The sequence below is a fragment of the Megalobrama amblycephala genome, linkage group LG23, assembly GCF_018812025.1.
Source record: "Megalobrama amblycephala isolate DHTTF-2021 linkage group LG23, ASM1881202v1, whole genome shotgun sequence".
In the NCBI taxonomy this organism is placed as follows: domain Eukaryota; kingdom Metazoa; phylum Chordata; class Actinopteri; order Cypriniformes; family Xenocyprididae; genus Megalobrama; species Megalobrama amblycephala.
In genome coordinates this window covers 3,295,701-3,872,416 of record NC_063066.1, presented here as the reverse complement: position 1 = coordinate 3,872,416, position 576,716 = coordinate 3,295,701, and the positions used below count along the sequence as shown (strand labels likewise).

Here is a 576,716-nt window from a genome sequence, read left to right as displayed (position 1 = left end):
TGACACACCCACATAGTCCAGCTTTGCTGGATGCTTAAAATAAACACAAAGATTGTTTCTCTAATGTCAGAGTCACTGAGTTCAGATTAGGGATTTGCACAAGTACTCAGGCGTGACAGTGATCGATATAACTTTAGTTTAAAAAATATATTGTAGCGCCAATCTGCCATACATAACATTATAATGAGAACACTTTTGTATGTTGTGATTCTTTGTGCTTTAGTTGCCGTGTTTCAGCACATTGTTATGAGAAGAGCGCACTTTCTGGCTAGCAAGTTCACTCACAATTGCGTCCTTTTGTGCAGATACAAGTTCTATTGTTACATTTATGTTGTGTGTCTGATTAATCTCATATGTTTCATATAGAACGGGCTTCAGTTTACTGTTGTTCATTCACCTCATGCAGCTGTTTCTTTTAGATGTTTATTTTTCGAAAACATTGATGCATTATTGATTATCTAGCAGTGTCGTATTTTCATATTCCGATTGTCATATTTTTATTTGTCAACATCAATTTTCATAACAGTGTTTTAATTAAAATTTTGGTAACACTTTATTAGTTTAGGGTCCAATTCTCACTAATAATTAGTTGCTTATTATCATGCATATTACTAGGATATTGGCTGTTTGTTAGCACTTATAAAGCACATATTAATGCCTTATTCTGCATGATCATATTCTACATCCATTAATCTACCCAATATCTAAAATTAACAACTACCTTAATAACTATTAATAAGCAGTAATTAGGAGTCTATTGAGGCAAAAGTCTAAATGAATAGTGAGAATTGGATCCTAAACTAAAGTGCCATAATCGGCATGACGGACATGCCCCGCCCCCTGAGTACTTGTTTTTAAGACCTATCAGTACTCAAAATAAAAACAAAACCCTGACAAAAACACCCATCTCTAGTTCAGATCTAGTTCAGATGTAACACCAGTGTTACCACTTCTCGTTTCAGTAATCGGAGCACTAAAAAGAGTATGAAATCTTACTTAATGTGAACAAGAAATCAAAATAAACCCTGTTTACTTACTTAATACATGTCCCTGGTCTCATTGTGAACAGTTCATTATTATTTTAAAGTAAAAGGAAAATCATTCTCTTTGGAATTTTTCATCAAAATGTATAATCTTGCTCTGCATCTTAAATGACTATTTAATGTTAACCAATAGTCAAATAGCTATTTAGTCATTGTTTTAAGCCACTGTTGTAGGTAAAGAAGCATTTCTAAAATCTTAGCAGCACAGTAATTAAATCTTAGACATTAATATAAGGTTACAGCCGGAGTGACTAATACAGTGTTGTTATTGTTAACGAATACTAAAGCTATTAAAAATCGTTTTCGGTTATTGAAATGAAGCTGAAAATAAAATATAAATAAAAACCTAAACTTATAAAAAATGACATAAAATTAGATATGTTGCTTTAGCAACTAAATTAAATAAAATAAATTTAAGTTGAAGTACTAAAATGACTAAAACTCAAATAAAAATCTAAAATAAAGTAGGGATGCACCAATATGAAAATTTTGGCTGATCGACCGATAACCGATAATTCTTTATATTTCTTTATATTCTTTATATTTGAAAGCCTATAACCGATATATTGGCCAGATAAATAAAAAATAAATAAATACTATTTATATTATTAATATTACTCAAATTATATGACTAAAGGGCCGTCAACTAAAAACAGAAATGTTTTGGATGTCTAGGCCGTTCATTTACACTTTGCCTAAAAATGCACATTTTTGAAAACAATATCGTTATCATCTCCATCTAAACAACAAAAACCGCATCTGTGAAAACGGTGACGGCATTCACATTTCTTTACAAATTGACATCGCCATCTACTGGCCTGGCATGAATAATACAGCATTTTAGTCATTTTCGCAGCTCCGAGTAAACTGTGATCGTTTTGAAAACGTTATCTGTACAAAGAAAATATTTCGTTTTTAGTACATCGTTAATTAACACTGGTCCAGTCCTACTCCAGGAGGGCCACTTTTCTGCACAGTTAAGCTCCAACACACCTGCCCTGTGTCCGAAATCGCCCCCTATACTCTTAAATAGGGCACTATTTGAGGGGACAGCCATTTTTAGTGGTGTCCGAAACCTTAGTGGACATTATTTAATGCACTCATTCAATCCCACAATGCACCGCAATAATGAGTGTACAACTGATATTCGCTCAATGGCTAGAGAATACCCATAATGCATTGTGACAGTCGCACACCGAATTAATTCCGGCGACTTGCCAGAAGATGGCACCCGCAGCTGAATCAGCCCGACTCTAAATGATTACTGGGCCACTACATAGTCAGATGTTTTATGAAAAGAAAAAGAAAAACATCACAAGTGCACCATTAAATCATCTAAATAGTTGGTGGTTCTGGATAGAAAAACAGTCAGTTAGTGGTTCAGTCACGGATAGCGTGAACAGATGGTGAAACACAAGAGAGGTTTCATCTTTAATTTACATGTGGGCTCAATTATCAGGCCTTTGTGGTCTGCAGGTTTTGAGTGGGAGATGAGGTTGTTTGCAACTGCATCCCAACCTGTGTGACATTTAATGGCTTGCGGCCAGCTTAGACAGAAGCTGTCTCTCTCTCTCTGTCTCTTTGTTTGTCTGTCTCTCAATTTCTCTCTTGTGTGCACGCTATGCGGCAAACGCGGTTGCTATCAGGTCAGTGGTGCCACTTTTTTCTCACGCAAACATGCAAGTCAGTTCACACCCCTTTTTGTTTTTTCAGCATTCTTTTATTCCTATCGCTTCTCTTATGTGATTGTCTTAATGAGGATCTAATTGAGCCAAACCCTTTGATTTGTAGTGACTCAGACATTCTTCCTGAAAACTTTGCTCAAATTGTTCTTGGCTTTATATGAGTCAATATCGAGTCACTCTCAGGCAGCTGTGAATAAGTAGCTTGTTTTCTCTTTCTCCTCCTAGTCTCTCTCTCCTCTTCGCCCTCCAGCGCACACACCCACTGAGTATTTTTAACTCTGCATAACCAGCTCCACAATGAGGACCTTTGGACTAGTGAAAATGTAGGTTTTCTGGAAAAAGAAACCCCAGGAGCTGAACAAAACAGACTGTTTGTGCGTTAATTTAAAGTGCTCTGAACCTGAAGAAAGTCTATATTACTAAAAATGCAACTTATACTTCCGTTGGCAAAGATGCAATTTGATTACACTTGTAGCTGAACAGAGAGAGGAGGTTTATGCACAGCGTTCTTCACTCTTCTAACTTCTCCACAACAAATGCCATTAAAAAAAGTATTGTTTCTTGAGCAGCAAATCAGCATATTAGAATGATTTCTAAAGGATCATGTGACAAGATTGACAAGTTCTGATATAGAATATGAGAAATAATTGCAAACTGGATATGGAATGTCATCTGGCTTTTGGTTTTATTCTCCAAAGCAATGAAATTATTAAGTCAATATGAAATGCAATAAGTAGAGATGCACCGATACTAAATTTCTCCACCGATAGCCGGTTATTCAGATTGATCTCTGCTGATACCGATAGTTTGGGGGGTTCTTTTAAATTAATGATAATTTCGTTATAATTAATAATTGATCATTATATTTTGAAAGAAATCTCACTCCATTTCATCAACTTGTTTCAGAGTAACTGGTATCAGTTATAAACAAACACATTACTTAAATTAATATTAACACACATTAACTAAATTCTGAATATTAAATTAATATTTCTTAACTTTCTGAATGTTAATTACTATTAATATTGAACATCAGACTGGCATTTTCTTTACACAAAGCCCAAATGCAGTGCATTTTCTTGCCCTTTTTTGATTGACAGGATATATCGGCCCTGACTATTGGCTGTTTTTAAACTATCAGACATATAAATCTGATAGTATAAATTTGCTTTTATATCGGTGCATCTCTAGCAATAAGCTTATTTTTAAATAAAAATAACGTTTTATCCATGTTACACTAGCATACAGCTGCACAATTCTTGATAAATTGATAATCAATCAAAACAGTTTTTGTTTAAAATATATGTGTGGCAGCAGTGTGTGTACACAACCACCCTGTAATGATAATAATCCACCCACTCCTCTTTTTTTTAATCCCCAAAAGTCATAAGCAGTCTGGAGATTCTAGCTGCTGACAGACTCTGCCCTATTAGCATAGCTCCTCCCCTAAGTGAGCTGATATTACAGCACACATATTAATACCATTGCCTTGTCTAGGTACTGTATATCACGCTGCTTTCACTTTAATACACAGATCTAATATACAAATGCGATTTTTTTTTTTTTTTTCCCCTGCTGTTTACGTTCACAGACAACGAGGTGATGACTTAATAAAAATGTGTTTTGAATGACTAAAACTATGACTAAAATCTACTATAATTTTCGTCAATGAATAAAAACGAGATGAAAATGGGGAAGATATCCAGTCAGGACTGCTGTCATGTGTGGAAGATGCGCACATTTGAAGTGTAACGTGCTGATCTTACTGCGGCGCTGTTGCACGCTCTACAGGCTCACCCAGCAGCACTTCAGACTGTTTCCCAATTAATGAGTAGCGCACATTTATGCCAAGCGATTGCTTATGAGCTAATGTTGATGAATTATGACAATGCTTACTACACAACGTTTATATGGTCATATGTTTTAAATGGTTGTAAGAATGCCTATTTTATCTCCCTCGTCTGAACTTAAATGAGCAGACTGCTACAATGTTGACTGTAGACATTTACCAGTTCATTATTGTCATTTTGTTTACACAATAAACTGTATTTAATTTAATTTCTATTTAATTCATAGATAACTACTGTATCTTCTGTCACGGGAAGGAAAGACTAAAGGGGGTCACACACCATACGCGAAGCTCAGCGCCGCGACACGTCTTTAAAATTCGAACGCATTGTTTTCTGTTGTTTTCTGAGCCGTAGCTGGGCGCCGAATGTCGCCGCCGGTGTGCGTACACTCATAGAAAACAATGCGTTCGAATTTTAAAGACGTGGCGCGCCGCTGAGCTTCGCGTATGGTGTGCGAGCCCCTTAAGAACATTATTTGACACACTATTCAATTTATTTTACAAGTATAAGGGTTATTATAGCTAACTAAACCTAAAACCATAAAAAAACTTCATTACTTGAAATAAACATTAAAGGTCCCGTTCTTCGTGATCCCATGTTTTAAACTTTAGTTAGTGTGTAATGTTGTTATTAGAGTATAAATAAAATCTGTACAATTTTAAAGCTCAAAGTTCAATGCCAAGCAAGATATTTTATTTAACAGAAGTCGCCTACATCGAACGGCCAGTTTGGACTACATCCCTCTACTTCCTTCTTTAATGATGTCACTAAAACTTTTGACTAACCTCCGCCCACAGGAATACACAAGAGTTGCGTTTGTAGAGTGTGTTTGTCGCCATGTCGTCAAAACGCTGTTATTTTCATCCCGCAGTCCAATCACCGGGTCTGATTCCGGCTCAAATTGATAGGGTAAAATTAAAGACATGTTTACAATAACACTGAGCGCGTGCATCTCCACGTTATGGTAAGAGGCGTGACCTTTCCAGGCAAGGTTCGCTAAGCTGCTGTCGAATCACAACACAGGAACCGCTGGCACAATCAGAACTCGTTACGTATTTCTGAAGGAGGGACTTCATAGAACAAGGAAGTCATCAGCCCGTTTTTATGACAGTGCAAACAGCGGTATACAGATAAGTAAATTATGTGAAAAATACTGTGTTTTTTTACACGCGAAACATGAACACATGTTATATTGCACACTATAAACACAATCAAAGCTTCAAAAAACCACGAAAAACGGGACCTTTAACTGAAATAAAAAAATAAATATATAAGCTTACATTATTTCATCTAGTTTCCAAGCTTTAGCTTAACCTGATGTACTAAAATAACTAAAACAGAAATAAAAAACTATATAGATATTTAAAAGCAAAATCGAAAAGACAAACACACAAAAAATTACTAAAACTTGGTGTTTTTGACAGTTTAAGTGCAATAAGACTTAATACTCAGGAGACATGCCGTCTGACAGGCAGCTTCCTGTGTGCGTGCTTCAGGTGTGTGTGATCAGAAAGTGATATATCAGAAATTTAGTCTGATATGGCAGTCTATGCGTGCAGATAATTACATTTCATGATGATGAAGAAATGCAATGTCACACAAGCGTGACCACAATAGAGATGATAATCAAAACCAAACAGATGTTTTAGATTGTGGCAGAGCATTCGAGGCACGAGCTGTACAGGCTCCGCCCTCTTCTGGATAGGGGGGTGGGGAGCAGCAGCTCATTTGCATTTAAAGATACATGCACAAAAACAGCATGTTTTTCCTTCCACTCAAAAATGGGCATTCAACATGATCTGTGGGGTATTTTGAGCTGAAACTTCAGACTCATTCTGGGGACACCAGAGACTTATATTAGATCTTGTAAAAAGAGGCATAATAGGTCCTCATTAACTGGTTTTTGTTGCAAAAAATCCAACTTCCCAGACCTCTACACTAAAAGCTATGTCAGCTACTGGGAAGGTATTTAGTCATTGCATATATTTGACAGCAGACAACCCAAGTTTAACCACAGCCATAAAGAGGGCAGTGACTCTTTCTCTCTTTTATTTCCTTCTTTCTCACTTACTTTTTCACTGTCTCGCTGTGGTTCCTGTAGAGCAGGAATCTTGACAGTCAGCAAAAGTGGATAATGGATGCAAGTCACCTCTGTGTTTATAAGTGCTTTAGCACACAGAGATCAGGCTGCCTGAAACACTCTCGGTGCCATTGGTTTGACCTACTTTCTCTTCTGTATCACAGCTGGGCTGAGCAGAGCTTACCCCGCGTCTGCACTACAGGCCAGCGGCGCGACTCAACAAAACTAAAATACCCACGTCGTAATTAACAAAACAGTCTAAACTGCATGCGTGCAAAGACCTGAAGGACAATCCTAAGTATAATGTAATATGCTACGTACTGTGGTAAAATAATGAAGCCTTGTGCCTACGGCCGAATCACAGCTGATACGGAGTACAACAGTTCGAACATTTTCCTCTTGGTGCGCCACTTCGCTTACTGGTTTAAACTCTGTGACATTTCCATTGAGAAGAATGCAGATAATGTAACTGTATGTTGGCTTGAGCAAACCAATTGTGGTTAAACTGGTTGCAAAGTAAATGTGTCCTACATTTTCATTTTTTTTTTTTTTTTTTTTTTTTTACAAACATGATGAGTCATCTCTGCAAAATAGGAAAGCAAGATGGAGCTTCTTGCATTGTGATTATATATTAATAGAACGATTTATCATGTGTTGGTAATTTTATTTTAAGAATTGTTGCATTTAAAATGCAGAGTGCTTGCACCTAATTCACGAATCAGTAATACTATCAGAACTTATTCAAGGCTTTGAGAAGAATGTCAGAAGCAGCGATGGCATGCTTAACTTCCTCTTACTGTTTTCATGTGTTTCTCCTAAGGGTAAGAGCCATTTCCCTTTTTTATTGCTGCTTTTTCTCTCCGATCCAGGGAGACTAGAGTCTTTAGCCAAGTATTAGGCATTTCCACCAAATTAAACGGGTGATTAAAACTCATGAACCTTTGCGAAATGTCATTATGTGCCATTATAAGGTATAATCAAGATATTAAAACAAATAGACTAATTAAAATGTGTCCTCGTAAACAAATTGAATGTGAGATTTTCAGCCCACTGTCATCACTAGATGGCAGGGTCTGTAGAGATTGATCAATACATCACTAGATGGATATGTAATGTGGAGGAAATCACGTGTATTGTGGCCGTCAACTGCAGTCTATAAATAAGTTAACAGAAGATGGAGAGAGTGGGATTTTAGCCATAGGTTATCTCATCATTTGCAAACGCAAATTCTTTTCCATTATTGCATGAAATGAAAATTCAGCTTATCTATTTTCTAAATGCATCTAATAGATCTTGGTGTGAACAATTCATACATGCACGCTTCATTTATTGACCTTGTTGCAATTTCGATTTTAGTTAGTTTGATAGATACTTTGCCAAAGAAATGTAGCAAAACACAACGTTAGAGATTTTTTATGTTATTATGAGAAGGGTAAATATATTTTCAGTTCATTATGAAACTGTGGCAGGACAGATTAGACTGTGGCGGGCCACCACAGTGTAGGTAATTACTGGGAAACACTAACTATGTTTCCATGTATCTATTTTTATGCACATTTTGGGATATTGCATAAAAAACTACTTGATGGAAATGCCAAGATGTGCATGAAAAAACGTATGCGCTCATGAGTTGGATACATTTTTTATCCGACAAGTAAACATCCATAAACTACTATGGAAACACATTTACTGAATAAATCCCTCAATGCACATAACAAAAAAAAAAACATGTGATGTTGTGCGATGGGACGGCATAACTGGACTAACAAGCGGACCGATTTCAAGCATCTGAAAGCATCTGTTTTGGTTGTTCTGAAATGCCTGAGAAAAGTCAGTCGTCAAAGTATTTACGTCATCAGGCTCCGAAAGCAACATAGGGCCCTATAATACACCCGGCACAATGCGATGCAAGGTGCAGCGCAAGTGTGTTTACTAGTTTGCGTCCGGGGCCGTTCGCGTTTTCCCGTTCAGCGCCACGTCCTTAAATTAGTAAATGCATTTGCGCCAGTTAGCGCGCCCATGGGCGTGCTGGTCTAAAAAAGAGGTGTGTTCAGGCGCATTGCTATTTTAAGGAGCTGAAAATAGACTGCGCCAAAGACCAACTCAAACCTGGTCTAAAGTCAGTGGCACAATATTTTTTTGTTAGAGTGCGTTGGTAGAAACTGCGCCTCTGGGCGTGTCCACAGTGCGCGTTGACTTTGCTTATTACACACAGGGATGCGCATCACACAAACATGCCAAATATTAAAAACAAAAGGATTACAGTGTAAAAGAATATTATTGTGTAGGTGACATAAATATAAAAATGTAACTTCGTTTAACTTCTAACTAAACGTTTAACTTCGCACACGAGCAGATCGGTTTCTTCGCTTGAAAATCGTTCAGCTTTTCCGCCAACAAATTCCGCCATGTAAATAGCAATCCGCCATGGCGCGAGCGCATCTCGCTCTTAAAGGGAATGGGAGATGACACTCTGATTGGTTTATTGAACGTTACGCCCATTACTCATTAAGAGAATAGGGACAACCCATTTCAAAAATGCGCCCCGGCACACGGACCGTTTTTCCGTCGTTAAAATAGCAAAAGTGGATTTGGACACGCCCTGAGTGCACCATGCAATTTACACTTTGCGTTTAGATCGTTAAAATAGGGCCCATAATGTGTTTATTGCATTTTGTCTGCCTTCGCAAATATTTTATTATATATACGAAAATTGTTATACATTGGCCTCTCCTACTTTTCTTAGTGATATTTAGTGGCACTTTATCATGAAGTGACGATTTTGTTCTCTTTGATTCACTACACGGAAACGCTTATTTATTCGCAAATGTTTCCAATTTTGCGCATAAGTTAAATTTGCAACTTTGCATGGAAACAGCTACTGCCTGTAATGTTTAAAGGCACACTATGTAACTCTTTGCCAATAGAGGTCACTTATTCAAAACAAAGGCGTAGCTTGAAATCATGGGAGGTGTTGTCTTCACGTCTACAGCCGGTGGAAAAGAATCGGGACCGGCGGAAATCATGTTCATGGATGAGATTATTAACATTACTGTAGTATGAAGCAGAGCAGGACTGAGTGCTGTGCGAGCAGAAATGAGGCCGCTGGAGCGATTACTAATGAGGGACGAGTGCGACTTTTATTATGCCACGGTCAGCGCTTCTGCTTCTTCTGGTCAAGTGTATGTGGGGTAACGCAGCGCTGTTTATCATATTAGATACATTTGTGTGTTGAAAGTTGTTATAGTGCTACTCTGTTCGCTCGGCGGCTGCTGTGAGACACTTGATGCACACTGCAGTAAGATAGATCGATATTAGGCACGGTAAAACATGGTACTCGCGAGACTTACTGCGTTGAGCTATATAACATGATTAGTTTTCTGTTGATGAATGTATCCAAACAGTTGCTCACCTGTCTAATAAAACACATAATATATTAAAGTGTCTTTGGCGTTTCCATGGTTTCTACAAAATCAAACCAAGGGTAACGCGGATATGATATCATTGATAGGCGACGCACAGACACAGTCCGTGTCCTGTTTAAGGGTGCTTTCACACCTGCCTCATTTAGTTCGGTTGAATCGTACCAGAGTTCGTTTCCCCCTTTGGTGCGGTTCGTTTGGGCAGGTGTGAAAGCAGCAATCGCACTCGGGTGCGCACTAAAAGCGGACCAAACAAGCGTACCGAGACCTGCTTGAAGAGGTGGTCTCGGTACGCTTTCAAACGAACTCTGGAGCGGTTCGCTTGAGATGTGAAAGCAATCCGACCCAGTTAACGGACCAACGAACCAAATGACATCATAATTCATAACGGAAAATGCGATATAAAAAGCGGTAGTGTCTGATTCTGTGAGTGAGCACATTATTTACCACAGATAATAGATCAACGTAAACCAACGAGCGCCGCTGTTGTGTAATTGCACTTCTCCGTGTGAGAATGCTGTCCCGACAAAGCCTTTTTCCTGCTCTGCTTCATTATAAAATGTAGCCTATATAGTCTCTCTCGACACGCTGACAACAGGTTGCCTACTACACAGCGCTGGGAAACCAGAGACAGACCGAGAGAGAGAAAGAGCGCGCGTTTGAATTTGCCGCAGTATTAATATGAATGTAGTATATAATTTAACAGCGGGAAAGACGGCTACATTTATAAAGTGTTTGCGTGTGTCTCGACAGTTTCAAATAAAGCCACAATAATCTCATGGAGCGAACTTGTCAATCATTATTTTGATGGATGACGCAAAGAAAACTCTGACCAATAAGAGGGCAGTTTTACTCGCATGTGACTTGCCTAAACGCATTTTGGTACGCTTTGAAATGTTGCCATGTGAAAGCGAACCGAACCAAGAAGAAAATGCAACATTGTAACAAATTTAGTCCCTGTTTCGGACCAAAACAAGCGATCCATAGGTGTGAAAACACCCTAAAATTTCTTATTTCTCTGGGTTTAAACATTCTTGGAAACATTTGGGATAATGGAAGTACACAAGTCAGCAAAATATGTAACATTGTTCTAGTGGTTTTTGTATATTTTAATCCAAAAATCTTATATATTGTGCCTTTAATCAAAAATGTCATATCTGGATCTGAAACACGCCCCTGCAAGCTCACGTTCATCTGCCTTCTCTTTTGAGTGCCACGCCGTGCCACGCCCACTTCTCAACATCCAATCAACAACTGATGCACAGACCCCACCCCACATTTTTTCTTTTTTGATAATATGTTTCACTCAGATTTATTCCTCGGTACAGAAGAAAAGATCTGCCGCTACTTCCGTTTTATTGTGACTTTAATAGTTTGATAAAAGTTTAAAAGACTTTCTTTTAGGGTTCAGATTAACCATATGTGTTTGAGGACTCAGGGTTGCATTTGGCCTCCAGGCCACCAGCACAATTATGTCTCAAACTATTATTAACATGTTTTATAAGTTAAAGAGAACAGGTTGAGCCTTGATGCTATTAAATTTAATTGCACAAATAACACTAGCTCAATAAACTGCCAAAAAAAACAGCTTTTTTTTTTTAAGGACCATAAAATGCATCACGATAGGAGTAGATGTGAGTGTACTTTATATATTGCGTAACCATGAAGTTTGTCTGGTAATATCAATAAAATACTTAACACAAATGACAGGTATCATATTTGATTATTTATTTGGAACTTGATGGATGCAAACCAAAAGATAATATTATTGATAACAAAGCGGTAAATCAGGCATCTGTGCAAAAACAACTTCACATTATGTAACATGTTAGTCATAGACTTAAAGCTACAGACTAATAAATACTTATCAACTGGGTCATGTATTAATGCTGCAAGTCATGACATTGCTTAACATCTGTAAACAAAGGAAGTTTCGCCAGTTTCACTTTGTGCCAAACATGATCTGTCTTGTCCTGGCTTGTTTGGGACATGTCTCATTCTGTATCTTCACATGACTCCGTGTTTCTTTGTTTCTCTCACGTGTGAATACAGTAAAGCAGTGCTGACCACTGATAGTCATGCAAATACATCAACTGTAGTATATCACAAAATCTGTACCAGTTGAGTCTTGGTATGTCATTACATTGCCTGTATTATCATTGTCTACACAGTGAATTTAGACCGAAAATCATACTGATACTACAGCTGTTTGTCTTTAATGTTGCATTTGATCACTGATCTACACAGTTATAAAAGCAGATGTTATCTGTTATTGCATGAAAACACATTCGTGCTGACTAAAGAGGATATGCAACTGTTCTCTCCTCCTTTTCGCTTTGCTTCACTTGATGGATTTGCATGCAAGCCCCTGTTTATTTTATTTCTGCTACACTGTGAAGGACTAGTATTATCTGTCTTTCTCTCATGCTGAATGTGTGTGTGGGCGTTGCACATGTGGCTTCGTGCAGCCAGTGTGGAGGTGCTACATGTTTAGGCCACATTCAGCCGTCGCCCCCTGGTGGCTAGTCTAACATCCTCTATTATGTTTTGTAATCATTGCTTTGGCTTCTAACTACTTGTTATTAGATATATAGTACAGTCCAAAAGTTTGGAACCACTAAGATTTTTAATGTTTTTAAAAGAAGTTTCGTCTGCTCACCAAGGCTACATTTATTTAATTAAAAATACAGTAAAAACAGTAATATTGTGAAATATTATTACAATTTAAAATAACTGTTTTCTATTTGAATATATTTGACAAAGTAATTTATTCCTGTGATGCAAAGCTGAATTTTCAGCATCATTACTCCAGTCTTCAGTGTCACATGATCCTTCAGAAATCAAGAAACATTTAATGTGTACAATTGTACAAAATATTTGTGTACAATATTTTTTTTCAGGATTATTTGATGAATAGAAAGTTCAAAAGAACAGTGTTTTTCTGAAATCTAATCTTTTGTAACATTATAAATGTCTTTACTGCCACTTTTGATTGATTTAATGCATCCTTGCTGAATAAAAGTATTCATTTCTTTAATTTCTTTTCAAAAAAAATTAAAATAAAAATTCTTACTGACCCCAAACTTTTGAACGGCAGTGTATAATGCTACAGAAGCTTTGTATTTCAGATAAATGCTGTTCTTTTGAACTTTCTATTCATCAAGGAATCCTGAAAAAAAAAAGTACACAACTGTTTTCAACATTGAAAATAATCATAAATGTTTATTGAGCAGCAAATCAGCATATTAGAATGATTTCTGAAGGATCATGTGACACTGAAGACTGGAGTAACGATGCTGAAAATTCAGCTTTGCATCACAGGAATAAAGTACTTTGTCAAATATATTTAAATAGTACACAGTTATTTTAAATTGTAATAATATTTCACGATATCACTGTTTTTACTGTATTTTTAATTAAATAAATGTAGCCTTGGTGAGCAGACCAAACTTCTTTTAAAGACATTAAAAATCTTAGTGGTTCCAAACGTTTGGACTGTACTGTATATATATATATATATATATATATATATATTTCAGTGATAAATAAATACATTTGTGTAGCTGATGGTTAGTTCTTGTCAGTCCAAGTGAACAACGTTGATTATTATTTAATTAAGATTTTTTCTGTACATTAATATGCTCCTGTGTTCTGTGTTTCAGACCTGAAGACAGCACTGCCACATCCTCAGCTGTTGGAAAGTCCGGCACCGGCGTACACAAGATCTGTCTGGTGTGCTCCGATGAAGCTTCGGGCTGCCATTATGGAGTCCTCACCTGTGGAAGCTGTAAAGTCTTCTTTAAGAGAGCAGTTGAAGGTGAGGGATACACCTGTATCCTTGTTTTATATCTGTGGCCAGCATTTATTTGATCAAAAATACAGTAAAAACAGTAATATTGTGAAATATTATTACAATTTAAAATAATGGTTTTCTATTTTAATATACTTTAAAGTATAATTTATTTCAGTCATGCAAAGATGAATTTTCAGCATCATTACTCCAGTCTTCAGTGTCACATGATCCTTCAGAAATCATCTAACATGCTGATTTATTATCAATGTTTGTGCTGCTTAATATTTTTTTTATAACCTGTGATACTTTTTTCAGGATTCTTTATTTATTTAAAGCTGCAGTCTGTCACTTTTTTGGTTTAAAATCAATTTTTGAGCAAGTAAATAACCAGCCAGTGTTCTTACCTTAACCTGATTCACAACGGTAAGCTTGTAATAATGTTTTCTAATTGGAGTGGTACTGGTAGGTTTCCGCGGGAAATTCGAGCATGATGCCATTCGTCTTTGCATCATTATGTCACGTCTGTTTACATAAAAAACGAGTCCCAGCTAGTAGCTATATCATGTGAGGATGCAGATAATTTATAGCTAATACACACAAAGTATAACAATAATAATAATTTGCACGGTTTGATGTGATATGAGCTAAGTGATCTTTAGATTTAATCACCATTAGCAGCGATTTATTATAATCCTTTTTTTTCCCTCAGTTGGTAGTGGCAGACATGTTACTAATGCCAAGTTTACACTACAGGATTTTAAAGGATTAGTCCACTTTTAAATAAAATTTTCCTGAAAATTTACTCACCCCATGTCATCCAAGATGTTCATGTCTTTCTTTCTTCAGTCGAAAAGAAATTAAGGTTTTTGATGAAAACATTCCAGGATTATTCTCCTTATAGTGGACTTCAATGGACTCCAGACGGTTGAAGGTCAAAATTACAGTTTCAGTGCAGCTTCAAAGAGCTTTAAACGATACCAGACGAGGAATAAGAGTCTTATCTAGTGAAACGATCGGTCATTTTCGTAAGTTGAATTTGAATTTCTTCCCAATTGTCCATTTTCAAATAAAGCCGTTCGGTGTCAGTTGTCGTCAGCTCATGTAGTGTGTAACCTCCTTGTTGCGGATCATATACGTAGTGTAAAAACTTAAAGACTCCACAGCAAGTCATGTAGTCTGAACAGCACAGCGATCCGCCAATGTTTAAAGTCCTGTAGTGTAAACTTGCCATTACTTGTTCAGATGACATTTTCCGGTGAAAATTCTTATTTTGGTCATACTTTTGGTGATTCCAGAGTACATTCTCCTCAAAACATTAGATTCGTTCACGCTGAGGAGCCGTGCCGATGCACAACCCACGTAAAATTAAAATTCCACATCTAAATGCAATTGCAGGTTTGAAACAGAGATGGCGACAAAGAAGCAAAACTTACGGAATGCAGCGTTAAATTAGAAATCTTTTCTAGCAATATACACTACTGTTCAAAAGTTTGGGGTCAGTAATTTTATTTTTTTATTTTTTGAAAGAAATCAATACTTTTATTCAGCAAGGATGTGTTAAATTGATAAAAAAGTGATAATAAAGACTTATATTGTTAGAAAAGATTTCTATTTTGAATAAATGCTGTTCTTTTTAATCTTTTATTCATTAATGAATCCTGTAAAAAGTAAAAACAACACAACTGTTTCCAACATTGATTATAAATCAGCATATTAGAATGATTTCTGAAGGATCATGTGACACTGAAGGCTGGAGTAATGATGCTGAAAATTCAGCTTTGCATCACTGAAATTATATTTTAAAGTAAATTGTAATAATATTTCACAATATTACTGTTTTTGCTGTATTTTTGATCAAATAATGCAGGCTTGATGAGCATAAGAGACATTAAAAATAGTAAAACTTTTGATCAGCACTGTAAGTACACTACAATTGCACATGCAATACATTTAAGCACATTTCATTTTCACAAGGGATGAAGGCTGGTCAACAAGACAAATCAGTGGGAAACAAAAATATGTGATATTCTTTGCCTGATTAGGTAGTTAGAGACCACGACTTTCCAGCATGTTCTGATTTCTCATTGCATGTCTATTTCAGATGAGTCGTACTATGAGTCATTCGTCGGTGAAATGTATCTCTGCTTGACAGAGGAAATGCATTCTGATAATATGCAGACAAATAACGTGAATAGGAACTTCTGTTAATTGTTGTTTATTTTAGTGGCAGAAATGTTTATTGTGCACATTTGTTCGTTTAAAAAAGTAGCAAATTCATGCTTGACAGCTTCTGTTCATGACGAGCGAGTGCATCCTGTCTAATCCACACTACTCTTGATTCTCGTAGGGCAACACAATTACCTGTGCGCTGGACGGAACGATTGCATCATTGACAAAATCCGCCGGAAGAACTGCCCTGCCTGTCGTTTCCGCAAATGCCTCATGGCAGGCATGAACCTAGAGGGTAACACAAAATGTTCTACTTATTGCATAATTATACCAGTGTGTCCCCAAATGTCAGTTTAGGTTTATACAAATGTAAAATTCAATAAAAGGAAATGCATAAAGTTTGACTATTGTAAACTTTCCTCATTCACTGCTCAGCCCGTAAAACCAAGAAGGGGCGTCAAACAGGAAAGGTAATCCAGCAGCCGACGATTCCAGAGCGCAATCTTCCTCCACTGCCCGAAACGCGGTCACTGGTACCCAAACCCATGCCTCAGCTAGTGCCCACCATGCTGTCACTACTAAAGGCCATTGAGCCGGACACCATCTACGCCGGATACGACAGCACCATACCGGACACGTCCACCCGCCTCATGACCACTCTGAACAGGCTGGGCGGCCGGCAAGTCATCTCTGCAGTCAAATGGGCCAAAGCTCTGCCAGGTACAATTTGGGACATCTTAAAAAAAGTCCTTCAGCCGCATAACATACTAAAACCCTCTATTTTGCACTTTTTAGGGTTCCGGAACCTTCACCTGGACGATCAGATGACCCTCCTGCAATGTTCCTGGCTGTTCCTCATGTCTTTTGGACTGGGTTGGAGATCATACCAGCAGTGTAATGGAAACATGCTGTGTTTCGCTCCAGACCTGGTGATCAATGAGTATGTGTCTCATATAACAGGCCATGTGCAATAAGCCCCAATGTGTAACAAGAACTGGAACTATTCGTTCTGGCTCGACAATAAGCCTTGTCATGTGCTTGGTCATTCACTTGTACGAGGAAAAAGTTACTCGTCCGGGGGAGAAAAAAAGGATCATTTATTCTGAAGCAATATTTTTTTTTACAGACTTAAAGGATTAAAATATCCTGATAATCTACTCACCCCCATGTCATCCAAGACGTTTATATCTTTCTTTCTTCAGTTGACAAGAAATTAAGGAAAACAATCCAGGATTTTTCTCCATGTCAGTTTCAGTGCAGCTTCAAAGAGCTCTACATGATCCCAGACGAGGAATAAGAGTCTTATCTAGAGAAACCATTGGCCATTTAAAAAAAAAAAAAATGAATATTTTTTTTTTTTTAACCACAAATGCTCATCTTGCACTGCTCTGTGATGCGCCACGCATTACATAATCATGTTGGAAAGGTCACGTGTGATGTAGGCAGAAGGTAGGGGCGAAAAACTCATTTTCTCCAACTTCAAAATCGTCCGACATCGTTTTTACCTTTTTTTTTTTTGTAAAGGGACTTTGACTTATTTTTTTCAAAATGATTACGTCAGAGCTAGTGCAAGACGAGCATTTGTGGTTAAAAAGTATATATATACATATATATATTTCGCTAGATAAGACTCTTATTCCTCGTCTGGGATCATGTAGAGCTCTTTGAAGCTGGACTGAAACTGACATTTGGATCTTAAACCTGTTGAACCCCAGTGAAGTCCACTATATGGAGAAAAATCCTGGAATGTTTTCCTCAAAAACCTTAATTTCTAATGTCTGAAGAAAGAAACATCTTGGATGACATGGGGGTGAGTAAATGATCAGGAAATTTGAATTCTGAAGTGAACTAATCCTTTATTGTTATGAGATTAATGTTTTAAATACATTTTTGAATATAAAAATGAGAAATGTTGGGAAAAATGCAATGATGCTTTTAAACATGAACCTAAACTGCCAGTAGGTGGCGGCATATCACTTAAAGAGTGACGTTAGCTGGGTTTCCATCCAACGAAGTGAATATTTTCAAAGTTCACAAAAAAAGACAAATGCCAATTAGGTGCGTTTCCATCAAGTTGTTAACCTAGTATCCAACAGTAAATAAAACACTGTGAAGGAGCGGTCGGGAAGGGTTCGCCTAAACACGAGAAAACAATAAACGAGAGCCGTCTGAACTCTTCTCGACTTAATTAAGAGAGGACAACCCTGAAAAACCCACGACACTCTAGTACAAAAGTACGCATTTGCACACACAAGCGCCAGTACATTCAGAATTAATGCATCATAACAGAATCAAACATTAAGTTTTCGTTTACAAAACCATCAGCAGAAACAGCCGATTACGATTAGTTTCGTGGGTTTAATGTTTGCTGCATCAGAATTTATTCGGCAGATGTGTTTCCATCTCCCATTATTCGCATAAAAACCACCTCAAGTGATTTTTATTCGAACTTTGGCATTTCAGTCACTCGTTTCTGATGCAATACTTCAAAATGTGCATAAAAATGGTGATGGAAACATTGAGTCATTCAAGTGATTCGTTCATAACGCTGAATCATTGCTTTGAGAATGCGCAATAGTTCTGCTGTGATCTTTGTTTGGAACTGTTTTCATTGGTGAAATAGAACAAAAACAGTCAGTATTGTGTCAAAAATGTAAGTAACTTAATATTAACTACTTGTTTATTGAACTATAAAATCAACATTTGTAGTCATGATAATATTCAGCTTCCTTGGTCATGTTATGTTACTATATCTTATGTTATAAATAAAAAAACCCTCAATGTTTTGAATTTTTACCACAAGTCATGTTTCTTATTTGTGAAGCTCTTGATGTGTGCTGTTACTCTCATTTGTTTTGATTTCACCAAACCCTCTCACAAAGAGACAGGCAGCGCGAGTCTCAACTAACATCTTTTACTTCGGCTGTTTAACGCCCCATATAAGAGTTATTTGTCTCTGTCCACAGAGAGAGGATGAAGTTGCCCTACATGAATGATCAGTGTGAACAGATGCTGAAGATCTCCAATGAGTTTGTGAGACTGCAAGTGTCCAATGAGGAGTACCTGTGCATGAAAGTCCTTCTGCTCCTGAGCACAGGTGAGCTACTTCAGAAGACATTGATGCTTGATCCATGTATATGGTCAAGATGTATTGAATGAGCTTAACAAACCAACATAATTTGACCATAACAAAACCTTCTTATGTTTTTTGTTGTTTCTCAGTACCGAAGGATGGTTTGAAGAGCCAGTCAGTGTTTGATGAGCTGCGAATGTCTTACATTAAAGAACTGGGCAAGGCCATTGTGAAGAGAGAGGAGAACTCCAGCCAGAACTGGCAGCGATTCTATCAGCTCACTAAGCTACTGGACTCCATGCACGATGTAATGAAGTTTATCCTAAATAATGCTCATAGAAAATTATGGCTCTGCTCCAAACTCTATACAGGAGGCAGCTCCCAAACTGAGATGGACTAATATAGAACACTGTTCATAGGCAGCAACTCTGTGCGTCATACTAATACTGCTCGGGAGACTCAATTCAGCAGTTTATCCCAGTAGAGCATTGCTTGTTGCTAAGCTAATGATGCAATACTCTAATAAGGATGGATATACATGGCTCTCACAAATATTGGGTAAAATAGACCTTCTTATTGTATTTTACTTAAAGGATTAGTTCACTTCAGAATTCAAATTTCCTGATAATTTACTCACCCTCATGTCATCCAAGATGTTTTTGTCTTTCTTTCTTCAGTCGAAAAGAAATTATTATAGGATTTTTCTCCATATAGTGGACTTCACTGGGGTTCAACGGGTTGAAGGTCAAAATGTCAGTTTCAGTGCAGCTTCAAAGAGCTCTACATGATCCCAGACGAGGAATAAGAGTCTTATCTAGTGAAACCAAAGGTCATTTTCAAAAAAAATATTTTTTAACCACAAATGCACATCAGTACGTCTGCCTATGTCACGCGTAACCTTTCCAATGTGATTACGTAATGCATGGCACATCACAGAGCAGTGCAAGACGAGCATTTGTGGTTAAAAAGTATATCATTTTATTTATTTTTTTTAGAAAATGGCCGATGGTTTCTCTAGATTAGACTCTTATTCCTCGTCTGGGATCATGTAGAGCTCTTTGAAGCTGCACTGAAACTGACATTTGGACCTTCAACCCGTTGAACCCCAGTGAAGTCCACTATATGGAGAAAAATCCTGGAATGTTTTCCTCAGAAACCTTAATTTCTTTTCCACTGAAGACATAAAAACATCTTGGATGACATGGGTGTGAGTAAATTATCAGGAAATTTCGATTCTGAAGTGAACTAATCCATTAATAGACTGCACTATATTAAATCATTTAAATATTGCTAAATTTATATTATATATTATAGTAAAATAATTAGGGGTTCAATCATGTAGCGCTGAAACTCTAATTTTCCAAGGATCAGCATTCTCCTCTAAAAGTGATCAGGCAGATCAAACTGTAAGTCATAGAGACTTCTACAGCGTCACCAAGGCTTACCCCAGTCGGCCTGATGGGGGCGCTACAGCGGTGAAAAATACAAAATGGCTCATAACTCCTAAACTGTTCGTCACAGTCTTATATCGTTGGAGACACACGTCTCAGATTCGATCATCGCCCTGGCAAAATGTTCGTGTATTTTGGATTTTTCGCCCGATCGGAACCAAACCAGTGCAGAAAGATTCTCTGCAGGTCAAACATCAATAATTATCAAAAAAAAAGTTAGAATTGCATTTCACTAACGTTAAGGGGTGGAGCCACTTTTACTAAAATGTCTGTAACTCTTGAACCGAATTAGATATTTTCACCAAACTAGGTACTCATGTTTATGGGCTCAATTTTTAATCACATGAAAATAAAACTCAACGATTGGCCACTTGGTGGCACTATAAAATAAAGCATGAATACGGCTATACCTACTCAACAGTCAGTCCGATTGATCCCAAAAAACTCGGCCTCCATCAGCCAATGAAGTTCGAGCGGCTGTCAAGGTTGATGGAGGCTGATTGTAACGAAATTTGCTAGGGCCCGCTTCGCATTATTCAGCCTTTAAATGAGGAGTTTGCCTACTGACTGAGTTTTGAAACAGAGCAAATGTCTTTTATGTCATGTCATTTTAATTTAAAAACAACATAAATCATAATTGGTCCTATTTTTTGATGTACACTGCTATTTAAAGGTGCACTCGAATGAAAAATTGAATTTATCTTGGCATAGTTGAATAACAAGAGTTCAGTACATGGAAATGACATACAGTGAGTCTCAAACTCCATTGGTTCCTCCTTCTTATATAAATCTCATTTGTTTAAAAGACCTCCGAAGAACAGGCGAATCTCAACATAACACTGACTGTTACGTAACAGTCGGGAACATTAATATGTACGACCCCAATATTTGCATATGCCAGCACATGTTCAAGGCATTACACAATGGCAGCCAGTATTAACGTCTGGATCTGTGCACAGCTGAATCATCAGACTAGGTAAGCAAGCAAGAACAACAGCGAAAAATGGCAGATGGAGCAATAATAACTGACATGATCCATGATTACATGATATTTTTAGTGATATTTGTAAATTGTCTTTCTAAATGTTTCGTTAGCATGTTGCTAATGTACTGTTAAATGTGGTTAAAGTTACCATCGTTTATTACTGTATTCACGGAGACAAGAGCCGTCGCTATTTTCATTTTTAAACACTTGCAGTCTGTATAATTCATAAACACAACTTCATTCTTTATAAATCTCTCCAACGGTGTAGCATTAGCCGTTAGCCACGGAGCACAGCCTCAAATTCATTCAGAATCAATGTTCACAATATAACAGTATACAATATCGCGTTCATTATCGAAGGCGATTCATCTGCGATATTGCGTGGCTTGTCAGTGAACTACGGTTCTGTCTATTAAATGCCGCTCCATTTGAAAGCAGGTGATGGCGATTTAGCGGTAATCAGGGAACCGGCTTTACTGACGAAATGCGCGTGACAATCACATGCGATATATCGCCCAGCCCTAAATCCGACGCATGCATGCCGCATGCATGACGGACACTTTGTAAAGATCCTTTTGAGGGTTATATTAGCTGTGTGAACTTTGTTTATGCACTGTTTAAGGCAAGCGCGAGCTCCATGGGCGGAGAGCACGAGATTTAAAGGGCCAGTAGCCCTGAATCGGCTCATTTATAATGATGCCCCAAAATAGGCAGCTAAAAAAATGAATTAAAAAAAATCTATGGGGTATTTAGAGCTGAAACTTCACAGACACATTCAGGGGACACCTTAGACTTATATTACATCTTTTGAAAAAAAGTTCTAGGGCACCTTTAAAAGTTTGGGGTCAGTGAGGTTTTATTTTTTTTAAAAAAAGTATTTTTTGATCAAAAATGCACTAAAAACAGTTAAATATTATTACAATTTAAATAACTGTTTTCTATAGTAAAGTGTAATTTATTCCTGTGATCAAAGCTGAATTTTCAGCATCATTACTCCAATCTTCAGTGTCACATGATCCTTCTAATATGATGATTTGCTGCTCAAGAAACATTTATTATAATCGTCAATGTTAAAACAGTTGTGCTGCTTAATATTTTTGTGGAAACTGATACATTTTTTAATGATTTAATGCATCATTTAATGCATTCAACTTCCTCCATTTCTAAAATAACTTCTCATTTGATGAAGTGCATTACAGATGCTGTTTGAATCTCTAACCCCCTCTCTATCTCTTCAGATGGTGGGTGGACTCCTGAACTTCTGTTTCTACATGTTTGTGAATAAATCCCTCAGCGTGGAGTTTCCCGAAATGCTCGCGGAGATCATCAGCAATCAGTTACCAAAATTCAAAGCTGGGAGCGTCAAGCCGCTGCTCTTTCACCAGAAGTGAATCTCCTCCCAGCAGCAGGACACGATGCCTTAAACATCCACCCCATCCCCTCACTCCAACTCCACCCGACACAGCAGAGGGAGGCGGAGCTACGGCGCGAGGAGGGTGAGGGGTGGGGACAGTATGCAACCCAGCACGGAACTCCATGATTGACCAGAATAGAGTCGGAGGAAGAGACGGGTAATTAGAGGTTCTAAAAAGCTAACAAATGGCTGAACTGTTGAAATGACATAACCGTGAATCTCATGGATAGGTTATCCCATATATGTCGTCTCAGGTGTTTGACTCCCAGAATCAACTATTAGTAGAAGAAATCTTATTGTCTAAGGTCACTTACTATGTAGTGTTCCACAGGTCTTTTATTTTTGGAGCAGATGCAGCACTTACGGAACAGTATGCGCAGATTATATCGTCTCTTTTACCGATTTATCTTCACATAGCATACTTTTTAACTTCAGATGATAACAGTTTAAAATAATCATTTCAAATAATATGTACAGAGATAACGGCTTCAGCTTGGTTTGAGAAAATAAAACGCGTTTTGTATAACAACATATCATCACAGTTTTAAAACAAGTCATGTCATTAACAGAACTGCATATATATATATATATATATATATATATATACAGAAAAAGGGAAAATATGTGCCTTTTTTTTAGCTTGTTTCCTTTTTAACCGTTCGCCCGCACCAGACACCCATTGTTTTAGGACTTCTTCATAGTTGATTGTACTTTTATACCCACTTGCACTTGTAATTTTAAAATAACAGCTGTTTTCTTTTTCTTTTCTTTTTTTTTGGCAGCTCTGTAATCATTAGTGTGAAATTCAAAAAAGTGATCCTTATCGATGCATCTAACGATTATTTTTACACTGATTGGTCAGTCGAGAAATGCAAATCGAGCACTTTCACTTCTTGTAAATGCTTTAAAGTGGCTGGTTTAGGTTTGTTCTGCAGAAAGGTGTATTCATGTCGAAGAAAGCCATTTATTATTAATTTCACCTGTTAATTGATAGAGGAATTATGCAATGTGAAACATGACTTTTTGTTTTTTATTGTGTGTGTCGTAATTGTTCCTTTATTGCTGGCTTACATAGTAATGCCACGGGATACAACCAAAACAGAGGTTGCGGATTACATTCTGAATTCATACAGATTTTTTTGAATAGTCAGATACCGTACAATCACGCTCAGCTACACCAAACATCAACTCAGGCCCATTTCATTTATATTTGCAGCACTTCTCAAACTCTAGATTTCTGTATGTTTTTTAACCTTTTTTTTTTTAATCAGGTCTAATCCATTAAACTAACCTTGGCTGTCTGATCGTTCAGTCAGTCGAACCGTGGCGCTGGAGCAGGGTTAACTCTGGGAATTTCTACTCACCTGTTTTGTTATTTCTGTGCCAAACGTATATTGCTTTCAATTTGTACAATATAAAACTGTGCTTGTCTTAACAGTTGTCAAAAGTATATATATTCAAGAGAGGGAAAAGATGAGAATATTTTAAATTTCTTCCGTGGAATCTTGTTTAATACATGAATAAAAATCAGATGATATCTCCAGCTTCAAACTGCTTAGCGTTGCATTGTGTGGTACAGATTTAGCGATCAACACTTATTTTCAAAATCTAATCAATATCTGAGCAGCACTTTTCACTTTGCTCTTTTGTTCCTACAGATATATATGATACAAATAAACAGATGTATTTACATGAACTTTTGCAACATGTCTAATAAAATGTTCTCTTAGACCCTATAGTATCAGGAGTGGCTTGTCATGTTGTCAGAATTCAAAAGCATGGAAAGGTGGGTGGGATTTAACTCAATGCTTGGTTGTCAAAAGGGACATTTTCTCACCTTTTATGGGGCGAGGGTCAGCTAATAAAGAGGCAAGAAATAGTAAATAAAATGATCTTTTTTTTTTTTGTAAAGGTGTTTGCACACTAAGTTTGAAATTTTCGAATGCATTTTTTCATATTCGTCATCCTAAAAATTCGTTATGCAAAGAAACCTTGCACTTGCAATGTGTATTAATAATAAGTTGCGAAAAAAATCGCAAAACAATACAAAATGAGTCTTCAAGCAGTGAGGATGTTTTTGTTGTTTGACACGTGATCCGAATCATGATTCGACACAAAAGATTCATAACGCTCCGAAGCTTAATGAAGCAGTGTTTTGAAATCGGCCATCACTTTTTAAGTCGTTATTTTGCACCAAAAATATTCTCGTTGCTTTATAATATTAATATTGAACCACTGTACTCGCATGAACTGATTTAAATATGTTTTTAGTACATTAATAGATCTTGAGAGAGGAAATGTCATTGCTGGCTATGCAGATTTCATCAAAAATATCTTAATTTGTGTTCTGAAGATGAACGAAGGTCTTACGGGTGTGGAACGGCATGAGGTTGAGTGATTAATGACCTTAGCCCTGTCCAAATAGCCACACTTGCAGTCTTTGCACTTGACCACTTGCCTACTTATATGACGTATTTCCTGTATTTTGCTCAAGTAGGTGTGAAGACTGCAAGTGTGTGTAGAACTTTTGATTACCCAATGGGACACACTTACAGTCTTGCAAAAAGTGTTTACAAAGCTTTTTTTTATTATTATTATTATTTTCATTGCTTTGCATTTTAAAATACACTTCTAAATGTCTGTTCAGTGCTCACTATGTAACTAACAGAAGACACAATATTAAAATTGTGCTTCTTTAAGTGATAAAAAGCGGTTGCAAATGACGTACAAAATACACACAGCCTACTCATCTTTGCATCAATAAAATGTGCGACACTTTATATTTTACTACCAAATTATATGTAATATATAATTAATTTAACTTACAGTTTGCCTTGACATCTCGCGATTTTGGTGCATGCGAGTTCCCGAACATAATGCATGATGCACTCCAAAGCGGTATTCAAGATAGTGTGGGTTTAGTGTGCGTTAAGGGCACTTGGGCATTTTTAAGACAGTCTTGCGCACTTAATTCCTGTCGCGTGCACGAGCTCTCAAGTGGCCAAGACCGCAAGTGTGGGTATTTGGACAGGGCTATTATTTTCATTTTTGGGTGAACTAACCCTTTAAAAAGAGAAAAGGAAAGGAAATATTGGGTCCATCCAATTCTGAGATTGCGTTCCACCTCCTTACCAAGGAGCTGCGGGATTATCCCGAAATAATCAATGTAGGTGTAGGAAATACTGGTGTTATACATATGTAATGGAGGCCAGCTAGTAAGAGCTGTGCGTGTAAACCTCACTCCTGTTATCAAGAGGTGCTCTAGTGACTGACGCTAGGGCTGCGGACGCCTCCCATGCCAGCGGACCCGGGTTCGAGTCCCACATAGAGCGTGTGGTTCGCACAGGAGGGGTTACACAGTCATAAAAACTTTTATATTACATCTCTTTGTATTCCGCACTTTGTCGTACAGTGCTTTGTGCTGCGGGATGAAGTGGATCAACTTGTCAGACGCCATTCTGGAGTTTGGCGTTCGCATGTACGGTGGCTCTGATTTGTCAAAACACCTCAAAATGCTTGCTACAGATAAGAAAATGCAGAAATTGAAACTGATCCGAATTTAGTTAAAATGGTATTTTTTAAATTATTACTTCTAAACGTGTTTTAATAATGTTTTATTTTTAATTTATTTATAATAATTATTAAACAGAAACTCAAATGTGTGATCTTCTGGGTTTACTATTATTTAATGTACCATAACATATCTGATGCTTAATTAAATCTCTCTAAACTTTCATTTTGGTTGAATTATCCACCAGTGTTGGGGTAACGCATTACAAGTAACTTGTGTTACGTAATCAGATTACTTTTTCCTAAGTAACTAGTAAAGTAACACATTACTTTTAAATTTACAAAATGTTACATATGACAAGTTACTGTTTTCTCATTTATTGACAGCCCTCCTGTCCTCATGTAAGAAATAGTAAGTGCAAAACGTTGTGCAAACATGTTAATGTCGTTCTAGACTAAATGTGAACATGCATTTAACTCATCTCACTTGCACAAAAACAGATTCAGCATTCCTCAAAATTAATAAAAACACTGAAATTCAAACTCAGAATATTACGCAAACCTGCAATAATTGAATGTTAAATAACACAAATATACTTTATGCATTTAATCTCACTTTGTTAACCAACGTCTTTGATAAGACAAATAAGCTAAAATTACTTTAGCTAAACGTCACATTTGTGTTTCATCTTTTTGTTTTTATTGCTGAAGTAAGAATGTTGAACTTTATCCTATTCTTCTTCTGCGATCCAGAATGGCAGCACAGCGGAAAGGTTTGTTTGAGCGACGCCCTCTACTGTACAGTTGTGAATTTGCATTTGCTTCTTGTATTCATTTCACTTTTGGGGTGAAATATTTGCCAAAAATAAAACTTTTTTGTTATTTAAAAACAAAGCAAGCCCAGCCCTGGTGAGAAAAAGTAATGCAAAAGTAACTTGTTACACAATTAGTTACTTTTTTAGGGAGTAACGCAATATTTGGTTACACTTTATTTTAAGGTGTCCGTGTTACAGTGTAATTATACATTTAAGTACAGAATAATAATAATTAACTACATGTACTTACTATAGGGTTGGGGTAAGGATGAGGGTTTGGTTTAGGGTTAATTGCATGCAATTATGCATAATTTATAGTTATTATTACAAGTAACCACATGTAACGTGTAACAATGACACTGTAAAATAAAGTGTTACCCAATATTTTAACATTATTTTTAAAAGTAACACTGCAATCCACAATGCATATTGTTGCATTTTTGTATTCTGATATATGGTGGCACAATACAGTTACACATGTAGTTCTAATTCATTATTCAGAAATGTTTCATATTTAAACCTGGACATAGTTAAAAAGATAAAAGTTGCAAGGCCAAACGATCTAAATAAAAGTGCTGATAACCAACCACTGTTTTGAATTTAAACAACTTGCACACATTAAACTCCATCTCCCAACAACAAACCAATCAACCAATCTGTTTCCATCACAGTGTACTAGCATTGGTAATATTCACCTGAGACCTATCCATGTAGTGGTCATATGTTTTTCATTAATCATGCCCATGTTTAAAATCAATGTGGACTTTTTTGTCACTTTTTTGGAGGGTGTGACTAATGTGATGATGATGTTTGAGCATAAACAACATCTGCAAAGTTACGACGCTCAAAGTTCAATGCAAAGAGAGATATTTTCTTTTACAGAAATTGCTTTTTAAGGACTACAACAAACTAAAATGAGCTTCGTCCTGGGCTAGTGACATCACTAACCCAAAATTTACATAAACCCCGCCCCCGAGAACACACAACAAAAGGGGCGGGGCCATGTTGGGCTGCTTTAGAGAAGAGGAAGAGTTGTTGTAGTAGAGTGTTGTTGACATGCCGTCATTTTACGCCGGACTGCTTCACAAATTCAACGCTGGATTTGCACAAAAGATGAACATGACGGCACATGCTAGTGGATGAGTTGAATCAACTCCACAGCAACTACATCAATTTATCCACTAACCATTCAGAAACATCTAAAAGTTGTAACTTCTTCCTGAGTCTAGTGTCATTTTGGCTGCGTGAGATTCTCCAGCTTTGTTGTTGTTGAGCTGTTAAAGCTCCGCCCTCTTCTGGAAAGTGGCAGCTCATTTGCATTTAAAGGGACACACACAAAAACACCCAAATAGGGGCAAATTTGACAAGCTACAATAAATGATCTATGGGGTATTTTGAGCTGAAACTTCAGACACATTCTGGGGACACCAGAGACTTATATTACATCTTGTGAAAAGGGCATTATAGATCCCCTTTAACTACTGAGTAATATTAATTTACAACATGTACTTACTGGTTGAGGTTAGGGTTTGGTTTAGGGTGAGTCTCAGCATAATTTACTCACTACAGGATATATGTGTAACAAGGACAAAATAAAATGTTACCTATAGTGGTAATAAAATTATAGTGTACTCAGCATTCAGTAATCCATTTAAAACTAACAGCTTGATATTCATTACACAAATTAAACAAACCTTAGTGTGTGTGTGTGCAGTTTTTAGCCCAGGCAAGTCTTGAGCCCCTGTTAATGAACACAAGCCCTTCCTCATCCCCTGCTGCTCCAGCATTATTAACTGTGTCTCAAACTTACTGAGCTGCCTATCTAGACAGCATTTTCGGCCATCGTATGCACGCTCCGAGCCAGCTGCCCTAAACAATCTGCAAAATCAGCAGCTCGCGAGGATTGAGTCACGGCCATTTTCTGTTTTCAAACACCTCAGAAGATCATTAAACAGTAGGCATGACTGAGGCCGATATTGCAGTGAAATTCAACCCGCCCGACTATAAGAAGCTCACGCGGCTGTACTGTATGAATGGAGGATATCACCTTCAGATCCTGGAGGACGGGACAGTGGCTGGAGCTCGAGAGGAAAACATCCACAGTGAGTTCTGCTGCTGCATGCGTGTGCCATGACTCTCACTGCGCTATTGCAGCGTTATGAAGACGTGTTTAGTTCAGTAAACTGCTGTTTATGGTGCTAAACATGAGCTGCACTGATGCTATCAGATCCGAGCTAAATGATAATAATGAAGCACAAAAACATATAGTTCTAATGTAATTCATGCCTAATAAAGAATGCTCAAATTGCCAATTTCATTTAAAAAGGTTATGTTCACAGACCTGAAAAAAATATTTTTTTGAATATTGAATATATCATATCTATCTATCTATCTATCTATCTATCTATCTATCTATCTATCTATCTATCTATCATTTGAAAATAAAAATAAAAACATTTTGGAAACAAAGTGATCATAATTTTTGCATAAACATTACTTATTACTTAATATTACCTTAAAACACAAAATATTAAATAAAAAAAAATATTGCATTGATTTTACTGAAAAAAAAGTTACATTTGACCCCTAATTTATTATTATTACGTAAATACATATACATATTTTATTTATACAGCAGTGCATAATGCACAAATCTGTACATAAGTCTAATGTTCCAGATGTATACCACATTATTATTACTGTTTATTTTATTTTATTTTTTTCTTATTGCTCTAAAAAAAAATGGACAAACCCAGTGGTTGGGTTAAATTTTTGCGCAATGTGCTGGGTAGTTTTATTTAACTCAACTATTGTTTAAAAATTACTATATTGCTCCCTTAAAATGAACCCAAAATAGGTTGGAAATAAACATGTATTAATAAGTTTAATAAATAACAATTAAATAATAAACATTTCTTAAATTGCTTAATAAATGTTCACTCTAAAAAATGCTGGGTTAAAAACAACCCAAGTTGGGTTGAAAATGGACAAACCCAGCAATTGGGTTGTTTTAACCCAGCTGTTGGGTTAAATGTTTGCCCAACCTGCTGGGTAGTTTTATTTAACTCAACTATTGTTTAAAAATGACTGTATTGCTTAATTAAAATTAACCCAAAGTATGTTGGAAATGAACATTTATTAATGTTCAATGAATAATTATTAAACAATAAACATTTATTAAACTGCTTATTAATAAATTTATATTAATAAACTATTAAACTATTAAATTTATATTAATAAAATATTAAAGCTTATTAATAAACATTCACCTTTTGTCTATTATTGTTGCCTCTAATTGCATCTGGTTTTTAATTTCCCAACTATTTTGGGTTCATTTTAAGCTAGCCATATAGCAATTTTTAAACAATAGTTGGTTTAAATAAAACTACCCAGCAGGTTGGGCAAACATTTAACCCAACTGCTGGGTTAAAACAACCCAATCGCTGGGTTTGTCGATTTTCAATCCAACTTGGGTTGTTTTTAACCCAGTATTTTTTAGAGTGTTCACCTTTTGATTATTATTGTTGCCTCTAGTAATTATGTGTCTGATTTTTCCAAACTATTTTGGTTCATTTAAGCCAGCCATTACACTCTAAAAAATAGCTGTAAAAAACAAATTTACACAGTAAAATATTGTTTTTCACTGAAACAGTAATATACCGTAAAACAATGCATTCTGGATAATATTTGTCATTTTCGAGAGCTGCGTCCAAAATTGAATACTTCTCTACTTATAGTACGTGAAAAACAGTACGAGATTTCGGGCACAGCTTTGGTTACTTTCTTGAAAATTACAAATAATAGAGTATTTTACTGTTTCAATGAAAAACAATGCAAATTTGTTTCATTTTTTTTTTTTTTTTGTGTATAGTATTTTTTTAAACAATAGTTCGGTTAAATAAAACTACCCAGCACGTTGGGCAAACATTTAAAACATTGTTCTCGTGTCATGTACACAAAAACAGTTTCCAAAATGTTGACAAGACTAAGTTTTATATAGCATCTGTTTAACTTATAACATGAAAGTAAGGTTAATAATATAACTTAGAGAACAAATTAGGGTGATGCAAAAATGAGTACACCCCACTGAAAGCTACATTTTAGACTACAAACGTCTAATTTAACAAGAATTCAAGCACAGGTGAGTCTAATTATTCATTACACAGGTGTCCAGCAGACAGCTGGCTATAAAAGGGCGTTAAAACCCCATTTCTTACTGTCAGCAATGGCACCACATGGAAGAGAAATGTCACAAGAGCTGAGAAAGAAAATAATTTCTTTACACCAGAAAGGTGAAGGCTACAAGAAGAGCAAAGCTTTACTTATCAGTCAGAATACTGCAGCAAAAGTGGTACAAAAATGTAAAAAAGATGGAACTGAAACCATCTCACAGAGACGTCCGGGTCGTCCACAGAAGTTAACGCCTCAACAGGAGCGTCTTCTGATGAGAAGGGCTGAAGAAAATCGGCATGCATTGCAGTTATCTAAAGAAGTAGAAAGCCAAACTGGGGCAACACAATACGGCGTACACTGCAGAGGAATGGCATGCATGGGTGCCGTCCACGAAAGAAGCCTCTCCTAAAGCCCAGGCACAAAAAAGCCCGCCTAAAGTTTGCCAGGGCCCATGCTGACAAAGATGAAGAATACTGGGACTCTATACTCTGGAGTGATGAGACCAAGATAAATGTTTTTGGAACTGATGCCTTCAAAACTGCATAGCGTCTCAAAGGTGAGGAATACAAAGAAAAATGCATGGTGCCTACAGTGAAACATGGTGGTGTCAGTGTCCTTACGTGGAGCTGCATTTCATTGATGGCATCATGAATTCACAGATGTACTGCTCTATACTGAAAGAGAAGATGCCACCATCACTCCGTGCACTTTTCCAACATGACAATGATCCTAAACGGACATCTAAGGCCACTGTTGGATTTCTGAAGAAGAACAGGGTGAAAGTGATTCAGCGGCTCCTGATCTGAACCCAATCGAACACCTATGAGGAATTCTGAAGAGACATGTTGAGCATCACTCTCCATCCAGCATCCAGTCTCTAAAAGAGCTCATTCTTGAAGAATGGAAAAGATAGATGTTGCAACTTGTTCATTCCATGCCTAGAGGACTTGGTGCTGTCATTAAAAATCGTGGAGGCCATACAAAGTACTAGATGTAGTAGTTTCTGTTGTGGGGTGTACTCATTTTTGCATCACCCTAATTTGAGTAAAACTGAAAAATGTGTAATTAAGTTATATTATTAACCTTACTTTCATGTTATAAGTTAAACAGATGTTATATAATACATTTTGGAAATTGTTTTTGTGTTCATTGAGATATTGTTTAAAATGTTACTTGTACTCATTTACGTTGAGCACTGTTTGTATGTACCAAGAGCTCCAGGAAATTATATACTGTATACTATAAATAATGCAGTATTTCTCTGGTTCATGTATATTAAAATACATCTATTTTACATAAACCTGCAAGAACTGATCATCTTCAAGAGTTACAAAATCATTTAGACTGAAATAAAATCTGAAATAAAAAAAATGAAGATTGCGATAAAACACTTGTGAATCATCTGAAATGAATCCTTTCATTTCATCCCTGAAAACATTTGTCCTTGATCTTCTGTAAGCTGTTCTGGAATCTGTGATTATTCTGTATCATTTTCAATAATCCTCCCGTGTGTTTCTGTGTTTTAAAGGCATACTGCGCATAAAAGCAACAAGTCCAGGAGTGGTGGTCATCGAAGGAACAGAGGCAGGACTTTACCTCTCGATGAATGAAGACGGCAAGCTGTATGCGTCAGTAAGTATAAAGAAACCTTTCTGACATACATGAGACACATCAGCATTTGTGCAACTATTATGTGCCTTCTCTCTTTGCAGTCATTAGTAACGGATGAAAGTTATTTCTTGGAGAGGATGGAGGAGAACCACTACAACACATATCAGTCTCAGAAGTATGGTGAAAACTGGTATGTGGGAATAAAAAAGAATGGGAAAATGAAACGAGGCCCAAGGACACACATTGGACAGAAGGCTATTTTCTTTCTCCCACGACAAGTAGCCCAGGCCAAGGACTGAGGCCTGAAATCTGATCATAAATATATTTAATCACATAGAATAACCCTCATGTCACAGGCTTACTCTACTACACAAAAAATGCTTCTATGACAGAAAAGTTGTGTTCACGGCATGTCGTAATTACCGTAATTATGAGATTTCAGCTTGTAAAAATTGTTTGCGTCATCGTAGAGATCGTAAGCTGGGAATGTCCCGTGCCACATGAGTCCTGAAAAGTGAAGCCAAAGCGTTTCGATCGCCCCCAGGTGGCTGGATGCAGTATAGGTCATAAACCCCGCCCTCTCCATGTAACGTAATGAGACGTGAGACAAACTAAACAATCAAATTACATGTCAAATATTTTTGGTTTCTGTCATTTTATATCACGTTGATGTAAGTTCAAGTGTTTGTTCGTTAAATAAGTTTTGTTTTAGTTATTTGATGCTATAAAAATGCGGGTTTTGACGTCATGATTGACAGCTTGTCTGAGCGAAGTAGTCACTGAGGAACCAACAGATCTTCTGGAGGAGACTGGAGCTTTACCTTTAATTTCTACACTTCCAGAACTGTTTATTTCACACTGATATGAGTTGTTCTGCAGTAAACTGTACTAACTGATTCTGCGAGAGTGTGGGCGGGGCTTTGATATCGCGGCTCCACATTGTACTACTGCGCAAGATGTCAGAGAGAGTGTGTCGTCCATCTTGTTTACGGTCTATGGTGTTGACAGAAGCGCAATAATGAACAGTCCGAGTAGAACATCACGTCGTCATCTCAAACTTACGGTAACTATGACATGGTGTGAACGCAGCATAATATATAATACATGCAGATAGAAGTTTACTAACTCTTAGATGTAAACATGTCCAAAATGCACTGAGAAAAAACGACAACTACTGTAATAGTAACTTATTTTTACTTTGCACTTGTGTATTGATTCACAAATTTGCCATTTCATGTTGTTGTTTTTTGTCTTATTCATATTTAAGAACTTGTATCTGATTGTACTTGTTCGGTTTTTCTTTTTACGAACAGCACAGAAATAGCAGGATTATAGTTCATGTCATTGAACCTTTCTGGATCATTTTAAACACAATAAATCTGTGAGCTGTGCTTGTGTCGAGTCATGGAAATATATATTCATGTAGTTATTATCACCATTCATTAATTTTCATAGACATCAAATGAACAGATTATTGTTGATCTTAACTAACACACATAATAGATTTGTATTTAATATATAAAATATAATACATTTACAGTGAGGAAAATAAGTATTTGAACACCCTGCTATTTTGCAAGTTCTCCCACTTAGAAATCATGGAGGGGTCTGAAATTGTCATCGTAGGTGCATGTCCACTGTGAGAGACATAATCTAAAAAAAAAATCCAGAAATCACAATGTATGATTTTTTAACTATTTATTTGTATGATACAGCTGCAAATAAGTATTTGAACACCTGTCTATCAGCTAGAATTCTGACCCTCAAAGACCTGTTAGTCTGCCTTTAAAATGTCCACCTCCACTCCATTTATTATCCTAAATTAGATGCACCTGTTTGAGGTCGTTAGCTGCATAAAGACACCTGTCCACCCCATACAATCAGTAAGAATCCAACTACTAACATGGCCAAGACCAAAGAGCTGTCCAAAGACACTAGAGACAAAATTGTACACCTCCACAAGGCTGGAAAGGGCTACGGGGAAATTGCCAAGCAGCTTGGTGAAAAAAGGTCCACTGTTGGAGCAATCATTAGAAAATGGAAGAAGCTAAACATGACTGTCAATCTCCCTCGGACTGGGGCTCCACGTAAGATCTCACCTCGTGGGGACTCAATGATCCTAAGAAAGGTGAGAAATCAGCCCAGAACTACACGGGAGGAGCTGGTCAATGACCTGAAAAGAGCTGGGACCACCGTTTCCAAGGTTACTGTTGGTAATACACTAAGACGTCATGGTTTGAAATCATGCATGGCACGGAAGGTTCCCCTGCTTAAACCAGCACATGTCCAGGCCCGTCTTAAGTTTGCCAATGACCATTTGGACGAGTCATGGGAGAAAGTCATGTGGTCAGATGATACCAAAATAGAACTTTTTGGTCATAATTCCACTAAACGTGTTTGGAGGAAGAAGAATGATGAGTACCATCCCAAGAACACCATCCCTACTGTGAAGCATGGGGGTGGTAGCATCATGCTTTGGGGGTGTTTTTCTGCACATGGGACAGGGCGACTGCACTGTATTAAGGAGAGGATGACCGGGGCCATGTATTGCGAGATTTTGGGGAACAACCTCCTTCCCTCAGTTAGAGCATTGAAGATGGGTCGAGGCTGGGTCTTCCAACATGACAATGACCCGAAGCACACAGCCAGGATAACCAAGGAGTGGCTCTGTAAGAAGCATATCAAGGTTCTGCCGTGGCCTAGCCAGTCTCCAGACCTAAACCCAATAGAGAATCTTTGGAGGGAGCTCAAACTCCGTGTTTCTCAGCGACAAGCCAGAAATCTGACTGATCTAGAGAAGATCTGTGTGGAGGAGTGGGCCAAAATCCCTCCTGCAGTGTGTGCAAACCTGGTGAAAAACTACAGGAAACGTTTGACCTCTGTAATTGCAAACAAAGGCTACTGTACCAAATATTAACATTGATTTTCTCAGGTGTTCAAATACTTATTTGCAGCTGTATCATACAAATAAATAGTTAAAAAATCATACATTGTGATTTCTGGATTTTTTTTTTTAGATTATGTCTCTCACAGTGGACATGCACCTACGATGACAATTTCAGACCCCTCCATGATTTCTAAGTGGGAGAACTTGCAAAATAGCAGGGTGTTCAAATACTTATTTTCCTCACTGTATATGTAAAAGTCTGCAATGCATCTTCAACTGAGGATGTAAAAATGATGACACTGTGGCAATAATAGTGTTTAAACAGTATAAAAATAATGTTTAAATTAATACTTCTATTCAGCAAGAATGCATTAAATTGATCAAAGGCATTTACAAAAGATTTCCGTTTCAAATAATTCTATTCATCAACCAGTTTTCACAAAAATATTAAGTGTTTTTAACATTGATAATAAATGTTTCAGCAAATAATAATATTAGAATGACTTCTGAAGGATCATGTGACACTGAAGACTAGAGTAATGATGCTGAAAATTCAGCTTTGATCACAGGAATAAATTACATTTTATAAATATATATATATATATATATATATATATATATATATATATATATATATATATATATATAACACACAAAAAACTATGGAAGCTTGTTTCCACCAATCAATAATAATAATATTAAAAAGTGACTGTGACTGTTTAATCTCACCATACTTTTCCCCCTCACAATTGCAAGCTTATATCTCACCATTTCATACATTATAAACCCATATTTGCAAGTTATTTTTTCTTCTTCTCAGACTTGAGATATAAACAAAGACTTAATATACAGAAAGACGGTGCACTCGTATTATTATGAATGGGAGAAAGTGCAACGCACAATATGGTGGAATAAGTCCCGCCCTCTAAATAAGAGCCAATCGCTGATTGGTAAAGTCACGCATCACTGCAGCGGCCGTTAGAAGCTCCGGTTCCTATAGAAACAGTCTGACACGCGATTCCGTGCTTAGGACTGCGCATGCGCATTATCTTGATCCAGCCTGAAAAATGCAGTTTTTTGTCATGATTTGAGCGTTTAGAAACAAAACTTATGAGACAGTTGTTGTCAGATTTCATTGGTGATTTCAAATATGAAATTTAAAATCAAAAGCTTGACAAACAGCTTTGGAGAATTTGATTTTTCCCCATTCAAAGAGATGAATGTCCGAGAGTGAAATGACTTTGTATCTCACAAATGCAAGAACAAAAAGTCACAACTACCTTTTTTATTCTTTATTCCATGGTGTAAAAAAGCTTCCATGGAAAGGTTATTTTAAATTGTAACAATATTCCTGTTTTTACTGTATTTTTGATTAAATATATGCAGTCTTGGTGAGCAAAAGAGACTCTCAAAAACCTTCAAAATTCGTACCCAGCCCAAACTAGCAATGGTGGTGTAAATAACTGACAAATACACCAAGTGATCAGTGGTTGTGTTGCCATAGATGTTACATTTATTAAAAGTTACTTGACAGGTGTAAAACATACAAATCACAAACAACATATTGTGAAGCACTATATCTCATACTGAAAGATCAATCTACTGCTACATTTGGCATCATAAAACATTCTATTCTTCACACCAGATCATTGATTGATTAAGCGCATTACATATTCAGGGTGCTTGAATGCTGAATCATTTAGCCGTTTATATCGAACTGCTAGGAATCTAGGCGTAGCTTTTATTTCATGAGTATTTTGGTCCTTTTTGTGACAATAATTTGAAACAGGCTTACATATTCTCGAATAAACTTTGCCCTAATATGCTCTTGGCAGTTGCTCTGCGTTGTTCTGGTTATATCTTAAAAGTGCATCTTTATAGCTCTTCTCGTATACGGTATATACATACTTGGTTTTTTTTTAAGTTCACAAAAGAAAGCTCAGTTACTAGATTTATTCACAAAGTAAAATTACATCTTCCCCACAAATTAAAAGAAAGCCCACAGAAACAAACAGTCAGTGACTGGGAATTTGACAAAAACAGATTCTCTGATGGCATCGCTGCCAGTTGGAACTTGAAATGCCAAATACATGCAAATGTAATTAATAATAAATGCATACTGTACGTCTACACTTTAATTAAGCACTGATAAACTTGCTGGAGGAACTCGGATCCTTTTAGTAAAAAACGCCAATATAATTAGTTGCACTGTGCAAACGGAGAAATGCACGGGTGTCTGAAGCAGATGTACTCTTCTTTGTTGCCTGAAGATTCAAAAAAAGCTCTCTTTGACTGCCGTTTTGTTCATTTTGCAATTATCCTGAGATTTTTAATCTATTCCCAAAATCAGAAAGGGAAGAAACTTCACCGTCATGTTAATGTCATTTCCACAATCATTTAGATCACATAAAGGTTGTCTTTTAATTCTTTCCCCCCTAATGCAATGCTCATACATAAACCCATCTAAAAGCCAGTAAATAATTTCTTGTGATTTACCTAATAGATAAAAAGAACGCGGGTTCGAGGAAGGGTGGACATGGAATGATCTGCCATGTTGCGAACTCTGGAGTAGTTAACAAATCCCCGGAAGAACAGCAGGAATCCTAGGTGTATTCAAAATAACATATTAGTTGTAAGAATAAGTTCAATTTTAGATCAAATGGAAACATTTCTATACATTAATGTGCAAATTTTCACTCACCCACAACAAGGAAAACCCACCACAGCCAGTACTGGCCGTCAAAATATCCAGGGAAGTAGGTGGAAAACTGTTTAATCACAGAGAGAAAAAGTTGAGTTACATTGCAATAAAATCAACGCAACTTCTTTAAATAAAGGTTTAGTTCCTGTCTCTGTGAAGCCCCTCCTTCTGAATAGCACAATATGCTCTGATTGGTTGGCTGGACCAGTGTGTTTTGATTGGTCAAGCACTTCGCGGAATATTGTGTAAATTCCCGGAAGCGCTTTGTAACTTTGCCAAGCTTTTTCCATGCTTAAACTATTAGCAGATTACACACTAAAGAAAGTTTTAAAAAATCTTTAAAAAAAAGCATTATGGTCCTCTTTAACATTAGTTATGAGTAGGCATGTGACGGTATCAAATTTTCATGTTGCGATTAATTGCTGAAGCTTTTATCACGGTATACGGTATTATCACGATATTAAATAAGTTGCAAACAAAGTGAAACAGGTAACACTTTACAATAAGGTCTCATTATTTAATGCATTAACTAAGATTGAGCAATAGCTACATTTGTTACAGAAAGTATTATTTTTTGTCAATGTTAGTTAAGAAATACAACTGATCATTGTTAGTTTTATCTCAGGTCCATTAAATAAATGTTATTAAACAGTAACTAAGAAATTAACATTAACTAAGAATAATTAATGCCTTATAAGTATTTTTCATTGTCAGTTTGGTAATAATGAGTTAACATGTTAACTAGTATAGCCGTACGTCTCAAAGTTTTACTGAACAATAACAAATAATCAAAACATTTCTAATAATTAGGGCATGTTGTAGTCCAGATTAAAATATAAAAATGTTTAAGTTTGAAAATAAATAGCCTATTGAGTCTTAAAGTATTAAGTATTTGGTGCTGTGATGAACAACATTGAGATTACAAAAAAAATAAATGGCTGTATGAAGCATTTTAAAAACTTCAGTTGCTTTGTTTGCGGGGTTTCCGGGGTAACCGCTGCATTTCTGCTGTTCCATCAGCGCCCTCTGCTGTCAGAGCGTCTCCTTCACTCGTTCCGCCATGCGCTTCTCATGCACGCTGAGCTTGTTTACATCTGAGCGCGTGTCCCTTTGACGCAGAATACAGCGGTGTTGTGCATTTTATACGGTTGATGGAGAAAGAATTCTTAAATGCATTATAAATATTTTAATAATTGGTAATAAACAGTTATTTACGGTATTTTGAAGTGCCCACATTAACAATATCGTGCATATTCATTATTGTGATATATTGCATTACCGAATATCAGCACAAGTCTAGTTATGAATATAGACATTTTTATTCAAAGGTAAATAAAATCTGTAAAAATACATGGCTCGTTGTTAATTCAAGAATGAGACCTTATTGTTAAGTTTTACCATTATGATGTAATGAGAATGTACGATTTGTGAGATAAAATACCCTGACGATCAGGACCCATTTGACCAGGGACAGTCCAAACCCAGAGATGGCCCCATAGCGTCCGGCCGCAGATGTGGTCAGACAGAAGGACAGGAAGAAGCCAATCCAGTTAAAGAGGAATGCCACTGATGAGACAAAGAAATGAACAGTTATTAACATATCTGCAGCACTTCTGTGTCCAAATGTTGAACCATCAATTATTCATCCATAACACACTATCAAAGTGTATCTCAGTCTTATTTCGAGGGTAACTGTTTCTCATGAGGATGAGGATGTCTGTAAAACAAAATCAACGAGGAGCCATGTTAATTTAAACTGATTCTGAAGGCAATTTACTCACAGTAGAGCGAGTTCTGTGATCCTAGAAACCTGGGAATGCACTTTTCAGTCACATGATTGTTAGCTATAAACCAAATGTCTGTTATTGTGCAAAGAATTAATCAATTCTAATTTAATTTCATACTAGGAAAATAATATAACTTGATCATTTAAAAATAGGATAAATGATGGGCTAAAATGGTTCTCTTGCATTCTAAATGATAAGATGATTAGTTCACTTCTGAATTCAAATTTCCTGATAATTTACTCACCCTCATGTCATCCAAGATGTTCATGTTTTTCTTTCTTCAGTCGAAAAGAAATTAAGGTTTTTGAGGAAAACATTCCAGGATTATTCTCCATATAGTGCCACAAATGCTCATCTTGCACTGCTCTGTGATGTGCCACGCATTACGTAATCATGTTGGAAAGGTTACGCGGAAGTACAGAGCAAGTGTTTACGAAGTGAATGTGCAAAGTCAAACGTCAAACAACAACGTCAAACAACGTTGTCGGACGCCCTACAGCAGTACTTCCACATACGTCATGCGTGACCTTTCCAACGCGATTACGGAATGTGTGGCGCATCGCAGAGCAGTGCAAGACAAGCATTTGTGGTTAAAAAGTATATGCATTTTATTATTTTTTTTAAATGATAAGACTCTCTAGATAAGACTCTTATTCCTCGTCTGGGATCATGTAGAGCTCTTTGAAGCTGCACTGAAACTGACATTTGGACCTTCAACCCGTTGAACCCCAGTGAAGTCCACTATATGGAGAAAAATCCTGGAACATTTTCCTCAAAAACCTTCATTTCTTTTGGACTGAAGAAAGAAGGACATAAACATCTTGGATGACATGAGGGTGAGTAAATTATCAGGAAATTTTAATTCTGAAGTGAACTAATCCTTTGACAGAAACAAGTTAAAGTAAACGCTTATCAACAACTTGTTCAACTAGTAAAATAACCAGCTGTGCATGCCCTAATTTATATACATATTTAAATGTATAGCACAGCATAACAATGGCACAGCATAATTATGTTTTATTTTATTTTTTCCAAAGGTGAAGTATGCCATTTCCTAACGGAATTATAAAAATAAAGCATGTTTTCAAACAACCATGCAAAAGCCCCTTTCCCACGCCACGCCTCCTTAAACAGGTAAAAGCAGGCAACAAAAGGCCCACAGAAATACTTTTAGCTGTGTTGCTATTCATCATAAGTAAGCAATTAAGCAGACTAACACTATATCTAGAGCAAATGCAAGCGTCTCATTTATAATAAACCTACATGGCCCATTTTTTGACATGACACGGCACAGCTGTTTGAGGCTTTGACATATTCATGACCTTTTTAATCTTTGAAGGTCAAAATGCAGTGAATTTTGGCTTGCACTCCTGTACCAGAAGCTGAATGTCTTTTTTCAATCTTGTCAGACTAAACACCCTCTGTAGCCACGCCCCTAACTCTCGCTATAGGTTGAGCGGAAAAGTGATTGATGGATCTCAATGTTTAGATGGTGAGTGGGAGATTGTTAACACTTTTACGGGAGATAAACCCATGAATTTAGACAGTGATTAGCCCCTGTAAATGTAAAAATGACCATATGTCCTCATGACAAACAACAACAAGGCTTGTAAACAGATGGAAACATGAACGTGTCTAGAGCGGTCGAATGTGGCATCTATCTATGGTGAGTATTGTGCACTCTTACTGAAAAATGTAAGCATGAAGATCCCATCATTCCCAACCCGCAGTTGATCCGTATCGTCAAAGCTGTCCCTGGCAATGAAGTCCTCATCCTGTAGTGGACATACAAATAAAGATGTGTCAAAAGAGTGTTTTACTCACTATAATTACCCCTAAAATAACCACAAACACTCACCCGGTCAGTGACTAGTGGAACAGTGGACTCTGCTTTGCTCCTCTCGGCCTCATCATATGATGGCAGTGATGTGGCAACATTGTATGAGGGGGGTTTAGGGAACACGTCATCCTCTTTGTACTCAAAAAAGGCTACAAATGAATCAAACACAGAGTAGAAGGTTATGAATATAGGAATATATGAAGGTTATGAAGGTCATGAGTTATTTCTGGCCCGTCAGGCTGCAGTGGCTTCATTTACACACTTCTGTTACCTGCGTTACTTGCTGCAATGCTGCTGTACGGTGGAGGAGCATCAGCGGCCGGTTGAAGCACCTCGCCTGACTCCTCCTCATTATTCAGCTACAGAACAAATCACAAACACAGCTGGTGATGTTTGGAAAGGATATCATATTACAACCATATTATTTTTAATATAATACGAATGTAGCATTTTAATAACACACAAACAATATAAATAATGTAATCAGAAATATATTTATAAATGGTTAGTTCCTGTCCTTGATTCTGATTGGTCAATAGCTGTGTTTTATTCACAATTAACTGTTTTTTCTGAATTGATTTCATTCATTAAGGCTTACTGTATTATGTAGAAGAGTATTGTGATTTTCAGATTTCAGATTTAGCATTTTCCTTCAGGTCAGTCCTATGTTCATAATAATAAATCTGTTTAAATGTGGCTACAATATCTTGTCCTTTTAACAGTTAAGGGGTTTTCTCGTGACTGACAGCGCTAGTCAAAGCATTTGTCAGTTGCGTCTTGTTCCGTGTTCACAACAATTCAGTCTTTTCAATGTAAAAGTCTTCTCTACTGACTGACACACTCATAAAGACAGTCTCTGCTGCCATCTAATGGCATAATAATGTAACTTCCGTTTCTGTTCACAGTCAGGGACTATTTTTCCCGGTGGAAGGAAGGCTTTTAGTGAAAGTTTACTTCATGAAAGTTGCATTGATATATATTTTTGGCTTTAATATTTGTATTGTGTGGTAACCATTTTATAAAAGCGATAAGGTACTCGAGGCTAGTGCTGTATCGTGAATAAGTCACGGCTTGAATAAGACGCTTCGCGTCGTGCCTAACAACGCCCTTCAGCCGTGACTTATTCACGATACAGCACAGACTTTCGTACCTTACTGCTTACATATATAAATATAAATGACTGAATTCAAATGAATGAATCCGCATTTTGAGTGAATCAATCGGGTGAACCAATGATTCAATGGCCCTTTCTTAAAGAGAGCCATTTACTTGATTCCTGAATGAATCAGCTGTTTAAACGAATCAAATGTATGAATGCGTCCGAAATCACGTACTGAGTAGGTACTACATTTAGATTGAAATTTACTTTACGACCGTTGAATATAGTACAAATGCGTGTAGTATGAATGACATCCGGACATACTACATCCGCCATGTTAGTCAGCGTCAGTTACATTCCTTCAACTCCATTCACAAATCCTCTCCCGTGGTCTCATGGGATAGTAAAGTGTCCATCATATGCGCACTTCAGAATCTCACCGGAAGTAGTAAATCATCCAGGTACTTTTCGTCTACCGTTTTTCGAATACTATGAATTCGGACATGCTACTTTGTTCACATTCGAATTTGGACACAGCAATTTACGTAATTCCTGAATGAATCAGCTGTTTAAACAAATCAAATGTATGAATGACTCATTGACTTGCTCATTTAGTCATTTGCCGCCACCTACTGGCAGTTTTGGTCAAGTTGAGGTCAATAAACACACTTTAACACTTTAAACACACCCACTTTATTTTCACTGATTTTTTTTTAATACTGCATACAAATTTCCTGTATTTTGTAGTTCATTCTAATAAAGAGACTGAGAAATAATTATAGATGGTCATTATACCACTGCTAAAACAACATCTAATAGAGGCTTTGTTGTTTTTCAATACATCAGAATGGGTCCTGTTTAATTTCTTTGTTTTTCTGAGCAAAACTAAAATATCATACATTTTTACCATGATTTACAGAAGACACCCACTTCATTCATGTCATTCAGTGTAACAATCTCGTCCGGGATATTTACAACAAAAAATCTATTTATGCCATATTAAAGACTAATTACTTGTAATTTTACATTTTAAAACTTCGCCACTATCCTAGGTTTTGTCCATTTGTCAGCAAGTATTACACTGAATGACAAAATGACATTAAGTATTACACTGAATGAAACCTTAAAAGTAGGATTTACTTGCATTTAATGTGCTTTCTATGTATATAAAAACACTTTTGTAAATTTCTATTGATGCGGACATCTAAATGTCTTTGACATATATATATATATATATATAAAAAATATTATATTATATTATATTATATAGACTATAAATGCCATCTGAAATTTTATGTTCAGTTATTTCACTTTAATGGCAATGAAAAGGACTTATTAATTGCCATTAAAGTGAAATAACTGAACATAAAAATGCTCATTTTAGAAGAAAATTTCAGATGGCACTTAGAGGCTTTTGCATCTGAAGTCTTCATACATACACATACATACATACATACATACATATATATATATATATATATATATATATATATATATATATATATATATATATATATATATATATATATAAACATCGTATACCTGTAAAATACATTATATATTTGCATGTATATATTTACATTTACATGGGCATTTTTCACAAACGTTATCTCTCACCATCTGTAAGTTAAACAAATATTTTCTCTAGTTTTGTATGTTTTTGTAGTCCCGGTGTTGATGAGTCTCTCATATTTAATTTGAACATTTAAGATTATACGTAATAATTTTATATCCAACGAGTCATATAAAAGAATTAGTTAAATATAAATGTCACCAAATGATTTAGATGAGGATTTACAAAAATAAACAGGGGCACCACTGTCTTCCTGAAGTAAATCATGAACTTTAACACTATTGTAACATTAAATATATCTGCTCACTACAACACTTGATCAAAATGACAACCTTAGATATTGATTATTCGCGATAAAGTACAGAAAATATTGAGTTTTATTCTAAAACTAATCTAAAACTCATCGTTTTCCGGTTTGTTATTCGTGTAAATACAGGCCGCTGAAGGAGCGGCTAACCAGCTAATTAGCCTAACTAGGATTACCATCTCTGTTCGGAAAAAATGACAATTCAGAGTCTGAGAAATTATCATCAAACCCGATTTGACTCGATATAAGTCTATTAAACCATCAACCTAAGTTAGAGAAGAAAAAAACTCGCTTTAAAACCAAACAAAAGATGTTTCTCATGTTTGTTACCTGCTGATATCCACTCCTCTGAGCTGACATTCTTCTGATCTCTTCACTTAATCGGTCATACAGTAGTAATGACTACTAGTTAAACCTCACTTTTACTTACTATCACAATTTTACAGCTCAATTAAAATGTGTTCGCGTGAATACTGACAGACAGCACCAGGCTAATCTATAGCCCAAACAATGGCGACTGAGCATGCTCAGTCGGGTTCAGTGTCAGCGTCTCGAACCCTAGTGTGCTGCCTACCTAGACTGCATATCTGTCGTCATAGACGCGCTTCGAACACACTCAGCTCAGCTGCCTATGTAGGCAGCTCACTATGTTTTGAACACAGTCCATGGGTGTAGTTATGTCAGTGCAAAGATTATTGTTATGTAAGCAAATTAAGAGTGAAGATACTGAAGGTTCACCTTTGAACTTTTATACTTTCACTTGTCTTTACAATGGCTAAAGGGAGACATTAACATTATTACTAAATACAACACAGACTTATATTAGTTATTTGCACATTCTTTGATGAATTGAGCCTGTCATTGTCTTGCAATAGTACTAAAATGACTAAAACAGAAATAATGGTGTATACTAACTAATATTAATGAGAAAAGCATGTAACAGAATTAATACTAAAACTTAAACTAAAATTAAAATGTAACAATACTAAAAATAATATTAAAAGGGCCCCTTTCACAAGATGTAATATAAGTCTCTGGTGTCTCCAGAATGTGTGTGTGAAGTTTCAGCTCAAAATACCCCACAGATCATTTATTATAGCTTGTTAAATTTGCCCATATTTGGGTGTGAGCAAAAACACGCCGTTTTTGTGTGTGTCCCTTTAAATGCAAATGAGCTGCCACTTTCCAGAAGAGGGCGGAGCTTTAACAGCTCAACAACAACAAAGCTGGAGAATCTCACGCAGCCAAAAAACGATTTCTATAAAATATCTCCCTTAAAATAATTACATTTTGAGAATATAGTTGTGTTTTGAGAAAAAACATTACATTTCGAGAAAAAGTTGAAATAAAATGTTGACTATAAACTCATTACATTTATGAAAATAAAGTCATTGTGTTTCGAGAAACAAAATATTAAATTTTGAGAAAAAAGTTGAAATGTTGACAATAAACTCATTAAATTTTGAGCATAAAGTCAATGGGTTTTGACAAAAAAAATGTTAAATTTCGAGAAAAGAGGTCGAAATATGTTGAGAATAAAATCATTTAATTTCGAGAATAAAGTCGTTATGTTTCGAGAAAAAAATAATTACATTTCGAGAAAAAAGTTTAAATAAAATGTTGACAATAAACTCAATAAATTTTGAGCATAAAGTTAATGGGTTTTGACAAAAAAAACAAAACGTTAAATTTCAAGAAAAAAGTCGATATATGTTGAGAATAAAATCATTTAATTTTGAGCATAAAGTCGTGAAATTTAATGAGTTAAATGAAATTGAGTTAATGAGTTAATGAAATGTAAATATCTCCCTTTGCATTGATCTTTGAGCGTCGTAACTTTGCAGATGTTGTTTATGCTCAAACAGCAACATTACACACTAACTGAAGTTAAAAAAGTGAAATCAGAATCAACCACTACTTTAAAATAACTACCATATCATCAGTCTAAAGTCTGTATCTGAGGTCGTGTTGAATTTTTATTTATTCACAAGTCTGCGTTTTATTTGTTCATATTTAAGGAATAAGGATTACCAGTCGAATATGATATAAACACATTTTAATTCAATATATCAGGTGTATGAGATGTTTCATGACAGAAAAAAAAGTTACATAAAAACAACAGATAAAGGAGCACAAATCTGTGTGTCCAGTCTTCTCGTCAGTTTCAAACTACGGTTCTTCCACCATCTTGTTGTGCACATGCATAATGCCTGAAAACATTAACAAATGGATTAGGGATTTTTCTTGCATACACAATATTCATGCCTTCACTGTTCCTCCCAGGAGAGAGAGAAAGAGATGTGGATTGTCTTTTCTTTGTTACCTTTGAAATACTTGACCGTTTTGACCCTGAGCTCATGTGTGGCGTCTTCATCACACACAAACACAGTCTGAGGATGTTGCTGGAACGCTGACACAGTCCACATGTGATTCACTCCCTCTTCTATGGCTTTATAGAGGGCAAATGCTTTATGTGAGCCAGTGATAAGAATCATGACCTAAAAATGTCACATAATCATGTTATTGTTGTATATGTTGTTTCAGATCAGCACACAACTGAATTATTGACCTTGGTGATGCTGTAGAATCTGTTGCTATTTCTGGCATAAAAGCTTATAAGTTACTGTTTTTTTTTTTTTTTTTTTTGGTTTTTTTACATATTTAATAATATTTTATTAATAATAATGCACATTTTATATGCATATCGTTTCTGCAAGCTGTACACTATGGAAGAGGATTAGAGCCAAGCAATAATAAAAAAATAAAACCATGTCGAGATTAAAGTCATTATAATGTGAGATTAAGAAAGAGAAAAAAGTCGATATATGTTGAGAATAAAATCATTTAATTTCGAAATAAAGTGTTGACAATAAACATTACATTTTGAGAATAAAGTCAGTGGGGTTTGAGAAAACAAAACGTTAAATCTCGAGAAAAGAGGTCAAAATTTGTTGAGAATAAAATCATTTAATTTTGAGAATATAGTCATGTTTTGAGAAAAAACATTAAATTTCAAGGAAAAGTTGAAATAAAATGTTGACAATAAACTCATTACATTTTGAGAATAAAGTCACTGTGTTTCGAGAAAAAAAAAAAAATTCGAGAAAAAAGTTGATATAAAATGTTGACAATAAACTCATTACATTTCGAGAATATAGTCGTTGTGTTGAGAAAAAACATTAAATTTTGAAAATAAAAGTTGAAATAAAATGTTGACAAACTCATTACATTTTGAGAATAAAGTCACTATTTTGAGGAAAAAAGTTACATTTCGAGAAAAAAGTTAAAATGAAATGTTGACAATAAACTCATTAAATTTTGAACAAAGTCAATGGGTTTTGACAAAAAAAACGTTAAATTTAGAGAAAAGAGGTCGAAATATGTTGAGAATAAAATCATTACATTTCGAGAATATAGTCGTGTGTTTTGAGAAAAAAATAATTACATTGAGAAAAATGTTTAAAAATGTTGACAATAAACTCATTAAATTTTGAGCATAAAGTCAATGGGTTTTGACAAAAAAAACGTTAAATTTCGAGAAAAGAGGTCGAAATATGTTGACAATAAAATCATTAAATTTCGAGAATATAGTTGTGTTTCAAGAAAAAAATAATTACATTGAGAAAAATGTTTAAAAATGTTGACAATAAACTCTACATTTTGAGAATAAAGTCACTATTTTGAAAAAAAAAAAATAATTAAATTTCGAGAAAAAAGTTAAAATGGAATGTTGACAATAAACTCATTAAATTTTGAACAAAGTCAAAGGGTTTTGACAAAAAAAAACGTTAAATTTCGAGAAAAGAGGTCGAAATATGTTGAGAAAAAAATCATTTAATTTTGCTTTAATACTTTATTCTCGAAAGTTAATGAGTTTATTCTCAACATATTTCAACCTCTTTTCTCGAAATTTAATGTTTATTTTTTTTGTCAAAACCCATTGACTTTATGCTCAAAATTTAACTTTTTTCTCCCTTGAAATGTATTAGTTTTTTCTCTAAACAACTTTATTCTCTCAAATTTAATGATTTTATTCTAAACATTGTATTTCGACTTTTTTTCCCTCAAAATTTAACAATTTTTTTCTCCAAAACACAATAACTTTATAAACAAATGTAATGGTTTTATGATTTTTTTTTAATGATTTTATTCTCAAAATTGAACACTCTCAACATTTTATTCTCAATGTTTAATCTTGCATTATAATGACTTCAATCTCGAGAATCTTTTTTTTTATTATTATCAGTTGGCCCCTAATCCTCTTCCGTAGTACACTGTATATGTTCAAAGCCAGAATGTGGCTACAGAAATAAGTAATTTTGGCAATAAAGATAAGTCAGTTATAGCAGCAGCAGCAGCAGGGGTGACTGACATTTATAGACATAATTAAGGTGCATTATGAAAAACTTCTGAGATATATATACCTCTCGAGCGTCCATCACTGTGCCGACACCAACCGTGAGGGCCATGGTGGGGACTTTAGAGAGATCGCCATCAAAGAAACGTGCGTTAGCCAGAATCGTGTCCATCGCCAAGGTCTTAACACGCGTTCGTGACAGAAGACTGGAACCAGGCTCATTGAATGCGATGTGACCATCAGGTCCAATACCTGCAACATGAACACAAGGCAGCGTTGTTTAATGGTGCCATTCACAGGTCAAAGTTCGATCTTCAGTCTTACCGCCAACAAAAAGTTCGATTCCTCCAGCAGCTTTGATTTTGGCTTCAAAGTCCTGACATTCCTTCTCTAGATTGGATGCGTTTCCGTCCAGGATGTGGGTGTTTTCTGCTCGGATGTCGATATGCTTGAAGAAGTTATTCCACATGAATGAATGGTAACTTTCAGGATGGTCTCTAGGAATTCCTGTAAAGACAATCTATAGCTCTAAAACACAGTATATGACAGGCAGCTCAACCCTTGATCCCTGAGCATAAACGCCCGCTCACATACCCACGTACTCATCCATATTAAACGTCTTCACATACTGAAACGATATTTCTCCCTTCTTGTGATACTCGATCAGTTTCTTGTAGCATCCAAGCGGAGTGCTTCCTGCAACACACACACACACACACACTCAGAATAGGCTTAGATTTCAAATACACACACCTGATTTGTTTTATGACTCTACCTGTTGGAAGACCCAGAGTGAAGAATCGGTCCGGACCTGGATTAAACTTCCTTATCCTGTTCCTGATGTATTTGGCAGTCCATTCGCTGACCTGGTCATAGTCATTGAGTATGATGAGCTTCATGGCTTCATGTGTGTCTGAGAGAAACGACCAGGTAAATCAATAAGGTTCTGCCCTCTCCAGACTTTAGCCCTAGATTAGGGCGGAAGTAAACTACACCTCACTGATAGCCTGGAGAGCAATAACACAACTGCAAACACACACACACCTGATCATTGAGGCTGTTTTGGCGTCGCTAAGGTGTATGCTACTTGCTCTCAGTGAGTTATTAAACTTGCATATAATGCTCTGAATTACAAAAATAGATAGGAACCCGTGAAATAATAATAAACATGGAAAGACATTATATATGCGTCGTATTTAGTTAGTAAAACACTTACCAGATCATGTGTTTGTAAGTTGCAGTAACTTTTCCAGCAGCGCAGAGGAACTCGATCATGTGACTGAGAGGAAATGTTGCGGAGTTTGCACATCTCAGTCACGACTTGAGAATGCAAAACACAATGCGTCACAAAAACTGATTGATTTAGGAACAAAACCGGCCAATTCAGCAAGATTACACACTTGTTAATCCACTGCAACTCTAAAAAACTAAATATTTTAATGTGCAACAAATCATATGGAAGCTTGTTTCCGCCAAAGGGGAAAAAAAGTTATTATTTTGTTAGTATTATTTCTGTTCTTGGAAAATATATGTGATTTAACCTGTCCTCAAATTCTCTAATAAAGTTTTTAAAATGTAAGAAATTCATAAATATATATTTCAACTGAAAGGCAGAGATCTGTATTATATCAGACAATACAAAAAGTAAGTCTTGAATTATATTTTCCATAAAAATGCGGATCAAAGTTGTGTCTTCTCTTGCGTCAACTCCAGCATTTTTTTTTTTAAATATATAATTCTGAATAAATGTCATTTTTAACTTTGAGGAGCACTTACTATTTCCTGCTCATTGTGGATCTCACAGTAGAACACATAGTCCTGGAAGTTTTATATACACATATATACATATACATACATATATACAAACAATGTTGAAGTCTCTGCAGTCACAGGTTCAGTAAATAGTTGCCATTTATGATATATTTATTAAGGCAACTACAACTGAGTCAGTATTTGTCAACTCCGTCAGTATTATTTCTCAACTCCATCAGTATTTGTCAACTACGTCAGTATTATCTCTCAACTCCATCAGTATTTGTCAACTCCGTCAGTATTTGTCAACTCCGTCAGTATTATTTCTCAACTCCGTCAGTATTTGTCAGCTCCGTCAGTATTTGTCAACTCCATCAGTATTTGTCAACTACGTCAGTATTATCTCTCAACTCCGTCAGTATTTGTCAACTCTGTCAGTATTTGTCAACTCCGTCAGTATTATTTGTCAACTCCATCAGTATTTGTCAACTCCATCAGTATTTGTCAGCTCCATCAGTATTTGTCAACTCCGTCAGTATTATTTCTCAACTCCGTCAGTATTTGTCAACTCCATCAGTATTTGTCAACTACGTCAGTATTATCTCTCAACTCCATCAGTATTTGTCAACTCCGTCAGTATTTGTCAACTCCGTCAGTATTATTTCTCAACTCCGTCAGTATTTGTCAACTCCATCAGTATTTGTCAACTCCGTCAGTATTATTTCTCAACTCCGTCAGTATTTGTCAACTCCATCAGTATTTGTCAACTCCGTCAGTATTATTTCTCAACTCCGTCAGTATTTGTCAGCTCCATCAGTATTTGTCAACTCCGTCAGTATTATTTCTCAACTCCGTCAGTATTTGTCAACTCCATCAGTATTTGTCAGCTCCATCAGTATTTGTCAACTCCGTCAGTATTATTTCTCAACTCCGTCAGTATTTGTCAGCTCCATCAGTATGTCAACTCCGTCAGTATTATTTCTCAACTCCGTCAGTATTTGTCAACTCCATCAGTATTTGTCAACTCCATCAGTATTTGTCAGCTCCATCAGTATTTGTCAACTCCGTCAGTATTATTTCTCAACTCCATCAGTATTTGTCAGCTCCATCAGTATTTGTCAACTCCGTCAGTATTATTTCTCAACTCCGTCAGTATTTGTCAGCTCCATCAGTATTTGTCAACTCCGTCAGTATTATTTCTCAACTCCATTAGTATTTGTCAGCTCCATCAGTATTTGTCAACTCCGTCAGTATTATTTCTCAACTCCATCAGTATTTGTCAGCTCCATCAGTATTTGTCAACTCCGTCAGTATTATTTCTCAACTCCGTCAGTATTTGTCAGCTCCATCAGTATTTGTCAACTCCGTCAGTATTATTTCTCAACTCCATCAGTATTTGTCAACTCCATCAGTATTTGTCAGCTCCATCAGTATTTGTCAACTCCGTCAGTATTATTTCTCAACTCCGTCAGTATTTGTCAGCTCCATCAGTATTTGTCAACTCCGTCAGTATTATTTCTCAACTCCATCAGTATTTGTCAGCTCCATCAGTATTTGTCAGCTCCATTAGTATTTGTCAACTCCGTCAGTATTTGTCAACTACGTCAGTATTATCTCTCAACTCCATCAGTATTTGTCAACTCCGTCACTATTTGTCAACTACGTCAGTATTATCTCTCAACTCCATCAGTATTTGTCAACTCCATGAGTATTATTTCTCAACTCCATTAGTATTTGTCAACTCCGTCAGTATTATTTCTCAACTCCGTCAGTATTTGTCAACTCCGTCAGTATTTGTCAACTCCGTCAGTATTATTTCTCAACTCCGTCAGTATTTGTCAGCTCCGTCAGTATTTGTCAACTCCATCAGTATTTGTCAACTACGTCAGTATTATCTCTCAACTCCGTCAGTATTTGTCAACTCTGTCAGTATTTGTCAACTCTGTCAGTATTATTTCTCAACTCCATCAGTATTTGTCAACTCCATCAGTATTTGTCAGCTCCATCAGTATTTGTCAACTCCGTCAGTATTATTTCTCAACTCCGTCAGTATTTGTCAACTCCATCAGTATTTGTCAACTACGTCAGTATTATCTCTCAACTCCATCAGTATTTGTCAACTCCGTCAGTATTTGTCAACTCCGTCAGTATTATTTCTCAACTCCGTCAGTATTTGTCAACTCCATCAGTATTTGTCAACTCCGTCAGTATTATTTCTCAACTCCGTCAGTATGTCAACTCCATCAGTATTTGTCAACTCCATCAGTATTTGTCAGCTCCATCAGTATTTGTCAACTCCGTCAGTATTATTTCTCAACTCCGTCAGTATTTGTCAGCTCCATCAGTATTTGTCAACTCCGTCAGTATTATTTCTCAACTCCGTCAGTATTTGTCAACTCCATCAGTATTTGTCAGCTCCATCAGTATTTGTCAACTCCGTCAGTATTATTTCTCAACTCCGTCAGTATTTGTCAGCTCCATCAGTATTTGTCAACTCCGTCAGTATTATTTCTCAACTCCGTCAGTATTTGTCAACTCCATCAGTATTTGTCAACTCCGTCAGTATTATTTCTCAACTCCATTAGTATTTGTCAGCTCCATCAGTATTTGTCGACTCCGTCAGTATTATTTCTCAACTCCATCAGTATTTGTCAGCTCCATCAGTATTTGTCAACTCCGTCAGTATTATTTCTCAACTCCGTCAGTATTTGTCAGCTCCATCAGTATTTGTCAACTCCGTCAGTATTATTTCTCAACTCCATCAGTATTTGTCAACTCCATCAGTATTTGTCAGCTCCATCAGTATTTGTCAACTCCGTCAGTATTATTTCTCAACTCCGTCAGTATTTGTCAGCTCCATCAGTATTTGTCAACTCCGTCAGTATTATTTCTCAACTCCATCAGTATTTGTCAGCTCCATCAGTATTTGTCAGCTCCATCAGTATTTGTCAACTCCGCAGTATTTGTCAACTACGTCAGTATTATCTCTCAACTCCATCAGTATTTGTCAACTCCGTCACTATTTGTCAACTACGTCAGTATTATCTCTCAACTCCATCAGTATTTGTCAACTCCATCAGTATTATTTCTCAACTCCATTAGTATTTGTCAACTCCGTCAGTATTATTTCTCAACTCCGTCAGTATTTGTCAACTCCGTCAGTATTTGTCAACTCCGTCAGTATTATTTCTCAACTCCGTCAGTATTTGTCAGCTCCGTCAGTATTTGTCAACTCCATCAGTATTTGTCAAATACGTCAGTATTATCTCTCAACTCCGTCAGTATTTGTCAACTCTGTCAGTATTATTTCTCAACTCCATCAGTATTTGTCAGCTCCATCAGTATTTGTCAACTCCGTCAGTATTATTTCTCAACTCCGTCAGTATTATTTCTCAACTCCGTCAGTATTTGTCAACTCCATCAGTATTTGTCAACTCCGTCAGTATTATTTCTCAACTCCATTAGTATTTGTCAGCTCCATCAGTATTTGTCGACTCCGTCAGTATTATTTCTCAACTCCGTCAGTATTTGTCAACTCCGTCAGTATTTGTCAACTCCGTCAGTATTATTTCTCAACTCCGTCAGTATTTGTCAACTCCATCAGTATTTGTCAACTCCGTCAGTATTATTTCTCAACTCCGTCAGTATTTGTCAACTCCATCAGTATTTGTCAACTCCGTCAGTATTATTTCTCAACTCCGTCAGTATTTGTCAGCTCCATCAGTATTTGTCTACTCCGTCAGTATTATTTCTCAACTCCGTCAGTATTTGTCAACTCCATCAGTATTTGTCAGCTCCATCAGTATTTGTCAACTCCGTCAGTATTATTTCTCAACTCCGTCAGTATTTGTCAGCTCCATCAGTATTTGTCAACTCCGTCAGTATTATTTCTCAACTCCGTCAGTATTTGTCAACTCCATCAGTATTTGTCAACTCCGTCAGTATTATTTCTCAACTCCATTAGTATTTGTCAGCTCCATCAGTATTTGTCGACTCCGTCAGTATTATTTCTCAACTCCATCAGTATTTGTCAGCTCCATCAGTATTTGTCAACTCCGTCAGTATTATTTCTCAACTCCGTCAGTATTTGTCAGCTCCATCAGTATTTGTCAACTCCGTCAGTATTATTTCTCAACTCCATCAGTATTTGTCAACTCCATCAGTATTTGTCAGCTCCATCAGTATTTGTCAACTCCGTCAGTATTATTTCTCAACTCCGTCAGTATTTGTCAGCTCCATCAGTATTTGTCAACTCCGTCAGTATTATTTCTCAACTCCATCAGTATTTGTCAGCTCCATCAGTATTTGTCAGCTCCATCAGTATTTGTCAACTCCGCAGTATTTGTCAACTACGTCAGTATTATCTCTCAACTCCATCAGTATTTGTCAACTCCGTCACTATTTGTCAACTACGTCAGTATTATCTCTCAACTCCATCAGTATTTGTCAACTCCATCAGTATTATTTCTCAACTCCATTAGTATTTGTCAACTCCGTCAGTATTATTTCTCAACTCCGTCAGTATTTGTCAACTCCGTCAGTATTTGTCAACTCCGTCAGTATTATTTCTCAACTCCGTCAGTATTTGTCAGCTCCGTCAGTATTTGTCAACTCCATCAGTATTTGTCAAATACGTCAGTATTATCTCTCAACTCCGTCAGTATTTGTCAACTCTGTCAGTATTATTTCTCAACTCCATCAGTATTTGTCAGCTCCATCAGTATTTGTCAACTCCGTCAGTATTATTTCTCAACTCCGTCAGTATTATTTCTCAACTCCGTCAGTATTTGTCAACTCCATCAGTATTTGTCAACTCCGTCAGTATTATTTCTCAACTCCATTAGTATTTGTCAGCTCCATCAGTATTTGTCGACTCCGTCAGTATTATTTCTCAACTCCGTCAGTATTTGTCAACTCCGTCAGTATTTGTCAACTCCGTCAGTATTATTTCTCAACTCCGTCAGTATTTGTCAACTCCATCAGTATTTGTCAACTCCGTCAGTATTATTTCTCAACTCCGTCAGTATTTGTCAACTCCATCAGTATTTGTCAACTCCGTCAGTATTATTTCTCAACTCCGTCAGTATTTGTCAGCTCCATCAGTATTTGTCTACTCCGTCAGTATTATTTCTCAACTCCGTCAGTATTTGTCAACTCCATCAGTATTTGTCAGCTCCATCAGTATTTGTCAACTCCGTCAGTATTATTTCTCAACTCCGTCAGTATTTGTCAGCTCCGTCAGTATTTGTCAACTCCGTCAGTATTATTTCTCAACTCCGTCAGTATTTGTCAACTCCATCAGTATTTGTCAACTCCGTCAGTATTATTTCTCAACTCCATTAGTATTTGTCAGCTCCATCAGTATTTGTCAACTCCGTCAGTATTATTTCTCAACTCCATCAGTATTTGTCAGCTCCATCAGTATTTGTCAACTCCGTCAGTATTATTTCTCAACTCCGTCAGTATTTGTCAGCTCCATCAGTATTTGTCAACTCCGTCAGTATTATTTCTCAACTCCATCAGTATTTGTCAACTCCATCAGTATTTGTCAGCTCCATCAGTATTTGTCAACTCCGTCAGTATTATTTCTCAACTCCATCAGTATTTGTCAACTCCATCAGTATTTGTCAACTACGTCAGTATTATCTCTCAACTCCATCAGTATTTGTCAACTCCGTCACTATTTGTCAACTACGTCAGTATTATCTCTCAACTCCATCAGTATTTGTCAACTCCGTCAGTATTTGTCAACTCCGTCAGTATTTGTCAACTCCATTAGTATTTGTCAACTCCGTCAGTATTATTTCTCAACTCCGTCAGTATTTGTCAACTCCATCAGTATTTGTCAACTCCGTCAGTATTTGTCAACTCCGTCAGTATTATTTCTCAACTCCGTCAGTATTTGTCAACTCCATTAGTATTTGTCAACTCCGTCAGTATTTGTCAACTCCGTCAGTATTATTTCTCAACTCCATTAGTATTTGTCAACTCCGTCAGTATTTGTCAACTCCGTCAGTATTATTTCTCAACTCCGTCAGTATTTGTCAAGTCCATTAGTATTTGTCAACTCCGTCAGTATTTGTCAACTCCATTAGTATTGTCAACTCCGTCAGTATTTCTCAACTCCATCAGTATTTGTCAACTCGATTAGTATTTGTCAACTCCGTCAGTATTTGTCAACTCCGTCAGTATTATTTCTCAACTCCATTAGTATTTGTCAACTCCGTCAGTATTATTTCTCAACTCCGTCAGTATTTGTCAACTCCATCAGTATTTGTCAACTCCGTCAGTATTATTTCTCAACTCCGTCAGTATTTGTCAACTCCATCAGTATTTGTCAACTCCGTCAGTATTATTTCTCAACTCCGTCAGTATTTGTCAGCTCCATCAGTATTTGTCTACTCCGTCAGTATTATTTCTCAACTCCGTCAGTATTTGTCAACTCCATCAGTATTTGTCAGCTCCATCAGTATTTGTCAACTCCGTCAGTATTATTTCTCAACTCCGTCAGTATTTGTCAGCTCCATCAGTATTTGTCAACTCCGTCAGTATTATTTCTCAACTCCGTCAGTATTTGTCAACTCCATCAGTATTTGTCAACTCCGTCAGTATTATTTCTCAACTCCATTAGTATTTGTCAGCTCCATCAGTATTTGTCAACTCCGTCAGTATTATTTCTCAACTCCATCAGTATTTGTCAGCTCCATCAGTATTTGTCAACTCCGTCAGTATTATTTCTCAACTCCGTCAGTATTTGTCAGCTCCATCAGTATTTGTCAACTCCGTCAGTATTATTTCTCAACTCCATCAGTATTTGTCAACTCCATCAGTATTTGTCAGCTCCATCAGTATTTGTCAACTCCGTCAGTATTATTTCTCAACTCCATCAGTATTTGTCAACTCCATCAGTATTTGTCAACTACGTCAGTATTATCTCTCAACTCCATCAGTATTTGTCAACTCCGTCACTATTTGTCAACTACGTCAGTATTATCTCTCAACTCCATCAGTATTTGTCAACTCCGTCAGTATTTGTCAACTCCGTCAGTATTTGTCAACTCCGTCAGTATTTCTCAACTCCATTAGTATTTGTCAACTCCGTCAGTATTATTTCTCAACTCCGTCAGTATTTGTCAACTCCATCAGTATTTGTCAACTCCGTCAGTATTTGTCAACTCCGTCAGTATTATTTCTCAACTCCGTCAGTATTTGTCAACTCCATTAGTATTTGTCAACTCCGTCAGTATTTGTCAACTCCGTCAGTATTATCTCTCAACTCCATTAGTATTTGTCAACTCCGTCAGTATTTGTCAACTCCGTCAGTATTATTTCTCAACTCCGTCAGTATTTGTCAACTCCATTAGTATTTGTCAACTCCGTCAGTATTTGTCAACTCTATTAGTATTGTCAACTCCGTCAGTATTTCTCAACTCCGTCAGTATTTGTCAACTCGATTAGTATTTGTCAACTCCGTCAGTATTTGTCAACTCCGTCAGTATTATTTCTCAACTCCATTAGTATTTGTCAACTCCGTCAGTATTATTTCTCAACTCCGTCAGTATTTGTCAACTCCATTAGTATTTGTCAACTCCGTCAGTATTTGTCAACTCCGTCAGTATTATTTCTCAACTCCATTAGTATTTGTCAACTCCGTCAGTATTTGTCAACTACGTCAGTATTTGTCAACTCCGTCAGTATTTGTCAACTACGTCAGTATTATCTCTCAACTCCATCAGTATTTGTCAACTCCGTCACTATTTGTCAACTACGTCAGTATTATCTCTCAACTCCGTCAGTATTTGTCAACTCCGTCAGTATTATTTCTCAACTCCGTCAGTATTTGTCAACTCCGTCAGTATTATTTCTCAACTCCGTCAGTATTTGTCAACTCCGTCAGTATTATTTCTCAACTCCGTCAGTATTTGTCAACTCCGTCAGTATTATTTCTCAACTCCATTAGTATTTGTCAACTCCGTCAGTATTTGTCAACAGTCAGTATTTATCAACTCCATTAGTATTTGTCAACTCCGTCAGTATTTGTCAACAGTCAGTATTTATCAACTCCATTAGTATTTGTCAACTCCGTCAGTATTATTTCTCAACTCCATTAGTATTTGTCAACTCCGTCAGTATTTGTCAACTCCATCAGTATTTGTCAGCAGTCAGTATTTATCAACTCCGTCAGTATTTGTCTACTCCGTCAGTATTATCTGTCAACAGTCAGTATTTGTCTGCTCCGTCAGTATTATCTGTCAACAGTCAGTATTTGTCTGCTCCGTCAGTATTTGTCAACACGGTCAGTATTATTTGTCAACTCCATCAGTATGTGTCAACACCGTCGGGTGAAGGTTTTTGTTCATTTTGAAAGAAATGTCTTATTCTTTTTTCAATTCATTGTGTTAAAATATTAAAACATCGGCTGAACTACATGATATGTCTGATTTACCTAATAACATTGGTTAAATACGTTTACAATTAACTGAATATTATTTCAACAGATTGTTAAAATTGTAATTTTTTTGGTGTGATTTTAATTTTTGCAGTCAAAAGAAGGTGAGGTGGGACAGACCAAAATCCCCATTTGCCCAATCTAAAAACTGGATCTGTGATTTGCAAATGCAAACATAGGGTGCCAAATGTAAAATAAAGCATTTTACCAAAATCTGACTATTTTTGAAACACTTGATTTTACATTTACCAGTTTTGGCTTATATGTTGAAGTTAACAAGTAGCATTTGTAAACTTATTCATAAACCAATAGTTGAAGCAAACTGCGCTACACAAAACAAACACATGCTTCTGCATTATGTTAAAGTAATTCTACAATATAAACGTGCACACACTTAATGTTTCAATTCATATTTATTGAAACAACAGTTGACAGAACCAGCATATAACAGAAACTCAATCATGGGCAAACAGAATGGTTCTCAATCAGAAGTCTTACAGCATTATGATTTATGTTTTTCATAATATAAAAGGACATGCAAATGTATTGTCTCATTGCCAGAGTCATCCCGCTGCGATGACAATGATTTAGCGTTAGCGGTCACTGGAAATATATAAGTTAACATTAACAAAAACATTATGTCACATAACATAACGTGTAATGTTAACATAACATTACACAGCGCGGTTAATCGAGGTCCATGTCAGGCTTGGCTTCTGTGGCGTCTGCACTGTCAGCAGCAGCTTTCTCTGTGCCGCTGGGCTGGGCTTCAGGGTTTTCCTGCGTATTGACCGGCCCGTTGGGTTCTGATGGGTTTTCTTCTTTTGGCAAGTCCACTTTGGGCTTGGGTTTGGTCACAATGGGATTGCAAGTGGAGAACAGCTCCTATGAAAAAAGAAAAAAAAAAGATTTAATACAAATGCATCATAATTGTGGCAGTAACCATAGCACTTCTTAATGCACCATAGTACTGAATGATATCTGAATGCTAACATACACATGTACTCTAGAAAGAAACGTCAATATAACTGTGACTGACCCGTGTTTTGGCCTGTATCTCTGACGTTTTCACCACAGGCTCCACGGCGAGACTCTGTTTACTCTGCTGGTTCATTTTACTGTTCATCCAGATCATGACATCGTTCACCATCCTGTCCACTTTCTGAATCTCTGCCTCATCCAGATGATCATACTGCTCTTCCTGCAATTCAAAAAGACACGTCAAGTCCATCGTGGACTAAACAAGTGCAAATTTGTACCTTTTTTGCGACATTTATCCAACACAACCTCACCTTGGTTTTGTAGGCCTCTACAATTTTCATGTATTGCTGCAACTGTCTGCCCAACTCTTCAAAAGCTTTGGGTCTCTCCTCAAATTCTGTGTACCTCTCTTGAATGGGTTGGCCGAGATTCTGCAAGAATGTTTTAATACATTAATAGGTTCTAAATATATAACAAGTATAATTCGCAGTATAATAAATCGAGTAGATGTACTTTGCACTTGGGCAATACAATTTGGTGCCTGAGTGTTGTTTGTTTGTGTTGTCTATATGCATTCATACTAGGGATGCTCGTAATTAACTGGTTAACCGACAGAGAATTTTGATCGATAAATACTATCAGTTAAATGTTTTAAAAGGGTAATTTTTAAAATGTTTGGCTGCATGGTTAAATATGCTACACATAAAATTGCATTTTTTAAGTGAAAAAAACCTCAGATAATTACGAAATGAGGTAAAATGCGGTAAATAAAGCTAAATGTTTACACATAATATAAACACAGCTATAGGCTATTTTAGTTCCCCTCACTCCAGAACAAATCCTTTAAAATTTAACGTTATTTAGAACAGAACAAGAATGAAAAAACATCAAGCTAAAATGAATTCATTTAAAGTGAAACAAACCGGTTTTGGATTCACGTAGCCTACCTCTCCCTTTCGGCACGAAACAAAATTGTATTTGGATGCTAAACTATTATTTAATATGCAAACAAGGCTTAATACTACATTTGCATTACAATATATATGTAAAACATCATCCTTTACATGTGCAAAAATGTGCTTTGCATAACACCACAATACTGAACGCCACAGATTGTACAGAAGACCATTTAAATTGAGCTATGTAACTTTGTTTGCTTATTTTGATTATGAACAGGCTTCAATGTCAAGTTAGCATTGCTAGAACTGATACGTTGTGTGTCTGCTCATTAGGCATCTGCACAATTACTTGAATTGTTTCCTTATAGAAGCATAAACAATTTAAAGGTGCCCTAGATTGTTTTTTTACAAGATGTAATATAAGTCTAAGGTGTCCCCTGAATGTGTCTGTGAAGTTTCAGCTCAAAATACCCCATAGATTTTTTTTTATTAATTTTTTTAGCTGCCTATTTTGGGGCATCATTAACTATGCACTGATTTTTTCAGCACGGCCCCTTTAAGAGATGCGCTCCATCTGCCACACGAGCTCTCGACTATAATACAGTGCATTTACAAAGTTCACACAGCTAATATAACCCTCAAATGGATCTTTACAAGATGTCCGTCATGCATGCTGTATGCATGCTTCGAATTATGTGAGTAAAGTATTTATTTTGATGGTTACGTTTGATTCTGAATGAGTTTGATGGTGCTCTGTGGCTAAAGCTAACATTACACACTGTTGGAGAGATTTATAAAGAATGAAGTTGTGTTTATGAATTATACAGACTGCAAGTGTTTAAAAATGAAAATAGCGACGGCTCTTGTCTCCGTGAATACAGTAAGAAACGATGGTAACTTTAACCACATTTAACAGTATATTAGCAACATGCTAACGAAACATTTAGAAAGACAATTTACAAATATCACTAAAAATATCATGATATCATGGATCATGTCAGTTATTATTGCTCCATCTGCCATTTTTCGCTGTTGTTCTTGCTTGCTTACCTAGTCTGATGATTCAGCTGTGCACAGATCCAGACGTTAATACTGCCTTTCCTTGTCTAATGCGTCAAATGGGCTGGCATTATGCAAATATTGGGGTCATACATATTAATGATCCCGACTGTTACGTAACAGTCGGTGTTATGTTGAGATCCGAGTGTTTTCCGGAAGTCTTTTAAACAAATGAGATTTACATAAGAAGGAGAAAACAATGGGGTTTGAAACTCAATGTGTGTCTATTCCATGTACTGAACTCTTGTTATTCAACTATGCCGAGGTAAATTCAATTTTTGATTCTAGGGCACCTTTAAAATACTTTGTCATTTATGGTAAAAAAGATAAGAGGAAAGGCCTTTGCACACCGAGTCCAAAATATTCGCATGCATTTTTTCGTATTCGTGATCGACCTTGCACACGGAGTCTGATGCGTATTAATGAATCTGTTGCGAAAAATTTCGCAAAACAATACAAAATGGAGTCTTGAAGCAGTGAGCATGATTTATTTGTCCTCTCTCTTCTTAAAAAGAGAAAAAGAAAGAGGAAATATTGTGTCCATCCAATCCTGAGATTGCATAGAGAGAAAGGAGAGTTCACCTCATAAAAGAGCTGTGTGATTATCCCGAGCGTTTCAAAGTTTACTTCAGGATGTTTGATGCTTTGCTACTGGCACAATCTGTCATTCAGTGCTGTAGACGACGTGGATCATCTGTCAGATGGCATTCGGGATTTTGCCGTTCGTGTACGGTGGCTCCGAATTGTCAAAACGTCTCTCAAAATGCGTGCCACGGATGTGAACAATGCAGAAAATCAAACCTGATCCTGATATTTTTATGATGGATGAAAGTTTCGGAGGCAGTGTGCAAACATGATTGACATAACGTGAGGTCGAATTTATTTTTTAACGTGAAAATTTTGCATGCAAATTTCGGACTCAGTGTGCAAAGACCTTAATACATCATTCAAAACTGTAAAGGTCTTTATTTGTGTAAACTCACAATAATAAAACATTGTGATTTTGGGATGCCGCTTTCTTAGTCTTCCTTCCCATGAACTTGTTTGTGGAGCGCGTCACAAAAACGAATAAACTCAGCATATACTAATTGTCGCAGCTTTAATAGTTAATCATTTTATACAATGCACTTATTGTGTACATGCATGTACTTGTATTTTAAAACTTGCATGTAATTACAGCTATAATTTCACTGTTAACCCTTCCCTTACTCCTTAACCCACCCTTAAAATTGAATTTAATTGAAAAAAGTGTGACCTTATATATAATTTTATTGTTTTTCTCTGTTCACTGCAGGTGTGTGATGTGACGATTGGCGAATCCTCATGTTTTTTTATGCTGCTATTTGCGCATTTAAAACAAATTTTCATATTGTTAATGCATCACAGACACTTATCCATTTAATTCAATTCTAATTTAACAATCTTCTTGGTTAACGAACGTTGGTTAACCCCCCAAATGAACACCCTAATTCATAAAAACTTACATCATAAATTAAAGATATCAAAAGACATTCAGTACCTTCAGTTCAACAAGTTTGTCGATGTATACTTGTTTAGACTGGTCTTCCCCATCCTCATACAGCCAGACCTCAGTGTCCTCGAGTTTTAATGAGAGAGCATCTCTGTCCTGGAGGAGAAAGCAGGGAAAATCAATGCATTTTTAAAACCTCCACAATCATAATAATAAACGTCTGTGATCTCCAAGTTATAATGATATAAAACATCAATATAGGGCAAAAATAATATCAGTAATTACTGGACAAGGATTTCAAAATGGTTTCATGCAGATATTCCACATATAATTTCTATATCCTAATTATTGTTAATGTAATTCATTTTTCCAGGAGCTCATTGCTTCTACCTTCAGTTAAACTGCTAACAGTGATTGTAAATTAACTGCCTAAATTATTACATTATTTGCTAACTGCATTCTTTAAATTGTGATGTTGACACGCATTCTCTGTAAAGCTGCTTTGAAACGAAATGTATCGTGAAAAGCGCTATACAAATAAATGTGAATTGAATTGAATTCAATATAAAGAGCAAATTTCATGAGTTTCATGAGATTTTTCAAACACAGTTCCCTGATATTTCCAACTCTTCCGACTATGGAATCCATGCATTTAGATTAAGTCATGTGACTGCTCTCACACTCTCATTGACGAACTTCTCGAATATCCCGTGCAGTTTGTCCCTCATCTCGTACACGTACTCCTCCACATTGTTCTTGGCGTCGTTGCGCTCCTTCTCAAGCTTGTCCTGCATGATCATCTTTCCCTGAGGAAAAGGAATTTCACAGTAGATTTAACTAAATGATGAAAACACGAACCTTAATCCAGTTTTCAGACATGAAGAAAGCATACCTCGCTCTCCACGAAGAGATTGAGCATGTCATTGGCTAACTGCCACTGTGGGTTGTTTTCAATGGGCAGCTCCAGGACCTTTGTTTTCACCTTGGGCTTTTTGGCTTGAGGAGGCTGATCCGATTTCTTCTCCTGTTTGCCTTCCTCTGGTGATGTCTGAACAAATCACAATTCATGGAGGAACTGTTATAAAGACCCGTTCACAACACCAACAACCATAGTTGTAGCATCCACAGCAGCGCACTATATAGTTGTGTTTATTTTAAGCGTCTGCTGCTTTAAATGCTTGAGCTCTTTAATGCAGGATGGATTCTGACTGGCTGTCAATCTTTTTATGGTTCATTAGCTGGAAAAAAATTGTTCTATCGACATTGTTTCTTATCTTTATAGTTGTGATGTGGACTCTGATATAGTTTTATATTTAGAACGACTCTTGGAACTATATCTTTACTGTCATCATTATAGTTATCATCCTTTGTGTGAACAGGCCTTTAGTTATGCGATGGGCGTCTGAATGGGAATCAGCTTGGTTATCCACAATATATGGGTCATTTAAAGGTAGGGTAGGCAATTTCGGAGAAGCCAGCAATAGCATGTTAGCTTTGAACGCATTAGATCCCACACTAATCCTGCACATAACATTACAATAATAATGAACGTAAACAGAGCACTTATTGTACCACCTGACTGCTGCAGATTCATTGATACATTGATAGTGTTGATATATAAGGAGGTATGGAAATGCATATGTTGACAGGCAGGCAGGACATCCTATCAGTGCATTCGGATCAAATATGAAATCCGTTTTATTTTTTCCCAAATTTAGTTTTGGGAAAATCCCCCCCCCCCGGATTCCATTTATTAAAATTTAATTAACTTTTAATAATGAAAAAAGCTTATCTAATTAATTGAATTAATAAACATGACCTTAATGTTATGAAGAGACGCAAAAACAAAACAAAAATAACTTTATTCAACAATCTCTTCTCTTCCCTGTCATTCTCCTTACACAGGTGAGCACAGTGAAGGCTTCCGTGTTTACGTCCAAATGCTGGCTCAGTATTGGCCAAAGCTCATCACATGATCAGCACGACGCATGCATGTGATGCTGACGCAGAACCTGGAAGTGCTGGATGTAAACAACGTGTGAGATGACACAGAAGAGAAGAGATTGTTGAATAAAGTCATTATTTTTGTTTTGTTTTTGCGCAAAAAAATTATTCTCGTCTCTTCATAACATTAAGGTTGAACCACTGTAGTCACATGACTGTTTTATCGATGTCTTTAGTACCTTTCTGGACCTTGAAAGTGTTGATTATATTGCTGTCTATGGACGAGTCAAATACCTCTCGGATTTCATCAAAAACATCTTAATTTGTGTTCTGAAGATGAATGAAGGTCTTACGGGGGTGGAACGTCATGAGGGAGAGTAATAAATGACATTATTTTCATTTTTGAGTTAACGAACTAAATTTTCTGGATTCCATTTATTACAATTTAATTAACTTTTAATAATGAAAAAAAAAAAACAATTTTTTAAAAAAATCAAAATTGATGAAGGCATAAAATGTTAATTTAATGTATCTTTTAATCATATGACATTACACTTTTTTTGTCAAACAAAGTGCTGCACAACAGAACTTTACTGTTAAAATTAAAACATAAAAGAAATATTCCTTATTAATATTGTTGTTATTAGTGTTAGTATTATTATTCCATTGAGTCGTAGCTAAATTCTACTGTACAACAGTAATAATTGTGTCACAATTTCTTCTAGTTAAACCAAACTTTTATTTTGACAGGTTGCCGTGAAGACCTTTGAGTTTCTGCATGTTTATGATATGACCATAGTTTTTCTCAAATGAAACGGTAAAATGCTCATGAAGTGACTCTGGAGATGAGTTCACCGCGTGCTTCAGTGTGTGTGTGTGTGTGTGTGTGTGTGTGGTATATGAAACCGCGCATCTGCGCCATTCATTCACACAGAAGATGCAGGATTCTTTTTGTGGTTTAATATTCAGACACTAGTCTATACTGACCAACTTTTTATTTATTCATCAAAAATTGGACAAATTCCATGACATTCCGCATTATACAGTAAATTCTGTTTTTATGACTGGATTCCATGATCCCGTCCGCGTTTTCTGCATTGTAGAAAGTGTCTATAAAACAAATTGCCTACCCTACCTTTAAATGATGCTATCGTCAGATCCCATTTACCTCCATTTCCTCTGTTCCAGCTTTTTTCTCTCCATCTTCCTGTTCTCCATTTCCCGGATTCTTCTGTTCTTCTTGATCAACCTGCATTTTATTCTGTGAATGATTAAAAACACATGATGGTAACTTTACCTATGAATGCACCAACAACATGGAGTAATGGAGATGATGAGGGTGTGAAAGCAGATGTGCGAGAGGGCATGTGACATCCTGAAGCAATACCTCGTTTTCTTTTTCTGTGCTCTGCTCTGTGTCCATGCTCTCCTCTTCCTCCTCAGATTTCTGCACCTCCACTAGCGAGGCACTGGACACACTGAAGATTCCATGGATATTCACTCGCACCTTCACCTTAACCTTTGAACTCTCGCCTGAGGCCTGGGGAACCACCTTCTGGATAACATACTGGCCTGCATGACAGATTTAGTGTACATATTTACTTACAGACTGCAAGTTTTGAAAGATTGCACAGTAAATGTGAGCAATAGAAAGAACTGAGAAACAAATACATGCATTTAGTTTCTATAGTAACAGAATTATTTAGTTGTTTTTCTCCTGTTTACTTAATTCAGGTCATTGTGTCACTCTGTAAGATGACACAAGGGCACAAAAACTTGGCAAGTGTGCGTACCTATTGTGGGATCTGGATAAGGGAGCTCTTTAGGGGAGTTGTAATACGCTTCCAAGGAGAACGGCTCTCTCCGGTAAAATGTCAACACTTTGGAGAAAGGTGCTGCATGGTTCTTTTGGAACACCTCACAGTCGCTGAAATAGTTAAAACAGTTAAAAGCATAAGTAAATAAAATCATGCATTAGTATCAAGTAGGCCTGGGATATTTATTTGACGGTATGCCTTCATCGATAACGATAGAAAAAATGTTTGATAACTCTCGATATAGTTTCACTTAAATGCATTAAAATGTAAACAGACATGAAGTTCGGTTGCATGAACAACTCTCAAGCTCGCTCCATCCCTGGATCACAAACAGACGCGCTGCGAGTGACACGCAAACGAGCTGCTGTGGAGTTCAGTTGCGCAAACGTGTTTTCAGTCACACAGTATGTTTATTTCAGTGTTAGAAATATTCAAATTATCACAGATGAACTGAGATAAAAGTTTATAGTTCAGATATAAATAGTAATGTCTATGTTATCAATCAAAAAATAAAGAAAGAAACTTGGCACTGAAAATGATGCATTTATCGATTACATTGTTTCACCACCAGGTGGCGATAAGTGAGTGTTAAAAAATGTATTTGAATCTTCATTCAACAGATTCTTTCAAATACACTGATTCATCCAGTTTATGAGTGAGTCACTGAATCATACACAGATTTTTAAAAAATAATTAATTCAAATGAATTCAAAATTTTAAAATAGACTGCAGCAATTAATATTTTGTCAGAACCTCTAGTAAATTACATGTTATTTTGTTTAGTTATCATTCAAAATCATGTTCTCAGTTTGAAACAAACAAAAAAAGTGTTTCTCAATTTATCCAGAATTGTGCAGCTCTAAGTTTCTTTAACACTTTATTTAATCTTCATATAAAATATAAGAAAGATTTGTTCACATTTTACTTAATTTTGTTTTAAAATTATTTGTTGTTTGCCTTAATTAAAAATGCATTGGTTAAATGCACTTTTTTTTTTGTACTGGCCTTTTTTCTTTTTAAAGTTATTAAAAAAAATGTGAATACGAATTATTATATCGTGACATTTTTTTTTTAGCTGTATCGCCCAGCCCTAGTATCAAGCGCAAACTCGATCTCAATCTCTGAATGTCACAGCTGCTTGTACCTGACTCCATCTTCAGCAGCAGAATTCCATTTCAGAGAGATGGGAAATGGAACCACATCCGTTATGGAGATCTCACGGACTTTAAAGGCAGGGGAGAGGATAGCGCACTGTGAAATCAGGAAACAGAGCCAATGAGGGACGGAAAAAAAACACTAAAAGGTCACAACTGCAATCAAAAGCAGTCTTGTTGAACAGCTTCAAGTCAGCAGAAGAACCACAATGTGACGCATGACTGACCTGGAGGGCGCATCCTCTGGCCACGGCCTCATCTGCGTTCAGCGTCGTGCTGATCTCCTTCCCGAAGAACTTGCTGATTCTTTCTTTGACGGCCGGCATTCTGGAAGCACCGCCCACTATTTCTACAGCATGGATGTCATCTTTTTTCAGATCTGCACAGAAAGAGGTGACAGACGGACATGTGAACGAATGATTTCTGTGACACGCACTGTTATCATTGAAGAACAAGGGTCATTACTTACGAGCTTGCTCCAATAAACTGCGCAAGGGAGGTTCCACTCGGGCTAAAATATCAGCACACATCTCTTCCATCTGAGCCCTGCCACAGGAGCAAAACATTAGATGAACTCAGAATGATCTCCGATAAGGTCCTTTAATTGTGCTTGACAGGAATTAATGCATCACACAGTGTGTGAATGTAAAGGAAGAGTTCATTTTAACTGGTTCCAAACACTCAAATCTCATTTGCATGCTATTGGATTTTGACTCGAGACTAAATATGCAAATGAGATGGACAAATATCAAGGATAGTTCACACAAAAATTCAAATTATGTTCTCATTCCAAGCCAACAAGACTTTATTCATCTTTCAAACACTAATGAAGGTATTTTTATAGATACCTCAGTTCCTCTACTGAAAGTCCTTTACAACTTAAAAAAGTTCATTAAAACATCCAAGAAACAATCACTTTATATGTTGAATAGATTTAATGTAGGCTTTTATTCACATATAAATATCGATCAATGCAAATATCATCAAGTGTGGTAAACTGAAGTGCAAACATGCTCACTCCAAAACACTTGGATTATGTTTACAATGTCTTTATGAAGCGTCACAGTTTTTCAATGCAAGGGCCAGGAATTTCTCGTTAAAAATATCTTCATCTGTGTTTCGAGGATGAACAAAAGTCTTATGGTTTTGGAACGACATAATTAATGACAGAATCCTCATCTTTGGGTGAATTATCCTCTCAAGACTTTTAATAAAGGACACAAATCATGTGGGCTACTTTTAATTTTATAATCCTTTTTGTACCCTGACAGCCCAGTGATCCCTTTGACTTGACTTAAAGGGTTAGTTACCCCCAAAATGAAAATTATCCCATGATTTACTCACCATCAAGCCATCCTAAGTGTCTAAGTGACTATCTTCTTTCAGTCAAACGCAATCGGAGTTATATTAAAAAATATCCTGGCTCTTCCAAGCTTTATAATGGGAGTAAATGGTGTCCAAAAAAGCATTTGCATCCATCATATAAGTAATCCATACAACTCCAGGGGGTTAAAGGGTTAGTTCACCCAAAAATGAAAATAATGTCATTAATGACTCGCCCTCATGACGTTCCACACCGGTAAGACCTCCGTTCATCTTCGGAACACAGTTTAAGATATTTTAGATTTAGTCCGAGAGCTTTCTGTCCCTCCATTGAAAATGTAAATTGGGAGTCTTACTGATGAATTAATTATTAATTATTAAATTTAATTGCTGTTGTAATTGCTGAACTGAAATGCTGATGATAATACTAGAGGGTATTGTTTTTATGAAATTTGTGTATGTTAGATTTTTTTTTTTATTTAGAGAAATCGTTTATCTAGTGACCTGCCCAAGGACTACAGATGGAAATTAGCTATTAGCTAAATCTGGTACAGAGCATCTTCTCTCTACTCGAGATTAATGTTTTTCTGTGCATTGTCCTTGATAAATAAATTAAATAAATAAATAAATAAATGTATGTACGGTATACTGTCCATGTCCAGAAAGGTAATAAAAACATCATCAAAGTAGTCCATGTGACATCAGTGGGTTAGTTAGAATTTGTTGAAGCATCGAAAATACATTTTGGTCCAAAAATAACAAAAACTACAACTTTATTCAGCATTGTCTTCTCTTCCGGAATCCTTTCCACTGAATTGATTCCATTGAATTGATTCCATTGAACTGATTCCATTGAAGTGATTCCATTGAAGTGATTCCATTGAACTTATTCCATTGAACTGATTCCATTGAATCTTTTCATCTGTCGGTGTTGGTAATGCACTTTTACGTCGCCGTGATTGTTTTTGGTGATTAGGACATCTGCGACATGCACACTTACGCACCATTTTAAAAAATATAGCAATACCAAAATACAAACAATGTAGAATAGCTTGAATACAGCGTGCGTCTCCCTCAGACTGTAAACGAAGCTCGGGCGCACCGGATAACACGTCAGCAGCGTCACTGTGGAGTCGTGAACCACACTCCGGAGCAGAAGGGGGCGGTAATGCACCAATAAGCTGGATGCCAACCGCCGTAAAACAGGAAAGAAGAAGTAGAAGAAGAAGCGGAGTCGTGAACGTGAATTGACAACAGACCCGGAAGAGAATACAATGCTGAATAAAGTCGTAGTTTTTGTTATTTTTGGACCAAAATGTATTTTCGATGCTTCAAAATGTTGCGGATGTCCTAATCGCCAAAAACAACCACGGCGATAGATGAAAGGATTCAATGGATTCAATTCAATTGAATCAATTCAATGGAAAGGATTCCGGAAGAGAAGACAATGCTGAATAAAGTCGTAGTTTTTGTTATTTTTGGACCAAAATGTATTTTCGATGCTTCTAAAACTTCTAACTGACCCTCTGATGTCACTTGGACTACTTTGATGATGTTTTTATTACCTTTCTGGACATGGACAGTATACCGTACATACATTTTCAATGGAGGGACAGAAAGCTCTCGGACTAAATCTAAAATATCTTAAACTGTGCTCCGAAGATGAACGGAGGTCTTACGGGTTTGGAACGACATGAGGGTGAGTCATTAATGACATAATTTTCATTTTTGGGTGAACTAACCCTTTAATAAAGACCCTCTGAAGTTATGTGATGCGTTTGTGTCAGAAAAATATCCATATTTTTACCTTTATAGACTATAATCACTAGCTTCCAGTAACATGCATCCACGCGTTTACGAAAGAGTCGAGTTCCGGCGTATGACGGAGGATGTAGGAGTAGCATAAGCTTAGGTGAGAGTAGACGTAAAAAAGTTATAAACATGGATATTTTTCTTACACAAATGCTTCGCTTCACTTCGCTTCAGAAGGCCCCCTGGAGCCGTATGGATTATTTTTATAAATGGATGCACTTTTTTGGACTTCAAAAATCTTGAGCCCCATTCACTCCCATTATAAAGCTTGGAAGATCCAGGATATATTTTTTTAATATAACTCTAATTGTGTTTGACTGAAAGAAGAAAGTCATATACACTTAGGATGGTGAGTAAATCACAATTTTTGTGTGAACTATGCCTTTAAGAAAAAGAGCAGCTTGAAAACGACATGAAGGTGTGTAAATGACAGGATTTTCGTGATTTTACAAGCGCACACTTCATTAAATGACCCTGTACCTGTTGAGTTTGCTTGAGACATCAATGTCGTTCATGAAACACTCGATGTTCAGTGGCAGGTCCGAGGAGTTGGCACTCATCAGCTTCTTGAGCTTTTCACATTCCTGGTAGAGTCGCACCAGAGCTCTGGGCTTGGTCTTCACATCCAGCTTGTACTTCACTGCAAACTCCTCACAGAAATGTTTGACCAGCTTCTCATCAAAGTATTTTCCTCCCATTTCAGCGTCAAAGGCTGTAGCAAGAATCTGTACGGGCAGAAAAAAAATCTGTCTATATTTCCACATACCAGTCAGGATCACATTTCAAGGGTATGAATATTGGTACGCACCTTAAGCTTGCCTTTATTAAAGGCACACACAGAGACCTGGTAGCCTGAATGGCCAATATCCACAAACACCACCGTCTTTGGCTTTTCCTCGGGAGCTGGAAGATCCTGCTTGTAGATCCCATATGCCAGAGCCACTGCGTGGAAAAACAGCAGATGTTAGAGAGGAAAACTGGTGTGAACGGTGCATTAAATGATGAATAACTCACCTGCAGTGGTTTCATTCATGAGTCTCAGACAGTTGAGTCCTGCAATCTGAGCCGCATCGATGACGGATCTCCTCTCAGCATCGGTGTAGAAGCAGGGCACCTAAAAGCAGGGATTTTAAACAGCATTCACTTAGGAAAGTGACATCAGATTATTCACAGTCTCTAAGGCCCTGTTTACACCTGGTATTAAGATGTGTTTTGGTTGATCAGATCACAAGCGGACGACACTAAATACAGGTGTAAAACATTTTGACCACTTCCAGAGGTAGTCGAATATGATTTTCTAAAAAAAATAAATAAATATGTATATACTTTTTAACCACAAATGCTCGTCTTGCACTGCTCTGCGGCACACATTTTCTCCTCCAACTTCAAAATCGTCTGACATCGTTGTTTTACCTTTTATTGTAAAGGGTGTTTGACTTAGTCTTTGAACGTTCACTATTAGGGCTGGGTAAAAAAATATTGATTTCTCGATTTTAATCGATTCTCATTTTTATGAACCGATATCGATTCTTAAATCCCAAGAATCGATTAGAATAGTCTGTTTTCAGTTGATGAATGAGCAGAATATGTAGCGCCTCCCATCCAATAAATCACAATAATCTGTTACTTTTGATATGAAGCAAAGTCTCAGATTTCAAATGACGTCCATCTTATTATGAGATTCAAAAAATAAATACCGTTTTGGCGCTGTTTAATGTGGCGTGACGGATCGCTTTAGCGCGTCAGTTAAAGAGAAGCATGTGATCATCCTCTCCTCCGCTTTAATACCAGTTACAGCGAAATAAACATGCATGAACATCTGAAGGTATGTTAAAATATACAGTACAACTTACTGAAATCCGTATCATGTCTCGTGTAATCGCTCAATCAGTGCTTCAACCTCGTAAAGACGTCAATAAAACAGCTTCAATGTCACGTGACGTCACATTTACATCAGAAAAACATATTCAGTGACCATAAACTCATTAGTCAGATAGAAAAGTGAACTCTAGAAAGATAAATATAGCTATGCACTGTTATATATTCATTATAATATTTAATGTTCTTCAATATTTAATGCATGTTTGAATAAATCAGCCACGATTTAAATGTTTATATTTCAAAAAAATGAATTGGAGTAGAAATATGATTATGTAATTCTAAACTTTATTTATAATAAAAACATCATTGAGTGTAATTTAAGTGTTTGTATAGAAATAAGTTAATTTAACCTTCAATATTATTATAGTAGTACCAGCTGACTCCCATGTGTAGTTTACAGCATTAGTTGAGAGATTTTTTTCCTCTAGAAAATTTGCCATGTGCTGAAACTGAAATACTACATCCAAAATAATCAATATCGAATTGAAAGCATGTGAATAGTAATTGAATCGAATCATGAAAATTGTGTCAATTCCGCCTACATCAAGTGTGACCTTTCCAACATGACTACATAATGCGTGGCAGAGCAGTGCAAGATGAGCATTTGTGGTTAAAAAGTACATAATTTTTAATTTTCTTCCAGAAAATGTCAGATGGTTTCTCTAGATAAGACTCTTATTCCTCGTCTGGGATCATGTAGAGCTCTTTGAAGCTGCACTGAAACTGACATTTGAACCTTCAACCTGTTGAACCCCAGTGAAGTCCACTATATGGAGAAAAATCCTGGAATGTTTTCCTCAAAAACCTTCATTTCTTTTCAACTGAAGAAAGAAACATCTTCGATGACATGAGGGCGAGTAAATGATCAGGAAATTTTAATTCTGATGTGAACTAATCCTTTAAACGACATATGTGATGCACACAACCACAGCTCCTGTAACATAACGCCACATTTAGAAGAAACTAACCCAAACGTTGTTAGTAAACTAGCTTCTTTTTAATGTTTAAACTCACAGAGATGACACAGTCTGCAACAGGTTTCTTGAGGGCACTCTCCGCAGTCTCCTTGAGTTTGGTGAGGAGCATCGCGGTGACCTGTTCAATGCTGAACACCTTCTCCTCCTCCATGTACATCACCTACAGCACCATCAGAGAATATATGACTGCTAAAGGACAGAAACGGCTCACAAACATTCACAACAGATTTACAAGAAGGCTCTGCTGCCAAAACCAGACAATGCTGGCACAGTCATCTCACATCATGCCATGGCAACTGAAATTCGGTTTGCTCGATTATGTTCTACCTTTATGCCCGTCGTGCCCGATGGCATCTGTGCCAGGTCATAAACGAGACTGGACTTCATGTTCTGGACAAATGGATCTGAGAACGCCCGACCATGGAAACGCTTGAATCCTTGGACAGTGTTTTTGCAGTTGGTGACCATCTGTGTTTCAAATGAGAAGAAAAATCATGCTTGATTACAAATATCAAGACTGTATGAATATATAAAGTATACATAATTAAATCCTGTCTTTTAAGAATACGTCACACACCTGGCTTTTTGCTGCAGCTCCAATAGATCGATTTCGTGGTCCAAAAGACACACATGCTCTGTAAAGACAAACATTATGACAAATCAATCATGATCAGATGTGTACAATGTTTTTGAATGAAGTCTCTTATGCTCATCAAGCCTGCATTATTTGATTAAAAATATATATATTGTGAAATATTATTGCAATTTAAAATAATGGTTTTCTATTTGAATGCATTTTAAAATATTATTTGTTCCTGTGATCAAAGCTGAATTTTCAGCATCATTACTCCAGTGTCACACGATCCTTCAGAAATCATTCTGATATGCTGATTTATTATCAATGTTGGAAATGTTTTTTTTTATAACGTGATCCTTTTTTTCAGGATTCATTGATGAATAAAAAGTTAAAATGAACAACATTTATTTAAAATAGAAATATTTTCTAACAATATAACTCTTTACTATGATTTTTTTTTTAACAATTAAACACATCCTTGCTGAATAAAAGTATTAATTTCTTTCAAATTTGACCTCAAACTGTTCTTTTTTAAACTTTATATTCATCAATGAATCCTGAAAAAGTATCACAGCTTATAAAAGTCATAAAAAAATATTAAGTAGCACAACATTGATAATAAATCATCATATCAGAATGATTTCTGAAGGATCATGTGACACTGAAGACTGGAGTAATGATGCTGAAAATTCAGCTTTGCATCACAAGAATAAATTACATTTTAAAATACATTAAAAATAGTAACGTGTCCACATTTTTGACCGGTACTGTATATACACTACCATTCAAAAGTTTGGACACATTACTATCTTTTAATGTTTTTGAACAAAGTCTCTTCTGCTCATCATGCCTGCATTAATTTGATTAAAAATACAGTAATATTTTGAAATATTATTACAATTTAAACGAATTGTTTTTTATGTGGATATATGTTAAAATATAATTTATTTCTGTGATCAAAGCTGAATTTTCAGCATCATTACTCCAGTCTTCAGTGTCACATGATCCTTCAAAAATCATTCTAATATTATGATTTATTATTAATGTTGTGCTGCTTAATATTTTTTTGTGATATTTTATAAGCTGTGATACTTTTTTCAGGATTCACTGATGAATAAAAGGTTAAAAAGAACAGCATTTATTCAAAATAGAAATATTTTTTAACAATATTACTATCACTTTTTATCAATTTAACACATCCGTGTTGAATAAAAGTATTAATTTCTTCCCCCCCCAAAAAAAAAATAGTGACCCCAAACTTTTGAACAGTAGTGTATATTGTTAAATAAATGCTGATATATTTTTTAAAACTTTTTATTCATCAAAGAATCCTGAAACAAAGTATCACATTATAAAAAATATTAAGCAGCACAACATTGATAATAAATCATCATATTAGAATGATTTTTGAAGGATCATGTGACACTGAAGACTGGAGTAATGATGCTGAAAATTCAGCTTTGATCACAGGAATAAATTACATTTTAAAGTATATTAAAATAGAAAACCATTATTTTAAATTGTAATATTTTAATTTTTTTTCTGTATTTTTAATCAAATAAATGCAGTCTTGATGAGCAGAAGAGACTTCTTTAAAAAAAAAAAAATTATGTTATGTCCAAACTTTTGACTGACTGACTGAATATATATATATATATATATATATATATATATATATATATATATATATATATATATATATATATATGTTTACAAATAACACACTTATTTTAAACAAAAGAAATAAAAAAACATTTTGATCTGAATATAACCTGACGAAGATGGAAAAAAATGTAAAAAAATAAATAGTTTTAGTGCTGTTCCTCAAAATCTACTCCACTAAGAAAGTACCATGGTTTAAAAACTATATAGTATGGTAATATTAATACCACAGTATTTAAATATTGCAATCACGCAGCACTGTATCATCTCCTGTCAGTCCTGTGTCGGTCACAGAGAGCCTCTAACACTGTCACACCTCTGTTAAAGGCTGTCCTGCTCTCTACAGTGTACATAAGTGTGCTCTAGTCTAGAGGAGTAAATAAAGCAGACTCACGGCGTGCATCGGTCGCTGTATTCATTGGCCACAGTCTCGATTCCTCCGGCTCGAGCTACCGCTACATAGCAGTTCAGAAAACCCACGTCAAACCCCACTACTGACATCTTCAAACAGCGGGATTACTCAAACACTATAAGCCCGGACCCAAATGTGGACTGGATGATCGATCTGTAAAATGTGAGGAGTAAATAAGACGGTTTTAATTCATTATTCTACCGTCACTTCTTGGAGGAATGAGGCTGCGGATGATAAACGCCGCTCACGAGAAGACAGGACCACTTCCGGTTCAAGGCGGAGCTAAAAGGTCCAACACAAAGGGTTTCAGATTTTTTAGTTGTACTTCTGTGTGTGTGAACTGTACATTTAGTGATTCATTGGAAATTCGTTTAAATATATATCTATATTTACATATTTAGTATATAGCTCTGAACTGTAAATTATTTTTTTTAAGCACTAAGCTAATATTTTTGTTTCTTTAAGAGTTTTAATAACTTTTAAAGTCATACATATTACATTATTTGTTATCAAGTTAGACTGATTAACCCTTGGATAACTGCTAGTTAGTTGGTCATACTAGATCTTAACCCATTTTAGCCCACCGGCAACTATAGTTGCCGCAGTGTATGGTTGTAATTTTCCTTTTGTAAGTTTTTTTTTTTTTAGATGTTTTCCATGTTTTATGTCTCAGTGACATACAAGAAAACAACTGGTGGGTAAATGACTTGTTAGTAGATTATATATATATATATATATATATCTATCATGGGGAAATGGGGTATACTGTGTTTAATGGGTTAATAAATCAAGGTTATTGGTCTTGTTTAGTGCTTTTTGCTTTCATAATATTTTATATTGTTATATATTGTTATTTAATTAATTTATTTTTTGTTTGTTTGTTATATGTTACCCTGGACTACAAAACCAGTCATAAGGGTCGCTTTTTTGAAATTGGAGATTTATACACCGTCTGAAAGGTGAATATACATAAGCTTTTTCCATTGATGTATGGTTTGTTAGGATGGGACATTTGGCCGAGACTCAACTATTTGAAAATCTGGAATCTGAAGGTGCAAAAAAATCAAAATATTGAGAAAATTGCCTTTAAAGTTGTCCAAATTAAGTCCTTAGCAATGCATATCCTCTCACAAAAAGAATTTTTTATATATTTACGGTAGAACATTTACAAAATATCTTAGTGGAACATGATCTTTACTTAATATCCTAATGATTTTTGCTATAAAAGAAAAAAATAGGTAATTTTGACCCATACAATGTATTGTTGGCTATTGCTACAAATATACCCGTGCGACTTCTGACTTACACAAATCTAAAACCGTTTTTTTTATTATTATTATTTTTTATTTTAGCTCGACAGATTTATCTCAAAGTAGGGAAGGTTTGTTGGACCTTTAACTAATAAATGACGGCGCTGACCCGGATGTTCTCTCACGCGCCTCACATCAGCTGTCTCGTGATGAGGTCTCCGTGCTGTATTCTCACTAGCACCAAAACATTAATACTGAGATTATCCCGACATGCTCTCCATGGAAGGCTTCCCCGTATTTATCACTGCCAGGCTTTGCGATGCTTTTGCACAGATCATTCACAGAGCTCGAAACCATATTACATCACAACTCCCATCTTCTACGTCAATGCATCTCCTCACATTGGCCATGTGTATTCAGCTGTCACTGCTGACTGTCTGCACAGATTCAAGCTCTTACAGGGATATAACTCCAGATTTTCCACAGGTATGTTTTACACATTGAACTGCATGACTGAAAAAAGTTAAAGTGGACCTATAATACAAGATGTAATATAAGTCTCTGGTGTCTCCAGAATGTGTCTGTGAAGTTTCAGCTCAAAATACCCCACAGATCATTTATTATAGCTTGTCAAATTTGCCCCTATTTGGGTGTGAACAAAAACACGCCGTTTTTGTGTGTGTCCCTTTAAATGCAAATGAGCTGCTGCTCCCGGCCCCCTTTCCAGAAGAGGGCGGAGCTTTAACAGCTCAACAACAAAGCTGGAGAATCTCACGCAGCCAAAATGAGGATTGTCAGTAACGGTGTTAAGCCTTTATCTTAGAATGATCCATTTCTATCCACATAGAACATCTTAAAGGGTTAGTTCACCCAAAAATGAAAATAATGTCATTAATTACTCACCCTCATGTCGTTCCACACCCGTAAGACCTTCGTTCATCTTCGGAACGCAAATTAAGATATTTTTGTTGAAATCCGATGGCTCAGTGACGCTGCATTCACACGGGGCGTCAGCGTTAACACTTGACGGTGGGCGTGTCTGAAGCTTGTGTTGACGCGACCGTTATAATGATAACAGCTAATCACATTACTTTCCGGTGTTGCTCGAACGCAATTGGCTAGCGACTGCTCTAGGGCGTTTGCATAAAGCGATCTGATTGGTTGACGCCTGCGTTCGCGCTTGAAAAGTAGAGAAATCTTCAACTTCTGTGAGTGAAGCGACGCGACGGAACCCACAATTCAGTTCGGCAACGCATGACGTCACCCATTCAAAGTAAACGAGAAGCGTTAACATTATTTTGTTTTTTTGGCGCACCAAAAATATTCTCGTGGCTTTATAGTATTAATATTGAACCACTGTACTCACATGAACTTATTTAAATATGTTTTTAGTACATTAATGGATCTTGAGAGAGGAAATGTCACTGCTGGCTATGCAGGCCTCACTGAACCATCAGATTTCATCAAAAATATGTTAATTTGTGTTCCGAAGATTAACGAAGGCCTTACGGGTGTGGAACGACATGAGGGTGAACTTACCCTTTAAGTCGCCATTTTGTGCCAGAATGTTTCTACAGTAGCCCTAAACGGACAAACTGCTCTACCAAGTGCGTTTGCTTGACTGGTCTCAGACGACATTGGCCACCATAGCTTCTATATCGCAATTCCCAATCTAGCCGTTAAAATTTACACACTGCACCTTTAACATAATGGCTTTATGCATCTGGCTCCAGAGATCAGTATGTTGAAGTGAGGTTGTCTGTGCTCTGCAGGTACAGATGAACATGGTCTCAAAATCCAACAGGCAGCGAGCAACGCTGGTGAAGACCCTCTGAACTTCTGCACTGAGGTTTCACAGAGTTTTAAGCATGTTTTCCAAAGATGTGGCATTTTATACACCGACTACATCCGGACAACAGAGAAAAGACATCGACAGGCCGTTGAACACTTCTGGACTGTTCTCCACAGCAAAGGCTTCATCTACAAAGGCACTTATGAAGGCTGGTACTCCACTCCAGATGAAAGTTTTCTCACACCAACTCAAGTTATTGACAGAATAGACTCAGAGGGAAGACCGATAAAAGTATCCATGGAGAGCGGCCATAAGGTACCATCAATCCTGTTCTTGAGTAAAAGCCTATGCTTCTCTGTCAGTGGATTGCAACACTTTTTAATGGTTTGACTAATTGCAAAGTTGCATTTGTCAAGTTTTTTGACACATTTTGACACAAATTTCAAATTAAATATAGTTGCACAAGATGAAATGGAATGTTAATAATGCTTTTTAATATTTTTTGAATCACAAAGATTTCAGATAGTTGAAAATGCATTTGAATGTGTGTGAAGTTTCAGACAATTTGCCAAAAAATAATTTATAAATGACGAAACCCTAAAAAAGTTTAAAGGTTAGATGTGGAAAACTAATTTTGGAAAATGATTTTAGCCTTAAATATAGGTAAAATTTAACATTTTTTCCTAGCTGTGATTTCATAATTAGTCCAATAGAGGGTAATTAAAAAAGATGTACAGGGAGTGCAGAATTATTAGGCAAGTTGATTTTCTGATCATATTTTTTTCCCAAGCACATTTTACCAATTCCAATCCACATCAATCTTAATAACTACTATTAATATTGTTTTTAATCATTTATAAGTGATATATAATTGTTCATGAAGGCTGGAAATGAAAAATGCCTTATATTCAGGTGTGCAGAATTATTAGGCAAGTTTTCTTTTACAGGCAAAATGAGCCAAAAAAGAGATTTAACTCAGACTGAAAAGTCAAAAATTATTAAATACTCATGAGAAGGACGCAATACTAATGCAATACTAGAAATTGCAAAGTTAAAGCATGACCAAGGGACAGCAAAATGCTCATTGGGTCAGCGGGGTCAGACAAAAACAGGTGGAAAAGAAAAGACACATGTTAACTGCAAAATAATTAAGAATTATGTGTGAAACCATCAGGAACCCTTTAGTCTCCAGCGCCACCATTTTCCAGAACTGCAACCTACCTGGAGTCTCCAGAAGTGCAAGGTCTCAGGATCTCAGAGACTTAGGTTAGCTAAAGAATCCTAAAAAATGACCCGCACTTGATAAGAATCACAAGCTGAAGTGTTATAAAATACATGAAGACTGGGTTTTTATAGGCCTTATAAACAGACAGCTTGAGAGTGACTCCTGAAGGACCAGCACCACATCCTCTTGTACCACTGTTTGAAGAATTTATCTTCCAGAATCTGGCAGTAAGTTTTGGAAGATCATTTTTAGTCCATCTCTGCAAGACAGACATTTCAGGATAAGAGATGGACTAAAAGTGAACTCAAACACCTTACTGCCAGATTCTGGATAAATTCTTCAAACAGTGGTACAAGAGGATGTGGTGCTGGTCCATCAGGAGTCATTCTCAAGCTGTCTGTCTATAAGCCCTATTAAAACCCAGTCTTCATGTATTTTATAACACTTCAGCTTGTGATTCTTATCAAGTGCGGGTCATTTTTTAGGATTCTGTCTCTCTGAGATCCTGAGACCTTGCACTTCTGGAGACTCCAGGTAGGTTGCAGTTCTGGAAAATGGTGGCGCTGGAGACTAAAGGGTTCCTGATGGTTTCACACTTAATTCTTCACCTTAATTCTTAATTATTTTGCAGTTAACATGTGTCTTTTCTTTTCCACCTGTTTTTGTCTGACCCCGCTGACCCAATGAGCATTTTGCTGTCCCTTGGTCATGCTTTAACTTTGCAATTTCTAGTATTGCATTAGTATTGCGTCCTTCTCATGAGTATTTAATAATTTTTGACTTTTCAGTCTGAGTTAAATCTCTTTTTTGGCTCATTTTGCCTGTAAAAGAAAACTTGCCTAATAATTCTGCACACCTGAATATAAGGCATTTTTCATTTCCAGCCTTCATGAACAATTATATATCACTTATAAATGATTAAAAACAATATTAATAGTAGTTATTAAGATTGATGTGGATTGGAATTGGTAAAATGTGCTTGGGAAAAAAATATGATCAGAAAATCAACTTGCCTAATAATTCTGCACTCCCTGTATATAAAAATGCATCTAACTGTACGGAAACAAATTGAGTAGAAATAAAAAGTAACACTATTTTGCAAATAATATTTTACATTGGTATAGTACATTGATTTAAAGTAGTATAAATTGGGTCTTTCTATTAGGATGGCGGCCCATCTCATGAAGATGATATTTGGGGGTTTGTGGCATCTAAAAGATTGAAAACTGATCTAAAATACATCCACTGGTTGCCAATATGTAACTTTTTTTGTGTTCAAAATTTGTATAATGAACAAGTACATCATGAATCCATTTTCCAAATCTTTAATCATTATGATCAAAGTCCCTTTAAGACGAGTCATTTCACTCGGCGTCCATCTTTGAAACGCCTCTCGGGCATCCAGGTGCAGCTTCTATCTCTTTGAATGAAACAAATTCTCCAGAACTGTTTGCCAAGCTTTCGATTTAATTTTATATTTGAAATCACCAATGAAATGTCACATAAATTTTGTTTCTAAACGCTCGAATCATGACTATAAACGGTATTTTCAGGCTGGATCAAGCTAATGCGTCTCTTGTGTCTCATTTCGGAAGCGTGCGTCTGACTGTTTCTATAGGAACCGGAGCTTCTAAAGGCCGCTGCAGTGACACGATGACTTTACCAATCGGCGACTTATTCTGCCATATTGCGCGTTGCACTTTCTCCCATTCAAAAAAAAAAAAGGTGCGTCCCAATTCGCGTACTTATGCACTATTCTATGACGTTTTTAAGTTTAAATAGTGCGAGTAATGCATTCACACTGAAAGTTCCAAAAAGAAAAAGTGCACTTTAAATACCCGGATGATGCACTAAATTAACGGAAAAAAACGAAGTGTGGAATGTTGGACACTTCGTGCACTCGACTGTCGCAGCTTTAATTACGTAGCGGAGGGGAAGGGAGGATCGGACTCCGTTGTTAAATGACAAAATAACCGTATACAATTCACGCACTACATGGATGAGTGCATAGTGTATAAGTGCATAGTGTATAGTGCGTCATTTGGGACGCAACTAAAATTAGTGATGCATCTTGTGTTATTCTATAGGTGCGTCCCAATTTGCGTACTTATGCACTATTCTGTATACTTAAAAATGTCAAATAGTGTGAGTAGTGTGTTCACACTGAAAATTCCAAAAAGAAAAAGTACACTTTAAATACCCGGATAATGCACTAAATTAACGGAAAAAAATGGAGTGTGGAATGTTGGACACTTCAAGCACTCAACTGTCGCAGCTTTAAGTATATAGCGGAGGGGAAGCGGCTCTCAGACTCTGTTGTTAAATAACGTTATATAGCTCACGCACAACATGGATGAGTACATAGTGCATCATTTGGGATGCAATATTTTATATTCAGATTATTTCAGACCAGTCTGGTATGAACAGCTGAGTAGCAGCACAGTACCTGTGTGACTCGTCATAGACATAAACAGAGAGCAGTAGATCCGGCTACAATGTTCTTCCGTGCAGTTCTGTTTATCGAGCGCCAAAAGTTCCATGGTGTTGCCTTAAAAAGTATTAATTTCAATTTTTAAAATTTAAGGTAAAAAAAATTCTTACTTTTACTTAAATTTTAGATGATACTTTGACTAAAGGCCTGTTCACTACAAGAACAATAACGATAAAGATATTGTTCTAAAAATCATTCTAGAATAATAGCACAGCCCACACCACACTATTACTATAACGATATAGAGAAACGGTATCATTAGGATCACTTTCAGAACGATTTTTTTTTTTCCAGCTGTTGAATGATAAAATACTGACAACCAATCAGAATTCATTCTAATTTAAGGGCTTGTGCATATAAAATGGCGGACGACATTGTGGAGAAGTTAAAGGTGCCCTAGATTCAAAAATTGAATTTACCTCGGCATAGTTGAATAACAAGAGTTCAGTACATGGAAATGACATACAGTGAGTTTCAAACGCCATTGTTTCCTCCTTCTTATATAAATCTCATTTGTTTAAAAGACCTCCGAAGAACAGGCGAATCTCAACATAACACCGACTGTTACATAACAGTCGGGATCATTAATATGCACGCCCCCAATATTTGCATATGCCAGCTCATGTTCAAGGCATTAGACAAGGGCAGCCAGTATTAACGTCTGGATCTGTGCACAGCTGAATCATCAGACTAGGTAAGCAAACAAGAACAATAGCGAAAAATGGCAGATGGAGCGATAATAACTGACATGATCCATGATATCATGATATTTTTAGTGATATTTGTAAATTGTCTTTCTAAATGTTTCGTTAGCATGTCGCTAATGTACTGTTAAATGTGGTTGAAGTTACCATCGTTTCTTACTGTATTCACGGAGACAAGAGCCGTCGCTATTTTCATTTTTAAACACTTGGAGTCTGTATAATTCATAAACACAACTTCATTCTTTATAAATCTCTCCAACAGTGTGTAATGTTAGCTTTAGCCACGGAGCACCATCAAACTCATTCAGAATCAAATGTAAACATCCAAATAAACACCGTACTTACACAATTAGACATGTTGCATGACGAACACTTTGTAAAGATTAATTTTGAGGGTTATATTAGCTGTGTGAACTTTGTGCTGTTTAAGGCAAGCGCGAGCTCTTGGGGCGTGGAGCACGAGATTTAAAGGGGCCGCAGCCTGAATCGGCGCATTTATAATGATAGGCAGTTAAAAAAATTTATTAAAAAAAACTATGGGGTATTTTGAGCTGAAACTTCACAGACACATTCAGGGGACATTTAAGTCTTACATTACATCTTTTGAAAAGCACCTTTAATCACCGAATTCAAGAAAAAACCACCTCTGTTTGACCAATCAAACCCCTTTTCAAGGATACTTTAAAGAAAATGTATATATAGAAAACAATCTGTCATTCCCTCAGAATAAATGGTGAGGAGTATTAACGATGAGATCATTATGCCAGGGTAGCAAACAGTGTAACATAACATTACCTCAGGGATCCAGCACTAGTTTCGACAACACTGTCTTGCTTCCTTTGAAGTTGCAGCGAAAAAGACTAGATGTTGTTTTTATTCCACTATATTGACTTCGTCAAGACCTAACCAAACTCCTCTAAAGCTCTTCAAAGTGGCATAAAATAATTTCTCTATCCTCTTTGACAGGTGGAGTGGATGAAGGAGGACAATTACATGTTCCGCCTATCGGATTTTCGCACTGAACTGCTTCATTGGCTTCGATTAAACCCAAATATCATCCGGCCTGTGAAGTTTCATCACTTGGTTCTTCAGTGGCTGGAAGACGAGATCCCAGATCTGTCAGTCTCTCGGCAGAAGAGCCGCCTCCAGTGGGGTATTCCGGTCCCGGGAGATCCGGAACAGGTCATCTACGTGTGGTTGGACGCTCTGGTGAACTACTTAACCGTTGTTAATTACCCACAGAATCACTCCCAGTGGTGGACATCTGTGCATCATGTTGTCGGTAAGGACATTCTTAAGTTTCACGCGATATACTGGCCGGCGTTTCTCCTGGCTGCGGGATTGCCTCTTCCTCAGACGATATTCGTGCACTCTCACTGGACGGTGGAGGGAAAGAAAATGTCCAAGAGTCTTGGAAACGTGATCAACCCATTGGACGCCGTGGAGAAGTTCACTGCGGACGGCCTGCGCTACTTCCTCCTGAGACAAGGTGTTCCTGACTCGGACTGTGACTATTATGACGATAAAGTCATTAAGATGTGCAACAGCGAGTTAGCGGACACTCTCGGAGGGCTTTTAAACCGCTGCACTGCTCTTTCACTCAACCCTACACAGGTGTATCCTCACTTCTGCAACACCTGCTTCCCAAAAGAGCTCCGTGGAAAAGCCGTCTCGGAAGACTACAGAATGCTGGAGGCCGTATCTGCGCTTCCGGTCTTAGTAGAGCAGCACTTTGAGAACCTACACATATATAAAGCACTGGAGGCCGTTAGCGCATGCGTTCGCCTGACTAACACGTTCGTCCAAAGACATGCTCCGTGGAAGCTCGATCGGAAAGATCCTGAAGACCAGCGGTGGCTTGACACCATCCTTCACGTGTCTTTAGAGTGCCTCAGGATGTATGGGATACTCCTGCAACCTGTGGTGCCAGATCTTGCAGACAAAATTTTATCTAGGTTGGGAGTCACGCCTGAGGAGAGAAATTGGGATTCTCTCAAGTTCCTGATGAGGTATGAAGGAAGAGACTGTGGTTTAGAAGGAAGAGCGCTGGGTCCTGACTTGGGAGTGTTGTTTAATCGCCTTGAGAGGAGCCAGGTGAAAGGGAGGAAGTCAAAATCTCAATGAATGTAGTAATAAAAGATAACAGTGGTAAATGGTGTTGGGATACCAAAGGACACACTCTATAATGTTACGACAAGGAATAAAAAGTGACATGATTTTTTTTAATGAGAAATACACAAAACTGAAAAATTGTACAAATTGAAATAAAATAAAAAAAGTTGCAATATTTCTTATAATTTCCTGTACTTCTTTTTACATAAACTCTTTCATTGTTCACCTCAATGTTTCACAGAACGACGCCTCTATGACTTTCAGAAATGTATGTCTGAAAAACAATCTACTTTAGATACAGCCCTGTGGGCTTCCTTCAGGTGCAGGGGTCCTCGTCGCTTGAGCGGACACAAAACTATTCTTTACCACCGCTGAAATTCATTCAGACATTCTCAGTAATATGAGTTGGTGTTCTGTCCAGGTTGAGTATCTGGAGAAAGAAAAGAAAAAAAAAACAACAAACTAATTTTAGTACAGAAAATGAACACGTGAAGTAAATATTAATATTAGAGCTACTACAAAAGCATTTCTTAAAGCCCAAAGTGTACTCCATTAGGGTATGCATACAGTTTGCCTGAATTAAATTTTGTTAATCAGTGTAGTAGCTCAGCTGGCACATGCACCTTATTTTTTTTGCACTGATCAGTTGGTCCACCAGGTGGCAACACTGGCCCAGCACAATGTCTTACACTTAAAAAAACAAACAAACAAATGCAAAAGACTGAACAACAAACAACTGCGGAAGACCACAATAACACAGACGGCGTGTTGACGAGCACTCGGCCGTGGATACACGCAACTTCAGTTTAAATGAGAGCAAAGACAACTGTCTCATTTACTAATGTTCATGATTCACCAATAAATGTAACTTTTTTAAATGAAAGAAAAAAAGGAACACCACACATACACAAAAATCACATACTCTGGACGCCTTATAGTTATTTACTTTTTACTCTTATTTACTCTGGGTGCAATATATTTATTATCGTAAATTCTTATTCTTAATTCCATATTTCATCTTAAATAGGGGTGTAACTATACAGTCATGTCACAATTCGATACAAATCGCAATTTTGAACTCGTGATACGATACTATCGCTATATTTTAAGCAAAAATAAGAATTTTTTTTTTAAATTATTGATAATTTTTTATTATTATCAGCAATCACAAATATTCCCCCATTGCATTATTATCCATTATAATTAACATAGTAGTTTAATAGGGCTGGGTATTGACAATTTTCTTGATTCGATTACTATTCACATGCTTTCGTTTCGATATCGATTATTTTGGATTTAGTATTTCAGTTTCAGCACATGGCAAATTTTCTAGAGGAAAAAAATCCCTCAACTAATGCTGTAAACTACACATGGGAGTCAGCTGGTACTACTATAATAATATTGAAGGTTAAATTAACTTATTTCTATACAAACACTTAAATTACACTCAATCATGTTTAGAATTACATAATCATATTTCTACTCATTCATTTTTTTTTTTAAATATAAACATTTAAATCGTGGCTGTCAGAACTGATTTACTCAAACATGCACTAAATATTGAAGAACATTAAATATTATAATGAATATGTAACGGTGCATAGCTATATTTATCTTTCTAGAGTTCACTTTTCTATCTGACTAATGAGTTTATGGTCACTGAATATGTTTTTCTGAGGTAAATGTGACGTCACGTGACACTGAAGCTGTTTTATTGACGTCTTTACGAGGTTGAAACACTGATTGAGCGATTACACGAGACATGATACGGATTTCAGAAAGTTGTACTGTATATTTTAACATACCTTCAGATGTTCATGCATGTTTATTTCGCTGTAACTGGTATTAAAGCGGAGGAGAGGATGATCACATGCTTCTCTTTAACTGAGGCGCTAAAGCGATCGGTCACGCCACATTAAACAGCGCCAAAACAGTATTTATTTTTTGAATCTCATAATAAGATGGACGTCATTTGAAATCTGAGACTTTGCTTCATATCAAAAGTAACAGATTATTGTGATTTATTGGATGGGAGGCGCTACATATTCTGCTCATTCATCAACTGAAAACAGACTAGACTAATCGATTCTTTGGATTTAAGAATCGATATCGGTTCGTAAAAATGAGAATCGATTAAAATCGAGAAATCGATATTGTTTACCCAGCCCTATAGTTTAATGTACTAATGTCACTGAAACTTGTCCCTCACACAGTACTCGCGCTTTCGATGCAGGCATTTGTTGGATTAGACAAGCAGCGTGCGCACAGACTCTCCCTGTTTCCCGCCTCTCCCGCTATTAATGCACTATACCAGTGGTTTTCAACCTGTGGGCCGCAGCCCACTAGGGGGCCTTAGTGATCCTCCAGGGGGGGCCACGAGATAACTTAAAATTAATTTAAAATATAATTATTTATTTTATTATTAATATGTTAAATGCACCACCTCTCTCGTAAGTATTCTGTGATTGTTTCGGATCAGCCTAAGCCGTTTCTCATCACGCTGTGAAATACAGACTACATCTCTCAGTTGGCTAAGGAAAACCAGTGATGGATGACGATTTACAGTGACATACAGGAGTCGTACATTAGGCAACAAACAGTGTAAACTGATCGCTATAACATTTATGCATGAATACTGTTATTATTCTTGCATATATTATTCAATATATTCACGTAGTTGTCAAAATTGATAAGGAATGATAAGGATTTATGTTGATTTAATATCCTGTCATGAGCATTTGAACACTTTTGGAGTGTAGTATATAAACAGCAAAAATATGAACAGTGTATCATGACCGTTTGAAACTGAGAAACATGAAGATTCAAGCATACTTGAGAGCTGCTGCTGGAGCTGTCGGACCAGTGCTGCAGTCTGCTGCTGCTGCTGGGTTTGCTGCATGCCTTGACGTGGGAACTGAGGCAAAATAAAATGATATAGAATTAAATGTCTAAAAATCCACAAAAGGCTGCTAGAAGTGTTTTATAATAACCCCGCTCGGGTTATTACCATGGGCTGCTGCGGCGGCAGAGGCTGCATGCCCAGGGCCTGGGCGGGGGGCTGAGCTGCTGCCACCTGCTGCTGAACCTGCTGCTGCGGCACCTGCTGAGGCTGAACCTGCTGCTGCTGGACCTGCTGCTGCTGCTGCACTTGTTGTTGAACCTGCTGCTGCTGCTGCTGCTAAGACGACAAACACAATGACATTACAGGCGAGTCACTAGAAAGCCAGTAAGTATGCATTACGTCTTCTCTTGTTGCACGGAATAGCCTGAAATGTGCAGAATACTCCCAAAACATGCTGTATCCCACAATGCAATGTGATAGGGATGCACCAATACCAGTATAGGTCCTGATACTGCGCTCGTGTACTCGTGCTCTAACATCCGATACTGTACAGTACAGTGCTTGTGACGCAAACAACAACAACAGAGCAAACAGAGCAGAGAAGGATGTCTATGAAGCAAATTAATAGAATGTTAAACTTTTAAATATGTTACGTCTATATATAATATATAAATTAAATATTTACAGCTATATATCTGATGTGCGCAAGCTGATAAGTGAAACGAGGAGTGCACAGCAGCACAGATGCAAATCACTTTTTCCACTGACATCGCTGGAAAGTTTGTAGTTTGGTCGGAAATGGCAATTGCGAATAAAGTAAAATGAGTAGCATATTACTAACGTTAAATGACGGTATAGAGAAAGGGAACGCACTTCTGTTGCATGCTCTTGATTGCTGATCATTCACTCAGCACACGAGTCATTCAAATTGAAACTAAATCGTATGTGCAAGTAAAAACATGAAGTGTTACGTGATTTACGTATAACGAGTGGTTCCCTACATAATTACAGGAAGGCGGTATAGTAATCACATGAAGTTTTCAAGTGCGTAAACATCCGAAGCACACACCCAGAAAGCTACCTCTAAGCACATGAATAGCCTTTTAAATTTAGTTCTCTTTCACTGCTTCTTGCGCTTGAATGGACAAATTCACAAATGCTCATTTGTGTGTGTCCCTTTAAATGCAAATGAGCTGCTGCTCCCGGCCCCCTTTCCAGAAGAGGGCGGAGCTTTAACAGCTCAACAACAACAAAGCTGGAGAATCTCATGCAGCCAAAATGACGAAAGTGTTCAGCCTTACATTGTTCAAACCGGAGTCGACACTGATGGAGAGACTCAGGAAGAAGTTACAACTTTTAGTCGTTTCTGAATGGTTAGTGGATAAATTGATGTAGTTGCTGTGGAGTTGATTCAACTCATACACTAGCATGTGCCGTCATGTTCATCTTTTGTGTTGAATTGAGCCTCGTTTGTGAAGCAGTCCGGCGTAAAATGACGGCATGACAACAACACTCTACTACAACAACTCTTCCTCTTCTCTAAAGCAGCCCAACATGGCCCCGCCCCCTTTGTTGTGTGTTCTCAGGGGCGGGGCTTATGTAAATTTTGGGGTTTGTGATGTCAATAACTGAAGGAAATATCTATTTGCTAAGCCAATGCATCTGATTCATATTCTTTTGCTTTCTCTGCCCAATATTTTTTAAAAATTAAAAAGCAATGAAAATACAGGTATCGGTACTACTCGCTATCGGCAAGTACTAAAAATAAATCCGTATCAGACTTGTTCTGGAAAAAGTGGCATCGGTGCATCCCTACAACGTGATCGACTTTAGGTGTGTGCATGTACGCACTCGGAGAGCTGGATGCTGTCTTATCATCGGCTGTTGTTGCTGCTGCTGCTGGTCCATCATCTGATTGGGCCTCATGTTGGGGTGCATGCCCTGGGGTGCCATGTGACCTTGAGCCAGGCCGTGCATCATAGGTGCCTGCTGCATGGGCTGATGGGAGAATCTGAGACAGATGGTGAAAGATGAGCTGATTTGTTTTACACTGCTTCCAATTAGGGTTGTGCGGTAAAATGTTACTAAATAAGTATGGCAGTATTGAAAGTTTGATGATTTATGATACCATCATTAAGCAAATCTGATTATTTTAGGAGGTCTGTGACTGACCTTTGAGTGTTCTGCATTGTGTGTCCGTATGCTCCAGAAGCCTGCTGATGGACATAGCCGCTCGGCCTCTGCTGCATTTGTCTAAGAGAATCCACCATGCCTGGGTTTGGGCCAGGATGTCCTCCTCCGAAGCCCTGGTTACTGTATGAGCTAGAAACAATTCCAGCGGTCTGAGAGGGGTGTGGCTGAATCCCCATATGTGGACCGTAGGGTGTGTATCCCTGGGAAATGTTCTGAAGAGAGAAACATGACGCTAATGGGTTGTGATCTCTGGGTTTCAGTGAATGCTGAACAATTAACATTGCAAATGTGCCAAGTGGCTGTAAATGCACAAGAACTTGCCTGTGTCGGCTGCATTGATGAATACTGTTGATTAGGTGCCACTGGTCTAATCTGCTGTCCCATTAAATGATTATGATTCCCCTGAAAAGACCAACAAACAAACATGCATGCCTCCCATTTCCAATCGTCCTGAATTTAACATTCACAATCACTAAAAGACAAAAAATGGATAGTGCTTGCATGTGCCACCAGGGTGTTGCAAGGTGGTTGCTAAAGGTGTTGTGAGAAGTTGTTTGGTGTCACTAGCTGACTGCTTATCAGCTTAAGTTGTAACTAGGTCTGCACGATTTTGAAAAAAAAAAAAAAAAAATCTAATTGCAATTTTTTTTTAAACAAATGAAAAAAATTCTAGGAATTCTTTCTAGGAAATCCCTAATGTGGACAAGGCCATCAAGCTATCCCCAGTGTTGCCAAGTCCGTCGTTCTCCCATGGAATTGGGCTACTTTAACAGTGTTGCCGCGGGTTGTTTTTCATGTATGCGGATTGAAAAGATCCCAATAACGTGATATTTAGACCCTGGAATGCTAATTTTGCAGATATTACCTCACAGTACATGTTTTTTTACCCCCTGAAATGCAACTGGGTTAGTTTTGGGCTAGTTTTGAGTAGCAATTGGGCGGGTTTTGTTGTGAAAATCTGGCAACCCTGCTCACAGAAGTAATAACTTTTGACGTTTCAGGAAATTCAGGCCATCAAGCTATCGAAAAAGAAGATAAAAACGCTTTGATTAAGCATGAAGACAATAAACACAAACTTTCTCGCATATTTTCATAATAATAAAGTACATTTATAATGCAATACTAATCAACATAGCCTTTATCACTGTATAGAGTACTATAAAATAATATATTGTCTGCCTCATTCTACGATGAAGCACAAAAAAGCTCAAGACTGATGTTATGAAGTGAGTTTGGAGTAAGGACATGTTATTAAATGTTGTCTTAAATGTTGTCAGGTTTGTGAACGCTTCTCATTACAAGTTTGGGAAGATGTTTGATGCATATTGCTTTTTCAAATGCACATTATAAGCATTTACTACTTTAAATGTATTTACTATTGATCACAGAGCCGCTCTTCACTAACACGCAGTGCATGTTTAGTTAAAAATCGAAGCCTTTGCGAATTCATCATTGCACTATGGCAAATCGCGATTTCGGTTTAATTGCAATTCATCGTGCAGCCCCTAGTTGTGACGTATCTACCTTTCAATAATACTGTTTCCAGCAAGCCTCTCCACCTCAATTCTCAACAGTCATTTATAGCACATTCATTTATAATGATTCAGAAAAGATAAATCACTGTCTGGCCAAATGAGTTTTAGCTATGGAGATTAAGGTTAGATTATGATTTTTCGCCAGTAGTACAGCACACTGTGAGTGTTTTTTAGCACCGTTTGCTGCTTTTGGGACCCGGAAACAGTGGTCAAAAGAGTGCAACACCAAGTCTGTATGATATTTTGATTCCTAAATATGTGTGGGGCCTCTGCAGTGCACATTTGACAATTACAGGACACCTATTATAAAATGAAGTAGATAAAACAATTCAAGGAAACCGTGTGTTTTTAGTCTGGGGTCTTGATTAGTAAAACCAGACTCACCAGTCTGACCTGTAGCTGATGACGGAGAATCTGCCCCTGAGGCATGCTGGGTGGGGGTTTATAGTTCATTTGGTATGGCTTGTCCATTCCCATCATGTTGCCCATGCTAGCAGCCTGTATATAATTGGGACGTGGAGGAATTTTGTTCATAGGAGTCCTGGGACGGAAAGGGGGCTCCAAACCGGGGCCTCCTTAGGGGGGAAATGTGGAAAAGAAAGCATAAACGAACAAGTAGAAGATATCCTACATGCATTTTATAATGCAAAAATTACTGAAACTGCTTTTTTAAGTTCACACAGTTCTTTAAAGTAACAAAAAAAAGCCATGTTATGAGTTTGAGAGGTTTAGGCATGCTGGGATATGTACTGACCTGGTGGTAGAGGCTGGTTTTGGGCATATATCATAGGACGCGGGTAGGATATCTGAAAAGGCATGTTCGATTGGCCCATGTTCATAAGATCAGGGGCCATGCCTTGCGGGAACTGCATGACTGCTGGGTTGTGTGGCTTGTAGTCCTAGACCACAGGAACCAATCAAACATCTTGATTTTCATCTCGTTTCCCATTTATAGCTTTTCAATAAACATACATGCATACATATCAGGGCTCGACAACAAGCCTCCCAACAAGCCTGAGTAAATCGGTCATTCACTTGTACGATTAAAAAAAAAGGAAAAAATAGGATTTTTGTGTTGTAAATGTAATCTATTCTGAAGCAATATTCTCAGTGTTCTATCAACTTTGAAATATTTAAATCTGCATATTTGTGATATTTACCCTGAGGGCATTTTTTTTTTTTTCCTTTATAAATGGCTTTTTTTTTTCCTTATACGATTAAATGTATGCTTCATCTTTCATTTTAAATTCTTAAATTTGATCAATAAATTCAATTAGAATAATAAGACACTATAGGGCTGTTACCAATCAAATGAAAGAATTTACACTAAAAAAATTACAACTGCATTAAATAACGATATGAGATTGTTTTGAGTATTTTTTGAAAATGCAAATAAGAAATGTTGGGGAAAAAACATGAAACTAAACCGCCAGTAGGTGAAGGCAAGTGACTGTCTGAATAGTGAGTCAATGAGTCATTCATTCAAATGATTCATTCAAACGGCTGAGGCAGTTGTTTGTGAATGAGTCATTGAATCTTTGACTCAACTGATTTGTTTAAAAGGCTAAATCATTCAGTAATGAAACACAGTTGAGTGTTGCTGTGAGTTGCGCTATGGTTCTGCTGTGATCTTTGTTTGCAAGTGACTTAATTTTAACTACTTGTTTATTGAAATGTCGTATGAAATCATGGTCACATTTTTAATCGTGATGGTATTCGGGAAGTCGTGTGATGTTGCTTAATTGTATCATATTTTATAAATATAAAAAATCCACATTTTGGATTTTACCGCAGTATGTTAACCAAGATTATTTGAGTACTGCGCTCATTTGATTCGATTTCTCCTCAAGATAAGTACATTATCCACTATCAATCGCCATTTACACTAAATGTTATAAAATCAGAGTCATTCTCGCATTTTGGTGACTCCCTAGTTATTATTTAGTTGTTATTGACATTTTCATCAGGCTACTTGTCCAGTCAGGCAAGTAAAATCCTCTTTCACTTGCCCTTTTAAAAAGATCAACTTGTCCCGGACAAGCGTTAATGTCGAGCCCTGCATAAATACATAGATAAATAGACATTTTTGTACCTCTTGTTTATTTGCGGATGTCTGTTTCTTTTTCTTCTTCTTCTTACTGGGGTCATTTGAGACACTGGAGACGCTCTTCTCCGGCTTCCCTTGATCCACCTTCTTGTCTGGCTCAGGAGCGACAGGTGTAGGTGGCTCCTCCTCCTCTTGGGGCAGGTTGAGGGGCGCCAGATAGTAACTGCGTTGTTTGGGCTTTATGTGGGTGTGGTAAAGCAGGAGCCGCTGCTGTTCCTCAAACTTTGTGACTTTGCGGTCGACCCGCACGGTTCCGAACCAGCCCCAGGAGAGCGGAGCCGAGTGCTTCAGCCCCTCAAACACGTCCCATGGAGAAATCTTCTGCTTAGTCGACACCTGAAGACCCTGTGTGGGAGAAATCACAAAACAAATGCAAATGTAGGGGATTCGCCAGCAGCTGAGCAGCACTATAACACCAAAAAGCTGCAACGTACCTCTTTTTCAAATCCAGCAATTTTGTTGCCCTTTGTGTCAATGAGCGATCCCTGGGGCTCACAGGTGATGACATCACGCGTCTGCTTGGGCAGAGGCAGCAACTGCCGCACTTTCTCCAAGCTCTCGGACTGACGGTCACCGAGTTCTTTCTGCAGGACAAAACAAACTGCTGTCTTACATTTTTGGAAGAAAAAGTGAGTCACGCTTACCCATGCAAACTTTTTAAGACTTTTTAAAATGTTTTTGAAAGAGCATTCTTATATGATCAACAAGGCTGCATTTATTTGATTAAAAATATGGTAAAACAGGCATAAGATAATCCTTTGTAACCTTATAAATGCCTTTACTGTCACACAATCCCAACTGAGGAATAAGGGTCTTATCTAGTGAAATGATTGGTCATTTTCTAAAAAAAAAAAAAAATTATTATATACTTTTTAACCACAAATGCTCGTCTTTCACTAGCTCTGGGATGAGCCATACATTACGTAATCACATTGGAAAGGTCAAGCATGACGTAGGCGGAAGTACCGCCGTAGGGCGAAAAACTCCAACTCCAACATCATTGTTTTACCTTTTTTTTTTTTTTGTAAAGGCTGTATGATTTAGTCTTTGTAAACACTTGCTCGGTACTTCCGCCCACGTCACGCGTGACCTTTCTAACGTGATTACGTAATGCATAAGACAAGCATTTGTGGTTAAAAAGTATATCATTTTTATTTTTGGCCGTCCGAGTTCACGACAGTCCGTGCGACATAATGTGTCATCAGAAGGGTCTGCAGCCCAATTTTTGTAACCACGCGCATGTGCAAGTGACTTAAAAAACAAAGTCCACTAGATAGTGTGCATGCGCCGAACGACTCTTTCCACGCTCAAGGCCAAAAGAGTGCTTTGTAAGGCTTGTGCACTCAACTGTGGAAAATGAAGTATACACAGGCCTTAACTGCTTCAAATTGTGAAACACTGACTGTTTTTCCAATCCTCTCAATGTAAGGCCGTAGCTTTCTCCAAACAGTATCAGACTCACCCTGAGCTTCTTGACCAGGTTCATGTAGGCCCTCTTATTCTCCTCCATACTGCCCTGAGAGATGCTGGACATGTCAGCTGCCAGAGTGCCATTGATCAACACGCTCAGCATGTCTAACACCGTAGTGAAGAGCTCACTAATGGAAAACAACACGCATCATTCAAATCAGATGGTCTAGCAAAGATGATTAGAGGCGGTGAATGAGGGGTGTCAGATCTCACTTGTTTGACTGCATGTCCACTGTGCCACTGCTGATGATGTCCAGCAGAAGCACCGCCCACTCCGTCGTCTGCTGCGTGCTACGCTGTACCGTATCAAACATCCCGCCCACCTAGACCATGTGACAAGAAATAAAAAAAAATGAGTTAATTCTTAGTGACATTCATTTAACCTCAGGCACACAAGGAAATGAAACTGATAAGAGGCTGATCATCACAGAGATCGTGCTTGTTTTGTCAGCCTTAAAGGCAGATGATATGAGAGAAAGATAACAGTTGCACACCAGATTGAGCCGCAGCTTCAAGGCCTCGTGCATCATCTGCTTGGCTTTGCAGTCGTCCTGGTACTGGTCCTCACGCCAGTTAGTCACAATCTGATGGAGGAATAATTGTATCAGTCCAACGAGATGTGAAGCATTCACTGAATGACACACAGAGTGTTTGAGGGGTGGAGTTGATTAGGTACCTGCTGGACTTGGCTGTAGAGGGAAGTCAGGAGACCCTCCCTCTGCTCATCTTGTCCTTTGAGGCACGTCAGCACCAGAGACAGGAAGGGTTGCTGGCTCAAGAGAGACATACTGAAAGAGAAAAGAAAACATGAACGGTGATCCTCTAACACAATCGTACATGTTCATTATCGTAAACAACAATATTATATTATTAAAATGATTGTGCCAGAAGAATAGCATGACAACTTTATTATATCTGCATCATCTCCTGAGCTTTTAGTATGTTTTACGCATGCACCGTAAAGTGATTTAAGCGTTTTCAGATGTTTCAGTGTGGATGAGCAACTTTTGGAAAACGCTGGTGTGGATGAATGAGCGTTTTCAAATGTCAAAATGTGTATTTTGGTCAGAATTATTGCACACCATCTGTTTGACGTGCATGCATTCATTGAAGTCTGTAAGTTTAACAAGACTTGCTTGTTGTCAGAATATACAAAATGGAAATATTCATATATAATAATCAAGGATATAACAGAGCAACAGGGCAAGACACGGTAAACGCTTATTCTTTAGTTTGAAGTGCTTAGAAATATAAAGCATTCTCATGTTCGGACAACTTGGATCATGCATCTTTCCCAGAGCAGCTCACTCTGTGTCCTCTGCTGTTTTTCATATGCATTTTGTCCAATAAAATAGGTTATTCACTACTGTAACGTGACTGGTTGATGGTTTCCCGTGCACAACGTGCAGACGTGACTAATCAAAATCATTGTCGATTATTTTCAATATCGATTTTATCAATTAGTTGTTGCAGCCCTAAAAAATATTTTAAAATATATTCATTAGAAAGGCCAAATTCTATTATTTCACAATATTATTCTATTTTTTTATCAAATAAATGCTGCATTGTTGAGCATAAGAAACTCCCCAAAACAAAAACATATATATTACCAACCAACTTTTGAACAGTAGTAGTGTATATTAAAAAAATCATAGGACAGAATCTCAGAAGGCAGCATAAATATGTTGCTTACCGACTTCTCAAACCCTAGTGAGCAACACACTTAGGCAACATGTTTAGGCATGACTGGCACACTTAAGATATTAAAGGGTTAGTTCACCCAAAAATTCTTTCTGAGACGAATTTGTTGAATAAAGTCATTATTTTTGTTTTTCTCGTATTCTCGTCACTTCATAACATTAAGGTTGAACCACTGCAGTCACGTTGACTGTTTTAAACAATGTTTTTACTACTTTTCAGAACCTTGAATGTAGTAATTTTGCTTTCAATAGAGGATAAAAAACCTCTCAGATTTCATCAAAAATATCTTAATTTGTGTTCTTGTGGTCTTACGGGTGTGGAATGACATGAGGGTGAGTAATTAAAGACAGAAATTTCATTTTTGGGTGAACTAACCCTTTAAACATCAGCTTATCACAGTAAAAAGCAACAGTGGTAGGGCCCTATAAAATCCGTTGTATTTTTTCCCAAATTCTGTTTTTTCTGTTTAAATTTTTCTGGATTCCATTTTTTTCCGTTTTATTTATTTTTTGACTCCATTTTAATGGTTAAATTAAATGTTACTAATCAAAAAGCATGTCTAATTAATTTATTTCTTAAAAACAACAATATTTATTAATTAAAAAATATATTTTTATGATTTTTTTCTTCAGAAGTTCTGTTGTGTATTTAAATCTTTCTGGCAATCAAATGAACGCATACTATTTACTTTATCTTTTAATCATGAAATTAAACTTTTTTGTCAAACAATGTGCTGCACAACAGAGCTTTACTGTTAAAATTAAAACATGGAAGAAACACTGAGATTACTGTTTAAAATATATTTTAATAATTTATTGTTAATTTATCTAAATTCTACTGTACAACAGTAATATGTTTCTGTCAAGTTAAATCAAACTTTTATTTCGACGGTTTGCCTAGAGCTTTGAGTTTCTCTGTGTTTATGACGGTAGTTTTCTCAAACGAAGCGGTTAAATGCTGATGAAGGGACTTTCAGAGCAGCTCTGGAGATGAATTCGTGAGGCGACAGAGGACGAAAACACCGCGAGTGTCGCATGTGCTTCAGAGTGCGTGTGCCCGCGCGATTGTGTGTGAGGTAAATGAAACTGCGCTTCCACATCATTCATTTCAGAGTCACACAGGTATGCAGGATTCATGTTTAAATAGTCTTTTTGCGGTTTACTATTCACAGACACTAGTCTATATCGCGATTTAATTTAAGTGTACTGACCTGCTTTTAATTCATTCATCAAAAATTTGACAAATTCCGTGACATTCCGCGTTATATAGTAAATTCCGTTTTTATGACTGGATTCCGCGATTCCGTGATCGAGGAAATTATAGGGCCCTACAGTGGAGTGATACAGCAGCTTTGAAGTCAGTGCTAAAAGCTTAGTACCTTTTTTGTTTCTGCCGATCTCTTTCTTTTCGTGAGGAGGGTCCCAGGTGCTGTCCCTTCTCCAGCTCTTCACCCGCAGCCTTCAGCACGTGACCCTGCACCGAGGTGTGCAGCTTACCAATCAGAGGGGCCACTAACCAGACACCTGAACGCTCAGAGGAACTGAACGAAACACAAACAATAACAAGTGTTTGAGAAACACTCAGGTCATGAGCTACACAAACGTCAGGCGTCTCTTCTTAAGGATATGACATTGATTTGTGTTGTTTGAAAGCATGCAAGATGCACAGTCCACCAACTCCATTAAACTGAAAGTAATTTAATTGATTGGGGTCACCCACCTGAGCACAGGTTTCAGTTTGCTGGCGCTGTTGCTATTGGAGACGGAGCTGCCAGAGACAGCGGAGCCATTCCAGGTGGGGTTACTAGAGTTCATCTCAGCAGACTTCTGGAAAACTTCAATGGTGGCCTTGGCTATGTTTTCCTGAAGAGCATACAGCTCCTGTAAAGAATTCAGATGAACCAGGAAATTATGAACGTTAGAGAAAGCTGAAGAAATCATCAAGCAGAGTTGAACTCAGCAAGCACTTACATTAGTTGAGCTTACATTAGTTGAGTTTGAATTAGGTGAGCACTGCTTGATCATGAGCTGTAGCTCGAGAGAGGACTGTCTCATGGTCCACTGGTCCATGTTCTGTAGGCAGAAAAACAGACGGAATATGGAAAGAATGTTTTTAAAGGAATCAAAGCAGAGCTTCAGAGCCCCAGCTGGATATTAATTGCGACGGGCCCCTGTCTTCACACTTTATGAAGATGAAAACCGATCCAGAATAATGAGCTTCTGTGAGACTCACACAAATCATTAATGGCTTAAAGGCTAAAGGGTGTGAAATGAATAATTAAGCCTGGGGAAATGACTGTCTGTTCATTCTCTGCTGCTCTTCCATTGCTGACAGCCTGATGTCTAAAACAGGAAATCATCTGTTTGTCTTTATGTATGCAGACCTGTTCTGCTGGGTTTTAAAGCTGATGGTATTTTTTGCATCTACAGCATCACCACATGGAATTGCAAAAATAACTACTGTTTTCAGACAGGTTTTCCTCCTTAAAAATAAACTCTTGAGCTTTTATTTTGGCAGAAATGCAGGGAGATCTTTAAAGGGGTCCTTGATTATGATTTCACTTTTTTAACTTTAGTTAGTGTGTAATGTTGCTGTTTGAGCATAAACAACATCTGCAAAGTTATGACGTTCAATGCAAAGGGAGATATTTTCTCTGTTTAATGACTACAACAAACGGCTGGTAGGGACTACAACGAGCTTCATCCCGGGTTAGTGACATCACTAACCCTAAAATTTACATAAACCCCGCCACCAAGAACACACAACAAAGGGGGCGGGGCCATGTTGGGCTGCTTTAGAGAAGAGGAAGAGTTGTTGTAGTAGAGTGTTGTTGTCATGACGTCATTTTACGCTGGACTGCTTCACAAACGAGGATCAATTCAACACAAAAGATGAACATGACGGCACATGCTAGTGGATGAGTTGAATCAACTCCACAGCAACTACATAAATTTATCCACTAACCATTCAGAAACGTCTAAAAGTTGTAACTTCTTCCTGAGTCTGAATTCACTTTATACTACTACAAAAAGCTCAGTCTACTATGGAGCAGATGTTCTCATCGGGTCATGTGAGAGCGTGTGACCTGCAGGATGCGTTTGATGCGCTGTCTCTGAGGATTCTCGCCCTCCTCGCTGTCCAGCTGCCTGTGTGGGTAACAGATGAGCTGCAGTAACCGCTGAGCCTGGATGTTCCCCAGCACTGGATCCTGTAGTGCACTGCTGTCCTCCGACAGAGACTTCAGACAACGCTCGCCAACCCACTCCTGAAAGATCAGCAAAAATGAAAAAAAAAAAAGAAATCAGCAAAATGAAATGCAAACTTCTTAAATGATCTTGATCATTTTTGGAGTTTCAGTCCCTGTTTCCACCTGGTATTAAGATGCGTTTTGGTCGATTGGATAACAAGTAGACAACACTAAATGCATTCGACAACATGAGTGTTTACACTACGAAAGCAATCTGGTCGAATGCGTTTTCTACTACCTCTGGAAGTGGTTGAAAGTGCACAAGATCAAAACGTTACAGGTGTAAACAGGGTGTAAAACGTTTTGATCTTGTGCACTTTCAACCACTTCCAGAGGTAGTCGAAAACGCATTCGACCGGATTGCTTTCGCAGTGTAAACACTCATGCTGTCGAATGCATTCGAACCACAGACTGTAAAAAGGATGGACGACACGACACCGCTTCCTTCCAATGTAATGAACTGAAGCCAAAATGGGCTGACGAATGGGCGCTGACGTTACGAAATACGTCAAAAAAAAAAAACGTTTGGAGCCTGGGCATGCGCAGAAGGAATCGTCAGTGGAGCCGGAGGCGGAGTCGCGGTATCAAACTTCCGCCCAGGCGACTGCGTCATCATTCATGTATTTTAAATAGGCTATATAATTATACACAATTTAAAATTCTACCTATAAAATAATAGGCTATTCTGTTTCTAGAGCAATAACATTTTTGAAACTCAAAAATTCAGAAGATAAAATCAATATTATATGCCACTAGAAACAACTCTAAAATGTCAGAAACGGTCCTGCCATTTTAAATAAAGTTCAACTAACGTTACAGGAGATCGATTGCTGTAATTAGAGTAGGCTATCATTAGTTTTGTCCTGCTAATTATTATTTTATACCCATAAAAATAATAAGTAACTGCCAGATAACGATCACCTGCTTTTTCCCGACATGGTTAACATTAGGTGTGTTATCTTAACTAATAACATTAACTGGCTTATGAAGCCCACATTTAATGTTACAGAAAAAAGTTCAGTGATCCGTCAGATCCTGTAGGTCGGTTAGTACAGTTTACTGCTGAACAACTCATTTTGTTGGTGTTAAATAACAAAGAAATCAAAAATTAATAGTTAGTTATACATCTTCAATCTCCCCTCAAAGCTCCGACAGTCCTCAGAGAAGCTGTCAATCAACTGCAAATCATGACGACACGCCCTGTTTTTATAGCATCAAATTGCTAGCTAAAATCTAAATTATCACAAAAACGAACAATTGAATATATATCAGCGTGATAACAACTACCTTAAATGACCAAAACCATCTTTCAGAAAGTTTTATTTGAAGCATAATTTATTTTTATGTTTTCACTTAAGTCTCATTCGACTGCATTGAGAGGGCGGGGTTTATGACCTGTACTGCATCCAGCCACCAGGGGGCGATCAAAGAGCCCGCAGCTTCACTTTTCAGGACGTATGAGACACACCCGATTCGAACAGCCACAGAAGACCGTCTACTTTCCGCCTACGGACCTAATTGTGTAGACATCATGGGAAGCGCCCTAGCCAGACTTTGTTGGCTAAAGACCCAAGTTTGGTCTGAAAATGCGTACCAAGCACAATGTTCTCTCACCATTTCACAGCGTTCGGCGTGATGATATTGCAGCTATCAGAGCAGAAACGAAAGCCGCTGCTCTCCGTATGTTTTTGTGTGAGCTTATTTTGTCCATTAGATTGAAAGGTCATACATTTACCATCTCATAGACCCTCCCCTCAAAGAAATCAGGACAGAAGTGGTTGAAAGTCAAAAAAGAGGTTAAAACATCAGGGGCCTCATTTATAAAACTTTGTGTACGCACAAAAAAAGGCCCTGAAAGTGCGTACGCCACTTCCGATGCCCAAGTTGTGATTTATAAAAACAAACTTGACGGGAAAATGTGCGCATTTCCACGCAAACTCTGACCCGAACATTTTGGAGACAGAGCAGTTTGGCGACACCAATGGTGAGCTGCGGGACTTACGGCAGATGAAGGAAAACCAATATAAATTCTCATTATGAGTCATAATCATAAATACAGTGCATGTTCACAATAACAGTTTAAATAAAGGAATGATTTAAATTCGGAAGGAAACTCACGTTTACATTAATATTACACTTTCACTAATGGCGATATGCACTGAAATTACATTACGCAGTCATTACGGAGAAGTTAAACGAAAGTGATATGAATTTAGATGGTAGATGTGCTAAAACACGCTGTTTTAATGATGGGCGAGGAGCGCTAGGAGCACAATAATTCCTCTTTAAACTGCAGATGTTATGACAAAATATTTTAGCGTGGAACGACGATCATTGATGCACACTTAACTTGGATATTATGGAAGACACTGCTGGATTCGGTGGTCGAACGGTCCGTTGTCCAGTTTGAATAGTTCCAATGATAATATTTTACTGTATAACCGCAGCTGCACAGTGGTGTTGATGTCGTGTGAAGGATCTTCAAACAGTTACCACTGTATTTGAAGGATATAATTTGAGGAAAACGGTAAGATTTGCACGTTTCCTTTTTAAAATACTTCAGTGACGCGCCGAGACAGACAATTACACTGCAATAAATAAGTAGGCCTATCTGTTTCCACTAAAAATAGCCTATAAACTTCCTAAAAGATATATTCACCTTATCAGCAAAACTGCATAAATTTGATTTGAATTGTTTTAAAGGTGCCCTCAAATGAAAAATTGAATTTATCTTGGCATAGTCAAATAACAAGAGTTCAGTACATGGAAATTACATACAGTGAGTCTCAAACTCCATTGTTTCCTCCTTCTTATATAAATCTCATTTGTTTAAAAGACCTCTGAAGAACAGGCGAATCTCAACATAACACCGACTGTTACGTAACAGTCGGGGTGTACGCCCCCAATATTTGCATATGCCAGCCCATGTTCAAGGCATTAGACAAGGGCAGCCAGTATTAACGTCTGGATCTGTGCACAGCTGAATCATCAGACTAGGTAAGCAAGCAAGAACAATAGCGAAAAATGGCAGATGGAGCAATAATAACTGACATGATCCATGATATCATGATATTTTTAGTGATATTTGTAAATTGTCTTTCTAAATGTTTCGTTAGCATGTTGCTAATGTACTGTTAAATGTGGTTAAAGTTACCATCGTTTCTTACTGTGTTCACGGAGACAAGAGCCGTCGCTATTTTCATTATTAAACACTTGCAGTCTGTATAATTCATAAACACAACTTCATTCTTTATAAATCTCTCCAACAGTGTAGCATTAGCCGTTAGCCACGGAGCACAGCCTCAAATTCATTCAGAATTAAATGTAAACAATATAACAGTATACAATACTCACATAATCCGATGCATGCATGCCGCATGCATGGCGAACACTTTGTAAAGATCCATTTGAGGATTATATTAGCTGAGTGAACTTTGTTTATGCACTGTTCAAGGCAAGCGCGAGCTCCGTGGGCGTGGAGCACGAGAATTAAAGGGCCAGTAGCCCTGAATCGGCTCATTTATAATGATGCCCCAAAATAGGCAGTTAAAAAAAATTAATTAAAAAAAATCTATGGGGTATTTTGAGCTGAAACTTCAGACACATTCAGGAGACACCTTAGACTTATATTACATCTTTTTAAAAAAAAGTTCTAGGGCACCTTTAAACAATTAAAATACTATTTAGCCAGTGGAAATGAATGAATCAACTCTATTCTAAAACCTTTATCTTATGTATTTAATGCAATTTTGTTTTTATGCATATTTTGATACATTTAATCTAAAACATCAGAATATTGGGTGATTTTTAGCAATGCAATGTGTATGGCACAAATGTTAACTATGGTGTCACGTGGATGGGAATATGTATGGAAATGATATGCAGATGAGGTTATGCTCGGCGTCATAAGCTCCATATATGGTGATTTTCAGGGTGGAGATGCATGTACGCACAATCTTCCGCTGACTGGGATTTATAAAGGGATTTGTAGACAGGTTATGGCGTACGCATAGTTTTATAAATCTGTTTTTTTGTGCGTACACACACTTTTAAGATGAAATCTACGCAAAGTTTTATAAATGAGGCCCCTGATGTAAACGGGAATGTGTCCAATCGACCAAAACTCATTTTAATACCATGTGGAAACTGGGCCTCAGTTCATTACAGTGATGGAAACACAATTTGGGGTAATACTGAGGGCACAGCCAGGTGACGCATTTCCACAAGATCCTTGTTTTTAAGCTAGCGGTGAGTACATCACTCAAAAATGTGTTTCTTTGCCAAGGACATTATCTTCACAACTTCAGTCTATTAATATTATAATATAGCTTATAATAGCTAAAGTCTTTCCAAGGATGAGATCCTCATAATCATCACCTGCTGGCAGATGCTCTTCAGCACATACTTGGCGTAAACCACCAGACTGGCCGTTTCAATAGAGACGTTACGTCCTCCGGATTTTTTGGAGCCCATGTCATCCTCTCCAATGTCGTCCAATCCAGCGGGATGGGAGAAGCCTGAACCCTTCAGCTCGGCATCTCCTGGAAAAATAAACAAAAAGTCTCACTTTTTTTCACCCACTGCCAGCTGGGTCCCATTTGCTTAATCTCCCATTCCTGTGGCTTTCTTCTACGTCATTTACCAAAAGCCTTTAACACAAGCCTTTCCTGGTTTTCTCGTTTTGCTCTCTGGTCACTGGATACAATTAAAGCTTTTGTATGTTCACCAAGACATGAATGCACAACAAAAAGGTACCCAAAATCTCACCCAGCATGAAAACGGCCTTCAACACGGCAAACACGGCTCCCACCACAATGCTGTTCTGAGACGCAGCCAGCAAGTGTCGGTCGCAGGATGATCTGATGCCCACTGTGGATTTGTCTGTGGACAGAAACATTATTCACAGTTTTGTGGATATATATTGCGATATGATCTAGAGTTCAGATGGGATGTGTGAGGTCTAAATTACCTGATTTGGTGCCGTCTTGTGGACAGGGGTTACGCTGTGGGGTTCTGAACAGATGAAGCAGGATCCTGCAGGTCAGTCTGGCTCCAGGTTCAGAATCCTGCTCACTACAGGCTGCACACACACACACGAACATGTCACAACCATAAAAAGGCACTCGCTTCAGAACATGACCCCATCATTTCTGGCTCACAGCTGCATGAAGGCAGTACAGAATGTCTTCTTCCTGAGTCTCTCCATCAGTGTCGACTCCGGTTTGAACAATGTAAGGCTGAACACCATTAATGACAATCCTCATTTTGGCTGCGTGAGATTCTCCAGCTTTGTTGTTGTTGAGCTGTTAAAGCTCCACCCTCTTCTGGAAAGGGGGCGGGAGCAGCAGCTCATTTGCATTTAAAGGGACACACACAAAAACGGCGTGTTTTTGCTCACACCCAAATAGGGGCAAATTTGACAAGCTATAATAAATGATCTGTGGAGTATTTTGAGCTGAAACTTCACAGACACATTCTGGAGACACCAGAGACTTGTGAAATGGGGCATAATAGATCCCCTTTAAGTTCCTATAAGGGACTTGATTCAACCAAACACAAAAATGTTGTCATGAATTGCTCAACCTCATGTTGCTCCAACCTGAATGACACCACTGTTGAACTCAAAAACAGGTAGATACATAGAGCACATCAAATACAGTAAATGAAAGCTCAAATGCACTTGCTTGATATGCGAGAACAAATCTCTGTTTCTCACGCATCAAGCAAGCACATTTAAGCTACCGTTTACCATATTTGATGAGCTCTACGTATGCGTGATGATCATTGTGTGTATGTGAATAAAAGCCGTGATTAAATCTGCTCATCATATAGAGTGATCAGAAGGGTTTACTTGGATTACACCGCTTGATTCATATGGATTTCTCTTTCTTTATGAACTTTTTGAAGAGTCAAAGTTTTAGTAGACTTTCAGTGGATGAACAATAATGATGAAAGAATATTAAAAACACTTTAATTGGTGACTCAAAGATGAATGAAAGTCTTCTGGGTTTGGACATTTTACAACATTTATCAATTTTGGGTTAACTATTCCTTTTAATTCTTACACAACATTATCATATGGCTTATAAAGACTTGAAACGTAGTGCACAAATTATATGGAATGTGTTTCAGGGTACCATTATGCACTCTGCAAAACATCATGGAAGTCGTCAAACAGGTTAATGATATTAGGGTGAGAAAACAACAACAGAATTAATTTTGTGAAAATTATCCCTCTAAATTAACCCTAAATCAATGACAAAGTATGTGTTTTTCCCACATCATGTCATGCTCTTTCTCTAAAAACATACTCCACATTTCAACAGCATCATTCAGTCTTTCACTGCCGCCCTGAATAGCTCCTTATGTAGTGAACCAATCAGAGAGACAGAGTGAGAGACTGTGGGCAGCAGAAGGAGCTCTATGGCTCCAGGACACACATCAGTGCGTCTAAAGATAGACATTCCCAGAGACATCAAACAGAAAGAAGGTTAGTACTGACGTCTCTTATGGAACTGTGAAAAACTAAACGCCTGCACTTCCAAGAGTGAGGTAAGCAGTGACTGAGCGTCTGTATGGCAGGTGGATGTGGAATACTGGGAGCCTGTGGGGATCCGTACCTGCGTTCAGGAGGGAGGGGATGGCCACACAGCGCACCAGATCCTCCAGCAACAAACACTGCCGAGCTATTAGGATAGCGACGAATGTCGCCAGCGAGTCATGGAAAGAAAGATCACTGACCTGCCAAAGAGAAAAACACATGCTATTATCACCAAGAACATCTAGTAGTCGTTCTAGTCAACTCAGTGCTTCCCACACATGGATTTTACTTGGGCGGGCCGCCCAGGTATATTTGGAGACACATTTATGCTTTTATTAGTTTTATCTTCTTATATATTTGTATCTGCCCAAGATGATGAAACCATCAGCGATTGACTAACTAGTGGAGAATCGCCCTTGCCCTATGCGTTTCGTACCTGCTCGTTACGTGTGCGTCAGAACTGTTTACTCCCGCTGACATTCCCATGTGAGCTGCAGAGATGCGGTGGATATTTCACAAAGACTGCAGCATGTTGCAAAGTCACAAGGTGGCGCTGTTGTGGGTTCTACAGTGTCGCGTAACAGCGCTTCAGACTGCTTCAAAGTGATTCTCAATCAATGAAAAGCGCAGATTTATGCCAAGCGATTGCTAATGAACTCAAGTTGAATTATGACAATGTCTACTTCATGGAATCTGAAGGATCAGCCAGCAATTGTGTAGACATTTCAAAATAAAAGTCCCGGTGTATTTCGGGCTTGTTTATAATTAAAAGTCAAAAGTTCTCTCTTCTGGGCATTATTGGTATTTTGGTTACACAATAAACTATATTTAATTTGATATTCATTTAATTCATAGTAAATTATTGTAGTCTCCCCCACAGGAAAAAAAGACTAAGAACATTATTCAACATATATTATTCATTATATAAATTTTACTAGTAAAATCTGTGTCCCATTCACTGAGAGAGACACTATATGACAGCAAAGAGAACTAGGAAAAGGTAAACCATTTAAATGCTGTAATTTTGCATCATTTACAATGCATAATAGTGCATAATATTAGTATGTAATGAAATGTAACAGTATGCTATGCAATTAAAATTAATTTCAATAAATAAAAATATGGTTAAAAATCACACATTATTTGTTTGTCACATGTAGTAGACATTTTTGTGCCATGGGTAATAGGAGGATTTTTCACCCGGCTACCACCGCAAGTATATTTCAAACCTGTGGGAAGCACTGCAACTAGACATTTCACTACTTATCCTGAGCAAAAGAGAGACATCTAGGTGACTAAAGTAAGTCTACCAGAGAATCTTCATCAGACATGCCACAAAAAACACACTTTAGTCATGTCATGGTTCAAATATGCACAAACAGCAGACATCATACTAAGGTGCAGTGACATTTACTGTTGTTTCATGGGTTTTCATAGGCAAAATCAATTCATTTCAATAGGAAAAATATTTCCCCACACAGAATTTACAACAAGTTCAAACTGATTGAGTGAATTTGCCATGCTGACAAACAGAAAACTGCTTAAAATTTGATTCATACATCGCTCCTTTCACTGTAACTGCACCTTTAGGGGTTTACGCAATAGATATTTCGACTCACGTCAACGTTGCAGAGTAGATCGTTAAAACCGCAGTTGCCGTTGTTGGAAGAGCAGCAGAGAGCCTTGAGCACTCCCAACCACTCAGCGCTGAGAGAGCGACAGTACGCCGTCAGCTCCGCACACAGGATACCGATATCATTCACCCTGAAACAAACCACACAACATTTGTACACCATAGTAGAGATGCCATGCAGGTGTTCTGCTATTACTGAAGTCTTAGTTAGGGCTGCTCGATTATGGCAAAAATCATACCTCTCAGGATCACGATGGTCCACGCACACGTCCATGAGCACGTTACACACAAAGCTGTAGCGGTTAGCCGGGCTGTCGTTGAGGATCTTTCCCACCATGGAGTGGTTGAGATTGTGTGCGGTAGGATTAGCGATGGCGTCGATCATGAACATCTGATCCCACAGCATGTTAGAGTCTGATGGGTCGATGTTATAATAGATGGAGTTCTTTACCTTTGAGCAGAACTCACTGTGGGAATTCACACAAAACCAGCAACCATTAGAGACCAGGAATATGGATATATATTTAAAAAGTACTCAGTTCGTTGCTCTCACCTGAAAATCTCCCCAAACTTGCTCTTTAGGTGACTGCAGGAGGTATAGAGGTCGTAGAGATAGGCCAGGATACAGCGTTCAGCTGAGGAACAGTCTGCAGGGTTCACGCCAGACTTGACTACAATTCGCAGCCTGTTGAGCACAATATGAGACATTCATCACTGTCCAAATAGCCTAACATCATCCCGAAAGATGTCATATCGAGCAGTAGACATGACGTACCCATCAAAGACCTGTGCGGTCTGGTCAGGGTTGAGGATGAGGCAGGAATGGTATCTCCGCAGCACGGCCACAATGCACAGACAGAGACCTGTAGTGTAACTGCCAGCCAGGTTGGAGGATTTCAGCAGGAGTTCTGCTTCCACCAGACTCAACTCATTCAGCAGCTACATGACCAACACACACTGAGGTTAATCACCAATATACAAAGTAATAATGCTTTCCTTCACATGCACCACTAAATATAATGTAGATGTTGTATACTGTATTATTTAAAGGGTTAGTTCGCCTAAAAATGAAATTTCTGTCATTGATTACTTGTGTCGTTCCACATCCGTAAGACTTTTGTTCATCTTCAGAACACAAATTAAGATATTTTTGATGAAATCTGAGAGGTTTCTGTCCCTTCATAGAGATTCAATATAACTACCACTTTCAAGGTCCAGAAAGGCAGTAAAGACATTATTAAAGTAGGGCTCTATGAAATCCGTTTTATTTTTTCCCAAATTCCGTTTTAATTTTTCTGGATTCCGTTTTTTTCCGTTTTATTTATTTTTTGACTCCATTTTAATGGTTAAATTAAATTTTAGTAATCAAAAAGCATGTCTAATTAATTGAAATAATGAATCTTGTCCAATTTACCAACAATTTAATAAAAGTTTAACAAAAAAAAAAAAAAATATATAAATTTTTTATGGCCCTATGATAAACATTTTATTCTTTCCCCTCAAATTTTATTTTTACCAAATTCTGTTTTCTGGATTCCATTTTAATGGTTTAATTCCATTTTAATAATCAGAAAGCATGTCTAATTAATTGAATTCTTAAAAACAATATTAATTAATTAAAAAATATATTTTTATGATTATTTTTTTTTTTTCAGAAGTTCTGTTGTGTATTTAAATTTTTCTGGCAATCAAATGAACACATACTATTTAATTTATCTTTTAATCATGAAATTAAACTTTTTTGTCAAACAATGTGCTGCACAACAGAGCTTTACTGTTACAATTAAAACATGGAAGAAACACTGAGATTATTGTTTAAAAATATATTTTAATAATTTATTGTTAAATTAATCTAAATTCTACTGTACAACAGTAATATGTTTCTGTCAAGTTAAATCGAACTTTTATTTTGACGGTTTGCCCAGAGCTTTGAGTTTCTCTGTGTTTATGACGGTAGTTTTCTCAAACGATTCCGTGATCGCGGAAATTAGAGGGCCCTATTAAAGTAATTGTGGTTTAACCTCAATTTTATGAATAAACGCGAGTGCTTTCTTTGTGCACAAAAAAAAAAAAAAAAAAAAAAAAAAACATTTACCACTTCATTTACAAAATTATATTATTGACGCAACAATGTCAGCTCTCGCATGAACACAAAATGCATGTCAAGAAGCTCTTGTGAATGTGCATTGCAGATCAATATTTTTGTGAGTAAAGTGGTAAATTATGTTTTTTTTTTGCACAAACAAAGCACTCACGTCTCTTCATAAAATTGAGGTTAAACCACCGGAATCACTTTAATGATGTCTTTACCACCTTTCTGGACCTTGAAAGTGGTAGTTGCATTGGATCTCTATGGAGGGACAGAAAGCTCTCAGACTTCATTAAAAAGATCTTAATTTGTGCTCCAAAGATGAACGAAGGTCTTACAGATGTGAAACGACACGAGGGAAAGTAATAAATGACAGAATTTTCATTTTTGGGTGAACTAACCCTTTAAAAATCAAACAAGGAAGAAAACTGAAGGCCCCGACATACATCAAGCAAAATTTCCGGAAAAATTCACTCTGGCTGGTAAGCACCTTTGAACTACCATTGGTCCGTGGTGATTATGTAATAGGTAGGTGTGGCTCTGAGGCTCCGCCTTCTGTGACATGGACATTTTCTCTGGTTAATTTCTTCTGTTCAGTCCATTGAGGTCAGACGTAAATGTTAAATATCCATGTTAAATACTATAAATCTGTTTGCATTAAAGGAATTTATTGTACAAAGTGCCATATGAATAAACATTACATTACATTACATTACATGACTGGTGTGCTGAATTGCAGCCATTTGATCGCTATAATTAGATGCTATTTCACCATTTTTGTTGTATATTAATTTTTCATTATTGAGGGCACAGAGTGCAGCACATATTTAAATATTCATCTAAACGCCGCTCCAAACTATTCGCTGACAGTATACCACTGCTCAGGTATTTCAAACATTTTACCCCTACGAGAAGAATATCACAGCGAGTATTTTGAGGCCTTCAGAATGCCCAACAGACAGCAGCCAAGGATGATCCATATTACACATTATCAGCTCTCATACCTGTATCGCAAAGTCAATGAGGCCACTTATATTGAGCGAGTACTCCATGAGGTCAAAGATGAACTGGATGTGTTGGACCAGTGGGAGGTGATAGGACATCCCTAAGGCAAAGCTGGTGATCTGCTCCAGAACATTCCTGGACACCTGTGAGAACCCAAACACACCAGTTTAAGCCCATTTTAAAGCTGCTTGATTATAATAATAGTCAAAATTATTTTGGTCAATATTGTAATAATTATTATTTAACACAATGCTTTAACAAGTTTAATTAGTAAACAAGTTTTTCAAGTGTAAAATTCCATTAATCAGACATCCCTAGCATATTTGAACATCTGAATGTACATAAAAGCAAATGAGATTTAGTGAAGGGCATGATTTACAGGGAATGATGATGATTTTAAATCAGTAAAGGCTGGAATACACCGCACAAGTTTTACCCAGATTTATTTGCTTGGCGAAACTTCATGGGCAAAATCCAGGAATCCACGAGATTGGGAATTTTTGAGTGAAGGCAGATTTTAATCTTGTTCAAGTTAGTCACACAACTTCACCACATCAACCAAAAGAAAGCTGCTTGGTTTGAAAGAGACTTCTGTTTGAGTGTTGCTTCATGCATTGCTACGCTGCTGACAATAAACCTATTTTGTCCGTGAAATGGACAAAATCACAAATTTAGCAGTGTTTCCCACAGGATTTTGTTACATTGTGGTGGGTGGACTTTGGTCCCTCTAGGGGGGTCGAGGGGTATGGCCCCCCCAGAAGAAAATTTTGTACATTTAAAAAGTTAAATTCAATAAAATCTGGTGCATTTTGAAAGTTCAAAATTTAGAGCTCCAACCCATATTCAGTGTGCAAAAAAAAAAAAAAAAAATTTTTGTCTGAGCATTGACTTGTACCTGAACTTTAAAGGGGACTCAACCCTCTTTTACCTTGTGATATAGTTCCTCATTCCACATTACACTACATCATAATAATAGTTATAATATTATTCCTTTGGCAGTAATAGCCATATATTGAAAAAAATCCACTGTAAATAAATGAAGCTTTCATAATTAGTTTTGTCCTAATTTCTAAACTTATGAGATAAATACGTGAGCTTTTATTTTGGCGGTGTAATGCTTCATTTGTTAAGCCAGACTACACTTGGAACTTCAGTCGAGCTTTTATTTTAGTGGAAACTGCAGTTACATTTTTATTTTGGCGTAAACTGCAGCCGAGCTTTTATTTTGGCAGAAACTTCAGTTGTGCTTTTATTTTGATGGCCACTGCAGTCGATCTTTTATTTTGCCGGAAACTACAGTTGAGCTTTTATTTTGGCAGAAACTGCAGCCGAGCTTTTATTTTGGCGCACACTGCAGTCGATCTTTTATTTTGCCGGAAACTACAGTCGAGCTTTTATTTTGGCGCACGCTGCAGTCATGCTTTTATTGTGGCGGCCACTGCAGTTAAGTTCTTATTTTGGCGGAAAACAAGTTTACAAATGCATCTCATTACAAGTCAAGTGAAATGCTGTAATTGTCAACTATGCAAATGTGAAAATAATGCATAATCAGTGCCTGCTACGTTCACAAATGCAGTCTTTGACTGTTCATTCACTGTGAACTGAGACGCGGAGCTGATCACATGATGATCGCGTGAGGGAAGTGTGCCAGCGGAAACAGACAGTCTTCTGCGATTTGATAAGCGTAGTTCACTGACAAGCCACGCAATATCACGTTCATTATAGCAGATGAATCGCCTTCAATAATGAACGTGATATTGCGTGGCTTGTCAGTGAACTACGGTTCTGTCTATTAAATGCCGCTCCATTTGAAAGCAGGTGATGGCGATTTAGCGGTAATCAGGGAACCTGCTTTACTGACGAAATGCGTGTGACAATCACATGCGATATATCGCCCAGCCCTACAAAGAATTATAGAGCTTTTTTATTTTAGTTTGTTTGACAGCAATGGCGCAAAACACGACATTAACGACCTTTTGATATTGCGAAAAGTTTAAATATATTTTCGGGCTGCTAGTCTAGTTATAGTAATCTATTTGTGGCGGTCAGTGTTGATATTGTGATGGCTCGCCACAAATAAATCAATGTATGGGAAACACTGTTTAGCGTAAGAGCAGGGGTGGAAAACCTTGAATGGAAAGGTGGAAAAGCTTTTGAATAAACATTATTAGTGCAACAAAAGTGTAGAATAGGGTGGAATTATGCCTCTAAAGCTCTAAGCATACTTTGTTTTCCACATTCCAAAGCATATTTTGGGCTTAAGACACAAACCTGTGGGAAAAACAAACAAGCCACAGTAGTTCATTCATTCAATTCGGGCTGACCTGAGAGGTGACCTGGTGCTGGTCAAAGTGTGAGAGGTGCTGGAATTTAGAGAAAATGTCTTCAGCAGTGGGGAAGGCCTCAGGTTTACTCCTCTTCCTCTTCTGGCTCTCCTCACCTCCTGAGGAAAGACAACAAAAGACAAAAATCTATGAATACACGGCACATATGAGAGAGAGACCACGTGCCGTCAATGTGCTGTGAGCCTTAACAGATGAAATGCAGAGATTGTGCCCTCATCCAGCATCATCAGTCAACCACAGAGGTCACTGTCAAACGGTTTTTCAAATGAAAAGCGGCTGGATGGGTGACTTATTCACGACGGGTCAGTGTTCTGTGCCGTGCTTGAAATAGTAATAGCTGTGGGTTGAGCCGTTTAATGTCAGGACCAAGGCAACACTTAGTCTGCTGCGAGGGAAATAATGGGATGTTAAATTACACCTCTATTAAAAAGTAAAAGCAAAAGCAGGGCTGCTCTTTCTGACCGAGTCGGCAGCTAAGCTTGAATATAATAAGTCAATGATTGCTATTAGCATTGAAATGGGGCTACAGCTATGAATATTCAATGACAGCAACAGAGGTTCACTGCCATGAAAGCCTGTTAATAACAGAGGAGAATGAAAAGAGGGGGGAACAAAAGACTAATGAAATTGAGCATAAATGACGAACGGTCTCTATGAGGGGACGGACATCCAAATGTGTCCTTCTAGAGCCGAAAGGTGAAGCTAAAGTACATAAGTCAAGACTGATTGGGACTGTCACAATGCAGCACAAATCATTTGTGCTAAATACCACGACAATGGAGAAAACAGAGATTCTAATAGATTCTTCAAAAAAAATTTCAACTTTTGCTATTCCTACCAATAATGCCCCTTTTCACAAGATGTAATATAAGTCTCTGGTGTCTCCAGAATGTGTGTGTGAAGTTTCAGCTCAAAATACCCCACAGATCATTTATTATAACTTGACAAATTTGCCCCTATTTGGGTGTGACCAAAAACACACCGTTTTTGTGTGTATCCCTTTAACCCATTTTAGCCCACCGGCAACTATGGTTGCCGCAGTGTATGGTTGTCATTTTTCTTTTGTAAGTGTTTTTCTAGATGTTTTCCATGTTTTATGTCTCAATGACATGCAAGAAAACATCCAAATAAAAGATTTCAAGAACAAAAAAAAGGTATTCACTTCCTTCCTGTGACATGAGGCTGTCAATTTCCAACCCCTACTTCCAGGAAGCATATTGAAGGCAAACCCTCCCAAAGAAAAGTAATTTTCATGTTAATATTAAGAATCTTTTGTTGACATATATATATATATCTATGTAATCATGAGGGTCTCTAGAATCATCCAAACAAAACAAATCTTATAAGAGATCTATAGTTTTTTGTATACTTAGTCAAAAGTACGAGCGGCAACTATAGTTGCCGGTGGGCAAATGACTTGTAAGTACATATATCATGGGGAAATGGGGTATACTGTGTTTAATGGGTCAATAAATCAAGGTTATTGGTCTTGTTTAGTGCTTTTTGCTTTCATAATATTTTATATTGTTATATATTATATGTTGTTATTTGTTAATTCATTTATTTTTTAATTTATTTATTTTTAGTTTGTTTGTTATATGTGACCCTGGACTACAAAACCATTCATAAGGGTCAATTTTTTGAAATTAAGATTTATACATCATCTGAAAGCTGAATATATATAAGCTTTTCATTGATGTATGGTTTGTTAGGATTGGACATTTGGCCGAGATACAACTATTTGAAAATCTGGAATCTGAAGGTACAAAAAAAATAAAATATTGAGAAAATCACCTTAAATTTGACCAAATGAAGTCCTTAACAATGTATATCCACTCACAAAAAGAATTTGTTATATATTTATGGTAGAAAATTTACAAAATATCCTCATGGAACATGATCTTTACTTAATATCCTAATGATTTTTGGCATTAAAGAAAAAAAAAATCAATAATTTTGACCCAAACAATGTATTGTTGGCTATAGCTACAAATATACCCGTGTGAATTATGACTGGGTTTGTGGTCCAGGGTCACATATAGGAGTAATTCTTTCTAATGAACAATGTAATTTAACATTTTGATTCACAATGCTCTGTTGGAGCAACTTAACGGCTGCACTTTGTTCTTCACTATGGTCCACCACTTTAAAACAAACGGATTTGTTATTTGTTTTGTTTTCATATTCAAGAGATTATAAGCTAGATGCAGCTTTTTTGTGTTTGCATCGAATGCTCTTTGACTTTGATTGATCTGTTGATCTGTTGAAAGCAGTTATTTTGAGTTAGATGCATAAATGTTCTCCTCCTAATCAAATTTTACATTGAGGGGTGCATACAACATATTTGCCCACCAGCAACTATAGTTGCCGCACATTCAAACACGTTTTTTAAGAAAAAAAACAAAAACCTGGGGAAAATAAATGCAGAACATGTTCACATAGGACACTATTAACAGGACTATATGCATGAAACCATTCAGAAATATTTGGGCACAAATGGGTTAAATGCAAATGAGCTGCTGCTCCCGCCCCCTTTCCAGAAGAGGGCGGAGCTTTAACAGCTCAACAACAACAAAGCTGGAGAATCTCACGCAGCCAAAATGACGAAAGTGTTCAGCCTTACATTGTTCAAACCGGAGTCGACACTGATGGAGAGACTCAGGAAGAAGTTACAACTTTTAGACGTTTCTGAATGGTTAGAGGATAAATTTATGTAGTTGCTGTGGAGTTGATTCAACTCATCCACTAGCATGTGTTGTCATGTTAATCTTTTGTGCAAAACCCGTACGGACGCCCAATATACATAGTATACCTGTTTGCCAGGCTAACGTTTATGATTGCTATCAAATGCTGTGAATGGTCTAATATTTTTTTTAATATCGCTCAGACAGAAACGCTCATTTTTTAGCAATCAAGCTTGCCAGGATCAACTTGCTATCCAAGCTAACGAGACTCTAAATAGTGTTCATTGCTCGTCTGTGCAGCCAACGACAGAACAGTTAGCAAGCTTTGCTTGAACATTTGCCATGGCGTTAGAACTGGTACACCGTTTTCGCTTGCGAAAATAAAAAGACGGCGCCGTGGGTGGAAACGTGCAGATTAAGGGCGGTAATATTATAATAAGATCCCCTTCCTACATCACAAGGAGAGCGAAATCTGAACAGCTCATTTTTTCACATGCTTTCAGAGAAAGGCTTGCCAAAACAAAGTTACTGGATTGTCCTTTTTCACATTTTCTGGGTTGGTAGATGCACCGGGGACCCGATTATAGCACTTAAACACGGGAAAAGTCACATTTTCATGATATGTCCCCTTTAATATAACTTTGCATTTAAATTTTCAGAAGAATTACTGATATAGTTAGTCATCAAAATGTGTTAATGATCAAACAGTTGGTTTGTGTTAACTGCCGCACCTGTCTCTGCTGTACTCTTGCGGTTGAGAACCTTCAGGATGTCTTTGGTGATCTTCTTGATGGTGTGGCGAGCTTCATCTCGCTGCTTGCCTACTCCATAGAGAACCACCAGACGCTGGTTACACTCATGACTCGCGCTCTCCTCCTGAAAAACAATCAGTTTAGTTAGAATATTAGTCATGTACATTCCTGATCGAAAGTTTGGGGTCGGTTTGAATGAAGTCTCTTATACTCACCAAGGTGTTTATTTGATCAAACATACAACACAGTAATATTGTGAAATATTATTACAATTTAAAATGACTGTTTATTATTTTCATTTAATAAGTAATTTATTCCTGTGACGGCAAAAGCCGAATTTTCAGCATCATTACTCCAGTCTTCAGTGTCACATGATGCTTCAGAAATTATTCTAATATGATGATTTGATGCTCAAGAAACATTTCTGATTATTATCAATGTTGAAAACAGTTGTGATGCTTATTTTTTGTGGAAGCCAAGATATATTTTTCAGGATTCTTTGATGAATAAAAGTTCAAAAGAACAGTGTTTATAATTATAATTTATAATTTGAAATATAAATCTTTTGTAACATTATGTCTTTTCAGGGCTTGACATTAACTTTTTTTGCTCGCCAGCCACTGTGGCTAGTGGTTTTCCAAAGTAACTAGCCACTTAGCATTTTTACTGGCCACAATTTTGACATCAACACCATGGGGAAAACCTGCCATATAGATATTTTTAATATTCTCTCATAATTTGGCAGCAGGTTTATTAGGCTGCTGTCACTTTAAGACCTGACACACGGATCCATTATAGTGTTACACATGAGAATGGCATTTTGACATTATTTTGTGTATATTTGACTGTTTTAGCACAATAAGTAGTGAAAAATAACTCGATTTAGTATTGAGAGGTGACTTTATGTACTCACACTTTGGATGCGAGAACAAAATCTCCAGGAATAACTAAAAAATTACTATTTCATTGTTGTTTTAGCAATTATTTCACATATGTGCATGCTCACCTGAGGAATGGGGAAGTGGGTGGCGTACTGTATGTGGCGAGGCTGCTCGTAAACCAGAGGGAAGGCCGGGTCCATGCCCTTATCCTTGGCAGTGTTTTTGCTCTCCTGCTCCGATGCAGGTTTCTCCGGGGAAGGGCTTCCCTTCGACTCGCAGTGCATTGGAGGAGAGAACATCTGCTGAAGGGTCAGACAATGATGCATTTAATAATTGATTTGGTTAGCAAACATCAGGTGCCATCACTATTTCAAAACAGACATGTATAGAGAAACACTCTACAACCTCGTCAAAGTTAGCACTCGAGTTGTGATCCATCTCCATTGACTCCGACATACCAGTATCCTAAAATTAAAAAAAGTATTAAAGTAAGATTAAATGCAACCAATTCTATTACACTATGACTGAAAAACAAATAAGCTACTTGCCTCGATTTTAACACTGCTTCCCGCATCCTGGTCTTTGCGCTCTGATTCGTCAGAGGGCTCGTCGCTGGGGGAACGTGGGCGGGGCAGATGGGAATCAGAGGCCAGGTCACCCCGGGAGATGAGGGTGCACATGTAGATGTTGTGTGAGAAGACATCATGACGGATGAGCTCACAGAAGAGCAGCACGAGATTAGAGAACTCCACTCGCTCGCTCTCGTTCCCGGGCTCAGCTTCACAGACACACAGAGACAAGGTTCAGTTCATTTATACTTCATTTAAAAGTATAATTCATTCCTGGAGCAGTTTATAAACAACCCTATGGACGCTGATATATTGACTCACTAAGCACAGGGGCCTGAGTGTCCAGGAACTGCAGTAGGACGTCCTGGAAGACAGGCAGTGTGGCAGTAGACAGAGACCCTGACGACACAGAGCCTTTCTCATCTACGACCTCTGACTCTCCACACCTCTGAAAACACACACAGAAACTGTCAGAACTGTGCAGTTGGAAATTACGAAACTATTTTTAGAATTTAAAATAATATTTGGTTCCCAGCAGCACCTCTGCCTCAATCTCCGTCTGTCTCTTCTCCAGGAGTTTGGCCACCACCATGGCTCTGTGCGGCCCTGACCTTTTACAGGAAACAGCCCACTCACACAGCAGGGTCACCACTGCGTCGTCGTCTGGACTCATCTACAGTTACCAGCACATTACACGATGTTAAACATCAAACTGAGCTATTTAATTAGTATTACATTGTTATTACACATTAACACCATGATTATTACAATAAATATGGTGAAATATCTAAAGGCAGCCACACATTACAAGATAATTTGGCATTTGCACTACAGGTCTTGATGGCCAATTCTGATTTTTTTGACTATATCCTTTTTTTGACGACCCACCTAGATCCTAAATGTGACCCGTATCCGATATCTGCATTTCACTACACTTTCACATCAATTTCAATAGTACACTCATAGAAACATTTTTAATGCAACAGTTTCATCTTTACATTAAAATAATTATATCGTAAAAATTCCTCATGATAGTGATTACGTACACAGATCCGCTGGATGCGTGCAAGAGAAATAATGGTCAGGCGGTAGAACTTTTGTTATGCATGTTGTATAGGTTTTTTTACTTAAAACCAAATGCATTCATCAGTGATTGTATATCAAGGGCAGGGACGTGTTTGTGGGCATTTTATTTTGTGGTTTCACTGGAACGAATAGGGAGTCTTCAAAACAGGTCTGTGCACGAGTCGCCGTCTCTGCAACGAGCACTTAGCATGATTTCAAAAGCAACATTTCAGCACCAGATCACCTTTTATTTAACACAAACAAACAAAATGAATACTCTGCTAGTCAACTAGAGATGTTTCATTTGTTATAGATACATCTGTACCGCGAAATGTTTAAAAAAAGTCACTTTTTCAATGACATACAACTCGCATTGATGTGAATATCCGATCTGTCTGCTTACACGGCAGACGCAGATGCATGTATCCGATTCATATCAGATTTATTTCCACATATGAACAAGGCCTGAATCCGATCGGAGAATATCAGAAACATGTTCGTGGGTCATATCCGATCTGTGCCACACGGGAGGGAAAAATTGGAATTGTGTCACTTAAACCATGCAGTGTAAATGCAGCCTTGGTCACATTGTGGCAATTCACACAGTATAGGAACAAAACTGTTAAATCTATGATTTTTTCATTTTTATTGTCATGTTTGTTCATTATTTTTGATTACAATTAATAACTGTCCATTACTGTCACACTACTGGTCAAAAGTTTGGGATCTGTAAGATTTTTTTTTTTTTTTTATGTTTTTGAAAGAAGTTACATGCACTCACCAAGGCTACATTTATTTGATCAAAAAACTTAAATATGATTTTCTTTTTTAATATATTTTAAAATGCAATTTATTTCAGTGATCAAAGCTGAATTTTCACCATCATTTCAGTGTCACATGATCCTTCAGAAATCATTCTAACGTGCTGATTTGCTGGTCAAGAAACATTTCTGATTATCATCAATATTTTTAGTGAAAATTCTTATTTATTCTTAATTCTAAATTCTTAAATACCCCAATTTTTGAACTGTAGTGAAGGTTGTTCAGTGGGACAACATGAAAAAACAAATCAAAACACAGTTGTCTTTACCTCGTGTCCATCTTTGCTCTGACCCGAGCCAAAAATCCGGTTATACAGCGAATCCAGGGAATTGCTAAAGTCAGACTTTTCAAAGCTGTGGTTATCCAAAACCTCCAATGTATGCAGAACCCGGCTAATGGTGAAACCTATAGGACATATATATACATTTTACAGGCTGTACCAAAACAAAATAAGTCCTGTCCATACAGAGATGTCGATGACCTCATTCACGCTCACCTGCTGTGGTTTCCTGACACTTGTCGAAAGACCAGCGGAACTCCACAGCCTGTCCTCTCTCTTTGATCTGCTCTTCAATCTCCCTCACCTTGGCCCGAACCTGAGAAACATCACATTCCTTTAGACAAACACATTGATGAAGTGCCAGAGGATCAGATCATGTACTGAAATCAAACCTGCTGGTTAAAGGTGCTGGTGCCCCCCGGCATGGGCAGGTTAGAGGGAGCGATTGGCAAGAGGTCTAACGGGGAGCCGGTCTTATTACGGCTGTCTGTCAGAGAGTAGTGCCAGACCAGAGCGCTGGGGCAACACAACACGATACTCTACAGAGGGACAAACGGTGACGTCAAAAAAACTGAAAGACAGGAATCAAGAGAAATGCAGTTGGAATGAGACGTATATGACAGTACCTGCAACATGCAGCTGAGTCCAAACACCACAGGCCTGTGCTGGGGGCAGATGTAGAAGTCTGTGAAGGGGGTCTGGGGCTGGTTGCCCCCTGCAGGCTGGGAGGTGGGGGTGGGGGGTAGTGCGTTTCCTTGCTGTGCTGAAATGCCGTGGGCCGGGTGCCCGCCTGGGCCCGGACCGAGACTGCCATCGCTCAGCAGCAAATTGAGCCGGCGTGTGCAGAAATACGCCAGTCGTCTAGATAAATAGGCTGACTGCACAAACTCTCCCGAGTACTGAATGAAATAATGACAAGAGGTCAAAATAATCACACTCCATTCAGAAAAATGACCACGTCAAGAATCTTTTGTGTGTTCTTTGCATTGATTTTAAGAGAAAACATTTGCTGAATTCTGTGGAATTAATTGAAATATGCTAAATTGTGTTAAACTGAGCTGAAAGCACTATACTTTTATTAAAATGGGTTAAAATTAGGTTAAAATGCAGTGAAATTAAAACCTTATAAAATCTGTCTTTGATATAAACTTAAACTGAATTTGGAATGACTATTTTTATAGATTTTATAGGAAATTTCCTCAAGGAATTATAACCACTGCAGTCAAATCAGGGTTATTATCAATAACTAACTAAAACAACAAAAAAAAAAAAAAAAAAACACACACAAATTGAAATAAACATTAACTGAAAATAAAATATAAAAACACTAAACTTATTTTATTTCAGCAGGTTGCGAGGGCAATATCTTTCATTTTTTGTTATAGTTTAAGTGGAAGTACTAAAATAAATTAAAACCAAAATTTAAAAACTATAGAGACATTTTTATAAAAAAAAAAAAAAAAAATTAAAAAATTAATAAGAATATAACATTTGAAACAACAAACAAAAACTATAATATTACAATGTACAACAACAAATAGGGCTGAACGATTAATCGGTAATTGAAAAAAGTAATCGAAACTGAAATTCAGAAACTATAACCGACGTAATTTTCCCATGTCATTTATTTCGTTTTAATTCTGTTAATATTTTCCCCTTAATAACATACTAGCACGTGTGTAGTCACTAGGGCTGCACAACGATTAATCGTGATTAATTGTTTGCAAAATAAAAGTCTGTGTTTATGTAATATATGTGTGTGTTCTGTGTATAATAATTATGCATATATAAATACATGCACATACATGTATATATTTAAGAAAAAATTTATATTTATATATAAAATATTAATATGTAATATAAAATATATATAAATGTATATTTATTTATACATGTATATATTTTTTAAATTTACATAATTATCATACACAGAACACACATATATATTACGTAAACACAGACTTTTATTTTGCAAGCGATTAATCGTTGTGCAGCCCTAGTAGTCACATGACTCCACCCCGTCCAGTCAGCGGCATGGAAGCAACACGGAGGCGAACTCAAACGTAGAGTCAACACACAACGCGCAAACCCCGAAATGCGATCACTTTCACTTGTATGTTTGAAAGCTTGCCAGTTTGAACATTTAAGTGATTTTTCACCATTCAAGAACATCACGTGAAGATCGCGCGCACAAAGAGGAGCGCAGAAACTCATTGTCAACACTGTCCTGTGATTTATAACTAAAGTAGCTTAGAAACTCAAAAGTTATAGCATATATTTTTCTTCTTTTGAAGTAACTACAAACAACCCACAGCTTCACAATTAATAGACGGTATGACTAATTCACACATGCAATCGCTCTCTCATTAATGCATTCAAATGTACTGATACTGTGCTAATTTATCTGTACCTGATTTACAATGAACAGAAATCTGTAGGAAATGTTAGAACCATAGATAATATAACTGCTGAAAGTGAGTTATGTCAGAGCACTCTTTCATTAGGAAAAAATACCCCACCTTTAATAGTCAAGCATATTTACAGTACAAACATTGTCAGTGAACAAAAACCAAACAAACAAAATAATCTCATCGATTATATCGTCCAGCCCTAATAACAAACATACCAAAATAAACCAATAAACTTCTTATTGGTAGCTGAAAGGATAATCAAATTAGTCAAAATGTGAAATCAATTCAAATGCATAGGGACAGGGAATGCGCACAACTTAAGATGGCTGTTCCACAGCTCCTATGCAGGCCTGGATATGAGCAGTGAGAGCGCCGTGTGTCAGAAGTCACGACTCGTCACGCTGCATTAACTGACCTGTAACAGGAGCGGCAGCAGCAGTCGCAGGAGCTCGTCCTCTCCGGGTCTGATCTTCTCGAAACACTCCAGCACCCAGGTGAGAAACTCATGTCTGTCTAACATGCCATCCTATCACACATGTACACAATAATTAATCCCATGCACAAAAAAACAAATAAATAAATAATTGCATCACATATTTTTGCTCTACTCAACAACAATCGGCACATATCATCTGGCCATCATATATGCACTATCATTCATTAGTTATTTTTAGTAACCAACATTAAAGGGTTAGTTCACCCAAAAATGAAAATTCTGTCATGAATTAAAAACCCTTGTGTCGTTCCACACCTGTTCGTTCATCTTCAGAACACAAATGAAGATATTTTTGATGAAATCCGATGGCTCAGTTAGGCCTGCATTGACATCAAACTGTATCAAACTGCCAAAGTCACATGGTTTCAGTAAACAAGGCTTCGTTACGTCATAAGTGTTTTGAAACTTCAATAGTTCATGCGATACATGCTCTGAACCACTGATTCGAAACAAAAGATTCGTAAAGCTTCATGAATCAGTGTTTTGAAATCGTCCATCACTAGATATTGTTGAATAGTCATTTTGTTTTTTTTCTCGTCGCTTCATAACATTAATGTCGAACCACTGTAGTCACATGAACTTTGACATTTGAAAGTGTTATTATCTTGCTGTCAATGCAGGCCTCACTGAGCCATCGGATTAAACTGGTATTAAAGCGGAGGAGAGGATGATCACATGCTTCTCTTTAACTGAGGCGCTAAAGCGATCCGTCACGGCACATTAAACAGCGCCAAAACGGTATTTATTTTTTGAATCTCATAATAAAATGGACGTCATTTGAAATCTGAGACTTTGCTTCATATCAAAAGTAACAAAGCACAAAGATTATTGCGATTTATTGGATGGGAGGCGCTACATATTCTGCTCATTCATCAACTGAAAACAGACTAGACTAATCGATTCTTGGGATTTAAGAATCGATATCGGTTCGTAAAAATGAGAATCGATTAAAATCAAGAAATCGATATTTTTTCAGCCCTATTTTTGATGAAATCCAAGAGGTTATTGGATAAAATAGTCCATGTGACTACATAAAACAAAAATAACAACTTTGTTCAATATTTTGAGCACAAAATGTATTCTCTTCGCTTCATAACATTAAGGTTGGAGTCACATGGACTATTTCAACGATGCCTTTACTACCTTTATGGGCCTTGAAAATGGTAATAAAGCTCACGGATTTCCTCAAAAATATCTTAATTTGTGTTCTGAAGGTCTTACGGGTGTGGAATGACTGTCATTAATGACAGAATTTTCATTTTTGAGTGAACTAACCCTTTAATAAATACAGGCCCACCTACCTGAAACATGAACATGGCCAGTTTCTCGTTGTACTCCCACTGTTTCATCGCAGTTTCCACCTCGGCAGGAGGAGCGGGCAGAGGAGACCCGCAGCCCTGGCTGGGAGACTGTCTGTAAAACTCTGCCACCTTCTGCAGCTGCTCCCACAGGTATTTAGTAATTATCTGAGTCCATTCTACAAAGCCAGACAAAACCAGTGAGGCATTGCAGAACAACGCCCACAATAAGAGGACATTTTATCTCCTTACGAGAATTAAACGAGGACAGCACTGCATGTTTGACAGAGTCAAATTACTATGTGATGATGCACTAACCTATGCAGGGGTCAATGACGTGCCTCTTCTTCACCTTGGTTTCAGTTATGGCAGCGTGATACGCACACGTCATTTTAATCATCCAAGCAGATCGCATCACCGGCACAGAGTACTTGGCAAGGTAGCCAAACACTTCCTCTTTCTTGCTGAAGATGGGAACCTAGTGCGCACACACAGCAATTACACCAATGCAAAACTCAAGATAAAAGAGCGTTTGACCTCCTCCTGTGAGGTTTGTGTGCCGTTTACAACATGTTAGTTATCTAAAAGAAGGAACCTTTTTAGCAAGCTGAGTAAGGGGTTTGGTCCCGGCCAAGTCCGTGAACCAATTATTAATGGAGCTCTGTGACCTCGCTGTGACGAGCCAGAAATTATCCTTCTGGTTAACCTGCGGCTTCCTCTTCCCAGTGTCTGGAAATGTGTTGCAGCGTAACTTCTCTGCAATGATGCTGCTGAAGTTTGAGCTGATCTGAGAAGCAGAAGGAAACAGGAAATCGCCAGTTTAAATGAATGAGGATTTGACTAATAAAATGCATGCATGCAAATTGATAATCTTACCTTTGAAGGGTTGAAATTGACATTTTTAGCGCTGCCATGTTCATCGCCTGAAACGGCTGGCTGGTTGTTAAATCCTTGTTTGACGTTCAATGCTGTTAACTCATCCTAAACAACGAGAGAGTGATGGTTTCGGTTTCTACATGCATATTTCATTCTCATTACAGTGTGCAGGAGAGTTAATCAAGCGCCAGTTAATCAGTCCTCCCTCCTAATGAGTGATCAAAATTCATCAAGACGACAAACTGAATATATATATATATATATATATATATATATATATATATATATATATATATATATATATATATATATATTATTTTTTTTTTTTTTTTTTTTTTACCAGTCAAAAGTTTGGAAACATTACCATTTTTAATGTTTTTGAACGAAGTCTCTTACGCTCATTAAGGCTGCATTTATTTCATAATAATTACAGAAAAAAACAATAATATTGTGAAATATTATTACAATTTAAAATTATGGTTTTCTATTTTAATATACTTTAAAATATAATTTATTTCTGTGATGCAAAGCTGAATTTTCAGCATCATTACTCCATAAATCTTTTGTAACAATATACATTAGCGTTCAAAAGTTTGGGGTCAGTAATTTTTTTTTCTTATTATTTTTTGAAAGAAATTAATACTTTTATTCAGCACGGATGTGTTAAATTGATAAAAAGTGATAGTAAAGATTTATATTGTTAGAAAAGATTTATATTTTGAATAAATGCTGTTCTTTTTAACCTTTTATTCCATCAATGAATCCTGAAAAAGTATCACAGGTTATAAAATAATATTAAGCAGCACAACTGTTTCCAACATTAATAATAAATCATCATATCAGAATGATTTCTGAAGGATCATGTGACACCAAAGACTGGAGTAATGATGCTGAAAATTCAGCTTTGCATCACAGAAATAAATTATATTTTAAAGTATATTAAAATGGAAAACCATAATTTTAAATTGTAATAATTAGGGGTGTGACGAGACAGGTATCTCACGAGACGAGACGAGACTCGAGATTGAGTTCACGAGACGAGACGAGACGAGACAAGATTTTTACACATTATTTATAAGAAATCCTCAATGGTGAAATACATGACTAGAAAAAATATTCTGCAGGTGTATTTGAAATGTTTTAACTAATCATCTTGTAATGAATGTCATTTCAGTTCTACTTAATAAAAACAGTATAAATAAAAATGTTAAAACTTTACAATAAGGTCTCATTTATTAACATTAATGTATTAACCAACATCAACTAACAATGAACAATATATTTGCTACAGTATTTATTAATCTTTGTTTATGTTAATTAATAAAAATAGTCATTCATTGTTAGTTCATAGTTTACAGTGCATTAACTAATGTTAACAAATGAAACCTTGTTGTTTGTGCTTAATAAGATTAAGAGAAAACTGTTATTCGTTTTCATGGTAACACTTTACATTAAGTGCAACCATAATGGCACTCTCTCAATATTCAAAGTGCAAATAAGACCAAATTTTTCTTTGATACAGAGCTGAGAGATGGTTACAACTACACTGCCCAGCCTAAAATAGCTTTCATATTGAGAGATACTTGCATTCATCAGGGAGCCGCTTTCAAAATGCGATGTATTGAAATCGCGCGCTCGCGTTTACTTTCACTTTCAGCGATCGCGCGTACTCTGTGAATATGGAGCGGCGGCGACCGTTATCCAACTGAATTTAATGTTTTTTATTTAAATACAAAGCAAAACGACAGTGGAGGCGTAATGTAAACGTAGCGGTGGCATATTCTTTCCTAATCATCCTAACACTCTGTCATGGCAACATCACGACACTACTTTTCGCCTCGACGAGAAATCTCGTCACAGTTTAGTCTCGCGAGATCTCGTGACATGAGATCTCGTCACACCCCTAGTAATAATATTTCACAATATTAATGTTTTTTCTGTATTTATTATGAAATAAATACAGCCTTAATGAGCACAAGAGACTTCGTTCAAAAATATTAAAAATAGTAATGTTTCCAAACTTTTGACTGGTAATATATATATATATATATATATATATATATATATATATATATATATATATATATATATATATATATATATGAAATATTTTCCTTCCCATTTTTCTTCTATCTTCTACATAGTCTTAATGCGTTTGTGATACATGGACAGCATTTTAGGCATCACAGACACGTACATCAGTTTTTACACATAGATCATTAATATACAAAATGCTTAATTAACCAGTGATACCTACAAATGTTGCCTAGCTAGACAGCTCGCTATGTTTTAAAACGCATCCATTAACACTTCAATCAACGAGCAGTTGTCAACAAACAGGCTATTGGGATTGTTTACATCCTAAATAAAGGTTTATCGATCGCAAATCCTTATTAAATTATTAGAAAAACACAAGATGATGCTTAATAACAGTCATATATTTCATATGACGCGCTTTTTAAAAGGCACCGCGACGATGAAAGTGGCTTTAAATAAGAAGCTCGATAAATATAGATCCTCACGTCATTTTTAAAGCTGAGTTTCACCGATAAAATGATATTTTTTTTCTCTTTAATCATCTATAACAACAACCAAAGAATCATTTGAGGCAATAAATGATGTTTTTTTCTGTTTAGCTAGTCGAGCCGTTGGGTTCATTGTTATTGGCCGTTTGCTGACGGCAGGGCCTCGTCTGAAAAGCACTCTTTAATTCACCGTTTAAACGCTAAATTTGGCTACTGAGGAAGAGGGAAAGTCGCCTAACCTCCTTTTGCTTCGGGTCCTGTGGATAGACGTCTGGAGGACCGAGTCTGGGTCGTTTGAGAGGCCTGTGTTCGTAGCTTAATATGCCGAAGGCAGCCATCATCCCCACGGCATGTCAGCCCGGTGTGTGGCCGATCCTGAGCGCTGCTGTTGCGGCTAGAGCTCCGCAGCTTCACCGATGCTTCCGCTCCGACGAGAGTGATGGGAAAACACAAGACAACATAAAAGTCCCTCCAGAACAAAATAAGATTCGATTAAAAGGACTTTATTTGTTCTGTCAAGAGCTTCTGCAGCGTCGTTGTGATTATTTTGTCTCGTGTTTTGTTTGTGATGAGTGACTAATAGGCAAATGAAAATGCATTGTTTAGGATGATAAAAGTCCAAAGTGAGAACCATAAAAAATTAATATACAATGGTTATATGAGTGATTACACGAGTCCCTCTGACCTTTTTCAGTATATTTTATCTATTGGGTCACTAAAATATATTTTTAAAAGCTTTTTGTATTATTTTATCTTCATATTACAAATCATTTTGTTTTTTTCAGTTGACACCATCTATTTTATCACGTCCCTCGAGGCCTTCTATGAAAGTGTTCTTGGGATATGAATAATAAAATGAGAAAAAAGTCATTCATTTTGGCATTCCCATAAATATCCATCTGTGCTTTTTTGTTAGTAATGTTTTTTCATGATTATTCATTAAAATCACATTATTTAGCTCCGTACCTCAGTAACCCCTCAACCCCGTCACACAAACCATAATGAACTGATACTTATGTGACATCATTAATAGGAAGTGACATCATAGAAGTCTTCTGAACAACACTGTGAGCAAGTTAGCACCTTCTTTAATAATTATAACTAAATTATGTTGTGAAATTGTGTTTGTCGAGCTTAACGACTCAACCCCGTTACATCAATTAAAGACAGAAAACTATTACTTGTGAAAATTATCTTTGTTATTTCAACATTATTCATGATTTCTTAATATCATGCATGCCATGCGCTCTCCATTTATTCTCTAGATTTAGAGCAGTGGCCAAAAATCTCAACCCCGTCACACCTACATTTTTATTATTATTATTATTATTTTGTTAAGCTTATGAAAAAGCAATTTAAAATTAGTTGAACTCTGTCTGAAATGTTCAGAGCAATCATGAGAATACTGATTTTAGCTCAAATCCTGAAGTTAAGCCTTTGATCAGAAATGATGAGGTTTCTGTCACAGAAAGAGCCCATTTCAGGCTTTAGTAGCAAAAGTGTGAGATTTTATGTAACTTTTATATTTGCAATTACTGAATTAGTGTGAGGGATATCTGATTAATAGAAAAATGTTGATTTGATCACAAATACATTTTATAATAATATTCAGAGAGCTCCCATAATGTCCATAACTTAAAATAATGACCAATAATAACAGGGATTTGATGCCTGAGATGGGAAAATATGTTTTTAAATATGTCATTAATGTTGTTGGTGCTCAGAAAAGTAATACATTTTGGTAAAAAAAAAATCTAAAAATGTCTAAGTCCGGTTTCGTGGAATGACTCTTGTAACGTTTGTCTTTATAGAGTGTCATATTTTAAGAAAAAGTCTTTAAAATTAAATAAAAAATTACATGAAATTTAAAAAATAATCTTTATCCTTCAACTAAGCAAAGGTTACACAACCACACACAAAGCAGTATAAATATACTTTTATTCAATAAAATATTTTTATAACAACCATAAAACAAGTGTTCAACAACCACAAAACTATAATCTCTGGATCTTAAAGAACAAGGCAACTCGTCTTAATGATAAACATATCTAAACTTGTGAACTGATTTCTCTTATCTTGATATTTCCAAGAGGAATATCTAAACAGATACTGCACGGTATGGCATAAAAGTACAAAAAAATACACTCAAAGGCCTATAGACTCAAATTCCTGCATAATTCAGGTATCTAAATGTGCAATTTTTAGCTTGGAAAATACAAACAACTGTCATTCATTCCTGAAGAGATGGTGTAATGAAGTCTTGATATGAAGATGTACAGGCACTCCTCAAGACTATAAGAGATATTTGGGGGGTTTTCTTTGATGACTGATCAGACAGAAATATGCACTTAGAATACAAATTATATGAGTTCACATTGCACATTTTCTCCTCTAAAACACTAATTGCACAATGCTTTTGACAGATATCTGCCAAATATATAACAGCAGAGGCACATAACTTACACAGTGTGAGTAACGACAACAGCACGAGCAAATAATAATAAAAAAATAAAGAAAATAAAACACGTTTCTGTTTTTTGTGCTGATTTCTGGAATAATTGATTGATATGTGACTGATCTGAACGTCATCTTTGGTTGGATTCATATGCATGAAAACATCAGATGAATAGGTTACCTTATGTTCAGTACTTTTATAGAGCCCAACAAGAATTACAGCAAATAGATGAAAAAGACAGATGAATAAATGACATTCATCAGTGTGCAAAATGTACTTCTACCAAACGCAGGCAGAAGAACGTCCAGCATGAGAAAAACACTCAATCAACACTGGTTCGGACTGACCGCAGGAGTCAGGATTATTCAGACATGAACACAAATAAAGTGCCATCAGCATGAATGTTTCCATTGGAAAGCTCTCCTTCATGACATCATACAGTGTACGAACTCAAAATCTCTCAGTGTGCGACAACATTGTTGTCATTATCTTATTAAAGTATAAAGAACAAACAGAAAATCTCAGTTTCAGCAGCTTCAAGGGTTTTTAATCTGCATCTGGTATAAATCTTCTCAGCAGGTTGGAGGGTCAGTCGTCCCTCTGAAGGTGCGTCCGCCGTCTGTTCGGTGCCCGCTTAGTTCTTACGGGTGAAAGTTTCTTCTGCTGCCTCCATCATGGCGTGAAAACATGAGTTTTCATTGGCCAGCAAGTTTGAAGGGGTGTCGAACTCCAAAATCTATTTCAAAGATGAAAAGATGTTACATGAAAACTTAATGTAGCCTATATATCTAGGCAAAATATCAAGCTAAGCGCAATCTCTAAACAAATGACAGCTTTTCTACATGTAAAGAGAATCCATCAGATAAATACTTTCAAAACATGACACTGTTAAACATTTAATTGCATATGTTAATGTTTTTTGACCACTTTCCATCTCTCTGTATACTGAAAGTTTAATCCTATTATGAGTTAACACATTTATCTCATTTGAGACTGAAGATTGAACCTTTGGAGTTGATTATCATATTAAAGGATTAGTTCACTTCAGAATTCAAATTTCTCATCTAAGATGTCTTTCTTTCTTCAGTCGAAAAGGAATGAAGGTTTTTGAGGAAAACATTCCAGGATTTTTCTCCATATAGTGGACTTCACTGACTAGTGGGCCTTTCCAACATGATTACGTAATGCGTGGCGCATCTCAGAGCAGTGCAAAATGTGCATTTGTGGTTAAAAAGTATTTACATTTTTATTTTTGTTAGAAAATGGCCGATGGTTTCTCTAGATAAGACTCTTATTCCTCGTCTGGGATCATGTAGAGCTCTTTGAAGCTGCACTGAAACTGACATTTGCAACTTCAACCCGTTGAACCCCAGTGAAGTCCACTATATGGAGAAAAATCCTGGAATGTTTTCCTCAAAAACCTTAATTTCTTTTCCACTGAAGAAAGAAAGACAAAAACATCTTGGATGACATGATGGTGAGTAAATTATCAGGAAATTTTAATTCTGAAGTGAACTAATCCTTTAATTATGAACACATTCTACTAAAACTAGACAATTAAAACTCTCCAAATACCATTAGATCATCACTGTATCATTAAAGCAACAGCAGATGAAAGTGGAGACCCACCTGCCCCTGGTCCAGGACCATGATCCTGTCACAGTTCAGCACAGTGTTGAGACGATGGGCAATCACGAGAGTGGTGCAGCCGCTGAAAGAGGTGCGAATCGTGTCCTGTATGAGGCGGTCTGTCTCGGTGTCAATAGCAGCTGTTGCCTCATCTAAGAGTAGGATCTGAAACACACATCACAAGATCACATACAGCACAAGTTCTGTGTATAATCAAAATATTTTTAATGGACAATTGTTTCTCTTTTCTTTTTCATTTCAACACCATGAAATGGTTAGATGAGCACATACTGTACAGTTTTCTTTCCATATGTCTGATTAAATCAGGAAGCTGGGGCAGGACATACAGTATAGACCATGTAATGTCACTTGCAGCTGTATGCATAGTGGTGGCAGAAAAACAGTGGTAACGAGTGGAGCAAAATGGGCAAAATCCACAGAAAAGAGATTTAAAAAAAAAAAATGGGGCTTTTGGATGTCAGAAATGGAATGCAAACAATATAGTCTTAATTTTTATAGAAAAGTGTCGTTGAAGACACCATTTGACGCTAAATGCAGAAGTTTATGTTGGACTGGACTGATGAAACATGCAATGATTAGTCTACTATTAAAGCATGATTTTGATGTAAACAGTAAGTCTACAAAATATTCACATATGCAGTTCATAGAGGACATGCATACATACCAGTTACAGCATGAAATAATATTTAAACCTATTACATTTTTGCATAGATAACATTTAAGCATAGCCTATAACATTTTTATCTCACAATTCTGACTTTTTTTTTTCTTGCATTTGCATGTTTATATCTCACAGTTCGGACATTTAAAGGTGCCCTAGAATTAAAAATTGAATTTATCTTGGCATAGTTGAATAACAAGAGTTCAGTACATGGAAATGACATACAGTGAGTCTCAAACTCCATTGTTTCCTCCTTCTTATATAAATCTCATTTGTTTAAAAGACCTCCGAAGAACAGGCGAATCTCAACATAACACCGACTGTTACGTAACAGTCGGGATCATTAATATGTACGCCCCCAATATTTGCATATGCCAGCTCATGTTCAAGGCATTAGACAAGGGCAGCCAGTATTAACGTCTGGATCTGTGCACAGCTGAATCATCAGACTAGGTAAGCAAGCAAGAACAACAGCGAAAAATGGCAGATGGAGCAATAATAACTGACATGATCCATGATATCATGATATTTTTAGTGATATTTGTAAATTGTCTTTATAAATGTTTCGTTAGCATGTTGCTAATGTACTGTTAAATGTGGTTAAAGTTACCATCGTTTATTACTGTATTCACGGAGACAAGAGCTGTCGCTATTTTCATTATTAAACACTTGCGTCTGTATAATTCACAAACACAACTTCATTCTTTATAAATCTCTCCAACAGTGTGTAATGTTAGCTTTAGCCCGTTAGCCATGGATCACAGCCTCAAATTCATTCAGAATCAAACATAAACAAAATAAGAGTATACAATAATCACATAATCCGACGCATGCATGCAGTATGCATGACAAACACTTTGTAAAGATCCATTTTGAGGGTTATATTAGCTGTGTAAACTTTGTTTATGCACTGTTTAAGGCAAGCGCGAGCTCCGTGGGCGGAGAGTATGAGCAATTAAAGGGCCAGCAGCCCTGAATCAGCGCATTTCTAATTATGCTCCAAAATAGACAGTTAAAAAAATGAATTAAAAAAAAATCTATTGGGTATTTTGAGCTGAAACTTCACAGACACGTTCAGGGGACACCTTAGACTTATATTACATCTTGTAAAAAAACATTCGATGGCACCTTTAAATCAATACTGAGGGGGAAAAAAGTCAGAGTTGCGGGATATAAACTCGCAATTCTGAGGAAAAAAGACAGAATAACGAGTATATCTCACAATTCTGTTTTTCCTTCTAAGAACTGTGAGATATAAACTCGGATTTGAGAGAAAAAAGTTACAATTGTGAGATATAAACTCGAAATTAACTTTAATTCCATGGCTTTCACAGACTGTGGACCCTATCATACACCTGGCGCAATGCAACAGCAGGCGTGACGCAAGTGTTTTTGCTAGTTTCAGCTCTATGCAGTTATCATTTCCGCATCCAGTGCCACATTGTTTAAATAGCAAATGCACTCGCACCCATCTGTTCATCCATCAGTGTACTGGTCTGAAAACGAGGTGTGTTCAGGTGCATTGTTGGCGTGTTGCTATTTTGAGGCAACTGAAAACAACTGTGCCATTGACCAACAAAAACCTGGTCTAAAGTCAAATTATTGTTATTTAAAGGGTATGTTAGTAATACTCACCTATAGGCAGGTGCACACAACGCTTGTTACACACACAGGGATGCGCAGCAGCACACAAACATGCCAAATATTAAAAATATAAGGATTACAATCTAAAAGATTATTATCGTGTACATCTACATATCATAATGGACAGTCATTGCATGTATCGGAATGACCTATTTGCAGTAATGACGAATTAAATTGGCTAATTATTTGACCTATCATGGCAATACACACATGTATTTAAACTGACTCATCAGGTTGAGGGTGTTTATATTCCGCCATGTGAATAGCGAATCCGCCATGATGCAAGCACACCTGTCTTTTTTTAAAGGGAATGAGAGATGACAATCTGATTGGTTTATTACGCCCCAAAACACAGCCATGATTCATTAAGAGACGACCATTTTTTCCATTGTTAAAATAGCAAAAGTGGAATCGGACACGCCCTAAGTGTACCTGCGCCATGCGCTTAGATTATTAAAATGGGCCCTGCTACTGCAGAACTGTCATTTTCTGCCTCCAGGTAGGCTTCATCCACAAAAACGCCATCACTGTTTGGAAAGAAGAAATTTTGAGTGAAAATAGTATGCCTAATCCTCATCCAGTAAATCACGAACGACTGTAAGAGTCACATAATTATTTTAATGACTTAGTAAAATAAGGAGAACTCATAGATTAAAATAAGTTCTTCTAATATTGTTGTGGCCTTGGACTCAAAAAGGTTGGTATAAATTGTCCCTGAAGAGCATTATTTATCTAAGTGAACTGCTTGTATGTCCTGTGGGGGCATTTGCTTCATGTGAACTGCTCTGTACAGATGGTTACGTCATGTCCTTTTCTGCTATCTCTGCACATTTTATCAGCCAGTTTAAAAACAAAAAGAAAAGATTGGATATGATTTTACACTTGCAATAGTCATTTACTGTCTGCCATGTGGTGGCAATGTTTAGCCATTTTACAACAGCTGGGGATTCACCACAATTTTAGATCAGTGCTTCTCAACAGCAGAAGAAAAACAATGATGCAAATAATATACAGCTTACCATATAATCAAATAGAGTTAGGGATTAACAATTTTAAAGGGGGATAAAATTGTAACTATGGTCATCCATGATAACAAAACTGCATTAAAAGTGTAGATGGTTTGTGCAATTAAATGAACACAGGCAACATAACATAACTGGATGATAAACTGTGAACCGACTGAACAACTTTAATCCAGGAAAAGCATGAACCCTTTTAAAGGAGAAAAGCTCTCAAAACAGTTCTTTAACATCTTCAGTCATCGTTTACTCACCCTCAGGTCGTTCCAAACTTGAATGACTCATATTTTGAAGAATGTTGTCAATCAAACAATTTTGGTTCCCAATGATTTCCATTGTATTTTTTGTACCTGTAATGGAAGTTAATGGGAACTAAAACTGTTTGGTTGACAACAGTCTTCAAAATACATAGTCATACAAGTTTGGAACGACCTGAGGGTGAGTAAACGGTGACAAAATCTTCATTTTTGGGTGCATGTGTGCCACCACACAATAAAATATTGGTTCATTTGAAAATGTTTGAGCCAACCACAATGTGTTTTGTGACAAAATGGTGGTTATAAGAACATATCACCACAGATTATCACAATATAGTTCTTGGTAATCTTAAAGTCCTCATGAAATCAAAAATGAAGTTTTAGTATGAATATGTGAGTTTTACTGTTATCTATAAGCTAGTGTGCTCCAAAACAATGACGAAATTCACATTTATCAATCAAACTTTCAAAAAATCAATCAAAGATTCAGAGAGTGTAAATATGCCTTCCATTGGGGCGAATGAAGTCTGGTTTTACACAGTCTACTCCAGTCCAGAGACACAAGAGCACAGAGCAGATCATATCCACAAGTCACCACAGACCACAAAACATATCGGACATATCTGAATTCTGCACAGAATGATATAATTTAAAGCGATATGGAGGAGAAACGGTTAGAGATGAGGAGGAAACTGAGGCTTTATCAACCTCAACAGCTCTGGCCGAGCTGCGATATAAGCGAAACGCTATTATTAAAAGGTGGAGGAGCTGTTCGATATGTCCTGCCCTGTCTTCCTGTTTCAGTAGAAATAACATCAACACATTGAATAATGCTGAAGGCACTTCAGTGGGCCTTTAATACATTTCACGTTTAAATTAAGCATGTTTGTTTGCTTAATTTCCAATGGGTTGTTAAAGAGCAGAGCTGAGAAGCAGCATTCGAGAGTGTTTCTGATCTTAACAGTTACCTTGCTGTGTCTCAGAAGAGCTCTGGCCACACATAGTAGTTGTCTCTCTCCCACTGAGAAGTTCTCTCCATTATCCATCACCTCTGAATGCAGTGAATTAGTCAACCTGCTAACCTGAAACCAAATCAACACATGACAGCCTTTAAAGCACAGCTACTCAAAGTCATTTGCCTTTGGAAAATCATTCCTAACTCACCATGTCCTTAATGTGCGTTTTCTCCAGTGCGTCCCAGATCTGTGCATCTGTATATTGATCCCAAGGATCCAGATTTGATCTGTTGTTGAGATAAGCAACTTAGTCTACATGGTCAACATAAACTGACTGCACACGATTCTTTAAGTGCATGCTATTCCAAAAAACACAAAATCAAAATTTGTGACCCGTGCTGGCAAAATGAAAATGAAAAAAATGAGTTATTGTTATTCCATCAATAAAACCTTCAAAATTATTTGTTGGAATCAGACAAAAAAAGACTGAGCTACACCTGTTTGAAGTCGATAGAGTCAGTAAAGTCAATTTTGAGAAAAATTGAGTTTTCTGAAGGTTTCAAAACAGATTACCAAAATCCTTAAAATCACCTTAAAATCCCTGGTAATTCCACAAAATTTGGTATAAACTAAGTCAAAACCCATATCTATAGGAAAAAATATATATATTCAACTTCTTTCCATGATTTCACAATTGTTTGATTAAAACTAATGAAACAGATAGCCTATATATTAAGACATACTGTATCACACGGACCTAATATAATGTTACACATCAGTTGTTTTTCTCCAACAATTAACCAAACGTTCATTTAAGACATAACAGATAATGTTTGTGCGAATACTCGCCAAGAAATATTATAATTCTGTGTATATGTGTATATCGGGATCATGCACTGTCTGAGGCGTCTTTGCACGCACTTCAGATCTGTCAGTCAGTGCAAGTAAGTTCATTTTGTTTACATCAGCATGAGTTTGAAAATCACATTTTATTGGTTCAGACTCATGCCATTGAGAATCCACTATGTATATTCACAAAGTTAGAATGCTGCGCTTTAAAACGATATCAAACTTGTGCTGAGAGGAACACCAGTCGTTGAGAAGCGAGCAGAGAAAAACAACATTTTTCATAGTCAAAGGAAAGGTACTCCTCTCAGAAAACGTACAAACAAAGATATTTTTAGATGTTTAATTGGTATTTGGAGCATTGGGATCGCTAGACGAGAGCTTAATGAACTCATTTTTGTGAAAACCTCAATTTCGACCAAAATTGACATGATTTTTCACTTGTTTTGCCTGTAGCTCGAAATTAACCCATGCACATTCCAACTAATTTTTTCAGCACGGGTCACTTTGTTTTGGCCCTCCATTCTGGTATGCAACACCCACTTTTTTCACAATCTGATCAATCCCAGATGGATAAACTTTCACATTGAAGTACTATACATCACATTACAGAAGTGAACTGCATCATTTTGACTTCAGGAGCTGATAGCACATGGCTAGTCTTGGTAAAGTGACGTGGACCGTACCTGACAGTACCAATGAAAAGAACCGGCTCTTGGGGGATGACTGACAGCTTGCTCCTCAAGTCCTCCAGACCAATGTGAGCGATGTTGACATCATCAATGATGATTGATCCACAGCTGAGCTCCGCTAGTCTGAAGAGTGCGACGCCCAGTGAAGATTTCCCTGAAGAAACAACCAACCTGTGTCACAATCTATTTCCTCCACCATTAATATGACCCGCAGTACAGATAGGATAAAAAAAGTGTGTACCTGAGCCCGTTCTGCCAACTATCCCAATGGTCTCCTCCGGAAGAACGCTAAAGGAGATATTCTTCAGAACCAGAGGAAGATCATCCCGATATCGCATTTCTACATTCTGGAAGGTGATTCGTCCGTTCGCCGGCCAGCTGGAAGCGGAAGCGGAGGATCCGGTGATCTGTCGAGGACCTTCGCTTTCCAGGTTCTGAGTAAATAAATGACATAATGATCATCCTTTGTGCTTCAGAACTCAGTTATTGGCTTCATTAATCACTGTAAAATGCTCTCCGCCACTTGGGCGGCAGCTAAGACAGCTGTACTGTTCTGCTTTGATAAGAGCTTCCTGAAACAAGCTGTGTCATATGCTATGATGTTCTGGCTGGCAATTAACGCATCCCATGAAGCCCGCTGAGCGGGATATAGCAGGCTTACTATGCAGCGCACTGACCGCTGAGAGCTGTTGTCTTGGGTGCGCTGTCAATTGAATAACAAACGGTCTGTCCCTTTCTATTTGCCATTGACACAACCAGCATGCATGTGTCACAGATGCTTCTACCTTTATGTAATGATTGATCCGCTCCACTGATGTAAATCGGGCTTCGGTTTCAGAAAGGAGCCTCACGGTGAACTGAAACAGGCCAGTCAGCTGAATATGTGAAGGGAAAGAAAATGGACAATGAATAACAATTAGGAGCAATAGCAAGCAATGTTAAGTAACGGTCCTGCCCTACAAGCTTCCCGTGCAACTCATCCCCCACTCGGATGTGAGAGCAGCGCACCTGTACGGCGTAGGAGATGGCCAGGCCCGCGTAGGCAGGGGGAATGTGGCCGTGCATGAAGACGATGAGGAGGGCTACAGTGGTGATGAGAGAAATACTGATAAGATCCAGACGCACAGCCAGCCAACGCATGGCACAGCTGAACAGATACTGACACGCTTGGTTTGTGTCAAGCAGGGCTTGATTCCTGGTGGAACAGAACAGATATTCAGCCAAAATCCTCATTTTGTAATTTTATTCAAACATACATTAGATCTTATAAATACACATACAAAGTCTGTGGTCAGATTTTAATGTTTTTGAAAGAAGTTGCCCTTTTCACAAGATGTAATATAAGTCTCTGGTGTCTCCAGAATGTGTCTGTGAAGTTTCAGCTCAAAATACCCCACGGATCATTTATCAAATTTGGCCCTATTTGGGTGTTTTTGTGTGTGTCCCTTTAAATGCAAATGAGCTGCTGCTCCCGCCCCCTTTCCAGAAGAGGGCGGAGCTTTAACAGCTCAACAACAACAAAGCTGGAGAATCTCACGCAGCCAAAATGACACTGATGGAGAGACTCAGGAAGAAGTTACAACTTTTAGTCATTTCTGAACGGTTATTGGATAAATTGATGTAGTTGCTGTGGAGTTGATTCAACTCATCCACTAGCATGTGCCGTCATGTTCATCTTTTGTGTTGAATTGACCCTCGTTTGTGAAGCAGTCCGGCGTAAAATGACGGCATGACAACAACACTCTACTACAACAACTCTTCCTCTTCTCTAAAGCAGCCCAACATGGCCCCGCCCCCTTTGATGTGTGTTCTCAGGGGCGGGGTTTATGCAAATTTTAGGGTTAGTGATGTCACTAACCCGGTAAGAAGCTTGTTGTAGTCCTTAAACAGAGATTTCTGTAAAATAAAATACCTCCCTTTGCATTGAACTTTGAGCGTCGTAACTTTGCAGATGTTGTTCATGATCAAACAGCAACATTACACACTAACTAAAGTTAAAAAAGTGAAATCATAATCAACCACCCCTTTATGTCAAATTCAGGCGGAAATCCAAAATATAGTGGAAGTGGAAGCGGTTAATGAATAGAAAGTTCAAAAGCATTTATTTGAAATAGAAATGTTTTGTAACATTATAAATATATTTACTGTCACTTTTGATCGATTTAATGCATCCTTGCTGAAAAGTATTAATTTCTTAAATAATAATAATTAAAAAAATCTTCAAAAATTTGAAAGATAGTGTATATATGCATTCATTAAATACATTCTTTCATAATTTTAACCTTAGTTATAATACAAAATAGTTAGTTACATTCCTCAAATTTGATTGGTCTTGGTCAAGCAAGCATTATATTATGGTTACAATTATTTGTACTGAAAACATATTGATGGTATAAGGCAAGATTACTTTAATTATGCATTATATAGTATAATAAATGTAAGCATATAATGCATTATGAAGGTAATTCTTGATTAATTATATTTTATTTGATAAAGCTTAAGAAACCTCTTTTTTTGTGAAATATTTTTCTTGAAAAGTGTACAAGTGCCATCTTTCTTTAAAATAAATGGCACTAGGTTTGGTATTTTTCATTATTATCTAATGCAATGACATTTGAGAGCAGTATTATATCTACTTTTTGAACTTTCTGGGTTCACGGTGCATGCAGACCTCAAATAAAGTTTCCCTAGCATAACTTCAGCGCTTCAGTGAAAAGTTCTGCAAAGTCATGCAGGGCATTTTGTTGTCTGAATATTACCTGTGTATGAAGTCAGCACCCCTGCCGTAAGCATAGATAGTGGACAGTCCTTGTAGACTGCTGGTGATATGAGAGGTGAAAGGGGATTGGCTGATATTTTCCAGGCGCTTCAGCTCACGAATGAGAACCCTTTGGGTAAAAAGGACAATCGGAAAAGTACATTTATATATATATATTTTTCAGTCCCTGACAAAAAGTCACCCAGAATATGAGCAGCGATATACGGCTGAGTTTTGATCAAAGCTCTGGCTCATCTCATCTGCTTATCTGTGTGGCTCACAGAGCTGCCTGTGATGTGACAGGTTAGTGGCTTATGAGATGGAGGCCCACAGGGGACAATAACGGTGAGACTGAGGGGATCTTCCAGGCTGAGCTGCAGTCATTTCTGGCTTCTGAACTGATTTATACGGGGCTTTATGAGGCCTGTCACACGTCAGCGCTAACGCAGGCAGGACAGCAGAGTCTATCTGCAGTGTGAGGCCATTACTGATGAAAAGCCAGCTTGTAAGTGCATATATAAAAAGGCATAGCTTGTGAATAATGTTAGTAATGAATCATACTTTTCTTAAAAAGAGGCCAAGCGAAGGAGGACAAACCTGTCCTTGATATGCTTCTCTGTGAGACAGATTCTTTGGTTCTGTTGTCTTTTTAGAGCAAAAGCTGCCAATATGACTGTTTGAACACATTTCACTTCAAAGAGAGAAACACATTTTGTATCACATAATGTACACTGGCAAATTAGAGGTACATAAACTTGCTGACATATTAAAACAACATAAAAAAATCGCAGATTATGTTTAAAAACACTACCGGTCAAAAGTTTTTTGTCTCTTCTGCTCATCAAGGCTTCATTTATTTGATCCAAAATACAGCAAAAACAGTGATATTGTGAAATATTTTTACAATTTAAAATAACTGTAAATGTATTTTAAGATGCAATTTATTCCTGTGATCATAGCTGACATTACTCCAGTCTTCAGTGTCACATGATCCTTCAGAAATCATTCTAATATGATGATTTGCTGCTCAGGAAACATTTATTATTATTATCAGTGTTGAAAACAGTTGTGTACAATTTTCTTTTCAGAATTATTTGATTAAAAGAACAGCATTTATCTGAAATCTCTAAGCTTATCTAATATCTAAGCTTTTGTAACATTATCACTCCCATTCAAAAGCTTGGAGTCAGTAAGAATTTTTTTCTTCGGAAAGAAATGAAAGAAATTAATTCTTTTATTCAGCAAGGATGCATTAAATTGATCAAATGTGACAGTAAAGACATTTGTAATGTTGCAAAAGCTTTCTATTTCAGATAAATGCTGAACTTTCAATTCATCAAATTATCCTGAAAAAAATTGTAAAAAAACTGTTTTCAACACTGATAATAATAATACATGTTTCTTGATCAAATCAGCATAATAGAATTATTTCTGAAGGATCATGTGACACTGAAGACTGGAGTAATGATGCTGAAAATGCAGCTTTGATCACAGGAATAAATTGCATTTTAAAATATATTTAAATAGAAAACAGTTATTTTAAATTGTAAAAATATTTCACAATATTACTGTTTTTGCTGTATTTTTGATCAAATAAATGAAGCCTTGGTGAGCAGAAGAGACTTCTTTTAAAAACATTAAAACATCTTTGACCTGTAGTGTATGTCTGCAATTTTATGTACCTCTCAAAAATATTCATATATAAAAATATTATATTTCTTTACATAAAAATAATTTAATTTTTATTTTCTTAATACATATGAATACATTTATGTTTTTTAATTAAATAATTATAATAGAAATAATGAAATTAATATATATATATATATATAAAATGTTTATTTTCTTTAGTATCTTACTATCTACAACACATATTCATCAATAAATCAGCCAGACATAAAATACTGTGCAAATGTCTTAGGCCACCATTAGATGTTGTTTTAGCAATGATCATATATAATTATTTCTCAGTCTATTTATTAGAATATAACCAAAAAGAACAGGAAATTACACTTGAGCAATAACAGGAAACAGCTCTCTTAAACCTAAATGTAATGAAAAAGGACTGAAAGGCCAAGGAAACTTGAAAATATGATGAGAAGTTTCTCAGATTTTCTTCTTTGAGAAAATGAAAGAAGTCCAGAAGGTCACACTTAATATATTTTGTGTACATATTTCCTGTATTTTCTGTTTGTATTGTAATAAAAACCAAAAAATAAATATGAGCGGTCATTAAAACATTGCTAAAACAACAAAGCTGGTAGCCTAAGACTTTTGCACAGTACAGTATGTTCTACATTGACTCAACTATCTGTTTCTTTCAAAAAAAATCTGATAGACCAAACCTGGAGATTCGGTTGACAATGAAGAGGAACATCCCTAAAGGAATGATGGAGAACAGGAACCACGGAAACACTGAGCCAACCACTCCCAGACAGAACAGCACTAATGTCACATTCTGGAGCAGCATTTCGGCTTGCATAGCCAGACGCACATCAACTATGCAAAGAGAAGAATAGAGAGCCAATGTGTGAGAGAGCGAGACATCAAAACGCTTTGAGACGCCCCCCGTCATCCCGCATTTGAAAGGATTTGTGAGCTGAGAAAGAGAGGTTCCTCACCCTCATCCATGTCCCTGGAGAATCGGTTGAGAATGCGTCCCAGGGGTGTTGTGTCGAAAAAGCGCATGGGGCTCAGAAGTAGAGTCTTAAATAGTTTATCATGCAGAACCGAGGCTGCCCGCACAGTGCACTGCAACAACAACAACAACAACACACACACAACAGTGTTAATAATGCATGCCCACAGACACAACGAAAAATGCAAATAAATGGGCTGGTGATTTAAAAACCTATAAAATGCTTTAGTCAGGGTTCACATTGAAATTAACAGGTCAGGGATGTAAGCAAACATTTAGACAGGCATAATAGCTAGAATATTTAAAGGGAAAACTTGGCAATTATACAGGATTGTTTTTTCCTGAGCTCTGAGAGGACATCCACACTGGAAGTGACCAATGCAAGTGAGTCTGACGTCAACGTAGATCAATCAGCTTGCCACTTTGTTAACAGATATACAGTATGCTGGTATAAAAAAATGACTTTGTAGAACAGCAAAATAGCTTAAACAAAGCTAAAATTCACTTACGGAAGCTTGATATTTTACTTTATAACTTGTTAAATATGGATATTTTACACAAACACATTGTACTGTATGTTTTGCTTTGGATGGATGCACTTTATTGAGCTTCATACTCGTCGTTTCCCGTTCACTGCCATTATAAAGCTCAGGATATTTATTAAAGGTGCCCTAGAACCAGTTTTCAAAAGATGTAATGTAAGTCTAAGGTGTCCCCTGAATGTGTCTGTGAAGTTTCAGCTCAAAATACCCCATAGATTTTTTTTAATTAATTTTTTTATCTGCCTATTTTGGGGCATCATTAACTATGCACCGATTCAGGCTGCGGCCCCTTTAAATCTCGTGCTCCCTGCCCCGCAAGCTCTCGACTATAATACAGTGCATAAACAAAAGTTCACACAGCTAATATAACCCTCAAATGGATCTTTACAAGATGTTCGTCATGCATACTGCATGCATGCGTCGGATCATGTGAGTATAGTATTTATTTGGATGTTTACATTTGATTCTGAATGAGTTTGATAGTGCTCCGTGGCTAAAGCTAACATTACACACTGTTGGAGAGATTTATAAAGAATGAAGTTGTGTTTATGAATTATACAGACTGCAAGTGTTTAAAAATGAAAATAGCGACAGCTCTGATCTCAGTGAATACAGTAATAAACGATGGCAACTTTAACCACATTTAACAGTACATTAGCAACATGCTAACGAAACATTTAGAAAGACAATTCACAAATATCACTAAAAATATCATGATATCATGGATCATGTCAGTTATTATTGCTCCATCTGCCATTTTCGCTATTGTCCTTGCTTGCTTACCTAGTCTGATGATTCAGCTGTGCACAGATCCAGACGTTAATACTGGCTGCCCTTGTGTAATGCCTTGAACATGAGCTGGCATATGCAAATATTGATTCGCCTGTTTTTCAGAGGTCTTTTAAACAAATGAGATTTACACAAGAAGGAGGAAACAATGGTGTTTGAGACTCACTGTATGTCTTTTCCATGTACTGAACTCTTGTTATTCAACTATGCCAAGGTAAATTCAATTTTTGATTCTAGGGCACCTTTAATATAGTCATATACACCTAGGATGGCTTGAGGGTGAGTAAAGCTTTGGGGTAATTTTCAGTTTAAAATAACTTGAATGTAACTCAACACCCTTGCTTAATTTAGTATACGTAGATCCATGAATATGCTAATTAGCCCCACTCACTCGCACAAGCTCAGAGATCCACTTGGCCAACTTTTCTGTAGTAAACGCTGAACAATGGCAAGTGAAAATTCAGCCATAATGTTTGAAGCAGAAACTGTATATTGTGTATATAACTGTATAGAAAGTGTATGTGTTAAATATATTTATAACAAATTAGGGCTGCACGATTAATCGCATGCTATTCTCACGCGCATTTCGTCAGTAAAGCCGGTTCCCTGATTACCGCTAAATCGCCATCACCTGTTTTTAAACGGAGCGCCTTTTAATAGACGGAGCCGTAGTTCACGGACAAGCCACGCAATATCGCGTTCATTATCGCAGGCGATTCATCTGCGATATTGCGTGCCTTGTCAGTGAACTACGGTTCTGTCTATTAAATGCCGCTCCATTTGAAAGCAGGTGATGGCGATTTAGCGGTAATCAGGGAACCGGCTTTACTGACGAAATGCGCGTGAGAATAGCATGCGATTAATCGTGCAGCCCTATAACAAATAAACGTAATCTATAAATAAAATCATTTTTTCATTTTAAGTCATAAAGTGGTTGGGATGCAATGCATCAGAAATAGAAAGCGGGCATCATCAGCTGAAGGCACACCGTGCCACAAAGGGCACTTACTCATGAAGACAGCTTTGTTAATTATAATGAAAGTGATCTAATTTTGGCACAATGCACATGATGAGCTTTACACGATCTAACTCACATATAGACATGCCGATATTCAGTAATATGATGTAACAGCAGAAGTGCAGCGGTTACCCCGGAAACTCCATAAACAAAGCAGCTGCAGTACTACAGTATTTAAAATGCTTCAAACAGCCATTCATTTTTTTTTTGTATTCACAATGTTGTTCATCACAGCACCAAATACTTAACACTTAAAAACTTAATAGGCTATTTATTTTCAAACTTAAACATTTTTATATTTTAATCTGGAATACAAATGTTCTGATTATTGTTCAGTAACACTTGATGACCTAAGGCTCCATTACTTAACATGTTAATTCATTATTACCAAACTGACAATGAAAAATACTTTTATTATAGCATTTAAAACAGCATTTATTAATCTTAGTTAATGTTAATTTCCAGTTAATGTTTATTAACATTACTAAAATCAAAAGTTGGACCAAAAACTAACAATGATCAGTTGTATTTTTAACTAATATTAACAACAAAAAATAAATAAATAAATAAAAAACTTCTGTTACAAATGTAGCTATTGCTCATTCTTAATCTTAGTTAATGCATTGACTAATGTTAAATAATGAGACCTTATACAGTGTTACCTGTTGTTCTTTATAATTCTTTTACACTTTAATCTGTTTTGAAACATTCTACTTTATTTTTTGTGTGTACTGCTTTATTGTATTTAAATGTTCAGTTCTTTTTGTTATAAGAAAAAGAATTCTTAAACCTGTTATAGTATGACAACACTTTTTTTGCAACTTATTTCAATATTGTGATAATACCGTATACCGTTATAAAAGCTTAAGCAATTATCGCAACATGAAAATTTGATACTCGCATATGAGGCATAGTAAATGCATGAACGTCGTCACTGCACAGAAGTACAACAGATGGTTGCATAAGGACAGATATTCTCACATACATGTCAGGAGAATATTGAGAATGTGCCAGACATGCCTTCATAACAAAAATCCTCATGCTGTGCTTATGGGAGAACATTTGGATTTGATGGTTTCTGGCACAAGGGGGCAAATTCATTCCATTAATAGAATATGTAAAGTTCCCAAATTTGCTATCTTACCTTTGGGTAAAAAGAGATTAGCCATCATCGAGGAATTAGTGACTACAAGTGGCACACAATTACACAGACACAAAACCACTCTAATGTGCTGTCGGGGCTGCTTAATGGAGAAGAGGGCACAGGGTCCTGAGGGGACACGCATACACAACCCCTCCAGCTCAAAGTCAAGACACAGGACAGATAAATGGATTTAGCCTGCAGGCAATTTCAATTAAAGAGCAGAAAAAAATGTAGAGACAGAAAGGATGAGAAAAAAGAGGACACTTGGCAATGTCATGGACTGCAGAGGAAGGATTTAGTGTAGAAATGAAACAAACTATGGAAAGCACATGTTCTGTCAATAACATAGTGGAGAAAAGGCATTAATTGCGATGCCCCCGTGACAGATTAACCTGGTACTCTCAGGTAGATTTAGGCAGTGATGAATAGTACATGAGCAAAGAGGAAATGCATCTGCCTAATGACCCAAGTGTTTGATGAAAAATTCAGCAGGAAGCCTGAACAGAGGAATCTCTCTGACAGTAAACTCTAGATTACCTTGACGAACACCAGCCCTCGCACGGTCTTCAGGAAGAGCACCGCCCCCATGGATAAGACGTACACCCTGGAGTAGTACTGTATGTGCGGATTCAGTCGCATGCTGTCGCTCTCGGCGGTCTCGTTCCCCTGCAGCAGCGAGGAATTCTGCAGGGACAAAGGAACATCACCTTGGAAACATGATCCTTCCCTAGAGATTCCCAACATACCAGCTGAACTGTGTGCACGAGTCCCAGTCTCAATTATTTTACAGAATGCGAGTTAACTGCAACATCTGTTGCCGTGATTGTCCCTCTGAGTAAATCGTGTGGAGTCTGGCACTTCTAATTAGTTTCGGGATTGATGTTCATTTCAGCTAAGCATCAAAAGTCGGCGATTCATGCTGGCTTGCTTCAAAGGAATAATTCACCCAAAAATGAAAACTGTCATCATTGTTTCGCCATCATGTCGTTTTCAAACCTGTAAAGACTTATTTTCTTCCATGAAAGTCAAAATGAGAAATTTAGAAGAATGTCAGCAAGTATGAGGAAATTATTCTTTTGAGGCAGTGAATTGGTTGGTTGATAATTCATTCACACTGAGCAGAATTTCTCCTGTTTTCCACAGACGAAACAAGGCCGGATTTACCTCATATTGTAACATAGGCAAAAGTAATTTTTTCAATTAATAACTGTACCAAAACTGCTACTTTTCAGGAAATAATGATGTAAAAAAATATTTTTTACATAGTTTTCAAAGTTGATATTATGGCTTTATATATGATCGTATACATGCATGTGGCATTATATTATCATTTTACCAAAATCAGAATCAAATAAAGTTTTTGACCAGCGAATTTCCATCATTAGAACACACAGTTTTTTTAAATGCAAATGAGCTGCTGCTCCCGGCCCCCTTTCCAGAAGAGGGCGGAGCTTTAACAGCTCAACAAGAACAAAGCTGGAGAATCTCACGCAGCCAAAATGAGGATTGTCAGTAACGGTGTTCAGCCTTACATTGTTCAAACCGGAGTCGACACTGATGGAGAGACTCAGGAAGAAGTTACAACTTTTAGACGTTTCTGAATGGTTAGTGGATAAATTTATGTAGTTGCTGTGGAGTTGATTCAACTCATCCACTAGTATGTGCCGTCATGTTCATCTTTTGTGCAAATCCAGCATTGAATTGACCCTCGTTTGTGAAGCAGTCCAGCGTAAAATGACAGACATGGGATCATAGGCACGTGCCTAGAATACCTATGCATAAATCCAGCCCTGCATATAAGTGAGTAAATGATGACAGATTGTTATTGTTGGATGATCTATCATTTTTTTAAATGGCAGAAACTCAAAGCAGTGAGACTGGTTTACCCCGCTGCCCTGCCTGATCCAGTGACTCAGCCACCAGTTGCTGAAGGCGATACTGCCTGTGGTGAAGAGGAAGAGGAGGATGTTTACAATGAAGGCCAGAGGCCCTCCGGCAGCCTTGATGTAAGCAGCATACACGGGCCAGGGCACGGCCCCGGTCCCCTTTTCCTCCGCCTGCATGAGCTGTTCTGTGAGGTGCACATCAAACAACAGAAAGAGAGAGAAGAACAACAAAGAAGTGTGACTCACCCACTGATGTTAGCTCAACTAAGCACACACTGTTATTCTAAGATTAAACAGTGCTTCTCGACTGACAGGCCATGATCCCAAGATAGGTCACATGTTGGCTAGCCAAACATCTGAACAAACTACAAAAGATCAATTTATTTGCTGGATGGTTATATATTTAGTATAACAGTCATGGAATGTTTGTATCACTAAGCTTGTGCTTGCATAATTTCAGATCAGTGTATGTGAGCGAGCTTTTGTATGTGCGTGAACGTTTTTGGTAATGGGTTAATGGAGTCGCCACTTTTTTGGTAATGGGTTAATGGAGTCGCCACTTTTTTGGTAATGGGTTAATGGAGTCGCCACTTTTTTGGTAATGGGTTAATGGAATCGCCACTTGAAATGCAGTGAAGATGCAAAAGTTACATTTTTTGTTATTTTTTGGTAATGGGTTAATGGAGTCGCCACTTTTTTGGTAATGGGTTAATGGAGTCGCCACTTTTTTGGTAATGGGTTAATGGAGTCGCCACTTTTTTGGTAATGGGTTAATGGAATCGCCACTTGAAATGCAGTGAAGATGCAAAAGTTACATTTTTTGTTATTTTTTGGTAATGGGTTAATGGAGTCGCCACTTTTTTGGTAATGGGTTAATGGAGTCGCCACTTTTTTGGTAATGGGTTAATGGAGTCGCCACTTTTTTGGTAATGGGTTAATGGAATCGCCACTTGAAATGCAGTGAAGATGCAAAAGTTACATTTTTTGTTATTTTTGGTAATGGGTTAATGGAGTCGCCACTTTTTTGGTAATGGGTTAATGGAGTCGCCACTTTTTTGGTAATGGGTTAATGGAGTCGCCACTTTTTGGTAATGGGTTAATGGAATCGCCACTTGAAATGCAGTGAAGATGCAAAAGTTACATTTTTTGTTATTTTTTGGTAATGGGTTAATGGAGTCGCCACTTTTTTGGTAATGGGTTAATGGAGTCGCCACTTTTTTGGTAATGGGTTAATGGAGTCGCCACTTTTTTGGTAATGGGTTAATGGAGTCGCCACTTTTTTGGTAATGGGTTAATGGAGTCGCCACTTTTTTGGTAATGGGTTAATGGAATCGCCACTTGAAATGCAGTGAAGATGCAAAAGTTACATTTTTTGTTATTTTTTGGTAATGGGTTAATGGAGTCGCCACTTTTTTGGTAATGGGTTAATGGAGTCGCCACTTTTTTGGTAATGGGTTAATGGAGTCGCCACTTTTTTGGTAATGGGTTAATGGAATCGCCACTTGAAATGCAGTGAAGATGCAAAAGTTACATTTTTTGTTATTTTTTGGTAATGGGTTAATGGAGTCGCCACTTTTTTGGTAATGGGTTAATGGAGTCGCCACTTTTTTGGTAATGGGTTAATGGAGTCGCCACTTTTTTGGTAATGGGTTAATGGAATCGCCACTTGAAATGCAGTGAAGATGCAAAAGTTACATTTTTTGTTATTTTTTGGTAATGGGTTAATGGAGTCGCCACTTTTTTGGTAATGGGTTAATGGAGTCGCCACTTTTTTGGTAATGGGTTAATGGAGTCGCCACTTTTTTGGTAATGGGTTAATGGAATCGCCACTTGAAATGCAGTGAAGATGCAAAAGTTACATTTTTTGTTATTTTTTGGTAATGGGTTAATGGAGTCGCCACTTTTTTGGTAATGGGTTAATGGAGTCGCCACTTTTTTGGTAATGGGTTAATGGAGTCGCCACTTTTTTGGTAATGGGTTAATGGAATCGCCACTTGAAATGCAGTGAAGATGCAAAAGTTACATTTTTTGTTATTTTTTGGTAATGGGTTAATGGAGTCGCCACTTTTTTGGTAATGGGTTAATGGAGTCGCCACTTTTTTGGTAATGGGTTAATGGAGTCGCCACTTTTTTGGTAATGGGTTAATGGAATCGCCACTTGAAATGCAGTGAAGATGCAAAAGTTACATTTTTTGTTATTTTTTGGTAATGGGTTAATGGAGTCGCCACTTTTTTGGTAATGGGTTAATGGAGTCGCCACTTTTTTGGTAATGGGTTAATGGAGTCGCCACTTTTTTGGTAATGGGTTAATGGAATCGCCACTTGAAATGCAGTGAAGATGCAAAAGTTACATTTTTTGTTATTTTTTGGTAATGGGTTAATGGAGTCGCCACTTTTTTGGTAATGGGTTAATGGAGTCGCCACTTTTTTGGTAATGGGTTAATGGAGTCGCCACTTGAAATGTAATGAAGATGCAAAAGTTACATTTCTTGTTATTTTTTTGGTAATGGGTTAATGGAGTCGCCACTTTTTTGGTAATGGGTTAATAGAGTTGCCACTTGAAATGCAATGAAGATGCAAAAGTTACATTTCTTGTTATTTTTTTGGTAATGGGTTAATAGAGTCGCCACTTTTTTGGTAATGGGTTAATGGAATCGCCACTTGAAATGCAATGAAGATGCAAAAGTTACACTTCTTATTTTTTTGGTAATGGGTTAATGGAGTCGCCACTTTTTTGGTAATGGGTTAATGGAGTCGCCACTTCAAATGCAATGAAGATGCAAAAGTTACATTTCTTGTTATTTTTTGGTAATGGGTTAATGGAGTCGCCACTTGAAATGCAATGAAGATGCAAAAGTTACATTTCTTGTTATTTTTTTGGTAATGGGTTAATGGAGTCGCCACTTTTTGGTAATGGGTTAATAGAGTCGCCACTTGAAATGCAATGAAGATGCAAAAGTTACATTTCTTGTTATTTTTTTGGTAATGGGTTAATAGAGTCGCCACTTGAAATGCAATGAAGATGCAAAAGTTACATTTCTTGTTATTATTTTGGTAATGGGTTAATGGAGTCGCCACTTTTTGGTAATGGGTTAATAGAGTCGCCACTTGAAATGCAATGAAGATGCAAAAGTTACATTTCTTGTTATTTTTTGGTAATGGGTTAATGGAGTCGCCACTTTTTTGGTAATGGGTTAATGGAGTCGCCACTTGAAATGTAATGAAGATGCAAAAGTTACATTTCTTGTTATTTTTTTGGTAATGGGTTAATAGAGTCGCCACTTGAAGTGTAATGAAGATGCAAAAGTTACATTTCTTGTTATTTTTTTGGTAATGGGTTAATAGAGTCGCCACTTGAAATGCAATGAAGATGCAAAAGTTACATTTCTTGTTATTTTTTTGGTAATGGGTTAATGGAGTCGCCACTTTTTGGTAATGGGTTAATAGAGTTGCCACTTGAAATGCAATGAAGATGCAAAAGTTACATTTCTTGTTATTTTTTGGTAATGGGTTAATGGAGTCGCCACTTTTTTGGTAATGGGTTAATAGAGTTGCCACTTGAAATGCAATGAAGATGCAAAAGTTACATTTCTTGTTATTTTTTTGGTAATGGGTTAATGGAGTCGCCACTTTTTTGGTAATGGGTTAATAGAGTTGCCACTTGAAATGCAATGAAGATGCAAAAGTTACACTTCTTGTTATTTTTTTGGTAATGGGTTAATGGAGTCGCCACTTTTTTGGTAATGGGTTAATAGAGTTGCCACTTGAAATGCAATGAAGATGCAAAAGTTACACTTCTTGTTATTTTTTTGGTAATGGGTTAATGGAGTCGCCACTTGAAATGCAATGAAGATGCAAAAGTTACATTTCTTGTTATTTTTTGGTAATGGGTTAATGGAGTCGCCACTTGAATGTAATGGGTTAATAGAGTTGCCACTTGAAATGCAATGAAGATGCAAAAGTTACATTTCTTGTTATTTTTTTGGTAATGGGTTAATAGAGTCGCCACTTTTTTGGTAATGGGTTAATGGAGTCGCCACTTTTTTGGTAATGGGTTAATGGAATCGCCACTTGAAATGCAATGAAGATGCAAAAGTTACACTTCTTGTTATTTTTTTGGTAATGGGTTAATGGAGTCGCCACTTGAAATGCAATGAAGATGCAAAAGTTACATTTCTTGTTATTTTTTGGTAATGGGTTAATGGAGTCGCCACTTGAATGTAATGGGTTAATAGAGTTGCCACTTGAAATGCAATGAAGATGCAAAAGTTACATTTCTTGTTATTTTTTTGGTAATGGGTTAATAGAGTCGCCACTTTTTTGGTAATGGGTTAATGGAGTCGCCACTTTTTTGGTAATGGGTTAATGGAATCGCCACTTGAAATGCAATGAAGATGCAAAAGTTACACTTCTTGTTATTTTTTTGGTAATGGGTTAATAGAGTCGCCACTTTTTTGGTAATGGGTTAATGGAGTCGCCACTTTTTTGGTAATGGGTTAATGGAGTCGCCACTTGAAATGCAATGAAGATGCAAAAGTTACATTTCTTGTTATTTTTTGGTAATGGGTTAATGGAGTCGCCACTTTTTTGGTAATGGGTTAATGGAGTCGCCACTTGAAATGCAATGAAGATGCAAAAGTTACATTTCTTGTTATTTTTTGGTAATGGGTTAATGGAGTCGCCACTTTTTTGGTAATGGGTTAATGGAGTCGCCACTTTTTTGGTAATGGGTTAATGGAATCGCCACTTGAAATGCAATGAAGATGTAAAAGTTACATTTCTTGTTATTTTTTTGGTAATGGGTTAATGGAGTCGCCACTTTTTTGGTAATGGGTTAATGGAGTCGCCACTTTTTTGGTAATGGGTTAATGGAGTCGCCACTTGAAATGTAATGAAGATGCAAAAGTTACACTTCTTGTTATTTTTTTGGTAATGGGTTAATGGAGTCGCCACTTTTTTGGTAATGGGTTAATGGAGTCGCCACTTTTTTGGTAATGGGTTAATGGAATCGCCACTTGAAATGCAATGAAGATGTAAAAGTTACATTTCTTGTTATTTTTTTGGTAATGGGTTAATGGAGTCGCCACTTTTTTGGTAATGGGTTAATGGAGTCGCCACTTGAAATGTAATGAAGATGCAAAAGTTACATTCCTTGTTTTTGTTTTTTTGGTAATGGGTTAATGAAGTCACCTCTCAAAATGCAATGAAGATGCAATGCAAAACCAGCTGAGAAGTGCTGGATTAAACAACCCTCACCTCCTTTATTGCTCTCAGCATGCGGCTTGGCTGCATCATTGACATGAAGGGGCCGCGGGCTGCTCTCCTCCTCTGCCCTCTCCTTGTTTTTCAGGTTATTCCTCACCAGGTTCTGAATGAAAGATGAACAGAAAAAAGAGAAAGAGCGAGACCTGGTAAAGAGCAACCCACAACTGATTACCGGGACGCATGAGCCAGAACGACGGCTGCTGGGTCATTAATACAGAGATCAGTGACAATGTCCCTCGGCTGTTACTCCCACAGATCAATTCACTTATAAATTACAAAAGCACAGCGTGAATTAACATTTCAAACCCAGTGGCTCTGCAGCCCATGGTTCATGAATTTTGCAGTGGGTGATGTAGGAAGTTTTGTGAGTGTGTGACCCTGGTGTTTTCCCATAGGGCACAGCTGCTGCGGGCGGCATATCGCACCTCTTGCTGCACGCTGTTGAAAAGGGCAGCGTAGTTTCGGCCTTTCTCCATCAGCTGGACGTGTGTGCCGTGCTCTGCTATCTGGCCGTCCTTCATTAACACCACCTCATCACACTCTGGCAAGTACTGTAGAATAAACACACCCAGGGGAAAGGACATATAGAGTTAGGAGACCTTATGTTACATTATCCTAACCATAAGCATAATAATATCATAGAGCAGAAGTCATTTGCTTGATAAAATAATGTTTTGAGAGAAATTTTTATGTCTTTAAGATTTTAATAGGGATGACATATCGATAACATCAGTTATCATCTAATATTTACATAATATTAAATTTTTTAATGTATAAGTAACAGTCAATATTGTATATATAAATATATATATATATATATATATATATATATATATATATATAGTTGCATGTGAAGTAGCATGCAAGTTTTTAAAATATTACAACATTTTCCATGTTTTATAACGGTTGCACCGAATGACCTGATGTTTCAGGACATGCGTATGATCAAGTGAAAACAAAGTGAAAGTGAATTTTTCAAATAGTTAAAAGAGAGTTAGTTACTTTGCTTCACAACCATGTGGTCCTTTGTAGGTGTCTGAATGATGTCACATCCTGTCACATGATATTGATCACATGACTTGATCCAAAATGGTCCCTTTATATCGGTTACTCCGAATGACATCAATGAAATTCATTTTTCCGGACATTCTACACATAATTTTAACACCATTTTGCACTATGTTGATATATGATGTTATAAAATCATGCCAGAATAAAAAATATATACATTTATTACATTTTAAGATATTTTAATCTCAAATGAAATGGCCGTATTGGACGGTTAAACCGAATGACACTTTTGACACTTCAGAATGCCTTTATATGTAGGAAAATATAATGAAAACCTTTTGGATTCAATAAAAGAGATCTAGTTGTACTACCTTACATACTTTGGATGTCGTATCTTTGTTTTTTATTATTATTAAGGCCTTTGGACAAAAAAATGACCCGTCACGTCATTGACCCAAGTATAGTAATATCTGAAAGGATTGCCTTCGTAATACAGCACTGCCTCTCACATGAACCATATTCATATATAATATTATTCTCAGTGGAACTTGTTGGACGAGTTCAATGTCACCTGTCCCAGTATGTGATATGTTCTGTACATCACATGCATTCATAAGCCTCTTGCCTGCAGTTGGTGCGTGACAAAGATAACAGTCCTGCCCTTGGCAGCGGGGCGGATGGCGCTGTGGAATAGGTGGGAGCCCACACGAGCGTCGACGGCGCTGAGGGGGTCATCGAGCAGAAGGATGGGTCTCTCGCTGTACAGCGCACGTGCCAGACTCACTCTCTGCCGCTGGCCGCCGCTCAGGTTGGCCCCTCTCTCTCCTATCTGCAGCAGACAATTCAATTCCAGCCACAGTAATGATTACTTTTTCAAGGCCATTTACAATTGAAAAAGTAATATAGATATCATACAAGTGATTTGTACGACCTTGATTGTATTTGTCGAGGTCAGAGATTATAATAATGTAGATACCTCAGTCATGTCGCCATATGGTAGCTCAATAATATCAGGGAATAAACAGCATGCCTCCAGAACAGCATTGTACCTGGTGAGAGATGCTTGCTTAATTTTAGAAGAAAGGCCCAAGTTATTTTTATATGCATGAATACAGCTCCTTACTTTTCCTCAATGTACTGTTTTCCAAACAGGATGTTCTCCCTGAGGGAGTCGTTGAGGATCCAAGCCTGTTGAGCAACATATGCGAATTCTCCATTTACAGCTACTGAGCCGTCGAGAAGGGTCATCTAGACAGAAGGCGAAGAATCAAACCTATACATCTGCTTTCACCCTGCTGAGAAGACCAGCTGGTTTGTGTCCAGGCTTTTATGATGGTTAAAGGGGTGGTTATAAAATAAATGCTTTTCATTATTTACTCTAATTTTGTGCCAAATCCATATGCTGTTATTTTCTCAGAGGAGTGCTCCTCTTTTCTGTAAAACAACAGCTGTCAAGAACTCCAAAGTTATACCATAAAAATGTAATATACGATGTTTGTGCTGGTCTTATTATAAATTTGTGTGAGAAACACAAATTTTAAGTTGTTATTCACTGATAATCTTCGCTAAACCTCATTCGTCTTCAGACATGTATCAGCATGCTAAAAACATGATAGCAACATTATAAAAATGATAACATGTTAGATAATGCCAGCAACATGTTAATTCATACTAGCTAAATGCTAAACATGCTAGCAACATCCTAAAAATAGTAGTGACATGTTAATTCATGGTAGCAACATGCTAATTCATGCTATCAACATGTTAAAAAAATGCTTGAAACATGTTAATTCATGTTATCAGCATGCTAAAAACATGATAGCAACATTATAAAAATGATAACATGTTAGATAATGCCAGCAACATGTTAATTCATACTATCTAAATGATAAACATGCTAGCAACATCCTAAAAATAGTAGTGACATGTTAATTCATGCTAGCAACATGCTAATTCATGCTATCAACATGTTAAAAAAATGCTTGAAACATGTTAATTCATGTTATCAGAATGCTAAAACATGCTAGCAACATGTTAGTTCATGTTAAGACATGCTAGCAATGTGTGAAAACATACTAACAACATGATAATTAATGTTAGCATGTTAAATCAAGTTAGTAACATGCAAATTCATGCTAGGACATGCTAGCAATGTGTGAAAACATACTAACAACATGATAATTAATGTTAGCATGTTAAAACATGCTATCAACATGCTAATTTGTGTTATCAAAATGCTAAAACAGGCTAACAACATGTTAATTCATGTTATCAGCATGCTAAAACATGATAGCAACATTATAAAAATGATAACATGTTAGATAATGCCAGCAAAATGTTAATTCATACTAGCAAAATGTTAAACAAGCTAGCAACATCTTAAAAATACTAGTGACATGTTAATTCATGCTAGCAACATGCGAATTCATGCTATCAACATGTTAAAAAATGCTTGCAATATGTTAATTCATGTTATCAGAATGTTAAAACATGCTAGCAACATCCTAAAAATGCTAGCAACATGCTAATTCATGATAGCAAAATGCTAAAACATGCTAGCAACATGTTAATTCATGTTAAGACATGCTAGCAATGTGTGAAAACATACTAACAACATGATAATTAATGTTAGTAACATGTCAAAACATGCTAGCAACATGTTAATTTGTGCTATCACCATATGCTAAAACAGGCTAACAACATGTTAATTCATGTTATCAGAATGCTAAAACATGATAGCAACATTATAAAAATGATAACATTAATTCATACTTGAAAAATGCTAAACATGCAAGCAACAATCTAAAAATTCTAGCGACATGTTAATTCATGCTAGAAACATGCTAATTCATGCTAGCAAAATGCTAATTCATGCTAACAACATGTTAAAAAATGCTTGGAACATGTTAATTCATGTTATCAGAATGTTAAAACATGTTAGCAACATCCTAAAAATGCTAGCAACATGCTAATTCATGCTATCCAAATGATAAACCATGTTAGCAACATATTAATTAATGCTATCAACATGCTGAAACATGATAGCAACATGTTAATTCATGCTAAGACATGCTAGCAATGTGTGAAAACATGCTAACAACATGATAATTAATGTTAGCAACATGTTAAAACATGCTAGCAACATGCTAATTCATGCTAGCAATGCACTAAAACATTCGAACAATATGCTAATTCGTGTTAGCAACATTCTAAAACATGATAATTCATGCTAGCAATGTGTTAAAACTTGTTAATTCATGCTAGCTATGTCTGTCTGTCTTTCTTTCCACATCACTAAATTTAAAGCTTTTAAAACTTTCAAACATTCATACGGCTTTGTCAAGCCAACATCAAAGTTTGTCTACAAACTTTTCAATGTAGTTTATTTTAAAATATAATTTATTCCTGTGATCAAAGCTGAATTTTCAGCATCATTACTCCAGTCTTCAGTGTCACATGATCCTTCAGAAATCATTCTAATATGATGATTTCTTATTATCAATGCTGAAAACAGTTGTGCAAAGTTCAAAGCATTTATTTGAACCTTGTAACATCCTAAATGTCATTACTGACAATTCTGATCAATCTAATGCCTCCTTGCTGAAAAAAAATATTAATTTCTAAAAAACAAAACAAGAAAACAATCTGACCCCAAATCATTGAATGGTAGTGCATGTAATGTCTCACCTGTCCCAGGAGAGCAGATAACAGTGAGCTCTTTCCACTGCCGACTCCACCACAAACCCCCACCAGTGAGCCCTGGACGCACAGCGCAGAAAGCAGGCCGTCAGAATACATCACAGATATTTTATGAAAATAGAGTGAGTTTCTTGTTATGAAGAAACTACATGAGCCCTCTCTTTATGAATGGTTTTCCTGCAAGCAATGGTTGAGTCGCCTATGAAAACCTTGTTTTCAAAACACATCTGACCTTTGACACTGAGCTATGTAGTGAAAGTGAAACCTCACATGGAATGGTAAAAATATGCTGACAGTACCTTCGGGATGCTCAGCTCCATGCGATGCAGGGTTTTGTGCAGCGGCGGGCGGATGCTCTGGGTTGAGGAGATGGTGCTCTGCGGGCTTTCCTGCTCCATGTGTGTGAGAAGGTGCTCTGCGTTGGGTTCCTCGCTCTTTCCTTTACTCTCCTCTGTGACGATGTACAATCTCAGTTTCTCCCTCCTCAAAACTCTCCTCATGCCTCCTCTTTTCTGCTGAACTTGGTTCTTTTTTTTCTTCTTCTCCCAGACCAGCGTAGCATCTTTAAACTCCACTGCATTACAGGGATCTTCTGTTTTGATCGAGATCTGCTGCCTATCCTCCATCATGAAGAGCTTCTGTGGGTATAAGTGGAGGCATTAACACCGGGAACACCAAACCTGTTTGAAGGAATAGTTCTCTTATAACAAAAATTTTGGGTCACACTTTACACTGTGTCTCAAATTATTATGCAAGTGACATATCTGTAGGATTTCAGTACAATAAACATTCAGATTTTACTTTTTCGAAGAAAGTGTTTGTTTGTTTTATTTTCCATATCTTTTTAGATAACTGGTATCAATCTCAGACAGGTTTGTTGAGTAGTTTGCCAGCTCTACTTAGGTAAATGGAAACCCTACTTGTTCCACATTATTAAAGGGATAGTTCACCCAAAAATGAAAATTTTATGTTTATCTGCTTACCCCCAGTGCATCCAAGATGTAGGTGAGTTTGTTTCTTCAGTAGAACACAAATGATAATTTTTAACTCCAACCGTTGCGGTCAGTCATATAATGTATGTCAATGGGAACTCCATCTATGAGTCAAAAAAACACGACAGACAAATCCAAATTAAACCCTGCGGCTCGTGACGACACATTGATGTCCTAAGACAAGAAACGATCGGTCTGGCGAGAAACCGAACAGTATTTATATAACTTTTTACCTCTAAAACACCACTATGTCCAACTGCCCTGCACATCCTGTTAGTGAGGTCAAGAAACACATTCCGATGACGGAAGTGATGTCTCGCGCTTTGCTTCAATGAGTGCGAGAGATCGCTTCCGTTGTCAGAGCGCGATCAGACCTCACTAACCGAATGCTGAACGCAGTTGGACATAGTGGTGTTTTAGAGGTAAAAAAATGATATAACTACTGTTCGGTTTCTTGCACAAACCGATCGTTTTGTGTCTTAGGACATCAATGTGTCGTCACGAGCCGCAGGGTTTAATTTGGGTTTGTCTGTGTATGTTTTTTTTTTACTCTTATAGACGAATTCCCATTGACATGCATTATACGACTGACAGACTGCAACGGTTGGAGTTAAAAATCATCATTTGTGTTCTACTGAAGAAACTGAAGACCCTATAGGTTGTTTTTCAAGCACCTTATTACGACCTATATTTACGTTTTGAAGTCATGCGCCCTCTAGCGGGCATAAAAATAATGGCAGTATCGCGTTACATCTGTCGTCATGAAATGACGTATGACTGTCATTACCAATCAAAATGCGTGTTCATTTAAATGCAGTATGTGGACTTTTTACACCATTTCTCCTATTTCCATTTAGCAAAACTTATTTTTATTAACGACTACACCCACCCCCATCCCTAAACCTAACGTTAGTGATTTATAGTGCATAGACACTTTATGAGCACATGCATTCCCTGGGATCGAACCCATAATCGCATGATCACATGATTGCATATTGTTATTGCAATGCTCTACCAATTGAGCTACGCAAAACCGAAACATGACGCAGATAAAAAGGAACAATGCGTAAAAATGAAAGTGTCGTGCACGAAAGGGGTGCAATTTTACCAAACGCTCCTATGGGTCGTATTTCAGGGAAGTGACAAACGACCTATATGGTCGTATTGGTTGGAGAACATGTTGTACATCTTGGATGCCCTGGGGGTAAGCAGATAAACATCAAATTTTCATTTTTGGGTGAACTATCCCTTTAAGCATGTCACATTTCTCATGCAATATGGTGAGGAAGAAAGATCTTACTGAAGATGAAAAGCATGAAATGGTGCAAAAGGTATGAAAACAACTAATATTGTGTGAAAACTGAATGGAGATTATCGAACTATCATAAGATTTGTGAGTAATTTACAGCACAAGAGAACTCGGTGGAACAACCTCTTTAAGTAGGGTTTCCATTTACCTAAGTAGGGCTGGCAAACTACTCAACAAACCTGTCTGAGATTGATACCAGTTATCTAAAAAGATATGGAAAATAAAACAAACAAACACTTTCTTTGAAAAAGTCAAATCTGAACTGAAATCCTACTGATATGTCACTTGCATTTGGAACACAGTGTAGTTTAGGGTCCAATTCGCACTATTAACTATGACTCTGCTGCTTAATAGTAAGTAAGGTAGTTGTTAAGTTTAGGTATTGTTCCACTGAAAGCAATTAATGTTTGGAAAAACATGAGGGTGAGAAAATAACAGCAGATCAGCCGTTTCTGTTTCTTTTGTGTATGTGGATGTGCTTTTGACCTGAAATCGTTTCACGGCCACGGAGCCCTCGGATAAAGCACGCACTGCCAAGGGTGTGACCTTTAGAGCAAAGGTCATGGAGTTGAAAACAGCAACAATGGTGAAGGCCTGCGCATTGTGACAGAAATGAAAACAGGTCTCTGTGAGTTCAAGTTCGCTGTTGTTTATGAGCCTCGGCTAGAAAGCGAAAAGCAGAAATATGGCTTAACCTGTGCTGCCGTGAGATCATAACCCAGAGACATGTGAAGAGTGAACGTGCACACGCTGGCTATCACCACCACAACTGGAGCCAAGCCCACCGTCAGGCTCTGAACACAGCCGGCCCACTCCAGTATCTTCCTCTCTTCTGATCGAACCTCTGGAGACACAAACAGAGGAGTCGTCAAAGAAGCAACACAATTAACACAAATAACTTTACTTAAGCTAAAAAAAACAACAACAACAATTTTTCTAATTCATTTTTTATCATTCAAATAACAACTTGAGTGAAAAACATTTCGGACTGAGTACTACAACAAATTTGTAGCAAATCAGCAGTAGGGGGTGTGTCCACTCATGATGGGGGAGGAGAGATTTAGCCAATCAGCAGTAGGGGGTGTGTCCACTCATGGTGGGGGAGGAGAGAGAGTGAGCCAATCAGCAGTAGGGGTGTGTCCACTCATCATGGGTGAGGAGAGAAAGTGAGCCAATCAGCAGTAGGGGGCGTGTCCACTTATGATGGGGAGGAGAAAGAGTGAGCCAATCAGCAGGAGGGGATGTGTCCACACATGGTGGGGGAGGAGAGAGAATGAGCCAATCAGCAGCAGGGGGACGTATACACTCAAGATGAAGGAGGAGAGTGAGCCAATAAGCAGTAGGGAGCGTGTCCACTTATGATGGGGAGGAGAAAGAGTGAGCCACTCAGCAGGAGGGGGCGTGTCCACTCATGATGAGGGAGGAGAGAGAGTGAGCCAATCAGCAGGAGGGGGTGTGTCCACTCATGATGGGTGAGGAAAGTGAGCCAATCAGCAGTAGGGGTGTGTTCACTTATGATGGGGAGGAGAAAGAGTGAGCCAATCAGCAGGAGGGGGCGTGTCCACTCATGATCATGGAGGAGAGAGAGTGAGCCAATCAGCAGTAGGGGGCGTGTCCACTCATGATGAAGGAGGAGAGAGAGTGAGCCAATCAGCAGGAGGGGGCGTGCCCACTTACGATGGGGAGGAGAGAGAGTGAGCCAATCAGCAGTAGGGGGCGTGTCCACACATGATGAGGGAGGAGAGAGAGTGAGCCAATCAGCAGGAGGGTGTGTGTCCACACATGATGAGGGAGGAGAGGGAGTTAGCCACTCAGCAGGAGGGGGCGTGTCCACTCATGATCATGGAGGAGAGAGAGTGAGCCAATCAGCAGTAGGGGGCGTGTCCACTTATGATGGGGAGGAGAAAGAGTGAGCCAATCAGCAGGAGGGGGCGTGTCCACTTATGATGGGGAGGAGAGAGAGTGAGCCAATCAGCAGTAGGGGGCGTGTCCACTTATGATGGGGAGGAGAGGGAGTCAGCCAATCAGCAGTAGGGGGTGTGTCCACTTATGATGGGGAGGAGAGGGAGTCAGCCAATCAGCAGTAGGGGGCGTCTTGCGCATGACACGGCATTCAAGTTAAAAAAAGGTTCAACTTTTAAAAAGCGCATCTCTAGACCTACGTCTTGCATTTTTAACAGCAAAAACGTATTCTGTGTGAACCGGCCTTAAGGGAGTCAGTTCGGTTATATAATGCATTTGTTATTCTCTCTTGAAACTGGACTGTGTATGAACAGAACCATATTTAGTGCTCCAAACAAGACTGGAAACCTGCTGTGTGAATGTAGCCGTATTGTGTTTCCGTCCTACAATGTACTTTCTAATTTACAGGAGCCAAACTATGTCCAATCCGGCGGTAACACTGAGAAGTGCGACTGTAACGGAAGACAGATTGTAATCATAAATGGGATGTTGCAGTAGATGGGAATGTTGAGGCACTGGATGGTGTCCAAGTGCCCCATTTCAGCCTCCTTCTGCTGCACTAATATTTGTCTCCCGACTGCCCGCAAGCTGGCACATTCATTCAGTGCCGCTCTCTGGCTCATGGCCAAAATGTTTTGCTGCTGGTCTAAACAACCAGAAGCACTGGACGTAATCTCTGAAAACATTGCTGGATCTCCATATTTCAGATATAGAAGATGTTAATCTATGCAGGTTGTGATATTTTATTCATAAGTGCACACACAAAAAAAAAGAAAGTGTAAATAGAAGACAGAAGGTCATGCATCCTTCATTTCTGCTCAGCTACATAACAGGCAATATCTGATGTGAAAATGGATTATTAAAGCAGTATATCCCATTTTAAAGTTTTAAATCAATCATTGCCTACATATGCAGTGAATTTTTGAACATTTAGGACACAGCTTAAAATGAAAGTCTTTTTTTTTTTTACATTCAAAATACCAAAACAAGTACCATTTGTTATAAAGAAAGGATAGTACAAGCAAACTTTTCAAGAAAACATTTTAGTGAAAGAGGTTATAAATAATAAATTTATGACTAAATATACCATTCAGAGTCATATTTGGTTTGTGTCATGTACTGCGCCAGCAATTACTAGATTTGATATTTTGTTTTCTATGCAGTAATTCAATAGTTCATACATTTTTAAAGGGTGACTTAAGTGTTTTTGAAAGAAGTCTCTTCTGCTCACAAAAAAATACAGTAAAACAGTAATATTGTGAATTGAAATAGAAATCTTTTGCAACATTATAAATGTCTTTACTGTCAATTTTGATCAATTTAATGCATCCTTGCTGAATAAAAGTGTTCATTTGAAAATGAAAAAGAAAAAAAGAGAAAAAAACGTACTGACCCCAAACTTTTGAATGGTATTGTATATGCACGTCACCCAAATTATTATCTAACATTCAACAAAGTCAAACCGCTCCAAAGGCATCATGGAATAAAGAGCGCTAAATGCTTTGTAAATGAATCTTGAAGCTCAGGGACTGTCAGGACATTTCAGTGACTGAGGAACGAGGAAGGACAGAGCCAAGACAGTGGATTAGGAAACTTGAGATTGTTCCTTTGAATGCAGTGTAAAGCCACAGAGATGATCCTTTGATTTCCATGGAGACTATGACATCTAAGCACTCAGACAAACAGGAAGTGAGCATATAATGATGGTGACTGAGTCAGTCCAACTGTGTGAGTGGGTGTAGTTGAGCGCTGTCTTACTTTGGATGTTTTGGGCGAACACCATCTCCCAGCAGTACATCTTAATGAACTTAATACAGCCCAGGATCTCATTCATGAGTCGGACGCGCCGGTCCGTAACCACCACACACTTCTTACGGAAATACGCTGTCATGCGGGAGGCCAGCATCTGTGGGAAATAATTATTATGTGAAGAACAACCTGTACAGGCAGTCACAAGGCTACAGCGTGTCCTGACACAAAGGGAAATTCCCCGGGTAAAACTATTAATGTACGGCACAAAAATTACAGAATGTTCAGATTTTCTGCTCAAAAACATTTTTGTGCCCTTTTAATGACATCTAAACTACTGCTGCATGCATGAAACCCTCTTCCCTGGCATGCTCATCATAACATCACTATATTTTATAATATAACTGAATCTGACTTCATAATATTTTGTTATTAAATGAGTTTAGAAGACCTTTTGACTTCCAGTCTTAAAGCTTCAGGCAATTTTTAGCTAGTCTGGATGGTTAGATTTTAAATGTCTCTACATATAAGAGGATCTTGAATTCAATTCTGAACTATACAGGCAGCGAAGGTATCGTTGGAGTAATGTGATTTCTCATTTTAGAGCTGCTATTGGAGTAGTCAAATCTAGATGTAACAAATGCATTAAAAAGTTTCTCAATGTCAGAAGGAGAGAGAATATCACACACTCACATGGTTCTGAGGATAAGATGCTGTTTTAGTAACAATGCTAATGTGTTTTTTAAAACTGAGGTCACTGCTGTCAAACATGATTCCTAAGTTCTTGACCTGATTACTGGATTTTAGATATGGAGCAATAGATGTTCTCCGTGCGTCATTACAGATAACAAGTACATCTGTCTTATCTTTGTTTAGCTGTAGAATGTTTTGTGACATCCACAGTTTTATGCTTTCTATGCAGTCCAGCAGGGTGGAAAATGGAAACCTGGTGCAAGAGTTGCATGTCATATGCATACTGGTGAAAGGAAATATTGTACTGATTAAATACACCAGCTAAAAGAAGCATGTATAGGTTAAACTTTAGAGGACCCAAAATTGAGCCTTGAGGAACACCATATGATGTAACATCAGGAGGTGTAGGTTTCCAGTGCAATATAGCTGCTTAAGTAGGATCTGAACAAGTCTAAGACAGGACCTGACAGATCCAACCCAGTTCTGAAGTCGGTCGGGTAGAATCTCATGATCAACGGTGTCAAAAGCAGCACTCGGATCTAAAAGAGGATGCCAAATAACCCAAATAGTCCCATCATTTAAAATCTTAATCAAAGCTGTTTCTGTGCTGTGGTTTGCACATTTGAGCTGTATGGATGGACATTATTTTTCAATAATTTAATCAATATGATTACAGATTTGTCTGTTGTTACTGAGGACAGTAACTGGGTCAATGACGTGACGGGTCATTTTTTTGTCCAAAGGCCTTAATAATAATAAAACACCAAGATTTGACATCCAAAGTATGTAAGGTAGTATAACTAGATCTCCTTTACTGAATCCAAAAGGTTTTAATTATATTTTGCTACATATAAAAGTATTTTAAAGATTTTGAAGTGTCATTCGGTTTAACCGTCCAAAGGCCAATACAGCCATTTCATTTGAGATTAAAATATCTTAAAATGTAATAAATGTATGTATTTTTATTCTGGCATTATTTTATAACATCATATATCAACATAGTGCAAAATGGTGTTAAAATTATGTGTAGAAGTCGTTGATTTGTTATTAGAAAAAATGTCCGGAAAAATGAATTTCATTGATGTCATTCGGAGTAACCGATATAAAGGGACCATTTTGCATTAAATCATGCGGTCAATATCATGTGACAGGATGTGACATCATTCAGACACATGGTCATGAAGCAAAGTAACTAACTCTCTCTTAACTATTTGAAAAATTCATGTTTTCACTTGTTCATACACATGTCCCGAAACATCAGGTCATTCGGTGCAACCGCTATAAAACATGGAAAATGTTGCAATATTTTAAAAACTTGTACTAAATATTAAATGTTTGATTGTCATTTTACTAGATATCAGCCTGTTAGCATTGTTTGAAAATATCGTCATTCGGTATAACCAAAATTTTGGTTAAACCGAATGACTTTTTAGTGACAAATTTTGCCCATCTTGTAAAAAATGACAAAAGCAGTGATAATTGATTATAAAAACCACATAATCTCATTGTTCACACTTAATAAAACTTCAAAATTAATTAAATCTCCATTTTGTTTTTTTACACTTTTTATTCATCAATGACCCAACTACAGCAGGGCCTAACAATTACAGTTTGCTCTATGAACCTTGCTTCAATATGTCAGGTAATAAGCAGTTTATAACTGTTTTGAGAAATTTAGTGGGTAACGGGTCGAGAGAGCAGCTAGAGGAATTCATACGTGATATGATGTGTTTAAGTATATTGAGGTTGACAGCTTAATTTTTTGATCAAATTGATTGAGGTGTTTACATGAAGTCTTTTCAGTCCAATTAGGCCATCAATCCAACTACAATAATTTTTGCTATCAAACTGTCCTCTAAGGAAACATGTGAGGAAAAGGAAAAAAAAGTGATTTGAGCCACATTCAGATTCGTTAACATATCCTGTAAATGCATTCAATTCATTACCAAAAGCATTAGATGTGCTTATCTTACCATGGTGGGATAGAAGATGATAAAAATGGCTGATCCCACGAGTGCAGTTGGTCCTAAGAAATAGGTGGTGTATGACAGACCCAGAATTCCAACAAGAGGCCCTCCGGCCAGCAGACAGCCCACTGAGACCGCCTCATACAGACGCTGTCCATCACTGGAGCAAATGTTTACCAGCTGAAAGAGTAAACAGTATGAGTCACTCAAAACTAAAACATGCCATGCACCACCATGCTTTATAGCACTCAGACCTCACAAACACACACCCATTTCGGTTTTAAAGGGCTAAAAGCACACGTGACGAGCCATGAAAAGAGGGCTAAAACTGCATAGAGGACCCGAACCCTCTCAGATGTTATTTTTCCTCTACATTCGAGCAAACAAGTCATGACCTGAGAACCTGTTCTCTCAATATTGAAATTCTTAGTGGAGAAACTTGCTTATAAGAGTGCTGTTCCTAATGAATAGTTTACTATTTATTACGGGAGTATTAACACACAGCTCACCTCTCCTGTGCTGACGTCTTTAGTGCTGCGTAGTCGGAGGATCTTCTGGAAGGCAAAAGTGAGCGCGGCTCCCCTGAGGCGTGCGGCCGTGCGGTAGTTGACAGCCCACATGAAAGCCAGAGACCAGGAGCGTGTCAGTTCCATGAGGAAAATCCCCCCGACCAAAGCCAGGCCGTACTGCAGCTTCACCTCTGAGCATTGAGAATACTCGAGCAGGGCTCGGATCAGCAGAGCCTGAGAATAACATGGCACAACAAGGATGCTGAGGGAGGAGACAGGTGTACAAAGACTTTTCAGAGCATTTTTTTTATTTGAACAGAATCAAAATTACATGAGAATGGTTTCAGAGGTGAGCTTTGAGGTTTTAAATGGTATCAGAACATCCTCTGACTTCTGCTGGGGTCATGGATCAAGCACTGCTCATAGGAAAACACCTTTTCTATAACTCTGTCTCAAAATATTATATATAGTGGGCAATGACGTGAAGCGTCTTTTTTTGTCCAAAGGCCTTAATAATAATAAAAAACAAAGATATGACATCCAAAGTATGTAAGGTAGTGCAACTAGATCTCTTTTACTGAATCCAAAAGGCTTTAATTATATTTTGCTACATATAAAGGTATTTTAAAGATTTTGAAGTGTCAAAAGGTCATTCGGTTTAACCGTCCAAAGGCCAATACAGCCATTTCATTTGAGATTAAATTATCTTAAAATGTAATAAATGTATATATTTTTTATTCTGGCATGATTTTATAACATCATATATCAACATAGTGCAAAATGGTATTAAAATTATGTGTCCGAAAAATAAATTTCATTGATGTCATTCGGAGTAACCGATATAAAGGGACCATTTTGCATTAAATCATGCGGTCAATATCATGTGACAGGATGTGACATCATTCAGACACCTGCAAAGGACCACATGCTCACGAAGCAAAGTAACTAACTCTCTTTAAACTATTTGAAAAATTCATGTTTTCACTTGTTCATACGCATGTCCCGAAACATCAGGTCATTCGGTGCAACCGCTATAAAACATGGAAAATGTTGTAATATTTTAGTAAGTTTACTAAATATAAAATGTTTGATTGTCCTTTTGCTAGATATCAGCCTGTTAGCATTTTTTGAAAATATCGTCATTCGGTATAACCAAAAGTGTCATTCGGTAAAATCGAAATTTTGGTTAAAACGAATGACTTTTTGGTGACAAATTTTGTCCATCTTGTAAAAAATGACAAAATCAGTGTTAATTGATTATAAAAACCACATAATCTCATTGTTAACACTTAATAAAACTTCAAAATTAATTATATCTCCATTATGTTTATGTATTATTCGTCAATGACCCATATATACATGTAAATAATATTCAGTAAGGACCCATTACATGCATCAAAAGAGACAGCAAAAGGTATTATCTTTTGTACTTTCTATTGATTAAAGTATCCTGAAAAAATGTATCACACTTTTCACAAAAATATTAAGCAGCACAACTGTTTTCAACATTGATAATAATCAGAAATGTTTCTTGAGCATCAAATCATCATATTAGAATGATTTCTGAAGGATCATGTGACACTGAAGACTGGAGTAATGTCATCTTTGATCACAGGAATAAATTTCAGTTTACAATATATTACAATAGAAAGCAGTTGTTTAAAGCTGTGGGAAAGAGTGGTGAGGGAATATTCAATTTCTGACATGAAAAGAGCATTAAAATTGACTGCAAATAAATGAGCGTGCCGCAGAGACAATGGCTGACCCGTGCAACACTAAACAAATCAACGCAAGGAAATAAGTGTGCTATTTTGTAACATGTAATCCCTGATAATGCTATTAAGCGAATGCTGTCAGGGGCATGTGCAGCCTTGTGTGGAGAAATAAAATTAACAGCTGCGCTCCCAACAGCGGCGCAGTAAGAAACTCCCAGCTACACCAAAATAAATCCCCTCATAGTGAAACTAATAAGATCAAAAATGTGTTTTTTTGGGGAGAATTTTCTAATCCTAACTCTAAATCACTCTTTGTTGAATAAAGATCTAAGCTCATTTGGCAACAAAATATAAAGCAGCAGGCAATAACTTGAATAATATGAATAAAACGCCCCCTGGACCATGGAATATCCAGACACACGTCACAATCCTGTGGATTAATAGTAGTTTGAAGTAAGAGAAAGTATGAAAAACCGCTGCTTTCCATTATAAATTTCATTTTGAATCAGCATGAGCTGCAAATATAATCTCTCAAATGTATCCCTTGAATACGAAACTGTTCATAATTGTGTGCAGGTATGTTTTCTGTGTGTCCTGAACCATCAAATTTCATGGGCGCACTTCCACTGCCACACTGCATTCATTATTATGCACATTTAAAGGCACAGTTCATCCATAAAAGAACTTCCTGTCATTATTTTCTCACCCACGTCATTACATTTCTTCCATGGAACACACACCCAAAATCTTTTTTTTTTTTTTTCATCCAACAAGAATTTATTATGATCACTGACTGTCAAGATGCAAATAGGAAATGAGTCACACAAAGATATTACAACATAATGACTACATACAGTATATAACGTTTTCTGTCCTTTTGGATCTTGGAAGCCTGTGATCACTATGAATATGCTATAGAAAAAGTCTGTCAGGATTCTTAAACATTGTCCATTTGTTTAGTATTTATGGGTAAACTATCCCTGTAAGATCAACAGTTAGGGTCTGGATAGGGGAACAGGTCAAAGGTCAGCATGCAAGTAAACCCAAACCCTGGGTCTGGTTGCATAAACTGTTAAGACTTCAGTCATTTTTTATTTCTTTAAGACTATTCATATCTTTTTTAACTCTGTTACATAAAAACGTAGATTGGTCACATTAGATGGGCCATTGACGAGTATGGTTTTTAAAAGTGTTTAATTAATTTCGAAGCTTTATTATGTGTTAACAATGAGACTATGTGGTAATTATAGTCTTTTGTCATTTTTTACAAGATGGATCACCAAAAAAGTCATTCGGTTTAACCAAAATTCGACATAGCCTAATTAATTTTGAAGTATTATTAAGTGTTAACAATGAGATTATGTGGTTTTTATAATCAATTATCACTGATTTTGTCATTTTTTACAAGATGGACAAAATTTGTCACCAAAAAGTCATTCATTTTAACCGAAATTTCTGTTTTACCGAATGACGATATTTTCAAACAATGCTAACAGGCTGATATCTAGCAAAAGGACAATCAAATATTTTATATTTAGTACAAGTTTTTAAAATATTACAACATTTTCCATGTTTTATAGCGGTTGCACCGAATGACCTGATGTTTCAGGACATGCGTATGATCAAGTGAAAACATGAATTTTTCAAATAGTTAAGAGAGAGTTAGTTACTTTGCTTCACGACCATGTGGTCCTTTGCAGGTGTCTGAATGATGTCACATGATACTGACCGCATGACTTCATCCGAAATGGTCCCTTTATATCGGTTACTCCGAATGACATCAATGAAATTCATTTTTCCAGACATTATTTCTCATAACAAAGCAACGACTTCTACACATAATTTTAATACCATTTTGCACTATGTTGATATATGATGTTATAAAATAATGCCAGAATAAAAATACATACATTTATTACATTTTAAGATATTTTAATCTCAAATGAAATGGCTGTATTGGCCTTTGGACGGTTAAACCGAATGACCTTTTGACACTTCAAAATCTTTAAAATACCTTTATATGTAGCAAAATATAATTAAAACCTTTTGGAGTCAATAAAAGAGATCTAGTTGTACTACCTTACATACTTTGGATGTCATATCTTTGTTTTTTATTATTATTAAGGCCTTTTGGACAAAAATTCCAATTTACTTCATTTACTTGACCCAGACACGGAAAAGTAAGACTGGTTGCCTCTTGGTTAATACTGGTCATAAAAGTTCTTGAGACACACACTGCATCCGAAATCGAATACTTCCATACTATTTAGTATGTGAAAACAGGACGCCAAAAGAGTAGTATGTCCAAATACATAGTATTCAAAAAACAGTAGGTGAAAACTCTCTGGATGACCTACTACTTCTGGCGAGATTCTGAAGTGCGCATTCGATGACACTTTACTATCCCATGAGGCCACAGGAGAGGATTTATTAATGGAAGTGAAGCAACATGGTACAACATGGTGTATGTAGTAGTAGTATACCACACACATTCATACCATATAGAGCATACTTTTTAATGGTTGCAAAGTAAATTCAGACTCAAATGTAGTACTTACTCAGACAGTATTTGATTTCAGATGCAGCATTTGTGTGTTTATGCAACTGGCCCCAGCAGGTCAGTTTTGTCAGAAGGAAAATGAGGAAAACTAGAACTCACAGGTCCAACAAATCCAGCCACCATGGCAATGAGCAGGGAGAAGATGGCCACCAGCATACGGGTCTGACAGAACCTCCATAAGACCCGGGACAGAGACGCATCCTTCCCCCGCCGCTTGAGCTCCTCGTGCCACAGCCACTCCAGTCTGAATGATGCATGAAAAAACACATGCATTTTAAACTACATGGCAAGTAAGTAGACTGTTTATTAAAACCTCTAAATGCATGTTATTTATGAATGTGATATTATTGTGTACAATTCATCCATGCATATGTTTTTATAATATTTATTTAATGCCAGGTTTCAGAGACAATGCTTAAGCCTAGAGCTGTTTCAACAGATGCACACCAGTGATGTTTTTTCTAAGGCACGCTTATAAAAGCTACTTAAATGCCCTAATTGAACTAAGGCTTAATCCTGGCTTAATCTGAGAAACTGGGCTTTAATGTCTTGACTTAATCAGAATGCCATAACTGGATGTTCCCTTGAAAGCGACAGACTTCTCTCTGGCGACGTATGTAGGACTTAATCATTTAGTTGCTTAACACCCCAATCAAAATGCATTCAACAATAAATGCATATAAAAACCAAATACATTTTCTGAAATCCATTACACAAGTCACATTATAAAATGGTTAGTTCCTGTCCTTGATTCTGATTGGTCAATATCTGTTTCACGATAAAACACGGCTATGACCGCTTCACCCAACGGTTCTACACAACACCCTTAGCAACCACTCTTAGCAATGTGTGAGAAAGAGATCGAGTGAGTGAGTATTTTACCTGCATTCAGATTTTGCATTTTCCTTCAGGTCAGTCCTATGTTCATAATAATAAATATGTTTATATGTCGCTGCAATATCTTGTCCTTTTAACAGTTAAGGGGTTTTCCCGTGACTGACAGCGCTAGTCAAAGCATTTGTCAGTTGCGTCTTGTTCCATGTTCACAACAATTCAGTCTTTTCAATATAAAAGTCTTCGCTACTGACTGACACACTCATAAAGACAGTCTCTGCTGCCATCTAATGGCGCAATAATATAACTTCTGTTGTTCAGGGACTATTTTTTTCTGGCGGAAGGAAGGCTTTTAGTGATTTTACTTCATGAAAGTTGCAATGATACATATTTCTGGCTTTAATATTTGTACTATGTGGTAACCATTTTATAAAAGCAATAAGTTAAGACCTTATTGCTTACATACAGAAGAAAAGATTGGTCTCTACTTCCATTTTCTCGCAACTTTAGGAAATTAAATTGTCTAAATTGTTATATGAAATCAACAACAAAGAATTCCAAAATCTCTAGATCACTTTATAAGACAGCTCTCTGCAACGCTCGATTCTAATATTTCTGAGGTCAAATATTTATGGATAATGATGCTGAACTGTATAATTGATTTATGTCCCTGGCAACCAGTTTCATACATAGCTGCTGTACTACTAATATGTCTCTTGCATCCCTTACTTCACATAATAAAATATATTTCACCTCATATTTCATGTTGTTTATACAGAATGATACAAAATCCCAGAGGGATCGTTGTTGGGTCCTGATTACCCTGTTCCTTGTGGATATTGACAGGTTGACGGGATATATCCCTTATCCCATATCTAAATTAATAAATGTGCAGTATTTAAATGTTAAACACTTTCTGTATTTTTAGCTCAAGGGTTTATATATTTCTGGTCTTTAGGTAAATTGAGCCAATTTTGGTGCACATTTAGAAGCTAAAACATCCACACATTTATACTGTGGCTAGTGGTTTTCCAAAGTCACTAGCCACTCAGCATTTTCACTGGCTCCAATTTTGACATTGATACCATGGGAGAAAAACTGCGATAAAGATATTTTTAATATTATCTGATAATTTGGCAGCAGGAATATTAGGCTGCTGTCACTTTAAGACCTGACGCACGGATCCATTATACTGTTACACATGCGTTTTCTTTCTCAACTGTTTACATTCACTTAAAACAGAACTGACTGTGTTTACGTGAATACTCACAAAGACAGGCATTTTGACATTATTTTGTGTGTATTTGTAAGATTCTAAGAACATCCTGTGCCTGTTTTTGTGCTTCTGTATCTCTGTCTAGCCATTACATCATGCTTAGAGAACATGTTGCTTTTCTTAGAGTTGTGCACAACCCCTACTGATTGTATTAATGCCGAGTTGTCATTTTCACTTCCTATATTTTCAATATATAATTGGCTCTCTGGCCGAATAAACTTTGTATCTTGGTTGAACTGCACTCTTTGTGTCTGAGTCTTCCATTTGATACCCAGGTACCTGCTTTTCTGTGCTGGATCGCTCAACCCGAACATATCTTTTTTGAATTGTATTATTAAGTTGAATTATTAGATTCTAACAGTTGGGGGCTCGTCCGGGATAGGGGGGATACTCCCTAAAGAACTGGGAAAGAGAAAACAAGCGCGCCGGGGATCGGAGGACCTACGAGAAGGGGGTAAGTGTTTTCTGATATTTCTTGAAGGAAATATGTTACACTTGCCCCTGTAGGATCCTGTGTTGAAACATCTCGTAAGGGATACGAGATAGGTTTTTATTAGTATTCGCTAGTGGAATTAAGCTGTTGTTACATTTCGGATGGCAACAGTAAAGTGACTGCAATAAGCAGTGAAAAAAGAACTCAATTTAGTACTGAGAGACGATTTATGTGCACAAATGCAAAATCTGCATGAATGAGTAAAATTATGCGCAATCCCACACCAAAATTCAAGCCCTGTAACGCCAACAATATTCATCCGGAGTCAGTGAGGGAAGGTAGGCAGGTTTGTGTGTCGACTCGCTGTCGGAGAGATGAGAGAGAGAGAGCAGCTGGTATTGCATATTTATAATATAAGTATTTGGAGGTGTTTCAGATATTTCAGTAATAATATGTATCGAAAAATCAATATTTTTGACAACACTACATTGCACTTAGTTTATTTCAGATGCCTTTTTAAAAGACTACAATTGAAAAATTTATATATTGTATATAAAATTCAACCCGCCGAAGTAGTAGGAGTGACTGCGTTACTGAAATACACCCGCAATTAGCGGCTTGGCGGATGTCAAACCCTACACTTTCATTATAAATCATAAATGTTGTTGTAAATATTGTAATGTTGATATATTGAAACATTCTTTAAAAACATTGAAATTCCCCCTCAGAATGAACAATCAGAGCTTTGAGCTTTCAGTTCCCATGCCACAGACTTACAGCTGACTTTCAAGGACTGATATAAAAATTCCACTCACAACTTTTATCTCTCACAACAAGGTAAAAACACTTGGTGAATTGTATCTTCTTCTTTTTTTAATTTTCAACAGCCTTGCAAGTCCCGACCCGCTCTGTTTTAAAGAGAAAACACTTTACTTAAGTGTTCCGGACCGCAGAAAAATATCCACTCCTCACACACACATGTGCACATGCCATAAACATGTCCCAGCTATCTCTGACATGAATCCAGTAACAGGAGAAACAAACCCTGAGGTCAAACACTGAAAACTGACACCGCTTGTTACAGGGTCGCTGAGGCATAGCTGTCAAGCCATTTAGATGGCCTGTATTTAACATACGATCAATGATCGCAACAAAAGAATGTGGGTTAATCTCAGATCTGTGAAGCGAAAGGGCAATTACAGATTATAGGTGTTTTTCCATGTTCCCATGTCCTCGAGAAACCTTCTCAGCCCGTCTGACTCTCGCCAATGAGCCAGCTTAGTCGAAAGGGACACGGAGCACCGATCTCACATGTTAATGACATAACCGTTCTTCAGGAAAGGTGCAGACTAACTCTCTCTCTCTGATGTCTAATCCTTACTAAGAATAACACCCACCTGCCATAACTCTCTAGGCTGTGTGAGCGAGGGAGGCGAGCATCCATCACTCCCCTCGGTGACTCGAGGGATTCCCACACCCAACCTCTTATCACGCCATCAACTGTGTGAAACCTTGGCACAGGAGGTGTTTTCTAATAGTTTTGTTTGTTCACGTTTCAGCGTTGGGAATCAAGCACGAGAGATGCCTAACTTGGGCTTGGCTCCAGGGTATTTGCATTCTTACAAACTCACCCTGACAGTAAATAAACCTCGCTGAACCTTGACAACGGATCAGACACTTTCCACCAGCGCCTCACCTTTGGCAGTTTGTTTCCGAGGCCTCGTTGCAAGACAGACCCCACACGTCTTCGATTTTGAGACAGGACGCTTTGTGGGCCCTCCACGCCAGAGGGGACAGCCACTGCAGGGTCATGAAGGAGAAAAATCCCGCATTGTCCACAGGGTGCTTATGTCTGGGGGTGAAAAAGGAACAGTTTGGCTCGTATCAGTCATCTAAGCGCTATGTGCTATGTCTGAGAGCGGTGCGACCTTGAAAATCTTTACTCGCTGTGGCCAAATAGAAGATGAATCGCACGCTTGTGTTTGAACGGCAGTTTGCACGTCCCTCTCAGAACTCTTACGGACCAGCGAAAAAGTTCAGTGGCACTTTATCAGTCGGTGTGTAAAAAATTGAGCCGTCTGTGAGAAAAGGATAAGAGCATTCTTATCAAGACCTCATTGATTGTCGCTTGAGTTCAAATGGCAACATAGTAAACATATCCTGAAGCCTGTTTCACAACTCACACAAAAACTTATTTCAGTGTGTATATTTATTTTGGTTACATATTAACAAGTTTGTCAGGCTGAACTCACACACTATAAACTTGTTTGGTTTCACTTTATGTTATGTTTCTATGCACTTGCAAAGAAAAAAAGAAATAATTTTTATGTACAGCAAAAAATGCAGGGTTAAGAACAACCCAAGTTGGGTTGAAAATGGACAAACCCAGCGATTTGGTAGTTTTATTTAACTCAACTATTGTTTAAAAATGACTATGTCTGGCTTAAAATGAACCTAAAATATTTTGGAAATGAACATGTTTAATGAATAATAATTAAAAAATAAACAGTTTTTAAATTGCTTATTAATAAATGTTCCCATTTTGATTATTATTGTTGCCTCTAGTAATTATGTGTCTGATTTTTAATTTCCAACCTATTTTGGGTTCATTTTAAGCCAGACATACAGTAATTTTTAAACAATTGTTGGGTTAAATAAAACTATCCAGCAGGTTTGGCCCAATTGTTGGGTTTGTCCATTTACAACCCACATGGGTTGTTTTTAACCAGCATCTTTGGAGTGTACAATGTACAAAAACACTTTTGCTGCTTTTGAGGTGGATACGGGTAAGGTTAGGCACAGGTTTGGGTAGGTTTAAGGGTAGACACTGTAATTATAAATGTAACTTCAGAAATTAATTACATTTGTAATTACATGCATGTTTTTTAAAACAAGTACAGTGTATAAACATGCATGTACACAATAAGTGCATTGTATCAAATGATTTATTAAATGTTAGTGCATAGTAGTTAAAGACATGCTTTTATGACACAAGCTTTTATGAAGCAACGTGAAATACTGGAGTGAAATACTCACCCATTATTAAAGATTAGTTCATTTAAAATGAAATTTACACCAAGATTTACTCACACTCAAGCCTTCCTAGGTGTATATGACTTTCTTCTTTCTGATGAACACAATCAGAGATATATTAATAAATATTCTGACACATCTGAGCTTTATAACGGCAGTGAACGAGACCAGCGAGTATGAGCTGAAGAAAGTGCATTCATCATAAACGTACTCCACACGTCTCCGACGGGTTAACAAAGGCCTTCTGAAGTGAAGTGAAGCGATGCATGTTATGCAACATGTTATGAAGTAAATATCTAGCTTCCGCCAGACCGCCTTCTGTATTCAACTTAGGAAGAAAGCGTAACGCCTCTCGCAGTTCAAACGCTTACGCTACGTCCTACGCCTTCCCTATTCAACTTACGAAATTTACATATTTCAGCTTTTGTCTGGTGGAAGCTAGATATTTTACTTCATAACTTGTTAAATATGGATATTTTTCTTACACAAATGCATCGCTTCACTTCAGAAGGTCTTTTATTAACCCCCCGGAGCCGTATGGATTACGTTTATGATAGAGACACTTTCTTGAGCTTCATACTTATTGATCCCGTTCACTGCCATTATAAAGCTCGGATGCGTCAGGATATTTATTAATATATCTCCGATTGTGTTCATCAGAAAGAAGAAAGTCATACACACCTAAATTTTGGGGTAATTTTCATTTTAAAGTGAGCTAATCCTTTAAATAATGTGGAATGACTCCGCAGAAATCATGCTTGTTTAGTCACTTGTCACATAAAGGTGGAAGCCCTTCCCTGTTCATTTTCATTAATAATCACACAAAATAAGTTTTACGTCCATGTGTGGATGCAGCATATGAGAGCCGGAAAGAGTAAATGAATACCTCGCCCTGCAGTGTGGCATGCTGCACTCCAGCAAGAACTATTATAAACAGCATTCAATAATTATTTTATAATTATTATACATGCAGTGTTTATGAGCTCAACTTAATTGAGGGACTGCGTGGAATATTTAGACTGGAAAAAATATTAATTTCTCACACCGCAGGGCCGTTTAAACGAAGAAGTGAAGGGGAAAACTAAAATTAAAATGATGAGCAGTACACATCCTTTTCTACAAAAATTATGATTTTTTAAATTTAATTTTAATGTAACTACCCACATATTTATTTAATACGGTCCATAAGGAGAACTTACTTGTGTGTGATCCGGAAGGGCTTCAGTATCTGTAAGCTATGACGATATCTGCCTCGTCTTTTTGCTTCATTTCCCAATTCCACATCATCGTCAGGATCTGGAAGAGTCTGGGAAGAGGACAGGGTCAAACCCTCCACCTGTCCTGCGGCCTCCAAGGCATCTGCGAACATACCTACACTCTAGAAAACACAAACAGAAAAATACTTTCAGACTCTTGGGATAAGCTCCCGTCACTCCCAAAAGAGGGAATATCTGAATCTGCTGACTAACTTCAGTGACGCGCACATCTAACGTTATGGCCTTGGCTACAAATTTAAACTGCTTATCTATTTAAAGACGCCGGCTGGAGGCCTCGTGTACACTGAGACGCAGGACATTCGAGCTCGTCGTGTGTGTGCTGACCCTGTCACTGATCCATCAGTGGCATAAGACACGATAAGGTAAATCCAGCCACACCGTGACTCTCTGTATGTGCTCGGTGTACGTCACCAGCGGCTGCCAGATAGTGAAAGATAACCACATAGTTCCATTATTTACACTACAATACAAGAAAGAGTCTGTGATGGATGAAAATCATTAATGCCATAGCAGACTATGAATGTACACAACGATAATAGGGACATTTTGAAATTTTAAAGAGCAACCAAATCTGTGTGGTTTTATAGCAGAATTTTATGCATTTATAATTTATGCATTTAATGCATGCATATATTTATGAATATAATGCATATGTGACCCTGGACCACAAAAACAGTCATAAGTCGCACGGGTATATTTAACAATACATTGTATGGGTCAAAATTATTGATTTTTCTTTTATGCCAAAAATCATTAGGATATTAAGTAAAGATCATGTTCCATGAAGATATTTTGTAAATTTACAACTGTAAATATTTCAAAAATATATTTTTGAATGGATATGCATTGCTAAGGACTTCATTTGGACAACTTTAAAGGCAATTTTCTCAATATTTAGAATTTTTTGCAAGCTCAGATTCCAGATTTTCAAATAGTTGTATTTCAGCCAAATATTGTCCTATCCTAACAAACCTTATATCAATGGAAACAGCGTTCAGATGATTTATAAATCTTAATTTAAAAAAATTGACCCTTATGACTGGTTTTGTGGTCCAGGGTCACACTCACACACACACACACACACACACACACACACACACACACACACACACACACACACATATATATATATATATATATATATATATATATATATATATAGTTGTGAGGAATTGAAAATCCACTCTAGTTCTCGCTTTATGATGGCATTATGAGCTTTTAAGAGCATTTAAGAGAGTACATGAGAGAACAAGCATTCTTTCAAGAATACATAAATAAATCGGTTTATCCAGTTTATCTATCATGTCTTTTGTCCTATTAAAAAAATCTGTGCCACACTTTTCAAAGAAATGCTATTTATAGTGGCTTTGTATTTATGTCGTAATAACTACACTCTAAAAATAACTAAAAAACTAAACAGATTTACATAGTAAAATACCATTTTCCATTGAAACAGAAATATACTGTAATAAACAGTAATATACTGTAAAAACAATGCATTCTGGGTAATATTATTTGTCGTTTTCAAGAAAGTAACCTCGAAAATGACAAATATTACCCAGAATGAATTGTTCTTCTGTATATTGCAATGCATTCTGGGTTAAACTATTAGTCGTTTTCGAGAAAGTAGCCTATAGGCCTCTTTTCTTAAAATGAATAATATAAAAGAATGAATAATGAATAGTATAAAAGAATATAATCATAAATATAATCATAATATAAACAATAGGCCTACATGTTTTTTTTTTTCTGCATAACAGTACTGAAAAATTAGGTTCATGTTTTGTTATGAAAAAAAAAAGTCTTGATAAAAGAGCATGTTAAAGGGTTAGTTCACCCAGAAATGAAAATTCTGTCATTAATTACTCACCCTCATGTCGTTCCACACCTGTAAGACTTGTCGTTTTCAAGAAAGTAACCTCGAAAATGACAAATATTACCCAGAATACATTGTTTTTACAGTATATTACTTCTGTATATTACAATGCATTCTGGGTAATATTATTAGTCATTTTCGAGAAAGTAGCCTCTTTTCTTAAAATGAGAAATATTACCCAGAATGCATTGTTTTATGGTACATTACTGTTTAGATGGGAAAGGGTATTTTACTGTGTAATTTTTAGAGTGTAGCTATAACAAACATACTACTGATGAGATTTTAAGAGAGTTGACACCTGTGTAACACAAAAATAACGTTTTTTTGGTTAAAAATATCTTGCGTTCCACAGATGACACCTGATTTCAACAGGCATTCAAACAATCAGCTGAGTAGGACAAAAACATGTACACTATTTTGGGGCCTATATAAGGTATGTTGTTTATGTTTTTATTCTCCTAGCTTCAGTTTCAGTCATTCCACGAAACCGGCACGATTTGGACTTACACATTTTTAGATTTTTTACCAAAATGTATTACTTTTCTGAACACCAACAACATTAATGACATGTTTAACTTCCAGAAAAACATATTTTCCCATCTCAGGCATCAAATCCCTGTTATTATTGGTCATTATTTTAAGTTATGAACACTATGGGAGCTCTCTGAATATTATTATAAAATGTATTTGTGATCAAATCAACATTTTCCTATTAATCAGATTATAATTCAGTAATTGCAAATATAAAAGTTACATAAAATCTCACACTTTTGCTACTAAAGCCTGAAATGGACACTTTTTTGTGACAGAAACCTCATCATTTCTGATCAAAGGCTTAACTTCAGGATTTGAACTAAAATCAGTATTCTCATGATTGCTCTGAACATTTCAGACAGAATTCAACTTAACAAAAAAATAAAATAAAAATGTAGGTGTGACGGGGTTGAGATTTTTGGCCACTGCTCTAAATCTAGTGAATAAATGGAGAGCGCATGGCATGCATGATATTAAGAAATCATGAATAATGTTGAAATAACAAAGATAATTTTCACAAGTAATAGTTTTCTGTCTTTAATTGATGTAACGGGGTTGAGTCGTTAAGCTCGACAAACACAATTTCAGCACATAATTTAGTTATAATTATTAAAGGAGGTGCTAACTTGCTCACAGTGTTGTTCAGAAGACTTCTATGATGTCACTTCCTATTAATGATGTCACATAAGTATCAGTTCATTATGGTTTGTGTAACGGGGTTGAGGGGTTACTGAGGTACGGAGCTAAATAATGTGATTTTAATGAATAATCATGAAAAAACATTAAAAAAGCAAAGATGGATATTTATGGGAATGCCAAAATGAATGACTTTTTATTATTCATATCCCAAGAACACTTTCATAGAAGGCCTCGAGGGACGTGACAAAATAGATGGTGTCAACTGAAAAAAACAAAATAATTTCTAATATGAAGATAAAATGTTTTTAAACATTATTAAAAAGGAGACATTTCAATTAGCTTTTAAAAATATATTTTAGTGACCCAAAAGATAAAATACACTGAAAAAGTGCTCAAATTATACCGGTTTCATGGAATGACTCACAAATATTTATCCATATTCACACAATTTGAGCAGAAAACAGTTTTGAAATCCTCTTCTAACCACCACTGTGTCCATGTTGATCCACCTATAAGAACTTTACATAAGTGTCTACTAAATGACCTTTAGTTTAATATTAAAAAATCAGTTTATGATCATCATGTTCTCTGCCATCACTTCATGGATCTCTAATAAGCATTACATGTCATTAAATGATGAACATGAACATGACTGTCCTCCGGTTAAAGTGCTTTAGAGCAGAATCAACACAAAACTGTCTCTGAGAGTTTATAAAAACTTCTGGAGTGTGGAAAAAGGTCACTTACATCTCCAACAGAAAACTCTCTTTCCTTTCAGCTTCAGGATGTTTCCCACAGGTTCTGAATGATTTATTTAGAAAGTCAGCGCTCTCTGGGTCTCCTGCTGCACATGACACATCTTCTGCTCCTGAAGTCACTTGCACAGCATGATCCGGTGCGAAAGTTTCAGCGCGTTATTAAAAGAGGTGGAGAGAGAGAGAGAGAGCGCGTTTTGAAACATGCCACTCGCTACAGCTGACGGAATTCCCTAAATGCATCCTACGTCACACCTGAGCAGCCAATCGCGGATTTGCTTGGTCGTCGCTACGGTAACCGGACACCAAGGAGAAGGACAGGGCACGTGGTGATCTTTACAACCACAGTCAGATTACAGACTATTTATGGCCCGTCCGGTCACTTGAAGAGCATTGCTGCATATGGAATAAGAGCAGAGGTCAGAGAATAAACACTTTTAATGGTTTTTATTGACATGTAAAAGCAAATGTTACAGCTCAAAGAATTTAACAGCAATTATAAACAATAAAAAAAAACGAAGAATAATTAATAAATAAATAAACAATGGAAAAAGGGGGAAACAACAACAACAACAACAAAAACTATGAGCCAGAGGTAATATAACTTAACGTAAATTAATATTGGAAAAAGGAGAGAAAGGTCCTTTTTTTCTTTTTCTTCCTTGTACATCAGAAAAAAAAGGCATAAAATGTTATACTTTGTGCACAACGAATTGGACTTTAGGGCTTTGACATTGCTGGAAGAGGAGATAGTGTCCAAATAACATTTCAAGTCTTTACAAAAAATAATAACAGACAAAAATTTACACTTATGTATAAAAATTTTGGCTAGAAAAATAAATAGATTTATAAGAAAATACTTGTCTTTTAGATTTTTATCAAAGTTAAAGGATTAGTTCACTTTCAAATGAAAATTTCCTGATAATTTAGTCACCCCCATGTCATCCAAGATGTTCATGTCTTTCTTTCTTCAGTCGAAAAGAAATTAAAGGGGTGGTTCAGTGTTTTTTTTCTAGGCTTGATTGTGTTTTGGGGCACAGTTTAATGTGTTTTAAGGCTTCGTTTTTTGAAAACACTGTATTTTTCATATATTTTACCTTTATTCTACACCTCTGTTTCCACTGCCATATGAACGGCTTTTTGATGAAAACATTCCAGGATTATTCTCCTTATAGTGGACTTCACTGGCCTCCAAACGGATGAAGGTCAAAATGACAGTTTCAGTGCAGTTTCAAAGAGCTTTAAACGATACCAGACAAGAAATAAGAGTCTTATCTAGAGAAAGAATCACTCATTTTCTAAAAAAAAAAAAAAAAAAAAAAAAAAAAATTAAAATTCTATACGTTTTAACCATAAATGCTCATCTAACTAGCTCGCTTCTTCTTCTTCTTCTTCTTCTCTATTAGAATTCCAGCAGTGTAGACACTGCTAAGTGTATTACTGCCCTCCACAGGTCAAAGTTTGAACTAATTGTTATATACTTGCACTAGCATATTGTATATGACAATTTAGTTCAAACTTTGACCTGTGGAGGGCAGTAATACACTCAGCAGTGTCTACACTGCCAGAATTCCAATAGAGAAGAAGAAGAAGAGCTAGTTCAAGATGAGCATTTATAGTTAAAACGTATATAATATTTTAATTTTTTTTCGAAAATGAGCGATGGTTTCTCTAGATAAGACTCTTATTTCTCGTCTGGGATCGCTGTAAACTGTCATTTTGACCTTCAACCGTTTGGGCTCCAGTGAAGTCCACTATAAGGAGAATAATCGTGGAATGTTTTCATCAAAAACCTTCATTTATTTTCCACTGAAGAAAGAAAGACATGAACATCTTGGATGACATGCGTGTGAGTAAATTATCAGGAAATTTTAATTTGAAAGTGAACTATTCCTTTAAATATTCCAAATAATACATCCTTAAACACCAAAGAAAGATTTTCAAACAAAGAAGCACGTAAACAAAATTTCTTCCAAAAAATAGCATCATGAACACACTCCCAGAAAAAGAGTTTTTGATATAAAGATTGATAGGGTAAAAATGGTGTAACAACGTAAACGATACCTCTTTAATCTTATTAGTGATTAAAACGTTTAATGGTGCTGAATGGAATGACGATGTGTGTGACGCAATTTGTGTTCTGAAAATGATATAAACAAAAGTTTGCAAATAATATTCCATTCTATTCCCATTTCAAAACTGAATTAATATCACTTCTCAAATCTCTTCGTTATGTAAATAACAAAAAAATCCCTAAAATGTATAAAATATTATGAAGAAATGTTTAAAGAAAATATGTATTTAAAAGCTTTCCCTACATGTCAATGTATGTTATTTTGCCAATAATGATAGTGTATGCATTCTTGTGTCACTTTGTCTTGTCATCTTTTGTATTTTATATGTATTTGTATGCAATTCCTTGACAATGTTCTTGTTACTGAGCATCAATAAAAAAAATAAAAAATAAAAAGTGTTCTGAAAATCATGACTTCACTAGTTCAACTTAAAAACAGGCTTATTTTTCATCACTGAGTATATAATAAATATTATATTAAAATTAATAATGTTTAAATACATTTTATCTTCATATTAGAAATCATTTTGTTTTTTTCAGTTGACACCACCTATTTTGTCACGTCCCTCGAGGCCTTCTATGAAAGTGTACTTGGGATATGAATAATAAAACGAGAAAAAAAGTCATTCATTTTGGCATTCCCATAAATATCCATCTGTGCTTTTTTCATGATTATTCATTAAAATCACATTATTTAGCTCCGTACCTCAGTAACCCCTCAACCCCGTCACACAAACCATAATGAACTGATACTTATGTGACATCATTAATAGGAAGTGACATCATAGAAGTCTTCTGAACAACACTGTGAGCAAGTTAGCACCTTCTTTAATAATTGTAACTAAATTATGTTGTGAAATTGTGTTTGTCGAGCTTAACGACTCAACCCCGTTACATCAATTAAAGACAGAAAACTATTACTTGTGAAAATTATCTTTGTTATTTCAATATTATTCATGATTTCTTAATATCATGCATGCCATGCGCTCTCCATTTATTCTCTAGATTTAGAGCAGTGGCCAAAAATCTCAACCCCGTCACACCTACATTTTTATTATTATATTTTTGTTAAGTTTATGAAAAAGTAATTTAAAGTAAGTTGAATTCTGTCTGAAATGTTCAGAGCAATCATGAGAATACTGATTTTTAGCTCAAATCCTGAAGTTAAGCCTTTGATCAGAAATGATGAGGTTTCTGTCACAGAAAGTGCCCATTTCAGGCTTTAGTTGCAAAAGTGTGAGATTTTATGAAACTTTTATATTTGCAATTACTGAATTATAATCTGATTAATAGAAAAATGTTGATTTGATCACAAATACATTTTATAATAATATTCAGAAAGCTCCCATAGTGTCCATAACTTAAAATAATGACCAATAATAACAGGGATTTGATGCCTGAGATGGGAAAATATGTTTTTCTGGAAGTTAAACATGTCATTAATGTTGTTGGTGTTCAGAAAAGTAATACATTTTGATAAAAAATCTAAAAATGTGTATATATCTAATTTTAGGTGCAGTTTCAATCACATTTTAGCAGTTTAGTTTAAAAAGTACAAACATTCGTTGTTCTTTCAATTAATATTTGAGGTCATAAACACTGTAAGACAATCATAAAATAATTTGAAAACAAAAAAGGTTTAGTTGAAGCATGTAAAACTGCTGTGTGTTAAAGTAATCTCAGGTACATATGAAGTCATCATATCAATTCTACATTCAGGGAATCATACATGCTGTGCTGTAGTGACCTCTGTTGGCATTTAACACACGATTTACATTAGAATTGCCTAAAGCAGTGCACTTCTCCACAGAGACACACTGCACTGCACATACTGTATTTCTCGCTTATTTAACACGTTTAACTCATAGCAGAGAGAGCTTCATCCTCTCAACTGGATGCATGTACTGAAAAAGTCCTTTGCATGTTTGGTTCCAGAATGGAATTTATTTTTTCCCAGGATAGATGATGATTCGGGACAGTACCTGGAAATCCTGGATTTACAGCAAGTAAAAAAAGGGACACAATTACAATAAACACTACAAAAAAAAAAAAAAAAAAAAAAAAAAAAAGTGTACATCAAGGACAATAATTATAAAGATAACATCAAAGAAATAGTTCTAAAAATCTTTTTAAATATAAAAAATATAATCATAAGAATAATCTACGGAAGAGGATTAGGGCCAAGCAATAATAAAAAAATAAAACCATCTTGAGATTAAAGTTGTTAAATTTCGAGAAAAAACTCGTTAAATTTCGAGAAAAAAGCCATTAAATTATAAGAACAAATTCATAATTCTCAACATTTTATCTCAACTTTTTTCTTGAAATTTAACGACATTTTTCTCATAATTTAACAAATTTGTTCTTGTAATTTAACGAGTTTTTTCTCGTAATTTAATGACTTTATTCTCAACATTTTATCTCGACTTTTTTCTCGAAATTTAACTACATTTTTCTCATAATTTAACGAATTTGTTCTTGTAATTTAACGACTTTTTTCTCGTAATTTAATGACTTTATTCTCAACATTTTATCTCGACTTTTTTCTCGAAATTTAACGAGTTTTTTTCTTGAAATTGAACAACTTTAATCTCGAGATGGTTTTATTTTTTTTATTGTTGCTTGGCCCTAATCCTCTTCCGTAATAATTATAATATAAACAATAGGACGACCTTTTTTTTTTCTGCATAACAGTACTGAAAAATTCGGTTAATGTTTTGTTATGAAAAAAAAAGTCTTGATTAAAGGGTTAGTTCACCCAAAAATGAAAATTCTGTCACCCTCATGTTGTTTCACACCCGTGAGACCTTCGTTCATCTTCACAACACAAATTAAGATATTTTTGATGAAATCCGATGGCTTAGTGAGGCCTGCATTGATAATTAACACTTTCAGTGTCCAGAAAGCTACTAAAGATGTATTTAAATCAGTTCATGTGCCTACAGTGGTTCAACCTTAATGTTATGAAGCGACGAGAATACTTTTTGTGCACCAAAACAAACAAAATAACGACTTTATTCAACAATATCTAGTGATGAGCGAGTAGTGACCAAAACACTGCTTCATGAAGCTTTATGAATCTTTTGTTTTGAATCAGTGATTCAGAGCGTGTATCAAACTGCCAAAGTCACGTGATTTCATTAAACGAGGCTTCGTTACATCATAAGTGTTTCGACATTTCAGTGGTTCACCACTGGGGGGCGTGACTTTGTCAGTTTGATACGCGCTCTGAACCACTGATTCGAAACAAAAGATTCATAAAGCTTCAGTGTTTTGGTCACTACTCGCTCATCACTAGATATTGCTGAATAAAGTCGTTATTTTGTTTGTTTTGGTGCACAAAAAGTATTCTCGTCACTTCATAACATTAAGGTTGAACCACTGTAGGCACATGAACTGATTTAAATACATCTTTAGTAGCTTTCTGGACACTGAAAGTGTTAATTATCAATGCAGGCCTCACTGAGCCATCGGATTTCATCAAAAATATCTTAATTTGTGTTGTGAAGATGAACGAAGGTCTTACATGATACCCTCAGAATTTTCATTTTTGTCTGAACTATCCCTTTAAGTCATAAAAGGCTTCAAATATATATATTTTTCCTTTAGATTTTGGTGTGAAATATGATGTGTTTGTGACCCTCATACTGCACTGTCTTCATCACATACGGAGAGGTTTGAGCTTCTAAGATAAGTCATGTTTTTAAGATCACTCTCTCACTTTAATGTAGTTATGAAGCTTGTCCACTGCGGTCTGTTAGCCTGCTGAGAGTCATACATTAACAGTCCAGATATCACTTTCCTGCGCTGGGAAATCTGCTGAACGCCGGCAATCAATGAAGTGGATCTAAAGCTCCCTATCAATTTCCATGAGGCTTCATGATGCATGCCTCTGCTGGTTAGAGACATGGATGGATGAATACATAGACAAATAACCCTAATGATGCTGATAAAATGTATTAAAAACGTATAATGCAAGAACAGGCCTATGCAAAACTGCCTTTGTAGAATGTATCAGGCTCTCCAGCAAGTGTAAACAGCACATATTTAGTTTGGTGCCAATTGCGTAATTGTTCATCTTTTCGATTTCCTCAGTGAGAGGCAACAACAGAGAGATGAGTGTGAAATGAATCGTCCTGACTGACCTCTGGTCCATCCCATCGCCCCAGCAGTGTGAGGTCAGTGAGAATAGAGGTCCGGCGCTGTCCCACACTCCAGAAGGTAGACTAAACCCTTTATCTGTCTATTCCCAGCACAGGCTGCCGGGCCACAGCCGCTATCAACAGAGAGCCTGAAATATGCCTCACAGAAACCAAATCCAGTCTCAGCTCGGTCTCAAAATAGATTTCTCTTTCTTGTCTTTCACCTCTTGTTGTACACGGCACTGGAAAACAACACCAGGGCCGGACAGATTCAACCTCGGGTTTCCATTCAGCAGCATGTTCAGAGGAGATAACAACAAAGATTTATATTTCTATAGGAAGTATTTTCTGTGTGAAGGCCAATCAGCTTACAAAGGAAAGTTCTGGTTCAATATAACTTGAGCTCTACACACAATCTGTTGCCGCTGAAAATCATTTAGACTTGTCCCTCAGTTTGTAAAAATAAGCAAAAATAGTTATTTTTTTTAGTAATGCACTTTTACAATGGAAGTCTATAGCCATAAAACTTTAACATCATACTAGGCGAGTGTGATACGAACACTAACATAAACCTATATATTGGTCAGTGACATTTAAGAATGTCTGGATACAAGCAACATATATAAAAATGTCATTAATTACTCACCCTCATGTCGTTCCACACCTGTAAGACCTTCGTTCATCTTCAGAACACAAGTTAAGATATTTTTGATGAAATCTGCATAGGGAGCAATGACATTTCCTCTCTCAAGATCCATTTATGTACTAAGAACATATTTAAATCAGTTCAATATTAATATTATAAAGCCACGAGAATATTTTTGGTGCGCCAAAAACAAAACAAAATAACGACTTATATAGTGATGGCCGATTTCAAAACACTGCTTCAGGAAGCTTCGGAGCGTTATGGATCAGTGTGTTGTATTTATTAAAATTTTATCGAATTTATCAGCTGAATTTATTAAAATGATCCCATTCATAAGTATGTGAACCATTGATTCTCAATACTGTGTGTGGTTACCTGATGATCCACGACTGTTTTTATGTTTTGTGATGGTTGTTCATGAGTCTCTTGTTTGTCCTGAGCAGTTAAACTGAGCTCTGTTCTTCAGAAAAATCCTCCAGATCCTGCAGATTCATCAGTTTTCAAGCATTTTTGCATATTTGAAAACTTTTGAATTCAAATATCAAGGGAAATTGTACTTAATTTTTCTGCCGGGAAACATGCAAATATCTTCTGTTGGTTCTGAAGGGCAGTACTAAATGAAAAACAATGATATTTAAACATAATAAGAAAAATTGTGACATCTTCATCCTGTTCAAAAGTTTTCACCCCCCGACTCTTAATGCATCGTGTTTCCTTCTGGAGCATCAGTGAATGTTTGAACCTTTTTTAATTGTTGTGTTTGAGTCCCTCAATTGTCCTCAGTATGAAAACACAGATCTCAAAATCCTACAGTCACTGCTGGAAAGGGTTCAAATATGCAAAAATGCTTGAAAACTGATGAATCTTGTGAACTAAATGCAAACATCTTTTATGTAAAATATCTTACTCAGGACAGTACTAAATAAAAAATAACATGCATTTTGTATGATCTCTCTTATTTTATTAAAATTATTCACATTTTCACAGATTCTGCAAGTGTTCTTGCCACTCATATATATGTGTGTGTGTGTGTGTGTGTGTATATATATGTATATGTCTATGTATGTACATGTATGCATATATATACAGCACAGCGTTGCCCTCAGGCAACGGAAAGTTCTCTTAAGCCCTATGATAACAACCAATTAGAAAGGTCGAGAACGTACCAAATAACAGTCCAGTAAGGTGTTGGAGTCAATATCAAGCACCATTAAGAGGTGGGACGTCCTGTTCTGACACATGGTCACAGGAGCACATGGTTTGAGAAGAAGGCAATATTATTTGCTTTAGTAATCTTATTTAAAACGACATGAACTGTACATAAAAAATATGTGTGTGTGTGTGTGTGTGTGTGTGTTTGAAGGTGTAGAGAAGCCTTTTGTCAGGTTTTGTGAAGTTTTTTTTATTTTGCATGTTCAGAAATTCAGTTTTTGTTTTCGTTGCCTCAGGGCAACGTTGTGCAATAAGGGGTACTTTTCGAGGAGGTTTTAGACAATACCTCACATTGGCCACAATGTATTATAAGAAGGGAAGATGCAAGATTCCTGGGTGTGCAGGAACACCCAAAGTGATGTGCAAAAATTGTAACATACACCACTATGTCACAGCAGAGAAGAAGTGCTTTTTGAAGTTTCGCACGCAGTGAAATCTTATTACATGAAGTACATTATATTGCATAGCACACTACATGATACAGACATATGCATGTATCAAATTCAATATATCAATGTCTTTCAAGTGTTTTTCCCTTTTTACTTAATGATTTCTTAATTTTTATTTTTTTTTTTATTTGATTTTGATGATAATTTTCTCTATGACTGTTCCATTGTCGCACAACGTTGCCCTGAGGCAAAAAAAAAAAAAAAAAAAAAAAAAAAAAAAAAATATATATATATATATATATATTTTTTTTTTTTATCAATAAAATATTCCCAAATTAACCAAAAAATGATGTGGAATATTTTGTTTTCATGTGCCATCAACATGTGTGCAGTAGAGGGATACATACATACATACATACACATATACATACAGTATGTATATATTATGGGTGTCTATATTTACATGTGGGCGTTCATTTTTCAAGATTTTTTTGTAATTTATTTTCAAATATCATGAATTATTAATCATTAATCATAAATGTCATTAAATATTTAGGAGTTGCACCACATGAACTATGAACATCTTTAACAAACATCATAAAATCTCAAATTATTTGATGTTTTAATAAGACTGACTGACCACATAATACTAAAAGATTATTTAAAACTGAAGCTTTTCTTTTCTTTTATTCTTTTAATGAGATCAGGACAGTTGTATCATGCTGACATTGACTTTATATGTGTAAGTCATTGCACAAGTGAGCTTCACGTTGCTGTTTTTACTCTCCAGAACACCCAAAATTGTTCCACAGTAAGTGAGTTACGGCAAACACAGTTTTCGTTTGACAAGCTCGGCTATTTAACTGAGGAAGGAGCCGACATTAGTGTCGCTGTCGATAGAGCTTAACTTGTTTGGAAGCCAAAAGACTCCTTTAAAGATTCAGACAGCGAGTATCTGCAAACAGTTTGAGAAGCACAACGATTGACTGGAGCTGAACTTTATGGACCGAGGCGAGTAACCAGCCCTTCAAACCAGCACTAATAACCAATCGCTCAAGCGTAAAGTGAGCCGTCACAGAACATTTCGTCTAAAATCTTTATTGGGCAGTGCAGCCACATATCAAAACTCATTAGGGAACGGCCTTGCTAATTTAGATTTAATAAAAGTGACTTACTGTTACACAAAGTCACCGTGACTTCCCTCATGAAGACGTTCAGACACAACTAAGTTTGAATAGTTTCAAGATTTCTGTCAAAGTGACAGTGGGAATCTTGGGGTTTCGTGGCTGGAAGAACAAACAAGACTTTTGTTAAATATGCAGCGCTGCTTTTTAAGACCTGCTGTTGAACCCTTTAGAATACTATTTATGCAAGTGCTTTTTTTGACTGAGGAAACATGAGCGATGTTAACTAATTAATAGAGTTTCTACTGGAATATAGTCTACATTTCTACACGCCGTTTGCATGAGATGGCAAGCTTTTCATAAAACCCTTGTAGATTTGAGGAAAACTTGAGTTCATTATTTTTTGGGATAGAGTTCTGACATCCTGCTTTGTTCAAAGACTTCATGAAACAGCAGATGACGAGTAAGATCTATTTAGAGGCGCACAGCTTGCTTTTCCCAGTAAACGCAAGGAAATAAATCTTTAGAACATGATATTTAGACGGAGTTGATGTTAAGTCTGAGTCGCTTTTGGGGGCATCGGATTGAAAATGAAAACAAAGCGGCACTTTGTTGAAAACTAAGTGATTTTTATGCTTAAAAATAGAGTTCTGAACGCTCTCGATAATCTCTCGCGCTGAGGTGATCTGTTTCTTCATTTGTGTTTGAAAGGTCGGAGGCGTAATGAAGATGAGTGTGACTGAAGTTCATTAATCAGACAGTGCGTCTCAGCGCTGTCAGGACCACTGGCATTTCAAATCAAACACATCAGGACCTCAAATCAAATTATGTAAAAGGCCAAGAGGCAATGACATTATTGCAAACGTTTGAGTTTTAATTCCAAGACAAACAATGTGTATTGTGAAGAAATAAGGGAACTACTGAGAGTGTGATGTTACACCTGAACGTTAGCCATCGTTTTATATGAGACTCCTTTTTGTATGTTTATTATTTATGACAAAATACAGTCGACATGACTGATGAAAGTGGAGAAGTAATTATTTACAGTCACATTCAATTGCAGCAAACAGATTTGAAAGGATTAGTTCACTTCTGAATTAAAATTTCCTGATAATTTACTCACCCCCATGTCATCCAAGATGTTTATGTCTTTCTTTCTTCAGTTGACAAGAAATGAAGGAAAACATTCCAGGATTTTTCTCCATATAGTGGACTTCACTGGGGTTCAACGGGTTGAAGGTTCAAATTGCAGCTTCAAAGAGCTCTACATGATCCCAGACGAGGAATAAGAGTCTTATCTAGAGAAACCATCGGTTGTTTCCTAAAAAAAAAATAAAAATTATATACTTTTTAGCCACAAATGCTCATCTTGCACTGCTCTGTGATGAGCCACGCATGACGTAATCATGTTGGAAAGGTCACATGTGACGTAGGCGGAAGAACCGAGCAAGTGTTTACAAAGCGAACGTGCAAAGACTAAGTCAAACGCCCTTTACAAAAAAAAAGTAAACAACGAAGTTGGAGGAGAAAATGAGATTTTCGCCTTACGTCAAGCGTGACCTTTCCAACATGATTACGTCATGCGTGGCTCATCGCAGAGCAGTGCAAGATGAGCATTTGTGGCTAAAAAGTATATAATGTTTATTTATTTTTTTAGGAAACAACCGATGGTTTCTCTAGATAAAAATCTTATTCCTCGTCTGGGATCATGTAGAGCTCTTTGAAGCTGCAATTTGAACCTTCAACCCGTTGAACCCCAGTGAAGTCCACTATATGGAGAAAAATCCTGGAATGTTTTCATCAAAAACCTTAAAGGGTTAGTTCACCCAAAAATGAAATATCTGTCATTAATTACTCACCCTCATGTCGTTCCACACCCGTAAGACCTTTGTTCATCTTCAGAACACAAATTAAGATATTTTTGATGAAATCCAATGTGAATCCTCCATTGCCAGCAAGATAATCAACACTTTCGAACGCCCAGAAAGCTACTAAAGACGTATTTAAATCAGTTCATGTGCCTACAGTGGTTCAACCTTAATGTTATGAAGTGACGAGAATACTTTTTGTGCATCAAAAAAGCTAAATAACGACATTATTCAACAATATCTAGTGATGAGCGATTTCAAAACACTGAAGCTTTACGAATCTTTTGTTTCGAATCAGTGGTTCGGAGCGCGTATCAAACTGACAAAGCCACGCCCCCCAGTGGTGAACCATTGAAATTTCAAAACACTTATGATGTAACGAAGCCTCATTTACTGAAATCACGTGACTTTGGAAGTTTGATACAAATTCTAAACCACTGATTCGAAAAAAAGATTCGTAAAGCTTCAGTGTTTTGAAATCGCTCATCACTAGATATTGTTGAATAAAGTTGTTATTTGTTTTTTTGGCGCACAAAAAGTATTCTCATCGCTTCATAACATTAAGGTTGAACCACTGTAGTCACATGAACTGATTTAAATACGTCTTTAGTAGCTTTCTGGACACTGAAAGTGTTAATTATGTTGCTGTCAATGCAGGCCTCACTGAGCCATCGGATTTCATCAAAAATATCTTAATTTGTGTTCTGAAGATGAATGAAGGTCTTAAGGGTGTGGAACGACATGAGGGTGAGTAATTAATGACACAATTTTCATTTTTGTGTGAACTAACCCTTTAACTTCTTAAGACATGAACATCTTGGATGACATGGGGGTGAGTAAATTATCAGGAAATTTTAACTAATCCTTTAAAGATGATTATATTCTTGTTTTAAAGTATCTCCCCATATTGATTAATACTCTATTTATAAAGTTATCACAAAAATCTGAAGCAGCACAACCGTTTTCAACATTGATAATAATCAGAAATGTTTCTTGAGCATCAAATCATCATATTAGAATGATTTCTGAAGGATCATGTGACACTGAAGACTGGAGTAATGTCAGCTTTGATCACAGAAATAAATTACAGTTTACTATATATTCACGTTGAAAACAGTTCTTTTAAATTGTAAAAATATTTCACATTATTACAGTGTTTTCTTGATCAAGTAAATACAGCACATAAGACACTTCTTTCATAAACATGAAATAAATTGAAACTGTAGTCTAGACATATTATCACAACACAATGTTAAACATTTAAAATAACTACCTCATTTTATTTGCCTAGCTATATAACATCGTTCAAATGTTCTTTACAGAAAGGTTGACGATGCTTGATCTCTTCATATGACTGTAATCTGCTCTCCTACAGCCATTTCACTGCACGCACCGTCTCGCTTTCTGTCCAGAAGGGGGCGCTCATGAACCGCTATACTCTGTGTATCGGCTCTGATTTTTGATCCATAAGCATTATTATGGACGTGGTGACCCTCTGTAACCTCCACGGGTTCCTCCTTAAACAGATGGACGCTTTCTGTCATAGGCTCTGACTGCTGAGGAGTAAATGAGGACCTTTCACTTGTGAGGGACGACGGGAACATCGGCTCTCCTTACGAGCCAATCACCTCCCTCTCATCTGATCGCTCAAGGGAGTCGCTCCTTGTAATTGCCTGGATTCACTTTGACTGGAGGAAGTCAGGTAAGAGTGAGCTAATTAGCTAAAGCATCAAGATACGGCCCCCTATAAAGAGATCCGCGGAAGCTGGAACACTCCATATCCAATTACTTCCAAGGATGTAAGGAGCATGGCATTCAGGGGATTATGGGTTATGAGCCAGACTCTTGGGTGTGTGCAGTTTGACATCGCTGCCCTTTGGATTCGGAGCTGCTCCGCTCTTTAGGAGAGCTCAAAAACAAGGCCAGGTGCTGAAGGACACTCCAGCTTCCACAGGAGGAATATAATCGAGGATTCGCCTCAATCCGTGCAGAGCCGAGTATACCAACTCTCGGTGGTGCTGCGTGAAGAAGACAGCAGAATGAAAAACATCTCCAGGGCACCACAGAGAGATCTAATTAATCTGTTTAGGGCTTTGTGTGATGTTTAGAAAATCTCAGAACATCCGAAAAACGGAGTAAATAAAGTTATTGTGTGATGTTTAGAAAATCTCAGAACATCCGAAAAACGGAGTAAATAAAGTTATTGTGTGATGTTTAGAAAATCTCAGAACATCCGAAAAACGGAGTAAATAAAGTCTACCGGGGAACAAAAGTACATAAAAACGACAACAACACAAAATAATGGTATTGCAGAGAATATCTGTGTTTGTCGATGTGAAAACCACAGCCATTTGTCAAATGTAGGCTGAATGACAGTGATGGAGTCTGCATAAAGCTGGAGAATTGATGCCGGCCGCACACGGCTCTCTGGATAAGTGCTCTGATGGAACGGTTGGGGCTTCCCAAAAATAGAGGAACGAGGGAGGAAAACAGGACACGTACGCTCGTGCCGCGACCTTTCCGTGCTCCTGCATCTGTGCATGTGTTGTTTGTCTCATCCAAGTTCAAAAACATCTAAACCAGTAAAAGCTGCATGAGAGTGAACTGACAGAGACCTTCTGAAGAGGGACTCCAGCTTCGCTTTTAATGGAGCTGATGAGTGCATTTAAAGAGATATTCTGAGCTGAGCTCAACTGTGGCATGATTATTATCATAAATAAATAAATACACAAATATAGTATGGTTTATCCCATATACTGTATATATATAGATAGATAGATAGATAGATTATTCAGATATATTTTTTTATATTTTTTTTACTAGTGGGTTCAGGACACTATAGTTCATTTATGTAAGTGAGGAGAGCAAAATAAAGTAAACTGTGACATCTTATACCCAAAAATTCTTCATTCAGTGGACTACCAGTAAAACAGATTTTTTTAATTGATTGACAGCACCAATATATATATATATATATATATATATATATATATATATATATATATATATATATATATATATATATTAATTTTAATGTTTATGAAAGAAGTTTCTTCTGCTCATCAAGGCTGCATTTGATTAAATTTTATTAAAAAATACAGTAATATTTGTGAAATATTATTACAATTTAAAATAATTGTTATCTATTTTAATATACTTAAAAATATAATTTTTTTTTTTGAAACCTGTGGATACTTTTTTCAGGATTCATTGATGAATAAAAGGTTAAAAAGAACAACATTTATTCAAAATAGAAATCTTTTCTAACAATATACGTTTTTACTATCACTTTTTATCAATTTAACACATCCTTGCTGAATAAAAGTATTTTTTTAAAGTATTTTTTTTTCAAAAAAAGAAAGAAAACTGACCCTAAACTTTTGAATGATACAAAAGATTTCTATTTTAAATAAATGCTTTTTTTTTTTTTTTTTTTTACTTTTTTAAATTTTTCACCAAAGAATCATGAAAAAAGCACTGCATGTTATTAAATAAAGCTAAATTGATAATAAATCATCATATTAACTTTTTTTACTTTTTGTTCACCAAAGAATCATGAAAAAAGCATTGCATGTTATTAAATAAAGCTAAACAATATAAATAAAGCTAAAATATATGTTTTTACTATCACTTTTTATCAATTTAACACATCCTTGCTGAATAAAAGTATTAATTTTTTTTTAAAAAGAAAGAAAACTGACCCTAAACTTTTGAACGATACAAAATATTTCTATTTTAAATAAATGCTCTTTTTTAACTTCTTTTTCACCAAAGAATCATGAAAAAAGCATTGCATGTTATTAAATAAAGCTAAACAATATAAATAAAGCTAACAATATATGTTTTTACTATCACTTTTTATCAATTTAACACATCCTTGCTGAATAAAAGTATTAATTTTTTTTTAAAAAGAAAGAAAACTGACCCTAAACTTTTGAACGATACAAAATATTTCTATTTTAAATAAATGCTCTTTTTTAACTTCTTTTTCACCAAAGAATCATGAAAAAAGCATTGCATGTTATTAAATAAAGCTAAACAATATAAATAAAGCTAACAATATATGTTTTTACTATCACTTTTTATCAATTTAACACATCCTTGCTGAATAAAAGTATTAATTTTTTTTCAAAAAAAAAAGAAAGAAAACTGACCCTAAACTTTTGAATGATACAAAAGATTTCTATTTTAAATAAATGCTTTTTTTTTCTTTTTTTTAAACTTTTTTTCACCAATGAATCATGAAAAAAGCATTGCATGTTATTAAATAAAGCTAAACAATATAAATAAAGCTAACAATATGTTTTTACTATCACTTTTTATCAATTTAACACATCCTTGCGGAATAAAAGTATTTTTTTTTTTTTTAAAAAGAAAGAAAACTGACCCTAAACTTTTGAAAGATACAAAAGATTTCTATTTTAAATAAATGCTGTTCTTTTTTTTTCTTTTTACTCACAAAAGAATCATGAAAAAAGCATTGCATGTTATTAAATAAAGCTAAATTGATAATAAATCATCATATTAGAATGATTTCTGAAGGATCATGTGACACTGAAGACTGGAGTAATGATGCTGAAAATTCAGCTTTGCATAACAGAAATAAATCATATTTTAAAGTATATTAAAACAAGAAAACCATTATTTTAAATTGTAATAATATTTCACAATATTATTGTTTTTTCTGTATTTTTGATCAAACAAATGCAGCCTTGATGAGCAGAAGAGGCTTATTTCAAAAACATTAAAAATAGTAATGTTTGCAAACTTTTGACCGGCACTTGGGATATTCAGAAACGCAGCAACAAACAGTACAAAAAAACACAATGTTGAAATTCACATTTAAGTGACAGAAGCCTCTTTGTAAAAACGCTTTACATGTTCATGCTCAGTTCACTTAGATTTCAGTCCATCTTAAGTGTCTATATTAAAAATTCAGAATGAATCGAGGGCTGTTCGACGACAAGGGGAAACACAATCATTAGCCATTATTAATTCATGTTCGAGAGGCCAAATGTCTGACAAGCATTTGAAAATAATTTTTCATACTTGCGGCCCAAGGAAATAGAAAAAGTGCAGTGGGAACCGATCATGTGTAATAAAGCTTTAGTTTCCCTCAGCTATAAGCGGAAAAAAAATCACCTTACAAATTGCACAACAGAAAAGCATTAGGGACGCTTGACTGTGCCGCCTTCAGTCGCGAGATGCAGCTCACACATCTGCACACGAAACACATACATGCAGCGCTGTGATGGTTAATTAGAGTTCACAAGCTCTGTGCAAAAACAGCAACACGGCTCGACACGTTCACAGCTGCTCAGTCTGGTTACCAGTCAACTCAAAGCGATTACAAAAAACTCCATGCATTAGAATAATACGAACCATTAGAGATGGGAAAACACCGCAGACTGACTCAGACCGCCAGGGGACACAGATCTACTGCGGTCTCCAGCTTAAGCAGGAAAAGCCCGAAGGTTTGAAAGGACGTGTGTGGCATAAATGAGAGGAAACGTCTAACGAAGGCGTTTATTTATCCCACGATTCCTCTTTTAATTAGCAGACGTGCTGAAAGTTGAAGATTTTGGAAGCACTGGCCTAGATTGTTGAACTAATAAATTAGTCTGGTTGCATATTTTGTTGTTGTTTTTTTATTTAAAAATAGCAAGTTATTCAAACATTTACAGGATATGTGAACAAAAGATTCTATGCAACTGTTTCTGCAGCCTATACAGAAGAGAAAAGAAATATATTCATGTTATTTATAAGGTTTTTCTTTTTTACAAATTAGAGGTGAAACGAGAAAAAGAAAATGTATGTTGACAGTTCAAGTCCTCGGTTCAGCAGACCCTGATTTTTACCCGATGCAGCAGCTCAGAGTCACGTTGTGTGGTTCGTACACACACTCCGACATGTGCTCGTGTGTACACATACTAAAACATACTACACACACACCAAAGTCTTGAGGTTCTCCAGGTCTCCAAGTGTTTTCTGAGATTTAAATCCCATGGGGCTGGATGGATGGACACGGAGAGCTGGCAGGTGATTGGTTGTAACCCCTCGGGTCCATCGGTCGTGTCGTTTCTAGCGAGAAGCCCGACCCGTGTCTCTACGCCGTCTTGATGCCCTCAAACCCACAGAACTTCCAGCGTTTCTCCAAACTAGCCCCGACGCCCGTCAACTCCTGCTTGAAGGTGCAGGGCAGCCGACCCAAAAGAGTCTCCACTTCTGTGGTACTGATCTGAAACAACAAGAACATCAATAATTAGACTGATCCAAACTCTACCAGTGGAGATGCTTCCATTTCTTTTTAAAATTTAACCCTTAAATGCATACCTCGGGTCTTTAGTGACCCGGGACGTCATTCACTACCCTCCTCCTCGTTCATTTTTTAAAGTTAGACATCAACCTTCTTTGTATTCCTCAATCAATTCATTATAAAGAATATAAAATGATAAAAGAATGCCTATTTTTGTATTAATTTTTTCTAAAAAATTGTATAGGGTCGCTAACGACCCGAGGTGTGTATGAGTGTACGTATATTTTTTCTGCACAACAATAATTGAATCTTAGATGACGGAATAAGTGCAATTCACCTTTATTCCACATGGTGGCAATGTCTGATACACAATGCTGAAGTGACGACTCATTCAGACAGAAAACGAAATAATAAGAAAAACATGGAATGAACGCAATCAAATATGACTAACTGTTACTGGATGGATCTGGTGAAGCTGTTAGCGATCAAAATATTGATTTTGAAGATGTTGAAAATTATATAGTGTTGAGAATACGTTTGAGATCGCGAATGGGCTCATACATAAAACTAGCCCATTATTTGCTGAATTTAGTGGGAAATGAGCTCTGACGAGGACAGTGATGATGGCATAAAACATCTGCTCAAACTGAGCCCTTTCAAGCTCCAAAAGGTAACAAAATATGCTTTATTTTATTCTTCTGTAATTGTTACTCTAATATCAGAGGAGTTTTATATTATCGCGACAAGTAGAGATCCTTCCGTGTTAGATATAGATCCGGGTCGATAAAGACCCGAATATGTAAGAATGATTGGCGAAACAGTCATGCATTTAAGGGTTAAAAGGAATATTTAATTCATGTTAATTTAGCACTTTTCACAATACAGATCCAAAGCATAATGCACTGTAATAACACTGTAAAAAAGAATTGTTGGTTTAACTCAAAAAACTAAGTTACCTGGTTGCCTTAATTTTGAGTTCATTGAAATTAAAATATAAAAAGTTAATACAATGAAGGTGATTGGTTTAATCAGCAGAAACTCAAAATATTATGTGATCTGAACCACATTAATTATCCAAGTTGATTTGAAAAAAGAAAAAGGTTTGTGATAACAAATCATGAAAATAATTTTTTACAGCGCAGACCCAGATGTCTGAATGAAGGGAAAAACTCCATCAGTGGTGAGATGTTTGGAGGAAAAACTTGAAGAGAACCAGACTCATCTTCCTCTAGCAGCAAAAATAATGTCATATGATAATCATATACAGCTCTATGATAGTTGAAATGATGCTATCTTTCAACGCATTAAGAGGCCGTTCACACAGAACCCATTTTTCCATTCCACTGCGCTTCATTTCCATTGTTTTTCCATGTAAACCCACTAGACAGACGTGTTCGACCATTGCACTTATGTCTTTTGCAGTGTCTCCCACGTGACATGACATTTTAAAAAAGCGGCGCTCAAGTTAAAAGGAGGAAAAAAACGCATCTCTAGACCAATGATGCCAAGTCCGCCGTTTTAACTCTGCTGCCGCGGGTTGAAGCGACCCCAAATGAGAAGATATTTAGCCCCTGGAATGAGAAATTTATCAGGGGAACCCTGCCAAAAATGTGGATTTTACCCTCTGGAATGCAATTTTTACCGGGGGACCCCCTGAAACACGATTAGGCTAGTTTTGAGTGTCAGTTGGGTGGGTTTCGTGGTGAAAACCTGGCAACCCTGGAAGTGGGTTGTTTTTCATGTCCGCGGGTTGAAGCGACTCCAAATAACATGATATTTAGCCCCTGGAATGAGAATTTTACCAGGAGGAACCCTACCAAAAAGCAGATTTTATCCTCCGGATTTTATCCTCCCACCCCCCCGAAATGCGTTTGGGCTAGTTTTGAGTAGCAATTTGGCTTTTTTTTGTGAAAACCTGGCAACCCTGCTCTAGACCTACCACTGTTTTTCATTCAACGGAGCTACATCTTGCGTTTTTAACCTCAGAATGCATTGAACTGGCCCTAAAGCAGTAAATAAAGCTTATGATTGTGTAATTATTGCAATATACTGTAAGGATAATAGACTGTCACTGATTGGAATCTATGATTGGGTCACTATTGCTGTGTTTCTAGCATGTTTTATGTTTGGCAACAGTAGTCAATGTGTAGATTTTTATTTCTTAAACAGCCATGTAGGAAGACACACCATGGCCATATTCCAGGATGACGATGTCAAGATTCATCAGGCTCAAATTGTGAAAGAATGATTGGGAGGGAGCATGAAGAATCATTCTCACACATGAACTGGCACCTCTGAGTACAGGTCTTCACAAGTCCAGTTGAATCAGGTCCAAAACTTCGATGAGTGCCTCGTACACGGGTCGGGTTTGGTATTAGTGGCCTCGGGTAATTTAAAATAGATGTGCTTTATTTCCTGAATGGATCCGAGAAGACCCAAATTATTTTAAACTATGTCGGGCATTTAACATTTAAGTTCTCTCTGAATCCGCACTTCTACGTGCAATGGACCTGCTTCTGCATTTAGACTAATTCGCTCCACAATTTTGCCTACCATTTCAACAAGCACCATCAGCATGGATTTTAGACTCGCTGCTTGCAAGATCTTCCATGTATTACGGTGAATAATGTTAATCGAAGTGGCATCTCTAGGCTTTAAATCAGATGTTTCGAGTTATCTCAACAACTTTGAGGTAAAAAGTGTTGCAGACAACACAAGCAACGGCTTTCTGGCTTTTACTGTTTAAAAACATTCACACATCAGCACCAAAACACCAGTAAATTCTGTGATGTCAGTCATTGGAAATGATCGTTAAACGCTGTGCTGTTGTCTTCATTTGCCCGCATGTGGAGAAGCTCTTTAGTTGTATTATCTGTTCAGTTTGACAACATTTTTGAGTGGCAGGCATAATGGATGATCAAACAGAATGTGTTTTTGCTCTTAAAAACACGAGATGCACATAATAGCATCCAACTGCAAAGCCGCAGTGCTGACGAATGGAAAAGAAAGTTTCGAGTGCGACACGCTGAAAAAGCTGCGAGACGTGGCGCAATGGTCAAAGATGTCCATCTTGCGCATATTTACATAGAAAAACTATTAAAAAGCAACAGAGCTTACAGTGCGCAGTAATATCCTTATAAAGTTTATGATTGGCCCAAAGCAGACTTCTTACATCAGTGCATTCTGACTTCATACATGCTCACCGGTAGATTACACCGCTAATCTTCATTACTGCTAATGTTACAAGGCACTCCAGCAATTTTCTGGGATCCAACGGTGTGGATAAGATGATCTCTTACCCATAATTTACCAGTAAAGACTTTATGTGTGAAAGGGGCTATTCACGGCCATCCTGCAAAATGGCCTTGATGTGTCTTCCTACATGATTGTATAGGAAATGAAAACTGTTCCCAAACATAAAACATGCTAGAAACATAATAATCACAGCAATTATGATCCAATCATAGCCTCTTAAGCATTTGCCTATTAAAATCCAAACAGTGACTTTTTTTATTAGTGTATATTAGCAGCCTTGTCATGTCAAGTTGGTATATTCTGGGTAAAAGACAAGCTGAGCTCAATCAACAGCTTTTGTGGCATAATGCTGATTGCTTTATTGACTTTATTCAAAGAAAAAGCAGCAAAAATCTGGGTCAGAGTGACTTACAATGGAAGCGAATGAGGCCAATCTGTAAACATTTCAATAGTTTATAAACAAGACTTTGGAAAAGAACTTTAAAAAAAAATGCAACTTATTGCCTAAAACCCTAAAATGACTATAAAAATGACTAGAACAATTTTAAATAATACAATATACAATGTTTTATTAATTAATTGTATGAATTTATAAAATAAGTTTCACGTCTGCTTTTAAATCCTTCAAAAATTGGCCTCATTTACTGCCCCATTCTTTATTACTATTATTTATTTTTTTTAAAGAAAATGAGGGATGATTAGAAATGAGTTTTGTGGCAACACCATAAATGCTGTTGATTGAGCTTAATCTGATGGTCTGGACACTATCGCAGCTTTCATTGGCCAAGGACCGCCCAATCACAGTTCATTTTGTTTCACGTCATGTTTAGGGGCGTGAAAACGTAAAGTCGCTTTCCCTACGATAACAGACCGGCGTGCATCTAATAAATTATTCAGTAAGAACATTTGGCCATCTGTACAAAGAGCCAAATGATTAATGTCACAGATGTTCTCGTTTGATCACTGACCCTGAAATAGTGCAGAATCTTAAATATTTCACACAGTTTTCTAAAACTTCCAAGGTTTAAATCCAATTTTGATGTGGTCTCAGATTTTTGGACCCCACTGTGTACCATGAATCTCAGAACTCATGCGAGGTGAATTGTGTTCTTCACAGGATCGTGAAACCCACTTGCACCAGCTTATCGAGTGCCAGGCAGGGCGACGTGAATGGCGGTTTATCAATTAAAGCCTCCCACTGGAGTGTATTGTTTTTAGTGAAAACAAGCGGGAGTGTTGATGAAGATATGAAGGCATGTGTGCGCTGCGGAGAGGGAGAGCGTGGGCACTGACAGCCGGAGGGCTTCAACTCAAAACTGAAAAGATATAGAGCCTCATTTTCACCCTCCATCTGTAAGTGTAAATTAGTCACTGTGTGACAGCAAATGGAGAGCGAGAGAGAGATAAAGCTGGAGAGATGAAGGAAAATAAAGGGTAATCAACACTGTGCTATAGTAAGATGAGCGGTTTATTTCAGCATTAAACATTTTGGCAGGAAAAGCTTGAGGACTGTGTTTGAGAACCGGAAGATGAAAACACACACATGAAATAGGTGTGTGTGTGTGTGTGTGCTGTGCTTACACCCTGAGCGCTTTCTGTCTGCTCAAGGCCTGTTTACTCAGCAGAACATTAGAATGGTAAGCAGAGCGCCATACATGCTTTCAGCGTGTGTGTGTGTGCAGGTGCTGTGAACAGCAGTAAATACATTCAGTCCTGTCCGTGTGTGTGTGTTTGTCAAGGTTATAGTCATCAGTTAAAGCTTTCATGAAGACTGAAACGGATAAAATCAAATAATAATGGTGCTTGCAAAAAAACTAAAAATCAACTGAAATTATAAATATGCACTAGAATACAAACTAAAACCCAGTTACAGAGGACACACATTTTTAATTAATGCTGGATGGTGTGATTTAGTAATTATAAAGTGCAACATGTAAAAAACTTTTGTGAAATTCGAAAATTGCAACAATTAACCATTCAGCAGATGATGACAGCAAATAATGACTGTGAAATGTTGCAGAAACCCCCAAAATAAATTAGAGCCTACTTTAGTTGATCCAAACTGCCTAAGAAGAAGTGTTTGCACATAATAGCATCCAACTGCAAAGCCGCAGTGCTGACGAATGGAAAAGAAAGTTTCGAGTGCGACATGCTGAAAAAGCTGCGAGACGTGGCGCAATGGTCAAAGATGTCCATCTTGTGCATATTTACAAACTGCCTAAGAAGAAACACTTGAATATATTTCAAATGTCTGTATCATGAACTGCACAAACTTTGCGACAAGTTTAATTCTCTTGTGTGGGCTATTTGACTTCGAAATCCCCGGACAAGCCAGAGTAATGACAGTCACAGTTTACTGCAAAACATGGCACATTCAACTGTCAGCTGTATTCTTATGAATGTCACAAATAAAACTTAAACTTAAAGTGCTCCTATTATGCTTTTTCAAATGTTACCTCTCATGACGTGTGTAATATGGCTGTTTGTGAAAATAAAAAGTCTGCAAACTTTTAAAGATTAAAGTGCATGATAAATAAAGTTATTATCTTCTAAAAGAACGTCCTGTTACACACCTATGTAACAATGTAACAAATTTGCATAATGGCAGCCTATGGTATTATTGGCTGTCTGTGAACAATGTCTGTTTTGAGCATCAAACACTGTAGTTGTAGCTGAGAATGGAAGAGCTTGGTTCGTATTATTGACGCTGTTAATGCCCACTTTGCATGTGCTTCAAAAGGAGGAGGAATTGATTTAAAAAACACAGCATCACTGTTATCGTTCGTATCACTGTTTATCAAGTGCTGAGGAAGATCTGGAGCTGAAATTCAGATATGGCAATGGCCATTTGGTTTGCAACACATGCTGTAAGCAGTAGACCAATCAAAACAGACTGGGCCATCTGACCAATCAGAGTAGAGTAGACTCTCTGAAAGGAGGGTTTAGAGCAGGGGTGGGGAACGTTGATCCTGGGGGGCCATTGTCCTGCAGAGTTTAGCTCCAACCCTAATTAAACACACTTGAAGCTAATCAAGAGTTTGAAGCTAATACCAAGTTTGCGAAGTTCGGACTTGGGTCCTTGGTAGTTGGGACTTAGCAAGTTCGACTCATGCAGCTTAGCAAGCTCGCTCTGGCTTCTCTGGTTATCTCTGTATGTATTTTAGGCAACAATAAAATGAAATGTGTTATAAAACACCACTCTGCCTCTTTTCGTTTTATTTAAAAAACAAACAAAAAAACAAAACATATTAACAGCCTCACAAATGTGGTTCAGGCAACGCGTTTATTGATTATCTTCAATGTCTGCATATTTATAACAAAACTAAATATTAAACAACCCTGCCTCTTTACGTTTACATTTCAAAAATATTAAACATATTAATATATTTGCATATTCTGATTATCTTCACTGTAATAAAATGAAATATAACAAAACACAACCCTGTCTCTTTTTTGTTAAATGTCAGTTTTAATGATCAATGATAGCCATTATAAAAGGTATAAGAATATACAATAAGAAATAAAGCAAACAATTCAGTCAAGCGTACAAAGTCAGCGCTTTAGTTGTGGTCAAGTTAAATACCCTAAATATATAAAGTTATGAAACGTCACTTTGCCCTCAGCCAAAACGATTAGCCAGGGAAAAAAATTATAGATTCATGAGACCAAAGATCGACCGTTAGTTATACAAAAGGCTAATTATGTCATGTTTAACCGCTACAGAGACATCAGAACCAGCGGCAAACGTCAGAAGGATTAGCCGAGGTAAGGCTGCTCTCGGCTGGGTACATGAGCGCTGAGCGCCCGGTGATCATCTGGATCTCACAACTCCGACAATGTCAGATCAAATTTTCAGAAAGGCACTATCTTTATCAATAAACCACAAATTTGAGCTTTAAACCAGTATAATCTCGCCTGAAAAACTCATAAAACTACATATCATGACATAATAACAGTGATATGTTTAAATTATGCAGGTTTTCTCCTTTACTATTTACTTGCTGGTTACTGCGTGATGCCTTCTGGGATACCTGGCTGTCTCAGGTCTGCACAAGTCACCTCTCGGTGCATCCTCGATAAAAGGGGCGGATCAAGAACACATCCAGGGATTTGAACTGTACTTGGCTAGATGTGAACTTTGAATTGGAACAGTAGTTGGGCAGCGACTGATGACGTTTCACAAGTCCACAAGAACACAAGTACGGACAAGAACGCATATTGAGAAATGGCTAAGGTCTTCAGGATTATTAAAGTTACAGGCAGGTGAGTGATTTTTTCAGGGTTGGAGCTAAACTCTGCAGGATCAATGTTCCCCACCTCTGGTTTAGAGAGACCAAATCTTTGAAGAACTGTTTTCAGACTGTGTATTATCAGAAGATTAAAGTGTTTTTTGACCTTGGACATGTGTAAACCTGTTATGGAAGACCTCCGAAACAAAACGAGTAACCTTTAAAATAGCATAATAGGGGCACTTTATACTCTGATGGTATCATTTTATGGTGCAGTTTCTGCTGAAGTATAGTATCTGTAATCACAGTAAGATGGAGTGGCTAATGATGCATCTGGAATAAAACATCTGAAGATAAATAAATCTAAATAATAATTAACTAAACTGAAAATAAATAGTGATATTCTCTGAACTGTAAATCCTGGTGTGTGTGTGTGTGTGTGTGTGTTTCATACCTTAGTGTCCAGCCGCTGTAAATAGGAGCAGATATATTCAATACTGGCTCCAAAAGGATGGACGTGAAGAAACGTTGAGATGATTCCTGTGGAAGCAAAGCCAAAGATAAAATAACTCATCTATATAATATAAACCTAATATCTGTTCCAAAACCTTTGATGTCTCTATTAAATTGATTTTTTTTCTCAATTTCTGGGGATGAAATGAGTAATTCCAGCCATTCAGCATTACAGTATAATTGAAAGTCACCATTTTTAACACTTAATAGTTTAATAGGCTTAAAAATATAAATATTTTTTTGATAAATATACATAAATTGAGTGTACTTATGTTAATATATTTATATAAAGAACATTTTGGCATTGCTTGCCCCACATAGGATACAATGCTGCCTCAGATCCAGGCCCAAATGAGGTATCTTAGAAGACAGAATAATTATTAAAATGAGAGCGTGCCTACGAGGCCTTAAAATGCCGTCTAAGTAGGCAGCTCACTTGGTTTTGGAACAGAGCACTACTGCATCAGCGCTGATTTGCAAATGATTCCAAGTACTTGAGGTGTTTTCCCTGAAGTGGATGTCCTCATCGGCTAACTCTGCCTCTTGAACTTTCCGAATGATTATAAGTGTTTAATTGCAGCTTTGATGCTGTTTGGCGTAATCAAGGTTGTTCTTCGGCCTGCCGAGTGCTTCGTTCACACACTCAAACATATGGAATAACAATAACAGCTGCTATTAGCACTTCTGGCTCGAATGTGATTGAGAATAACTCAATTATTCTGAATGCATTACGGTATGATCAGGGAAGCAAAGCAGCTCTCCAGAGAGAAGCGCACAGGTGCCGCAAAGTCAATATTCCATTAGTCTTGATGGACTGTAGACAAAGATTATATATTATACATGGTTTCATTGCAGTGTGTTTGGATACCTTTCCATTTACACACATTGATCTAAAGCCAAACATTGTAAGGTGAAAGAAAATGGACCTTTCATAATAATGTAATGTTTCACTAATTAATGCATAATGCATATCTGCTAGAAGATATAATGCTGTATGTGCTTAAATAATCACCCCGAGCTGGCAGCTGTGCTGGGTACTTCATCCAAAAATGACAATTCTGCCATTTTTTCTACTCAACCTCATGTCAGTCCAAACCCATGTGAAGCGAGAAGAGATTAGCAATGACAAAATGAGAAAATCAGCAGTGAACCGAAGCTTTAAACCTCAAAAAAACTGACAAAAATCATCATCATGCAACTTATGCAGCAGAAATTGGTTGCAGTGTAGCTACAGTGAAGAGGAAGACAAAACTTTTACATGACTTGAGAATAAGGGCAAAATGGTGCAAATTCTGGGAGCCCCGCACACAACATGTGGATCTTGTGGTCAACAATTAAAGAATTTCTAATTTTGTTTTAATTAATTCATTTCCTTATTTAACTAAAAGAAAGTCAAATGGGCTTGGAACAGTAGTAATTGCTTCGATTTACAGTGTTTTATCAGAGGGGAGAGCAGACTGATGTTGCCAATTAAATGGGGATTATTAGGAGGCCATGATGGATAGAAATCAATAGGAGAAAACTGACCTGAACCACTCTTACCCAGAAATACCTGGGATTTTTAACCCTGTAAAGACGTATAAAATGATATCATAAAAATTGAGTATCATATTTGATACATTATGGCACGTATAATATAAGAGAATATTATTCAAACTGAGCAATAACAATGTTTATATGGCCAAAAGATGAAGCTTTTAATGAAACTAAATGAGACTACTTGCAAAATGCATATAAATATCAGTCATCACTCTATATTTTCCAATAATATGTCTTATTAAGATGATTTTAAATGCTTAGTTTTATGATCAAAGCTCTGTAGTTTTTATTAATAATATAATGCAATGCAATTAAATGCAAATAAACATTCCTCAAAATTCTAATGTATCAAGTTGATACATTGTAACATGACTTTTCTGAAAATGATCAGGTACATCTAAGCTGCTTCAGTGAAGTGAGTGTTCATCTTGAAATATTACTAGCAATATATTCATTTATAAAACATTTCAGTAACACTTTCCTGGACTTTTGCCTCAATAAACTCCTAATTTACTGCTTATTAATAGTTATTAAGGTAGGTATTGGGTAGGATTAAGGGATGTAGAATATGATCATGCAGAATAAGGTATTAATATGTGCTTTATAAGTACTAATAAACAGCTAATATGCAAGATAATAAGCAACTAGTTAAAAGTGAGAATTGTTCCCCATAGGGATGCATGATATATCGGCCACCATATCGGTATCGGCCGATATATGTTCATTTTTAATGTTATCATTATCAGCCTAATAAGAAACTTTGGCTGATATATTAAAACCGATAAATAATGGATAATTTCCTTTAGCTGAGACACTTCAGAAGTGCACTGTTCATCATGATGGTTTTGAATTGCTTTAAATATGATTGAAATCACTTCAAAAAGGAAAATACAGTTAAGTGCAACATGTGCAGCGCAAGTCTGTCATATAAGCTACATAATATTATAATGAGTACATTATAATTGTGTGTTTGGGACATGGATTAAATGGTGAAACTTTTGTCTTTATAATCAAGCGCTCAAAAATTCTATAAACATTTGGATTTAGATTTATCGGCCAATATATCGGTTAAATATAAAGAATTATCGGTTATCAGTATCGGCCAAAATTTTCGGTGCATCCCTAATTCCCCATACTAAAGTGTTACCAGAGTTTCTTACGTTTATAAAATTCAGTAAAGATTTCGCAGCAAAAACACACATATATCACAATCTGAAATTTCAGAATTTCACTAAGAGGCCTTTTATCTGCTAAAAAAGTATAAACTGTAAATCTTACGACAGAAGGCCTGCAGAAGATTGCGTGCAACTGCAAAGTTTTGATAAAGTTGGTCATTTAAATGTAAACATGACAGCATGGAATAAAGCCCTTTAACACAAGTCATTTCACTCGCCGGCTTCTATCTCTTCTCTTTGAATTGGGAAACATCAAATTCTCCAAAACTGTTTGCCAAGTTTTTGATTAAATTTCATATTTGAAATCACCATTGAAATCTGACAACAACTGTCTCAGAAATTGTGTTTCCACATCTCTATAGGAATCGCACGTCTGACTGTTTCTATAGGAACCGGAGCTTCTAACGGTTGCTGCAGTGATGCGTGACTTTACCAATCGGCGATTGGCTCTTATTTATAAGGCGGGACTTATTACGCCATATTGCGCGTTGCACTTTCTCCAATTCAAAACAATACGAGTGATGCATCTTGTGTTATTCTATAGCCTTTGCTCCTCCTCTATAATTCAGATCAGATTTGGACTGACAGTGTGAACACAGCCATAGCACAGGACTGCAGTGAGTAAACGTGACAGCTTTATACAGCCGCTGTATGAACAGGTCATATAGTGATGTGGCTCACAATGCACATTTCATTACGTCTGATCTATTCTCCTTTAGTCCTCCTCAAACACTAGAGCTAAAGCAGATCTGATGGACTGAAAGAGCTCATGGAAATCTAACCAGCAGCACTAGGGGTTACTGAAGCTGGATCAGCAGGATCAGCACTCTTTCCGGTCACTGAACTGGCAAATAAGCCAAATAAAATACAAATAAAAACAGCTGTGCTAAAAGTGCGGCGGCAAGGCAATTACGCATGCAGAGAATTCACGTCTGGATTATATCACTTCCTCTCATGCCACGGCAATCGACTTCTCATTCTGAACATATGAAAAATGTTTTGGCATAAACGAATGTACATGTAACAAGTGGAGTAAATGACTCTGGATTACTGAATTATTAAAAATCAGAGGTGTAACCACCCCTTCACTTTGAGGCCACATTACCACCTCAGGGTGTGCATTCATTTTTAATAATTCAACAGCACAGAGTCAATTATTTCTTCCTTTCTGGCTGTTTCTCAAAATATAGCGAGCTGTCTACCTAGACAGAGTTTTTGGCCATCAATTTTGGCACATTTCACAGCCTCTCTCTCGCTCTCACACACATTTCCGGCTGTGCTGTGGATGACATGTTAAAGTTCCTCATTAAAAAGCATCCGAGGTGACTCATTTGAGGCTCATTTGGTCAGGCAATTAACACCTGCACCCTAGCAGAGATAGCTGTGGATGATGGAAATAATGAGAAGAGGTTTTTGTACAGGTCTTCTGAGATCTGATTAGATAAAGTGTGAAAAAGAGCTTCCCGTCGGTCGTTGAAACTCACCCACGAGCAGAGCCTCTCTCTCGGACTTCACTGGGCTGGGAGGACCCTTCTCCGGCAGGCTCTCCTTCTCTTGGCTGCAGGACACCACGGCCGACGCCGCCGCCTCCTATGGCAGGAAATAACAACAAAAAAGAAAGTTGTTTTCTTCTCACAGGCCCTCTGCCCCTCCCCTCATTACCCCGGCCGTCTGACGGGGCAGCAATCTCTTCGCCCAGTTGTGTCAGAGTGATTTATCCTGCGACAAATAAAGTTCTCCTGCGCTCGATTGGCCTGTAATGATCTGTCATGTTCTGCGAGAGGATGGAGGAGGGGAAATGGGACAGCAGGAGAGGGTGGTGGGTGCTGAACAGAAAGGAAAATGTAGAGAGAAAGAACAGAGTGGAAGGAACAAAAGACTGGACAGAGCAGAATAATAGACACTTTTCACGAATAGGGCCTGCAACTTTTTTTTTTTTTTTCCCTCAGTAAGTTAAAAAATATCAGTAAGTTATAAATAAAAAATATCCATATTTATAACTTTATGAACCAGAATTCAGGCTTCTGTGCATGACTGTAGTTATGGCGGAAGAGTGAACTTTGACTCAATGCATGACGTACTGAACACGGAAGCACAGAGGATAACACCGGTCACAAATTGGAAGTCTAAAACGAGAATTTTAAAGGGAAATGTGGGAGGAGCTTGAGTTTGTTTGTTTGAACCGCGAGAGCGCCACCTAAGCTTACGCCACTCTTACGTCATACGCCGGATCTTGACTATCTTGTGAATGCGCGGACGGATGTTACCGGAAGCTAGTGATTATAGCCTATAAAGTTATAAATATGGATATTTTTATTACAAAAACCCATCGCTTCACTTCAGAAGGCCTTTATTATCTTCCTGGAGCCGTATGGATTATTTTTATGATGGATGGATGTGCTTTTTTGGGCTTCGGGTACCATTCACTCCTTGGAAGAGCCAGAATATTTTTAATATAACTGTGTTTGACGGAAAGAAAAAAGTAAATTATAATTTAATTTTAAGTGAAAGGACCTTCTGTCATCACCATAAACAGGTCAAACTAAACATTACAAGAGCCTTTTTTTATTTTCTATTTATTTCCTAATGGGTTTTTGCTAATTTTCTTGTCTAATCACGAGTTTAAATCTCATTTTTGTAATTCTGGGAACATTAAACACTAAATAAGCACAAAAAAAAAAAAAAAAAAAAAAAAAAAAAGTATAATATAAATACAATTTAAAAGTACATAGACTACTGTTTAAATAGTTCTAATAATTATAACAATTAATAGCAAGAATACATCAAATTAATCAAAAGTGACAGTAAAAGCATTTATTATACTGCAAAACATTTTTCAAATAAATCATTGATAATAATAAGAAATGTTTCTTGAGCAGCAAATCAGCATATCAGAATGATTTCTGAAGGATCATGTGACACTGAAGACTGGAGTAATGATGCTGAAAATTCAGCTTTGATCACAGAAATAAATTATATTTTATTATATATATTCATATAGAAAACTACGGAAGAGGATTAGGGCCAAGCAATAATAAAAAAATAAAACCATCTCGAGAATAAAGTTGTTAAATTTCGAGAAAAAAGTCGAGATAAAATGTTGAGAATAAACTCGTTAAATTACGAGAAAAAACTTGTTAAATTACGAGAAAAAAGTCAAAATTAAATGTTGAGAAAGAACTCGTTAAATTACGAGAAAAAAGTCAAAATGAAATGTTGAGAATAAACTTGTTAAATTACGAGAAAAAAGTCAAGATAAAATGTTGAGAAAAAACTCGTTAAATTTCGAGAAAAAAGTCAAAATGAAATGTTGAGAAAAAACTCGTTAAATTTCGAGAAAAAAATTCGTTAAATTACGAGAAAAAAACGTGTTAAATTTCGAGAAAAAAGTCAAAATAAAATGTTGAGAATAAACTTGTTAAATTTCGAGAAAAAAGTCGAGATAAAATGTTGAGAAAAAAGTCGAGATAAAATGTTGAGAAAAAACTTGTTAAATTTCGAGAAAAAAATTCATTAAATTACGAGAAAAAAACTTGTTAAATTTCGAGAAAAAAGTCAAGATAAAATGTTGAGAATAAACTTGTTAAATTACGAGAAAAAACTTGTTAAATTACGAGAAAAAAGTAAAAATTAAATGTTGAGAATAAACTTGTTAAATTACGAGAAAAAACTTGTTAAATTACAAGAAAAAAGTCAAAATTAAATGTTGAGAATAAACTTGTTAAATTACGAGAAAAAACTTGTTAAATTACGAGAAAAAAGTCAAAATTAAATGTTGAGAATAAACTTGTTAAATTACGAGAAAAAAGTCAAGATAAAATGTTGAGAAAAAACTCGTTAAATTTCGAGAAAAAAGTCCAAATGAAATGTTGAGAAAAAACTCGTTAAATTTCGAGAAAAAAACGTGTTAAATTTCGAGAAAAAAGTCAAAATAAAATGTTGAGAATAAACTTGTTAAATTACGAGAAAAAAATGTGTTAAATTTCGAGAAAAAATTCGAGATAAAATGTTGAGAAAAAACTCGTTAAATTTCGAGAAAAAAATTCATTAAATTACGAGAAAAAAACGTGTTAAATTTCGAGAAAAAAGTCGAGATAAAATGTTGAGAATAAAATCGTTAAATTACGAGAAAAAAGTCAAGATAAAATGTTGAGAAAGAACTCGTTAAATTTCGAGAAAAAAGTCAAGATAAAATGTTGAGAAAGAACTCGTTAAATTTCGAGAAAAAAGTCAAGATAAAATGTTGAGAATAAACTCGTTAAATTACAAGAAAAAAGTCGAGATAAAATGTTGAGAAAAAACTTGTTAAATTTCGAGAAAAAAGTCAAAATAAAATGTTGAGAATAAACTTGTTAAATTTCGAGAAAAAAGTCGAGATAAAATGTTGAGAAAAAACTCGTTAAATTTCGAGAAAAAAATTCATTAAATTACGAGAAAAAAACTTGTTAAATTTCGAGAAAAAAGTCGAGATAAAATGTTGAGAATAAACTCGTTAAATTACGAGAAAAAAGTCAAGATAAAATGTTGAGAAAGAACTCGTTAAATTTCGAGAAAAAAGTCAAGATAAAATGTTGAGAAAGAACTCGTTAAATTTCGAGAAAAAAGTCAAAATGAAATGTTGAGAATAAACTCGTTAAATTACAAGAAAAAAGTCGAGATAAAATGTTGAGAAAAAACTCGTTAAATTTCGAGAAAAAAAGTCAAAATAAAATGTTGAGAATAAAATCGTTAAATTACGAGAAAAAAGTCAAGATAAAATGTTGAGAAAGAACTCGTTAAATTTCGAGAAAAAGTCAAGATAAAATGTTGAGAAAGAACTCGTTAAATTTCGAGAAAAAAGTCAAAATGAAATGTTGAGAATAAACTCGTTAAATTACGAGAAAAAAACTCGTTAAATTTCGAGAAAAAAGTCGAGATAAAATGTTGAGAATAAACTCGTTAAATTACGAGAAAAAAGTCAAGATAAAATGTTGAGAAAGAACTCGTTAAATTTCGAGAAAAAAGTCAAGATAAAATGTTGAGAATAAACTCGTTAAATTACAAGAAAAAGTCGAGATAAAATGTTGAGAAAAAACTCGTTAAATTTCGAGAAAAAAGTCAAAATAAAATGTTGAGAATAAACTTGTTAAATTTCGAGAAAAAAGTCGAGATAAAATGTTGAGAAAAAACTCGTTAAATTTCGAGAAAAAAATTCATTAAATTACGAGAAAAAAACTTGTTAAATTTCGAGAAAAAAGTCGAGATAAAATGTTGAGAATAAACTCGTTAAATTACGAGAAAAAAGTCAAGATAAAATGTTGAGAAAGAACTCGTTAAATTTCGAGAAAAAAGTCAAGATAAAATGTTGAGAAAGAACTCGTTAAATTTCGAGAAAAAAGTCAAAATGAAATGTTGAGAATAAACTCGTTAAATTACAAGAAAAAAGTCGAGATAAAATGTTGAGAAAAAACTCGTTAAATTTCGAGAAAAAAAGTCAAAATAAAATGTTGAGAATAAACTTGTTAAATTACGAGAAAAAAGTCGTTAAATTACGAGAACAAATTCGTTAAATTAGTCAATTTAATGACTTTATTCTCATAATTTAATGACTTTATTCTCATAATTTAATGACTTTATTCTCAACATTTTATTTTGACTTTATTCTCGAAATTTAACAAGTTTTTTCTTGAAATTTAACAACTTTAATCGCGAGATGGTTTCATTTTTTTTTATTATTGCTTGGCCCTAATCCTCTTCCGTAGAAAACAGTTCTTTTAAATTGCAATAATATTTCACAATATTACTGATTTTACTGTATTTTTGGATCAAATAAATGCATCCTTTTTTGTAAAAAAAAATATTGGCATTGTATATAATATTGAGAAGTCGAAAAGACTAGGACATTTTAATCTTTCATAGAAGGTTAATTTTTTCTATCAAATAATCTCACTACATAAAACTTTTTTTTTTTTTTTGCGATTTGTGCTTCAAATTCTTTTTTTTTTCTAAAAGTCATGGGACATACAGCTCATAGTGTACTGTACCGGTGTGAGGTGTGATGTGTCAGAGATGGAGAACAGCGTCTCCCACTTACGCTGGCGTGATTTGCACTTTCATCGCTTCCTCTGTCCTCCTGCTTGGCCGTCTCCAGCTAGTCAATTAAAAGAATGAGAGAGCTGTCAACAAGCAATATGTCACAGGCTCACACTCACACTCACACGATTCACACGGGGAAACTAAAGGACGCGGGACAGACCGCAGGGCAGGAAGTGGAATCACAGGCCTGACACGGCGAGAGTTGAAGGTCAGGTTTGCAAATGGATTTCTCTAAATGCCAAATAAGCAGCAAAGCTCCACAGCATTAGTCCTGCTCAATGAAAGTCTAATGAAGCACATCTTAATCGCAGCCATTTCAAGCCGCTGAGATTAGTAATGCTTACAGAATATTTAGAATCACTATTGTTATTGCTCATGCTTACGGTTAGGGATTTGAACAAACCCCAAATCCATATATTAAACTTTGGATTAGCACCATCTGGGCTACATACACGAAAGATATCTCAAATCACGCGTCCTGTCGAGCAGAGGCGTGTTATTACTTTTCTAAGTGATCTGATTTTCGTCTAGCTACTGTATGATAAAAAAGGTGAACAAATCCCATGAAAGGCCTAAGCCGTATCTAGATAGCAGAATATTATAGACTCAGTTCATTTTTTTTTCTTCTTGTGGCAGCACACAGAGGGCCCTGGGGGCAGCTGAATATAATAAAAAATCATGAAAATATTGGCTGGCCAACGGCAAGCTTTAGAGGGGCAAGAACCGATTACATTTTCTTCATAAAATGTAAATTGTTCGTATTATAAAGCGGATAGTTTCAGCTCTAAAATCTGATTAGATGAAGCACATTCAAAGCCGTTTTGAAATAGACAATATACACTATACTCTAAAAAATGCTGGGTTAAAAACAACCCAAGTTGGGTTGAAAGTGGACAAACCCAGCGGTTGGGTTAAATGATGCCAGTTTAACTATTGTATGTTAATTTCTATATGGCTGGCTTAAAATGAACAAAAAATATGTTGGAAATTAAAAATCAGACACATAATTACTAGAGGCAACAATAATAACCAAAATGTGAACATTTATTAATAAGCAATTTAATAAATGTTTATCATTTCATTATTATTTAATAAACTCACTAATAAATGTTAATTTATTAAACATATTAATAAATGTTAATTTCCAACATATTCTGGGTTCATTTTCAGCAAGCAATACAGTCATTTTTAAACCATACTTGGGTTAAGTAAAATTACCCAGCAGGTTGGGCAAACATTTAACCCAACCACTGGGTTAAGACAACCCAATCGCTGCACTTTAAAAAAATGCTGGGTTAAAAACAACCAAAGTTGGGTTGAAAATGGACAAACCCAGCAGTTGGGTTAAACGTTTGCCTGCTGGGCAGTTTTATTTAACCCATATATTGTTTAAAAATAACCATAAAATTAAAATTGGCTTAAAATGAACCCAAAATATGTTGGAAATTACAAATCAGACACATAATTACTAGATGCAACAACAATAATCATCAAAAGGTGAACATTTATTAATAAGCAATTTAATAAATGTTTTTTGTTTCATTATTATTCATTAAACATATTAATAAATGTTAATTTCCAACATATTTTGGGTTCATTTTAAGCAACAATACAGACATTTTTAAACAATAGTTGGGTTAAATAAAACTACCCAGCACGTTAGGCAAACATTTAACCCAATCGCTGTGTTTGTCCATTTTCAACCCAACTTGGGTTGTTTTTAACCCAGCATTTTTTAGAGTGATGTGCACCTGTGACTGCACATCAGTTGATATCTATATTCATATAATTCTATATTAAAATAAAAAAGATAGGATAAGGATCTACAGCAGTGGCCAAAAGTGATATTTGTTTTTAATGAACCTAAAAGAAAACCATCAAATTACAATGAAAAATATTATATATTTAAAAAAAAATAAAATATGAGGGAAGAACAAAACACTAAACTTAGTTAAGCAAGCAATTATTTTGCAAAAAAACAAACAAACTACAGCTACAGGTTTTATTTTACTATGCATAAAAATGCAAGCTGACAGGAAAAAGCTTTCATTGACTACAACAACATAATGAGTTATTAATATTTTATTGTTTTTGCATGTGGTCATCATTTCTTTTGATGACAGCCTGGCCAAAAATTATGTCTGCACAATTTGGCATGTTTTATTGCATTATTATCACAAATAAAACAATCAACTTCAAACTCAACAACACCTACAAAACCTTAAATAATATTTGAATAAAGATTAAAAATGTATTTTTTCCTTTAGCCACTGCTTTTTCATTACGTTGGTAAAAGAATCATTGCATTTGATTCTTGTAATCAATAAAATATTTATTAATTACTCAAATTAAAATAAATAAATAATCATTTAACTATTAATAATTGATTGTTATTTACTGAACATTTGTGTCTTTTATCACACTGCTGTGAAGTAGAAGGCCTGCTTTTAAATGCAGTGAGCCGATTTGGGACGCCGCACGAAACTCTAGGAAAAAATATTAATGAAGTTTATCACAGCAAGAGACGGAAGAGCAAACACTGAGTCACACACGTACAGGCTGATGTATGACATACGCAACACATTCATCTAGCAGAAAACAATAAACTGCTCTCACAACCGATGGGCACAGATCTATAGGAGGAATGGCTGCGTTAAAATTGATTTTCATTTCTTCCATTAATGAGTCTGTCTCAGGTGATTCATCAATGCACATGCTGATGCCTTGAACTCTCCTTCAGCATGGATCAGTGGTGCCGAGATAAATTCCACTGCAGAGTGCCAATCAACCCAGACTCACGGCTGTACCACATGCAGACATTTCTCCTTCTCTTCCTGCTTTGAATTACGAGTAGCCGACCAACCATTTCCAAAATGATTAGTCTTGGAGGTGATAAAACTCAAACTTAACCTAAAACGATCCGCTCCACGCTACCAGATAAGGAAAACCGAGATAACAACATCTGTCTGTACAAGATAACGAGCTATCAAATTTTGGGGCGGGCGTCGTTTAGCCTTGTCAAACTGCCATTACCTTTTGGAAGTTAAATTTGAAATTCGATCTGATTTAAAATGTCACTTTTCCTAAGTTTCATACATGAATGACTAGTTTTTAAAACATTTGTTGGGATTGGTTCCCTTAAGCAACACAGTCATCAGGTTTCCCTGAATAAGAGCTGTGTTGAGGACAGCGGCGGTGACACGCGGTTAATTGAAAGCGGCTCATTGTAGCCGCTGGTGTGGCGTGTCGGCCGGCGCTGCAGAGGTGCCATTAGTTTTCATTAGCGTCTGCTGCTGCTGTCGGGAACACGTGCGCTGATCACACTGAAGACCTGTAGCCTTTAAGAGGACCAAATGGAAGATGCATTTTCTGACAAGTTTTTTGTGGGCCCGCTCATCAACACGAGCACTATATGTGAACAGCGAGAGTGATTTTGCCAGGAGAGTTCCCTCACTTCAAGATTGTGTGATAACAAGCACAATCACAAGCATAACACGTCAACGTGACACGCAATTGCATGTCAGCACAAATTCATCAAGAATTACACACAGTGTTAAAGGGGTGGTTGATTATGATTTCACTTTTTTAACTTTAGTTAGTGTGTAATGTTGCTGTTTGAGCATAAACATCATCTGCAAAGTTACGACGCTCAAAGTTCAATGCAAAGGAGATAGTTTCTGTTTAAGGAGTACAACAAACGGCTGGTAGGGACTACAATGAGATTCTTAAATTTACATAAACCCCGCCCCCGAGAACACGCAACAAAGGGGGCGGAGCCATGTTGGGCTGCTTTAGAGAAGAGGAAGAGTTGTTGTAGTAGAGTGTTGTTGACATGCCGTCATTTTACGCCAAACGAGGGTCAATTCAACACAAAAGATGAACATGACGACACATGCTAGTGGATGAGTTGAATCAACTCCACAGCAACTACATAAATTTATCCACTAACCATTCAGAAACGACTAAAAGTTGTAACTTCTTCCTGAGTCTCTCCATCAGTGTCGACTCCGGTTTGAACAATGTAAGGCTGAACACTTTCGTCATTTTGGCTGCGTGAGATTCTCCAGCTTTGTTGTTGTTGAGCTGTTAATGCTCCGCCCTCTTCTGGAAAGGGGGCGGGGAGCAGCAGCTCATTTGCATTTAAAGGGACACACACAAAAACTGTGTGTTTTTGCTCACACCCAAATAGGGGCAAACTGAAAAGTTGAAAAACATTCACTGAAAAAAATCCAATTCGTGCTCAGTTGCTGTCTGAAAAGTTCAAAAGTCCCTCCAATGGGAGTTATTCTCTATATCACTGTTTCTGAACTCCCTGAAACGCCTCCATTGTAGTCTTGAGTTTTCTCAAAGGAACAAACACATCACAATATTCCTCATTTAAATAATTCTCAAGCCATTCACAAAATAAAAGGGCGGAGTCTGGTTGAGTCACATTAGTGTTTTGAAACTTGCAGTAATGGTAAAGGGAAACATGCTCAAAACTGTTGACCAATCACAACAACACACTAGTCGACAGAGCCGACCAATCAGAGCACATTAGGCCTGTCAAATTAAAATTTGAATTTCAAATATTCATCAAATTTAAAATAACAGAATGCATTTTCTGTGCTGCTTTTCCATTGTTTTCTATGTAAACATATGCGAGACAGACAGTTGCACTCACATCGCGCACAAGAGAGCCGCATGTTCAGAAATCCATGCAAAGTTAACTTAAAAAAAAAAAAAAAAAAAAAAAAAAGTCCCCCCCCCATTCTACTGCATGTCATGTTTTTAAATGCAAAAAAAGTACTCTGTGTGATCAGTGCTACGGCTCTTCGTATTAAACTATGCATAAAAACACGATGCTGTTATGTTCATAATGCTTATGCAATTTACGAAATTTACGAAACAGTCATGTTATTTCATTGCTTTGAATAAACAATTTAATGCGATGCATTAATGTTTCTCTCAGTGCGCCCTCTTGTGGCATTTAAATAATTTAATTTAAGTTATATTAACATAATTTCAATTAAAATGCTAAAAAATAAAAATACAGATGTACAATAAACTGACATTATTTATTTCTATTACAGCAGAAGAGCCACAGGTAGATGGGAGGGCCTTTGAATATTGTTTTGGATGTGGAGTTGGCCTCGGAGTCAAAAAGGTTGAGAACCACTGTTATATTTTGTTATTTTTCAGACATCACAACTGGATCATTGCCATCAAATCTCTAAAATAAAGCCTGTAATGTTTATGCGTTAACATGAAGGTATTCAAATGGCTGTTTCCTTGTAAACAACGGAGTCTAATGCAAGAATTTCACTGTTTTCCTTTGTTTCAAGCACCGAGACTCATCCTGAGCTCATGTTATTTTAATTAGAGCGCAGGGAATCAGATATTCCCGTTCTGATCTGATTCCCTGGAGAGCGTTCAGCAGGACAGACTCATTAATACACGCTGTCCTCAAACTGACAGCCATCTCATCTCCTCTCGCCCTCGTCCTCTTCCTCCTCATCAGACAGAACACACCGAATCCAGACAGAGATAAAAGAACAAAGACGCAACACAAGCACAGACAGGAGCCCCAGACAGAGAGAGACATCTGTTACTCACGGGCAGAGCGTGTGATGTGGGGAAGGCTTGAATCCGATCTTTCAGACTCTGGATCTGGCTTTCGAGCTGTTGTTTTTCCTCTGAGTTCTTCTCCAGCTCCATCTCTCTCTGTTTCAGATCCTCACGAAGCTTGAGCAGTTGCTAGAGAAACGGCACAAAGGAAATCGACGGCATTAAAAACACATAACGAGAGACGAGCTTTATAAGAAGCTCAAAAGGCCTGACACAGCGTGCGGATATGATCATCAGTATTTAAAGAGAACACACGCTGTGCACAATCGCTTTGATGGCAGTTTGGGCTGCTTCATTAAACTTAAGGTTAGCATGTGCGAATATCTACGGCTCCTGTCAAAATCTAGCGACACCACCTACCTATTCAAATAGGTCACGATTCGGCTGGTTCGCACGGACCGGTTAGTTCCTGCTGGTTGATGTAGTAACAGGACCCAAAAAAAGCATCGACTGTCAAATTGCAGCCGTGTATTCAGATTTTTTTTTTGGAAGCAACATATGTAAGCAGTGCCCTTTTTTTTGCAGCGCTCTTAATAGTGTGAAATGTGTTTTCAAGGTCTGCTGCCTTCGACATCACAGCTCAGGATACTGTAGGTGCTAGCAGGATCCAAAATGAACACTCAATAATAAGTGCCACATGAGATTTAACATTGGCTTTGGCCTACAGAGCCCCACACATGACATGCGGACAAAATAAAAATGAAAAATTTGTTCCAAAAATTAAGAATTCGTTCTCGTTTTAGTAAATCATGCCACCGAATTACTAATTCGTTCTCTTGTTTTAGTTTAATTGTTGCCATGAATTATTAATTTGTTTACTCGTTTTATTTGTTCCCTAGTTTTGATTGAACTAAAACAGGGGAAAAAATAATGGGGCTAAAAACTGTAACTTTTTTACATTTGGTAACAAGTTTTTTAACTAGTTGCTTATTAGCATGCATATTAATAGAATATTGGCTATTTATTAATAATTATTAAGCACATATTAATGCCTTATTCTGCATTCTTAATCCTTCCCAATACCTAAACTTAACAACTACCTTAATAACTATTTATAAGCAGTAAATTAGGAGTTTATTGAGGGAAAAGAGGTAGTTAATGGTTTATATGTGTTCCCTATACTAAAGTGATGCCAAAACTATTTTTTAACATCCCTTGAAACAAAATCAGACAGTTATGACACCAATATTTTAGATAATAGTGAAAGTTCATAATCCTCTATTCCAATTTCCCGAAACCACAACTAAAACTACTAGCTTAATTCATATAATTTTAATAGCCTACATTTTTAAACAGTCAGCAATAAAATAGGAACAAATAATGAAATTACGAGCAACACAAATAAATTCAATGCAAGTTATGCAACCAAGATACAAATGAAATGCTTTTCAGGCAGGTCTAACAGTAGTTTTCAGGTACAGAAATGTAATAAAGTAGGCTAATCAAATAAATAACACCAAATAGACTTTATATCCTTTGTAAAGTTCAAGAACAGTATGTGTTTTTTTTTTTTCCTTTGTTGTTTGGTTAACATTAAAAACACTAACACAAGGCTGATTACAATTTAAGGCTGATTGCTGTTGATTGTAAGTGATGTGGGTGATTGAAATACCAAAAAAAGAAGAAAAGAAAAGAAAAGTAAAGAAAAGAAAAAGAAAAAAGTTAGAAGAGGATTTCGAGATTAAAGTCATTATAATGTGTGATTAAACTCATTAAATTTCAAAATACAATGTTGAGAATAAAATCATTAAATTTCAAGAATAAAGTCGTCGTGTTTTGAGAAAAAACTTGTTAAATTTAGAGAAAAAAGTTTAAATAAAATGATGAGAAATAAAGAATAAAGCCATTGCATTTAGAAAAAACTCATTAAATTTCTAGAAAAAAAAGTCGAAATACAATGTTGAGAATAAAATCATTAAATTTCAAGAATTGTTTAATTTAGAGAAAAAGTTTAAATAAAATGATGAGAAATAAAGAATAAAGCCATTGCATTTCGAAAAAACTCATTAAATTTCTAGAAAAAAAGTTGAAATACAATGTTGAGAATAAAATCATTAAATTTCAAGAATTAAGTCGTTGTGTTTCGAGAAAAAACTTGTTAAATTTAGAGAAAAAAGTTTAAATAAAATGATGAGAAATAAAGAATAAAGCCATTGCATTTTGAAAAAACTAATTAAATTTCTAGAAAAAAAGTCGAAATACAATGTTGAGAATAAAATAATTAAATTTCAAGAATAAAGTCGTTGTGTTTCGAGAAAAAACTTGTTAAATTTAGAGAAAAAAGTTCAAATAAAATGATGAGAAATAAAGAATAAAGCCATTGCATTTAGAAAAAACTAATTAAATTTCTAGAAAAAAAAGTCGAAATACAATGTTGAGAATAAAATCATTACATTTCAAGAATAAAGTCGTTGTGTTTCGAGAAAAAACTTGTTAAATTTAGAGAAAAAAGTTTAAATAAAATGATGAGAACTAAAGAATAAAGCCATTGCATTTTGAAAAAACTCATTAAATTTCTACAAAAAAAGTTGAAATACAATGTTGAGAATAAAATCATTAAATTTCAAGAATAAAGTCGTTGTGTTTCGAGAAAAAACTTGTTAAATTTAGAGAAAAAAGTTTAAATAAAATGATGAGAAATAAAGAATAAAGCCATTGCATTTAGAAAAAACTCATTAAATTTCTAGAAAAAAAAGTCGAAATACAATGTTGAGAATAAAATCATTAAATTTCAAGAATTGTTAAATTTAGAGAAAAAGTTTAAATAAAATGATGAGAAATAAAGAATAAAGCCATTGCATTTCGAAAAAACTCATTAAATTTCTAGAAAAAAAGTTGAAATACAATGTTGAGAATAAAATCATTAAATTTCAAGAATTAAGTCGTTGTGTTTCGAGAAAAAACTTGTTAAATTTAGAGAAAAAAGTTTAAATAAAATGATGAGAAATAAAGAATAAAGCCATTGCATTTTGAAAAAACTAATTAAATTTCTAGAAAAAAAGTCGAAATACAATGTTGAGAATAAAATCATTAAATTTCAAGAATAAAGTCGTTGTGTTTCGAGAAAAATCTTGTTAAATTTAGAGAAAAAAGTTCAAACAAAATGATGAGAAATAAAGAATAAAGCCATTGCATTTTGAAAAAACTAATTAAATTTCTAGAAAAAAAGTCGAAATACAATGTTGAGAATAAAATCATTAAATTTCAAGAATAAAGTCGTTGTGTTTCGAGAAAAAACTTGTTAAATTTAGAGAAAAAAGTTCAAATAAAATGATGAGAAATAAAGAATAAAGCCATTGCATTTAGAAAAAACTAATTAAATTTCTAGAAAAAAAAGTCGAAATACAATGTTGAGAATAAAATCATTAAATTTCAAGAATAAAGTCGTTGTGTTTCGAGAAAAAACTTGTTAAATTTAGAGAAAAAAGTTTAAATAAAATGATGAGAAATAAAGAATAAAGCCATTGCATTTAGAAAAAACTAATTAAATTTCTAGAAAAAAAAGTCGAAATACAATGTTGAGAATAAAATCATTAAATTTCAAGAATAAAGTCGTTGTGTTTTGAGAAAAAACAAGTTAAATTTCAAGATAAAAGTTTAAATAAAATGATGAGAATAAAGTCATTGCATTTTGAAAAAAAAAAAACTTAAATAAAATGAAAGAAGAAAAACGATGAAATAAAATGTCAAGAATAAATCAGTGTTCATTGCATACTGATAGAGGACATGACACAGTTAGATCACATAGTCAAGCCATATATTAGGCTTTCTTTCAAAAACAAAGCTTTGTATATGACGGATATGAGACAGTAAGCACTTATAGGAGATTATGTGCCAACAGAGGAACTGCTATTAAGAAGAATGGGAACATTAATGGATAGATAGCGCCAGGTATTACGTATACGTCCTTGACCTACACAGCATACGATGCCCAAATATGCTGTGTTGAGAATGCTTCTAGGCTTTGAGACTTCTTGCTATCAAATAATTCAATCTCAGATGTTATGACTGTGTTGAATATGGCTTTATTTGATTACCTCCAGCTCATAAAGACATTTCAACAGTATGCACCTGATATGACAGCTGTTCCCCGACCTCCAGAGGTGCCGTGCCAGTGACATTCAGAAATGAGAGGGAAAATATTTGGACGGTGTGCATTTCAGCCAGAGACGAGTAAATAGATTTTGTGCCTCGAGGATGTTTGTATGTCTGTAGCGGCTCAGGTGAGGGACTGATTAAATCCAAAGCTGGATACACACACAGGCTTTGTGCTGCCAGGGGCCAATCTCAGCGGAGAAGTGTGTGTGTGTGTGTGAATCTATATAAATTAAAATGTACAGTGGGGGAAATAAGTATTCAACACATCAAGACTTTTTTATTTTTTATTAAACAGTTCCAATGCAGCAATTCACATGAAACTTTGACCAGACATTGGTATTAACTCAAGAAATCCATACAGATAATGAAATCATAATGTTAGATCCCATAAAGCAGGTTATATTTAATAAAGTAGAATGACACAGGAAAAAAGTATTGAACACACTAAGAAAAAGCAGTGCACCAAGGCAAGGCAGTGCAAATTAGAATCAGTTGGTTAGTGCATGTTGATAGGTTAGAAAAACCTCTGAATGCAAGTATACAAACATCTCATGATGGGCAGAGGCAAACAACTCTCCCAAGACCTTCACAGCACGATTGTTGGGCTACATGACAATGGCACTGGTTACACCCACATGGAAAGAACCTATATGTGGATATATGCGCATATATGAAACCTATATGCAGTGTATATGTACATATATGCTGCATATATGCACATATATGATAATATATATGCTGCATATATGCGCATATATACTGCATATATGCTATATATATGCTGCATATATGCGTATATATACTGCATATATGTGGATATATGCCACATATAGGCAAAATTGAGGTGCATATATGTGCATATACAGGAAATATAGGTCTCCTGTATTGCTTCTTCATATCCATATATATGCCCTATACATACAAGATATGTCTTCTATATAGCTAATGGCAGGATCTGGTCATTTTGTAGCTCATATCTCATTTTTGACTGTCATACATGATGCCTAGCTCATATTTTCTATTATCAAGGCAAAAACTAAGAATTAACGAAAAAAATGATGCAAGAACTTATGTATGTGCGAATGTAGCAGTTATGTATTTAGACAATTATTTTGTGATTCCACTTGCCATGACCATATTTGGGGTTTCCTGCCGCCATGCTGACTTGGGGTGTTGACGCACTTTGCTGCTTCCCAGTCTGCAGGAGACATCACAGCGGTAGGTCGCACAAAGTTTTTGCGGTGATTCAGTTAAGGCCATGTTTCATGTAACAGCTGAATTCACATGATATATTTGTATGATTGTAATCCAAAACCCCTCTGTGATGTACATTCAGATGTTTCGTTGATTATTTTTCTTTACTTAAGTTACTTTTAATATCTCTCTTTCTCAGCGTTGTGCGTTGCTGCCGCATGCTGTTTGTATGCTGCACAAGTCCTCATATATTGCCATTTGTGTTATACAGAATAAAGTGAGGACCTGATGGCAAGATTTTTCGCAGTCTGTCTTTGATTACGACACAACGCAGAAAACACACCGCTACACGAACACGTGAAATTGGTCCCACATGGAAAAAACCTATATAAACATATATGTTTCAATATAGGTTTGATATAGGTTTTTAATATATGTGACATATATAAAATTGGCCGTTTTCCTATATTATATGTACATATATGTACATATAATATAGGAAAACGGCCAATTTTATATATGTCAAATATATGTAAAACCTATATCAAAACCTATATTGAAACATATATGTTTATATAGGTTTTTTCCATGTGGGCAGATGGATTTCACAACTCCTAAATGTTCCTGTAAGCACCATTGGGGCCATTATCTGCAAGTGGAAGGAACATCACTCCACCATCATCCAGATCCTCACAAAATTTCTGATCAGGCAGTCAGGTTAGTCAGAAGACTAGCCCAAGAGCCAAGAACCACTCGGAAAGAGCTCCAGAAAGACTTGGAGGCAGCAGGTACAGCTGTCAATCCACTCCACCGCCACGATCCACGCACGCTCACCCCGGAAGACTCCATTATTGAAGAAAAGGCATGTTGAAGCTCGTTTGAAGTGTGCTATACAACATTTGGAAGAGCTGGGAGAATATAGCCTGGTCATATGCGTCAAAAATCAAACTTTTTGGCGATAATACCAAACGTCATGTTTGGAGAAGAAATGGCTCTGCAGATGATCCTAAAACTATGAGAGATGGAAACTCGAGTCTGCGACTTGGACTCGAGTCGCACTTAAGTCGCAACTTGACTTGACTTGACTTGGACTCGTGAACAAATACTCGAGACTTGACTTGGACTTGAAGACAGAGACATTCCCGATTACATTCTCCATTTACTACCCCACACAATGGCACAAAACACCACATTTTAACATCTATTCATTCCCAAATATGTGCTGCAGCAGCGAATATCACAAATCATCTCTAAACACACCAAGCCATCGAGCGCGTGACGCATCTGAAGGCACGCGAATTCATCACCCATTAGAAAACAAATAATAACAATAAAGCCAAGCCTTACCTTGCGATAAACTTTGTCATTTTATTTGAAAAGCAATCAATTAATCTGAAGGGAAGCTGCAGAGGCTTGCTTGTGGTCCATTTTTTTCAAGAAGTCCTTTTAATTTTTTTTTTTATTTTTGCCCAGGTATTTGATAATGCATATAATATCCAGATTTACCATGTTAAATTGTATTTGGCTAGAGCACTTCCATGCATGCACATTTTATGACCCTGTCCGTCTGACTTTTTTCCACAGATCGGTTTATTAAGTCACAGTGCGTTATTATATCGCCTTATCACAAACGAGACACACTAAAATGTTGTTCGTCGTGTTGTTTACTGTAATGCATGTCTATACACAGGTTTTGTTACCGCCGGCGCTCACTGAAAGACTACATTTTCCAGCACTGCTTGAGATCTACAGCAAACTACGGCAACTCATATAGCTCAAAATACACAGCACTTTTTTCCTTGCAGTGGTTCTAAATGGTATAATTTTGTATAAAGTTAGAAAGTAATAAAAATAATTTAAGTAGTATTTTGTGTGCTTTATTAGACAATTTTAAAGTAAAAGTAATCTGTTTTGATATTTAAATACACTGTTAATTACAATAACAACTAGCTGAAAAAAATAAAATAGAACAAAGACTTGACTTGGACCTCAAAGACGTGAGACTTGACTTGGACTTGACCGCAGGGACTTGTGAATATCTCTGAAAACTGCCACACCAACAGTGAAGTTTGGAGGTGGAAGCATCATAGTATAGAGCTGTTTCTCTTCTCACGGTACTGGCAGAATCCATATTATTGAAAGGAAGATGAAAGGAGCCATGTAGATGAATCTGTTGCCATCCAGCAGGATGATGAGGATGAGGGTGGACCTTCCAGCAGGACAAAGATCCAAAACATACTGCAAAAGAGACTCTGAACCGGTTCCAGAGGAAGAATATAAAGTTGTTGGAATGGGCCAGTCAATCACCAGTCTTAAACCCAATAGAGCATTTGTGGAAGAAGCTGAAGATCAAGATTCACAAAAATGAATGTTCATGATTTAAAGATGACAAATGGACCAAAATCCCACCTGAGCACTGTGAGCGACTGATTTGTTCATACAGGACGTGTCTTGAAGCTGTCATTGCAAACAAAGGCTTTTCCAACAAGTATTAAATACAATTTCTGTTAGGAAAAAAGTATTGAACACACTGTGTCATTTTACTTTATTACACAAAATGGGATTATAATATTATGATTTTGGTAACACTTTAGTATGGGGAACAATTCTCACTTTTAACTAGTTGCTTATTACTTTGCATATTGTCTGTTTATTAGTATTTATAAAGCACATATTAATGCCTTATTCTGCATGACCATATTCTACATCCCTAAATCCTAAACGTAAACGCTACAACAACTACCTTACTAATTATTAATAAGCAATTAGGAGTTCATTGAGGCAAAATGCATGGTTAATAATGAATATCTGTTACCATGATTTCTTTATCTGTGTAGATTTGTTGAGTTAATACCAATGTCTGGTCAAAAAATGTATGTGAATTGCTGCATTTGAACTGAATTGGAACTACCTGTGCATTAAATGGTGTTATTGCACATCTTCCAGTCAATCAGAATCGATTATTCAGAAAGACCATGGTATAATTCACAATATTACTGTTTGTTTTTTAACTGTATTTATGATCAAATAAATGCTGCTGTGGTTAAAGGGATAGTTCACCCAAAAAATGAAAATTCTGTCATCATTTACTCCCTCTCAAGTTGTTCTGCTTGGTTACAAAAATTCTTCCAAATATCTTTGATCAAGAAATTTATACAGGTTTGGACCAACTTGAGGGGGATTAGAAGTGAACTATCCCTTTAACATAAGGGATTTCATTTAAAAAACTCCTATGCATGTTGTATGTAACCTAATGTAATGTAATTGAGTGTATTTTTTTAAAGAGGGAAATAGATGTTCATGAATAGAAGTAATGCAAATTACTCCGGTGTTATGCTAAAAACTGATTATGTAACATGTTACTGATTATGCGTTACCCCAAACCCTGTTTCTAAGCAAGCTAATTTGTTGACAAACCTAATAAAGCAGAAGCCACGAGGTGCTCAAGACTGCTCAGATTTCTCATTACTGCTCCTGCTCAGCATTCAGACGCCAGGAGCTATCTGAGCTACATAAACTGTGGTGATGTAACCTTTTTGTTTGCCTTCATGCCCTGCTCATCATGAATAAATCAGTCCGAGGGTGAGTTTAACACGCTCTGAGTGCAAGAGCGAAAACGTCTCTGCAGCCTCGCCTGCTATTCGAGAGTGATTCAACTCTGAGAAATGGCCTACACTATCCACTTCATGTGACAGAATAACATGCTGTCTTCACAGGCTCGTTGGAGATCAGTGAACACTCTCATTTCCAACTCGAACAAAAATCGCTCAGCGTACGGCTCATATGTCATCCGTGCAGCGAGTTCATCTCATGGCACAGCAATGTTCAATATGCAGAATCCCATTAGAGCTCATTAGCAGCAAGGGTACACCTTTAAAGTGAGACAAACGCCCCTCTCAGATCGGGTCTCCTTCATGGCCTAATGACGCTCACATGGCAAGGTCAAAGTCATCTATATGTGCTGGGATTATAGGACTAGAATGAGCGTGACCAGGATTCTTTGTGTTTTACTGATGGATACAGTAAAGAGTGGGTACAAAAATAGATGGAAAATAGGACAGATTGACCCTGACCATGTGAGTTTGTATTGTGTGAAAGCACGGTCGCCATCAAATCTCTGGATCACTCTGAGCGCGGAAGAACAATGAAGAACTGGATGATAGCGGGAGACTGTTCTAAAAATAGTGCCAGTCCTTGAGAGAAGATAAAATAATGTGATGAAAGCGCTTGATGGGTGGGAGACGTCTACAGCTTGACAAAATTTCCATGATTCCACGTGTTCAACATCTCTTGTGTTTATCATTTTGTGTTTGTTTGTGATTGTTGACCTGGATGATCTGCAGAAATTAAGCATTTCGGCTAAAATTCTCACGCATAACAACACCGTATTCACTGAGTGAGGAAACAGTAGGTGTGTGAGACTGTAAACACACACTCGACGAGTGATGGCTCATGGATCACCCCATGCTGCTTTTGAAATGACACATTTTTGGTTACGGGAACAGATCTTTACTGTGCCACATCACCGACAGGCATCTGCCTATGTCTTCAAAAACCTCCAGCAGTTCTGCATGAAGTTCAACACTAAAAATATCATTTTGTTATTCAGTATTTTTGTCATTTTCCAGTGAAATATCGAAGCAACCATGTGCCAGTGGCATAAGAAAAAACAACAACTGTAACTTCTAATTACTCTATTAAAAAAACAAGACTTAAAGTCATGATGAAATAGAAGCAGAAATTAATTGTGGGTGCGGGGGACTTGGTTCTATGAATCGGTTGCAGGGGAGATTGTAGTAACAAAGGGATGAAATGATTGAAAAAGTCTGGAAAATCGAGTTATACAAAAAAATACAAAGAAATTAGTTTTTTTTTTAATGCTACATATTTATTAGGGGTGTAACAGTACATGCAGTCAGATGACGTATACAGTCGGTCACAGGTGATTCACACTCCAATCCAGAAGGGGGCGCTTGTGGTAATGCAACAATGTTTGCTAACCGACACAACAGGAAAAAGTGCAGAAGAAGAATAACATGCATAGATATGTTTACATATAATCTCTCAACCAGTGTTTCAACCGTGGAATGCATCAATAAAAGAGAGAATAATATCTCACGCAGCATTACATTTACCTCAGGCAAGTCATTTAGTGTCCACAGCATGTTAGTTCACTGGAGAAATGAAGCATTTCACTAAATATATGCACTATATTAGCTTATATATTCATTATATTTACTGTACCTGTTAGTAATGACTTAATTATTTAATATATGTTTTAATAAATTTGTCATGAAAACAAGTTATGACAGTAACTGTGTAAATGATTATATTTCAAAAATTAATTGGAGTAGAAAAATCGAAAAAAAAAAAATATATATATTTTTTATATAATTAGATTTAGAAGTTAATGCAAAACCTGTCTTATATGCAATTTATGTTTTTTTTTTTTGAGTGTTGATTATTATATCTAAAAATAAATAGCAACTGAATTTAATAGTTTGGGCTCTGTTGTTAACTGTAACCTTTAATATTACAGTAATGTGTAAGAAAGGGCTCCTTATATATAGTTTACTGCATTAGCTGAGAAAATGAAAAAGAAGCAATTTTATGGTTAGTTTTCTCTACTTCAATACCGAGGTACGTACCATCATGTTTGCGTACGTTACACCCCTAATATGCATGGATGAATCGCTCATAGTAAGATCAAAAATGCGGCTTTTAGAAAAGATAAGGTGAACTTTCATTTTATGTAATAATACAAAGTCATAACATCAAATAAAAGTACTTTATTTTTAGGATTTTTACACATTTTAACTGGAACCAAGACAAAAACACTGCTTAAGAAAATGATTTGTTTTGCTGTATACCTTGTTGATAGTGTGTGTGTACCTTCTGCATGCCCTGCAGAGCCTGCTGCAGGAAGCTGAGCTGCTGCTGGCGGGTGGCATCCTCCTCGCTGCGCTGGGGCTGCGCTTTACCCTGCTCCTGTTTCAGAAGCTCCACCTCGTTCCTGTAGGCATCCAGCTGACACCGCAGACTGTCGTTCTCCTCTTTCAGAGCCTCCACCTGAGCCAGCGGCCCTGGGAGGGCAGAGACAGAGTTGGAGAGATATGAAAAATGACAATTGCATTGGTGACAGGAAAGGGAAATAAGCAGACAGAGACACACGAGCGAAGAAGGCAGGGGTGAAAAAAAATAACGTAACAGAAAAAGAAAGAAGAGGCACATATTAAGAGTCGTGTGCAGAGTGATAATTCACAGGGTGAGGGTAAAATGAAAGGGCAGAAGAAAACAGTGTTCCTCAAAAGCTGCTTAGAGAATTCTGCTGATGGACTGAGATGAAAGGACCCTCAGTACCACTGCTGCGTTCGTTTTGCTTCCAGAGGCTAATTAGAGAGGATTAAATGGAGAGACAGTGTATTACTTAATGCTTGACTTAATGTACCATGGGCATTGTTATCAAATGGCTGTAATTAAAACGGACGCAAAAGGGTTCTTCACACCGAGACATTCCGTCATTCAGCCATCTCTTAACAACTCGATGATCAGAGACGCCACCTCTGCTCCGATTCTAGTGGGAAGAGATAACGGGATTATGCCGAGAAGCGTGTCTCTCTCAGATTGGGCACGGAGAGGGAGGAACAGCTGGCTGCCTGATCGCGAGGCTCTTTGGTTATGCGTCTCTGAAGATGGAGACGATGAACATCTGAGTGACGTGGGTGGAAGATAAGGGAAGTCAGGTTAAGCTATAAACACCAACAGAAACGCATCGTCATCTGTCTCAGCTCTGTTCCAGGACCTACCTAGGCTACATTTTAAAGGATTAGTCCACTTTTAAATAAACTTTTCCTGATAATTTACTCACCCCCATGACATCCAAGATGTTCATGTCTTTCTTTCGTCAGTCGAAAAGAAATTAAGGTTTTTGATGAAAACATTCCAGGATTATTTTCCTTATAGTGGACTTCACTGGCCTCCAAACGGTTGAAGGTCAAAATGACAGTTTCAGTTCAGCTTCAAAGAGCTTTAAACGATACCAGATGAGGAATAAGGGTCTTATCTAGAGAAACCATCGGTCATTTTCTACAAAAATACAAATGTATATGCTTTATAAACACAAAATACCGCCTTGAATGTGCTTCCGGTTTCCGCATTCTTACAGAAAAAAATGAAATTGCCGCCGCGTTCGTTCTGTAAGTAAAATAGGGAAGGCGTAGGACATACAGCGTAAGCGTTCTGAAGAATGCGGAAACCGGAAGTATGTTCAAGGCGATATTTTGTGTTTATAAAGCATATACAGTTGTATTTTTTTCGAAAATGAGTGATGGTTGCACTAGATAAGACTCTTATTCCTCGTCTGGTATCGTTTAAAGCTCTTTGAAGCTGCACTGAAACTGTAATTTTGACCTTCAACCGTTTGGTGCCCATTGAAGTCCACTATATGGAGAATAATCCTGGAATGTTTTCATCAAAAACCTTCATTTCTTTTCAACTGAAGAAAGAAAGACATGAACATCTTGGATGACATGGGGGTGAGTAAATTATCAGGAAAAGTTTACTTAAAAGTGAACTAATCCTTTAAGTGTCCTAAAAGGTAGTCAGCAAATGTATTCTTCCTTTTAAGATAACTCGTTTTGGCTAAATTTAAAGGAGTCCCAGAATTAGATGCAACAAGCAATCCAAAATGGTGAATAACAGTAAAATTTATTAGAGATACACTTGTATTTCATTCAGTACTGAAAAGTATTCATGAAATATAGTTCTTAATAATTCAAATGTAATATTTTTCGCAGTATTTGTGTGCTTTGTATTTTTTATGCTTAGAGTATCACATTAGAAGCACCCCAATTCACAATTTAGTGCCGTTTTGTAATATAAATAGAGTATTGATTATGATTTCACTTTTTTTTAATTCAGTGTGTAATGTTGCTGTTTGAGCATAAACAACATCTGCAAAGTTACGACACTCAAAGTTCAATGCAAAGGGAGATATTTTATTTTACAGAAATCTCTGTTTAAGGACTACAACAAACTACAACGAGCTTCATCCCGGGTTAGTGACATCACTAACCCTAAATTTACATAAACTCCACCCCCGAGAACACGTAACAAAGGGGGTGAGGCCATGTTGGGCTGCTTTAGAGAAGAGGAAGAGTTGTTGTAGTAGAGTGTTGTTGACATGCCGTCATTTACGCCGAACTGCTTCACAAACGAGGGTCAATTCAATGCTGGATTTGCACAAAAGATGAACATGACAGCACATGCTAGTGGATGAGTTGAATCAACTCCACAGCAACTACATAAATTTATCCACTAACCATTCAGAAACATCCTAAAAGTTGTAACTTCTTCCTGAGTCTCTCCATCAGTGTCGACTAGAATATGAATATGTGTCAACAATGTAAGGCTGAACACCGTTACTGACAATCCTCATTTTGGCTGCGTGAGATTCTCCAGCTTTGTTGTTGTTGAGCTGTTAAAGCTCCGCCCTCTTCTGGAAAGGGGGCCGGGAGCAGCAGCTCATTTGCATTTAAAGGGGCAAATTTGACACATTCTGGGGAAACCAGAGACTTATATTACATCTTGTAAAAGGGGCATAATAGGTCCCCTTTCAATACCCGAATGATGCACTTAACTAAAAACAAAACAAAAAGTTCATCCCAATTTGTGTACTTGTGCACTATTCTATGCCATTTTGTAGTATACACAGTGTGAGAAGTGTGTTCACACTGGAAATCCAAAAAAGAAAAAAAGTGCACTCTAAATACCCGGATGATGCACTTAATTAACCGAAAAAATTAAGTGGGGAATGTTGGACATTTCATGCACTCAACTGTGGCGGCTTTAATTGCGTAGAGGTGGGGGAAGGGCTATCAGACTTTGACCGTGAATGACAAAATAACCTTATAAAGTTCAATTGAATAGAGTTTCTTTAGAGCGTCAAGCATTATTTCTGTGTGTTCAGAGTTGCTGCATAAAGCATGTGAATGAATCACTTTATGACATTGTGGTTAGGGTGGCGCCTTTGGATTTTTGCGTTTTGTTGGTGTCGTTTTTAAATCGGTTGTCTATGTACACTTTTAGCAGCATAAGCGCAATATTTTTTAACATGCTATGTGACACTAAAGGTAGTTTGTCTTTGAAAAATGTGTCTTGAGACCCCTGAAGCTTGCAGAATGGACACTCTGTTGCGCTAGACCGAGCACAATGGAATGGCAATTCCCATGGGATGCAAGTACACATCCTTTAGGTAGCTGCCATGTTATAGATTCTGTGTTTTGTCTGGAAACATGTTTGGTGTGAATTAGAGGGGAAAGAAATAAAGAGACAGAGAACCAGAGCGAGAGATATATAGAGACACAGTCAGAGAGAGAGAGGAAAGCAAGCAGTTTTTATTGATTCGTCTCATCAAGCTGCTGCCCTCAGAAACTGTCCGGTTCACCTTCCGCAACAAGGCAGGCAGCTCTATCGACCTGTGCTACCCAGGGGTGCTGACAGTAAAGTAAGCAGCTCCCGTTTGCACACTGCACCGTATTTTGTCAGAGGACACTTGCCCGTTATTAACTCTGGGGGAAAATAAAAGCAAACATGTTGGGCTGCAATGAAGATGGAGGTGCATCTGCTTCAATATGGCTAAAATCCACACAGAAGTTAGCATGAGCCACTCCTCTTTACGGCGGTCTCTTGTCTTATTGGCAGGTATGAAATATTTGTTTTCATAAATGAGGAGGGTGTTGAATTACCTCCTTCATTAACCGTGTGGATCTCCTGCCCTCTTCTATCTTGTGACATCCTTTCAAATATCTGACAACCCACTGACAGTGATTGTTATCAGTGTTTTCTAATAACTCAGGTCGCAGATGAGAAGACGTGTGAATCAAACCTGGGAAATGTATGATTACATTTGCATATATTTGCATACTAATGAGGGTCTCTGTTACACTGGAGAATCTCTAATAGTTGAGCGCCACATATGAGGGGTCAACAAGGGCCTTCAAATATTACTGTAAAGAGGGTGCACGTGTGAGATGAGTGATCTCAAGGTGCCGGAAAAGACACAATCCAATATTGATCATTTTATGCTATCCCATGGTTCTCTGTCCTGAGCAGCTATGGTACAGGACTTCTAATTTGAGGTTTTTTTTTTGACAAGCAGGACTAAAATGAGCTTGAAGAGCCGACTCATGCTCAGCACCACCACAGGGGGATATGGGAGTAGTAATACAAAAATTACACTTTTCCGCCATGATTGATTTGGCTGCCTAGAGACAGATTTGATTTCATTTGCTCACATGAGGTAGTGAAATCATCTGGTGTTGGAACCGTAGTCTAGTGGTTTGAAAACATGGTTCAACACATTGAGCTGTAGCGCTCATGAGGGTGATGCAAGTTAAAATTCAGCTTGCAATATTGCTTGTTTACATTCCCAACTCATAAATGATTCTCAAACTCAAAATGTCTGACTGAATCAATCAATCGGAGAAGCTACGGAATTCACTGAAAGTCAATCAATTGTTTTCTTCCATTTTAGAACTAAATATAAACATTTAATCAAAATAGATACAATAATATTAGTGCTGTCAATCGATTAAAACTAATTAATCACATATTTTTCTGTAATCGTGATTAATCGCACCTAACATTAAAGCTTTTAATATATTTTTAAATTTCGCATTTAATCTCCAAATTAATGTAGAAACATCATAAAGACAATATATTTTAAATATGTGATCTAACAGGTAGGAAATGAATAAAGTTATCAAACACTTCACAGTCTACACTGCATAAATGATAAATTAAATATAGATTAATCTTTATTAAAGCTACAAAAGTTATTCAGTCAAGAGCACTGAGTGATTTTCTTTGTCTTTTTCCTTACAATTCCCAGGCCTGATTTTCCACATACAGCAATTGATATTTATGTCTAAATTGTTGTCTCTGATACAAAAACAATTCTAAAACACTTTGAGGCCTCATAGGGAAGGGAAATTATATGAGCTTCATTAGTTCCTGAGAGAATGTTTATAGGAAAATGCTGGGGAAAAGTGCCAGTTACACAGCCTGAATCCAGATATATGTCAAGGGTCATTAAACAGTCAGAGCTTTCCATGAAGCTGGATTCCTTATTTTCCCTCTGCATTTCTACTATGAAAGTTAGCTGGTTATTCTATCTGCAAATGCATCAGCATTGTGGTTCCACATAAAACTAACAAATCACCAGTGGATTCAATCTGTATGCAGTGGGTTCCTCAGAAACCTCTTTAAGAGAATGAGGTAGTAGTCAATCTGACACAGTGCATACCTGAATCATCTGAATCTTTGCTTTCTGGGGCGTCCTCCATGTCATCATCTGACATCTCCATTTCCTCCTCCCTCCGAATTCCCATCAGCTCTTCATTGTGGATGTTTCTGATCTCCTGTGAATGAGAGGAACAGAGTCTTTAATCCCAATCGCTGCTGGATGATCTCTCACACTTTGATTAACACATGAAATTCATGAGCCGGAAAGGTAATAAGCCATTCGATCAGATTGTAAAAAAAGAGATCATACTCGTAAAGTGCTATAAAAGCAGGTGGCGATGCTCCAGCGTTATCGATGCAGAGAGACACCTGATGTTGGCTGACCTTGTCTCTGCACGCAGTCAAACAGGGACTCTTAATGTGTTATAATGGCTGCCAATGGAGCTTCAACGTGGCAGGAAGTGATTGCACAGCCACCACAGATCGGCAGGGCCAAGTGGGGCCAGATGAAGCAGATGTCTGCGTATGGGCGCTGCCCTGTTGGCTCTCCTGATGGGGGAGCTCTTCGGCTAATGAGGCATGCTCATAGCAAAGAGATAGGGCTGTGCAAAGACACAACATGACCGCCACAGGGAGAGAGACTTACTGCCTGACAACAAACAAAAGGCCCAGCATAAACATTACCATCTGTCTAGCACAGCAACACATGATCTCACTGAGAATTACAGAGGTCGAGTAGGTAGCGCAAAAGCAAACAGGCCCATCTGCCCAACCAAGAGAGCGATAGATGATGTGGAGCTACCGCAAGAAGACACCTAGCTCTCCAGATTTACAAAAGTCTAGCTGCCCGCAGTGTAAATGGGCCGTGATTGAATTCAGGTAGTCTTTCCAACTGCAAATAGTCAACTTTCTTGGAGAACAATTGACTGGACATTTCTGTGTCACTTACCGAAGCTTTGAGCAAGACATGGTTGGGAAAATTTGCAGGCGAGCTCAAGAAAATAAGGATGAAAGCCAAAATGTTGCTCTGGATCAAAAACTCATCCCAAACCGCCATCTTACCATCAAATTTACGAGAGAAGAGCAGTGAGGGTCCAAACAGCTCAGAGGGTGAGAGAAGCAGTTTAATGGTGTGTCACCTATTACCTATCACTTACTGTCACCTGCTCCAGATATAACTAACTAGATTCCGGACTGAAGCAACCTCTTCCTAGAGTGGAGAATGTTAAAATGGCACTAATGGGCTCCGTTAGAACATAAACATTTCGAGCAAGAGATTCAAAGGCATGTGAAAGTGTGACATTTCCCTGAAGCCCTGCATTGTCATACTAAAGGGAATCCAACAGTTTTGAGGCCGACTCTTCTCAATACATAATGTAAAAGGTGAGAGAGGCCTGCTAACTCTCTCTCTTTTTTAAAAAAAACTGAGGCTTCATCCCGCTGTGACAGCATCGAGAGCTTCCTGTCATAGCCACAGTGAAGCTGCAAGCACAATGCCAGCCCGGGAGCGAGAAGAGGCTCACATCTGAGGATAAACATATTCATCTTAAGTAGTAAGAGAAAAGGTCAAAAAAAAAAAAAAAGGGAGGATTGGGGAGTGAGGACTACATCAGCTTCTAGAAATGATCAAGGCTTATTAGGATTGTTGCATACCCTTTTTTGTCATCTGATGGTAGAAATGAAAGAGTTGAAATGAGAGGGACTCAATAAAAGAGGGAGCTCAATGAGGACGCAATTACCGCTGCATTAATAAGCTCATTTCACAGATGAAAAACAGGGTAAGTTCTAAAAGTACTCTATATGTAACTTTAATTTGGAGACAAATCGAATAAAATGTCAATTCAAATTTCGAACAAGGCGGTCAATCAAGGACTTGGTTCATGAAGTTAACAAAGCACTAACTGACAGCAATAGCAAATCGTCTTAATGGGCTTCACAATGGGCCTGAAATGAATGGATGTGTGTGATATTTCTGATGGAAACGTCCAGTTCTGATGACACAGAATTTTTCCTCATGGGAAATTAACATGTATATCAGACGTGAATGAAATAAAATGTCTTTTTTCTTTTTAGAAATTATCCAACATGGTGCGTATTTTAAACACCTACCTTGAACAGTGAGGAGACTCTTTTGGCATTTACAGTACCTGCATCTTAAAGTTGTTCCAGTGGCTTCAAGTGAACATAAAACAACATTTGCAACCCCTCCATAGTGAAACAGAAAATTCAACTAGAAGGATGATTCAGTTCGTGAATTGATTAGATCATGAAAAATGTCTGTTACATACTAGAACATCAAAACAACCTAAGTTGGGTTGAAAATGTGGTTGGGTTAAATGTTTGCCCAACATGCTGGGCAGTTTTATTTTACCCAACTATTTAAAAATTATTATATGGCTGGCTTAAAATGAACCCAAACAATAGTTGAGTTAAATAAAACTACCCAGCAGGTTAGGCAAACATTTGACCAAACCGCTGGGTTAAAACAACCCAAATGCTTGGTTTGTCCATTTTCAACCCAACTCGGGTTGTTTTTAACCCAGTATTTTTTTAGAGTGTAGTCATGAAAATTAATTACTGTAAGCTTCTGGAAACTTGTTTGACACATGGACAATCCAGTCCTCTGTTGATTTCACAGTCATCGTTTGCTGAGCAGGAGTTCTGTTATATTAGATGTAAACAAAATCAGCTCTCTGATCCATGTAAAATGGTGTTTTAACGCTGCTCGCAATGGAAATTAAAGTGCTAATTAGACACAAGATTGGGTCATTGTGCACTTATAATGAGAGAGTTGTCTTAAAACTTACCTAATGACCAAAGAAATCAGAGGAAAGAGACAAAATAAACACTTCAACAGGAAAACATGTGGATTATAGCTCATTAATTAGTCTCAAGCTTCTAGTGATAGAGAATAAATATTTTTCTCTTGTATGGAGCGTTTTAGAGCGCCAATCATTCATGATACTGGTGTTTCCATTGCTTCTATCGGGAAAGACTCAAATGTTACCTGCCGGTTGTGAACCGCTGAAATCTCAGGCAGACTCGGGTCAGATTTTACTACCAGAGAGAGCTGAGCAATTATACTGTCATACCATTAACATTCAACTCAAAATAAAACATGTGGACTTCATAATAGTTCAAGTACATGGGTGGCTTGGAGGGAAGGGGAGATGGACAGGGGGAATGGGAAAAACTAATCTCACAGAAACATTCTGCATTATTAATTCTGAAGATGTGAAGCATGAATACATTCACTTAGAGAAATGAAAACACCAACCTCTGCTTGCTTTCGCCACATGTCCAGGTTCTTCCGTTGGGCTTTGGAGAAATGGTCCCATGCCTTTTGTTTGGTAGCAGCGTGGAATACAGACACAATCTGCTCAACTGTGGCAGGGGATGCAGGGGCCAGTATGGGCGTCCAAAGAAAGAAAGAGAGAGAGGGGCGATTGGGAAGGTGCAGAGGAGTGAAAAAATTTGTGTCAGGTTGGAAGGAAGTGATGTTCTTTTCCCCTATACCCCCCTCTATAAAGCACAAACACTGAGCTGGGGTGGACTAGTGTAGTTACAGGGATGGGATCTGAATGAGATCACATTTCTGTCTCTTCTGAAAAAATAGGGTTAGTTTACCCAAAAATGAAAATCACCTCAAAGCCTTTCCAAACCTGTACAACCTGTAATCTTTCTTCTGTGGAAGACAAAAGATATTTTGAAGAACGTTGGGGTCAAACCCCATTTGTACGGAATAAAACGCTGAGACTTTTCAAAATATCTCCATATGTTTTCCACAGAAAAAAAAAAGTCCTAAAGGTTTGAAATGACATGAGGGTGAGAAAACGATGACAGATTTTTCATTTTTAGGTGAACTAGTCCTTTAACAGCTGTGAACTGTTGTTGAACGTAGAAGAACATCAGCTGGAACATTATGCCTAACATCTCCTTTTTTTTAGGTCAATGGAAGAATGAAAATCTACGGGTACTGAATGACATGAAGGTGAGTAAATAGTGACAGATTTTTAGACTCTCTTTGGGAAGATCAAACAGTTGAATAGCGAATTCCCTTGCTTTACCTGAGAACAACTCATGTTTCTTCTTTCTCAATTACCACAACACACCTCTCACCTTCATCGACTCCGCTGCCTGGATACTCAAAGAATCTCTTGTATTTTAAGAGGTCATCAACTGATAATGAGATGAATGTTTCATCTACGACAGGCTGGGCTCATTACTTCACTGTGTATAGATTAGAGAGGATGTCTCGCTTATGTAAACTCATTAACGCAAACCTTCCAGAAATAGTCATCTGTTCAGAATTAAGAGACGAGGCAGTCAATCAACTATTTTCTGGGGTGTGAGTGCTTTGGATCTTAGAGATACATGGCAGTAATTTCCTGTGAGAATGTAAGACAGGAGGAAGACACGGGGCGGAAGGGGAACAGCTGCCGAGAATCACAGCTGCTAACAGTATGTGCTGCTCTGACATCTCTGACACAAACTCTGTTCCAAAATCTAGCAAGCTGCCAAACTAGATGGCGTTTCAAGATAACATAGGTGTGCCAATGACATGAAGGTTGAACCAAAAAGGAGGCAGCATAATTACGCCGGCTTCAAAACACATTCTTGTGGCCTAAATCTAAGGCAGCATCATACGTATCCTTTGTAGACAAGGTTAGGTGAATGACAGGAATACAACATTGATTATAAACATGCACTCCCGTTCAAAAGTTTGGAAATGTTTCTTGAACAGCAAATCAGCATATTAGAATGATTTCTGAAGGATCATGTGACACTGAAGACTGGAGTAATGATGCTGAAAATCCAGCTTTGATCACAGGAATAAATTACATATTAAAATGTATTCAAATAGAAAACAGTTTTTCTAAATTGTAAAAATATTTTACAATATTACTGTTTTTACTGAATTTGAGAAATCAACTTTTCCTTGAGCTTTTGATATATAAGAGGTCATCGAACTATATGAATATCCTGTAAGTTTCAGAACTGAAAACTTCCTTATTAGTCCAATAAAAGCTTTTATTGACACCAGATAGGTGAAACTCCGCCTCCACAGAAGAAATCAACGCCTACTTCATCATTGCATCATTAGCCCCGCCCACTGGTGTGTTAGTGAGATGAGGAGGAGAGAAGAGCGATACAGGACTAAAATAACATTACCTTTCAAAGGATGTTAGGAATATGGTTATTTATTTTCAACAATGTGAATGTCTCATTTGAGCTTTATTTATTTGTATTCAGTACATTTCACTATGGATTTTTTTGTCAAATCAATCGCATTTGGGCACAGGCTTTGCAAACAGACTTTTACGATATGGACTCGACAGTAATGCAACAACATGTCAGTAACTGTGTTAATTCTAATGCCTGATCTGATATTAATGATTCATGTAGAGTCAGTAAATCAAACCAGTGACTAAACGCTCAACTTCACGTTGTTTCTCTTAGTAGGATGAAAATAATCTGTAATTTAAACAGTGATTAAATTATATATAGAAAACGATCAAAGAACGCTCCCTTTACAATCACTGGAGCTGTCAATCAAACAGCGTGAGTTTATCAGTGACTGAGTTCTGGATTCACGCCAAAACTCCCGTTTTATTCAATGAATCTCTTAGTTGCATCACATTTGCACTGTTAGTTAGCATTTGTTAGTGTGCAGAAATTGAGTTGCAATGACGAGATCACTGCTTCCATGTCTGTGATTGGCTACAATGTTCAGCACTGCAACCTTTCATGCCACGATCTAAATATAATGCCACAGATTTAAGTGTAATGCTTTTCACGATAAGTTAACCTTGAGAGCTGTAATAGTAAAAACGTGCTAAACGTTTTCGAGAGAATAATACTTAGCTATTTCATATGCAAAGATGTCAACCAATCACAGCAGTGGGCGTTTACACTGAATCTCACAGCAGACACGCCCCTTAAAACAGAGCGTTCAAATCAGAGGCTAAAATCAGGTTAGAAAAAATGCCTTTTATTTCTAAATGATGACAATTTGTGATGTAAAAAGCATACTAACATTATAAAACAACGCAGTTCATGACCCCTTAAAAAAAAGCAGTCTTGGTGAGCATAAGAGACTTTTTTTGAGATTGTGATGTGTGTTTTTTTTTTTTTTTTTTGATAATTAGAATGTCTAACATAAAAGGTATTAGAATCAGTTGTTGAAAGTAGTCAAAATCGGAATCAAAAGTTTCTGTTTCGCATGAAATGTTCCAAATCGTTCACTTAAAAGATTCCATTTCAGTTATTTTGCATAAAGTTCTTTAATTTTGTCACCATCACTCAGGTCACTCGAAACCAACTCCCATTAAACATGAATGACTTCAGGTTGGTTTATCGCTGTTTAACACTGTCAGTGTGAACAGCCCTTCAGGAGGAAATATCATGGCATCTCACTGTTTTGTGCCACCAACACTATTATTACTTTAAATCAATCTTGGTTTGCCTGTTACTTTTAGAGAAATCCAATAAATCTTTAAACAAGCCTCACTCATGACTAGATCATCTGAGAGTTTCATATCATATTTCAAAGAGTTACTGTTTGTGCATTGCATCACAGATCCAAAAAACTGTCTGTGTGTCTGGGAAATGACATCAAAACATCCATCAGTCTAAGTGATGTAACAGTAGGACTGAGAGACAGAAACATATGGTGCCAGCAGCTTGATGGATGTATGACATCATTACTGATGGTATAACGTGACCTATGCAGATTCACTCAGAGATCCCATCTCTCTCTCTCCCTGAGAGGGGGTTAATAAACCTTGGGGAGGCAGGAAGGCTGCCAAACACATCTGTCTGCGGCACAGGCATGAGAGAGAGAGAGAGAGAGGCTGGATCGATAGCGACTTCAGCATCCTTTAATTTGATGGAAGAGATCGATGGCAAAGCCAGGATGGAGAGCATGTGCCTGACTGCATGCACGTGTGCAGGTGTGTCGAACGCTTTAGTCTAAGAGGAAACAAAACAATGAGTTTTACATGTCCACTATTCACAAGTATGAGATGCATCTTAGCACTGCCGCACTGCACTGAAACAAATGTATTAAATGTATTACATAGTAGAAAGAATGAAATAGTATTTTCTTGTAAAATGTACTCCAATCATCTTCTCTACAGTCAGTTTTCTCTCTCATGTGAACAACTGTCGTGGCAGAGCAACAGACTGTCAGCGTGTTAGTTTAACGGCACAGACGTCTGAAGGGAAGTCTATCACCCTCTTGAGCTCTGGACTATGATGCTGTAACGCAAAAACATGATAGATATGGGACATTTACATTTATGCACTTGGCAGACACTGTTATCCAAAGTGACTTGCATTGTATGCATTTGCATTACGTTCATGCATTCCCTGGGAATAGAAGCCATGATCTCAGCGTTTCTATCTCCTGCTCGCAATGCATTGGCCAAACCTTCACTTCTGTATTTGCATATTTGTTGAATATATTTCTGGCCTTTCTCTGCATTTATATTGCCTCTAATTTCCAAACAAATACTTTAGTATTAGAAGCAAAACAGAATTCCTTACCTTTCCAATGTTTACTATATCAGTAAGATTTTTTTGAAAGTAATTAATACTTTTAAAAATAAAAACAAATAATGCATTAAAAAATAAAATAAATGTGAGAGAAAAGACTTTTACATGCTTTCAAGTAAGACATTTCTATTAATTTTGAAAAAAAAAAAATGAAAAAAATATTTAGCATTTCAATGGTTTTCAATATCGATTATAATAAGAAATATTTTTTGAGCAGCAAATCAACATATTGGAATGATTTCTAATAGATGATAAAAAAAAAATCAGATTTGCCATCAAAGGAATAAATTACCTTAAAAAAAAGTATATATATATATTCATTTATTTATATAAAAACACATTTTTAATGCTAAAAAAAAATCAGATTTGCCATAGGAAAATTAATTTATAATATATCTGTCTATCTATCTATCTATCTATCTATCCATATATATATATATATATATATATATATATATTACAAAAATGAAAATTATTAAATGTATTATAATATAAAATTTATTCCTATGGCAAATCTGAAATTTTTTAGCATTAAAAATGTTTTTTTTTTGTTTTTTTAGCATATAAACACATTAAAATCCGTAAAAAAAGGGCACAATGTACTGTATTAATTTGATGGAATTTTCCATATTTCCATATTTATTTTGTACAGGTGTTTTACCTGTATTTTGAATCTTAATTGCGTTGTGTTTTAGGGTTCACAGAAATGTCTATAAAATTATTGGATAATGTCCTGGTAATTTTCTGCCAGTACATTATCTGCTTTTTTTTTTTTTTTTTTTTAGCGATATATATATATATATATATATATATATATATATATATAAACCGTTAATTTTTCACAATAGTACACTTTTTAATGTATTTTTGATGAAATAGATGCTGCCTTGAAGAACAAAAATATTTTTAAAAAATCTTACTGAATCCAAACTTTTGAACAGTAGTGTATTTCACTTCACATTAGGGATGGAATATATTGGGACCATATCAGCTGAAATTGGTAATTATTAATTATCAGTCAATGCGCTATCTATCCAAATGCTTATTTTCACCTATTCAAGGTAAATTTAACTTATCATTTTAAATTTTAAGCTATAATTTAGCAGGGATAACGACAGATTGCAGCAAAGATTTAGCACTTTAGAAGGATGCGTCTCTTTTTCTTCAAAAGTGTGAATGAATGCATGCAATTAATTTTACTCAGAAATGTATCATAGGTGTTTTTTCCTCCTCAAATAACCTAAGCAAAATAGTTTATCTATATAAAATAATATCACTTTTACTGCAAACCATCCCTCAGATGTGGCAAATACAGATTTAGTTCGTGACAGCACCTGTCTGCTGCCTCAGCCGGGATCCACCGTCTTAAGCTGGAACAGTCTTACCCAGAATTCCCATGTCATCATGTCCCACCTGCCACCGCGACAACCTGCTGCTCTATCCTCCTGCAGGGCTGCGACCCCAGCACGCTTTAGCTGTATACTGCATTTCATTATTTATACTGCTGTGTGTTCTGGCTGCGTTCAGATAAGACAGATGCTCGACTGTCACAATGCTTTCTCTCGTCTGTGTGAGCGACTGTTCCGCTGCATGTGTTTGTCATCGTGACAGAACAGATATTACTATAGTGCCAGATACTTATTGCAGGTTGTTGAGAGAACTGTATCAAAGGTTGCTGTCTGTCGCGCGCAGATAAAAGGCTGGACAGTGTTAAATACCCAGGGAAGCTACTGGACGGTCTTTCTAAGGCGACATGACCTTTCGGATCAAACATCTGTAGGAAGTATTCCTGATAGAAGATAATTTTGACAGACAGCCCGAGCAGGCTTGGTAACAAATCAGTATTGTCACTTCTTCCTCAAGCAGACGTTCTAAACCCATTAGAATAACCTGACAGGTTTCAGAAGGAAGAAAACAAACAAACAGAAAAGACATAGTCTGGCAGATGAAGCCTGTATCTCTGGGAAGGTGATGTTTTTGTCTCTTGAAAACAATAAAACACCTTTGGATTTCAACCTGCCACTAAAGATGAGTCATATTCGTAAATACCCATGTCTGCTCCATCTCTATGTGACATCAGGATGGATGTCAATCACAGTCTAAGACAGACAGACGTCAGTGATGAGCGTGAGGGGATATCTGGGAATGTCCTAAGAGAGAGAGACTTACCATGCCGTTCAATTTAGGTCAAGTTACTGCATGACATCACTGATTAAACAAGCACTATTCCTGCTCTCCACGTCTGTGGGACGGAGAACCATGATTGGACCATGATCTCCATGAAATCTAGTCGCATCAACAAATAATAGCAGCCAAGTCAGTAGAGGAGGAGTAACACTTTCTATGGAGTCTGTATAGTGATGCAGTATATTTCATAATGCCTTACAATGTAACCTTAAATTATTTGTATGTTCTTGTTAAAACTTTAACATGGTTACAACACGTTTAAGAGTATAAAGAATTACATTACTTGTGCCATCATGTGTTTCATGTGCATTTACTCTTTAAAGGTGTAACCATGAAAACAAAATAGTATTATAATGTATTATAGAGATGTGCCTGAAGTCAAATGCCTTACTTGGAAAGGATCAAATGAGAAATATTTCATATTTACAAGGGGGGAAAAAAAGAGCAAAATTTGTTATTCAACAACATTTTTTTTTGTGAGTCTGCAAATATGACTGAAGTGTGAAAATGTGCATGGATAGTTATGATTACAGGTGAAGGGGAGTGATTTTTTCCCAAAAACAAACCTGAAAAAAAGATTTGTGTTTTTGTGAAGCTTAGATATTTTTTTTCTACACTTTTTAAGCACTTTTTAAATCTTTATTTCATGGCACAGTCATTAAAAACAGAATAATTAACTTTATAAATAATACATGCCATATTTGCTATAACTAGAAACTATAAATGGAATAGGGTTACATCTAAAAATGGGCTTTTTTAACACAATTAAAGGGTTAGTTCACCCAAAAATGAAAACTCTGTCATTAATTTCTCACTCTCATGTCGTTTCACACCCGTAAGACCTTCATTCAGGAGCTTTGACGCTTTACGAATCTTTTGTTTCGAATCAGTGGTTCGGAGCATGAAAGTCACGTGATTTCAGTAAATGAGGCTTTGTTATGTCATAAGTGTTTCGAAATTTCAATGGTTCGCCACTGGGGGGCGTGATTTTGGCAGTTTGATACACACACCGAACCACTGATTCGAAACAAAAGATTCGTAAAGCTTCATGAAGCAGTGTTTTGAAATCGCCCATCACTAGATATTGTTGAATAAAGCCGTTAAAAGTATTCTCGTCGCTTCATAACATTAATGTTGAACCACTGTAGTCACATGAACTGATTTAAATATGTCTTTAGTAGATTTCTGGGCATTGAAAGTGTTAATTATCAATGCAGGCCTCACTGAGCCATCGGATTTCATCAAAAATATCTTAATTTGTGTTCTGAAGATGAACAACATGAGGGTGAGTAATTAATGACACAATTTTCATTTTTGGATGAACTAACCCTTTAAAAACCCGCCCACACCTGATAATAGCCATAAACAGATACATATAATTTTGTCATTGCAACAGATCCATAAACTACTGCTAAAAATGTTAACTTTTTTTCAGTCTCTTATGCTGCATTTATTTGATCAACAATACAGTTAAAGCAGTAATATCCTGAAATATTATTACAATTTAAAAGAACTGTTTTCTATTTGAATGCATTTTAAAATGTAATTTATTCCTGTGATCAAAGCTGAATTTACTCCAGTCTTCAGTGTCACATGATCCTTCAGAAATCATTCTAATATGCTGATTATTATCAATGTTAAAACAGTCGTGCTGCTTAATATTTATGTGGAAACTGTGATTCAGATGAATAGAAACTGCATTTATTTGAAACAGAAATCTTTTGTAACATCATAAATGTCTTTACTGTCACTTTATCAATTTAATGTGTCCTTGCTGAATAAAAGTATTTGAGGAAAAAAAAGGTAACACTTTTAGTTGCTTATTAGCATGCATATTACTAGAATATTGGCTGTTTATTAGTCCTTATAAAGCACATATTAATGCCTTATTCTGCATGATCATATTCTACATTCTTAATCCTACCCAATACCTAAACTTAACAACTACCTTACTAGGGGGAAAAGTCATAGTTAATAATGAATATGTACTAAAGTGCACGCTCCCAGTGCATTATAAGGAATTGTGAATGCCTCTATAATGCAACATACAGACTTCACAGACAGTGTTATGCACCAGTTAAAAGCCTATGTGCACGTGTTGTTGTTGAGTGGCATGTCATCAGAAGTGTATGCAATTCTACAAACTCCAGTCAGTGTTATTTAAGCAATTAGTCAATGACAATCTAGTGACCATTTGGGGTTACTTACTTTTAATCTATGAAGGGTCATCAGGTGTGCTGTCCAGAGACTAAGCAGCTAAACAAAATCACAGACTCTTCTACACATGTCTGTAGCTGTGCACTCATGAAGTTCACATACTCTACCTTCTTCTGCATTCAGCTCAAAGTGGTAGAGACCTGAGGAGAACTTACCTTCGGTCCACACTGATCTCAGATCAAAGCATGTACACTATCAAACCGAGACATTGAAAAGTAACTGATGGCAGAGCGTAAAATTCACTTGCCCTGGATTTGAGGTCACGAGTTTTCTCAGAGACAGTAAAACAACCTTTGCCATTACATTCAAAAGCTTTCTAAGTGAATATCTGAATATCTGCTTGTACAGTAAATACACAGCAAACAGGTACATTTAATTCAGCTTTCATCGACGAATGCATATGCATGATATTCACCTACACTAACTTCTTTTCTTTTGAAAATTAATCATTTTCAAGGCAAGGTTTTCTGTGCTGTGACCTTTTAACAAGTCTGTATCCATCTCTTATACCACAGTTTCATGTTAATGAAATATTAAATCTCTACTGGATTTGTTCTAAGTTCAACCCCCCTTATACTTGAATCAAACGCAGACTGAACATTACGCCTGCTCATGCATCAAGGAAACTATATGTGTGAGTAGTAGCTCCATTTCTCTGGGCATTGGATCAATCAAGAACAAAGCACTGCTGCGTTGGGCGTACTACTATGATGGCAGGAAGTGAAGTGTAATCATGCAGTAGCTGACAGCAGCCATTTACTGAATGCTTCCTTTTGTGTCTGATAGTATAGATGAAACTACTGCGACGTCACACAACAGGCAACGGCACTTCAGAGCTCTTCGGAAAAGCAGCTTTTACTTGACGTGAGCAGAGCAGCAGCAGCTCTAACGATCTGTTAAGAATTTCAAAAAATTAGGGCCAGGTCATTGCATGCATTTTCTCTGATGGGATAGCTATCCGATCGTGAAAAGACCAGGTGTAGATGCTCTCCGAAATGCATTTGAGATTTAAATCAAAACCACTTCAGGAGGTGGTCTGGGATGCATTCAAGTCAAAACTGAACAGGTCTAAATGCATCTGGTTGTTAAACCACATATGCAAATCTTACTCCTCTCAAAAATGCTAAAAATAAACGTGTTATAGGCTAAATAAAATGTTATAGTCACATACTGCATCACCGCAGATGAGCAGCAGAGTATATCTTAAGCAAGCCGAGCGCAAACTGAATAGTAATGAAGTCACAGATGCATTAAAAATGAAATTATCTTCATTAATAGTAATTAGACTAAATGATCTCACCAGTGCTGTTGCTGCGCTCTCTCCTATTGCGGTCTTTGATTCTGAAATTAGCTGATGATCAATAAAATGCAGCTCATGTTTGTTGCTTTCGGTGAGGTGAACTCCATATATATATATACTTATATCCGTTTTTTATGTGGCCAAGTGTAAATGGAATCATTTTGATAAATCAGATCAGTAAAAGTGCATGAAGTGCAATCAACAAAACCAATTTTAACTTTATTTAATGTTTGAATTTGTTGGACATACACTACTATTCAAAAGTTAGGGTCAAATTTTGGGCTTTAAAAAATGGGCGATTTCAAAACACTGCTTCATGAAGCTTTACGAATCTTTTGTTTTGAATCAGTGGTTCAGAGCGTGTATCAAACTGCCAAAGTCATGTGATTTCAGTAAACGAGGCTTCGTTACGTCCTAAGTGTTTCAAAACGTTTTAAAATTTCAATGGTTCACCACTGGGGGGCGTGACTTTGGCAGTTTGATACGCGCTCCGAACCACTGATTCGAAACAAAAGACTCGTAAAGCTTCATAAAGCAGTGTTTTGAAATCGTCCATCACTAGATATTGTTGAATAAAGTCGTTATTTTGTTTTTTTGACGCACAAAAAGTATTCTCGTCGCTTCATAACATTAAGGTTGAACCACTGTAGTCACATGACTGTTTTAAATATGTCTTTAGTAGCTTTCTGGGCATTGAAAGCCTCACTGAGCCATCGGATTTCATCAAAAATATCTTAATTTGTGTTCTGTAGATGAGCATAACGACATGAGCGTAAGTAATTAATGACAGAATATTCATTTTTGGGTGAACGAACCCTTTAATAATAACAAGAAATGTTTCTTGAGCAGCAAATTAGAATAATTATAAGGACCATGTGACACTGAAGACTGGAGTAATGATGATCACAGGAATAAATTACATTTTAAAATATATTCAAATAGAAAACATTTTAAGTTGCAATAATATTTCACAATATCACTGTTTTTGATGCATCTGTGACTTTTAAAACATTTTAAAAACATTAAAAAGCCCAAACTTTCGACCGGTAGTGTTTATTGCATTACTGAATCCTCACACATATAGTGCCATCTTTCTAAATGTGAATTGTGGCATATTATAGTAAGAATCACACAAAGAGATGTGTGAAATGTGTCTAAAATGAGCTGTGCTAGTCAATGCTCATGTATATTTGCTTTAAACGGCGAAATCAGTGAAATCACTTCAGGGTTTGTGCATCAGAGAAATGCAAATCTGCAGCCGCCACCTGCGGGCCAATCGGGTCTTATTACAGCAGAGGTGATCATGATGAGCTGTGATCAGTGAGATATCATAATTTGTGTAAAATCCTATTCCTCTACTGATAATGATGGAAAAATGCCCAAAAATGCTGTCTAGGTAGGCAGCTTTTTAGGTTTTGACACAGAAGCAAAATCTGTAAAGAAACACTCACATTGTACTAAAATCCCAGAAAGGGCATTCTTGAACTTCTCCTTGGCCTCCTCCATCTCCTTCTCATGAGAGGCCTTCTCGTTCATCAGCCTGCGAATGTGGCTGTTGGAGGACTGGATCATGGAGTAGAAGTTGTTGGCGTTTCTGCGGTTTACCTCCCCTCGTTCCACCCAGGTCAGCAGGACACGCACCGCCTCGGGAAATTTGGAGTCGTCTGAGTGGAGAAAGGAAAAAACGGTGGGGGGGAGAAACAGATGGTGGGAAGAGAGCTGAGTACAATGTTGGAAAGGAACACTTCTCATCTGGGACCTTCTAGTGTCAAAACTTATTAGCAGGACATGTTTATTGGGCCAAACACAGAGGTAGAGGACATTTAGGAGAGGACAACAGCAAGGACATCAATCATAACACATTACTGATATTGATAGTGTGCGTTCAGTAAAAATAAGGCTACATTGTTCATGAAGAGATACTCAGGTGTGTATGTGCAGATGGGAGGGGAAAACAGTCATGATGAACTACAAAGATTTGGCTTGCAACTTTCGGCTGGGAATGAGATGAGAAACAGGGAAAACTGAAAATCATTGTAATGAATGCTACAGGGAGGCTCTTCCAGCAATCTATTATTCTTTAGTGTTATTGTGTTTATGTAAAATCTGCAACTTAACAAAAAGAACAGTTTGGCACAGATTTGTTGAGATGTTTGGCGTTAACGAGTGTTGCAAAGATATTGCCGCTTGTGCAGCGAAGATTTAGAAATAAAGAATTATTTTGTTCTTGTTGCTGTAATCCTGAACACAAACACATGCACAACTGAGAATTCTAGGCTGCTTTGATTTATTTATGGAAGTCTTAACTTCAGATAATCAAAAAATGCTGTCAAATAATTTAAATTAATAATCCATCAACCCTTTTAAGACTGCATCAGTGTGTCGTGAATATGAAATCCCTCTCCATCAATAAACTGATTTTGATGCTCATTTACCTGATTTAAACTCAACACTAACAGATTAAAAATAATAATTGTCACAAATAATCGTCCAATATTCAATATACCGACAAATCTAGCAGATATGAGAGTGCTGTTAAGATTTTCTACAGCAAACAGCACAAAAGGTTCACAATCACACAGCATGTAATTTCATCCTTTCTTCTCTGCCTTTCATCAGTTATCTGTAACCACTGCAAAGTGAGCTGAACAGCATACCCGCTGCATATAAAATATTACATGGAAAAGTATGATTTCAACTCAAAAACTTTTCTCCTTGACAGAGAATCACTAAACAGATGGTTGCTATTAAACTGCGTGGATCATCAAACTCAAAGAGACGAATAGCTTTTAGATGCATCCAGCCACTGGGCACACGGACTGAAGCAGCCTCTTCACATGCATCAGGAAATGACACATAAACACAACAAAATCACTATGACGGAGGTATAACATGTCATGTGTCGCACCTTTGAGCTTTTCTCCTAACTGGCCGCATTCGTGCTCAGAGTAATGAACGATGGGGGGCGGTGAAGGGGGCCGAAGACGGTCCTCCTCTATCCTGCGCCGGTGCCTCTCTTCCCGGGCCAGCATGCGCTGTCTGCACTCCCACTCGTACAGGTCATCTCGAGCCTGAGCGAAATCTACATGCAGCCGGCCTGTGTCCTTCTTATCTGTGCTTGATCCCAGTCTGATCCTATAACCTAGAGGAGAGGAGATGGAAATGGGCAATGACAAAGAAAAAGGAAAGGGAAGTGAAGGAAAGGGAAGTGGAAATAGAAGGAGGAAGGGAGTAAAGCAAAAGCAAATGGAAGAATGAGGAAGAGGGAAGGAATGGAAAATATAAAGGAAGGGGAAAGAGGAAAAAAGGACAGGATGAAAAGGAAAGAGAAAGGGAAACAGAAAAAAAGGACAGAAAAACAGAAGATGGAGGAAAAGAAAGGAGAAGAGTAAAAAGAAAGGGAGTAAAGGAATGGACAAGAAAAGATAAGAGGAACAGGAAGGGGAAATGGAGCAAAGGAAAGGAAAAAGGAGTAAAGGAATTAACAAGGAAAGATGGAAAAAAGGGAAGGAGAAAAAAGAAAAGAGGAAGTGTAAAGGGAAAAGGAGCAACGGAAAAGAAATGAATGGAGAACAGAAAAAAGAAGGAGAAAATGAATAGAAGATGAAAAGGGTAATAAAAGATAGGAAGAGAAAGCGGAAAAGAATGGAAGAAAGGAAATTAAAGAAGAGGAAGAGGGAGGGAAATGGAGCAAATGAAAAGAAAGGAAAGGGAAAGAGGTGAAAAAGAAGGGGAAGGAGAGTAAAGAAAAACATGATATATGGTCAGGAAAGGATAAAATAGGAAAGGAACGGAATAGATAAGAAAGAGAAGAGGAAAGTGGAAGAGGAAGGGGAAATGGATCAAAGGAAATATAGGAAAGGGGAAGAGGAAAAAAGGGAAAGGGATTAAAGGACAGGACAAGAAAAAAAAACAGTAACGGAAAAGAAAGAGGAAAGAAAAGGAAAGTGGAAGAGAAAGGGGAAACCAAGTAAAGGAAAAGAAAGGAAAAAAGAAGGGGAGTAAAGGAAATCACAATAAAACAGGAAAGGAACAGAATAGACAAGAAAGAGGAAAGGGAAGAGGAAATGGATCAAAGGAAATATAGGAAAGGGGAAAAGGAAAAAAGAGGAAAGGAAGTAAAGGAATGGACAAGAAAAAAGAAAAGAGACAGGAAAGAAGATAAAAAAGAAAGGAGAACAGAATATGAAAGTGGAAGGGGAAACCAAGCAATGGAAAATAAAGGGAAAAAATGGGGAAGGAGTGTAAAGGAAATGGCAATAAAACAGGAAAGGAACAGAATAGAGAGGAAAGAGGAAAGGAAAGAGGTAGAGGAAGAGATAGGGGAAATGGATCAATGGAAATATAGGAAAGGGAAAGAAGAAAAAAGGGGGAAGGGGGAGTAAAGGAATGGCCAAGAAAAAAGATAAATACAAGAAAGAGAAAAGAAATAGAAGGGGAGGGCAAAGAGGAAATAGAAAGGGAAGGTGAGTAAAGAAAAAGGACAAAAAAAAGAGGAAAAAAGGAAAGTGGAAAAGAAAGGAAAAAGGAAGGGAAGGGGGAAAAGAAGGGGAAGGGAAGTAAAGGAAATCACAATAAAACAGGAAAAGAACAGAATAAGAAAAGAAAGAGGGAAGGAAAGAGGAAGAGGAAGGGGAAGGGGAAATGGATCAAAGGAAATAAAGAAAAGGGGAAAAGAGGAAAAGGGGAAGGGGAGTCAAGGAATGGGCAAGAAAAAACAGGAAAAGACAGGAAAAAAGATAAAAAAAAAGAAAAGAAAAGAGAACAGAAAAGGAAAGTGGAAGAGGAAGGGGAAAACGAGCAAAGGAAATATAGGAAAGGGGAAGAGGAAAAAAAGGGAAAGGGGAGTAAAGGACAGGACAAGAAAAAAAAAACAGTAATGGAAAAGAAAGAGGAAAGAAAAGGAAAGTGGAAGAGAAAGGGGAAACCAAGTAAAGGAAAAGAAAGGAAAAAAGAAGGGGAGTAAAGGAAATCACAATAAAACAGGAAAGGAACAGAACAGACAAGAAAGAGGAAAGGGAAGAGGAAATGGATCAAAGGAAATACAGGAAAGGGGAAAAGGAAAAAAGAGGAAAGGGAGTAAAGGAATGGACAAGAAAAAAGAGAAGAGACAGGAAAGAAGATAAAAAAGAACGGAGAACAGAATATGAAAGTGGAAGAGGAAACCGATCAAAGGAAAATAAAGGGAAAAAAAGGGAAAGAAAAAAGAAGGGGAAGGAGAGTAAAGGAAATGACAATAAAACAGGAAATGAACAGAATAGAAAGGAAAGAGGGAGAGGAAGAGATAGGGGAAATGGATCAACGGAAATATACGAAAGGGAAAGAGGAAAAAAAGAGGAAGGGGAGTAAAGGAATGGGCAAGAAAAAACAGGAAGAGACAGGAAAAAAAGATTAAAAAAAGAAAAGAGAAAAGAGAACAGAAAAGGAAAGTGGGAAACCGAGCAAAGGAAAAAAGAAGGGGAAGAGGAAAAAAGGTGAAGGTGAGTAAAGGAATGGGCAAGAAAAGACAGGAAGAGACAGGAAAAAAAGATTAAAAAAAAGAAAAGAGAAAAGAGAACAGAAAAGGAAAGTGGAAGAGGAAGGGGAAACCAAGCAAAGGAAAAAAGAAGGGGAAGAGGAAAAAAGGGGAAGGTGAGTAAAGGAATGGACAAGAAAAGACACAAGAACAAGAAAAGAAAACGGAAAAGAAAAAGGAAAGGAAAGTGGAAGAGAAGAAAGAAAGAAGGAGAGTAAAGGGCAAGAAGTTAAATGTTATAAAAGACAAAAATGCAGGAAGAATGAGAACAGCAGAAAAACATTCACTCTTAACAAACCCAAGAATGTTCTGAGAAAAACAACATACTACCAACACTGACCTGTGACAACGTGACTCTCTGTTTAATCATTACTTCTGAGATTTGAGGCCAAACCCTTCCTATCGTTTATTTTGTGTGACATGCAAGACGTCCCAAATGTTTCACTCAGATGGGAAGGTCGAATCAAAAACCTCACCGGCACAGACAAGCCATGAAGCATGAGAATAATCTGGTTTGTGATGGGATGAAAAAAGAAAGTGATTTTATATTAAGGCTTATATATTTCAGCATAAAGCAGAAAATTGCTTGGAAAAGTATCTTGACAAATGGCCAAGTGGTATGAAAGAAGCTCCGGTGAATTATGAATCATATGATGCTCTGAGTACATTACAGAGAGGGCTGAAAAGTGTTTTTAAGGAGAATGTATATTCAGAGATGGCCGTGTCAACAGAAACGAGAGAAAGAGCTTCACGGTTTACTTCCGCCTCTCCATCACTGCTTTACAGCCCCCAGACGCTGTTAAATATTTTACGCAATGTGTTCACGTTAGAAATGAGCACCATTATTTATGGAAAGGCCTGCAGAGCTCCGTCACGAGGCCACATAATATATGGGGCGCCGCTCCAATCTCGCCCCTCTCCACTGAGAGAGCAACACTCAGAGAAGAATAAATAATGGAAAAGGGTATTATTGGAGCGGCCGGCACTTTAAACTCGCTTTCTGGGGCAGAGATGGACATCCTAATATTTGCATACAAAGACTGATTTAAGATGTGATGGGAGACTTGTCAATGGGAACTAAAGATAGGAGAAGCAGACCCCGGCAGGTCATGTGACCAAGCCTGGCCCGTGATTGATATGCAGCGTTCAAAGGCAGAAATTTATTACTAGATGTCGGCGCTTGTCTTCTCGTTGACCTCTTTTGTGAGGGACTCTCGACGGCCAGTGTCTACAGATCTTGAGTTCTCTGAGTGATGTGTGGAAGCCCCGCCCCCCTAATTAATTCAGCATCAATCAATCAAGTCAAGAGGGAACTTGTGGACACATGGCCCTCATTTACAAGAGATAAAAGGTTAAGTGAAATTATTCTAAATCACACGTGTGGCACACAAGCTTCTAGGCATGATTTAGCATACTTTTTTGTATTCTTGTTTGAAACGTTGTGACATTGTGAAACGCTAGGGACCATCCATCTGTCTATGCATCCATCCATCCATCTATTAGGGGTGTAACGGTACACAAAATGGACGGTACAGCAGGGGGAGAAAACTAAACATAAAATTGCTTCTTTTTTTTTACTAAACAGTGGTTTACTCAACAAATTGCTTCTCTCTCTCTCAAATTAATTCAATTATAATTAAAATTTTTAAGGAAACCAAAACATATATATTTATATATATAATAATACAATTAACAACAGATCCCAAACTGTTAGCCTAAATTCAGTTGCTATTTATTTTTAGATATAATAATAATAATTTTTGCATATAATAAACAACACAAATTGTACGCAAACATGTAAATTGTACATAAGGCAGTTTTTGCATTAACTTCTAAATCTAATTATAAAATTATGTTTTTACTCCAATTCGTTGTTGAAATATAATCATTTACACAGAGGCTGTCATTTTCATGACAAATTTATTTAAACATACACTAAATAATCAAGACATCACTAACAGTTTAAGTAAAATATAATGAATGCATAAGCTAATATAGTGCATATGGGTCATTGATGAATAAGGCTTTTAAAAGTGTAAAAACATAATGGAGATATAATTAATTTTGAAGTTTTATTAAGTGTTAACAATTAGATTATGTGGTTTTTATAATCAATTAACACTGCTTTTGTCATTTTTTACAAGATGGACAAAATTTGTCACCAAAAAAGTCATTCGGTTTAACCAAAATTTCGGTTTTACCGAATGACGATATTTTCAAACAATGCTAACAGGCTGATATCTAGCAAAAGAACAATCAAACATTTTATATTTAGTACAAGTTTAAAAAAAAATATAACAATATTTTCCATGTTTTATAGCGGTTGTACCGAATGACCTCATGTTTCCGGACGTGTATGAGAGTGAAAACGTCAATTTTTCAAATAGTTAAGAGAGAGTTAGTTACTTTGCTTCATGACCATGTGGTCCTTTGCAGGTGTCTGAATGATGTCACATCCTGTCACATGATATTGACCACATGACTTGATTCAAAACGGTCCCTTTATATCGGTTACTCCGAATGACATCAATGAAATAAATTTTTCCGGACATTATTTCTCATAACAAAGCAACGACTTCTACACATAATTTTAATACAATTTTGCACTGTTGATATATGATGTTATAAAATCATGCCAGAATAAAAACAACATTTTTATCACAAATGAAATGTCTGTATTGGCCTTTGGACGGTTAAACCGAATGACCCTTTGACAAATCTTTAAAATACCTTTATATGTAGCAAAATATAATTAAAACCTTTTGGATTCAATAAAAGTCATCTAGTTGTACTACCTAACATACTTTGTATGTCATATCTTTGTTTTTTATTATTATCAAGGCCTGTGGACAAAAAAAAAAAAAAAAAGACCCGTCACGTCACTGACCACTGAATGACTTGCCTAAGGTAAATGTAATGCTTTTGTGACATATTGTTAACAGGCTAATTTATTGACGTCTTTATGCCATTTAAACACTGATTGAGTGAGATGTGATACATTTCAGTAAGTTGTACTGTATCTTTCAACATACCTTCAGATGTTCATTCATGTTTATTCTCTAACTAGTGCTAAAGAGGAAGAGATGATCGCGTTCACTCGCCCCGCGCTGCCGCTTTACTTGAAGCGCCTATACACTGATCTGTTGTGCCACATAAAAGAACATCAAAATGGACAGAATTTGAAAGATGACACTTTGTTTCTTATCGAAAGTAACAAAACGCAGAGTTTATAGGTTAATAGCAATTATAGGTGTTTAATGGTGGTTAGGATACAACACTGTGTTCGTCGAACTGTCATACACATACTGAAAATTCACAGGACGAATATGTGTACCATTACACCCCTTCTATCTATCTATCTATCTATCTATCTATCTATCTATCTATCTATCTATCTATCTATCTAAATATGTACCTGACAGGAAGAGGGCCTTGTCCACTGTGTGCTCCTCGGCGAAACGGATATGACAGAAGTTCTTCTTGCTCTTGCGGATGGCGATGATACCTCCGCACTGTTCAAACACCTCCACAATGAGCTGCTCTGTTGCATTCTCTGGCAAACCGCCGACAAACACTGTCTTACAGCCGGGGGGTCTCTCTCTGGTGGCAGGGGGAGGCAGGTCTTTGAAGAAAAGCAAAGAAGATTAAACTACCAGAATTTCTGACATTTTGTTTTATTTAGTTATTGATCTCTATTTTTCACCGCATTAACCCTTATGTGTTGTTGGGGATGTTTTCATCCACTATGGGGTGATTTTGAGTCTTAATTTGGCCACAACTTTCTCTGTGTTTCAGCAAATGGAATGATTTTTGGTGACAAATCTTATTTTGATATATATTTTGGGAAAATGCTTTGAAAATTTTCAAAACCTCAAAAATACACTGTGGGCAAATTCACTACCCTTTCGTTATGTTCGTGGCTGGAAACATCCACTAAATTAAACTGCTGTAAAAATGTATCAGATAAATATTTTTTTCAATTTTTTTTGCATAAATCTGTTAATCAACCTCAGTCCTGATCAAAACTACTAAATGTTTAAAAAAAATTCAAGATTTTTACTTTTTTATTGCCAAGTTTATAAATGATGTCACTGATTTGGGTGAAAAAAACACAAAAAATGACTTATTTTCAATATAAAAAGTGATTGTGGATTGGATTTTTTTTTACCTTTTATCACAGTCTTGGACATGTCAAAGATTAGTAACAACATTGGTTTTGATGCATTGTTAGTTTTTGTGCAGCATCAGATTTTAATTTTTTCTCCCTCATTTATTCTTCGTGGCTGTTTTTGCCCCATTGACTTCCATTATAATGACATTTTTTGATTGCAAAGCCATGACACCATAAAATCATGCATTCTTGATTGATGGTGGTTTTCCCTGTTGGGAAGAGGTAAAATTTCTCATTTTTACAGTTGATCACCAGGTGGCGCCATTAACCCTTTAGATAGGCCTGTGCAAAAAAAAGCTTAGTTACTGGCTTTTATATGGAGTATAACAGCATATTATAGTGTGTGTGTGTGTGTGTGTGTGTGTGTGTGTGAGAGAGTAAGACCTTTGCGCACTTACCTTGAAAATATGACTCAAAATATGCACCTCAGCTCTCAGAACTACATGGAGTAAACAAAAACAAAGTAAGTGTATTTATACACCTGTTGCCTTTTGATGGTGAGAATGTGTGAAATGCTTTGTCTTTTCTTGATGGTAAAGCCAGTTTAAAACCATAAAAAATCCTTCAGTGATACACTTTTCCATTTTTTTTCTGTAAAAAATCTACTCTGCATCAAATTTATGAACATAATTTATTATGAACCAAAGTGGAACAACTCCAGTTTCTCATTGTGAGGCGCCCATGGAGGTCAATCATCTCCTCTGTAAAAAAAAAAACAGATTGAACACAGAATCCACATTCTGGACCCTTGCGATGGCATAAAGGCAGGACCACACCAAGCCAACGGTCAGCTGTTGGGCAGATTTTGTTCCTCAGCCGACTAAGTTTTCTCAGTGTGTTCCTCACTGTCGGCTGAAGTTGGTCCCTGTCAGCTTTTTTTTCAGCCGATTCGACATGTTGAATCGGCATCAGAGCTCGTCATCCGTGGGGTCATCTGGTCATTCTGATTGGCTGTTTAGCTACTGCCACCTGCTGGTATGGAAAGGCATTTCATCTTATGCAGGCGCTAAATGGACGTGCTGCTTGGCCGTCAGCTGTCGAGCGTCGGTTTGGTGTGTCAGGGCAACTTTGGACCCAGACCTTGCCGACGTGAGCCAACCTCGCAGTCTGCTTTCGTCGCCACTAGTTCGTCGGTGTCGGCTTGGTGTGTTCCTGCCTTAATGCGTTGGCCCTGGAGTCACGCAGCAGGATGGCATGCAAGTGTTTAAATCCACTTACCTTGTTTTTGTTTAGTCTGTACTTCTCACCATCAAAAGGCAGCAGGTGCATAAATACACTTACTTTGTTTTTGTTTACTCCATGTAGTTCTGAGAGCTGAGGTGCATATTTTGAGTCATATTTTCAAGGTAAGTGCGCAAAGGTCTTACTCTCTCTCTCTCACACACACACACACACACACACACTATAATATGCTGTTATACTCCATATAATTCCATATAAAAGCCAGTAACTAAGCTTTTTTTTGCACAGGCCTATCTAAAGGGTTAATGGTGCCACCTGGTGATCAACTGTAAAAATGAGAAATTTTACCTCTTCCCAACAGGGAAAACCACCATCAATCAAGAATGCATGATTTTATGGTGTCATGGCTTTGCAATCAAAAAATGTCGTTATAATGGAAGTCAATGGGGCAAAAACAGCCACGAACAATAAATGAGGGAGAAAAAATTAAAATCTGATGCTGCACAAAAACTAACAATGCATCAAAACCAATGTTGTTACTAATCTTTGACATGTCCAAGACTGTGATAAAAGGTTAAAAAAAAATCCAGTCCACAATCACTTTTTATATTGAAAATAAGTCATTTTGTGTGTTTTTTTCCCCAAATCAGTGACATCATTTATAAACTTGGCAATAAAAAAGTAAAAATCTTGAATTTTTTTTAAACATTTAGTAGTTTTGATCAGGACAGAGGTTGATTAACAGATTTATGCAAAAAAATTTGAAAAAAATATTTATCTGATACATTTTTACAGCAGTTTAATTTAGTGGATGTTTTCAGCCACGAACATAACGAAAGGGTAGTGAATTTGAACAATGCACAAGGGTTAAGTTTGCAGCTCATCATTGACTCATATGCCACATATGAAAAAGATGAAACATGCAAAATCAATCATTGATTTTTTTTTTTTTTTTTTTTACGACCTTGACATTAAAATGATTAATCATCCAATTTAAACTTAAAAGACTGCGCTTCATCTGGAAGATCATTAAAAATAGTAATGCACCAAAACACATTGACACATATGCCAAAGTATAAACGATTATAGTGTTGGCATATTTTTGGAATTTTGTCACTTTTATTTGATTATTTGATTTTTATTTGCAGTACAAACCATGGATCTTTCCTTTGATTGGTTTAATTTGCAGTACACGGTGCTAGAACCTCCAGGATCACAAAGCTAATCTCTTTTTGATAAACCAATTCAACCATGAATGAGATGCATTGAGAAAACCGGGATGAGAAGGAATAATCAATGAAACCCGGCACTTGTTACATGACTGGATTACAAGTGCAAAGCTTGCCATCTAAAACTGGCCTGTTCTGGTGTTAGCTGATTACTCAGTGATGCTGTGAAGACGAACTTGTGATAATCCGTGCTTTCCATCAGGACTGAAGAGCCTGTCTTAACAAGCTATGGGAATGCAGTTGAAGGAAGCACCTGCTGGGACTCAGAGGGGACCGCATGCATGATTGGGGGTCCAAACAGAGTCGGACGCAAAGCAGTTCAGGCATGTTTGGCTGTGAGCCACTCACTATAAATAAGTAAGTCTCTTTGGACCCCACAGCTGCCCCAACACTCACCATCAATCATCACCAACATTACACTAACTCCTGTTTATTGTGGCGGCTCATGATGAGCATTATGTTTATGTCAGCTCCTGTCAGTGGAAAAGAATGTAGCCTAATATTCTCTCGTCTTGTTCATGACACCAGAGGAGCATATAAGTACAGTTTCAATGCAATACTACAGAAAAAAAATTAGTGACCAAGATGATTTACACTTCATTCTTGGGCTTTGGATGATGTGCTGTGTGGTACTTTGTGTGTGAAGAAATAACATTTCTATAAACATGTTTGCCAAGCATAAAATAACTTGTCTGTCTGATCATTACTGAAGTCTCAAAGTCTAAACTAACACTCATGGGGAATTCAGTGGGAAAAACACATTCACTGACAGTTTCATTTATTAGCATGCCTCATTTTAGCACCTGATTCACTGAAGGCATTATGCAAATCAGGTACGGGGAACAAATATGGCAACAAAATTAGTGCTGATCGCAATTCATGACTTGGCTGGATCTAAAGGATGCAGCAGAATCCCATGATCTGATGCGCTCTACGGGAGACATGAATCAACTCTTTACTAAGCCGAAATGATTATTTACGGCAGCCATAATCACTAGAAAATATCCATAAACAATCATTTTTTAATAAAATCCAGTTCAAATTGTAATAGTGGAATGTTTCTGCTTTAAAAGCACAATGTTAATTCTGTCTGCCAATGTTTGTGAATCTGATTCATTCTATAAAGATTCTCATTTGCATTGAAAGGATTTGCTCCAAAAAAAGGACAATGAATATGAATATGCATGGCACAGCACTGCACCACATACAGCACCTGGTTATGCTGTGAGCGGTATATGAATAAAGGTGCGGTCACGTTTACCATTGCACGAAGAAATTCTGCAGGCGAAATGCAGTAAACAAACAGGAATCCATGCAATATTGAATACTGAAATGTTTTGGACTGCCAAAAGCTATTGACAATGGATCTGTGAAATACTTTGCCTGCAAAAGTTTCACTAACATGAAAGCATCTTAAAGCCTAAAGTATACTTCACTTTTTTATGTGTATGCGAGTGTCAGCGTACAGTGCGCGACGTGAATTTCATCATCAAAAGAGTACGCTCACCGCCATATTTAGCCCTGGTTATACTCCAGTTTGGACACGTACACGGACAGCTGTGGACAGCATGGACACGGACTACTTGTATTTATACTAGGGCTGGATGATTTATCGTGATTAAACCGCATGCGATTTGGCAAAAGCTGTGATTATTTTATGCGCAGCTTGTCAGAGCTTTACAGCTCTGTGAGCAGTAGTAAATGCTTCTCCATCTGAAAGCCAGAGGGCGCTCTCGCGGAGAAACTGCAAATATGCCCTGCCGTAGAAGTAGATAACACGCATCATATCGCTGTAGCTAAATAAACAGAAGATTGAAACACTGCTTATTCTGCGTAAGAAGCCACATCATCTCACAGAAGGATGCTCAACTGTTGTTATGAAGTGAGTTTGGAGTAAAACATGTTATTAAATGTTGTCTTTTGTTGGACAAGATGTTAATAAATGTTTCTCATGCGACTCAAACTCACAGTGCTTTCAGATGGATTAGCATTTGGAGCCATACTTCATTGACAAGCTGCGAATAAAAAAATAAAAATAAAAAATAACTGCAGCCTTTGCAATTTCATAATCGCACTAAGAATCAAGATTAAGCAATAATAGCATTTAAGTTCATATAGTGCGATAAATTGCCCTAATTTATACTACTGAAAGTGTATGCTGTGGTTCCACATGTTCCACACATGCACAGGAGATCTGCTTGAACGGTAAACAAACCGATTATTGCACATCTGGCTGTCTTTATATTGTTTTAACGACGGACTGTAGAGGTGCGGGTAGCGACGGACTCACACAGACTCTCTTCAAATTTCACATCCATATCGTATTTCTAGCACATGTGCAGTTGGTGCTTTTGTAGCCTAGTGACCACGCGTACTTGTCCGCAAAAGAGCCTCTGCGTACCCCCTCCCATGACGATTTTTATGTCACATGGACCCTCACACACTAGCGTACTTTGTATGTGCAGGTTGCACATGTGCATTTCATTTTTTTTTTTGCAGTAATTAGTTTATCCACAATGTGGCAACTGTGCCCTGGGGGCGTCGATTCACAAGGTAGTCAAAGAAAACCTGCATAAACAGAAAAGACCGGAACGCATGCAAGCTACAGCGACAATGGAGGCCTACATAGACGACAGATTGTGGGAAGAGGTTAGAAAGTACTCTCATTTGTACAACTCTAACATGAAAAAATACAAAGATGTTTACATGGGTTGTAACTCGTCACGCTCAAATCTGCACATGCTTCGAATGCCTGTTTATACTTTACAAAGCTGTGTGTTTGACTGTAAAAAGACAAAGTATACTCAGGGCTTAAGGTGTACGATTTTGATGAAACGCCTCAAGCAACGGTGCAGCTGTTTGGATATCGTGTCTGTTTTCCTAAATATATTATCACAAGTTCGCACATACATGTAATCAGATATGGTAATGTATGCATATTTGGCGTGGTGTCCGAGGGGAGGGCTGTGAGCTTGGAATATCATTTTTGACTGAGAGAGGAACCAGCCAACAGTGAGGCGTTAAGGTGGTGGAGAGATGCTGCGAAACCATCATGGGACAGAGGTGAGGGATGGCTATACTGGTTGGATTGCTTGAACATGCCCCTCCCCAACTTCATTTTGTGTATTATTGAGGAACAAATGCTTTGAATATCCCGCCAGAACAGTAATTTAACACCCAGGCCTATTTAAGAAAACTAAAAACACATGCACTAATAAAGCAAAAATGCATTCAGTGCACCCAGAATGCCCATAATGTGTTGCAAACTAATCTAAAAGCCGAATACTAAGGCAAAAAAGTTTATTTTTTCTTATTATGAGTATAGAATGCGAGACTTAAGGCTGCTACGCTAGTTTAAGAGCTATCACTGAGAATCTCTAAGGGGCAAGTAGTTTTGTTTTCATCTTCCGTCACTTCTTACACAGAGCTGTATTTAATATTGGTTGCTGGCCCAGGTGATCAAATGTTTCCTTTATCAAATGCACATGAAACGTTTTGTTTTGACATAAGCAGTCCCTTGAAAGTTGAAACTTTCAGCAAGTAATAAAAACAAAGAGTAGATGTTTGCTTTAGAAGGAACAGAGGAGCTACACAAGAAAGAGCTTGATACCTCTGAACTTTTCTAAATCAAATACACCCACTTTTTGTTTTCATATTCAGACTGTGGGGAGAAAGCAAAGTATATCATTTGAGTTTCACGATGCAGCCGGTGGCTGATTTGTTTTCATTGTCACCCAAGACGGCGATATGAAATTACACGGAACACTGCATCAGCTCTGAGATAACTTTGGAGAGTTTCTCCAGTAACTATAACGTCTCGAAAGTGGAAACCGCACAGCAATGAAATCAAAGCCTATTATTTCACAAACCAATGCTCTTCCCACTGCTCCATGGCTAAATATCCTGTGCCGTCAAAGGCGCTTCTTTGAAGAGTGAGCTAAGATGACACAGGAGGGTCTGGGACATAAATTCAGGAGGGCACTGTGTACCTCCAGCACTCCGAGCGCTCAACCGAGAGACAGTCGTCAACAAGCTTAACGCTAATCAGCTAAAATGAAGACAGCCGCAGGTGTATCTCTGTCTCGCACACACACACACAAGCTCAAATACACATAGCCGGTGGAGGTGACAACTGTACCGCAGACAGAAGTTGATAGGAACGTGGGTGTGGAATGTATATACACCAAGTGAGGCGGAAGAACCGAGGAAAATGTCCAGTGCTGGCACCCTCACTGAAGACAGACATGTGTGCATAATGTACATTACCCAAAAAAAAAACTCAGTCGCATGCGAGGTACCACACAGATAAAAAAAAGAAGTGCATACCGTTGATCCTAACAAGCATGTTGCTCTGTGAAACCCCAGGCGTGTTTAAGTCACAGAACTCCAGAAGACTCAACTGCACAGGAAGCCTGACTTAGATCTGTGTGTGTATGAGGCGGTAAAAGAAGGAATCCTGGGCCTTTTGTTAGCTCGAGTGGGTTGACAGGAGTGAGACTGCCGATAAGATGAGCTGACTTCTCAAAAGCCAGTCTTCACTCAGCTCGACAGCAGTCTACCTGCTGCGTATTGGCCCTCTTGAAAAAGGAAAGCAGGACAGTGTCTCTGTGGGAAGCCTGTGGCAATCACAAGCACCTTAAACAAGGTTTTCTCCACAGGAGAGCAATATATGATCAGTATGTTTTTTTTTCCCCCACGTCCTTTTTTATTAATCATAACGTTTTGCAACTGTAATTCTGAGGTGGTTAAATTGTGGATTGCATCTACACAACGTGCACTAAAGCCTTCCACATTCAAGCATTTGGATCGAGGCATCACATCGATGTTCAGACTATCATATTAAACCTAAACAGGTTTTTAGAAATCAATCAAACAATTAAAATGAGCACAGACAGCATTTTGGACATCACTGAATGTTTTAAAAAATTCTGTTTAGGATTGATTTGAGCATTTGAACAGGCTAATGATGCTCAAGTTTGATTCAAACATACATATGATGTCCAAATGTTCAGATTGAATGCGCTCATAAGGTCCATAAATGCGTCTAAGACTGATTCAAGCATCTGCACGTCCTGTGAAACCCAGAAATGCTCTTAAGTTTTGATTTGAATGTGTCTATGATGACCAATTATGTTGTCTAGGTTTGAGTTGAACATTTAAATGCATCCATACAGTACAGAAATGCCTAAAAAGCCCAGATGTCTACCAGATTTTAAAGTGCCAATGACAATATGATGCCCAAAAAAGCTGGTGGGTTTGATTTCAACATTCAGTCACACCACAGACAGTCCTGATGCCCAAAAATTCCCTCTAGGTTCAGTTTTGTTATTGTTAACATAAACTATTAAAAGTGGTTTCTGTTATCTGAAATAAAGATAAAATAAATTAAATATAAATATTAGATTAATATTTGGCATCTAACTGACATAAAATAAGTTTAAGCTGAAGTATTGAAGTTATTAAAACTAAAAAAATTAAGCGAAATAAAAATATTTAAAACCCCAAAAACTAATTAAATTTACATCATCACATAACAAAATTACTAAAACTTAATGGGGACCAATTATGACCTATGATGTAATATAAGTCTCTGGTGTCCACAGAATGTGAAGTTTCAGCTCAAAATCCCCCACAGATCATTTATTATAGCTTGTCAAATTTGCCCCTATTTGGGTGTGAGCAAAAACACGCCGTTTTTGTGTGTGTCCCTTTAAATGCAAATGAGCTGCTGCTCCCGCCCCCTTTCCAGAAGAGGGCGGGGCTTTAACAGCTCAACAACAACAAAGCTGGAGAATCTCACGCAACGAAAATGACAAAACAGTTAGCATGCTTTTGTTTTTACGTTTGCCATGGCGTTAGAACTGGTACACCGTCTTTGCTTTCGAAAAAAAAATGGCGGCGCTGTGGGTGGAAACGTGCAGATTAAGGGGCTGTAATATTATAAGAAGATCCTCTTCCTACGTCACTAGGGGAGTGAAATCTGAGCAGCTCGTTTTTTCACATGCTTGCAGAGAAAGGCTTGCCAAAACAAAGTTACTGGGTTGTCCTTTTGCACGTTTTCTGGGTTGGTAGATGCACCGGGGACCCGATTATAGCACTTAAACACGGAAAAAGTCAGATTTTTATGATATGTCCCATTTAATATAAACTAAAATTAAACTGAAAAAATAAGCAAATTCTAAATTAATACTATAATAGTATATAAATAATACTAAAATCACACTGATTCGAATGAAAAAAGCAACTATAACATCCCTAGGCTGGGAGACATACTTTAGCAATACTTATTTTAAGCAACAGTGTCACTGAGGTTAAAGAGCTCTGCAGGCACAGGCGGGTTTGGTGGAGGAAGGGGTGGGTGATATGTGCCGTGAGTGGGTTTAAGTGAGGAAACGGGCCAGACTGGCAGTGCCCTCGGCAAACTGACACTTCCAGAAGCAGAAACACAGTGACACGGCCCTCTCGGATCTTGGAAGAAGAGAGCTTTGCCTGATATAAAGGTCAGTCTCAGGCACAGAGCCAGGGCAGACCGAAGGTTTAGAAGCCAGTGAAAGGCAGCATATGCAGCCTGACCTGATGGTGGAAGGTGCATCTACAACTGGGCACTGAATCACTGCTATCCTTTCATGCAGTCTGTGGGTTTCCATGCTCAGCAGAGAATGACATTTGCTATGCTTGGTCTCTCTCTCTCTCTCTTTCTCAGAACTCAGTGTCCTTCAGAAAGTCAGGCCTTTCAAACGACAGTGAGTGAAAGGCGATCGATGGCCATTTATTAAGCACAGTAGACTAGAATGAGGTGGCGGTGGAGATGCAGAGATGGAGTTAAGTCAAGCTGGGGCTGTGTAGAGCTGCAGAATAAGACTGATGGGTTGGGAAGGTGTGAAGCAATGCTGGAGCTGCGGGACAGTGATCCAGAGCGGAGGCAATTCACTGGAGTCCTTATACCTTTACCAGCCACCATCAATAACAGAAACATTTAGTTTTCTATTTCAGTATATTTGAAACAGACCTGCAAACTTACAAGATTTAAAAGGTGACTTGTATCCGAATTAAATTATTGTAGGGGGATCTGAGGGAATCCTCCCCCAGGAGTACATTTTTGTGATTTTAACATATAACACCATGTCCTAACCAGACGTGACGCTGCGACACGCGATAAAAGGTATAATTTCTGTTGTTGAAAGAGTTTCAGTTTTTTCCTGCAACGTTGTGGCTGGAACAACAACACAAAGAATGATCTCAGGTAATGTTTACGTGCTTTATTTAATGTTAAAAGCATCTAATGTGAGTTTGAATATCATTTTTTGTGTGTTTTATAGCCATAAAGCAACAATAGACAATTCACCTCAGATCTTAAAAATAAATAAAAGGAAACAAAACGTTCAAACTGTCAACTCATTGTAAACAGACAAGTGTATTCTATGGCAAAGATTGTTTTGAGTAACTCAGTATGTATTTTTAATATATAATTTTAATTGAAATGGTGTAATATTCATGAATTTGATTATGCATTTTGTTGTGAGTGCCGGGAGCTTGCCGAGAGACCCCGCCCATGTGCTCTTCTGATTTGCTATGTTTTTTTTTTTAATCATAAGCCAGGTTTCCACCCAAGGATTTTTTTTTTTTTGTGTGAAAAAGGCTTAGCGCTTCAAAATGTCTAGCGATATAGCTGATGGAAATGCCATTTGTCGATAAAATTTCTCAAATGTCGACACAATCTATTTACATTTATCTTTAGTGCATAAATTCTATTTCAATACTTCAAATGTTGCAAAAATTGGTTTGGAAACACTTTTTGTCAAGAAAAAGGGCTTTAATGCAAATAAATGTGGTGTCACATGACATCTGCGTTTGTAGTGTTGCACCTGTAAAAACACTGTTTCTCTGTAGTTCAAAGGTGCATTAGAAGGATGAGGAAAAGAGTGTTATTTTACAAATATTTGGGATGCAAAAGACACGAATTTGTGATATATTTTGCGATTTTTTTCAGGGATGACGGCATCATGCGCACCATTTTATCGGTAAAAGGCCAACTGAAATGAAAAAGCCTAGAGACAGCAAATTTGGCAAATATTTTTTGCACATATTTGCTTTGTCGATAACAAAACTGGATGGAAACTTGGCTATAGTCACGTCGCGTCTGGTGTGGAGAGAAAAATCATTTGCCGCTGGAATCTTATCACATTGCGTATAGTTGATTTTTTTGGACATTGAATGGCTTTTCTGAGGTAAATGTGACGGCACATGTGACACTGTTTACAAGCTGTTTTATCGACAATTACATAACATGACATGATACGAATTTCAAAGCATGAAAGGCTCCAGCATGATTTATGTGATATTTTGTTAGCTAATGCAATTCAGACATTTTTAAGTGTGAGTCAAGTATCCACATACTGTTTAGGGCCGCTTCAGATTACAAGTAACATGATGTGCGACCGTGACAGGAAACACAACGCAAAAATCAGCATAATTGCAAGAGGAACTGCCTGTTTTTTATATCCTTATTAGAAAGTCAGGCGAGGAAAGATTTAGGCTTAGCTCTCCACTGATCCGCCGAGACGCCACGAGTTGAATAAAACAAGGAGGTTTCAAATATCCCCATCGGTCAAATCTAATAAATAACAAGGGGTGAAGCTGACAGCAATAAGCCTGTGTGTTTTTAATACAGCTCCGATCAAAGCGAACGCCGCTGCCCTTTAAAAAGCACTGATAAATGACATATGGTATAAATGCTGATATCTGCTATCATATTATGTCTTGAAGGGCATAAGAGTGGATAGATAGAGGAAAGGGTGGATGACTTTGACAACGATGGTGAAGGAAGGACGGAGAGGCAATGAAAACCGGTTAGGCTTAAAGAGAACCAAAAAGACGTACAAGGACAAAATACAAAATATAAGAGAGCAGGTGCTGATGTAGAGAGGCTCAAGTTTGTAAAATTTCATGTTAAATGGCATGAGCCATCGCGGGCCCTTGGGAAAAGGACTTGGGTAATTTTTTCTGGCAACTGAGGTGAGAATAACCATGAATGATTGCTCCGCATTACTGTATGCCGTAGTCAGGAGAGCACAGCTGTCACCGGCTATTAAATCCACTTCTGCACGGACTGGTGCGGAAAAAAGGAGACTCGTTACAATGCAAGATATGCGCATGATAGCCTGTTCTGTCTGAACGAGATGAGAGGAGACTGTCATGTTTATGGATATGCCCAAATTTCATCAGACAGTGTTCGCTGCGTTCACCGCAATGGCCGTCTCTTTCAAGTTCCTCTTTTCTGCTCATCATTAAAAACTACAATCCCACAATGTGACGACCCCCACCCAGCCCCAGATACAAGTGGGCCTTTGTTCTGCCTCCCCTTCCTGTCTTTCTCCTCCATGATCTTGGCATAATTACCCATGCACTGCTTGATCACTGAGCCCTGAAGGTATGACTGCAGTGACCAGGTTCATTCATTTCTAATCTTTAACACAAAGAGAGGGAGGGAATATGAACCGTGCTTTTCATGTTGTTGTGTTGCGACTCTAAGATCGATATACAGCTAGCTGCCTCTGTTGTCAATTGAAGCATCGATCTGGTTGAATGATGACAAGTCCGCAATACTAAAGAAAGGCAGATTCCTTTACAGACGATCAAACATTCCTTCAAAATATATATTTTTCCAGCTAGAGAGAAACCTTTGTGAAGTGAAAACTGAACTGCATATCAATAAACACACTTAAGAGTTGAAAAATAGCCACAATGATTTCCGGTTTAGCAGAATTAGTACTGATAACAGATAACAACACATAAACTCTTTTAAACTCTATTAACATCAGGGTTAATGCATCATTAGTTTTGTCATTTATTTTATGTAGTTTCATATTTTGTTTGATTATTTCATTCATAAAGTGGCACACACATTCTCTTACTGCCAAAGCAGGGAATCTTCAAAGGGGTGCTGGAAACGGGTTAAAAAAAGGTCAAAAATTTTTTCTTTTGAATTTTATATTACACAGAGAATCCTGAAAAATGTCAGGATTTCACATGTCAGCATATCAGAATGATTTCTGAAGGATGTAATGATGCTGAAAATTCAGCTTTGGCTCACATTTTTAAAAAGCAGTTATTTTAAATTGTAATGTTATTTCACAATATTACTGATTTTACTGTATTTTAATCAAATAAATGCAGCCTGGTTGATCATACGAGACTTTAAAAAACATTATGAAATCTTACTGTCCCCATACTTTTGAATGGTAGGTTATGTAGGAAAAAAATTGTGTCAACTTGATATAAAGTAAATATTTCCTAGATCAAATTTGACACATTAATAATATTTGTGTTTTTCACATTGCAAATGAGTCTTTATATATGAAAAAGGATGATTATACACTGTAAAATTAGTTTGTTTCACTCAAATAAAAATGAAAGTTGTGGGAACTCAAAATTTCACTATAGTAAACTGAACTTAATATGATTGAGTTGAATTGCAGCAGATTTCTAATTCCCAGCATGCTTTGCATCAGACTGTATAAATAAATGTTGAAATATTGGGCACTATTTGAAAGATCTAAGCGCATGTGCACTTAGGGCATGTCTGAATCTACTTTTGCTAGTTTAAGGACGGGAAAAATGGTTGGTGCACCAGGCTCATGGTCCAAAAGGGTTGTCCTTTAAAAGCCAGTTGTGCTCGCGCTATGGCAGATTCACTATTTACATGGTGGAGTTTCCAGGCGGAAAAACTGAATGCTTCTCTAGTGAGGAAAACGATCTGCTTGTGTGTGAGGTCAAAGCGTGCGAGCAGACCATCTACGGGAAAAGCCAGATTCCACCAAAGCATTCATTTTTATCTTTATGCACACAACAATAATCTTTACATTGTAATCCTTTTATTTTTAATATGTGGCATGTTTGTGTGCTGCTGCACGTCTCTGTGTGTGTAAAAAGCAGAGTGTATGCACGTTGTGCATATTAATAACGCGCTCTTTAAATAACACATTTTCAGTTGCCTCAAAATAGCAACACGCCAACAACGCACCTGAACACACCTCGTTTTCAGACCAGCACACCCAAGGGGGCACAAATGGGGTCAAATGCATTTGCTATCTAAACAACGTGGCGCAGGACATGAAAATGAAAACTGTGTCGGGCTGAAACTAGTAAAAAACACTTGCGTCATGCCTGGTGCCGCGTGTATGTTATGATATTTTGTGCATTTTTGCACCAGATTTACATATGGAGGCATAAGTTAATGTTTAATGTTGTTATGTTGGGGTACTGTCATGTTAGATTTGTAGGTTTACCATTGTGGTGAAGAGTAGAGCCTGTGGTTAAGTTGAAGATGGGCTGCAAAAGACCATGCATACTGTATGTTGTTTGATTATATACATGCAAATATCCTCTATGATAATTATAATAGCATGTATTATTTGCTATCTAACATTTAACCAAGATCTGAATGTGATGTTTATGTAAATGTACTGTATCTAATTACATTTATTCATTTGGCAGATGCTTTTATCCAAAGTAACTTGCAAGTAAGTAATAAACATTATGATAAGTTGGGCGAGGCTGAGAACTGTGGAGGGATGTCGGTGACGTGATTGTTAACGAGAGACACCTTGCTCCACTTCCACAGCTCTCGGCCCCGCCCCATTTATCTAAAAAATTTAAGTTATATCAGCTTAAAAAAATGAGTTCATTTACTGAACTGTTTCGAGAATTCTGAAAGTATTGAGTTTTACATTGCATATTTTAGTGGGTTCTGCAAGGAAATCATAAAATTGTGGGGTCCACGGCAATAGATTGAAAGCCACTGTCATCAACGCCTACAGTATTCTATTATGCATAAAAGCCACAGCACATTAGGCTAAATATGATCTGGACTGATTACAATTCCTTAGAATTTGACACAGCATAATTAAGATACCTATCATTGTGTCTTGAGCGCATAGTTAAAATGCTCCCTCGATAAGCAGTTCAGATGATTTTGTAACAGAGCCTTTATTTGTCATTCGTTCTCTGTTCTTTTACAAACTTTCTTAAAGATATTTTCACCGGTAACTGCTGTTTTTGTTGAAAAAAACAAAAACAAAAAACCTTGTGGCCAGGTTCTGAATGCTCCTCTCGTACTGTCTGCTTTGGCATCAATCAATGTCTCACATCGTTTGTTTGAGTATTAGATCAGGCGTGTCAGTCTGTCACTCTCCTTTAGTCAGGTGGGTGAGGACACTTTGCAGGTGAGGCTGACCGCAGCATTATGAGAGCGCCTAGCCTGTGATTACAGATGTGCATGTGGAGCGTGATCGGCAGGCAGACAGCTCAGCTGTTTGAAGGACACTGACTCTCTCAGGTAATCATTGTCTCCTCTGACCCTCCTCTTGCTGTGTGGCATATTTTACATGCCAGAATACCTCAGTCTCCTTAGAGGTCAACTGTCCAATTACAGTCAGAGATCCACCCCAGTCCCCCCGGACAGCCCCCTCCTGTTTCATTCTTCTGCCTGACCTCTCTCTCTGTGACAGGAGACGAATTCAGATGAGCTTATTCAGCTGGTGGGATGAGGTGGATATCAGGGTAAATATGAAAGAATAGATGACAGCTCCTCTCTCAAATAAAAACAGAGCCCTTCTATCAAGCATCAGTCTGACGCTTTTGAGTGGCAGCTGGCTTTTAAAATCGCATCTGCATCTCATCAAGGTGACATATCCTGCTGGCTATGGAGATCGAAGTTTTATAGAATTATAATATTAAGTCATTTACAGGCTGCACAGTTGCTCATGGCTATATCAGTCTTCTCATCTAGTCAGCATTTCAGATCACATTGCTCAAGTCAATAATATCATTTAAAATGCATGAGGGTTATAAATACTTGCATACATGTTAAATGGAGTGAGATATAAGCTGTGTGTCCAAACCTAGTGAGATGCCTCGCTGCCTATGGCCTACAAAAGTGGTTGCTTTCTGAAGGCTGGAATACACTACATCTGAAGACATTTTAAAACACTAGGCTTCATACACTTGCTGACTTTGTAAATGTTTACAGAGAAAAACTGGGCATCATACCCTAAACCAGGGGTTTCCATTCCAGGACCAATCAAGGCAAGTATAATCTATCTCTAGAAATGAGACACTCTGAGACGCAGCAAACATTGTTTTTTTACAATTTGTATGTGAGCACTTCACTATAAAACACACAGCTAGCACATACACTGCCCTCCAAAAGTTTGGAAACTCCCCTGGCAAAGTGTGGTTTTGGATGATATCAGCATAAATCCTTATCATTTTTTGGTGCAAATACATTACAGTAACTTGACATTATCATTGAAGACCAGCAATAATAATTTTCATTTTGATTACATAATAATGGCAATATATACATGTCAAAGTCAGACACGCCCCTTTGCCAGCTGTGATGCTGGTTACTGGTTTAATCTTGGCTCAGGTTTGTAATAGATTTTTGGGTCAGAACACCTTAATACCTTCAACAATTGATGGCCAATTACGTTTAGAATACAATGAACCAATCAGAACCCAGTTTAGGTCAGATAGCTGCTAATGCTGGATATTTTGATGAATCGAAAATTTAAGTTTTTTCTATGTATAAACTGTTTATGTAATACAATATGTTTTCATAGTTTGTGTTGTCCCTTATCAGTGAAAAATTTTCACAAATTAAAAAGGATTCATGCCAATGTTGTCCAAAACCCCACTATTTTAGGGCGTTTCCAAACTTTTGGAGGGCAGTGTACATATATATTTATATTTATTATATCGCAGCGTTTGCAATTCGAACAAATGGGTTGCGACTAAGTGTGCCGCGCAAGTCCTGAAAAATGAAGCAAAAACGTTTTGATCGCCCCCAAGTGGCTGGAAGCAGTATAGGTCATAAACCCCACCCTCTCCATGTAATTTAATGGGACATGAGACAAAATAAACAAACAAATTACACTTCAAATAAATTTTTTCCAAAGATGGTTTCTGTCATTTTATGTATTTTTTTATCGTTTTTGTTCAACCTGGTCTCATGAGTCGCAAAAATACGTACCAATACGTACATATATCACTGCAGTTTCCAACACAAATGAACATTAAAACAGCAAGCGCTTTTAATCATTTTCATACACAGTTATGATTACAGGGTCAGATTATGGAATAATAAAGACTTGTTTTGACGTCTCCTTGCACAATATTATGACTTCAAAATGCTTCTTACCAAAGTGCACGATTTGTAAACGAATATATTTTGGACTTTGCATCGGTTAACCATATGTTTCGCTATTCTGACAAAACCTTGCTCGTTACGAGGAAGCCTTGGGTACGAATCAAGGGAAAAACAAGTCATGGTAAAAGAGCTCAAAGATGAGAGATCAAAACAAGCTTTTGTTAACACTATTGGGTAGTTTTAGGTGTAGTGCCACTCACCAGACAAAAATTCAAATCAGAACTGCAGTGATTCATATAAAAACTATCGTCATAAAAATGTACCATATTCACATTTATCTGTTCCGGCAAAAAAATTAACATGCTTTTAGCGCCACTCAGTGGACATTTCACATTGAAACTGTATGTATTAGTACGTATTTTGTGACTCACGAAAACATTCCCACAGGTACATTTTTCTAATGAGACCAAGCTCTTTTTGTTCGTTTTTTAAAGTAAGTTTGGTTTTAGTTAGTTATTTGATGCTATAAAAATGGGTTGTGACGTCATGATTGACAGTTGTGATTGACAGCTTCTCTGAGTGAAGTAGTCATTGAGGACCTTTTCTGGGATTTTCAGGAGGAGATTGGAGCTTTAACTTTAATTTCTACATTTCCAGAACTGTTTATTTCACACTTACATAATGAGTTGTTCTGCACTAAACCATACTAACTGATTCTGCGGGAGTGTGGGCGGGGCCTTAATACTGCGGCTCCATTTCATGCTCACTACTGCGCAAGATGTCAATGCCATATTGGGACATTGGTGGCTTCACTTTTCTACAATGGAAGAGAGTGAAGGTCGTCCATCTTTTATTCAGTCTATGGTCAGTTTGAAATGACTTTCAAATCGTTCCAAACACAACAAACTCACACAAAAACATGAGATTAATAAAAAACATGGATGTGCAGGAGATTACCTTGTTGAAGTGACTCTGTGTGCCGAGTCTCAAAAGAACAAACGAGCCAAGCGGATTTGGATGTGATCTTGGGTGGGTAGATGCGTTCAGTACGGACTACAGATTACAAAGGAAGTTAGATGTGAGTGGCGCTGTCAGTTGTTTTATCTGTGCTGATGAATTAAATATTAAGGCTAATTTGTTACTCATGTTCTGTTAATTTCCTTTTGTGTTGTTATTGTATTTGAATTGTATTTTATTGCAACATTTTATTTAATTACAGACTGGACAGTAGATGGACAACTTTGGTCATATACAATATGTGATCTAAAATCGGCTAAAAAAAAATCATTCTGACTGGATGGAATCATAATCTGAAGCTAAAAAAATCGGAGTCTGTACCCGTCAAACACTATGCGACTCTGCAGATTGGTGCAGACTATTGTCGACTCGTAAATCTGGAAATCAGGGCAAAATCTGAGAAAAAGTGTAGTGTGTAGTGTATTCCAGCCTTAAGGCAGCATCCTAACCATCATGAAATCTCCAAAGTAACAGATTTGAAACGCTCTACCCTTGTGAAAAAGAAGCACACTGTACTCTCTTTAAATAAACATAAGTGGCATTGTATTTCATTAATATTACAACACATTATCTTTAAATACTTTTTAAAAAAATATATAATTTTAAGATTTGAAGTATGCATTCAATACAATTATGCACACTTCTTTTTCACAAGAGCACACAGGAAGCATCCCCATCATACTATATTTAGTATTGTATTAAGTTATCCATAATCAACATTACCAAGCTTGTTGCAATAAATTCTGAGATTGCCTTCTAGGTTAAGGATATATGCATGTATCCTTCACCTAGCGAACTTGCAAACCTTTGTACTTGGCCAAAACAAGGTATCTTAGGGTGCCTTAAAATGCTGCCTCAGTAGTCAGCTCACTAGGTTTTGGAACTCAGCAGAATGAGAAAGAGAAATGGCTCACTGGGGTTGGGAGGAAAAAGTGTGCAGCTCTTGCAGTGGATGATTTCCTTCACAATGGGCATGTCTTGCGATACTGGCGGGGGCACAATCCCAAGGCCGGGCATCATGGGGTTCATTGGAGCAATGCCAGTCATCATGCCAAGACTGGGGTCAAAATCTGTAAAACAGAAGAGAGGACATCTCAAAGGACTGAGTGAATAAAAGCCACTTCAGTCTACATGGTGACAGCATTCTGTTGTGGCACAAATTAAAGCTATATACGAGAGCTCTCCCTTCAAAGATAAATAAACAATTAAGTCCAATACATATTTAAAAGGCTTTTCGAATGAATAGGTTTTTACTGGCTCATTCCCCCAGCTGTTTGCCTTGGCTTGTTATTATGCACAAGCGGTCCATCTGTGGGCAAAAAAAGTGAACACTGGCTTTCATTTACAGGTATTGGTTTAGACTACAGCTGCATGACAGCGTGGAGCTCTTTGAAATGGAAATGATGAAGCCCTCACTCTCTGCGGTCTCTGCTGCACCTGTGGAGAGTATATAAGTCTGTCTAACCTTACTAAGAGCACTCCACTCTCATACTTCAAATATTTCCCTTATTTGCAGTCATGCAAGATAAACAAGCTCTGCCTCTGGCATTGGGAAAAAAATAGCTTAAAAGTTAAGCGGGTAAAGATCTATGAAATGTAAATCGCACTGTAAATAAATGCATCATACTGTAAGTAAATAATGGAATAACTTTTCAGAGCTCATACTGAAAGTCTCCATATAAAAATAAAATAGATGTAATGAAATATGATAAAAGGACAGAGATCATTTCCAGGGTTTTTCTCCATATAGTGGACTTCAACAGGGTTCAACGGGTTGAAGGTCCAAATTGCAGCTTTTATAGAGCTCTACATGATCCCAGACGAGGAATAAGGGTCTTATCTAGCGAAACAATTGGTCATTTTCTTAAAAAAAAAAAAAAAAAAAAAAAAAAATACTTTTTAACCACAAATGCTCGTCTTGCACTGCTGTTGGAAAGGTCACGCGTGACATAGGTGGAAGTACAGAGCAAGTGTGTACAAAGCAAATATACAAAGAGTAAGTCAAACAACCTTTAAAAAAAAAAAAAAAGGTAAAAGAAATACGATTTTTGGACAATTTTGAGGTTGAGAGAGAGAGAGAGGAAAAAAAAAAAATGATATATATATATATAATTTTTTTTTTTTTTTTTTAAATGACCAATCGTTTCGCTAGATGAGACTCTTATTCCTCGTCTGGGATTGTGTAGCTGAAGCTGCACTGAAACTGACATTTGAACCTTCAACCCGTTGAACCCCAGTGAAGTCCACTATATGGAGAAAAATCCTGGAATGTTTTCCTCAAAAACCTTTTCGACTGAAGAAAGAAAGACATGAACATCTTGGATGACATGGGGGTGAGTAAATTATCAGGAAATTAAGTGAACTTGAACTGCAAAAGTATTGCATTACTTTTCACAAAAAGTAATTAATTAACACAATTAGTTACTTTTTTAGGAAGAAAAACAATATTGTAATGAATTATTTTTAAAAGTAACTTTCCCCAACAGCTTAATTTAGTGTTAAGAAAATCTATTAGATGACAGAAACAGACAATAATTGAGATGGGAAAGTCTAATGTAAAACATAAACACTCATATTATAGCTTAACTGCTTTCATGATGGTCTCTAAGAACTGATAGACATGAATCTATCTCACAGGGAGGGTCAGGACGGAGCGTGAGGATAAACATCGGTGAGATCTGAACTGGCAGATGTGTCTGAGCAGGCGACAGGTCCAAAACATGGCTTCTCTCTAAGAGCCATTAACAGAAGTGGGACAGGACGTGCAGCATGTACAGAGCGAGGAGCTGAGAAGCTGCCTTAATGATTGTGTTAGTATTGATATTTCTGTCTCGTAGTCACTAATGGAGGCAGGAGATAAGATGACCCACATTGGTGTACTACCAGGACTGAAAGTCTAAATCGGTACCACATAATTGCATGGTAATTTTTTCGGCTGCCACCCAAGCAAAATTGCAGCATGCCAAAGCAAAATTAAGTTAGTTATGTTCATGGTTTTACTTTAGTAAAAGTAACTGTTACATCCACAGAACTGTCATAGATTTATTAAATAGACTATTCGGGGAAGGAGGAAGCCAAGTTCATTATGCCTGTTGTTCCTTAGATATTATGAAAAACGGGCCTCGTTTGCTTTCAGATATTACAAGAGATGACTTAAATCATAAAGAGAGTCTGATGAAAGGAAAACAACATCTGTGAAGGAGCAGGAAACAAACATTCTCATTAGAAACACATTCCCGGCTCAGTAGTGGTCCACTCATGGTGCAGTCAGGAGATTTTAACTAGCTCTCTATAAATGAGCTGGTAATTATGCAAAGTTAGTTTGACTTCTTATAGCAATTAAGCAATTAGAAGTAGGAAATTCTGTGCTGAATTCAAAAGGCTCAAGAAGCTTGGATGATAAATAATTTGTGTTTTATGTAAACATAATTAACAATCAAATGCATTAATTGTAGATATACAATCAACAAAGTTAGTGCGTGTGGATGAACAGGAAAAACCCTGATAATCACATGGTATTAGAATCTGAAGGGTAAAAAAAAAAAAGGATTTTTTTTTCTCTCTCCAAAGGATAAGGTTTTGAAAGGGAAATATTAATTGCAGCCAAAGAAGCACTTTGAAAGTTGAATCTTTCTAACCCAAATAGAAAATAGCCAGGGGTAAATACTTCTGAAGTAACAAGTCCAGTGTGACCAAGCAATGGAGATAAAATGAAGATACAGAAGACGAACAGAACAAAGATTTGGACACACTTTCATCATTTTCAGCCTATGATTCCTTTATTCCTACTGTGCAGAAGAGTACATACTAATCCAAGAAATAAGCAAAGCATCAGCAATAAGCCAAGTATACTGTACTTGATTTTTTTAATTAAATATTAAAAGTCCTTTACAAGACAAATTACAAATAACTTATATTATTTTTTTAATGAAAATAATTGCTCGAAATGGTACAGCTCTAACATTACACTATTTTTTAAAAATAAATGAATTATTTTATTCAGCAAGGATGCATTAAACTATGGAAGAGGATTAGGGCCAAGCAATAATAAAAAAATAAAACCATCTCGAGATTAAAGTTGTTAAATTATGTGAAAAAAATCGTTAAATTACGAGAAAAAAGTCAAGATAATATGTTGAGAATAAACTTGTTAAATTACGAAAAAAAAGTCGTTAGATTATGAGAACAAATTCGTTAAATTATGAGAAAAAACTCGTTAAATTACGAGAAAAAAGACATTAGACTATGAGAACAAATTCGTTAAATTATGAGAAAAAACTCGTTAGATTTCAAGAAAAAAGTCGAGATAAAATGTTGAGAATAAACTCGTTAAATTACGAGAAAAAAGTCGAGATAATATGTTGACAATAAACTCATTAAATTACAAGAAAAAAGTCGTTAGATTATGAGAACAAATTCGTTAAATTATGAGAAAAAACTTGTTAGATTTCAAGAAAAAAGTCGAGATAAAATGTTGAGAATAAACTCGTTAAATTACGAGAAAAAAGTCGTTAGATTATGAGAACAAATTCGTTAAATTATGAGAAAAAAGTCGTTAAATTTCAAGAAAAAAGTCGAGATAAAATGTTGAGAATAAACTCGTTAAATTACGAGAAAAAATACGTTAAATTTCAAGAAAAAAGTTGAGATAAAATGTTGAGAATAAACTCGTTAAATTATTAGAAAAAAGTCGTTAAATTTCAAGAAAAAAGTTGAGATAAAATGTTGAGAATAAACTCGTTAAATTATGAGAATAAACTCGTTAAATTATGAGAAAAAAGTCGTTAAATTACGAATTTGTTCTCATAATTTAACGACTTTTTTCTCGCAATTTAATGACTTTATTCTCGAGATGGTTTTATTTTTTATTATTCCGTATTAAACTGATTAAAAGTGACAGTAAAGACATTTATATAATGTTACAAAAGATTTTTTTTGTCTTTTGAACTTTCTATTCATCAGATAATCTTGAAAAAATTGTATCACGTTTTCCGCAAAAATATGATGCAGCACAACAGCTTTCAACATTGACAATAATCAGAAATGCTTCTTGAGCATCAAATCATCATATTAGAATGATTTCTGAAGGATCATGTGACACTGAAGACTGGAGTAATGATGCTGAAAATTCAGCTTTGATCACAGAAAATAAATAGCATTTTACAATATATACACACACATTGAAAACATTTACAATATTAGAGTTTTATTTTAGATCAAATAAATGCAGTCTTGGTGAGTATAAGAGACTTCTTTCAAAAATGTGAAGTAGTGAAAAACAACAGCCATATTCTATAATAGGGTTAGGCGAAAGGAAACTGAATCATCATGTTAGTAATGGTGATAAAAGTGAATAATAACAAAAAACTCTCATCTGAACTGAAATCAAGAGAGATATGACGTCAACATGTGGAAAATCTACACCGCTATGTTTATCTCTGCGATATCTAAAATTAGAATCAGGTGCACCAAACCAGATTAGAGCACTATTAGAGAGAAACTTGAGTTGTGTGGCTACATCACGCCAAGATCAAAAAAGCTCTCTGACAAACGTCTGTTGATGCTTACCGGTCTAGGGAGCCATTTCAAAGCCTTTTGTAGTCAATCACTCCACTGTCTGAAATACCATCTACAAATACAGAACATTTCAAACTGCAGGCAATCTATCTAGGCCAGGACGTCCTCTAGTAAGTCTTGCCTCACTCAGTGTCAAAATACAGAGGTCCTCCATCCAAAAGAGACTGCACAACTCTGCCCTACATGAAAAGTCAGGAAGGAAGATGCCCCTGCTCTCGAAAAAGAATATAGATCCATGACTGCAGTAGAAGATCATGTCAAGGTGAATATCAGGACTGTTGGACCAATGTGTTCTCCATGGAAGAGACAAAAATAAGGCTGCTTGGCTGCACTGCCAACTGGAAATCAAATGCCTTTGACCAAAAGTATCTCTGAAGAGTGCTAAAGGAAGCTGTACAGTTTGGGGTTGGATTTCTGAAACTAGGCAAGGCCTCATACAGCCACCTACAAATTCATTATGCCGTTTCCTCATACCACCTTCACGCAATCCTAAGAAGAAAGGGGTTTACTATTACCCAAGGGTCTTTCTATATGTAAAAATATAGCTGCTTTAATAATTTAGGAAGGAAATCTTATATCCTGGAAGAGAATTATTGACTTTGGGGGTTCTTGGTATGAAACAGTTTTAAAAAATGCTGATCAATGGACAGCTCCTGCAAGCAGAAACCGTGAATAAATAGTTTCACTACTGAAACATTTCTCAGTTCTTTGATTCGTTTTTACCTGGTGTTGATTCAGCCTGAGAGCGTCTCCACTCGCCTCAACTACGGTAAGTTGTCAGAGGTGGGGAAAGGTAGACTGAAAGAAGTGATAATGCACTAATTGCAACAAAGAATTGTGAGTTTCATAGGCCAGCATTGGATACAGTTAACCCTCAGGGGTTTGAGGATTTTTGGGGCCCTGGAGAAGTTTTGACATGCTCTGACATTTGTGCTTTTTTCAGTTGTTCATAAACATATTAATGACAAAAGTGTCATTACACTGTATTCAGCACAAACTAGGCTACAATAATATGTGAGGAACATGTATGTACATGTTTGTGTTTTTGAAGGAATAACGTTTATGCGTGGTTATTGAAAAAACAAAAAACTTAAGTCACTGAAATAAAGCCAAAAAATATATATTACATCTGTGTTCACAAGATTTCTTGGGTATTGGAGGTAGTAGACTAGAGATTTGCTTCAAAATGAGGTAAAAATTATGCTGCCTGCTTGTTCATATAAAAGGAGGAGTAATATTTATTCAATATTTATTGTCATCACTGTGAATGCTGGATACTGTGTTTTCAATTCATACTTGCAGCCAGAGGGTGCTCTGTACACCTTTAGTCCACAAATTCATCTAAAGAAGAGCAGGAACCAGGAACTAACGGCATGTCTTCTAGAGGTCACTAACCATGTCTTTAACATCCAGATAAACACTTTTCAAGACAATAAATACACAATTGAGATGATGCATACAAGTATTGCCTCTGAATTTGCGTCTGAATAGCGCTGGCTCCGTGGGCGTGGCCACATTAGCGGATAATAAGCTGAATCACGGACGTCTGACATGGCTCTCTTTTCATACAGATTACATAAACACAGAATTTTTGTTTTTGATTTGACTTACACGATTTAAAACCTGACATTTCAAGTTTTTTTAGACAGAAGTCTCATTTTTTTGTGATTAGTATTCACTAAGTTACAGTTCATTTTCTGAGAACTATCAGATGGGACTTCGTTCAGAGGGAGACGAGAGATCAAGCATCATTTTAGTTTTCTTTATTTTGCAAAAAGGACAACATTTTGTTTTTACTCTGAGTGTACACAAATAAAAAGATATTCCACAGATTAAAATGGTGTATAGCTCTTAATTGTATGTGAAACACTGACAGAGTATTTTGAGTCTCTTTCACACTGGTAAGAAAAAAAACGCTGTGGTATCGCCGGCGTGACCGCCGACCTGAGGGAGTTAAAGGGAAAGTCAACATTACCATAGATTATGGACTTCTGAAGCAACAAAACAAGCAGATATACTGAGGGTATACGCAAATAGTGAAAATCGTTATACGCAAACAACCCTGGGGGAAAAGTGAGCATATGACAAATACATGCACATGGCCCCGATTATATCACTGATCTTCACCAGTGTTGGGGAAAGTTACTTTTAAAAGTAGTGCATTACAATATTGCATTACTCCCTGAAAAGTAACTAATTGCATTACTTTTTTTTATGGAAAAACAAATACAGCATCAATATTGAGTCGGCGTTCGACATAAACACGGAAGCTCTGCACTGTGTTCACTGCGCCAACTGCGGAGACTGAGAGGGAAAAGGAAAAAAAAAATGTTGAATAAAGACATTATTTTTGTTTTGTTTTTGCACACAAAAAGTATTCTAACATTAAGGTTTAACCACTGTTGTCACATTGACTATTTTAATATTGTCTTAACTACTACTCTGGACCTTGAATGTGGTAATTATGTTGCTTTCTATGGGAGATAATAAACCTCTCGGATTTCATAAAAATATCTTAATTTGTGTTCTGAAGATGAACGAAGGTCTTACGGGTGTGGAACGACATGAGGGTCAGTAACTAATGACAGAAATTTAATTTTTGGGTGAACTAACCCTTTAAGTAATTTTTGCTTATTTGTATGGTTGAATTGGTTCATCAAAGGTCAGCAGCAAAGACATTGGTAAATAAAGTGAGTTTAAATACATAAAGTATATTTGTATTATTTAACATTTCATTATTGCAGATTTGTGTAATATTCTGAGTTTGCTGTTTTTATTCATTGAGTTTCACCGTTTTTATTCATTTTGTGGAATACTGTTTACACACAATGCCTCTGCACATACGATTTCTAAGTGCAGATTTCAATGATTTGAAAAAGTAACTGCCTTCGGGGCCAGTTGTGGCCTAATGGTTAAAGAGTCAGACTTGTAACCTGAAGGTTCGCTCTCTTCCACTTTCATTACCCAAAACTGAGGTGACCCTGAGCAAGGCATCTGACCCCCAATCACTCCCTGGGAGCCGCAGCAAACAACAACAACAACAAAAAAGGGCTGCCCACTGCTCCGGGTGTGTTCAATACTGACTGCTGTGTGTGTGTGCACTTGGCCATGTCAAGTCACTTCACTTTGTTGTAAATTTAAAAGTAATGCGTTACTTTTATCGAATCGTTACTTGAAAAAGTATCTTGATTATGTAACTTAGGTTACTTGTAATGCATTACCCTCAACACTGATCCTCACTATGCACAATGTTAAGTCTGGAGTGTGAGAAACCTGAATCAGACTGCTAGCCTATCTCTCTAAACAGTTTAAGAGTAATGTCAGATGGTTCTGTGTTAGGTGGGATGGACGTGGCCCTCTGTTAAGGTCTTTAATGTGCCTCACGGCAGCAGGTGCAGGTCTGTACATGCTCTGGCACTGAGGTAATAGGCACTGGACTGATGAATTATGAAACCTGCTCTCGCCTGGCACGCAGCACATTAAGCAGGCTGAGAAATTACAGGCCTGTTCTCCAGGAAAAGCAGCCTGTTAAAAAATTAGAGCTGGAAAAGATATTTATTCATGGCACCCATAAGACAGATGATCCACACAAACAAATGGTCTCTCCAGATAAAGAAAATGACAGGTTTGTTTAGAAACTGACCTAGTTTAATCAAAGGTAGACTGATCAAATACACACAGTTTCCCACCGCAGGATCCTCAATACATCAGGATCGTCTTTAGATTGAGGAAAGGTAGAGGAATATCTGAGGGCAGTAATGCTTAACAGAGATTATTTACATTTGTTCTCAGAGCAAAGCCCAGGAAGGATTTTCTCAAGCCTGAGGAATAAGTGATGTGGGGAAAACACCCATGTTTTCTTGTCTCAGCTCTGTTAACAACTACTCCAGAAGAAAAACAAAAAAAACAAAACAACTTTAGAGACTCTAGCATGGAGTAGTCTCTTAAATGAGAAGATATACAGTACCTTTTAAATAGATACGCTTGGCTAAAAAGGGACAAAAAAATCAGAATGGGTATTTTCTTGCTCTTTTAAGTATCTCGATATCTTTTCTAAGCTGGTATGTTTAGTCCAGATTAAAATGTAAAAATGTGATTAATCTAATTAATCACCAATTAATCACACATCAAATTTGGCAGAGAATTTATCCCCAAAAGATAGACATTATTGTGTTAAATGAGAAAAGCATCAATTAGACATTACAAAAAGAAATGTTTTATTTTATTCAACATTCAACTTTTAGGCTACAACCTTGAGGCCATGAGGGCGAGTAAATGATGACAGAATTTTCATTTTTGGGTGAACTATAACTTTAATGTTTTTTTTTTATTAATATGGATATATGAAATTAATATTTTTTTAATGAAATGAAACTTTAAAACTACCAGAAGGTGGCAGTAAATGTCTAAAAGAGTAAGTCAGTAAGTCATTCATTCATTGATTCATTCAGGAATTAAGGAAATGGCTTTCTTTATGAATGGGCCATTGAATCATTGCTTCACCCAATTGATTTGCTCAAAACGCAGATTCATTCAGAAACTAAACTGCTGTGTGTTGCTTGGAGACGTACAACAGTTCTGCTCTGGCTTATAGGTAATATTTTCATTGGCATAATTGAGCAAAAACAAATAATATTGTGTCTAAAATAACAATATATTCACTTTAGTGAAGTGTATAAATCAGTATCACATTTGCACTCATGCAATTCGGAATAAAAACAGCATTCGTGTGATATTGCTTAACTATACCATATGATATAAATATAATACATATATATATATATATATATATATATATATATATATATATATATATATATATATATATATATATATATATATATATATATATATATATATGAAACAACTCATACAGGGGCATTTCTGCCCAGATATCTTGAATTTTAGGGTCATTGTAACTGCATTCTATAGGGTTCATCACGCAGCGAATTGTTGCCCTGCTTCATGTTCGTCACCAATCAACTTTATGAAATTTAACATGAACTATAGGTCTGGGGCGTTATACAAGTTAATAATTTTAACGGGTTATTTTTACCATTGCTAATTAATTAGATTAAGACGTTAAATCGACAGCCCTGGTTTAGTTGTGTGTAGTTTAGTGATTCTGCTGAATATCTAACAGTGACCATCTTCTCAAATTATGCAAGAGAAATAGGAAAACAACCAAACAAAATTTATGGCGAAAAGCAAGAAAAGCTTTTCAATTATTTATTGCAAGATTACTTTGAACACTTTAAATATTGATGCTGTACTGGAATGCATGCTGGATATTCCACTAATAATATGCAATACTTCTAAAACCAAGATTTGCTTTCGGCAGCTGCATTAAAAGGCAGGCATCAATCAAAAGAGCAAGAGAGTCAAAAAAATCAGGCTGGCATTTAACAGCGGAGAGCTGCTGGCGACCGCTGCCTGGTGGAGGGGAGAGGTCTGCCGCACTCTCTGCCTTCCTCTGCAAACGTCCCCCTCAGCAGCAACGCTGAAGAATGACACAGTTAGACCCCATGAGGCATGTTGGCTATTCTCAAATGAGGCATGCAAACCATCTCCCAGTGGAATATGTCAGCATGTCTTTGTGGGAAATCTGCAATTGAAGATCTGAGGCTTCACACTGCAGTTCACCCCTGACGCTGGCAGGATTTCACTTTACCCTGCTAAACCTAGAGCAGTGCAGTAACAAACAGATTTTAGCCTGAATAACAAACTTTTTCCTAATTTCTCTGACACTGGGAAGGGTTCTAACAGCCACAGCTGTCTCCAAACAGCACCAGATGTGAATAAAGGAGTGTTCAAACACAACACGTTCCTTACACCACAAAGTCAAACAATGCCTTCAGTCAAGAACTGTTAAACTGAATGTGTAATAAAAGTTAAAAATGTTACATTAAAACTCTGGAAAGTGGTGTGAAAAGTATATTAAAGGGCCTTGATGAGAAGGAGTGAGAATGCCAAACAAAAGCTAAATATTAGGGATGCACGATATATCAGCCACCATATCGGTATCGGCCAATATACATTCATTAGGGGCCAAGCACCGAAGGTGCTTAGGCACCTATTGTTATTGTTGGCGTTCCGTACGCTTATTATTATTCTTCTTCTTCCGCTCTTGAAGTCTATGGCAGCCCATAGAACCGTATTTTAAAAAGTTGTGAAATTTGGCACACAGTTAGAGGACAGTCTGAACTGTGTCCAATGCTAATTTAGAGTCTCTAACTCAATCCCTCTAGCGCCACCAGCTGTCCAAATTTGCACTTATGTTTATGCTAATAACTTTTGAACCCTAAGGGCTAGAAACAAAATTCTTTTTTCCTCTGATTCCTTGGGTCAAGCCGATTCAAATGTACTATATGACGTCATTTTCCGTCATGAAAATTTTTCCGCCATTTTGAATTTTCTGAAAAACGTACTTTTTCGAACTCCTCCTAGGCCGTTACTCCGATTTTCACGAAAATTGAACCAGATCATCTTCAGACCATGGCGACAAAAAGTTATGGAATTCAAGTTGATTCCTCAAACCATTTTCGAAAAACACGCGAACAAATTGTACGTAGTGCTTGTGAAAATAGACATAAGACTGTATCTCCGCAACGCTTTATCGTATTCAGACCAAACTTGGTACCTGTCATCACAATCATGACCTGAGGCAACATGCAGCGTTTCGGCGCAGCGCCACCTACTGGTGCGGAGATATGAAAAATTTATGTTTTTGCTTATAACTTCTGATGGGTTTGGCCAAAAATCATAAATTTGGTCTCGTTGGATTGGGGGCATCATGCTGAGTCGAATGCTAACCAATTTTCCCATATCGGACATTTTGGCCGTCTGCCATTTTGAATTTTGTGCTAAAATGCTGTATTTTACGAACGCATTAGCAAATCTTTACGAAACTCGGTATGGGTCATCAGCACAATGCCCTGAAGGAGCCTGAGAAGTTTCGGACCAGCGCCACCTTGTGGTCAAAAGTTATAACAAAATTTACAAAAATGCTAATAACTTATCACTATTTTAACTCATTGTAATGAAACTGGTCACAGTAGATTCCTTGGGTCATGCTGAGAACATAGATATCAAATTTGCCATAGTCAGCTGAACTTCCTGTCCGTCATAATGTTTTTCTTTAAAAACCTACTTTTTCGAACTCCTCCTAGACCGTTGCTCCGATTTTCACCAAAATTGAACTGTATCATCTTCAAACCATGCCGACAAAAAGTTATGGATTTCAAGTCGATAAGTCAAACCGTTTTCGTATAACGGAGCAATGAATTTGAGATATGATGCAAAAATGACTCTTGAAGCTGTATCTCTGCAATGTTTTATCATATTCAGACCAAACTTGGTACGTGTCATCACAAGCATGACCTGAGGCATCGTACAGTGTTTCGGCACAGCGCCACCTACTGGAGTGGAGATATGAAAACTTTGCAAGTGTCATTGTCACCTCACTCTGGCCATATCACATTAATTTGGTCACAGCGCCACCTATTGGTCGACCGGGATGAACCAGTAAATCCTCATTTTTGATCATTTTTCAGCTCTTTTACCTAAAATGATCTTAATAGGTCTTTAATTGCTCACTGCTGCTGTTGGTCTGATGCTCACAGCCATGTTGGCTGGCTTCTTGTGCTGTTTTTGTGCTTGGCCCCGTAATTGCTGCTTGCAGCTATATTTTTTAATGTTATCGTTATTGGCCCGATAAGACAATTTGGCCGATACATTAAAGCCGATATATAATGGATTATTTCCTTCAGCTGAGACACTTTAGATGCGCACTGTTCACCATGATGGTTTTGAATCGCCTGAAATATGATTGAAATCACTTCAAAAAGGAAAATACAGTGCAATGTATAGCGCAAGTCTGTCATATAGGCTACATAATATTATAATTTAACTTTTAATGGTGAGATGTTTTTGTAATCAGGCTCTCAAAAATTATATAAACATTTTAATTTAGATTTATCAGCAAATATATCGGTTATCGGCTTTCAAATATAAAGAATTATCGGTTATCGGTATAGGCCAATATTTTCATATCAGTGCAACCCTACTAAATATGAATAAAGGGTTGTACTGACTGTAAATATTCTGCTATATCAAGTACTTTTGAGACTGTACTAAATATCTACATTTTGGACGGAATAACAGTTATCTGCTAAATCTAAATACTCAGACAGTAAATCATTTCAGATGAATTCTATTCAGACATTCAGAAAAACAGTCCACTCATTTCAGCAGCAAAGGACATTGATTCCCCCATGACTACTGCAGGCTAGTGGTTATTGACTGACAACTCTGAAACAGGAGCTGTAGGTTGCATATCAAATAGCCCATAAATTGACAGGTCAAGATCAGTGAGCAATGGCTAAAGCATGAGTTCCCAAGTTTAAAACTCATACAGCTGAAGCATGTTGCAAAGAACATTTGTATTTAGCAAGAATCAAGCAGTCGATTACCTATCACAGGTATCACAGGCTGGATTCTGTTTTTACTTCTTTCATAGCTTCACTGTAACAAAAGTTATGGATATCTGAAGTCGGCTGATCGCTCTGATTTTCAGGAACGGAATTTTGAGAAAAACAGGTTTAAAGAACTGTCACTTTTTTCGCATAGACATGAAAATGCACTATCCAAACATAAATGGATGTAATTCAAGAATGCTCTGGAATATAAGGTTGGTCTTGTTTTAAAGAAGACACTTGTCAGATAATTGTAGAAGTGAAATTAAAAAAAAAAGTTACAGAAGTTTAAGTTTATGAAAATGTAAAAATATAACTGTTTATATTTTATAATAATATATTACAAAGCATGTTTTACTCTTAAACTGCAAGAAAATCAAAATCGCCAAAAATGTCAACATTCCAAATTTTAGGTTGAAATATTTCAAAAATGAGCTTTCAGTAAGATTCTGTTTGGGCGCAGTACCAAACTTTTTCACTAGATGACACCCAAGTTCCATATCTGACCATTTAAGGGTGCCTCCATTTATTTGAGTTATCTGAACCATATATTTCCATATTTTCATACATTTTATGAAGTAGACAGCCTATTCAGAAGTAGTATGGGCAGTTTGGCAGTATTTGATTTGAATTCAACCTCTAATAAACACAGAATGAGAACATGTGTATTCATTATAGCTCCATTAAGAGATGGAAAGCTATGGCTGTTTTTTAATTTTTTATTTTTTTTTAACCTCTGCTGGGTGTGACAAGACAGCCTTGCCACTATAAATCGCTATTTTTCTGCACTTAACAGGCAAATTTTGCCATTTTCAGAGATGATAGACAAGATGTTATAGAATGATAATTTGACGGAAACCCAATTTTGACAAAAAAATGACATTCAACCTATTTTTTGACTACTGAAAACGTTACATCGCGACATCCGACGGGTTTTCCCAGATCGCATCACATAGGGGCTCTGCAACGCAATATATAAAACGAGAAAAGAAATATGCAATGCAACGAAACTCGTTGACTATAATCTACAAAGCTATGTACAATGCAGGAGCCAAGATTTTGGGAAATGCTGATTTGGAGAATTAGACTGAAGACAGTCTTGGTCAATTCCTTTCAATTAATGATGGATGGATGGATGGATGGATGGATGGATAGATGGATAGATGGATAGATGGATAGATGGATAGATGGATAGATAGATAGATAGATAGATAGATAGATAGATAGATAGATAGATAGATAGATAGATAGATAGATAGATAGATAGATAGATAGAGACTGTTATGTGGGAGAAAATGTAAATGTGACTTTAAATCACAGACATAAAAGAGCCAGAGCTCAGCTGGAGACTGTTCCAATTAGCTGTCTTTCCTGATGATATTGATCATAATACGAGCTCCCCATGAATCCTGTGGAGATGCACAAGTATTATGTATCACAGAGCAGACCCACATTCCCTGCCTAAGGAGAGTGGAAATATAGAGCGGCATAAAAATATGCTGCGGTTAAGGCCTGTGGACCCCCCCCGAAAGAGAAATAACACATATCTCTTTGATGCATTCATAGCAGAAGTCTTATTTATACAGATGAATGAAGAGTCAAGAGCAGCTACACTTGACTCAGCCCAGAGGTCCCCATGAGGTGAGATCTTCAACAGCAGAAGCTGAGAAAAATGATAAATAATAAACTCTTAGAATAACAATATGGAGGAAAATGTTTTCAAAGGCACAGGAGACTCTTGTACACAAACGCAAGGAAAGTGAGCTGAGCCAAAGAGTGAGCGCGTGCATACTGCATTCCTGTGAATGGAGAGTCAACAGAAGTGGGAAAGTTTACATGCTCTGCTGTAACGCAATCAGTCAACATCGGTAGGAATTACGAAACACATTCTTATGACTTACAAGAGCACAGCCATCTCGGAATACCAACATCTCCAATTCCGCAATCCTAACCCGTGTAGCTCAAAATGGTGCTGCGTGTTGACACGGTCCGCGGCATGAGGGGACTGAAGCTACTATTCCTCCACTCGAGAACAGCTGGTCAGAGATGCTGAATAATTAATCACAGTAAAGTGCAAGCCAGAGTGTAGCCAAGTAAAACACACAGTACTGTGTACTCATCCAGAATACATTGTACTTAGAAGGGCTGAGTGATATATTGAATATTCACAAGGAGTGTGCAATTTTTTGTGATTTAAAAAAAAAATTAGATTTGTCAATAATAATTAGATGATGTTTTGCAAGCTGGTTTAGGCCTGTCATGAACAACTGACTCCTGAAGAAAGTCTTATACACCTAGGATGGCTTGGGGGTGATTAAAGCTTGGGGTAATTTTCATTTTAAAGTGAACTAATCCTTTAATTGATTTCCAGGGGCATAGTTTACCTTTATAAGGGCTTTTTTTTACCTCACTGGATGTATACATAATATTTTATGTTAAATTCTTACATTTGATCAATACATTTAATTAATATATTAAGGCACTACAGGGCTGTTTTCAGTCACAGGAAACAAACGCCATCATAGCTTTACAAGAGCGGCACAGAAACAACATCTGAATATGACTTCGATACCAAGTCGGTACTGAAATTTAAAAAATGCGATGCTTTGAGCGCTCTTGAGCAGATTTGTAAACACCTCTGATTGGCCTTTGAGTTCACATGCTCATCAGATGTGTCTGTGATTGTCTACAATGATCGACGCACGGGAGTGTTTGAATTTGAAAGCGTTTTGAAAGCAGGAGTGCATGAAAGCTCAACCGGTGCACTGATAGACGCCTGCTTTCAAACGCTCGTGTAAGCGCTTGGTGGAGAGTGTCAATGATGTCTATTTTTACATGTTTTTGAAGCATTGATCATTGTAGCCAATCACAGACATGCAGTATCTGATGAGCACGTGAACACAATGGCCAATGAGAGGTGTTTACGAATTCGCATAACAGCACTCAAAGTGTCACACTTGGTACCGAAGTCGGTACTTTTGACAACACTAATTTGAAATGGCATTTAGATACATTTACAAATGCATAAATACTAGGCTGGTTAAAGATAAACATTTTAAAAATACATTTTTAAATAATGAAATTGTTTTTAAAAAGAAATGACATTTTAAAATCTGAAACTAAAACTGCTTAGTCTGGGTAAACCCAGCCTGATCTGCCGGCAATTTAATTTCGCTCGGCAACTCAGTCTGGAAACCCGTGCATTCATTTCTACTGCGCTGTTACACTTTTGCGGGAACCAATCACAGACTGGCTTATCCACCTTGCTCGCTATTGGCGGGTATAACACGATGACGATAGAGAAGCGACGGCAAGCAGCTTTCAAACTCTATCTGATCTACCCGTCACTCCAAAATAACAATGCACAATCACAGTGATGCCGATTGTGTTAAGCATTTACCTTATCTGAGAGAAACGTAGCAAAGCGTTGATCCGACAGTCTCTTCATAGGAAGATTACAAACAGCGATTAGTGACACAATGATTCTCTGCTGTTATTTTGGTGGTTTGCTTCACGATGTGAGTACAGGACTCTTTTACTTCAATGCCCCTTGATGGTAGACAATATTTTTATTATTTGCTCTATATGTTTCATCTCCCTGCTTCTTGAATCTCACGCCGCCTGAGCTGACCCAAATTCTTTTTGGTTGTCATGACAATGACGTAGTTTAGGGCGGCTATATTCCGCGTTCATTTACACTGAACCAGAACAGTATCAAACTCTCGACGATGCTGAATGACTTCTTTAGTTAGCAAACAAATTGCTCGAGTGGGTGTAAATACTGATCACTTTCATGTTTTTTTGCACAACCTGCAAAAATCACTCGATGCCATTGCTGCTTCTGCAAACCGCGGATCAATGCTACAAACCAATACAAACTAACCCTGCGTCTCAATCAGCTCCCTAGTTCCCTAGGTCGTGAATCAGTAAATCATGAAAGTGAATGTGGCTGATTCCCTGATCAGTGCCCTGACTACTGAACTAGGGAGCTGATTGAGACACACGGTAAACCTGTCTGGAGTTTTCGCATCGCTCTGCAAAGTACGTCACCCGGATCGTTGATCTGATTGGTTGAAGGACTATCCAATTGCGTGACTAATGCTCGTTGATCACGCCTCTTAAATTGAGCTTGGTCTGGTGATAGCCAGAATAAAAACTGCTAGTAGATGGTGTCAAGTCCCAGTCATTAAATCATTCATTTAAAGTTTTTTTTTGTTTTGTTTTTTCGCAAAATGGCTGATTCATTCAAAAAGGAAGCAAGTGACTATATTTATTCACTGTGAATGATTCAATGATTAGTTAAAAAAACAAACAGATTCATTCAGTAACGAAACACTGCTGTGTGTTGCTTTGGCTTAGTTTGGAACTATGGCATTCTAACTAATTGGTTAATTGGCAAAATTTGCTGTTTGGTTATAATTATTGAAAAAAAACTCTTTCAAATAATTTCAGAAGAAATGGTTACATATTAAAGGTATAATTTCTTTAGCTTTAGCACAGACCTTGTAGTTGCTCAATAAAAGTGTGCTCTGGATTTTAAAAGAGACACACTTTATCTCTCTGTTGATAATGCCATCAGCTGTGCGTAATGGAGGCGGGACTGATTAGACGGTTGGCTGAATGGACTACTCAGTGTCACATTCATAAATGTATTACTCCACACAACTTGCTGAGGCAGCAAAGTACAGGAATGGAGTGGAGTTTGTGGAGAGTTTTAGTTTTGGAGACTGTTAGGATGTTGGAGGCAACAGCTGCTCCCACTGTGTGATTAATGAGGTAAGACTCGCGGCAGACAGTACTGCCTCTTCCCTCTACCTTTAATCAAAATACAGCCTGAGCCAATGCCTACTGAACATAGCGGGTCATAATAACATCATGCAGACCCAGTTTCACCCCATAGCAAGGTGGGAAGGACGGGTCAGCAAAAAGCTACAGATCAACTCCTGCATACTGTATGTTCTTTCCAAAGGAATCAATGGTTATCAAGAAAAGAAAATGGGATGAGAGAGATATCTATACGCATATGTGGCAGAAGTGACCCGCTGTGACGCCCTGATTCAAGGCCTTCATCTGTATTCTTCAAGTCTCTGCCAGGCAGGAAGCGAGGGGAGGCAAAAAGGCTCCCAGAATTCCCCACGGCGGGACTGATTAGAATAAAAGACCCACAGTACTGGCGGAACGAGCTCCTGGGAGCCAGGACACATTAACAGCACTAAGAGCCGTTTCATTCCAGCTCATTGCATGGCTCACAGATCAAGGCTCCATAGTCTTTCTGACATAAAACCGCCATCAGCATTTCTCTCCTCCAAACGCCAGTCTATAAACCGCTAGGCAAACTCCATAATTTGTTCTTGGGCAGTGATCTCGCAAATGGGAGTCTGAGACGTTCACGTGGCGGCGACGTGCAAATGAAATTTGATAGGAAAATAGTGTAGGTGGCTGGAGCATCCCTACGGCCCACTTCATTTGAAACATGCGCCTATAGCGGGGTACACCCGCGCATATATCTCTGCGACTGAGCTGCTGTGAATATGACTTTAAATAAGATGAAGGAGGTGATTTACGAAACTCCACAGAGAATCGATTCTGAAACCCGAGGAGAAAAAGACACATGCCAGTATATACTGCAACTGGTGTGTTTACTGATAAATGCAGCCCATCATTTTGAATGATATTGGAGAAAGAACAAAAATTAGATGTTTGCCGCCTGTCGGATGACCCTCCAGTGTTTTCATTTCACTGTAATGAAAATCCATCCATCTTGCAGTTGCATTTCATTCTAATCTCCCTGGAATTAAATAGATGCTTCAATGGCATTTTTGGACTCCTCACCTTTTGCGTTCCAACTAATAAACGGTGCGGAGCAAAAGAGAAATGAATTCTGAAATGAGCGTTGTGGATGTGTGGGTTTAAGTGACTCATGCGCACCAGCTGAGATGTTCTGCATCTCCATCCAGCTGGCGTAACGCAGCCTCTGCTCCGAGCGTCACACAGCCATTCCTTCGCATTGTGCTGCTGACTAACCAATGAGATGAAAAAGCCCTGAAACTAATTGGCCACTCTGACGGCACTGTGGGAATGTGTTTGAAGTTTTCACACTGGTACTTTCACACTCTTGCTGACTCAGTTGAGCGCTCTGCTTCTGATCAGGGAGAGAGGCCCACAGGATGCATCAGGCTCAGGCTCTGGTTTATACTGCAGCAGTGGGAGGTAGACTAGCAAACATCCATCAAATTAAACCTTTATAACTTTTGCACTGTAAATGTAAAGTCTGGTCCACGCTGTTAGCTTATTTGATTCCAAGGTAGGAAACTTGGAATGGGTCTGTTTGACCGGCACATAATACAGCCCCCACAGTTCAATTTTTAGGATGATTATCGGATGAATGCAACTGAAATCCATGACACAAAAATAACAGACCGGTGTGAAAGAAAGTGTCAACTGATTCAAATAATGACAGTGCAGTTTCCATGGCAGTGCCGGTCAGTGTTGGTAACTAAATCTATATATATAAAAAAACTAACTATATAAAAAAAATGATAACTGAAATAAAGCTGAAAAAGATCTATTAGATGAAAAACTTAATTGAAATGAAAATTACAAACGTTCATTCGGCAACTAAAGACATAAGTTTGACTAAAACTGTAATAATAATAATAATAAAGCTAAATAGAAACATTAAAATAATAATAATGATGATAATGCAAAAGCACGTGACAAAATTACTACAACTACAATTAAAGCGACTATATAAAAATAAAAGGTCATGTAAATGTCAATAAATTAAACTAAAGTGCGATCCAACTTACTATAGCAGTGCTAACTTTACCATGGTATTTCTGTCTTACTATTTGTGCGTGTGTGTGTGTGTGTGTGTGTGTGTGAAGCTTCACAAACAAATACAACAACTAGTTCTTCAGTGTGACCTTGTAATTCCAACTACTTAACTACTACCAACTACTTAAGCATTGTGAAAACACTTACTTATTGACATTTTTTTTTTTTTTTTTCTCGGCAGACTTTCACACTTTTGCAGAGATATGGTCATGAAATAGTCTGTACTTATGGTGCATTCAAATCATGTCGAAAAGATTGTATTTAAGAGTTGAACGCACATGAATGCCACCGCAAAGTCGTAAATACCAGTGGGAAGCTTGGGATTTTCTTTAAGCCCCGATCTGTACGAGTTGGGGGCGTGTCAGTGAGAAACATGGCGGTATAACACAATATTTAGCCGTGACATTGTCAGGCTTTTTTATTTACAACACAATAAGCTAATTCCCTGCACAAAATATAATAGCATTGTAATAATATGTAACTAAAGTTTACAGTGGCTTCATAATTTAATTAAAAACATAAAAAATTAGATTTCAAAAACCTTGCTGTATATTTGTGTAGTAAATGAAGAGAAGGTACAACGCAATCTTGCTATGACGAAAGTGACTTAAAGGTGCCCTAGAACTTCTTTTTACAAGATGTAATATAAGTCTAAGGTGTCCCCTGAATGTGTCTGTGAAGTTTCAGCTCAAAATACCCCATAGATTTTTTTTTAATTCATTTTTTTAACTGCCTATTTTGGGGCATCATTAACTATGAACCGATATATAGGCTGCGGCCCCTTTAATTCTCATGCTCCCCGCCCCCCCGAGCTCTCAACTATAATACAGTGCATTTACAAAGTTCACACAGCTAATATAACCCTCAAAATGGATCTTTACAAAGTGTTCGTCATGCATGCGGCATGCATGCGTCGGATTATGTGAGTATTGTATACTGTTATATTGTTTACATTTGATTCTGAATGAGTTTGATGGTGCTCCGTGGCTAAATCTAACATTACACTGTTGGAGAGATTTATAAAGAATGAAGTTGTGTTTATGAATTATACAGACTGCAAGTGTTTAATAATGAAAATAGCGATGGCTCTTGTCTCCGTGAACACAGTAAGAAACGATGGTAACTTTAACCACATTTAACAGTACATTAGCAACATGCTAACGAAACATTTAGAAAGACAATTCACAAATAGCACTAAAAATATCATGTTATCATGGATCATGTCAGTTATTATTGCTCCATCTGCCATTTTTCGCTATTGTTCTTGCTTGCTTACCTAGTCTGATGATTCAGCTGTGCACAGATCCAGACGTTAATACTGGCTGCCCTTGTGTAATGCCTTGAACATGAGCTGGCATATGCAAATATTGGGGGCGTACATATTAATGATCCCGACTGTTACGTAACAGTCAGTGTTATGTTGAGATTCTCCTGTTCTTTGGAGGTCTTTTAAAGGTCCCGTTCTTCGTGATCCCATGTTTCAAACTTTAGTTAGTGTGTAATGTTGTTGTTAGAGTATAAGCTCAAAGTTCAATGCCAAGAGAGATATTTTATTTAACAGAAGTCGCCTACATCGAACGGCCAGTTTGGACTACATCCCTCTACTTCCTTCTTTAATGACGTCACTAAAACAGTTTTTTGACTAACCTCCGCCCACAGGAATACACAAGAGTTGCGTTTGTAGAGTGTGTTTGTCGCCATGTCGTCGAAACGCTGTTATTTTCATCCCGCAGTCCAATCACCGGGTCTGATTCCGGCTCAAATTGATAGGGTAAAATTAAAGACATGTTTACAATAACACTGAGCGCGTGCATCTCCACGTTATGGTAAGAGGCGTGACCTTTCCGGGCAAGGTTCACTAAGCTGCTGTCGAATCACAACACAGGAACCGCTGGCACAATCAGAACTCGTTACGTATTTCTGAAGGAGGGACTTCATAGAACAAGGAAGTCATCAGCCCGTTTTTATGACAGTGGAAACAGCGGTATACAGATAAGTAAATTATGTGAAAAATACTGTGTTTTTTACACGCAAAACATGAACACATGTTATATTGCACACTATAAACACAATCAAAGCTTCAAAAAACCACGAAAAACGGGACCTTTAAACAAATGAGATTTATATAAGAAGGAGGAAACAATGGTGTTTGAGACTCACTGTATGTCATTTCCATGTACTGAACTCTTGTTATTCAACTATGCCAAGATAAATTCAATATTTAATTCTAGGGCACCTTTAAACTCACCTGATGTTAGAAACACAACTTCCCACCTGTTAAATACGAACTTCCCAGGAGGACTTGAATGCATGATTATTACTTTTGGATGGATGGAAATTCTAAACATATCCTGGTCATTTTCCGCTACTGTCTTCATGTTGTCTGTACCAGTTTTATTTTAGCATTTATGTACTATTATAATATTCTCACTATTAAAGCGGTAAGAATTGCGAAGCTCCCTCTACAGGTTCCTTCAGTGAATCACACTGTCATAAATACTCCAAGCGCAGCTACAACGCTCACCAGTGCAGTAGTTTTGCAAATACAGTACAAGAAATCTCGATGGAGGTGGGTAATTTTCGAAATTATAAAGCATTTTGTCACTCTCGCGTGAACGTGAACATGAGGCGAGAATGTGTCGGGTCGGCAAAGCTCAACTTGCAAGTGCTGTTTTCTGGCATAGACGTGCCAGAGGGGGTTAGTGCACGCCTCAAACACACCACTACAAGTCAATTAACCATCGTAAGGACTTAGAAAACTATCTATGAAGGTAAAAAAAGTTACTTAGTTCTGCTTTAACTAACGATTAACTACAACTTTTGCCAAAATAAACTTGTAATTACTGCTAATTAATAGTAAGGTAGTTACTAGGGATATAGAATGTGATCATGCAGAATAAGGCATTAATATGTGCTTTATAAGTACTAATAAACACCTAATATCCTAGAAATATACATGCTAATAAGCAACTAGTTAATAGTGAGAATTGGACCCTAAACTAAAGTGTTACCGTAAGTTGATAACTCAAGCTTACCTGACATGATAGGTTGGCCAGTCATGCTCATGGGGGCCATTCCGAGGTTGTTCATGGCAGTAGCCCAAGCATTAGGGTCCGACATGGGCATCGCTAAAGAGTTGGAGTCCATGGCAATATTTCGGAGCCCCTCTGAAAGAGAGAGAGAGAGAGAAAACATGCAGTTTGATTCACTGGACACATTCAGGATTAAATGCGTTGTCTTGTATTGTGTACGTATGTAATATATGGATTTTAAAAGTCTGAGCTGAGGACTGGAACTTAATAAAATGTTTGAGCTGAGAGAGGCGAGATGTAATGTGTTCGTCGGTTTAACACATAAAACATATTTTATTAAGATAAATTGGGAACCAAAGTTCTTCTGAAAACTAATTTATGTACTATTAACACAGCAGAGGTGCCAATGTGCTTTAGCACATCATCACTTCAGAGAAAACAGACTGCCATAATAACTGCTGCCAGAGGTCTGATAAACTTCAGCATCGCCCACCAAAAGAGTGAACGGCATAAACAGAGAAATAGAGTTCAGGAAGTTCCCATATCTGAAGAGTGACCACATGGGCTTCCAGTGTGTGAGAGAACATGTGGCTCTTGCATGGAGTGGGTGGCAGTCACGTGGATGTGAGGAGATCATTTCTACCAACTATTGAGAAAATGTCTTTGTGGTTGGTCAGGGAATTATTATACAGAGTTAATGGAAAACAGCAGCGATAATTAGTTCTCTGGTTCTCCAGAGGGGTATTTAAGGGGGTTTTGGTCAAACATCTAAAAACAGCACATTTATTTAGAACAGAGCATAAAAAATGACTTTCCCGACCCTTCTCACAAGGGTTTACGGTATCTTTTAACATTTAAATAACATCGTGTCTGAATTAGCATAATTATATGTCAACAACTCAGAGATTCTGCTTTCAGCTGTTCACGTACATGCACTCAGAAATGATTAGTCTCTATGGCAACACTATTGATCCATGTGTTGGCTTTGTTGTTGATAATTAATTTCTATTTATTCGCATCTATACTATTTTGCAAAACACTGTGAAAAAAAGTAAAGATAGAAACATAGGTAATATTGACTGAAATAAAATGACATTTTGAGAACTGGAACAACTTGCAGAACTACCTTTAAATGTTGAAGGGCTGCAGGTTTTACTTTAAACTTGCATGAGATTGACAAAGATGTGAATGTTTTTTTCTCTACCAGTAATATCATAGTAATTCTGACATGACATGAGAGTGAATTCAAAGTCATGTTTCACTGATACCATCCTGGTATTGGATTCAACAAGCAGCAGACATCATGCACTGATGCAGAAGTCCAACGTTTCCAGTGAAAGCAGCTGTTTAATCATCTGTATCAGTAGCTGTGTTTACACGGATCCTAATAATCCGATTATAATTGGACTAGTAGCACAGTGGGAAAACAAAAATCATCATGTAACCATGACAATCGGGATGTATTGGCCAAATCTGACTAAAATTTCATTCAGATTATAAGGGGTGGTTTAAATCTGACATGTAAACACTGCACACGTACAATGATGTATAAATGGTGTTCTCAGAGATGGTCTTATTATTGATTTTATTGTTGCTGATGGTCTTATTATTATAACCAATCATATAACAGCCTTGACGTCACTGAATTTCGTTCAGAGTTGTGTGACAGTGCCATAAACTGGATCAAACTTGTTGCACAATTCACCCTTTGACGAGAGTTTGATTGACAGGGGATCTGACCAATCATAACACTGAATCCACCATTTTGTCCAACAAACAAACTAGACAGGAGAGTTAGTAGATTAAAGTCAGTGGACTTGAACTTGAAAAATGGTGTGTATTGACATCTTTCCACTGTTGAAACGCCATACCTTCTGATGTTCATTCACATTTATTTCATGCAAAAACTAGGACGAGTTGATTGGTTTACATGTCGCTTGAACTGAGGCGCTAGAGCGATCTGTCATGACTTGAATGACCAAAAATGACCAAATTTGATTCATGCTAAAAGTAACCTCCTCTGTCTTGCCTGTCAGCGTGTTGTCAGTGTCCTCTTTGTATTTTTCACTGCGTAAGAGCATGAAGTGTGGCGTGAGAGTGCCATGGCTTGTTGGACCTAGCAACAGTAACTAAGGGGGGTGGGTCTTTTGAAGGGTCAATTGTCCTTCTAAAACAGCTTTTTTTTTTTTTTTTTCAGCGTAAACCCTAAAAATAGATCAATCCAAAACTAATGCTTAAAAGCAAACATGTTGAAGATTAGCTGATGGGCTGTCAATTTATTAAATGATAAGCCATTTCCTCACAAAAGCGACATCCGTTCTCTGCGTACCGCAGCGTTAGCAAGCATTACGCTTTTTTGGTTGCAGGTTTGCCTTCAGGTGGCTTTGCTGTTGTTGTTGTTGAATATAGTGTAATAACTGACTGTTGTGTTATTATAAAATTCTCCTTCCACTCATCGTCTGTGAAGTGGAGCAGGACAATGTCGTCCCAGCAGTCCTTTTTTGGACTCTCATCCATAGAAGCCTTGTTTTGGGTGCAGGAAGGGGCGTTTTTACACCCTGATAAATATAAGCAGCACGGCACAAAGCTTCATGCGCTCGTTGTCTCCTAATTAGGACCCGAAATAGATAAATATTAGATCTGCTGTTTAAAACAGAGAAAAGAAGCAGTATAGGAGAATGCAAACAGTGGGATAACGATATTTGGGCAGTGTGCGCATTGAAGCTTGTGGAATATAAACACACACATCAACCTGATCACTTTATTTAAAATTCATGTAAACACTATGTTTGGATTCATCAATCAGAATAAATTCATTCCAAAAGAAACAAAAGGTGTCCATGCAAACGTAGCTAGTGTGAGCGGATTGGAGCGACAGGCAATTTCCTCCTGCTGAAAGCAGTCTGTAATCACTCCTTTCCAAATTCCAAATGCCGGACTTTCCATTTTCCGCTCCTCAATCACTCCTCACTCATTGGTTAAACAAACTTTACTCCAAAACTACTGTTCAAAAGTTTTGTATGCTCACCAATGGTGCATGTATTTGATCAATTCCATCTCTCATTCATTCTGACAGCTAATATGCCATTAACATTTAATACATAGTGAAACCATGCATTAACATGCATGTAATGCTTGTGATGGAGCGGTACAGTGAGAGAACACGGATCGTGAGGCTTTCAAAAACAACGCTCGCTCCAGGCAAAAACCACAGAACTGTTTTCCCTGATCCCTGTCCAGTCTGCACCGCTCACACGCTCTGATCAGCAGGCCAGAGGAACATTACTAAAACCTGATCCGCAGTGTAAACACACGGAAATCAAAGCATGTAAGTGTTCAGGATTACTATGGATAATGCAATGCCTCAGAAGACTAAATCTGAAGCCCAAACTTTACTTTCTAATGAAAAGACGTAGGTTTTGTATACAAGCTGTGGATCTGAAGTTTGTTTGGTCAAGGACTGGAACTCATTAAAAGCTCTTTCAGTGGAAAGCAAAAATGCATTTTTAAGATTGCTTCAAAGATTACAGCACAGGATGTTTGCTGGACCAATCGCTTCCTCTGCCAAGCCTGAAGAGGCCATTTGTCTTGCTAGGATGGAGAGGAGAATGAGACTGATGATGCAGCAAAATCAATGACTAAAACCACCTAAACTTATAAAGAAAAAAAAAAAAAAGATAAATTGACAAAATGCATGTGTGATTTGTGAAATAGCATTCAAACTCTCTTGGGTTGCATGCTTGTATTATACTGTATATGTGGCCATATATAACATGATAGAGTGAGGAGGATTGACTAGTTGCCCAACAACAACTGATTAGTTGATTTTGAAAATATGTAATTATGCACAAGACAAAAAATAGAAGCCGAAGTGCACATATTGTCCATTCCCAGAGAGGCTTATAGCATGTATTTACTGTAGTCGATTGTCCTGACCTAACATACACACTTTGAGAGGAAATGACTTCCCAGGGGACCGTTTCATCTCTTTAGGTTTATATGTCCTTTGGGTCTCTAAGTCACCTTTCTAAAACTTCTGAGAGAGAGAGAGAGAGAGAGAGAGAGAGAGAGAGAGAGAGAAATAGAGCAATTAGAAAAAAAAAGGGCTATTTGAAAGTCACAGGGGATGGATGGGGGATGTGTCCCCCACTGGCCTGTTTTTCTTCATCTACAGTTCTGTCTCTCTGTTCTCACACACACACACACACACACACACACACACACACATTGGGTTTCCATGTTTTATGGGGACATTCCATAGACATAATCATTTTTATACTGTACAAACTGTATATTCTGTTTCATAACCCTAAATATAACCATCACAGAAAACTTTCTACATTTTTACATTTTCAAAAAACACCACTTACTATGATTTATAAGCTGTTTTCCTCATGGGGACCAAAAGATGTTCCCACAAGGACAAGGATTTTGGATATTGCCATAACATAGGGTATACCTGAACCACACACACACACACACTCACGCACACACACACACACACACCTCCGCCACTGTGTGGTCACAAAACTTTCTCAATAAAGCTGTCCATGGCTCACTGCCCAAAGCTCCCTCCGAAGGCCAAGAAAAACTCTGAGAAATTTATTTTACGATCTACAAGGTCTTAACAGCAAGACGGACAATTACTGGCTCTTAAGCAACTGGGACAACTTTACCAGGAAGTTGAGGACAAGAAGTGAAGCAAGGAGGATTCATGCCCACGTACATAGACAGTCATATCTATTATTTCTGACCTGGACAATTATGGTTTCTTTAAAGTGATATATTTATCAGTGTAATGAAAAATTACAATGAAAGTTAATGAGGTCCAAAACAACATTGTATTATTATTATTAATAGTAGTAGTAGTAGTAGCATTTTAACCTGTATTTATGTACATATTTAGCTCTCTTGTCAATGTCAACATATGTGCAGAGTAATATCTGACATCAAGTCGTCGTGCACAATCACAAGACAAGGACTGTCTAAACAGCTCTTAATTTGACATTTAATGTGATATTTTAATTTGATTTACACTGCATAATTTAGCACAAAGCAATTGCTAAACTGCCAAGTATTGCATCAAACACAATAGAATAAATATGTTCTAAAACACAACTTCCATAAACGTCTATGCATCTAAAAGCCACTCAAAAGCCATGTGCAGATTACTTTTTCACTTCATTAGCAAGACTGGTTCTCTCTGGGGAGATTTTTCAAACTGGAGAAGACAGGCAGGCAAGCATTAGAATGAAGTCTTTGGGGACACGCCACAATTGCAAACCTCATTATGCCAAACCATCACGATTTCAATCAGCCTTTTGGATCACCTTGAAAAGACAAGTTAAGCCAGCTAACAACAAATGATTGTTGCTTTATACTCAAGTGTCATATGCCAAGCAGAAAACACCTCCATTTGATCCCATAGATCACTTATACAGGGTTGAGACCATGTAGGTCCGAGACAGACCAAGATTTCTTGAAAACACTAGATATCAGGTGTTCCAGCTTCATCAAACGTGTTGAGAGCCCTTCTATTGAGAAGATATGAAGGCTATCAAGTGATAAACATTTTTTTTCATGGAATAAACACTTCAAAAAGAGTGCTCATGCATCTCAAGAGCTTTATTGAAGGCAATCTGCAATCAAACATCTATGGATTACCCACTTCTTAATGAAGTTAGAAGGAAGTACGATCACTTGAGTAAATACACTTTCATCTGATTTAAGTGATCTGTAGGACAGTACTTGAAGTGTTGTCTTAATGGTCGGAAATCAGTTGGTTGGATGCTAATTAGTCAGAGTCCAGTCCAAGTAAAACACAGCCAACATATCCCTAAAGTAGGGTACCGGTCTATATACCGGAGGAGGAAAATAATTACTTCCAGAGGAGATGTATAGTCAGGTGAATGAGGGCCTTTCATTTTCCTACATATCCTAGGAAAGGTCCCCAAATTCTATTGAAATTATCAGATGATCCCTTCATTGTCTGATTTTTTTCTAGTTTAATAAAATGGAAAATATCTTTAATCCATAAAGAAAGAGTAGGAGGTTTAGGCGATTTCCAGTTTAATAAAATTAAACGTCTTGCCAGCAGTGTGACGGAGGCTACTATTTATTTATTTATTGAAAGAAAGAAGTTCTGTGCAACAATAATCGAGCCTCTGGTGACTCAATAAATTCAGTTCACCTTTATTCCTCAAGGTGGCAATGTCTGATATGATAAATTGATGTTTCACTCATAGTTACTGCAGGCAGAAAAAAAAAAATACACAAGTTTCATCAGCAAAACTTGGCTCAGTGATTTACTGAACGCAATCAAACTCTCACTGTCACTTGATGGTGGATTTGGTGAAAAAGCTGTCAGCGATCAAAATATTGATTTAGAGGACATTTAAAACAAAAGTTTTGAAAATATGGTTGAGATGGTGAATATGAGCCAGATGCTGAATGAACTGTGGAAGTGAACTCTGACTAGGGTTGGGAACCGAGAACCGGTTCTCATCCGGAACCGGTAGTGTTTTTTGAAAAGAACCGGAACCGTGAAAAATTTCTACGTTTGGGTTCCGAAAACGCTTCTGGTGTGATGAATGGTCGAAGTGCGGGGAGCGTATCCTTTAATAGAGACATCTCACCTCATGAATATTATAGCACGCCGCTACTGATATACGCAAGATTTCAATAGAGAGAGAGAGAGAGAGAGAGAGAGAGAGACGTGCCCAAAACTCAATTCAAACCTGTGTTCGCGCTGCCGTTGATCTGAAGAGAGTTGCAATGTGTATATAAACAGCTTCACAAATAATCTTTTCAAACGCACAAAAAATACCTTTGTTACTGTATTTGTTAATCTTTGTTAATGTTAATAAAAAATACAGTTCAGAGTTTGTTCATGTTAGTTCACAGTGCATTAACTAATGTTAACAAATACAACTCTTGATTTTAATAATGTATTAGTAAATGTTGAAATTAACATTAAAGATTAATAAATGCTGTAGAAATGCAGTTCATTATTAGTTAATGTTAATGTAGTTAACTTATGTTAACTAATGAAACTTATTGTAAAGTGTTAGTGAATTTGTTGAGATTAACAGTCTGTTAAATTAATTTTACACAAAAAGGAGTAAGCACCTTTGGCGACAGAAATAATTAATGAGCATAAGCCCCGTACGGTCCACCAAATTGGTTTGTTTACACTTTTACGAAGTTTGGCGTGACTTTCCTGGAACGCTACAAAGTTGTGAGTCGTGATTTGAAATCGTGACTTACGGGCTCAAAAACCTGCCTGGAACGCAGCATAACTCTGATGATGAAAGTGATGATGATAAAAAGCATCTGCTCAAATTGAACCCTTCCAAGTTATAAAAGGTAACAAAATATGCTATATTTGATTCTTTTGTAATATTTATTAAAATACCATGAGAGTCTTACACTATTATTAGCAGTGTTTCCACTGTCGGGCCTAAAGCGGGTGTGCTAGTGCGTGTCAGGGCCAGTCGGAGTCACTTCCGGGGCTTGATCGTGCCTCGTCGGGGCTTCCTCGGGGCCAACGGCCCGCCGAATACCTTGGTCCAAAGCGGGCCAGCTCGGGCTTGAGGGAGTGATTACGAACAAACGCGGAGTTTATCTGTGTGTGGAGACGGAGGTGCCATGGATGATTACATGTAGCTAACATCAGCATTAAAGACTTTTAAAATCATTTTAGCTCAAAACTCACTTTCAGACAGCAGCAAGTGTTTGAAATAACTTCTGTTTGTGATCCGATGTGGATTCTGATCACCAAGACTATGCGCAAGAAAGAAATCAAACAAATATACGTAGGCTATCACAATCATGTATTTATTTTATCTGTCACCACATCTCGTCTCTCAACGGACTGACATCCATATTTCACTCCACATATTTCATAAAATAAAGCAACTGGAGAGAGTGCTAAAGCTCCTCAGGTCGTATTTTTGGTGGAAAATTTGTAGAAATTATTATACTTTGTAAATGTGATGTAAACATACTGATTAATGATGATTAATTTGTTTGGTAAAACATCGATGCATGTAAACAACAAAATGCCAACAACGCCTGCTTTTATCATGTTCACTTTACGATCTCGCTACACTCTAAAAAATGCTGGGTTAAAAACAACCCAAGTTGGGTTGAAAATGGACAAACCCAGCCATTGGGTTGTTTTAACCCAGTGGTTGGGTTAAATATTTGCCCAACCTGCTGGGTAGTTTTATTTAACCCAACTATTGTTTAAAAATTACTGTATTGTTTGTTTAAAATGAACCCAAAATAGGTTGGAATTTAAAAATCAGACACATAATTACTAGATGCAACAGTAATAATCAAAAGTTAATAGGCAATTTAATGTTTAAATGTTTGTTTTATTATTCATTAAACTTAATAAATGTTCATATATTAATAAATGTTAACTTTGCATACTTTGGGTTCATTTTAAGCAAACAATACAGTAATTTTTAAACAATAGTTGAGATACATAAAACTACCCAGCAGGTTGGGTAAACATTTAACCCAACCACTGGGTTAAAACAACCCAATTGCTGGGTTTGTCCATTTTCAACCCAACTTGGGTTGTTTTTAACCCAGCATTTTTAGAGTGTAGTTTCCAGTCATTTATTTCTGATTATTTTTCTGATAAAACTTCCATTTGTTTGTGAAATGACGGGTTTGCGTGACGTTGTTCCAGAGAGGCGTGTTACGGACGGGATTTGGTGAAGCGCTACGGAGCTTCTGGCTCGACGGTGGAAATGCAGCGTGATTTTGGGCTCGGTGCTATTAGCTATTAGCGGTGTCCAAGGCTATTAGCCTAGCCTGGCCCGCTGAAAGCCCTGGCTCACACTGGCCCGACAGTGGAAAAGCGGCTATTGAGACAGTTGCCGAGCCATCCATGTTAGATAAAGATATGGGTCGGTAAAGACCAGAAAAAGAAATAATAATTGGAGAATCATTCATGCATTTAAGGATAAAAAAATAAATAAAAAAAACACACACATTTAGAAACAGACCCCACGCTTTTGAATTAATCTTAGCACTAGGTAGGTTAATATGTCATGCACCATATTTTCCAACACAAAGATGGCACCCGATGAATTAAAATTAAAATAATAATATGATGTTTAATCAAAAAATATGTCCTTAATATTATTTTATTATGCAGTAACCATTTAATCAAAACTAAAGGCACTCAAGGCTGTATTATTTTGTCAATAAAGTCATGGCTAAAAGTGTTGCAGGCACATCATACCTACCTATGCCCTTCAACCATGACTATATTCACAAAATAGCACAGCCTCTTGAACATTTATAGCTTCAGAAATGCTCAGTAGAACACATATCAGCAACAGACATACTGACGGTTGAGTCACCGGCTGTCTTAAGTTAGTACATGTGATATAATTGAGCGCACTGTGCTATAACTCAGTTCACATTTACAATTTTAGGCCTTTGCTAGCCTTGAATGGTGTTTAAAAAGCAAAAAAGGAATGAGAAAAACATTGCGCAGTGAGAATGTTTTTGACCCCATCTGAATATGATTTTATGAAAGGAAAAGTGAGTCTGTTAAGTTGAAACAGACATTGTTGAATGTTGGCTCAGTTTCTCTGGCTCCTGTGAGCTCAGTCCGTAAGCGGCTTTCACCGTTTCTACCTTGAAAAAGAGGCTTGTTATAATGTGGCCGGCATTACCGATGAGGTGGATTCAAATGAACTCCTGCCGTGGCTCAAACGCCCCGGACCCATTACAGCCAGCCCTCACAAACATGACAGCAACAAGGTCTTTCTAACAATGCGACTAGTGCTGTGATCCGACGTCTGTGTGTTTACACAAATTATTTATTTCCACCGTCTCTCTTCTGGCTGGATTAAGGGAATAATTAGTTTTGGGTTCCAGCTCAGTGGCAGTGACATTTCCCTCGCTGCTCTACATTCATCCCCCAAATGCACAATTTAGGATGTGCGCATCAAGGCTTTGAGCTCTGTTTGAGCCGTTTCTGAGGGAAACAGGGTCTGACAGCACTGCTGGAGCAGCACCTTCTGAGCTCTCAGACCTGAGGAGTTTAATAGAGAGCAGTCATCAATAAAGAACCATCATTACCAAACATTTCAACTCGCTCAAGAGAGGCGCACTCACGCGTGCAGACCACCACGTTACAACATCTACAGTCACACCAAAAATAACTGCTGAGAAATGTATACAGTATGCCTGGAATAGCAGGCCACGAATAAAGCGAGAGATGGAATCCCTAAGAAAACATGCACTGGATTTTTACTTTGATCAGGGTCTAACTGAACTTGAAACAGCTCTACTGTATGTCTGACAGTGATAGAGCACTTCCACATCAGTGTCTGACACAGCAACTACACATTTATTGTAGTAGACAATTCAGTGACTCAGAACATTTGGTCATATTGCCAGCCATCATGGAAGGCTGAGACATTTGTATAGTTATAAATGTATATTTGACAGATGCAGAATAAATGATTAGCAGTGAGAAAATTAAGTCGACAAAAGACAGAAAATAAATAATACAGCATGGATTTGTCAGTCTTCAAAAGTGAGAGATATAGCATGCACTACTACTACTGTTCAAATGCTTGCTTAATGCTTGTAAAAATAAGTCCTATATACTCACCAAGTCTGCATTTATTTGATCAAAAATACAGGAAAGGCATTAATATTGTTAAATATTATCACAATTTAAATTAGAGATGCACGGATGCTAAATTTCTTTGCCTATACCGAGAACAGATTACTCAGAATGATATCTGCTGATACCGATAGTGTGATTTACTGGAATGACAGGGTAGAAAGGAAATTGTTAAAGTCGTTATTTTTGTTTTGTTTTGCGCACAAAAAGTATTCTCATCGCTTTATAACATTAAGGTTGAACCACTGTGGTCACTTTGACTAGTTTAACAATGTCTTTACTACTTTTCTGGAACTTGAATATGGTAATTTCGTTGCTTTCTATGGGAGATAAAATAAAAAACTCTTGGATTTCATCAAAAATAATCTCTAGAATTATCCAAACAAAACAAATCTTACAAGAGATCTATAGTTTTTTGTAAATGTATACTTAGTCAAAAGTACGAGCGACAACTATAGAGTTGCCGGTGGGCAAATGACTTGTAAGTACATATATATATATGGGGTATATTGTGTTTAATGGGTTAATAAATCAAGGTTATTGGTCTTGTTTAGTGCTTTTAGCTTTCATAATATTTTATATTGTTATATATTATATATTGTTATTTGTTAATTCATTTATTTTTTAATTTATTTATTTTTAGTTTGTTTGTTATATGTAACCCTGGACTACAAAACCATTCATAAGGGTCGATTTTATTAAATTAAGATTTATACATCATCTGAAAGCTGAATATATATAAGCTTTTCATTGATGTATGGTTTGTTAGGATAGGACATTTTTGGCCGAGATACAACTATTTGAAAATCTGGAATCTGAAGGTACAAAAAAATTAAAATATTGAGAAAATGACCTTAAATTTGACCAAATGAAGTCCTTAACAATGTATATCCACTCACAAAAAGAATTTGTTATATATTTATGGTAGAAAATTTACAAAATATCCTCATGGAACATGATCTTTACTTAATATCCTAATGATTTTTGGCATTAAAGAAAAAAAATCAATAATTTTGACCCAAACAATGTATTGTTGGCTATTGCTACAAATATACCCATGTGAATTATGACTGGGTTTGTGGTCCAGGGTCACATATAGATGTAATTTTTTCTAATGAACAATGTAATTTAACATTTTGATTCACAATGCTCTGTTGGAGCAACTTAATGGCTGAACTTTGTTCTGCACTATGTTCCACCACTTTAAAACAAACGGATTTGTTGTTTGTTTTGTTTTCATATTTAAGAGATTATAAGCTAGATGCAACTTTTTTGTGTTCGCATCGAATGTTCTTCAACTTTGATTGATCTGTTGATCTGCTGAAAGCAGCTAATTTGAGTTAGATGCATAAATGTTATCCTCCTATACAAATTTTACATTGAGGGGTGCATACAACATATTTGCCCACCGGCAACTATAGTTGCCGCACATTCAAACACGTTTAAAAAAAAAAAAAACCTGGGGAAAATAAATGCAGAACATGTTCACATAGGAGACTATTAACATGACTATATGTGACAATATGCATGAAACCATTCAGAAAAATTTGGGCACAAATGGGTTAATTTGTGTTCTGAAGATGAACGAAGGTCTTACGGGTGAAATGACATGAGGGTATGTAATGACAGAAACTTCATTTTTGGGTGAACTAACCCTAAGTGATTACATGAGACATGATACATTTTGGTAAGTTGTACAGTATCTTTCAACATACCTTTTGATGTTCATGCATGTTTTTTTTTCCATGCTAAAAATTGTATTAAAGAGGAAGAGATGACGTTTGCCGCATGAACTGAGGTGCTATAGTGATCTGTTGTGTCAGATAAAAGCATCACAATGCCATTTACTGTTTGTCAAAAGGCCTTTACAAAAAAAAAAAAGGTAAAAACGATGTCAGACGATTTTGAGATTGGAGAAGAAAATGAGATGGAGTTTTTCACCCTACCACAGTACTTCAGCGTGACCTTTCCAACATGAATACGTAATGCGTGACGCATTGCAGAGCAGTGCAAGACGAGCATTTGTGGTTAAAAAGTATATAAACGTCCATTATTTTAGAAAATTACATTGTTTCTCTAGATAAAAATCTTATTCCTCGTCTGGGATCGTGTAGAGCTCTTTGAAGCTGCAATTTGAACCATCAACCCGTTGAACCCCAGTGAAGTCCACTATATGGAGAAAAATCCTGGAATGTTTTCCTCAAAAAACAATTTTTTTTCGACTAAAGAAAGAAAGACATAAACATATTGGATGACATGAGGGTGAGTAAATTATCAGGAAATTTTGATTCTGAAGTGAATTAATGCATTATTGTCAAGTTAACTCATATAGTATGAGTTGCAGTCTGACATGTTTTTTCCATCCCCTTTTGATTGACAGGATATAATCAGCCAATAGTGAAAATAATTGCTTTTATCAGCTTATACATTGGTGTAAACTGTATTCATTGGAAGATTATTTTTATTGCATTTATTTGATGACATGTATTACATGTAATTATTTATTGAATATTTTAAGCAATTTAATTGCTTGTTGCTGCTATTTTAGTGTATCTAACAACACCTTAAAAATAGTAGCCACTGCCACCACTTGGCTTTATACATGAATTCATAAAACTAGTGAAGAAACTTGATGAACTCATGCACACACTGATGCGTATTACGTTAATATCCATGACATGCAGCTCTCAACTGCTGGGATCCTGAGAGACTGAAATGTGACTGAGCAAACCCTCGACAGAAGCAGCAGCAGCAGCAGTCTGACACTGTGAGAATGACATGAAAGGAGCAGCACTTCAGCTAATGCTTAAACACAGGGGTCAGCCATCACGATAAGCTGCTTTGAATTTCATATCAGCAGCTCAAACACAGGCTCATCATTGTCTCGGGCTTTCTGTGAAAGACAGGTCCCGTCACTGATTCCCCATTGTGCATCTCTCACACTCTAAGAATGCAGTAAAAGCCATTTAAATGATTTCACTACATGAAATTTTCTAAGCCAAGTAAATTCTTAATATAGACATTTATATTGCCTTAAAATGTCATTTAAAGCCATATAAATGGTTTAACAGTGGGTCATGCTCTATGTGGCTGTACTGTTGAGATCTTAAAGGGGTGGTTGGTTATAATTGCACTTTTTTAACTTTAGTTAGTGTGTAATGTTGCTGTTTGAGCATAAAAACATCTGCAAAGTTACGATGCTCAAAGTTCAATGCAAAGGGAGGTATTTTCTTTTAAAGAATTCTCTGTTTAAGGACTACAACAAACGGCTGGTAGGGACTACAACGCGCTTTTTCCTGGGTTAGTGACATCAATAACTCTAAAATTTACATAAACTCCGCCCCCGAGAACACACAACAAAGGGGGCGGGGCCATGTTGGGCTGCTTTAGAGAAGAGGAAGAGTTGTTGTAGTAGAGTGTTGTTGTCATGCCGTCATTTTACGCCGGACTGCTTCACAAACGAGGGTCAATTCAACACAAAAGATGAACATGACGGCACATGCTAGTGGATGAGTTGAATCAACTCCACAGCAACTACATAAATTTATCCACTAACCATTCAGAAACGTCTAATAGTTGTAACTTCTTCCTGAGTCTCTCCATCAGTGTCGACTCCGGTTTGAACAATGTAAGGCTGAACACTGTCGTCATTTTGGCTGCGTGAGATTCTCCAGCTTTGTTGTTGTTGAGCAGCAGCTCATTTGCATTTAAAGGGACACACACAGAAATGGCGTGTTTTTGCTCACACTCATTACACACAAAGATCTGTGGGGTATTTTGAGGTGAAACTTCACAGACATATTCTAGGGACACCAGAGACTTATATTACATCTTGTAAAAAGGTTTTAAGATCTGCAGAAAAGCCAATCAAAGCTCTGTGCTGATGGAGGGTAGTATAATTACTTGATTTATGCCGCCTTCAAATACTTCTGCATGAATTATGCAATTACAGGTAGAGCAGAGCTCAGCGCCATCTTGGAAGTAATAGTCCATGCTACCTTAAAGACCACATCCGTGTGAGATTGAACCTCGCTTGACTGAATTAACAGTGTGCAATTTCCTTTAACTGGCCGGTGTTTGATCTGGAATTGTTATGCTGAGGACTGAAACAACCTTTTTACTTGTACAAATGCTTGCACAAAGGGTTCAAAAAGAGATAAGCTCTTTTAACCCGAACAGCGTTCAAGGACAAGAAATAATTAAAAACTGACTTTAATTTCTTTGTGAAGTTTGTTATAAAGAAAAAAAGAGAACCATTTATTGACTTAACGTTAAATGTGCTGTATAGAAAGCAGACTTGAGTCATGATGTGTTCAGCTATACATGTTACAAGTAAAGCCCCTGGACACTTTTACAAGAGTAAAATGGAAAAAATGATCAGAATCTTAAAGATAAAAGACTGTGAAAATCATATGGTAAAAACCTGTTAAAAACAGTTAACAGGTTAGTTTTCCATTAAAATATATAGTTTTTCTTTTCAGTTATGCACATTCAGGGTTTTATGTAACAGTATATTTGAGGTTATATGTGGGGTTATGAGCTCAGTCAGTGGGGGCACAGAGATTTAAAAGCTTTCCTCACACAGCTCTGATTTTCGCCTTGTCCCTGTGCGGAGTCTGTCAGGTCTCTTTGGGATTTCTGAACACTTGCATCTTGCTTTCAGGCATTACTCTGACTTGAATGGAGCATGGAGGTGGGGGGCTGTGTTAGAGGGGCCAGGGTTTACCGGTTTTTCCCTCCAGCCAGCCCAGGGGATGTGCCTTTGTTCCTGTACAGAGATGTCAGACATATGCACATGGAGAAAGGCCATTGCCCTGCATTCACAACCCATTTTACTTTTGTAATGGGATGTGCTTCAGAGTAAACAACAATATTCAACGGAAGATGTGGGGAAGTAGGTTGGGGCATCAAAGTTGACTTTCATACCACAAATTCAGCTTTAAAAATGCATGAATCTGAATACACCAGAGATGTCTGTATTTCTCCTTTACGTGTCTGCATTCAAAACCAGTGTCACAAGCACATGGATGCATATTCTAAATGGGTTCATCTGTAGAGAAGAAAAACATGTTATTTCCTTTTACTGTGTTGGATCAGCACTGGCAGATGATGATGTTAACGCTTCGTTAATGAACAAATGAGTGGGGCGGGGACTGAGTTAAGAGTTTACTGATAAATTGTGGTGCTGTTTGCTTACCCACCAGAAGTGCTCATCTTTCTGCAGTCTTCCCCCTATTAACTTTAATTAATCACAACAACTTAATTAACAGAGCTTAATTATTACAGAGGAGTAGGCTGAGCTGTTTGAAACTGAGAACGGAGTGCCTCCATGGAGAAACCCTAATTCTCAAATGTACTGCACACACTGAAAATGCTGCTGACGATGCCTAAAAATACTATATAATAAATATTTTTTTCATATGTAACTAGTATGATATATAAGTCATGGCAGGAACGGAGAATCTGCCATATATATATTTTTAATAGTATCTCATAATTTGGCAGCAGGTTTATTAGGCTGCTGTCACTTTAAGACCTGACGCACGGATCCATTATACTGTTACACGTGTTTTCTTTCTCAACTGTTTACATTCACTTCAAACATAACTGACTGTATTTACATGAATACTCACCAAGACTGGCATTTTGACATTATTTTGTGTGTATATGACTGTTTAAGTGCAATAACAGTGAAAAAGAAAGCTAAATTTTACTGGTATTGATACTGACTATGGAAATTTTGGTACTGTGACAACCCTATAATATCCTTAATTATAGTCACTGGTACATGACAAGCTTTTCTTTCTCTCATGTGCACTGTTACTTTTCATACACTTTTCATACATATGTATAATATTATACCTGAGGCTATCAATATATTGAGGGGAAAATATTATTAAAAATATTATATTTTTCTACATAGTTTTAGATCACATACATTTCATTCTTTTTTTCAGTTTCATTTAAAAAACTTTGGGAAAGAAAAAAAAATAAACTTTAGAATCAAATTGCCTTGTGCACTTAGTGTTCAACTAGCAGTAATACCAGTGCAATCAGTTTGAACATGAATACTGTACCGGTGTGAAAATTATATTGTTGCAAGTCTAGTAATGAGTGTAATCTGTGCATTGAAAACGCCTTGGATAGTTTTTCATATCCGGTATGTATTTCCAAAAAAATAACTGTCAGTAATTTCAAGGTGTAAGACTGCAGAAAAGTACTGCTGTCGGATTCAATCGTATTCAACGAAACTCTAAAGAGGAAATACACTCATAGAAACCCTTAGAATTAATATCATGTTTGATCCTGCTGGCAACTCAAATTGTTTAGCACTAGAGGGCACAGAGAGCTTCCATGTCAGCCAAGTGGGTTTAATTTCCTTTGTTCTCTTGACAGATTACTACAGCAATTTACAGCAGATGTCAATATATTGCTGTGTGTTAGTGCAAGTGCCATTCAGTGGTTGCCGATGATCAGGCATATATATTTTATTTGTATCACATATTTCAGTGTTTGCACACTTTTGTGAAAGTCTGACTGAAAAGGTGTGTTGTTTTGACAAACTCTTACCATGTAATGCACAAATGAGAACCTCTAAAACAGATTTTTAATTGTCTCTAAGCTTCGAAGACAGTATTTGCTTACAATGTTTGCATATGTTGTAAATGCCTTTGCTCTGTACACAGAAACATCTTCTAAAAAAAGCCTCAATTAGTTTAAATGTTGGAGTCTGTGAGGACCATAACATGTGCCATAAAACGTATAATCTCATAGCAGATATAACAATCTTCTTCACGTTCTCTGCCAAAGGCCTTAAACGCAAGAGGAAGTGTCAAGGTAAAGGGACATTTAATAAAGAAGAGACTGACAGGGAGAATGGATGAGAGAAATAATAGAAAGCAGCAGTTGGAATATATGCCTTAATGTATACCATATGTAGAGGATTTAAAGAAGCAAATCCCACACTGTTAGCAAATCCCACATTAGACCAGTAGAGGTACAGTGGTTAGCACCCTCACTTTTTTTTGTCTTAGTCTGATTTATAGACTAATTATAGATCGATATATAAGCAAGACTAATCAGTAAGCCAATATTTGGCTATTATGACATTATTTGCATCAATCAAAAACCATGCTCACTTAATTGATTAATTGACAGAAGTTGTGTCAATCTTCTGAAAGTGACATGTGAAGGCCAATTATGGTAACCCATACACTGAATTTGTTAGTGTATTGAATTGAAAGTTAGTGCACATGCATTAGGAGTAGTGAGTAGTGAACACACACACAATCCGTGGATACACACACACACAAAGCAGTAGGCAGCCATTTTTGCTGCGGTGCCCGGGGAGTGATTGGGGGTTAGGTGCCTTGCTCAAGGGCACCATTAGTCATTCCCTGCCGGTATTGAGAATCGAACCCACAACCTTTGGGTTACTAGTCTGACTCTTTAACTGAAACAATGCACATTCCCTGAGGAATATTCGATCCAAATGGTTCAGTTTCTCTGACTACGCTGTGATCAATGTATTACTGACAGCCTTTTCAGTAATACATTTTTCACATACTGTATATTATTGCAGCAGCTCCTGTCTGAAACGTGCTGATTTCTGCAAAGCCCCACCTTCCAAAATGCTCAGAGTGCTCTGATTGGCCAAACACCTCTCTGTGTGTTGGAAATGTAACGCCCCTTTCCATAATCATGAGCTTCCAAGGCGTTAAGTAGTTGTAAACACACAGTAAATAATAATGTCTTTGGTTTTACCATATCGAGCCAGAGTCAGATTCGGAAAGTGCGGATGATCATGCCAATTGATCAGAACCAACTTTTAGTTTCTCAGTGGTCAGTAGTCTTTGTATATAGTCTGGGTTGTACTTTCCCAGGTTCAGGAAGCTGTCCTCTGTAAATGCCCTGTACTCAAGCAAACTTTTGAGTCGTACTGCTCAGGAAGAGCTTTATAAATAAATCTTATTGGTAATTTTATCCATTTTTGGAAGGTTTTGTATTCACATCCAAACACACAGGAAGGTCTGGATCGGTGTTCTCTGTTAGATAGAATAATTAATAATCTCCCATTTGTGGGAGACTGAGTTTTGTAACTTTGCAGAATGTATACATGCACAAACAGATACATTACACACTAAAGGAAAAGGAATGCATTAAAAAGCATCATGTGTAAGCATCAAGTACTACAACTGAAACATCTGAATGATTTCCAAAAGAAAGACCGAATTGACTCTAAACAAACAGGGGCATTTGTCCATCTAGTTCTGTATTTGAGACTACCCTGTACAAAGAAATGTATTTCCTCGCAGTTAATTAGTCATTTTTGGGTGAACAGCAAGGGTCACTGAACAAATCGTTGCATTACTCTTTTTTTGGTAAACAGATTTAAACTATTTAAGCCACCGGAAACAATCAAAGTGCCAATAGCTACTGATTTTTTTTTTTTTAAAGTGGCAAAACATAATGTCATTGAATGAGAAACAGTACAGTAGCACAGGCACAAATGAGCATATTCAAAATAGGGACTAGAAGAAAAAGGCATTATTGTTATTGTGATTGTTTTTGGCAATACATTGGCAATTTCCTTGGAGAAAAACGCATTGCCTTAATTCGTTTTTTTGCACCTGTCAGGAGGTAGAGGAGGCTCCTTCAAACTTTGCACTTGTAACAAATGTCAACACATTTCTGAAGCTTCTAATTAGAGCTTCCTGTCTTGAAACGAGATTTCTTCTGCTCATTTGACAGCACACGTATTACGCATTCTATGACATGAATTAAAACAAACATCCCCATGCTGAAAGCCATCAAATCTTGGACGCACTAAATTACGCCACCATTTAAAGTGTATAGCAGCAATTTAGGATGACAGTAAGTGTTAATATGGAAATTAGGTCATTCCATGTTCAATTAACTTTCCGGTTTAATTTAGAATTGGCCTTGGTTTAAATCCCTTCAGAGAACATGCCCTCCCATCATGCTTTTAAAAGACATATCACTTAAAACTGAAGGAAGAAGAAAAAAGCAATACTATCATTCTTGTCAAATAATATCAGGTAGGGCTGCACGATATATCGCACGATATGAAAAATAACATTGAACTTGAACGCGATTATCGCTTAAACGCGATTCATTCTTAGTGCGATTATGAAATCGCAAAGGCTGCGATTATTTTTTTTTTGCGTGGCTTGTCAATGAACTATGGCTCCAAATGCTAATCCATCTGAAAGCACTGCGAGTTTGAGTCGCTTATAATGTACATTCGAAAAAGCAACACGCGTCAAACATCTTTTCAGACACGAGAAGCATTAATTAACATCTTGTTTAACAAAAGACAACATTTAATAACATGTTTTTACTCCAAACTCACTTTAGACAGCTGAGCATCCTTCTGTGAGATGATGTGGCTTCTTACACAGAATAAGGCAGTCGTGTGTTTATTAGTCATGTTTAATCAATCAAAGCATTTCAATCTTCTGTTTATTCAGCTGTTATCTTCTTCTGCTGCAGGGCATATTTTGATTTTCTGCGCAAGAGCGCCCTCTGGCTTTCAGATGGAGAAGCATTTACTACTGATCACAGAGCCGTAAAGCTCTGACAAGCTGCGCATTAGATAATCGCAGCCTTTGCCATATCGAGTGCGATTTTATCGCGATAAATCGTCCAGCCCTAATATCAGGTGCTTCCTGACAACATTTAATGTACAAGTACTTTTGTGCAGCTAAACTATTACATAGGAAATAGCATCTGTTGGGTGGAAACCTCGTATCTCCACATACTATACAACACTCTTTATGTCTTTTTGTGAAATCTATGTTTCACAAGGTGCATTCGGAGAATGTTTTTCCTTAATAACGGCTGGGTGTGAATAGTGCTCAAAAGAACGTCACTTCATCTTCTCTGACAGGCGTCCCGCACATGCAGCTGACATAAACCACACTTTCAGTAAACAAAAAGAAAATCCTATCCAGTGATGAAGTGTTTTCTGTGTTGACAAATCTTTTGCGATGTCCTAATAACAGTCGCGATTCACACACAATGCGTCAACGTCTGCTAATGTCCGATTCGTGACCTAATGACTCATTTGAACAGATTTATTTTAATGAATCATGAAAACAACTGATCTGCCCACACGGTCTATAACAAATTATTTACTCGAACAACTCTGAAATGAGAACATAAGTGTGCTTACCCCATTCAGCAAGAGTGGTTAGTAAAATTAGCCTTAATATGAATCAAACAACAAAAGAAAACCAGAAAATCACTCACTGTTCTTGACTGAATGACTTTAGTAGCTTTAATAAGAACACATTTCTTACTTGAATGCTGCTGTTAAATGCTCTGGCAAGGAGATAAACATGGCAGACTATGTCAAGATCACTCAGGGGAGGAGCTATGCTAATAGGGTAGATTCTGTCACCAGTCATGGGCGGGGCTTCTTATGTAAGAGTGAGGGAAATCTGGAACCGCTTGTTTGGAGAGACTGTTTATGATTTATGGGGATTATAAAAAAAGAAGTGGGTGGATATTTACCATTTATAGGCTGGTTGTTTGACACACTGTGGACACACATCAGTGTTCAAGCACCTTATAAAAGTGAATTTTGCATAATAGGTCGCCTTTAAATCACCACAGAGCTGATGTCATTTGAGACGGAGCACTATATGACCCAACATGCTCTCCAGGGAAAGCAGGTCTACAGACTTCCTGCCGCAGTACTTGCCCTGCTGCCCACTGATGCACATCTCAAGACCTCCACTGCATAGAAGCTCAATTCCCATGCTGTTCACACAGTCTCTGTCTTCACTCTCACATGGGCACTACACCCAGATATGCCTTGGAATATTCCAGCCAAATCCCAGCTGGCAAATTCAGAACATATAGGAAAAAAATCAAAAAAATATTGTCCAGAAAAAAACATTTGCTAGAACTTGAAAAAAAAATCACCTGAGAATCAAACACCACCACATGTGGCTGTACGGACATGCCATGTTAGAGATTCAGTGACGGTGCCAGGCAGGGAGAAGGCGAGCGGTCATGGTTTATTAGCTCTCGTTCACAGAGTGAATCTCACACGCTGAAAACACGCGTGATAAAAGAGCAGATCCATTAAGCTGGATTGGTTTAATGTGGCGAGCGAGATGTTTTGATGGAAATGCATTGTGTTGGAGCGAATGGGTGATCCCTGCACCATTACGCCACAGCAACTGTTTGCTGCAGACAAATGTACACATCCTCCAAACAAGGCAAGCATACATGAATAATGTTATCCTGACAGAAGATGTTTCATACAACGTATATGTACTGAAAGAACTTCCAACAATGACTATGCTCGAGAAGGAAATAAACCCACAAAGAGATGACTACACCTAGTCGTCGGGCATAAATCGAGGCAGATCTATTTAAAAAATAAGTCTGTGGAACATCTGAAGGAAATGAAACAGAAAACACAGACAAAAGAAATTGGATGCAAAAATACCTCTAAAGTGAGTGTGCTGCCTAAAAAGCATCAGGGAGAGAGAGAGAGAGTGTGTGTGTGAGTGTGTGTGAGAGAGAGAGAAACACAACAAGAGCCACTATTATTGTGAAAGATGGAAAGGCTTGGTTTGAAAAGAAGACAAGAGAGGAAAATACTGTAGCTACTGAAAAGCAGCAGAATTAGTCCCATTCTTTCATCTTTTTAATGATGAAAAATGAAGAGTAAAGGTCAGCGCTGAAAGCTTATCATCTTGTTACATGAAAACAACAGCTATCTGTTACAGCACCCATTACAGCTAATTTTACAGAGCGACTTTGATTCCGGCTGATGATTGGACAATGCAGATATCTGGAAGTAACCCCATCCTCCAAAAGAAAACAAGCTAGATTTTTTTTTTCTTTTCTTTTTTTAAATGTTCTGAAGAAAATGCGAGTGGTGCGCAAAATGAAATGTGAGAGTGCTTCAGACAAGATGACAGAACTGTCACTATAGCTCACATTTGTTTTTATGTCTTGTGATGATTAACAGTTATGCATGTGTTGAACACTGTTGTTGTGAATTTTAATGAAAAAGTGTCACCAAGGTGGCTTAAAATAAATAGAGTTTGTAATACTCTTGTAAGCGTGAGTTAGAAAGGCGTTAAAATTAAAAATAAAATCACTATATGCTATTGTTTTCAAGCAAAAAAAAAAGTGTTTTTAAGATCAGAGTTGTAACTGAGTCAAACTATAGCTGCAGCATAATTGACTATTATGTTTTAAATATACAGTACAGTCCAAAAGTTTGGAACCACTAAGATTTTTAATGTTTTTAAAAGAAGTTTCGTCTGCTCACCAAGGCTACATTTATTTAATTAAAAATACAGTAAAAAACAGTAATATTGTGAAATATTATTACAATTTAAAATAACAGTTTTCTATTTGAATATATTTCACAAAGTAATTTATTCCTGTGATCAAAGCTGAATTTTCAGCATCATTACTCCAGTCTTCAGTGTCACATGATCCTTCAGAAATCATTCTAATATGCTGATCTGCTGCTCAAGAAACATTTATTGTGTACAATTGTACAAAATATTTGCGTACAATATTTTTTTTCAGGATTATTTGATGAATAGAAAGTTCAAAAGAACAGTGTTTATCTGAAATCTAATCTTTTGTAACATTATAAATGTCTTTACTGCCACTTTTGATTGATTTAATGCATCCTTGCTGAATAAAAGTATTCATTTCTTTAATTTCTTTTCAAAAAAATAAAAATAAAAATTCTAAAAGTTCTTTTGAACTTTCTATTCATCAAGGAATCCTGAAAAAAAAAGTACACAACTGTTTTCAACATTGAAAATAATCATAAATGTTTATTGAGCAGCAAATCAGCATATTAGAATGATTTCTGAAGGATCATGTGACACTGAAGACTGGAGTAATGATGCTGAAAATTCAGCTTTGCATCACAGGAATAAATTACTTTGTCAAATATATTTAAATAGTACACAGTTATTTTAAATTGTAATAATATTTCACAATATTACTGTTTTTTACTGTATTTTTAATTAAATAAATGTAGCCTTGGTGAGCAGACGAAACTTCTTTTAAAAACATTAAAAATCTTAGTGGTTCCAAACTTTTGGACTGTACTGTACATTTACCAAATTACATTTAAAATATTTAAAAAAAAAATGTTATTTTAAATTGCAATCATCTTTCAGAACTTTACTGCTTTTTTTTTATTTAAAGTACACATGAAATCAAAATTGACCTTATTTATTTTGTTAGCTCAAATTGCTAGTTTTGTGGTGAACAATTCATCCGTGCAAGTCAATCCACACAAAAAAAATTGTTTGACTTCGTAATATTTAATCAAAATCTGAAAATGCTCCTCGCCTCTGCAATGGTGTCCCCTCTCTAATGACATCAGTTTGACGGCTTGGGTTGAAATCGCTTAAACCACTCCCCTCCGACCGTTGTCTGCTATGAGCGAGAGATGGAGAGGAGGAGTGCTAAAGTAAAACTCTGCCCACTATTCAATATTCTGTTTCACTTAGAAAAACGTCACAACACTGGAGAAAAGTTGTTTGCAACTTCTGGTTCACACGGACTTTAAAGGTGCCCTAGAATTAAAAACTGAATTTTCCTAGGCATAGATAAATAACAAGAGTTCAGTACATGGAAATGACATACAGTGAGTCTCAAACTCCATTGTTTGTTTCCTTCTTATATAAATCTCATTTGTTTAAAAGACATCCGACAAACAGGCGAATCTCAACATAACACTGACTGTTACGTAACAGTCGGGATCATTAATATGTACGCCCCAATATTTGCATATGCCAGCTCATGTTCAAGGCATTAGACAAGGGCAGCCAGTATTAACATCTGGATCTGTGCACAGCTGAATCATCAGACTAGGTAAGCAAGCAAGAACAACAGCGAAAAATGGCAGATGGAGCGATAATAACTGACATGATCCATGATAACATGATATTTTTAGTGATATTTGTAAATTGTCTTTCTAAATGTTTTGTTAGCATGTTGCTAATGTACTGTTAAATGTGGTTAAAGTTACCATCGTTTCTTACTGTATTCATGGAGACAAGAGCCGTCGTTATTTTCATTTTTAAACACTTGCAGTCTGTATAATTCATAAACACAACTTCATTCTTTATAAATCTCTCCAACAGTGTAGCATTAGCCGTTAGCCACAGAGCATAGCCTCAAACTCATTCAGAATCAAATATAAACATCCAAATAAACACTGTACTTACGCGATTAGACATGCTGCATGACGAACACTTTGTAAAGATCCATTTTGAGGGTTATATTAGCTGTGTGAACTTTGTTTATGCTGTTCAAGTCAAGCGCGAGCTCCGTGGGCGGGGAGCGTGAGCATTTAAAGGGGCCGCAGCCTGAATCGGTGCATAGTTAATGATGCCCCAAAATAGGCAGTTAAAAAAAATAATTAAAAAAAATCTATTTTGAGCTGAAACTTCACAGACACATTCAGGGGACACCTTAGACTTATATTACATCTTGTAAAAAAACGTTTGATGGCACCTTTAAACAAATGCTGTCTTATAAAGAGTATAAAAGACTACTTTCAAAAACATTAAAAGAAAAAAAAATTTTTTACTGACCCCTTACTTTTGAAAATTGTTCAAAACATAAAGGGCCTTATCATACACCCATCGCAATGTGACGCCAGGCACGACACGTGTTATTTGCTAGTTTCAGCCCGACGCAGTTTTCTTTTTCACGTCCTGCGCCACGTAAATGCACTCGTGCCCATCTGTTCGCCCATGGGTATGCTGGTCTGAAAACGAGGTGTGTTCAGGTGCATTGTTGGCGTGTTGCTAATTTGAGGAACTGAAAATGACTGCGCCATTGAACAACTGAAACCTCGTCTAAAGTCAATTTTTTTTTTGTTATTTAAAGGGCATGTTAGTAATATGCGCCTATAGGTGCGTGCACAACGTGCATACACTCTGCTTGTTACACACACAGGGACGCTCAGCAGCACACAACCATTTTTAAATATTAAAAATAAAAGGATTCCTCTCATTCAGTCTTTCTGCTTGCAAATTCTGCCATGTAAATAACGAACCGGCCATAGTGCAAGCGCACCTGGCTTTTAAAGAGAAGGGGAGATGACACTCTGATTGGTTTATTGCACGTTACACCCAAAACACAACCATGACTCATTAGGAGACTAGGTACAACCCTTTTGGACCATGTGCCTGGTGCGCTGACCATTTTTTCCTGTCGTTAAACTAACAAAAGAGGATTTGGACATGCCCTAAGTGCACCTGCGCCATGCGCTTCAGTACATGCACTTAGATCATTAAAGTGGGACCCTAAATGTACACTGATAAAAAATAAAATAATTTGTGGTGGGGAAAGTACAGATGGACCAGTAGTCTTGTTATTGAGCCCTGCATGGTGAATGTTCTTCTTAAGTGTGCCACTTAAGTGTGCATCCAGGTTTGGAAAGACATGAGGGTGAATAAATAATGACAGAATTCCAATGTTTATGTGGACTTTCTCCAAAAATGGGCCCAAGTTTTAGAGAAAATTGGGGCGGGTAGAAATGTAAGAAGGTTTTGTGCTGAGTTGAATGTAGCAGTGAGTTGCCCTTCAAGACAGAAAATCTATGCTGGTATTTGAAGAGTCTTTAGCCTTTAGTCGAGCATAAGCTCCATGCTTGTTATCAATATCAAGTTATCAGGCAGTTCTAAAGGTTGCCCCTTAAGTTGACCAAAATATCTGTTTGCCAATCTCACACTGTGTATCGTGAAGTCCAAGCATTTGAGAAGCCCTGGTGATGATGGAACGAATCGTGTCCACGTCCAGGTTCCAGCAGCTTGTTCTATCGACTGATGTTGTGAGGCTGGCATTATCGCAGCCTGAGAGCTGCTGCCACCAGGATCTTATCAAGGGCAGCCAATTATAAAGGAAAGGAGGTGAGCTGCGTTAAGGAAATGTCAGCAACTCCGTAACCTCCAGCTCATCTTATCTGTCCTCAGGAGCCATGTGTCTCTTCTGTTTCTGTCACCACACAGACTGAACCTTCATTGTCAAAGAGAAGTACAAGTCCCTTAAAAAAAAAAAAACAAAAAAAAAAAAACAGAATCAAAGACAAATTAGTGCAATTAGTGACAAAACCCCTGTGCATGACGTTCTGATTTATTAAACAGGAAGATGTTTAATAAATGATAAAGTGGTGCCTCTGCCTGCTGTTTGACCCAAAGATTCATGCCCTTTTACAGGGCAAGAAGAGAGAAAAAACATTTAGTTCTCTCAGTCCCCATCAAGCAGCTGAGATGAGGGACGTCTCAGCACGCTATCTGTCTATCAGCGCTGAAGTCAATGATCCGATTCGTCACTGTGGACAAAGACCGTTCCAGGAGCCAGAGGATGCGGCGACAAACACTCATTAGCGTGCGCTAATGGTCTGCCCAGCTGAGTTAGAGGATATCTGCGCATAAGGAAAGGCGTAAAAGTGTAGATACAGATAGCAGCAGCTCTGCCTGTGAATGACAAGCCGCTCTTACAAGAGCTATCGAGCATGTGCCTTTGCAATGATGGGGCGTTTGACGCAGAGATCGGTCAAGTGGCTGTCAGAGGCAATGGGCTCAAACCTAGATCTGCCACATCACTTAACATTAAGCGTGACTGAGACACGACGCAACCCCGTCTGACATTCCACACTCTCCAGCCACTCAACGGGCTTGCAAAGATAAATGCATGAAGCGTTTCCCGCAGAAACGGAAGAGCTTTTTCCGTTGGTCTGATTTTGAGGAACGAAGCCAAGCGCGGCTCATATCTGAGACATGTGATGAGACTGGCAGACAGCCTGAGAGAGACAGTGATTCTTAAATGCAGAAGGATAGCGAGTTGATTGACATGTCTATGATCACACATCTCCCCCCGGTATGACAGGCTTTCAGGTCCAGCTCTGTGACTTACTGACAGACTGATATCTAATGGGAAGCAAAAATCTCAGAACAAAGTGAATAAAGACAGAAGAGAACTTTCTAACTTGCACATACAACTACCTCATTTTATAAATAAATTTAAAGGGGACCTATAATGCCTCTTTCACAAGATGTAATATAAGTCTCTGGTGTCCCCAGAATGTGTCTGTGAAGTTTCAGCTCAAAATACCCCACAGATCATTTATTATAGCTTGTCAAATTTGCCCCTATTTGGGTGTGAGCAAAAACACGCCGTTTTTGTGTGTCCCTTTAAATGCAAATGAGCTGCTGCTCCCGGCCTGCTTTCCAGAAGAGGGCGGAGCTTTAACAGCTCAACAACAACAAAGCTGGAGAATCTCACGCAGCCAAAATGAGGATTGTCAGTAACGGTGTTCAGCTTCTAGACGTTTCTGAATGGTTAGTGGATAAATTTATGTAGTTGCTGTGGAGTTGATTCAACTCATCCACTAGCATGTGCCGTCATGTTCATCTTTTGTCCAAATCCAGCATTGAATTGACCCTCGTTTGTGAATTTGGGAACTACAATCGTTGGGAATGTAGTTTAGGCAAGAATGAAGTTATTTAGACCTCAAATATGTGACTCACATATAAACATAGCACCTATTTTACAATTTGTTTAGACTCTTTCGCAGATGCGAGCTCCAGGCCATCAGCGGCCGTTCAGCACTCGTGTACCCACAGAGAACAGCTTCATCTCGGCCAGTCCTTCTGGAATTTGTGGCTATCATAAATAGATGTATATGATTAGTAATAAACATATCCAATACTGTTGAATGCTAGTGTATCATGGTTTCCACAAAAATATTAAGCAGCAAAAACTGTTTTCAACATTGATAATAACAAGAAATGTTTCTTGAGCACTAAATAAGCATTAAAATGATTTCTGAAGAATCATGTGACACTGATGACTGGAGTACTGCAGTAAGAGCATTAAAAAAAAAATCTTAATTAGTCCACATTTTTGATCCGGTGTAGAGTACTTATCGACCGTTATAAATGATAAACACTTTTCTTAGGCCTTGCTTGCTGAATAGACATTTTAAGATTCCAGTAAAGATTATAATTAGAAAGTTATGAATAGACAACACTTCTACAGCAGTTCTACAACACTTCTATTCCAATTTTTCTCCCCTTGAGTGAGAGACAAGAGAAACATCTGTTTTGAGTAGCTCTTGACCAGTATGTTTACATGTCTTTTCAAAGAATCACGTCCCTTTTGTGACACACATCCCCCGAGACACGTTGAAGGTTGAATTGTAGACCTCTGAAAGGCGGGAAAGAAAAGGAAATTGTAATACTTGAATGCCTGAGGGACTGAACAGGCACAAAGGTTGGAATGCTAAAAGAGATGCTGTCATGCCACTGCTATGGCAACATCCTGTTCAAAGAGAACCGCTGTGTTCTTTAATGGCGTTAGATACACTATCTTTTCTTTGATCTTGTCAAAGGCATGCGCATTCATGACTTTACTGGCTATAAAAATCAGCCAGTGAACAATAACTTGTTGCATAGTGATTCACATCATGGCATCATTCAGGAGATATACTGATATCCCAAAAAAAGAAAATAGACTCTTATAAAATATGAACTGCCATCATCTCAAACCCTCACACCCACACACAGGGAATGATATATTCAATGACACAGAGGGTGCAGCAGGGATGCCAGAAGTACTGTTACTTTGGTACCAACATCAATCCATCCATCTATCTATCATATCTTATGAGTCAACGAGTATCTATCTACCTATCCTTTCATTCACTCATCAAGTGAATCATGTTAATGCTCAAATACTTTATTATGAGCAAATGTGGATCCATCCATCCACCCATCCATCCATCCATCCATCCATCCATCCATCCGTCCATCCATCCGTCCATCCATCTGTCCGTCCATCCGCCCATCTGTCCATCCATTCATCCATCTGTCCATCCATCAATCCATCTTTCCGTCCGTCCGTCCAACCATCCGCCCATTCGTTCTTCCGCCCACCCATCCATCCATCCGCCCACCCGTCCATCCATCCATCCGTCCATCCATCCATCCATCCATCCATCCATCCATCCATCCGTCCGTCCAACCATCCGCCCACTCGTTCATCCACCCACCCGTCCATCCGCCCACCCATCCATCCATCTGTCCGTCAATCCACCCATCTGTCCATCCATCTGTCCATCTATCCATCCATCTGTCCGTCCGTCCGTCCGTCCAACCATCCGCCCACTCGTTCATCCGCCCACTCATTCATCCGCCCACCCATTCATCCGCCCACCCGTCCATCCACCCATCCATCCGTCCATCCATCCGTCCATCCATCTGTCCGTCCGTCCGTCCAACCAACCGCCCACTCGTTCATCCGCCCACCCGTCCACCTATCCATCCATCCATTCACCCATCTATCCGTCCATCCATCCGCCCATCTGTCCATCCATCCATCTGTCCGTCCGTCCAACCATCCGCCCACTTGTTCATCCGCCCACCCATCCATCCATCCATCCATCCATCCCTGTTTGAACAGCTCATTATTCATTATGAGCATCACCGTAGTACCCATTACTGTTCAACTATTCATTAAACAAAGATAAATTCAGCCTAAATAAAGGGGATATTTTGGAGGCAGTATGTTATACTGATGTTCCAGACAGAAGCAGGCACACAGTGTTTACAATGGATAGCAATTTACAATTACAATGTTCCCAATACGCTCTGCAACGACGAGTTCTGCCCGACACACAAAATAGAGCATAATCGCACAAACAAATTCCATTAAAGCCTCTCATGCTGTTTTATTTATATGCCGAATGATTCAGAGAGACAAAAAGAGTACCAGGATATGGGACAGACGTGAGAGATAGGGAGGTGTGGCCTTAGAGGAAAGTCCCAGACAAACGCAAAGAGGATGAAGCTTCCAAGCTGATAGATGGTGGGCAGGAGGAGAGAAACGCAACTAAGAAAATATGGGTAGATATCCTGTCTGGGCACAAACAACACCTCTAGTGACATGAATCATTAAAGGGAAGCCTGGAAATAGCATCTGAAGTTTGGAAGGTCAGACAGGGTGTCTGTCTTCCTACATTCAAAAACAGCTCCCTGCCAACGGGGTCTGTGGCTCCACCCAGAGATCGTGCACAATCATTGACAAAGATGATACATCTGGCTGAAGGTGAACCATAGTGCAATTGCCAATTAAAACTAACGAGAGCTGGTGTGTGACACATTTGTCATGATCATCTGAAAGGATGAGCAAGAGCTGGGATATAATGGTCTCATCATGGCTATGTAAACCATTCCCTTGGGAAATAAACAGCAGATCTCTTTTACTACACACTACAGACACTGTATTCAACTGATCCAGCTGCCACTTGTGGCTTATCCCACAGTACACACCACCAATCCCAACCCAAAACAGCACAATCCAATTTAGTCTCCGAGGCCTTTGTCTCCCCAACTCATCCATGGTCTAGAAACATAATTTAGGAACCAAATGAAGAGTTTTGTGATAATACTTCAATGTTCTGCCTCAGTGTTCCTACCGTAGTGATCAATAAGCATTTTTAGAGACCTTAATTAAATGTTGGTGTGCCTGGGGTAGTGTAACTAGCTTTTTAATCAGGTTCACAATGGGTGAGAATACGCTGAATCACAGCTTTAACGTGCACTATTCAATAGTCACCTGGAAGAAGTGAACCACTATTTGACTAGTTTGAACCTCTTTTGCTGAAAATTACATAAATATAACTGCAAGTAGCAAGTGCTTTGAGACCTTTAAATGTACACGTACAAAGATGGTGACTATATTATTTTTAAGATCTGTAAATATCCTGCACAATGATGGCACCTTGGACAAAGACACTGTGTACCAATTTTCGAGTCAAGCAGATGGACACATTTGATTGGGCGAATAACCTAGGATCAGTTTGCAGAAGTATGTTTCAGAAAAAAAAAAAAAAAAAAAAAAAAAAAATTCTATATTTTTCATAACAGAAATGAAACTGTATGCATGTTTTGTTCTTGGGCCAAGAATCCCTGAGATACAGGATACTAGAGTCTTTGACAAATAGTAGAAAAACTATGGTCATTTCTGAAAATTTTGCACTTTGCACTTGAACTCCCCAAAAATAAGGTAACTGGAAAAAATAAACCCCTTGAAACGCACATCCATTTTGAACCCAAAACAGGAATAAGACATGCTTGAAGTCAATTGGTTGTCTTATTCATTTTCGATTTTGCATGTTGTCATTTGCACTCCCCACACAAATTACATTATTGCTGTTGCTGGAGCTTCTATATCATAAAACAGAGACCGTAGATTGACACTAAACCCTTAGAACTTTCAAGTGATGTATAAATTATATTTTTAATATTTTTAGACAGTATTCAATATAGTAAATGTAAACCATAGTAAACAAAGTGACATCAAGACCAAGGACAGGTCAGTGCACATCAAGAGGTTAAAACTACACTAAAATGCTTTTTTATGCCTACAAAACTACTTAACCTACAATAAAAATGGTGTCAAAATTAGTTTTGGTTTTTGACATATGGTGTATAATATCATTTGAAATTTTTACAAACCACCTGCTGTGAATGAAAATGCTTTGCTCATCACATTAGAATGTGCTGAGACATTATCCCTATAAAACATTTATAATCCTGATGCATAAAGATTGCAAAACCTTTGTCCAAAATTTTATGAACTGTGGTTGTTCACTTTACATTCAAATCAAACAATCCCTTTCAGTTTAATTGGATGATTCCTTGCCAGTAACAGCTGAAAGGTAACTCAGACCTCATGCATTTCAGCATCTGACTGACATTTTATTTTTTTGTAATATATATACTGCACCAATGCAGGGGAACACAACAACACAGCACACTGAATGTATTGCTAGTGAGGAATGTTGTGCGGGGCACAGACCAATGCGACAAGCTGAGCGCAGCTGCAAGCAGTGTGGGATAGCAGACAGGAAGACACATTAATGAGCGTGAGCACCGAAAACTGAGGCTGGCAGTGAAGGGTGATTCGTCGTTTCCTTCTCGATGTGTCTGTGAGTGGGAAACGGATGAATCCTCACAGGTGAAAGTCTAGTAGCTGACAGCCTGTGCGAGGAGCCTGCCCGGTGTGGGTCAACGGCGATGCTCGATAAAGCTCTGGCAGAAAGAGGAAGGCAATCCTAGCTTGCAATTCACCTGTCCAAAGCAGGGGCCACATGTGACAGCAGCTATTGAGAAAGTGACCGAACAGTTGAACCCCTGCATCCAGGCCCATCAGTCTGCGGCCACTGAGACTCACTCTTGAGAAATGCTTTGAGAAGGAGGGCATCTGGAAAATGGGCTAATGAGTTTGCGCCGGTCCAGGACACCTTGCAGAAAGCAGCCAGCAGAAACAAGCTATTTCCCAGCAGCATTTCAGAGTCTATAAAGGAGCTAACATGGAAGCCAAGCCGCCAGTGTATCTCAGTTCACATGCATAAAAATTATACTTGTGAGGCAAAAACAGCAATCTCATGCTAATGAAAAATCACACTCCAAATATAAGCAGAGATTCTGCCAGACACACAGTGATAAAAGGACATTAAAGCGCTACATGTTAGCACAAGCGTTCTAATTCCTAACCGGTGGCAATCACGGTTCTAGATGAGAGGCTGTTCGCCAGCTGTACCGAACGATTATTTAATATGTATGCGGAGGCCTCAAGCTGCGTGCTGATGAGACGACGACTCGCTTCTGGATGTGCAATGATGACTGATGCAAATGGAATAATCCCTCGCTAGGCAAGAGATGGGGGCACAAATATTACAGATGAGGATGACATTTACCATTTGCTCAGCTGTACAATTCACTCCCACAGATCATTGCATCTGTTAAAGGTGCCCTAGAACCAGTTTTTACAAGATGTAATATAAGTCTAAGGTGTCCCCTGAATGTGTCTGTGATGTTTCAGCTCAAAATATCCCATATATTTTTTTAATAAATTTTTTTAACTGCCTATTTTGGGGCATCATTAACTATGCACCAATTCAGGCTGCGGCCCTTTTAAATCGCACGCTCCCCGCCCCCCGAGCTCTCGACTATAAAACAGTGCATTTACAAAGTTCACACAGCTAATATAACCCTCAAATGGATCTTTACGAAATGTTATTCATGCATGCTGCATGCATGCGTCGGATCATGTGAGTATAGTATTTATTTGGATGTTTACATTTGATTCTGTATGAGTTTGATGGTGCTCCGTGGCTAAAGCTAACATTACACACTGTTGGAGAGATTTAGAAAGAATGAAGTTGTGTTTATGGATTATACAGACTGCAAGTGTTTAATAATGAAAATAGCGACGGCTCTTGTCTCCGTGAATACAGTAAGAAACGATGGTAACTTTAACCACATTTAACAGTACATTAACATGCTAACGAAACATTTAGAAAGACAATTCACAAATATCACTAAAAATATCATGTAATCATGGATCATGTCAGTTATTATTGCTCCATCTGCCATTTTTCGCTATTGTTCTTGCTTGCTTACCTAGTCTGATGATTCAGCTGTGCACAGATCCAGACGTTAATACTGGCTGCCCTTGTGTAATGCCTTGAACATGAGCTGGCATATGCAAATATTGGGGGCGTACATATTAATGATCCCGACTGTTACGTAACAGTCAGTGTTATGTTGAGATTCGCCTGTTTTTTGGAGGCCTTTTAAACAAATGAGATTTACACAAGAAGGAGGAAACAATGGAGTTTGACAGTGTTTGTCATTTCCATGAACTGAACTCTAGTTATTCAACTATGCCAAGGTAAATTAAATTTTTGATTCTAGGGCACCTTTAAAGAAAAAGAGATAGCGAGAAAAGCCATTGCCTCTGCCACATCTGAGGTGAGCGATATGAAAATGAGCATTGTGCTTGTTATTGGTTTGTTGTGAGAATGTTTTTTTTTTTTACAAGTTTGGCTTCTACAGAATACTTCTCATGTTTTGGAGAACAGTGTTAATTTCATCAACGGCACACACCCGAAGCGTGCAGCCGTGCTCACAGAAAGCTGCCTCTTCAGCACACGAGTACTGAACTGAGCTCTCTTTAGCATCTTTTCGAGCCAATGGACAAATACACACAACATAATGTAAAAATATCCATTTTGGAGAGTATTCATGTAAACACAGTCAGTTTTGTCTTAAGAAAACAGTATTGAGAATATTGGATGTGCATCAGTGTATTGGATCCCAGTATTCGGTCTTAAAGTGACAGCAGCCTAATAAACCTGCTGTGCCTGTGCCCTTAATATTAATCAAACAACAACAGAGAGAAAATCACAGCTCTTTAATAGCTTTAATAAGGATTAATTATATTTAATTTATACAAATAAATATGTCTGCTTGAAAAAATTATGTTGTATGCAAGTTGTTATAAACAATGCATATATCATTCATTGAAAAGAAGACCATATGTTCTTCTTTAAGAGAAGTGGTTTTATTTAATTACAAGATAATGTTATATGTCACAGCAGTTAAATCTGTGTCTGCATGTTCAAACTTTAATATCATTCATATTAACAGGTTAATAGATGTTTTCTACAGGAGTATATAATGAGTTTGGACATTTTAAATGCTTAATTGATGCATTAAAATTTAACTAACCCATTAGTTTTCAGTTGACTAAAACGAGACTACAACTAAAACAATTCAGATAACTAAAATATGACTGAAACTAAATTGAATTTTAGTCAAAAGACTAAGACTAAAATTAAATGAAAATTTGCTGTCAAAATTAACAATGCTGGAGAGTATAAAAAATTGTCTTGACTGATTTAAATAAAAGTTGTGGCCTCGAGGTTATGACATTGAGAATTGGTGCTTATATGAGAAACATGGGTTTAAAAACTGTATTGCATAGACACAGATTTCATAAACTGATTTGGTTCCAATTTCAAGTCGTTTGGGGTGTAACAATACACTCTTGTCACAATTCGGTTCAATACATGATACTGATCTCACAATACGATACTCTAACAAAACCAAACTTTAAAATTAGTTAAAATTGTATGGGTTTTTTTGACACCTGAACAGAAATATTTGATTCTGCTCAGCTAAAAATATAGAATTATGTTAGACACATATGCATGCACTCTGTTCCTTGACCACATACATTTGAAAAGTTTTAAATATTGTATTTTATTAAATAATGTATTTTATTTAATGTATCAATAATAATGATTAAACATGGAAGCTTAACTGCCTTCTGGGTTTACCATATTTAATGGTTCATCAAAATAAAGATCAATTAAGAATCGATATTGGTTTATCAAAATGAAGATGGATGAAACTAACTGATTAATCAATATTGTCAGCCCAGCTCTATCAAATACAGACTTTGCTCTAAACTAATCCCATTCCACCCTCTTCTATAATTTCCTGTCCTCTATACTTTCACTATCAATAAATGTCAACCACCTCCAAATCAAGTGGAGAAATCTAGTGAAAATCTGGATGCAGGAGTAATTGACACAAGCGTCTGTGGCCGTCCACATCGATATATCCAGCCTTGACACTCACATCCCCAAGTCTGCACACGAACACACATCAGATCTATAGTAAACCCAGCAGGCTTGTTAATCAACTCTAGTTTAAGCCCACCTGAGGTATGCTCGACTGACACACATATTGAAAAGTTAAGGGTTCACATCCTGAGAGTCTGAGAACCTGCTCAGATCACTGCATGACATCAATAAAACTAACTTTTATAAATGTCATCTCCAATTAGACTTTATTGGATGCTTGGTGGTGGGGCGGGCTACCAGAAACAAGAGTGCCTGTGGAAGTTCTTTCTTTTGGGAATCAAATGATCTGCAATTTCCACTACTTTATTAGGAAGTCCTCACAGTACACTGACTAACACTTGAAAGCCTTCAGCCTATCAGAGAGAGGCGTTCTAATGGACTTGTGATACCATCACAGAGAAGTGGAAGAGCTGCCGCCGTCCCTGCACACTTAATGAATAGTATTAGGACAAAACGGCAGCTTAACAACTTCAATAGGGAACAGCCAGTCAAATCTGATTGCCGCAATTTCTATCTATAAAAGACCTACAATAGCCAGAGGCTTGTGGTCACGGTCTGGCAGCTCAATCTCTCTCTTCTTTTTCTCAGGCTCAGGCCAAAAATTGTCCTTTCAAAACTCTGACAAACGAGTGCAGCAGCTTTTATAGCAAAATAACATGCAACTAGATAGTGTTGTCACGGTACCAAAATTCCAGTAGTCGGTACCGATACCATTAAAATTTTACGGTTCTCGGTACCAATTTCGGTACCACAGCAAAATCTATTGGAACTATTTTACTATTTTATATAGCCTATTTTAAAAACATTAAATATGATTTGGAGTGTGTGTGTTTGTGTGTGTATATATAGGCTACCTCAATTAAATACATTTTGAAATATAAAAAAATAATAATAAATAAATGCTCAAACATCCATTGTGTACTGTTGAAAAAAACAGCATATGCTGGTAAGGTAGGTTTTGAAGCTGTATGCTGGTCAAATGCTGGTCCTAAACTGGTCCTGCTGGTCCATGCTAGTCCTAAGCTGGTCCTGGACCAGCATAAACCAGCTCAAACCAGCATACCAGCGTCAAAACCTACTTTACCAGCATATGCTGGCCTTTTCAACAGAGGTAACGGACGTGCGTGTTTATTTTAGCTATTCTGTGAGCGAAACAACACACTACAGCCTGTAATACTATGAAATAAATAGCGGTAAATAATAGTAACCTAAATAATAAGAAAAGTTAAATATTATTTCAAAAAGCATTCGTTTTTTTATTTCCACACAAAGACGCGTCATATATAGCCAAAGTCCCGTTATTATTTTGATATAGCCTCTGCGCTTTGAGAGGGATGTGGGACACGAGCAGGAAAGAGACCATTTCTCTTTAATAATATCTTCGTTATCTCCTGATGTTACAAACAACTGACACTTGTTGTAAAAGGTCTGAAGAGCCATTCAGGCTGTTTGATTTTGCGTTGCCAGAGAAAACGAAAGTAAAAATCACCGGCGTCTGTGAAACGCGCTATACAAATAAACTTGACGCGCCTTATAAAGTCTAATAACAAGCACAAACTCTGTTAAATAGAAATTGACGTGCAAGCAAAAAGGTTTCTGTCCTACAGTGACCTCTCTTATTCGGCATTAACCAAAATGTTTCCATGGCTGCGATGTCACATTTAATTGCTAACCTATTATTTCTTCTGTAAACAAAGCTTTGTGCTTCACTCGTGTCATATTCAAGTAAATACTGGCACAGCCCTATCAGTGGGTACCGAATATACCCGGATTCTCGGTACTACCGGTACTACAGAAATGCTGGTATCGTCACATTTTCAAAATTTCAGTACCGACTTGGTACCGAAGTACCGGTACTTTTGACAACACTACAACTAGATGTATATTTGGGAAACTTTACTTTGATAGACCACTTTAGACATTCTCCTAACTATAAGTACCATTGCAACTACCAGTCATTAGAGTATTAGTAATACTCTACTCTTAATATCTACTAACACTAAACTTGAAGTGCCCCAACGGACATTCTACGGACTCAACATATCTCAACATATTCTACATATCTCAACAGTCTACTAATATTAAAATGAATTTAGTTGACATGCAAAGTTACTTATATTTAGTAGAAAGTGGAAATAAAGTGGAAATGCACCATTGTCCATTTTGGTATGCTACACCTAATTTTCACTTCCCAATGCCACTTTTTATTGCTTCATAATATGGGTTGCAAACAACATAATGTTTGCTATTTTAATGTATGAAGGGCTTGGAAGACAACTGAGACGGTTATTGTAGATCACAGGAATGTGAGCCTGTCTAGCTAAGAGTGTTCTCAAATGTTTTGTTGTTTTATTCACAAAACATGTGAGAATCTCTAAAAACACCACAGGCATTTTTGCAGCTCATTCTCACCAAAAGCAAACCAAAGAGCTGGTTCTCACCAAAGATCAAAGCAGTGACAAAAAACACTGAGTATTCACATACACCAAGAGGTCTTCATTGCTCAAATAAACCATAACCAAAATAAAAGGAAATGGAAAGAGGTGGAATAGAGTTTCAATTATGCCATTATTAAGCCACTTTATGCTGTTCCACAACTGCATTTTCTTTCTTCTGTAGAATATAATACTTCAGTTTGTGCAGACTGCTTTTTCATAATGGGAGCTGGGGTTTCAAAAACGATAAAAAAGCACATTAAAAGTGGTGCAAAAGAAACTCCTCAAGCCATAAGATAGCTTTATGTGCCGAACAGACAAAATGTTTGTTGCTATTTGCTGAAAGTCTTTTACAACATTCAAACATGAAGTGTCAAGATTCTTCACCTTCAACAGGTTTGACGTCAATGATGTGAAATGTCTTTGGTTCTCATTTGTCTCATCACTGACATCAATCTTGCAAGTAATATTTTACAATAAGTCTCCATTTACATTTATTAGTTAACATGAACTAACAATGAAAAATACTTCAAGATTTTGACAATCTTAAATGTTAATATCAACATCAACTAATACATTATTAAATCTGTTATATTGTTCAATGCACTGTGAACTAACATGAACTAACAATGAACAGTTGCATTTTTATTAAATTAATAAATACTGTAACAGATGTACTGCTCAATGCATTAACGTTAACTAAGGGGTATATGTTGTAATGTGTTACCCATGAATCATCATGACACACCATATTTTAATCATATAATTCAACTGTGTTTCTCCATGTTGCCAAGAATAAACTCTCATGTTGCTTTTGTTTTGTTAATGAGTTAATGTGAGAACTGAATTTTAAGATCGTAGCCACAATCATAGATGACAATGATGATGTACATGAAGAGCCATGCCTATGATTATTAATGTAAAGTGCACACCCAACATGACAGAAAACAAGAAACTGTCTTTAAATGTGTGTAGGGTGACGTCCTACTGGACAGAAAAAGAGAAAGACAAAGAAAAGCATTTAGTTCAGCCAGCCATAACTTGTTGGGCTTCCTTAGATCACACATGCACACATTCAAGAATAACTAGATGGGTTATCTTACCCTGTGAGAGGATGAAAACCTGAGAATCAAAGAACAGAAGAGTGGGAGCCAGAAAGAGATAGGAGTCTCATTAAAGTACCATTGATGAAAGAATCTGAAATGCAAGTATAGAGTGGCAGAAAGAAGACAGACGAGGATAAAAGGCAGTCCCATATGATCTAGACATCAGGCGTAACTTCTGAAGGAAAGTCAGTGCTGTTGACGTTGATTCTGATACTCCTGCTATACGGCAGACTGCTGAGTGCTGGAAAACACCACACACTACTGATTTACATGCAAGAAAGTGATCTGACTAGTGTTAGACAACAATTACATTGTAATGAAAGTGAGGCATCAACACTATCATCATGACTGTGCTAAAAGTACATCAGTTGAAATAGTTACACTATCAATTCACAACACCTATGTGAAGTACTTTCAGAAAGCAGCGGAGACTTCACACTTCTGATGAGCTGCCGCCCCTGGCCTTCAATGAAGATTTAAAGTCAACATGCAACAGAACATGTAGGGCCGGAATCACTGAGTCCAGTCATAAGAAAGGAATTAAACTTTAGTTAGTGTGTAATGTTGCTGTTTGAGCATAAACAACATCTGCAAAGTTACGACGCTCAAAGTTCAATGCAAAGGGAGATATTTTCTTTTTAAATACTACAACAAACGGCTGGTAGGGACTACAACAAGCTGCTTCCCAGGTTAGTGACATCACAAACCTTAAAATTTACATAAACCCCGCCCCCGAGAACACACAACAAAGGGGTGGGGCCATGTTGGGCTGCTTTAGAGAAGAGGAAGAGTTGTTGTAGTAGAGTGTTGTTGTCATGCCGTCATTTTACGCTGGACTGCTTCACAAACGAGGGTCAATTCAACACAAAAGATGAACATGACGGCACATGCTAGTGGATGAGTTGAATCAACTCCTCAGCAACTACATAAATTTATCCACTAACCATTCAGAAACGTCTAAAAGTTGTAACTTCTTCCTGAGTCTCTCTATCAGTGTCGACTCCGGTTTGAACAATGTAAGACTGAACACTTTCATCATTTTGGCTGCGTGAGATTCTCCAGCTTTGTTGTTGTTGAGCTGTTAAAGCTCCGCCCTCTTCTGGAAAGGGGGCCGGGAGCAGCAGCTCATTTGCATTTAACACTCTGAGGTCTGAAAACGCGCCGGCGCGTTTTGCAGTTTTTTTTTCACATTGCAGCAAAACAGACTTAAAATACTCCGTCATTTTTTGTCATAGAGACATAAGTAATATATCAATTGAAACTATAGAATATCTTCTTTTATTTGTATACACTCAGAGTAAAAACAAAATGTTGTGCTTTTTGTAAAATAAAGAAAACTAACATGATGCGTGATTTCTCCTCTCCCTCTGAACGAAGTCCAATCTGATAGTTCTCAGAAAATGAACTGTAACTTAGTGAATACTAATCACAGAAAAATTAAACTTATGTCTAAAAAAACGTTAAGATGTCAGGTTTTAAATCATGTAAGTCAAATCGAAAACAAACCTTCTGTGTTTATGTAATCTGTATGAAAAGAGAGCCATGTCAGAAGTCCGTGATTCAGCTCATTATCTGCTAATGCGGCCACGCCCACGGAGCCAGCGCTATTCAGACGCAAATTCAGAGGCAATACATGCATTCATCGTCTCAATCGTGTATTTATTGTCTTGAAAAGTGTTTATCTGGATGTAAAAGTCATGGTTAGGGAGCTCTAGAAGACATGCAGTTAGTTCCTGTTTTCTTTTCTTCTATAGATTAATTTTAGATGAGTTTTTGTTTCTTTAGCGCCCTCCGGCTGCAGTATGAATTGGAAACTCCATTCATTGAATGGCCTCTTCTTCTTTTAGATGAATCTGTGGACTAAAAATGCACAGAGCGCCCTCCGACTTCAAGGATGAATTGAAAACACCAGCGCTCATAGTAATGACAATGAATATTAAATAAATATAACTACTCTGTATAGAAAATTGACATAAGCATATGAGAATCCAATATTTCTCCAAATGTGCATGCTTTTAAACTAAAAGCCTATATTCAGACTCTTTGCATCACAGAAATACATTATATTTTAAAGTATAATATAAAACCATTACTTTATATTGTAATAATATTTTTCTGTATGTTTCATATATCATGATGAGCTTGAGACATCACAGAAGGTTTTTTTCACAGCCTACCTGACTGAAATGCCTCATTAATATGCAAGTCATTTCAGCTCATTACTATCCAATTCTTTTGTCTTCACAGGTGAGAATGGCCCATTTTCAGTGGTGATTCACGCCTCCATGCATACTGTGTTTCTTGGCAAAAAGTGTCTTACAAAAACTAAATCAATATATTGTTTTATATGAAGGAGTAGGCAGCATAATTTTTACATAATTTTGAAGCAAAAACTCTAGTTTACAACCTCCAATACCCAGAAGTCTTGTGAACACAGATTTACTATACTTTTTTTGGCCTTATTTCAGTGACTTAAGTTTTTTGTTTTTTCAATAACCACGCATAAACATTATTCCTTCAAAAACACAAACATGTACATACATGTTCCTCACATATTATTGTAGCCTAGTTTGTGCTGAATACAGTGTAATGACACTTTTGTCATTCATATGTTTATGAACAACTGAAAAAAGCACAAATGTCAGGGCATGTCAAAACTTCTCCAGGCCCCAAATCAGCCTCAGACTCCAGAGGGTTAAAGGGACACACACAAAAACGGCGTGTTTTTGCTCACACCCAAATAGGGGCAAATTTGACAAGCTATAATAAATGATCTGTGGGGTATTTTGAGCTGAAACTTCACAGACACATTCTGACTTATATTACATCTTGTGAGAAGGGGCATTATACCTTTAAGTCACAGAATCAAGCAAAATTTGGATGAATACATAAAAAATTAGACTGTACACTAAATAAAAATCACAAGTGTCTGTGAAAATAAAACCGAAAAAAATATTGATTAAACAGGGCAGTCATGGAGTACACATGATGCTTTTCACCATTTAATTTGATAAAAAACTATCATCAAATACACTTGTGTGTCTTCACTACAACCAATCAAAGTAAATGTTTGGTTTACCTTGAAATTATGATAAATATATTACTACTGTACAATAGAATGTACTTCCCAAAGTAATAATAATATTAATAATAGTACAGTTCATTAAAACTGTATTTTAAAGAATATCACACAATCTTAGAATTTTTCATCCATGTTTTAATAGAAATGATAAATCATTGCTGTGTAGTACTTTGTTTGTCAAAAAATGAAAGGAAGCATCTGAATTTCATTTGATTACATTTTAAAAGATTAATTAAATTGTTAAAAGTTTTGTGCATTCATTTGATTACCACCATTTTTGATAATAAATTTGTATTAAATCATTAAACACAGAATCCAGAACAATTAAAACAGACAACACAGAAGAAAAAAAAAAACTATTATTATTATTATTATTTAAATAATAAATTGTTAAAGTTTTATGAATTCAATAGATTAGACATGCTTTTCATTAACAAAATTTATTTGAACTACTAAAATGCAAAACATGGAATTGGGTGTCCTAAACGTGAAAGAACATGCCGGGACTATATTTTATTCTTTGAGAATTGCAAAGTGGAGGCTAAAGTTCACCTTTTGAGCATCTTAACGTATCCCAATAGGAAAAATTCTTTAAAAAAAAAAAAAAAAAAAATTGTTATTTACACTTATCGCAGCAGCCTTTATTAGATTTACATGATCCAGCATACTTACTGCGTTAACTACCGGCAATACTTCACAAACCACAAATACACATAAGTGCGTATACATCCAAACACAGATAGAAATGAGATGGAAAGGGCAGCGATGATTGATGTCCCAGACCCCCTGAGGTATACAGACAGAAAACTTTTCACAGCTTGTTATGTAGATTCAATCATTCGCTTCTTTCATGTCGCATGCTGAACAGAGACAGCTGAGAGCCGAGTCCCCGTCACCACAGGGTGGGATTCCTTCAAACACACAGCCTTTCATCACGTCCCAATCACACACCGCAACATAAACAAGCCAAAAACACACACACGCACACACAGAGAAAAGAAATGACAGAAGCGTTTGAGATCAATACAGACGTTCCCTGTGGGAGAACAGTTTGAGAGGGAGGGTGTGAGCTTCAGGAACCAGACTGATTGATTGAATTGCCGTCAGCGCGTGGCGCAGCATGAGCGCCTGAACGTTTAGCTCGTACATCAGCGAGCGGCTCGTGCCAGGACTCATCTCAACTGTCACAAGTTCTTGGAGAAGTCACAAACACAATGCCACACAAGGTTCCCGCTGCCTGATACCTGATTATGACCTACAGTCACATAGAAAACTGATGTAAAGTTTAGTTTATCATGCATCTAAAGATGTCCAAATACTTGCAGGGTCACATGCAGGACAGAAATAATGTGAGGGAGATGGGGTCAACAGTGCTTCTAGTACTCTCGTAAACCAACTACACAAACATCCACACACTCACAGACGTCCCATCCTACTCTCAAACACCCCCGCACAAGCACTCAGACAGCCCAGCCTCTCCACACCACCTCATTTATCAGTAAAACTGTAGACAGAGAGATCGGTCCTCATCCGGCAGTGCAGTTAATACCACAAGGAACACACACACACATGCCCACAAACTGAAGCAATAAGCCAGACGGGGCTGCCAACCTTTGCCGAGTGCTTCTCCCACACACGTTGCTTATTGTATCGCTGCTTCCCTTGTCTTTTGTCTCAATCGTGTTAGGGTGAGAGGCAGATGCCTCATCTGCACCTCCCCTCCTCAACGCCAATCAATAGTGTTTCACGCCGCACTTCTCAAGCACCACTTACTGCAGGCTAATGGTGCTGAAGGGTTACAGCACAGCAGTGTGACTCACTGCATATATCATGCCACTTGCTACATCCTGAAACATAGAAATAAAACATCTGCTGGCTGATATCACCCCTGATTTATGTCTCCATTGCAGCTGGCCTAGAGAAAATACTGTGGGTGCAAAAAAACAAGTTTTTGCCATTTTTATCCTAAAATGATCTCTCAGGTAAGCATGCAAATCTTGTACAGTCAAAATATTCCAGTTCATCAAAGCCACAGCCAATCAGTTGAAGGATGTAGTGATGTAGGAGTGGGTGACATTTATTTTACAATTTATACATATACAAGCGACTCAAAAATGAATAGATAAAAAGGTCAAAAGGTAGGTCTGTCACATTTTAAGATTTTTTTTTAACACTTATGTGCATTGCAATAAAACATGACAAAGAAATGACTAGTTTATTGACTCAGTATTAGTTTTTTTTTTTTTTCCTTCTTCTTTCTTTTTAATTAGCTGTGGTTATATTTGTTTTCTTAAAAAAATATGCATGCATCATTTCCTGATCAGTGTTGTTAACCAAAAATATTAAAAATCAGGTTTGGTAATTGAAGGATGGATGGATGGATATATGGACGGATGGATGGATATATGGACGGACGGATGGATGGATGGATGGATATATGGGTGGATGGATGGATGGATAGATGGATGGATGGATGGATGGATGGATATATGGACGGATGGATGGATGGATGGATATATGGGTGGATGGATGGATAGATGGATGGATGGATGGATGGATATATGGGTGGATAGATGGATGGATGGATGGATGGATGGATGGATGGATGGATGGATATATGGACGGATGGATGGATATATGGATATATGGGTGGATGGATGGATAGATGGATGGATGGATGGATATATGGGTGGATGGATGGATGGATGGATATATGGACGGATGGATGGATGGATGGATGGATGGATGGATGGATGGATGGATGGATGGATAGATATATGGGTGGATGGGTGGATGGGTGGATGGATAGATATATGGGTGGATGGATGGATGGGTGGGTGGATGGATGGATGAATGAATATATGGACGGATGGATGGATGGATATATGGGTGAATTTTGATGCAGCTTTTTTTGGTAATGTACACATTCTGTTGTGCAATTTAAGAGAAAAACCTACAACCCCAAGGCTGTTAAAAAGTTATAATAACTCATCAATTACAAAGTTAAAGTGTACACCACGCAAAAAAGCTTCAAGGCTAAAACAAAGACAAAGACAGCAAAAGTGAGAAAGACAGGGATAAAAAAGAAAAGAAAAGATGGCTTAAAAATAAACCTGGGTGTGTTTTGTAACACAGAAACAAGTTATGAATGAAATAATCAGAGACCTCATTTTTGCCACCAATTGTATGATTTGGACTTTAGGCTGTTTCCACTCATTTCGCTATTATTTCTTTAAATGGGTCACTAAACCGTTGCATTACTGTACATGGTGCTCACTTACAAATGAGTGGGTGGAACAGTCAGCACACTTTTAATACTGATTTTAAGCTGTAAAAAGGGGATGCACTGACAGTATCAAAACCAGGTAGTTCACAAAACATTTGCATTTGTGAAACTGTAAAAAAAAATTTTTTTTTCGAGGTTGTAAATACAACATCACTAAAGGATTATTAGGATGGATGGATGGATGGATAAATATATGGGTGGATGGATGGATGGATGGATGGATGGATAGATATATTGGTGGATAGATGATGGATGGATGAATAGATGGATGGATTGGATTGGATTTAAAAAACATAGCTGCCAAGTTAGTTGGCAATAGTTAGTTGTCAAGGTAAAGTTTAAGTGTAAGTTGAAGTATTGAAATCACAAAAACTGAAACAAAAAATAATATATTAATTCTATATAAGAAATATTTGAAAACGAAACAAAAACAAATGAAAATGCCAAAAGCACATAAAATTACTATAACTTAAATCAAATCGAAAATAAAAACTGAAAAAAGGTCATTCATATTAGTAATACAAACAACATGATATAAAAAAATGACAGACAAAAAAACAAACAAAAAATCTGCAACCTTCTCTGTACTATTTCATAAAATGACCTGCTCCAGAAGTAAATTCTATCCCCAACCCTAACACAGCCCTCAAAGGACACTTTCTGCATTTTTACATATTCAACAACAACAACAAAAAAATTTGTATGATTTATATGCCTGACAAAAAAATGTCTCCACAAGAAAAAAAAAAAAAAAAAAAAAAAAATCTGGTATTACTATATCCTTTTGTCCCCATGATGTAGAGAATACCTGAACCACACTCTCTCTCTCTCTCTCTCTCTCTCTCTCTCTCATCCCTGCTATTTCCAAGGTTAACCAACCCACACTACACTAATTAAAAACAATTGATAATTGGAATCTGATTGTTCTGTGAAAAATTGCTTAACTGGATCACACTCTTTCATTCCTGAAGTTTACATTGCTAATACAAGTGTGTTGGTGTTGGTGTGTGTGTGTGTGAGAGAGAGCACCACACAACACCTGACAACACCATGACAATAGTGTCTCCACCAGCAACAAGACACAAATAAACCTCTGCATCTGGCAGCAATTCTCAGCTATACGCCAGTTCCTCAGGTGCCTTGACGATTAATAGACTCAATGTCAGCGTGTTAAACCTGCATCGCATATTGTTGCACATAATTCCACTGAAATATGAAAGCAATGTCTTCCTATGATTCATTAAGACACAAAACCACTGTGGCATGTCATTAGCAATGCTGAAAAGAGAACCAATTGCTACACAGTGTTGGCTTATTACCCACAGATATATATCAGAGGTAAGCAGTTCAAATAGTTCAAAACATAGAATTAGGTTATTATTTTGATGCAGCTTTTTTTGGTAATGTACACATTCTGTTGTGCAATTTAAGAGAAAAACCTACAACCCCAAGGCTGTTAAAAAGTTATAATAACTCATCAATTACAAAGTTAAAGTGTACACCACGCAAAAAAGCTTCAAGGCTAAAACAAAGACAAAGACAGCAAAAGTGAGAAAGACAGGGATAAAAAAGAAAAGAAAAGATGGCTTAAAAATAAACCTGGGTGTGTTTTGTAACACAGAAACAAGTTATGAATGAAATAATCAGAGACCTCATTTTTGCCACCAATTGTATGATTTGGACTTTAGGCTGTTTCCACTCATTTCGCTATTATTTCTTTAAATGGGTCACTAAACCGTTGCATTACTGTACATGGTGCTCACTTACAAATGAGTGGGTGGAACAGTCAGCACACTTTTAATACTGATTTTAAGCTGTAAAAAGGGGATGCACTGACAGTATCAAAACCAGGTAGTTCACAAAACATTTGCATTTGTGAAACTGTAAAAAATTTTTTTTTTTTCGAGGTTGTAAATACAACATCACTAAAGGATTATTAGAGTAAATTTGACAAGACAATACAATTTGTCTTTCTACTTCAAAATTTCACATTTAAATCAATGTGTTACTTGTTTCTTTGGCTGCATTTACACTGCATGGTTCAAGTGACCCAATTCCGATTTTTTTGTGGCACAGATTGGATATGACCCATGAACGTGTAACCAGGAAAAAAAAACGCATGGATTTCGATATTCACAGTTCGGTTTCATACCTCAATCATACGTGGAAATAAATCTGATCGGATACGTGCATTTAGCCTGCTGTGTAAGCAGACAGGTCCAATATACCCCTGTCAATGAGAGACGTACGTCATTGAAAAAGTGACGTTTTTGAAACATTTTGCGGTACAGATGTATCTACAACAAATGAAACATCTCTAGTTGACTAGAAGAGTATTAATTTAGTTTGTTTGTGTTAAATAAATGGCGATCTGGTGTTGAAATGCGTTGATTTTGAAATCATGCCAAGTGCTTGTTGCCGCTGTTGTCAGTGACGGCGACTCGTTCTGTGTAGACTGCCTATTTATTCCAGTGAAACCACAAAATAAAATGCACACAAACATGTCTCTGCCCTTAAAATACAATCACTGATGAACACATTTGTTTTTAATGAGTAAAAAAACCTATACAAGAACCTCTGACATGCATAACAAAAGTTCTACCGCCAGACCATTACTACATACAAAAACTTACAGTGGATCTGTGTACATAATCACTGTTGTGAAGAATTTGTACTATATAATTATTTTGATGTAAGGATTAAACTATTGCATTATAAATGTTTCTATGAATTCCATGTCAATAAATTAAACTCAATGTACTACTGAAACCGATTTCTTGATATCACAATGCTATTTTTTGTCTGTTTCACCAAGTGTAGTGAAATGCAGATATCGGATACGGGTCACTTTTAAAAGAGGATGTAAAAAATCTGAATTGGCCATCAAGACCGGCAGTGAAAATGTGGCCTTTGATATCGTTTGTGAAACTTACTACCAATTTCTGAGTGAAATTAAATTGTCTAAAAGCAGCCAGTATCTCCCGGTTAAAGTGACAAAGAGTTCAGGTCACGCTGTAATCAACCTACCAAATGTCCTGTTCGATACTGGAAATTCTCACCCACTCGCTCTCTGCAGTGCATCCGTTATCCAGTAACATCAACACCAGTGGGGCGGGTGGAGGGGGGTTGGTCGTCTAATGGAGTGCCAGCGCTAATGAGATGAATCTATCCATTATAATGCTTTAACGAGAGTAAATCTGCATGGCTGGTAATTAGTCCACGCCCCTGCATTAGCTCCACTCCTCGGAGGAGCGACTCTGTCTTGTGTTGCCAGAGGACATCAGAGCAGCTGAATGCATTATGCTCCAGATGCTGTGAATTTTCATCATTTAGATGTGTTTCCATCAGGGAGCGGATTGATCAGGCACGGTCACGGCGGATAAGAGCACAGCATAATGACAGGCCGGGAAGGAAAACTGCTGGCGTTGTTCAAAAAGAAACCCCATTAAGCAGCTCCTGGTTGCTAAGCAGACACGTACGGTGCAACTATTTAGAGTGCCTGTGAAGCGATAGATGAGCCGAGGCATTGTAAGATTCGAGACAACAGTCTCGTGACTCAGCAAGCATAATCAAGGGCTTAACAAATCAGACAGGTGCTAATTGCACTGAGCAACTGAGAAGCAAACTGCAGACTTCCCACTGTGTGAGATGATATTAGTGTTGTGCATACTACAAATGTCTTGTTTTTAGTATTTTGGTGCTTTTATTTAAAAAGTTAAAAAAATTAGAGAATGTTGCGAGCCAGATCAGAACTCATATTGTCTACATAAGCATCATTCTGTTAAGCCACGACTCCAACATAATACGGTGTCCTGTTTTTAGTCTTATTCCACTTTTATGTAAAGGAGAGTAGAGAGAATAATAAGAGAGTGAAGGTGAGATCAGGGAATGTTGCAAGCCAGATTAAAACTCACTCTGTCTGCATGAGCAACTCATTACTAAGCCAAGTATACGATGTCCTAAAACATCTTACATTTGGCCTTTTGATGCAGCAGAGCAGGACATAATTAGAAGGCAAGATGGAATGTCAGATTGAAACCTGCATCGTCAGTATGAGGACCACAGCTCAATGCTAAGCCACAGCACTGACTTACTACAAAATCTTAAAAGCCCTTCTTCAACCTCAGCAGAACAAAAAAAAAAGGGTTTTTTTTTCTATTATTGTCTAAAACCCATTACCACACTGACTTCCATTTCAGCAGCTGGACTCTGGAGTGTCTAAATATTCGGTGTATGGTGAATAGAGCTCATCTAAGCCATTCTCAAATGACGTCCTTGCACTAAAGAAAAAAAAAAAGTGTTCTGAAATGGGCAGATTAGATTAACGTTAGGAAGCTTTGATCTAAAGCTCGCTGGCTAGCTTTGATCTGCACAAGCAGCTCTTCACCATGACCAGAACACAATTTCACTTCCATTTGTATCAATTCTATGGGCATATACGACGATGAGAAGCTCTGCTCACCGTCACTTGCTGCCATTTATCCCTAATCAGAGTCAAGTCATGAATGGCGGCAGTGTTCCTGAGCGAAAAATGACCATCAAGGGACCGGAGATCAGAGCGGCAAACTTCAAATGGAAATTATATTTACAAAGAGCAGCAAGTGTGGAAAATCATGATGGCTGAAATTTACAATTATCAAATGACTTATAGACTCTTAAAGTTGCAGTAAGCAATTTCTGAAAAACACATGATCAGACCGAGCAGCACAACAAACTTGTAGCCAATCAGCAGTAGGGGGCGTGTCCACTCATGATGGGGGAGGAGAGAGAACGAGCAAATCAGCAGTAGGGGGCATATACACTCATGATGGGGGAGGAGAGAGAGTGAGCCAATCAGCAGAATTAGGGGGCGTATACACTTATGATGGGGAGGACAGTGAGCCAATCAGCAGTAGGGGGGCGTGTCCTCTTATGATGAGGGAGGAGAGAGAGTTAGCCAATCAGCAGTAGGGGGCGTGTCCTCTCATGATGGGGAAGGAGAGAGAGTGAGCCAATCAGCAGTAGGGGGCGTGTCCACTCATGATTGGGGAGAGAGAGTGAGCTAATCAGCAGTAGGAAGCGTATACACTCATGATGAGGGAGGAGATAAAATGAGCCAATCAGCAGTAGGGGGCATGTCCTCTCATGATGGGGAAGGAGAGAGAGTGAGCCAATCAGCAGTAGGGGGCGTGTCCACTCATGATTGGGGAAAGGGAGTGAGCTAATCAGCAGTAGGAAGCATATACACTCATGATGAGGGAGGAGATAGAGTAAGCCAATCAGCAGTAAGGGGCGTGTCCTCTCATGATAAAGTAGGAGAGAGTGAGCCTATCAGCAGTTGGGGACGTGTCTCTCACGATGGGGAAGGAGAGAAAGTGAGCCAATCAGCAGTAGGGGGTTTGTCCACTAATGATGAGGGGGGAGAGAGAGAGCTAATCAGCAGGAGGAGGCGTATACACTCATGATGAGGGAGGAGAAAGTGAGCCAATCAGCAGTAAGGGGCGTGTCCTTTCATGATAAAGTAGGAGAGAGTGAGCCTATCAGCAGTTGGGGACGTGTCTCTCACGATTGAGGAGGAGAGAGTGAGCCAATCAGCAGTGTCCTCTCATTATGGGGGAGGAGAGAGAGTGAGCCAATCAGTAGTAGGGAGCGTGTCCTCTCATGATGGGAGAGAGAGTGAGCAAGAGGGAGATTTGAAGACTGTAGAAAGAGAGATGGCTGAGAGACATTACAAAAGAAGGGTTATGATCAGGCAAGAGCTTTAGGACCTGTGTTAATATTAGAAAAGCGTTCCAGTGCTGGAGAGACTGAAGCGGGAAGGCCTGAAAACAGATGCCGAGGTTGCGTTGTTTCTGCTCCTTACATTAGTAACATTGGTTTTGAGTGTCATTGTTTGTCTGGAGCTGGAGTGTTGCTGGCAACAACAAACTCTTGCTTGTATACTCTTGTGTACTGTATGTTCATGCGTTCATCACTTTATTTTTCGCTAAGCATCATTTCGCTACGCTTCAGCTATGATAAAGGGACATGCACTCTTGCATTGCACGTTCATGCATTTTGGGGGTGGAGCAATGAAGGGAGGGGTGTGTTTGTTTGGGTTGATTTCAAATGTCAACAGTGTAGAAATCTCTTGCTGCACCTTTAAGCAGAACGTTGCAGGTTCAATGCCCATCCATTATCCATCTCCATCATCATTTCGGCCCTCAGCAAGGCAATCAACTGCAGAATGCTCCATGGGAATTATACTTACATTACATTTACAGTGCCGTTTTACAGTGACACTGAATAAATGTCACAAAAACTGAATTACAAGAGGCTTGGTGATGTGGCAATAAATAAAGATTGCATTTTATCTTAAAATGCTAAACAGGAAAAAGAGTGCCTAATTAACATGAACAATTAATCTGATCCAATTAAGTCTCCTTGACAACCAGAAACATAAAGTAGCCTTTTCAAGATTAATTTCTTTCAGCTAATCATAATTCAATTAATTAGTACGCCATTAACATTAATATGAATATGAAAGGGTTCTTCTTCATTTGAGTCAACCTGTGTCAGAAAGGTTTGTAAAATTCCCTGGGCGTTACTTTTCAAGTTATTTTGAAGGTCATCAGCAGCAGACAGTCTCTCTCTTCATGATTGGCACATATCCAGCGGCTCCCTGAATCTCCTTTGCATTTTGAAAATCCAGACTGCAAGGTGATAGTCATAATTGTGACAAGACACAAGCAGAAATGCTTGAAACTCTTCTACAGAAATATGAATTGTTTGCTTATTGTTGTATTTAGTGTTGTTTTCCATGCATATTTTCATTAGATTTTTATTTTATTGACCTCATAAATGTCAAATTATGATATCAAAGCTACTAGAAAAGTGGAAATATCCTGAGGTTTCCGTTCTGATTTTTTAATGAAGGCGATAAATTGAAGTGAACATCTCACAGAATGCAGAAGACCACCAGGCATTCACCTCCCACATTCAAAGGTCAAGAAAAGAGCAGCAGCAGAAATAACGATGTGAATGTAATTAACGACTGTAGGGCTTGATGAGTGTGAATGAGCGCGGTCTGAGGAAGAGAGGAAATCATTAAACGTAACATACCTGGAGGAAGGTTGGGTCTCTTCCTCTTTTTGCCGTTTTCTGTTCCGTTTTCCAGAGGACAGTCAGAAAGCAGAGGACCATTGGAGCTGTTGAATTGCAATGGTTCGTTGTTCGTGGCGGGGTCGAAGGGCAGCGGATTCAGACCTGTGGAGGGAAAGAACAGACAAACTTGGTAAGTTTGCATGTTCCATATCCAAGGCATAACGTATAGCAGCTTGTTCTGGCCAAGGAAGACCGTGAGGGGCTACCTGACCGACATGTATCACAACAAACCACTTTTTCTATTTTTTTTTTTAGTGGTGGGAAGATATGAGAGTATTGTGGAACACACAGTGGATGAATTTTTAAAGGCAGGTTGGAAATCATGTGATTGATCATGCTTATTACATTCTACTGACTGCTCTAGTTTTTAACATTATGAAATAAAAATCAATTTTTTTTTATTAAAGGTTTTTTATTATTATTAAAGGTTCATACATTATTACAATATTACTCTAATATTGGAGAGAAAATAGTTACACAGTCAACTTAATACAAACAAAATATTCTGAATAAAATATTAAGATAATGTGCTTTGGCCATAGTACAGTGACAATACAATAACCATATTTAATTTTAGAAACATGTTGAATATATATATAATATTTAAATATTTTTAATTATTTTAATTTATGCTGATTTAGTATTCAAGAAACATTTTTATTATTAACATTTTAACATTTTATATAACATTTTATCAATGCTGCTTATTATTTTCATGGAAACCATGACTTTTTTTTAATGAACAGAAAGTTCAAAAGAACAGCATTTATTGGAAAAAAAAAAATGTAACATGAAATGTCTTTACTGTCTATAAATGTCTTTACAGTCACTTTTTGACAAATTTAATGTGTTCTTGCTGAATAAAAGTATTAATTTCTTTAGAAAAAAAACCCTTCTGACCCCAAAATTTTGAATGGTAGTGTATATTTATTGTATTTGTTGTTTATAAATGGGTTATTATATATTAAATCATGTAGCTGTCATTATATTTAAGGAAGGAGGACCCTTGCATATTTTGGGGCCTTTGGCATCAAAAAGTTTGAAAACCCTGTTCTAGGACATCTTATGTCATGCATACTACAAAAAACCTCATGCATTCAAATCTCATAAAATATGACTAGTTCTTCCTTGGAATTTCTTGTTTTGTTTTAATCGGCCGAAGATTTCCTGAGAACTTATTTTTAAGAGAGCTTCTGCCAATTTAATGTGCATCAGAGGTGTACGGTCAAGAGACAGTCAGCGGGCAAGCAGTCTAAACTAACCAAAAGTGAGAGAGAACTCTGATTAAAATTTTCCGATGTTTCTGTCTAGGCTGCTAGAGAATGATTCATGAAGTGAGGACAGAAATGGCCCTTTAAGACTAATTTAATGGTGCAGCTTCATTTCAATGATGGCATATTTCTGCTCTGAAAGCCACAAAGACAGGATTAACCACACACACACACTCCGTCTCATTCTTTATTAACCCCTCTGTGAATTCCATTACAGAAATTGACTGCAGATTCTGATGCTAAATTAGGAAATGTTCTTGAGACAGCAATCAATACCTAAGGACTCCCTCCATTTCCGTTCTAGACATCCACAAGGAGATAATAAAAAAGACAAAACCATCCAATGAGTGATGGATTCAATAAATAAAACGACAACATTGCCAAGATCCCAGAAGCTAAAAAGATAATTTCAGAGAAAGCTTTAGCCATAACACTAGTACGTCAGTAACTTTCTATCCCAGTATACGGCATGCATTACGTGCTGTTTAGAATACAGAGTGATGTCTGAGATATGCATGCTGGTCTGTTCTCATGAAATATTCATCACGCCTCTTGGTTTACATTGTTTTGCTTGGCATTATTTGCCTGAAGGATACAGAAGTATGGGGCTGGGGGTCTGTCACTGCATATCCCATATGATAAGAGATAAAGAGTGAGAGAGAGACTGAAAAAGAAACTGACACAGAGTTCAGAGGACACGGCTCAAAACTCTGCGCCATAATCTGCCACATCTGCCCTCTGCAGTGCGCAATGACAGTGAGCAACCTCTCTAACATCCCACACTGCCCGTGTGGATGAGAGAGCAAAGGCAAGACTGTAGAAAAAAATGGGATCTGAATGGAAAAGGAGGCAACTGATTGTGAATAAGGAGATAAGTAAAGTAGGATATGGAATTTGTGGCAGCACTGCAGAGTGACAGCATGAGAAGAGACAGAAAAACAGAGTGGCTGAAGACTAATTTAAACAGCGCTGAACAACACATCCAAGTTCTTCTGCTCTACAGTACATGTGATGCTTCAGGACTGAGAAGTTCTTGGCATGTAACGAGCTGTTAATGAAATAAGAAGAAGATGTTCTGTAATTATTCATTCAGCACAGATCAAGTCTGTGAATGACATTAGCTTCTAGGGCTGGGCGGTATACTGAATATTTATAAAAAGTTGGGTCATGATTTCATTGACGATATGAATCTGTCTGGTAAAGATGATGACAGATTTAGGACTGATTCAGTAATTAATCTGCATCTTCACTCATACAGTAGGTTTTCTATTCATCAAAGAATCCTGAAAAAACAATGCATCACAGTTTCCACAAAAGACTTCAAGCAGCACAATTGTTTTAAACATTGAAAATAATAAGAATGATTTCTGAAGGATCATGTGACGTGATGTCTAAGCTGCGTTCACGCCATTCTCGTCATTATCGTAATTGCTGTTCACATCCTCAGGCTGAGAATGCAACAATATCAATACCTAAATGAATCTGCGGCGGTCAGGTGGTACAGCGGCCACAAGCTCTACGAGGACGTGAACGCTCTTTACACGTTGAAATCTTGTAATTACAGTAATTAGGACATGGCGTGAATGCACCGACAGGAATCAGACAATGCAACTGAAACACCTGTTTTTTTTAGACCACAATAATTTATCAGTATGGTGTACAGCCTCCTTTTGCAGCCAATACAACATCAATTAGTCTCGAGAATGACAGATTCAAGTCCTTCACAGCGGCCAGAGGGATTTTGAGTCATTCCTCTTCCACAACAGTGTTCAGGTCACTATGTGGTGCTGGAAGAAGAAAACGTTTCCTGACTCACTCCTCCAAAATACCCCAACGTGGCTCAAAAATATTTAGATCAAGTGACTTTCCTGTGCATCAAACCAATCTGCCACAAATCTTGCTGTGTGTATTGGTGCATTATCATCCTGATACACGGCGCCCCCTTCAGGGTACAATGTTTGAACCATTAAGGTAGGAACACACCAAACCAATGAGCAGTTTTTGTTCGTCGGCCGACTAAGTTTTCTCAGTGTGTTCCGCACCGTTGGATGAAGTTGGTCCTCGTCGGCTTTTTTTTTGGCCAATTCGACATGTTGAATCGCCGTTGGAGCTCGTCGGGCCATTCTGATTTGCAGTTCAGATGCTGCCACCTGCTGGTTCGGAAAGGCATTTCATCTTACGCAGGCACAGAACAGACGTGCTACTTGGCCGTCGGCTGTCGAGCGTCGGTTTGGTGCATCAGGCCAACTTTGGACACAGACGCTGCCGATGTGAGCCAACCCCACAGTCTGCTTTTGTCACCACTAGTTTGTCAGCGTCAGCTTGGTGTGTTCCTGCCATTAGGTGCACATGATCCTCCAGAATGGTTTGGTAGTCCTTGGCAGTGACACGACCATGAAGCACAGTAGGGAATGCCAAGATATTGCATCCCAAACCATCACGCGTGATTCACTATGTGCAGCAACAGTCCAGATGTTGAGGCTCTTTAGGGCTTCTCCACACTAACTCCCATGGATGTGGGAAAGAAGGTGGATTCATCAGAGAAAAATGTTTCACATTGCCCACAGCCCAAGATTTCCCCTGCTGGAACCAATGAAATTGACATTTGGCATTGGCACGAGTGACCAAACGTTTGGCTATGACAGCCCAACCATGATTGTTGACTCTCTGAAGCTCCAGTCTAACAGTTTTGGTGGAAACAGGAAAGTTGAGGTGCATATTCAATTCAAGATGTAGCTTAAGCAAGAGAGAATAAATAAGCTTACAGTTTGGACTTAAAAGTAGACAGAGAGGGTGCTGATCTGATGCATAGTGGTAAACTATTCCAAAGGTTGGGACTGGCTGCCTCAAACGCACCCCTATGTTTCAGTCTGGTTCTTGGCACCTTTAGCTGAATTTGATTCCCTGACCCAAGCGATTAGGGGGCTGATGAATTGAAATGAGGTCAGAGAGATATGAGGGTGCAAGCTTATGAATAGATTTATAAACTAGTGTGAGTACTCTGAAATCAATTATATAACATACAGGCAACCAGTGAAGGGAAGCAATATAGGCGTGATATGCTCCTGCTTATGTGTACACATCAATAATTTAGCAGCAGAGTTCTGTACTAATGGGATGGAGTGACTAAGGCCAAAATAAAGCAAATTGCAGTAATCCAAACAGGATGAAATGAAAGCATTAATGACCTTTTGTGTATCCTTAAAACTAAGAAATAGCTTGAGAATTGGTGATACAATCCGGTTTAGTACCCGGACATTTTGGGTACCAATGGGCACCAACAATCTGTCCTCTTTTGAACACTGATATGTCTCCCATTGTGTTGTGTGGATTGCAATATTTTATGTACAGCTGTACTATTGCTCTGCAAATTCAACCTTCACACTCTACTCTCGCTGATGAAACATGCAATCAGTGAAGATTGGCCAGCAGGCCACACGTACTATATATAGGCATAAAATGCACAACACTAAATGTTATTAATGTATTGCAAATATTGCTCTTCATGACTGTATTAGTTATTAGACTATATTATCGAATATTAAACAGAACTGTGGAAAGCATCTTTTATTTTTTGTTTCTAAATTGGACATTTTAAATCTACTGTCTTGTCTTGACCATCCTTAGCATCTGCTGGTTATTCTGCCACTCAATCACACACAAAAAAGTAGTCACTGTCGAGTACAGTAAGAGCAGAGATTTGTATCCACAGATAAGCAAATCAAGACGTTGCCCAGTTGGGGTCCGTGGCCCATGCATGACCCCTAACAGCTCTCCAGGCTCAGTGCATATATATCTTGATGGATGTTTCCTCCTCACATGTTAGAATAGGGACTTTAAGCAGCAGCTGTTGATAAAACGGCAATGGCATTTTGTTGCACATGCGCAAATTTAACTGCTTCTTCTTGACGTTCTACTGTAACCGTCTACTATGGGAGAGTAGATTAATTAGAAATGCGCTGATTCATGCTGCAGCCCCTTTAAATCGCGCGCTCTCCTGTTCACACAGCTAATATAACCCTCAAAATTGTTCCTTACATAGTTTTTGTCACGCAACATGTCTAATCGCGTAAGTATGGTATTTATTTGGATGTTTACATTTGATTCTGAATGAGTTTGATAGTGCTCCATGGCTAACGGCTAATGCTACACTGTTGGAGAGATTTATAAAGAATGAAGTTGTGTTTATGAATTATACAGACTGCAAGTGTTTAAAAATGAAAATAGCGACGGCTCTTGTCTCCGTGAATACAGTAAGAAACAATGGTAACTTTAACCACATTTAACAGTACATTAGCAACATGCTAACGAAACATTTAGAAAGACAATTCACAAATATCACTAAAAATATCATGTTATCATGGATCATGTCAGTTATTATCACTCCATCTGCCATTTTTCGCTATTGTTCTTGCTTGTTTACCTAGTCTGATGATTCAGCTGTGCACAGATCCAGACGTTAATACTGGCTGCCCTTGTCAAATGCCTTGAACATGAGCTGGCATATGCAAATATTGGGGGCGTGCATATTAATGATCCTGACTGTTACGTAACAGTCGGTGTTATGTTGAGATTCGCCTGTTCGTCGAAGGTCTTTTAAACAAATGAGATTTATATAAGAAGGAGGAAACAATGGAGTTTGAGACTCACTGTATGTCATTTCCATGTACTGAACTGTTGTTATTCAACTATGCCGAGGTAAATTCAATTTTCAATTCGATGGCACCTTTAAATGATCCACGCGTCCTCTTTGTTCTTGCTTAGCGATTTTTGCGTTCTTTAGCTACGGCAGTTGGCAGTTTACTTCCGGTCGCCGTTGTCGTTCCATCAACAGTTGTTGCTTAAAGTCCCTTATAACTCTGTTCATACACACCAAGAGGAAACCTCCATGACAAAAACGGGAGCAGCTATATGGAGGGAAAAGTCGATAAATGAAAGAACATCCAGTTCTGCTGAGTAAGAATAAAAGATAACTGAAGCTAAATTCAATCTGAAGATCCGAATACCTGATCAAAAGCAGCATCCCAAAAAAGACCAAAAAAATAGATTAGGAGAGGCAGACAAAAAGGGAATAAGGTTGCTTTCTGGCTCTGACACTGTACTCTTGCTGCAGATGGAAATGCTTCAATAGAGCCGCTGATGAGATTTAAATGAGTATTACTGTTCCTGCTCCTGATGGCCACAGAGGAGAAAGACGGATGCAGATCACATACTCAGTGCATCAGCAGGAGAACTTGCACAACACTCTCTTATCTTTGAAAGAGAGAGAGAGAGAGATGAAGTGGATGATGAGGAGCGATAGATACGACGGGGGGGAAGACTTTCTAGCATGTGGAATATCTAGCAATTCCGAGTAGGGGACTCGCAGGCAGCCGGCGGCCTCTGACACCAAATGAGTCTCATGCATTTATGCATGTGTTGAGGCAATGGATTTGATGAATGTTTCTCTATCTGTAACCTAAGACAAGTGATTCACTAATGTGTTTACAGAGGAATTTTAAATGTCTAACAGCATTCAGTGGCAGAATCGGGTACTTCACATCAGGTGTAACCGCTCATTTGGCCCCTTCATCTCATTCTTTGGTTCTCAATCACAATGTACCACTGTGCTTTAGAGGAATGACACGTTCCCACCTCACCATCGGGCCTCTGGGTCTTGATTTGGGAAAGAACTATTGTGTGCTCATAAACAAGACAAGACAAACTGTTTGAGGGAGGAACATAATCGCTTCTGTGCCTTTTATACCCACAATGCAAAAGGGAAATGTCACTGTGTAAAGAGGGGAAAGTTTTCTTCTTTGTTCTGTTTACTGTCACCCTTACAAGTTCCCACAAAGTCTCAGAGCATATCAGGGACTAAACCCTGAACATTAAATAAAGCAATCCTTCCCCCATGACACCACGTCTACACCGGATGTGACCATTGTCACTTGCATTGCAACAGCTAAAAGCTGTCTACACTGGACTAGGGATGCACCGATCCGCCTTTTTTGCTTCCGATACCTGGGTTTCAGTATCAGACGATACAGATACTGATCCGATATTTAGTGTAGTATTCACGTTTTAATGTTTTTGTGTCTTTTGTGGAGCTTAACAATAACACAGAATAGTACACGCACAATATCGGATTTGGATCGGTCCCATCCGGCCGATACCTGATCCGGCAAAAATGGCAGTATCGGAGCGATACCCGATCTGAGTATTGGATCGGTGCATCCCTACACTGGACATGACAAAGCGCCGGTTGCGAAGCATTTGTCCTTCGTGTCAGTAAGCCATAAATAAGAATGAGGCATCAGTTACTGTCTGAGATTTGTCGCTTGTGTCACATCTAGTGTAGACAGCATCACCGATTATAATGGGTTCTTATTGGCTTTTGTCACGGCGCTCGCGTCTGGTGTAGACACGGTGTGAGAGTTTTTTGTAAATTACTAGACTGATGTATTCAGCTTTAAAATGTACAAAATGTTCAACATGTTCAAAAAAGTCTCACAAAATTCCATAAGAATCAATTAGGGATGCACCGATGCATCGGATGGCGATATTTATCAGCCATTTTTTCTCAATTTACAACCATTGGTGTATCGGCTGTAGCAGGAAAAAGGCCGATATAACAAACTGATGGTTTATTAATTAACTGCGTGAAGGCGCTGCGCTGTATAATGACTGTTGCGTAATCCTAGAGCCGCTGTCTGCGCTTTAAAGTTAATCAAATAACAAAAGATCGCAAACTATTCTTGACTAAATAACTTTTGTAACTTTCAGAAGTGTAAAGTTCGGACCCCATCGGAATGATGACCAAAACTTTACTGATGTTTACTGAAGTCTATTGCATCCGTTTTCACTTCAAATAAATCACCACAAAAGCTAAACAATACAGAGCACAAGAAGTGCGCATTAAACTCTCTCTCCATTGCATTATCATCAACATACAGCGAATTACTCAAAACACTTATTACAACTAACAGTTAACAAATACATACAGATCTTATGCCTTTTCGGAGGGTATAAACGGACAAACTTTAAAGCTGCAAAATACCTCTGAAGAACTGCATGCTCTTCATTACCTGTATTAAAGCTCTATAGACGAGAAAATAAGAGTCCCGCCTTAGTAAAGGAGATCTCATACATATTTAAACTTACAAAAACAAGATTAATCACAATAAAGTCTGTTACAATAAAGAAGGATTATTATGTATTTCATTTATACAGTGAAGAATATGCAGTGCTATTTTAAATTTATTTTATTTCTGTACCTGAAAACTATTAAACCTACCTAAAAAGCACTGTTTATTTCATATGTCTCTTTGTTATGTTGTATTTATTTAGGCCTGCTGAATGTTAAATGGATCCAATCCATGTTCATTAAAATTTTTTTGATGATGCAGCAATAAACCTGCTAGTATATGTTTTTGAACTTTGCTTATTTAAAACATGATCAAAATACTATCCATTTTGATGACAAAATTTCAAATAAGAGAGGAAGTGACAAATATCGGTATCGGCCAATAATTGTTTGTTAATGTCGGTATTGGTATCGGCCCCAAAAAATAATATCGGTGCATCCCTAGAATCAACATAAGCAAAGTGACAAATATCGGTATCGGCCAATAATTGTTTGTTAATGTCGGTATTGGTATCGGCCCCAAAAAATAATATCGGTGCATCCCTAGAATCAACATAAGCAAAGTGACAAATATCGGTATCGGCCAATAATTGTTTGTTAATATCGGTATTAGTATCGGCCCCAAAAAATAATATCGGTGCATCCCTAGAATCAACATAAGCAAAGTGACAAATATCGGTATCGGCCAATAATTGTTTGTTAATATCGGTATTGGTATCGGCCCCAAAAAATAATATCGGTGCATCCCTAGAATCAACATAAGCAAAGTGACAAATATCGGTATCGGCCAATAATTGTTTGTTAATATCGGTATTAGTATCGGCCCCAAAAAATAATATCGGTGCATCCCTAGAATCAACATAAGCAAAGTGACAAATATCGGTATCAGCCAATAATTGTTTGTTAATATCGGTATTGGTATCGGCCCCAAAAAATAATATCGGTGCATCCCTAGAATCAACATAAGCAAAGTGACAAATATCGGTATCGGCCAATAATTGTTTGTTAATATCGGTATTAGTATCGGCCCCAAAAAATAATATCGGTGCATCCCTAGAATCAACATAAGCAAAGTGACAAATATCGGTATCGGCCAATAATTGTTTGTTAATATCGGTATTGGTATCGGCCCCAAAAAATAATATCGGTGCATCCCTAGAATCAACATAAGCAAAGTGAAAGTACCATTATGAATCACAAAGTAAAAAAAAAAAAAAAAAAATGTAACACACTATGGTCTCATAGACTTCACAGTTATGCACTAGACTAGTTATCCACAAGACTGTCTTGATTGTCAGCCTATGTCTGTCTGTTTTGCTCCCGACATCATGCTCTGCCCTGCAGCCTCCATCTGGCAGGTCTTTCACTGCCGAACTTCCTCTCAGGTATGAAAAATGTTTCAATTATTCCTGTAAATGAGACGCTTTCAAACTGAGACCAGCCACCATATTTATACCAGCCTGTTTAATTAGGCTGGGTTTAGAGATCAATTCATTCTGAGGCTCTCCAGAGACTTAGAGCCAGATAGAGAGATAGAGAATTAGCAGAAAGAAACAAACAGCAGATTTATTAAGAATAATTCACAGTTTTGAGTCTGTTGGATCTTCTAAGGGCCCCCAAAAGCTAGAAGAGAACGACCACATGGGTAAACCATGTCAAAGCCCCAAGGAGTCTGCACTCCAGCCCAGGTCCTCCATTTGCAAATAGATGGATGAGGTGTTAAAGCAGTGTTTAACATCTGGTCAGAAACCCACTTCTCCTCTTACGAGAAAAAATATGGAGAAATATCACTCCCATGATGCCAATGTAAACAAATAACAGCAGGCTGGTGGCAGAAAGGGATTTGGAGGTTGAACGCAAAAGGAGACAGGAGTGAATGACTAGAAGAGCTGGTGACAGAAAACATGAGAAATACGAGACAAGAAATCTGCTGATTTCAAAACAGGAGATTCATGACAAGGAACAAGATGAAAAACAAATTTCCAAGAGGCAACAAACAACTCAAATATGATGACAGATCAAACATCCTGGAAAATGATTCTGTTGCCTAAAGGAAATTCAAATTAATCTTAATTGTACACATGAAAGAAAAATACAGACAGAGTCCAGATGAGGAACTTTTCCTTGCCGCAAGAAAACAAACAAAAAAAGCATTTCATTTCCTCTTGCATGTCACATCCCGAAACTCTCGTGCCAGCCAATCTTGCCGTCTTTCTCGCAGTGCTCCATTGATCCCATCCACGCTGAGCTGCAGTTGACAGTCGCCGCAGCTGTGAAGCATCTGAGCCGCTAAACGCCAGCCAATGGGCAACACCGCAGTATTCACAGCTGGAATAAATGACAATCAATAATTGTAATGACAATACCAGCAGGGCTGACAGAGGTCTCATCCCTCCTGCTAAAGACTGTATTAGTAAAGCAGCGGAACGCGTCTTGTTGTGCTCTCTAAGGCTTTGCAACACAACCAATGCCAGAAGTTCTGTTTCCCATTCTGTATCACATGAATAAACACAAATACAGCCATGGATTTAGCACCTCCTGGTGTGGCGAGCTGTGTTTTAAGCTGAACGCATGCCATAGATGCTGCCAAATTAGTTGGATCAATGCAGTAGCGAAGATAATAACATGGTGATCAGAGATGAAACTGATTCTCTGTGACAGTCAGTGCAGTGTGGTCTGCGGATGCTGCTGTGTACACATCAGTGGTTGGAGAGGAGATGGATTTTCTCAGGCTCGCCGTATCAAAGGCGAAGTCGGCAGGACGGGTCTCTCTGTTTGGACGCTGCCTGAGGGACGCCTACAGGGACTGGACCAAACAGAGAAGACCTCAGAAAATCTCTACTATGGACTCGTGCCATCCAGCGCTGGTCTTTTAAGTGGTGAGAAGGTAAAGCAAAGGTTCAAAGTGAGAGATCTCAAAGTTAAAATGAAGACAGCATGATGGACTAAAGTTATGAATGATAAAAGTAAGGTGAAATCTGAGAAGACATGGTTCCCACAGTCAGTTCAATGACTTTCTGCATATCGCATAAAAAGATGGCAACAGTTTCTCTAACTGGCAATCTGTTAACAGGAGGAAAAAGTGATTAATCTCATGATTTTAGAAAGTACAATGAAACAGTAATATATCAATAAAATAAATGAATACTTTTATTCAACAAGGACACATTAAATTAATCAAAAGTGACAGCAAATACATTAACAATGCTACAAAAGATTTCTCTTTCAAATAAAAGCTCTACCTGCTATTCATCAAAAAATACTGAGAAAAAATGTATCACCGTTTCCACAAAAATATCACAGATATATCACAAATTAAGCTTTGCCATCACAGGATTTTAAATTGTAATATTTTACAATAAATGCAGCCTTGATGAGCATGAGATATTCTTTCAAAAAATATTTAATCTATTAAGAAATTAGTACTTTTCAATGGACCAAACTTTTTCTTACAATCTACATAATACTTTCTCTTTCCTTTGCACAATAAAGCCATCCCTACAACAATACATAAAAAAAAAAAAAAAAAATTGTGTTGGTCAACAATTTCTTCCAGTCTAATTAGCTTGGAAAGTATAAGCTGCAAAGAGACTTCATGGCAATAGTCAAAAATCTGGCTAATGGTTAAAAATCTGGGCTGGTAACCACAAGGGATTGATCCATGAACATTGAGCAGGTACCTAAAAATCAAGTTTGATGCTAGAGCGTCAAACTCAAGGTTACACTAGAGCGTTAAACTCATTTTAGGTTGAGGGCATTATGGGAAAAAAAATTTAACCAAGTGCGGGTCGATTTTTAAAAAAACCTTAGTGAGATTAGTTAGATTTTTAAAATAATGTTTTATTTAATATTTTTTATTATTGATTTTTTTTTTATTTTATTTTTTTTTATGGCCAATTCCAATTTTTTTGGAGCAAATTTGATATCGGTTGCCAATTTTTTCTTTATTTCTATATTTTTATTTGTTGTTTTATTTGTTCTATAACTAGGGATGCACCAATCCGCCTTTTTCGCTTCCAATACCAATTCCAATACCTGGGATTCAGTATCGGCCGATACCGATCCGATATTCAAGTAATAATAAAAAAGTGCTAAATTACCTAATAAACTGTATGCCTCACTGTGTGGAAGAAAATGGGATCATTCTTTTGTGCAAGGCATCAGGCTTGACTTAAACATTACTTTCCTAATTTTGTAAATCAAAATAACAAGCAGACACAAATGTAGTGAATTATTTATTAAATAATTATGCATCAGTGCAACAACTGTAAATAAACCAATAGCTTCACTAGCTTGGTAGACATTCAAAATAACCAGGAGTCCAGCTGATTCCTTCATCCATGACTCATGGCTTGTTTTTCACGAATGCTTGAGTCATACATGACAAAAACTAAATATATTTATATATAAATATAGGCTATACTATAAAATTAAAAGACATTTCTTTTAAATTTATAGCAAAGTTTTTTTTATTAAATGAGGCAGCAACATATGATAGATAGGACAGAACAAAAAATGCTATTAACAATCTTTCATTGAGCAAAAGTACGGCTCCCATACAGAGCAGCACAAAGCACTTATGCGCATCCCGTGTGCAGAATGATTGAAAAGTTCATTGAAAAGTTGTGCATTGAAAAGTTCAAAGCACAAAGTGAAGTTATATTGATGCATATTGTATTACCAGTATCTTGATGAAGTATAATAATAGAAACATTGATTCATCTTGGAGAGAGTTTCATTGTGTTGACTGTCGTAACCGAACGCGACACGCAGTCTGAATGCTGAATGGAGTATGACTGACAGCTGCAGCGGAGAAACTTTAATTTAATGACTTAAATATTCATCTGTACCTCACATTAAACTATGGAATGGCTTCAGAACACTTGGAATATAGTGCACGGAAACTTTATGGTCTTTTGTGGAGCTTAACAATAACACAGAATAGTACACACACAATGTCGGATTTGGATCGGTCCCATCCGGCCGATACCCGATACGGCAAAAATGGGAGTATTGGAGCTGATACCCAATCTGAGTATTGGATCGGTGCATCCCTATCTATAACAGGCCAAACTGTCCTTAAACAAAAAAAATGTGTGTAGCCATTTGGTATATAGGCACCACTGCATTTTGAGCATGAGCAGTTGTTTTTGATTTAAATTAGATTTCAAGATTTACAGGAAAAAAAACAGCATGGTCTGACTTTATAGCTTTGTGAAATGATGCTACATAAGACACCTGCACAAAACAAAAATAGCAAACAGACTGAATGAAAATGCAAATTCACTCTCTGTCAGTAGGTGGCGCTTGTGAAACAGCAGCTTTTCCTTGGTTACCGCTGTCCACAAAGCAGCACTGTGCTTAAGGAGATTGAAACTTTTCTGAACACAGTTCCCTTCTAAGTTACATTCATATAAAACCCAATTCAATATTTATATTTTTCTTCCTATATTTCACAAACAACGAACTTAGCCTGGTACAGTATTTGCTCTGCTGGCGCATCCATGTTCTTCTCTTAGTGTCCGTATTCAGCATGTGGCTGTGTTAACGTCCTGTTTACAGACAAACGACAAATGACAGTTTGGGAAGCAAAGTTTGTTTGCAAGTCCAGAATAGAGATTGGCCACAATAAAACTAATAACCGTTAAGATTTATGGCCGGTGGACCATGCATAACTGTTTTTTAATTATTGTTTAAATCATCCCCCGGGCCAGATTGGACACCTTTGTGGGCCGTATTCGACCCGCGGGCCTTGTGTTTGACACCTGTGCACTAGAGGAACTGTGCCAAATGTACTACATGCCACTTATTAGTGATTTAAATTAGCAAATTAGTAAGTAATTAGCCTTAATGAACTCTCTCAAGTAAGCTAAGTGAAAGGTGGAGAAGTTGGTTCAGCTACTTGCATCGCAAACATCCCAAAACCTCCTGGTAGTTTATTCAATTGAGCTAAACAACCGCCTCCTCCAAAACAACACCTTGTGTGGAGAGTAATCAGAGCTTTTAGTTCCTAAAGGTTTGAGGAGACATTAAACTTCCATTACACTGAGAGAGAAGTTTAGCACTAGAAAAGGCCGGGAGCCTTTCGAAACTCTGGCAGCTGAAGTTGTCTCTGCTCCGCAGCCAAGTGCTAAGTCATGGAGGAGAAACACGCGTTACTGGAGACAGAGCTGTTAAAGATCTTGAAATGTTCCTCTCACAAAATGAAGTGCTGGTTTTACCCGACAACACCTGCTTTCAATGTTCTAAAGTGGTGTTCCTTCACAGCCATCTTCCTTTTTACAATACAGATGTTATTAATACCAGCTGCGGCAATGCCTCATAAATGATTTATTCAAAAGCAGAAATACTTCCATCAAGTCCATTCATTCAGCAGAGGCCAGGGAACAGAAGAGCCTCTCCATGCTGGTCTGCAGGGCTCAGGGCAAGCCATTAATCTTCTGAAAGCTTATAAAACAACTTAACTGAGAGATCAGACCCTGTCTTTCTGTCTGAAAGAGAGAGTGGGGCAAATGTATGTCAGAGAGCATTAACATCACTGTCCTGACAAATTTATCTGGACTTTTTCTTTTACTATCCGACATGGGAAAAATGGGAAAACATCCTACTGAGGGGCTCAAATGCTCAAAATTTAATAATGCTACTCTACCATTAACCTCAGATTCCCATTTTTTGTGCTAAAGCCTTAGAAAAACTTTGTAGGCTCCCCAACAACCAATCTGAGCCATGGGGAAGAAAGCACTTAGTTGCACACAGTCCATACAGAGGTCACATTGTGCAGCTTAGCCAACAATGCACTAATATAATTGTACAAGGGTTACATTCTTGAGGCACTGGAGCGGTCAGATTCACATCGGGCAGCATTGTGCCGGCCAACAGATGTTGTGAAATAAATAATGGTGAGTAGGGAGAGCTGTAATTTCTCAAGGTCGACTGCCACTCCGCCCTTGCCTCTCTATTGTTTTAGTGACTGAGGGCAACTCTGAGAACAAGATCCAAAATTAGCTTTAAGCAAGCGCCATTCTACTTATGCCCCTGAGAGTGGTGATGATAACTCATCACAAGGTCTACAAGCAACACTCAGGAAGGTGCAGCGTTGGAATGTAGATCAGGAGTGTGCGACGAAGAGAACCATGTGGCTATTCCTAGCCGGGCATCTAACGCATTAGCAAATATACACATTGACCGTGCGGGATCGACTGCAATGTGGGCCAGATGAATAAACAAGGTGCCTGACTGACCCAGCTTACATAAATGTCGTCAGTAGTGTGAGGAATTCTTCTGTGTCTATTAGAGCTGGATCGATACCAAGTTTGGCTTTGGTACGATATCTGTCTGTGATACTGCAGTATCCTGACTAAATCAATACCTTGGGTTATGAATGAAAGGAAAAACAGAAGAAAAACATAAAATCCTGGCCCTAGCCCTTGTGCCTTGCTTAAAACAATCAAATATATGGCACCCTTTCAAAACAAAACACACACACAAAACTAGTAACAATAAAATAAACTGAATTAAAATACATTATGCACACATTCTTTCTTTTATATTCTATACATATTGTTGTTTATACCTTTAAGTGACCACATCATCCTTTATATATATATTTATGAAACAGTTCTTTCTGGTTCTCGAATCTGATTGGCTGAGAGCCGTGCGATATTCAAGTGATAACAGCAGTTCTACATTTCCGCTTGAAGTGACTGTCATGGCGGCCGAGGAAATCCACCATATTTCTTACAAATACTTCACTTGTTGTACCATGAACTGGAGTTTTAAGAGTTTTTAGGTGAGAATGTAGTTGTTTAGACCTGAAATATGTGACTCATATTTAATGATAGAGTCTATTTTATAATTTGTTTAGATGTTTTTGGAGATGCGAGCTCCAGGCCATCAGCGGTCGTTCAGTGCTCGAGTACCCACCGAGAACAGCTTCATCTCAGCCAGTGCTTCGGGGATTTGCAGCTGGCTTTTACAGTGGTTAAACATGAGATATAATTCATGTTGGGTACATAAAACGGGCGATCTTTGGTCTTATTAATCTATTATGTGTTCCTGAGCAAATCGAATTGGGCTATGTTAAATTCAACAATTTATTATTAAGGCTACACTGCCCTCCAAAAGTTTGGAAACGCCCTAGAAAAGTGGGGTTTTGGACAATATTGGCATGAATCCTTTTTAATTTGTGATAATTTTGCACTGATAAGGGACAACACAAACTACGAAAACATATTTTATTACATAAACAGTTTATACATAGAAAAAAACTTAAATTTTCGATTCATCAAAATATTAGCTGCTATCTGACCTAAACTGGGTTCTGATTGGTTCATTGTATTCTAAACGTAATTGGCAATCAATTGTTGAAGCTATTAAGGTGTGCTGACCCAAAAATCTTTAACAAACCTGGGCCAAGTTTAAACCAGTAACCAGCATCACAGCTGGCAAAGGGGCGTGTCTGACTTTGACATGTATATATTGCCATTATTATGTAATCAAAATGAAAATTATTATTCCTGGTCTTCAATGATAATGTCAAGTTACTGTAATGTATTTGCACCAAAAAATAACAAGGATTTATGCTGATATCGTCCAAAACCACACTTTGCCAGGGGTGTTTCCAAACTTTTGGAAGGCAGTGTATATTTAACTTACATCCTGTAGAGCACTGCTTTTGTACATTTGACTGAATTGTACAATTGTGTTTATTTCCTATTGTCATTTATAATGGCCATTGTTGTTAATTTAAATATTGTTGTTCAATAAATATTATTTTATATGAATAATATGTTGTATTTGCTATTAAGAAAAGGCTCATTAGTGCGTAAAATGGATTGAGTGAAAGTTACATTAATACAGCATTAAATGGCGGCAAACTTTACGAGTGAATGAGTCAGTGAGTCGCAAGAGACTTCCCTTAAAGGATTAGTCCACTTTTAAATACACTTTTCCTGATAAATTTACTCACCCCCATGTCATCCAAGATGTTCATGTCTTTCTTTCGTCAGTCGAAAAGAAATGAAGGTTTTTGAGGAAAACATTCCAGGATTTTTCTCCTTACAGTGGATTTCAATGGCTACCAACAGATTGAAGGTCAAAATTACAGTTTCAGTGCAGCTTCAAGGGTTTTAAACGATACCAGATGAGTAATAAGGGTCTTATCTAGCGAATCGATCGGTCATTTTCAAAAAAAATACAACTGTTTATGCTTTATAAACAAAATATCGCATTGAACGTACTTTCCGCTTCCGCATTCTTCATAACGCTTACGCTGAATGTCCTACGCCTTCCCTATTCTACTTACGGAACGAACGCGGCGCCAGTTTCGTGTTTTTCCGTAACTTGAATAGGGAAGGCGTAGGACTTTCAGTGTAAGCGTTATGAAGACTATAAAAGTGTACTAATCCTTTAAATGTAAAAAGGACAAATACAAAGATCGCTTTCCTCAGCGGACATTCAAACGGATTTTTATAATGATATAATATTATAGACATCGACCTGAAGAATGAATGTTATATCAGACACAGGTAATGCTCGCTCAGGCAATCTCTCTCTCAATAATACTGTACAAAATACAATGCGTTTCAATGGAGGGACTCAACATTACTTCATTGCTAGTTCTAAAGTGATGTTTTAGAATCAATAATGGATGCTTGGTCAAACTGTCAGCTTGAGACAGAAGGAAGCAGTTATGAACAAAAGATGGTTTCAAAGACACTGCGTTGTTGTTGTTCTTATTTATTCACACACTCGTGCCGTCGAACTGTTGTATAAACACAATATCACACTTGTAGCCATGCGATACTGCTGTATATGAGCACGCTGTGATCACCTGCGGCTGAATCACAGCCATGATGATATACAGCCATATTGCATGGCTACTCGTGTGTGTATATATATATATATATATATATATATATTTATTAGGGGTGTAACGATTTATCGTAGTACGATATTTCGCGATGCAAACATGTTACGATATGCATCGTAGAGTGATGGCGATACTTTTACGATATGACGGCAGTTTAATCTTATTGGTTGAGCTGCCAACTTGACCTACTCTTGCAAGGTGGCAGTGAGAGAAGCCGGTTGTCACCGCATATAAATGGTGTGTCTCAATCAGCTCTCTAGTTCAGTAAGTGTTTCGGGCACACATTGAATCTTGCAAGCAGGTTTAAACGTTTCTCATGTCAGTCTCTTGCAAGGTCGCATGAGAAAAGTCGTGGCTTTCTTTCACTGCAGTGCACAGCAACAGCTGTGCTCACAGAAAAGCAAAAGACGCTTGCGATGCTTTGCTTTAAGAAGTTCTGTGGGGCCGTTCACATATTGCGTCTTTCCGCGTGCAAGTCAGTTATTTTTTTTCAAATGTAGCCGCGCGGCAGGCGCGCTCATAATGGGATCAACGCGGTCGCGACGCGCATGCAATTCTCAACTTTTCAGAATGCCGCAAGCGCACCGCAGGTCGTGTGACAAGAATCAACCGATCAGCTATGGCCTTTCCGTAACAAAACATCAAAAGCTCAGCCGAACAGCTGATCATAGCTGATCATAGCTGTTCATGGTGGTTTTTATATCTTATCTCCATCAATATATCTCGTAGTAAAACTAATGCAAGGGCTAGAAATCATTTATCCTTTGCAGAAACATCCTGATTCTCTTGGAGAGCTCAGTTCATGGTTGCATAGCAACGACCGACGCCACGGGAGCGCAAGCGCTTTGGAAAGAAGGAGAAACGGTGCGGCCGCGCCTTCCACGCGTTTTTAGACGCGATATGTGAACGGCCCCTATTCATAATTCTAAGTTCATGTTAAATTTAAAAAAATTTTTCAGTGACAGACAGCCCTATTCAACTGTTAATTTGAATACAGAAGGTTTTTATTAAACCTTGAAATGTGATCTTGTATGTACAACAAGGAAAATTTCAGTTTCATTTTGCTCAAAATATCGTGATACGTATCATATCGTGAACTCCGTATCGAGATACGTACCGTATCAGGACCTGAGCGTATCGTTACACCCCTAATATATATATAGTAGATATTAAAATCCAGAAATCTAGGAGAAGAGTAACCACACGTTAAATTGAAATGCACAAATATATAATTAAAGAACACCTTTAAATTATCCACCTCAAATTCATGAATCAGAAGGCGACTCAATTTCTGTAGCAGTGGTTTCCATTGGGAGGTTGAAGTTCATTGAGTTTCTGCATTTCTGTCCTTGCCACTGACCTCTGGGGATAAAAACAGTTCCCTCATAGAAGTGTGAATCACGGCTGACTTGAAGATGTGAATGCATCAATTAAAGGTGGTAGAGGCAGCCCTGACATGTAAACATTGATGTAAACGTGCCTTTAGCAGAGCGTGACCAGCACAGCAGTGCCTTTATTGGGTGTTTGTTGAACGGCGAAGCTCAAAGGCCGCTCTCATCAATGCCGTACAGTGTGTGTTTCCCACACCTGCACAAATGAAAGACTGCTCTGGGGGGTGCAGGGACAACTTTAAAAACTTACATGCACACACAAATAAACACAAACATGGGCTTGTAGCACAGATGGATCTCTATGTGTAGATGCACAGAGAAGCCCATAGAGGCTGGAAATACTGACGTCTGACTGCTAATCTGCTCGAGTTAATTACATTTCCAAAAGTCTCACAGCTCATTATGGGTCAAGCACAACTTCTCTGTCTGACGACAGTCGAATGCACTGTGGCTTTTTGTTGGCATGGTGTACAGTGCATGAAAACAGTTTAGATATTAGTCCCTAACTGCTGAATAACCAACTGTGCTCTGCTGAACTTGAGTCAAACATGTAAACACCAGCAGATGAAAAACTGAAAACCATATCACCCTGTTGCACCTAGTTCTAACTAGGCACAGCATGACAAGTGTCCAGTGTCAAAGTGTTCTCTTCACACTAAAACACTAAATAACGAAATGTTCCACAAAGATGATTCACCTCCAGTGAGATCATATGCCATATATATCAGCTTTGCCATCACAGGAATAATTACCATTTTGAAATGCATTCAAATAGAAAACAGCTTTAATATTACAGTTTTTACTGTATTTTGATTAAATAAATGCGGTCTTAGTGAGCATAAGAGACTTCTTTCACTCAGTGCAGCGACCGACCAATAAGAATCAAGTATTCCTGAGAGTGTAATGCAGCATTGTGATGCAAAATTTATTTCATTGTAAGCAGAACTAAATTTCACGACATGACAAAAACAGAAACCATTCCCCTTACAACACAGCGTTATATTTTGGTCTTCTAATCACCTTTACAGTGTGCTGAACCTGCACTGGTTCAATGCCAGCTGTTGTTTTTTCTCAATGGCAGTCTAATAGCTGTGTTTGAACGTCTCAGCTGGAAGACTTGTCATCTTTGGATTTCAAAACACAGCGGGAGTCTGCAGGGGGCCCGGAGCGAAACCATCCACCATCAGACTCGCAGCACACAGACTGGACCGTAGAATTAGCAATTTACCCTTCTGAACGCACACTCTCGCTCAAGAGAACAGGACATTCACAAGGGGAGAGGAAACAGAGATCTCTTGCGTCATGAACACGTATACACTAAAAGTTGGCTGCATTTATACAGTAAAAACAGTGAAATATTATTACAATTTAAAATAACTGTTTGAATATATTTTAATATGTATTTCATTAAAGCTGAATTTTCAGCATCATTACTCTAGTCTTCAGTGTCACATGATCCTTCAGAAATCATTCTATGATAGGATGATTTGCTGCTCAAGAAACATTTCTGATTATTATTAATGTTGCTGCTTAATATTTTTGTGGAAATCGTAAAGTTTGGGGTAATTTTTTTTTTTTTTTTTTTTAATAAATACATATTTTTATTTTGAACCTTATCAAATAAATGTACCACGGGTTTCCAAAAAAAAATTATGCAGCAAAAAACTATTTTTAACACTGATAATAATAAGAACCATTATTAATAACTGAGCATCAAATCAGCAAATCAGAATGATTTCTGAAGGATCATGTGACACCGAAGACTGGAGTAATGATGCTGAAAATTCAGCTCATTACAGGAATAAATTACAATATATTCAAACAGAAAACAGTTATTTTCAATTGTAATAATATTTTACAATATTACTCTATTTACATTACATATTTTTGATCACATAAATGCAGCATTGTTGAGCATAAGAGACAAAAAATCTTAAAGGGGTCCTTGATTATGATTTGACTTTTTAAACTTTAGTTAGTGTGTAATGTTGCTGTTTGATCATAAACAACATCTGCAAAGTTACGACGCTCAAAGTTCAATGCAAAGGGAGATAATTTCTTTTAAAGAATTCTCTGTTTAAGGACTACAACAAATGGCTGGTAGGGACTACAACGAGCTTCTTACCAGGTTAGTGACATCACTAACCCTAAAATTTGAATAAACCCCGCCCCCGAGAACATGCAAAATAGGGGGCGAGGCCATGTTCATCATTTTGGCTGCGTGAGATTCTCCAGCTTTGTTGTTGTTGAGCTGTTAAAGCTCTGCCTTCTTCTGGAAAAGGGGGCGGGGAGCAGCAGCTCATTTGCATTTAAAGGGACACACACAAAAACACCCAAATAGGGGCAAATTTGACAAGCTATAATAAATGATCTGTGGGGTATTTTGAGCTGAAACTTCACAGACACAATCTGGAGACACCAGAGACTTATATTATCTTGTGAAAAGAGGCATTATAGCTCCCCTTTAATTATTTCAAACTTTTGACTGATATACAATGTACAAATAAGGAAACAGCAGTTCAAATGCAGCAAGGATGCTTTGTAGGTAGGCAGCTCACTAGATTTTAAGGTTTATAATCAGTGTGGTTTTTGTGCAGAAAGTAGCTGGTGAATTGGATGTGTCTCTTTGTCCATGTGAGCACACAGACAGGCTTGCCCCTGAGGCTGTGCCCAGAGCTTATACAAGTACCTGACAACCGCACCTGCCTCCACAGCCTGAGCCCGCGGCGTACAGCATGACCACGACACAATCCATGCAGAAACACAATTCAATTAAACATCTCCATTTAAAACCGCAGACAACTCACTTTCCTAAATCAGCCACTAATGAAGGTCAATGTTATGCAGATCTGCAAAAGACAACTGCTCCAGTAGGGTCCAGTAAAAGTTAATGTATTCCCACCAGAAAATGTGACATTTCCTTACTAAAACAATTGTGTCCAGCTCCCTCTGGCCCTTTCCAGCTGGATAATACACACACTCTGCACTCTTGTGCTAATCTTCAGGCTATGCCAGACTAGTCACTGTACTGTACTGACCTGGACAGAGAGACATACGTTGTCTTTACACAGCAAAGGCAGCAGGCAAGCCACATCTGAAGTGGCATATATATCACAAAAATCAGTTTTTACACTGACTGTTTAATGGGACACAGAGGAAACAAGAATCACAATTGTGTTTGTGTTAGACACTCGACTGTGTTTTATGAGTTTGCCTTTTGTAGTCCTAAGCTTTTTTATTGTCTGTTCTTTTTTGCACTTTAAACGAATAGCTTAACCAAACAATAAATTATTTTTATCACTCACTTTCATGAGTAAATGAAGAGTTTGGTTCCAAAACGCTATATATCCATTTTGATTCATTTGAGTAAAAATGTGTTTAAAAATGGATTATTTTTTCTCCAAAACATTTTTTTTCTTTCTCCAAAATGCATTTAATCCATCAATATAAAAGTTATTTTTCATATTGAAAATACACAACAAAGCAAATTGATTCACATATATGACAGCCTCTGAACTTTGTCAATACTAATCTCATATACAGGCATTTGACTAAAAATACATTCAGTCGTCACTCCCAAAATTAATTCAGAGTTATCTTGTTAATGTTATAAATTAATTATGTCTCCATTTGTCATTACTGGCGCCACCGCACTGTTAAATAAACACATTTGCCGAGTACACTGGTATTAAAAACGGCTTTTAAAAACTGTTCATGAGTCAGTTTTGGGGACCGTGACATAAGTTTGATGCTGTCGTGGAACAAGCAACAGCCGGCATTTTTCCTCCTCCCGAGTGCAAATATTCAGATTTTTTTTTTTTTTAATTCGTGATGGTAAAGCTGAATTTTCAGCAGCATAAACAGCATACAGGTTTGAGGGTGAACAAATAAATACAGATTTTAAATTTTTTGCGTAACTATTCCTTGAAATTTTTAATATTTTTATAGGTCAAACTGGAAAAAACAACATTATCAATTGACCCTCTGTTAAGTTTATGGAGTATCTTTGAATTTGAATTATTTTAAAATGCAATTTTATTAAAAAAAAAATAAAAAAATGGTACTGCAATACAAATTCTTAGTCACGCAAACTTTTAAATGAGGTGTGTGTATATGTTTAAAGAATAATATCCAATTGATTTTTACCACTTCATGAGCTCATTTTACTGAAAATCACTCTTCACAGAAATCTTCATCATTCATGCCTAAGGGACAGCCGTGATTCTAGCAGCTCAGAGTTGGCATATTTTAATAAAGCCTTCATGTGCCATTGTGTTTTAACACAGAATTTGGATGTGGCACAGAGATTTCTTAGCTCAGAAGTGTAAAGATGCCTTTTACCATCGAAGAAGGTAAGGAGTCTGTGAGAGCAGAGTCTGCTCTTTATGTCCTCTTCATCTGTCTGATGATCCATGGGGAGTTAAGGTGAGTTTGACACAGTGGGTCAGGATTACACTGAAAGTGAACGTGAGCCGGTATGGGCGGCAAGAACAAGATGAGGCAGCAAACCTGCAAGTCTCCCTGAGCAGACAAACAAGAATCTGCACGGGTCCAGGTAATGTGGAATATCCTGACCATGCCATTCTCCCAGTAACCACTTTCTCATCTTCCTGTATTGAAAAGGATTCAGAGAAAAAGAGGCACTGCGATTATACTTGACCTGACCTGCATACTGATGAACATTGAGCCAGCGTGCTAATCACACATAAAAGTACGTGCTTGTATTTGTTTGAGGGCTAGGTGATAGACGATAACAATTTAATTTTATTTAAAGGGGACCTATTATGCCTCTTTTACAAGATGTAATATAAGTCTCTGGTGTCTCCAGAATGTGTCTGTGAAGTTTCAGCTCAAAATACCCCACAGATCATTTATTATAGCTTGTCAAATTTGCCCCTATTTGGGTGTTTTTGTGTGTGTCCCTTTAAATGCAAATGAGCTGCTGCTCCCGCCCCCTTTCCAGAAGAGGGCGGAGCTTTAACAGCTCAACAACAACAAAGCTGGAGAATCTCACGCAGCCAAAATGACGACAATGTTCAGCCTTACATTGTTCAAACCGGAGTCGACACTGATGGAGAGACTCAGGAAGAAGTTACTTTAAGAGTAAAAGTTTGATATAAAGTTTATGAACTATCTGCATGCGTGTTATAGACGGCCGCACTGCTCCCTATCTGTTGTGTATTAGAAATGTTAAACACTAATCGTGCCAAACGTGGAACGAAACAGAGCTGTTTGTTTGTACCGTGACTTTACCTGTGGTTGACATGATCCAAATACTAGGAAAGACCTCAATTACCTCTAAATTATTTTGCAAACATTGTCTATTGATCGCAGACCCCTTTAAGAACCTCTGCCCTAGTGCATTTCATGAAAACGTACTTCATTTGCCTGCGTCATGCTGTGTAACCAGATGCTTCCTCTGGTGCTGAGTTAAATGACAACATACTCCATTCAACAATAATGCAATCAACTTATCATATCAGTGGCCAAGGAAAAATAATTCTTTGCCTCTTCCATGGTTTCCTCCAGCCTCCGGGGAAGCGGTGAAGGTTAATTTATTCAAATATCCCCACTACTCATTTCTATTTCATTAAATACAACTAATGAATCTTTGGTTTGCTCCTAATCAGCTTTACACTGCCACAGCTCCACAGATCCTTCTAGGGACACTACAGCCAGTGCCACATGTCAGAGAGACACAGCTGAGCTCTACCAGAGAACTGGCTACGATCGCTTCCAGCTGCTTCACATGCAATAAAACAGAAGAGAGAAAAGGAGAATTGACAAAACAACTAGATAGAAAATGATAAAACAAAACAGGCAGCAGAAGAGATGAAGACTTCACAGTGAGATTACTCTTCTGACTCATCTGACAAGTTACTTATGCAACACTAGTAAGAGATTGCACAAAACATACAGAACAGAAAGTCTTTCAGATAAAATATTTTAATTTAGGAGGAAACTATGCTCCCAAACCTCACATATGGTACCAAGGAAAGTGTTTTGTTGTTGTTGTTTTAAAGTATTAGTTAACGGAAATATCAGTGCTTGCAAGGCAACAAACGAATAGTGTTTAAGTTTTGAATAGTCCACTTTAGACATCAGTGCTTCCCACACATAGACTTTACTTGGGCGGGCCGCCCACGTATAATAACGGCCGCCCAAGTATATTTGGTGACACATTTTTGCTTTAATTATTTTTATCCTCTTATACTTTTATATCCGCGCAAGATAATGAAACCATCCGCGATCGAATAGCTAGTCGTTTCGTACCTGCTCGTTATGTGTGCGTCAGAACTGTTTACTCCCCGCTGACATTCCTACGGGCGCTGCATGTTGCAAAGTCACAAGGGGGCGCTGTTGCGCGTTCTACAAGCTCGCGCAACAGCGCTTCAGACTCCATGTTCAGACTGCTTCAAAGTGATTCTCAATCAGTGAAAAGCGCAGATTTATGCCAAGCGATTGCTAATGAACTCAAGTTCATGAATTATAACAATGTCTACTTTTATGGCCTTTATATAAAATGTTTATATGGTTGTAAGAATCTGAAGGATCAGCCTGCAATAGTACAGACATTTCAAAATAAGAGTCCCGGTGTATTTCGGGCTTGTTTATAATTAAAAGTCAAGTAGTCAAAAGTCAAAGTAATTAAAAGTTTTTTTTCTTATTCTTTTGGCCATTATTGGCATTTTGGTTACACAATAAATTGTATTTAATTTGATTTCCATTTAATTCATAGTAAATTATTGTAGTCTCCCCCACAGGAAGAAAAGACTAAGAACATTATTTGACATATATTATTCAATTTATAAATTTTACTAGTAAACTCTGTGTCCCATTCACTGAGAGAGACACTATATGACAGCAAGGAGAACTTAGGAAAAGGATAAACATTTAAATGCTGTAATTTTGCATAATTCACAATGCATAATAATGCATAATATTAGTATGTAATTAAATGTAATAGTATGCTACGTAATTAAAATTAATTTCAATAAATAAAAATACTGTTAAAAAAAAAAAAATCACACATTATTTGTTTGTCACATGTAGTAGACCATTTTTGTGCCGTGGGTAATAGGAGATTTTTTCGCCCCGGCTACCACCGCAAGTATGTTTCAAACCTGTGGGAAGCACTGGACATTCTACTAACTATTAGTAAATTCACAAATATATGCCAACTAACTGTCAACTAACTCACTACAGTATTAGTATTAGTCTGCTTGAAATCTGCAAACTATTTTCCTAACAGAATTTCCATTTACTTTAAGTAACTTTGCAACTACATCTCAACTTATTCTACTAATGCTCTAATGACAGTTAGTTGACATGTAGTCGCAAAGTTACTAGAAAGTTTGTAGAATGTCTAAAGTGGACTATCGAAATAAAGCGTAACCAAAGTTTTATGTAAATGTAAGCTTTGCTTCTGTATATTAAATACCATAAAACGCCTACTTCTGCAAAATAATGTGGCTACCTTCTATAAAGACGGCTACCGGTAAATAGATGTTAGAAAGACAGGGTTTTTTCAGCATTAAAAATATTTTGATGGTCGCCAAAATTAATCTTTGTCCTGCCAAAGCCGGCTGCTTTAAAAGGCTTTAAAATGCTCCCAGGAGTGTTTGTGTAAGCGTTCTGTGAAGACCGTCAAAGGTTTCTATTTACAATGTGTTTCTGCAGGGTTGAGCTCTGTAGCCAATCACAGATATATCAGTTGAGCGTGTGAATACAATGGCCAATCAGATGTGTTTAAAGGGATAGGTTTGTTTGAGATAAAAATGTTCTTTACTGTTCTACTGAAGAAAAAAACTGTAATTTAACATCAGATTTTCATTTTTGGCTGAACTATCCCTTTAAGTTACAGAGTTTGTTTCAGCGTGCGTTCTGCATGCTCGTGAATCCTTTCATTATAACAAACAATATATAAACACAATGTCAATAAGAGATTCATTGCACAGCGTAGACAGCTTCATTGATTATAACAGGAGTTTTTGCAAGAGTGCATCTTTGTGTAGCTCACACTGAACTGAAGTGATTGACAGCTTCAGTGGTTATAATGACAGTGATCTTTGCTCACTTTCCGTATATAATATATATTTTTCATGCTGCTAACTACACACTGCAAAGATTGAATCTGATTGACAGTGATAACCATAGCAATGGACGGAAAAAAACAATCTGATAGTCTTGGACTGTCTTCGACTGTGAATGCAAAATAATAGACCTGCCACTCTTTCTGCAATGTGTTACTTTCTTGTTCATTTTATTACTAAATTTTCAAATCTGTCACTCATATAAATTTGCAGATTTGTAAAAATAAAATTGCTCTAAACACCTTGTTTTATGGTCCGTCCTGACGGAGATTATTATTATTTTTTTATTTAATTAATAAATAGTATTACTTAATATTACAAACTGTTTCTTTGCATTTATTTGAGATGTATTGTCAGTACTGGGCTGACAGTGTGTGTGTGAATGACCATGTTCGTCCACCACCACCGAAAACCATTTTTAACCCAGAAAAAAACCCTGGAAAGAAATTTATTATGCATTTATTTATTTATATTATTGAGTACAATTCTCAATAATATAATAAATATGCATATATTACAGTAACATCACTGATGTCAGTTTTTAAGTGCAATAACTGAATGGAAAGAAAAATAACAAAAGAAGAAGACAAAGAAGCGGTAAACAAGAATAAGAAGACAAGGAAAAAGGTGGAGGGTGATGAAGTAGAAGAAAAAGATGACAACAAAGAAGGAAAAAGATGAAGATGATGTTTCATATGTATGCCTCATCTGTTCTGATATGATTTGATATAATAAGCAATGTTCTGTTTTAGCAAATTTGGGAGCCAATCAAGATTCAAGCAGAAATATTATACAACTCAAATCCTCTCTTCCACAGTTAAATACCTGTGTGAAATGTTTATCTCTAATTCTAATTTGAAGCAATATGAACCCTTATCCAGCACAAAAGATCAGCAGCACAGGCAAGGTGATGTGCCACAAATCCCGAGCGCTGGCTCCATATGTGCGGATGATTCTAATCTCAGAGTTTGCGCTGGGGTTTATCCCTTCACACACCGCAGCGAGGTACCACATTGTCTGTTGGTTGATCACAATCCACCATAGCAAAAAGAAATTACACCTTGATAAATTGATATGACAAGCATGAAGGTTTAATTTCTACAACACTGATACAGCTGATAAGATACAGGCCCACGCTCAGAACTTCTCATTGTGATAAAGGTTGTATGGTCAAAGAGGTACCGAAGCCCCAGAAAAAACACAGACAGTGAACAATGATAAGAAAAGTACTGTTCTTACATCCACTAACCATTCAGAAACATCTAAAAGTTGTAACTTCTTCCTGAGTCTCTCCATCAGTGTCGACTCCGGTTTGAACAATGTAAGGCTGAACACCGTTACTGACAATCCTCATTTTGGCTGCGTGAGATTCTCCAGCTTTGTTGTTGTTGAGCTGTTAAAGGGTTAGTTAAGCCAAAAATGAAAATAATGTCATTAATTACTTACCCTCATGTCGTTCCACACCCATAAGACCTTCGTTCATCTTCGGAACACAAATTAAGATATTTTTGCTGAAATCCAATGGCTCAGTGAGGCCTGCATAGCCAGCAATGACATTTCCACATTCCCTTCTCAAGATCCATTAATGTACTAAAAACATATTTAAATCAGTTCATGTGAGTACAGTGGTTCTACCTTAATATTATAAAGTGACAAAAATATTTTTGGTGCGCCAAAAAAACAAAATAACGACTTATATAGTGATGGCCGATTTCAAAACACTGCTTCAGGAAGCTTCAGAGCGTTATGAATCTTTTGTGTCGAATCATGATTCGGATCGCGTGTCAAACCGCCAAACTGCTGAAATCACATGACTTTGGTGCTCCGAACCGCTGGTTCGACACACTGATTCATAACGCTCCGAAGCTTCCTGAAGCAGTGTTTTGAAATCGGCCATCACTATATAAGTCGTTATTTTGTTTTTTTGGCGCACCAAAAATATTTTTGTCACTTTATAATATTAAGGTAGAACCACTGTACTCACATGAACTGATTTAAATATGTTTTTAGTACATTAATGGATCTTGAGAAGGGAATGTGGAAATGTCATTGCTGGCTATGCAGGCCTCACTGAGCCATTGGATTTCAACAAAAATATCTTAATTTGCGTTCCGAAGATTAACGAAGGTCTTATGGGTGTGGAACGACATGAGGGTGAGTAATTAATGACATTATTTTCATTTTTTGCTGAACTAACCCTTTAAAGCTCCGCCCTCTTCTGGAAAGGGGGTGGGAGCAGCAGCTCATTTGCATTTAAAGGGAAACACACAAAAACGGCGTGTTTTTGATCACACCCAAACAGGGGCAAATTTGACAAGCTATAATAAATAATCTGTGGGGTATTTTGAGCTGAAACTTCACAGACACATTCTGGAGACACCAGAGACTTATATTACATCTTGTAAAGGGCATTATAGGTCCCCTTTAATAAATGTTACAATTTTTAGTGAATTGATTTAATGAAGTGAAGTGAATTAATAAGATTGAGACATTCACTCCTAGACTATCATCCAGAAATGAAAGACACAGACCAAAAAAACAGCAGAAATAGTTTTACTATATTGCATCAAAATTCAATTCAAAATCAATAATTCATTTTTAATGAAATTGTGACCCCAAGAATCTAATTGAATCGCAACATTCCAAAAGATTCCCACCCTTAGCGCTGAAGAACGGAAGTGGGGCCATTAGTGGTTTGTAGTAAAAGGGCTTGAGATGGGCGGCGTTCTACCTAGAAGAAGGATGGGAAATATCAAAAAGGGAGCAGTGATTCCCAAAGCTGCTGCTCTGATATCCAGGAAATAAATAAAGAAGAACGCTAAAGTAGGACACTAAACCTCAACACCACATCTTCAGCTCCAACAGGAGCAGACTTGAGAGATGAAGGAATAGAGAGGTCGGAGGAGGCTGAGGCCTACGTGAAGGGTGTGGCTACACCGCAGCGACATGACGTATAATAATGGTTTTCTGCCTCATGCTTGGGCCGCTACCCCGAAATATTTCAGGAGTACAAATTCTCCCAACCCACACCTACAAATGACAAACACAACAGCAGAATACTGATTAATTCACTGAACCTCGGGGCCCTGAGAGAACTCTGTCGCACCTTCATGAATGGGAATGTTTGTTATTCCAAAATATTCATTGTGAAGGTGAAGCTTTGAACATCTGCCAATTACCAGTGGCGAAAAATCTAACAAAAGACCAAAACAAACAGCACATTCAGTGTTATACTGCAAGTATTCCCTAAAGACCTATTCAACAACAGCAGCGCGAACTCTGACTCATTCTGCGGTAGACGGTGGAGGGCAAATTGAATCATCACGCTAATATGACCCTAGGAATGAAACTAACAGAAACTTCCATGAGCCAGAAGATGGAAAACAGAGAATGTAAAGGATGTTCTGCTCCGAGTCAGTTGTCATAGTGATAACATAGTGAACCGGTTTGGTCTATTCAGCCTACGAGGCACTGAAAATCAGCAGTGTTTACTGGCATTCCAATGGTTACAACTGAACAAAACTGGACTAAGAATACTGTTGACTAATAAAAATGCAAAGAAAAAAACTCCTTCAGAAGTTTGGTTACAATGCATGCTCCACGAAAAGTGAAATTCCTCAGAGAAGAGCATGAACGAGCATCCATTTTCAGCTCTTTCCGTCTGAGTGGTCCAGATCCGGAAGCTAGCTCAGTAATTGGAGGGCCGCTATTTCTTGGAGAACACATTTATTCTCTCAGTCTTTCTCAGAGAAATGTGGCACTAATGAAGAGCGACAGTAACATTGGGCCGTATGATTACCGTCTGACTATATTCAGAACTGTTTCTCCAACGGTCCGCTCCTTTTTGCTTTATAAACTTAAGCGCGGATAAAATAAATATATCAGCGAGTGAACAAGAACCACATGTAATCTTTCAGAGGTCATACTTGAAAGCATCTGTGGAGACTCCAGGCCTTTCAGACAGAGGAAACAATAAGGTCACACAGGCCATTAAGACCATAAATGATGTGGGCAATTAGTCTGGCTATGGATTACAATTTAGCAGTTCTCTGAAATGAATCAAAGACAATAGGCCATAACACCACACTAATAACATATACTGGTAGACTGGGCCACTTCAGACATCAAAATTACATTAACCAGAAGCAAACTCAGTTAAAGTATCATTGTACTAACAGCACTGATGAAAGCAAACCTCTTATGTCCACATTTGTTCACAGAATGAAAAACAAACTGATTATGTTTTTAAAAGGTCTTGCAAAAATCACACACCATTGCAGTGTGAAGATTGTTTTTCACTAATGTCACTTTTCATTAAAGAATTAGTTCACTTCAGAAGTAAAATTTCATGATAATTTACTCACCCTCGTGTCATCCAAGATGTTCATGTCTTTCTTTCTTCATTGGAAAAGAAATGAAAGTTTTTGAGGAAACATTCCAGGATTTTTCTCCATATAGTGGACTTCAATGGGGTTCAACGGGTTGAAGGTCCAAATGTCAGTTTCAGTGCAGCTTCAAAGAGCTCTACATGATCCCAGACGAGGAATAAGAGTCTTATCTAGAGAAATGATTGGTTATTTTCACAACTGCTCGTCTTGCACTTGCACTTTCATCATTTCCAACGTATTGCGTGGCGCATCGCAGAGCAGTGCTGAGCATTTATGGTTAAAAAGTATATATATTTTTATTTTTTCTAGAACATAGCCAATCGTTTCTCTAGATAAGACCCTTATTCCTCGCCTGGGATCATGTATAGGGCCCTATAATTTCCGCGATCACGGAATCGCGGACGGAATCGCGGAATCCAGTCATAAAAACGGAATTTACTATATAACGCGGAATGACGCGTTATTTGAATTTGTCAAATTTTTGATGAATGAATTAAAAGCAGGTCAGTACACGTAAATTCAATCGCGATATAGACTAGTGACTGAATATTAAACCGCAAAAAGACTATTTAAACATGAATCCTGCATACCTGTGTGACTCTGAAATGAATGATGCGGAAGCGCAGTTTCATTTACCTCACACACACACACACACACACACACACACACACACACACACACACACACTCGCGCGGGGGCGCACGCATGCTGAAGCACATGCAACGCTCGTGGTGTTTTCGTCCTCTGTTGCTTCACTATATGAACGCACAAATTCATCTCCAGAGCTGCTCTGAAAGTCACTTCATTCAGCATTTAACTGCTTCGTTTGAGAAAACTACCGTCATAAACACAGAGAAACTCAAAGATCGAGGCAAACCGTCAAAATAAAAGTTCGATTTAACTTGTCTGAAACATATTACCGTTGTACAGTAGAATTTAGATAAATTAATTTAATAATAAATTATTAAAATATATTTTAAAAAATAATCTCAGTGTTTCTTCCATGTTTTAATTTTAACAGTAAGGCTCTGTTGTGCAGCACATTATTTGACAAAAAAGTTTAATTTCATGATTAAAAGATAAATTAAATGGTATGCGTTCATTTGATTGCTAGAAAAATTTAAATACACAACAGAACTTCTGAAGAAAAAAATCATAAAAATATATTTAATTAATAAATATTGTTGTTTTTAAGAATTAAATTAATTAGACATGCTTTTTGATTATTAAAATGGAATTAAACCATTAAAATGGAATCGAGAAAACAGAATTTGGTAAAAATAAAATTTGAGGGGAAAGAATAAAACGTAGGGCCCTAACTTTTAAACTTTTATTAAATTGTTGGTAAATTGGACAAGATTCATTATTTCAATAAATTAGACATGGTTTTTGATTACTAAAATTTAATTTAACCATTAAAATGGAGTCAAAAAATAAATAAAACGGAAAAAAACGGAATCCAGAAAAATTAAAACGAAAAAAAAAAAAAACAGAATTTGGGAAAAAAAAATAAATCGGAATTTGGGAAAAAATAAAACGGTACATGTAGAGTCCTTTGAAGCTGCACTGAAACTGACATTTGGACCTTCAACCCATTGAAATCCACTTTATGGAGAAAAATCCTGGAATATTTTCCTCAAAAATGTTCATTTCTTTTCAGGAAATTTTAATTCTGAAGTGAACTAACCCTTTAATGTGGAGACCAAAGTAATGATTTGATTCACATCAACCACATTATACAGTGTGCACCTATCAAAATGTAAATCAGAGGGGAAACACACTTCATCCAAAATGAACGAATAAATCTAAATTCAAAATGTCTTACACTTGCAATCATTCAGAAGCTCTGTGAGGGCGAGAACTTCACCACATTTCTCCAAATCCTCTTATCATAGTGTGTCGTAACAGCTGGGCTGAGGTTTGCAGATTTCTCTTCAGTAGGCAAAGGAAGAAAGGTTAATCCTTGTTAAATTACAACAAATCCGCCCACACAGTCGATGCTCCCACCAGAACAGACTGAAGTACACAATCACAACTTCCATCACCCTAAAGTCAACACGCGGATATTCGCTCAAAAAGATGGTCTGCCAAAGATGCACTTTTGTTATTGAACATGTGTGCAATTTCCCATAATTATTCTATATAAGACAGACATTCGCTTGTCAGATGAGGGGAGGAATTAATTAAAGGCACAATATGTAATTTTTCGCCACTAGAGGTCGCTTATTCAAAACAAAGTTGTAGCTTGATGACGCCGTGATTTCGCGGAGTCATGGGAGGTGTTGTCTTCACGTCTACAGCCGGTGGAAAAGAATCGGGATGGGACTCGGGCAAAAATCATATTCATGGATGAGATTATTAACATTACTGTAGTATGAAGCAGAGCAGGAGGGTTGCTGGAGCGATCGCTAATGAGAGACGAGCGTGACACACGGGTCAAGAGCAGTGGGACTTTTATTATGCCGCAGTCGCCGCTTCTGCTTCTTCCGGTCAAGCGTATGTGGGGTAAAGCAGCGCTGTTTTATCATATTTGTGTGTGTTGAAAGTTGTTATAGTGCTACTCTGCATTTGCTTAGCGGATAATTATTCATGGTGTTTGCCATAAATCAAGAAAATGAGATTTAAACAATAAGACTTACTGTGTTAATAGTACTGTGTACTAGTTAAAGCAGTGCTTCCCAAAGGTTTGAAATATACTTGCGGTGGAGGCTGGGCGAAAAATGCTCCTATTACCCACGGCACAAAAATGGTCTACTGTATGTGACAAACAAATAATGTGTGATTTTTAACAGTATTTTTATTTATTGAAATTAAGTTTAATTACATAGTATACTATTACATTTAATTACATACTAATATTATGCATTGTAAATTATGCAAATTTGCAGCATTTAAATGGTTCTCCTTTTCCTAAGTTCTCCTTGCTGTCATATAGTGTCTCTCTCAGTGAATGGGACACAGATTTTACTAGTAAAATTTATATAATGAATAATATATGTGTCAAATAATGTTCTTAGTCTTTTCTTCCTGTGGGGGAGACTACAATAATTTACTATGAATTAAATGGAAATCAAATTAAATACAATTTATTGTGTAACCAAAATACCAATAATGGCCAAAAGAAAAAGAAAAAAACTTTTAATTACTTTGACTTTTGACTACTTGACTTTTAATTATAAACAAGCCTGAAATACACCGGGACTTTTATTTTGAAATATCCGTACTATTACAGGCTGATCCTTCAGATTCTTTCAACCGTATAAAACATTTTATATAAAGGCCATGAAGTAGACATTGTAATAATTAATCAACTTGAGTTCATTAGCAATCGCTTGGCATAATTCTGGGCTTTTCACTGATTGAGAATCACTTTGAAGCAGTCTGAAGCGCTGTTGCGCGAGCTTGTAGAAAGCGAAACAGCGCCGCCTTTTGACTTTGCAAAATGCAGCGCCCGTGGGAATGTTAGTGAAAGTAAACAGTTCTGATGCACACATAACGAGCAGGTACGAAACGACTAGTTAATTGATCGCGGATGGTTTCATTATCTTGAGCGGATATAAAAGTATAAGAGGATAAAAATAATAAATGCAAAAATGTGTCTCCAAATATACTTGGGCGGCCGTTATTATACGTGGGCGGCCCGCCCAAGTAAAGTCTATGTGTGGGAAGCACTGTAAAGTATTAACTAACATGAACTAACAATGAGCAATACATTTGTTACAGTATTAATCTTTTTTAATGTTAGTTAATAAAATTGATTAATTGTTCATGTTAGTTCACAGTGCATTAAAAGTAATGTTAACAAATGCAACACTTGATTTTAATAATGTATTAGTAAATATTGAAATTAACATTAACTAAGATAATAAATGCTGTAGAAGTATTGTTCATTCTTAGTTGTGTTACCAGACATGTAAATAAACATGTGACATGACTCATGCTTTGTGCTCTGTGCAGCTGCTTTATTAGTATCATAACAGACTGACATCCACCTTTGCAATACGCCCTTTGAGGAAATAACTAGTGCATTAAGATGTAGCGCACGAGGGACGGTCTGACTTGTTTTAAATTGATTTCCCCAGCTCTGGTTCTGGGCCTCTAGGAACCAGTCCACATGCATGCACAGTGCCAGATACACAAACAAATCAGCTTTCTATTTAGGGCAGAGAGAGATACGTTTATCCTCAGCCCGTGTCATGGAATATTATTTAACTCCGACTATAAACCTCATCTATTTCAGGACTCGACCATTAGAGTTAATTACAAAACCAGAAATGAAAATGCCTGCCAATCTGCCTGGTAAATACCTTTCAAATGGATGGCCGAATCCATCAAAAGGTGAAAACTCACAGCCTATCACATACATCAACACCACATTAAAGGATTAGTTCACTTCAGAATTAAAATTTCCTGATAATTTACTCACCTCCATGTCTTCCAAGATGTTTATGTCTTTCTTTCTTCAGTCGAAAAGAAATGAAGGTTTTTGAGGAAAACATTCCAGGATTTTTCTCCATATAGTGGACTTCACTGGGGTTCAACAGGTCCAAATGTCAGTTTCAGTGCAGCTTCAAAGAGCTCTACATGATCCCAGATGAGATGTTTTCCCCAAAAACCATAATTTCTTTTCGACTGAAGAAAGACATAAACATCTTGGATGAGATGGAGGTGAGTAAATTATTAACTAATTATAAACTAATTCTTTAAGAGTTGGCTAAATTAATTAAACCAAGGAAACAGATTTCATTTGGCCATCAGCTTTAAAACAGAAAACTCATATTGTAGACTACTGAAGAAGAACAACCACGTTTTGTGACACAAACCTTAAAATTAAGGCAAGAAGTTCTGCTACATTTCACCTTTTTCCAGCTGGGCCCAATTAGAGTGAGCTTCTCTTTTAGTTTAAGAGCCAAAAGTGTAATGACCTGAATCAGACAAGATTACTCAATTTGAAGGTAAAGCCAATGGACAAAAGTCTGCCCTGGACCCTGGAGCCTGTTGTGACAAAACAAGGAAACGGCAGCAGCTGGCATCAAGTCCTCGTTTTCTGTTCCTCGGTAGCGATAACGGGTCAAATCTAGAATAATTAGCAATGACAAAAATCTTGTAAAAATAGAATATGGCACAGAAAGCCTGTCAGGTTTACATTAACTTAGTGTTTAGTGTAATACTGCCTAACTTCCCCTCATGTTCTGTTGTCACATCGTGATGATGGCTCTCGGGTGTCCTAGCCATTATGTTCCAAGACCAGCGATGACATATGAAGTCTTCTTAGTGGGGCGCTTTGATTCCAGTCACAGAGAATTATAGCAAGAAATAAACAAGTGTTGCATAAGAAACATTTAGAGCGAATAGGTTTGCAAAGTCCGCAGCATCCAACATGCAAAGAACACTCAACTACATTACCTGACACTCTAAAACACTTCAAAACAGTCTTTACAGAACAGTCAGAATGTTTTATTTCATTTTCAGCATTATCTGATTTGAGGTACCAAAGCACTTAGGTCTGTTTCACACACACTGCATCATCAGGCCATGAGCGGCGCGGCTGCGAAACCGCGATGGCAAACTGGGATAACACTTTCACGTTGACAGCGTTTCTGCTGCACAACAGACCTGCGGCTCCATATAGAAAATAAAAATGTGATTTTTCAGATACTGCATTATTTCCTTGTGCTCAAAAATGATGAAAGAGTTGTCAGGAGTTGGCCATTGAAAATTGCAAACTTGATTGGTATGAAATCTAATTTGCATGATGAGGATAATCACATTTATATCCAAGTGCTAATTAATCTAAATGGAATGGCGCCTAAACCTTAAGTGCAAAATAATTGCTTAAATCATCTGTATTCTGTCCTGAATAAAAGGTGTGTGTGTTAGGGTAACGTTTCATAAATGCATTTTTAAAAGTATTGATAATTAGGTTTGCATCTGTGCTGTGCTGAAATTAATATATGGAAGTGACAAAGAAACATGGATTAATGCAAAAATACAGGGAGAGACATGTCACAAACAAGTCAAGACGAGGTAGAACTTGTCATTAACACTGTGAATGTGAGTTTAGATGTTTACAGTTTGTGAGCAACATAACTTGCCTCATTAATACTGAACTCAACTGATGTCGTACATAAAGTGAAGCTGCACAGATGCAAGACATCATTCATCTGTTATAAGCTGATTTTTTGGTTTGCAATCCTTCAAGTTCACAAACAATTATTGATAATAACACGTTAATTCACTAGATTGTGTACAAATATACATTTACTTAAAGGGTTAGTTCACCCAAAAAAATATCCCATGATTTACTCACCATCAAGCCATCCTAGGTGACTTTCTTCTTTAAGATAAACACAATCAGAGTTATATTAAAAATATATGCTGGATCTTCCAACCTTTATAATGGGAGTGCTTTATAATTCATCACGTCAGAAGCTACTCTTTCGCTGTAACTGGATGTGTATGATTGTTTGCCGGAAGCTAGTGATTATATTACATATAGTTTTAAATATGGATATTTGTCTTAGAAAAATGCTTCAGAAGGTCTTTATTAACCCCCTGGAGCAGTATGGATTACTTTTATGATGGATGGAGGCACTTTTTTGGGCTTCAAAATCATGAGTGCCATTCACTACCATTATAAAGCTTGGAAGAGACTCTGATTGCATTCATCTGAAAGTAGATACCCATATACACCTACGATGGCTTGAGGGTGAGTAAACCATGGGATTTACTCATTTTTGTGTGAACTATCCCTTTAAGATTATTAAACATTTCATGTCAAATTTCCAGCAAAAAAACAAACAAAAAACACTATTACTTATATATATATATATATATATATATATATATATGTTTAAATATAAGATAATATGGTTTGTTATATAAGATTTTGGTCTACAAGAGGCTAAAGAGTTTGTAAAAAAGCTTCATCACAATGAAAAACACATAAGCACACAGTGTGGCAACCGCTAACCAAAACTAATGCACTTGGCTCCTTTCTTCCATCAGCCAAACAGAACTCCTTTACTTCTTCAACATCCAGTAGACTGGATCTAAAATGAACAGCGGGCCTAAATCCCTTTTCTCAATCTGGCTGCACTGCTGTGAGCTAATGAAGGTCTGGCATTGTGCCTATATGTGACAGATCGTGAAAGACCTTTTTAAGTGTGCCCAAGGGGCTTTTTAAGCATTACACTCCGTGCTGACCAATCGCTACACAGTATATCCCTTAAATCTGACAGCGAGCCTTATACCTTTGGGCAAAGTGTCAACTTTTACACATCAAATGTGATGTAAACTGATTCGTAGCAAAAGACTAGATTCCTGTAAGAGAAAAACTGCATTACCACTGTGCTGAATGACTCATTGCATCTATAACAGCAAGCCAATGTTGCTCATATAAAGCCTTTAATGACAAATCTGATGCAGTTAATTTGATGTACAGATGGCTGTGATTAAAGAATACACTTCTAGTATACTTCAACACATTATAAACAAACAACTGAAAATCGGGTCACGGCACCAACAAATAACTGCAGATAGGTGGGTCCAGGATGAAAGTTTATTTTGTTACTAGACTTATTTTTTATTTCAGTAAAACTTTATTTTAGGGTCTTAACTAGTTGCATTATCAAGCATATTACTAGAATATTGGCTGTTTATTAGTACTTATTAAGCACATATTAATGCCTTATTCTGCATGACATTATTCTACATTCTTAGGGCCCCATTTTAACGATCTAAGCACATGATCTGAAGTGCATGGCGCAGGTGCACTTAGGGCATGTCCGAATCCACTTTTGTTAGTTTAAGGACTGGAAAAAAGGTCAGCGAGCCTGGCGCATGGTCCAAAAGGGTTGCTGCTATTCTCTTAATGAGTCATGGGTGTTTTTTAGGTGTAACGTACAACATACCAATCAGTCTCTCATCTCCCATTCCCTTTAAAAGCCAGTTGCGCTCGCGCCATGATGGACTTGCTATTTACATGGCGGAATTTGCAAGAGGAAAAACTGAACGCTTCTCTAGCGAGGAAATGGATCTGCTCGTGCGCAAGGTTAATGCGCGATAGCAGAACATCTACAGGACAAGCCGGATTCCACCAAAACATTTTATCTTTATGCACACAACAATAATCTTTTACATTGTAATCCTTTTATTTTTAATATTTGGCATGTTTGTGTGCTGCTGCATGTCCCTGTGTGTGTAACAAGTGTGCTGTGCACCCGCCTATAGATGCATATTACTAACGCGTCTTTTAAATAACAAAAATACTGCGCCACTGACTTTAGATCAGGTTTCAGTGGGTCAATGGCACAGTCATTTTCAGTTGCCTCAAAATAGCAACACGCCAACAATGCACCTGAACACACCTCGTTTTCAGACCAGCACACCCATGGGTGCACAAATGGGTGCAAATGCATTTGCAATTTAAACAACGTGGCGCAGGATGTGAAAATGATAACTGCGTCTGGCTGAAACTAGCAAAAAAACACTTGCGTCGTGCCTTGCACCATATTGCACCGGGTGTACAATAGGGCCCTTAATCCTACCCAATACCTAAACTTAACAACTAACTTACTAATAGGGGTGTGACGAGACGGGTATCTCACGAGACGAGACGAGACGAGACTCGAGATTGAGTTCACGAGACGAGACGAGACAAGATTTTTACACACTATTTTTAAGAAATCCTCAATGGCGAAATACATGACTAGAAAAAATATTCTGCAGGTGTATTTGAAATGTTTTAACTAATCATCTCGTAATGAATGTCATTTCAGTTCTACTTTCTTAGTATGAATTATCATATGCAGTAAAAGACAACAATACTCAAGTACTGTAAAAGATTTTGCCACAAACTCAACTGACTGACTTCTCTTCTGTATGATTTCAGTCTCTTCAGACCTTACTGTACATGATTTATGAGCTTCTACAACCTTTGACCTCCTAACTGAACTCCTTTCCACAAACTGATCATAGAAATAAAACAGTATAAATGAAAATGTTAACACTTTACAATAAGGTCTCATTTATTAACATTAATGTATTAACCAACATCAACTAATAATGAGCAATATATTTGCTACAGTATTTATTAATCTTTGTTTATGTTAGTTAATAAAAATAGTCATTCATTGTTAGTTCATGATAGTTCACAGTGCATTAACTAATGTTAACAAATGAAACCTTATTGTTTGTGCTTAATAAGATTAAGAGAAACTGTTATTTGTTTTTATGGTAACACTTTACAATAAGTGCAACCATAATCGCACACTAAGTGCAAATAAGACCAATTTTTTCTTTGATACAGAGCTGAGAGATGGTTACAACTACACTGCCCAGCCTAAAATAGCTTTAATATTGAGAGATATTTGCATTCATCAGGGAGCCGCTTTCAAAATGCGGGTATTGAAATCGCGTTTGAATGCGCGCGCGCGTTTACTTTCACTTTTAGCGATCGCGCATAACTCTGTAAATATGGAGCGGCGGCAACCGTTATCCAACTGAATTAAATGTTTTTTATTTAAATACAAAGCAAAACTACAGTGGAGGCGTAATGTAAACGTAGAGGTGGCATATTCTTTCCCAATCATCCTAACACTCTGTCATGGCAACAACATCACGAGACTACTTGTCGCCTCGACGAGAAATCTCGTCACATATTAGTCTCGCGAGATCTCGTGCCACGAGATCTCATCACACCCCTACTTACTAACTATTAATAAGCAGTAAATTAGGAGTTTATTGAGGGAAAAGTTGTAGTTAATAGTGAATATGTGTTCCCTACATTAAAGTGTTACCTTTATTTCTATACTGAGTCATCAGGCAGTAGGCAGTCAGTTGTCGAGTTTCAACTTACTGGAACAAAGTCTACTACGTGTGCAACAAAGAGAAGTTGCTTCAACAAGCTGAATCCGATCCATTAACATGACAACCACAGGCTCGCCTGCTGACCCCCTATTAATTATCTGGCTTTACAAGAAGATTAGGACACGGTAAAAAAAAACCCAACAACAAACGGAAAACAACACTGCAAGACTCGGCCATGCCTCGCTAGTATAATTACCCATCCAAAGTAAACAGAGCAGGAAGACTAATGCGCGTGGCATGGGTCAGCGTCACTTGAGCACTGACATAGCTTCCTCCCTCATTCTTCTCTTTCTTCAGCGCAAAGAGAGGGCAGCTGTGCGTTCGGTGGGGGGGATGGACGTCTGACAAGGAAACACACACCCGATCTGCTGCTGTCTGTTTAGTAGGCCCTTCCCACGGTTTCCAGGCTGATGAGACGAAGGGAATATCTTCAGGGGCTTCAGCACTCACCACTATTAAAATTTAATCCCTCAAAGTGAGCTAAAGCAAACATTTGACTGGAGGCACAGAGACTGATGTGGAGCTGTCATTGCTTCTGCGGTTTATATTCACAAACAGTCTGCTAACGCTTGAAGTCGCCCACACATACACACAGAGAAACGCCTGAAGGTCATCTGCCTCCCCCCAAGACACAAAATGTGAGATTAGTTGTTCAGAGGTTATTTGCTTCATTCTGATAACTGCAGGACAGCGAGAACAGATGACTTGTGAAATGTAAAAAATAAATAAATAAATGATATTCCAGAGACTAGGTTATATTCAAATCAGTGTTTCCTGAAACACAATTAAGCTGTGGTGCTGCACCGCTACTGAATCGACAGCAGAATGGCAAAGGAAATTATATTACAATTGAGTTGTAAGGAACAGCAGTCTGAATTGAATAGGTGAAAATAAAAAGTTTGGGTAGCATGAAAGAACACAAAGACAACACGTCTTTGTTTTGTGTTGTCTTCAATGGCTACATGCAAAAATGAACCTAGTTCACTAACGAATGACAATGACAATGGCATATTTCACATTACGCAACAAGCTTTTCTTGCGCAAGTGGTTGCCAAAGATGGCAATGATGCCTGCTTATATGAGGCAATTACTGTATAAACATTGTATTCTACATTGCAAGTAAACAAAGGCTAATAACACCAATTAACCATTAAAAGCAATAAAATAGAATAAAATGCCATTAAGCTCAGGTGTAATGACTAGGGATGCACCGATACCATTTTTTAAATATTTTTTTCTGGCACTCACCGTTAAATTAATTTATCTATAAGTTGCAGTTTTCAAAGCACAACACAGTGAGACTAATGAATGTAGGACAGCTTCTTTATTATTACTCTAATGAAAAATGTTATACATTTTTATGTGCTTGTCACAAACTTAAAGAACAAAAAATGTCACAGTATCCAATAACCTTCAAAGGGCATAATTGCCAATATATATAATTGTTGTTTTATAAAAATAAATTTACAAACAAATTACAAACAATACAACAAATACTATAGAGATACAAATTAAATAAACTTAGTAGGTTTATATACCATTATTTAACATGTTTTGGTTTTTTATTAACATTAATGACAAATATTTAATTAGGCTATGGTCCCTTTAAGACCGAATTCATGGATACTGACACATATCCTGTTTTCACCCAAATGTTTATGTCCACTTAAGCCATAACCGGCTGTATTTACGTGAGATACTCCACACGATGGATAATTTGACAACTATGTGTGCATTTGACCATTCATGCACGAGGAGAACTGATCGCGCTCTGTCTGAGAGAACTGGGATCGCGCACAAGAAAAAGAGAGAGCGTGCAACCGAGAGCGCTTCTGGTCTGTGTCATTCAGCGCGATTCCGCCTATCCCGCCTTCACTAATCGATAACGAATTGTGATTGAAAGCATGCAGTTTGCAATGTGTGGGTTGTCATCATTAATTTTGAAGTATTTCCACACCCCTGAGGCTGACATTGTTTCTGCTGCTGCCGTCGGTGTCTCTGTGTACATGAGCTTGGTATCGGTGCATCCCTAGTAATGACATTACACCATGAAATCTGAGTTTTTTAACACTTAAAAGATACAGTAAATGCAATTTGATTGGTTTCACATAACCTCTGATTAGTCAATGATAATTTGCAGCTGTAAAGATGGTTAAAGATGTCCACAAGCCATTTCTTAAAAGTGAAATCAAGAACTGTTTTCTGTACTTAGATGCATAAGACTTAAACCATGAATTAAAGTTGTATTGGATCCTACAGAAATCTGAAAAAAAAAAAAAAAAATCACATTGCATTATGCAAAATTATATTTATTTGCTAATACCCTCCATAGGCAACCAAAATATAAGAAACAACTAGCTTAATAGTTCACCCAAAAATGAAAACTCACTCTCAAGTTGTTCCAAATCTATATGAATTTAAGAAGATATTTTGAAGAATATGAGTAACCAAACAGTTGTTGGACCCCATTGGCCTCCATAGTATGGGGGAAAAGATACTGTGGAAGTCAACTGGGCCCGTCAACTGTTTGGTTACCAACATTATTCAAAATACAGTAGTTTCTTCTGGGTTCAGCAGAAGAAAGAAATTCATTCACATTTGGTGGCTTGGTAGTGAGTAAATGATGACATATTTGGGTTAACTATACCTTTAAATAAATACACTTTTTTTTTTTTTTAGAAACATGGTTAGCAGATGATTCTATGACAATATACTAACATCAAGGGATCAAAACAGCAGCTATTCTGGTAACTTATTCATATGGATTACAATAGCAAGAAGCTCACACGCATCTAGTGAGCAACAATTTCACGAATAGACAAAGAACCGAATTGATTGAGGCACTCGAAACCACAGGCATTTTGTTCAGCATCCACAAGGCATCCCATCCTACACAGCAGGTGAAAAGAAAAATGGATCTGTCAATGACACAGCTAATGACACCCCAGAGATATGAGCAATGTCAGTCTCACAGGAGCATGAAAAAAAATTCTGTTTACCCTTACTTTCACCTCCAAGTCTTGCCATTTTAAACTGGCTCGATTACAATTATCTCATTAAAGGAAAAACATGGCTTATTTATGCTAATGTCCCACTCCTAAAATGCACAATTATAGTGTCCATTACTGACCAACTGTTAACCAAACATGATGGAAAATGGTCTAGGGTGCAACAGATCCACGTAGTTAAGAACTAATCAGAGTGAAGTCTTTTTAATGCACTGCTGAAATTGTGCCTCTGCACACCACGATCATTTCCTAAATATTTTATCCACTCCAACTAGCTAAGTACTACCAGAAAGATCACTCAAGATATGGATATGAAGGGTACTGCGTACACTTGACATGTGTTCTGCTACATGAAATTATGCTCCCTGAAAACAAACAAGAGGTTTTATTCTAGATTGAAGAAAAAACTGAGAAAACCTGACTGTGAGTTTACTTAGCTTTTCTCTATGTGATGTTTTCATCAGCATTCTCACCCCTCCGATCTGACAGACCCATCAGCCCCGGGGGTGACATCAGCCCCAGACATCTGTCAGTATGTGTCGGCAACATTCGTCAAAGAACAGCTCCGTAATTCAATCATCCCATGATAAATCACTGCGTTTAGGCCAAATAACAAACAACGACATCCCAGGATTTGATTTTTAGGATTTAACTCATAATTATGTGTGACGTGCTCATATATTTAGGGTTGCCCCCGAAGGTCATTTAAGCTATCAGTTGACTAATTGCATGTTTCTATTCATTTAATTACTTAAATACATACTGGGGGAATACTACACCATAACGAGCCTTTAATATATACAGTACATATGTAAGTGTAATATATAGCCTATTCCGTGCTTAAGTGTACGCATAAAGCTTGCCAAAATACACCAGCAAAAGTAAAGATTATGAATGTGTTTAATATTTATTAAAAACTAGCGTTTTTGGAGTCAGTGTTTTCTACAAAGATGAAGTTCAGGCTTTCTATATTTCTCATATATGTGAGGCAAGTAGTCTATATGCCGAGTTTCGGTTCATTTTTGTGACGTGCTCCAGTTCAGGGAGACCAAGACGGCAGAAAGCACATCCTGTTTGTTTTCTTTATTTTACAAAAGCACAATGTTTTCTTGTTATTGTGAGTTTAGACAATTAAAAGTACCCTTTACAGTGTCGAATGATGCTTCACTCTTATTAAACATTTGGATTTCCTGCCCAACATACTGTAATTACCACAAGGATCCGTCGTTAACGATCTGTCCTTTACGGATGGCATGACTTTGCCACTTCCTGTGAAGTTTTTTTTTCTGCGACTAACCAACTAATAAAATTTTGGTTGACTAAGCCTCTTCTCGTCGACTATTTAGAGGGCAGCCCTACATATAATCAAGAGAAAATTAGTTCTTTAGGAACTTTACAGAAAGGAAAGAATATCTTGCTTTAAGTCTCTCCAGTTCAATTGGATTGGCTCAACTATGGGCAACACGGGCAAGGACGCTTCGATACAAGCAGTAACCAGGGAATACTGACTTGGTTGGGCTTTGCCTTTTCATAGACATTGCAAATCAATATCTACTGCTTGATTTCTCTCCTGGTGCAGTAGGTCTCTGGGTACGACGATTATGAAGTATAGAGATTATTTAAAGTAAAAGATAGAACAATAATATTTTAGTAAAGAACTCCAGAGCACAGTGGCACAAACATAACCTCATGCTTACTTTAGGGACAAAAGTATAAACACAGAAACTGAGTGTTTGTGGAAGTTGTTAAAACAGTCTTGGGATTCAGTCTTTTTATCTGACTTTTAATTACATAAGGAACAAACCCTTTGGCCAAGGGCACAGAAAGTCTCGCTGGGGAAGGTATTTTAGACACGGCTCCACATACAAGATGAATGTGTTGTGGATGCTGAGGATCAGCTGGTGGTAACCGTGGTATTTCTGGAACCCAGCCCAGGCCTGTCTTAATGCAGTGCCGCTTCACTGAACACGCTAACACTCGCAGAGAAGAGGAACAGATTTCACAGGGCATATGGGACCTCGCCAGGATTCAAATAAGCAGACCGTTGGAGATGCCTCTCTTACCTGTAGAAAACAATTAATCTACCTTTTCCCTCTTTCTCACTGACAATGGTGCAGAACGAGGGGCAACAAGATGGGGGGGAGTGAAGGGAGAGCGAGACAGAGAGAGATAGGAGAGTTTTCAAAATTGACTAAAGATGGTGTGCTGACGTGTTTCTGCTTTTCAGACTAACCTTCCCCTGACCCTTCCTACTTTCTCTGGCTGAGTGTATACAGAAGGCTGACTGCTCTGCTATAAACAAACACACAAATAACAGCAAGAACAGGAGAAAAAGTATCTTCAGGAAATGGCAGATCTCAGTAGTCAATGTAAAATACATGAATCACCTTGTACACTTGCAGATCTTTCAAGGACTAAAAAGTAATCCAGATGTAGCAGGATATGGCTACCAGACTTATCTAATGTCAAAATCAAATCAAAACTGGCCTTATTTTCATTTCTTAATTGGTGCAAATTATTCAAAACAAAATATCCATTCACCCATGCACCAAATCACTTGTTCTATCCGGAGCACCTGGCAGAAACCCATTCCTATACGGGCCGAACATTCAAAAACCAGGACCTTCTTGCTTTGTGGACAACTTAGTTCACACAGAATGTGTTTTTCCATTCCAACATGCCACTTTTCCATTGTTTTCCTATGTAAACACGCACTAGACGGACGTGTATGACCATTGCACTAGCGTCTTGCGTTTTTTGCAGCGTCTCGCGCATGACGCGGCATTCTAAAAATGTGGTGCTCAAGTTAAAATCAGTTCATCTTTTAAATAAAAAAAAAACATCTCCAGAGTCCAGACCTTGCATTTTTCCCCCATTCTACTGCCCATGTCTTGCATTTTTCAAAGCAAAAACAAGTTCTGTGTGAACGAGCCCTTACTCTGCCTCTGAAAAAAAACTTTCCTTCCTGGCTGACATCACCAATTCTACTTACTTTTTTCAATTCCAACCCAAAATCATTTCTCATAAGGTAGACCATTTTTTCACGACCCAATCAATCGCAAAAGGATAAAATGAAGTCCTGTCCAGCAATTTTTCTCATTGAAAATCCAGTCTCACTCAGAAATACATCACAAAAAAGAAGTGAAATCAACATTTCATGCTGAGCAATTTCACTGTCGCCTCTTGTTTGCTTAGTTGGGGACACTTAATATTCAACAATATTATATTGATGAAATGCACAAATTAATAACTGATGATTTTTACAACAAAACTAAATCAACACTGAACTGACTCAAGCTAAACAATGACGCTATTTTCTTCTAGAGCTGCTGTTCAGCCGAAACAAACTTTGTTGCGTAATTTTCCTGTTATTTTCCTGTTTTCCTGTTAAACAATCTGTATTGTAAAAATGTGACTTCATTGATTAAGATCTGTTCAGGTGGAGGAGGTAATGTATGGACAGATGTAAAGAAACCCACACTTTTTAATCAAATCAGAACACAGTTGTGCAATTCATGCCCTTTATGTTGACTAAGCTGAAATTCCATCTTCTCGCCAACAAGTCCCTTGAGGGCTAAGAGGCATGAGCGTGCTGCCCGCTGTCAAAACCTACCCGCAATGTCAAAATGGCCATGACGCCCTCCTTCCAAGTCCTGAAATATAAGGCCATAAAACTGTGTGCCACTATAAACCTGTACCCATCTGCTGATTTGTGGATCCAATTACTTTCTTTCTGTAATGGCCATGTTCAGTGCCATGATGTTCAGTCAATCGCTGGCAGCTCCTCAGTTTTTCCTTGTCACTGACCTCAACGGTCACCGTTTCGGACCATGCCACAAGAAAAGCACCCATCATGTGCTTTCAACTGTCGGATGCCGAGCCACAGGAAATGAAAGAGGTCAGTCATTTTGTCAATAGCTCAAGAATGCCATTGACATTCCACATTTATCGAAGAGGGGCTGCTTACACCTGCAGTGGTTTCAGTTGAGTGGCCCTCGGTGATGTAACCCAGATGTATGCTGAATCCCCCTGTCAACACGGCCATGTGGGTACAGGGGCACAGGGGAGCCAGCTGACTGGTGCTGACAGATGGATTATCTTCAGGGCCAGCGGTGGTCCTGGCTTCTGCGAGAGTCGAACTGGCAGACCAGAGTAAACCAATCACAGCCGCTGCGCATCCAAACACCAGGTGTGTCCCCTCCAAAACCCTGGCACTGGCACCTTGTTCCTGCTGGTGTGTAGCTACCAACTGTGAATAGCCACCTCTCGTTGCGGCTCAATGAACATAAGAGCAAGCTGGCTGTTTTAAGTCTCGCTGAGACATTTTAGCACCATGGGCTGTAAGTCGAGGAAAACCCTGTGAGCTAGAGTTCATTTTAGTGCCAAAATAAAAATTCAATTAATTAAACTTCATAAAGAGGCAGATGTTTATTGAAAACATTAACCTTTTCCTACATGATGTTAGACATCATCTAAAGGTAAATGATCTCAACCTCAGGGAGAGATGTTCCTGGTTACCCTGTACCCTTGAAACAACCCAAGTTGGGTTGAAAATGGACAAACCCAGCAATTGGGTTGTTTTAATCCAGTGGTTGGGTTAAATGTTTGCACAACCTGCTGGGTAGTTTTATTTAACTCAGCTATTGTTTAAACATTACTGTATTGCTTGCTTAAAATGAACCCAAAGTATGTTGGAAATTAACATTTAATTAATGTGTTTAATAAATTAACATTTATTAATAAGTTTCATGAAAAATAAGTAAACAATAAACATTTATTAAATTGCTTATTTTGATTATTATTGTTGCCTCTAGTAATTATGTGTCTGATGTTTAATTAACAGCCTATTTTGGGTTCATTTAAGCCAGCCATATAGTCATTTTTAAACAATGTTGGGTTAAATAAAACTGCCCGGCACGTTGGGCAAACATTTAACCCAACTGCTGGGTTAAAACAACCCATTCGCTGGGTTTGTCCATTTTCCACCCAACTTGGGTGGTCTTTAACCCAACATTTTTTAGAGTGTAGACAATCCCTGGTTCACCTCTAAAGTTCTTGTGAACATTTCAGATAAAAAAAGACCAACTGAAGCACAAAGTGCTTAGTATCAAGTAAAAAAACGATTTAATTTTGTATAATTTCCCTTGTGAACAAATGAAAGAGCTTAACTTGCTAAATAAACAGAATTTGATTTTGGAAGTTTGCAGATTTGCAGCACTGTGGACCATAAAGGTTGAGAAGAGGTCAAAACACATACAAAATGTAATGAGAGATCTCAGGCTGTATACCAACACTGACCTCTCTTACAAGCGTAGAGAGATTTACTGGGTCATCTCCATAGCATGCATTTCAATGATAAAAATAGAGATAGCAATAAAGTTAGTGACGAAAACAAGAGGTCTGTAAATCAGCCCAACTTGTGATATGTCATCTTTCAGTGTGCAAAACCAATCCTATGGGTAGGAAATAGACAAAACTCAAGATCTAGAATTTTTTTAACAAATCAAAAGCCCCTTTAAAAGATTCAGTGTTCTTGTTTTTAATTGTGAAGGCAACATCAGACTAACAGTTACAGCCTTTCCTTTGACGCCTGACCTCAAATCATACACTGAGACATTCATTCATCCTACAAATCGTGGGTTGCATTTGAGCTTTTTTTAAAAGTGTTTTAGATTCCTAATGAAAGGAGATGGTCTTAGAGGTTTGTGTGTTTATGCAAAACTAGCAAAAATAGAAGCTGACGAGCTCCACCTCAAAAACATGTTGAAGGCGGAAAATCACTGAGTCAAAACTGGACTAAACTAGACTCACTGTTCCATACTGAAAACAGGAAAACAAACAAACAAAAACTGAATAAATGAAAATACACAGTGCTTTAGAGTTCATTGAAAAAAGGACACAAGGTCAAGAAAGGTTCCAGCGAGAAGTTCTTCTTTACTTGAGGCTGTGCATATAGCCGAGTTACCTAGTGACTCAGGCTTAAATGAAAAAAGCAATTTCAGCGCAGATTTATAGTATTAAATGAAAAATAGGGGGGGGGACGTGATTTTTTCCATTATCTACAGTGAGCTAGCGGTTGCATCTCAGCACGTTCTCAGGGGCCTTAGCAAACACAGGCCCACTTGAGAGATGTAGTATTCTGCATCTTCTGGACGATCCATCATGCTATATGCTGTGCTGCTTCCAATTGTTTTTCCTGGCAGCGCCGGGAAGGAAAGAGAAAAAAATACCATAGTAACAACAAAAACTCTGGTTCGCTTTATCTATCACACCGTTGTGTGTTGCAGCAACATTGTACAATATTACTAGTGCCTCACTGCTTTGGCTGTCATCTCAGCAGAGCATGGCAGTCCTTAAGCCACCAATCTGCTCCATCACAAACTGGGATGCAGACCGAGGCTTAGTGCTTCTCCAGTGGCTGCGTTTGGCCCTTGGCGAGCCAATATGCTCTGCTGCCTGAGCTCACTGATGACAACCTCGAGGGGTTAAATTAGACTGCCTCTCAGAAACATGACACGTTGCCCGTTTGTGAATGGTGAGGTTAAATTAGACGCCTCCTGTTTTCCAAAAGATGGTAGTCAATAATAAAAAGCGAGCAAGTTCTTGCAATGTTTTAGGCCCTCGGGTCACAACTTCTTTGCTCCTGCCAGGTTCAAGGCCATTATTTATCACTGCAAGGGGAAAGCCGAATCCTCTCAGCCATTATGCCTGCTTCCTTAAACTTGAAGTGATAAGACCTTGTTAGTAGCTGGGGGTTTGGGCTGAATCTTCTTGCCTTCTATCGCACTTCCACTTCAGGAAACATTTGAGTCAGAGGAGCTGCTGTTACGGACACTTGAACCTGAACCTCCTCCCTTACTTGAGAGCCCAGCAGGCTGTTTGTTTTATTTTTTTGACCGACCGCCGGGATGATCAGAGGACTCTTTCACAAATTCACACATGCATCCAATTTCTAAAAAGTGGACAGAAGGGCTGGCCCCACCACAAAAAAGGAATAAATAAATAAAAATAAAATAGGCCTTCTTGTTTTTGATCCATGCAACCTCAATAAATAAGGTTATGACACCAAAAACTACCACCCTAAAGGTTCTAAAAATTGTCAGTGACACTGACAAAAAAAGCGTCACTAAAAAGAGTCCATGCCACGAGTATAACGGTAACAGCACAGAGAAACTATATAGTTGGAATCGTTTTCAGAATATGTTTTTCCAGCTGATGAACCAATCAGAATCCACCCTGCTTTAAAGAGCTCGAGCATTTAAAGTGACAGACGACAAAACTGCAGTGCGCTTATAATAAAGAAAATGATATAATCCTCTGGTGTGGAAGCTAATATAGTTATCGCTACAGTTATCTTTATAGTTATCATTCTTAGTGTGAATGGGGCCTTAATAAGACTGAATAATAAAATTATGATCAATAGCATTAATTGTTTAACAGATTAAACATATAAATTAAATAAACAGTGCTTTTCAGGTTTTCTAAACAGGACTGTCAGGTACAGAAATAGTAGTCAAATGTAAAATAACACTGTATAGTCTTTACTGTATAAAAATAGATTAACCCTTATTAAAGTTATTCAGTCAAAAGCAGTTTTTCTTTGTCTTTTGTTGTTTGATTAACATTTAAACAGACAGCAGGATTATTAGGCTGCTGTCACTTAAGGACCAAATGCACGGATCCAATAAACTGAAACGCACATTTTTACTTAAGACATAACTGACTGTGTTTATGAGGTAACTTGACAAGATGGGCATTTCTGTGTGAATATGTCCGTTCAAGAGCAAGAAGACATGAAAGAGTATTTGCGAGCTGTGAGATGCGAGTACTTTCGCGTCTGCTTTAATATTTAAGTTGGTGAAGCTTAAAAAATGAGCAAATTATCAACTTCCATGATACAGCGCAGCAGGATTATTAGGCTGCTGTCACTTTAAGACCAAATGCACGGATCCAATATACTGAAACACACACATTTTCTCACAGGCTAATGTTCATTTAAGACATAACTGACTGTGTTTATGAGGAAACTTGACTAGACGGGCACTTTTTGTGTGAATATGTCCATTCAAGAGCAAGAAGACAAGAGCTGTGAGACGCGGCACACAGCTCACAAGTACTGAATTGAGAGAAGTGGGTACTTTCACTACTTGCCCTTGAATATTTGTTGGCAAGGTTTAAAAACATACACAAATTATTAACGTCTGTGACGATGCAGCACTGCCACGATCGGGCAAGTGATTGTTCCGTCAACTGTCCCGAGCGTTGTTTGCACTGGGCCATCGGGCAGTTCTTATTATCAAACCCTGGATAAGGATAATATATGTTGCAAATGTTTATCTTTAATACTGAATATAATAAGTAAGTGAACAGTGCATCACATCCGATGCAGACTGCAAACACAAATTCACAATTCAAATGATTTTACTGCATTAAAGAAAGTGGTGCAGGAAACACTGACAGTATACAAATAAACTCCCAATTAATGTTACCAATACATTATTATAGTGGAAACAGATTCAGAAATAATTAATTGTTGTACAATTGAAATGTGTTGGGACAGAATGTTTAGCATTAGCAGATGGAGAGAGACCCAACCGCCTTGTTGTGCTCTGGCACGTCTGAGAGGAGAGAACCAAACAAATACTCAAAGGGCCTCATAAACAACAATTAGGCTAAAAAAAATTCTCACATGCATATCTCATTAGGATTTGAGATAGTGTGAGAGCTTTTATGGATGTCATTAAAACAGACAATATCTTCGTAGAATCCTTCAGGCTAAGTTTAGTCTGCATAGTTAAAAAGTGGCCAATTAAACAATACCATAAAAATCACATTTATATCCATTGTTTTCTTTTTGGAGCTACAACTGTCAAATAGAGTAAATATTTATAACTAGCCTCTCATTAGGCACTTCAATTAGTTTCTTGTAATGAAGGAAAAAAACACTGAATAAAATGCAGCTGATAACGCTTACCCAGCAGGATTCGGCACAACGTGCTTCTTCATTATCCAACACATACGAGCATTTGTTGCAGCGTCAGTTATCAGGTACACCGTTCCTTAGCGCTGGATACCACAGCTTTTAATTAGCAAAGCACAGAAAGACGCAGATCTGTGCAAACTGCTGGAGCGACTGCCATGTGGAGAGCCGTGAGAGTACAACAAACTCAATTATGGCCAAAATACTGCACATGCATTGAAATGAGGCTCGGAGCACACGTGAAAAGCCTAACGAGCCTAAATAAGACTGTGAGCAGAGGACACGTTTCATGCATGGAAAGAACACTGGGCTGAAACGAGTGACATCCAGAACTGAAAGATAATCAGCAAACAATAAATCAAGCTGTTTTCAATCATCAAGAGACTTGTAAAATTGTAAATCCTGAAAGAGTTCCTGTTTTGCTTGGAAAAGCAATATGATTATGCATTTACAATATGATTATGTATTTACGCAACTGCAGTCAATTATAGTGTTGAACGTTAATTCTGACCCTCTGGATGTATCATTCACACTAACTGCAATGTTTCCCCTGGAGAAAGGCAGGTCACCGTTGCTAGTCTTTGCCGCTGAATGGCCTAATATTATTGTGCAACTGGCCGTAGCTTTTGAAAATTTAATGTCACTGATGTCATTTTATTTTGATTTGGCATCAGTTTCTGAATGGGAAAGCATTTGTATAACCTGCAGCAGTGAATAATGCACGATATCATGAACTAGATGAACAATTATCAATGCAATACATGAATCAAACTCACTCAGATGTCAACAATTTCAGATATGGTTTTCCATGCATCATTTTTTATTACATCACTCTATGTGGGCACAGATAAATCACATAAAAGATTGAAATCGTTCGGAGTGACTTCCTCAGATCATGTGAGGTCCACTCCTTTAGTACCATTAATAGTTGCCACATCACACTTATGAGAATAATGTTAAACTTTGTTGTCGCTGCAGCTCATATCATTAGAAATTGCCAACTCTCAGCTGATGCTTGCTTTATTGCTGCAAATCACTGCTTTATAATTCAAATAAAACCACCCAATTGCTGGGTTTGTCCATTTTCAACCTAACTTAGGTTGTTTTTAACCCAGCATTTTTAGAGTGTATGTTTTAGGATGTTTATATTATATTTTTAATGGAAACAGCAGAAACGTGCAGCAGTGGTTGTACAGTTTTGTCATCAGACCTTTTCAAACCATCAAATGGACCGTTCTACAACCGAACGAAAGTGTACATCATTGATCACTGTTCATGCGAGAAATATTTTCTCAGAACATGAGTTCTACAATTTAGTTTAAAGAGGAATTATCATGCTCCTATAACACTCTTTGCTATCTATAAAACATAGCGTGCCACAAGAAAAGTGTTCAAAAGAAGTGCATACACTACAAATATTTCTAAATACATATAATTTGTGTTTAACTTCTGGATAATAACTTCATGTAATTTGAGTGCTTAACTCCATTAAGAGTGGAATATTGAATCTAAGCGCACGGCTCAAGTGCACTTAGGGTGTGTCCGAATCCACTTTTGCTAGTTTAAAGACGGGAAAAATGGTCGGCACACCAGGCACATGGTCCAAAAGGATTGTCCCTATTCTCTTAATGAGTCATGGGTGTGTTTTGGGCGTAACATGCAATAAACCAATCAGAGTCTCATCTCCCATTCCCTTTAAAAGCCAGTTGCGCTCACACCATGGTGGATTCTCTATTTACATGGCGGAATTTGCAAACGGAAAAACTGAACGCTTCTCTAGCGAGGAAATGGATCTGCTCGTGCACGAGGTTAATGCGCGATAACAGAACATCTACGGGACAAGCTGGATTCCACCAAAGCATTTTATCTTTATGCACACAATAATAATATTTTACATTGTAATCCTTTTATTTTTAAAATTTGGGATGTTTGTGTGCTGCTGCGTGCCCCTGTGTGCGTAACAAGCGCGTTGTGCACCCGCCTATAGGTGCGTATTACTAACACGCCCTTTAAATAACAAAACAAATATTGCGCCATTGACTTTAGAGCAGGTTTTTGTTGGTCAATGGCGCAGTCCATTTTAGTTTCCTCAAAATAGCATCACGCCAACAACGCACCTGAACATACCTTGGTGCACAAATGGGTGCAATTGCATTTGCAAACAATGTTTCACTGGATATGAAAATGATAACCGCGTTGGGCTGAAACTAGCAAAAAACACTTTGTGAATATCAAAATGAAATCAGATTTTAAAATCATTCTGTTTACTTCATTACTTCGCTCACATATTAATTTACTCTAAGTTTATTTTTTATAAATCCCAATATGTGCGTGGAAAATTGTGTAGGCACATTTCAATTCATTTTCTGTGTGTACACAACGTTTATACATCAGGCCTCAGGCATTGTGCTTCATACTGCAACTCCAATGAAACCATATTATCTGAATATCTCTAACAAGAAAGGGTCTGCATTATAAATAAAGCTTGGCTAAAACCACTCAGGGTTTAAAAAAATGATTCATACAAAGTATTATAGCAAACACTTCACAGTGAAGCACATTTAGACATATCGTAACCTTCAATTAAAATCAAACAGCATATGTTGGTTTGACAAAGCAACAGGTTTCCCATGCAACTCTATCATTTATATATCTATCTATGGTAACATTTACAGTACAGTACTTTTTTTAAAAAGACTTTTTTTGTCTGCTTAAAACGGTTGTTAATTTAGGAACAGCTGTGCCGTACAACATCATCTCAGAAAGCATTGTATTCAGCCACTTTGTGTAATATTGAAGCTACTCAGAGACTAGTCTAGTACATCGTTCTAATCAGAATTTCAATCTACTGGACATGGACTTGTGTCTCTTTAATCATAAGTTGAACTCATTCTGACACTGAACAATCACAACTACTGTAGTACTTTAGAGTTTATCAGATTTATACAACGCTGATGGTTATTTACTTATTTACAGAAGCAAATATCTTTGGATTAAATATTGTTTTTCTGCGCATTAAATCCTCTTGGCATTCTTATAAGCAACAGCCTCTGAATCACCAAAAACACAGACATCTGCCCACAAACTATTGCTCTCACTCAAGTCTTAAAAAATAAGTCATTTCTTGCTTCATTTTACGTAAGTAACCTCTGTCACAAATGCATTTTACACTTCTTCAGTGCCGCCCTCCCCTTTTTTCATTTCGGTTCTTGTGCTCTCATGAAAGCCCAGAGACTATCCATTATGAGCAATTTAAATGGCCACTCCTTACCCACCAAAAGAGCTATGTGCGAGAAAGTTCATGGCTGTCACAGAGCAATAAGAGGCTTTTTCCTCCACACTTGAGGTTAGGGTGAGTGGGTTTACTCAGACAAATGCCGGACGCATTTCAAAGTAAGCAAAGGCGAAGAAAAGAAAGCAATACTGACTAGAGAAATATTAGTATCTTATCAACACACACATACACAAAATAATCACATGCATACTTGATTGATTTTTTTCTTTCTGAATGTGAACGTAAGGCTGAGTAAAAAGATGACAATAGTTCATTCTCCTCTTACTGACAATGAAGTACTCAACATGCATTCATAAAAGAACACCGATCAAGTACAAAAGCTTCATTAATGAATCACATCTAAGTGATAATTATGCTCTAGGAAATCTTCTTTGTAAATAATTTCAAATGCATGGACACTTTATACAATTTATGACTGTTTACCTGCATATAACTTTACAATAAAGTTGTATACTTTGTTAAAATTAGTAAACACATGAACTAACAATGAGCAATTCAGCATTAATCTTAATTAATACAACATTTTAACAATAAAGTTAGTAATCATCTGCCGTAAAGACTTTGTTGAAAGTTCATAATGCCTATTGCATTAACTAATATTACTTAAGTATCACCCAAAACTGAATATTTCTTAATAAACAAATCTTATTTTATTCTTTATCAGTCTGTTTTCTTATTTTGTCTATATCAAGAGCAACTTGTGATATATATATATATATATATATATATATATATATATATATATATATATATATATATATATGATTTATCACATTTTTTCTTTTGCCAAATCAACTTGGATAATTAATGTGGTTCAGATAACATAATATTTTGAGTTTCTGTTGATTAAATCAATCATCTTCATTTTATCAACTCAAAATTCAATTTCAATGAACTCAAAATTTTAAGGCAACCAGGTAACTTACTTTAAGTTAAACCAACAATTATTTTTTACAGTGTACTAATATTTGACTCATGTATTGCATTTATACCGACAACACATCTTACAGTCTGTGTTCTGAACTCTAACGTGGAATAATCCCTAACAAGTCAGGCAATAAATGACACTAGTCAGCATGCTTTAAAAAATGATATGGCATCTCACTAGTGGACATGCGGATTGGGTTTCCACTGTAATGTCTTGATGCATTGACAAGATGTTGCAGGAACAGTAACACACGCAGGAACACAGGAGACAAAATATAATGTAATTATAATCTCATTATAACGAGTAGCTACATAACAGTTGTTTTAATCACCGGAGCTGTCAGTGACTGCGCTCTAATGTCTGGACGACAATGGCTGTGTCTCAATCTCAAACCCTAGTGAGCTGCCTAACTAAACAGCACTTGGAGATTCCGCGTGAACTCGCGTCTATGGTCCTCAGAAATGTGCTGTCTTTGTAGACGGCTCATTAGGTTTTAAGACACAGACGATATAACGCCGAAACATCGCTAAGATGTGCCTTTAAAGTGAAGCGCGATGTAATTTCAGTCATTTGTGAGAAAAACCCTGAGCTTTGTATGTAAATCTTCTTCTTAGCGGAGTTTTCATTCATTTTTCTGTCCGTAACGTCCGTTCTTAACGGGCGGCTCCCTATACTATAGCTACTATAGAGCCACATAAACGGGACTGACCACATTTAATGTCTATAATCTATAAAATAAAGTTAAACTCAAGACAGCGTACCTGTATACTGCACAAGGAACATCGTCCTAGGGATTCGGTTTAAAAAGACGCCAGATAAAGTCCCGTAGGGCTCTTGAGGTGGACGTTATTCCGCGCTAGGAGCTTTGCTGCTGGTGTCTGTGGGTCTGCTGCGCTTATAACTGCTTTAAAGATAGAGCAGACCACAGCGAGGGAGAGAGAGAGAGAGAGGGAGAGGGAGAAAGAAAGGAGGATCCACAGTCACGCTCAACACAACGACTACACTGACCGCGCGACGCGACTAATCTAGTGAAAGTGAACGACATCCCTCACGCGCTCGATTGACGGTTGACTGGTTTGAAAGCAGTAGCGTTCAAATTACTGTGCGCGGGAAACTCATACAAAAAAAATATATATATACATATATAAAAATGATATATATATATGCGCAGTTTTCTCGTTGTCAGCGATTGAAATATGTGAAATGTGAGACTTCAAATGTTGATATTGTACAAAATAATGTCAACCCAGTTGTTAAAATTTCCAAAATGAAAATTTAAAGCTGCAGTCCGCAACTTTTTTTAGTTAAAAATGATCCAAAATCAATTTGAGCAAGTACATAACCAGCCAGTGTTCAAAACTATCTCATTATCTTGTCTCGATTCACAACAGTAAGCTTGTAATAATGTTTTATAAGAGCGACATGGTGGATTTTCAGGGGAAATGTGTGGCAACGTGGTATTGTTTTTGAAAAATGCTAGCAATAACTTGGTACTAGCCTACTAAAATCGGTTGAAAATATTATTATTTGTGCGGGAAACTCCACTGTAATTGTTATAAATTGTAATAAATAAAATAAGATGTAATAAAGGATACCTGTGTGTTTTCTTTATCACTGTTAAAGCGATAGTTCACCCCCCAAAAATTAAATTCTGTCATCATTTACTCACCCTCAAGTTGTTCCGTATCTAAATATCTTTCTTCTGATACATAGATATATTTGGAAGAATGTTTGTAACTAAGCAGGGGTGCGTTTCCCAAAGGGAACTATGGTTGCAAGTTCCGTCATACCAATAGAGTTCAATGGGATTGGCTAACGATGCTTTCGGAAACGCACCCCTGATCTCGCCCCACATGGACTACCATAGTACACTCTAAAAAATGCTGGGTTAAAAACAACCCAAGGTGGGTTGAAAACCCAACAATTGACCCTTCGCTGGGAGTTTTATTGACAAGCGATCTAACCAATCATAACGCCGAATCCGCCATTTTGTCCAACAAAGCAGCAGGAGTTAGAAGATTAACCTCAGTGGACTTGAACTTGAAAAATGGTGTGTATTTACGTCTTTTTCGCATTTGAAAAAAAAATATATCCTTCACATGTTCATTCATGTTTATTTGATGCTATAAATTAACTAAGAAATGATCGGTTCATGAGCCGCTTGATCTGAGGTGCTACAGCGATCTGTCACGACACATTAAAGAGCCACAAAACGGCTTTTATTGTTCGAATTTATTAAAAAATTACAGTTTGAAAGCCGGGACTTTGTTTAATATCATAACCTGCTCTGTCTTGACATGACAGTGCCACGGCTTGTCGGACAAAGCAACAGTAACTAAGGGGGGCGGGTCTTTGCAAAGGGTCAGTTGGGTTGTTTTAACCCAGCAGTTGGGTTAAATGTTTGCCCAACCTGCTGGGTAGTTTTATTTAACTCAACTATTGTTTAAAAATTACTATATGGCTGGTTTAAAATGAACCCAAAATAGGTTGGAAATTAAAAATCAGACACATAATCACTAGAGGTAACAATAATAATCAAAAGGTGAACATTTATTAATAAGCAATTTAATAAATGTTTATTGTTTACTTATTTTTCATCTAAAAATGTTCATTTATTAAACATATTAATAAATGTTAATTTCCAACATACTTTGGGTTCATTTTAAGTGAGCAATATAGTAATTTTAAACAATAGTTGAGTTAAATAAAACTACCCAGCAGGTTGAGCAAACATTTAACCCAACTGCTGGGTTAAAACAACCCAATCGCTGTGTTTGAATCATTTTCAATCCAACTTGGGTTGTTTTAACACAGCATTTTTAGAGTGTAGGAAAAAAAAAATACTATGTTGCAAACATTCTTCCAAATATCTTCCTTTGTGTACAGCAGAACAAAGAAATGTATACAGATTTGAAACAACTTGAGAGTGAGTAAATGATGACTGAATTTTCATTTTTGGGTGAACTATCCCTTTAAGTGCACCTATATTGTTGGAGTATGTACCAGTAGAGGGAGCAGAGCAACAGTTAAACTCAAGGGCTAATTGCCATACAGTATAAACTATAACAGGAACCACATTAAAACCCCAAGGCCTCTTAAATAATGCACAAGTACAGACCATTCATTGCAGTGGACAAGGGAAATGCTAACTAATGTTCTGCCAGATAAAAAAAATTAAAATAAATAAACATACATACACATACACACAAGCATCGAAGCAAGCACACTTAATGAAAATCTAAAGGGATATCATGACATAATTTAGATTTTTGGGTGACCTTCAACTTCATAAAATAGAATGCAATGCATAAAAAAGATCTCCAACCAACAAAGCAATGTTGGCGACCAGAATATAAACAAACACCTGAGCTGTTTTTCTTCGATACGATTTCTATTTTCCTCATAACAATCTGAGTGCAACATTGTGTTATGAGCAGAACATATGACTGTCAGCATGCTGGGGGTCCAGGAGAGCTTAAATAATCCTTTGGCTTGCTGGAACTTTAACACCTCCATGTTTACAGCTCAGAATCTCAAGCCTGAACTGTGCGGCATAGCCAGGGTTACTTTTTAGAGCTAAGGACATAACAGATGTCTTAACACATTCAGCAGGAATTTACAGTTCTACTGTGCGTCGCGGTTAGGAGGAGAGCAGTGGAGAACGGTGTTGTGAGCACAGCATTTGACATTACAACGCTCTCATAAAAGCATGATAAGAGTGTGGGTGGAAACCGCGGCCTGCTACAGCTGCTAAACCTGATGAACGCTGCAGACCAACAACCTCGGGGGAAAGGAATCAAGACTTTATATAATTTGGGTGCATTAGCATACTAAAAGTCAAGAATGTAGATGGGTAGTTTAAATATCTACAGTAGATTGAATGTGCTGCTTAAGAGTATGTTTATATACTTTGATGTTGGATGCAAATATAATTAGCTTGACAAAGTTGCCGTATTCCTTCGGTTTCACGGAAGTCGACATTGGCCATCGTTTTTGGCAGCTGCTTTCCTACGGAAAATTTGATGTGCATGGATGCAAGCATTGGCATATTCATTATGAACTGTTTATTTTGCCATTCTTAACAATTAGCTCTGACAATTCAAAAGCCAAAGGGGATACAAACAGCTGTCAAGATGATTTTTCAGAGGTAAAATGAACATTTTTATGTTTTCGGCACTCATTTTAAACAGTTTTCATGCAATTAGGGAAATAAATGTGGCATGGCGCTGTTTTAGTCGCGTAAAAATATTCCAAAGCTGCGCCTGAGTCATTTGTGCTGCGAGGCAATTACATATCACAGCATCAAAGTGACACATTAAAAGCACTGGAAACATGGACTTTGATATGTTACTATAATATGTTATTAAGCCTAAGTGAAAAACAATAGTTCTTTAAAGACAGGGTTTCACATAAGAGCTTCCTTGCATGTCACGGCTCTTATCTGTAAATTAGCTCAATAAGAGCAATCAAAGTCTGTCTGAGCATTGCACTTTCCTTTCATTTACTCTAAGCGAACAGGCTTTTTCCCCTTCGAATCTCAGCATACCACATCATATATTAAACCATTGCCAACAGGTACAATTATCACTAATAATTTGATAGCATCTGGCTTTTTTCTGTTTAAATTCACACTTTGGGAAAAAGACAGAAAAGAAGATCTAACCATGTTGCCTCGTTCCCATCTGCGGCTATCATTTATTTGGTGGTAATGGAGCTGTAGGTGTTTGACAGATGATTCACCTTTACAAAGGTGAGCTAGTTCCCTCCTCTCACAGACACCAGCGATGCCCCTGGCTGGAGCCGACTGCCTTTGGCTGAAAAACAGCAAATACAGTAACATGCATTTTCATCCTGATTCTCCACAATAATGTGACTTGTTGTGTGAGACAGATGCTTTTCTTCGGTCTTTGGAAGTGTGTTTGTTAATTACCCATTTTCTGTTAGTCAAAAATATGGCGTTCATGTTTTAATAACATGAACACAATAGAAACAGGCCAAAGTTTCTCAAGGCAGCATCTAATGAATTCTCTCACCTCACAGAGAATGATTAAAAGCTGGTCTGTGCTCTTATTTAATTCATGCCAAGTTGAGGGACTGACTCTACTCCTTTTGTCCTGATTTCAAACAACCATGTGCTTTCTGTAAGTTGCTTATTTTATGAGCACTGGAAAAAAATAATAAAAATATTGCATTAGCTGGGAGCAAATTACCTAGGTTCTAGTCAAGAAAGCCACACATTTAATTAAAAGAAATGAATCTCTTTACTTTATAGGACGTCTTCCTTTCATTGGGGAAAAAACGGGGTAAATGGAAGGGGAAAAAACTGCTCAAGCCTCAATCACTGCGTCACTAAAGCAATTAAAATCCCAAGAGCTAAACTGGAATTCTGCCCATTATTTGGTCCAACTCGTATCTGAAAAGTGTTGCACCTAAATATAAATCCTGAAGGCCTTGGAAATCAGACACAAAGAGAATTTCAAATACATACAGGGCAATTCACTGCACTGAAATCATAAAATACAGGCATTCCAGTATGCACAGTAGAGCATGGCGCTTCCCAGGGAATGCATGGACTGATGCAATGTAGTTCGCTTTGGATACAAGTAATTGCTAAATGCATAAATGTAAATTTAAAACTAATATAAAAATGCAAAAAAAAAGACAACATCATAAAAAGTATATAAAGGGTTTAAAAATATAACACACGTCATGCCAATGTCTGGTAAATATAGCAATGTGAATATTTAAAACTGGCAACTGAACATAGCAATTCATCAAAGCTGTTTTAGAATAAACAGATGTTTGGAGCACTTGTTATTTTAAGTTGTTATTAAGATAATGGATAGCTTTTCTTATTTAATTTTCACTTACATTTTCATATTTGGCCTGTTCAGCAGCACTAATGACACAGTAACTGAGTTAAAGCTCACTGTCGGTTTGGAGTCATTCAGTCACTGTCATTTTTAGGGAATTTTTTTTGCCATTCTTAACAATTAGCTCTGACTATTCAAAAGCCGAAGGGGATACAAACAGCTGTCAAGATGATTTTTCAGAGGTAAAATGAGCTTACTTATGTATTTGGCACAAATTTTTATGCAATTAGGGAAATAAATGTGGCATGCAGCTGTAAAAATATACATTTGGCTTGGTGCGTCTTGGCTTTAAGGAGGCAAGGGTGAGGCGGTGCTGGATAAGATGAGAGAATGTCAATATTAAAACTGCATTAGGACCTATACCAGAAAAATACCTGAAGTGAACGTCTCCAACGGACCTGAACGGCAGCAGAAATCCTCACTTTATCACTCAAGGACTTCAGGACACTGTGTTCCAGTTCACAATGCTGGTACCGGCGAGGGCGGCTTCTGCACTGTAGAGGTTTTGTGGTGAAAGTCAGTTAACAGCTATTTTAATGGCTTTGAATTTGGCAGGCCGAGTTGCAGTTCTGTGCCATTTGGTGTTTTGGCCCTTTTAAAACCAGGCAGATTTAGTTCATATTTTCAAGAGGCAAATTAAAGGACTGAATCAGATTTTGTTTTTGTGAACTTTTAGAACTCACTGCAATGGGGGTTTAACGTTAAGGCAAAGAAGCACTAAATTAATTGCAGACCTTCAACTTCTTGTAATGGAATAATGCAAAGCAAAACTATTTGGGTGTGAGCAAAAACATGCCATTTTGTGTGTGTCCCTTTAAATGCAAATGAGCTGCTGCTCCCGCTACCTTTCCAGAAGAGGGCGGAGCTTTAAAAGCTCAACAACAACAAAGCTGGAGAATCTCACGCAGCCAAAATGACGAAAGTGTTCAGCCTTACATTGTTCAAACCGGAGTCGACACTGATGGAGAGACTCAGGAAGAAACTTTAAACGTTTAGGACGTTTCTGAATGGTTAGTGGATAAATTTATGTAGTTTCTGTGGAGCTGATTTAACTCATCCACTAGCATGTGCTCACCGTCGAGCTTGCCAGGATCAACTTACAGTATATCCAAGCTAATGAGGCTCTAAATAGTGCAGCCAACGACAGAACAGTTAGCAAGCTTTGCTTGAACTTTTGCCATGGCGTTAGAACTGGTACACGTTTTCTCTTGCAAAAACAAAATGACGGCGCTGTGAGTGGAAACGTGCAGATTAAGGGTGGGTAATATTATAATAAGATCCCCTTCCTATGTCACTAGGGGAGTGAAATCAGAACAGCTCATTTTTTCACATGCTTTCAGAGAAAGGCTTGCCAAAACAAAGTTACTAGATTGTCCTTTTTCACATTTTCTGGGATTTTCCCGATTATAGCACTTAAACATGGTAAAAGTCCGATTTTTATGATATGTCCCCTTTCAGTACACTTTGGATTTCATGTTGACTTAAACTTTGTACAATTGGTTCTCTTTTTTGTGATGGCATATAGTATAGTTGGCATTAAAATACATTCCTGGATCGGCTGTCCTTGATTGTGGAAAAGAGGAAGTCATCAGTCAACAGTTTCTGTGTGCTGGGCTAGATAAGGGGAAAGTGGAAGAAAAGCTCCTGTGTAAATGAGGCAATCTGCCCTCATACAGCTGCAGCAGGACTGTGCGGCGCAAACCGGACACCTATGGGGAGGGCGAAGCCATGTGCCTCCAGATTCAACACAAGCCAGCCTACCGGCACGGCCCACACAGAGCCTAATAAGACTCATGTTCCTCATGAGTTCAAGAAATTAATTTCCTCACAGTCGCCTGGCAATTCTGCCATCAAGAATTCGAACATTTATTCTCCTGTGTGATTGTAGACCTGTCCGTCATGCTGAATGTCAGATCTCAAAATTGAGTTAAGACATTTTTGAATGCATTTAGCAAAAAACTGATTGGTTGGTTTAACAAGCACAAAGCTTTTATCTCACAGAAAAAGCTAAAAAGGACAGAGTTCAAATAGGGTTTACACAAGAGATTGAACAGAACGTCCATCTGGCTACCTGGCATCTCATAGAAAAAAAACTCTGCTTTTATGATTTATCCTCTGAAATGCACTAGTCCTCCACTGGCATAAAAACATTTGGGCTATTTATACACTCTAATATCAGATTAAACCCTATACTTTTCTCTTGGCTCGAAAAACACATCTGAAGCAGTATCAGCCTCACCTTTCAGCTTAATCTCCCAAAACTTGATAAAAGGTTCCGGCGGGCTCTGAAATCTAAACTTCCTGTCATTTAGAAAGCGCAAACAAGAACTGAAAAGTGATGGAGGCGATCCAGCAGACATTTCCACCTGTTCGTGACAAAATAAATGCCAAAGAACTCGAGGAGAAACCCCTTATTATTGAGAAGCAGCCTTTCACTGACAGTCTTATCAGGTGTGCAGCAGAGATCTTGCCAACAAATCCTTTTCCTGCCCGTGAGATCTACACTCTGCCTGTGAATGAGAAGCTTAAAGTGTCTCTGATGGTGCATCAAGCAGACAGAACCTCCATCAGCAGAATGCATATCAACTCACCTACAGCTCGGCCAGATCTGTAGTCCTTGAACATCATGTGTTAACCAGACACTCAATCTCCCGGTGACGGCACCCTGCGAAGAAAACAATGCAGACTTTAAGGGAGACTGAGATATCTCCATGAAACAGCTCAGGTTTTCCGTCTTATCATTAGTGAGAAATGATCAGTGAGAAACCACAGATGACTTTCCGACAGCATGGTAAATGTCTTAGAGAAGGCAATCTAAATTCACCAAGAAACATATTCAATTGCCAAAATGCATTTATCCAGTCTTTCAGTGAAACGGCACCTGTCACAAAAATGTGAAGATGAATTGTTATTTTGTTCCTCATATCAGTTGCTTAAATTGAAGAATATTCCACAATATGTGATGCCACATGGTGTTCTGAAGAAACTTTAAACATCCTAGATAAACATCTGGAGATAGATTCACAAAGCATTCTTAAGAATACAATTATTCTTAAGTGCTATTTTCCGTTTAAATGGGACATATCGTGAAAATCAGACTTTTTCCGTGTTTAAGTGCTATAATCAGTGCATCTAGAAAGTGTTTAAAAAAAAAGGACAACCCAGTAACTTTGTTTTGGCGAGCCTTTCTCAGCAAGCATGTGAAAAAACGAGCCATAGTAAGGGGATCTTATTATAATATTACCACCCCTTAATCTGCACGTTTCCACCCACAGAGCCGCCATTGCAAAAGTTCGAGCAAAGCATGCTAACTGTTCTGTCGTTGGCTGCACAGACGAGCAATGAACACTATTTAGAGTCTCATTATTAGCATGGATAGCCTGCGTCCATACGGGTTTTGCACAAAAGATGAACATGACGGCACATGCTAGTGGATGAGTTGAATCAACTCCACAGCAACTACATAAATTTATCCACTAACCATTCAGAAACGTCTAAAAGCTGAACACCGTTACTGACAATCCTCATTTTGGCTGCGTGAGATTCTCCAGCTTTGTTGTTGTTGAGCTGTTAAAGCTCCGCCCTCTTCTGGAAAGGGGGCGGGGAGCAGCAGCTCATTTGCATTTAAAGGGACACACACAAAAACAGCGTGTTTTTGCTCCCAAATAGGGGCAAATTTGACAAGCTATAATAAATGATCTGTGGGGGATTTTGAGCTGAAACTTCACAGGCACATTCAATATTCTATTCCCAATTGTCTTATTTTGTTTCTTCAGCTTGTTTTTAAAGAAGGAAAAAACTTAGGAAGTGCTGAACTTCTGTCAAGCTATTTGAGACAAAAATAGTGTGCATGCTTATTATGATTATTACAGTAATCTGCAGGCAGAACACAATAATTGTGTGTTTTTATTGAGTTGATCAGTGGGTCTTTGGCAAGAAATGCCATAAAGTCAGAAACTCCAAAGCCTGTAATTTTCTTATTAGAGAACCTCTTAAGAATTGCACATAGGAGTATTCTTACAAACTTCTTAGCATTTATCATAAGAAATGTCTTAAATTCTTTTCAAAGAACATTTTTGTGAATCTGCAGTTCCTCGTTAAGCTAATGACCAACTGCCGAAGAACTTTCTGAAAGCTTGGTGAGTGTAAATGTTGAACTGTTCTACATTTACTTTTTAAACTATGAAATAAAATGCATAAAAATATATAAGATATAAATTAACCCACCCATCCAGTACATTCTGACTATCTTTTTCAGTTTCAAAACTGTAATCACACATCTAGGTTTCATTAAGATCTATAATTGAAATGTCAGAAATCATGAGCGCCCTCTTTCATCACTTTGGTTTGTGAATGCTTTGATACACGGATTAAGAAAGAGAGCATCATTCTGGAAACATATGTTATGAAATCAAGAGTCAGTCAATAATACAATCAAAAAACCACCTCTGTTTAGACAGAAATTAATTTCAGTACAGAAGCGCTGTCTTCAGAGAGTTTGTGGAGGTTTGTCTTCCTCAAATAGCAGTATGTCCAAGACACACCTGTCACTTCTTTTACTCTTTGTCCTCAACATGGTAATAATGAACTCGAACCTCTTGACATGGGAACAGTCACCATTGCCCCAGAGACTTTAGCTGGCCAGACCTAAATACACAGATTTTAACTCAAAAAACATGAGAAGAAAACAGATGAGAATGCGCAAATGAATGTGTAAATGGAATAACTGGGTATCTGCAAAGTAAAGTTTTTATGGCCATTTAAAGGCAAAACAAATCCATGTAATCTCAAAACAAATCATGCATCTCAGATCTCTAATTAAACAGTCTGGGGCACACATACAACTGCAAAACAAGGTAAATGCAATTTTAAAATACTTTGGGCATGTTTTATTCAACATGTACATGTAGTAAAATAGGATTATGTACTAAAATGTGACAGAAAAATCTAAACGTGGTCCATCATTTTGACAGATTACACTGAGGGTGATCTATTGTAGCCAGTAACTGTAATTACCTCCGCTGTCCAGTTGGTGGCGAGCGCACATATTGATTAGCATGACATCTTTGTCCAGTCTGTGAATTTACGTTTACATCACAATGATGTACTAAAAACGGGAAAGTTTTTCCTTTGCGTTTTTCGCAACGTTGTCAAAATGATACTCGTTCACACGGATCTGTGAAAACGACTAAGAATGCTGTATTATTCATGCCAGGCCAGTAGATGGCGATGTCACTTTGTAAAGAAAAACTATGCCTATAGACTGAACATGTAATATGTATGTGCATGACGTCAAAAACCGGCATGCACATACGTTGCCATTTCAGACCCACAAAACGCAGCCCAAAACGCATTAAAAGTTTTCAGTTTTTAGTGGAAAATGGTGTTGTATAAATGGCCCCTAAATGTCCTGCATGCATCACCAGAGAAAAGTCTTGATTATGAGGTCAGAAAAAAATGAAACGCATGCATGTATTAACTGCTCAGAGTAAGATCTTATTGTTAATGAAATAATAATCAGTGAACAGAAGCACAAACGTTTAATTCCCATCGGTATAGTGGCAGTTTACCTAAAATTGCTTACACAGTCTTTATGTGTGCTGAATCAAATGTGTGCATTTAATCTTGTGGCTCAAACGCAGCAAGTGTAGTCAAGTGTCCAAAACAAACGAGTACGGTTCAGTCTTCAGTCTGAGGTTGAGCCTGCAGGGAGAGGAACGTGATTGGTCGCAGCCGTCATAACTGACAGAAAAACGTTAGCAAAAAATCCTTCCTTATGATGAACACCACTATATAATGTCTATTCCTCAAACTCGACTGTAGCTTGCAGGGCTGTTAGCAACGTGTTTGAACTTATGAGGCATATAAGACTGCATTTGGGCAAAATGGACATTAAAAATGCATTTGAATTCATACGAGGTTAGATTTCAGTCAGTGGCCCAATGAAAATGATTCAGTAATGGCACTGGCCAGCATGAAACAGACATCATCTTCCCTCCTATCAAGCGGAGGATGCATCTCATATGAGGGTATATTTAGTCAACGAGATTGGAATTGCCAAGAAATAACATGTAACATAACAATAAGGCATGTCTCTTGACCTTCCTTAAGTACTACAAAACTGGGGGAAAAAATAAGTACACAATCTATTAAATTATTGTACATGCTATCAACAGTAGAGCAGACATGGGATTTGTACTTAGGTATTTGTCCAGGTTCTTGTTATGGAAGCACTAATGATCCCATTACGACAATGACTGCGTCTCAAAACCAAGGTGCATCACTATAGCGTATTTCAAGCCTATATGATTCCCAGAAGTACTGTGTATGAAGGCAGTTCAGCAGGTAGCAACATAATGGAACATCGGGGGGCTTTAAATGGGTAGATAACACAACAAGCACATTGTTGTCCAACACAACCTGTTGATAAAACAGCCTACATTCAACTAAACTATTGCATTTTTTGCTAAATTTAAACTGGACATAACAAGTGCCCACAAATGACAGCAGGATTCTGCATCAATGACATTTTGCGATGGATGGATGGATGGATGGATGGATGGATGGATGGATGGATGGATGGATGGATGGATGGATGGATGGATGGATGGATGGATGGATGGATGGATGGATGGATGGATGGATGGATGGATGGATGGATGGATGGATGGATGGATGGAAAAATTGACAAAATCTGCAGGTCTGAAAGATGCTTAAGCCTTGACAATTTGAATTTTCAAGCAAAACAAGACACAAAGAGAACTCAATTCAGTACTCACATGCTGTGTGAGAAGTTTTGTGCGCACAACGCACACCCGAAGTGTGCTCACATAAAGCCACGCAACAGACGGCGTGCAAATACTGAATTTAGTTCTCTTTCACTTCTGCTTATACTTCAACGGACAGATTTACACAGATCTATGTGAAAATGCCAGTATTGGTGAGTATTAGGCATGTGACGGTATCAAATTTTCATGTTGCGATTAATTGCTGAAGCTTATCATCACGGTATATGGTATTATCACGATATTGAAATAAGTTGCAAAAAAAGTGTTATAGTATAACAGGTTTAAGAACTCTTTTTGTAATAACAAAAATAACTCTGAATGTTTAAATACAATAATACAAAACACAAAAAATATATAAAGTAAAATTTTCAAACAGATTATAATGCAAAAGAATTAGGCTATAAAGAACAACAGGAAACACTTTACAATAAGGTCTCATTATTTAATGCATTAACTAAGATTGAGCAATAGCTACATTTGTTACAGAAAGTATTAGTTTTTGTTAATGTTAGTTAAGAAATACAATTGATTATTGTTAGTTTTATCTCAGGTCCATTAAATAAGCTCTTTTGAATTATTAAACAGTAACTAAGAAATTAACATTAACTAAGAATATTTAATACTTTATAAGTATTTTTATTGTCAGTTTGGTAATAATGAATTAAAATGTTAACTAATGAAGACATATGTTTCAAACTTTTTCTGAACAATACCAAATAATCATAACATTTCTAATAATTAGGGCATGAGGTAGTCCAGGGCAGCGTTTCCCAAAAGCATCTTAAGGTTAAGTTGATCGTAGCTCCATTGAAACCAATGGAGCTACGATCAACTTAGGCTTACGATGCTTTTGGGAAACGCTGCCCAGATTAAAATATAAGGTTTGAAAATAGACTTTTAAGTCTTCAAGTATTTGGTGATGAACAACATTGATATTACAAAAAAATTAATGGCTGTTTGAAGCATTTTAAAAACTTAACTAGCGCATTTTCTTTGTTTGCGCAGTTTCCGTGGTAACCGCTGCATTCTGCTGTTCCATCAGCGCCCTCTGCTGTCAGAGAGTGAACGCGCACTTTCATTCAGCGCGTCTTCTTCACTCGTTCCGCCATGTGCTTCTCATGTACTTTGGGTTTGTTTACATCTGAGTGCGTGTTCTTTTGACGCACAATACAGCAATGTTTTGCATTTTATACGGTTGATGGGTAAAGTATTCTTAATTGCATTATAAAAAAATAATAATTGGTAATAAATTATTATTTACGGTATTTTGAAATGCCCACGATAACAATATCGTGCATATTCATTATCACGATTTATCGCATTACCGAATATCGGCACAAGTCTAGTGAGTATCCTAGTAAACATAATCGGTTCTGTCTTAAGTGATCGTAAACAGTAGAGAAATAAAACGTGTGTATCAGTATATTGGATCTGTGCAGCTCTTAAAGTGACAGCAGCCTAATATTCCTGCTGCTGTCTGTCACTAATGTTAATCAAACAAGTACAAAGAAGAAAAAAAAACACTCACTGCTCCTGGCTGAATAACTTTTGTAACTTTAATAAGGATTAATCTACATTTAACTTATACAGCGAAGATTGCAGTGTTATTTTACATTTGATCACCTTATACAATTTCTGTAGCTGAAAACTACTGTTAGACCTACCTGAAAAGCACTGATAATTTCATTTATATATTTGTTCTATTGTATTTATTTGTGCTATGGATCATAATTTGATTATTTATTCTTATTTTAGTACTGTTTACTTTTCTTTAACAATATATAAAATTTATAGGAGTTTGACATGGGTCAAAAACAATAACTACAGTACGCCAAATAAATATATTATTTATTACTGTAGTGGGGCCAGTGTAAATTTTGGTATATTGGTGCATTCAAGTCTTGTTGTAAAGATTTTTTTTGTTAGTATTTACAAGTTGAGCACACATGAACACCACTACAAAGTTGTAATTACGAGTGGGAAACTTCTTTGAGCTCAGAGTTTCCGAGTTGGAGTCGTGTCAGTGGGAAAACATGGTGGGCGCAATTGATACAGTGTCTGTAGTTGAATAAGCTGAAATGTATAGCTCTTACAGACATATCCTTATCTGTACATTTTAGTCATGCCAAAAAACAACTAAACGACTGCCAACGTGCACATCAAAAATACCAATAGGGAGTGAAGGCAGTGGAGCCCACATGATCCATTTCCTAGGGGATTTCAGCTCACGAGTATTGTGCATTATTTTATCATAAGCTCTGTGCTTATAATGCGGGAAATAATAATTGTTGGCATTCTGAATGACTGATTCATGCACTGATAATAGTTCATCTTCTTCATAATAGGATGCATAATGCACTGCTACGGTTAAACAAACTCTTTCCTCTCCATTTTTAGCAACAAGAAACTGATTAGTTCTCTAAACAGAATGATGTCTTATTTTTCCCAGCGATGCAGCTCATTTGAGATCAGATTTTGAGTGACAGGGTATAACGAGGGAACATCTCTACATATAATGTTCAAGAATTCACCAAACCAGCGCAATGCACATTAACCAAATGTATCATTTGAAAACCTCTGGACAGTTCCCATCTTCTTCAGCTGAATGTACCGTTTGCAGTACTAAGAGACAAAAAGCAGAGAAGTTGAACTTTAGGCCAAGTCTGTTAAATGTTCTTTCTCTCTGTGCAGTAGAAATCCTGGCTCGGGTGCTGAAGAAATCTCCTGTTCTCTACAGCGAGAGGCAAATTATCATACTATTCATGGTCTGAGAAGATACTATAAATTGTTGGCCAGACGTACCAAGTCCTCCATAAAGACCAAACCTCAAATGCCTGCTTGGTCTTCAGAACCGTAGAGAACCAACATTAGAGGCTTTTACTGTAAGACTGGAAGCTTTTTCAATGAATTTTCCTCTGTAATGTGCAGAAAGGAAAGCTTTTAGCCTCTCTCAAACATTTCTTTCAGAAAAAGTGTTGCTGGAAGTAATGTTTCATAAGTGGTGCTTGCATTTGTGTTTTATGGCATAGGCTTACAATGGTATAAGAACGAATTAAAAGGCTTTCAAATTGCAAGCATCTAAAAGGATCAGAAAGAACTGCAGGCTAAAATTAGTGAAGAGTCTTCTTTACAGTGGAATTTTTGCATTTTTTTAAATTATTGATTCACCAAAAAATGGAAACTGTCATTATTTCCTCACCCTCATGTAGTTCCAAACCCATCTGATTTACTTTCTTCCTTGTTGGAACATGAAAAAGGAAGACTTTGAAGAATGACCAAGCTGCTTTTTTCCATTTAACAAAAAATAATAAGTGGCTTTAAAGCTGCATAAAATACAAAATTCACAGACATTTGCATTAAAAAAAATCTATTTTTTTTTAATAATTAGGATACTGCATTTACATGACACAAAGGACAAACAAAATGTATCAATTGTTTATTTTGGTCTCTTACCGAATTCTCTGTTATAACATGGCCATATATATCTATATACATATCTATACAGTATATATCTATATATGTCTATCACTTAGGGTGGGCAATATGACCAAAATCATAAGCAACCCACAACAAAGATGCAGATACAAACAGTTCTCTTTTTTTTCCCTGTTGTTGTTGTAAATTATGTTGCTATCGCTTTAAGATCCAAATTAATGTGCGCATCCAATACTGGCACACATCCAAACATTTTGGACATTTTGAAATAATTTTGTGTGTATTTGACCAATCACGTGGAATAAGCCAATAAAGAGAACAGAATTCAGTACTCACACGCTGACAGGACACAAGCATACGCACAGAAATCCGCAGCCAGTCTGAAATTGGTCAGTATGTCAGTACCGAATTGAGTTCTCTTTCACATTATACAGAGCTTTAATAACTCTTTTTAGTGCTATCAAGCATGTAATACTTCTTATTTGGTCATTCATCCATGTTTCTTAACCGCTTTGCCCAGTCCTGGGCACTTATGTGAAACGGCGAGTGAGAAATGTTCGTTTTCACTGTTTCACACAGGCCACTCACTGACATAACGATGCATGACATCCGTTTCCTTGTGAAAATAATGCATTACAACTTTAAATAAGGGATCATTTCCATAATTTATTTTTTGTAATTTCGTTTTTTTTGTGATTCTTTCACGGTAAAAGTGTGAATTATGCAGTATTGCAAAAAAAATGCGACATTCTGTTGATTTCGTGTTGCAATCAGCAATCACGGAATCATGAAAAACTACAGGGACTGAATTATGAGTTAAATTATACATTTTTCTTTTATGCCAAAAATCATTAAGATATTAAGTAAAGATCATGTTCCATGAAGATATTTTGTAAATTTCCTACCATAAATATATCAAAAATGTATTTTTGTGAGTGGATATGCATTGCTAAGGACTTCATTTGGACAACTTTAAAGGTGATTTTCTCAATATTTTGATTTTTTTGCACCCTCAGATTCCAGATTTTCCAATAGTTGTATCTCGACCAAATATCGTCCTATCCTAACAAACCATACATCAACGGAAATCTTATGTATTCAGTTTTCATGATGTATAAATCAGTTAATAATAATAAAAAATTGACCCTTATGACTGGTTTTGTGGTCCAGAGTCACATATTGAAAATATTCCTGTGGCTCAGACGCCAAAGACATGTAATTGATTCCCAGGGAATGCATGAACTGATAAAATGTATGCCTAGAATGCAATGTAAGTTTCTTTGGATAAAAGCATCTGTCAAATGCATGAATGTAAAATGAATATAGCGGCCAGGATATTCTTCAAAACTGATTTGTTCCATTCTTCAAAATATCATACCAACAGATTTCTCAACGTGACTTTTGCAAACATTATTATTCCTGAGACTGGCATTAAGGTGCGGGAGCAGCGTGCCACAGATGGCACAGATCAGTGGACCTCCTCTGATGAACACGGCCTTATCAGACAGCGCCAACGGACCACCATCAGGAGATGAGGAGATTACGAATCAGCCCATCTAACACCATTTATCTCCAACACGACAAGCAGCTCAAAACAACCACAAGATCCACAGCTACAACCTCCGCCGTGAAGATCAACAAACCAACAGCTGAATTCATAAACAAAAACATTCGACAATATAATGTTTAATGTTCTGAATAAAATGGCTCTATTCAAACATAACAAGGTAGTTAAGTATACGAGATGCAATTCTTTATATTGCGTTTGAAAAAAAAAAAAAGCATTTCTGACTGAACGCTACATTGGCAAAAAGTGCTTTGCCTCTGGAGCAAATCATTATAATGATGAGCATTATTTTAACAGAATTGGCGCTCGATTCTCTGCAGCATTTGTTACCATAGGAAACAACCTGCGGCCTGGCCTCTGATGTGGAAGTGCCTCCCAAAATGGCCTTTTTATCTGCAGTTATTATCCTCATATGTCACTGTCATAGAAACAACACAGCGCAGTGACAGAAAGGGCACGCGGCGTATCAGAATATTGTTTAGAGCGCCGATTATCACCTGCAATGTGCTTTCCAATTGTGTGGAATGGAAGACGTCTCTAGAGAGAGCCCTGATCTCAACAACACAACACTGAGCACCACACTTATACAGTTCAGAGCCAATATACAGCTTTCAAGTGAGAAACCTGGGTCTATTATTGTCATAACTTGTTCAAGTTTGCATTAAACTACAGAATGAACTGACATGCTGCAGCCCTGTCTAAAAATATTCACAAATAAATGTAGATTGGGTTTTGCAGATTTGATCCAAAGAAAAATAAAAATAAACTAAATACACATTACAAAATTTTGATGGCAAAATTATGTAAGTATTTAATTATTCAATTATTTATGCATTTTAAAAAATGCATGAAGCAAAAAAGTATACATGCATAAAATCATCATTTCCACAATTCCAACAGTGATAATAATAAATGTTTCTTGAGCAGCAAATCATCATATTAGAATGATTTCTGAAGGATCATGTGACACTGAAGATGATGTAATTTCAGCTTTGCATCACATAAATAAATTACATTCTAAAATATATTCAAATAGTAAACCACTGATTGGAAACAAAAGATTCGTAAAGCTTCATGAAGCAGTGTTTTGAAATCGCCCATCACTAGATATTGTTGAATAAAGTTGTTATTTTGTTTTTTTGGCACACAAAAAGTATTCTCATCGCTTCATAACATTAAGGTTGAACCACTGTAGTCACATGACCTGTTTTAAATATGTCTTTAGTAGCTTTCTGGGCGTTCGAAAGTGTTGATTATCTTGCTGACGATGGAGGATTCACATCGGATTTCATCAAAAAATATCTTAATTTGTGTTCCGAAGATGAACGAAGGTCTTACGGGTGTGGAACGACATGAGGGTGAGTAATTAATGACAGAATTTTCATTTTTGGGTGAACTAACCCTTTAAATGCAAATGAGCTGCTGCTCACGCCCCCTTTCCAGAAGAGGGCGGAGCTTTAACAGCTCAACAACAACAAAGCTGGAGAATCTCACGCAGCCAAAATGAGGATTGTCAGTAACGGTGTTCAGCTTTATATTGTTCAAACCGGAGTCAACACTGATATCCAGCTTGCTTTGACAGCATGAGATCCCGCCCTCCCTTCAGAGCGTCTCCTAAGCCACACCTCCTTCAAAACACATGAAATTCTGCAAAGCATCACGAGAGACGGTGTTAAATTACCTCATGTCTCAAAGCACATATCATTACAAAAATAATGAATGTAAAAAACTTAAGCTGTAGTTGTACCACCTGACTGCTGCAGATTAATTTCGCCGTTGATAGTGTTGATATATACACATAAATCAGAGTCTGAGGACGTGAACAGCTCCGGGTACAAATGCCATGGGTTGCCATCTTGTAATTACGGTTAGACCGGGTGTGAACGCAGCATAATCACAACTTCTGTTTCATGCCAACTTTAAATAAAATCTATTTTGAACAATATATTTAAAATGACACACTCTCACATGAATAATGTCAAAGACTTGACAAAGCTACACCTTGTCCCAAATGCCGCACTTAAAGGGTTAGCTCACCGAAAAAATGAAAATTGTCATTAATTACTCACCCTCATGTTGTTCCACACTCGTAAGACCTTCGTTCATCTTCAGAACACAAATTAAGATATTTTTGATGAAATCCGAGAGGTATTTGACTCGTCCATAGACAGCAATATAATCAACACTTTCAAGGTCCAGAAAGGTACTAAAGACATCGTTAAAACAGTCATGTGACTGCAGTGGTTCAACCTTAATGTTATGAAGAGACGAGAATACTTTTTGTGAGCAAAAACAAAACAAAAATAACGACTTTATTCAACAATATACGCACAGACTGGTGCAGACATCACAGCGAACTACTACAAATAGTCTATTTATCACCAAAGTGTGGTCTCGTAAGAGACATGAACCCTCCTGTGGCGGCTGCCATCTTGAGACCCGCAGCCATGTTTTGTAGGATTTGTTTATTAGCCAGTATACAACAAGCATCAAGCCTAATGGGGGTCAGTAAAAATGCTCCCTGCTGTTTTTTTTATTTTTAAGATGATGAATACAAGCCAGAACAACTAACATAAAAATCTTCAGGAGAAGGATGTGTTCAGTGTGCATCCAAGACCCAGCCACAACCATAAAGTCAACACCATTTGTGCTGTTAAATGGGTTTTGTTTTGAGTTTCTATTAAAAGAACAAATATTAGCCAATTAACATGACTACAAAACAGGATTGAAGAGCCACATGAAAATAAAGCTCATGGTAGAGTGGGAGATATTCTGCCTGCAGTAATATTATAGCACTCATAAAAGATAATGGTATGAATGCAATGGCAGCGCAAAATAAATAGAACTAATTGGGATTTTAGTGAAATAAATTAGAATACGACATGGGCATTCATATACATTATATAGTATATATTCACTGATCAGGCATAACATTATCTGACAGGTGAAGTGAATAACGCTGATTATCTCTTCATCACGGCACCTGTTAGTGGGTGGATATATTAGGCAGCAAGTGGAAAAAGCAGGAAAAATGGGCAAGCATAAGGATTTGAGCGAGTTTGACAAGGGCCAAATTGTGATGGCTAGATGACTGGGTCAGAGCATCTCCAAAACTGCAGCTCTTGTGGGGTGTTCCCGGTCTGCAGTGGTCAGTATCTATCAAAAGTGCTCCAAGGAAGGAACAGTGGTGAACCGGAGACAGGATCATGAGCGGCCAAGACTCAGCGAAGGCTGACCCATGTGGTCCGATCCAATAGACGAGCTACTGTAGCTCAAACTGCTCAAGAAGTTAATACACCAGGATGCACTTTGGGAAGAAGGCAAGCTGGCGGAGGCAGTGTGATGCTTTGGGCAATGTTCTGCTGGGAAACCTTGGGTCCTGCCATCCATGAGGATTTTTAAATATATTTAAATAATATTTTTGAAGCTTTATCCAAAGCAATTCTATACATTCAAACCACAACATTGCTCAAAATCACCAGCACTGTCACTTCGGACAGTAAATGGCCTCTGTATTAGCCTTTATCTTCCTTTGAACTGTGGTCAATTGAATCCAGCCTGCAGCTCAGTGGGACTCCAGACGTGTTGATGATATCTGACTTCCTGAGTAATAGCGCTTGTGCCGTGACATGCTTCACCTAAAGGCCGCGCCACACAGGACACTGCTCTATAAAAGCCATTTTAGGAAACATTAGCACTTGATGGCGGGTAACTAGTAAATCAATTATCCCCTGGCCTATAAAACTAGCCAGGGCATCAAGTAGAGATTAAAAGACTAGAAGAAAGAAGTGGACATTAGGGATGCACTCATATTAAAATATTGGGAATGATAATCAGACAATTATTTATGCAATGCAACGGATATATCATTGATATTAAAATACTATACATAATTTAGTTACAAGGCATCATATTACAATGCACAGTATGAAAATGAATATCATTTAGAGATTTGCTAAAGATTAAAGGATTAGTTCATTTTGAAATGAAAATTACCCCAAGCTTTTGTTCACTCTCAAGCCATCCTAGGTGTATATGACTTTCTTCTTCCTGATGAGCACAATCAGAGATATATTAATAAATATCCTGACGCATCCGAGCTTTATAACGGCAGTGAACGATACCAGCGAGAAACTGCATCCATTCATCATAAGCGTACTCCACAGGGAGTTAAAGAAGCCTTCTGGAGTGAAGCAATGCATGTGTAAAAAAAAAAAAACTTAATAAATAATGAAGTAAAATATCTAGCTTCCGCCAGACCGCCTTCTGTATTCAACTTACTAAAAACGGAACTGGCATAAAAAAAGAGAAGAGCACGTGCACAAAAGTTTTAATCAGAATGTATATAAAACGCATATAAACGGATATTTGAATAAGATTACGATGTTTAGAGTACATGCAAACAGATCTGCAATCGGATTCGATTCATTCGGATTGACGAAAATTGGTGCATGTAAACATAGCCAGTGTGGACAACATGCACAACCATTCGAAAGTTTGGGATTGGTAAGATTTTTTCTCTTATGCACTCAAAAAAATGAGTTGAGTTTCACTCAAACCACCCTTGTTCACATTACTTAAAAAACTCATGTAACTACATGAACTTAATTTAACTGCGTTGTTTCTACTAAAATTGAGTATTGTCAGCTTTACTTAGTAAGTGTTTGTTCAGTCAACTTAACATTGCTGTGTGAAACGCACACATTATGGACTATATGCACAGAGCGTTCTTTAGAACTTCCGCAATAATATAAGCCAGCTCGAAAACTTCCGGTGAGAGTCATGTGCTGGTGTGTTGAGCATCAGTAGTGTAATACTTAGTTTAGAATCAGATTATATTCACTTAAATAATCAGGCATAGCATTAATTTAGTTATTCAAACGTAAGACAGCATAAAAAAAATAAATAAAGACGTACCTCAGTGTTCCTCCTCGGCTAAATTCAATTCGACCATTAGTTTTCACACTTTTATGTGAAAAAAAGCTTCAAAAATTAAATATTTATTGTGCACTTTAGTTAGATTAATTGAATAAATTGTGTGCTGAAATCATTGATCTTGCTCTGCACTGACTGACAGCTGCTGTGATTATAAAGAGAGAGCGGCGCTCGCTTTCTGTGTCATTCATTCACAAGAAAAGTTATTGTTTTTCATAAGATTTTGTGAGTATTTCATACTTCACATTGACAAAATGTTTTTTCAAACCTAGTTATTTTATAATGTTTAATATTTAGTCAAAAACGAAGTGAAAAACGTTTAGAGGAAATGGCTGATATGTGCGCAAATAAATGCTACTTTGCCGCCACCTAATTACTGTCTTTTTTATTTTTAAATAAGTGTTTTTTATCAAATGTTAAATTTGCTACATTTTTAAACGTTCGGTTTTACAATGGGGACAATCTCAGAAGGATAAACAAATTATGTTTGTGGTCATCGCATTAAAAATAACATTTAAAGTGCTGGGGAAAAAATGTGTGTGTGTGTGTCTAATTACAGACACGGCATTTTTAAACAGTCCCAATAGCTTCGTCTTTATTGCAATCAATAAAACTGGTTTATTGGCAAATTAGGTAAATGTAATAACTGCGTTAAAATATAAATACAACATTAAAAAGTCAACCATTGATGGTTTTGTGTCGATGTACAGCGACTACAGAATGAACAGATAACAGTTCACCGGAAGTGCCCGAGCTGGCTTAACGACAACTAGGAAGTAACCCGTGCATATAGTCCATTGTTGACATAACTAACTGTGCAGTGGATCCGTAGTTCCCAGCATGCTTTGCAAGGGACTGCATTAGGAGAGTAAATTTAGGGATTAAAGTGTTGTTTTATGTGTTTTTCAGTAAAGGGAAAGATGTTGTTAGTTTATGTTAGTGTTTAATGTTCAGTTATGTTGGACGTTTAGAGTAGTTTCTGTAATCTTGTGGTCACCATCGCCTGTGTTTAGGCTGTGCGCACTCATATACCCATGCTTATAGGATGAAATTCCTGCTCTCAATTCAATTAGTTATTTTTTGAGTGCATTTTGGGTTGAGGGGCTGCATTCTGATATGTTGTATCCTTTTTATTTAAATGATTATTCAAAAAAAAAAAAAAGTGTTCACTTTACGTAATCAACATAACATTATTAAGTAAACTGCACATATAAATATTATGTAACAGTGACATTAAAATGATTTGTATTTACTCAAAGAAATTTTGTCAGCTTTACTTGAATTTCTTTTGTTCATTCAACTAAATAGTTTTTTGTACAAATTACTCAATATTGTTGCGTGGAACAATAATCCAACAATTCATTTTTTTTGAGTGTGCTCATGAAGGCTTTAATTTATTTGATCAAAAATACAGTAAAACACTGAAAATTTATGACAATTTAAAATCGCTTTTCTATGTTAATATATTTTAAAATGTAATTTTTTCCTGTGATGGCAAAGCTGACGTTTCACGATCATGATGATTCGCTGCTCAAGAAACATTTCTTATTATGATCAATGTTGAAAACAGTTGTGCTGCTAAATATTAACCGTGATACATTTAGAACAGTATTTCTTTAAAAACAAAAATCAAAAATGTTTTTCTGTAACTTTTGATCAATTTAATGCACCATTGCTGAATAAAAGTTTCGGCCACTAAACAATATGAGGGCTGGCACTAAAATGTTCAGCTTCCACTGGATGTAAAGTTGTTATGAATTCCCAGGCAGAAAGCCAAAGGTGCTTCGTTTAACTGCACTGGCCACATGTTGGAGAGGAAAATGTGCCAATATGGAGAAATCATTCACAGCTGTCTCTGATGGCTCATCCTCAGATTCTGGCAGGTTGAGAATCTGGCAACAGTTTAACTTCAACAAAGAAAATAAATACATCTCAACCGAAGTTGGACAAGAAAACAAACTTAAAAACCGCACCGGGTAGACTTCAGTGCGGAGGAATCAATCAAACGCACCATCAGTTCCAATTAATGCATGCTGAACTTTGAGATCGGCTAGAAAAATAAACTTGTGTCACTCAGATTGTACCAAACTTACCTTTGATGCGATGCAGAATCTCTAACGAACCACCTAAACGTAGGTGGGCTAACTGTGAATCAAATTCCCAGCATGCTGAAGTTCTCACCCTTGACAGGTTTCATGCCACCTCTATATTGTGTTATCTAGCCACCATTTACCCCATAGCCGTCCTTCCTGTGTCTTCAGAGAGCAGAGCGTTTGCCTGAATCTCTGCATTAATAATTCATTGTTTTCGGTGGACACTGTGAATACCAATTCCTTCATATTGCAAGGCACCATCATCAAGGCTGATTGCGGCACCTAAGGTCATTAACTTCATCCTGGGTGACGTGCCCACGAATGTAAATGCCCGTCGAAGGCTGCTGACACCGAGGTTACGCTTCAACCTGTTAGTCGGTCCATCTAAACCTCTGCCGGCCAGATGAGGGGAAGAAAGAAATTACATTGCGCTCTCCTTCCGTTTATTATTCGTTTGGCTCCTTCGCTCTGTGAAAAACATGAATTATGGCTTTCGCCCCAGTAAAAAGGAAACATTCACGATGTGCATTCACGATGGCCCCGTTCCCAGCGAGGTGCCATGGCAACACTGAAATTATTACCTGAAATAGCAGTGCAATAAATGAAATCAAATATTCCCCAATAGCCTGAATGTCTAGGGCATAACAATAACCCTGCTAAAAGATGTAAGTTGCCTGAAATCCGAAGCTTTTTGCAGGTTAAATACCGCTAGAACAATAACCTCCATGGCAATTTATATCCCTCCAGCTGTGTTGACGTTCCCTGAGGAATCTGAAGCCAGACAGCAGGTGCTACAAGCTGCCTAACTTTAGGAAGGTCACAGAAAGAGCTCGGGCATCCTTTGAAAATATGTTCACAGAGTAAACTTTGAACATGATTCATTTCCTGTCTGCTACTAAATTGGCTTTTTTTTATGACTGTATATAGATTATGCTGCCTGGAGCAATACATGCTGGTCTGGACCAAGTAAATCTATTCTCTTGTGCACAATGGATGATTCCGGTATGGGACGCTATCTTCAGCTGACACACGGAAGAGCCCTTCATTTTGCTGAGGAGACCCCTAACACATCAGACATGGCACTGAGCACACCGCTGATCTCTGTCTGATCCAATTGACTGTTGGGTTTCAACCCCCTGCATCACCACGAGCCATTAAATGACCTGCCGAAGAAAAATGGCTCTGCTGGTCCCTGGGTAGTGCAATTGGATCAGCGATTTCTGCCCGCTATTGTCCCATAACACTGCGACTAAGTTAATTTCCTGTGGGAAAAAACACTCAAGTGAAAAATAAGCAATAAATAAAAACCGAAAATGAAAGCAGTCCCACTAGATGCGTGAGCCAGCACTGTTAGCTTTTGTCATGTCTTAACGGTATTAAAAAATAAATATGAATAAACTTCAGCAGGACGGGACAACAAATGTCTCAGATTAACTGCTGTAGTTGTTTAATTTAGAGAGGATTAGAGACGTACTGATTGAGCATTTTTTTTTGGCTGATCTCTGACTTGTACACAAACTGCATTGCAATCATTTCCCAAAATGTCAATAGTGTGTAAATATTACTAAATCTGTAAACGGGACATTGAAGGGGACCTATTATACAAGACGTAGAATAAGTCTCTGGTGTCTCCAGAATGTGTGTGTGAAGTTTCAGCTCAAAATCCCCCACAGATCATTTATTATAGCTTGTCAAATTTGCCCCTATTTGGGTGTGAGCAAAAACACACAGTTTTTGTGTGTGTCCCTTTAAATGCAAATGAGCTGCTGCTCCCGCCCCCTTTCCAGAAGAGGGCGGAGCTTTAACAGCTCAACAACAACAAAGCTGAAGAATCTCACGCAGTCAAAATGACGAAAGTGTTCAGCCTTACATTGTTCAAACCGGAGTCGACACTGATGGAGAGACTCAGGAAGAAGTTACGACTTTTAGACGTTTCTGAATAGTTAGTGGATAAATTGATGTAGTTGCTGTGGAGTTGATTCAACTCATCCACTAGCATGTGCCGTCATGTTCATCTTTTGTGTTGAAATGAGCCTCGTTTGTGAAGCAGTCCGGCGTAAAATGACGGCATGTCAACAACACTCTACTACAACAACTCTTCCTCTTCTCTAAAGCAGCCCAACATGGCCCCGCCCCCTTTGTTGCGTGTTCTGGGGACGGGGTTTATGTAAATTTTAGAGTTAGTGATGTCACTAACCAAGGAAGAAGCTCGTTGTAGTCCCTACCAGCCGTTTGTTGTAGTCATTAAACAGAGAATTCTTTAAAAGAAAATATGAACTTTGAGTGTAACTTTGTAACTTTGCAGATGTTGTTTATGCTCAAACAGCAACATTACACACTAACTAAAGTTAAAAAAGCTAAATCATGATCAATCACCACTTTAACACAGGCCAGAGATGGAACATGCTGAATACGGAAATACTGGAAGAAAAATATAAATATTGAATTGTGGGTTTATATGAATGTGTCTCTGAAGGGAACTGACTATGTTCTAGTGATGAGTCGATCATGAACGATTTGTTCAATTTGAATGAATCTTTAATATGACTCAGGAACAACGAGTTGTCTCAGAGAGTGATTCGTTCATTTTGTGTTGACAGCGCAGACCCGAAGACTCGAGACATGAACTAATCATTTTGGTTTCAGGTACAGACTGCATAGATTCAGTTTATGGGGATGTGACGTTGCAAAAGAACGAACGATTCGGATCTGGAGGTGAGGTGATCTAACAGACTGCATTACCTGAAGAACCAGCTAAGCAATGAAATAATCATTTCCTTTTCTCATAATTTGGCCTTGTCTGCATTATAGTTTTTTTCTTATTCTAAATGTTTTGGGGAATTTGGTTATTAACATGTAACATTTCAATTATATTCTGAATGAAATTACTTAAAAAAAAAAAAGCGATTGCTTGTAAGCTAATGTTAATGACAATGTTTACAACATGATGTTTATATGGTCATATGTTTTAGACGGCTGTTAGAATGCATATTTTATCTCCCTCGTCTGAACTTAAATGAGCAGACTGCTACAGTGCAGACTGCAGACATTTCAGAATAAGAGTAACTGTGTATTTTGGGATGGTTTATAATTATTTTTACCTGGTCATTATTGTTATTTTGTACAAGGGTTATTATAGTTAACTAAACCTAAAACCATAAAAAAAAAATCTTCATTACTTGAAATAAACATTAACTGAAATAAAAAATAAATATATAAAAAATGTAAACTTATTTTATTTCATCTAATTTCCAAGCTTTAGCTTAACCTGATGTACTAAAAAAACTAAAACAGAAATAATAAAAAAAAACTATATAGATAAAAAAAGCAAAATCTAAAAAGACATAAACACAAAAAAATTACTAAAATTTTTAACTAAAATTACAATGAAAGCAGAAAAACTAAAAATCAAATCTAATCAAAATTTTAAACAAAAACTATAATAGTACTTCAATTATAAGTGTGTCAATCCCTGACAAGTACTGAATTGAGCTCTCTTTTGTGTCTTTTTGCACTTGAACGGTCAAAAACCGTCCTCTTTGGCTGGTAAAGTACAGTTGGTTGTCTTAAGTGAACATAAAAAGTTTGGAGAATATCAGATGTATATCAGTGTATTGGATCTGAGAAATGCTTACTTAAAGCATTACAATTGAACTAAATTAGATTTTAGTCGACTAAATCTACTGTAGTCAACTAAAACTAGACTAAAACTAAAACAATTTCCGATGACTAAAATATGACTAAAACTAAATGGCATTTTAGTCAAAAGACTATGACTAAAACTAAATCAAAATTTGCTGTCAAAATTAACACTGCAATGGAGGGACAGAAAGCTCTCACATTATCAAAAAGATCTTCATTTGTGTTCTGAAGATGAACGAAAGTCTTATGGGTGTGGAACGACATGAGAAAGAGTAATTACTGACAGAATTTTAATTTTTGGGTGAAATAACCCTTTAAAAAAACAAAAAAAAGGCAACCAGTATCGGAATAGGCCCATTTGCTTGTAAAAAACACCGGAATCATCCATTAAAAAGCGTGATCGGTGCATCACTACTTAGAATCCAATGCCAAAATACTCTTGCTCACTGGAACTCTGGGATTCATCACGACTGCCAAGTGGACATAAATGATTTTCTGTTTAGTGAGATGCTGATCACCCCAGTTATGGTAATATGATGCAGGGCTATCATCCCCAAACTCCATGACCTTTTTGCATTCTAAAATATGAGGCAATTCTGTATTTTATAACAAGCCATATATACTGTGAAAACAAAAATATTAAAAAATATGTGCAAAATATTAATTGGAAAAAAGTTTTTTTCTATCTTTTTTTGTACAGAAAAATAGAATAGAACAGAACAGAAAAATAAAGTGATTATCTCATAATTTCTGACCAGAATGAAGCAGTCATTTTGCCAATTTGCAAAATAAGTGTAACTTTTATTATAATTACTATTTTTTTTAAAAATCAGATTTTTTTTCACAGACCCCCAATTCTCGAAGACGGCCATGTGATGTCAGATAAAGAAAGTGGCTACTTCATCTTTAGTCTCATAATATTTGGATCTTCTGCTACTTAAGAGTCAAAACAACAGATCAACACAAGATCAACAGACAAAGACACTAAATCTTCCAACTGTGCTCTGGAGAACTCTTAAACAAGGACTCATCTCCTGATGGAGAAAATTGCCTCATATCCTACATAAAAATGTTCCCAATCCCCCCGCCGACCAAAAGCGAAGAGTGATAACGAGATCTGAACAGTGAGGAAAAAAAAATGATTGGGAACCAAAGAAATCCCCTGTCTTTTCAAGGATCTGCACATTATTCATACTCACACCTCAGTATAATAAAATAATACCTCTCTTTTTATTCATGAAGACAGTCTGGCTGACCCAGATATTTTCCGGATGTCTGTGCCTTAAGGGGACTGTCATGGTTGGGCTAACACAGAGCCAAATCACTGTCCAAGACACAAAAAGCACAACCGTTCCAAAAAAAAATTTGCTGTAAGAAAATATAACAAAACAGTCAAATTTAGTGAGACCAAACCGACAGACATGGACTCTCGCTTTCTTTAATGGACTGAAATAAATCACAATATGTAGCGAATAAGCGTTCCTTCCCCAGATGTGATCCATATGTAAACTAGGGCTGGGTAAAAAAAAAATATAATTTTTTTTATTTTAATCGATTCTCATTTTTACGAACCAATATCGATTCTTAAATTCCAAGAATCGATTAGTCTAGTCTGTTTTCAGTTGATGAATGAGCAGAATATGTAGCGCCTCCCATCCAATAAATCGCAATAATCTTTATGCTTTGTTACTTTTGATATGAAGCAAAGTCTCAGATTTCAAATGACGTCCATCTTATTATGAGATTCAAAAAATAAATACCGTTTTGGCGCTGTTTAATGTGGCGTGACAGATCGCTTTAGCGCCTCAGTTAAAGAGAAGCATGTGATCATCCTCTCCTCCGCTTTAATACCAGTTACAGCGAAATAAACATGCATGAACATCTGAAGGTATGTTAAAATATACAGTACAACTTACTGAAATCCGTATCATGTCTCGTGTAATCGCTCAATCAGTGCTTCAACCTCGTAAAGACGTCAATAAAACAGCTTCAATGTCACGTGACGTCACATTTACATCAGAAAAACATATTCAGTGACCATAAACTCATTAGTCAGATAGAAAAGTGAACTCTAGAAAGATAAATATAGCTATGCACCGTTATATATTCATTATAATTTTTAATGTTCTTCAATATTTAATGCATGTTTGAATAGATCAGCCATGATTTAAATGTTTATATTTCAAAAAACGAATTGGAGTAGAAATATGATTATGTAATTCTAAACTTTATTTATAATAAAAACATCATTGAGTGTAATTTAAGTGTTTGTATAGAACTAAGTTAATTTAACCTTCAATATTATTATAGTAGTACCAGCTGACTCTCATGTGTAGTTTACAGCATTATTTGAGAGATTTTTTCCTCTAGAAAATTTGCCATGTGCTGAAACTGAAATACTACATCCAAAATAATCGATATCGAATCGAAAGCATGTGAATAGTAATTGAATCTAATAATGAAAATTGTGTCAATACCAGCCCTAGTGTAAACATTAGCATAACTAGGTAGAAAAATAGAATAGCAAAAGATTGAACTCTTCCGAATCTTTCAGTTGCAGCTTCTTAGTTTCCTGCGTAGAGATGAGAAACAGATAACACGATTATAGTAACCAAAATGATCAAAATGTGCTGGAAATGTTCAAAAACTACTAATTCAAACACAATGAAATCATTTTACCAAGTTTAATATTGAAAACCAACAAACAACAAATACAATTAGCAGAACTATGCACTTTTTGTTTGCATAAACATTAAAATAATAACATTAACAATGATGGCCGGAACTGAAATGAACAAAAAGGTCGACTGCATGACTTACAACATAACACGTTATTATGTTGGCTTGAGAAAACCAACATACTGAAATGCAATGTAAACGTAAACGTGTTTTTGTGCGCGTTGGCTCTTTTGACTCAGGCTTTCTCAAGCCAACATCAAAGTTTGTTTACAAACTTTAGCTTCTAGTTTACTAAAATTCACTACATGTTCAAACAAAGTTTTGACAAAAAAAAAAAGTTTTATATAAAATCCCTCCTCAAATTTTAACCTTTAAACCATTTTTAAGTCAAAATGATAAAAGGTATTTTATTTGCTCTTTTAATAATATAAATATTATCCAAAATGTTGAGATTTTTTTGAATGCACATTAGCTTATTCTCCATTAACCAGTTAAAATTTACAACAACGCATAAATATTCGGTCAGATTTTCGCAAAAGTCTGAAAGGAAAAAAAAAGGCAGACAAGCTGAATGAAAACCTACTCTCTGACAGTAGGTGGCGCTGCAGCACTTTTATGAATAGTGCTTTATTAGGCACTACATGAGGTAAGATGAAAAGAAAATTGCCATTCAAACTTTTCTGAAGATAATTTCTCATAAATCCTCACTGTTTCCATGCAAAACAAAACCTACGCTGGATGTGAAATTATAGACTATTAGACTAGATTAGACTATTACTAACTTTGCATAATGTCGGCATGAAATGGAAGTTGCGATGATCTTTTCTTCCCTATCGTGATGTAAATCTGAGAGTAGCAGCTTGTTGAACAAGAAAAAAGTTGGGCGGGGCTTGATTTTTTCTGTGGGGAATTGATTGGATGGTTGTAGGTTGCTATTGGTGGATCTCATGTGAGTGACAGGTTGCCCCGCCCTCATCATCAGAGAAGAGATGAGATGCTGCAAGAGGGAGGGGAAGATATTCTGAATCAAGATTACAAGGAACATGAATTTAAAACAATAATGATGATGTGCATCAATTATCCATTTATAATAAATACTGCAATATTCCATTAAAAAATAAGAATCGTTCATTTTGATTTCACGGCGACTTTAATGCTGGACAGTATTTACATTCAGTTTTTTTTAAATCATGGTAATCAAATTCGGTTTTAATGATAACTCACATATGAAATGGAAATACCAACCATTGAGGATTTTATTGTGGTTTATCATCAAACCAGTAACCATTTCATCCCTAGCCCTGTATAAGCTGTAGGCTGTCAGGGCCGGCAGTGTCCAGGCACCTTATCTTGCTGAGGAACGTGCTGGACTGTACTGTCTTTATTGGCAGGATGATGGAGAGAGCGCCTGCCTCCCAAGATAAACAACTCCTCTGTAGTCTGTGATGCTCTCCTGGCCCTCGCTTTGCTGCTGGCATTGCACAGGCAGCTTCCACCATGATTAGCAGCCAGAGTGCTGCTGGGAAGGGCCGGCCACCCTCATTCAGAAACACTGGCACAGTGAGTGGGTGGAGACTCAGGCACATGTGAAGATGTTGCTCAGTCATCAACACTCACTTATAATGAAAAACTCCAGCTTTGACGTTGTGAATACCCTTTACAAGGCAACAAAAAAGACAGCATTATCCTTCCCAGGAGTTGGTGAGGAGCAGCTCTTGCTGCACTTTTTTGGGATGTCCAATTTTCACAACCCAACCAGTTCTTGATCAATAAAGTCTAGAGAAACACAATATATCTGTACCATATTGGTTACTGGCAGATATTAGACATTTTTTAGTTCATTTCTTCTGTTCAGTTTGTTGAGGTCAGATGCGAGTCGACTATAGATTCGATATCGATTCTCAGAAGCCACGAATTGACCTTTTTTCCAAATTTATTTCCGCAAACATTGAACATAACATCTGATTGATGTTATTGTTATTACCAGTCTTCTCCAAGAAGTCATCCTCTTATTTACCCTGTCATTCATTCAGTGCTTAATATGATGATGTTTTTTCATCTTTCAGCGTGAAATACGTTCTGGACAGTTTAAGGAATTGTCAGTGTCCCGAAGTTTATCATTTGCATGCATTTTTAAGCCTTGCCAATTTAAGCATTCAAGCACAAAATGAGAGAACTTGCACACTGTATGAGAGGATTTCTGTGTGCAAACATCTGAAGTGTGCATAGAAATCTGTGCATCTCAATTAATACAATTAAATAAATTAATTCTCTTTCAAAATGCCCACATTAGTGAGTATCCTAGTAAACAGTGAAGAAACAGTCGAGAAACACACGAGTATCAGTATATTGGATCAGTGCAGCTCTTAAAGTGACAGCATCCTAATATTCCTGTTTTTAATGTTAATCAAACTACAAATGACAAATAAATCACTCGCTGCTCTTCACTGAATAACTTTTTTGTTTATCATTCGCATGCATTTTTAAGCCTTGCCAATTTAAGCATTCAAGCACAAAATGAGAGAACTTGCACACTGTATGAGAGGATTTGTGTGTGCAAACATCTGAAGTGTGCATAGAAATCTGTGCATCTCAATTAATACAGTTAATAAAATTAATTCTTTTTCAATTTAATTCTCTTTCAAAATGCCCACATTAGTGAGTATCCTAGTAAACAGTGAAGAAACAGTCAAGAAAGACACGTGTATCAGTATATTGGATCAGTGCAGCTCTTAAAGTGACAGCAGCCTAATATTCCTGTTTTCAATGTTAATCAAACTACAAATGACAAATAAATCACTCGCTGCTCTTCACTGAATAACTTTTTTGTAACTTTAATAAGGATGAACCTTTATTTAATTTGTACAGTGAAGATTATATGCAGTTATTTTACATTTGATTACTTTATTCAGTTTCTGTACCTGAAAAACCTAAAAAGCACCGATTATTTCATTTGTATCTATTGTATTTATTTATTTGTGCTATTGCTTGTAGTTTGATTATTTGTTCTTTTTTTATTAATGACTGTTTACATGTCTTTAATAATCTTTGAAATTAATATTAGTTAGATAGTAGATTTAGCTTTGGTATTGAAATTGGAATTGAGAATTGTTAAATTTCACTGTATCTAAAATTTTGGTGTCATACTATACAGGGATACATGTGTTAAAAACAATAACGTTTTATTCATTTATTATAATTTTTTTGTGGTGTGGCCAGTGAAAAGTACTTTAATCAATAATTCATTTAATGAAATCGAAAATCGAGAATCAGAATCGAATCGGGACATCTGTATTGACACCCAGCCCTATTATTGAGAGGAAAGCGCATCGGGATGTTTGTAACAGTATATACATTTAAAAAAAAAAAATTTTTCTTTCCCTTAAGCAAAGGATGAAAAAGATCACCTTTGGGGCTTTAACAGACATTCCTTGCAACTGAATAATTACATGCAAACTCAGTCAGTACTAACGCAGACTATTTTTCAGAAAGCTCATGACAGTCAGCAAGCTAGAATGGCCCCCTTCCTGTGGTCTACTTTTCCCAGCTTTCGCTGGAGTCACATAGACTCCCGGCAACCTCTGCAGCGCAGCGGGATAAGTGAGCTGAGTTTGCAGATTAGACCACCTGCCTCAACAATCCTGCCATCCTATTTATACCCATGACAATAAATTACTGCTGGCGAGCTGGAGACCGGGCTCTAAAAAGGGGACGCCTCTACATATGAGCCGTGAGAAAAAGACAAGCACTAATGGACGCAGCGGTGACCTTATTCAGTATTTCACTTTAAATGAGGAATGGAGTTTCTTCACACCAGTTATTGGTGCCAGGTAGCTTCACATAAAAGTGCAGGTAAACTAAGATGCTTTGAAGGAGATCTGCTGTCGGCTGTAAACAAACAAGAAACACATTCTGGTGGGCTGACTTCTTTTCATGAGTTTCGCTTTGTGCACGCAAATGAAATCTTTTCTTGCGTTCAGTTGTTGAAACAGCTAACAGTCTGACGAAAAGACAGCACTGACAGGCAGCGCTGGGAACAAGATATATGTTGGTTAAAAGCTGTTGTTTTGTTTCAGAACTCAGAATTTATACTGGATATAAATACAGAAACTATGGATGCACTATATAGTGGTGCCTTATTGTTTACATGTCAATATATATATATATATATATATATATATATATATATATATATATATATATATATATATATATATATAGTTCATGCTCCTGTTCTTCTGTTTTTACATTTAGATCATCTCTGCCATCTAATAGTGACTAAAGTTAATCTTTAAAATGTAATAATATTGTTAAATGAAACTTTAGCAAATCTCAAAATGAATCCACATTTGTCATGCTGTACATTATAATGTAACGCCTAAATTCTTTAAAATGATTAAATTATAGGTTTCCTTTAAATGATTATTATTTATTTAGACAAAGTAGTAAAAAGAAAATACATGAAAAAACATGAAAATAACTGACTTATCAGCCAGAATTGTATTATTGGTGCAACCCTCATACAAAAATGTCCTTAAAATCAAAAGTGAAATTTATTTATTAACATGACATTGACTGAATATGAGGTTATACTAAAATTTTGTATGTGGGTCATTGATGAATAAGGTTTTTAAAAGTGTAAAAACTTAATGGAGATATAATTAATTTTGAAGTTTTATTAAGTGTTAACAATGAGATTATGTGGTTTTTACAACATGGACAAAATTTGTCACCAAAAAAGTCATTCAGTTTAACCAAAATTTCGGTTTTACCAAATGACACTTTTGGTTATACCAAATGACGATATTTTCAAACAATGCTAACAGGCTGATATCTAGCAAAATGACAATCAAACATATTATATTTAGTACAAGTTTTTAAAATATTATTAAAATATGTTTTATAGCGGTTGCACCGAATGACCTGATGTTTCAGGACATGCGTATGAGAGTGAAAACATGAATTTTTCAAATAGTTAAGAGAGAGTTAGTTACTTTGCTTTATGACCATGTGGTCCTTTGCAGGTGTCTGAATGATGTCACATCCTGTCACATGATATTGACCGCATGACTTCATCCAAAATGGTCCCTTTATATCGGTTACTCCGAATGACATCAATGAAATTCATTTTTCCATACATTCTTTCTCATAACAAAGAAACGACTTCTACACATAATTTTAACACCGTTTTGCACTATGTTGATATATGATGTTATAAAATCATGCCAGAGTAAAAAATATATACATTTATTACATTTTAATATATTTTAATCACAAATGAAATGGCTGTATTGGACGTAAACTAAATTACCTTTTGACACTTCAAAATCTTTAAAATACTTTTATATGTAGCAAAATATAATTAAAACCTTTTGGATTCAATAAAAGAGATCTAGTTGTACTACCTTACATACTTTGGATGTCATATCTTTGTTTTTTATTATTAAAAAAAAAAAAAAGTCACGTCATTGACTCATAAACAACAGCAGATGTCTGATTTAACAAGTCTAAAACATGGCAAACACTGGGCCAAATATTATATTAATATTGGCCATAATACCAAGTAAACAATTTGCATTTTGAACTTGCAATTTGCAATATGTCAATTTATTTTGTTATTTTAACTATGCATAAATTGTATGGTTTGCTGACCATTACCATTTGCACTCAACATCTGCAAAGTTACAACACTCAAAGTTCAATGCAAAGGGAGATATTTTATTTTATTTGCATTTAAAGGGACACACACAAAAACGGTGAGTTTTTGCTCACACCCAAATAGGGGCAAAGTTGATAATAAATGATCTGTGGGGTATTTTGAGCTGAAACTTCTGGGGACACCAGAGACTTATATTGCATCTTGTAAATATAATAGTTAGTAAGGTAGTTGTTAGAATATGATCATGCAGAATAAGGCATTAATATGTGCTTTATAAGCACTAATAAACAGCCAGTATCCTAACATGCATGCCAACAGGCTAATAATGAGAACTGGACCCTAAACTTAAGTGTTACCGTATGTTTTCCAGTGAACACACAGCGCTCGTTCTCCTAGCAACCCAGCTGTCAAGCGCTGCATGTCAGTTTGAGTCATAAGAACAGCTGTTTTAAGTATGCAGGGTCGTGTGCTTGTGTAAAAGAGAGAACTATTCAGAGCATGTTACTAATACCTTACACTTGGGCACTTGTCAGGTTCATTGCTCTCCCTCTAGCTTTTGGCCTGATACCCTGCTTAATGCCATTTAAGCCTCTGTGACACCCACAAGCACAGTTTCAGAATGGTTGGTCTAACTCGGCCTCAGACAGAGGGCTAATGTTAATCTCAGTAAACAAAGCTGTTTGGCTCCTGACTGACAAGTTTAATTGTAATCCTCTTGGACGCGGTCTGCTATGAAAAAGCAATCAAACACAGTCTAATTGCAATGGACCAAAACATCTGGGACAGATGGAGGAAGTCGATTACTGATTAAAGAAGGGTGGTGTCGTCGGGACGGCTCAGGTAAATATCTTTTGGTGCCCCAAATATAAAACTAGAAATGTACAAATATGAGAAAAATGTTAGTGGCGTTTGTCAACTCGTCACCACGGCGCTGATGTGTCGCTATTAATGCATGCTTCTGTGATATTCTCTTGCTAGGGAACGTTTTTCCAAGCATCCACTAGGGGAACGTTTCTGAAAGAAGATCTAAAATGCTCTTCTCTTGTGCTTGAGGTAATAAGACTTGAGGTTATTCAATAGCCAACTTTCTTGAATAATTCTTAGATCAATTTATTTTTAGCCTGAGAGGAAACTGGAGGCTGGTAAACACTGACAGCATGCAATTAAACTGCTTGTTCTGTTCGACAGAAACATTTTTTGTGTTAATAACAAAAAGTAGCATTACTTGTCATTGACAACTTTTATATAAATGACCTGTCAGAAATCACGACACATACAGCAGTGAAATGTGGTCAGGATGAGGGATTGTACGACACAGTGCATCGATTATCAACAGATGAGTGATGAATTTATTTGGATGCCGAGACTGCTACTTTAATGTGCTTCTAATTTATGACATAACACAAATGAGCAATACCGCCAAACTTTAATAGACATTAGGGCTAATTTGTGCAGCATCTGAAGAACATTAATAACGGCTGTATTTAATAGATATAATAGGCCGATAATTTATGTCTCTGTGCATTTCCTTATAATGTGGCTTTAATCAGCAATTTGCATGCCTGTCTGACACAGGATTTTATTTCTCAAGTCCAATTGGCTACAACACAAAATAGAGGCGAAAGTAGACCATAATTACACAACACTGTCCTATATAACCACAAATGAGCTTCTTTATAATAGGAGCAAAGCAAAGAAACAGACTTTACACCATCCTGATGAGCATTAAATATAGTAATCTTGGTGTGTGTGTGTGTGTGTTGATGGTTTATCTGTTGGCAGAGGGAGTAATTATTCTGTGAATTGTAATACTCTGCATAGGCGTGTTGAAGAAAACAACTCAAATAGAGGACAGGGGCTTCCTGAAAAGCCCACACACTATTCAGCATTATGAATGACTTCTACAGCAAGAAACAATTTACTATCACTTCTCAACTCTATGGATGTTTGAAAACACCATATTGTGCAGATATAATACATTTCAATAAATGGGCTTTTCTAAACTGAACCAAAGGTCATTTTTAACACTGGATTAATTTAATACTGTATGCACTACAATTAGTTGGTAATTTGCACTGTAGGTTTGTGAAAGTGGTAAAATTTGCAATATCACAGCGCGCAGTTGAGCTTACTGGTTAAATATCAATACAAATATTAGCAAATTAAAATATTAAATTACTTAATTCATTAGAAAACATTTTGACCACTCTACCAGGCTAAGTGAAAAATAATTGCATTGTGTCATGTCAAGTTCAATTAATAAAAATAAAACTTTTTCCACATTTGAAGCACATATTTCTAACTAAAACTCTCCCTGACATCAAGGTTATGGCTTCCTTAACATTTATCATTAACTTCATAACACTCATTATCATTAACATGAGAATCAAAACTCAAAGACACAAATTATTCTGTTTTGATTACAATTCATATTTTATTCGAGCGAGAATAAAGAAAGCCAACATTTTGGTCTTGATGCATTTTTTAAGACACCATTAATACATAACGTTGTTAATAAAAAATATTTCAAATGTATTTTGAACTAATATTTTTAAGCTTCCAAAAACACTTTAGCAGATTTCTGTTAAGAGCACTTAATAAAATGACTCGTGAGCATGAACATGACAACAGCTTTATCTCCCAATCACTCAAAATAATTAGGGTGCGAGTGACTTGATTGTAATTAAAGGGTTAGTTCATCCAAAAATTTACTCACCCTCAAGCCATCCTAGGTGTATATGACTTTCTTCTTTCAGTCAAACAAAATTGGAGTTATATTAAAAAATACTCTGGCTCTTCCAAGCTTTATAAGGGTAGTGAATAGTAACTGAGATTTTGAAGCCCAAAAAAGAGCATTCATCCATCATAAAAGTAATCCATATGACTCCAGCGGGTTAAAGGTGCCATAGAATGGAAAATATAATTTACCTCGGCATAGTTGAATAACAAGAGTTCAGTACATGGAAATGACATACAGTGAGTTTCAAACTCCATTGCTTCCTCCTTCTTATATAAATCTCATTTGTTTAAAAGACCTCTGAAGAACAGGCGAATCTCAACATAACACTGACTGTTACATAACAGTCGGGATCATTAATATGTACGCCCCCAATATTTGCATATGCCAGCTCATGTTCAATGCATTAGACAAGGGCAGCCAGTATTAACGTCTGGATCTGTGCACAGCTGAATCATCAGACTAGGTAAGCAAGCAAGAACAACAGCGAAAAATGGCAGATGGAGCAATAATAACTGACATGATCCATGATATCATGATATTTTTAGTGATATTTGCAAATTGTCTTTCTAAGTGTTTCGTTAGCATGTTGCTAATGTACTGTTAAATGTAGTTAAAGTTAACCTCATTTCTTACTGTATTCACGGAGACAAGACTGTCGTTATTTTCATTATTAAACACTTGCAGTCTGTATAATTCATAAACACAACTTCATTCTTTATAAATCTCTCCAACAGTGTGTAATGTTAGCTTTAGCCACAGAGCACTATCAAACTCATTCAGAATCAAATGTAAACATCCAAATAAATACCATACTTACGCGATTAGACATGTTGCATGACAAACACTTTGTAAAGATCCATTTTGAGGGTTATGTTAGCTGTGAGAACTTTGTTTATGCAATGTATTATAGAGTTGCGAGCTTGGGGGCAGGGAGCGAGAGATTTAAAGGGGACGCAGCCTGAATCGGTGCATAGTTAATGATGCCCCAAAATAGGCAGTTAAAAAAATGAATTAAAAAAAATCTATGGGGTATTTTGAGCTGAAACTTCACAGACACATTCAGGGGACACCTTAAACTTATATTACATCTTGTGAAAGAACGTTCTAGGGCACCTTTAATAAAGGCCTTCTGAAGTGAAGCAATGCATTTTTGTAAGAAAAATATCCATATTTATAACTTTATATCACTAGCTTCCGGTAATGTCCGTCCACGCGTTCACAAGAGAGTCGAGTTGCGGAGTATGACGGAGGATGAAGGTGAAGCGTAAGCTTAGGTGAGAACAAACAAACAAACACAAGCTCCTCCCACATTTCTCTTTAAAAATTCTTGTTTTAGACTTCTAATTTGTGTAGTCATCATCAAAACGTCATGCGCCAGGTCAAACTCAGTGATTCTAGTTTATAAAGTTATGAATATTTTTCTTACAAAAACACATCGCTTCACTTCAGAAGGCCTTTAATAACCCCGTATGGATTACTTTTATGATGGATGGATAGATGGATGCACTTTTTTGGGCTTCAAAATCTTGGTTACTGTTCACTCCCATTATAAAGCTTGGATATTTTTTTAATGTAACTCCGATTGTGTTTGTCTGTAAGAAGATAGTCATATATACATAATAAATTATGGGATAATTTATTTTTTTTGGGTGAACTAACCCTGTAAAGGTGCCCTAGAACTTTTTTTTAAAAGATGTAATATAAGTCTAAGGTGTCCCCTGAATGTGTCTGTGAAGTTTCAGCTCAAAATACCCCATAGATTTTTTTTAATTAATTTTTTTAACTGCCTATTTTGGGGCATCATTATAAATGAGCCGATTCAGGGCTGCTGGCCCTTTAAATGCTCGTGCTCTCCGCCCACGGAGCTCGCGCTTGCCTTAAACAACATAAAAAAATTCAAACAGCTAACAAAATGGATCTTTACAAAGTGTTGGTCATCCAGCATGTCTAATCGCGTAAGTACAGTGTTTATTTGTATGTTTACATTTGATTCTGAATGAGTTTGATAGTGCTCCGTGGCTAAAGCTAACATTACACACTGTTGGAGAGATTTATAAAGAATGAAGTTGTGTTTATGAATTATACAGACTGCAAGTGTTTAAAAAATGAAAATAACGACGGCTCTTGTCTCCGTGAATACAGTAAGAAACGATGGTAACTTTAATCACATTTAACAGTACATTAGCAACATGCTAACGAAACATTTAGAAAGACAATTCACAAATATCACTAAAAATATCATGCTATCATGAATCATATCAGTTATTATTGCTCCATCTGCCATTTTTCGCTGTTGTTATACATCCAGACGTTAATACTGGCTGCCCTTGTGTAATGCCTTGAACATGAGCTGGCATATGCAAATATTGGGGGCGTACATATTAATGATCCCGACTGTTACGTAACAGTCAGTGTTATGTTGAGATTCGCCTGTTCTTCGGAGGTCTTTTAAACAAATGAGATTTACATAAGAAGGAGGAAACAATGGAGTTTGAGACTCACTGTATGTCATTTCCATGTACTGAACTCTTGTTATTTAACTATGCCAAGGTAAATTCAATTTTTGAATCAAGGGCACCTTTAAAAAAGGTACACTATGAAACCCTGACAAAAAACTGCATGCATTTTTCATGAGAACATTGTTTTGGTTGTGCTTCTGTTCTGCGTGACTGCGCGGATGAATATGGTCACGTTTGAAGCGGATGTCGTAACAAATGTCAGCAGTGGTTCATTCATAAATCCGTATCTTACCTTTATGCTGTGGAAATACAAACCAGAAGACAGAACACAATGAGCGCAGCGTTGAAAAGGTCCAAATCCATCTTTTTTTTATCGTTATCAATAAAGGTAAACCGTCAATAAATACTGATACCGTTTTATCTCCCAGGCCTAATTGATGATGTATTAAATTTTGTTCATTTGAACAAAAAACAAAAGAGTTACATAGTGTACCTTTAAAATGCATCAGTTCAAGTATGGTAAGGATTTGAATTAAAGTCTCAAAGCCCTGAATACTACACAGACCCATTGAATTGGAAAGTGAGTTCAGTGACATCACAACTACAAGCCTCAAACACCCCAATCACTTGAATTAGGATGGCGGAAATGCAATTTCATAAGGAAACTTGTGAGCTAGGCACTTATAAAAGGAAGACTTGAAATGAATTTTAGGCTGCTTGCTGAACAAGCTCGGTTTCAGGAAAAATTATTCACAGTTTATTAGTGTGAAGCAGGAAACTCAGGGCTCAGAGTCTGCTGGGATATTACACTCGTCTTTCATGAGCTTCCCTAACGTTTCTCTGCGATGAACTTCCTGGAGCTTCAGCGCTGCTTCGTTTTATATGGATACTTCACAATCAGCCAGAGGCAAAAAGACACTTCTCTTTGAAAATAAGCACTAGAGCCAAAGTTAGGCATATGTAACCCAAGAGGGGAGAAAACTGCACACCCGTTGTGACTTAACAAACAAATTCTCCCATGTACATGCTAATTAATTAGCACCCAGGGCTGTAATGTAATGGGGTTCTATAGCCTGCTAACACATACAGCATTTATTTATTGCAGCCAAAATAATGAGAAAGGCAATAATGGCCATGCTTATGGTTTCTAAGTGCATTTTAAAGAGGCTGCAGGATTTTCATTTTTATGCAAGCCTGTTAATCAAAATTGATTGGGCCTGAACAATTTATGACAGAAAATCCTGTAACCATGCACATTTTGGCGTTGATCATTTACAACCCAAGAGCATCTAGCAAGGGTCCTAATTACACTCACATCAATATTAGATTGACACTAGTTTAATGAGTCAATGCTAAGTTATACTTGTATTGTGTTGGATCTTACCGGTGAGGCTAATCTTATCCCCACACGCCTTTCAAGCTACTATGTAATCACTGTTAATTTATGTCATGGATCAAACGTAAAGGTTAAACATTGATTACTGGGTGTTGATTTACAAGGAACCGCTTCACACAGCCCTTCAATTTACCTTTAGAGTGCCAGCCTTCCTGATTTATAGCTGGTTAAATGGATTAATACAGCCACTGCATACTGGAACATACAGAGTCAAAAACACATTTAATTTGATGCAGATGGAAAAAGGGCTGCGTGGGTTTAAAGTGCAGGAAGTTTAATAAGTCGTACTGTTTTAAAATTCGATACACTGATTATTCTTACTGAAGTCTACCAAGTCATGCAAATAAATGTATTTAATACACACATGCACTACATATTAGTGTTCATTTCATTAACAAAAACTATGAAATTGCCTGTTTATTGGGGAAATCCTTTTTAAAGCCAAAATGATGTTTATCGTCCCATTCAGTGACAGCCATGTAAACATCCACCAAGCTATCTAGATATTCAGCTTGCTGACAATTCTGGGATTTCGGTCAAACACTTTAAATGATTATTCATATATATGTAAATATGCACTACCTTAACGACAAGACAAGAAGATGTAGAGGTTGTGGAAAAAAACTAATAAAGAATAGCCGTCACAGCAGCAATCATTCGCCTCTCTCCGCCGTGTTTAAAGTTTATGTCCCTCCCATCTCGGGAACTCGGGCAGGGTTGCCAGGTCTGTGCAACAAAAGTAGCCCAAAAATAGTCCAATGCAATTTTCTGCATTAGGCAGCTGAATTCTCCAGTGAATTTGTATGTCTGGGGGGCTGTTTTGGGGATGTTGGAGCGCCGAAATCGTACGGATGGGGGTGGAAATCAATCCGGGGGGTGGAACGCAAATTAAGATATTTTTGATGAAATCTGATGGCTCCGTGAGGCCTGCATAGCCAGCAATGACATTTCCTCTCTCAAGATCCATAAAGGTACTAAAAACATATTTAAATCAGTTCATGTGAGTACAGTGGTTCAATATTAATATTATAAAGCAACGAGAATATTTTTGGTGCGCCAAAAAAACAAAATAACGACTTATATTGTGATGGCCGATTTCAAAACACTGCTTCGGGAAGCTTCTGATCATAAATGAATCAGTGTATCGAATCTGCTGTTCGGAGCGCCAAAGTCACGTGATTTCAGCCGTTGGCAGTTTGACACGCGATCCGAATCATGATTCGATACACTGATTCATTTGTGCTCCGATGCTTCATGAAGCAGTGTTTTGAAATCGGCCATCACTATATAAGTCGTTATTTTGTTTTTTTGGCGCACCAAAAATATTCTCGTTGCTTTATAATATTAATATTGAACCACTGTACTCACATGAACTGATTTAAATATGTTTTTAGTACCTTTATGGATCTTGAGAGAGGAAATGTCATTGCTGGCTATGCAGGCCTCACGGAGCCATCGAATTTCATCAAAAATATCTTAATTTGTGTTCCGAAGATGAACAAAGGTCTTACGGGTGTGGAACGACATGAGGGTGAGCGATTAATGACATTATTTTCATTTTTGGGTGAACTAACCCTTTAATGTCAAATTTTTAACTAACTTTTGGATACTTTACAATAATTCCAACAGTATGTGAAGGCAGCATAAATAAACATGCAATGTCATTGACAAAAAAGACGAGACTAAGTAATGATGAGATGTAGTTAAAAAATATTACAGACTGCTGTACAAGCCTCTACACCAGTGATGGCTAACCCTGGTCCTGGAGAGCCACAGTCCTGCAGAGTTCAGCTTCAACCCTAATCAAACACACCTGAACAAGCTAATCAAGGTTTGAAAGGTTGCTGGAAATGGGTTTTATCAGGGTTGGAGCTAAACTCTGCAGAGCTGAGGCTCTCCAGGACCAGGGTTAGCACCCCTGCTCTACACTATGAGCTTTCATGTTTGCGGTTGCCAGATGTCAAGAGTTTAAATCCCCCAATCAGAGCTTTTCTGTTAAAAGGGTACATTTTCTGCCTGGTGTTTTACTTAATCTTTGCAATCTGGCAACCATGCACACGCGCTCTCTCTACACTGTGGAAGAAGCGTGGATGATCTGAAAACACCAACAAACATGAAAGCTGGAGTTTAGTGATCTCCATCTGAGATATTCTGCTCAAATGAAAGTGTCACAGCCAGTCTGTGTTCTGTCACGAGATGTTTGCGCTGTTTGCCGCGACTAAATCTGCGATTTACCTTCTCAATGATGAACTGTCATAAATCCAAAGCTATTGTGGTTGCTGAATAAATGCACTTACGCAACTTCTGTGACAATACAAAGACTTTTTTTTTGTTGTTCTTTTAATATATAAAAAAAAATAATAATAATAATTTTGTAATTTGTAATTATTGGAATTACTATTAGGAGTTTCATTTTTTTAATTTAACAATGAAACTCCTAATAGTCTATAATAAATCAGGAAACTAGATGAGGTAAAATAAATCATACATATAAGATGACATCCTCTCACATTTGTGCTTATATAAACGTAAAAGTACATATCTCAAATGACAACAATCATTGCAATTATAATTTTGAGCAAAATAATCATTATTATCTGTTTAACCATTTTGCAGCATGACGAAAATGTGGCTAAGTTTTCATTGACTTAAACTAGACTACATTTAACTTATGCAGTTAGTTATTCCAAGTAGGGATGCAAAATATAATCGGCCACCATATCGGTATCGGCCGATATATGTTCATTTTTAATGTTATTGTTATCGGCCAGATAAGAAAATTTGGCTGATATATTAAAACCGATAAATAATAGATTATTTCCTTCAGATGAGACACTTCAGATGCACACTGTTCACCATGATGGTTTTGAATTGCTTGAAATATGATGGAAAATACAGTTAAGTGCAACATGTGCAGCTCAAGTCTGTCATATAAGCTACATAAAATATTATGTATATTGAGAATGTTATAATTGTGTGTTTGGGGCATGGATTTAATGGTGAGACTTTTGTCTTTGTAATCAGGCTCTCAAAAATTGTATAAACATTTGGATTTAGATTTATCAGCCAATATATCCGTTATCGGTTTTCAAATATAAAGAATTATCGGTTATCGGTTTTCGGTATCGGCCAAAATTTTCATATCGGTGCATCCCTAATTCCAAGATTATAATTTTTTTCTCTCAAATGTCAACTTTGGATTTCACTGGCATTACAAATACTCATATGATTTATCTTTGTTTCATTTTTTACATCACAAAAACCAGCTGTTTTACCAGGGGTGTGTCGACCTTAGAGTAAAATCTGCTGCAATGTGTGCAGGCCCAGTTTGAATAATACAGGAAACCGCTGCTATAATAAAAATGGCATGACAAGAACATTCTTCCTGACCCCAGAGCATACGGCCTGTAGAAAACAGCTAAATTACTTTTTCAGGGCTTTTAACCCAAGCCATTTAATCCCACAAAGTTTAGAGAGTCATTGTAGAGAGCAGAGCAAAATGAGACGTCTCTAAATCACTGCAATCCCCCGTCCCTCAGCTCTGATCCCAGCCGCTATTAGTTGGCCCCTCTGAGACAACAGTCCTAGCCGTGCGAGGATATTACGGATGACCACACATGCATCACAAATGAAAATACCAAAATCCAATAAATCCACACAAGACGGGTGAGGGGTGAATACATTTACAACGTGTCAAACAAACGGATTTGACACCAGTAAAAAGAGTGTGCGGATATATTAGAAAGATTTTTCACCGAACTGACCGGTTTCCTTTGATCAAGATTGAAAATCAAACGTTGTCTCGTAAAACCTATCTGGAGGATCAAAGGAGGATCTAACTTGATGCCTCTAATAGATAACATTTAGTTGAGTGGGTTTGATAAATGGCACACTATTTGAAGGAAGAAATATGGTTGTTCCAACATACAGAACACTGCAGGTCAATAAAAAGCATGTTATTTGAGCAATCAACTTCATCCTGTTGATGTGGGACTACTTTTCCAGATGGATGCACTTCTGGTTATATAATATGGACAATGTTCCATACTCCTAGTAGTATGTGACCTGCATGCTGCAATCTTAGCTCATCCATGCTTGGTTATGGCCACATTTGTGTGTCAACTAATGCCAAGTGACTTAAATTACTTAAAGAAAATGATGTTGTCATGATAACGCTGCTTCAACAAAACATGCACAGTTCCAAAGTTTTCACTAGTGGCTAGCCTGCTGAGTAGAGTAAAAACAAAGGTGCAGTATGTAATATTTTCCGTCCGCTAGAGGCCTATTCAAAACAAAGGCGTAGCTTGATGACGCCAAGTTTGAGAGCGGAATCTTGAGACATGTGGTCTTCACCTCAACGGCCGGTGGAAAACAATCGGGATAGGACTCGGGAAGAAATCATGTTCATAGATGAGATTATTAACGTTACTGTAGTATGAAGCAGAGCAGGAGCGAGTGTTGTGGAGCTGAACGAGGAGCTGGAGCGATTGATCAACACACGCCTCACGAGCAGCGGGACTTTTATTATGACACAGTCGCCGGCGCCGCTTCCGCTTTTCCAGTCATTAGTATGAGGTAACGCAGCTCTGTTTATCATATTAGATACATTTGAGAGTGTTGAAAATGATGTTATAACGTTACTCTGTGCGTTCGCTCGGCGGCTGCTGTGAGACACTGTTACACACTGCAGTAAGATAGATCGATTTTACAATATCATATTAAATGCTGGATGATTGTGTTGATAAATGGCATGCAATTCATTTTAAAACGTATTGTATGATGGAGAAAATGCTGTATTACTGTTACTAAAAATAGAGCTGCATCTGATTATGCTATGTTAGCTACTTGACAAAATAGTGTTTTTCTCTGAGGCGTGGTAAAGCATGGTACTCGCAAAACATCAAGAAAATTAGATTTAAACAATAAGACTAAACGTGTTGAGCTATATAACAATAATTTGTTTTCTGTCTATAAATATATCAAAACAGTTGTTCCCTTGTCTATTAAAATGTGTAATATATCAAAGCGTCTTTGGTGTTTCCATGGTTTCTACAAAATAAACTGGAAACCGACGGTAACGCGGGTATGACGCCATTGACAGGCGACTCCTCAGACGTCCCGGAGCCTTGATTAAAATTGCAATTTTCTTACGATTTACAAATTTGGGATATTGTAAGTACTCAAGTGAACAAAATATATAACACTGGCCTAGTGGTTTTGGATATTTTACAGCAAAAATCTTACATATTGCACCTTTAAGGGGAAAAAACTGTCACTATTTACTAGGGGTGTAACAGTACATGTATTCATCCCGAACCATCGTGTTTCAGTGCATACAGACGCCGAATACAGTCAGCCACAGCCGATGCACACTTCAATCCAGAAGGGGGCGTGTGCGGTAATGCAATGCTGTTTGCTAACCGGCAGGAAAAAGCAATTTTATGTTTAGTTTCCCCTCCAGAAGAGGGCGGAGCTTTAACAGCTCAACAACAACAAAGCTGGAGAATCTCACGCAGCCAAAATGAGGATTGTCAGTAACGGTGTTCAGCCTTACATTGTTCAAACCGGAGTCGACACTGATGGAGAGACTCAGGAAGAAGTTACAACTTTTAGACGTTTCTGAATGGTTAGTGGATAAATTGATGTAGTTGCTGTGGAGTTGATTCAACTCATCCACTAGCATGTGCCGTCATGTTCATCTTTTGTGTTGAATTGACCCTCGTTTGTGAAGCAGTCCGGCGTAAAATGACGGCATGACAACAACACTCTACTACAACAACTCTTCCTCTTCTCTAAAGCAGCCCAACATAGCCCCGCCCCCTTTGTTGCGTGTTCTCGGGGGCGGAGTTTATGTAAATTCTAGGGTTAGTGATGTCACTAAAATTGCCCTTTAAATTACAAAAAGCTTAAAAAGACTTGCGTATATCTTTTGTCAGCTTAATAGTACTGAACAATAGTGAGATTCTTACAAAAATATAGATTTTTTGTGCCACAGAAGAAAGAAATTCATACTTCACATGAACATAGGCATGATAAAAGTCCTGTGAATGTGTAAATGAAGCCAGCTGTTCTGTCTGCAGAGGCTAACGATATCCTCTCGTCTCTCAAAGAACCGCCCGGATTTGATTTTCCAGGTGTTTTAAAGAGCGCCAAGCTTTAAAAGCTTAGCTGAAAGATTAGGATAGCTGTGATAGTACTTTCTTTTTTGATCCACATCACATGGCAAGATCGTGAAAAGAGCAGGCAAAGAGAGGAAAACCAGGCGTTTATCATCATAGTTGCTTCATGTCACTGCATTCAGAATTCATCACCTAAATAATGGTCTGGATCCCTCAGTGACTAATATTCACATTGATTTACTGTCCATGAGAAATATTTGTTGTTTATGGGTGGGGAAGTTTGGACAGCCCCTCAATCATGTTAGGAGCAGGCTGGTAATTCAATTTTCGAACTGAAATGAACTCTGCGGGCCGATGTTGTTATGTCTTAAACCTAACAAAACGTATTTTATAGAGCAATGATACACTGATATTTTATCTGTTCACACAATCAAGGATATTAATTACAGAGCAGAAAAATGAAACGCACTCATGTAGGCCATCAGTAAGCCTTGTTATAAAGTAAGAAATAATAATAACAGCTGAATACTCACAGAAGCCCACAGAGCTCAAACTCTTTCATTTGCCATTATGCATAAAAAACAATGCCTAACTGGAATCTTTAAACCTTAAGACATCTTTTCTGGTTCTTTCTCACTACGATGTGAACCACCATTCGCTGTTCTTCCATCTAACTAGGATCTCAAGACTGATCAGAAACAATATTTCAATAAAATACAGGAGAAACATGAGAATAGAATAGAAGCCTATTCAAAACAAAGGAGTAGCTTGATGACGCCAAATTTGAGCGCGGAATCTTGGGACATGTGGTCTTCACCTCGACGGCCGGTGGAAAACAATCGGGATAGGACTCGGGAAGAAATCATGTTCATGGATGCGATTATTAACGTTACTGTAGTATGAAGCAGAGCAGGAGCGAGTGTTGTGGAGCTGAACGAGGAGCTGGAGCGAGTGATCAACACACGCCTCATGAGCAGCGGGACTTTTATTATGACAGTCGCCAGCGCCGCTTCCGCTTTTCCGGTCATGAGTATGAGGTAATGCAGCTCTGTTTATTTATGTTGGAAACATTTGGGATATTATAAGTACTCAAGTGAACAAAATATATAACACTGGCCTAGTGGTTTTTGGATATTTTACTGCAAAATTCTTACATATTGCACCTTTAAAGATTTATTAACATTACTGTAGTATGAAGCAGGGTGTGGCTGAAAGCCGTTGGAGTGGAACGAGGCCGCTGGAGCAATTGCTAATAAGAGATGAGTGCGACACACGTCTCGAGAGCAGCTGAACTTTTATTATGCCACAGTCGCCGCTTCCACTTCTTTCGGTCAAGTGTATGTGGGGTAACGCAGCGCTGTTTATCATATTAGATACATTTGTGTGTTGAAAGTTGTTATAGTGCTACTCTGTGTTCACTCGGCGGCTGCTGTAAGACACTTGTTGCACACTTCAGTAAGATAGATCGATATTAGTCATGGTAAAACATGGTATTCACAGTAAATCAAGAAAACGAGATTTAAACAAAAAAAACTTACTGTGTTGAGTAGGGGTGTGACGAGACGGGTATCTCACGAGACGAGACGAGACTCGAGATTGAGTTCACGAGACGAGACGAGACAAGATTTTTACACACTTTTTAAGAAATCCTCAATGGCGAAATACATGACTAGAAAAAATATTCTGCAGGTGTATTTGAAATGTTTTAACTAATCATCTTGTAATGAATGTCATTTCAGTTCTACTTTCTGAGTGTGAATTATCATATGCAGTAAAAGACAACAATACTGTAAAAGGTTTTGCCACAAACTCAACTGACTTCTGTATGATTTCAGTCTCTTCAGACCTTACTGATTTATGAGCTTCTACAACCTTTGACCTCCTAACTGAACTCCTTTCCACAAACTGATCATAGAAATGAAAACAGTATAAATAAAAATGGTAACACTTTACAATAAGGTCTCATTTATTAACATTAATGTATTAACCAACATCAACTAACAATGAGCAATATATTTGCTACAGTATTTATTAATCTTTGTTTATGTTAGTTAATAAAAATAGTCATTCATTGTTAGTTCATGATAGTTCACAGTGCATTAACTAATGTTAACAAATGAAACCTTATTGTTTGTGCTTAATAAGATTAAGAGAAACTGTTATTCGTTTTTATAGTAACACTTTACAATAAGTGCAACCATAATCGCACTCTCTCAATATTCAAAGTGCAAATAAGACCAATTTTTTCTCTGATACAGAGCTAAGAGATGGTTACAACTACACTGCCCAGCCTAAAATAGCTTTTATATTGAGAGATATTTGCATTCATCAGGGAGCCGCTTTCAAAATGCGGGTATTGAAATCGTGTTTGAATGCGCGCTCACGTTTACTTTCACTTTCACGATTGCACGTAACTCTGTCAGTATGGAGCAGCGGTGACCGTTATCAAACTGAATTAAATGTTTTTTATTTAAATACAAAGCAAAACGACAGTGGAGGCGTAATGCAAACGAAGCGTGGCATATTCTTTCCTAATCATCCTAACTCTCTGTCATGGCAACATCACAAGACTACTTTTCGCCTCGACGAGAAATCTCGTCACATATTAGTCTCGCGAGATCTCGTGCCACGAGATCTCGTCACACCCCTAGTGTTGAGCTATATATTATGATTAGTTTTCTGTCGATGAATGTATCCAAAGAGTTGCTCACCTGTCTAATAAAACACATAATATATTAAAGCGTCTTTGGTGTTTCCGCGTTTTCCACAAAATAAAATCGAGGGTAACGCGGGTATGATGTCATTGATAGGCGACGCACGGTACATGTCCTGGTTAAAATTGCTTATTTAAACATTCTTGGAAATATTTGGGATAATGTAAGTACACAAGTCAACAAAATATATAACATTGTTCTAGTGGTTTTTGGATATTTTAATATATTGTACCTTTAAAATAACAATTTTTAGGTAATTTATTCCTGTGATGTCAAAGCTGAATTTTCCTGATGTTATCAATGTTGAGAATATTTTTCCTCCACAGGATTCTTTGATGAATAGAAACAGAAATCTTTTCTAACATTATAAATGTCTTTACTGCCACTTCTGATCAATTGAATGCATCCTTGCTGAATAAAAGTATTAATTTCTTTCCAAAAAATTAAAAAATCTTCCTGACCCCAGACAATTGAAGCAAAAGTACAATGAAAAAAAAAAAAAAAAAAAAAAACATTGAGGAAAAAGGCAGGAGATTTCTGGCAGGAGAGCCATCTAAATCAGGTTTATGGATCAGAGACTTCAACCAATTCAAGTGTCTTTTGTGCATAATGTTCTACAATCTGCTGTAGTTTCAAGGCAATTAAACACAGTCAAACCAAAGTACATCTGAAATTTAGCTGACAGACAACACTTTAAACCAGAGCTATGCCACTTTATTCAATTATAGATTAACAATGAATGTGTCTATGCTCTACAAAGTCCAAGTACTTTTAGGGTGTATTCACACTTAGCAGTTTTAGTTGGATTAAAACGAACTCTAGTGCGAAGGCTCAATTAGTTCATTTGAATAAGCGTGAATGCTGCAATCCGAACCCTAGAGCGCACCAAACAACCGAACCGAGACCCACTTCTCAGTCCTCTTGTTTGGTGTGCTCCAGAGTTCGGATTGAATTTAAATTGCTTCCAAAGAACTCTGGTGTGGTTTGACTGAAATATGAACGCAACACGGACCAAAGACATCTAAACAAACCAAAAACAGGACATGATCTCACCAGATGCATATAACAAAGAAATTCATACAGGTTTGAGGGTGAATAAATGATGACAGAATTTTCATTTTTGGGTGAACTAACCATCTAAACTTGAACAAATGGGTCATTACTTCATCTATTATAAGTTCTTTTGACAAAGAAATCCTCTTATTTAAAGAATAAACTATAATAGATAAAGATCCCAAGTCAGGAGTGAAACAGGAGTGAAACGTATGCACTTAAAGGACATCATACAACAGGAACAGACAAAAACAAGTTCCCTAACAAAACGATTACAATGCGCCCAATGACTCCAGACTATTCGACCCAATCACTCTGGATAACCCACATCCTGAAACACATCAAACCAACTCAAGTTATCCGAGACACTAATATCTGAGAATAAAGACAGGTCTGTGATTCAAATGACATTGTTAAAAATAGCAAAGGCACCCACACGTTGCATCTGCATGAACTTCTCCTTCAGGCTTTGAAAGAAAGAGTCTTTAACGTTGCTATATTTATATCTCTCTAGGGATTGACAACAGCCACTCTCGTTTCATCCAAAAGAAAAAAAAGTTTACTCATGTTCAACTTTAAAAGGATCTTTAACAGATGAGAGGGACAGATTAAACGTCTTTATCTGAACATATTTCCACTATGCCAATGCAAACAAATCAGAACGGCTTTATGCAAAAACCTCAGCATTGTTGAAGAGATTTATGCAGATTGATGCTTATTATTTCAAGTCTGTGAAATTGCGCCTTGATAAAAACAATATTACAAATAGTGTGATCTTCATGACATCTTATCAAGCATCTGAAACTTTACAAAGATGTCTGAATGCCTACGAGATCAATTGCACGATTCAATTTCAGGCGAGGATGAACTCTAATGAATTTCTTGAAGTGAATATAATGACGCTACCTGACCACTCCGGCTTCCAGGTGTCGTGGCTAAATGACCGGTGTGAGAGTCATCGCTCTGTTGCTCAATCATGCCGCCTCTGCAATAAACAGTGGGAGGCCAATTAGAGCACAGAGCTCTCGCTTGAGATGACAGGTGATTTTCTGAGACCCTCATAAGGATTATTGTGGATAATATATTATATAATGCATAAATTATCAGCCTCTCAAGTACAACTCTTGAGAGAAAAGATCCCTGATTAAAAAGCACGGCCTATATGTGTGTTGATGAGCTGCAGTGTCCAAATATTGAAATTCAATGAATATGATACTCTTATGAAACATCATTATTAAGTGTTTTACTCATATAGGGTCAATGACATGACACTCCTTTTTTCTGCATGCAATAATTTATTCAAAACTGCATTTAAAATGCAAGTTATACATGGGTCAATGACGTGATGGGTCATTTTTCTGTCCAAAGGCATTAGTAATAATAAAAAACAAAGATATGACATCCATAATATGTAAGGTAGTACAACTAGATCTCTTTTACAGAATCCAAAAAGGACTTAATTATATTTTAAAAGTATAAAAGTATATTAAATATTTTGAAGTGTCAAAAGGTCATTCGGTTTAACCGTCCAATTTCATTTGTGATTAAAATATCTTAAAATGTAATAAATGTATATATTTTTATTCTTGCATGATTTTATAACATCATATATCAACATAGTGTGAAATGGTGTTAAAATTATGTGTAGAAGTCGTTGCTTTGTTATGAGAAATAATGTCTGGAAAAATGAATTTAATTGATGTCATTCGGAGTAACCGATATAAAGGGAGCATTTTGAAACAAGTCATGTGGTCAGTATCATGTGACATCATTCAGACACCTGCAAAGGACCACATGGTCGTGAAGCAAAGTAACTAACTCTCTCTTAACTATTTGAAAAATTCATGTTTTGTTCATACGCGTGTCCCGAAACATCAGGTCATTCGGTGCAACCGCTATAAAACATGGAAAATGTTGTAATATTTTAAAAGCTTGTACTAAATATTAAATGTTTGATTGTCCTTTTGCTAGCTAGCTAGCTAGATATTAGCCTGTTAGCATTGTTTGAAAATATCGTCATTTGGTATAACCAAAAGTGTCATTCGGTAAAACCGAAATTTTTTGGTGACAAATTTTGTCCATCTTGTAAAAAATGACAAAATCAGTGTTGATTGATTATAAAAACCACATAATCTCATTGTTAACACTTAATAAAACTTAATTATTCATTATATCTCCATTATGTTTTTGCAATTTTAAAAACCTTATTCGTCATTGACTTGCATAAAACCCTTCTATAATGAGCAGGTTTTTAATTTTTGTATTGAAATTCATTTTTATATTTCATATTCTGTCCATCAATCAAAGTTAAGTTCTCAAAATAACATGCAAAAACATGTAGAAAATAAAACAGGAAATCATGTCACAAAAATGACCCCGCAGACCCTCATGACAGTGTCAAGATCAATAAATTTCTTAAAATATCAGTTAATTCGATTTAGTTCAATGTGTAAAATGTCATGTGGTGCGACTCCTCAAACTGTATAATATTTATGATTTAATAATTCACAATATTTGAAAAGTAAATAAAAAATTTTCACAAAAAACATTTAAAAGTGTAAAGAAAATATGTTATTACTTTTTACATGGCGGTTACACCACATGTCATTTTTTTTCAAGAGACATTAAATTGGAACTAAATTCGAAGAAAATTATATAAATGTTTTTCAAAACCATATAAAAATACAAAGAGAACGTTTATGAAAGGCAAAGCTTGTTCTGATGGGCACGTGAAGACCAAACAGCCCTATTGATCGGTGAGGCTGACATCAATTCCCATCTACATCTCTCTTATTTTCTTACTGCCCTTGAGGGTCAACAACCTTCTGTGATGAGAGGCCCTTCTAGAAGATGAACAAATACAACAGCAGCCGAGACAGAAAATAAATGTCTCCTAAATGGGACTATTGTTTCAAACATTATAACAATGTCTGCAAAGGACAGTGAGTGTGGCCCAAGGCTTTCAAAACACGTTCCACTGAGGTCAGAGTGTGATGTTTTCTCAAGTCAGGCACTTCAACAACAGTGAAAGCAGGAAGAAGCAATATCACAGGAACTCAACACCACCCCCTAAGCACTAAAAACCAATGATTAACTAAGAGAATTGAGAATGACAAATAAATGCGCTTAATAATAATTTAAACACATTACTTGGGAATAGAGTTGTGGTATAACGGTACTGGGAAAATACTGGTATATATTTTATTTCAATCGGTACGATATCATGATTTTGCGGTACTTGATATGCTGCTGCTGCTCCGAAGTTCACCGGTAGGTGGCAGTGTGCTATCCTATTGTTTGCAAAGTTTAACCCTCAGGGGTCTGAGGATTTTTGGGGCCCTGGAGAAGTTTTGACATGCCCTGACATTTGTGCTTTTTTCAGTTGTTCATAAACATATTAATGGAAAAAGTGTCATTACACTGTATTCAGCACAAACTAGGCTACAATAATATGTGAGGAACATGTATGTACATGTTTGTGTTTTTGAAGGAATAACGTTTATGCGTGGTTATTGAAAAAACAAAAAACTTAAGTCACTGAAATAAGGCCAAAAAAAGTATATTAAATCTGTGTTCATAAGACTTCTTGGTATTGGAGGTTGTAGACTAGAGTTTTTGCTTCAGAATGAAGTAAAAATTATCCTTCCTACTCCTTCATATAAAACAATAGAGAGATTTAAATTTTCTAAGACACTTTTGGTCAAGAAACACAGTATGCGAGGAGGCGGGAATCCTCATGTATAATGGGTGATTCTCACCTGAGAAGACAAAAGAATTGAATAATAATGACCTGAAATGACTTGCATATTAATGAGGCCTTTCAGTCAGGTAGGCTGTGAAAAAACCCTCTGTGATCATGCTAATAACACGATTAAAGTCCACTCAGGACAAAAAAAACATGATTTTTGTGATCTCATGCATGCACGTATTATTGCACATGATATGAAGAAAATTTTGTATAGGCCTATGTTAAATTACAGTACCAGTCAAAAGATTGAACACATTATAATGCCATTATAATGTTTTTAAAAGAAGTCTCAAGTCTCTAACCAAATAATGGTTTTCTATTTTAATATACTTTAAAATATAATGTATTTCTGTGATGCAAAGCGTCTGAACATTCCTACCTCTAGGGCATTTCATACAGGCTACTATATTTGTTATATTATAGAGCCTAAATGTTGATGTGCAGTTGACAAACTATACATCATTAAAAAGATCTAAGACTCAAGCTTCACATTTTGACTCTTAAAATCTTATATTGACCATAATTTCTTAATATGCTTAAAAGCATACACATTTGGAGAAATATTGATGGATTCTCATATGTTTATATCAATTTTCTATACAGAGATAATATTTATTATTCTATATTTATTGTCATTACTATGAGTGCTGGATACTGTGTTTTCATCATTCATACTTGCAGCCGGAGGGCGCTCTGCCCCTTTTGTCCACAAATGCCTCAGTAAAAGAAGAGGAATATCATGTGACAATCAAGGAACTAACAGAGGCAAGAGATCGCTAAATATGGCTATTCAAAACACTTTTGAAGACAATAAATACACGATTGAGATGATGAATGCATGTATTGCCTCTGAATTTGCGTCTGAATAGCGCTGGCTCCGTGGGCGTGGCCGCATTAGCAGATAATGAGCTGAATCACGGACTTCTGACATGGCTCTCTTTTCATACAGATTACATAAACACAGAAGGTTTGTTTTCGATTTGACTTACATGTTTTAAAACCTGACATTTCAACGTTTTGTTAGACATGAGTATGAATTTTTTGTGATTAGTATTCACTAAGTTACACTTCATTTTCTAAGAACTATCAGATTGGACTTCGTTCAGAGGGAGAGGAGAGATCACGCATCATGTTAGTTTTCTTTATTTTACAAAGAGCATTTTGTTTTTACTCTGAGTGTACACAAATGAAAGAAGATATTCCACAGATTAAAATGGTGTATAACTCTTAATTGTATGTGCAACATTGACGGAGTATTTTGAGTCTCTTTCACACTGATAAGAAAAAACCACGGTGGTATCGCCGGCGATACCTTCAGACCTCAGAGTGTTAACCATCGTAGAGGGGAAGTTTATCATTTGCATGTTTTAGATCCTGTCAGTTTAAACACTCAAGGGATTTTAAACCAATCGAGCCAAAACGAGCCCAAGAGGACGCGAAAGAGAACTAAATTTATTCTCGACACATACATGCAAAATTATGTTAAAATGCCTATCTCTGCAAGTACCCTCATAAACACAATCGGCTTTTAGCTTACATGAATGTAAGCAAATGAGAAAGAAATGGATGCATATAACTATAGTGTGCATTCGGTCTTAAAGTGACAGCAGCCTAATATTCCTGCTGCCGTCTGTGAGAAACATGAATATCTCAAATCAGAGAGATGTGTTATTACTTTACCAGGTGATCTGACTTAAAATTGTTGTCCACTGGATGTAAAACGGACTGAACATCTTACCAATTAAAGAGGACCTATTATGCCCCTTTCACAAGATGTAATATAAGTCTCTGGTGTCTCCAGAATGTGTCTGTGAAGTTTCAGCTCAAAATACCCCACAGATCATTTATTATAGCTTGTCAAATTTGCCCCATATTTAGGTGTGAGCAAAAACACACCATTTTTGTGTGTCCCCCTTTAAATGCAAATGAGCTGCTGCTCCCGCCCCCTTTCCAGAAGAGGGCGGAGCTTTAACAGCTCAACAACAACAAAGCTGGAGAATCTCACGCAGCCAAAATGAGGATTGTCAGTAACGGTGTTCAGCCTTACATTGTTCAAACCGGAGTCACCGTTTTTGCTTGCGAAAACAAAATGATGATGCCATGGGTGGAAACATGCAGATTAAGGGGCGGTAATATTATAATAAGATCCCCTTCCTACGTCACAAGGGGAGCAAAATCTGAGCGACTCATTTTTTCACATGCTTGCAGAGAAAGGCTTACCAAAACAAAGTTACTGGATTGTCCTTTTTCACGTTTTCTGGGTTGGTAGATGCACCGGAGACCCGATTATAGCACTTAAACACGGAAAAAGTCAGATTTTCATGATATATCCCACTTAAATTGAAGGATGGACACAAAATACATCTAGAGACCAGACTATTTGCACATTCAATCTGAGCACGAACAAGCTTCCAACTGCATAGCAATGCTCACAATAATAAAATAAAACAGCATGTTTTTTTATCCTTATCAGTAGCAGACACAACTGGAGACAAGTCCCACTTCAGCAGAGTCATGCTGTCCTTTAACAACATTTAAAAGATCAACAGTTTATATTATTCAGAATAGTGCACTTCTCAAACCACTGGAAGAAAACCTCTCATGGCACTGCTTTCATATGGATGAGATTAAGACTGAAATCCCTTGGCTCTGACACTCACTGGAGGTAATGGAAGTGACGCTGAAATCATCATGGGAGGAAAAAAAAAAAAATACTGCTTTAAAAAGAGGACAGGTCTGCGAGGGAAATACTCCTTAAAGTCTAGCAACCACATATGTTCAACGTGACCGCATGAAATGTGTCTGCAGTAAGGACCTCACCACATTATTCCACCCACTGATTGGATTTTTTGGTCTGCTTGGACAGTCATATTCCCAAACTAAGGCCAGAAACTCTCTCTACATGAGCATGCAAATGCAAATGCTTGGCCAACGCATTCATGAGTGAAATCTCATCGTACATACTAATGCGAGTTACAGCACAGAGTATATTTCATGCCAAAAACGTTGCTACAAAGGATGCTATGTCAGGATTTGGTTTGATACACGATACTAATCTCACGATACTTTGAACAAAGCCAAAATAGATTTAAAGTAGTGTTGTCAAAAATACCGACTTCGGTACTGAAAACGTAAAAAAAAAAAAGTGACGATATCAGCATTTCCTTGTAGCATTTTGAGCGCTGTTGAGTGGATTCTTAAACTCCTCTGATTGGCCATTGTGTTCACACGCTCAACAGATATTTCTGTGATTGGCTAGAATAAATTAATTTATTTTTAATTTATTAAAAATAATTATTAAACATGGAAGCTTAATTTTGAGACCTTCTGAGTATACGATATTTGATGCACCATTGCATCAAATAAATTGCATTGCGATTTTGTTTACGATTTTAAAATCAATTTTTTTATTCCAGAATCGATACTAATTCAAAATAAATTATTATTTCAACTCATAGTATATTTCTGTGACACAAAGTTCAAATTATCATACAAGTACTGGGATAAATGTTTATAATTCCTATATAATCACTGATGTCTAAGGTAGCGATCAGAATAGTTATCACCTTTCAAAAACGGTGCATCAAATAACGACTATATCGTTTACATTGTTGCCACTAGGTGGTGACAAATGACTGTTAAAAATGTGTTTGTCATTAAATCATTTATTCAGGAGAATGTAGTATTGTAATGCATTATGCTTCTGAAATTAAACACAGAAAGATGTGATGAATTGTTGTTGTAAAAATGACATCTTATACATCATATACAGTCTGTACAAGTGTATGATTCAACTTCTCCCGATGGTATAGTGTTAAAAAAAGAAAGCAAAATTGCAATACATTGCAATATCGAATCACAATATTTGTAGAATCGCAATAATTAAAAAAAAAAAAAAATGGCAATACATATCATATCGGCACCCTAGTATTGCAATAGTATCGAATCTGGTGTATCGTCCCAGTCCTATATTTGACGCTAAATTAAATTGCTCTAAAAATTGAATTTTGTGTGAACTATCCAGGATGCATATTGTTCCATTTTTGTTTAGCAATATATTGTGACACAATTGCAATTCATCACAACTTGTCATTTGAAACTATTTACATATTACTAAATTGCCACCATCCTCTTTTAGCCAGTAATAAAGAGCTGAAGTTTACTATTAACTGTATCTTAGAGCAGGAGATGAAGCTATTCAACCAGTAACAGAGAAAGATCACAAACCTCAGACTGACTTTCTGTCACGGCTGTGACTTGTAGGAAGAATGCTGTTTCACCGTTAATCTTCCATCAGAGTTACGACACGTCCCAGCACACCTGCATTCGTTGGCAGGCACCTGATTTTGCCAATATTTCTGAGACATCTTTTCAATATTTCCTCAAATTCTTGTTACGGATTTGCACTTTAATTGGCAGTGGCAAAGATAGACAAATGCAACAATAAAGAAACTTTAGGAGTGGAAGAAACTAGGCCAAATAAAAATGTGCAATATCTAGTTTTTCCTCTAAATGAAGGTGTAATATAAAACTCAACATTGCACGGATCAGTTGATTTGTTTAAGGAGTCTTGATTACACATGGACACAATGCATAATTTAATCAGATCGGCAGTAAAAAGCAGCATCTTCAACCATCTGGAACAAACTGTAATGTTTCAATGTTTTACATTGCAATTTGCAATCCCCACTTGAAAACACAAATGCACAATCTAAGTGTTTTTTGTTTGTTTGTTTGATTTTTTTGACTCAAAACAAACGCAACATCTGTGATGCCCGCTATTTGAAAAATATTATAATTAATAGCCCAGTAAGTAATTCCTTTCACCAATCAAAAAAGGTCAATCCAAGATCAAGGTAAAACAAACCCAGTAACAGCTGAATGTCTGTAGATTCATGGTGTTTAATGAGTCAGAGGGCCGGCCCAGTGTTTCCGCTGCAGTCTGCTCATAAATGTCTCATATTAGAGATATTTGCACAAGTGTCATCTCGGTAAAACCTCTGCTTTCATTAATATTCCCCGTCGCCTGACTGACATTTACACTGCAGCACTACAAAAGATCTTACATTGTCATTTTAATGTAAAATCTACTCTACAACATTTCAATATGTCAAAGGACACCTCTTCATTCTTGTCTTTAGCAGCACAACCAGTAACAGGGGAATCTCACAAAACCTGTCAAGAACATTTTCAGCTTAGCTTTTAGCCCAAAATTCTTTAAGAGCCATTATATAATTCACTCCACCGATTTTATTTATTTATTTACATAGATGTATTTTAGGGCTGCACGACATTTTGATTTTCTGCAATTGCGATACGAAAACACTTTAAACCAGATGACTTGAATAGCTCTATTTGGAAAGAATTAGTAATTCTAGAATGATTGGGGTGATTTTGTAGGGGAGTGAATCTGCAGAGCAAATAATAAAAAAATTACAAGCATAGATAAACACAATAAGCTTTTGTTTTGCTTTGCTTTTTTCAGGTAAGTCTAACAGTATTTAGATATGGAAACTGAATAATCAAATGTAAAACATAACTGCATATAGCCTTAACTGTATAAATTAAATGTAATTAATCTGTGTTAAAGCTTAATACAAAAGTGATTTCTTTGTATTTAGTTGTTTGATTAACATTAATGACACAGAATATAAGGCTACGGTCACTTTAAGACTGAATGCACGGATCCAATATAATGATATGCATCCATTTCCTTTCTCAATTGTTTGCATTCACAAAAGACATTAGCCTCTGTGTTAACGTGCATATTTGCAAAGACGAGCATTTTAAAGAGGACCTATAATGCCCCTTTTACAAGATGTAATATAAGTCTCTGGTGTCTCCAGAATGTGAAGTTTCAGCTCAAAATCCCCCACAGATCATTTATTATAGCTTGTCAAATTTGCCCCTATTTGGGTGTGAGCAAAAACACGCCGTTTTTGTGTGTGTCCCTTTAAATGCAAATGAGCTGCTGCTCCCGCCCCCTTTCCAGAAGAGGGCGGAGCTTTAACAGCTCAACAACAACAAAGCTGGAGAATCTCACGCAGCCAAAATGACGAAAGTGTTCAGCCTTACATTGTTCAAACCGGAGTCGACACTGATGGAGAGACTCAGGAAGAAGTTACAACTTTTAGACGTTTCTGAATGGTTAGTGGATAAATTTATGTAGTTGCTGTGGAGTTGATTCAACTCATCCACTAGCATGTGTCGTCATGTTCATCTTTTGTGTTGAATTGACCCTCGTTTGGCGTAAAATGACGGCATGTCAACAACACTCTACTACAACAACTCTTCCTCTTCTCTAAAGCAGCCCAACATGGCCCCGCCCCCTTTGTTGTGTGTTCTCGGGGGCGGGGTTTATGTAAATTAAGGTTTGTGATGTCACTAACCCAGGAAGAAGCTTGTTGTAGTCCCTACCAGCCGTTTGTTGTAGTAATTTAAAAGAAAATATCTCCCTTTGCATTGAACTTTGAGCGTCGTAACTTTGCAGATGTTGTATATATGATCAAATAGCAACATTACACACTAACTAAAGTTAAAAAAGTGAAATCAATCAACCACCCCTTTAACATAATTTTGTATGTCTCAACAAATTTCGCGTCTTCTTGCGCTGAATATTTAAACTGATGAAAACAAATGAATTTGTTGCATTTGACTGCATTTCTCTATGATCCTCACCAGTGCCGCTGTCAAAGAAACTGCCAAACTTCATCAATTAAGAGAAGTAAACCACTAAAAACTTACTTTTTTAAATGCCAGTTGCTTTTTTTGCATATGCTTTATTTCTGTTACTTAGCAGCAGATCACAGTTCACGTCTTCTCTCCATCTGACAATTATTTTGAGACTCTTCAAAGTTTTTTTAGGCATGTTAGCTCATTTCAGACTTGCTTTTCTTGAGTTTCTGTAACTACCTACGTTTGATAATTTTGTCTGAATTCTGTCTGTGATTTACTCTGGTAATAATACTTGATCTAAATGGTCATTCGTTTAAAAAAAAAAAAAAAAAAAAAAAAAAAAAAAACTTTTGGACACGTTTTGCTTGAAAAATCATTTTTCTTACAATAAATGCCACTTTCTTCAACATGGCTTAAAATGACTTTTTGGGGCCATTTACTTTTACTTATCTGAAATCAAATAATACTATTAGACTGAAACCATCTCTCCATTAATTATAAACCCAAATGATAATTTGTACAAATGGAAAATTATTTTTATTGTTTTGGAATCGAATGCATGCTTTCATGCTGCTATCAAAGCCCCGAAAAAATCTTGACAACTCATTAGTGATTCCATCCAGCAATCACGTCTATTCTGTCTTAAAATGTTAAAATTAAGCTGTCAAAATGGCTCCCTATGTAAAAGCTTCTTCAGTGAAATGAGCAACAGCAAATTCATACAATGAATTTGTCAGTGACAGAAGGCTTTTAGTATTAAGCGCACACACCTTCCACTCAATGACCAACCATGGTTCATTGATTATCTTATCAGAGGAATGTCAAAAGGGAAACGCTTGCTCATTTCTATTTTTGTGAGGAGAGAGAGAAGCGAGCTTTGTGAAAGTGTATTTCTGCTTGAAAGAATATTCAAATGACACCTGCTATCTCTCGCAATACAACATAAACCAACAAAACAAATCTAAAAGCCACGCAAGTGCTGATGGACGTTCTACCCTTGACTAACCAATGCATCCTTCATGCTCGAACCTTTGAGCTGTGTGAATGTCCTCCATTAAGAGACGAGCATGTGTGCATTTAGAAGGTTATGATGAGAAATGTTCTTTTCTTTCAATCCAGAGATTACTGGATCCTGCACACTTTTTTACTTTTGTTTCCTGTAAAGAAGTTGTTGCTCTGAATCATACATATTTGCCGTCTTTGAACGTAAACACTTATGAATAGTCCTTATAAAGCTGGAAAATGTGAAATAAATCCCTTTATGTGACTGGTATCCAAACCCTCTCACCATTAAACATCTCTTTGAATGCTGTAAGGCAGGATAAAACGATACACAAAGATATATTTAAAAGCCTGCAGTAATTTCCTCTTGAACAGCCGAAAATCAAACAAGCATAAGGAAATAAACACATTCACTGCTGATCCCCTATTTCCTTTAGTCAAAGACTAGGCAGGATCTAAGCCTGGATTTAATCTAAGTCCTCGCTGCACAGAGTAAGCAGCAGTGTTAAGAACAGCAAATTGAGGTCTACAAGAACAGACTACAGTGCAACACAAAACTGAGAGCCACAGACACACTGCTCGCTCTACACTTCAGCCGGAGGAATACAATGACTTCAACAACTGATAAACCTTAAATGAAGTGAAGCCTGAGCAGCTTAGTATTTGAGTGAAGAAGGGCACAAATCCATCTCAGACCAGGAACATTAAACTGAAACTTAAAGGATAAGAGGGGAATAAATATGCTGGGATAAAATATAAGTCATCTTAGAAACTTGGGATGAAGGAAGGAATAGTTCACCCAAATATGCAAAAAAAAAAAGCCATTCTTCTATGCAATAACAAGCTTTCAAGCTTCAAAAAGGATGCAGAAGTATCAAAAAGCGGTTGGATCATTCCGTGTCAAATCAACCAAATTTCGGAAAGTTTCCTTGGCTCAGATTTAGGATTTTGTTAATGGGTCATTGACAAATAAGCTTTTTAAAACATTATGAAGATGCAATTAATTAGAAGTTTTATTAAGTGTTAACAATGAGATTATGTGATTTTTATAATATATTACAACTGATTTTGTCATTTTTTTTACAAGATTTGTCACAAAAAATTCATTTGGTTTAACCAAAATTTCGGTTTTACCGAATGACACTTTTGGTTTTACCGAATGACGATATTTTCAAACAATGCTAACAGGCTGATATCTAGCAAAAGGACATTCAAACATTTTATATTTAGCACAAGTTTTTAAAACATTACAACATTTTCCATGTTTTATAGCGGTTGCACCGAATGACCTGATGTTTGCCTGATGACCAGCAAGTGAAAACATGAATTTTTCAAATAGTTAAGAGAGAGTTAGTTACTTTGCTTCATGAGCATGTGGTCCTTTGCAGGTGTCTGAATGATGTCACATCCTGTCACATAATATTGACCGCATGACTTGTTTCAAAATGGTCTCTTTATATCGGTTACTCCGAATGACATCAATGAAATTATTTTTCCATACATTCTTTCTCATAACAAAGCAACGACTTCTACACATAATTTTAATACCATTTTGCACTATGTTGATATATGATGTTATAAAAATCATGCAAGAATAAAAATATATACATTTATTACATTTTAAGATATTTTAATCACAAATGAAATTGGACAGTTAAACCGAATAACCTTTTGACACTTCAAAATCTTTAAAATACCTTTATATTCAATATAGGAGATCTAGTTGTACTACCTTACATACTTTGGATGTCATATCTTTGTTTTTTATTATTATTAAGGCCTTTGGACAAAAAAAAAAAAATTGACCCTAATATTTTTTCTGTAGAACGACAAACATAAATAGTGATGAAATCCACTATTTTGTAGAGGGGGTCAAAATGACCATTTTCACCTGAGATTTGGAGCCAAATTAGAGGGGTGTAAAAATGACTTTAGAAAGATGGCAGCATCATTATTTTATTTTTGCACAGAGATTGGTAGATCTATTAGTAAAATCTGTTGACTTTAGCAATCTTTGTTTCAATATATGCCAATGGTGGCAGTTCAAAAATGGAGAAAAAGCACTTCTTGTGTGTTTTTGCCTCAAGTTTGCATGCCTGTAACTCAAGAAATATTAAAGATATCTTAATATCCTTTTAGATTCTGATTCTTAACAAACTTTTCTTTTTGCATCTTCATTTGAAAGGCCCTCGATGGTTCATTCCCAGAGATATTGAGATCTTAATGCAGCTCCATGAGTAAATTGGTAAATTGTACACATTTTCAGTGGTCAAAAACAAAATGTGTATCACTTTGCATACAGCTGAAGCTTTTTTCTTTTAAAGAGGAATATCTGAAGAACAAATAATGTTGAAACTAGAAATGCATTGCATTTTTTTTCTATCAGCTCAGTTGCATAGATCATAAATATTCCTTTTCCAAAGTTTGCTTCAAACTAAAAACTTCAAACTAAAGGTCAGTGTTTATAAGAAATGATGGTTTTAGAAGACTCAGAATATAGTGCACAAGTTATATGGACCACATTCATGATACTTTTGTGATGCTTTTTCATCTTTTTTGAAACCTGAAATGGCAATACTTAACGTTTCAAAATTATAAAGTCTGCATTTTTGAGATATCTATACCTTTAAACAGATAAAAGAATGGCAGAAGTGCAAAATGTCCACTTGAATGCACTCCTTATTCGATATTTATAGTTTTGCACAACATTGGAATCACCTATCTGAGCATTTGTGAGTCTAAACAACCCAAACTTTGATAAGTTTACAAGTAAACGGCCGTCATCAGCGTATTGACAACAAGCCCTATATCTGTCATCCACTGATAGCAGCCAGCGGTTGTGCATATCTCTTGTGTTGCTAGGATACAAAGCTTTTCATGTGATTGGTGCAGTCCTGACACTCACACGCTTTGCGCCATTCCACATGGTCCGCACTCTAAAAATACTTAAAACCTACAATATAGAAGCAGAGCACAGAGAAAAACAAGACGGGGAGCGATTAAATCATTACTCTACCAAGAGCCCATTTCTACAAGCACACCTGGTGTGGATATTAAGATGGTCATAAAGCTTATTTAACAACAGTTTAAATGCATCACATCACTTTGCTCTAAACATCTTAATGTTTATCTGTCAGCAGTCATACAGCACAATTCAACTAATTATTTAGAATTACTTGCAGTAAGACTGAATCAAGTAAATTAGCCGAGGAAAATCTGACAAATGTGAAGCATTTTGACAATGAAAATGCAAACTTAATACTTTTCAGCTTAGCTTAACCCTTGTGCGGTCTTCGTTTGGGAAGTACACTCAGGGTCTTCGGGGTCTCCACAGACCCCAGACAACAAAAAGTAATTTTGTAACAAAATAATAGTTTTTTTTAAAACAAATGTAATTTTACTTAGTAATTTTATTAATGTTTTTACTCGACATTTGTGCAGTTTTTGGAGGATTTATCATATTTTTTAAAATAGGTTTTTATACAAAAACAGCTTTTTATGTAAAATTCACTTTATAAAAGACCCACATTTCTGACTTTCATTCATGGGGATAACATGGATAATTTTACATGGTTTAGTGTAAGATTTTTGACCATCTTTTGAAAAATGCATTTTAAAAGTAAAAAAATTATCACTTTTACCAGTAGATGGCTCCAGAGCTCCACTATTTGCTATTTGACTGACTGAAAGACATCTTTTCACAAGTTTTTTTTTTTTTTTTTTCAGTTGGATTCATATCTAAATATTATGAAATCACAATTATAACAATAAAAAATACTTTTTGTGATAAAAACAAAAATCACTTCTTCAATATTGTTTCATTATGGTGGGACCCCGCTTAGAAAATGTACAAAATTCATACTCAAAATCAACATTATTGAAAAACTTTTTTTTTTCAGTACAAAAAAAATGTTAAACTTTGACAAAAAAAAAGTATTTTTTTATTGTCATAACTGTGATTTCATAATATTTAGATATGTCCTTCGGATGAGACGTTAAACCGAGGTCCTGACTCTCTGTGGTCATTAAAAATCCCATGGCACTTCTCGTAAAGAGTAGGGGTGTAACCCCGGTGTCCTGGCCAAATTCCCTCCATAGGCCCTTACCAATCACGGCCTCCTAATAATCCCCATCCATTGAATTGGCTCTTTCACTCTCTCTCCTCTCCACCTACAGCTGGTGTGTGGTGAGCGCACTGGCGCCGTTGTACTGTGGCTGCCGTCGCATCATCCAAGTGGATGCTGCACACTGGTGGTGGATGAGGAGAGACCCCTGATATGATTGTAAAGCGCTTTGGGTGTACAGTAGCACATATGAAAGCGATATATAAATGCCTCATTCATTCATTCATGAATCCAACTGAAAAAAACTTGTGAAAAGATGTCTTTCAGTCAGTCAAATAGCAAATAGTGGAGCTCTGCAGCATCTACTGGTAAAAGTGATCTTTTTTTTTTTACTTTTAAAACTGATTTTCCAAAAGATGAGCAAAAATCTCACACTAAACCATGTCAAATTATCCATGCTAACCCCATGAATGAAAGTCAGAAATGTGGGTCTTTTATAAAGTGAATTTTACATAAAAAGCTGTTTTTGTATAAAAACCTATTTAAAAAAATATTTATTTATTTATTTATATAAATTTAAAAGATATGATAAATCCTCCAAAAACTGCACAAATATAAAGTAAAAACATTAATAAACAGAGTAAAATTACATTTGTTTTTTTAAAAACAATTATTTTGTTACAAAATTACATTTTGTTGCCTGGGGTCTCTGGAGACCCCAAAGACCCTGAGTGTGACTTTTTTTTTCTACACTAACATAAAAACATTTTTTATTTGTAGATCTAGAAAGTGTTAACAACTCTACAAAGTTTCATGACATTTGAAAAAAAATATATATTTTAGTAAACGTCGTTTGGGGTCTAAAAAGACCCTATAAGGGTTAAACTGATCTAAAATGTGTGGTAACATTAATGTAAACCTGGAAGGAATGAGAAATTTCTCCATTAAAGTTTTTTTTTTAAATACACTTTACAGTTTAAATAACTGAGAAGAGCGAAACCCATAATGTCATAGAAAGAAAAAATAGGAATTAATGATGCAAATGATATAGAAAAACAAGTTTAAACAATACATGTATTTTTTACCCATCTCATGCATGACATCATAAACGTTCCAATAATCACAGGTATCAATAATGATGTTTATGCATATGCATATGTGCCAGTTCAGTTAATAAAAGTCATATAACTGATTATTATACATTAATATAAGATTTGTGTGAATGAGAGAATACATTAAATATATATTTTTATGTCCCCATTTTCTCAAATAGCAAAAGAAAAACTCAACAACAGTGTTTTCACAACTTTCAAAAAGAGGAAAAAATAGAGAGAGATGGATAACGTCAGAAGAGAGAAATACGGTATGTCAACTTTAATGTCAATCACACAACACCCTCACAGCCGCCTTAACTAGTTTTTTTTTTTTTTTGTACTTTGATGAAAATGTAATACAATACTAAGTATAGTGTTATAGATGTATAAACATTTTAAAAAAAAATGAAAATATAAAAAACTTCGCAAGATGTACGATTCTGATGACCGTTAAAACGCGTCATCACGCGTCATCACAGTCCGTGAAAAGGGTCAATTATTATTTTTAATATTTAAAAAACAATATATCAATTGTTATTAATAATATTCAATAACTCAAAAAGTGTTTTAATAATATATATATATATATATATATATATATATATATATATATATATATATATATATATGTATGTATGTATCCGTCTATATCTGTGTGTTGTTGATATGTAACATGAAGCTTTTGCTAATCGGTTCTCAAATCATCACGAGTCAAATCTCGCTTACTGAACGAATCAATCATGAGCGAGTCGTTTTGATTTAAAAGATCCGACTCAAATGAATCGCTACATGTTTGCTAGTGACGCAACAGCCGGCAGCATTATCATTCATAATATTCTAATTACTATAATTATTGTTACTTCTCCTTTACGAGTAACAGTAGCGATTAACACAAAGTTAGTATTGTTTGTAATATAACGATTAAACTCCTCAAAAACATTAAGACGCTGTCCAAATTACCTACATAAAAAGTCAAACACACAGTGTGTATCTTATTTAGACTCTACACCCTACATTCGCATTAAACATGACAGCACGAGACATATTAAAAGTGTTTTAAAGCGCAGTGCGGCGCGTGGACTGATGCGCGCGCTCGTAATAACATGCCAAAGCATAAACTTGCAGTTCAGTCCTGCATTCGTGTTGCAATCACATCCATATAAGTTTGCACACGCGCTCACCTCAGATCAGGAGCGAGGAAGTGTCCAGCGCCACCTCCGCCAACATGAACACTGTCCAGAGCTGCTTGTCTGGAGAACTGTGCTGGTTTGTGTCGGTAAACGGTGGCGGTCCGGTGCATGCAGCACTGCTGAATGTGTGCTGGATATGTGCGGGGCTCCAGTCGGTGACTAGAAGAGCCAGTGAGCAGCATCGGTGCTGTCAGACTCTGAGCGAGGTAAACACTAGGCATTGTGGGAATCTGGAGGAGCAACGGGGCAGAACACAGCGACATCTACAGGCCGCAGTGGTGTTAATAAAAAGTTTTTATTCGGACATGTTATTATAGTAATAATGTCATGGTATTCTATAAAATACTGTAATACCAGCATTTTAAGGTGTTTTAATGTTTTTCTTTATTGAGCTGCATTTGTTTGATCAAAAACACAGAAAAATGTAATATTATGAAATATTATTACCATTTAAAATAACTCTTTTCTATGTAAATATATGTTAATATGTAATTTATTCCCGATTAAAGCTGCATTTTAGTCACTATTACTCCAATCAGTGTCTAAGAAATCATTCTAAGATCATTTCTTATTGAAAACAGTTGCTGTTTTTTGTTGTTGTTGTTGTTTGTTTGTTTTTTTGTTTGTTGGTTTGGAGATGATAGATAGATAGATTAGATAGATAGATAGATAGATAGATAGATAGATAGATAGATAGATAGATAGATAGATAGATGGTTGCTAGGGTGTTGCTATGTGGTTGCTATGTAATATTGTTACATATTATTACCATTTAAATAACTTTTCTATGTAAATATATGTTAATATGTAATTTATTCCTGATTAAAGCTGGATTTTAGTCACCATTACTCTAATCAGTGTCTCAGAAATCATTCTAAGATAATTTCTTTTTTTTTTCTTGAGCAGCAAATCATCATATTAGAATGATTTCTGAAGGATCATGTGACACTGAAGACTGCAGTAATGATGCTGAAAATTCACCTTTGATCACAGGAATAAATTACACTTTACTATATATTCACATAGAAAACACTTATTTTAAATAGTAACTAGATAAAAAAGTTTGTAGACAAACTTTAAGTTGGCTTGAAGAAGCCAAGCCAGAAAGTTTGAAGAAGTTTTAAAAGCTTGTAGTTTGAAGCTTTTCAATTTGAAATAAAGTTTTAGTTTTGTAGATTTAAAAGACAGATAGACAGACAGATAGATAGATAGATAGATAGATAGATAGATAGATACGAGGGAACTCTGGGTTGTTGCTAGGGTGTTGCTATGCGGTTGCTAGGGTACTCGGCTGGTTACTAGGGTGTTGCTATGTGGTTGCTAAGGTACTCTGGGTGGTTGCTAGGGTGTTGCTATGCGGTTGCTAGGGTACTCGTGTGGTTGCTATGGTGTTGCTATGTGGTTGCTAAGGTACTCGGGGTGGTTGCTAGGGTGTTGCTATGCGGTGGCTAGGGTATTCATTGGTTGCTAGGGTGTTGCTATGTGGTTGCTAAAGTACTCTGAGTGGTTGCTAAGGTGTTGCTATGCGGTTGCTAGAGTACTCTGAGTGGTTGCTAGGGTGTTGCTATGCGGTTATTAAGGTATTCTGGTTGGTTGCTAGGGTCTTGCTATGCGGTTGCTAAGGTACTCAGGGTGGTTGCTAGGGTGTTACCATGTGGTTTGCTAGGGTACTCAGGATGGTTGCTAGGGTGTTGCTATGTGGTTGCTAGGGTGTTGCTCTGCGGTTGCTAAAGTACTTGGGGTGGTTGCTAGGGTGCTCTGTGTGGTTGCTATGCTGTTGCCATGGTGTTCTAGATAGTTGCTAGGATGATCTGAGTGGTTGCTATGATTGATAGATAGATAGATAGATAGATTTAGTTTGATAGACAGAATATAGATAGATCTTTTTAAACTAGTAATAATATTTCACAATTTTCCATTTTTTTACTGTATTTTTGAATAGCTTTGTTGAGCAGAAGAGACTTATTTCAAAAACATTAATGTTTCCAAACTTTATCGATTACACATACAATTTAAGAAATGTATATGTGTTTGTTTTGTAATGTTGTTGGATCACAGAAGGAGACTGTGCCCTGAACATCCCAATAATGATATAATAAGACAAGTACTGAATCAATCTTTCCTAATGAAACACTTTTGTCCTTGGTGAAGGCTTACTGTTCGACAAATCACTTTTGAGTTTGATTGATGCAATTAGAATTATAATGCAGTCTATTGTCAGCTGAGCATCTGTGATTTTGTGTAATTATCCATAAATGCATTTTAAATTGCTATTATTATGATCGAAGAACTCTTTAACTGGAAAAAGAAACTTGCACAGAAGGTTTTGTTTCTTCAGCAAGAATGTCTGTTACATTAAATCAAACTATGATGATAATACATGCTATTTAAAGAAAAGATGATTCTTGTGTTGTACAGTTATTTTCAGAAATGCTGTCCCCCGAGGTTATAAATAAAGAGCCACACTGCACAGCGTTTTCTGTGTCTGTAGGGTTATTATAATTAACTCGAAGATAAAACCATAAAAACATGACTTGAAACTTAAATAAAAATAAAAAAAAACTATATAAACATATTTATAATACAAACAACTACTAAAATTTGACCAAAACACACAACAAAATATTATTAAAACAGTAAAATTACAAAATTAATTAATAATAATTCATAAAATAAACTACTAAAATATGACCAAAACACACAACAAAAAATTATTAAAACTGTAAAATTACAAAATTAATTATTAATAATAATTTAAAATATTAATTAAAACTATATAAATGTATTTATAAAATAAACAACTATGACCAAAACACACGACAAAAATATTAAAACCATATAAAACATAGAAATATTAAAACTTTAAAATTACAATAATAATTATTCAAAATATTAACAAAAACTATATAAATGTATTTATAAAATAAACAACAAATAAAATATGACCAAAACAGACAACAAAAATATTAAAACTGTAAAATTACAAAATTAATTAATAATTCATAAAATAAACTACTAAAATATGACCAAAACACACAACAAAAATTACTAAAACTTTAAAATTACAATAATAATTACAAAAAATATTAACAAAAACTATATAAATGTATTTATAAAATAAACAACAAATAAAATATGACCAAAACAGACAACAAAAATATTAAAACTGTAAAATTACAAAATTAATTAATAATTCATAAAATAAACTACTAAAATATGACCAAAACACACAACAAAAATTACTAAAACTTTAAAATTACAATAATAATTATAAAAAATATTAACATTATATTATAAAATATGACCAAAACACAAAACAAAAAATTATTAAAACTGTAAAATTACAAAATTAATTATTAATAATAATTTAAAATATTAATAAAAACGATATAAATGCATTTATAAAATAAACAACTATGAACAAAACACACAACAAAAAATATTAAAACTTTAAAATTACAATAATAATTATTCAAAATATTAACAAAAACTATATAAATGTATTTATAAAATAAACAACAAATAAAATATGACCAAAACAGACAACAAAAATATTAAAACTGTAAAATTACAATAATAGTTATTATTAATAATTCAAAATATTAATAAAATTACATAAATGTATTTATAAAATAAAAAAACAAATAAAATATGACCAAAACACACAACAAAAAATATTAAAAAAATTATATTATATTAATTATTACAAATATTAATAAAAACTATGTAGTATCTTTATTTACTAAAATGTATTCACTAGAATTTTACTAAATATTTACTAAAAGTACACTGCATTTTGATATTTTATGTGGACTGACATTCAAAGCCCCTTATAATAATTTTGAGTGCAAATTTTAATTGATGCTTAACTGAATACTTATGAATACTGAATACATTATTAATACATTAGTATACATTATTAATACATGTTCACTTTTTGATTATTATTGTTGCCTCTAGTAATTATGTGTCTGATTTTTAATTTTAATAAATAAAACTACCCAGCAGGTTGGGCAAACATTTAACCCAACCGCTGGGTTAAAACAACCCAATCACTGGGTTTGTCCATTTTCAACCCAACTTGGGTTGTTTTTAACCCAGCATTTTTTAGAGTGTACTAAAAGTCCTTGAAAACGAAAACCTAAACTAAGCTAAGCATAACTGTGACAAAATACAGACCATGGAATATATACACACACAGACTGGTCATTAACATTCACTGATTAATTGTGAACAATAAGACCATGAATGTGTAAAATAGGTACATTTTTATTTCAAGTAATGACCAGAGAGTCATTCTTACACTCAGCACGGATCCTGCTGCACATAAACACAGTTCATTCTGGAAGCCTTTGCTTCTGCTGTAATTAATCATCATGAGGTTTTTAAAACCATAAACATAGTGAATCTAATGTAGCTCTGAAATAGAGCAGAGAGCACAAGGCCAACAAGAAAAAACTCCTCAAGTCTTGAACAGATCACACCCCTCATGATTTATTGCTCTCCTGTGTTCCTTATTTCTGTAGCTGCAGCAAAAGAGTTCATAAATCCCATTGTTTTATTCTTGATCATGAGCTTTTAAGGCTAAAAAATATTATTTCAAAATCTGTTATACTTTAATACTCTCTCTTTGACAATAGCTCCACATCAAAGCTGATCATATATACTATTACAACAACAATAGTGCTCTTCTATGACCAGATCTTCTGCAACAGAACTATTTTATGCTTTGTGATATGTCTTTTAGAGGTTCCTCTGAGATTTATGGTGTGAAATCACAGGGCTTGAGAGACGGATGCAATAAAGGAATTGGGGAAAATGTGGAAGCACAAAGACTTTGCATACAATTGCCCTCATTAGTCATACAAAGTCCACAGACAATACTGCACTGGGAGGCTGGACTATTCATGAAGAGCAAACAATTAATCTTCAAACCAATTCAGATGATTCAGTATCATTAGAAGACTACAAACTGGGAACAAATGTGTGCATGCATGCATATTACATGAGTTTTGCATTTTGTGGCAGCACAGAAAAAAAATCATTTTATTATAAGTACATTCTAAAAATGCTGGGTTAAAAAAAAACCAGCATTGGGCAAATTCAGCAATTAGGTTGTTTTAACCCAGCGGATGGGTTAAATGTTTGCTCAACCTGCTGGGTAGTATTATTTAACCCAACTATTGTTTAAAAATGACTATATGACTGACTTAAAATTAACCCAAATTATGTTGGAAATTAAAAATCAGACATAATTACTAGAGGCAACAAAAATAATCAAAAGTTGAACATTTATTAATAAGAAATTTAATTAATTATTGTTTAATTATTATTCATTAAACGTATTAATCAATGTTCGTTTATTGAACATATTTTGGAAGCAATACAGTAATTTTTAAACAATAGATGAGTTAAATAAAACTGACCAGCAGGTTGGGCAAAAATTTAACCCAACTGCTGGGTTAAAACAACCCAATCTCTGGGTAAAAACAACCCAATCTCAAGGTTAAAGCAACCCATTCGCTGGGTTAAAACAACCCATTCCACTCATTCGCTGGGTTAAAAAAAAACAATCTCTGGGTAAAAACAACCCAATCTCTGGGTTAAAACAGCCCATTCGCTGGGTTAAAACAACCCAATCGCTGGGTTAAAACAACCCAATCTCTGGGTTAAAACAACCCAATCGCTGGGTGAAAACAACCCAATCTCTGGGTTAAAACAGCCCATTCGCTGGGTTAAAACAACCCAATCTCTGGGTAAAAACAACCCAATCTCTAGGTTAAAGCAACCCATTCACTGGGTTAAAAAAAAAACATTCGCTGAGTTAAAAAACCCATTTGCTGGGTTAAAACAACCCAATCGCTGGGTCAGAACAACCTATTCCACCCAGTCGCTACGTTAAAAAAAAAAAACATTCGCTGGGTTAAAGGTGCCCTAGAACCAGTTTTCAAAAGATGTAATATAAGTCTAAGGTGTCCCCTGAATGTGTCTGTGAAGTTTCAGCTCAAAATACCCCATAGATTTTTTTTAATTAATTGTTTTAACTGCCTATTTTGGGGCATCATTAACTATGCACCGATTCAGGCTGCGGCCCCTTAAAATCTCTCACTCCCTGCCCCCCCCCCCCCCAAGCTCTCAACTATAATACAGTGTATTTACAAAGTTCACACAGTTAATATAACCCTCAAATGGATCTTTACAAGATGTTCGTCATGCATACTGCATGCATGCGTCGGATCATGTGAGTATGGTATTTATTTGGATGTTTACATTTGATTCTGAATGAGTTTGATAGTGCTCCGTGGCTAAAGCTAACATTACACACTGTTGGAGAGATTTATAAAGAATGAAGTTGTGTTTATGAATTATACAGACTGCAAGTGTTTAAAAATGAAAATAGCGACGGCTCTTGTCTCCGTGAATACAGTAATAAACGATGGTAACTTTAACCACATTTAACAGTACATTAGCAACATGCTAACGAAACATTTAGAAAGACAATTTACAAATATCACTGAAAATATCATGTTATCATGGATCATGTCAGTTATTATTGCTCCATCTGCCATTTTTCACTATTGTTCTTGCTTGCTTACCTAGTCTGATGATTCAGCTGTGCACAGATCCAGACGTTAATACTGGCTGCCCTTGTCTAATGCCTTGAACATGGGCTGGCATATGCAAATATTGGGGGCGTACATATTAATGATCCCGACTGTTACGTAACAGTCGGTGTTATGTTGAGATTCGCCTGTTCTTCGGAGGTCTTTTAAACAAATGAGATTTATATAAGAAGGAGGAAACAATGGAGTTTGAGACTCACTGTATGTCATTTCCATGTACTGAACTCTTGTTATTTAACTATGCCAAGATAAATTCAATTTTTGTTTCTAGGGCACCTTTAAAACAACCCAGTCGCTAAGTTTGTCCATTTTCAACCCAACTTGGGTTGTTTTTTAACCCACCATTTTTAGAGTGTATCTTTGTCACACTTTTATTAAAAATATCATTAAAACAAGATGCATTTACAGTACTTCAGCAGCAAAGTTGTATAAGGTATTAAAACTTAAATGTTTTTTCCTTGTCCAATTGACAAATTGCTTTTGTTTGTTTGTTTGGTTCATTTTAAGTAAGCAATACAGTCATTTTTAAACAATAGTTGGGTTAAATAAAACTACCCAGAAGGTTAGGCAAACATTTAACCCAACCACTGTGTTAAAACAACCCAATTGCTGGGATTGTCCATTTTCAACCCAACTTGGGTTATTTTTAACCCAGTGTTTTTTTTTTAGAGTACAACAACATCTAAATTTAAACCAAACCAAACCAAAACATTTGCCAGTGGGTTGTGAAAATAAAATACTTTAAATTTATCCTTCACAAGTAAATGTATCTAGTATTTTTTGTATGTATTTTTCAGTGTTTGGTCAGAATCACAACATATCTCTCATGACAACATGAGGGTGTTTACAAGGATATGAAATCTTTGTTCAGGAAGCCAATGTGGGGAAAAACAGCCTGAGGTACAAAACAAGAAAACCACTGACTGAACATACAGAGGAAGAGAAGTTGTGTATGTGGTGTGTGTAGGATCAGTTTTTCAAGGAAAAGACTGTGTACACACCAGGGTCCCCGGCAAACAGAAAACTCAAATGTTTGATGGGTGGGAGTGTTACTCTGTGTGAAACTGGATACAAGCATCTCTCAATAACTTGTTTTATGAGGTGTAACCGTGTGTGTGTGTGTGTGTGTGTGTGTGTGTGTGTGTGTGTGTGTTCAGCTAATGGCCCCGGCCTTGCGTTGGTGTCCAGGTGGTTTGAGTAGGAGCAGATGTACTTCATAACGAATCCAAATGGAGAAATAACTCAGAGAAACAAGGAGAAAGAGCCAAGCCTGCATCGGCTGTCTGAGTCCTCATAAAGAAACAGAACATAGGAATAGTCCATTGGTTACCTAACCAGGTGAGCTGGTACTCAATCACTTCATTTCTTCAGAGACTGAAGAAAACACAACCGCTAATGCTCAGACCAGCTTCAGGTGCAGAAAATTGTGAGAAAAAAAAAAAAAAAAAAAAAAAATTAAAAAACAACTTTACTTTTCTAAGCAATTTTTGCATTGACTTTCAACCAACCCCACAGATCATTTATTGCAGCTTGTCAAATTTGCCCCTATTTGGGTGTGAGCAAAAACACACAGTTTTTGTGTGTGTCCCTTTAAATGCAAATGAGCTGCTGCTTTAACAGCTCAACAACAACAAAGCTGGAGAATCTCACGCAGCCAAAATGAGGATTGTCAGTAACGGTGTTCAGCTTTACATTGTTCAAACCGGAGTCGACACTGATGGAGAGACTCAGGAAGAAGTTACAACTTTTAGACGTTTCTGAATGGTTAGTGGATACATTTATGTAGTTGCTGTGGAGTTGATTCAACTCATCCACTAGCATGTGCCGTCATGTTCATCTTTTGTGTTGAATTGACCCTCGTTTGTGAAGCAGTCCGGCGTAAAATGACGGCATGACAACAACACTCTACTACAACAACTCTTCCTCTTCTCTAAAGCAGCCCAACATGGCCCCGCCCCCTTTGTTGTGTGTTCTGGGGGGCGGGGTTTATGTAAATTTTAAAGTTTGTGATGTCACTAACCCGGGAAGAAGCTTGTTGTAGTCCCTACCAGCCATTTGTTGTAGTCCTTAAACAGAAAATATCTCTCTTTGCATTGAACTTTGAGCATCGTAACTTTGCAGATGTTGTATATGATCAAATAGCAACATTACACACTAACTAAAGTTAAAAAAGTGAAATCATAATCAACAACCCCTTAAGTTCCTCCTCTCCCTCATTGTCTAGTATTGTTGTGTTATGTTTGTTCATCTTTATTTTATTAAATAAATCCTTTTGGTATTTGTACTTTTTTGGAATCTAAAGAAAATGATTTCTTGCGATGAAAAGCAAACACACACCGCAGAGTGGCACTTTCTCAAAGGAAAGCTTGCAGACATGATGAGCTTGTTTAAACTGAGGCAAAAATTTGAAAGAAATGGATCAAAGAATGATCACACCAAGAGTCCAGCTTTAACAAGTAAGGTTTACCTCGAGTGTGTTCTATTTCTACCTTTGAGAAAAACTCTGATAGATCAAACAGATGGCAGACAGGTCTGGAGATCACGGTCACTCTGGAGAATGATTGTGTGTGTGTGTGCGGAAAAAATAACAGTAACAGAACCAGTCGCAAAATCCTTTCAAGGCATTGAAACATTAATTCCCTTAAAAGTCCCGCAATGCACTGTGAAAACCAGGGAGCATTGATGTTTTTTAAAAACAAACCATTAATTATAAACCAATTTAATTATATTTCACTGGACGGGTAATGAACATAATCTAGCTAACGTTTCTAATTTATTTATGGCTGAAACGTTGCAGGGATATGTAACAATTAAAGTATTTATCATAATGTACTTTTAAATTACATAAACAATGAATGTCAGAAAATATCTGTGCTGCTGTTGTTCATAAATGCCAGTAGTGACGTTGTACAAAGAGTTTCCATGTCACCGGAAATAGAGCCATCAATGTCCCAAGTGAGTGACCAGTGCCCAAATATGTGAATGTGATTCGCAATGTATTGATTCATGACCTAGAGAGCTGATTGAGACGCACCCCAGATAGGCAGATATATCACTATCTTTGATGAACAAGAGGAGTTATTAAAATATCAGAGCATTCAAGGTGAAAGAGAACTTTGTTTGACTGAGCAATTAACATGTGTACAATTACACTGAGAGCTGCGGTTGATGGAAACTATGTGCTGGGTGCTTTTTCGTTATCTGATGATTGATTAAATAAAGTGTGAATTAAGACACCCATGTGACAGGTGCTTCAAAGTCTCCAGCCCTCTGACATCTACTGAGTCAAGAAATATTGATTTTCTGATTAATTGAGCTCGTAATCCAATATTGATTCTTAAAATCCCAAGATCAATCTTTCAAACAACACTGTTTTAAATATGGTAAAACATTTAAACAATGTTACAGGTGATGCAGTTTTGTTAAAGTTATGATTCTTTACAATACTTCATTTGCATATCAAGGAAATTTGAACAACAATCTTGCATGTGGTGATGGTAAAAATGGGTCCTGTTCCTCAATAGGCATGTTTTTTGTACCTTATATTTTCCACCACAACTGTGCTGTAATATGTGTATACACAGGTATGTGTCTACATCAAAAATTAATTGTATTGGATGTGGACTAAGATTCATATTTGAATTAAAATGCAAATTCACATTCAAATTCAAAATCATATTCACATTCAAAATCACATTCACACTCACATTTAAATTCACATTCAGAATCAAATTCACATTCACATTCACATTCACACTCACATTCAAATTCACATTCAAAATCACATTCATGCTCATTCAACTTCACATTCACATTCACACTCACATTCAAATTCACATACAGAATCAACTTCACATTCACATTCACACTCACATTCAAATTCACATTCACATTCAGAATCAAATTCACATTCACATTCACACTCACATTCAAATTCACATTCAAAATCACATTCATGCTTATTCAACTTCACATTCACACTCACATTCAAATTCACATTCAGAATCAAATTCACATTCACATTCACACTCACATTCAAATTCACATTCAAAATCACATTCATGCTCATTCAACTTCACATTCACATTCACACTCACATTCAAATTCACATACAGAATCAACTTCACATTCACATTCACACTCACATTCAAATTCACATTCAAAATCACATTCATGCTCATTCAACTTCACATTCACACTCACATTCAAATTCACATTCAGAATCAAATTCACATTCACATTCACACTCACATTCAAATTCACATTCAAAATCACATTCATGCTCATTCAACTTCACATTCACACTCACATTCAAATTCACATACAGAATCAACTTCACATTCACATTCAGAATCAAATTCACATTCACATTCACACTCACATTCAAATTCACATTCAAAATCACATTCATGCTCATTCAACTTCACATTCACACTCACATTCAAATTCACATTCAGAATCAAATTCACATTCACATTCACACTCACATTCAAATTCACATTCAACATCACATTCATGCTCATTCAACTTCACATTCACACTCACATTCAAATTCACATTCAGAATCAAATTCACATTCACATTCATACTCACATTCAAATTCACATTCAAAATCACATTCATGCTCATTCAACTTCACATTCACATTCACATTCACACTCACACTCACATTCAAATTCACATTCAGAATCTCATTCAACTTCACATTCACACTCACATTCAAATTCACATTCACATTCAGAATCAAATTCACATTCACATTCACACTCACATTCAAATTCACATTCAGAATCAAATTCACATTCACATTCACACTCACATTCACATTCAAATTCACATTCACATTCAGAATCAAATTCACATTCACATTCACACTCACATTCAAATTCACATTCAGAATCAAATTCACATTCAGAATCAAATTCACATTCACATTCACACTCACATTCAAATTCACATTCAAAATCACATTCATGCTCATTCAACTTCACATTCACATTCACATTCACACTCACATTCAAATTCACATTCAGAATCTCATTCAACTTCACATTCACACTCACATTCAAATTCACATTCAGAATCAAATTCACATTCACACTCACATTCACATTCAAATTCACATTCACATTCAGAATCAAATTCACATTCACATTCACACTCACATTCAAATTCACATTCAGAATCAAATTCATATTCACATTCACACTCACATTTAAATTCACATTCACATTCAAAATGAATTCACATTCAAATTCAAAATCACATTCACACTCACATTCAAATTCACATTCAAAATCACATTCATGCTCATTCAAATTCACATTCAAAATCACATTCACATTCAAATTCACATTCACATTCACATTCACATTCAAATTCACATTCAGAATCAAATTCACATTGACACTCATTAAAATTCACATTAAAATTAAAATTAAAAAATGCTGTTTTACACATGTCAAAGCCTTTAAACAATGTTAAATGTGATGCAGTTTTGTTAGTCAATGGGCATGTTTTTTTGCCTTATCATATTGGACTTGGACTGAGATTTGTATTTAAATTCTAATTTAATTCAAATTCTAATTCAAATTTACATTTACATTTACATTCAAATTCACATTTAGAATCAAATTCACATTCTCATAAAAAATGCTGTTTTAAACATGTCAAAGCCTTTAAACAATGTTAAAGGTGATGCAACTTTATTAGATAGTCGATGTGCATTTTTTTTACCTTATCATAATGGACTTGGACTAAGATTCATATGTGAATCCAAATTTAAATTCAAATTCATTCAGAGTCAAAAACTTAATCAACATCAAAACAAAAGCTATGAACTAGAATCACTATGAATTGGGAAATCTGTGTCGATACCAGCCCTAAACCATTCTGTAGGAAGCTCAGTTTGACTTTGAAGGACTCCTGACTTTGAGTGTCATCACAGCTGCTCTTTGTGTGAAGCATTTCATTTTGTTTGACTGTGTGAGAGGCCCACATCTACAGTATTCACTGTATGCCATTCAACATGAAAGAGTGATGAAGACATTAATCAGCAGTTGTGTTAACTAATAGTAAGATCCATTTCACTTCTAACTCAAGGTGTTTAGTCCCTTTCATTATCATGAATACTCATTACTCATGATGTAGTCATTATGACAAGAACAACTCTCTGAGAAACAGCCATAGAAATCATACAAGTACTCCACGTTTGTAGTATTGGAGGGTAATAATCATGCTGTTTGTTTACTAGCTGCTCTCGACAAGCAGACAGAAGCTGTGTGGGTGGACGGGCGAGTGTCTCGAAAGCGACAGTATGTTCAATTGCAGAATGCTTTTACATCCAACAGTCCCAGGAAAACACACTCGAAAAGTAGGTTGAATTGTAGATGGCTGTTGCGGAAACGTTCCAGTTTTAAGCAGTCTTGTTTTACCGCAGTGCAGTCATGTTCATACACAGCATCTGAGAACTCACCGTAAGAGTCAGGTGAAAGAAAACTGGAGAGAAAATGTAGGCAGATAACAAAACCCAAAGGACACAAAAGTGACAGAATGTGGGAGCCAAAGAGGTTGATAGAGAGCAAATGAAAGGATGAAGAAAATTGAGACATGCTGGCAACCATGAGTGTTTTTATCATTGCCTCCTGTTGAGCTGCAGTCAATTAGATGTTGCCGTGTAATAAATCACACCTCCGTGCAAGCGGTAAAATGTGCAAAACACATACAGTATAACAAATTAAACCAAATTACTGTCAATACACAGATACACAAAATACAAAGGGCACAAAATGAATATCTGAGTTTGACCTTGTCAACTATAATGAAGACAAATAAGACAAAATTCAAGGGTCAAAGACATTTAGATGTCCGCATCAATAGAAATTTACAAAAGTGATGATTTTATATACATAGAAAGCACATTAAATGCAAGTAAGACGTCTACTTTTAAGGTTTCAAATAAGTTTTGGGAGAATAAAATGTCAAAATGTGGGTGAAATAATGTCATTCAGTGTAACACTTTTATTTAAAATGTAAAAATTGATACTTATTTTGACCTGTACAAAAGAATAAGTGAGCATACTAAATTTTATTGCATTTTAAATGAGTAAAAAATTATTGCTGACACATAGACAAAACTTAGGATAAAGTTTAAAAATGTAAAATTACAAGTAATTCGCATCTGGGGTAAAAATAATCAGTCTTCAATTTTTGTTGTTAATATCCCTGACAAGATTGTTACACTGAATGACATTTTAGTGGTGTCTTCTGTAAATCATGGTAAAAATGAACAACATGGTAAAATATTATTACAATTTAAAATGACTGTTTTCTGTTTCAATATATTAAAAATATAATTTATTCCTGTGATGGAATTTTCAGCATCATGTGTCACATGATTTCAAAAGTATTTATTTGAAATATAAATAAATTGTAACACTACACTCTAAAAAATACTGGGTTAAAAACAACCCAAGTTTGGTTGAAAATGGACAAAGTGGTTGGGTTAAATGTTTGCTCAACCATTGGGTAGTTTAATTTAACCCAACTATTGTTTAAAAATGACTTATAATGAACCCAAAATAAGTTGGAAATTAAAAATCAGACACATAATTACTAGAGGCAACAATAATAATCAAAAGGTGAACATTTATTAATAAGCCGTTTAATAAATGTTTATTGCTTAATTATTAAACATATTAATAAATGTTAATTTTCAGCATATTTTGGGTTCATTTTAAGCAGGCAATACAGTCATTTTTGAACAATAGTTTGTCCATTTTCAACCCAACTTGGGTTGTTTTTAACCCAGCATTTTTTAGAGTGAAGATATCATGTATCATGTAACACTCTGTATCATTTGTATAAATGTCTTTACTGTCACTTTTGATCAATTTAATGCATCCTTGCTAAATTAAAATATACATTTCTTTCAAAAAACAAACCAAAACAATTTGAATCAGAATGTACAAAATGTTCAGTCACACATACATGTATTTAACAGCATTTTTTTAATGGCTTCAAGCGCTGCAGATCCAATCAGAATGTTGAGTCTGAACTCTCTGTTTGATGCACACTGAACTCCAGCAATCCGAGTCAATTCAATTTCACAAAAATAATTGATAGTCATGTCTATGCAAAGGATGTATTGATGTTCTTCCCTGCTGCTCTATTTGAATAGAAAAACATAATGCATGCTGTTTTGTTTGTGAAAATGGAGAATAGTTGAAGCCAGCCACTATACTATATCATTGTGTGCTAACAATGGCCGAGAAAATTCCCCTTTGGCAGGTTAACCCCCAAAAGGCCAAATCTATCGAAAAACACAAGGGGCATATAAAAACGTCCAAGCCGCATTGCATAATTCTGAGAATCTTAAAGAAACAACAACTATTAGTGTACAAACATGTTCCTACACAGAAACAAGAGCTAAATTAGGAGTAGAAACGCCAGCTGTAAATTGATTTTCTTTTCTTGTGTCTTGTGTTAATGAAACAAGCCCCCTCCTCGCATCTGCCACAGATCAGTGTTGCCAAGATAAACTGTAATGCTGAGTGCCAATCAAACCAAAGACATTTTTTCTCTCTCTAAGACAAATTATCAGTCATCAACCAGCCATGAAGTCAATAAATTTGCTTTATCAGCAAACTAGCTTCACTAATCAAATTTGTCTGTTTGAAATTTATAAAAAGCCAACAAAAATAGCACATGCATCACTTGCTTGGGAATTTAAATCATTTTATCCAATTAAACAAATGACTTATCTAATGCTTAATGTGAATTTGACAGTTTTACATTGGGATTGGTTCCCTTAAGCAACACAGTCATCAGGTTTCCCTGAATAAGAGCTGTGTTGAAGACAGCGGCGGTGACACGTGGTTAATTGAAAGCGGCTCGTTGTAGCCGCTGGTGTGGCGTGTCGGCCGGCGCTGCAGAGGTGCCATTAGTTTTCATTAGCGTCTGCTGCTGCTGTTGGGAACACGTGCGCTGATCACACTGAAGACCTGTAGCTCATCAACAAACATCTGAAGAGCCACAGGACACATTGAGCTTTTCACATTTGCCCTTTCTCTGGGTTCAACACAAATTAAGATCTATCTGCAGCATCTGTGGCGCGTCGTCCATTACCACAGAAAATCATTTTGATACAATTGACCCTCAGTTTGTAAAAGCAACAAAATCGTGTTGAGAGCTACATAATGGAAGTCAACGGGGAAGGACATTTCTGGAGAGCTTGAAGCAGAAATGTCAAGTTTGTTTTTGTTAAAAATATGTTATTACAGCTGTAAAGTCAAAAGCAAAGTCTAAGTCTTACATTTAGCAGGGTTAATACTCATCTAAGCAGATGGTTATGCATTATTAATGTAGTGGGTGGCTTTTGATCAATGTAAGGAGAATTGTCAATAGTTGCATCCTTTTTTTGTATGTGTACATGTTTTGTGTGAAAGTTTACTGGCTTTATATGGCCACAACGGAGTTGAAAATATGAAAATTTTAACATCTAGGGCCCTATGTGATGTTTCATCTGTTCACCCATGGGTGTGCTGGACTGAAAACGAGGTGTGTTCAGGTGCATTGTTGGCGTGTTGCTATTTATTTTGAGGCAACTGAAAACAACTGCGGCATTGACCAAATGAAACCTGCTCTAAAGTCAATGGCGCAGTAATTTTTTTGTTATTTAAAGGGCGTGTTAGTAATATGCACCTATAGACAGGAGCACAACACGCTTGTTACACACACGAACATGCCAAATATTAAAAATAAAAGGATTACAATGTAAAAGATTATTGTTGTGTACATCTACATGTCATAATGGACAGTCATTGCATGTATCAGAATGACCTATTTGCAGTAATGACGAATGAATTTGGCTAATTATTTGACCAATCGTGGAATTACACACATGTGTTTAAACTGACTCGTCAGGTTGAGGGTGTTTATATTCCGCCATGTAAATAGCGAATCTGCCATGGTGTGAGCGCAACTGGCTTTTAAAGGGAATGGGAGATGAGACTCGGATTGGTTTATTGCACGTTATGCCCAAAACACACCCATGACTCATTAAGAGACTAGGTACAACCCTTTTGGACCATATGCCTGGCGAGCCAACCATTTTTTCTGTCATTAAACTAGCAAACGTGGATTCAGACACACCTTAAGTGCACCTGCGCTTCAGACCATATGCTTAGATCATTAAAATAGGGCTCATAATGTTTAGGACTGTTAGTTGTGTTACTGTACACACTATTTCACTATATATATATGTATATATATATATATATATATATATATATATATATATATATATATATATATATATATATATATATATATATATATACAGTACAGTCCAAAAGTTTGGAACCACTAAGATTTTTAATGTTTTTAAAAGAAGTTTCGTCTGCTCACCAAGGCTACATTTATTTAAATAAAAATACAGTAAAAAACAGTAATATTGTGAAATATTATTACAATTTAAAATAACTGTGTACTATTTAAATATATTTGACAAAGTAATTTATTCCTGTGATCAAAGCTGAATTTTCAGCATCGTTACTCCAGTCTTCAGTGTCACATGATCCTTCAGAAATCATTCTAATATGATGATTTGCTGCTCAAGAAACATTTATGATTATTTTCAATGTTGAAAACAGTTGTGTACTTTTTTTTTCAGGATTCCTTGATGAATAGAAAGTTCAAAAGAACAGCATTTATCTGAAATACAAAGCTTCTGTAGCATTATACACTACCGTTCAAAAGTTTGGGGTCAGTAAGAATTTTTATTTTTTGAAAAGAAATTAAAGAAATGAATACTTTTATTCAGCAAGGATGCATTAAATCAATCAAAAGTGGCAGTAAAGACATTTATAATGTTACAAAAGATTAGATTTCAGATAAACACTGTTCTTTTGAACTTTCTATTCATCAAATAATCCTGAAAAAAAATATTGTACACAAATATTTTGTACAATTGTACACATTAAATGTTTCTTGAGCAGCAGATCATCATATTAGAATGATTTCTGAAGGATCATGTGACACTGAAGACTGGAGTAATGATGCTGAAAATTCAGCTTTGCATCACAGGAATAAATTACTTTGTGAAATATATTCAAATAGAAAACAGTTATTTTAAATTGTAATAATATTTCACAATATTACTGTTTTTACTGTATTTTTAATTAAATAAATGTAGCCTTGGTGAGCAGACGAAACTTCTTTTAAAAACATTAAAAATCTTAGTGGTTCCAAACTTTTGGACTGTACTGTGTGTATATATATATATATATATATATATATATATATATATATATATATATTTTTTTTTTTTTTGAATAATGCCCAAAAGGAGTCATTGTGCAAAAATATTAATATTCTGTCCTTGGTTAGTTACCTTTTTTTCATGGAACAGAAACTGTCTTGCCATACAGTCTATTCAAGGGTTAGTTCACCCAAAAATGAAAATTCTGTCATTAATTACTCTCCCTCATGTCGTTCCACACCCGTAAGACCTTCGTTCATCTTCAGAACACAAATTAAGATATTTTTTATGAAATCCGAGAGGTATATGACTCGTCCATAGACAGCAAGTCATGTGACTACAGTGGTTCAACATTAATGTTATGAAGAGACGAGAATACTTTTTGTGCACAAAAACAAAACAAAAATAATTACTTTATTGAACAATCTCTTCTCTTCTGTGTCATTCTCATACGTTGTTTACATCCAGCGCTTTCAGCTCCTGCGTCAGCATCACATGTATGCGTCGTGCTGATCACATGATCAGCTTTGGCCAATACTGAGCCGGCATTTGGACGTAAACACGGAAACTTCACTGTGCTCACCTGTGTAAGGAGAATGACAGGGAAGAGAAGAGATTGTTGAATAAAGTAGTTATTTTTGTTTTGTGTTTGCGCACAAAAAGTATTCTCGTCTCTTCATAACATTAATGTTGAACCACTGCAGTCACATGACTGTTTTAACGATGTCTTTAGTACCTTTCTGGACCTTGAAAGTTTTAATTATATATAGACAAGTCATAAACCTCTCGGATTTCATCAAAAATATCTTAATTAGTGTTCTGAAGATGAACGAACGGATGTGGAATGACATGCGGGTGAGTAATTAATGACAGAATTTTCATTTTTGGGTGAACTAACCCTTTAAATATATTTTAAAATACACAAAATATATTGTAATAATATTTCACAATATTACTGTTTTATTGTATTTTTTGATCAAATAAATGCAGACTTGGTGAGCATAAGAAACTCCTTTTAAAAAAACATTAAAGCATCTTACAGACCCTCCCAAAAAATTAATAGTATTGAATAAATCACTTTAATGACAGTATCCTTCTTGTACCTTGAAAGCTCCTTAACTGTCACTGTATGGCAAAAGCTGCGAAAAATTCTACTTTAGTGTTCCATGGGGGAAAAAAACATGAGCAAATAACGTGAATGTTCATTTTTGGGAAAACTTTTCCTTTAACTTGCACTGGACCTTGAAGAATTAATTAAGATAAAAAAAACAAAAAGTGCCAGTGTGTGCTCTGTGGTATTGAACCTCCAATATCCTATGTATTAACAGTTCCTCATGCATGCTAACTCTGTCTGAGTTAATTGAATTTTAATTAGAGTCGTGGATATCAGATTGTTTCATTCTCTGAAATCCCTGAACATCTTCAGCAGCTCGGCCTCATTAACTCGCTCTGACCTTAAAGCGACTCAACATTCGACCTCTCATCACACACAGCAAACAGTCTGAGATGTGAATAGAGGAAGTCTAATCAGAGCGCTCCGTGTTCAGCAAGCAAGGCCCGTTTCCCAGATGGTGACTGAAAACATTCCCCCAGGGTAAAGCATCACAGGAGGAGTTAGAGGAACACTGGGAATCATTCTGTAAGACTCTAAGGATTTGAGTGCTCATGTTTCTCTGCTCTCTCCTCTTTGTCTCCAAGAGGACCAAATGTGTTCGATAAAATATTCTTAGGCTTGTCTGAGTCAATCTTTTCCATACAGTGAAAATAAAAGGGTCCAGCCATTGAGCTCAGCTTTGCACTATACTGTTTGTCATCATTGACGTCAAACCTGGCCTGATTTGTCCTGAGGCGACATTTTTGAATATAAATGCGAATGATGTTTGAGGTCTGTGACTGTGATTTTCATTTAAATTTTGGTACTTGAAGACTTGAAATATAGCTCATGAGTCATATGAACTACTTTGATGATGTTTTTTAACACTCTGAGTCAGTAGGATTTGTTCTTATTTACTTTATTTCTATGTAAAATAGCGGCATTAACATTTTGCTAAACGTCTCTTATTTTAGCGTAAGGCATACAGGTTTGGAACAACATGCGGGTGAGTGAATGATGACAGAATCTTTGTTTTTGGGTGAACTAAGCCTTTAAACAGTCAAATGGCACTCATTTGTTTCCTTTTTAAAGGGGTTGTTGATTATGATTTCGCTTTTTTAACTTTAGTTAGTGTGTAATGTTGCTGTTTGAGCATAAACAACATCTGCAAAGTTACGACGCTCAAAGTTCAATGCAAAGAGACATATTTTCTTTTACAGAATTTGCAGAATCGGCTGGTAGGGACTACAACGAGCTTCTTTCGGGTTAGTGACATCACTAACCCTAAAATTTACATAAACCCCGCCCCTGAGAACACACAACAAAGGGGGCGGGGCCATGTTGGGCTGCTTTAGAGAAGAGGAAGAGTTGTTGTAGTAGAGTGTTGTTGTCATGCCGTCATTTTACGCCGGACTGCTTCACAAACGAGGGTCAATTCAACACAAAAGATGAACATGACGGCACATGCTAGTGGATGAGTTGAATCAACTCCACAGCAACTACATAAATTTATCCACTAACCATTCAGAAATGTCTAAAAGTTGTAACTTCTTCCTGAGTCTCTCCATCAGTGTCGACTCCGGTTTGAACAATGTAAGGCTGAACACCGTTACTGACAATCCTCATTTTGGCTGCGTGAGATTCTCCAGCTTTGTTGTTGTTGAGCTGTTAAAGCTCCGCCCTCTTCTGGAAAGGGGGCGGGAGCAGCAGCTCATTTGCATTTAAAGGGACACACACAAAAACGGCGTGTTTTTGCTCACAACCCAAACAGGGGCAAATTTGACAAGCTATAATAAATGATCTGTGGGGTATTTTGAGCTGAAACTTCACAGACACATTCTGGAGACTTATATTACATCTTGTAAAAGTGGCATTATAGGTCCCCTTTAAGACAAAATAATGTGTATTCACTCCAGAAACATTGGAGATTGTATTTATAAAGGCCTGCAACATTCTACAGTGGCTGTTTAAACCCTAGAGTTTCAGTGACATTCAGTCTTTGCTTTGCTTACACTCATCTCACATTAAGAATGCAAATATTAGCGATTTGTTAATCAAAATGTGGTGTAATGTTAATCTGAGGTCACACAAACAGAAACAGTAGCAAACAGATGCTGTAGCTTGTGGATGTTTGTGTTTCCATAGCAGCTCAGGTAGAAGAGACATTTGTTTTTGTAAAAGCGAACACACATAGAAGCTCTCAGCTGTTCAGTAGAATCAACTGAATATGTTTTTTGAAGTGTGTTTATATGTAAATGCTGATAACTATCAAAAATCAGCTAAAAGATTTTACGTACAAATCAATAAACCAACAATGGAATACTTTTTTGTACTGTATTTAAACATAAATTGACAAATTACACAATGTTGTAGTTGAGCGCAGCTTATTCAAGTCAGTCAAAACCAAGACTATAAGAGGGTCGAGTCTGAGTCAAGACCTCCAGTCCACATGCTCCCAAGACCAAAGACCATGAAAATATTGGTCTGAGATATATTCACAGCCTTGATTTTGTTGTCGACTTGGGAGACTCAGTCTTGGCTCTGACTCAACCCAGATTTTTTTTTTTTGATCCAGGTTTTGATCCAAAACATCATTTTGGTTGAGATTGACATTTCAATGTTTAAAGTGTGTTGGATCAGCACTGAAACTTTGATGAACATCAACAGCACACATGGGTGCAGACAGTATATTGCACTAACAGTGATTTGTAGTTGATGATCACCAGATTATTAGTGTTTCCCAATCAGTGGGGAGTGTCAGTTCATGACGGGCATTTTCAACCCCTTTACCCGATTTGCTCTAATCCACTGGGGGCTTGGGCCTTCATGATTTGAGCAAGTCTGTTGAAAAATGATTGAAAAACATCTATTGTAGTTTGAAATTGGCCACTGACTGGTAAATACCAATTTTGGTTTTGCATTGCACTTCTCAGGAGTCGATTTAATGCTTCCTCATTAGAGAGAAAACACAGGTGCATCATATACAGAAGTCTTGAGTGTTGAACCACCTGAAGCAAAGAAAAGCGAAGCAAAGCAATATTTAGGTTGATGTTAATTTCTCAGCACATTCTCACTCCCAGCTCATCACAAATGGAGCCTTTGGCATCACTTTTTAACGCACAGGGTACCAATTTAACATAATTTATTGACATGCAAGTTAGTCCATTGCTTTCAATGAGAAACCTTTGCTGTCAACAGGGGAATTTTATCATTAAATCATGTATGGGCAGGGCTGGGTAGGTTACTTTTAAAATGTATTTCACTACAGATGATAAAATACATGCTTTAAAAAGTAATTTGTAATGTATTTTGTTAGATTACCCGAATTTTGTAACTTAATCTAAATACTTTGGAATACTAATAAGTATGTAGGCTAACACAAAAACAAGGTAATTGAGTTTTTATCTGACAATTCTGACTCAGAATTGGTGATATAAAGTTGCAATTGTGAGATATAAAGTCAGAATTGTGAGATATTAAGTCTCAGTTTTCCAGAAAAAAAGTCAGAATTGCGAGAAATATACCAGAATTGTAAGATATAAACTCGCAATTGCGAGAAAAAAAGTTTTTGTCATGCAACTCTTACTTTATACCTTGCAATTGTGAGTTTACAGTACATCTCCCAATTCTGTCTTTATAAAACACAATTGTGAGTTTAAATCTTGCAATTCTGAGAAAAAAAAGTCAGAATTGTGAGATAAAAAGTCACAATTACCTTTTTTTTTACAATTACAAGGGACTCACAACTATCACAAAACATGAAAACAGTCAGGTAACAGTCAGGTAACGACAGACCATTAAGATTCAAGGATGTGTCCATTTTTGAGTGGGGCAATTTTTATAATTTCAGTCGTTTTGTCTTGTGGAGTGTATGTAAACATCTATTACGTGAAATAAGCTTTTTCAGGACAGTATTAAATAAAAATAGCATGCAATTTTTATGATCCCTCTTATTTTGTTAAAATTATTAAAATGTTATATATTCTGCAGGTGGTATAAAACATAGCCTAGCTTAGGATGCTTTTGCTCTAAAATACTTTTCGGATGTAACTGTAATTTGATTACCACCCATTTAAAATGTAACTGTAATGAAATACAGTTACTCAAATTTTGTATTTTAAATACGTAACTAAGTTGCATGTATTTCGTTACTCCCAACCCTATGTATGTGCTATCATTTTGTCATTGTGACATGTATGTTGGGGTGTGATTTTCAATTTAAACAGCCACAATAGTTTAATTTAGGCTACATTACACTATTTAGACATTTTTGAGCATGTAACCCAAACACCCCTGTCATCACGTGACGCTTGATTATGTGCACAAACCTTGTTTGTGTAAGCAAGAAAAAGGGTTTGTGTGTGCAAGGCAATCTGTGTTTTTTTAAAAGGCCGTGAGCTATTGCAGTCACCCACACAACTGAGATGTACTGTAATAATGTGTATTCATGAATTAATCAGAGTCACCCAAACGGGTCTCGAGTTAAACATGCTGGAACCTGCGAGGTGAAAATGGCGCAGTAAAACAGCGTCATATGCGAGAGTGATTCAACAGTCCTGTTGATGACATATCACTGGATAATATTCCATCTGAACAGGCTGTTGGAGATCCGATAAATATAATCACACCATGTTTTTCTCACTAACACCGATTTGCTGAATCTGGGAAAGTGGCCAAGTGCCATGTGATGCTTTCATTTTCACAGGAACATCTAGATGTGTTCACTTAAAAGAACTCTGCTTTGTCACTGAATGTGGTGAGGCGACGGAGGCCAAAGATTGCCCTGTTTCTCCTTAATTATTCAAATTGTTCAAAGTATCACTGGTTTGTAAGGTGTCTTTTACTATCATGTAATTAGATTCAGGACTATCAGCATGAAGTCTGGTCCACATTGCAGCCTTTTTCACATATCAGAAATTGTCTGACAGGCATGTAAAGACATGGTTGGCACAAATTATGTTTATCCGGCAAGCAAACCTTTATTTAATGTAGTCTGGGACTTTTTTTCTCTCTTTTACCTTTTTTCTTTTTTTTTTTTTGTGTTCGTGTTGACATCTGCTTAAATGATTCATCTGTTCATCAGCTTTGGCAATTAGCTTAAGAAGCTGTAACACGTGTTTTATTTATTCACTCCTAAACCGAATAGTCTGAACATGAGAGAAATCCAGTGTCAAAGATTTTGAGCCAATCACAAAGTCCTGAAGGATCTGATGCAGATCATTATCAACGGTATATTTTGGAAAACAATGTTGTTATACTACATTTCACTGGGCTCATTTGTGAAAGTCACTGACGTACACTACACTCTAAAAAATGCTGGGTTAAAAACAACCCAAGTTGGGTTGAAAATGGACAAACCCAGCGATTGGGTTAAATGTTTGCCCAACCTGCTGGGTAGTTTTATTTAAACCAACTATTGTTTAAAAATTACTGTATTACTTACTTAAAATGAACCCAAAATACACTATGTTGGAAATTAACATTTATTAATGTTTAATAAATGAACATACACTCTAAAAAATGCTGGGTTAAAAACAACCCAAGTTGGGTTGAAAATGGACAAACCCAGCGATTGGGTTGTTTTAACCCAGCGGTTGGGTTAAATGTTTGCCCAACCTGCTGGGTAGTTTTATTTAAACCAACTATTGTTTAAAAATTGCTATATGGCTAGCTTAAAATGAACCCAAAATAGTTGGGAAATTAAAAACCAGATGCAATTAGAGGCAACAATAATAGACAAAAGGTGAATGTTTATTAATAAGCTTTAATATTTTATTAATATAAATTTAATAGTTTAATAGTTTATTAATATAAATTTATTAATAAGCAATTTAATAAATGTTTATTGTTTAAAAATTATTCATTGAACATTAATAAATGTTCATTTCCAACATACTGTGGGTTAATTTTAATTAAGCAATACAGTAATTTTTAAACAATAGTTGAGTTAAATAAAACTACCCTGCAGGTTGGGCAAACATTTAACCCAACCGCTGGGTTAAAACAACCCAATTGCTGGGTTTGTCCATTTTCAACCCAACTCGGGTTGTTTTTAACCCAGCATTTTTTAGAGTGTAGAGTTTGCGGTTTTTCTTGTCAGGTGTTTTTTCTATTTTATTGACTTTTAGGGCATGTTTACATTAAAACAATGTAATAAAAGCTAAAAAGAGCACATACAGACAACAACTTTGTTAAAACAATTCCCATTCACACGGATCCGCACAAATAACTAAAATGCTGTATTAATCATGCTAGGCCAGTAGATGGTGTTGTCACTATAAAGAAACACTACGCGCCTATAGACTGAATGCGTAATATGCATGCATTTTCACAAATTCACGTTTTTTTAGTTCACATGAAGATTATAATTTGTTTTCAGGCCCCCAATACGTTGTTGTCATGTAAATGAATGGCCAAAGTGCATTTAAAGTTTTAAACAGCCCCTTTAGATTGTTTGTAACCTAAACCTTTGCAACTCATTGTATTCGCATGTCTCGCTTAGCCTAATTGTTTGATCTGTGTATTTAAACCCTCACTTCTTTGTCTGGTGTCTTCAAAGTTAAGATTGGTTTATGTTACTTCTGTGTAGTTTTCCATTTGAATATATTTTAAAACGTAATTTATTTCTGTGATCAAAGCTGAATTTTCAGTCTTCAGTGTCACATGATCCTTTAGAAATCATTCTGATATGATGATTTGATGCTCAAACTTTCTTATCATCAGTGTTGAAAACAGTTGTGCTGCTTAATATTTTTGTATAATCTCACTCTTGTTTTTTGTTTTCAAAATATATTTTCAAAAATGAATCAGTTTTGCATGCTTTCAGGTTATAATGTTTTATACACATCTTGGTATGTTTCCAGTTTTGTGACACTTTACAAATATCACCGCCGTCACAAGTGCAAAATTACACCGATTCCAGAGGTGACGAGTATGCTCAAATAAAACACTTCAACTGGAGTCACCTTTGCGTGTCACGAATAGAAAAATTGGTTTAAATGTAACTAAAGTTGATCTTTGAGTCATATCATCCTGGTGCTGGCTTTGAGTGTGTTTGTGTGTGTTTCTAACCCAGTATAACACATTCTGCTGAAAAACATCCCAAAATTTTTGCTTAATCTGACAAATCCTCATCATGAGAACGTCTTCAAGAAGACCTGCTTATACATAAAGCTAAAAATGGAAGTGGGTTTCTTTTAGGGTGTAAGGTTAGGGTTAGTCTGTAGTAATTATAATCAGCTTTATTCAAAAAATAAAAAAAGTCTTTGTTTTCTTCACATTTAGAAATCTTGTTAAAAGTGTGTGAGAGAGCAATCTTAAAGTGCAATGCAAATGTTATCGCTCTGGTTCAGTTGTAAACAGAGTAAGTGCTTGAGAGTGTAAACAATCTGGACGAGCACCTTGATGCTCCAGACAGCTGCAAAAATAGCTCCAGCCTGTCAAATTAAAACACTGCATGCAAACTGAAACTGACAGGACTAATCTAATACTTCTCGTGTACTTTCATAGAGAAGCCGTCTGTTCTTACATTAATGATAACTGAATTTCATGTAATATGCACATACCTCCAAATAGGTTTGTAACACAGAGACATGAAACGTAAGTTGCGACGGTCTTTTCTTCCCTATTGTGCCGAGTGAAATAGCTTCTTGAACAAGAACACTTATGTGAGTGACAGGTTGAGAGATGTCGCTGCAAGAGAGACTGAATGTTATTTTGATTAAAGATTTTGATTGCATATGAATTTGATTAAATGATGATGTGCATGGATAAATCATTTATAATAAATTCAGATCTCCATTTTAATCTGGAGATGTCTCTGTTTGATCGTGTGTGTGTTAACGCTCTGTTAATATGTTCATATTATTGAATCATACTTATACTGTGCAGCAGACCACAGAATCTGATCATTTGTTTGCAGCCGATGCTGGTGTTTTTTTTTAAATATACGGAATGATTACCATATTCATATGCATGTTGCAAAACAGTATTTCATGACCATAATACTTCATTAATACTTCATTGTAAGTGTAAAGTCCACAAACACTTTAAGAAGCCAACAAATGGAAAAATTTCAAACTGAGATGTTGAATGTAGCATTTGCCAACAATATATTTACTGGAGCACTACATATATACTTTGTGGGAAAAGACAATATGTATCTGAGTCTGAGAGGACAGTACACAGTGGCAGACTATTCGTCTACTGTGACAGAAATAAACCTGAGAACCACCTTGACAAGATGCAGACTCAGCGAGTATATCCTAGCCGTATAAATGGGTAAGCAAAAAAAACATGGCTGACAACAGAAAGCTGGCGTCTACAATGCAAGCAAAACAAAATCAAGACAGAAGTGCATTTTCTAACTGAATGCACAAAAATGTCAATGATGAAATCACAGTGTTCTTCAGCAAAACCAGATTTAACGTCCTGAATTGACAGAATGCTGTGCAATAGAAAAACTGTGGAAACATGTATAAAAGATGTATCTCTTTCTCTAACAGGAATAGTTCGCTCACAAATCATGTACTCACCATCATGTTCCAAACCTGTAACACAAAATATGATGTTTTGGAGAATGTTCACACTGCTATTGGTATACAATGCAAGTGAATGGGCGCAGACACTGTAACTGCAACAGGGACAAAAAAACACCATGAAAATCCCATAAAAGTAGTATACATGACTTCTGAGACATGAGTTTTGAGGTGTGTAAATGCTTATCTATATTTTACAATTCGTTATATACAACAAATACTAAAAAATAAAGGTTCCAATAGGGGGTTTTCACAGTGATGGCATATTTTAAGTTCCCCAAAGAACCTTTTATTGAACAATTCCAGAACCAATGAGGTTCATTCTCGTGTTACGCAGCTTGTTTGATCTTCTGCAAGAACCAATGAGGTTCATTCTCGCGTTACGCAGCACATTTGAGCTTCCTCAACAACCAATGAGGTTCATTCTTGTGTTAGGCAGCACGTGTGAGCTTCCTCAAGAACCAATGAGGTTCATTCGTGTGTTACGCAGAGCATTTGAGCTTCCTCAAGAACCAATGAGGTTCATTCTTGTGTTACGCAGCACATTTGAGCTTCCTGAAGAACCAATGAGGTTCATTCTTGTGTTACGCAGCACGTGTGAGCTTCCTCAAGAACCAATGAGGTTCATTCTTGTGTTACGCAGCACATTTGAGCTTCCTCAAGAACCAATAAGGTTCATTCTTGTGTTACGCAGCACGTGTGAGCTTCCTCAAGAACCAATGAGGTTCATTCTTGTGTTACGCAACACGTTTGAGCTTCAGCAAGAACCAATGAGGTTCATTCGCGTGTTACACAGCATGTTTGAGCTTCCTCAAGAACCAATGAGGTTCATTCTTGTGTTACGCAGCACGTTTGAGCTTCCTCAAGAACCAGTGAGGTTCATTCTCATGTTACGCCGCACGTGTGAGCTTCCTCAAGAACCAATGAGGTTCATTCTTGTGTTACGCAGCACCTTTGAGCTTCCTCAAGAACCAATGAGGTTCATTCTTGTGTTACGCAGCACGTGTGAGCTTCCTCAAGAACCAATGAGGTTCATTCTTGTGTTACGCAGCACATTTGAGCTTCCTCAAGAACCAATGAGGTTCATTCTTGTGTTACGCAGCACGTGTGAGCTTCCTCAAGAACCAATGAGGTTCATTCTTGTGTTACGCAACACGTTTGAGCTTCAGCAAGAACCAATGAGGTTCATTCGCGTGTTACACAGCATGTTTGAGCTTCCTCAAGAACCAATGAGGTTCATTCTTGTGTTACGCAGCACGTTTGAGCTTCCTCAAGAACCAGTGAGGTTCATTCTCATGTTACGCCGCACGTGTGAGCTTCCTCAAGAACCAATGAGGTTCATTCTTGTGTTACGCAGCACCTTTGAGCTTCCTCAAGAACCAATGAGGTTCATTCTTGTGTTACGCAGCACGTTTGAGCTTCCTCAAGAACCAATGAGGTTCATTCTTGTGTTACGCAGCACGTTTGAGCTTCAGCAAGAACCAATGAGGTTCATTCTTGTGTTACGCAGCACGTTTGAGCTTCCTCAAGAACCAATGAGGTTCATTCTCGTGTTACGCCGCACGTGTGAGCTTCCTCAAGAACCAATGAGGTTCATTCTTGTGTTACGCAGCACCTTTGAGCTTCCTCAAGAACCAATGAGGTTCATTCTTGTGTTACGCAGCACGTTTGAGCTTCCTCAAGAACCAATGAGGTTCATTCTTGTGTTACGCAGCACGTTTGAGCTTCAGCAAGAACCAATGAGGTTCATTCTTGTGTTACGCAGCACGTGTGAGCTTCCTCAAGAACCAATGAGGTTCATTCTTGTGTTACGCAGCACGTGTGAGCTTCCTCAAGAACCAATGAGGTTCATTCTTGTGTTACGCAGCACGTTTGAGCTTCCTCAAGAACCAATGAGGTTCATTCTTGTGTTACGCAGAGCGTTTGAGCTTCAGCAAGAACCATCGAGGTTTGTTCTCATGTTACGCAGCACGTTTGAGCTTCAGCAAGAACCAATGAGGTTCATTCTTGTGTTACGCAGCACGTGTGAGCTTCCTCAAGAACCAATGAGGTTCATTCTTGTGTTACGCAGCACGTGTGAGCTTCCTCAAGAACCAATGAGGTTCATTCTTGTGTTACGCAGCACGTGTGAGCTTCCTCAAGAACCAATGAGGTTCATTCTTGTGTTACGCAGCACGTTTGAGCTTCCTCAAGAACCAATGAGGTTCATTCTTGTGTTACGCAGCACGTGTGAGCTTCCTCAAGAACCAATGAGGTTCATTCTTGTGTTACACAGCATGTTTGAGCTTCCTCAAGAACCAATGAGGTTCATTCTTGTGTTACGCAGCACGTTTGAGCTTCAGCAAGAACCAATGAGGTTCATTCGCGTGTTACGCAGAGCGTTTGAGCTTCCTCAAGAACCAATGAGGTTCATTCTTGTGTTACGCCGCACGTGTGAGCTTCCTCAAGAACCAATGAGGTTCATTCTTGTGTTACGCAGCACGTGTGAGCTTCCTCAAGAACCAATGAGGTTCATTCTTGTGTTACGCAGCACGTGTGAGCTTCCTCAAGAACCAATGAGGTTCATTCTTGTGTTACGCAGAGCGTTTGAGCTTCAGCAAGAACCATCGAGGTTCGTTCTCATGTTACGCAGCACGTTTGAGCTTCAGCAAGGAACGACATGAGGGTGAGTAAATGATTACTTTTTTTAATTTTGGGGTGAACTAACCCTTTAATTTTCTATTTTTTTTTTTTTTTACATAAGCCATAAGCTCTCGTTACACAGTGATTTAAAGAGGTAATCATTCCAGTTGACCAGTTCAAGTGTTCAGCTGAACTTTGACACATGTAATTAACTAACTTCATCTTTACATCTGCTTCTGTCAGACCCGGCCTGCTGAAGGTCAGTGGATAAACACATAGATCAGCTCTAGCCTATCAGTCATGGCTTGTTGGTCTAGTGGTACATCTTGCTTTGAGTGTGAAGGGATTTGAGTTGTTACTTGCAGTAATTTAACCTTTGGATTTAATAAAGCAAATCTGCAGCATACATCAGTGAATGTCTTAAGATGCGGTCACATTAGTGAAACTTCAACAACATTTTGTGAGAAAAAAGCTCCATTGTCAATAGTGTAGCAATGTACAGTATTAAGCATGCTTTCAGTCCAAGCAGCTTTCTATTGGACAACGCAATGAATCCACACTTCCATGTCTTTTCATTGCTCAAAAGGTTCTTTATAACTGAAAAGGGTTCTTTAGATTATTAAAGAGTTCTAAAAAATGAAAGTTTCTTTGGGGAACCTAAAATGGTTCTTCAAAGGCAGTGCTGCAAAAAACACCCTTTTGGAACCTTTATTTTTAAGAGCGTACCTTGTTTGCATTTTGTTTTGTGATGTCACTGGTGCAGATACGAAGCCACAGAAGAGTGAAGGCAGCTGGAACACCCGTTTGAGAACCGTATAAACACTGCTGCTGTTGATTTCTTCTAAATATGACAACAACAGCTACCACTCAGCCAAACATTTAAGATGACACATTTCTCCACCAGACTGCCATAACAAAATGAAAACTGAAAATGTTTCTTTGTACAACATACACACCAGCTGTCTCCTTCACAATGGGACACATTCAAACACCTCAGTTTTTGACACAACTGCTTCTTGCATGTCTCATGATCGCGTTATTAAAAATCTACAATGGAATTTTTATTTTTAGATGACTTATGCCATTAAACCTGTTACTGTTTTTACTAAATCCCCTAGAGCACTCTATTAAAAAAAAAAGGAACAAATGATTTTAGTCAACTAAACCTAATTTGCAGTTGTTTTTTTTTTTTTTGGAGTAAGCAAAAATAAAAAAGCCCATGCAAAAAAAATAAACAAAATATATACATATATATATATATATATATATAATACAGTGTCTGTTATAAGCACAGCGTTTCGTTATGCTGCAATCATTCACATTTCAGTCTAAGGTTACACTTTATTTTAACCCTCTGGTGCTCTCGCATGTCTGTCAAAAATGAATTTATTTTTTATTTTTTTTATTTCAATGAAATGAATGTACTATATTTTAGTTTGATAATGTTTTTTATTTCATATTTTGTATTTTTAGGGGAATTTATGGTACTAAATATTTATGCTGTAGTTATAATCCATGTATTCACTTTTTGAGCATAGACCTGAAAATGAAATTTCCAACTTAAACTGTCATACATTTTGTATGCTTTTCAAAGACAACCCTTGGCAAATTATTGCTGAAGTAAAAAAAAGTTAACAAAAAAAGTTACAGAATTTTACGTTTTTTGCAATGAAAAATACACAAAAATACTATATGAAACATATATTTTCCAAAACACGTTTTACTCTAAAACTGCAAGACAAATCAAAGCCATAAATTGTGTTCCAAATTTGAGGTTGGTATCTCAAAAAATGAGCTTTCAGTAAGATTTTGTTTGGGTGCAGTACCAAAAGTTTTCACTAGATGAAATTCGTCTCCCATTCATTTCCAAAGCGCTCAGTTTTGATCGTGAGGAGCACAACTGTGACTATTTTTTTCAGGACCATTTAACCTTTTCGAAATCATGTAATTTCATCATATTTTTTTTTTTTTTTTGAGTGTGTGTTCTCATAGCAAGTGCCAAAACCTTTTTCTAAGTTTCGTACCATTTTGATGAAGTGAAAAATAAAAAAATAAAAAAAACGTAAATGTTTTTGGTCAAAAATGACCGAAGAGCACCAAAGGGTTAATAGTCCCCTTTAGACATTCTTTTGACTATAAGTAACGTTGCACCTACATGTCAACTAACTCTCATTAAATAATTAGTTGAGTATTAGTAGACTGTTATAGGGTTAGGGTTAGTAGAATAAGGGGTTCGGGTAAAGATAATGTTGACGTAGTTGCAAAGCAAATAAAATGTTAGCAGATATTAAGCAGACAGTCTACTCATACTCTAATGAGAGTTTGTTGACATGTGCAACATTACTTATAGTCAAGAAAGATGAAGAGACTGAATCTGGGTCAGTTATAGCTCTCTTCTTTGTTTGTGGACAGGTGCACAAAGCAGAAGAGAAACAAGAACAGAGACAGAATAAAAGGAGATAAAATTGAGAGTTGGTGAGAAAGAAAGTGGAGTGTTATTGATCCGTTCGCCTCATCAAGCGGCTGCCTCAGTAAGATGTCGGCGGCATCCGGCTCACATGGCATGATGCGGTACTACCTGAGCAGTGAGACCTATAGGTGCTGACAGCTACAAAATCAGCTCCCTTTCACAGATGCATTGTGTCTATTGTCAGAGCACTTTTACTGACTATTACCCCTGAAGGAGCTCACAATGCTGCGATACTAAGAAGTGTGATTAGTAAGGGAGCTCTACTGAGAGCAATCTAGTTATCTTGTCTTCTAGTCCAGCTGAGTGGAGAGGAGAGATAGACCAGGGCAGAACATTGACTAAAATGACTAACACTGAATTTAAAAAGAATGATAAATACTTAAAGTCACCATAAAATCAAAATGGACAATTCTTATTTTTTTATTTTAAAATATTGCTGTATTTTTTATAAATGATTTATCCTTGCACATCATTATTTAAATTCATGTGCCTCATAATCTTAAATTACAATAACTTCCCCTCTCTCTTGCAGCGTCATCTCTTCTCTGATCTGATGACGGGTTTACTGGCACGAAGGCGGGGCAACCTGTCACTCACATGAGATCCACCAATAGCAAACCTCAATCATCCAATCAATTCCCCACGGACAAAATCAAGTCCCGTCCTGCATTTGTTGTTCATGAAGCTGTTTCACTTAGATATATGTCGCAAAAGGGAAGAAAAAACTGTCACAACTTACATTCCATGACAACTTTCAATACCACGAAACAGTATTTTGTTGGGATGCACAATATTGGCCAATATATGTTCATTTTTAATGTTATTGTTATCGGACCAATCAGAAAATCTGGCCAATATATTAAAGCCGATAAATAATGGATTATTTCCTTCAGCTGAGACTTTTGATATTTTGTGTTTTCTATAATTTTTATGTCTTATTGGATATTTTTTTTTGGGATGCACAGATATGAAAATGTTGGCCGATAATTGTTTATATTTGAAAGCCGATAAATCTAAATCCAAATTTTTATATAATTTTTGATAGCCTGATTATAAAAACAAAAACTGGTCAATAACGTTAACATTAAAAATGAACATATATCGGCTGATACTGATATGGTAGCCGATATATCATGCATCCCTATTATTTTTGGCTTGTCTGTGCAAATAAAAAATATAACATCATGTTTAAATCTCCCTAAAATGACACCTGTGCACATGGTGCAACACTCCAGGTCCCCCAGTCAAGCCCAGTCAACCGGCTTCATTAGAAAAAACATTCTAGGATGCATTTCCTAATCACAAGACTACATGTGTGTTCATACTTACAGTTGCTCAGTGAAATCCGGTCATTTTGATAGGAATCAAGGCAAAGGGGATTTTTGTGTGAAGGTGAAAGATTTCCCCACACAGATTTCAAGTTCAAGTGATTTCTGAGTGAGCTGTGCTTCTTGCATCACTACACTTCTGACAATAGGGATGCACCGAAATGGAAACCGAAAATGCTTTTTAAAAATTTATGTATTTATTATTTTAAATTAGCTTATTAATATTAGACTTTTTAATGAAATTTAGTCAAGAAAGACAGTTAAATAAAACCACACTTTTATTGAAAGCACCACTATATTGATATATTGATTTATTTATTTATTCACTAATGTACATGGCATTTTTGCTCACCAGTCAGATTCACACCAAACCATTATTAACCAGACAAAACCAGCCTTGACCTTGACGCGTCTGTCAAACAAGCCCAATATTTCTCTTTATAGAAATCCACTGCTATCTGGAAAATGTGAACTAATTGTTTTCATAATTGAGATGGTATTGAATAACCTTGTCCTTCAGCCAAATGGATTTCTGAAAATGAAGGGATGTTATCATTATTTCCACATGAGCAAAGTTACACATGAAACTGACAAATCAAAATTTACCAAACGTACAATTACATTTCCATACATCTGCATGTTAAGAGCTCAGACAACAAAAATGAGATTTCTAATAAATGTTGAGGAGGGATTCTACAGTCAGAGGATGAATTCCCTTGATGTCTGAGATTGAAAGAGTGGCTGTAATCCCAGCATGCCAAAAAGATACATTGATATGCCACAGCGGAGGTTTGAAGCTGTTCTCTGGTATGCAAGGGCACGGCGGGTTCAGCGCCGGACAGTCTCTAATGGTGCTTCTGTGATAACCACAAGTACCCTAAACGAGTGGAATAAGAGAGTAAAAGTCAGCTATGCTTTGCCACATTCAGGGCACCACTGAGGTTATGGGATTATAAAAGAGAATGACACCTTTAAACCTTGATGGAATCATCTGGCAGCTCTTACATTTGATGCCTTGTGCTCGAGTCGAATCACTCCCTCATGAGCACTGCCATTTACCAAGCACAGAAATCAAGAGAGGTTCATGGCAGACACTACTTCTGCCAGCCGTGTCAAGCCTGAACTGATGTGGAGAGTGCCCTATTCTCTATAGTGTCTTGCTATTAAATGCAATGACAGGGGTCAAAATGAAACTGGATGAGACCTTAAAAGAGGAGAAGTGTCGTGGTTTTAAACCTAATGCATGCTGATAGAAAAACATTGGGCTGTAGATTTCTTTCTGAAAAACTGAACGAGAAACATTCATTTTAGATTTCTGAAGAAACTGTTGCAATGCGGTTGCTAGGTGGTTGCTTACTGGACAGTCAAAAGAGCCCAAGACTCTATCCACCTTTTTCCTGAGTAAAGATGAGCTCCGCTAAGAGGAATTCCAACTTCTGTTTGGATGCCATCCTGTTCAATTTCCATAGGAACACATTGTCAAAATTGGGTAAAAAGAGGATTTGAATTAACTAAACAGAAACTTTTTGAACAAAGGGTTAAGCTGTGCTGTTGTTGGCTGCAATAGCAATAAAATAGCAATAAACTGAAGAAATTATTGGAAAGTATGTGTTTTGAGCACCAGCGAATCTGAAGAGAATGTCCGTATGCCTTGCATTTTATACTACATTGGCAAGAGCAAACAATCATGGCTTGCAGCACTTAAAGGGGACCTATAATGCCTCTTTCAAAAGATGTAATATAAGTTTCTGGTGTCTCCAGAATGTGTCTCTGAAGTTTCAGCTCAAAATCCCCCACAGATCATTTATTATAGCTTGACAAATTTGCCCCTATTTGGGTGTGAGCAAAAACACGCCGTTTTTGTGTGTGTCCCTTTAAATGCAAATGAGCTGCTGCTCCCCGCCCCCTTTCCAGAAGAGGGCGGAGCTTTAACAGCTCAACAACAACAAAGCTGGAGAATCTCACGCAGCCAAAATGAGGAAAGTGTTCAGCCTTACATTGTTCAAACCGGAGTCGACACTGATGGAGAGACTCAGGAAGAAGTTACAACTTTTAGACGTTTCTGAATGGTTAGTGGATAAATTTATGTAGTTGCTGTGGAGTTGATTCAACTCATCCACTAGCATGTGCCGTCATGTTCATCTTTTGTGTTGAATTGACCCTCGTTTGTGAAGCAGTCCGGCGTAAAATGACGGAATGTCAACAACACTCTACTACAACAACTCTTCCTCTTCTCTAAAGCAGCCCAACATGGCCACGCCCCCTTTGTTGTGTGTTCTCAGGGGCGGGGTTTATGTAAATTTTAGGGTTAGTGATGTCACTAACCCGGGAAGAAGCTCGTTGTAGTCCCTACCAGCCGTTTGTTGTAGTCCTTAAACAGTGATTTCTGTAAAATCAAACATTTCTTTTGCACTGAACTTTGAGCGTCGTAACTTTGCAGATGTTGTTTATGCTCAACCAGCAACATTACACACTAACTAAAGTTGTAATAAATCATAACCACCCCTTTAAGTTAAAATACTCCCCAAAGAGGGTACATATAGGCTCTAAGCATTTTGAGGACAAAATCCCACAAACTTTATCCCAATCGAAAGCTGCATTCAGGGTATGAGCGCTCTTGTGTTTCCAGTGCAGCTAACTTTGGACAGCTTTGTGTCATCTACATACTCATTAAACTTTGATGAGTGAGGCGCTGACAAATGACAGTCATTGCTACACTGTAAAGTGATGGCACTGTGGAACCATTTTCATACGTTTAACAATAAATTATCAGCTCTGAAAATGTGTCATTTTGACTAGAATCACCAGAGATGTCCACGTTCAGAAAAAGGCAGATATATTGCAAAAAAACCCTCTTAATCAGGTTTATTGTCTTCTTTACCAGTAGATGCAACTAAAGCATACACCAAAATACAATTTCAGAGAAAATATCTTGAATTATCTTCATTGTTCTGACCCTGTTGGCAAAAAGCTAATGGGTAAGAAACATAAACTTATACTGTATATATCACAACAATAACACTCCTAACTCTGACTATAGCTAATATTATTTGTGATGTTTGACTTAGTAACCATTAACAGTCAGAGCATGCATTTCCTTGAGCATTTTTGGAGACAAAGAATCAACAGGTCATTAATTCATCTAGCTAATTTTAAGGCCCCATACAGTCAGTAGAGAACATGGGCTCCTCATAACGCTGGTTAATTACCTTCATATTACCTCTGTGCCTGGAAGAAGCTTTACTCAACCAACAGAAAGGATCCACTGAGTCTTAGAAAAAGACCGTATAGCATGGCTGTTTTGTTTGGCTTTAAGCACAGCCACAGGAACTCACATGTATAAATTATTTTTAGCTCTTCAAGAATTCATTACACCATCAAACAAAGAAATATAACATTGATTATTATTTACAAGAGCTTCCCGCGGCTGAGCATAAGAAATTATAAGAAGCTCAACACCAACTAAATAGGGAATACACATAGTTTAGATGTCTACTTTGATAATAATGGTGATATTATAATGGTTTAATTTTTTTGTACCGTATCTGGTCACTATTCACTTGAATATTGTTCTAAACATCTCTTTTTGACTTGCACAAAGATTTAAAAATACATACCGTACAGGTTTGGAACAACCTTTAGGAAAAGCATATTGATATTTCAATGAAATATTAATGTTAATTGCTATCCCTGATCATGTGAAAATTAAACATAGATCGCAATACAGTTCTATTACCATTGTGTCACATCCACACACGTTTAGCAAGCAAAACTGCTCTTGTGTAATCTTTTAATGACAAATGTCAGCAAAAATGTCCAATGAGTGTAATCTATCCGATGAAGATGCATATAAATTTTCATGTGCCTTGTGGTCAACACAGAACTGCACCGAAAAATAACACCTTGAAATGACTGCAGGACAATCTAAGAAACCACAGACTGAAGATTAGACAATATCAAAGCTCCACCATGCAGGAACAGCCCTCGGGTGTCTCACCAACGGGCACAGAAGCTGAACTAGCTGAATCTTGATATCACCCTGCGGGTAAGAGGCTTGCAAGCAGCAGCATAAAAAAATAAAAGTTTATCTGAGGTGCCAACACAGCTGCGGTGTTAAAAACAGCCCGGAGATGAACGGCAGCCATCATATGCTCACCTGCTCCTGACTTCAACACAGTCAAACCAATTTACAGACAAACAGATGGAGAAAGACTGAGACAGCAGAAACTCTGAAGAGACAAAATCAACAGATAGAGAACAGCATGCATGAAATGAGAGACATTTGCCTTTGGAGAAGCATAACAATTACTCATTTAATAAATTTTATTCCATTTTTACTTAAATGTAAAGATTGGTGCGTCATCTTACTTTCTTTACATATCCAAATGAACTACAAACCTTTCAGCGATGTCTGTGAGAAAGGGATGTGTGCTTGTCTATGCCGCTTAGCAATCTTAATTAGCTCTCTTCACTTGCTGTCTTGTCTGGACACAAACACTCGTACACATGCTGAACGGTATCGGAGTATTTTAATGAGGCCCAATACTGGTATACAGACAAAGAAGGGTTAAAGCTCCGCCTTCTTTTGGAAAGGGGGCGGGAGCAGCAGCTCATTTGCATTTAAAGGGACACACACAAAAACACCCAAATAGGGGCAAATTTGACAAGCTATAATAAATGATCTGTGGGGTATTTTGAGCTGAAACTTCACAGACACATTCTGGAGACACCAGAGACTTATATTACATCTTGTGAAAAGGGGCATAATAGGTCCCCATCATTAATATTTACACCTGAGCTGATGAAACTAGCAGTTATGGTGGCATTTATGGAACACATTCTAAGCGGTTCGCCAATCACAACACACTGGGCCAGCTGACCAATCAGAGCAGATTTTGTATTTCAGAAGGAGGGGCTTCATTGAAACAGTAACTAATCAAAGTGTTTGAGACAGACTGTGAAGAGAGGAGCTGCAATAATGTAAAATATGTGAAAAATAATGCATTTTTTGGACAATCAAGCATGAAACCTATTCTAGTACACCACAAAAACAAAATCAAGACTTCGTAAAGGACATATTATAGGATTAGTTCACTTTCAAATAAAATGTTCCTGATAATTTACTCACCCCCATGTCATCCAAGATGTTCATGTCTTTCTTTCTTCAGTCGAAAAGAAATGAAGGTTTTTGATGAAAACATTCCAGGATTATTCTCCTTATAGTGGACTTCAATGGGCACCAAACTGTTGAAGGTCAAAATGACAGTTTCAGTTCAGCTTCAAAGAGCTTTAAACGATACCAGACGAGGAATAAGAGTCTTATCTAGAGAAACCATCACTCATTTTCTAAAAAAATACAACTGTATATGCTTTATAAACACAAAATATCACCTTGCATGTGCTTCCACTTTCTGTATTTTTCAAAAAGTTTATGCTGTATGTCCTACGCCTTCCCTATTTTACTTACGGAACGGTTTTCTTTTTTTTTCCGTAAGTAGAATAGGGAAGGCGTAGGACATACAGCGTAAACTTTTTGAAGAATACGGAAAGCGGAAGCACATGCAAGGCGATCACTTGTGTTTATAAAGCATATACAGTTGTATTTTTTTAGAAAATGAGTGATGGTTTCTCTAGATAAGACTCTTATTCCTCGTCTGGTGTCGTTTAAAGCTCTTTGAAGCTGCACTGAAACTGTCATTTTGACCTTCAACTGTTTGGTGCCCATTGAAGTCCACTATAAGGAGAATAACCCTGGAATGTTTTCATCAAAAACCTTCATTTCTTTTCAACTGAAGAAAGAAACACATGAACATCTTGGATGACAATGGGGTGAGTAAATTATCAAGATAATTTTATTTGAAAGGGGACTAATCCTTTAAGACCCTTTAAATGTAATATACAGCAGTGATGTTGACCTTATATCATTCGGTCCAAAACAATGCCCCCCCCTCATGAATGTTCATATGACATTTGGCTGGAACCAATAATTTATAGGTAAAAAAGTTAAAATATTAGTATTTTTCTTATGCACACCTATCGTTTCACTTGATTCATCCACTGGGGTCATATAGATTACCGTCACGGTCATTTTGTGTGGTTTTCAAATTCCATTCAGACTCACAAAGATTATTTTCCTAAACATCTTGTGTTTATCTGAAGAAAGAAAGTCATATGCAGCACATTGGGGTGGCTTGAGGGTGAGTAAATGATTTTTGTGTGAGCTATCCCTTTAAATAACCAAGAACAACATCTGTTCAAACAACATGTTTAAAATCATACTAATTAAAGCAACCAGTTTTAAGCAGAAAATATTCCAAAACATCCACAAATGTCATATGGATTCATTAATTAAGTGTTAATCTCTGGAACCATGCATGATAAGACAAGTTCAGTTCAAGCTGTTGTTTACCACATTAAAAAACATGCTGCCCTCAGTTTGAAAACAAAAACGAAACAAAAAAAGCAATAATAATGTTAACAGTAATGCATTTACAGTGGAGGCCTGTGTTATAGTCAGCAGTGCTTATACATTGTTACCTGTTCCCCGTGCAGACAAGACACCTCTAATACTACTGGATCTCACCAGTCTAATCTCCAATAACCTGCTTTAGCTGTTAATTAAATGTTTTCAGCTGGGGGAGGAGACAGACGGATGGAAATGATAGAGGGCTTTAGGAAAAGGGTAATACGGATATTAATAGGTACAGTGTGTGCTGCAATTATTATTTAAACAACACTAGCCCCTAAAAACACAACTACTACATTATTTAATGATGCGGCCCACATTTATTTTCAAGTGTGGAAGGTCAATATGTGCTTGCAATAAAAAGAAACCTTAGATGCATAACATAGTGTGGATTTTTTTAGTTCAAGTTTACTGATCTAATTCTTGAACCTGTTTGAACTTTGACAAAAACTCTGAGATGAGCTTCGATCCAGGATCTGGGATTGTATAATCAAGGCTTGTTTTATCCAACGCAGGTTCACTGGAAAAACGTGCCTGTGGAGACATTTCTGGAAAATGATATTACGCTGCTTCTTGCACATTTCGTGACACTTTCAAAGTGAAATGTCCAGAGAGTATCCTAAACAGATGAACATGAATCTGGCAGTGTTTTATTACGTTGGTTGTTTTATGTATCATGGCAGTTCGGAAATGATATGTCCGGTGAAATGCGTTTTCGCATTTAAAAATAACGTACCACCTACACTAAATCCTACCCTAAACCTAACCGATAGTGTTAACAAAAACGAATGTGAGATAAAAACTCTTTTTTGTAGCAATTATGCCATTTGAGTTGCTTCTACAAGTCTTTGAGCTCTTTTCTCATGTCTCGTGTTTCACGGGACCCGCAATCGCAAATCGCAATGCTGTATCAGGTGAGCTACTGAGCAAGTTTACTATGCCGGAAAAGCCACACATGGAGCTGGTTATGTGATGCAAATGTCAAAGTCTATTCATTTACAAATAATGCACTATGGTACAAGTATCTGTTCTCTGTCCATTAGTTTTCCTATTATCACTGTGAAGCTGCTTTGAAACAATCTGTATTGTAAAAAGCGTTATACAAATGAAGATGACTCGACTTGACTCGACAAGTGTTTTGAGGTCGAAACATTGTATTCTTCAAGTAACCACGTGAAAATAAGTCTATTAATAATCAATACTCAGCCCCTGTAATCATAATTTGTTTAAAAAGGAATAAAAGTTGTTGGTTGTGTACTTCCACTAGTGTTTATTTTAGCTGGAAACTGAAAACTGAAGTTTTGCAAAAATGTAGGTAGAGGCACATTTTTCCAATGAGCCTAGGCTGTTATTGTTAATCTGTTCACTAAGCAGTTGTTCAGTATGCAGTATTTTGCACATAATTCACTAACCACCTGCAGTCCAGTTTAACCGGCATCCACTCTATATAAATTAGCCTTTGTTTAAAGATTCATGAAACAGAATCAAAATTAAGTGTCATTCAGAACTGTTACTGAGGAAAAACTCACCCACTCACTCAATCTTGAGCCATTTTTTGGTGATGTACAATTCAAAACTAAACAAAAACTAGAATAAAATTAAAAACGTAACTTTTTTTTTTTAACCCTTGTGCATCAATTAAAAAAATATTAATTAGACGACAAAAATATCCATGCCAAAAAACTTTGAAAAAATTTAAAGCTTGGGAGCACAGACTTAAGTTTGGTCTCATTTTAAAGAAGACCCTTGGTAGATTTTTGTTGAAGTAAAAAAAGTTTTTAAAAAGTGAAACGGACCCACTTTACATTAAGTGGCCTTAACTACTGTGTACTTACATTTAAATTAATCATTTGATACAATGCACTTATTGTGTACATACATGTTTTTACATTGTACTTATATTTTAAAAACACCTGCATGTAATTACATCTGTAATTAATTTCTGTAATTACATTTATAATTACACTGTTGACCCATCCCTTAACCCTTACCCCTACCCTTAAACCTACCCATACCACCAAAGCTTTCCCTAACCTTACCCGTATCACACCTCAATAGCAGCAAAAGTGTTTTGCAATTCAATATGAAACCAATAAGTACATTGTACTTATTTTTTGATGTAAGTACATAGTAGTTAAGGCCACTTAATATAAAGTGGGACCAGTGAAACCAAAAAAAGTTATAGAGGTTTAAGTTTATGAAAATGATTTATGAGCAAATGTTTATATAAAATATATATTTTATAAAACATGTTGAATGCAAAAAATACTAAAAACATCAAAGCCATAAATCTAAAAAAGATGTGTACCAAATTTGAGGTTGATATCTCAAAAAATGAGCTTTTAGTAAGATTTTGTTTGGGTGCAGTACTAAATTTCCCCCCTTAGATGCCAGCAAAACTCTACACACATTGGTTGGGTTTGCTTTATACCTGAGAAAATGGCACCATCTGGTAAAAAATTAGTAAAAATCTAAACATTTTGAAGCCTTGCCAACAGAATGAAAGCCTATTAACAAAGACTGTATCATTTTATAGTGAAATAACCCTGGGATTAAAAATTGCAGTTTTAATGGGTTTCAATGGGGACATTTTTGCCCTTAAGGTCCTGAGAGGAACTATTTTGTGTTACTAGTGTAAAATAGATTTATTAAAGGAAATGAGAGTGAAATAGTAAAATTCTAATAAAAATACATACATAATTTATGCAGTTGGCCTCAACACAGACAACATTATAGCCTATATATAAATGTCCTTAAGGACAGACAAGGGTTAAATAAAGCTATAACTTAAAAATGAATACAAACACTGAATACAAAATGAACTGGGAAATGTTTCTGTGATGTTTATTTTAGGTTAGAGAGATGTCCTGTCTTGGGTTAAGATCTGAGAGGTTCAATGCACTGCTGCAAATGAGATCCTAACTGAAATCACCATGGTTACTAATCAGATAAGATCCTGTAGGATTCTGAGATGTTTCAGTAATACGGCCCTGGATCACAGAGATGTTACACAATCAGATCATGGTGGTCCGCCGCTCCCCCCACAGCCCAGCACTCATAACCAGCCTGCAAATGGGGAATTGCACTCTGCAAATTGCTCCCATCACTAATTTTGTGGGCCTGTTGTTACCTGGTTTGCATAATTTCTTTAGCGCCGCAGGTGCTAAAACAACAAAATATAAAGCATGTGCAAAAAGCAGTGCTGGTGGGTGCAATTAGTGAATCAGTTTTTGTCCTCAGCACAGGATAACACAATCGCTTTGGAAATCCAGGGTTAAGTTAGCAGTCAAATCGTCTTAAAGGTGCCCTAGAATTAAAAATTGAATTTACCTTGGCATAGTTGAATAACAAGAGTTAAGTACATGGAAATGACATACAGTGAGTCTCAAACTCCATTGTTTCCTCCTTCTTATATAAATCTCATTTGTTTAAAAGACCTCCGAAGAACAGGCGAATCTCAACATAACACCGACTGTTACGTAACAGTCGGGATCATTAATATGTATGACCCCAATATTTGTTTATGTGCCAGCCCATGTTCAAGGCATTACACAAGGGCAGCCAGTATTAACGTCTGGATCTGTGCACAGCTGAATCATCAGACTAGGTAAGCAAGCAAGAACAATAGCAAAAAATGGCAGATGGAGCAATAATAACTGACATGATCCATGATTACATGATATTTTTAGTGATATTTGTAAATTGTCTTTCTAAATGTTTCGTTAGCATGTAGCTAATGTACTGTTAAATGTGGTTAAAGTTATCATCGTTTCTTACTGTATTCACGGAGACAAGACTCGTCGTTATTTTCATTTTTTAAACACTTGCAGTCTGTATAATTCATAAACACAACTTCATTCTTTATAAATCTCTCCAACAGTGTGTAATGTTAGCTTTAGCCACGTAGCACTATCAAACTCATTCAGAATCAAATGTAAACATCCAAATAAATACTATACTCACACGATTAGACATGCTGCATGACGAACACTTTGTAAAGATCCATTTTGAGGGTTATATTAGCTGTGTGAACTTTGTTTATGCTGTTTAAGGCAAGCGCAAGCTCCGGGGGCGGGGAGCGTGAGATTTAAAGGGGCCGCAGCCTGAATCGGCGCATATTTAATGATGCCCCAAAATAGGGAGTTAAAAAAATGAATAAAAAAAATCTATGGGGTATTTTGAGCTGAAACTTCACAGACACATTCAGGGGACACCTTAGACTTATATTACATCTTTTGAAAACACGTTCTACGGCACCTTTAAGTCATCCATTCCTATACTAACCTACTCACTCACCCACCCTCACCTGAGAGATTCCAGCCCAGACCCCTGCTGAATAATCTCACAGTCAGAATAGAAGACGTGAAAGCTATTTCAAGAGCAGAGTAATCTCCTCGCCCTCTTCAGAGAACATCTATTCCCTCTAATGCGTCTTCCACATTTAATTACCAAAAACCCTCTCACCTTTATTCGTGTTCATACACTCTAAAATGCAAAAATCAAAAGTTGAGTTGAAGCCTAATTAGATGTGCGTTTCATGAACGGCGTGTTACTCTGCTCGGTATGGATTAGAGAGGACGTCTCTCTTAAGTCTCATTAGAGCAAACCCTTGAGAAACATTCTGTCTGGAATTAAAAGAGTAAATCAAATGTTTGACGACACGCAGGAGATGTTTCAGGTAATATTTTCTGGAAGAGGATGAATCCATGCGGATGCAGTAGCAATCACTGTCATGATGTTTTCATTCAGATTTTCTCATATCAAACTCAAATATCTTAGTGTGCTTCAGTCAGAATAAAGGCCATATTTAATTAAGCACCAATGAAAACAAGACGGTGAGGGATAGAAGTACAGTCTGTTCAGTAATATATTGTACTTAGTTTCAGACATGTTTCCAAGGATTTTCCAGATTATAAAAAAAAAAATTTGATGTGATCTAGGACGTTGACAGTGTGAGTTGCAACACTGTCTATTTAACTACTTAAAAATGATGTACGTAGATAAAAATTATCCATGAGGACATTCCTTCTATCAGATGATGTAATAAGTCAGTAATATTTTTTTGGGGGGGAAGAAATTAATACTTCTATTCAGCAAGGATGTATTAAATTGATTAAAAGTGACAGTAAAGACATTTATAATGTCATAAAATATTTCTATTTCAAATAAATTCCATTTTTTAAACTTTCTATTCATCAAAGAATCCTGAAAATGTTCTATTATAATACTCACCCCCTGTTGTAACAATAGCAATCTTTGTCTTTGACATTAAATTTAGAATTAAGCTGTATATTTCAAAGTAACTTTCATTTATAGCAGACGAATGTTGGGAAACTATATCAAAGACATTAAAGCAACAAACAACTATCGCCGGTCTCCCCTGCTGCTCCTGCTTTACATAATCTGGCGATCCCTCAGAAATATCCAGGGAGGGAGACTAACAAAGCTATTAACACAAAAGACAACACACGTCACCTATGCAGATCTTCGGCACAATGGACACTGTGAGATCACCTCCAATTACCTCCATAGTGTGTGTGTATCTCATTACATCCACAGGAAATGGCTCACATTCCCGTGCCTTTGGTTATTGGTTCCTAATGGCTTCTTGCAGATCACATACCCACATCCTCTAAATATCTCTCACAAGCCTTAATATGCTTCAGGGAATCAACAAGGCCTGTCCTGGACGCTAGTGTGAGCGCCAAGATCGATATTGACTTCAGCATCCTTTAATTCTCAAGCCGGATATCGATCGCGTGGCAGGTGGGAGGGGGGGTTTGTCCTACCTTGCATGCCATAGATGTCCAGACATGGAGAGACAGAGAAGAACTAAGGCATGTAGACAGATAATAACCATTGATGTGTACCCAGTAACAAAGTGAAATGTCAATAAAACATATTTGCGAGATAGGCGGTGACTCTTTTAGAGTATGTGTGTGTTTAGCCTGTATATCTGTATAGGTAAGAACAGATTACAATATAATATAAGTCTCTGGTGTCTCCAGAATGTGTCTATGAAGTTTCAGTTCAAAATACCCCACAGATCATTTATTATAGCTTGTCAAATTTGTCCCTATTTGGGTGTGAGCAAAAACACAACATTTTTGTGTGTGTGTCCCTTTAAATGCAAATGAGCTGCTGCTCCCGCCCCCCTTTCCAGAAGAGGGCGGAGCTTTAACAGCTCAACAACAACAAAGCTGGAGAATCTCACGCAGCCAAAATGACGAAAGTGTTCAGCCTTACATTGTTCAAACCGGAGTCGACACTGATGGAGAGACTCAGGAAGAAGTTACAACTTTTAGACGTTTCTGAATGGTTAGTGGATACATTTATGTAGTTGCTGTGGAGTTGATTCAACTCAGCTAATCTTTTGTTCAAATCCAGCGTTGAATTGATCCTCGTTTGTGAAGCAGTCCGGCGTAAAATGATGTAGGGTCTGCACAGTCTCAAAGATGAGCAGGTCCCACCATAAACTGTGTTTAAGTCCCAATTCACGGAACTTCGGTTTGTAAATCTTACATCTCATCCGGCCCGGCAGACACTAATGGATCACGAGACTCTTTTTATGACTATTTCGATAAGTCCCAAAACTCTCCTCTGTGACTTCAAAGGAGATGCGAACACCACGGATCAGGTTTCGAGGAGACAGGGCCGAATTCCAAACGGTCATAAAAAGAAAATACACGCACGCACCCACAGACACACACACACATACAAAGCCCTACATAAAGACTGTATACACAAATATTATACCTGCAAATATGAATGTATCTGCCACTATGGTGCTTGTTGCATGTATGTGTTGCTAGTGTAGAATCGTAGAATTGACTGTAGTAGGTTAGTTTTCATGTTAAACGATGGTATTAGAGTAGAAAGTGTATCTTCTTTATATGGCGAGAGACACCTGTCGAGTTTGATCTCTCCGTAAAGCTGTGAATCCGAGCTATTCACTCATGTACGTTACATCTCTGTCAAATGCATCGTTCAATGTTTAATAATACTATGAAGAAAATGCACTGATTCAACATACCATAAATTAACTCGTTGGACAGGACAAAGGGATGTGGAAAACCGCCAAATTGCAACGCTATCATCGGAGGACGTTATCAAGAAGGCGTTCTGGCCTGTTGTCCTTAAAATACCATGACACACGTCTTTTCGATGCACAAGTTTTCTGCACGAGTTCCTGCCGTCAAGACGGACTCTCTTCTTTATTTTCCGGTCATATTACAACAGTTAAACCTTCGTTTGAAACTTCGCCGAAACAACCTCCGGAAGAAGAAACAACTATCAAACCGAGCGCTCCGAAACTCTAAGCACCCAACAAACCTATGCAAGTATAACGTTTTTACGATTTTAAATGCTGAGTTTCCTTGCTGGCTCTTAAAGGTGAACTGTTGCAATTTGCCCTGCTTTGATTATCTCTTTCGTTTCTGCCTTTACTTTCACTTGTATGTATCTGTATCTACTTGTGTACATTTATCCGTATAACCTTTGTATTACCCGTTCTGTATATTAAACATATCATATCCACGCTTTTGTTCACTTGCTCCCTCGACCACAACCGAGTCACTTTAACGTTCTGATTCTAATATCCTTGCTTTACGTTTGGATGCTATCCTAGAAATTTATCCTTGTGGCCACAGGGTAATATTTCTGTCGTAATAGTCTGTGAACTTATCGGTGTGCTGGACGGACCGGTAGTTCTCTACATAATTATTAAAACAGAACTAACCATATATGTGATTGATTATAATTCGTTGTAGTTAATTCACCATATATGGTTAATTCCCCCTTGGGTCGGTATGTGCATAATAATAATTCATAAAACCTTATGAATTATTATATTCATATTCCACCCATAAATTAATTAATAACTGTGCAAATCGTCACAATGACGGCATGTCAACAACACTCTACTACAACAACTCTTCCTCTTCTCTAAAGCAGCCCAACATGGCCCCGCCCTCTTTGTTGTGTGATCTCGGGGGCGGGGTTAATGTAAATTTTTGAGTTAGTGATGTCACTAACCCGGGAAGAAGCTCGTTGTAGTCCCTACCAGCCATTTGTTGTAGTCCTTAAAAAGCGATTTCTGTAAAAGAAAATATCTCCCTTTGCATTGAACTTTGAGCGTCGTAACTTTGCAGAAGTTGTTTATGCTCAAACAGCAACATTACACACTAACTAAAGTTAAAAAAATGAAATCATAATCAACCACCCCTTTAAAATGGTTTCAAAAATTGACATATGCGTATCTGTGTTCATGACAGATCCGCAATAACGGTTACTGTCTGGTTTGAGGAGATAAAAACTGAGATGATGCAAGAATATGCCATTTTGAAGAAATAAAGTCATTAATCCCTTTGTCAAGCAACATACTGACAGAATACACACAGAGCCACAATAGATGTGACACCAAAAATGAGAGATAAACCTCTGGAGAAATGTGTCTTCCTTCTCTTATCTTTAAGATTAAGCAGATTAAGACGAAATCCTTTGCGTGTGCATCAGTCTCTTTTCCCTGAGACTCATTGTGAGCACGTATGGGTAACTTCCTGTGTGACAATGAAGAGAAAAACTTATTTTTTCCAATGTGATTTCTCAAAATGTATATACCACACTCAAGAACAACACACCGGCTTAAACTGGCAGGTGGCATCAGTGCCTCAGAGAGATGTGACACCTTCTCAATCTGACAAAGCCCACATGGGCTCAGATCTGACACTGGCAGAGAAACAAACTTGTAAACATGTATGTTCCTGTCGTTCGCTGACGCTGCTTGCAAGCCCCCCTGGGATACTGATTTTTTTTGTCGTGACATTTGTATACAGGTGAAACCAAACTCCCACAGAGATCTTGTTTTGATTTGATTTTTTGAAGGAAGTGTCCTGGTTTGAAAGGATATAATGATAGATCGGGTTCCACAACACGCTCAGGGAATAGAATGGGAAAATTAGCTTAACTTTTTTTGTGGTGGACCATGAAGACTGCTAGATTAACAGATTGTATGATTTAAATAATCATAAATAATACATCTAGCTACATAGCAGCAATTACAGTGTCATGCATACCAATGGCAAAAAATCTGACTGATTATACTTGTCACGTCTGGCTGTTGTAATGAATGCATGATGAGTGGAGTACTGTCGATAATCAAACAGTCTTTAATAATAATTTCAACAGAAACATGTAGGAGAACTTCAGGAAAAACAAAAAAACACACTACCATAAATGACACAGGATAAAGAGCTAAGGAGCAATCAGGGCTTATATACAAACTGGGCAATCAAAGTAGAAACAGAACAGGTGTGGGGAACTAATTAACTAAAAAGCTAATTAGAAACTAATTTTCCCCTCTTGCTGTTTTTACTTTATTCCCAGTCATTATTAGTTTCTATGGTTTCTGATTAGTCACGCACCTGTTTCTGTTTCAGTTAATGATCTCACTCTGTGTATTTAAGCCCTTGGTTCCCTTTGGTTCTGTGTTCAGTCTTGTTTATGTTTGATGTGGTTGTGTTTTTCCAGAATTACTCTGCCCTCTCCAGTGTTTCCCTAGTTTAATTGTAAATAAAAGTTTATCTGTTGAGTTCTCCAATCGTCATGTGCCTAGATCCTGTCGTCATGTAGCCTACATCTTGGAGTTTCGTGCTTACAGCACACATTACAGACACTGATGCACAAATGCAGATATTCTATGTCTAAAGTATATAGAAAGAATAAACCAGTCTTCTAAACTCCCTGATTTCATTTAAAGGTGCCCTAGAATAAAAAATTTAAATTATATTGGCATAGTTAAATAAGAAGAGTTCAGTACATGGAAATGACATACAGTGAGTCTCAAACTCCATTGTTTCCTCCTTCTTATATAAATCTCATTTGTTTAAAAGACATCCGACAAACAGGCAAATCTCAACATAACACCGACTGTTACGTAACAGTCGGGATCATTAATATGCACGCCCCCAATATTTGCATATGCCAGCTCATGTTCAAGGCATTAGACAAGGGCAGCCAGTATTAACGTCTGGATCTGTGCACAGCTGAATCATCAGACTAGGTAAGCAAGCAAGAACAATAGTGAAAAATGGCAGATGGAGCGATAATAACTGACATGATCCATGATATCATGATATTTTTAGTGATATTTGTAAATTGTCTTTCTAAATGTTTCATTAGCATGTCGCTAATGTACTGTTAAATGTGGTTAAAGTTACCATCGTTTCTTACTGTATTCACGGAGACAAGAGCCGTCACTATTTTCATTTTTAAACACTTGCAGTCTGTATAATTCATAAACACAACTTCATTCTTTATAAATCTCTCCAACAGTGTAGCATTAGCCGTTAGCCACGGAGCACTATCAAACTCATTCAGAATCAAATGTAAACATCCAAATAAATACCATACTTATGCGATTAGACATGCTGCATGACGAACACTTTGTAAAGATCCATTTTGAGGGTTATATTAGCTGTGTGAACTTTGTTTATGCTGTTTAAGGCAAGCGCGAGCTCCGGGGGCGGGGAGCGTGAGCATTTAAAGGGGCCGCAGCCTAAATTGGCTCATATTTAATGATGCCCCAAAATAGGCAGTTAAAAAAATTAATTTAAAAAAAAATCTATTGGGTATTTTGAGCTGAAACTTCACAGACACATTCAGGGGACACCTTAGACTTATATTACATCTTTTAAAAAGACGTTCTACAGCACCTTTAACAACTTTGAACAATTCTGCATGCACAATAAACTATATAGTAAAATTTATTTATATCTCGACAGAAAGGTTGCAGGTTTTAATAAAATGTTTTTAATAACAGTAGTCATTATAAGCATATTTCCAGTACATGCCTCAGGCTTGCATAGTATTGGCAACTCGCTCATCAGACTCCTCGGTAATCCTCGGCAAACTTCGACAGTTGGTTGAACCGGCTCATTCGGTTATTTTTGAGTCAGATGCGCTACTTCGGCTTGTGTGTCTTGCGTCATCAACCCAGAACTAAAGTTCGATTCAGTTCGATTAGTGAACCGACTCGATTAGTTCGATTAGTGAACCGACTCGATCGGTTACTTCCTGAGAACCGGCTCAAAAGAACGATTCATTCAAGAATTGAACAACTCAAAAGCAGAATTATTATTTCATAATTATGTTATAAAATTGGTTTAAACTTTTGACCAATAGATGCCGTTGTCACCAAATTTATTTTATTTTTAGAGGCTGTTTACGATGGCATATATAAAATACAATAGGACATAAAATTTCATTTAAAGGAGTCATATTTGGTGAAGATTCAATGAGAACTGTAGAAGGAGCTCAAAATGGTGCACATTTTTAATGAAATTATAAATGGAGGGCATGCAAAATTGTACCATATGTTCTCATTGTACTTTGCATAAACCCCGATCTCATGAGAAAAGGTAACTATTTCCCCAATTTTGTTTGTATAAATCCATACAATGTGATGACATTTTTAGAAAAGAGGTAAGTATGAAGGTCCACCCCTGAAGGAAATTGAAGGAAATTGTATGAAAATGCACAAGTGAGATTGTAGTAATTCAGCCACCAATTCGCAGAAACGTAAAATAGTTGGTTACAAACTGCCATGAGATTGTGTTGGTATATCGAATGATTCTAACAAGGACCCTGAAAATAGATAAGCAAACAAAATTATATGTATTTTTGTTACATTTAACCACTGGGTGGTGCTGGTCCCAAACTTCAAGAACATTCAGGGCATGATGTTGATGCAAAATAAGTCTTGTACAATACAGAATTTCATGACAAAAATACAAAATGGCCACCATAGGAACATCATTTGACTTTGAATACCTCAAAGAAATCTAAAGCGATCACAGAGAGAGTGAAATGAGAGACATGAGACTTGTACAAAATCAGTTCTTTCTTTAAAAATTCAGAAAACCCAATCCTTAACCTGCAGTTCCACATTTGCTACACAGAGTTGAATCACTTACATATGCAGTGTGAATGCTGTAACCTGTTAATATGTGCGCCAACATAAATATGTGCTGCTTACGTGAGCTGAATGAAAAAGGCTTTAGACAGACCACATCTGATTGTCTCCATTATGGCTAAAAGATCACCCGACTACTAATCAATCATAGAAATGAGCAGCAGCACGGCAGGTCAGAAGAGATATGCGGATGCACCCGTAATGAGAAGCGGAAGGACAACAGGGAGCCATTGCTGTTCTTGATGGATGAACATGAGTTAGTTAACAACAAGTGAATCTGAAAGAAGAATGATCCCCTTGAACAACCTAGGAGGAATGACACAATGCCATTGTTTTGCATTTCTCCTTGTTGCACCTGATAACTCTCTGTTCCTGATAGGATGATATGATGCACTTCATCTGAAGTAGTTGTCGATAGTGGTTAGCATGTTCTCAATATGTTCTGTTTGCAGTACTGCAGTATTGCAGTTTCAGCCATGGGATCCATAAAGAAATTCTTAAAGAGATAGTTTACCCAAAAATGAAAATTATCCCACGATTTACTCACCCTCAAGCCATCCTAGGTGTATATGACTATCTTCTTTAGTTTTTGTGTTACCAAGCTCCTGGGTCAGACGTAACAACCCAGTGTTTGGGTAGTTTTTGTGTTACCCAGATCCTGGGTCAAACGTAACAACCCGGCGTTTGGGTAGTTTTTGTGTTACAGATCCTGGGTCAGACGTAACAACCCAGTGTTCGGGTAATTTTTGTATTACAGATCCTGGGTCAGACGTAACAACCCAGTGTTTGGGTAATTTTTGTGTTACAGATCCTGGGTCAGACGTAACAACCCAGTGTTTGGGTAATTTTTGTATTACAGATCCTGGGTCAGACGTAACAACCCGGCGTTTGGGTAGTTTTTGTGTTACCCAGCTCCTGGGTCAGACGTAACAACCCAGTGTTTGGGTAGTTTTTGTGTTACAGATCCTGGGTCAGACGTAACAACCCAGTGTTTGGGTAATTTTTGTATTACAGATCCTGGGTCAGACGTAACAACCCAGTGTTTGGGTAATTTTTGTATTACAGATCCTGGGTCAGACGTAACAACCCAGTGTTTGGGTAATTTTTGTATTACAGATCCTGGGTCAGACGTAACAACCCAGTGTTTGGGTAATTTTTGTATTACAGATCCTGGGTCAGACGTAACAACCCAGTGTTTGGGTAATTTTTGTATTACAGATCCTGGGTCAGACGTAACAACCCAGTGTTTGGGTAATTTTTGTATTACAGATCCTGGGTCAGACGTAACAACCCAGTGTTTGGGTAATTTTTGTATTACAGATCCTGGGTCAGGCGTAACAACCCAGTGTTTGGGTAATTTTTGTGTTACCCAGCTCCTGGGTCAGACGTAAAAACCCAGTGTTTGGGTAGTTTTTGTGTTACAGATCCTGGGTCAGATGTAACAACCCAGTGTTTGGGTAATTTTTGTGTTACCCAGATCCTGGGTCAGACGTAACAACCCGGCGTTTGGGTAGTTTTTGTGTTACCCAGCTCCTGGGTCAGACGTAACAACCCAGTGTTTGGGTAGTTTTTGTGTTACAGATCCTGGGTCAGACGTAACAACCCAGTGTTTGGGTAATTTTTGTATTACAGATCCTGGGTCAGACGTAACAACCCAGTGTTTGGGTAGTTTTTGTGTTACAGATCCTGGGTCAGACGTAACAACCCAGTGTTTGGGTAGTTTTTGTGTTACAGATCCTGGGTCAGATGTTGTCGATTACACTAGAATTACTTCTAAATGTTTCATTTTTATTTCTAATATTTGTTAAACAAGCTTAAATGTAGGAGATATGTATTAAAAACTATATAAAAATATGCTATCCTATAAAATATGATCGAAAATAAAGGAATTATCTTGCAAACCAGTGGTTGTGTGGAGTATTTAAAAAAGTTTAGAGGGTTTAAGTTCATTTATGTATGAAGTAAAAAAAAAAAAAAAAAAAAAAAAAAAAAAGCTAGTATTATAGTAAAAATGAATCAACCCATTATGCTGGGTTAAGTAACCCAATTTGCTGGGTAGAATTAACCCAACATGTGTTGTGTCCTATATATACCAGCCCTTGAGTTGAAAACAACCCAAACTGTGTATGTACAACAAAACTTTAAAAATAGGATCTAAATATTCACTTGAATTACCTGAGGCAACCCATGTTGAATTAGCCCTCTGGTTTAACCTACGAATCGAGGTCATGACTGAACAGCTCTATTCACAAATCTGTTTTGAGTTAGCATGTGCCAATTACTCTACCTAGACTTTAAGGTGAAGTGTGGAGGTGCCAACATAATGGCTTACTTATTTTTGTCTCTGCATGTATCTGGCGTAGCAATTACCCTCTTCGCCTCTGCAAACCTAAGACATTTACAGACCTCACTGGACCTTTCATCATTTTCCTGGCTAAGCAGCAAATATGCAAATTCAGCTTGAAGATTTTGATGATGTAGGACTCACAGACAGCGAGGACGCTTGAGAGCCTTCCAGACCACACAATCAGTGGATACTGGCCACAAAGACACTGAAAACAACTTGCATTTTATACTATAAATCATTTTTACAAGAAAAAAATAATTTTATAAAATGTAAATGTAATTACTGATGATATGTAATCATCCTCTGATAAACTGTGAGACAGTCAGTTCTGCACTTACATCTCAGCTACAGGACTTTTTCACTGCATCCTCAATCATAGGTTGACTTGTCTTTCCTGAGTTTATAGTTATGGAGCCAGGAGGATCTAAATATAGACTAGAGATTGTTGGTATTTCATGGGTGCAGCTCACCTTGCTCCATCCAGGTCAGTGTGATGGACATGGCCTAAAGGAAATTCTGAGTTGTCTAACTGGAGGACGGACATGAGGGGAGTAAAATATTGAAAAGGAGTCCAACTGTACAGACTCTTGTTACTAAGGGAATTTTTTTCAACCAAAGGAACACCCAAGTCCATCATCCTGAAAGTAATGAAAGGCTGTGCACAACAATCTCCCCAAAAGAATTTCCACACAATTTGACAAGTTTTGCCATTTCACGAGTTGCTGTAAGCCGCGTGAAGCTGAATGGAAACCAGTTAAATAATTTCTAATTTATTCCTCAATGTGCCCTTAAAAGCTCACAGATCTGAAAAGATTCAGTTGAAGGAAAAAAGAAACAAGCAGCTTGAAAGCCACCCTCAAACATGAGTAAAAAATAGGGCATTGAAAGTCTTTGACATCAGGGATCTATAGAAATCCAAACTCTGTAAGTTCTGCTTCATTCTGTGATGTTAGGCCCAGAGGACACATGTTTTGACATGTTAAATGAATCGGCTAGCATTTCTCAGGCTTTGACTCTACAGAGATACAGTACAGTGTTGCATCAAACAACAGAGCTGATTTGATTTGAAAGTATCAAACAGATGCTCCTAGATCTAAATCATTCATTGTCATATGCTGTACATTACATGGATATGAGTGCAGAATTATTGGCTTTGATTTTTTTAAAGGAATATTCTGGGTTAAACTAAACTAAATGGACAGGATCTGAGGATCATACTGTCATCAAATAAAAGAACTCAGAAAAAAAAAGGAATTATTATTGGTACTTTTTTACTGCTTGCTACAAGTCCCTGTTCTGTCAAAGACTGCATATGTTGACTCACGGTATTTGAAATCTCGATAGAAAACCTATTTCTCAAGCTCCCTAGATACTGCTGTTTTAGATCACAACTGAACAGATCAGATCACTCCCTCTGCTCTAACGGAAAACTTCAGCAATATAAGATCTCTCAAAACAGATGGTGCTTTCTTTAACTGAATTTCATATCCAAAGAGACATGTTTAAACACAGTAGGAGTCAAGAGACATACGAGAAGAACAGCACCACTCTCCCTAAACTCAAGAAACACAGGAAGAAAAACAAACAAAAAACAGTGCAAAGAAGAAACAAGTAATCAGATAAAAAAATCAATATGTACAATATCATGTGCTCCATTACATAATCCATGTATATTTACTTAGTACCTTTTTGTACTACAGTGTAATATGAACAGTAATGTAGTTGAAATTAATCTGCTCATTTTAGGTTTAGGGTGAAGCACAACACTACAGCATTAGTAAAGCAAACAAGCTGTACAGAACGTAATTAATCAAAATTAGTCCACTGTGTATTAGTGTTACTGCCGTATTAGTTACTTTGGGATTAGTACGATTTTTTTTTTTTTTTTTATGTTGATGAATAGACAGTTCAAAAGAACAGCATTTATCTGATATAGAAAACTTTTGTAAAATTATAAATGTCTTTACTGTCACTTTTGATCAATTTAATGCATCCTTGCTGAATAAAAGAAAAAAAATAAAATCTTACTGACCCAAAACTTTTGAATGGTACAAAAGCTTTCTATTTCAGATAAATGCTGTTCTTTTGAACTTGAAATCAAATCTGCACTGGCGTGCTGTCTCTGTGAACAAACACCCGAAATGCGTGCACAGAATGACGCTTCAGACAGTTCTCTTTTTAAGCACTTAGTTCTCTTTGGCACTTGAATGAACAAAACCACTAAATTATGTAAAAAATCGCCATAAGCACAGTCTCAAATGAGTTAAAAAGTGTTAAATGAATGTAAAGAGTTGTGAGAAAATAGGATGCGTCAGATCCGTGTCATGTGCGTCAGGTCTTAAAGTGACAGCAACCTAATAAATCTACTGCTGTCTGTCACAACAACAACAATTATAATTTATTTATAAAGCACATTTAAACACAATGTAGATTGTTCCAAAGTACTGTACAAAGTACAAAACAGATCTACACAAGAATAATTTACAAGTTTCCAAACGCTAAAGAATAAAAATACGATTTAAGAGAAGATTTAAAAATGTCATTAATATCAATAAAAGAACACAAGACAAAGATAAAATCACCCACTGCTCTTGACTGAATAATTTTTAATAAGGATTAATCTGTTCAGTTTATAATTTATTCAGTGAAGCAGTGTTTAATAATCTGAATATTTACCTGTTAGACCTACAAGAAAATCTTAAAGCACTGTTTACAAGGTTACATGGGTCAGAAACAATGAAAACATCTTTGTGCAACAATGAATACATTTTTTGTGGATTTAAGGAAAGCAGGTAAAAATTTGAACCAGCCCAATGGGGCGGGTAGAAAAAAACTCACCGTTGAGCCCTGATATATTAAAGTCAAAGCTAAAGCTTCAACTGAAAACCAAGCAGAGATCCCCCAAATTTCTTACATGTGCCATTTGTGACATTATTTGCTAATGCGATTTGAGAGCTTAATCAGAGAGGAAGAGTATCAGGAATTACAAGCTTAAATTTTGCTTGTATGAATTCAGAAGAAATGGAATATAGCTTAAATGTCATATGAATCACTTTTATATTACTTTTATGGTGCTTTTTTGGAGTATAAATCGCAAACCACTTTAGATGTCAACAGAAGCTTAGACTTTCAGCCTAAGATTTAACGCAATTAACAGAAGAAAGAAATCAATACTAGGTTGGAACAATGTGAGAGTAAATGATAAAAGTATTAATTTTGGCTAGGAATATTGTTTATAGCATAATGTAGGCTAATATGTATGAAGGAGAAGTACAATGTCTGGTCACAAACTGACCATGGCAACAGTACAGGGAGGGCCCTCAGGACTTTACTGCCTCTCCATCACTGCTTTACAGCCCCCAGACGGTGCTAAATATTTTATACGATGTGTTCTACGTTAGAAATGAGTGGCATTATTTATGGAAAGGCCTGAAGAGCTTCATCACGAGGCCACATAATATATGGGGCGACGCTCCAATCTCACCCCTTGCCACTAAGAGAGCAACACTCAGAAAAGAATAAATAATGGAAAGGGTATTATTGGTGTGGCTGGCACTTTAAATTTGTGTTCTGTGGTTCAGATGGACATCCTAATATTTGCTTACAAAGGCTGTTTTAAAGGAACGGTTCACCCTCATGATGTTCCAAACCTGTATGAGTTCTTCATCGGAAGACAGAAAATGTCTTGTTAACTTTTGTAACCTCTGTTTCCTGATGAACGAGACGTGGTGTCGATGACAGTCACTAGGAGTCTACACACCTCTGATACTTTGAGAAAAGGTGAGTGAATTGGTGAGAATTGGTGAGTGGAATTTGTATGTGCCACTCCCCCAGACATACGGGTATAAAAGGAGATGGCATGCATCCACTTATTCAGGTTTGTGCTCCCGGCACATAGAGACAGAGCTCTACCTAGGGGAAGACACAAGTTTACAGACTGGGAAACGTTACTGTGGAACATACATCATATGGGAACAGGGAATCACTACATATAGAGCACCTAGCTCTAAGTACATGGGCTGACCTGCGTCAAATTCCTCTGCAAAATTCGACTGTTACAGAGTGCTGAAATGTAATTCACATCTAGGGTTCGCCAGTTCGGGGAACTCACATGGATAAAAAAAGAACATGCTATCACCTCAGGGAGGGGAAATGTGCTGTGTGCAAGTGGTACACTCTGCCTGCTGCCTGTATAACTTGTTTATACCCAGTAGCACACGGTATGAAACTAGATCAACCCCAAGAGATTGTAAAATCTTGTGAGGGTATTGGGTGTAGCCCAGCCTGCTGCTCTGTTTGCTCGATAAGGCTGGGTTTGCCTCATCCCAAAGCAGAACTTGCAAGTTCACCACTTGGTCCCTAAAAGGAGTAGTGGGACCTTTGGGCTCATAGCCCAGCTGGGGTCTAGGCCAGACCGAACTCAAGGCACATGTCCCTGATAGAGAATGCCTGCAGGTCCCCAACTCTCTTGATGAAAGTGAGCTCAGTGATGAAGGCCATTTTCAAAGTGAGGACACTTAGCTCGACTGACTGCAGGGGCTCAAAAAGTGCTCTCTGCAAGCCCAGCAAGACTACAGAGAGGTCCCAAGAGGGAATAAGGTGCGGTCTTGGAGAATTTAACCTCCTGGGACCTCTAAGGAAACTGATAATCAGATTGTGCTTCCCTAAGAACTTACCGTTCACTGTATTATGATGTGCCACCATGGTGGCCACATACACCTACAAGGTGAAGGGAGACATCCATTCCTCCAACCTTCCATCCTGCAGGAAGGAAAGCACCAACCTGACTATGCATTTCTGTGGGTCTTCCCACCAGTTTGCAAGTGTTGTGATGAGCTGCCACTGTGTCTGTTGTGACAAACCGCCACTATGGTGACACATACACCTTCAAGTTGGAGGGAGACAGCTATCCCTCCAACTTCTCCTGCAGGAAGGAAAGCACCAACCCGACTGCACATCTCCGTGGGTCTTCCCCTCAGGAAGATCACCAGCTCAACAGATGCCACTTCAAAGCATACAGGTCTGTGCACGGGTGCCAAATTGTGCCCTGTCCCTGGGAAAGAAGGTCCTTCCTCAGGGGAATCCACCAGGAAGGGCAGTCACAAGGAGAGTGATCTCCAAGCTTGTGATGTGTTATTCTTGGGAAAGAGCACCCACCTCCTGGGAAGAACAGCTCCTGCCATCTCTGGGTCATTCTTTTCAAGGACGCTTCGAAGCCTTCTTCGGGTTCTTGGTGCTCACCTGACGAATGGGCGAGCTCAACGCTGCTGCTGGGCAGTAGGCTTGGCCTGCAGTGGAGCAGGTATGGCTACCACAGGTGGACTGCCTCAGTGATGAGCAGACATGATGCGGGGCCTTGTGGCCTGTAGGTGGCAGAGGAATCGTGCTGAGGCAAGATGTGCTTAAAGGCCTCCGTTTGCTTTTTTACTGCCAAGAACTGCTGGGCAAAGTCCTCAAAAGTGTCGCCCACCCTATGAGATGGGGGCGTTGAGAAAGCGAACACTTTTGGCATCTTAGTAAGGTTAAGCCAGAGATAGCCACTCCTGGACCACCATAGTGAGCATCGCCTGGCCAAGAGCTCGCGCATCAATCCCAGGTCAGAACTACTCTCATGCAGATCTTTTAGTGCCTTGGCCTGATCGACCACTGTCAAGGGAAATGAGGGTGAAAGAGCATGTGAAGCGGAACCGGGCAGTAAAAATTACTCTCCACAACTTCATCAACTCTTCATGCCCTACCAGGAAGAATGGAATTAGGTCCAAGCACATCTTTGAGTTGCACTACAAGCCCAGATACTGAACATCTGGCTGCAAATGCTCTGGACAGGGCAGATAATTCCACTCCAGTCTGATGCTCTCTGTGGCCTGGGCAAGCATGGCTGCCAACTCGGTGTCGAACTCGGGCTGAGCTACAGCACCCATAGGTCAGTCCAGCCGAGTCTTCAGCATCGGAAGGCACCCGACATTGCATCCAAAACCGCAGCCATGCTGTAGTTCTTCGCATAAATCTTTCTCTAATGAAAGTGCCAAGCATAGCTAAGGTAGATGTCAAGACTTTCAGTGAATAATGACTTAAATTTCAGTCTGTTCTTCACACAAAGCTATCGTATGGCTTCAGAAGACTTGAAATATTGCAGAGGTTGAATGGTCCACTTTTAAGACTTGCCATTCCAGATCCAAAGCACCCTTGTCATTCTTATGGATTACTGCCCATGGCTGTGAGCTACAGCCCAACTCTAATGTGGTGACTGAAACACATACTTTAACAAACAGTAGTGATGTAGGACTCACCTACTGCGAAACTGCATGTCTAGGTTCAGATCGGACCCTCAAATTCAGAGCAGTTCAGACATGTTTGGCTATAAGCCTGTCACTATAAATAACTCTCTATGGATCCCACAGCTGCCCCCAACACTCACCATCCATCATCACCAACATTACTCTAACTCCTGTTTATTGTAGCAGCTCAGTTGATGATGAGACCCGAGACTAGAGGTTCAAGGTTTATCGAATATAAATTACACTTTAATCTTTTGTAATCATCAGGGACTGAGCTTATTAAATCCTTCAGTAAACAGGGTTTAGAAGAAAAAAAACTTTCAGCAGTATATTGTACTAAATATATATTTTCTGTATGAAACATCTTCTATTTATCTTTATATCCCCCCCCACACACACTTTTCTGGCAAGTACACATATCACACTGACTTTTTCAGGAGAATTAATTTCAACAAGGTCAAGGAGGGGGCAAACTAAAAGATCATAACATGAAAGTCCTCCAAAGCACACAAAAGCAGCAGTGCAGTTCTACACAGCTATTAATCAAGTGTGGATCAACGGTTGTTTATTGCAGAACCTCCACTATTAAAGTGACTCTGGGAGGAAATCATTGGTTTATTCTACCAGATTAAAGACCAATCATGCTTCTCCTGACACCTGTCCTTAGCACCAACACTTTTGATTGTGTTTTACTTACTTTATGATATACTGATCTTATTTCAGATGATTGATTCTAAACGTAGATTTGGAACCGCATTTTTGCAAATGCTATTTTGCTTATATACAACAGTACAACAAACAATAAGTTAATACTGAGTAACTCAATTTCGCCATTATGTTTGCTCCTCCTGCAAAAATAGTTACAAAAAAGCCACAGCTAAAAGTTTATGCCTCTGAGCAACACACAGGACGTGTTTCGTTGTTTTTAAACAAATCAGTTGATGATTCAATGACTCCCTGCTTCTGAAAGCTGAAAAATGCACTGTGCGCAGGCAGAATACAGAGGTAGGAACATCCAAATCCAATGCTCGTGTCACATCCTGCCTACTGAAATAACAATCTGTTTGATTTTTGAATGTAGCATAGATGTATCCTTCTCTACCTCACTTTTGCGAGGTAACTGCAAAGTCATGGCCTGATAGGGTAGTGAGGCAAAAAAAAAAAAAAAATCAGCTGCCCAAAATTTTGGATGCAGGCATCGTTTTTGAATTAGTCAATTATGACAGTCATCTGTTGCAACCTACTGGCATATCAATGTAACCTTCAGAAGGACCAGCAGCATTTACATCCAAACTAATAATGTGCAATAAATATGCAAAAATACAATGGAAGGTATTTTTGATTCAGAATACTTTTCAAGGCCAAGCACATTGCAGTGGTGCATATTTTTATGTATATCTTAGGCACGGTGTAAGATTTGGTTGGTGGTGGAGGAGAATGAATTTTTGTACATAAGAAACTCATAAGTAGTAAAGCTTTTCCGGCATATTTTAAAATATGTCAACAAGGTAAATACGCTATTGCCTTCGGTAAAAAGCTTGTGTTGGCTTTTTCCACTTTACTGTTTATTCTGAAAGCATCTACAGATGTTTTATTCAGAATATAAGTAACACACATGTAAATGAATATTTGAGTAGCCTTAGAGTACCGGCTGAATTCACTCGGATTGATGAAAATCGGCTCATGTAAACATATTCACTGAAAAATCCCCACCACTAATGCACAGACTGACAGTCTGTCTCCAACAAACACAAGTGATACAAACAGTGTTGTTGGTCTGTGTCAGGACAATCAAATCAGCCAATCAAATTTGAGGACTGGAATTAATGGTTGAATACGATATGATACATTAAGACAGAAGAATAATATTAAAGGGATAGTTCACCCAAAAATGAAAATCTGCTCTGTTTATCTGCTTACCCCCAGGGCATCCAAGATGTAGGTGAGTTTGTTTCTTCAGTAGAACACAAATGATGATTTTTAACTCCAACCGTTACGGTCTGTCAGTTGTATAATGCATGTCAATGGGAATACAATCTATTAGAGTAAAAAAAAACATGCACAGACAAATTCAAATTAAACCCTGCGGCTCATGACGACACACTGATGTCCTAAGACACGAAACGATCGCTTTGTGTGAGAAAACGAACAGTATTTATATCATTTTTTACCTCTAAACACCAGTTAGTGAGGTCTGATCGCGCTCTGACAACGGAAGCGATCTCTCGCACTCATTGAAGCAAAGCGCGAGACATCACTTCCGTTATCAGAGCGTGATCAGACCTCACTAAGTGAATGCTGAACGCAGTTGGACATAGTGGTGTTTTAGAGGTAAAAAATGATATAAATACTGTTCGGTTTCTCACACAAACCGATCGTTTCGTGTCTTAGGACATCAATGTGTCGTCACGAGCCGCAGGGTTTAATTTGGGTTTGTCTGTGCATGTTTTTTTTACTCTTATAGATTGTGTTCCCATTGACATGCATTATACGGCTGACAGACGGCAACGGTTGGAGTTAAAAATCATCATTTGTGTTCTACTGAAGAAACAAAGTCACCTACATCTTGGATGCCCTGGGGGTAAGCAGATAAACATCAAATTTTCATTTTTGGGTGAACTATCCCTTTAATACAAAGAAAATTCATTAAAATGTCACATACTTTTAAGTGTAAAATTATACAATTTATTTCGGTAATGAATAAAAAATGGTTTAATATTCATATACGACAATTTAGCTTTTTTGTAAATAGTTCTGTGTTTCATGTTTATTGTTTATATTTTGCTTAAAAGCATTTGGCAGGTTCCATTGTGACAAATAGCATCTATTTCCATGGGAAATAACAAATAACCTTTTTTGTAGGCTTTAAAATATGTGCCAATACATAAACAACAACACAGTACTGTAACAACTAGCCACAGTCTCCCCTGCATATCAAACTGCAACATAATCAAGAGAGGATAAACACAGTATTAATGCCAATCATTCTTATAAGCCTTGTGAAGCCACAGTGATCCAGTCACAGTCCAGCTGTTCATAAGAAGCCTTGGTGTTGAAAACAGCATACTCACATGTTTGTGCACACCCTAGAGAGGAACAGACACACGCACTTCAAGCATCACTCATTCTTGCACACTTGAGAGGGATAGCGCATAAGACATGCTGTCTTCTGAAACGCCAGTCTTCACTCATCTCCACGGCTACCTACCTGCTGTGCATTGTCCCTGCTGAAAGCAAAAAGCAGGACAGTCACTGTGGGAAAGCTCTGAAGCCTGCAGTGATCATAAGCTGCTAAAACAGGTTTTTCTCCCACTGGACACCGCTGTATGATCAGTGATTTTTCAGCCCATTTCTGATAATTACAGAGCTACGCTCTCACACATCCACTAGTCTTTGATGTCTCTAAGGGACGGGCTACCCCAGAAAAATACTTATTGCGGCCTCTCCTTGGTGCTCATGCTGAATACAAGAGCTGTTTGTTCCCTCTAGCAGTAAAAGCCTGTCACTGGGAATGAAAGACAATAGAGGGACAGTCAGGACTAATGTATATACAGCATACGTGTGAGGGGAGCTAAGAGGCCATATGCTCTTGACACACAGACCCATTAGACGCAAATACACAGTGACACGATTCCACTCGCTGCAGGCAGCTGTGCTGGAAATAAAGTTCATTTTCAGGTGCAGAATCCTGTGATACGCAGCATATGCCACTTGTTCTGATGGTGACAGGGGCAACTGCAGCCGGGCGGCCAATCACTTGTGTTCTTCATGCCATGTGCTGCAAGCCCAAGGGCTCACAAGCTCCGAGGGGAAAACAAATTCTATTATCCATGCTCAGTCTGTCTCTTACTCTCTCGAATACCCCTCTGTCTTTCAAAACTGCAGGTCTCCGTAATGAAAATGGTGGATGGCCACTTATCATCTTCAGGAGACAGGATCTGAAGGTAAACCACACACAATGTAATACACAGTACATACAGTGGCCTTTAGAGTTATAGGCAAAGATGTCAGAAGAAGGCAATAAAACTGTCAGCTTGATGTTAAGCTGAACATATAAGTGTAATCTTACCTCTCAGTGTGTTAAAGACCCCCTGAAATAATTTCCAGATCTCACGGAAATATGAGGTACCGATTACATATGTGATTTGTACGAAAACGTACAATTTTTAGAAAAAAGAAAGCATGAAAGTCGACCCCTAAACCTAACCACCAGTAGAGTAAGCAGATCATGCGAAAACGTGTAAATGAGATTGTACGAGTTTATAAGAATTAGCCACCAATTCACCAAAGCGTAAAATTGTTACGAAATGCCATGAGTTTGGGTTAATTAAAACTGTGGAAAGCAGGGTGGGGCCGAAAGCTGTGGGAACGGAACAAGACCAGTGGCTCGGATGGAGCAAACTTTAATGTTAACGTTGTTTTACAAACTTTAACGTTACATCAGTCATTCATGTTAATGCTCGGCTACTGTATGCACTGTTATTGATACTGTTAATGATACAGTTCCCACATGTGCACAGCAATAAACTAGAAATATACACATCAGTTTGTTGATGGACATTACAATTACATTACAATTACAATTGCAACATCTAATGTTGGACGTCAAACTGAGTAGAGTATCAAGAAATGTCCTGCTCAAGTCGTTCTTGCTATGGAGGTTCTGGTTGAATAACTAGTTCTTCCGATGTTTCATCATCGGATTTGCGTTCAGATTGATATGGTAAAATTTACAGTGCGTGCAATCGTTATGGTAATGGCCGTTTGTTTCCACACACGGTGTAAGCGGTAGACCCATTACAACAGATTGGGCTGTCTGGACAATCAAAGCAGAGCAGGCTCGCGGAAAGGATGGATTTAAAAAGACTAAAGCATTGGATGAGTCGTTTGAGAATCATTGAAAAATGTGGTGATGTGCAATGCAAAGAAAATGGGGTTTTTTGACCTTTGATGCATGTAAACCTGTTATAGGAGACCTCCAAAACAAAATTAAGAACTTTTAAAAGAGTATAATAGGGGCACTTTAAGACAAAGTCTGCCCCCGTGCCAAATTTATATAGTCCACACTGACACTCCTAAAGATCCTATTTAAAAAAAAAATCATGCAATCTCATTTCAGAATTCATGGTCCATGGAATTATAAATATGAGCTGACATGCAGGGCAAATGCCATTAGTCATTCCATCAGCATAGAGAAGATGAGAGATAACACAAATGATATGAGACAAAAGCTTGCTAATCTTATGTTTGGTATAGTTAATATGGCTGTTCATGGTTAAATCAAATCCAAATGGAGTGTGTGTTGAAGACACTTCATTACTTCTCTGACAGACTTTATCAATTGTCAAATGCTGAGGATTTACTGACATTTCACCTTCATGAAAACACAGTCCACTCTCACAAATCACTTCACACTTGGAAGCAATGTTGGAGAGGCTTTCTCCAAGATGCACACATTTGCAAAAACTTAGTAGCTCCAAATCTCTAAAACTGCAATTAGATCCTTTCACACAAACTATCTGGAAGACTTGCAAAACCATGAATATGATCAACTGGTATTCATTAAACATCTCTAGAACTTTGATCAGAACTTGATTCTGCTGAGAGATTAGATCAAATAGAAATACTGTAAAATATAGCATTTGATCTGTGGTGCCATCATGGACTGCATCAAATACCAGGAGATTTTAGGCCACACTCCATCTTGTTCTGGATTGATTGCACTGATCGAAAGCAGATCTCAAATCCAGACAAAAAATGTTTTTGCTGTGGCCATCCAGGTCCCCTGACCTAAACTAAAACTTCTGGGGTGACAACCTGAAGGTCCCCAAAGGATCAGCAAAGATTTGTTTGCAGAAATTGACTCTCAATGTGCTGTATTATATCATCTCAACCAGAACTATGTAGGAAGAGATGAATGATTTTATCTCAGTATAGAAAGGGTGCACTAAATGACTTGAGAAATTGTACTTGGTTAATATGTATATTTCTTAAGTGCCATTGAACACTTTTTATTTCTTTTAGACCTTCAGAGTTTATATTTCACTGGTTTTCACAATGCAAATCTATCATTGACTATACAAACTCCTGCTTTCTAGAATTGTTCTTTTTGTTTAATAAAGACTGCTGCATTTAGATCTTAAATCTCTCCTTAGGCTGAAACAACCTGTGACACTATGTAGGGTTACAGGGATGCTGAAGTCTATCACATACAAGGCTAACACACACATTCATTTATGAGAATGTCCTGCATGTCTCTGGGGAAACTGGAGGTGAAACCCATGCCAACATGAAGAACAACATGCAGATCCACACTGAAAGGTCCTCATCTGGGACCAGGGTTGCCGCCCAATTGCTGCTCAAACCAGCCCAAAACTAGCTTGATCATGTTCCGAGGGGGAAAATCCCTGTTTTTGGCAGGGTTTCCCTTGTAAAATTTGCATTCCAGGGGCTAAATATCATGATATTTGGGGCTGCTTTAACCCGCGGACATGAAAAACATCCCACGGCAGCAGTGAAAAAGAAGCCCACTTCCGCGGGAAAACCACTGACTTGGCAACACTGGAAAGGACTCAAACCAGGTTTGAAATGCATTTCAATTTAGGATACAATTTGCCAGAACTATAGTCAATAATTCTGTGACTTGAAACATTATAATATAACTATAATTAATGAACTTGACTTGAGTGTGATCAAGGTTGGTAATAAGTCTTTAAACAACTGTATTCAATAGTTAAGCAAGGGTTGGGTTATTTTTTGACTCTGCAATTTTATTAGCACTAGATTTGCAGTTATGTTTGTTTTCATCTGTACTCATGTGCAATAATTTTGATACATGTAACTTTATTTCTATAGACATTCTACTAACTATATGTAACTTTGCAACTACATGTCAGCTAACACTCAATTTGCAAGTACATGTCAACTAACACTCATTGGAGAATTAGTAGATGGTTAAGTTAGGTTAGGGTTCAGGTATAGAATAAGTTGACATGTAGTTGCAAAGTTACTTATAGTCAGTAGAATGTCTGTTGGGAGCATCAAAATAAAGTGTAAGCAGATATTAAGCAGACAGTCTACTAATACTCTAATGAGAGTTAGTTGACATGTAGGTATAAAGTTACTTACAGTAAAATGTCTAAAGTGGACTATCGAAATAAAGAGTTACCCTTGTATCTGAGATAATTAGCATTTACATAATATGCATACCTTCACAAAATCACTTTAGCAAGTTAGAGACTGTCAAGAATGTGAACCCAAGATTCTGATATAATGAAATATAACATCCCAGTACAAAATTAATTTAACAAATGAATCCTTTATTTAATTTAAAAAGATATTTTTACATCATCTGCTTGTCATCTGATCAAACTTTAGTTTGACGATAAAAGACATTCCCTGCGTAATTGCTGTGTGTCTTGTATAATTAACAACCTTCATGGCACGAATAATGAAAACACTGACAGCAGGAGAAGATGGGTTTCTTCAAACCCGCTGAGCCAGTGTTCAAATGTCATATTTGTGTAGTTTTGAAAGCAGAAAGACGATGTGACAATGTAGATTTCAAGCTGAGCTGAAAACGTCCAATCGGACAACCTCACTTCCCAGCCACCAGCCTTCCAGCAATCTCCAGTCTAAAGGAATGATATGAAATTCATATCTTTCCAAGTAAGTCCTGGAAACAAGTGTGCTGTTCCTTTTGTTCTCCTCATGCTAACCCTTACAATATATGCAGCTCAGCACGGCTCTTTTTCTGTTTGATTATTCAGCTCAACATGTCATGGCATTGAGAGGATGATATGGTGCTGAGAGACTGATGTGTGATGTGAAGAACCAGCGTCAAGCCACATCTGACGGACATAAATATCTCATATCGAGTCCTTTAATGACAATACAAGTTTGCAGCAAAACTAAACTCAATAATAACTAAGAATTCATTACATGAGACCAAGGGTTAGGTTCATTACTACAAGATACTGCAGTCGCTATGTGGCCCTTCAGCAAGATATATTAACATTTCTGACCTCAGTCCATTAAAACAGCTGCGTCAGTGGGAGTATGATGACCATGTTATGTTGGAATGATGCTGTATGGAGCCAGGTAAAGATGATATAATTACAGTTGAATTAAGTAATCATTGGGAGGAATATTTAATGTCATTACAGGTTGGTAAAAGACCCATTTGTAGTGTGAGTTATGATTTACTATCAGCATGGATTTATTAAATGGCATGAAAGCTCCGGTTTCAGAAACAAAATTACATTGATTTTAAAAATGACAGCCTCATTACAGCTTTACAGATTATGTAACAGACGTAGGCTAGTAAGAGCGCCCGACTCCCATGCAGGCGGACCTGGGTTCGAGTCCCGGTTAGAGCGGGCGGTTCGAACTGGAGGGGCTACAGTGGTGAGGTACAGTGAGGTTTAGGACGGTGAGTCTAACAGACGTAGGCTAGTAAGAGCTGTGTGTGTAAACCTCACTCCCCTGAGCTCTAGAGACTGTGGTCTTTAGCCTCCTTGTTAGACCACCCGACTCCCAAACTTCAAAAAGCTTACGCTATGTACTACGCCTTCCCTATTCAACTTATGGAAAAAGCTTAACTGACGCGACGCCAGTTTACTCTTTCTTCGTAAGTTAAATATGGAAGGCGGTCTGGCGGAAGCTAGATATTTTACTTCAGAACTTGTTAAATATGGATTTTTTTTTCAGAAGCGGAGCCGTCTGGAGTATGTTTATGATGGATGGATGCATTTTTTTCACCTCATACTCATTGGTATCATTTACTGCCTTTATAAAGCTTGGATGCATTGGGATATTTATTAATATATCTCCGATTGTGTTCATCAGGAAGAAGAAAGTCATATACATCTAGGATGGCTTGAGGGTGAGCAAAGCTTGCAGTAATTTTCATTTAAAAGTAAACTAATCCTTTAATAGCACTTTTTGGGCATGAAAACGTGAAATAATCAGTATTTTTGGATGCACAGACATTTTCTGTATAAGCGTTGGAGACTGCCACACCATTTTTTTTTAAACATTTTTTTATGTCAATTATATAATAAAATGCAATCCATTTAAAATTAGACCGTCCTTGGAAAGCACATTAAAGTGAAACAAACTGTGTTTGCTCACTTTACATCTCAGTCAGACGGTCTGCCCCGTGTCTAACTTGGTAGTTTTCGGCCAGAATACATTACTATCTGGACCAGACTGTGTGCTGTTAATCAAACAGTCTGTGATTACAGATGTTCAGGTGCTGAATAAACAGTCCCTCTGGCGCAGGCTTTGACAGCTTCTCTGTTCAGCACACAAGAGCTCAAGGACACTGACTCTCTCAGGTAATCATTGTCTCCTCTGACCCTCCTCTTGCTGTGTGGCATATTTTACATGCCAGAATACCTCAGTCTCCTTAGAGGTCAACTGTCCAATTACAGTCAGAGATTCACCTTAACCCCACAGACTGCCTCTATCCTTCATTCACACACAACAAATTCATTGACCTCCCCTTAATTAAAAGTGTAAGTTAGTGCAGCAATAAAAATTGCACACGTCTGAAGGCAGATTATCTCTCTTTATCTGGTCTGATTGAGTTTATATTGTCTCTGCAGTGTATGCCAGTGTTTCTATAATTAACTCCATAACTATGAGGATCTAATCTATAGGACAAATGGCTAGTGGTTTTAAAAACCAGTTGTGCCTGAATGGTGACTTATATTACACAGCCAAACATTTGATTAGAAAATATCAGCTGCAAAAGACTAATTAGTGAAGAAAAATATATGCTGTCATCCTCAAATTTGCATAATGTATATACAGTGGAGTCCAAATATCTGAAACTGCACATAATAATGTTTCAATTTTGCATTAAATTAGAAAGGAAGTATAACACAGGAAGTATAGCACTACATCCAAGGATGCCCTGACAGCACCAAATCTGCTGCATCTCTAATTATCCCTGCCATCTTATAGCCGGCAAACTTCTTCCACTGCCCATTCCTCGTCATCCCTGGGGTGGATTTCATCAATGGCCCCGTTTCCACCTGGTATTAAGATGTGTTTTGGTCGATCGGATCACAAGTGGACGACGCTAAATACAGGTGTAAACGGGGTGTAAAACATTTTGAGCTTGTTCACTTTTGACCATTTCCAGAGGTAGTTGAAAATGCATTCAACTGGATTGCTTTCGTAGTGTAAACGCTCATGTGGTTAAATGCGCACCTACTGACCTAATGCGTAAACGTTATTGGAAGTGTACTAAACCAGATGGGATTTTTGATTTAAAGATAAAAAATGTACCAAGTACAATGTTCTCTCACCATAACATACACTCACAGCGTTCAGCATGTTTTTTTTTTTTTTTTTACTTTCAGAACAGAAACTAAAGCTGCTGCTCTCTGTGTGTTTTTCTGTCGTCTCCAGACACGTTCATATGTAAATTGTGCAAGCTTATTTCGTCCATGAGATCAAATGATCCCATACATTTACCTGCCCATATGTAGCCCCTCTAGTTCGCACCTGCCCGCTCCAAGCGGGATGCGAACCCAGGCCCGTCTGCATGGGAGGTGGGTGCTCTATCAAGGAGGCTAAAGGCTACAACAACTAACGTCAGTTGCTAGAGCACCTCTTGGGTTCAGGGGAATGAGGTTTACATGCACAGCTTACTAGACTACGTCTGTTACACTCACCCCCCTAAACCTCACTCTCATCCGGGTCACGGCACCAATGTAGCCCCTCTAGTTCCCCTCTACCCAGGTCCTACTCGCCCCACTCTGCGCAGGCCTCGAACCTGGGTGGCCTCCGTTGAACTACTAGCTGGCCTCTGTTACACTCACCCCCCCAAACCTCACTCTCATCCGGGTCACGGCACCAATGTAGCCCTTCTAGTTCGTACCTACCTGCTGCAAGCGGGACGCGAACCCTGGTCTGTCCACATGGGAGGTGGGTGCTCTAACAAGGAGGCTAAAGACCGCAGTCTCTAGCGTCAGTCACTAGAGCTCCTCTTCGGGGGAGTGAGGTTTACCTGCACAGCTCTTACTAGCCTACGTCTGTTACACATAGACCCTCCCCTCAAAGAAATCAAGACAGAAGTGGTTGAAAGCGGACAAAAGATACGGATTAAAACACCAGGTATACTACTAGCTACTAGCTGGCCTCCGTTACACTCACCCCCCTCCGGGTCATGGCACCAATGTAGCCCCTCTAGTTCCCCTCTACCCAGGTCCTACTCGCCCCGCTCTGTGCGGGCCTCGAACCTGGGTCTCCGGCGTGAGAGTTGAACGCTCTATCAAGGAGGCTAAAGGCTACAACCTCTAACATCAGTTGCTAGAGCATCTCTTGAGATCAGAGGAGTGAGGTTTACTTGCACAGCAACTACTAGCTGGCCTCTGTTACACTCACCCCCTCAAACCTCACTCTCATCCGGGTCACGGCACCATTGTAGCCCTTCTAGTTCGCACCTACCTGCTGCAAGCGGGACGCGAACCCAGGCCCGTCCGCATGGGAGGTGGGCAGTCTAACAAGGAGGCTAAAGACCGCAGTCTCTAGCATCAGTCACTAGAGCTCCTCTTCGGGGGAGTGAGGTTTACCTGCACAGCTCTTACTAGCCTACGTCTGTTACACATAGACCCTCCCCTCAAAGAAATCAGGACAGAAGTGGTTGAAAGCGGACAAAAGAGACGGATTAAAACACCAGGTATAAACAGGAATGTCTCCCTCGTCCACCCAATCGACCAAAACGCATCTTAATACCAGGTGGAAACAGGGCCAATGATCTCCTGGCATCAGACTCCTACACTTGTATCCTGGTCATGGTTGACTGTTTCTCCAAGACCTGTCATCTGGTGTCAATGAAGGGCCTCCCCACTCCTCCTGAGATAGAGGAAGAGTGTCTCCATGGTCAGGTGAGCCATCTGAGCTTCCACTGGTTTCAAGAGAGTGAAAGGGTCTGGACACTCAGCTCATGTCTACCTCCAAAGGGCAGTCTGGTGTCAATAAAGTCAGGTCGGTGTCAAAAGAGTAGATGCATCCACCTACCATCCTGGACAGAAGGTCTGGCTTTCTACCAGGGACATCAGACACTGGCTGCCCTGTCGCAAGTTGAGTTCCTGTTACATCAGTCCACATTGCCCCTACATTCATTAGGGGCAATAAAGCTTAAAGGTTAGAGAGTCAGACTAGTAACCCAAAGGTTGCGGGTTCGAGTCTCTATACTGGCAGGAAATGACTGAGGTGACCCTGAGCAAGGGCAAATGGCTGCCCACTTCTCTGAGTGTGTTTGTGTGTGTGTTCACTACTTACTACTCCTAAAATTCTAAGTATGGGTTTCCATACTTGGCCTTTACATGTTACTATACTATAATACATTCCATTCCATGTCCTACTGACTAGTCGGCTACATTTGTGCAAAACTAACTGACTGGTAAAAATGTGTAATCCTTATTGCATACTGAGTGCTGGCTCACTACAAGCACTGCTCTTCATTATTATTCATGATCAATATGCAAAAACATCTGAAGTAGATGAGCTCCAGGCCCCATGGTGCTACAGCTACTTTTCATCACAAGAAGAATTCATGCATATCAAACCCAGAACATGTTGTACTGCCATCATACATGAAGCCCGGCAAGCTCATTCATGATACTGCCTCTGTTGGGACGATCCCTACATGCTGTTTAAGGGCAGGAAAAGTAAATGGAAGGGAAGTAAGAAGTGAAAGAGAAAAAAGACACAATGCTGCATAACTTAAACCTCCTGAAGAGAAAGAAAGAGAGAGGCAGACACAAGCAATTTAATTTCATTGAACAATATATCGACTTTGAATCACAATGGGGAAGCTGGCAGACCGCTGAGAATGCAATCTTTCACTATAGAGACCTGATGCTGTTTACAGAGAGATGATATGCATACGAGTGAAGAGACGTTAATGAGAGAGAAACTAGCTGAAGTAAGTCAAAGAGATGAAGATAACAGAATGAACTGTTTATCAAACATTTATTTTTTTGTCTGGTGGAATATGATCCTTTGTGCTGAACCTTGAAACCAAACTAAAGTCGTGCTGAGCTTTGACTAGACTAGAATCCTGCCAGCCAGGTTTTCTTGGAAATATACAAACATTTGTTGTATTTTTTGACGTTCTATCTCTGCCGATTGATTCTGACAGTGCAAACATACTGCTGCTACTGAAAACCCCAACAAAATGAATTTCGCAGCGCAGTATGATAGCTTCAATGTATTCATTCAGTTTGAAACATATTGGCTCATAACCTCCTTAAGGCAAACTCTGAAATGCTCTAAACTGGCTGCTTGCCCATCCCACCCACCACATTTTAAGAATAAAGCATCTGACAGATTTGTGTTGGGTGGGATGGGTGATGCCAGCAGGTGCAAAACAGTCTGGCACTACGGTAATAGACAACGCACCAATGAATACAAAAATTTTGGAATTTTTTTTGCAAAACATACCCATACATACAATTCACAGCAGTTTCCAGCTGAAATGAAGGCTGGTGGGAGTAACACAGAAATTATGATTGTGTTTTATAGCGGTTGTACCGAATGACCTGATGTTTCGGGACATGCGTATGAACAAGTGAAAACATGAATTTTCAAATAGTTAAGAGAGAGTTAGTTACTTTGCTTCATGACCATGTGGTCCTTTGCAGGTGTCTGAATGATGTCACATCCTGTCACATGATATTGACCGCATGATTTGATCCAAAATGGTCCCTTTATATTGGTTACTCCGAATGACATCAATAAAATTCAATTTTACAGACATTCTTTCTCATAAAAAAGCAACGACTTCTACACATAATTTTAATACCATTTTGTACTGTTGATATATGATGTTATAAAATCATGCCAGAGTAAAAAAATATATACATTTATTACATTTTAATATATTTTAATCACAAATGAAATGGGTGTATTGGACTCTGGACGGTTAAACCGAATGACCTTTTGACACTTCAAAATCTTTAAAATATCTTTATATGTAGCAAAATATAATTAAAACCTTTTGGATTCAATAAAAGAGATCTAGTTGTACTACCTTACATACTTTGGATGTCATATCTTTGTTTTTTATTATTATTAAAGCCAAGGTAACAAGACCTGTGAAACAGCTTGTAGAAGCAAAATAAAATGGTATGGGTGCTTCAGAAAATATGTTTTTATCTCGTGTTTGCTTTTGTTAATATTATCAATTAGATTTAGGGTAGGGTTAGTGTAGGTGAAAGAGCAACTCAATGGTCATTTTGTTATTGAACTGTCATTATACATAAAAGATACAACAACTAATGTAATAAAACCAGATTTAAAACCAAACTGTTTCAGATTAAACTGAACGTGCTTTCAGCACCACTCACTGGACATTTCACTTTGAAACTGTCGTGAAACATGCAGGAATCAATGTAAAATTTTGCAGAAATGTCGCCACAGCCACATTTTTCCAACAAGCCTGGGTTGGATAAATTATGGATCCCGCTCTCGGCTGGCACGCGGCATGGACAGAATATCCATGTTCTTCACAAGCAGCAGTCAATTGAAAGACATGCAATTGTACAAATTTATTTCACAGAAAAAGGTTTTTGAAGCAAAACATTTTTTATAGTTACACATTTAAGTGCCTTTTTCTCAAACTTCCACTTGCATTCCCGCAACGTTCTGCCGCAACAAATAACAAGCTGTCCTGCAGCTCCACACGTTTCCACCACATGCTCCATTTTCCTAGAAAATCCTTCTTGACCAAAGGTGACCTGAAATGAGGTCCTTAAATCTATGTGTTACTCAAGAGAGTCCAGTTGGTAGCGAGTTGGAAATGTCTCAGACCTCTTAAAAGAAAGTGGATCATTTGCTCCCTTCTGGACTAGTTCTTCCAAGTCAGAGCTGGTGCTATTGCATCAAATAATCATGATATCTCTCTCAAATGAGAATCTGTCCTTGCCATAATTTGTATGCATGACCCTGTCCACATGAACATGGGGAACCTCTTACACTATGGGGCTTCTTCTACAATTAATTAAATGTTTTATGAAGAATCTAACAAGCCTGTTTCCTGGCACATACTCTATGAACATCTCTGCGTCTTGAAAAGTAGAGCCTTCCGCTAAACCCAAGGTCTACAAACACTGGTTTTCAATAACAAGCTATACACAACATCGTGGTAAATGCTGAAAGTCCTGAAGTACAGTTAAAATACAGAGTCTGAAGCACATACATACCATAGGTATGTATTTGCCATGAGCAAGGTGAAAATCAATCGCTAGATTCAAGCCCTAGGCTATCTAGGTTATCTATTGATTGCCTGGTTTACTTTCCTTCATAGTTGCATTGAGTCATTGACATTTAGGGCTAAACTGTTGTTATTTCAGCATTTGTTCTACACAGATTGGTGTCAGGTTCAGAATTAAATTTTCATGAGCAATTATTATGATGATTGCTAATCACTGTGGATTGTTAAAAACATCAAGTGATTGCTGTTGTTTACCATTATTTTGTTCCATAATTAAGCGCAGACAGAAGCAGCAGCTTTAAATTCTGAGACCTCAGTGGACAAAGCTAAATATAGGGGCCAAAACATCTTGAGCTTATCCACTTACATTTGGAGATGGTTGGAAATGCATGTGACCAGATAGCAGTGAAGGACCACCCACTCGCCTGTCAATCAAGCACTGTGCTAAAACAAGAGTTTTAACTTTTGAGTGTATGTTTAAATAACTGTCCACTTGAAATAACTGGAGAAATGTATAAATATACATGCACAAGACTTTGAAATTCTTTTGATTATGGAAATTGCAGATCAGTATAAAGTATACTTGAGTCTCTGTTAACTACTTTTAGCAACACTACAGAAGAATGTTTGATTTATTGCATTTTAAAGTTATCAATTATAGGCACAAAAGCTAAAATTGTCATTATTTTAGTTATTTTCAATCCTATCTCAGACAGTTTGTTACTGTACCTTTAAGACCTTCAATGCAAAATTGAAAAACATATAATGAATTACAGTGTTTACATGTTGTGGGTTTGCAGTGAGCTCTAATTCAAGGAAATTTGATTGTAAAATTCAGCTTATGATGTATGCTTTTTATTTAAAATTTAATTACTAAACTATTATCAGTTACAGTAATGGCTTAGCTAAGAAGCCAAGACAGAAACAAGCTACACTGCCAGAGAAGATATTAATTACTATAAGACTGCAGCAATTCTGCTCTTATTGAAAGAAGAAAAAAGCAGCTATAGATTTATCTCATGCCTAATTGCAGTGGCACACACCAATTACAGATTAATTTCTCCTCATCACGCACACAGCAACACATTAAAGGCCTTAAGTATGGCTGTAGTGGAACAACAGTTTGACCAAATTGCTCTGTCTTTCAGAGTAAACATTAAATTGATCCTGAAAGAGGCACTTGTCAGGTTAGTGTAATTCCTCACAGTGTCTATCAAGAGGTAAACCACACCATCATTAGTGCGTATAGAGAGAGATATACAAAGTTATAAACTCAACCATATTCATACAATCAAACCGCATTACCTAATAATATAATAAAACACACTACATTCTGTTTAAGTGATTTAAAAATCACACTAGTGACTACACTAAAGGCTACAAAATGCTGGGTTAAAAACCCAAATTGGGTTGGAAATGGACAAACCCAGCGGTTGGGTTCAATATTTGCTCAACATGCTGGGTAGTTTTATTTAACTCAACTATTGTTTAAAAATGACTATATGTCTGGCTTAAAATGAACCCAAAATAGGTTGGAAATTAAAAATCAGACACATAATTACTACACTCTAAAAAATGCTGGGTTAAAAACAACCCAAGTTGGGTTAAATATGGAAAAACCCAGCGGGTTGGGTTAAAGGGCACCTATTATGCCCTCTTTCACAAGATGTAATATAAGTCTCTGGTCTGGTCAAGTTTCAGCTTAAAATACCCCACAAATTTGCCCCTATTTGGGGGTGAGCAAAAACACGCTTTTCACTATATTACTATATTGCTGGCTAAAAAAATAAATCCAAAATTGGTTGAAAAAAATGGCTGGGTGAAAACAACCCAATCCCTGGGTTTGTCCATATTTAACCCAGCATTTTTTAGAGTGTAGAGGAAACAATAATAATCTAAAGGCAAACATTTATTAATAAGCAATTTAATAAAGGTTTATTGTTTAATTGTATTCATTAAAACTTATTAATAAATGTTCATTTATTAAACATATTATTAAATGTTAATTTCCAACATAAATTTTAAGCAAGCAATACAATCATTTTTAAACAATAGTTAAATAAAATTACCCAGCAGCTTGGGCAAACATTTAACCCAATCACTGGGTTAAAACAACACAATTGCTAGGTTTGTCCATTATTAACCCAACTTGGGTTGTTTTTAACCCAGCATTTTTAGAGTGTATAATTAAATTTTATATATATATATATATATATATATATATATATATATATATATATATATATATATATATCCTCAATAAAATATATAAATAACATTTGCTGCAAGGAAATGGAAACAATAACCATTAATGAGGTAAAATTAGCCCAGCATTTAGTCAATATGAGCAGAAGTTGGGTTAAAATGTGTAACCCAACTTGCTGGGTTACTTTACCCAGCGTGTGGTGAATTCTATTGTGTGCCAATTTCAGGCTGAGAGATAATTACATTAACAGATTTAATGGCTTCCCTGTTATAAGTTTTGATATTTAATGCTTTTGAATGCCAAAACAAGATCATCAGGGTCATCCCAGCTCAGATCTCTGGAGGTTGTCGAATTGATTCAGCTTCTGTTTTAAAAAAGGGAATGAATTAAACGGGTTGTTTAAAGATTTTTAATCTTGTCTTGAGAATACACAGGAGCGATCTCAAGCATAATTAACTGTTAATTTTAATTATTTTATTGCTTCAGTTCCATTATTTATGAAGTACCTTCACATTTAGAAAGTTAATAAAAAAGCTTTGTTAATTAAGTTAATTAAGTATGGTTTGTGTACAACTCTCCAGTCAACAGTCTTTATCTACTGAGATGGATCTGTCGTTGTTCTAGTATAATGTGAGCTCAGAGTTGCTCTGATACAAGTAATAAGACAAACAGTGAGCTCAGCACGAATAATGACGAATAGACACAACTACCAGTCAATTAAAATGCTAACATTTGCACATATTTATGTATAAACTGCATGTGATGCACATACTTGCTTAGGTGGTCATAAATCAAGCAGTGAGGATGGCAATAACACATTAAGTCCCATATGATATTCATACCCCATCTCTCATGGCACAATTTCCTCTTGAGAAAATTTCAGGATTTGTTTCTTGTTGACAGTTAGTTATTTCTGAAATATTACCAAATTATAAATCTGTACAAGATTGGTGAATATTTGCTGTACTGTAAAGACTCCATCTGGATCGGAGGTTTTGAATGAAGTTGAAGAGTTGTCAAAGCCAATACAAGCATGTGAACAGGTCCAGAGAAATCTACATGAAACCACAGAATATTGATTAGCTCATTTAGAAATGCAAAGCAGACAGATAACACAACAAAGCCAGAGTGGATTTTCTTCATCTGAGCTCTGTGAAGTTTGAGTTAAGATGCAAGTCACATCCTCAAGATCCTAGTCCCAGCCACACAATTTCAAAGGTGGAGAATGTGTGCCCGGCCTCATGACAGCTTCAGAACCAGAACAGGGAATTCCAACAACTTCCGGTTACGGCCCCAGGGTAATGCCAGTCTAGGGCTGGTTTTCCCCTCCCAAATCCAATCCTTACTAACTTAACTTTTACTAGTACAAAGTTCTATCTGGGAAATGAAGGACACATTTGTAGGCCGCATTCAAATGAGTTTTTGAAATGGGACAGCTTTTGCCACATCGCTGCCACTTTTGCCACTGTGATGCATCTCAACTGCTTGATTGCTTTAATCGCCGCAAAAATGTAAACTATGTTATCGAAGATATTAAGATAACATAAACGTTAATCATCAATATTTTCTGTAAAGCTGAAACAATGTGTAATGTGAAAAATGCAATACAAATTCAAATATGTAAAATTAGGGTTACGCTTTATATTATGTTTCTTTATCTACTATGTACTTCAAGTATTCAGAATGTTGAATAGAATTTCACTTCATTATGTGCATTATGTTCATATTTGGCTGCCATGTTGACAGAAAAACAAATATATGCTAATTTCCAGATTTGATGATTATCAATATGACACAAGCATTGTCTATCATGGGCTATGGCTTATCTGAATAACAATAAATAATTATAAAATTTAGCTGCAAGCAGCAATTATCGGGGCCAAGCACAAAGAACACGGTAAGCGATGCCAACATGGCTGTGAGCATCACACTGTAAAAAGTAATACGCTCTGTCTACTCAATAAAATTTACAAGCAATATTATTAATTAAATTCAGAATATTAGAATTGAGTTAGAATTAATCAGATTATTTCATTAAAAGTCAACCATTTAAAATGTGTAAAGTTAGCAAACAACATTACAAACTCAACGAAACACTGATCGCCATAATGGTGACCAAACGTGTTCAATAAAATCAACATCAACATCTAAACCTCTGTTAATTCTTGTGTTTCTCTTTCCTTCAGTGATTCTGCTTGTTATCATCAGGTGTCTTCAATGTTGGCAATAAAAACTTCTTAGTTCATCTTTGACGTCTGTATATTATTCAGATATTACATTTTACTTAAATTTTACTCGTTTTTAATGTTGCACATTTAAGGAATTAATTTGAATAATTCTAACTCAATTCTATTTCTTGAATTTAATTATTAATATTGCTTGTAATCTGTTGTCAATTTTTTTGGGGTAGATATAGCGTATGACTTTTTACAGTGCAGACCAACTGCAGTAACGACATTTTAAGATGATTTTAGGCAAATTGGCATCATGCCTCAAATTTATTGCTGCGCTATACGAAAACGATTTTGCCTATTGATGCGAAATCCATAACTTTTTTGCCAGCATGGTCTGAAGGTGACTGAAGGACTCAAATTTGATGAAAATCGAAGGACTTCAAAAAAGTAAGTTTTTAAAGAAAATTAAAAAGGCGGACAGCAAGCTTGGCCAACTATGGCAACATTGGTATCCATGTTCTCGGCATGACCCAAGGAATCTATTAAGTCCAGTCTCATGACAATAGATTTAATTAATCAAATGCTTTCAGCATTTAAGAAAAAATAAAAAATCATTATAACATTTGACCACAAGGTGGCGCTATCTCAAAGCCTTTTAAGTACATTCAGGGCTGATGGTGCTGATGACACATACTGAGTTCTGTAATGGCACACCCATGCATTCGCAAAGTATAACATTTTATATCATAATACTGTATTGTAGCTAATGCCAATTTTATGTTTTGTTCTATTATAGCGCCATCAAGAGGCACAATCCCACCATGTTTTGTATGTGTCTTTAGAGTGAGCCTATACATGTGTGTGCCAAATTTGGTTAAAATATCTCATTTCGTTTTGGAGTTATAGACATTTATATGTATGAGAACATAAAAAATGACCCATGGCCAACTTCAGCTATCAAAATTTTGAAATTTGGGCATTAGCGTAGGGCCAACGGTGCTTGGCCCCTAATAATTGGTCTGGAGCTTGGCTATATTATACAGTAGGCAGAATGACCTCTAAATGACCCTTTTGGATGGCATGTATGACTCCAGATGGCAAAATGCATTTTTAAAGAACAACTAAGACATGAAAGACAGACACATCACTCCAAGACTTCATAAATTTACCCAGTAGTTGGTTCACCTTCTGCCAACGTTCATGACCATAAAATGGGCATACCAAAACAGCACATTAGTACACACATGTATACTGTATATAAAGTAGCAAAGACTTGAATGTTGTATCCTCTAAATAGTTTCCCCACCACTAATTCCAATAAAAACCCTTCTCAAATTCCAGATGGAAAATCCGAGACATGATATTAACAAGGTCTTTCTAACAATGTACTGTGATCCGATGTCCGTGTGTTTACACAAATTGTTTATTTTCTCCCTCTCTCTTCTGGCCGGATTAAGGGAATAATTAGTTTTGGGTTCCAGCTCAGTGGCGGAGTGGCACATTTCCCCTGCGGCTCCACAGTTTAGGATGTGTGTGTCAGGGCTTTGAGCTCTGGAAGGGTTTGTGTGAGCCGTTTCTGAGGGAAACAGGGTCTGACAGCACTGCTGGAGCAGCACCGTCTGAGCTCTCAGACCTGAGGAGAGCAGCCATCAATAAAGACACGCCCTTTACTCACATTCACAGTCTAACAGACAATCCTAGATATTCTGGATTTACAAGGTCTTCATTATATTAAGCCATCATCAATTTGCATGCAAAATCACAGCAGCAGACTGATTAAAATCAGTTGATTACACATTCAGAGCACAATCAGGTAAGAAACAGGAATCAAGTTGGTAATGGTAATCATGGCGTATTATTAAATATGCAAAGGAAGAATACTATGATGAGAAAGATGCAGAAATGTTTTTGTGGCACAAATCAAATGATTAATCTCTTATATACGGTCTAGACATGATGGGAGCTAATACTGAAAATGTTCCTTCATCAATTATTTATTGTATTTATATTTTTTGAAGTGGCATCAATGGCAGTCCTGTCTCACTGTGGACATTAGACCAATGGAAAAACAAAACTACTATGGTGGTACAGTTTTTTCTTTAATATGAAAGAGGTACTTGAACTCAGACATCCGAAGCACAAATACGCCATATGTCGGTGTGCTGCCCACAAGGCTATCGCCACCAACATAATGCATTTATTAATCTTAGTTCATGTTTATAATGCAGTACATTACAAAAATCAAAAGTTGTATATGTTAATATAATTTAATGAAAAGTTGCTTGTTGTTGTATGTATTGCTTGTTGTTAGTTAATATTAGTAAATGCATATAATGTTAACTAATGGGACCTTATATTGTAAAGTGTTACCAGTAATTTCTCACTCCATGTAATATTAAAATCAGAATCGTCGCATAGGTTGTGTGAACCATGCGACATGCTTGCGACAGCCTTGAATAAAAAGTAACTGCACAAATATATTGATAATATAAATAATTCTTAAAGATTTTTGTTTCTTAAGCTATGTATGCATTAGTATTTGTACTATTCTGAGGCTGTCAATGCATTCATAGATGTTCACAAACATACAAAAAAGTACATGTAAGCATTACACACCAATAACTATGAATACTAGTGAGATCAAGCTAAATAAGCATGTTTAATTTTCTAAGATACAAAAGCTTTTAAAAATCCACTTGCGCTCTTAGACTAAATGGGTATGACACTTCTGTGCTCAGGAACACTCTCAGAAAGACTAATTCATTGCAATTTTACGGTTCACGCCAAAGCCTATGATTACAGTACTGGAAGTCTTATTGAAATGCACACAATAGCCTCAGTAAAATGTCAAGATCTCCATCTTAGCATGAATGCCTGTACACTGCTAATGTTCCTCTGTTACCTAAACGCTTTGCTTTTACATCACTAATACTTGTGCTGGTCTCCACTTTGCTCCCTAACAATTATGTCTTTACAGGTGACTCAAGGTCCTGTTATTTTCTGTGTGCCTTCTTCTAGTGTTAACCTTCACATCTGTCCTCTCTAATGGTAAAACATTTAAAGCCTGTGCAACATAACCATTCTCAGCACATATTCCTCAAAAAACCTTTAGTAAACAACTTATTTAAATAACAGCTATAGTGACTGACAGAGTTGTCTGTAATTTGAGTTAACAGTGTTAGTTGTACTGAGAAGTGTAACAATTCTATAACCAAACAAGCAACTTAAGATTTTTAAGTTCCCTCAGCTATTGTAATTATGTTGTCAGCTTTGATTTGTTTGTTCACTAAATGCTGAATGCCTCCTGAAGCCGGAAAACTCTTGAGACAGCAATTACAGATCCCGTGTTCAGCACATTTTCAATTAGCAACACTGTATCAAATTTTGTCTTTGTTTAACCATATCATGGAGCTTAAGGCACTGTTTTAGTCTCATAAGGTGAGGACATCTCAGTGTTGTTTGTCTCTAAAGCAGACAACATTTTGCAACATTATGAAGTTTACTGAATTAAGAAACACAGACATAGTTATCCCCATAATGTTGGTGATCCTCAAAAAATAAAGCGAAAAGAGCATTTCCAGTAGTGGACAAGCTGAAGAAAATATTAATGCCATCTGAGACGCAAGAGCGACGTCTGATACATAAATGAGTTGATTCTTTCCAGTGAACCTGTTCAACTGGTTCACAATTGCTCTGAATGATTCATTAGCAAATTGCACTGATCAGACTGAAGTTGTTTTTGAGTCAACAACTCTTTTGTGTCACCGGAAAACAGAAAAGTATTTGGTTAACCTGAACTAACATATCAAAAATAGTACTGATTTTTTCCATTCTCAACACTCTAAAAGGCAAAAATTTTACCTTTAAAGAAATAGTACACCCTAAAATGAAAATTAAGTCATGTACTCACTTTGGTGTTGTTTTAATTCCATATGACCTTCTTTTTATTATGGACCACAAAAGAAGAAGAAAACACACAAGTTGCGAGAAATCAAGATTAACAAATACATGACATGAAAAACAATACGCCTAGAAATCCCCAAAAAAGCATCCATCCTTTCTTCATTGAGTTAAATATCTCCAGACCAGAACTCCATTTGTCTGATGAATGTCAGAATAACAGTTGAAAGATGTGAATGCGATAACTTCTTGTTACAATGAATACAACGGATATATTCACCTCAAAGAAGAAGGTGCATGGATTATATTTTGTGTCGTGTGTTTGTTAATCTTGATTTCTCACAACTTGTGTGTGTTTTTCTGGGCGAGATGGAGTGAACTGCGGCACGTCGTGCTTTGAAGACCAACGGCCAAAGTCAGGATTTTTATTAAATAATACATTAAATTTCATACTGTATACCCCCAGAACACTTCCGACAAGTGTCGCATGGGATCATTCTGCGATACTTTTGGGTCTTTTTTTAAAAAATTGATGCTGGTTGCTTTCACTGCCATTGAATGCCAGCGCGAGCGGGACATTCTTTAAAAATTCTCCTAAAAGAAAGAAGGGTATACGGCATTAGAACATCACCACATTGAGTAATTTATGTCTTAATTTTCATTTTAGGGTGAACTATCCCTTTAAGAGTACAACAGCTTGTCAACTGGGGTAATATGCAGCCTACTTTAAGACACTTTGTACCTTTTTCAACCCCAAAAGTTTCGTAGTAGTATGCATTACATCTCTAAGTTACTAATACCTTTTGGAGGTTGATAAGGCAAAGCTGTCTCTTTGATGGCATGTGACATGCAAAAATAACTTTAACTTTGAACCTGCCTGGTTTTGATAATCTTTCTTTCAGACTTCAATATGTAAATGACCTCTGATTGGCTAACATGCTCCCATGTGGTACTAAAAATGTCTCTGCCAATTGGTTGCTGGATACTGAATATGCATTGATATGTAAATGTGGGCAGTCTCAACTCAAGGTTGTAATGTCAGGATTTCTCTATGACCCTTTCCATAAATGTTCTGGACCAACTTTGCACTGTAAACACTGAGCTCTTTTGTTTTAAACAGACAATGAAAATCAACATATTTGGATTTCCAACACAAAGTTATATTTGATTTCTGTCTATGTTGACAAATGAACAGAAGAGCTTTGGAGATCCCTTGAGTGAGCCACGAGTCCTAATGCTTAGCTTCTATGTTTTTGTTCTTTTTTTAAGAGCTTAATGTTCTTTATTTAATCTTATAGTGTATGTTTTTATGCAAATGAATCTTTACTGAACAAACAGGCAAAAAAAAAAAATAATAAGCACAGCTGGACCTGTCAATGTGTTATTGAATTTGATATGGTAGAACAGGTGGTTGATCCAAAACTTTTCAGCCAGAGCAAGCTGCTCTCTTTAAGACAGGCCTGAGGCAAGAAACATTGGAGATGTACTCATTCTGTTCACACAGGGTCAACATGGAGACATCTGATCCTTGATTTTTAGCTTCTTTTTCCAGTTTCTCTTGGAATATCACAGAAATCCATTTTTGCTCTCTCACATAATTCCCTTGAAACTGAATCAGTTTAAGAGAGTTGGTACAGTACGCTTTGGTCCTTAGGGATGCTTTTTTTTCTCTAACCCTGGGTTTTTTTTCCCAAAGGGATGTATCTTTGATAGGTTCACCAATCCAGTCTTCCCACATAAGAGACAAATTCTTATCTTTTCTGTTCCCACATTCTTTTCCCCCTTTGGCACCGAGGGGACAAAAATGAGCAATGCAGCTGTCAAAAGTTCCATGAAATCATGTTTGACCGGCTTCCTCTGTGAAATCGAAAACTTTGTGTAATGTCTATCAAACAGCAGGTGTACGACAAGCAGGTGTAACGGAATGACAAGCAGATTTAACATTTAAAACACAAGAATCTCTCATTAAACAGGAGATGTATTAGTGAGCGCTGCTCAGGGAAACCTTGACATCCTTCTTTAAAAAAAAAAAAAAAAAGATTGCCTTTAATCTATTCTCTCTCTTTTTGAAGGTGAACACGTCAAAAAAAAAAAAAAAAAAAAACTCTACAGGCAGTCACATGCTCCTCTGTCTGATGTTGCAGAACTACTCAAATGTCAAAGTAAAAGTAATAAGCTATTGGTCTTATTTCAAAATAAACCAAATCTGTAAATGATATTTGTTTTTTCAGGTATGAAAGAGATGTAAAAAAGTTAGAAGATATTATAAAAGAAAGTTAGAAATGTTTTCTTTTTGTACTTCTCTAGTTTTAGGCAAGGCAAGGCAATTTTATTTGTATAGCACATTTCATACACAATGGTAATTCAAAGTGCTTTACATAAAAAAGAATAATAAAAATAGAACATAAGGAATAGAAATAACAGTCAGAATGACAAGATGATACATAAAAGATATAAAATACATTAAAAATGAAATAAAAACAGGAAAAGGAATTAAAAGAATAAAAAGATAATACGTATAAAATAAAATGCAAACAGTTCGGACATAGCACAGTGCTCAATCAGCAAATGCATAGATAAAAAGATGTGTTTTGAGTCTGGATTTGAATGTGGCTACTGTAGGAGCACACCTGATCTCTTCTGGAAGCTGGTTCCAGCTGCGGCTGGCGTAACAGCTAAAAGCAGACTCTCCTTGCTTTGAGTGAACCCTTGGTATTTCTAAATGACTTGATCCTGATGATCTGAGTGATCTGTTAGGTTTATATTCTATGAGCATATCTGCAATGTATTGAGGTCCTAGACCATTGAGTGATTTATAAACAAGTAACAGTACTTTAAAATCAATTCTAAATGCAACTGGAAGCCAGTGCAAGGACCTGAGGACTGGTGTGATGTGTTCATATTTTCGGGTTCTGCTCAGAATCCTGGCAGCAGCGTTCTGTACGAGCTGCAGCTGTCTTATGGTCTTTTTGGGAAGGCCA

At 37.1% G+C, this 576,716-nt stretch overlaps 9 protein-coding genes across 28 annotated transcripts in view; 3 read left to right on the top strand and 6 right to left on the bottom strand.

Annotated features, from left to right (window-relative positions):
• Positions 1-24,703, top strand: part of nr3c1 (nuclear receptor subfamily 3, group C, member 1 (glucocorticoid receptor)) — a 47,682-nt gene extending 22,979 nt beyond the window's left edge. Inside the window, exons 3-9 of the mRNA XM_048175815.1 lie at positions 13,743-13,897; positions 16,221-16,337; positions 16,478-16,762; positions 16,838-16,982; positions 19,009-19,139; positions 19,265-19,422; positions 22,790-24,703. Of these exons, the coding sequence (XP_048031772.1) occupies positions 13,743-13,897; positions 16,221-16,337; positions 16,478-16,762; positions 16,838-16,982; positions 19,009-19,139; positions 19,265-19,422; positions 22,790-22,942 (1,144 nt within the window). The 3' untranslated portion in view covers positions 22,943-24,703. The remainder of the gene's footprint in view (positions 1-13,742; positions 13,898-16,220; positions 16,338-16,477; positions 16,763-16,837; positions 16,983-19,008; positions 19,140-19,264; positions 19,423-22,789) is intronic.
• A 4,294-nt stretch (positions 24,704-28,997) lies between these two features.
• Positions 28,998-34,465, top strand: fgf1a (fibroblast growth factor 1a). Its single transcript, XM_048177069.1, has 3 exons — positions 28,998-29,392; positions 32,992-33,095; positions 33,176-34,465. Exons 1-3 carry the CDS (start codon positions 29,251-29,253, stop codon positions 33,371-33,373), a joined length of 444 nt encoding a protein of 147 aa, XP_048033026.1. The 5' UTR covers positions 28,998-29,250; the 3' UTR covers positions 33,374-34,465.
• Positions 34,466-37,444: 2,979 nt separating this feature from the next.
• On the bottom strand, positions 37,445-45,813 carry ndfip1 (Nedd4 family interacting protein 1). The gene is made up of 7 exons (XM_048176208.1): positions 45,599-45,813; positions 42,561-42,648; positions 42,308-42,438; positions 42,137-42,224; positions 40,104-40,228; positions 38,663-38,729; positions 37,445-38,564 (listed from the first exon to the last, which is right to left on the bottom strand). Exons 1-7 carry the CDS (start codon positions 45,626-45,628, stop codon positions 38,458-38,460), a joined length of 636 nt encoding a protein of 211 aa, XP_048032165.1. The 5' UTR covers positions 45,629-45,813; the 3' UTR covers positions 37,445-38,457.
• Positions 45,814-47,307: 1,494 nt separating this feature from the next.
• On the bottom strand, positions 47,308-51,002 carry gnpda1 (glucosamine-6-phosphate deaminase 1). Of its 2 annotated transcripts, none has more exons than XM_048176206.1 (7): positions 50,842-51,002; positions 50,401-50,538; positions 50,220-50,321; positions 49,950-50,132; positions 49,693-49,877; positions 47,592-47,766; positions 47,308-47,478 (listed from the first exon to the last, which is right to left on the bottom strand). In XM_048176206.1, the coding sequence occupies exons 2-7, from the start codon at positions 50,522-50,524 to the stop codon at positions 47,438-47,440; spliced, it is 810 nt and encodes a 269-aa protein (XP_048032163.1). In that variant the 5' UTR covers positions 50,525-50,538; positions 50,842-51,002; the 3' UTR covers positions 47,308-47,437. The 2 variants fall into 2 exon arrangements, with proteins under 2 accessions (XP_048032163.1, XP_048032164.1); XM_048176207.1 differs by lacking the exon at positions 50,842-51,002 and adding an exon at positions 50,670-50,823.
• A 9,218-nt stretch (positions 51,003-60,220) lies between these two features.
• On the bottom strand, positions 60,221-78,066 carry hspa4b (heat shock protein 4b). Its single transcript, XM_048176457.1, has 19 exons — positions 77,778-78,066; positions 75,722-75,779; positions 75,472-75,612; positions 75,182-75,304; positions 73,301-73,400; positions 73,095-73,228; positions 72,767-73,011; positions 69,621-69,697; positions 69,379-69,530; positions 69,142-69,248; positions 67,974-68,107; positions 67,568-67,752; positions 67,349-67,441; positions 65,129-65,284; positions 64,917-65,042; positions 64,285-64,392; positions 61,119-61,238; positions 60,866-61,027; positions 60,221-60,711 (listed from the first exon to the last, which is right to left on the bottom strand). Exons 1-19 carry the CDS (start codon positions 77,882-77,884, stop codon positions 60,514-60,516), a joined length of 2,526 nt encoding a protein of 841 aa, XP_048032414.1. The 5' UTR covers positions 77,885-78,066; the 3' UTR covers positions 60,221-60,513.
• Positions 78,067-79,185: 1,119 nt separating this feature from the next.
• mars2 (methionyl-tRNA synthetase 2, mitochondrial) lies at positions 79,186-87,544 on the top strand. The gene is made up of 3 exons (XM_048176588.1): positions 79,186-79,531; positions 80,818-81,152; positions 86,224-87,544. The coding sequence occupies exons 1-3, from the start codon at positions 79,201-79,203 to the stop codon at positions 87,379-87,381; spliced, it is 1,824 nt and encodes a 607-aa protein (XP_048032545.1). The 5' UTR covers positions 79,186-79,200; the 3' UTR covers positions 87,382-87,544.
• med12 (mediator complex subunit 12) lies at positions 87,459-131,199 on the bottom strand. 9 transcript variants are annotated; one of them, XR_007182736.1, is made up of 45 exons: positions 130,976-131,198; positions 128,212-128,316; positions 127,931-128,122; positions 127,654-127,813; positions 127,339-127,514; positions 125,957-126,067; positions 123,757-124,029; positions 123,523-123,669; positions 123,347-123,446; positions 123,119-123,255; positions 121,505-121,636; positions 121,285-121,411; positions 120,943-121,172; positions 120,800-120,859; positions 120,520-120,696; positions 119,493-119,637; positions 116,057-116,175; positions 113,732-113,875; positions 111,414-111,577; positions 111,192-111,323; positions 110,878-111,105; positions 110,625-110,769; positions 109,085-109,205; positions 107,434-107,544; positions 107,232-107,345; positions 106,842-107,005; positions 102,303-102,482; positions 101,188-101,289; positions 100,937-101,097; positions 100,596-100,757; positions 98,193-98,304; positions 98,011-98,100; positions 97,730-97,839; positions 97,509-97,644; positions 96,481-96,630; positions 96,032-96,391; positions 94,694-94,838; positions 94,324-94,514; positions 92,726-92,806; positions 92,384-92,616; positions 92,063-92,222; positions 90,377-90,547; positions 90,202-90,283; positions 87,993-88,059; positions 87,459-87,799 (listed from the first exon to the last, which is right to left on the bottom strand). XR_007182736.1 is itself a non-coding variant. In XM_048176586.1 (45 exons), the coding sequence occupies exons 1-45, from the start codon at positions 131,075-131,077 to the stop codon at positions 87,762-87,764; spliced, it is 6,438 nt and encodes a 2,145-aa protein (XP_048032543.1). In that variant the 5' UTR covers positions 131,078-131,198; the 3' UTR covers positions 87,459-87,761. The 9 variants fall into 9 exon arrangements, 8 of the variants coding, with proteins under 8 accessions (XP_048032543.1, XP_048032538.1, XP_048032539.1 ...); XM_048176586.1 differs by lacking the exon at positions 87,993-88,059 and having other exon boundaries at positions 90,377-90,442; positions 90,485-90,547; XM_048176581.1 differs by lacking the exon at positions 87,993-88,059 and having other exon boundaries at positions 94,333-94,514; positions 130,976-131,199.
• A 1,458-nt stretch (positions 131,200-132,657) lies between these two features.
• wu:fb13g09 (ATP-binding cassette sub-family C member 5) lies at positions 132,658-186,002 on the bottom strand. The gene is made up of 29 exons (XM_048176587.1): positions 185,772-186,002; positions 181,898-182,076; positions 179,362-179,517; positions 175,222-175,366; positions 170,848-171,081; positions 170,345-170,518; positions 167,688-167,835; positions 164,663-164,811; positions 164,454-164,561; positions 161,966-162,304; positions 161,655-161,726; positions 159,091-159,215; positions 158,944-159,016; positions 158,593-158,796; positions 157,382-157,507; positions 156,948-157,059; positions 151,692-151,876; positions 150,343-150,489; positions 146,296-146,425; positions 146,020-146,173; positions 143,676-143,804; positions 141,925-142,111; positions 141,702-141,791; positions 141,158-141,350; positions 140,911-141,070; positions 139,587-139,665; positions 139,391-139,504; positions 134,821-134,985; positions 132,658-133,927 (listed from the first exon to the last, which is right to left on the bottom strand). Exons 2-29 carry the CDS (start codon positions 182,065-182,067, stop codon positions 133,826-133,828), a joined length of 4,170 nt encoding a protein of 1,389 aa, XP_048032544.1. The 5' UTR covers positions 182,068-182,076; positions 185,772-186,002; the 3' UTR covers positions 132,658-133,825.
• Positions 186,003-202,252: 16,250 nt separating this feature from the next.
• enox2 (ecto-NOX disulfide-thiol exchanger 2) lies at positions 202,253-489,464 on the bottom strand. Of its 11 annotated transcripts, none has more exons than XM_048175880.1 (19): positions 489,220-489,287; positions 426,768-426,841; positions 422,967-423,117; positions 360,041-360,184; positions 346,590-346,608; positions 306,867-306,998; positions 283,858-284,013; positions 282,884-282,979; positions 264,611-264,817; positions 258,589-258,822; positions 257,132-257,344; positions 245,697-245,803; positions 242,481-242,595; positions 237,068-237,258; positions 225,872-226,012; positions 220,275-220,331; positions 215,686-215,791; positions 211,429-211,514; positions 202,509-203,472 (listed from the first exon to the last, which is right to left on the bottom strand). In XM_048175880.1, exons 4-19 carry the CDS (start codon positions 360,119-360,121, stop codon positions 203,341-203,343), a joined length of 2,073 nt encoding a protein of 690 aa, XP_048031837.1. In that variant the 5' UTR covers positions 360,122-360,184; positions 422,967-423,117; positions 426,768-426,841; positions 489,220-489,287; the 3' UTR covers positions 202,509-203,340. The 11 variants fall into 11 exon arrangements, with proteins under 11 accessions (XP_048031831.1, XP_048031830.1, XP_048031837.1 ...); XM_048175883.1 differs by having other exon boundaries at positions 423,044-423,117; XM_048175879.1 differs by lacking the exon at positions 346,590-346,608 and having other exon boundaries at positions 202,841-203,472.
• Between the last annotated feature and the right edge of the window lie 87,252 nt (positions 489,465-576,716).

Excerpts from the sequence above, each read along its gene's own strand:
- fgf1a (XM_048177069.1), top strand. The coding sequence starts at position 29,251 with ATGACTGAGGCCGATATTGCAGTGAAATTCAACCCGCCCGACTATAAG. Across the intron at positions 29,393-32,991 it reads TCGAGAGGAAAACATCCACA|GCATACTGCGCATAAAAGCA; the intron begins GTGAGTTCTGCT and ends TGTGTTTTAAAG. Across the intron at positions 33,096-33,175 it reads ACGGCAAGCTGTATGCGTCA|TCATTAGTAACGGATGAAAG; the intron begins GTAAGTATAAAG and ends CTCTCTTTGCAG.
- ndfip1 (XM_048176208.1), bottom strand. The coding sequence starts at position 45,628 with ATGTCAGCTCAGAGGAGTGGATATCAGCAG. Across the intron at positions 42,225-42,307 it reads TTCCACTAGTCACTGACCGG|GATGAGGACTTCATTGCCAG; the intron begins GTGAGTGTTTGT and ends TGTCCACTACAG. Across the intron at positions 38,565-38,662 it reads GTGGGTTTTCCTTGTTGTGG|GATTCCTGCTGTTCTTCCGG; the intron begins GTGAGTGAAAAT and ends GAATACACCTAG.
- gnpda1 (XM_048176206.1), bottom strand. The coding sequence starts at position 50,524 with ATGAAGCTCATCATACTCAATGACTATGACCAGGTCAGCGAATGGACT. Across the intron at positions 49,878-49,949 it reads AATCGAACTTTTTGTTGGCG|GTATTGGACCTGATGGTCAC; the intron begins GTAAGACTGAAG and ends TTCATGTTGCAG. Across the intron at positions 47,479-47,591 it reads AACGGTCAAGTATTTCAAAG|GCATTATGCATGTGCACAAC; the intron begins GTAACAAAGAAA and ends TAATGTTTTCAG.
- hspa4b (XM_048176457.1), bottom strand. The coding sequence starts at position 77,884 with ATGTCAGTAGTGGGGTTTGACGTGGGTTTTCTGAACTGCTATGTAGCG. Across the intron at positions 73,401-75,181 it reads TTGCAGACTGTGTCATCTCT|GTGCCCTGCTTCTACACCGA; the intron begins GTGAGTTTAAAC and ends CCCTGCTTTTAG. Across the intron at positions 65,043-65,128 it reads ATCTCTTCGTGGAGAGCGAG|GGAAAGATGATCATGCAGGA; the intron begins GTATGCTTTCTT and ends CCTTTTCCTCAG.
- mars2 (XM_048176588.1), top strand. The coding sequence starts at position 79,201 with ATGACGGCGCTGACCCGGATGTTCTCTCACGCGCCTCACATCAGCTGT. Across the intron at positions 79,532-80,817 it reads TAACTCCAGATTTTCCACAG|GTACAGATGAACATGGTCTC; the intron begins GTATGTTTTACA and ends TGTGCTCTGCAG. Across the intron at positions 81,153-86,223 it reads CCATGGAGAGCGGCCATAAG|GTGGAGTGGATGAAGGAGGA; the intron begins GTACCATCAATC and ends CCTCTTTGACAG.
- med12 (XM_048176578.1), bottom strand. The coding sequence starts at position 131,077 with ATGATGGCTGCCTTCGGCATATTAAGCTACGAACACAGGCCTCTCAAA. Across the intron at positions 121,637-123,118 it reads AGAGCAAAGATGGACACGAG|ATGAGTCCAGACGACGACGC; the intron begins GTAAAGACAACT and ends TGGTAACTGTAG. Across the intron at positions 96,392-96,480 it reads TTGCTGGATTTGAAAAAGAG|GGTCTTCAGGTGTCGACTAA; the intron begins GTACGTTGCAGC and ends TCTCCCACACAG.
- wu:fb13g09 (XM_048176587.1), bottom strand. The coding sequence starts at position 182,067 with ATGTTCGCAGATGCCTTGGAGGCCGCAGGACAGGTGGAGGGTTTGACC. Across the intron at positions 158,797-158,943 it reads CATATGGCGACATGACTGAG|ATAGGAGAGAGAGGGGCCAA; the intron begins GTATCTACATTA and ends TGTCTGCTGCAG. Across the intron at positions 141,792-141,924 it reads CCATCTCCTACGCCGTACAG|CTGACTGGCCTGTTTCAGTT; the intron begins GTGCGCTGCTCT and ends TCACATATTCAG.
- enox2 (XM_048175873.1), bottom strand. The coding sequence starts at position 489,449 with ATGCCTAGTGTTTACCTCGCTCAGAGTCTGACAGCACCGATGCTGCTC. Across the intron at positions 306,999-360,040 it reads GAGACCCAACCTTCCTCCAG|AGGGGCTCCGAAATATTGCC; the intron begins GTATGTTACGTT and ends TCTCTCTTTCAG. Across the intron at positions 245,804-257,131 it reads TTCTGGGATTTTAGTACAAT|TTGAGCAGATTGTGTCTGTA; the intron begins GTGAGTGTTTCT and ends CCCCTGCCACAG.